The 504,528-nt window shown below is 41.3% G+C and overlaps 15 protein-coding genes across 24 annotated transcripts; 9 read left to right on the forward strand and 6 right to left on the reverse strand.

Moving 5' to 3' along the window:
- Positions 1–24,535: 24,535 nt before the first annotated feature.
- On the forward strand, positions 24,536–39,143 carry ivns1abpa (influenza virus NS1A binding protein a). 2 transcript variants are annotated; one of them, XM_085774849.1, is made up of 15 exons: positions 24,536–24,773; positions 29,597–29,841; positions 30,091–30,224; positions 30,804–30,973; positions 31,109–31,184; positions 31,282–31,455; positions 32,531–32,656; positions 34,355–34,465; positions 35,005–35,146; positions 35,345–35,569; positions 35,985–36,106; positions 36,370–36,496; positions 36,611–36,742; positions 37,633–37,806; positions 37,910–39,143. In XM_085774849.1, exons 3-15 carry the CDS (start codon positions 30,114–30,116, stop codon positions 38,170–38,172), a joined length of 1,953 nt encoding a protein of 650 aa, XP_085630975.1. In that variant the 5' UTR covers positions 24,536–24,773; positions 29,597–29,841; positions 30,091–30,113; the 3' UTR covers positions 38,173–39,143. The 2 variants fall into 2 exon arrangements, with proteins under 2 accessions (XP_085630975.1, XP_085630976.1); XM_085774850.1 differs by lacking the exon at positions 24,536–24,773 and adding an exon at positions 29,000–29,070.
- Positions 39,144–40,539: 1,396 nt separating this feature from the next.
- swt1 (SWT1 RNA endoribonuclease homolog) lies at positions 40,540–61,543 on the reverse strand. Of its 4 annotated transcripts, XR_015035735.1 has the most exons (19): positions 61,412–61,543; positions 60,741–60,812; positions 60,109–60,164; positions 58,928–59,966; positions 58,614–58,743; positions 58,231–58,332; positions 57,481–57,672; positions 56,456–56,549; positions 55,791–56,005; positions 55,296–55,453; positions 54,774–54,912; positions 52,565–52,704; positions 52,454–52,486; positions 51,723–51,853; positions 51,256–51,396; positions 47,657–47,726; positions 47,465–47,532; positions 41,343–41,738; positions 40,540–40,554 (listed from the first exon to the last, which is right to left on the reverse strand). XR_015035735.1 is itself a non-coding variant. In XM_085774848.1 (18 exons), the coding sequence occupies exons 2-18, from the start codon at positions 60,804–60,806 to the stop codon at positions 41,603–41,605; spliced, it is 2,907 nt and encodes a 968-aa protein (XP_085630974.1). In that variant the 5' UTR covers positions 60,807–60,812; positions 61,412–61,543; the 3' UTR covers positions 40,562–41,602. The 4 variants fall into 4 exon arrangements, 3 of the variants coding, with proteins under 3 accessions (XP_085630974.1, XP_085630972.1, XP_085630973.1); XM_085774848.1 differs by lacking the exon at positions 40,540–40,554 and having other exon boundaries at positions 40,562–41,738; positions 51,723–51,850; XM_085774846.1 differs by lacking the exon at positions 40,540–40,554 and having other exon boundaries at positions 40,562–41,738.
- A 7,516-nt stretch (positions 61,544–69,059) lies between these two features.
- Positions 69,060–112,078, forward strand: anos1b (anosmin 1b). Its single transcript, XM_085774869.1, has 15 exons — positions 69,060–69,432; positions 80,050–80,097; positions 93,636–93,698; positions 94,394–94,601; positions 95,698–95,882; positions 97,868–97,997; positions 100,988–101,081; positions 101,575–101,815; positions 105,123–105,261; positions 107,205–107,408; positions 108,429–108,526; positions 109,568–109,730; positions 110,080–110,312; positions 111,081–111,224; positions 111,366–112,078. The coding sequence occupies exons 1-14, from the start codon at positions 69,256–69,258 to the stop codon at positions 111,219–111,221; spliced, it is 2,124 nt and encodes a 707-aa protein (XP_085630995.1). The 5' UTR covers positions 69,060–69,255; the 3' UTR covers positions 111,222–111,224; positions 111,366–112,078.
- Positions 112,079–112,998: 920 nt separating this feature from the next.
- LOC146989003 (uncharacterized) lies at positions 112,999–123,551 on the forward strand. Its single transcript, XM_085774851.1, has 10 exons — positions 112,999–113,133; positions 114,194–115,906; positions 117,046–117,151; positions 118,294–118,441; positions 118,635–118,682; positions 118,816–118,893; positions 120,029–120,166; positions 121,240–121,323; positions 121,620–121,670; positions 121,998–123,551. Exons 2-10 carry the CDS (start codon positions 114,451–114,453, stop codon positions 122,106–122,108), a joined length of 2,220 nt encoding a protein of 739 aa, XP_085630977.1. The 5' UTR covers positions 112,999–113,133; positions 114,194–114,450; the 3' UTR covers positions 122,109–123,551.
- Positions 123,552–141,360: 17,809 nt separating this feature from the next.
- pde4ba (phosphodiesterase 4B, cAMP-specific a) lies at positions 141,361–316,650 on the forward strand. Of its 3 annotated transcripts, XM_085774853.1 has the most exons (16): positions 141,361–141,702; positions 167,024–167,119; positions 182,071–182,309; positions 257,855–258,049; positions 259,488–259,524; positions 259,715–259,785; positions 261,531–261,583; positions 297,872–297,984; positions 309,588–309,681; positions 313,008–313,291; positions 313,406–313,570; positions 314,179–314,278; positions 314,397–314,551; positions 314,666–314,788; positions 315,273–315,455; positions 315,547–316,650. In XM_085774853.1, the coding sequence occupies exons 2-16, from the start codon at positions 167,078–167,080 to the stop codon at positions 316,015–316,017; spliced, it is 2,325 nt and encodes a 774-aa protein (XP_085630979.1). In that variant the 5' UTR covers positions 141,361–141,702; positions 167,024–167,077; the 3' UTR covers positions 316,018–316,650. The 3 variants fall into 3 exon arrangements, with proteins under 3 accessions (XP_085630979.1, XP_085630980.1, XP_085630981.1); XM_085774854.1 differs by lacking the exons at positions 141,361–141,702; positions 167,024–167,119; positions 182,071–182,309 and adding an exon at positions 192,929–194,085; XM_085774855.1 differs by lacking the exons at positions 141,361–141,702; positions 167,024–167,119; positions 182,071–182,309 and adding an exon at positions 240,746–241,545.
- A 22,837-nt stretch (positions 316,651–339,487) lies between these two features.
- Positions 339,488–402,280, forward strand: sgip1a (SH3GL interacting endocytic adaptor 1a). Of its 2 annotated transcripts, XM_085774856.1 has the most exons (25): positions 339,488–339,649; positions 344,095–344,139; positions 371,405–371,468; positions 372,357–372,381; positions 372,529–372,549; positions 373,246–373,308; positions 373,865–373,928; positions 374,819–374,994; positions 378,942–378,953; positions 380,356–380,377; positions 380,470–380,554; positions 381,969–382,054; positions 383,107–383,187; positions 383,867–383,941; positions 384,136–384,939; positions 386,007–386,128; positions 386,760–386,913; positions 391,531–391,590; positions 392,592–392,703; positions 393,797–393,952; positions 395,067–395,202; positions 395,411–395,613; positions 395,887–395,951; positions 397,233–397,397; positions 398,740–402,280. In XM_085774856.1, exons 1-25 carry the CDS (start codon positions 339,607–339,609, stop codon positions 398,760–398,762), a joined length of 2,862 nt encoding a protein of 953 aa, XP_085630982.1. In that variant the 5' UTR covers positions 339,488–339,606; the 3' UTR covers positions 398,763–402,280. The 2 variants fall into 2 exon arrangements, with proteins under 2 accessions (XP_085630982.1, XP_085630983.1); XM_085774857.1 differs by lacking the exons at positions 339,488–339,649; positions 372,529–372,549 and adding an exon at positions 343,011–343,248.
- A 156-nt stretch (positions 402,281–402,436) lies between these two features.
- On the reverse strand, positions 402,437–404,981 carry insl5a (insulin-like 5a). 2 transcript variants are annotated; one of them, XM_085774874.1, is made up of 2 exons: positions 404,647–404,981; positions 402,437–403,185 (listed from the first exon to the last, which is right to left on the reverse strand). In XM_085774874.1, exons 1-2 carry the CDS (start codon positions 404,816–404,818, stop codon positions 403,019–403,021), a joined length of 339 nt encoding a protein of 112 aa, XP_085631000.1. In that variant the 5' UTR covers positions 404,819–404,981; the 3' UTR covers positions 402,437–403,018. The 2 variants fall into 2 exon arrangements, with proteins under 2 accessions (XP_085631000.1, XP_085631001.1); XM_085774875.1 differs by having other exon boundaries at positions 402,443–403,173.
- A 5,546-nt stretch (positions 404,982–410,527) lies between these two features.
- On the forward strand, positions 410,528–413,991 carry pars2 (prolyl-tRNA synthetase 2, mitochondrial). The gene is made up of 4 exons (XM_085774858.1): positions 410,528–410,716; positions 411,599–411,941; positions 412,449–412,694; positions 412,781–413,991. The coding sequence occupies exons 2-4, from the start codon at positions 411,618–411,620 to the stop codon at positions 413,660–413,662; spliced, it is 1,452 nt and encodes a 483-aa protein (XP_085630984.1). The 5' UTR covers positions 410,528–410,716; positions 411,599–411,617; the 3' UTR covers positions 413,663–413,991.
- Positions 413,992–415,148: 1,157 nt separating this feature from the next.
- On the forward strand, positions 415,149–420,310 carry ttc4 (tetratricopeptide repeat domain 4). The gene is made up of 10 exons (XM_085774859.1): positions 415,149–415,438; positions 415,616–415,733; positions 415,834–415,995; positions 416,141–416,218; positions 416,812–416,936; positions 417,066–417,152; positions 417,235–417,473; positions 419,545–419,629; positions 419,938–420,020; positions 420,209–420,310. Exons 1-10 carry the CDS (start codon positions 415,328–415,330, stop codon positions 420,306–420,308), a joined length of 1,188 nt encoding a protein of 395 aa, XP_085630985.1. The 5' UTR covers positions 415,149–415,327; the 3' UTR covers positions 420,309–420,310.
- A 1,792-nt stretch (positions 420,311–422,102) lies between these two features.
- Positions 422,103–424,191, reverse strand: LOC146989009 (cornifelin-like). Its single transcript, XM_085775438.1, has 4 exons — positions 424,158–424,191; positions 422,721–422,862; positions 422,416–422,603; positions 422,103–422,308 (listed from the first exon to the last, which is right to left on the reverse strand). Exons 2-4 carry the CDS (start codon positions 422,836–422,838, stop codon positions 422,108–422,110), a joined length of 507 nt encoding a protein of 168 aa, XP_085631564.1. The 5' UTR covers positions 422,839–422,862; positions 424,158–424,191; the 3' UTR covers positions 422,103–422,107.
- Positions 424,192–426,813: 2,622 nt separating this feature from the next.
- On the reverse strand, positions 426,814–428,926 carry LOC146989010 (cornifelin-like). The gene is made up of 4 exons (XM_085774870.1): positions 428,884–428,926; positions 427,439–427,580; positions 427,137–427,324; positions 426,814–427,025 (listed from the first exon to the last, which is right to left on the reverse strand). Exons 2-4 carry the CDS (start codon positions 427,554–427,556, stop codon positions 426,825–426,827), a joined length of 507 nt encoding a protein of 168 aa, XP_085630996.1. The 5' UTR covers positions 427,557–427,580; positions 428,884–428,926; the 3' UTR covers positions 426,814–426,824.
- A 3,145-nt stretch (positions 428,927–432,071) lies between these two features.
- Positions 432,072–441,895, forward strand: LOC146989011 (voltage-dependent T-type calcium channel subunit alpha-1I-like). The gene is made up of 31 exons (XM_085775288.1): positions 432,072–432,217; positions 432,458–432,557; positions 432,749–432,885; positions 433,052–433,140; positions 433,749–433,911; positions 434,320–434,602; positions 434,725–434,817; positions 434,906–435,057; positions 435,167–435,221; positions 435,303–435,428; positions 435,531–435,679; positions 436,224–436,409; positions 436,501–436,618; positions 436,726–436,881; positions 436,972–437,046; positions 437,132–437,191; positions 437,315–437,400; positions 437,493–437,616; positions 437,967–438,035; positions 438,263–438,447; positions 438,553–438,679; positions 439,226–439,351; positions 439,635–439,724; positions 439,848–440,028; positions 440,132–440,283; positions 440,565–440,674; positions 440,774–440,904; positions 441,014–441,072; positions 441,229–441,307; positions 441,452–441,573; positions 441,707–441,895. Exons 1-31 carry the CDS (start codon positions 432,072–432,074, stop codon positions 441,893–441,895), a joined length of 3,918 nt encoding a protein of 1,305 aa, XP_085631414.1.
- Positions 441,896–447,790: 5,895 nt separating this feature from the next.
- Positions 447,791–451,320, reverse strand: LOC146989012 (cornifelin homolog A-like). Of its 2 annotated transcripts, none has more exons than XM_085774871.1 (3): positions 451,247–451,320; positions 448,496–448,683; positions 447,791–448,261 (listed from the first exon to the last, which is right to left on the reverse strand). In XM_085774871.1, exons 1-3 carry the CDS (start codon positions 451,311–451,313, stop codon positions 448,127–448,129), a joined length of 390 nt encoding a protein of 129 aa, XP_085630997.1. In that variant the 5' UTR covers positions 451,314–451,320; the 3' UTR covers positions 447,791–448,126. The 2 variants fall into 2 exon arrangements, with proteins under 2 accessions (XP_085630997.1, XP_085630999.1); XM_085774873.1 differs by lacking the exon at positions 451,247–451,320 and adding an exon at positions 448,811–448,874.
- Positions 451,321–459,321: 8,001 nt separating this feature from the next.
- On the reverse strand, positions 459,322–464,949 carry ttc22 (tetratricopeptide repeat domain 22). The gene is made up of 9 exons (XM_085774860.1): positions 464,881–464,949; positions 464,504–464,793; positions 462,476–462,779; positions 461,939–461,994; positions 461,724–461,839; positions 461,197–461,315; positions 460,318–460,479; positions 459,992–460,144; positions 459,322–459,909 (listed from the first exon to the last, which is right to left on the reverse strand). Exons 2-9 carry the CDS (start codon positions 464,764–464,766, stop codon positions 459,373–459,375), a joined length of 1,710 nt encoding a protein of 569 aa, XP_085630986.1. The 5' UTR covers positions 464,767–464,793; positions 464,881–464,949; the 3' UTR covers positions 459,322–459,372.
- A 5,061-nt stretch (positions 464,950–470,010) lies between these two features.
- lurap1 (leucine rich adaptor protein 1) lies at positions 470,011–483,152 on the forward strand. Its single transcript, XM_085774861.1, has 2 exons — positions 470,011–470,715; positions 482,023–483,152. The coding sequence occupies exons 1-2, from the start codon at positions 470,503–470,505 to the stop codon at positions 482,905–482,907; spliced, it is 1,098 nt and encodes a 365-aa protein (XP_085630987.1). The 5' UTR covers positions 470,011–470,502; the 3' UTR covers positions 482,908–483,152.
- The last annotated feature ends 21,376 nt before the right edge of the window (positions 483,153–504,528 follow it).

Consider the following 504,528-nt stretch of genomic DNA (forward strand, 5'->3'; position numbering starts at 1 on the left):
TGCTGGATCTGCAGAGTCAGGAGTCGGAGCTCGCTCAGGCTCAGCTCTGTCATACAAAGACCACCTCTCAGCTGGCCACAAAGTCTCCGAGGCGCAAAATACCCCCATGCAGAATAGCAGGGCTCTGATTGGATGAGATGCTTTGGGTTACTTGGAGCGACTGTGCGTAAATTTACTTCAGTCACGTTACACAACAAAGGCGTTATTACAAAAAAATACAAACAGCTGCAGCTCTTCTGTTTCCCATGATCAGATTATCTACAGTCATTAGTGATTGAGTTACGCACCTGTTGCATCTCCCACAGGTATGAAAGCAGCGATGAGGGATCTCATCCCATCACATGTTCATTATCACAAGGTCATTTAATGATGCATCATAGTGAACTGTATGGCTCAGACACTGATGAGGGTTTAAATGGTCTCAGAGAGTTGAGTCTTGGTACAAGAGGATGAGGATCATCCAGAAGAAGCAGCTCTCCAGTGGTTTTGTGTTCTGCAGCGCCACCCAGCGGTTGCAGTCTGATCTCACGCTTCATTTCCAAAAAAAAGAAAAAAAAGAAAAGCTTATTGATCTCCAGTTACAGTTGCTCCCTCAGTAGAGACCAGCGAATGATAAGTAGACAAAGAAAAAGGAAGCTAAATATGTACATTAAATGTAAGAAAAAAACATATTTTTGTACTATAATATACACTGTTTCCCATAAAGTGGGATTCTTTTTTCTTTTCATTTTTTTACCTCTTCTCATGAAATGATTGTGACAATGTTATTTATTCTTGATAGATAAAATGTATATATTCTCAAAACTTTATTGACAAATCTCTTCCAAACACACCACTGTGGAAATTAATTAACCTTTGCAAACTCTGCATTCAGGATTTAACAAAATTGGGGGTACTGAACAATAGGATTTAGGCCTTTGTTTCAGTTTTTCAACTTTGGTCAGTTTAACATATTTGGGGGGGGGGGGTTCATGCATATGATATATATATAATGTCCAATATTACTCTTTCAAACGTCATTCAGTCACTAACGTTGAGTATGGCCACCCCTGACACTGATCAATGCGTCATGGCATAGCTACTGTCCACAAGCATGGATTGGTTTCACCTGGATAACTGGCAATCAGTATGTAATCATTGCACCTGGTTAAAGGTGATAACTGATGTGTGTAAATAGGAATAAAAAGAGGAATGTGTCTGCAAACTAAATTATTCCAACTTTATGGGCAACAATGTATATGAGATAAATAAAACATGTAGGAAAACGTGAGGATATGAAGTTCAATATTGTACTGACGTATCCATGTCATATTGGTAAATCAATGAATACATTATGGAGGTTATGTCTGTTGCTTCTGGGTGTCTGACACCCACAGGGAGCTAATTGCTGGCTGGGAGGACTTCCCGTGTCGCTCTGTGGTGCTGGTGCATTGTGGGTACATAATAGTCTGCAGACCACTAAAGAGGTTTAGGAGCAGATATCTACACCTTCATTTAAAAAGTCTTCATAGTTCATAAAAAGCATCAACAACAATGACAGCAAAACAAAAAAAGACATAAAGTGAATTATGGAAGTAAAGAGCAATTAATCAGGGGATTTAAGTTGCATATACAACAGAGTTAAAACTGTTTTCAAAAGTTTAACCTCAACCCTCTCAGGCCTCAGGAACCTGATTAATGTGTAAAGCAAGTAGGACATTAGCACAGTTTTCCAGTTTTTTCATCTTCAGTGTTTAATTTTTTTTTACTTTCTACTTTGGCTTTCAGAGAGAAGTGCAGCACTTTTTACTCCACCACATTTATGTGACTGCTGAACTCGATGGTTACTTTGAAACAAAACCGCTTAAACATACATAATACACGCAATTTATAAAATAGTTAAGATTTAAGCTGCTTCCCGACACATTTCAGATAACTGAGTTCATTTCTGTTGATGCATCAGTTTATTAATATTAATAACAATCTGATGTCACATCTAAAAAAAAATACATCTGTCACTGGAGACATTTTACTGCATAATGAGTCATTTTACTTTTGCTTCTTTAAATATTTAAGGTAAAGCTTTTGCATTTTTACTTATAGTAGAGATGGTATGAATGCAGGATGTTTACTCATTGCTACCACTGCTCTGCACACTCTATTTGATTGCCTGCTCAACATCTTTGTAAACTAGGAACAGTTAACATACAGTACTTCAGCAATAGGGGGCGCTAGTCCACCACTGCTACTGTATCTCACACTGCTGCTGCTGCTGCTGCTGCTGCTGCTGCTGCTGCTGCAAGGCCTTGAAAATGGAAAAGATCCTGACTGGCATGATAATAGGATGTGTTTTTGAAACTTACAGACATACAGAGGTTAAGAGAGGACATAAAAATGATTGTCATAGTCTCCAATAAAATACACAACATTGGCATCAGTAGAAATCCAGCTTTTTTCGCCAAAGCTATCACCAAGTCTTTACTGGAGGATGTGTGGAAAGTCTGATGGAAACATTCAAATAAGAATCCAAACCTCACTGCCCAAGACACACGGGGATGATGTAGGAAGTGGGAGTCAGCTGATGACAATTTTGCATGGCAAACAAATAGGGAGGCTGAAGCTCCTTGAAATGCACCGTAGCAAATCTAACATGCAGGCAATGATTACACAACATGTTCCACAACATAAATAAATCACTTTTTTTTCCCAAGCTGAAATAACAGGAGTCCGAGGTACAGCATGTTCCTGACAAGCTCAGACAGGAAAAACAAAACAAAACAAAACAATAAAAGGGATTGTCAAATGCACTCTTACACACTCGTTCGTCGTTACTTTTTGCACCATGTCTGGCAGATTATCAATGTGAACGATTCATCTGAAAGTAGCCTACCCTAAATTATTAAGAAATAATGTGAATCCGCATTCTTTGGAAATACGGTGGAGCAATAGATGTAATCTGAGCGTATGTGAGAAGTTTATCTACTGTCAAAAATAGATACTCAGACAGACACACACACACACACACCCTGCAGCAGGATGTACGGCAGATTCAGTTCTGCTAAAGTCAAGAGATTCACTATCAGATGTGAGCAAACAGAGGTGAACACTGTTTGTGTCCAGTAGACGCTGGTGCGGTTACAGTTAATACCACAAATAAACATTCCTGACCTTTTGGCAATAAAAAGAAATAGCATTGTTAGCATCGTAGCCAATAAGAGAACACCATCAGGTTTTGGTTTTGACATTTTACTTCCATAGTAAAACGTTTTAAACAGGAATTTGCTAAGATCATATCACAAGAGTAGACTTGGAGTGTTTGTATAACAGTATATTTATACACTGGCACTGGCACTGTTCAAACGCTGCCACCGAGGCACAGGCCTACCAATTGTTCCTGAAAACAGAAATCAATCCCTCCTCTATCTGTTAGCACAGGTGCCGTGTTACCTTTTATACAAAAAGCTTAAATGTCACAGGACTGGTTCTGGCAACCCGTTTAGTTGTTTTAGATTCTGGCAAAGGTTTGGTCACTTGGCAGGAAGATACACAGCTGAGGCAGTTGCTCCATAAAGTTACCAAAAAAACCTCAAATAATCCAGCGGACTTGACATTAAGTTGCATAACTTCCTTTTCCATTGCACAATGGATCTCACCCCAACTTTCCCAAAACTGGAAAAGACTAACTTTCTCCTCTACCAGTTCTTTTCAGGCAATACAGTCAGTGGGGAGACTTGGGAAAGGTAAAGAAACACACAGTACACGGTCACAACAGCAGCCCGACTTCCCTTTTTCTTTATGTTTTCTATACAACGACTGTGTTGCATCATTGAGAAAATGAAACATGTTGAAAATCCTGCTGTGCAAGTTTTCACACAGACAGCTGGCGCGTATTGCTTCGGTGACTGACAAATCATGTGTTGCATCACAGATTTGAGCAGGTAAATGGAAGGCATATGACAAACAGCCTGTGGCAAAAAATAGAGACACAGAAATGAGAGGAAAGGAGCGTCCTCTTACTAAAAGATCAGTGGGGCAATTCACCTTCCCCGAGGATTTCATTATTTTTTTTCAGCCTAGGAAAGGCAACAGAGCAGAGATCTAACATCAGCCAGCTACAGGCATTTCATGTTTCAACTATAAACACCAGGAAGTTCTAAAAAAGTAGAAAATCAGACTTTGCAGCCTTGTCTCAAAATGAAATGATGTAGAGGTTGCAAAATAAAAGCCATAAAAAGAACTTGCACTAAACAAGCTGTACAAAAACCAGCTTTGATGAAGATGCTGTGTTAGAAGTCTGTGTCATGAATTCAGTGTTGTGTCAGTGTGAACTGGAGATGTACACAAGGAGGAAGAGAGCTTATGTAATGCCAGGAAGGAACCAGACTGACAGGCCCCGGCAATTTTCTGCACTTCTTCTAGTGCCCTCTCTCTCTGTCTCTCTGTCTCTCTCGCTCTTGATTGTTGTGAAAAACTCTGCATGGGAAGAGGACGAGAACGTGCTAGAAAAGCGGAGCGTGCTCCTGCGCGTACGTAAGCAGCTTTGCATTTGTTCGTGACCATCATTTGGTGAGACAATCGCTCTGCAGATGTCACGTTTACAAGCCAAATGAAGAAGTTTCTCTCTCTCTCTGTTTTTTTTTTTGTTTTTTTTTGCCTGTGTTGCACCAGTAAAGTGGAAAATTTACTGGAGAGGCAGCAGTGCAGCACACAAACACCAGCCCCTGTGTCTCCCAAACAAGATCCACATGACACATGTGCTCCGTCCGTCTAGTAAGCCAAGCAGAAAGCCGGCCCCGGGGCCTGGTGCTCTGTTGCCCAACAGACCTAATCCCTGGACTTACTGCCTCTCATCTCACTAAAGTCCCTCTTTTGTAGTGAACATAACTTATCTGGCCAATGAGGCTCGGTGGTTGTGCACACGCACACCAACATGCCCTTTGTAATTCCTATCCATTCTTTCTTTTTTAGCTCTCTCTCTCTCTCTCTCTCTCTCTCTCTCTCTCTCTAATAGTCTCTCCCCTTCATAAATACACACTGTACTGTACAGACCATAATAACCACACAAATACCAACATTTGTGTTCACAAACAACTTCCTTCCTCTGTTCTCGCAATGTCTCATCTCTCTCCCTCTCTCCACCGGCAATCAGTCACACATAAACACTGATGAAAAGATTTCCTTGTTTCTTGCTTATTTTCTTCTGGGGGTTTATAATCAATGTAAAATTAGTGAGTGAAGGATGATGGGAGATAACACCCGACATATACACTGAGGAAAGAGAACAACAAGTGAGAGTTTCATTCAGTCAAAATGGGAAAGTACATGGCTTCTACTGTGTGTAACCCTTAAAGCACTAAACAAAGCAGACTTAACACGAGCACATAAAACATTAGACCTCTGAAAATTTAAAGATACAGTCTGCAGTCATTGCTCACTTGAAGCCAGACGATAATGGAAAAGACAGACGAGGAAAGAAGAAGCCTCTCTCCCTCTGTCAGATTCAGATCTGTAAGTAAATAAGTAAATCTTTATTTATATAGCACCCATCGTAGTACGAGTACACAGAGTGCTTCACAGTATACAAATAAAACCATAATTCAATCAACACAAACATTATATAACAATAAAACGCATAGAGGAACAGGCAGTGCATAGATAAAATGTATAAAATATCTGCTGCCTCACTATCTGCTTTCATTGCCTCTTGCAACTTTGCACTGTTCCTCTCTTGACTTTGTTACCAGTCACATATTTAAGCATCTGTTCAAGGTTCATTTTACACCGACTCTGTGAGAACGGTGTGCATACGTGTAGGTGCGCATGTGAAGGAATGGGCGTGTTGGAGAGTGACACTGTGGGAAATACACAGAGTAAAGACGAGCGCGTAGAGCAGACTGTGGATAGGACAAGACTTGTGACCGACCTGCAGTAACTTCTCAAGGCTCATTAACACCTGAAAATGCACCTGTCTGACCCAGTTCACTGCGGCTGACCCTGCCTGGGTGGCCGCGAACACACAAACTCACTGCCTCTCTCTCTGCTGCTGCTTTTATTTGCGCATGTATGTAGCAATCACCTCCTTATAGCTCAGATAACTCACACAATAAAGATTTGTCATTTACCATTTCAAACGGCCTTGTACTGCAACATGAGGAAAGACGTAGGGAAGTAAAATAGTATAGTGGCTTATTGATGATAAATAATGGTTCATTGTCATTCTCCCTACAACAATATGCATTTAATAACAGGAAGTAAGTACTGGTGTTGATATTTGGAAATCTGGCCCTGGTATTACTTGGTATCAGATCAAAACCACCTTTGCGGTTATTTCCAACCTCTAATTTTTTAAATAATATAAAGTGTATTGCATAAGATTAACTAGTTTATATTAATCAATAGGTTAAACTGGAGATATATGGTTTCACAAAATCAACAGGTGAGTGACACAACAGTGGTTTGCAGAGGAAACACAGCTCAGCAAAGTGAGGATGCTCAGTAAACCGCTGGATTTTTATAGGACAGTGGATGTGTCCAAGAAATCACACATAAATCCACAGCGTTTAATCCCACAGCAGGAGTTGATACAGAGTATTAGCAAAGCTGCTGGTAGACCGCACTACCACACCACGGACTGTGTTACAAACTACTGTGACATTTACGGCTCTGTGGGGGGAATTTGGGTCAGTCATGTGACTCGTCCTATCTGGGTAATTACAGCTTTCCCTCTCCACTAGTCTGCTAATGAACCAATCGACTGACTAATGTCTATCTGTCGATACGTCTGCAGCACGCAAGAGAACTATGAACTGTCTGATCTTTTTCTTACTTTACTACACCCCTCCTTCCTTTGCACTCTCTCCTTACTCTGTGTCTTCTTTCGTTTTTTATAAGCTTAGCAGAGTGAGTGAGTAATCGGGGGGTTTCTTTAGAAGAGAAGGGACAGAGGAACAGTCTGTAATGACAAAAATGAAGAAGTGCTGCGCTATAAATAATCAAATCAGAGCAGGATGATGAGTGAGGAGCAATTAAAGATTAAGTAATAGCTCAGAGAAAAGGGAGAAGGAAGGTGGGTGGACATGGGCAACAAATAAGTGTATTATGCAATACAGTGTGTGTGTCTTTGTCAGTCTGGTTGACAGTCACTTTGTCTTTCCCTCTTCTTTTTTCTACATAAACCCACACACCTGCCTCCAAGCAGCACCCATCAATCCACACACAAGATACAAAACAAGAAGTTGATATACACTAGATTATTATGGGAAAGAAGACTTTGCATCTTCCCATTCAACTTGTTTCTCAAAACATCAGTGTGACCTTGTGCCAAAGCGTTTCTAACAGTAACGTCTTTCACTAGTACCTCTCTGTACTTGTGTGTTTGTGCTGAGGGACATTACATTACTCATGAACACTATGCAGCTATTCACTCAGCTCCCCCACACAAGGAACCAGCGGTCAGAAAGAACTAGTTTCGTCAGAAAGTCTCACTTCCCATGGCCTTGAGGAAGCTGACACATGGATCTTTATCCCACAACACCATGGATAGAAAACGCCAAGTCTGCATGTTTGAAAAATCTGACGTTTTACAGCTTAAGAGAAACATAATGAACACGCTCCAGCATGAAACATCTACAAGCCTGATTGTGTTTAGGTAATTTTAGTATTTTTAATGACATTAAGTGATGAAATCTTTCACTAAAATTAGTTTAATTTTGACTTGTTTGTGTTGAACAAGGTCAGGAAGTGTGTTCTCCTACAGCTACTAGTCTGCAGTAATTTGATACATCTGACATTTTGTAGTGTTGCTTCAGTAATATTGTGAGGATTTTTATGGAAATCAAACAAAAAGACTAGCCTATGTAAGAAAATAAATGTAGTGATGAACATTAAAAAGGTCACTGATGCACAATACCTCATAATGTGTTCTTCTGGTGTTCATGGAGCATGAAGGATAAACTCCACTGGTGGAAGAGGAGGCCTGTAAAGTTCAATGTAAACAAATGAAAACCACTTAGATAAAGTAGCAAGACATTATGAGTCACCAAGCTTCTTGCATGATTTGAGAAAAAATAACAAAAAACAGACATTATATTTATTCTGGTCATATCAGTCAGATGAGACTAGATCTACATAGTAAAGGGAAGAGAAAACAGTCTGGAAAAACAATTAGCTGGTTAGCAAATGATGAAAATACTGATGACAGATAAGCAGATCTGGTGACCAAAGCCACAGGCCACAGGCTAAGGCCTCTGGCTCACGTATTTAATATCGGTGGCTACAGTTATTTATTTATTTATTTATTTTGCAGGTCAGCAAATAGAGAAGCTCCCTCTCTGTATTTGACCTGCTTATTGAGATATTTTGTGAACAGAGCTTCGATATGTGACAACATTATGTCTCGAACTTACATCACGTCGGACGCTTGACTTGACACTTGATGCGTAAATTAAGTTTCCAAACACGTCGTCTGTGCAGGTTTATATCAGAATAGTGGCTGGACACTACACTACATACCGCCAGAATCATGCGCCAGATTGCGCACGCGTAAAACTCGTCAAATGATGGTCAAACCGCACTCGCCATATTGGAAAGTAGGCTAGTTTAAAGCCAACTAAACGGATACTGTACGTGAGCCAGCCTCAAGTGGCCAGTTGAAGAAGTGCAGTTTCTGCTAGCTACTTCCGTGTCGGCTTCATGTGTTCAGCCTTTGAAGTTACTTCAGGGTCAGCCCCATTGACTCCCATGTTACAGTAAAATGTTCAAATTTACAGCAGAAGTGTTTACAGCCTGGTACAAAATGGGTTTTTGGCCTCTACAGCTACATTCCCAATAAATCTGTAAAGACAACAAGTTTTTATTTAACTCACTTTGAATTTTATGAAGCCTAATTGCAGGTGCGCACTACTGTGTCAAATGTCCTAAGTCATGAGCTTCAGCTTGTTTTTTTTCCCAAATCATCAACATAACATGGTGATAGGTAGCCTAGCCTAGCATATTAGCCTCTGCTGCTACTGTAAAACTTTTTTATCTAAGCTTTGTTAGATTTTAACATAATGTAGGCTAGGTGTGTTTTATGGTATTTCATTTATGTTCTAAAATTAGCTCACCTCCTTGTGGTTTTCCTTGAGAAAACCATTAACTCTGGTGCAGATTAATGATTGTTGCTCTGGTCTGTTTTGTCAACTGTGTAAGAAAAATTCTCACAGTTAATAGAAAACTAGTATTGGGCTTTTAAGAAAAGTCTTTGAACCTAAACGGTTTAATATTAACATGATGCAGCCATGACAACATAGGATACAAAAATATTTACACAGGCCTTTTTCAGGAAATACAAATTGATATGTCACAGTAAAAAGCACGGGTGATAGGTAATTAAGTTACTGAAAGCTGAAGTCGATTTATTTTTCATGGTCCTGGTATTTTGAACATCGGCTCATTGACACACTGACATCCTTGAACACAATAGACCCAGTGTGAATTTGAATTTGTAACATCTTTCTTACAATGATCCTTGTAAAAACCTTGAAAAACGGCGCATGAGAGATGAGAATCACATTTCCAGGGATGAGTCATCGTTTTTTTTAATCAAAATAAGTTTGATGTCTTTGGTCGAATCCAGTTTTTATGCCTCATTTTGCATGTTGTTTAGAAACAGGCTCTTTTAATCAGTCTCTGGGTCGACACCACTCACCATTCAAAAACTCTAAACACAAAACACAACACTCGTCATCATGGTGCAGAAATAGACTATGTGTCTTCTTTTCCAACATCATCCTATGTTTGAAAGACAAATTGATATTCCAATGGTGTCTGCCTCAGTGCGACCACAGAAACTCACGTGTACAGGTTTCAGGTTACTAATATACCTCACCATGGTAACACATGCAGGGATGTTGGCTCGCGAGCAGATTTATATATGGCAGGAGGAGTATCGACAAGGTCAGTGCAGGTTTTTCCTAAACAGAGATCAGAGTAGGTGCCGCTGCTGCTCTCTGCAAGTGTATGTGTGTGTGTGTGTACTTTTTTTCCTGCATAAACTAAACGTCTGTGTATGCAGGTCAGTGTGACAGATGCTTCAGTTCCTGGTGAAGCAACATGACATTTGTTGTTTTGTTGTCTCTAAAGCAAAGCATTTGACAACACAGACAGACAGACTGCACTGCAACAATAACACTTCACACAGCGCTGCTTTCCCTTCAAGGTCGAGAGGCTGTGTATGTATATGGGCTCTAGCTGCTGTGACCTTGGTCATCAATGAAGGCCAGGATTTATTATTTCTGACCTGGCTGAGTGAGTGAGTGCACATGTTGTAGGGTGAATTCGCCTAATGTGGGACATTTTTTGTAATTTAGACTTCTGGTGTATATTGCGATATGAAGCAAACACTTTCAATCTACATCCTGTACCATTCTGAAATCCTTAGGTTGTGATCTAATGGAATCCAAAGAGAAAATTCTGATATCACACTCCTAAAAGAAATACCATACATATTTCAACTCTGATTGCAAAGTTTTTTGCGGCAATTTCCGTTCCCTAATGTGGGACAGTCATGCTCCTAATGTGGGACACTAAAAAGTCTGTTTAAAAGTCATCTTAATTTACATGATAAATGCTAGATTGCAAACCAGTGTTCAATAATATCACTTATTGTCCTAGTTCTGCTTCATCTTCTATAGTATTAATGGTTTTCTACCAATTGTGTGGTGGAGGTGACCTTTGACCCTGCGCTAAAGAGTGGACTTAGGGTCATTCCAAGCCCTGCTCAACAACCTCAATTGTGGGCCACCACCATCCTCAGTGATCTCCCTATATTCAGTAATGTCTCCCCTCATCCTGTCTTTTTTCCACTGGTTGAGTTCACTTGCTTGATTCTTTTCCTTTCTTTTCCCATGTTTTCTTTCCCTGATTTTGTCTCATTGCCTTACTCTTTTTTGCCACTGTGATCTGAAATACATTCCATTTAATTAATCAGTAATGTGCTATCCTTTGATTACTTCTAAACACAACATTTTTCATGAACATTATCAAAAAAGACAAGATTTAGAAACAAGAAAGAAAAAAAATCAGAGCCATTTACCCCTTTAACAGTATTATGACCACTTCCAGTTAATAAATATAATTTTCTTTTGTTGTAAAATATTCAAAACAATGATTATAACAATAAAACCATGTAAACAACCATTGTTATTGTTCAACCTATTAATTTTACCTGGAAAAGCACTGTCCCACATTAGGAAAAACCACCTGTCCCGCTTTAGGAAAGCATGTTTCCTAAAGTGGGACAGTAGAAATGTTGATCAAAATCCTAAATATTGAGAATGGTTACACCATATTAAGATATATTTTAATGCATCAACATATTATAAACACATTTTGACAAAAAATTGCAATAATTTTGTTTTTTTTAATAAATTATGGCCTTAGCATTATTTTTGTCCAAACCCTAAGTAACTAGCATTTTGGTGGTCTTCACACAGGGTGTCTCCAGTTTGAAGGCTGTCCCTCCCAAACCTATGATTGGACATTTGAGATGTCATGTGATTTTGATCATGCAATATCACAGCTTGTGTGAGACCACATTTACATTAACTTTCTTTTGCTATAGGAAGACCTACACCCATTTAAGCTTAAGTGTCCCACATTAGGCAGTGTCCCACATTAGGCGAATTCACCCTATGTGTGCTGCAGGCCACGTGAGGAAGAAGCTCTGGAAAGTAAAGACAGAACATCGATCCATCATGCATGTGTACATTTTGTGTATGTCTCATCACTATCCATCACTTCTACGATACTGTTTTTTACATAATCATTATCATTAATCTGTCACTCAGGGGCAATTTAGGTAAACTTACTCATCTGACATGTACATTACTGTCAGTATGTCCTCCATCAATCTCTCTACCCCAGTGATCTCACCAATCAATCTGTTTAACATGATGAGACCTCGAGGAAGGCCAAAGAGAGGATGCTACAAAAAGTGAGCAACTGTTTCTGGGCCAAAACACAGAGTCATGGTCAAAATATCAACACTGCTCTTTGCTGCTGGAATGTGACATTGAAGAAAATACAGGATGTTCATGGAATTGAGCCATAATATGAGCAAGACTATATTTAAAAAGAAACCACTCCATCTGAAGCAGCTGCATTATTAAAGCATCTACCGGAGCATTTTAGGAGTCACCTCACGTTGCCAGCTCACCGTCTCATCTGTTGTCCCTCTTACTGATTTGCTCTTTTCAGCTCTAAAGTTATTACTTACTACCTGTTACTTAAATTTTTTTTTTAAATAATCGCAAGCATATAATGAAAAAACACATGCTCTAACTTTTGTATTTTTTGGTTGTAATGTTGAATATTCATCAATGACGACAGACCAACACTTCTTCAGAGCAATAAAATCATTAAAGTTGCAGCTCTTGTGTAAACACTGAAGCAAGATAAAGACAAAGAACGCGATAACATGTCAAGACATAACAAAATAGGACATAACATAAGATAACGTGACAAGTTGACATACATTAAACAGATAAGATATATGACATATATAGTTTGATTTACTGGGAAGGAGAGAGGAATCAAAGAGACAAAACGAAAACATAATGAAACATTTGTAACTTAATAAGGTTATCATGCATTTTATGATGCACTGTTCACATTGCCATTCTTAAATGCAGTGTTGTGCTCTGTTTGTTTCTGCATTTTCATGCCTGATAGAGTGAGTCAGCCACGGATTTCTTATGATCCAATTTGTAAAGTAAATATTATGGTCTGCCACAGTGGAATATGCCAGCTGACATTTCCTGTTGGTGCCATAACAAAGCACATCGCAGACACTAATGATAAAAAACAGAAGCTGCTTGGATAACACATCAGCACAGAGGATGATTGACAATTTTCAACTGTATGCGAACACACTGTAGCTACCATGTGCTGTGTGTGTGTGACCAATTGTTTCTATTTGTGGGAGCTTGTGGATATAAACAGGAAGTAGCCTACCCATGCAAGTTGTTGCAGTATCTGTCTTACCATACAGCTGCAAAGACCTCTGAGTGCGCTTTGTTGTAATGCACACCAAAGTGAAAGACAGCCAGAGAGCCACATATCTATCAACATGCATTAGTACTCCAATCTGTTTTCACAACTAATTCACGCTGTGGGGGCTTGTACTGTAAATGTCATGGCCTCCTCTTGAACAACACTGCTCATTTGGTCTCTATAATTCAGCATCATCTGCCTGCAGAGTTAATCTCCCATTTGCTTTCATAAGCACAGACCCTGAAGTGGAGAGAGAGGAAGAGAGAAGTGCATTAGAAACGTACTGCAAAAGTTCATCAAACTCCTGAGAGGCAGCTTGTACTGGAAAGGTGAAACTTTTCATGCATTCAGTTCGAAATACTTGAATACAAAGTAAGTTCAATACGTACTGTAGGCTATAAGAACTATGCCCCACATTACAAAACAGAATTCAACCTGCACCTTTTCATATCAGAGTTCACCTTAAAGAGACAAGCGGATGTAGAAACCAGGTCAAATGCCCCAGAAAAGACATTAATGCAATTATGCAGACCTACTTATTCTGCCTCTCAGTTCTGAGGCTTTAACCATTTATCTTGATTTGAACTGTGTGACAAATCATTCACTCTGTTAACAGACACAAAATCTATAATGCTTCAGTTCATTATGATTCCTTTAATTATTTCTGAGATCATGGATGCAGACAGCAGAGGAATCTCATATACAAGAGCACTTAGAAATGACCTTTTATCGGTGTAATTCTTTGCAAATGCATGTATGTGCATTGAAGTCAGTCTATCTATTGCCTTTCTGGGATCAATAATGAACCACATGCAGCTACTGTGACACTGCTGGTGGACGTCCCCATGTTACTCCAGATATGACTTAACTGGATAAAAGCGACTGAGGTCAAAGTGGAAGCACGCTGGTTAAAAGTTAAACCGTTTAAAAGAAATGTCACTGATAGCCAATCGCCACTGTGTGTGTGTATGTGTATGTGCAAATGTGTGTGATTATGTTTGTCCATATGCATGTGAACGCACCATGTGCTTGTATGTCTCAACCTGTTGGAGTTTTACCGATGATGTTATCTAGGTCACATTTTATGTCCACTTGTTTCTGTGATAACCCCCTCAGCAGGTCAGAGACACAGTGGGAGAGGGGGGAGGGGGGAGGGGGCACCTTTTGCAACATCAGCAGCTCTGCGTCCCAGTTGTCGGCACTCTGGGGACACTGCTGCTCACTTTAACACTGGATCCCCTTTGAACAATTACTGAGTGTGAACAGAATAATGATTAACTAACTATCGTCATTACTCTTCATCATTATCATTAGTATAGCATTGTTGTTGATATTAATATTACTATTGTTACGTTCCTCTTCTTTTCTCCTTTTTTGTTTTTTCTGTCCCCCCCCATGTCTATTATTAACTATTTATCTTTTTTTTCCTTCCTTTTACCTAATTGAAGTATTACTATTATTATTATCATTACTGTTATCAACCTGCATAGATATCACATATGCGCACACACACGCACTCACACACACTCACACATACGCACACATAATAACACAAATATTGTTGTTTGTTTCACAATTTGTTCTTGTTATCTGTGTCACATTTTGTTTTTGTCCACTGTACTGTCCAACTTCACAATAAATAAAAAAAAGAATAATGATTAACTGCGTGCATGGAGGCAATCCAGATTTTTGCTACTGCCTGTTTACTCTGTCGTAGTTATTCAAATCATCATTGTAGACACACCTGTGTTTTATTGCCAAGGCTGCACTTATCTTTAGCAGGTAAATACATTTCAATAAAGACTGATAAAAAAACTCATAATCAGTGCTGATGATACACAGAGTGCCAACGATGCTAAAATGTGATGATTAGTGTTGATAAAGCTGTTCATTCAGCACGGCCTCAAATCCAACTTTCTAGCCATCATCATCGCCAGCAGTGCACAATACTAATGTGTATCATTGTGCTATTCCTCAAAGGGGATATGCTGCTAACTAGCTCATTATGGAAAGTACAGTGTGATGAGCTGGCCACTGGTACACAACTAATTAGGTAGTGCTGGCAGCTTTTCTCAGCACCCTACCGTCACCATGGGGGAACGCTGAGAGATATTAAAGACTCGTTAAGAAAGGCACAGAGCAGTCAAACAACAAAGGGAGCCGGCCGGCTGGTGCATGAACTTTAATCAACATAATCACAGTGAAACATCAGAGTTGTTTAAAAAAAAAAAAAAAAAAAAAAAAGCCAAAGTAACTACTGAAGATTTTGTAGCTGCAGTGAGGATTAGAGAGAACAAGAAGAAATGGGTTTATCTTTACTAAAGTGACACAGCAAGCTAATATCACAGTGAACAAATGGGTTAAGTGAGTCAAGAGTCAAAAGATCAAGAGATGATGAGAGGCTTCAGGTTGGATTAGAGTTGTAGTTTCCATTTTAAGAAGAGAAGAGCAAGCATGTTTGTGTCTCTTGTTTCTTTTTTTTATGCCCTCTCTTCACTCCTCAGTGCCTGTCCTGGAGTAAACATAACACCAAGAGGACTCTGCAGCGCGTGTGGGAATACAGAGAGTTGCCATCCTGTGATGTGGATTTTATCATAAATAACTCATAGTAAGCACAGTTCAGTTTCTTGTTGTAAACATCAGCTTTTGGGTGATATTTTGTATGTGCTTCTTCAGTATTGACCCGAGGCTTCTTTGATACTAATGCATATCTCTTTTTTCTTTAATTCATTGATTTATTTTGTTACTTCTTGTGAAATTCAGTTATGCTTGCTTCTGGCTCTGTGTAATGTGTCTGAGATATTATGAGTTCAGCTGAGATAATCCTGTGTTAACACTCGCGAGGAATAGAGCTCAGTGAGAGAGACGGCTCAGATCAGATTAAAATACTGGTGAGAGATGGATAAAAAAAAAAGGATGACCAATGCCATTCATTCATGTGTCTCAGATGAAATGAGCATTTAACACTTCTGGCACAAACCTTAGAACAGAAAGGAGAAGAATCACAGGCTGAAACAGAAAGAGAGAGAGAGAAAGAGAGAGAGGAGATGAGAAAGAGAGAAGCAGAAAGGAACAGATTGGAGCCGCCAGTGATAGGAATTATCTGAGACCAAACACACTGTCACATGCAAGTCTACAGATTTGCATGTTTTTAGACTGGAGCCATGCGAGGCCATCAGCATGAACAGTGTGAGTGATCATGTGTCGTACTAATCAGTGTCGTGCCTCACATCCAATCACACGCACACGCACACGCACACGCACACGCACACACCCTACAGAACAGTAGGCTGTTTTCTACCACAACACTGGCATTAGTCAATCATTAGATGTTGATATGATATTCTTGAATTGGCCCACATATTGATTTATGTTGCTTTTAAATAGCGGCCTAAGATGCTGAAAGGTTGTTGACTGACTCTTTGACATTTCCAGAACAAACCTGCACCATACTGGGATGAGGAAAAACAGGTGAGATGAAGATCATGATGACTTTTAATAAGCAACTTTTATTAGTAATTTGCTCACGTATTTGTCCTGTTTCCGGACTGGACACTCTCAAGCTTTTACGTATATGCATTGTGCATTCTTTCTGAGATGCCGACAATGAAGGCTTTTTGGTTTGTTGATTGCTTCTGTGACATTTCAAAAATGAACTCTGACCCTCATGGGATGAGTAAAACAGGTGACCTTAAAGTGACTTTTCTGCTTTTGTTCACATACTTGTCACATTTCCTGTCACACCCTTAGGTTTTGAGTGCATTACATGGTCATGGAATGGTCTTAATTTCAGAAACAAAAATTAAGATGATAAAAGCTTGTTGGTTTGTTAATTGATAACATTTCACAAACAAACCATTTGTCCTGTTTATCCTCTTTTGTATAGTCGTGTCTTAAAGGGATAGTTCACCCTCAAATTTTACTCATTATCTACTCACCCTCATGTCGACTAAGGGCTGGGAGAAGTTTCAGAGTCCTCCGTGCCTTCTCTGAGTTACAGGGGGGTCTGCGCAGCAGTATTTGTCCATAATGGTTGTGAATGGTGCTCACTTTTCTTCGTCCAAAAAGACACACCAAAAAACATCCAAATACCTCCATAGTGCTCGTCTGTAATGTCCCTCTTGTATTGAAGCCCCGACATGAGAAATTGTTCCGCCGGTCAGTGCACAGGAAGAGCAGTGAACTGAGACACTGGGAGCTTCCGCTACAAACAAGCTTAAAATATAGACTTATTTAATTTTTTCAGAACAATTTCTCATGTCGGGGCTTCAATACAAGAGGGACATTACAGACGAGCAGTATGGAGGTATTTGGATGTTTTTTGGTGTGTCTTTTTGGACGAAGAAAAGTGAGCACCATTCACAACAATTATATGGACAAATACTGCTGCGCGGACCCCCCTTTAACTCAGAGAAGGCACGGAGGACTCTGAAACTTCTCCCAGCCCTTAGTCGACATGAGGGTGAGTAGATAATGAGTGAAATTTGAATTTTGGGTGAACTATCCCTTTAATCACATTTTCCATTGCAATTGTCTTAATTTCTGAGATTTACTGAAGTTAAATGCATTTGTTCAACACTGAGCGAACTATTCAAAATGTCTGTGAAGGAGCGCTTCTGGGACTTCTGGGAAATTGTTGGTGCTCTTTGGATGGAAAAATTATATGAGTTAAAAGTGATTTAAAACATGTTAAAAAGCCTTTATTCTTATGGCTTGTTCATGTTTAACCTATTGGCTTTAAGATCATTCGTCCTGTTGGTGAAGGTAACTCAAGATGTGGAAAGACTTGCAGTGTTACATCACTGTTTGAATACAGTTCAGAGGGCAAAACATGATGGTGGGGTTCAAGGAGCCTGACCTCTGAACTCACTTCATGCATACCACAGTTACATGTGAATGTCTAAGCTCTAAAAGCACAAATGATGTGCAATTTTGAGACTTTGTATTCTGACATCTTGAAAACCCAGATGTATGGACAGCAGTGAAAACACGTTCATGTTACGATCCCTAGAAACTGGAGCTGAGTGACAACAGGTGGGTTCTGGCTTACTGGAGAGAAAAACAACAGGGTTATGAGGGCGATGGAGGGTTTTAATGAAAACACACAGACTGTTTCTGTTGTTGTTTCTAAGTTAATCAGAGCACCTAGTGTATATTACCTGGGAGTCAGCATGGCCTCCAGGGAGATCAATGCAACAAGATAGCAGCTCTGTAAGCAACTAATCAAGTCACATTTTGGCAAAATTGCACTAGTGCATGTGCGTGTACGTGCGTGTGTGTGCTGTGCTCTTTCTGTGTGTCTCAACTGACCCACTTCCTAGTGCAGGACAGAGAACAGGAGTGTGGAGGGCTTGAAAATGGAGAGTCCCTTGTACCACACTGAAGTGTGAGAAAGGTTTTGTATACAAACATGGGACATAGAGCTGGACTCTTGTGACTCTCTTGTGACTCTTCCTCCGGTGGAAACCAGAGGAGATCCTGGCACAGTTCTGTGGGAACAACCAGGCTACACTTGAGTCTTTGTGGGTCTGCATATTAACAATTATCAGTTACACTAGAGGGTGTTGGCTTTAATTTATCATCCACCTGTATTTGATTGCTCATGTTGTTACCTATTTATACAGCAGCTGTTTCACAAGGTTGTAGATTTGAAAAAGCAGCAGACACTATGACTGCAGCTAAAATGAAATCAGTGTATGAATGCCATTGTGTTACTTTAATTTTAGCTGAATGTGCCAAAATGGAGTTGTTAATTTTAGCACAGTTGATTGGTTGGGATTAAAGCATTCCTCAAGTCAAAGTCATGGTTCGTCACACGTACGCATGCACATTTTTGAAGTAATGACTGTGAGGGAGCTGTTCACTTAACTGTGTTTGGACAATGTGGCAGATTGATGTGGCATTCCTCATTTGGCTGCAGGGAAGAAAAACCTGTATTTCAGTTACTGGTCTGTGGATCATTTGAACAAGTGACAAGGTCGCAGATTTCTTCAACTTGTAAAGAAGAGTACTGCATGTTCATTAATACAGAATGAGCTTTCGTGAGGCGCAGAAATCAGCCATCTCATTTCTACATTGTGTGCTAGTCCCCTTTAAGTGTAACCATGTGAAACAGGAGGAGAGATCATATCTGTGTTGATAAAACATTACAGTCTGGATTCTCGGGAAATAATCAACATTTTCTGTTTAGTGCCTCTCTGACTCATAAGTAGTGCCATGTCTCAGGCCCCACATAGCAGAAAGTAGGCCACAGCCTGGATGTCACTAAAACTAAAGAGGCTTCTCCTCTCATCCTAAACCCACTGCCTCTGTTTCATCAGTCGCCGGCCTGTCATGACCAGGTTGACATGAGTTATCAGAACCTTATCAGAGGACTATGTAACTACACACTCACGTGGCACTATACTCTTTTTCCAGTGCCCCAGAGTGAGGGACAGGGAGGAATGACGTCACTATTGAAATCCTTTCCACCATACATTAAATGAGATCAGACTAAAAATAGACCAACTTTACGGTGTCACATTTATAATAACAACATAAAATCTGTAAATAGCTGCTGAAGCCCTCACTCGTATTAAAATATTTCAATTAAAATTAAATTAACACATGGACTATTTTCCTTTAAACACTGCTGTGCCACTCTAATAGCTTGACATTAGGACTTTAAACCTCCTGCTTGTCTCCAGCTCCAGCGACACAGCAGTCCAGCCACGTGTTACTGCCGGGCCCAGATACCTAAAATATTCATAGTGTCCTTGTCAGAACACATTTATGCAGCTTCGCTGAACAAATCTCTGTAGAATAAAGGAATGAAGGGGGCGCCAGAGTCTACAACATGACTCAGCAAAATGCGAGCTGCCTCCTTTGTGTTGGCATTAGTTGAAGGCAACACTCTCATACAGTTCTTTTTCTCTTTTGTCATTGATTCAATGGGCTATTTAATAAAAACACGTAAGAGATCAAATGCATCAGCCAAGATATTGTTCACCCGACACACTGTGTAATATCTTTTTTTTTTTCAATTTTACTGTCAAGGGTGTGACATGATGTAGCTATGCTGATTCATGAAATGCCATCATAAGGGATGATGTGACTGTTGCAGAAGATCCAAATGTATTCATGCAGTGATGTCAGGCATGCTTCTGTTTTTATTCATTTGCTTGTGCTCACTGACACATCAAATCTATCTATCTATCTATCCCCTTCAGGACAGATGGTAAATTTCAATTTTCTCAAGACAGGATTTTTACAAATGCCTTATGGTTTTTTGTCATAATATTAAGAGGCCCGTTTAATTGCAGTAAAAATGATGCTGTCATCGATGTTTTTCAAGCATTTCAAACATAACTCTGCTGATGACGTCAAAATTACCCTCACACCAGATCTTGGGAAGCTGAGCTTTTCTAGTTCAGTGTTTATATGATATATGTATAGTATACCACTATGGATACAATAACAGGTTCCTGATTTGGCTGCTGCATTTCAAGTTATAAGTTTTGTCCTGTTGTCTTATTTATTCATTTTTGTGGTTGTGGTGTTGTTAAAAACTATGTAGCCTACCACATGTCCACATCATAGGGATAATCTGTCCACCCTCTATCCGGTTGAATCAAGTAGTAAAAAAAAAAAATTCCGACTAAGTCAGCAGTTTTTCATTTTTCATGTTTCTTCAGCTTTGTTTTCCACTTTTTTGGTCCTGGTCCAGTTCCTAAAAAACACCTCGTTGAGAAACTGATAAGTTAGGCTGGGTTGACTGGCCACCGTCCATCAGCTGTAATCACCATGTCTGTGGCTGCAGACACTGAGCTGCAGAGATGGACCGACTTCTTGCCAGGGAATTTTCATTCACCTCTGCAGGCAGTCAGTAGAGCGCTGAGGTCAGACAACCCGAACACAAAACTTACAATGAGCAGTAAGAATCCTTGAGATAACAGATATGGTGCTGCTGACTCATGGTTTGCACTCTGAAATACATGAATTCAACCTATTAGTATCATACCTCCTCCAGGTTTTTACACAAGCATGTGTTCGGCAATCACATGGTGTGGAACAGATTCATCAGTGATGACGTATACTACACTGCATCTACCTAGAAATGTTTGGTTAAAAACATCCATGGCTAAGCGACCTTTATTTTCCTGTGCTGTGTATATGGAGGTGCTTCCTCTACAGTCCTGGCACACATATCGGCACAGCTACAAAAAAAAAGAAAGAAAGAAAGAAAAAAACAGAGGTGAAATATAATGCAGGTGTCCATCCATGGCAACTAGCCACCCATTTCCTTGACCACGAGCCAGCAGCAACTTCTTTCACCTTGTCAGGAATGTCACCCGCACATGGATGGAGGCAAAGTTGTGTTGTGGTACTAATGCCAGCACAGGAACTGTTATGAAGAGATTACTTTGTGTTGATAAACCTAATCTGTGTTGACTGGACCCCTGGCTTTGGTTGTTATCACTGTGGTTTTCCACACAATGGTCAGCATGCTTTTTAAGGCTGTGACTAAATGTTCTTGTGCAGCTATCAGTGAAATACATTGTACAAAGGCAGCACATGCAGACAAATACTACTACTAACATGCGCGCACACACACACACACACACACAGCCACCATGCAGATACAAAGGCACATGACACATTGGTACTGCAGCGATTCTTATCCTCTAATCTAATTACTGACGTACTGAGGTAGTAGGCTACTAAGCTCTCTTTAGCCAGGGCAGGTGAATGGGTTCCTCCTCCTCCTCTACTGTATGATGATGTCTGTGTAGAGGTCTTAGCCCGGATGTTCCCTCTTAATGGACATCAAACGACTTATGCAGTGGTGCTGCTTGTCCCAGCATGCTGTCATGACTCACACATTGAGAATATGACAAATGACAACCAGTAATTGGGGCACACACTGATGGTGTGAATTGAAAGACTGGTGGATTAAAAGGGGAGAATACAGCAAATGAACATTAAGGGCATGCTCTTTTTTGTGTGAGTATGTGTGGGCGTGTGTGCGTGCGTGTGTGCCTTGTGTATTTGTTTCTTCTGTTTTTTTTTTTAAATATATGTATATTTCTTTTCTTTTTTTACCAAAACTGTAGGCACTTTACCTCTGGCACTTTAAAATCCAGCACTTTATTATAGATGCACTTTTTGTAAGCAATAATAGCACTTTATAACAGATGCACTTTAATGGATCTTAACAGCTACATCCTTGATCCCGAACCTATTATTACACACTGCTCTTTCCACTACAGCTACGGTATAAATCTGTAATGTGATTTGTGATTGTGGTATTGTGATATGATACTTGTACCATACTAAATGTTATTAATGTTGTTATTAATGTTTTGTACTTGTCGTTATGTGTGCCGCGGGACTACAGATGGAAATTAGCCCAGAGCTAAATCTGGTGTATTTACATTTTTATAATGTTCATTAATATGCAAAGTCCCGTCACAAATAAACAATAAATGAATGAAATGAAGACGGAGAAATCGATGCACATATATGAATGAGGAGTGGACCGCACAGAAACAATGCTGGACCCTGGTTAGTTAGACCCAGAAACATGTGGACTTTGATTTCACACAGCAAACATCCACTTTACTGAGATGTCCTTGAGCTTCGCAGCTGAATCCTACTGACACAGTGCGCCACTGTTAAAGCTGACCTGCTCTCTGACGTCACACTTCAAAGCAGAGTTGGTTATTCATTACTCTGTACATCTCGTCAAGAACTGTATTATACTTCAGCTCCAGTTTGATCCACTTCATTCCTGAACTGCCTTCATTTTTTCCCCCCATATTAATGTACATCCTGTTTGCCTTATTTATCCCATTTCCTTCTTTTGTTTCATATTTCCTCCTTCTTCCCCTATTCTAGCTATTGCAGGAGAATATCAACAGACATAGGGGGAATTTCATACTAAAACACAGATTCTGAAAGAAACCAACTTTATTTGTTAAATACAGAACAGTGACTTCTTGTGTATGCTTAAGATAAAAATATTTATGCAGAAAAAGTGGTCTGTGAAATCCATCACTTCAATTGAGAGCTCTTTGGGACAGGATGTGTTATGATAACAGTAGAACGAAGGCTTACAGCAAACAAAACCTGCAATAACATTCATATTAGTGCCAAGCCATTGCTTAAATACAGTCTTAGATAGTGCAAACCTATCCTATAATTTAAAGCTTTTGGTGGTTGAAAATGTAGTTATACTTTTTATAATAATAATAAACTTTATTTATAGAGCACTTATCTCATCAAACGAGACTTAACAGAGAAAATTAGGATAACAGTTAAAACAAAGAGAAAAGAATATCACAGGGGATAATATTAAACATTAAAATGACAATAAATCTGGCAGGGCTATATAGAAATAAACAGGTATTTGACAGTGGAAAACAACTCCAGGGCCCCAGATTAACATTTTTTAGGAGCACAGTGGCCCCTAACTTAAAATTTTAGGAGCGCAAGCAGAAAATTTAGGCACACACCCTGAATCAACTTGCAAAGCAAATATTCATGATCATCACTCACACACATTGATCTGCCACCTGTAATGACAGATATCAGATTCTTTGAGTCTCGCTTCCATTTTTCACCGGTGTTACATAAAAGAAAAAAAGAAAGGCAAATAGCCTACTGATTGCACATGTGCAAGTAGATGAAAAATGTTCTTGCACCGTCTCAAATTTTAGGGGCAAAATCCCCCCATTTAGGAGCAGTATGGAGCCCTGAACTCAGGTAAAATCAGGAAATGTTAAACGCAAGAAATGTGTTTTAAGTAGAGATCTATAATCAGTTTTTTTTATTTATTATATAGTTTATACATACAGCTCTGGAAAAAAGAGACCACTCCAAAATGTTCTTAATAAATCAGCTAAGCCTACATGTATGGCAGCCATCAATTCCAGTGTCTATTGAACTCCAACACAAGCACACCTCACTCTACTTAGCTGATCACCTGAACCAAATCATATTTAATGAGAAAGAAAGATTATAAAAAATAAAATAAAAAACACTGCTGCGATTAAAAATTGGGATTATTCCACCAATTTTGATTTCTAAACTCTTGAACTTATGAACTTGTTTTCTTTGCATTATACAAGGTCTGAAAACACCAGACATTTTTTTTGTTATTTTGACCTGTTGCCATTTTCTGCAAATAAATGCTCTAAATGACAATATTTTTATTTCCAATTTGGGAGAAATTTTGTCAGTACTAGGTTATAGAATGAAACAAAAGTGTTCATTTTACTCACACATGAATAGTAAAACCAGAGGAACTGATCATTTCCAGAGCTGTATATTTGTTTTTATTTTATCTATTTGTTTTTGTTTTTTTAACCACAGATGCCTATGATCCCCCTCATATGGGCTACGGCTACTACTGTATTTCACCAGTATTGGGCGGATTTGGTCACTTCCTTCCAGTAGAGGCAAAAAAAAGAGGCCCCGCCCACCTACGTCACAGGCGGCGTGGCGCTCGCGGGCTGCTCTTCAGCGGGAGCGCGCTTCTCGCCGTCCCGCCTGTCAGAGCGAGCTCAGACCGGACGGAGAGTGGACGTGCTTCTCCTCCTACAACAACTACGGGAACATTACGCCTATAATATCACCACCACCGCCGCCACCACCACAACCCCGGAGCCCAGCTGTGCCTGCCTGTAGCCGCGTTGCGTCGTTGCTTTTTTTTAAACACGAAACCAACCAACTCTGAATTCGCATTAAATATGCCTAATATCGTTTGTTGTCAAACGCCTCAGGTAAGATTTTTTTTACATTTATTTCGTACGTTAGTCGTTGTCTTTGTCACATGTGTAGAAGAAACGAGGGGGGCGAGAAACCCACTGTCACTGGGAACATCTGGCAGCTCGTTATTCAGCCACATATTGCCTTTTCTCATCGTGTTAAACCAGTGTCTTTGCTCAGTTTTGTGTAAAAAAAAAAAAAAATTGAACGCCTCTTAACGTTCGTGGCGCGCGAACATCGTCACGTAAAAAAAACCGCTCTTTCCGCATAATAACCTTAGAGATCTACAGTTTTATTTAACGACACGGTCCATTTGGCTCACCGTGACAAATAGTTAATAAATACTCCTCTCTCTTGCATTGGTTGAGGACACATGTCATCGACTCAGTGGATGTGTCCGACATGGTTGTTAAAAAAGCTGCCGGTGTGGCTGTTGTAGCACCACGCGCTAGCTAACACGCGCCCTGAGCTACCTACATACCTGTCTAGTGTATATATTATCTGCGGGTTGGGCCGATTCCTGGTGGTGGGGGGCTTTCTTCTTGACCCAGTTTCTGGCGGCGGGATGTATGTATGTGCAGACCCCCTTGGCTCACAGCCAGACATGATGGCTCGGGTACATTACTCCAGCACAGAGTGGGAGGAGGAGGATGAGGGAGGGAGGGGGAGAGGGGGATGAATGGCATTGCTTTGCAGCGAATAGACAAACATGGACTACTGGGTGTATATGGATGTAGGGACTTGCCCACTATGGGGGTGGGTGGGGGGATGACACTGGCAGGGTGGGTAACGTAGTGTGGGTACATCCTGTCCTTTACTCACCCCTCCGATCTGCTTAGTGCCATGTTGTGTAAAAAAAAAGAAAAAAGAAAAGAAAATCGACGCCTCACTTTTGTCTTTCTGTGACGTTAACTTCATTCAGCATTATTATTATTATTACTATTATTATTATTATTTGGGTGTGCTGTTATCGATCCGTCTAGTTAAAGGAAATTGTTTGTGGCCTGTAAAGTGCTGCAGGAAAGGAAACTGTCTCCCGGCTGCTTCCAGTCTAGTCCTGGCCGACTGTGCTGGTTAATCCGGTTGTGAGGGCTGGCTGGCTGGCAACCACGTGGAAAATTCCCATATATGAAACTGTAAAAATCACGATTTCTATTTTACAACACCTTAATTGACGCGCAGATATTCTCATTTTTATTCCACTATGATGTAAACGAGTTGCTCTAGGTTACATTATGAAGGCGGATGATGGTGGTTGTGATTTCTCAAATCTCAATCGACTTATTCCTCATTTTCCTCGTTGCTCTGTTGTCATATCTGAGATATTGTAGAGTGTGTCGCCGTTTGCTTCCTTCCTCCTCCATAATCACTGTTAGTATCTCATTAGAGCGCAGTTTTCACGATCTGTTTCAAGTGGTAAATTTCCACACAGGATAAGTGGGTGAAATATCTGGCAGTGCCTCCCTTCGCCACTGGGGGGAGGGGTGTCAAACAACCATTGATAGTCCTCCTGACCAAGTGTCAGACCTGCACCTTTGTGCCTGGCTAATCAGATGGAAAAATGGAGAGAGAAAATACATTCAGAGCAACCCTCTGTGACAAATTTGTGAACAATCTCACTCTTTCTCTTTTAGGCTTTTGTGCTCTTCGTCTTTGTTCCTTGGTTGTCAAGCGCATGCCCATAGATCAACATGTCCAGCTCACAAAGTCTGCCCTTCAAGCTTGCTGTGTATGTGTGCCTGTGTGGTTGTGTGTTTATTTGTGAGTGAGCTGGATATTTGTTATTTCAGTATACTCAAACAAGTTTGCGGTCATGAACGTGTTTGGTCCGTGCAAGTGACCAAAGGGGGCAACCATTTTCCTTGAGGGCAACAATTGTGTGATGGACTGAACAACAGTGTTCATCATGTAGCTGGACTTCATACCCGAGCTCCTGTTTCCAGAGTAACACCAGTGATTGTGTAAGATAATCTCCATCAATCTAAAGAAGAGTATTATTTCTTATTCAGATATAACAACTGTGGACAACGGAAGCAGCTTTTTTGTATAGAAAATATTAATCTAGAGAAGTGAGGACAGTTTTTTCCTCACAGTGCCCGTTGGGGTGGAGACACGAGAGGCGAACACGGCAACAGGCAAAGTGTGGTGGAACCATGTGGAGGAGTTGAGCGTTTGAGCCTTCACACAAGGCGTCTTTTTTGCCAGATGTTGCATAACCAGTCAAAACTGGGTCAGTGTTCCCTCCATCCACACACACGGACACGCTAAATCATAGCTTGCCGTGCCAACCTTGCTGAAAATACAGTGCAGCTCAGTGCATGAGCATCGCAAGACCACAATCTCAAGACGCACCATCATGCTTTACCCGTATTAAAAAAGAAAAGAAAAAATGTGGCGCGCATCCAGTAGTCTTATCTCAGTAGTTTTGCCGCCGTTTACACTTTATGCCAAACCCATAACCGCGGGACGACATAACAGTCTTGGCTGTTCAGTGCGCGTTTAACTGCCTTTGAATAGAAAACTCTCTCACGGTGACATAACATCCGTGCGTTTCCAGAGCAATCCAATAATTCATTTTCATTGTTCATTTTATTCCATCTCCCCCTTTAAAATGATGTAGCTGTCTTCCTCCCCTTGCAAACTCTGTCTTTACTTTCTCCTCCCATCATGCTGCGTACTCTGTCAAAGTGTAAAGGTGAAAAAATGGTTAAAGACTCAGGATAAACAGTCCAGTCTCAACATAATTCCTCCTTTTTTCCTTCTCGTACTTGACTTATGATTAAGCTCCCGCTGGGCAGCGCGGTTTTGAGTTTAGTAGGTCACTGGATTTGAGTATTTTGTTTTTGTCGATCTGGCTAAGTACGTGTATTTGTGCTTTGTGGGTGATTCTAAATATCAGATAGATGATGGTTTCAGATGACTGGCACACAAGTCATCACCTAGCGTAATGTGTAATCTTTGAGGGTAATATGTAAAGCGTGCTTTTGGTATCAAACTGGCATTGTGATTTTCTTGTTGAACCAATTGCTTGGCCCTTTTTCTTTTTTGCTGCTGTTATAGGGATTAGTTAATGAAATGGCGAAGCCCATGGCGGTAGAGAATGACTTGCTGAGTCCGAAGTGTGCTGATGTCTCACAATCGAAGAAGCATTTATTTATTTTCTTGTTGGCTGAAAACTGTCCGAGAAACAGTATTACCTCAGTACAATAGTACCATTCACAAATGGCTATGGTTTTGCGAGACTGTGTGTTTTTGTATACCTTACCTCCAAACCATCTGACCAGGGAGCAGATGGTTATTATTTCAGCTGCATACAAAGAGTACACTGTTGGTATGCTTCAATGTCACTGGCTTTCCTTTTTTTTTTTTCTTACATTGTCAGTATTGTGTGAGCAGATAAACATAACCTCAGGTCTGCTCATGGTGGATGACGATGCTCGAAGCAGCTGGACATGAAACTTTAATAGATAAAGCTGTCACAAGATTAAAGAATCAGTTTAATAATAAAGTATTTTGTTTTATAGTTTCCCCCCCTGCCTGAGGGGAAGATTGTAAAAATACCTCTTTTCTTACACAACGATTCATGCGCTGGTATGAAACCTGACTGACATTAGTGTTGAGGGCAGTTGACTGAAATCACAGCTTCTTCTTTTTTTTAATGTGTTATAATCTCATACAAGTTGTGCTGCACAAAGCGAGGCTGCTCATGAAAACCTTGTCACATGGGGCCTGGATACGGTTTCAGACTACGGGGGCAGCTGCTGTGGTCCGTCTTCTTCTTTTCTGGTGATAAAACTCATTTATTTATGGAGCTTCAAACTGCAGATGGCATACTGTCGATGTGCTTTGGCCTAAAGTTACATCGGCCATGTTAATTTTTCAAGATCTCACTGGTAGTTTATTATTTATTTGTTAAATTTAACTCTTTTATTGGCAGAATAAAATATCTCGATAGGAGGGATGTGTGACGTTCGTGTGTAGGCGGGGCTTAGGGGCCAGGTTTACGTGGTATGTGGGCTTGCCAACCATAATTTAAAGTGCAGCGCTGCAAAAAAAAAAAAAAAACCCAGACGATTACTGCATCTAACCAACTGTCTGGGTGTGTAAATGCTGTCGTAAGTTCTTCCCTGCTGTGTTTTCCTTATAGGTCAGTGCTTGAATGAAAGGGCTCATGGTGGGGAGGAGCCAACCAAAGGGGCTTGTCACATAACATAGAGTTTGAGTGGTCCGGCTTCAGAGAGGGTGGAGACGGAGCTGAAGGCATGAGACGGATTAAACAGTCTTGCTTGGCCTGGTGGGACATAGCAGCAGGTGTGGAGATTTGAAGCGCTTAATAGAGGGTGTTGTAAGGGAGGACTATCAAAGGCATGGGCTTAGCTACCAGCCGTGTGTGGCTTTTGGTGGACAGGATGCTGGAATGAAATGCTGAACTCTGCTGTTTTCTGCCCGATCTTGATCAAGGAAGGAATATGTGGTGAGATGAAGTCGGTGTGTATCCACAATCTGTCTGTCCTTGAATTTTTGTATTAATGTGGAGGGGAAATGGAATATGGAAAACGCTGTGAGGTCGGTTTACTCTACGCTGTGTTTGGACTCGTTCGGGAAAAGAGTGGAAAAGGAGGAGGGAGAGCAAGCAGTGTTCTCATCTGCCATCACATGTGCGAGGTCGCCTCGATTTACCACGTGGATCTGACTCATGCGAGTACGGCTCCAGATCCAAGAATAGGCAGCAATGAATTTCAATATGAGCTTTTTGTTCTTTGCCGATCTCTTTTTTTTTTTTTAAAGAATAATCAAAAACTCATGTCTCTTTTCTCCTTTTTTTCCCTTCTCCTAGGTTATAATGTATGACCAACACAGAATAAGTACAACTCTATAGCCAACGGGATCCCGAGGACTTGATTACAGTCGCTTCAAGCCTGATAGTTTGTCCGTGCGGCTGATCCCCCTCTCCCGGCTGATCACGCCCCTGAAGTCAACTAGCATTTCTTCTGCTTCCCATCCCTCTCCTTGGGTGAAGACGATTCAGTTCTCAGTCTGCTTCGCCTGCTCTCTGCGGTGGCACTTACTATTTTCTATTAGGTAAGGCCATGACTAATGCATAGGACAGATTATAATGCACAATGCACATCACAGGAACCTAATCCTAATCCTCTCTCTGGTCATCAATTAATAAAGCCAGCTATTACTATGTTGTGCAGTTGAAAGCATGTTGGGAAGGGTACAGAAGAATAGCATGCTGGGTATTATTGCTTTCAGTATAAAAGAATAATTCTCTTTTTTCCTGTGTGTTTTTTTTAAAAATTTTTTATATATGTTTCTCTTTCACAGACATACCATCAAAATTTACCAAGATGATTCCCAACGGCTATTTAATCTTTGAGGACGAGAGTTTCCTGGATTCTACCGTGGCCAAAATGAATGCTCTGAGAAAGAGTGGTCAGTTCTGTGATGTTAGACTGCAGGTATGGTTTAATGCAAACACACAGACACACACACGTGGTTTTTTGCACTTGCCACTGCACATAAGTGGCCAAGGTCACCATATAATAGAGGATTTGAGAGAATACAAAACAGTTTGAGACACACAAGATGTTAGTTTTGGCTAAACTAATATGTTTTGTGAAAGGGAGATTCTGCATAGTTCCCTGGGGCTGGGAATTAATGTTTTCTGTTTTTTACTCAAACAACTTGCAAACTATGAAAATAAGACTAAAGTATTTGTTATTTTCTGTTGTTCTCATTGTTTTCATACCTCAAGTCTGAGAACCAGTTCACACAGCCTGTGTGAGAACCTGTCCCCATCGTTTGTAATGATAAGATGTTTGCAGCCAATCAGGAAATGGCATTGTTGTAACTCAGATTTTTTTTTCATGATAGACTTTCTGCAGATCAATATCATGTGTTTAGTTTTAGTTTCCTTTAACCCTAAGACACAAATATTGTTTTCTATCAGTCATCTTCTTTTAAGAGCAGAGATACTTTTTCCCTCTTCAGCAACACATTTTAAAATGTTTGTTTTCTCTCTCTACCCGTTCATCCAGGTGTGTGGTCATGAGCTGATGGCTCACCGTGCTGTTCTGGCTTGCTGCAGTCCCTACTTGTTTGAGATCTTCAATAGTGACCTTGAGCCTCACGGAGTCTCACATGTCACTTTTGAGGACTTGGACCCGGAGGCTGTGGAGATCTTGCTCAACTACGCCTATACTGCCCAGTCAGTAGCACATTTGGCCTTTTTGACCTTTTTGTCCCTGATCTAATCATTGCAAAATTCTCAACATTTGACATTTGAAAATGATTAACAACCTGTTTTTTTTGTTTGTTTTTGTTTTTTCTGTGCTCCACACAGACTCAAGGCAGATAAAGAGCGGGTCAAGGAAGTGTATTCAGCAGCAAAAAGGTTCAAGATGGAGCGAGTCAAACAGGTACGGTATAACGTTATGTGCCACTAATCAAATCCAGCAAGTTTCAACTGGATTGCACACATGTTATTTACTCAAACCTGTCACACTCACTTCCCAGATTTGTGGCGACTATCTGCTGTCTAAGATGGATTCCCAGAACGCCATCTCTTTTCGCAACTTTGCGAGCTCTATGGGAGATGCCAGAGTTTTGGCCAAGGTGGACGCCTTTATCCAAGATCATCTGCTGGAAGTGTCTGAACAGGAGGACTTCCTCAAACTTCCCCGCCTCAAGGTACTGAATGAAAAGCTGCACAAGGACTTAATAGTTAGTTTAGGGCTGGAGCCGTTCTCTGATCATGAAGCTGCAAGGCCATTGGTCGCTGCTCTTTGCCCTCTCTCCTCTGACCAGTGTTGGAGGTCTCATGTTGAATAACATACTGCTTAAGCTTTGTATATTTTTACCTTTCTAGCTTTGTCATGAGATTACAAACACTAAGTGTGCAGGTGTGCCTCATATAGATTTTCCCCACTGCTAAAGCCAGCTGAGAGTGTATTAAGGGCAGCAGGCTTAAACATATGCAATTTGTAAGACCAAGCGTAGGTACTTGATGACTACACAACGGGTTAACTCGTCAGATAAAGAGCTAGTGCCGTAACCATGAGTTGATGTATGTGAAGTATACATGAAATCTGTTCATTTCTGTCATGTGATCATGAAACTTACGTTCGGCAGTTTCTCAAATGCATCATTGTAAATTATAAATTGAATTACCCTGAGGATTGTGACGTTGGACAAACAATGAGAAATCTGATGATATCTCTCTGGACCACCACTCACACTCAAGATCCCAAATGGAAAAATGTCTAATTGGGGAAAAATTATCTATTGTTTAATCATTTTCCCAATGCAGCTCCAGTTTGTAGTGAAAATCCAATGGTTAAGTCAACCACAAACTTGTTAAATGGTCTGCATTGATCATTACAGAAAACATCAATGACTGACAGCTATGTGGCCCATTAGGTAATTGCTGGAGTCGCCCTTCGGTCATTTAAAGAAACAAAGGGAAATGTTTAAGCAGCCCGAGCCTTCACCATTCACATTAGTCCCTTTTCTCTTGGGACACTTAAAATTCACCTACATTTTAAAATGCATCCAGTTCTTAATATATTGATTTCATGTATGACTCGTGGGTTATTCCCAAGCAAGTAAATAGGTACAAAATATTGAATCAAAAAGGGCGAAGGTAAATTATTAATCAGCCAGTTAGATCGAGTATGAGCAGTCAAGGTCCTGGACTGGTACTGATTTGCATTCATTTTATTCCTGTTGCATATTAACACCAGCTCCTGTTTCTGTGTTTTTACAGTTAGAAGTAATGCTAGAAGACAACCTGACCCTGCCCAGCAATGGCAAGCTCTATTCGAAGGTGCTCAACTGGGTGCAGCGTAGCCTCTGGGAGAACGGAGACCAACTGGAACGACTGATGGAGGAGGTCAGTACAGATCACGCAACTCTCTGGGTCGATGTTCGATGCTAACCTGCCCCCCTTCCCCCTTCTTCTTCTTCTGACTCCTGTTTTTGACATCAAGAAGCCGTTAAGGGGGCTGAAATAGAAATAGCATGCCACTGTCATGCTGCCATGTCAGGACTGTTCTTTTTTTTCCCCTGTGATTTGTTGAGGTTTTTGCAGTAAGAAACTCTGTACCCCTGACCCATACAACACATTAGAGGTGAGCCAAAAAAGAGCTGCTGTTTTGCTCTTGTTTTTTGTTTCCACTGTTCTCTTTTGGGTACGTGATTGGTTTACATAAAACCCCATCTGAGTATGACAGTGCTGTTCTCCGCTGAAACGCAAAAAAATAACAAAAAAACCACAGGTTCTCAAAGGTCTGACCCTTGATTCTGTTGTCTCACTGCCACTTTACTTATCTGAACAGGTGCGTGTTTGTTGCTCCAGCACTAACAGGCACTCCTCCCCATTGATTTATCTCTCCTGTAGGTTTATTAGCAGCAGCAGGAGACCAGACTGAGGAGCCAGGACTGAGCCACCAGGGTAATGAGTCAGAGAAAAGAGAGAGAGAGAGAGAGAGCGAGGAGAGGAGCACTACTGCCTCTCAGCAGCCTCTCTTTGCAGCCAACACTGTGCTCCCATCTGTCCATGCCACACATACAGATGCATCTCATTTCTGCATTTAAAAAAAACATTTCTCCCACAAACCATTAGCAACAAACACATCTAATTGGATGTGCCTGTGCAGCACACACAGTAACAGTGCATGCTAATACAGACCTATCCAGCCACTGTTGTGGTCAAGAACCACTCAAATTTGGCATCGGACAGAAACCAGCATTTCACATACGCATGGTAATTTGTTAAGAAAACAACACATTTCACTAGACAACAAACCATCACTTGAAATTTTCTTCTCACATTCAACAAAACTTAAAGGAGCATTTTGCTTTTCTTTTTTTTTTTAAACCCTCTTTTCCAAACTTTTACCATGAGCTGGACTACTGAGTGACTTCAACAGATTTCCTCACTATTATTTTGTCTGGTCTGACCAGAATAAGTAGTTTTGCTTTTATTTCTTGATGGGTTTGAATCTGTCATGAGATTTTAATCTCTAATGTTCAAGCTAAGCTTGATGGTTGTTCCAACAAGACGTACTGTCATCGTTTAGTCATCTGGATTTGACTGCCTATTGTGGCCGCCATCACAATGACCCAACTTCTTCAGCTAGAGGACCGGTTTCCAAGCAGCAGAGGTGGTGGGGAGGGGGAGAGCTGCATGGAGCCCCTCATCCTCCTCCTCCTCCTCCTCCTCCTCGTCTTCTTTCTTCACAGAAGAATTTTCCAGATGCAGCGGTTGATTCATCACCAGCTCCCTCTTTTTTTTAGATGCAAATTTCAGAGAAGTCGCTGTGCGTTACCTTCTTGAGCTGAAATATTTAACCCGCTCTGTGTGGAGCGGCTGAGCCGTGTGTCTTTTTAAAGGGAGCGTTGCACTCGAGGCTGAAGATCCAGGCCTTCGTCCCCCTCCCCCTCCTTCTCTTCACAGCACAGCTCCCCCCCTTCCCCTTCCTCCTTCCTCCTCCTACTCCTCCTCCTCATGCTTCCCATTATGCTGGGGCTCTCAGTTTGTTGCCATGGAGACAGCCACATAGGTGTGTTGTTCCTGTTTGTCTTGCAGGTGCAAACGCTGTACTACTCACCTGACCATAAACTGGTGGATGGAGGGCTGGTGATTGAGGGGCACAGTGAGGTGTTTGGTGGCGAGGAGGACCACCTTCAGTTTGTGCAGGTACTCGACAGCAGCTTGTGCCTGGCTTCACTTTAAACGAAGTCTCTCTACCCACATTGTGCTTGGCAGCCTGTAGCTTTTTACTTGTACAGCAGCTTGTGCCTGGCCATGCAGAAAAATACTACACAACCTGTGCCTGGCTACACATAGTTACGGCTCATTAGGTTTAGCCACAATGTAAAAGCTAATGTCAGCTATGATGCCTGCCTGGCTAATGCTGTGGAGCACATATTAAAACCACACGTTGACTTTAAAATCAGTGTCAAGAGTGGGCAGCGACGGCAGCATTTTCTTTATTTTTTTTGAAGTTGTGATGAACTGTGTGCTGTAGCTTGGTCTGAGACAGTTTGCAGTGCTGTGTTGTTGGCTTCAGATGGTTTGAGATTTCAGTGCAAACTCGGGGACACGATTTACATCCCCTCGTCTACATTTTGGATCTAAGCGTAGTAGATTGGGACATGATTTAGGTTTGGTGTTAGGCACGGGAACTGGGTGGGCGTGTGGTGACAGCTTGCTGTAGCTGCGCTGTGCTCTTGCAGAAGAAACCGGTACGAGAGAGCACCCAGAGACAGATGAGCTGCAGCTCCTCAGGAAGCCTGTCGCCCTCCAACCAAGCAGCAAATGCCCCCAAACAGACCGGCAGGAGAGAGTGGAAGTACATTGCCTCTGAGAAGACCACAAGTAAGTGTGTTTTTGAATTACTTGACTTAGCTGTATGTGCACAAGCCTCACAGATGCAGCACAATAATAGGTGAGATTCAATTAAAAGTGTAATTGTGACATAGCATCTCAATTTGAATTTGATTATTTTTCCCTCCTTTAAATCTCGACTTGTTTTTCTGCCTCAAGTCTAATCACCTTGATTTTTTTCCCCTCCAGACAACACCTACCTGTGTCTGGCTGTGCTGGACGGGATGCTGTGTGTGATCTTCTTGCACGGTCGCAACAGCCCCCAGACGTCTCCCTCTGCCACCCCCTGCCTGATGAAGAGCCTCAGCTTCGAGGCCCAGCCGGAGGAGCTGGAGGAGCACCCGCTCTCTCCCATGCACTACGCTCGCTCCGGCCTGGGCACCGCGGCCCTGAATGGAAGACTCATCGCAGCAGGTGGGGAACCACAACGGGATTTAAATACATGTTTTGCTTGGCTCCTGGGTGAGGGATCCCTCCTCTGTTGCTCACCCTGAGGTTTCTCCAACTTTTTTGCGTGTAGAAAGGTTTTTCTTGGGAGTTGTTTTTCCTCAGTCGATGTGAGAGTCTAAAGGCTGAGGATGATGTAAAGCCCTTTGAGACGAACTGTAAAACGGGCTATACAAATAAAATTGCCTTGCCTTGCCTTTCTAGTACGTACTCTTTGTAAATAACCTTAAGGTTCTCAACCGCTCGTTGTAGCTCGAGTATCATCGATTCTTGGTTTTTGACATTCTCTCTAACAGCTTTATATATTTTCAGTTTAAAAATAAGGGGAGAAATTTGAAGTAAGTCCTAAAAGTGATCCGTGTTCTTCTTTGTGATGTTGCAGGAGGCTACAACAGAGAGGAGTGTCTGAGGACTGTGGAGTGTTACGACCCCAAAGAGGACCGCTGGACCTTCATCGCTCCCATGCGGACTCCGAGGGCTCGATTCCAGATGGCTGTACTCATGGTACAGTACATCATTCATTCATTCTTCTTTTTATCTAGGGAGTTATTGATTCAACAATAAAGTGCACCTTTTGAATATCGGCCTAGAATTGCACCCACTCCATGTTCAAACAGGTTTCTCTTGTCTTGTGTAAATACTTACCTGCTGCCTGTTCAAATAGTTGGCTTTTTAAAATTCTGGTCGCAACAAAAGTTAAACTGAGTGTTTTTTTTTATAGTGTTGTATTTATCACCTCATGACTTGTCCATCGCTGCCACTCACAGGGTCAACTGTATGTGATTGGAGGTTCAAACGGGCATTCGGACGAGCTGAGCTGTGGGGAGTCGTACGACCCGCATGCTGATGAGTGGGCTCAAGTGCCAGAGCTAAGGACAAACCGCTGCAATGCAGGTCAGTCCCCTCTGCAAGGATGAAGTAACTGATCGTTGCACATTATTGATCTCTTAAGAAAAGGGAGGGAGCCTATTTGAACCGCTGTTCCTGTCTTCTCTTTCTTTTTAAAAGGTGTCTGCTCCTTGAACAACAAACTGTATGTTGTGGGAGGGTCGGACCCCTGTGGGCAGAAGGGCCTGAAGAACTGTGATGCTTTTGACCCCGTGACCAAAACCTGGTTCAACTGTGCTCCTCTTAACATCAGTACGTGTCCACACAGTCCCACATGCACTGAAGCGCCACACTTCATTATATTTAAGAGGACTTTTGAATAAATCTGAGCAGAGCTTATATTGTTAAAGGGATAGTTCAACATTTTTGGCAAATTGGCCCATTGCCACAATCCCTATAGTCTTAGCAGTAGGTTTGTTATCTTTAATTGCAGGTGCAAGCTATTTTTAGAATGGCGGAGCAGAGTCGCGAGCTGCTCAGAGCTACGCTACGGAGGCTCATGGGATTTCTTGGTTTCCCTCATCAAACTAATCAAATACACAATCCAACGACTCCAAAACGCTCTGGTGGACAAGTTGTGACCTGCACATTCACCACGCTATGAGATAATAACGGAAGGTTACAAGATCGAGTCGAATCTGAATTCATGCAAAACCACTGATGCGTGTTTCCGTCAGGGGCAGTTTTTCGGCAAGCAGTCTCTGCATTTGCCTCGAAAACAACTCCGTCTTGTAACCTTCCATTATTATCTCATAGCGTGGTGAATGTGCAGGTCACAACTTGTTCACGAGAGCATTTTGGATTAGTTGAATTGTGTATTTGATGAGTTAGCTTAGCTCTGAGCAGCTCACGGCTCTGCTCTGCCGTTTTAAAAAGAGCTTGCACCAACAATAAAAGGTAAAAATGTTGAACTATCTCTTTTAGTACAATCATGGTTGATAATATAGAGTAGTCTGGCAGGTCATAAATCATACATCTGACAGGTTTGACAACACGATAACGTGACACATGAACAAGACTGAACATGAGAGTAGCTGAGATCCAAATGAAGGAAGAGGTTTTTATTACACAGCTGTCACAGCACAGATTTGCACCCTGAGGAGAAACGAAAGGTTGGATTCATAAATCTTTCTTCTTCTCAGGGCGGCACCAGGCAGCAGTGTGCGAGTTGGAGGGCTTCATGTATGTGATCGGAGGGGCGGAGTCGTGGAACTGCCTGAACACTGTGGAACGCTACAACCCTGAGAACAACACCTGGACCCTGATCGCCCCCATGAACGTCGCTCGCAGGGGAGCCGGCGTCGCCGTCCATGCAGGTAAAAAAAAGACCACGACCCAAAAACATGATGGTGGTGTGACGATCGTAGTGTTGATAAGTTGTGGGAAGTTTCATTCTGACGTCTCTCCGTCTCCGCGCAGGCAAACTGTTTGTTGTCGGCGGCTTCGACGGCTCGCACGCTCTCCGCTGTGTGGAGATGTACGACCCCGCCCGCAACGAGTGGAGGATGCTGGGTAGCATGACGTCGTCACGCAGCAACGCCGGCGTGACCATGCTGGGCGAGTCCATCTACGCCGTGGGCGGCTTCGACGGGAACGAGTTCCTCAACACTCTGGAGGTGTACAGCCCCGAGACGGACGAGTGGAACGACTGTGCCAAGCCCCCGTCTCCTCTCTGCGACTGAGGAGGGGGAGGAGACGGGGAGGAGGGGGAGGGGCCGGGCGGGGTCGGGGAGTCTCACAGTGCTTCACCTTTTTCCAAACTAACAGGCTTAGTGACGTAATCGTGTTTCGTGACGTTCTGTGTGTGTATGAGCGGATATGTATGGGTGGGGGAGGGGGATGTCGGGGCGAGGGGTCTTCAGTGAAGACCGGCTTCTATTGGGGTGGGGAGGGGCGGGTGGGGAGGGTTGTTGCCAAAAGCAACATAACGCCTTTGCATATTGCATACTTTTTTTTTTTTTCCGTGCTGTATATAGTTTTGTTTTTCTTCCTCATTTTTTGTCATATGCCAACATTTAATACACATTTAGTGCTTTTCTTTTTCTCTTAGAGTTGAAAGGTTTGTCACTTTCATCGGAGGTTTTCAGTTGAGCTATCTACTGTCGGTCACTGGGAAGGTGGCAGTGTGGAGTGATGACGATTTGACTTTTGAAAGTTCAAAAATGTTCAAGTTTATTTAAGAATATTTCTGTTGTGGAAAATGTAATTTTGCTCACATATTTAAAGGTCAATGGTTTGAAGCCTTACTCAGAGTGAGAGTTAATTAAACACCCGTCATGGCTTTTTGTGTCATTTTAAACAAGCTGGGTTGCTTTTTGAATCTTAAACGATGGCCTTTTTTATATTTTTTATACACTGCTGATTTACCAATAAAATAAAAGTAGTAGCAGACAGCTTAAGTCAACGAATCTAACCAGTGCCGGTTTTAGTTAATTTTCTTCTGCACGCACAACAATGCTTCTGCTAACCAAACTTTTTGTTATCGTGATTTTAACTACTTGATGTATGTAGAGATGCAGTTTACTGAAGATCCTTCTTTTCTTTTGTGTTTTCAAGTGTCAGGCATTGGCAGATTCTTCTGGAAGGAATGTTAAAGCAAAGAAAAGTTATCACATTTGTAACATTTCTTAATTAATAAATCATTTAAATCTGATTTTGTTCTCAGTGGAATGACTTGTGTGTAATGTGTGTAAACGTCTCTAAGGGATGGTTTTATATTTAGGTGGTTGCACTTGAGGCTTGAGCATTTTAAAGAATTAAAACTAGACAGGAAGCCTTGACTTTAGTGTCCAACAGCTGATTTTAATGACCCTAAATTTAGACTTTATTGCGCCCTCGTCTCCCCCCCGGCTCTGTTAAATGACTCTTTCCTGGTCATTGCCCGTCTACGCTTCCATTGCCACCCATTTTCCTCGGGGACTATCACGCTAAGCCAGGTTTTTTTCTAGCTCCTCTAAGTGTCTTTTAGAGGGAGATTATACTAAGCTGGCTAACAGACCTCAGCAGGAAGGACCGGCGACACTCACTCACCGTGGGCCGTGACTTGCTGAACGGGGACCAGCTGAGCTTGCCGCATCTGCATGACCCCAGAAGTCACCGACAGCCAGTCAGAATCGGTTAAATCCCTCCCCGCCCCTGTGCTCATTCACAAGTTGCCGTCTGATAATCTCTGACACACCTGACAGCTGCAGTTTAAAAAAAAAAAAAAAGCCTTGTCACACACAGGCCACGTGCAGCGAGTAGAGACTAAATACACAGTCTGTCATTTCTGTTTGGCCACTAATACAAAATCTGATCCAGTCTCCTTTTATTCCCTCATACAGTGAACTGGGAACATTTAATTACTGACTTCTTCTCTTTGCTTTGGACTTATACTTTAAACTCCCAGAGGTCAAACACTGAGCCGAAGAAGTGGGAGCAGAATAACAAAAGCAATTCACACTTTACACATGAATTCACTTTGAGACAAAAGGAGATAAAACCCAGTAGTGTGCAAGTTTCCATCGCATCAACAGTCCAGAATAAAAACAGTTCATCCTTAGTCTGGCTCTGGATTTCACAAAATTCACAGCACACTTTGATAAACGAGGACAATTTTCCAAGACAGTAAAAAGGAGATTTGGTGTCTGTAATCCAAAATTATAACTGAACAATATGTTCACTGTGTCCAACTCTGCAATATGTGAATGAGACAGGAAGTTCAGTGACTCCAGATCGTCATTGACCCTCACTGTCTGTGTCTGCCCCTCCCTCCTCCATCCACCTCCTCCGGTGTGACGTCTGATGCTTTAGCCTCCCTGTGTGTTACAGCAGCAGCAGGTGTAATCCCAGCCTGTCTGCTGGCGTCACCTGCGCGCTAATCCCCTTAGTCACCACACACGCTCACGCTCGGGGCACATTAATCACAGCGCACACGCAGGTGAGCCTCCAAAAAAAAAAAAAACCCTGCAGGAAATACAGTAGCACCGTGACTGACTGAGGCTGCGTCAGTTCACAAACTCACCACCGCATGAAGGTCAAATGGTGCAATGATGCAGGATAAAAATAAGTCTCACAAGGCAAAGCTTTAAAAAAAAAAACAAATCAATTTTAATTTCTCAATGTAAACATTTAACTCTCTTCATTTGAAATATATTTTTTCATCAAATAAATTTACATTTCCACTTGTAAAAATCAACAAAAAGGGGCAAAACCTGAAATTGTCTGTTCACTGGTTTTCAACCCATGACTGTATTAAGAGTCCATCTCCTTTCATTTATGATTAAGGAACACGCCAACCATACAGAGATTTGGCTTCATGGGGCTTTATGCGTCATATCAGTTACTCTGCAATTCAATAAAATAAATAATCAACATGAATCACAACAGAAAGAAAAATCACTTTAGTTTGGCTAAAACAAATGAGATGTAACATAAGAGCGACATTATTCATCTCATCGAACTGTTCCTTTCAGCCCAGTGAGAAGCTACAACAAGGTGGAGTCTGGTGAAGCTGTATAATCATAAATAACTGAAGAACTCATCAACAGGGTTTTGGGTTGAAAAATAGTGAACAAACATTAAAATAGAGTCAAGTATAGTCATAAAAAAATAAACTCTCAGTCATCACAGTGGACTGCCATGGATGAAGCACCTTGGACCTCTGACAGTGTTGCATCATTCATACGGTCAAATAAATAAATATCCAAAATGTGTACACAATATACACATTCATATAAATACAACTGAACTAATTACTTTTATCAAAATAAAATATTATGTGCAAAGATTTTCATGAATTAAACCCAATCACACACAAAAATGTATATATCGCTGCTGCATTGTCATGTGTGTATCCAATTAACGTTAATACCTGAATGAATATAGGAGAACACAGGAAACACGCTTCAGCTTGATGGAAAACACAGAGAAACAGAAAATACAAGCTCTGTTTAACATGTTTTTACCCTTTAGAAATAAAGAGAACAATCTACAGACGTCCAAACAGAACAATACTGTCTCTGTGACATTAAGAGACGTATGGATACACAGATAAAAACATAACCGATAACAGTTGCAGGAAACTAAAAAAAATCTTACAGTTTTTTTTTTTGCTTCAAGGAATCAGTTTATTCAAGGCATCTGTTTGGCTGCGGTGCAGACGTCCTGTCCTGGGGCGAAGGTGATGCTTTGTCGTGTGGCCTCAACACAGTGATCCAGGAGACCTTTTAGCCCCAGTAACTGGTTCCCTCCGAACCCCAGCTTATCCCTGGGAACACAATTTAGAATAAAACAGTAAAATAACTATCTTTGTTTGATCCAAAACCACAAACAGACACAGAGATAAAGGCAAAGGGCGATGTGTCTGATGAATGGACAGCCTTTAAAAAAAGGATTTTCATCCATCAGCCTGTTACTGCAGCGTCAGAGCCTCTGACAAAGTCGAAGCAGCTTTGCTTGTTTCACATGAGAGGCTTCTGTATCTGTAGCTACGTGGAGGAAATCTCAAATTGATTCGTCAGCTGCTCTGGTTTATAGAAACAGAGACAAACAAAGGTTGACTGGAGATGAGACACAGGTAGATAATTAAACACCGAGTTAAAAGATTCACCCATCGAGTGAACTATTTGCTGTGATGCTGAGGGTGTTCTGATGTTCACCTGACCAGGTTTCTTCGAGCATGTTGCTGGAAATAATTCCTCTCAGCATTTGACAGCTTGACACTCACAATATTTCTTCTGTTATACCATCAGTCTTATTATGCCTTGTGTTTTTTGCTCTTATATTTTATTCAACTTCAGCCCCTCAATATGATGAATTACAGTTTTCAAGTCATTTCACATATTGACTGATCATTTTTCAGCTGCTTTAGTGTCTGCCCAGTTGTGAGTACATGAAAAATGTATATTACAAAAGCCAATCAAGTAGAATGCATACATGATTTGTTCAATCTCATTAAGCTCCAGACTTCTTTTTTTTAATCAAAGCTTTGTGTGATGTGTGTATTGTGTTTTTTTAATTAGGTGATGTGTGCTGGCCTATAGCGGGGTTTAAACAAAGGCCGAAGCCTGTTGATTGAGTTCTGGCTCCCAGGTTTCAGGCTCAGGCTGTTTTGATTGACGTGAATTCATTTGCATCAGCAGCAAATGTTTTAAACTTGAAGTGTTGCGTAATCCGGTGGAGAGCGGTAGAACTTCACATTGTACTGTCTGGATAGACCCGCATGACTCCACACAGACTTCTTTATGAGTGAACTTTCTATGTGCTGACGACGATCGGCACAGAACGGCCGCGACAGACAAAAGAGCTTGTGTGAAGGCTGCAGCTTCCAGAAGCTCTCTGCGCTTCAGTGTCAGCTATTTACACTCACTCACTTCTCTTCAGCCGAGTTACATTTTTTTTCTGCTTCCACCGCCACACACATTCATTCAGTGACAAACCCACAAGCAAAAAAGAAAAAAAAAAAACACACAACCCCGTCTCCTCTGTGAGCGCAGACTCGCACACAGATTGGCCTCTGAAGTCTTGGCGACGGCTGCTAAGCAGCAGAGACACTGAGCGAGCTTGTTGCTTGTTTTGTTTCCTCCTCTGCTTTGTTTCTATTGGAGCGTTACGTAACCGCGGGGAGGAGAGGAGAGGAGGACAGAGAGACCAGAGTCTGGCTCCCAACACCCCCAGTGTTCACCCGACTTCTATTCATCCTCTTCTCCTTCTTCATTCAAGTGTGCAGCTGTGTGTTTTCATAACCTGTGCAAACAGCAGGTTGTGTTACCCACTGTTCACTCCCAGGACGTGTCGGTCTGTCACAACTGATCTGGTGTTACATTCTGCCATGCTTGTGTGAAAGGCTTCTGGGCAGTGTGTTTACAACAACAGCAGCAACAACAACAACTTTTAGACTCATTACCGACACAGTGCACGAGTCCCGCAGCAAAAAGTTTTGCACAATGGTTGAACGCAATCGCACAAAGTCGGTGACGCACATGCATTCTGCACAGAGCCGCTGACCCAGATCGACATTGTATACACTGAAGAGCAAGAGCTGTGCTGCTTCTGGCGTTGCGTAACAGCCTATATGTGTCTGATAGGTAGTTAATGGATCTCCCTGGGAGACGGTAATGATTTTGCGCTGAACTGAACACAGAACCACATGACTCTGTGTGGATGATGATGTAACCCATCGTTGTTCCCTTCCACCAGCCAATCATGTTGTCAACGTTGAACCACGAGGGGCCTCCAGTTGGATTCATTTTCCTACCTAAGATGCTGCTATGGACACAGGGTTCATCGCTATGGCAACCGACTCCACAATCTACAATTCAGGAGCAGTTTTTCAAAAAAAAAAGAAAAAAGAGCGAGATTGATGGTAGCAGGAGCAGCGTCACCACACGTAAAAAGATTATTAAAGCGTTGGATTCATTTATTTGATCTATTTTTAGTTGGACTGAAATAAGGAAACTCACCCACTGCACACTCTGATAGTTGATGTGACAAAATCTTACAGCAAACCTAATTGTAAGGTTTACATAAAACCAAGTAAAAGTATTTTATTCCCACATTTCACATTCATTTAAAAGCAGCACTTTAAACTCAACAGTCTCGGCTTCGGAGGAAGGCTCACGAAGGAGTGCCTTGCCCTGATAACAAGAAGTCAATGGGTTTGCTTATAAAATATTTGACATACAAAGACACGCAAGGGTTTCTGGAGCAGTCAAATTACAGTCATAAATGATGAAATATTATTGTATTACTTGTGTAATATTATGGAACAAGGGATTAAAGCAAATGCTTCTAAGTGTAGCTATAATCCATTTTTCATTTAAGAGAGTGAGAGTGAACGATCTATCTTATCAAACACAAAGCAGTTTTTTTTTTCAGTGAAGCATTTAAATAAAAGAAAATTAAATATTGCAAAGCTTCAGGCTTATATTCTATAGTCGGTTGATTAATAGCAGAACAGTGGTTATTCTGTTTGACAGAGTTACATAAAGCTGCTGTGTAAATATTAGGATATTTAAGATAATACTGTAAGAGGTGACTGCAAAGGATAAGGAGCGGATGTTTAAGGTTGTTTGTCTGAGTCGCTGAATTACATAAGGCACAAAATAGGAGATGGTAACACGTGAGCTTGCATTGATGTACATACAGTACAACAATAAGAGAGAGGTGCACACCAGACAAACAGGCAGCTGAGATATGTTGCCTGACAAGACAAGAGACTCCAGCCCTGATGACATGTCTGCGGATTTAACTTATACATCCAAACACACACCGACACACAGATGTTTTCAAACAAACCATAACGGACAGTTAGAGCATCATACGTGCACGGAAATCACAATCACAGGCAGTTAAGAGAGAGATGCGAGGCTGCATATATGTTTATACATTTCTCAGGCCTGGATCTGTTCTAGCAGAAAGCAAAACTAAGCCGAGGAACACAAACGCTGGGAAACAAATTTGTTTTGTTCCTTTCCCTCCCACTCACCAGTAAAACTGAGATGGCTTTCAGAAAAGGGATTATGTAATCCATGTCTTTACCGACAAAAACAGACTCGCAAACCATTTAACTGAATGTGCCATTAACTGTATCCTCCCTGAATAAATTACAGCTCTGGTGCCTGTCTACATACATAGTACCGTTCTAGATAAAGGAACTAAAACTACAAAAACATACAAACAAATGAACAAAGTATCTAAGAGCGGGAAGTTAAGTGGTAGACTCTGATTAAGGATGTGAGAGTAACTGTTCTGTTGTGTTTTTAGAAGGATTTCTTCTTCCCTTTTTCATTAGTTTTACATTTTCAAACAGGTATTTGTTATCGAGGACAGAGGTCAGCACAGGAAACCCAACAATCTTACAACTCCTCTGCAGGTTTGTTTGCTGTGGAGGCCTGTTTGTCCTGAACGCTGCCCGTCAATGACCGTGTGTGATGCAGGGAAGGGGGCCTCCCTGAGGTTTTATATAACTTATGACATCATGCGAGTGCATTGAGCAAAGAAATCAAATATTTAACACGGTGGATAATGTGCTCGCCAAGTAAAGGCCCAGATCACTCCGCGGTGAATAAAACAAATAAAAAATTTATAATCACAACACGGCCAGCTTAACCACGTCTTTCGGCAGCGACCTGTAGTGACAAAGGCAGGGATGGATGGATGACGTGACTGCTAAGTGCCCGCAAAGCTCTTCCACGAAGTGACAGAGCAGATGTTGTCTTTAATACTAAATCAACCTTGGCTTTCATTTGGCTTCACGTCATTATTACAAGCGAGAAAGTAAATCTCTGAAATACAGAGACATAATACTTCCGGTTATCTAATGACTGTGTTTGTGTTTTTTTCCCCCAAACAATTCTATTAGTAGAAGGTTTAAATATTATAAATATCATTGTGAGTATAACAGCGACCACAGTACTCATTTACAGGGATCTATCTGAAGTGATGTATGAAAAAATAATCGACTGGAGGAGCTATAAATTCAATTCTGCTAATAGTGAAAGTCTATATTTCCATATTTCTTCTGCTGAGGTAATGAAACCAGCAGAAACAGCATCCGGCTGTCCAGCAGCAGCATTAAGAGAGGACACGTAACAGTCAGGAAATAAATAATCTGTTGAATACATACAAGTCTGGCTTGTTTGTTGTTTCCATGGCAGTCGCTTGGTTCAACCTTTACCATTACAGCTGCAGTCCAGCTTCAGAACCACATCATAATGAATCAGGAATGACGCATTTAGCGACTCTGACGTGTGCGTACTGCTGACGTATTGCCAGAGACACGTTAATAGAAAATGTTATTCCACTTTGCCCTCATAAAAAAGTTACACAAATTAAAGCAGAGGCTGAGTGACGGAAACTCAGAATTTCCAAGTGACATCAGCCAAGAGTCGAAAAAAACCCAGAGTTATTCAGTGTTTGTCGTTTCCAGTGATGTTTTCAGCCAATACGAATGTAACTATGTACCAGCTTAATTTGAATAAACAAAATGAAGCCCATTAGCAAACAAGATATGCTGTCAGACGGTATCAGTGACACGGCTCCTCTAGAAAACATGTGCAGTGGCTTAAGCAAAAGTTAAACCACGTCATATTTAGGGTGACGACAAAAAAAGCAGGATAAGCAGGATAACTGTGTGCAGGAAAGATAATTTCAGACAAATGCAAAGCCTGTGTCACATGAGTGAGAGAAAGAGGAGGAGGGTGGTGGTCCTAAATTCAGCTCTTGCGACTCGACAACTTCCCTCAATTTACTACTGAGATATGGCGGTTTAAAAAAAGACACACAGCTATTTAAAGCAGATAGCATTAACCGGCTTGTGAAGTGACAGAAACTCTTTATGAGACCATACAGGAGCACTGTCTAATCTCAATTGTCAGTGCAGGAGCTTGGCAAGCATTAAACAGATTAATCCTGACCACTCCATGGCAATGTGTGTGTGATCGTGTTTCAAACGGCTGACAAGAACAACGGATGGCACCTGTGTGTGAGCGTCACAGGCCCATTAATGTGTCAGCCTGGTGGTTATTGTGGTGGGTCTTTGTGGATTATAAAAGTAATAATAATAACCACCACCACGACCGCTCTTGTTTGGAAGTGTTGGCATGGCCACAGACATTGTGCGAGCTCTGCTGGGGGATATCTCAGAGGAGAGCTGATAAAGCAACGGCTCTCGACGCTGGATAAACAACAACCTGCCCGGGCGTGCTGCGACAAAGAGCGCAAGAATTCAGGAGAACTCGAGAACATTTGATTGTGATGCATGCTGAGGGGAAGGTCGTTGCCAAACGCATACATCAAACTGAGTGGGTACAGGTGGGACAATGGTAGTGCTGCGTGTGTGCAACTAGTTTTGATGCATGTAAGAGGAGAGCGACTAAAACCTCTAAACTGGTGCACTTCATTTGTCACACATGACAATCTATAGCAGTTCATAGCAACGTTTTGTATATAAGCAATTATTTGTGTGTGTGTGTATGTGAGTGTGTGTCCTACCTGTAGTCATTTTGTGAGAAGCAACCAAGTAGGTCCACGGCTGTCAATCTGGAGTCCAGGTTAACAATCTGAAACACAATGCATAGAAGATGAGTTCAAGATAGCAAGGAGCACTGCAGGGAGACCAAAAAAAAATCTCAAATGACTTCAATGTACTTCAATTAAAATGGCATCTGATTGTACGGCACCAACCTTATACGACTGGATGATGCTGAGCACTGTCTGGACTTGCTCCAAACTGGGGGCGGCTGAGGACAAGATGCTGAAGGACGAGAGAGGAAGTTTTAGTATCAAGCTCACTTCCAAGTAAAACTGCCCAAGCGACATTTTAAATAATCACCTCAGAAAAGCAGGGAACAGTAATACCCAAGTTTATTATGAAGTTGTATTCAATGAATCTTAACTAAATACACATTTTAACACCAAATTTAATTAAGTGAAATCTGACTTTGTTAGACTATAATGAAGATTTATGAATCTCTTTCGAGAGTATATATTCACACACCTCTTATACAACTTAGGTCTGAATAAACTTCCTAACAGTTCAACCAAAATCCACACAAGTTTTTTTTCAGCTTCTTTCAGCAACATGGTCACTCAGACACAGAAACACGAGCATCACTGTCAGTAAAAAGTAGTTAGAAACGAGACGAGTGGATGTTATGACAGTATTGAGAAAGAGAAAACGATCGGTCCTAAATGATCCACAACTAGTGGAGAGGGAAGAGAGAGAGAGAGAGGGAGATGAAGGGCAACAGCCTGTATGGAATGAGTCATAGCTCTGCTCAAACACGTGAAAACGAGTCTGGCTGTCTCCTTGGCAACTGTGCTTGAGCAGCCCAATCCACACATGCATGTGCATAGATGAATGCAGAAGTGCAAAGACACACACACACACACACAAAGTATACACAGCAAAGATTCCTGCAGATAAAGATGAAGGTAGCAGAGCAGCAACAATCTTACTTCACCACAGTCTCAGCTGCAAAGGTATTTAACACACTGACAGTCTTTATCGTGTGTGTGTGTGTGTGTGTGTGTGTGTGTGTGTGTGAGCACGATGACTGTTGCTCATTACTTTTATGACATAGTAAACAACACCTATGACTATGAGAGGGTTTGTTTTGCTGTAGCCAAATAAAGGGAGAATCCCTTCCACACACACTGCGCATCAACCACATGAGTGTACAAGAGAGCATTTATGACCCTCAACAACAACAAGCAATAGCAACAATTTCATACACTCTCACACACTGCACAAGCTTAAGATCAAAGCAAGATCTTCAAACAAGAGGAAGCAGCTGTGGTAAAACTTCTTGTGCAAAATAAATATCTTCTGCACCTTCATGTGATGTGCTGCACATCAAGTATGAGCAGCGAAACAATGGCCTGTGTTCACTAAAAACTCCCAAAAGCGGCGGGCATTGGCATTGCGTCATCATCACGAGTCACTAAGCGAGGTTTCGAGGACACTGCTCCTCCTCACACACTCATTATCATCACACAAAAGACCCATTTAGGCAGCTACAGGTGTCCTGTCACAACAGTGCCAACAGGAAATGATGGACAATCATCGCCTGACCCCCCTGACACACACATAGTGAGAACATGCCATCAAATTAAAACATAGAGGATGTACAGTGAATTAGATAAGACAAGGTGGCTGGTAATGGAGAACCACCATTATAGTCATATACTGTATATAGAACAATAAACAGAGAGCTACAAAGGCCCGGAGCTTTTAAGTGATAATAAAGCACACTGGGACACGTACTTGAGAGTTTAGTGCTTTATGATCTGAGAGTCCTGTTTTCTCTGTTTTACAGCCACTGAGTTGAGAACATACAGCACAACAGAGGCATCGCTTCTCTTATGTTCCCCTTTCATTACGGAGATAAAGATCTAGAGACACTCTTGGTGTGTAATTATTGTCAAAATGCCTGTAAATGTTTCTACTTGGCCGTTTCTTGTGTAGTAGTACCACGGGCACAGACAAAGTTAGAGAATAAAGCATAGTAGAGAGATTACAGAGGAAATTAATGATGATTATGACAAATTACAAACCACAACAGGAAGAAGACAGGATGTTGGAGGCACAAGCTTACATCTCAAGTGAGCTGCCTTGGCTCAGGTATGTGAAAACCTCCTGCCTATATAAACTAAAGCCTCAATAATAAAAACAACTCAATTCTTATTTACATCATTCTCACACAACAAAAAGGGCTTTTTTCAAAAGCATTTTACTATCAGTAAAAAAAAAACCCTCTATATCTATGATTTTGTAGGCCTACAGAGAGAGTTCAGCATCACACCTGCACAACACAGTGGGGTATCAGCGCACATTTTGCCCTTTAGATGTTCAGGACTTTTACTGTTCCCTGCTCTCAAAGAGATGCAAAATGTCACAGTGAATAATGTATCAACTCTGAACGGGACCTCATGTTTTTTTGTGGCATTTTGATGCTTTATCTGTTCGTGTGACAGAGGAGGAGGAGGAGGAGGAGGAGAAGGATGAGGAAGGGTGAGGTTTGTGTGACTAGGAGAAATAAATCAATATAAAATACTGTTAATACTTAAACAGTCAGGTTAAGCACAGTGAAGGTTTAGCCATCATCCTAAATTGATTGAAAAGCCTTTACTGGTCATCGTAGCAAAAGCAAAGGTGTTGCTTAACGAGGGCTCTGTCCATGTCCAGACAGCTGAAACCACTGTGTTTAATGAAATCAATCATTTTTATTATTTACACCTGTGTGTTTCCTTCAGTGATCTGTCTGTTTAAAAAAGCACCTGCAGCTGTCACAGCAGCCATATGAGCCAACACCAAGCCAACGGGAAGGAAGCCAAAGAGGGACTTCATTGTGAACCTCTGCTATCTGCCTAATTTGTACTTTGGGGTGGTAACGAATAAAGTGAACAGAAACATGTAAACATATTCAAAGTACTGTAGTTAAGAGAGCACATGATCCATCGCGAACTCCAGTCATCTTACAGCTTACAGTGTTTTTATGGGCTCCTCATTACATTCAACTAACAATCATGAGTCAAGTGTTAAACTACTGTGAGACATGTAAATAAGCTCATGTATTTCAGAGGACAATCCAGGCAGAAGCTGACACACTAGCAAATACTACAGTAGGGTCAGGACATCCAGTGTTTCAACCGTTTTTTCAACCTCGAAGGTCGAGGGGCTGAGCTTTGCTAAAGTGTAGCGCTGCCTGTTGCGTCATGGGAAAGGTGATAAGGCAAAGCTACAAGGTCAAGCAGATTACAGCCTTGACCAGCGCTGCACACCAAATAGAGCCTGAGAGCTATGAGGTCACACAACTTACAGCAATCACACACACCTAACCAGGGCACAGGAAGGAGTTGGTTAAAAGGGCTTCTTTGAAGGTTGAGACAAAGATTAGACATACACCTGGCATCAGTAAAGATGAGCAAGTAGGGATTTTTATCTTAATAATTTCAGAAAGACTTGACAGTTGTGGAAAATACAGAAGGAGAGGGATTCAAAGGTGCCAGTGACATGCAATATAACACTGATCTTGACAGATATATGTATTTTCTATATACTAGGACTTGAAAAGTGTTCAACATAATCATTAAGTTCAAGTTTTGCATAAAAGGTGGCACCACAATCAAATGAAACAACAAAAATTCAAATAATTCGGACTAATAGACTGAATACAGTATAAAGCTGACATGCAAGCCAGTGTGTCAGACGGGCAGAGCAGCAGAAAGTCTGCTGGTATGTTTAGACTGACAACAGCAATAAGAGAGGGTGGCTGCAATACCTGCTGAAAGCTTGGAGCAGCTGTGCGACCATGGAGGACAGTCTGTGCAAACAAGCCAAGGCTTCCTGTGGTGGAGGGCCTCCTGCTGGCTGAGCACTCTGCATGCCGTGGTCAAAGCCCAGCACTTGGAACACTTCCGTACTGAAACGTGACAGAAAATAATGACCTCAGAGGTCAACGAAATGGAAAAAGGACAAAAAAGATATCAAAATAAATAACATCCAAAGCGTTGTTTGTGTTCCTGTAAATCATTTCATATAATGCACTAAATGGATCGCATGGTCCACTAATCAACAGGTCATTTGTTGTTTACTTGTATACTGTGCTGTGCTCTAATCCTTTAAACAAATCTAAGCAAATATGAGGGAGAGATCAGCATGAACCATGACATCCTAACTTGTTATCTGCAATGCAATCATGAGAGCAATCCCAGCACTGCATCCATCAAAAAACCCCATTACACCCACCTCATCTGACACGTATTAGACCAGATGTTCTCAAACAGGGCCCACACTTCCTCATGAGAGACCTGAGCCGACGTGGGTTGTTTGTCTTCATCATCATCACTCATGGTCACGTCACGGGCAGGCGATTCCTTCTAGAGACACAGATGGAGCCGTTATTTACTAAAGAAATATAAAGAAGGACCAAACATAAAGTAAAGTAAGAAATAAAGTAAAGAGTAAAATAAAGTTAAATAAAAGACAGTGGCTAATAAGTAAATGCATCCTGCTGTCTGTGTGGTTGTTTCTTCACTATCAGATCTTGTTTCAAACACTAGAAGAGAACAGACTTCCTCTCTGCTCTCAGGGTATAGACTAATGATATGATATGGAAAAAGGATTTAAATTATGTTCATCTATTTCTTGGTTTCTTAAAGGGATACTTCACCCAAAATCGATAATTCACCAATTTTCTACTCACCATCATGCCAGGGAAGGTTTTGGAGAACTTTTGGAGTCATCAAAGGGTATTTGGATGTTTCATAGTGTCTGTTTCGGATGATTCAAAAGTGAGCACAATCCGCTGCCATTATATGAAAATCTGTTGCCATTCGGATCCCCCCTGGAACTCCAGAAGTGTTTTGATAACTCTGAAAGTTCTCCGAACCCTTCCTTGGCATGACGGTGAGAAGAAAATTGGTGAATTATCGATTTTGGGTGAAGTATCCCTTTAACCATTACAATATACAACCCACCTTGGAGATCGCAGCCCTGGAAGGGGAGATAACCTGTTGAGCAGACCAGGTATAGATTTGAGATTTGAGATCAGATGACGTGAGGTAAACTTTAACTTGCTCAAAACCGACCTGAGGTTGCAGCTTATTTAAAATGTTGTCTAGTGCAGAAATGGCAGCAGGAACACGGCTTGAACGGCCCTCAAATGCACTCACAAACGTCTTAGCTTCTTGAAGGGCTGTTAATGTAGAGGCACGGTCTACTGTTTTCCCTGAAAAAAAAAAAACATATACAGTAGATATATAGGGGCCATTAGATGACTGCATCAGAGAGGGGACATGCATTAAGATGCAAATTAGGGTTAAGATACACTCAGCTGCCAGTTTATGATGCACACCAACTAAAACTAATGCCCCCGTTATAAATGGGTTATAATTCAAATTAAGCACCACAAACTGCAGCCACATTTAAGAAAAACTGAACATTGTAGCTTATGTGAAGGTAAAAATTATTAAGGGCTTGTTTAAGTTTAAGTTTTAGTTTATATTAGAGCTGGTAATTCGGTGTACGAGTACACACATAAACAGCAGAAGTATGAAAGTGAGGAAAACGGGAAGAGGTGTTACTCTTCCTTACTAGGAAGGTGTTACTCTAACCTTCTGAGGAGAAATATTATGAATATTAAGATGGAAGACAAAGGAAGGCAGTGGGACTCTGCATAAAAACCAGCCAGCTACACACAGAAACATTATTTTTGCTTTATACTCGCACGTACTCATTTCTTGTGACCTTTCTCCATTCTCCACCATAATTACCATCACCCAACCATTTCTAGCCAACACCCGCAAAATGAGCTTAGTCACTTTACAGAGGCCTGTGAAGACTCTGTCCCCACAAGTATAGCTTCATGCACCTACACACACACACACACACACACCCCAACCGCCTGCAAAGAAAAGACCAGAAAATTGCATGCAGTACTTTTCCACTCCTAGACTTGTTCTTAGCCTCTCATACAGTTTATCCCTCCTTCCTTTCCTCCTCCTCCTCCTCCTCCTCCTCCTCCTCCTCCTCCTCCTCCTCCTCCTCCTCCTCCTCCTCCTCCTCCTCCTCCTCCTCCTCCTACTCTCTGAGTCCTGGCTGGCACAGTGCCAGGCTGCGTGGTACCAAGTAAAAAAAAAAAAAACAGAATCAGGCTTGTGCACCAAGGAAGCACAGAACAAAGGCAAAAACTCCTTTTGTCTCAGCTATTAACATTCTTTGATGGATTATGAAGCACTGTGTCACCAGTGCGGTGGTCACGCCCACACAGGTGGACGGACCAAATCTAAAAGTGAAAGGCACACACTCAGCACTGAAAGCCTAATGTAATTAGATCCAACGACGAGATCCAGAGCGAGGAGGAGTGCTGCAGTGGGCGACTCAGCATCTTCCTGACACACATTTGAGTGTCCTGCTTTAGCAGATGACCTGATTCTGTATGTAGTTCTGTAGGGTTCTAGCGCAGTGCAGGGCAGACAACGTCATACCCCACTGGAGTAAGGCTTTTATCTGGGGGATGACTCAGTATCTCTACACCAGAGCACAAGAAGCCATAAAACATCCCCCTAAAGCTGAGATTTGAGAAATCTTAGCTTTTCATCTGACAACTCTTACATTTAATAAACTCTAAACCTATTTAAAAAGCATTTTCGTACAAGTCATTTTTATCAAAAGCCCTCGGCTTATAGCCTGGAAACCGTGACTGTGGAACAAAGAATATCTTTGCATTTAGACACCTAAGGGTGCTCGGCTCGGCTGCGTGCACTGTGTGAATTTTAATGCTCTTGTCACTCTTTACAAACTCACATTCAAAGCAAAAATTTAAATCAGCCCCAAGGAAACTGGCATCATTTTTGTCATCTACAGTATGTGATGTTATCAAGCCTTCCAAGAGAATATGCTAAAACAAAACACTGGAAGAGATTAACACATTGGGAACTGATGCACTGCACTTTCTGAGCGACACATTAGACATCAGTGTTCACAGCAACACAGGTATTGAGAAGAGATGCTTTCTAAATCGACTTGACTAAGCCGTCTTAACAATGCAGAATCTAAGAGTTCATTTCGCTGCTGGGTTACATAGTCATTGTTTAAATTTGTTTCTGTGTCAGGTTTGCTCCATTTTTCAAGTTATTGTACAACTTAGCAGCACTCAGTGCCTGTGTGTTTGGACTATGGCCAGTACAGACAAGACTGTTTACAGTAACCTACATTTAGAGACACCTACATCAAACACATGAGCTTATTGGCTTATAACAACGACTGAAACACTTCTCCTCTCTTCCACCTACATACCTGAGTTGAAGAATTTGATGAGATTTAAAATAAATTGCTGGTTGTTCCGCGGGACAATCTGCCCAAACACAGCAATCCAGTGCTTATTGTAACAGTGTAGGACATCCAGAAGAGTCCAGGGTGGTTTTATACACACTATCTGTTAGGAGGAAAAAAAAACATTTGAATTGTTATTTATACTTCAGTTCAGTATACATTGTATCATCTAAATATCACTGTCAAATATAAATCTCGCTAGCCTGTATGTACTGTGAACATTAATGTACTGTGTATATCCACTTATTATATAAAGTAACCTGTAAGATTACCCATACAATATTTATTCTAGCAGCTTTGCCAAGGAGTTTGTCCTTGTTGTTACTCATCAATTTATTTTGGCATTATTTGGCTGAATATTACACATTGTCCTTCAAACTGTGTGTTTGACACTTCAAATCTCCTTTGTGTAATCACACTTGCCCAGTTAAGACGATTCTCATTTGTAGACATACAATAAGATATAGTCTCACAGATAGTCCTTACCTCTAACCAGAGGTTGTCAAAGGCTTCCTTCATCTCCACCTCCAACATGTCAGACAGCACCTCCTTCAGGCTGTCTTCTAGTTCAGTAAGACATCTGCTGAGGTCACATGTTGTGCTCTCTCTTTCTCCTTCACTGTGCTGTGGGTCATCTGTGATCACTTACAGACAGACACAACACATATGTAAGTATAGACAGCTATGAGATTTGCTATTCCTTAATAAATGAACTTCTCTAACTCTTACTGGACATGTGCATCATTTTATTCTATTTTTATTTTGTTTTTCAAAACTCATTTGTTTACTATAGCTGTTACCTAAATGCAGCACTTAATATAGACAGACTTGAGGTTCGGGGAAGGAAAACAGGAAAATAGGAAGGGGTGGGTGCACGAAAGCAAGTGCATGGATGGTATGTGCTATTAACTACTGCACTACGATGGAGTATGCCAAGTAATTTCCTGTTTTGCATGAAGAGCACATTAATCCCAGGCTCACATTTCATTGTGAGTCCAGCAGAGGGGCCCGGTCTCTTTGGGTTGTGTGGCGGTGGTGGTGAGGTCTGAACGTTTGTGTGAGGCAGCACGGTGGTCTCTGCATTTTGCAGTGGGTCAAGTCTGTATGTGGATCTCAGAGCCTCTGCTTCCAGATCATTTTTGCTGTAGGCCTTCACCCCACTCAGGAGAGCTTTACTGCATAGGTTCTTGTCGTTGCTAGAGAAAAAAAGAGGGAGAGCATCTTTCTTTAATCAGGCTGCAGTAAGAACACATTTCAACAACTCATACAACATTGATCTCTGTTGTGCAAGACTGATTTAACGTCTACCAAATTATTTCTCCTATAATTCAGCAAAAATGATCAATACCGGTGTCTGGAAACAGCGGCAGTCGGAGAAATAGGTCAAAAAGAAAAAGGGTATACAACAGCCACTGCTATTGAGCTGAAAAAAATTCCTGAACTTAACTCAGAACACCTCGCTCAGCACATCTATTCTTGCTCAATTACTCTGTCTGGCTCTCTCTCATTCTCTCATCCCAACTGGAACTATCTGGCTGGACCCACTCACAGTCACATGCATGTGCATTATTTGCAGAGGACACACACTCTGCAGCAACAGCAGCAGCAGCAAGGGTAGTGCGCTGTAGGGGGAGGGGGGAACTCACGTGCATAGGATGAGAGCACTCTCTGGATACAGGCTCTGGAATTGCAGGCAGCACTGCAGCACCCTGTCATCATTATTCTCAGCATTCAGACCATCTGGGGACAAGGTGCCACAGAGAGAAGGAGCAGGGAACAGGATGACAAGAGTGACAGAGAAAAACATGACAGTCTATAAAAGGACAATGAGGCATGTTTAATTCATGACACTGAAAGCACATGGTAGGTGTACAACAGAGAACAGCACGTCTTCTTTCTTTTAAACACAAGGAGGAAGAAGCAAAGAGAAAGAAGACAAGATGGAGATTTCAGGTCTATTGTAAGTGACACACTGAAGGTGCGCATGCTGCTCAACACGTAGAAATAGCAACGGAGACTCCAGTAAATCCCCTTTTGACACTCCTCACTGAAGAGACCATACTATCAATGTTGAAATATGAATGTTTGATCAATATTACATACACCTTAGGAGTGGGTTACATTATGCTGCCCTTGAAATGCACTCAGTGCATGGTATGCCTATGAATTCTGGAGGACCAGCTGAGTGCTAGTGCCACCTAGTGTCTAAACAGTGAACAGTCAAACATTTACTAATTAATGAAATGAATTTATGGTCACAATCTTTCCACACTTCAACAATATAGTCATGCTCATTAATACATTTACTGATAATAATGATTTAAAACAGTTAATATAATCTATTGGAGCCAAAAATCAAACAGGGACCTAAGTGTTCTACTATTATGTTTTTACCTATAAGAAAAGAAAGTAGAAACATTCCCATTTCGTTTTTATTGTTTTGCCTGCAATTGCTGTGTTGTGAAAGTTTTCCATTTTGTAACCAAGAGTGACATTATTTTTCAAAATTTTCTAAATTGCCACCATGTGTTTGTCTGTGAGAGCAATTGACAATAGCAGAAATTGGATATGAGCTCATGGATGAGGTTAACCCTTAACGTTTAGGTTATATCCTCGGTTTTACTGAAACAACACTGAAAACTCTTGATAGTTGCCTCAGCACAGCACTCACCCTTGCTCTCTGCAGCCTGCTGCATCGACTGCCCCCAGAAGTTTGATTCGTGGCTTTTCAAAGTGTTGTAAATGTAGGAGATGGCGAAAGAGGCCAGGTGCGCAACAGGGCCTGACAGGCCTTTGCCCCTTTTAAGGGAATCCAGCTCCTGAAGCACCACCCAGGGGATCAGGATAACAGGGAAGCCCAAGCCTGAAATAAAGTGACGTGGGGAGAGAAGAAGCATTATATTTTAGAAAGGGACGGCAGATGTAAGCTGCTAGCTAATTCTGGTACAATGCATTAAATGGCAACATGTATGCTTAATATTGTACATGGTCCCTTTGCAAAATAAAAAATAAACTAACTGTTATGCACTTTTCAACATTGATCTTGTTCAAAGATAGAGGCTTTGTAATGTGGTCTCCACTCTTCAAACTTGGACGATGAATCAGCACTTTAAATATTTAGGGATGAAGTTGAAGTTGTTCTTCCTGTTCTCCTCATAGCCAAAAATGTTACATCATGATATAAAATGCTAGGGAAAATATAAAGCTCAGTACAATAAATGCTTTGTTGAAACTGATCTCCGTGCCAAGGGCAGGTAGAGATGTATTGCTTCACGATTCAAAGGCTGAGGACATTTTTTCCTTATAACTAATTATAAGTTCAGACAGTTCCAGGAAATAACTGCATACCTTTTTATAAAGGCGAGAAGTTAAGCCATGAATCTTTCAAGACACATCAGTTATCATGATCGCTTTTAAATACCTCCGAGGCCAAGAGACTTGATCTTTTTCACATAGTCCAGGTGAGTGAGGAGAATGTTGGTGTCCAGCACCACAATGGGGCCTTGCTGGCAGGGCTGTTTGCCTGTAATAAGACATAAAGTTTATGTTTATTCAACCGTTAGTTGTTGAAAGACTTGGCTTGAATCATGTCCAATCAACTGAATTTACCACAGATGAACTCAAGGTATAGAAATATCTCAAAGATGATCAAGACAAATGAGAAATGTGTGAGATAAATTGTCCCAATTCTTCAATGTATGGACCTAACATATTAGTTTTTCCTTTTATGAGTAAAGGATATAGTCTTTTATAATTGATAAATGCATAGGCTTATATGTTTCAATATACAAGCATGAAACCTACAGGGTGTTTCTCTAGCTCCCTCCTCTGGGGGGTCTGTGTCCATACTGGTCAGTTCTCCATAGCTCTGCATTACATTCACTTCCAGTTTCTTCTCAGAGCGGGCAAGGTGAAGCTCTTCAACCACTTGCATCTACAGAACAAAACACATAGCCAAACACAAAGATCCTCTGCCATTTAAAATTTTTGCAACAACAGCATATTCATATTTTTTAATATACTGGCTAATGAAGAATCCCTGATTTTAATTTTTTGAAAAGCTATAAATGTAAACCCCACACAGTGTTTTGGATTAAGTGATTAATCATTTTCACTACCTGGTCATACCACGCCTCACTTGCAGCATCGCACAGAATTGGGAGTTGGTGAGTCAAGGACGACCTCTTATCTTGTCCTTCAGATGAACCACTGGGAGTTTCAACCACACAGCTGTGATGTTGCACAACCGTTTCTTGCTTGGAGTTTCTTGTTGAATCCCCAGTGTGAGATCTTTCAGCCCTACAACTTACATTTTTGCTTGCAGCGTTGTCAGCAGTGCCCTCTTCTGGCTTTGGCTGAACCTTTTTTGGTATTTTAAAACTGTGAGGCAGACTTTGTGTGAGAGAACGTTTTTGTTGTTGAGGAGATGATGACCGAGCTGTCTCGTGTGACGATGGCGTGACGCTCTTTGGCACTGAAACGACGTTCTTCAACACCTTCGAGCTGCTCTCTGAGGTAGTCTGCTTGGTTGCAGTGGAAGACTGATTTGTTGTTGTAGAGGCAGTGGAAGTTCTTGCTTGTGTAGACTGGCTTTTGACCCTAATCTCACTTTTTTCATGCCGTTGGCTTTTCTTTTTGACCAGCTCCCTTCTCTTCTGCCTTGACGACTCTTCAATGGCACTGCTGTTATATTCAGTCCTTTGTGACTCATCAGCTCTGTGCCTCTTCCATGCATTATGCCTCTCTACTACTTTCTGTTCATGAGACGTCAAACTGGTATTCTTTACCTTTGTTAGTTTTGATAGGCTTCTGGGCAAAAATCTTTCACATGATCTTCCTTCCGAGATCCTCTCTGTTTTCTGAGGAAATCTACCTGGAGTATCAGTGCTCCGGGGAGTTGAGGTTCCCTTTTCCAAAGTCTTATTTTCCCTGACAGTATTGTCTTTCTCTGAAATATGAGGCTTTGCTGTACTAGAGCAAGTTTTTGCATTGGACGGTAGAGTTTTCCTTTTTGTACGGTCCTCTGCCTCTTTAACAGGTTTGCGGTCTGGTGCTTGTGCTTTCGGCAGTCTGTAGTGTGGCTTTTTGATCTGGCGGGTGCTTTGGGGGTCATCTCTAACGGTAGAAGAACCAGACTTTTCCTGTTTTGCTCCATGTCTACATGTAAAGGAGGACAGAGAATATTGTAGTGATAAACATATTCATTTAAGTTAATGATGCTTAACTGCTTAGTATCTTGCATGTCATTGTCATAAAAGTCATTCATTTGTTCTTAGAGGTCACATTTACTGTATCTAACCTCTTGTGGCTCCTCTTGACTTTTTCACAACTGCTGGTGACATCTTGCTTGGATGCCTGAAGATGAGAAAAATAAACATTTTGTATGGTTAGTTCATTTCTGAATTCATATCCCAAAATACTCCATGTCATACAAAGCAATCTCAAAAAATATAACTGCATGTGTACTTAATTCCTTTTCCTATTTATCTGTGTTTTTTTTCCTCCTCTAAAGAGAGACTGAAGGTGCCTCAGGGTGGCAGAAAATACACAGTGGGTATAGACTCTGTAGAGCAGTCCATCAGAGGGGGGGGGACCGTCTCAACAAACTTCTCCAAAGGGAGACATTTTGAAAATTCACACGCAATGCCTTAATAAATCCAGGGCCAGGCCTAAATGAGGATCAATTTTAGACCATTCTTGTAACAATGTCAGTTTGTTGATCTGTGATTGTGTTTTGTTGATATGTATATAAATGAGACACTTTTTCAAACTGAAACATATTGTCCTCTTCATGAGCAGCCCATGTCATCAGGCCACAAGATCACCCACTTTCCCTATATAAGGGACCTTAGTTCTGCTTTCTCTCTTGTGACATTGCACCAAACCAAGCAATAAAACTGCTGAGAACATAACTGCATGTCATCTCCTCACCTTCACATCTTCTTCACTGGAGAATGAAGACCACCTGCGTTTTCCACTGTTTACCCTTTTAGACATTTTCCCCTGAAGATCAATTTGAGCAAACATTAATATCAGTGATGACTGTGCAGAGTCCTGACGGAACAACCCAGAGCAACCCAGGACACCGCCAGGTTTGTGTAATAGTAAAACGTGTTAAATAAGGTAAACTAATACAAAATTACACCTCTTATAACAAGGTAGGTAACGTGGATATAAGAAGACATAATCATATCAAATAATATCTATGATTGGTAGACGATTCGAAACAGTAGGTAAACGAGTTTCGATTCGGGCTAACACAGGCTAAAGAGTCATGGCACGAACAAATAGCTTTGTTTTTACAATTTTATATGAAACTATACTTTGTAATATCAAGACTATAACACAGTAGTTGAGCTGATAATTCACTTGAACACAAGCTGGAATCTAAGTTAACGTAGTCACTGTACACAAGCAACAACCAAAGTTACATGTTACGGTAAGTTACCTTTAACTTAAGTTAAGTTAGCTCATTTAAGCTACGTGACGAAAAGCAAACAGCAACCCCGCTAAAGTACAACAAGCTAACGCTCCGCTTCAATGCTTTAATGTGTGAAATTACCCTACATATATTCCGTAAAATAAAGTACAGTAGGATTCACCGTGGTATTTTCCAGCAGAGTAACTCCCTCAGCACCAAAACATCCGTCGCTTTTCCGACTCTTCTTCCTCTTCTACGGTCGTTGTGGTTTTAATCCGTTGCTACGTTACCGCCGCCGACTGGAGCGGAGGGCTGACAACAACTGGGTGTAAAATAAAATTAAGCACAATTTATTTTTGTTGTTTTGTATGAGAAGATCCGCACAGCACAGACAAAGTGAAGCCCTCTGAAAGGAAAGGAGACTTGCAAGTGCTTTCGTTGCTAACGATGAGGAATTTGACTGCACAAGGTCAGTACTAGTAGTCTGTGGGAGGAGGAGGAGTGTGTGTTGTACAGGATAGCTATGTGTGTCTGGGTTATCTCGACCTTCAGTCCTGACACAAACATGCACCAAGCGACGGACAAATAACCCGATTGTCTTTATATTCTTTCGTGAGGACCTTGCAAAGGAAGGATCAGTGTATTGCTGGGTGTCAACCCTTGATAGGTTCAAGAGGAAACTAACTATTCCCTCCTTCGTACAAGGTGCAAGGGGTTAGTACATCTTCAAGGTTATACAATGTGGGTTCATCCAAAGTACAAAGTGAAAGGAACTAGAATATAAAGTGTGTTTTTTCTTCTTTTCTATCAAGGTTGAATTCCTATGTTTTATAGCTGTAGGCTGCAACTAGTAGGCCTAAAAACAACAAACAAAAAACACATAGGCCTAACATAACTCACTCATAATAACAGGCTATTTATAGAGGGTTTGTGTGCTGTTGAATAATCAACTGATAGGCTATTGAAATAGTAACAATTTCTGTTGCTAATTGAGCTATAAATGGTTAATTGGCTAATAATTCATTCATCAGTGCTTTATAGATAAATTGTAAACAAACAGAGCTATTTCTGGGTTGCCAAGTTGTGGAAAATCCTCTTCCTGCAAGACTTGCTTTTTAAAACATTGTGTCTGACCAACCATCTCGTGGTCCCGAGACACGCGCGTCCGTTTGATTAAGTATGACAGGAGAATAACTGAATCTTAACTCAATTTATTAATACCAGTTGCAACATGTTACAACATGTTTAGATTATCAAAAAGTATTCAACGCAATAACATATTCAAATCAATGGTAAACAGATTGATGTTTACCATTACCATTACCATAGACAGATCAGAATGAACAGAGAATAGTATACCAAAAGGAGAATTGCTTAACTGGATCAAACTTCGCTAACCCTGACTGTCAATCAGCAAACAGTGTCAGCGCACGAAGTCTGACACCAATTGTTGTTTGCTTTCCCTTTTTCTACCACCCTGGGTGTTGGGGTGTGTGGGTGAAAAGTAGCCTACACCAACTCGTTCTAGTTTCACTTGGCCTACCTGTTGACCTCTTAATAACACTTCTCTCAACTATACGTTCAGTAGTTAAGACTTCTGACTCTCTATCACTTAGCCTACTGATTAGGTGCCAAGAATATGTGTTCAGTTATATCAGTTTATTAGTTGTATTAGTTACATTAATTTCCTTTGATTTCTATGTATCAATATTTGTGTGTTGAGCGGCTATGTGTGTGTTCTTATCAGCAGTAAGCAGTTCTCCTTTTCCAGGTCTGTAGCAATGTTTTCACAATCAGGCACATGATGATTACATCAGAACTTACATGTTGAAACGGATTACACTTTGACTTTATTCAGGCACATCTAAATAATCAGAGATCAGCACTTTTAAGAATCAAGGAGCACAGCACTTCTAAATACTGTGAAAAGTGTATCCTATACTCATCAAACAACAAACAAAAAACACGTAACATAACTCATTCATAATAACTAACAGGCAGGCTATTTATAGAGGGTTTATGTGCTGTTGAATAATCAACTGATAGGCTATTGAAATAGTAACTATTTTCATTGCTAATTGAGCTGTAAATGGTTAATGGACTAATGATTCATTTATCAGTGCTTTATAGATAAGTTGTAAACAAACAGAGCTATTTTTGGGTCGCCAAGTTGTGGAAAATCCTCCTCCTGCAAGACTTGCTTTTTAAAACATTGTAGGATATTAACACTTAGAACTACAGTTTATGTTGCTGTGGTATCGTTAGACTCTCTTTTAGCATTTATAAGCAGTGAAGAAACATTTAATAAACTGTGTCGTTGTAATGACAGTATCAACAATTATAGTAGGCTACCTGTGAAGACACATTTAATCATACAGCAACTGTTTAATTGTCTGTGTATAGCCCAGCCTTAATCTATTTAGGGTTGGTAACGAAAGCATAAATAAACACTTATATTAACTTAAACAAGTCTTCCAACCTAAATGACCAGATATGTTCTTGGTCCTCACTTACAACTGCATGATAGTGGTTTATAAACTCTTCATTAAATCTGTATTGTTTATAATGATGAATTGGGGTAGGCTACTTAAAGTAAACTATTGTTGGCAATGCCATTAGCACAGTGACCTAACATCAAGCTTTTGACCAACTTTAGGAGTGAAAATGAGTTTTGGGGCAAAATAACATTGCAAAGATAACTTCCCTAATGCACAGGTTTTCTAAGCTGCAATTATGCTTAAAGTCCACACAGTGACGCTGTCGCCCCATTTACTGCACCAGTGCTGTCTCTCTCTCTCTCTCTCACATACACACACACACACACACACACACACAGAGTGGTGGAGAGTAACTATCGGCTAACATTCACCCAAGTCACTGCCAGTGTTATGTGGAATTTGCACTGAACTTGTGTGTTTATGCTGTTTCATACTTTCGTACTTTACTCACCACCTCAGTGCCCCCCCCCCCCACACACACACACTCAAGTAAAACAGCTTGTTTTATAAAGGCAGGATGAGCGAGTCACCTCTTAGCCCCCTGGAAAATAGCTGCTGAAGGCTTTGAAGGTGACAGAATTCAGAAAAATCAGACGACTAACTGATGAGTTGTGAGTAGTTTCAGCTGCAGGGGCGTAATCTCTGACCACTTCAGTGATCTCGGACAGATTTGGGGATTGTGACAGAAACAGTTAAACGCTGTGGGCTTAGATAGATGACACAGTTTGGATCAGATCAGTGACATGTTAAATACGTAAAGATTATATTAGAGAATTGGAAACAGCTTTTCTGTTTTGTAGTTCACAGAGATGGTTAATTTTTGCTGGATTTGGTTATGTTTATGTGGTGTGTTGTGATGAAGGTCCAGCAGTCAGATCTCAAACAGACCGGTTCACAAGATTACATCATCAGAGGGCTACACTGTAGCAGAGTAGCTTCTCTTATTAGCATGATTCATGAAACTCAATCTTCTCTGTGACCATTAAAAGAAGCTATTACCAAATGGAAATCTGCCAGAAATAGATTTCTGCTGGAGAAATACAAAATCCTTTCACTTGAATTTATGTTTTTGGTCTAAAAACAGTCACATTTAATAATTTATACTTCATAAAACATCAGAATCAGCTTGCAAAAAAAAAAAAAAACACCATCTGAAGTTCAGGTTCATTTTTGTTAATTACTCTCAACTTTCTTATGCATTCAATTTTACCTTTGTTTTACCTCCGCTCCTCACCCCAAAAAACTCAGCTATAATTCTTACCGGTACTTATTTTGTCAAATAACAAAAGCCACCCATATAGTGTTTAAATTCAATAACTCAGTAACACAATTATTTGTATAGAACAAGTCATGAGGGTAACAAATGGTTCATCATTTATACATAGAAATACAGAATAAAAATCTATGTAATGTGATTGTAATCCACCACATCTCAATGTGGTCTACGGATATAAATGGCATACTGTTTGAAAGCCCCACTTCAGCACTTGGCTTATCTCCTAGTGACATTTAAAGTAAAATAAATGAAACATGCTCAGTGTCCAGATCAAGTTTGGTATAAGTGTAGAATGGAGAGAAGTTTGTTTGTCATATCGGTTTGTCGTAGCAGCTGCTGACTGATTAAGAGCTGAGATTCAAGCTCACAGACATCTACATGTGTCTCTCTCTTTCTGTTTCGCCGGCCGTCTCTCTGTTTCTTTGTCTCTCTATCCCTCTTCATCTCCTCTCTCTTTTTCCAGTCCAATTCATAGACATTTGGCTTCAATCAGTGAGCAGATCTGAACAGACGGCAAACGCTTCTGTTACGTGTGTGAATGTGCACATGTGCTTGTGTGTGTGATGTTTGAGTATGTGTTGGGGAGGGTCTTTACTCCACTAATGGTTTACTCAGAAACCTGAGGAGGGTGTTTTATGAAAATATGAAAATAGTCTTTCAGTCACTTAGATAATGGACAACTACTGTGTGTGCATGTGTGTGAGAGAGAGGGCGGGGTGGCGTGTGTGTGTGTGTGTGTTGGTTGGGGGTGTGAGGGGTTGTCTGCCTGTGTGCAAGAACTGATTTTATGCTTTGTGATTTAAGGACAACATAGGTCCTCTAAGGTCAGGTGCACGCGCACACACACAGACACACACACACACATCCTGTGATTGATACTGACTAAATGTAGTCATCACATAGTTTCCACCAGTGAACTCTGCAGTTGGGACCCCATAAGGGCCTGAGGATGAATCTATGGGACCATGAAATGACTATGGCCATTAAAGAGAAGAAAAAGACACTTTTGTTGCACTGTTGCAATTGTGTGTATTTCTTGTGGAATACTTACTTCTATCACTCCCTTCTAACAAAAAAAGTCCCTTTGAACTGCTCAAAGGTGTCCCATTAAAAGTCACAATTCATTATGAAGTGTCAGAAGTACTAGAAACTCACACATTTGTAGCTGCAACAAATGCATAAGTTAACAGAAAATCGAATGACAACTCTTAATTGTTTGAGTCATTTTTCATGCTAAAATCTCTATGATTCGATGGATCAGGTTTCTCCAATGTCAGAAATTTTTGCTTTTCCTTTTGTGTCTTTTAGTCAACCAGACAAGCTGCAGGGTTGGGAACCAGTGGACTGATACACTGATCGCCAGTATACAATCCTTTCTATATGAGGACAGCACAGAAAGCCTGGTCTCCAACAACAGTCCTGCCAGTACTTACTAAATATTTATGCGACTCCATTTCCCCCTAATTCAGATCCTAGGTGATTCTTTCTACATGTCCGCTGCCAACAGAGATGACTCGTCTTCGGGGTTGCAGTTTCATATAAACAAACAGGGCTTTCAACCGTGGTGTCCTAAACATCTCGACTTGGCCCTGGCTCTTGTAAACCCCACTTGGCTCTTCAGTTGCTGTCGAAAACATGGTGACTAAACACGCTGACTGGCTCTGTGACAGACACCTACCTCAACACATTCTTAAGGACTCTTTCCCATTAATCAATGGACTTTTATAAGTCTGCTCTAATGATTAGCCACCGAGAGAATTCCCAAACCATAAAGGGAAGTTTGTTTTTCTGAAGAGAAATGGTAATGTGTTAATAGGACTCAACTATAGCCTGCTATATAAGCCATCAGGCCATAAAAGCATTTTCTCATTTCACTGCACTTTATTTCCTTGTGTTTGATCCAGAGGTTGTTCATAGGTAAGTTGTAATGATGATGATTACTGTAAAAAGAAGATGAACACTACCTATAGAATATGCAAAGAACAACATGACTATGGTGGCATTGATGAATGATGATGATGATGATGAATTGAGGATGATGATGATGATGAATAATTGCAAAAGTGCACCAGTGAAGCAAGAGAAAACAAATAAGCTGTTGATTGAGGTGAAGTAGTCATAATTATGCTGGCATGTAGGATTATGATGATGATAATGATGATGACAATGATGAAGTTGCGGTCTCTACAGTAACAATGATGACATTTAGAATGATGACGAAGATGACGATGAAAAGGGGGGAGGCTATAGGGATGAAAATGATGGAGATGAACATAATGATGGTCATTATGTTGGAGGTGATGGTGTTGAATAAAAAAAGAGGGCAAAACTGACAGTGATGATAATGATGATGACGGAGGGATGATAAAAATAGAAATAATGATGTCAAAGAAGGTGAATGATGAATAACTGCACAAGTAAAATAAACACAGAGATGATGGGGCTGGAGGTGAGAGTGTAGGATTAAAAAAAAAAAACTCTCATGATGGAGATATGAATTAGGATTGTCACTGAGGAAGTTAAAGTCGATGAAGGTGATTAAGTCATTTTGCGCAGCAGAAATTTGGACTTGTTGGAAAAGCACAGGTGTTATTGCTGGCATTAACAATGTCCCAGTAAGTCTCTGAAGTATGATGGTTAGCCAGCATCCTCAACACCTGCATCCTGAAACTGAAACACATGTTTTTCCTTATAAGACATGACATACACACACAAAAAGCTTGATCTTGCAGGCAGGGCTGTTGCTAGTGATTCTGGGCCCCCTGAAAGAAAAAAACTGAATACAATTCATTGTGATCACAGAAAATACTTACAATACTCACATCTATTCATGGTAAGAAAACAAGCTCTTCGTCTACATCGATCAAACAGCATGTTGCCCTGAGTGGGATTTGGACCCCAGCCTCCCTCACATTACACCTCCTGTCAGTCAATTAGCTGAAATGTTCCGCTATTACAGCAAACACTTTTCATATCTATTAATTATAAGAAAGTAAGCTCATTTTCTGCAAATCTTGGTGACCCAGGCAACCATTAGCTGTGACTGGGATTCAAACCCCACAGCCTCCCAATCCAAAGTCAATGCCATTACCCACTGAGCTATTTGGCTGAATGTGTTGATCAGGGACTCTCCACACTCACTCACATAAACGCACACAGACAGGTTCACAGCCCCTTCATGTCAGTGGTCTTGAAATCTTACTTTGTAATTCAGTCCTGCATTTGGAGGATGAAAGCAACAGTAGTATAAATGAACCTGCAGTCTTTGTTTTATTTTTTATTTAAAAAACAAAACAAAAACTTTGATAGAATCTATCAACATTTCTTTTTACAACTACACATTAATAATGGCCAACATTTGCGAAGATGATGCTGAGAATGATGGTGAACACCTTGTGCACCTGTAGAGTGATGATGTGAATGTGCAGAATAATATGCTGCTGATGAGGGCCAGTTGCATGCTGGGGTGTATGGAGAGTATACCCTTCCTTTTAAAAGCCAGGCATAGAATTTAGAGAGGAAGAGAGGAGGGAAGGGAACAAGACCATGAAAGTAAATTATTACTGCTGGCTGATACACAGTTTGATTATCAGACATATTTTTACATTCTCAGAAACACCACCCCCCTGTCTGAAAGCTGCACTCCTGCATTAGGGTGGACAAAAATGGATTTACAGACCAGGCAACTGGTAGGGACTTCATATAAGGATGTCAGATGGGGAGACATTTTAAACAGTCATGTGCAGCCGTTTACACTTTTGCTTATATTATATATTATGACAATGAATGTAGCCAAGTAAAATGAGCATTTGCATGGGCTCTTAACATTATTGGTTCAGGAGATAAGGATCATGAAAATGATTATACAGTAAAGGTGAAGGAACTTGGAAGTCATGGTGATATGATGAGGATGACACAGTGAAGTGATGCTGCTGTTGCTTAGTGGGATGATGATGATGAGAGCTGCTCGTGCTCAGGTGCTGGGAGTGGCACGGATGATAATACTGGTGGTGACTCCACGTGGCCTCGCTTGTACCGGTGGTGGGAGTGTCCGCGAGGAGGGTAGAGCCGCTGCTGCTGCTGCTGCTGCCTGCCTGCTCGCGCTCAGCCAGTTAGATATTTTTAATTCAGAGCTGACACTGTGCGCGAGAGCGGGACGCTGACGAGCCGCCGGACACGAGGAGGACGAACAAGTCTTTACCTTGTTTTATATTGTGTTGTATTTTCGCTCCGTGTCGCTTCCCCCCAGTCATGTCAGTTCGCCGGGCCGGTGTGTTGCTCCTGTGCGCGGTGCTGTCGGTGAGTCGCGGCCGCAGGAGTTCACCGGAGCAGGAGGATGTTCAGGAGAAAATCAACAGCGCCAGATGCACGTCCAGGTGCCTCACCCTGCACATGACGCAGCTAACCGCCGCCTTCAGACACCTCCAGGTACTGGCTACCGTTTTATTTAGCAACCTTAGGTCAAATTAAGTTGTGACCCCCCTCTGACTGCGGCCACCATGGCCACCGGTGTAAACAAAATTAATATACAGTCATAAACCGCTGTTTCGTCTTAGTTCGACACTTACTTTGACATTTACATGACTCTCAGAGGTGGAAAACAGTCTAAATTCACCTGGAAACCTTTATTTAAAGTGATGTATTTTTGCCTGTGTTGACAACTAAGTGCAGTTTTATCATTCTTGATCAATACTATGTGGCCTGTTTAATAATTTGACGGATATAATAGCTTTTACGTCCACAACAGCCACCCCCTTCACTGCTATGAGTTTACAGGAGAATACTGGAGGGTGAAATTAAAAGTGAAAATGTGGGAGCATCTTGAATCAATCAAGTGCAGTCAGTTGTCAAATAGGTAAATAAAAGTTAAAAATGACTTTCTCACAATACACTGACATAATGAGCTCACAGCTGTGTTTGCAAGTTGAGCAGCATATGCACAACTGGCTGAATCTGCACCCAATTATGCATGTAAACATCGGCATTATCACTAAGATTAAAGCTAAATGGTGTCATTAAACTTAATTAAAAAACAGTTAATGCTCTTTATTTGGATTGGCTTTAAAAAGAAAGGGGGGAAAAAAGAAAAGCCACAGCTGATATATAAGGTAAAGGTAAAGGTACTTTATTAGTCACATATACAGCTAGTACAGTGAAATTCTTTCTCTGCATTTAACCCATCCCTGAGGAGCAGTGGGCAGCCGCGGTGCAGCGCCCGGGGACCAACTCCAGATTATGAGCCAGTGCCTTTGGTCAGGGGCACTGACTGGAGGATTAACCTAGCCGACATATTTTTAGTGGTGGGGGAAACCGGAGCACCCGGAGGAAACCCACGCAGACACGGGGAGAACATGCAAACTCCACACAGAAAGGCCCTGGGCGGCCCGGGATTCGAACCCAGGACCTTCTTGCTCTTGCTCTTTACACCTCCACCCCATCAAAAATTTAGTTTTGTCACTCCTGTCAAGAAGTGTGTTGCTTTCTGGAGAAATGTGGTATGTAGTAATTCAAATTTATAGTTTTCAGCCAAAACCTTTTAGAAAATCTCTCTGTGCTTTTCGTTTTAACTCAAAAGGGCGTTTATGCATGCACAACACAGCAAATAATGGTCACTCAGTATCATGTTAGGCAGCTATATCAGCTTAGAGGTGTTATGCACTGTTTACAGTGGAGCTACTTATTGCTTAAATTATCAATCAGATGAAACTTTGTGATCTGGATTTAAGCAGTGTGTTGTTTCCAATGTGGTTTTCATCAGGAGGTTTTTGGACACGTTCTGTTTTGATGTTGCTCAGACTGAGGTAGCCCTGGGTTCGTACTCAGATGGGCAAAAGGTAGGCTGGAAAAAAAGAAGAAGAAAAGTTGGGTTTGCTGGTTTGTAAGAGTTGCCAAAATTGCTCATCTCAGTGAAATCGCTGGCCCACGTACTGTGGCCTTTGTAGTGAGGAATGTGAGATTAACGGGGACATTAGGACGTTACCAAGTTCGAAAAGCCACTTACTTTAACGGCTTCAACATGTGCATGCTGTGTAGTGGGTGGGAAAGTCATTAACCACAGAGTTCAGCCCCAATGGCTCTGAGGTGTGTAGAAGAAAGTGTGTGTGTGCATGCTGTGTGTGTGTGTTTGGGTTTGCATATGTTCATGTATAAAATAAAGGTTTGGTCTGGTCCTCGTCCATCCAGAGTAGACCCCTGTCACCTGTGCATTGGGTAATGAGCGTGGCCCCTGGATGACTTCCTAGCAGTGAGATGTGTGTGTGTGTGTGTGTGTGTGTGCGTGCGTGCGTGCGTGCGTGCGTGTGTGTGTGTGTGTGTGTGTGTGTGTGTGTGGTTTCTGGAGTGGAGGTGTGAGAAAGGGAACATTTGGTTTAAACTTTATGAAGTGGAGTGCAGTAGTCAGATGTTGAGCATCAAACAGCAGCGATCTAAATGAAACCAACTGAGTGGGAGGTAGCAAACAGGCCAGAGATTATTTTTTTTCACTTGGGTTTCATTTTGAAAAGTTGAAATGTTTCATTACAATCAGTTATCACATGTTAATTTCAGTCTTCTGTTAGACTATCGGTATGAATCTACTTTTCAATGTTAAGAAAACATCCCAGTTTCACCCACCTTCGTGCAAAACACAGTTAAATATCCATCTCATGTTTAATGCTACACATTCCCTCCTGAGCTCAAACTTAGAGTTGCCCTTTGCTTTTTGTTTTGATAATTCCACTTACTTTCCAACATGTAAATGTGACTGGTTTAAGAACGTTTTTGAGATTGTCAACATTTTAAAACAAGGCCAAATAAAAATGAATCTTCAGCACAGGAGTTGTTGACTTATGAGAACTCTTGAAATTTGTAATTTTCTCTTGGTCAATCCACAGGAATCATGAGGGTTGATCATCTGTTTTGCTGCTGAAATGATTAATCAACTACTCAGTTAGTCAGTTATTTAATCCCTCTGTCAAGCATCACTTGTTCATTCCAGTGTCTCTGATTTCATTTCAACATTTTCTCAGTTTTATGCCACTGTGAAGTGAAACCATTTGGATTTTTGGTCTTTGGGATCTGGAAAACTGTGAAGATTAAGTGATTTTCATATTCTTTTTGAGGTGACAAAATTAATTAATTTAGAACTTATAATCAGCAGATTGATCAATAATTAAGATAGCTGCTAATTACAAAAAACATTCCACATTGGCTTGTTGTATCCTCTCAAATATGAGAATGTCCTTCTGGACAAAACTAACAATTTAAAGACATGTTCTTACATTTGTTGTACTGTTTTGTGAAGCTTTATTTAGTTAATGATTAATTATGGGACCAAAAAGTATTATTATATTATTAATCAATGATATAATAGTAAACAATCTTCGCTTTAAGACGTGGGAGAAATAGAAGCTAGCATTGACTTAATTACCGAGTGGCAGGATGGTGACGAACAGGAAAAGATGGTGTTGATGTGTGACTCATAAACTCATTTAAGGATATAAAGTAGGTACTGAAAATGTTGTGTGTTGTGCCAAAGTGAAAGGAGCCTCTAAACTCTGAGCAAACAAGGAAACAAGTTTCCTCTCGGCCACATCCTGGGGAACAGCATCGTCCTCTGAACTTATAATAGGACAGTGTCGAGAGTCACAGTATGATTGATGGCTGGTAGAGAGCGTGTGTGTGTCAGAGCGTTCATTCATTTAGAGAACGTAATGTTTAAAAGAAGAAGGAAAAAACATTTGATAACAGCTCCAGTAAACGTAACATCAGTAAAGACAGAAAGAGCTTTACTCATCCTGCTCTGTCACCACACTCGGAGACAAACACACACACACACACACACACACACATTACTTCCTCTGGCTTCATGTGGGTGAACCCTGTGTTTTTGGCTCTTTCTCTCCCAGTGTGTGTGCGGCTAGTGTGTAGCCACTAGAATGTGAGTCACCAGTTTTCTATTTACACCTCTCTCTTTCTGCTGCGTCTCTGGGTTTTCCACTACTTTCCCTTGTATGGTGTAATAGCGTAATTATAGATCTTTGTATGTGTGTGTGTGTGTGTGTGTGTGTGTGTGCACTTGAGCATATATATGTTGGTATGTTGTCATATTCCTAAATTCCTCTTTGATGTAAACTCCTAAAAATAAGGAGGAAATTCCAGCCTCCGCCTGCTGCAAGAGCTGGATCTTTTTGCACATACGTAGTAGATCAGATTAGACGGCGCGTCTTAAACACTCACAGGTCTGTGGTGCTGATGAGCGGTTGGTTAGCGGTACGAGCCAAGGCTGAGGGCCAGCGCGAGGCTGAATAAGCCGCCTGTGCATTCATGTTTATGTGTGTGTGTGTGTGTGTGTGTCCCAGTTGCTCTGCGGTAGGTAACTCTAATCAGCCCAGAGGTCGGTCAGCCAACTAGTCACGCTCTGAAAAAGACCAGAGACAATGGTCAGGTCAGGTTGCACGGAGACAGACGGGGAGGTAAAGGCAGGTAGACAGACGTGGCCAAGCACAAAGGCGATGGAGAGACGGGTCAGCGGGCAGGTAGACGCGCAGACAAATTGATACGCTGGTGAAAAAGTGGACTGCTATATGAAGCCAGACAGGTGACAGCAGGAGACAGAGGCTTGTTTTGATTCGCCACCGGAGATAAAAACCTGGAGCTTTTGTGCCCGCTCTGTCATTTGATCAGTAGAACCGGGGGACAGACGGACGGCGATCAAGTTGTGGATTCTCTCCTGAAACCAGGACAAGAAATTCCAAGACAGTAAATCACAGCTGGGATGTCACGGCATTGAGAGGCCTTTTGTTCTTTCAGCAACAGAAAGAGAGACGGGACAGAGAGAAAGAGAGAGAGGCAGTTTTTTTTTTTACCACATCAAAACTGTGACGGCCACATTATATCTGATACTTCAGCAATTAAACCCATCCCTCCTCTCGCTGCTGACAGTTTCCCCTCAGCTGAATCGTATTTGCTTTCTTGCCGAGAGGGTAGTTGAGAAGATTGATACCACTCTCATGTCTGTAAATATGAAGCCATGCAACAAGGAGACAGTTAGCTTAGCTTCAAGCCTGGAAACATGAGGGAAGTAGTCAGTCAACCTCTGCTAGAAGAGGACAGTCTCACCAAAATCTGTGTGTTTTGTATGGAGTCAAAGGATAAGACACAACATGTTAATAAATGAACTTTACAGGTGTTTTTAAGGGGATAGTTCAACATTTTGGCAAATTGGCTCATTGCCATAACCTCTATAGTTTTAGCAGTAGGTTTGTTACCTTTAATTGTTGGTGCAAGCTATTTTTAGAACGGTAGAGCAGAGCCACGAGCTGCTCAGAGCTACGCTACTGAGGCTAATGGGATTTCTTGGTTTCCCTCATCAAATACACAATCCAACAACTCCAAAACGCTCTGGTGGACAAGTTGTGACCTGCACATTCACCACAATATGAGATAATAACAGAACGTTACGAGACAGAGTTGTTTTAGAGGTAAATTCATGCAAAACAGCTGATGCGCATTCCTGTCAGGGCCAGGGGCAGTTTTTCTCTGCATTTGCCACAAACAATTAAAGGTAACGAACCTACTGCTATGATTATAGGGATTATGGCAATGGGCCAATTTGCCAAAAATGTTGAACTATCTTTCAGTCATGCTAGCAGTTCGTCCCTGTTTCCAGTCTGTGCTGTGCTATGTTAGCTGTCTGCCAGGGTCAGTGGTTAGATAAATCATCTCATCTACCTGGATGAGTAAAAATGTTGAAAGTGAAGAAGAGTGATTCCAGAAACGTTGAATTTTTTCCATTAACTAGTTGAACGTTTGAAGCGTTTCAGTCATTTTCATTCAGTTTCATTGTTGTTTCATTGCTGCTGGAAGTGAAGGTAAACAGACGGACAGAGGCCGATGTTGCAGTTGGATGAGGCAAAGTTCAGCACCGTGTAACAACCACTTTGTTGGGACGCTTGTTGTTTACAGGATGTGGAGCACCACAAACACTTAACGTTGACACACGTGCACAGAAACACACACACATAGGGACACACAAAGACTAATTAGGAGCTTCTGTCGGGAATGTTTAGACCTCAACACGGGCTTTTTGGGAAGAGAGTTATATTGTGTTGAGTCAAAGTTAGTCATGATACACATGATCACACAGACGACACATAGGCTACACACACACACACGCACGCATACACACACACAAGCACACACCGTAGCTGTTTGCTTCTGGTCATCTGGGGATGATTAGCAGAGTTAATGCCTCGTGTTAAATAGACTTTCTACTGTGCCTCACCGCAAACACTGACCACAACACACACACACAGACACACACACTCTTAACACGCACTCTCTCCTACTCTCCCTCTCACATACATTCACTTTTTATCGCTGCATCTGGCAGAAGTGTGATTTATATCTCTCTCTCTTTCAAACACTGAAGGGTGTGTGCAGCTGTGCGCTTGCATGTTTGACCATTTCTGTGTGTACGTGTGTTTCTGTGTGTGTGTGTACGTGTGTGTGTGTTTGTGACTCAGGCTCTTTCCTGCTGTTGCATCCACTGATACCAGAATGTTATTCTTTAACAGTGATTACTGTGGACTCAGCAGCCATCGGAGCCATGTGGAAGTCCTTTAGTGCAAGTGTTTCTTACTCCGTTGGTCGGCTCAGTTGCTGATGGGTCTCTGGTGTCTCAGGCTCAGACAAATTTCTCTCTTGGATCCAGGATAGAAAAAAGAAGAAAAAAAACAACTTTAAGACCCTGTGTTTTTAGTGTTGGTACAAAATCCAGCCATGTGGAAATCCATCATTAAAAATGAAAGGAGAGTTTTGCATGATTTTATTCTGAGTTGTATATCAAGAAGTGGATTGAAGTGAAGTTCCTGATATTTTTTCATGCACGCTGTCCTCTGAGCATTGCTGTGAGGATTCCTGTTCATTCTTAAGTACACAAAAGCCTTTGGGCTACATGGGTTTAGGACAGAGTTTTGTAAGTAAATGCATCATATATAACGATCTCAGTTCAGAGCCACAATAAACACAGCTGTGGATTTCAGAGTGAAAATACACTATTTAAAGTTCCCATCAGTGAAATAGCCCTGAAAGCTAAGATGACAGGCAGCAGTCACCAGAGCTTATTCCATCCTGTTTCACAACTGGTATCCACCGTCTCCTCCCTGCACGAAGTAACAAATATTTATTTCCATCTTTCACCTTCTTTCGTCCGTGTCCCTCTGCTCTTTTCAACTTCCTCTCTCCCTCTCGTCTTTCCTCTCAGTCTCCCACATCCAACTTCTTCTCTCCCTCTGTCTTCAGCTCCTCTCTTTCCCCCCCCCCCACCCCCCGACTTTTTCAACATGTGCAGCTGTTTTGCCGCAGACAGACTCGCACACATACTCCGAGACCCTACGAAACCCCACTTTGACCACCGTTTAATAGCCATACGGCACACAGGCCCGTCTAAACTGCCTTGATTGGCTCTGACAGCAAATATGTCCCATGAAATCGACTTGGGATAAGTGTGCGTGTGTGTCTGCGTGTGTGTACATCCAGTTACTGAAGAGGAGTGACAGGGCAGGGGATGTTATGGTGAGGATGACAGAAAAAAGAAAGAGAGCATAAAAAAGATAAAGAGAGGATGAAGATGTGAGGCCAGCGGGGGGGAAAGACGTTTTATATCTCCTCTGTGAAAAATCTGGAGACGTTTAACCGGCCTCCACATGATTCTCAGTGCTTCGACTGGACCGTCTACAGTTTATCATCATCTCATCCTGTCATTTTCACAGGAGCTGGCATCAGTGTGGAGAGAACTGAGAGACAGAGCGAGAGAGAGAGACAGAGAGCGTGAGTGTGCTAATGACAGACAGAGAGGGTGACAGGGTGACCAAAGGAAGCTAATCTGGATGAGCAGGAGCACGAGGAGGAAGAGGGAATGTAAACTCTGTGTGTGTGTTTGGATCGTCTTCCTGCTTTTCTTTATCCCTGTGTGTCCTCCAGCAGAGAGGCAGATGACGACTGGTTGAATAAATCATCCCGCTGCTGTTGCGCAAACTTAAAATTCACTAATTTAACTGATTCTGATCGAGCATCCAGGAGCAGGACTGAGCAGACCGATGCTGCCAATAATGTCAAACATCACGACACTGGAAGCCTTGGATGCATATTATTTAACAAACATAATGAGGGTTGTGATTTAGATTTGATTAGGATTAATGTGGAAACAATTAAGAGCCAAACAGATTTTGGGGTCAGTACAATGACCTCACCTCATTGTAATACATCATTACAATCAGGTCAATCAGAAGGGCAATCAATGATGACCTAACTAAACATTTGTTTATTCAGGTTTTATTCTTCCTCCACTGGTTTAACTGCGGGACTGCAGATGGAAATTAGCTTTAGAGCTAAATCTGGCATATTTACATATTGTATGTTCATGAATATGCAGAGTCCCGTTACAAATAAACAAATAAATTAAATCAACTTCTGGATTTATCATTGTGTCCTACTGTTCAGCAGTCAAACATGGAGAAAGTTATATATTCAGAGGCAGTTGTTTACTTGTTGTTAACCACAATGTTAGTCAACCAGATCACAATGTATCTGTAAGATTTTTATCTTTACTCTTTATAATTTGTCTTAAATCTGTTAGTCCCTGGTTTTATGAGGAAGAGAAAACCCTACACACAGTCAGTTAAAGTTAAGTTTAGATTTTATACTATCCAGAAAAGCATTTCACCTATAAAAGTTTTTACTCCATGTGAAAGTACGGGAGAATAGAAGTGTATCTGGTGAGGCCGGGTATTTGCGTTTGGTGGATATTCAACTATTTACAACTGTTCAAAAAGAATCAGCAGAAGGAGAGAGTGACTACTACTAAAAAAGTTTATATGTATGAGAGAGTTAAGAACCTCCATTTGTCTGTCGACTATAAAGCCAATTACTGTGGCAAATGGGATCTCTATGCACATGGGTGGCGTTTAAAGACGAGAGGAAAAGAGAGAAAAGGCAGCAGACGGTGTTTCTGTCTCTGCTGTGATACCATGGCACCCGTTCTTCCACCTCTCTGCACACCTCTTCCTCGTTCCCTGCATCCCTCCCCACAGACTTGTTACTCATCTATTCATCAGGGCTTTAACCATTACTTTAATCCTGCACTGTCTGCTTTCTTCCTCTTCTCTCTCTCATCTTTCTGTCGCCTTAGCATTATCCCTTTTAACAGCTAGCACAGATTACTGTTAAGCCAAGGGCGTCCACCCCATCAATACTCATTTAGTCTTAAAGGCACACTGGCACCGCCAAGAAATACCCTTTTTATTTCTCTCAAAATCATGCCCAACAATCTTTTCCCTGACGGAGTCGACTCTGAGCAAAAAATTTTTATGGCCTCCGGATTTTGGTTCCACTTCTCTGAATATGAGCCACTTCTTGTTGCTTCCAACAGCTGGACGACCAAAGCGGTATTAGAGTAGCTAGCTGCAGCAGTGGACATGGACGGACAAGGGGTGAGAGTATGAGAGGAATGAGGCAAACAAGATTTTTTTGGAGAACTTGGAGCTCTGACCATTTTCACACATACCATATACTCAGTGGGCAATCTGTGCAGAAAGCAGGCATGACTGATAGTATGTCGGTTAATTTTTTGTCCTCTCTTTGCAAACACTGGTAAAAAAAAAAAAAAGAAGAAGTAACAGTGGAAGCTTCACTAAGAGACACCATCCTACATCAAAGTCCAGTTTAGCTGCAGCTCATTCACCAGAAAACAGTCAATTTGCATCTGTTTTGAATGTGAAGACTCAAAGAATCAATTCAGCATCTTCTGTACCGTGAAAGCCCTTAACCCCTAATCTCTAACCTTTAACCGCTGCACTGTTACCCCGACTCTAACCCCTTCACCTCCTTCATACCAGAAGCACAAAGACTGCTTAAAAGAGGAGAAGCCCTCAAAAAGTGTGTCTGTGGAAAGAGATGAGGCTGGTTCAGGCTAAATACAGCTCACTCAGGAGAGGGTTTAGGAGTCGTTAAGAAGGCTTATCTCACGCACACGCACATGCACACACGCACGCACATGCACTCCCATAAGGGCGCACACACACGACAACAGACAGATGCACAAATGCACACCCACAAGTGTCCTAATAGTTGTTTTGATGTCGGATGATGGCGTCATGATTGTGCTGATGATGACAAAATATTTCAAAGGGAAAAGCAGCTCTGTTGTCACCAGCAACAGACAACCAATGCAAGTTGTAAAACACTCTCATGGTATTCATCTTATCGTAAAATGATTCAAAATTCCATAAAAACTATTAAATCACAATGATCCGGGCATTGTAAATTGAACATTTACCATACAAACTACAGATGTTACCTCAAACTTTTGGCAATTCAGTTGTGATGGGCATTTTTCACAATTTTGCCATTTTACGTATGAAATTAAAAAAAAATACAGATAAAAAAATGGGTTAGGGTTAACACGTTTTTTATTTTTGTTGACCAGGTTGACAACTTAGGATCTAAAACATTTTAAAATATGTTATAGGTCTGTGTTGTCTTCTCTGTTGAATAACAAGTATTTACAATTAGTATAAATTTGAGAAGAGACTTGGGGGATTGATGTTGGGTCAGTTCATCTGTATTTCTGTCTCTGTGGTCGTGATGACGTCTCACTCTGTCACGGTGGTTATAACACCCATGTTTACCGGTGGTCCTGACTCACTTAGCACTAGCTGTACACACAGATACACACACACACATATGTGCACGTCGCCTACACACATGAACACACACATAAAAATATATCTCTCCAAGTGACGTGGTCTCTGTCTGGCTCAGCAACCCCAAAAACACACTGCGTTAAGTCATCGGAGGGTAAATGAGTAAACAAGAGAAAAGTTGAGCGTGCATCTGACTGCATGACGGCTCGTGTCTGGTTATGTCATTTGGTCAGTGACCTTTTTATTAACAATATTTTGCTTCCTGTCTCCCTGGAAGTTACTGTGAATTTGTCTGTGAAAGATTTATTTCTGTGTATGTGTGTGAATCCTCATCCTCTCTCTCTTTCCCTCTCTCTTCCAGAGTGACCAAGTTCTGGTTTGGTGTGAGAACCACAGGCGCTGCGCTCAGGTAAACACCCACACACACACACACACACACACACACACACATTGGTGTTGCAGAATTGGGCAATTTCTCAAATCCACACAAAAACAGGGCTAAGATCAACTCTTGACTTTATTAGGACTGGATTTCTGCTCAGATGAACTTTCTTTACCTTAATTAAACAGCTCGTAATAGGTGGAAGGCCCTCTGCCTCCTAGCCACCTAACGCAGTGTTTCCCATACATTCATTTATTCGTGGCGGCCCGCCACAAAAAAATTATGTCCGCTACGAATAGACTTTTCGGCCTTCGCAATATCGTTCCATTCATTCATCTCCGCATAGCGCTCTTTCTCCGTTATTGGCGTGACACACACACAGAGAAGCGTGCATGCATGACAGCAGTGTGCGGTAAAAGCGAAACTCATACAGTCCGACCCCCCCGCCCCGTCGGCGTCTCTTGGCCGTAAACCAACCTTGCAAGACCAGGGCCTCCAACTCGGTGTCCCAGATCTCGTCTTGCGAGCAACATGGACACAAACACACCCGGTAATCTGTAATATCTTGTTAACGTTACCCACCTTGGTAGACATCGCTCCATGGATTGCCCTCTCGCCGGCTTCCTTTAAAACACATGCACATGGCCGGCGGGGAGAGAGGAGGGTTAGCAGTATGCACTCAAAACTGTAGGGGGAGCTCAGTAGATTTAAAAAAAAAGCAATCAAAACAGCGAAAAAGCGACTTGCATATAATAGTTACCCTGTAACATTGATACAAAGACCCCTCCCCTCTCCAGTAATGCTATTGCAGCAGGTGATTTAATCAAATACCTAATCTAAATACCAAATTTACCACAAATTAATTCCAGCCAAAAAACAGCAATAAAAAAATCAAAAACATCTGCATGCGTGATGTGTGTTGCACTTAAAGCCTAACTGAAAGCTTAGATTAAAAATAATTGCTTCCAAGGACATAAGTGTGCAGGTGTTTTGATCCTTTCTAATGGATTCAGTCATTTAAATTTTGCGTCATACCCCCAGGTGTGGTTGTATTTTGGGCATCATCTAATGCGCTAGTATCATGTCTCTGCCTGGTCAGCATTATACCAAGGCATTAGGGAATGTGTTTCTGATTGGGTGACACATAACTAATTGTGTGACAGGACACCCCAAATATTTCTATTTAACAGTTTAAGTCTTTGCACAAGGTGTATTAAATGCAGCCAACCGTGGAAACAACAGTCTTCTGCTTTGTTCTACGTTACCAGATGACTGTCGCTGGTGTAATGGACCAAATGTGACTCAGAACAAACAGTTTGAGACAAAGAGAGAGAGTCAAAGAGACAAACTGAGACTCTCTCTCTCTCTCTCTCTGTCCCTTCACGTCTCTATAGATTCTTTAAACCCACCGCATGAGTCCTATAATAGCAAAGGTTGTGTTTTTAGTTAAAATAACGTCCTCCCCTATATCCCCATTATCCATCCACGTGGAGCAAAAATTAGCCCCTGTTTATTCACTTAACACTGCGTGCCAGGAGGCTGCAGTGTGTGTGTGTGTGTGTATATGCATGTGTTTGAATGTGTGTGTGTGTGCGTGCGCTAATTCATTGTTTGATTCAAAAGGAGTTTCCAAGAGTGAGTATTTTTAGCCGCCACTAGTCTGTCCACCCTGCAGCCGTCCCAGCTTGTCACAGCTCTCTGGACTTCGCTGTGGGTGTTTCACAGCGGTCGTCCCATCGCAGAGACACAGACACAGACAGTGGGTGGATGAGATAGAGGCTGTAGCTGCATCTTCACATTTTAATGCAAATTATCATGTCCATTGTGCACTGCTTTGAGGGAACATTAACTGAGTGTGGAAAAATCAAATTTTCGATCACAAAACAAAGCGAGATCGGAAATGCTCTCATGGACCAAATAACAAAAGAAATATGTGTCCACCGTGACCTTTTGCTCGCCGACTTTAACTCACTCTGTATTAATGAGGTCTTGAAAGATCCTGTCTGGTGTCTTATTGATGTGTTTTCTGAACTCTGTGTTCAGGTTCAGACCAATTTTAAAAGCCTGAACCCAGCTGGAAGCACACCTGAGCCATATTTTACTTTTCGCAACATTTCCAAGCCTCGCTACAAATTCACTTGACAGTCGGATAAAGGAAAAGGTAGAGACAGGGCAGAGCAAGAGCTTTTTTTTTCTTTCTTTTTCCTATATCGTGCGTATTTCAGTAGTGTGTAGTGTCTGTGTACATGCGTGTGTGTGTGTGTATGTGTATGTAATGGGGTTAGCAGGGGTTAATGTCAACAACAGCCAAGAGCATGCCCCCTCTCGCAAAAAGAAAAAAACAACCTCCCACCCACAGACCGTTGCAGGGGATACCACACTGAGCGAAACATCAGACATCAGCCATACTTAACCACCACCACCCCCCAAGTACCTCAAACAAAAAAACACAAACACACAGCTCCCTTGACCTTTTACCAAAATTATCTCGACCCTTTCTTTCCTTGTTTTCCTTCCTTTGTTTCTTCTCTAGATATTCAGAGCTCAACACAGAGTATGAGAATGGAAAATATTTTCTTGTTTAATACCATGTCTAAACTTTATTACCTTGGCTTTGTGTCTTGTTGCTGTATGTGTGAATAGCAGTGTGGCACTATTCTGTAACCCAGGTCCAACAAACAGTCTCTGAAGCGGGCCGGTGGGGGCTGACGCTGTGTAAACCACCATTTTCCTCTCAGACAGCCCGATATTGCACAGACGTGCACAGTGTCTCTTCTTGCCTGTTTGAATTGCGAAGTTATTAATTCTTACTTTTTTTTTTTTTTTACAGTCTGTTGAAAGTGGATACAGCCCAATTTGTAAAAGTCACCGCGGCAGGCCAACATAAATAAATTAGAACAGAAAAGCACATATCCCAGTCTTCAGCCATAATTGCCAAGATTAATCAAAATAATAAATTATACAGCAGAGGAAGTCCAGGGCTGTTTAATGCTCCCAAGGTGTGTATATTTGTTAACAGGATGTGTGGGAGATGTTTAGGGTTCACAATTTTTTTTATTGATTATGCACCTCGGGAACATTATACAGTCTGCACACACTCCCCTTTTTATTATTTTTTCATAGCGTAACAAAAATGTCCAGGTGTCTCCTCTGGTTTTGCTCTGCTCTGCACTTGGCCCAGTAGCATATTTGACATAAGACGGCGCAAGACAGATGAAAGACAGAGACAGACTGGGATACTTCAAGAAACATAAACACGAGCCAACGCTCTCTAATATTAAATGTTGTCTAATGAGGAGCCAGACCAGAACTATGCCTGAAACTGTCAAACTTTTGGTTTAAAACACACAAACAACCAATAACCTGACCACATGTTCATAGCCAGCTTTTATTAGTTGACAGTTTTTTAAATAATTGTTGCTTTGAGCATTTTTTTTAGCATGTAACACCACTTTATCTTATCTGAAGTATGAGATGGAGAGTCAGTGGGAAGGAAGTAGCAGAGAGTCCACTGGTCATTAGTTGCTGATCTGTTGGAGGAAAAACACTCCTCTGCACAGTGTGAATTTCAGACTTTTACTCATGGGAGCTACATTTTTCTTATGTTTATAAACCCAATTTTAGGGCTATTAGTTAGGCAAATCTAACTAAATGTGACTTGGTCTCAGCCTGCATTCTTCTGCAGGATCTCATAAAGCTCTTTGGCAGTGTAACATACTCAATAACGTCTGACAGAGATTTTTACTGAATAATTTGGGGACTCGTATTAGTTTTCCCTCAACTCCTTTTTAGGTCCTCATCCAACCTTGGAGCCGTACCGATGTAGGTTGTTCTCACTGAGCTTTTTTAATGTGTGTTACACAGTCAATCTGTCCTCTCACAGTTACACACCCACTCCCACAAAGTGGTACAATGTGAAACTAAGAGGGTGAATTAAATTTTCCCATGTCATTCGTTTCACTCGGGGAGCTTGAAACTCGCAGTGATTCATGATTTCGTGAAGAAACGAAGCAGGAAACTCAAACGTGTGGAAAAAATAGAGAAAACATAGAACAGGATGAGAGAGGGAAGGCAAGCATGAAATGAGACAAAGACGAGCAGTGTCCCGTCGACCGTGGTGCAGTATCTGTTCCTTTTGTTGCATCTGGACCCGTGGGTCTCTCTCTCTATTGAAGACGCACACATGTTGCCCCGTCACATGTGGTTTGTGTCACATCATCAGCAGCGGACTCTTCGTTCATGGAAACACACATGGGAGTTCAGTGAAACTACACTACAAGTCCTCGCTCAGTTCCTCCATCTGTCCATCTCCTCCTTTTATCTCCTCCTCTCCCTCACACGATCGCAGATCACACAAAACGCGCGGAGTGGACGCAGTAATGTGGACCAGGTGTGTGAGGCGGTGGGATGTCCACTAACAAACAGGTCTGATGCAGAACAAAGGAGCAGATCTACGAAGACGCTGTTACTCTTTTCTCTTCCTTGTTCTCTTTTTCATGGAGGTTGGATTAGAAGTTGGGATAGATCTGTGTCCTTGGCTTTTAATTGGTTCATATTTCACCATACTACGAGTAAGAAGGCTACTGAACATGTACCTTTCCTCTCGGTCGATACTCATCTCACTGTTCAATCTGCTGTTCATTAAGCAGTGCAACAATCAAATTAACAACTTATTATAGGTTGTTTAAGGTGTTGCATGGAGAGCATAGGAATAATCCTTGCTATATTGATCTGATCAGTTTCCCATCACTGATATAGCAAAGCAAATATCCTTACAGTACGTACCCAGCCATGTACTCCAGCTCCTACTGGGGCTTTACTATATTCAGTATATATTCAGATGTCAGATGTCCAGGTGGTTTCCCATACAAGCTATAAAGAAATTTTATTGCATTTATCTCATTCTTTCAATCTTTACTGAGAGTTTCAGGGTTGGGACACTGTGCAATAGTTTTTTGGCACTTTGGCCGTTTAGATTCTTCTCCATCATGCAATATCATCAGGGAGACGTTTCATAGGCCCCAAATTCATCCTGCAGCACGACATCGATCCCTCACATCCAGTACAGAGCCTCAGTCTCCTTGCAAGAATCCTCACTGTGGGACTAAAAGAAAAAGCAGTAACTTATCTGACTGTCATCTAGGTAGTGTACGATTACATGAGGAGACGGTGAGACGGCCTGAATCGATAGGTGAAGACACGAAACAGCCTATAATTCACTGTGTGAAAAGTGTCCTGAGGAACTGGTGCTGTGATTGATCAATTTACTTTGCAGAAAATGCAGAAAGAAGACAGAATCAATCAAAAAATATTCATGGCATCATTTTTTTTATCCTCGTTTTACTTTTAAAGACTGAAGCTTTTGCTCAGAAGAACTGAGTAAAGATCTGTCTCTGGGCTTCGTTCAACCTTCACCACAACAGTCAGCTGCAACGCCTACACAACTGCAGCGTGAACCAGTCCAACCTTGAACACATTCAACATCACACTTGCACTTATTATATAAGATATTTGAACCCGTTTAGTAGAAGCGGCAGCAACAACTCATTCTCATCCAAGAGTAGCATGACCTCAGACTGGAAGGTGCTGTCTCTCGTTTTGCTGCCTCTCACTTATGCAGAGGTGTTGGTTTCAACTGAAATGAACAATCATACTGTTGTGATTGAAATGCAGGAGGGACTATTAAAAGAGAGGAATCCATCGGAAAGAGTCTCCGTCATCAGGCACTCATCCCCACATGCCAGTCTGACGCCCTCTTCTCAATTTCCTCCATCTCAGTATCTCAGTTTTTATTGCTTAATTTGCTCGACCCAGCAGAACAGCTGCAAACAACAGCTTGCATATCTTCTACTGGCACCAATTTAAATTCTGCTTACTTTTCCCACAGTCATCTCCAGTCATTCTGCTGCTCAGGCTTGTCCAGTACTTTTAATGTGACGTCCGCTCCTGCCAGCGTGATCGTAATATTGTCAGAAATGCCAGCTCACCCTCCTCTGGCCGTTTAAAGGAATTAACTTTGGTTTGAGAAATCTGGTGTTTTTGAATATCGATCCTATAAGTGAAGTATTTTTATCACCACCTGCTGCCAGCACATCCATCTTTTCTTACTTCTTTCCTTTATCTGTCCAAATGGAGTAGTATAACTCCAGCGTCCTTTCGTAGCTGCAGTCTATGTTTTAAACATTTGGGAAGAGAAAGTTTTGGCAGGTTTTCACATGCGGTCCAAGAGGTGATGAAGTTAACCACTGAACTATATGGAGGCATTTGTCTTTTTGACTCTCTTGACCGTCTCTCTCTCTTTCCTCTCCTCTTCTCTCCATCCTCCAGCCTTTTCCTCTCCTCCCGCAAGCTGCCGACTTTAGTTAGCACCGGTTGTTTTACATGTTTTTCCAAAGGTCTGGCAAAAGTCTAACATGCTTTTCAAAGGGATTTTAGGAATTTGTTCCGCTACTTTTCACTCAAGTACCACAAAGCCTGAAGTGTGTGTGTGTGTGGGTGTGTGTGTTTGTGCACATATGCATGTGTGTGCATATTCAAAATATAGAGCATGAACACTTGTGCCCTCTGAAATACTCCGGAAAATCTCATTGGGCATATAAAAACGCAGCTGCATATTATCTCACTATATTATTGATAGATATAACGGTAATAGAGATATATCATTTCATACTAGTTTAAATATTGATGGGGAAGGTCAAGTCATTTCAGCCCATTATACATTTCTTCCTTCCATTGTACATAAAGTTAATGCAGGTATTAGATAAAATGTGATTGTGGCAATGTGATTTGCCATGTGATTACAGTATTATTGTTTCTGTAGTTACCCCACGGTCAGTTTGCTGTTAAGTTTTTGTTGTTTGGGTGGCTTTCTACTTTTCTCACCACACCTTCGACCTCCAAACTGCTCGTTACAATGTGGGTCACCAGGTCAGACTTAGCAGGAAATCTGCTGCATTGCTTTGCAGGGAGAAAAAAAAACCTGGAGAGGATGCTCCTCCTCAGTTCAAACAACCTTCAGGCTTTCAAAGAAACTGAAGGTGGAGGATGAGAAAATCCCAGAGGGACAAGTTTTTGAGTTCAAGACAGTGCAAAAGAGGAGAAGAAATCCTCCTTTGTTGCAACAGGAAGCAACAATATTTCTATTATCTAAAAAAAAACGTCTCCAGTGACCTTGAAGTACATCTGGTCAAACTCATAGTCTGCTGCTTACTGGGGTTGGGCAGAAGTGTTGTCTGTGTCTGTGTCTGGAGCGTTCCTTTATTATTTGAGAAAATATTTGGTCTTGAAAAATATTTGGTTCCATCTTATTATCTGTGTCTTTCCGATTACATTACAGTTACTCATGTACTAAAACGTTTCTTATTGTTAAATATATATTTTAAAAAATGTATTATTGTCGGTTGTAAGGTTTTACAGCAGCTCACATTTAGGAAACATGTAATAGTCATAGTATTTGATTGGGATTAACACTGGTTAGCTGGCCGCCAGTCAATGTATTATATTTCTGAAATAATAAACCTAAGAAAAATTACACACAAACATGAAAAGCTTTTTACTGCATTGTTGCAGGGAGTTGAGGAGGGAAAGGGCAAAGAGCCACTAGATGCATCAAAACTACAATTACAGCATTACTCACTCATTCAGATGAAAATCACCTCAAATCTGTCTCTGTAAATTTAATATACTCGGTCCACTTGGTCCAGATCGGATTTTTTTTTCTCTCTTTTTGGACCTTGAGGGAATGTGACAGCCTCTCCATAATAATAATACGTTCTTTTGTTTTCCTTATCTATTTATCATCAATGGGCGGCTCTGGTTTGAGCCTTTCCTCATGACAGCTTTTTTTACTCACTGCCAAGATAATTTGTATCCGTTTCTTATCATTATTATTATTATTTGACCTTCCCAGTGGGATATCTAGCATTACGTATAAAAAAAATTAGAGTGTTTTCACCAATGAATGTAGGTTTGGATGTCAGGTCATGAAAAGTCAAAGTCCGGACAACATTTATTGCATGAAAGACATAAACTTGACGTAGGATCGTTTTAGTTTTGTTGATCAATTATTAAAATCTTTCAAATGTTTGAACTGAATATTGAGCAGAACCCAACAGTCACTGACGTACACTGACGTCGCCCGGTTCCTGCTGGGACAGTGTGAACGAAATATAAAATAAACTCTGAACAACCGATGACAAGCCGAACACTTGAATTAACATAAATCGTTTTTCACGTTGCTCACGCTGAACCGGTGACCGTGTATGCGGAGAGGGAGCACATCTGGTGCGTAGCTGCCTCTCTTTGTCTCTCTCTCTTTCTCTCTTTCCTTTTTTTTTCTGGACCTGTTTCACTGTTTGTCTTTCATCTCCTCGCTCCTTTTCAACTGACACTTCTTTTCCCTCCCCACCATCCACTCCGAAACCACATCTCCCCACCTTCCCCCCACCCCACCCCTCCCTCACCCTCTCCCATTTCCTCTCTCCTCCCTCTCGCTGAGTGTGGCTGTCATCCCTCCATCGTGGCAGGTGAGGCCATAAAACAGCAGGAGAGTCCAGAGGAGGGCTGAGAGACTTTGTATGTGTGTATGTGTGTGTGATTAATTATTATACAGATATCCGAGGACCCCCCTATGCAAACTGTGCACGCATACAGACACACAGTCATTAATCTCATCTCTTGTTGTTACAGTGCGTCGGTGTGTTAAACAGTAACATCTCTGACCTCTGACCCGTGCTGTGTCTCCTGCGCTCTCTCCCTCACACATAACTCATCATGTCACCTTCAAGGCCAAAAGTGTCTGTTCGTCTCTCAGCTCCTCTTACACAAATACGCCGCATGTACTCTTTAAGTGATTTACAACATCCAAGCGATATTTGAGAGTGTAAGGTGTATACCACACATAACATACCAGGAGTGTTTTCAGCTCAAAGCCATTAGCAGCAGAGAAGCTGAGCGATGTGCTGCTGTGGACGGGGCGGCCGCAAAACACCGGTTTTTAGCCAAAAGCTCATCAGAAAAAAGCCGATATCCCAATGTCAGCTGAAGTATTATTGTCATGTTCATGAGCGCAGTTTCAGAAAAAAAGTTAGTAAAGAAGCTACATTTCATTTTTTACATTTTTTCAGTACAGTTCATATTTAAACAGGGCTCGGTCTGAGGTTCCTGCGTTGTCACTGTCAACGCGAGACAGCTGTGGCTGTGAGGTTGGTGTGATGACTCTGGCCGAGCTGTCTGGACCGTCATGTCCTTATGTGGGTTTTTTGTTTTTGTGGTTAATCGGCCAATTAATTCTTCCTCTTACCGGCTTTTTCCAGCTATATCGTTACTGTATCAGCATTCAATCCACTGTCAGTCGTCCTCTAGACCAGACCAGACTGTGTTTTCCAGTCTTTACCTGTTCAGTTTTGTTGCCTCTGTCTCAGGTTTCTGTTGTTTGCTGACAGGAGTCCAGGACTCCCGTTGGTGTGTAGTCCATCTCCACCTCAAGGTTTAGACGTGTTGTGGATTCTGAGATGCTTTTCTTTCTTTCTTTTTTTGTTTTTCTTGAGTTATTTTAGCCTTTCTTTTTAGCTCCAACCAGTCTGGCCATTCTCCTCTGATCTCTCTCACCAAAAAGCCGTTTCCGTCCACAGAGCTGCAGCCCACTGGGTGTTTTTTTTTTATTTTTTATTTTTGAACCATTTTGAATAAAAACTGTACTGTTTTGTGTGAAGATCCCAAGAGATCAGCAGTTTCAGAAACACTCAAACCAACGCATCTGGCACCAACGACGATGCCACAGTCAAAGTAACTAAGATCACATTTTTCTCCTTTTTCTTATGTTTGATGTGAACATTAAGTGAAAGTCCTGACCTGCACCTGCGTGACTGCACAGCTGCCACATGATAGGCTGATTGGATAACGAGACTTGAATGAGCAGGTGTTCCTAATAAAGTGCATTTTACAGTACTTGAGGAAATGCACTTATTTACTTGATAGCACTGATGTACATTACAGTAAAGTGCAGCTTTGTTGCCACCTGTGGAGGACATTTGTCTTCAACCACACCTTGCCTGTAAAAGAAACGGCATGGAAAACATTTACCTCATGGAAAACATCTGTGTGCACCTCCAGTCAGATAACAATCAGGGGGCACAAGGTGGAAACTACACTTCCAGACTGGGTAAACAACCGGTAATCAACTTCAGTAGAGGTTTTTAGCTGCTGGAGTGGGGGGAGACGCTTTGGAGAGCAGAGGAGGTGAGAGGAGATCATGAGAGAAGGAGCTGGGGAGAGGCAGCACAGAGATGCAAGTAAAGGTCAAGGAGGAGAGGAGGAGGAGGAGGAGGAGTGATAATGTGAAGACAGAAGACAAAAAGAACAAGAGGATTACAGAAAGGGAGAGGGGGAGAGGACGAAGGGGAACGACAAGAGGATAGAAATGAAAAATTAAACGTGTCTGTAACAGATCAAAGTGGGAGCACAGAGTGGGCTGGATTTGGATGCAAGATGGACTGAGTCTGGGGAGGGTAGAAAAAGGTAATGTGTTGGTTGGTTTGTGTGTTTTAGAGCGAGAGGTGTTTTTGGGGAGATTTTGACAACCTTAAGCCCGAGTGAAGAGACCCATGAGAGATCCTTGAAGAAACATATCACACCTCAGGGTCTGGATACAGTACTATAGCTTGTGTGAGTGTGTTTGTGTGTGTATTGGACTATCTCTGCGTCTCCTCGTACAGTACCCGGACGTCTTGAGAGAAATTTGTCATTAACAAGCAGCGAAGAAAGAGGGAAAATGGTTTAAAGTGATACTTCTCTCAAAACTGGTGCCCGAGAGTGTACAGTCATGATTCTGCTGTTTCACCGTACGCTCAGCGCCAACGCCACTGAGGCTGATAACTACACCTATGGGCTATAGATCCTTGTCAAAACACCCACACCCACTGTTTCATATGTAACACCAGAGGCTAATAAACTACGTTCACAGTTCAACCCTTGATTCAGATTCCTTTCTAGATCAGATTTTTTTTCATGTAGCTGTTCACATCATTTTTCTAATAAAAACCGGTCATGACCCTGCCGTGTCCCACATGTGTAGAAGAAGAACAACAACAAGACACCACACATAGACAGAAGTAAATAAGGAGAAAAGATGAGAATAACAAACATGGAGGCCACATTATTTTTTAAATGACCATGCAGTGGAAGCAGACGAAGATGAAAGCTGAGGATAAAAAGGTACAGAAAGATGCCTTAAATGCTGATTAGATCTTAAACTTCACTTTTCCTCTGCTGACTTCCTCCATCACTGCTGTCTGCCATGTTTGTTTTTTTGTGAGTCTTGTCACAGTTATGACAAAATCAATTTAGAGTGACGAAAAAGTCACATGGCTGTTCAGACTTTAAAAAATCTCGATCTGCTTTAGAGCCACACATGAAAAGTGTCTCACATAAGATTGGATTACATGTCAGATATGAGTCACACAGACTGATCAGATGAACCTCTACAATGTTACAAGAATAGGGCTGTAACTAATGATAATTTCTTTTATTTTTTTGTCAATCTGATGACTATTTCCTAATTGTTTTGTCTCTTAAATCAACTTATTTGAGGAAAGGAAAACTAAAACTCTGATGGAAAAATGCTTAAAATGATAAACTATGACTTTGAAATTAATTGTAGTTTATTTTTCTGGTGAATAATCCACTGCAGCTTTAATTACAGTTTAATAATTAATGCCAGAGGACGACGACATGAGCAGTTTTCAGAATACAAATAGAGATATGTACGTGTGCAGAATCAAACTGCATAACTAGCCACATTTCAAGCCTGCAGGACACAAGTGTTTAATTCTCACAAGATAGATTTAGGGTGGAGTATCACTTTAAGCTAACCCAAACGTTTTCTTCCATGACTTGAATGAAATGAGGCGACTGCACAACATTAAACAGCTATCACGCTTCACGCTGAGACTCCATCTCATGTCCCACAGGTTAAGAAACCAGCACATGTGGCTTCACCGGCTTCGGTTTTGTTGATGCTTTATATGAATCCCAGCGACAAGTTACTGCGCAGCGTTCCCTCTGTATTCTGCACATGAAAAGGAGGTTTACACAGTCTTAAATGCAGTGCTGAAGTGTGATGATAACCCTCACAAGCCCACACAGTTGTCATTTTGAAAAATACATAGTCATCATCACCAGTCTGCAAACGAACCCATTTAAAACAATCCTGAGGTCTCGGAGAAGCCGTTCTCCTCCAACAGTAGCTATTTATTTGTGTAGAGATGAAGTTTTTATGGCTTTTTGTTGATTCTGTTTGTTCCCCTGGAATCGGAGAGATGGAATAAATTGGAAGGAATGATTGAAGCCAGGCACGCTGGGGAGCTGAGGGAGACAGACGGACAGATGGAGGGGAGGGGGGGGGGGAGTGAGGGGAGGGGAGGGGAGGGGAGGGGAGGTGGAGGAGGAGGGGGTTGGGGGTGAAACCGCAGTTTTTATATGTTGTCTGGTTTTAATTTGGTAAGAGCCATCACTCACCAGTTCACTGAGGTGGCAAACCAGATGAGTATGTGCAGTGTGAGCTTTGGGAGTGTGTGCTTTTCTTGTGTATGTGTGTGTGTGTGTGTGTGTGTGTGTGTGTGTGTTCTCTACCTGCTTGAACAATGAGAGCGCTCTCTGCAAATGCTAAAACCCTCTGACATATAGTCATTTATCTGAGTTCTTACACTTTCTCTTCCTCGTATTTCTTCAAACTTCATCCATTTTAAGGAATACAAAAACATTATGGGAAATACACTTACATAATATTTCACTTTCTGGCACACATGAGATGACAGGTGAGGGTAAGTTAAATATAAGTGAAGGTTAAATATCAGGCTCCAGTCTGTAACAGGTTAGTTTAGTAAATAGACTGGGAACACGGGGTAACAGCCTGACTGTCCACGGGTAACAAAACCTTCCCCAGCACATTGAGAGTTCACAAATTGACATGTTTGTTTAGTCTCTACAATAACCAAATGTGCGATGACAGATTACTGTTTTAGTTTAGTCAATATAAACTGCTTTTGATGAACAAATATTGGTCATATTACATATAATATTTAACTGAATATCTTTAGATTCCGGATTGATGTTTTCACTATTTTTATTTTCTTTACTTTTTGTTGACAAAACAGTTAATCGAAAAAGAAATTAGCCTATTAATCTAACATAGTAATAATCGTTAGTTGCAACCGTGTTGTGCAAGACAGAGGGGCTGCAAGTTTCAGCTCCCTGCCAAGTAATAGTCCAGCACACGTTGCCCTATAAAATGGCAAATTACTCTGGTTTTTGAACAAACTAAACAAACATGATTTAAAGCGTTCATTAGCGAGCTTTTAAGGGAGGATTTTGTTGCCTATGGACGGAGCCAGAGTGGCTGTTTTCTCCTCTTTCCATTCAATGGTATGATAAACAACTGCTGGCTGTAGTTCTTCACTCTGTAGTTTTATCACGTGCGATGGAACAGGTCAATTTTAATTGTGTAACTCTGACTTCATTGACTTCATTGTTCCTAAAGCCTCATCTGCCTGTGTGCTTATGTTTAGTGTCTTCAGCCGTGCAGAGAACTGTGGGAAACCAGGAAGGTGCTGTCTCCAAAGTCCTGCGAGGTAAGATAAGACAGTGAATAGTGTGTTTAGTGTGTGTGTGTGTGTGTGTGTGTGTGTATGTGTGCGTCACAACAGCGTTGGTGGTGGTGTCACTTATGCACTGAAAACATACTTGTGTTGGCATCAGACTCAGTTTGTAGACTGTTTGTGTATTTGTGTGTCATGAAGGTGCATTCCTGTGTGTGTTTATGCAGAATTCTGAATGACATGTTTATGGGCTCTTGAATGTACACATATGAGAGTGTGTGCAACAGTTTTGTGTACATTATGCAGTATATGTGTACGTGTGTGGCCTCATGTGATTGTTTGCAGAGCCGTGTGCTGTGGTTTTCTTACCGATTAGTTTTTCATCACAATAGCTGAAGCATGTTACTGGTTGGACGGCTGACCGGCTGACCGGTTAGGGACACTGGCTAATTCAGTTCTATCAGCTAAAGCTTGTGTTTACATTTTTGCTAATCTGCAACCATGTGCACAGACACGCAGAAATACACACATGCAAGCCCTTTTCATACCTAATCTCAAAGGGCTGCCTTCAAAGAGTCAGCAGGGGTTTACCAAAGGAAACACTTTCACCTCCGCTGTGTGTTTTTTCTGGAGCGCATGTGTGTGTTTATGTATGTTACGTATTATTTCCGTTGTGTGTCAGCCATGATAATAATAATTCCCCTGTGCTCCCGTCTCTGTCTTTTCAGAAGCAGACGGAGTGCGTGACAAGCAGGGAGTTCCTGGCTTCTCTGAGGTTGTCTCGTCAGGGCGACTGCCCTCCGCCTCAGAGAGCCACCGGATTCGCCGCGGCCTGCGTGGAGAGCTGCTCGTCAGACCAGCATTGTCCCTCCCCCAGAAAGTGCTGCTCCAATGGCTGCGGACACACTTGTCAAGCGCCAGCGAATCTATACAAAGGTACATATGCTTCGAGCCAGTTGGAGCTTGTTGGTAACATTGTTAAAGTTTTAACTGAGCTTATCTTCAAAGGATGAATTGTTCTTGATGGTCTCAGCAGGCATAACACTTGGATAATTCCCAAAGATGATTGTGACGAACCAGTGGCGTAGCGATGTCTGGAGAAGTGGGCATACTCTTAATTCATGCCCCAATAATTATTTTCCTTCTGGACGGCCTGTCCAGCAGAGGGTAAACGCCCTGTTTTATAAAAAAAAAAAAAGTGAGTTGAGGCACTTAAAGTAGGTCAGTAGTGCTTGCAGAACTTCTCCTAACTAACTCCTGAACTTCAGGGAGTGTGGATCAATATGAAACTAACATCTGCCACAGAACAATACGCAGATTTAGCAATAAATACTGACCCACAGGCTGAAGGGTGAGACAATTAAATGATAATGTGGTTTGAGAAGAACAAATCTTTATTCTTTAGTCCAAAAGATTGGGCAGGTTGCAGTTTTTATTCATTCTGCAGGCTGTAAGCATGAATAATAAGATATACTTGAGGTGACGCAAACATGGTTTTTCAGGCAGCTAAGTTAATTTTTGACAAACATTTCCAGATTTTCAAAATAAAACTGATTGGCTCACCCTGACCCCGACCAATCATCACTCCTCCTGCTAAAAACCTAATCAGCCCAAACCAAATGAAACACAAGTTAGTATAGACCATATATCTGGGTAGGTGCACCCTGGACTACACTCGTTATGCATTAAGCCTAATGTTTAATGTAATATATGTAGCCAATAATCGTAATGTGTGTGTGTGCCTGTGTCTGTAGTTGATTGACAGCTCCTGTTGGTTGCACCTGTTGCAGCAGGGATGAGGACACCATTATCATTCTTATTAGTACAAAGGTTTTTGGAGAGCTCATGTAATTAGCTGCATACCAGCCAACCACAGCACGCTACACCATATGTTCATATTTAGCTCTGATGTACATGATGATGTTGACATCCTGTCAGCTCCAGCTCTTGTTCATGTGGCCTCTTGTACGACATATTTCTCATGTCATCGTGTCCGTACTCAGTCGTCTCCCTGTGTGTTTGGTCCGTGCAGGTGTTCCTCTGAAGCCTCGCAGGGAGATGAGCTTTGTGGAGGACTCAGACGGCCAGGTGAAGGTGCTGTGGGTGTCCAAGTTCAATGTCAGTATGGAGCCCGTCATTTACATGGTTCAGTCCCGCTGGAACGTAGGCATCCACCCCAGCGAAGACCACGCCACGGCATGGACTACTGTTGCCATGGTAACTCAATCAGCAGACTCTCACCTTTCATCCCTGGTCATTATTTTGAGGGGTAGAAAGTTTGAGATATCATATTTATAAGGATTTATAAAGACAGAGCTGTTGTGAGATGTGTTCTGTTTAATTCAGCTTTTGTAAATCAACTTCTCACATTTACACCATCATCCTGTTCCTGCCATCCTCTCTGCATTATTGTGGCATATTAGCTGAAGACGTCATGATGTAGGCAGGCTGATAGCTAGAAAAACAAATCCTTGTAACAACACACACACACATACACACACTAACCAGGAAACTCAGACAGTTGTAGAACCACTGAGGCTATAAAAATGGCTCCCGGTGCCTTTAACAGTGGAGCAACACCACAGAGTTTGTAACATATCTTTACCTCATAACTCTCAATTTTCCTCGAATGATGAAACTTCTCAGCTATGGAGATGGATGTTAGACTCTGTTTCCACCTCATCAGTCTGCTGCCTTGCTGTCTAAACCTCTCCACCCCAGCCAGTCTCCCATTCTGCCAGGGTAAACCGTATGCATGCGAGTGTGTGTGTGCACTGTACGCCCATGTGTGTGTGCCTGTGTGAGGTTAGGTAAATAAGCAGAGCTTAAAAAGGAACCACAGGCAGCCACAGTCGTTCCACCGGCTGACTCTGAATGACTGAACGCTCATTATGGACTTAAATAGATGGCAGCTCGTGTCTGTCTGTGTGTGTGTGTGTGTGTGTGTGTGTGTGTGTGTGTATGTGTGTACGTGTGTGTGTATGTGTGTGTGTGTTTGTGTGATTGTGGATGAGTAGATTTTAAGCAGTGATTACATTTGCTCTGTCAGGGAGACAAAACATGCAAATCTTTAGCAGTTTCAACCATAATTTTGGGCCAATCGTTTAATTTGACTATTATCAGATGGAATTCCAATCCAGCGACGTTCATCTGACTTTTCCAGCTCATTAACTTGTGACATTCATATGTTCAACTCTGCACAGGGCTCTGTCATGTTTTGAAAGAGGATATGTTATGGTTTTTTGTGAGGGATGACAGAGTATGGTTGATATGTACACTCAGTGGGCACTTTATTAGGAACACCAACTGAAACCAGTGCAGTCTGATGTAACTATCCAAGACTAACAGGGTGCAGAGCACACACACCGAAGACATGGTCCCACTGCGGGATTAAAGAAACACATTTAAGCCGAAAGTCAGACAACTGTCCAAAGGCTGCACTGATGTTGTAGCTCTCAGCTGAATAAAATACAGGGAGTCTTCAGCGCAGCGAGCAGATCTTTCTGATTTTTAATGCATTTAATATAAACAGTCTGTAAATCCTCCCTTCATGAAGGTTTATTTGTTTTGCATTATACGGTGAAGGGTTTTGCTCACTGACATTAACTCATAGAGATACCAATAAGCAAAGAGTCAAAACATTGCGTGCAAAATTGTGATGTTACAGGTGGGTGACTGTTTTCGGCCAAGATGCATTCAGGAACATTACCATACTGTATGTGTGTCCTTTTACTCTTACAGTTACAGTATAAACAAACAAGATATCAAATGGTCCAATATCATATGAGTAAATATTAGGTTTGTTTTTTGGTGAAAATACCTGTTTGTCAAGATGTACTGGTTTTAAAAGTTTTTGAAACTTAAATATTTTAGTTGGGATGTGTATTTTCTGTGTCTAATTATCCTCAAAGATGTTTTATATATATTTACCTTTAAAAGTCATGTACTTTTTTGTGTTAAGCATCACACTTGGTATATGATTTCATCTGTTAAATGAAGATAATGAGAGTAAAATTGCAGAGGATATAGTGCAGCGGCCCCGGTTTAATTCCACCGGTGGCCCTTTACTGCATGTCATTCCCCCTTCCTGTCTCTCTACAGCTGTCCTGTTAATTAAAATACCCAAATTATACTTAGGAAAATAAAAATTGTGTGTGTCATGCACCTGTTAGTTGTTTCATGTGATGTGTTTGTGTTTGTAGACCCTGTCTGAAGATGTGGTTCTGTCCGATCTGAGACCTCAGCGCTGGTACCAGTTCAGAGTCGCGGCCATCAACAGCCACGGCAGCAGAGGTTTCACAACACCGAGCAAACACTACATCTCCAGTAAAGGTAACACAAGCGCGCTCGCTCAGAACACATACTCTGCTTCTTCTCTTCAGAGAGCTGTTAAGAGCGTCCCACAGAAGGCGATGATGACTGCGGCTGCATGTTTCCACGGCCCGTCTGTGAATTTTGATATCCTGTCATGAGACACTGAGCAAAACGCAGATTTCTGGGATCCGTTTGTGTCATTTAACAAGAGATATTGCACCTCTCTGGAGGAAAAGTCCAAAAACTCAGGAACATTTCCCTTCCTCTCCTTCACTGTTCTTTCTCTCTCTTACACTCAGCGTTGATGGATAAGGTACACACAGCAGGAAAATTATCAGGCAGTCCATAAAACATAGGCAGGAAACAGAATATACACGAACTGCACATTGCACATATTCACACATATACTGTACAGACTCACACATACACATACTCATACGTACTCATCCAGCTTTAGTGCCAGAGTGAAATCCCCAGTGTTGGTCAGTGAGACAGGGTGAAAGTAACGTAAGACAGTCACGCGCACACACACACACACACACGCACTGGTCCTAGCTCTAATACTTAGCAGACTCAGGTCAACTGGTGTTTGACTAGCCAGGATTGGCTAGTGATATGGCTCCTCTGCCAGGATTGGCTAGAGCATGTACATGAATAATGGCTTCAGGTTGGACTCTGCTTTGGAAAAAGGCTCTTTATCAGTTGAACACTTATAGAAGACGATGAAGAGGTGTCTGAGATAGCATTTTCCACCGCCATCAACAAAACACCAAACACTGGAATGCTCTGCTCCTCCGATCCAGGTTTTTTATAAACATTACAACCTGTGCCTTGGCACACTTCACCTTCTCTGGCAGCTCCTGGTGCCCCATCAGCATATTAAAGGAAAAGCTGGAAATTTGGAAAATATGCCTGTGCACTTTCTTGCACAGAGTGAGATGAGAAGATCAATACCAGTCTTACTTCTGTCTGTTATATATAAAGCTCAAGTTTTGCTCCTCAGGGTTGCACCTTTTTTTTTTAGGTTTTTTTTTTATACTTCTATTGATAAAGGTTATAACAGATGTGTCCACTAGGAGGCAGTGTCACATTTAAACCACATTGTAAGCAATATCTGAAAGAATTTGGATTTATCAGTTTAATGGACATGAGCTGTATATCCAATGTCAGAGAAAAAAATAGGGAAGACTTCAGGTTTTATGAACAAGCCAGGTTGCTTGAGCCTCAGGTTGATGAAACAGGTTGTTGAAGCTTTGGATCCATGTGTGTTGGCTCCTCTGCAACCCCTCTCCATGCAGCTCTATAGCCTGCCGCCGATAAGCTTAGCTTTCCATAAAAAAGAAAGTGTGAGAACTGCTTTGTGGTTTTTATTGGTGGGGGTTATATGTGGGACTTTTGGCCGGGAGACGTAACTTCCCGAATTCTTCTCTGGATGCATGCTTCTGTATGGACTGGACTTGGGGAAGACGGAGGCTGGCTAGCTCTTTTCTCCCTGTTTCCATGGATGTTGCTGCAAAGCAGGCAACGAGTGAAGACTTCAAGACGTCACAGCTGCTAGCCAAGAATCTGTCCTGCACATATTCTGCTTTGTATAGTGGTAGATCATACACAACCGACCTGGGAGTCCTCTGTGTGTGTGTGTGTGTGAGAGAGAGTGAGTGAGAGAGTATGCGCAGCCCTTGTATGTATTTCAAGTGCCTGGGTCAGAGGTTAAAGACACACACTTAGACATTCCAAATACCATCTGATCGCAGTCAGCGTCTTGTGTTTCCAGTTCATTATTCTGATTAGTCAGGGGCTGGAGGTCAGGGGTCACAAATCAGGAAGCTGGCAGATGTCAGAAATGGTTGAGGTTCCTCCACTGTGACCTGATGCTCACCAGAGAGAGAATACGAATGTGAACCCCCCCCCCCACCCCGTCTCCCCGTTAGTTCAGATATTAGGGTTGCACACGACCTGCCAGCGGTAATTACCAGGGAATGTCTGGATCTGCAAACTCATCTTGATGTCTTCATCTCTTGAAACAATAGACTGAAATCTAGCTGACCGAGGAAGAAACGCAGAGTGAAAAATGGCCTCGGAGAAGAGTGTGTGTCTCGTTTCTGATCTGGTTTTTTCTGCTGGCAGCGAAACGCACCGTGCTTATTCCAAAAAGGACGCCGCCACACACATGCACACACACAAACTGGCCAGATCCTGCAGCCCCTAATATGTTGTCCTAACTTTGATCTCTACATCTGGGTCGGGCAAGCGCTGCAGCCTGGGGCCGGTGGGAGGCCTGCCATGGGGGATGTAGTTCTAATCGGATACATTTTGTAGTTTTAATCAAATTCAGGATTGGGATTTGAGTCTCTAATGAGATACAGAGCCGGTGTTGAAAGAGCAGCGACCTCGGGGTTTCGTTCTGGAGGCGAACAGTGACTAGTGGTGGTCGCCTTTGGTCTGTGTTGTGGGAGCTACTGAAAAGGGAGGCTTCAGGCTTCTCCAGTGTCACTCACCTTTTGATGCTCTAAATCTAATTGACTTTGTAGACCTGAATGAGACCAAAAGGAAATTAGCCTTTCCCCTCCCCAATATTACCTTCTTTACTTTGCTCTGCTGTAGCACGTTAAACACTGAGTTATTTGACAATTCAGACAAGCTGGTGGAATCACTATTACTCAGCAAATAATAGGGTTGAATGATTCAGTGTTTTTACATCAAAATCAGGGTTGATCAGAAGGATTGAGCCTGTAGCTGTTGATTTCACCAGACATACTGGCAACTGTGGAAGGCAGATTTGATCATCTGTACCTACCAATCCTGGCAAAAGAACAAACTAATAACAGGCTGTCGTCTGGTTGAAATGCTCTACATGCCAGTGTTTGTGCTATTTGTTGAAGAACATGTAGCTCTGTAATTTTGATGTTGATGGAAGACCAACAACAGACGTGATATTTTTACAGTTCAAATAAGAAAACATCCTCCTCTTCATGTTTTTCTATCTCTCATCTTCTCTCTCTCTGCAGATCCTGCACCTCCAGAACCGCCAATGAACGTCAGAGTGAGCAACCAGACTCTGGAGTGGATGAGTTCACACCAAGGGTCCCAGATCACAGAAAGGTATCTAAATAGATGATTACATTGGTGAACCTGTTTGTTAGTTTTGCATCCTTTTAACACTGCAGTGCTGCTGTGGGTAATCAATCATGATCAGTCATAAATTGTGGTCACGTGGCTAGACAGTCCTTGTCCTAATTGTGTCACTGCATGCAAATTACAGTTCATCCTTCTTCAATCATATGTTGCATTTTTTTTCTGCCCATGTGCAAAATTGCAAAACGAGGTCACATAAAGTTCAGACCATGTCTTGGATCATCAACGACATTCCAGTAAAAGATTTGATAGCAGAGGTGGGGACGTAAATTGTAGCTTATGTTCAACATGATGGTATAAAATGTCTTCTCTAAAGAGTAAATGGAAGATTGTAAACAGCACTGAACAGGACAAACAAGTATTACATCTCAGTGGAGGTGCTTTTCTTTCTGCTCTATTACCGTGAATTTGTTTACATCCACGTTTTGATGTTGTTTGACTTCCTGTTCTCTGTCTTTAGGACAAGAGGAAGTGGGGTCACAGTGGTGGTCTTATTACACTGGGAGCCCCCCAGGGAGGGAGACCTGCCAGTCCACAGCTACAGAGTCACCTGGATGTCTCGGCATACACACACAGCACATAAACACACGCATGCATTGCATGGACGCACACATATAGCTCACAACAACATGCACACACGCCCTACACACCCACGCACAGCAGAGGGTAAAAAGGACAGCAACAGCAGAGTGACTCAGGGGGTAAGAAAACTTTATGTTTACCTGCTTACAATAAACATAAAAGGGTATAAATTGTTTAACTATCGCATCAGTCGACACTCAATAACCCATAATGACAAAAGTATTCAGACGCTTTGTTGTGGCACTCCAAATTATCGTCAGGTGCATCCTGTCTGCTTTAATGGTCCTTAAGATGTGTCCTTAACATGTTGCAAATTCCAGTTTCATTATTGTTGCACACATGAATCTACACATACACATACACTGACTATAAGATGTACATAATATATTTTAGTTTATATTTTAGTTTACCTCTGTACTGTAAACTTCTGAGGATGCTCAAACCTGCTTATGCCACATAATTTTAACCTTAAAGGAACAGTCCAGCATTTTGGGAAATAGACTGCACACTCATGTTTGTATAATAAGTTTTAAGGCTATTAGCTAGGAGCGTTAATGAAGCTAACAGAAATAGTTAACTTGGCTCAGCTCAAAGGTAAAAAAAAAAAAAAAAAAAAGTAACTCTACAATTTGTTTTGACCCTTAATCAGTGCCTTTTGAAGTGAATATCAGTGTCTTTTGAGATAAGCACCACAAATTGAAGGTTTAAATGGAAATTGTCCCTTTAAAAGACTGACTCAAACAGGCACACACACATTCACAGATGCACCACACATACAGGATCTATAGCTGCACCTGAGAAATTTTACTAGGCCTGTAAACACATGCACGTCACACAAACACGTGCGTGCATCCCTTGTATTCTGCTTGTGATTACTGCAGTGATTTTACAGGCCACTGCAGTGCAGAGAAAAACAGAGCAGGCTCTGTAAACAGCTACCGTGAACACCGGTTTAATATGATCATAGCATCTTTTGTATGTTTGAGCAACAGCCTTACAACAAGAAGCAGCACACATCACAGCAATGGCCGGCTCCCTTTTAGCTCTCATTTACATTCTTAATATTAGAGATTAAATAATTGCTTCAAATTAGAGGGCGTCCTGCTGAACCACCTGTGTCTAATAAAAATTCCTGCAAATGTGAATTAGATGGAGACATAGAAGAACTAACCAGATGTTTCAATTAAGGATGTGGATTTATATAATGAGCAAAAATGAGGTGATAAAAAGAAAACATGGTCTTGCTCTTTTGTGTTATTGTTAAACTTGCATGCTTATGTAAAACGTACAGTACCTGCCTTCTCTTAAACTTTTTTTTTTTTTCCAATAACTTGAGTTTTGTGGAAGTGGTTTTATAATGTTACCTGCTGATAGATTTCCTCCAAATCATTTTTGACATGTGCAGTATTTTAGAGCTGCTTTTGACATATTCACCTTTGAAACTGCTGCTTGGCACGCTCTCCCATTAGTGAAGTCTTTTGCAGACCTTTTTCTCTTTTTTTGTGCATATGTTCCTTGTGGATCTGAAAATGCAATATGCTCCTCAGGCAGACACAGCATTATCTTCATGGGATGTAACTTTGTTAGAGTGCTATGGTAACATGTAGGCCTGCAGGAATAACATAACAACTTAGCCATTTAGATTGACTGACAACGGAGAGAAGTGGCTTTCACTGCATTTAGATTATGCGCACAACTCATGTCAAAGCATCTGGGAGTGTCCTGACATTAGGACGGTCACCACAGCACAAGGGTGGTCATCATGGTTGTAAATATCTATGGAAATGAAGAGTACACTGTTTGTTTAGAGCTGTAACCGCCAGTGCAACATGTTACGTGTGGTAAGACGCACGAGGCCAAGAGAACGACGAGATCTGAGGCTCGTTTACAGAGTAATGGAGTGAATCATTGCTGGCTCCTCGCTGCTAAGCTCAAAGGGCAGCTTCCCAATTCTTTAGAAATACAACAGATTTCTGGATGTACTTGTAAATTACATTTAAGGCACCAATAACAGCCAAGAGGGAGGATTTTTGCTATCCTGATTATAGGTGTGTCGATGATGTTCACAGTGCAGCTAAGTCCAGTCAGCAGCTCTGAAATACCCATAATCACAGTAAACAACACAAACAGATATTACAGCTTTGACATAACAGTTATGGCTGCCTGCGTTGGGAGTAACTCCACATTCTTCCTTCAAATGTAGTAAATAGTAAACAGGCCAAACACTGAATGAGGAAAGTGCTCTCTTTGCACAGGATCTTTAAGCTTTAGATCCACTTCACTTTAAAGTAGGAAACTAAAGGGAAAAAGACAAAAATAAATGAATTTGAACGTAAACACCAGAGTTTCAAAGGTTTTAATACAAGCACACTCATATGGGCCTAGCTATCCTATGTAGTAATGGCGATCCCAGACTGAGCCTGGTGGAGCCATTTATCTGTAGTCTGGTCCTCTGTTCTGCTTGGCTGGGAGGCCTGGAATTTAAATGAGGCCCCCTAACTAGTGTTTCCTACTTGCAGCTGCATCTAGACACACACACACACAGACGGCAGCATCACAACAGGTAGGTAGGAACCAGAGTAACACTGCCACGTTGTGCAAAAATAGCTTTCATACCATGCAAAGCATTGATATTTTATGACCCTCCATTAGCACATGATGATATATTCCCTAGATGTATATAAAACATATATCCTGTCAATCAGGAATTTATGCAGGACTGGGGGGGATTTAGCATTAAACCTGAAGCAACAGGGGAAATTGGAGGAAATATTCGAACATGGAAAAACCTCTGCTGAATCAGTGCTTTTAAATATACATCAACCTCTTACATATAATGTCCACTGACATTATGCACCGAAATAGAAATCCAGGCTGCTCTCACACACACACACACACACATGTGTACAGCTGTACAGGCCATATGTTTTGTCTATCTTCAGGGTAATGGAAACACTTCAACCCCATTTTGTCTGCAGGTCACCAAGAAAACTGCTTTTAACTTGCTTTTGTCTCATTCTGTCTTAAGTGTACGCACATACAGAACCACACACACACACACACACACACACAGAATTGCTATCATCCAAGCATCTCTTTGTTGTGACTAGCTCGATTCTACGCAGCCAGACGGGCCTGACTGACTAAGAGCTTGTTAATGAGCTGTCAGTCAAACAACAGGCTAATGCAAAACAGGTCTGCACTGTCAGTCACAAAGTGGGGCACACACAACACTTAGGAGGAGGAGGATGATGATGATGATGATGGCGGTGACTGGTGGCTATGCTGCTCCATCAGTAGTATTCGGTTGCTTTATGGTAGATTTTCTATAGGACACATCAAATCTGGAAGGTAAAACTGCATCAGTACAGACTGTAGAGGACGACGTGTCCAATAATCCATTTTCTTGTTTGTACTGTGTTACAGGCGCAGTGTGAGTTGTGGCTACAGGGTCTGCTCCCCGCCACCTCCTACCTGGTGTCTGTTCAGACGGTGGCCTTCTGGGGTCAGAAGAGGCTGAAGAGTCCCAGAGTTCAAACTGTTTTCACCACAATAACTCATACAGGTAAACAAACAAAATGTATTCCTAGTCAGGTTGGTATCATTTTGTATTTTGGTATTTCACAATACCAGTGTACGGTATACAGTGCATTTGGAAAGTGTTCAGAAGATTCAGGGGTTTCACATTTTGTTTTGTCACAGCGGCACAGCCTAAAATGAACATGAAAAACACAAAAAACCAAATTGCATTTTGTCCCTTGTTGATCTACAAATGAAAACAGAAGTGATTGCAAATGAACTAAAATTTCAAAACCCTTTGTTATAACGTTTGATATTTAGCTCAGATTTCTCCCATTTCTCCTGTTCTTCCTTGAAATGTTTCTGCACTTCGACTTGAGTCCACCAGTCAGTCACTCAGTCAGTGAGTTGATTGAATGTGATTTGGAAAGGCACATACCTGTCTGTCAACAATCAGGACTCTTCCCGGAGTCCCAGAGGTGACTTGGACCAGGGCCTCTCTGGCTGAGCTCCAGAGATCCCTGTCAACGTCATGTCATGGTTTCCTCCAGACTTGATGCTTCCAATCGAGTACAGACAGTTCAATTTTAGTTTTATCATGACCAGAAAATCCTGTTTCTCACAGTCTGAGAGTCCATCAGATGCTTTATTTAGCTAATTTTCACAGGGGAGAAGCTTCTGTCTGGCCACAGCTCACCCCCAATCTGATATATTACCTCATTTAAACCTGTTTAATACCAAAATATTACGAAATGTGAAAGATTGAATGACTCTGAACACTTTCCAAATGTTCTGTGTTGATGTATAATACACTGATGAGTCTTTTGTGTTATATTCTCTATAGTTTCATAGAAGGTACGACTTACTGTAAGAGTCAATTTTTCTCTCAACAGCTGCACCTCATTTTAAGGAGTAATTCTTTTGGGTGTAAAACTTTTGGTTTAGTATTACATATCATAAAAACAATGTTTTCAGTGCTGTCTGAAAGTCTTTCTCAACACTTGGATGAGCTGAGCATCATGTTTATTGATAAATGAGAGGACGGTGTACTGTTACCTAGAAATATTTAACCTGCAGTGAGAAGAACTGAATTTTCCAGTAGGTTCTGGACAGGTTTTGTCTTGTAGGAGTAAAACATGAACGACGAATGAGAGCTGAGAGGTAAATTAAAACCTCCTCACTTGGTCCTGCAGATTTTAGCTGGACAGTGTGTGTTCAGCCACTTCAGGACTCCCGTAGCAACTCTGCCCCCAAACAGAGACTCACTCACTCGTACATGTTTTCAAACATTTCATTAACTTGTCATACAATTAGTAAAAAAAGCTTTATGTACAGTCTGCAGCCACCTATTTTTTTCTTTTAACAGAGCCGTATGTTATAGACTTAATGATTTTCCTGTTAGTTCAGAGCTGCTGCATTTGCTGACTCGCAGCATATTCTGTCTACCGTACCTACAGCTGCACACACATCCTACAGTGGAAACTGGTGATGTTAATGGTCGCCCAGGCAACAGAGGTATTTATAGGTGACCCGTCGGTCAGCTCAGCAGAGGATTATAGCCAGCTGCGGCGCAATTATCAAACCACATACCAACAATTTTATATGGAACGTATTGCCATTCATAATTTAGCAGTATTAATATTTGAGGCGGTCTGTGTATTGGTCTGGTTTCTCTCAGTGCTAATGAGGGTCGTTTAGGCCACATAAAGCCAATTAGTATTTCTGAGTGAATGAATTAGCGGGAAGGCTTTAGCTGCCAGCTGCTCTTTCATCGCCACTTTATGACATTCCCAGAACAATATATTTATAAATCCCATGTTTCATACGTCCAGTCAGTCATGTGACTAACTGGTTTTGTGACGGTGCCAGCTATTGGTTTTCAGAGCAGCTACTGTGTAAATGCTGCTTAAGGGAGTGCACACACACACACAAACACACACACACAAAGTTTTTAACATCTAATATTTTCTCTCTTCTCTTCCACTAAAGGCGAAGACTTCTCCAATGAGCTCCCATCTTCCTCCTTCCTCCCCTCATCTCCCCCCCTCTCCTCCTCTCATCCTCATCCTCATCCCCATCCTGAAGCCCCCCCGAACCCTGTCACCCCTGACAACCTTCGCCTGGAGGTCGCTGCCCCTCATTACCATGACAACCAGCTGCAGGTCAAGGTGTTCTGGAAGTGGGCTTACCACAGTGAGTCCATTTGGTAACATGAAACAAGTCAATAGTGCACTCTCAGCAGCAGCCAGGTACCAAAAGAGTAGATGAGACAAGAAAGGAATAAAATACAAAGAAAGGAAAAGAGTTGGAGATGTGATTTTTATATTAGTTCCATTGCTGCTTATTATTGCATTATTCTGTATCAGCTAGAGATGCAGATTTTACTTAAGGTCGGGCAATAATAATTACACAAACGCTGGGGTGTCGTCACCTTGCATGATAATGAAATATTAGCCAGTATTAGATGATAATATCGATAGTATACAGTTTCTAAACATGATTTTTTTACAGTTCTGTTTTTACAGTGTCTATAAACAATATTATATGCAAATAATCCATCAAATGACAATATAGAAAACCACTGTTAAGGTGTGAAATTGCTCAATAGGATGAACCCGCAGAGCATTATTGCCTGACTCTGCAGCTCCCCTCAGCTTTATGGAGCTTTACCAGCTCCTCGTTTAGCTGCCTGGACTGTAAATGTACTGTTATGGTTGACTCTCGCTCTCATAGTGTCATTTTCAGTCACAACACACATTGATTCTCTGCAACAACAAAAATACAAAGCTCCAGTACAGCAGTCAGATACAGTCAGAGACCAGCATAGTGATTCATTAAACAGCTAGATTTCTGTGAGCATTCAGTGAATAAAAACGCAACTGGTTTGTTAACAAGCTCCTGTTACCAGTTGTTTCTGCTGCACCGCAAAGAAATTCAGTGATTCTGGTTCCTTCATTCCTCAGCTCTGGCTGGTGTTTGGACCTCAGGTCTTAAATCAGCAAGGCCAACTGACTGTCAGTTTCTTTTAGTGAGAGAAGACGCTGTAAGGGCTTCGACATCCACTATCAAGAAATATTATTAAAATGAAAAAGGGAGGAAATAAAAAACAGAAATGCAATCTGTCATGCCTTTTGATCAAAGCACTCGTCCACTTACAGAATGTGGTGTGTAATTGTCTCTGTTGTATTGTGTTTTCATTTCTTTTCTTTGCAGGCAGACAGAGACACCCTGGCCCATATGTTTTGCAGTGGCATCCACATTCCTGCAACGCTAATGTTACAAGCACAGAGAAAACAACAACAACTGTGCAGGTATCTATTTAGTAACTGATCTGGCTGGATTTTCTGGGTCTCTGTGTTTGTGAAATTGTGTACAGGCATCTTGATTCTGTGTGGACGTTGTTGCTGTGTCTCTATGTGCGTATTCGATGTCAGCTTAATCACCATAACTCCCATCTGTCTTGAATGCTCTCGTCCTCTGACTGTGTGAAACTCAGCTGAAGTATCCTATACACGTCTGTTTCTATTTGCGTCTATAACGTCTATAACGTCTATAACATTGTGATTTTTCAAGTAATTTTCAAATTCTTGCGAATGTGTGCATCTAAATCAGCAATTTCTGTTACACAAACCATCCAAATTCATGTATTTTCTAAGGTAATGTGATCTAAAAGTGAACCAAACTGAAAAACAGTAAAAATCACAGCCCTCACAATGAGGAAATTTATTGCAGGGCTGTAATATTGGATTGCATTATATTGTACAGTTGTGCCTCATAAACAGGTAAATCAGGGTTTGGCAAAGTTTGACTGAAATGAATCTGTGGAAAAAATGCCTCGGCAACAACAACTAACCGTTAAAAGCCTTTCTAAAAAAAAAAAAAAAAAAGCAGATATTTTTAAAAATCAGATCATGAGGTGATTTTGCCACAGAGAGGTGCAATTCAAAACGATGAACTGGTACCGGGTGTAAAGTGTGTGTGCAGGGAGAAAACGGTTTCTGAAATGATCACAGGCTCAGTGGGTTGATAAATATCAAAGTGCTGTGAGCAATTTGCTGAGGTCACAGAATACGAGTTCTGCTCACTGATGTTCGGCCTGTTTTAAACAGTTACGCCATTTCTCACCATTTGAAGCTGCCAACCTGCGCAGCTGCCAAGCACTGCTTCAAACTGCGGTGTTTATTTTAACATGGAGCTAACAAGCTGCTCCCAAACAAAAATAGAGGTAATATGTATATTTTATGGATCCTTGTAATAGGTCAGTTTTAACAACCAGCTGTGTACAGTTTCCACTACAGTTTCTCTTTAAACACCCTGTTTATCCCCAACTTGACTCGAGTTTCTCTCTCCAGGGCACCCATCACACCATCACAGGTCTGCAATTTGGCTGCAAGTACCGGGTCTCCGTGGCAATGAAGGCTGACCCGGGGTCAGAGGCTGTTGCCTGGGTTACGACCCCGGCCTGCTCCTCCATCAGAGTCAGAGGAGGCAAAGCTTTGCCCTGCAACACTGACGGTAGGAGTAACTGAACACAGATGTAAAGGCAGCGTTTCATTGACCTTCATTAATCCTGCATCCTCTTAATGTCTGTGTGAAGAAAAATGTTCCCTGGGAAGTGCTTCCTACATCTTGTGTTATGAATATGAAGACTGACTGAATACACACTTGCACTTGTACTCTGTCTTATATTCACACAATTAACTAGTTTAATCCCCATTAAATTATTGTTATAATGATCTATCTCTGATCAATTATTAAGGAAATGTCAGCATAGAACATGTTGTCACATTAAATCTGAATAAATTATGAAGAAAAGTGTCTATTCTGAGTAAAGTAAAAGTTTTGTGCGTTTTGTCTGTGTCAGAGCGCCTCCTGGTGGGCAGAAAGGTGGTACTGCGTCCAGAACGGCTCACTGCAGATTTTCAACAAGTCAACGGCACCTTGCTCGCAACGTTTCGCTGGAGGATGTCCCAGCATGCACTGGACCCGGCGGCTGTCGAGGGGTTCCAGTTCACCTGGACGCTGCAGTCAGGGGTTACCACGGCAACAGAGGGGCAGGAAGACACACTTATCTCCCAGACGCAGACGATTGCTCCGGTGAGACAGGAGGAGGTTGACAGTGACATGTGTTGGTAGCACGAGGAAAAGGCCGTAGAAAAATTAGATGGTGTGTGTGTGTACGTGTGTGTGCATGCTCACTTGCACAATAGAAAGAATGAAATATCTGAATTCATTAGAAGTCCAATAAAGAGTCAAAATTAAGGAGGACCATGACTCCACATTATTTATAATAGATTGATGACTCAGATGACATCATTCTCCTTTCTCAATGACTTGATACTAATTACTCCTCTTTACTTTGTTTACTTTGTATTTATGGGGTTAAAGGATTATTACGGTAATTTTGAAACTGCAAGTCCATACTGGTGATGACACACATTTTATGATTTACATTTGTACATTTGTACACCCTGACGAAGACCTCTTTGTTGGTCGAAACGTTGGTTTTTTAACCTTGAATAAATATATTTTTGCATCCGAGGCTACGTCGTGTGCCACATTCTCCTCTTTTTCCTTTGTTCATTTTTTGTTTGTGAGCACCTCATCAACTCAGGTCTCCTCTTCAAAAGACTCATGATTTACATTTGTAAACAGGCTTGAAAAGTCAAAGTGGCAAGAGATGGATCAACACAAACTGTAGCTGTTTTGGCCTTTTCATGGGATTTGTGTACAAAAAGAAAAATGTAGAATAACTACAGCCTCACACTTTAACATGTTAAGTCTGGATCACCTAAAACATGAGTGAAGAAAAGATGGTGTGTCTTTGTGTGCAAGCACTAACGCTGTTTGTTTCTCCATCTGCAGTCTCAGCGGTCGGTGTCAGTTGATGGTCTTCAGCCGGACAGTGTCTATCAGCTGCAGCTCCAGGTGCTAACAGCAGGGGGAAGCAACGGCGCTGCTGTCTCCAAAACTGTACACACTCCAGCTATCAACGCCACACATTGAGAGGTAGCAGCACTCACTAACACATGGCTTTTTTGTTTTTGGCAGAACGCCTTTAAAAACTTGCACATTTTATACCTTCTGTTGTAAAAATACATAAATTCTCTTCTCTTCTGTCCACTAAACCCTCCCAACTATATTTTCTAGGCCCTGAACCCGACAGCTGCCACTGACTGCTTCACCACCATCATCTTCACCAACATCCACTTATCTCCTGTTTGAGTGCAGACAATTTGATCACAGCTATAAAATAAAAAGATCTTCCCATGTAAAGTAGATTGTTTTTATGATTTATATATGATATACAGATACGTGGGGCCAGTTTTAAAAGCGCTTACAGTTGGTTTTAAAATCAAACTGCAACATTTTCCAGTGATTCCTCTGCAGCATCACAAGACATACATGTGAAAAGGAAGGCTCCTCACACGGCGGCATCTGTACATGTTTGGTGGGACTAATGAAATCCAATCACCTGACATCACTGGAGCCAAGTGACCCCTGTAAAGAGACTTTATTATGTCTATTGTTTTTGATCATGCTAGTAGAGAATAATGTAGCACTGACCTTATGTACAAATAGTAATGTATAGCAACAGACTGTGCTTATTTCAGGGCATTATCTGCTGCATTATCTCTGAGGCAGGTGGGTCTGTGCAGAAGTCTTGAAGTAAGCTCAAATATTTTGATATGTTGTTCATATGTTAAAAAAATCTGCAGAATTTGCTTGTTTGATACATTCTGGGCCTTGTGCAGCATTAATTTACACTATGTTACACTCATTTCACTACACAATGATATGTGACATTTTAACACAGTTAATATTGTTAATAATGCTATACCTGTGGTAGGTTTCTTTGTTTTTACAGAAGTCGTGTCATTGCTTTGAAAACGTTGGAAACTACTGGTGTTAAGAAGCCAGTAATCATGTTAATATTTTATCTCTATGTAATCTTTTATTGTTGATAATTTTGTACTTAATTCCTTTACATTCTGACTGTTTTTAGTTTTATTTATTGTTTTCCAGTCGTAGCAGTCATAGATTTTTTGTAATTAAAGATTATCAGGACATGGTGTGTGTTTTGTCAGTGACCTTTTGGTTAGAAATGGTGTAAATAAGAGGGGTGAAATCGTAATATTGAGATGATACCAAGTGGCATTAATATACTACATCTTGCATTATATTTGAGTTGACATAATTTTCCCTGTCTGTATCGCCGGACATCAGCAACACGTTCTGGGGCCCCTAATGACATGGGAGTGTCATTGTCTCCCCACACTCCCAGATGCACTTAGGCTACTGCAGTGCAGAAATTATAAATTGATTTATTAATTTGTCAATTGGCAAAAAAAAAAAAAAGAAGTCATATTTAAGCAACAATGACTCTGGTAGGCTACCTGCATACATTTTTATAACTGTTGGTCAGACAACAAAAGTGATTTTTATTATGGGAGTAATGCTTTTGCTATATTTTATTCACATTTTATAGCCCAGACAATCAGTTTTTAAAAAAAGGATCGGACCTTTTCATAGTGAAAATTATTTTTAGCTTTGGTGGAAGTCAGATAAAATAGAGGCAATTTGATAAATTACAACTCTTGCTAATTGTTAATGTCATAATCACCCGTACTATTCAGATTTAATGATACAGAGAGATGAACATGTCGTGTCCTTAAAAGCAGATTTTAAAGGATAATCAAAGAGAGGGGATCGATGCAGATTTTTAATCCTGACCTAAGTGCTGAAACGGAAAGATGAGGGAGTGATTTTTTGACGCTGACTTCGGGAGCGTCGTCGGAAACAGCCGAAGTTGCGCTCGGCTCGACGTCGTGACGTAATCAATGAGCGACTACGGATTGGATTGTTGTTTCTTCAAATCGTGGTCAGATGAAACTCGGTTTGTTATTTCGCAGACAAGGTACTGTATTGTGATGTTTCTTTTAACTCCCCCCGTGTCTTTTCTTCTTTTTTTTTCTTTTCCTCATAAACGTGCTGCAGACCCTGAGTCGCAGCAGCTTCTTTGTCTTTAGACGCGTCCAGCTTCCTTCTGAAAATGGAGGAAATGTGTGTAACCGCTGCTTTGTTTTTTTTTTATATATATATTTCGCGTGTGTTTGGAAGCAGCTAGCTCCATTGGACTGAATAAGTCATGTAAAACTTATGTACTAGACTTTAGTTAACTCACCAGCCGACGCCTTATGTTCTTATATTTTACCTGGACGTGCTGCAGTTGCCTCACGCCTGATGTTAGATGAGCTAAGCTAACGCAACTTTCAGGTCACTCGAGAACTTCATTGACTGTTGCAGCAGGTAGTAGTCTTTGGCAAACTGATTTATTTAGCTCAGATATTAAAACATTTGCGCAGCTCAAACATACAAGGAAATAAACAAAGTAGAGCTGCACAAATCTCAGCTGCCTGGCTAGTTGTCATATTGTCTGAGCAACATGAGCGGTGAGAGCTACAGCAACTGAAGCACATGCCAACAGTGAAGCTCCTGCTCATTGAAGGTGACACCACTGTAAATAGTAAGAATTAAAATACGAGTTCACTTTAACAGAATGGTAAAACTTAATCAAAACAAAATCTGCCGTGGCACAGATTTTGCAAAGTAAAGTCTGGACCTGAGTCCCTGATTGTCCATGTTGACAGAGATCAGAATAATGGTATCTATAAAAACAGATGTTGTATTTATTTTCTTCATTTCTCACAGTCAAACTGTCACCTGCATGTTGGATACTGTAATTTCATATTTTGATCTAATCATCTTAACATGATGTTTCATGATTTGAACAACCGTCCTGTTGCTGTGCGGTTTTTCTTCTTTCTCAACATTGACTTGGAAGTGTTTGGTGAAACCCTGGGGGAAATCTGAGTCACGCCGTGTACATTTAAACAGCAAAGATTTAATTACTGATCAACTTAGAGTGAACTTACGTTTCCCCCCACTCTTCTTCTTTTTTCTTTTACTTTTTCCAGTCGCTCTACTTAGGACATCTCGGTGATGGTGTTATTCCACGGCAGAGTCAGGACACCGCTGAGGAAGACCCGTGACCTGTCGTGATACAATCAAGGAGAGGCTTGGTAACAGCTTCTTTCTACACGGGAAGTGCCAGGATAAAAACTACAGGAAGAGCCAAACCACACAATCCTAAACTCCAGAGGACCAAAGAGCAGCAGAGTGACAGGAGTGCGTGAGTGTTGGGGATGGGGTTGTGGAGCCAAAGGAGGGCGTCATGGTTTACAGCAGCTCTGCGGCCTCCCCAATGAAAACAACACCATCAGCATCGCCTCATTTAACCCTTCCTCCTACAGCACCTCCTCTGCAGGCAGCACCTCCTCTGGTGCCTCCTTCTGGAGATACTACTGGTCAGGACCCGACGCAGACCCCCAACGCCAAACTCCACAACTCAGACTTGACACAGACCTCTACTCCGTCTCCTCCTCATGCAGACGCCCCTGTTGTGACCCCAGCAAATGCACTTAAAACCAATCCAACCCCTGTGTCACCCTGGCCTTCACCACAGACTCCCACAGCCATTCAGCTCGCTGTCAATGGCCGGACATCAGGCAGGAAGAGGACTCCTAAGGCCTGCGACTGCTGTGGACCTAACAGTAGTGGACACAATGCCAAAACCGCAGCCAGAGGGAAGGCGAGAGGGAGGGGGAGAGCGAGGGGGATGGTTAGGGATCTCGGGGACACCCCAAAGAGAAAAGTTGGGGGCCAGCTGACGGGTATCAAGAGCTTTGATCTGAGCAAGGAGACGTTAAAGGAAGCGGAGGATGAAAACGACAGATGTGAGAAGGTACAAGCGGTCCCGGTAGCGACCGATACTCAGTCTCAAACCCCTGTCCGTCCACCCGTCACGCTCCTGCAGGATGGACCGATGAGGAACTGCGTGCCTCCGGATAAAGGGGATACACAGAAAGATGAGGACACGTTGTCAGAGGGGACAGGAGTTAATGCTGAAGGAGGAAAAGGAGCGGGCGACAGCAGGGATGAGGACACGAGGCTGCTGGGAACGGCGGGGAGGGGAGTGTCGGTTCCTAGAGGAGGAGGAAGAGGTTTTCGAATGCTGGCACCCACAGCGTTGGCATCAAGAATTAAAATAGATATTGGAATAAAGAAGGGAGGAGGCGGCTCCGTTGTCATCGGTTCTACAACGGAGAATAAAGATGCAGTGGTTGAGCATGGAAAGCAAACGGACACCAACGTGGTTAAATCCCTGTTCGGAAATGGAGATACAGTGAACTTGTCTGACTCTGAACCGGACGGGGAGGGCAAGGAGGACGGCTCGATCACGTCTGAACTGGGAAATGGACTAATATCTCCGTCACGGCTGTCAGACCCCGTCCCAGGGTCGCAAACCGCCCAGGAGCTCGACTCTGAGATGCAGGTCGACCACCAGACTTCTGACGGTACGGAAGTTTCTTCACCGGTAACTCTGTCCAACGGAAACGTCCCCGCGCCGACGGATCACGACCACAGACCCACACCTATGGAGGTGGAAACGGCTCATCCAAATCAGGGCGGCGTGATAACGGTGTGCAGCGAGCAGCACCACGGGGCGTTAAGAGACCACAAGCTGTACTGTCAGCCGGGGACGTGGGAGAAGGAGGCGGCGGACACTACGTTAGAAGCAGCAGAGACGACTGAAGAAAGCCTGGAGCGGCTCACCGACATGGTCCATGGTAGGATGTGTTTTGGAGCACGTGATGACACCAAGTCATGACTCCACATAAATATGTTCATGATCCTGTCAGTGTGTTAAAATGAAGCTTGGTAAATCATTGGTGTCTTTACACAGTGATTACCTAAAGCAAGATCCTGCTGAGGTGATATAAGCACTTTATGTAACATCCATAAAAAACATGTGGCCGCCTCATCCATGAAACATTAACATGAACTTGATCATAACTTGTGTTTACACATAATTATCATCATTTATGGAATAACTTTTATTTATAATTGATCACAAAACATAGCTGATGTAGGAAAACTGCACAATAGAACAGACTCTATTAGAATTCATGTTCATGTTTTATATATGTTTGTCAGGGTTACAGACTTACATTATTCAACTCCCCACAGCTCCAAATATTTGGAATATCTGTCGTGGTCATCTGGCCTTAATAATGCACCTCAGTGCCAACAGATTATATTGGCTCTCAGGATACAGGTCTAATTTTAGATCCACACACTAATGTTTGTTTATTTTTTATTTTTTCCAACTGAATAGACTTGATTAGTGAGTGAGGCCCAGTCACATAAACACCCAGGGGATGCAGGCAGTTTCATTTGTGTTGCAAATTCGATTTTGAGTGGATAAAATGACAGTGTTTGCTCATCAATCTACTCCCTAATGAATAAGTGAAAATATGTATTGAGAAATTTACGCCAAGTCCTTAAAAATAACAAATTGACATCTTTCCTTTGGAGTATTCAAATCCCGCTTTGCCCCTTTGGCAGCAGTGAGAGTTTTGAATCTTCTTGGCTGAGTCTCTACAAGCTTTACACACCTGGATGTTTGTGTGCCGTGAGTAAGCATCTAGTCAGCGCCACTAATGCTCACAGATAAATTGTATCAACAAGATTAAAGCAACAAAGCATGTCCAAATATCAGAAGATTTTGTGTTATTGGACTTAATCCAATACAAATGTTTTGTATCTACACAGCAGCACAGGCCTGAATCTGATGGAACTACAGTAAAAAAAAATGTGTAGTTTAGATCTGGATCTGAGCATAGATAGTAAAACTGTTCATCTTTTGAGCATCACTGCTGATGTTGTCGCTCGTATAAGCATGTTACTATGATTTCCTCTGTTGCAGAGTTTTTGGAGAGCTTCTACATAAAGTACGGCAGTTTCATTCCACTCAGTGAGACGGATGTGCTGGAGCACCTGAAGAAGAATGGCAACACTGACCTCAGCAAAAGGTTAGTACAGCACACACACACACACACACACACACACACATACACAATCTGCGTTTATATTATAGTGATAAAGTTACCAGTATTTTGGACACATACCGGTGCAGTCTCATTATACCAAGGACATAACAACAAAGACACATCTCTAAAAATGGTTACAGAGGTAATAAAAACATCAGATTATAAAGTTTTAAACTCTCCAAGATGTGTAAAGAGCTTTTATTTTGAAGGAAGTTTGCAGATTGTGATAATGAAACGATGTATAGTGTATAGATGTGTCGGTCAAACCTAAAACCCTGCCATTGTTTGTGTCTACATGAGGAACAACCTCGAAGGAGACTTTGAGGTAGATTTGAAGCTTTGACAGCCTTGATTCATAATATAACATATCATATCATTAGATAATTAGATAATTTTCCTGGTCAGTATGGATTTAGCTGCGGAAGCCACGCAAAAATCGCTCAACAGTTTGAAAAGGCCGGGCCGCCTTTTGTTTTACACAGGAAACTGAGTTTGGTTTGTAATTCATGACTCAAGTGTTGTTCACACTATGACTTATTATGTGTCTATTACATTCCCAGTGCTGGTCTCTGTATGTTTCAGTCCTGTGCCTCTCACATTAATCCAGTGTTAGAGCTGAGCGGATGCAGTGTGAGCGAACAGCAGCAACATCCCCGTTCAGTTTGCCAGAATAAAGGTCACATAGTCAAAATAAACCATGCATACACTCACTGTATATAAAGACATTTTCCCCAAAGAGAGTTGAGGCCCCACACTCATCACTCACTCTAACCAATTACCATGGTGTTACATCATTCATGAGCGGAGAGTAGAAGCATGGATTATTACTTGATGACATGTTATATAATATTAACTCTTTAAATCCACCCAGTTGTCAGATTATTCTAATATGTTGCCACAGTCGTCAGAAGGATTTCTTTGAAAGCCGAAGCGCGTTAATTAAAAAGCTTGCATCTTTCCATTTTTGGGAATGTTATTTTTAATCACTAACCTTGCGGCTCTTCTTTCCTTTTTATGTCGTAATTCTTAAAATATCCCAGAAGACGCAGTGTAACACAAGACACATTTGAGGTTTGTGTTTAAAAAGCGGCACTGAATTTCTCCTCTCAATGTGTTTGTTTTAGGAGACTGGACATCAAAGGGGAGATGACTCGGTACAGGTCGGGACTGGCCTCTGCTCCTGTTGCGGGCTTCATGGTGACGTATAACAAACACACCCTGGGCCTGGAGGACCTCGGCACACTGGAGGAGCAGAACTGGCTTAATGACCAGGTGAGGACAGAGGAAAAGTCTGCCGCTTGCCACATTCCTGCTTAACTCCTGTCCAGCCTTAACTCATTACACACTGTAGTTGTATACAACTGAAAATTACATTTGTTAATTTAAAATAAGTGACACTGAGCCACCTTTTTTAAATCTCTTTTTTTTCTCTCTCTCTTTCTCTCTCTCTCTTATGTCTTGTCAGATTATCAACATGTACGGAGAACTCATTATGGAAGCAACACAACACAAGGTGAGCCAGGGTGTGTTGGCTGCACAAAAGCACCCAGAAGATGATATAAATATTGTTTTTAAACTTAATAAATGGCTATTATAAAGGTCCTGATTGTAGTGTGTAAGTGCATTCTATAATTTTCTTCTTTCAGGTTCATTTTTTCAACAGCTTCTTCCACAAGCAGCTAGTTGCCAAGGGTTATGACGGTGTGAAGAGATGGACTAAAAAAGTAAGACGATGAAAGAGTTTGGAGATTTGCTATTTTTCACTTGTTTTGACAGAAACTCTAAATGCTGAACCTTGTTATCACATAGTTACATTTCCAGCATTTAATCTGACACTCACACCAGCAGCTTCCCAGTTGATGCAAAAAAAACCTCTTAGATCCAGAAAACTATCAGAAGTTTTTATGTGGTCTGGCTTCCCCTGTTGGCCGCCACAGTCAGGGCTCCAGACTAACTCTATTTACTAGGAGCACAGTGGCTCCTAAGTTTTTAGGGGTGCAAGCAGAAAATTTAGGGGCGCACACTGTCAATTGACTTGCAAAGCAAATATTCACATTTCCTTTTTATTAATAATCCTCACACTTATTGGTCTGCCACCTGTAATAACGAATAACAGCTTCCATGTTTCACCAGTGTTACCAGAAAAACAAAAAACCCCCAGCAAATTTACTCGAACCAGTAGATATGAACTAAGAGGGAGTTGTGTGTATACAAAAGCAAAGGTACGAACAAATGTGAAACAAAGTCAATCAATGGAATAATCTAGAATTAGAAATCAAACTGTGTAACACACTTAACAGATTCAAAACTTATTTAAAAATAATATCATATATAAAACTGAATTATAAATACCAGTGTGCTCATAAACTGCTGTATGTAGAATATGCAGGTTTTTTGTTCTGTCAAAATTTTTAAAATGAGTGAACAGTATTGCTTTGTTGTGTTTTGTTTTTGTTTTGTTTTGTATCTATACTTTTATATTTGTCTATTGTACTTGTGTTTACAAGACCGAAATAAACTCACTAAACTAAACGTAAATGAAAAATGTACTTGCACTGACTGTCTCAAATTTTAGGGGCAAAATGCCTCCATCTAGGGGCAGTGTGGAGCTCTGACAGTGCAAAATCAGTCTGTTTACTATGAAAAAAAAGTCTGATATACGTGTATGTCCAGCAGTTGCAAGAAGTCAAAAATGTAAAATACTAATGAACTTGTTTGTGGGTTCTTGACACATTTACCACCTGACAATCTGACGTGTGTGTCGTTGTGCATCGCTAACGAGCGTCTGCACATCTGCATGGTTTCGTATGTCATGTATAAGTCATGTGTGTCTTCTTCATCGTGGGGGGGTCATTTCAGGTCGACCTGTTCTCCAAGTGGCTGCTGCTATTTCCCATCCATTTGGAAATCCACTGGTCTCTCGTCACGGTCACCATGGCAACCAAAACCATCAGTTACTATGACAGCCAAGGCATCGTCTTCAGACACACCACAGATGTGAGTGCCTCCGTCCATGTCAATGTCTTTTGGGGTTGAATGTTGTAGAGCAGTAGACCCTCGGTTCAGAGTAGGAGGTGAAAGACCGATGAGTCCAGATCATCAGTGATCCAGCGTCTCTGTTCTCTGACCTGACAAATCATTATCAGACCATCAAAACCAAAAAAAAACCAAAACATGATAATTATGATCATTCTCTGTCTGGGATACGTAGGTGTTATGTCAGTAATGGTTCATAATCATAATGTGTTGGAGGTTTCTCTAGAAATCCAGGAATTTCATCATGAGGCTGTGATGAACCAGAGCCAAATGGAAGGATTATGTTGCATGTAAATCAGTAGATTCATGTTCAGAAACCTCATTTCTATTCTGTTTGTTGTGTTTTAATGAGGAAAAAAAGAAACACTACGACTGTCATATTATGGTATGTCAGTATACAAGTCTTAAATTCCAACATGGCAATTATCTTGCATTTTGAAAAGCTGTACAAAAAGTATGTGCATTTTTAGGGAAGGAGTCGGGACAGCATGAAACTGTCAATCAGCCAGTGTTTTAAACAACCAGCTGGTGATGATGATGATACCTGATGGATGCTGAGCCCTAACAAGCACACACCATCAGGCAGCGTGTTGCTACAGTGGACCAGAACCAGATTTAGTGGGAAATGCTGCACAATTGCTGCCCTTAAAGATCCCGTTTGTTATCTCTGCAAAACCAAATGCTTTGATATGAACCCATGTGAGTGGGAGGGGGGGCTCGGTTCAGGACACCAAGCCCCGTTTCAGACTGATGAGTGTGAATCACACTCCTCCATCTCTCGACCTCATCAAGACTTCTTTCTGTTGTTCACACAAACTGTTTCAGTGATTGTGTGACGCGCACAGTTTTCTGGAATCTGAATTGAAATCTAAAGTGGTTGAAAATGTTTGATTCAAGTGTCATAGATTTACTGTCTCACAGTGGAAATGTGAAACTAATGACGTTTTTTTGCAACAGAGGTAATACTAGTCTTTATCATCATTTTCATTGTAGCTTAACTCGGTCCTCCGTGTGTGTGTGTGTTCCCCTCTTAGAACATAATGAAGTACCTCCAGTCTGAAGCCAGAGAGAAGGAACAGACAGCTTTCCAGAAAGGATGGAAAATTACTATCATCAAGGTAAACTCAAATCCTGGTTGTACAGTAATTCCCATGTTGGATGTTGGTCAAAATGGAAAAAGTAGAAGCCTCCTTCTGTTAAACGTAAGACTCGTAGTATTTGCAATAGACCGAAAATTATGTTTGAGCTTGCACCATGTTACTGCCACATTTTCTTTATTTTAAGCAACAATTTCTTACATAATTTAAACACTAAATCAGTGCATACATGTGAATCTACACATACACAGCTCGGTCCAGGAACTGACTGTCTTTAGTCTTGCTCTGTGCCTCACTCTGACTCGTTGTCTCCTCAGGGTATTCCTCAGCAGAAAAACGACAGCGACTGTGGAGTCTTTGTCCTTGAGGTGAGATATTATTCTTTCCCACCTTAACAGCCGCCCTCACATCCTTCGTTCATCATCCAGTGCTTTTATTTCTTTTCCTGTCCCTGTTCACCACCACCACCACCACCACCCCTACACTTTGTCTTGTTTGTTGGCAGCAAAAGAAACAAAGTAGATCTGTGTCTTTCCTGCCTCGGGTTCCTCCACAAATTTGATCATTGCTAAGTGCCCAAGATGGTTAAAGACGTTGTTAAAGGAGGCTTCTGTCTCTGTCCACGTGTAATATGTCTATCTGGCTGTCGTTTGTTTGTGGATTATTAAAGCTCACTCTGCGTCTCTGTCCGACAGTACTGCCGGCGTCTCTCGGTGAGGCAGCCTCTGCTCTTCAGTCAGGAGGACATGCCTCGCATCCGCAAGAGGATCTACAAGGAACTGTGTGACTGTCGCCTCAACGACTGAAGAGCAGCTGCCTTCGCTCACCGGCCGTTTGCCTGGTTACACAAGACGAGTCTGTCCGAGTCTGTCAGGCGGCCTGTTACACAACCTAACGCCACCTGGCCATCTGTTTTTGTTCCAGGGAGCCCTGACTGCCCGGTCTTGCCTCTGCGACTGACAGCAAAAGAGTGCACGTCACATATGGGACTTCTGGCGACCTTTTTGGAGTTCAATAACAAGCCTGTAGCTGAGCAGAGTTTTACTTGCAAATTTGCAAAGAACTACTGATGTGGCCCCCTACTGACCCCTCCAACATGCTGGACCCGCACATTTCAGGTTGCTTTTTTGCGTTCTACATGTACCCCCCTCCCCCTCCCCCTCCTCCACCCCTCCCAGGAGGATTTCAACCAAATGGCCAAAAACAGCCGCCTTTAAGAACACGGAGGACTTCTGACTTTGACCGAGGATGCAGGCGTTGGACCAGCCTGGACCAATGGGACGGACATTCCCTCCCAAAAAAAATGGAGTGGCCTTAGTCTCCCGGATGGCCGTTTTTAAACTAAACAGCATTATTATTATGTTTTATTTTTATGTGGACTAAAATGTTAATAAATCAAGCTAGGCTGTTTGATTCAGTGGACCATCTGTTCACTTAAAACTTGAAGGTTTGAGTTGGTTTCGTTCTCTCGGACTACAGATATTTGCACGGTCACAGGCCTTTCTGTCGTGGAGTCTAGATGATCAACTGAATGTACTGTTCATGTTTTCCTTCCCGGCTGCCTCACAGCGGCTCATTTCACAGTTTGGCTGTGGCCTGACACAGGGATTATCCTGTGATATTCATGATAGTTTATGTTCATCAGGTTTTTGACACCTGCTCTCTAGGTCATGTCTTATTCAAATTCCAGTTTTTCCACCACATTATTTCTTCTTTTTTTGTTTGTTTGTTTGTTTGTTTTGCTGTGATCACATCCTGGTGGTATGTTTTGCACATGCATTTTTTTTTCCAGCTGTTTCAACTAAAAGCCATCGATCAGTGATACTTTAACATCAGTGTGAGTTGAAAACGGCTCCTCGTGCAGATTAGCAAATTTTATGTTAATCTGTACAGCTAGCTGCTGAAATGAAGACCACATTTTTTTCTTCTTTTTTTTTTAACCAAGACATTTTTATTTCTAGCTTTTTATTGTCACAGCTCAATGTTGATGCATTAACACAGGCACAAAAGGTCATGGTTACAGAGTGGCCTGTTGACAGAGAAACAAGTGGACCTCAGCTATTTTGATTAAATATTCTGTCCAACCTGAGTTTTCTTCTTATATTCACTTATATGTACTTACAGATTGTATTGTACTTTTACTGGCCTACTACTGTTCATGCTTGCTTTGGCTGAAAACCGCAGCGGTTTCTGGACTGTTTTTATTGTTGTTATTAAAAGGCCAATATTGCTGAGAGACTGAGCAATAATTTGTTGCAGCTTCACTCCTGTCACCTTTTGTGCATTCAGAAAAATGCCAAATCGAAAAGGTATATTCAAATCTAAAAGTCAAAACGCAGTTTATTTGAAGTTCTTCATACTATCATTTACAGAGACCCAAAAATAGTAATATGTCACTGTAATGGCATCAACAGCAGTAATGATATTAAAGGTAACTGTTTTCTCACATTAATTTATTCTTTTTACCTTTAATGATTGAGGTTTATTTAAAAAAGAAAATCCTTTGTATAGTGTCCACCTTTATCTTACAGATGTTTTTCTTCTCTTGGATACCTCTGGGATCCAGTAGTCATAAAAATAAATGGCCCCGCCACAAGTAAAGATAGGAATTGTCTGAATTAGATAGATATAAAGGATTATACAGCAAACTTTCATTCTCTATTTCCCTTTCAGTGATGGTGAGATCTATGCAGATATAGCTGATTAAAAAACGTCTTCATGATGGGAAGACTCTTAAAAAGGTCAGCACACTACAGTTTGGACAGCATTACTGTGTGTTTGCCAGAAGAGGGGGCTCTGTATCAACTGTTCTCATTTTGCCACACTCATTGTTTTTCCTTTCTTTGGTCTTCCGTCCACAGCACAAGGTCAGAAACATGTCAGTGGCCCTGGCCCTGCAGCTGGATGATGGCTGAGTGTTTAGCTTGAGGGTGCTTCAGCGGGGTGGGCACCTCCTGACATGCGCTTGGCCCATGTCGACAGGGGAACAGGATGGCCCCTCTAATCATTAATGCAAGTCTGATTACTCAAGTGCTACTTTAATGTCACAATTAGCATCACATTGGCCTGTAGATCAGTTAACCTTTGGGAGCAGGTTGTTCTGATAATGTGTATTATATAAAGGCATGGTTCAGTTGGAGGTATAACGGCTAGGTCTCAGCTCGTAGAGGTGTTTTCCTCAGATTAGCACTATTATAATATTTGAGGGCTGTGATGCCTGTGATTTGATCCGATTTGTCGAATATTGTGCTGTTGTCAAGGGAATCACAGAAGGGCTCAGAAGACGTTCGCACAGTCAACCTTTTCCATTATTAGTACATTAAAGCTGCTTTTTTTGTCAGCAGGGAAAATGCAACCTTTGAGTTAGTCTGCAACCATCTGCTGTTGTGCAGCTTTGTAAACTTCGCTTTAGGACAACACAAGCAGGAATATGTGGGACAATGAGTTCAAAGTGAGAACTAGAGGGATAGGCCATCTGAATTTTGCTATGGTGTTTCAGTTGTGATCTTAAAGCTGCATTTTTTTCCCTCTCTCTTGCTCCTGCCCTCACTAGGTGCACAGCTATGCAGCACGCTAAACCCCACTTCCAATTAAAGTGAAGCCAGGAACTGGTCTTTGAAGTTTTCACTGGAAGCAACTGTGAAAACAGTCTTGGACAACAAATATGGCAGCGATAACAAATCAGAAAATAGGAAGAACAACAGTATATGCACAACTAAAGTTACAGCAAAATATCTTCATTGTCAATTTGAAATAATTAATTGAAAAGTAAAGAATACTTTTAATTATTCTTACATTGTTCATATATATGCCTTCAGTGTATGTTTCATGTCTTTGTAATAAACCAGCTGATACGTTCTAATATACGAATAACACGAAAACCAAATAGAGACCAAATAATAACTGCAGTTGCACTGGTGGATAGCTGTGGCCTGTATCATGAATTCATACTGACCCATAGTAATTCGGTCAGTATTTGAATCTTAATTTGTAGTTTCAATTTTCTCAACTGAGTCTAAAAGGCGGAATAATTTTTTTTCATGTGAATATGGAAACTTTGATCATTTATTTTGTTATTATTAGCTCTCGTGTGTGACGATGGGATCCTCAAGTGGTTAAAAGTTATGTAAACTGTACATCTTCTTATACTCAAATACTCAAATAAGAGAACAAAAGGTGGTGTAGATTGGTCCACCTGCTTAATACCTATGATCACATAGTGATGTGAAAAGAGTGTAGACACACCGTAGCCTTCTTGAGTGAGGGTGTCTTTGTCTTCTTCACCCACCAAATGTAATTCAGACAGCGCTGCTAAGTACTGCTTTATCTCTCATGGGGGAACGATAATAGGATGAGCTGAAAGCCTAAGAGACGGGAGAAAACTGCGATCCCTTTGTGAGAGAATTGGGTAAATGATGGCTGGGATAAGTCTGATCTCATCTCCCAGTTGAGCCTGTCCTCGTCTTTTCTCTCAGTCCACATGTCTCTCTCATCTTTCTGATGCCTATCTGTCTGGAGCCCCCAACTTCAACTTCAGCTTTATTGTCCCAAGAGAAATTTGTTTTTGCTGCCTTGGGCTTAAAATACACACAAAAGCACATAAAACAAAATGTATTAAAAACATATCCCACAGAAAGGACAATGAATCCGAAATATGACTCAGATAAATAACAGATCAAGGTCAGAATAAATCCACCACTGCTGATAAATAAAGACTCTGACACCAACAGATAACTCAGAGCTGCTGTCACATTTAATCTTAAAAGCACAGCATTAGGAAGCAGTACCAGTGAAGTGCTATAGTCATTCATAATCTACATATAATATGTCCTCGCCATCCATATGCAAAGCTATGCCCTTCAAATAAAGAAATACAGTCACTGATGTAGCCGTACAATACCTTTTTGTCTGTTCATTAGATGAACCTTCAAAGACTGTGAGCGGTGGATGCAGCACAGCAGGACATAGACAGCATGTCCCTACATTTACTTTCTCTCTAAAACGGTCTGGTTATAACAGAAGCAGAGCAGATTGGTTTCAGGAGCTGCAACGAGTACTACTTTCAATACTACCCTGGATTTTTTGGGGGGTAATTTGGAAAACAATGATGATGAAGTCTCATTAGTTTCAGCCAAATTTTGCTCCAGAAAGAGTAGAAAAAGAAAGAGAGGAGGGGAATTGAGTGACAAGAGGGATTTATTTTGGAAGGATTGAGAGGGAGGTCAGAAAGGGAGGATAAATCTCAGGGTGAAGGAGGAAAGAAGAGTTTGGATCTTAAAAAGGACACAGAAATGGATATGGAAAAGCACTGAAGGAGCTAGATTAAGGGATGAGAGACGCTGATGGGGGGTTTGGAAGATCTAAAGGGGTCAGTGCTGCAGGAAGTATGCAGTAATCACAGATATTAGTCAGAGAAGCTAAATGTGGCTGAGAGACTTTGCAAGGAGTTATGTAAAGCACGGATGAAAACGGAGGCTTTAATAAAAAAGATCGTTTGATATAAGAAGCTGAATATTCAAATATTTCATTTTCTACTGTAACGTGTCACCCATCCCTTTGAAAACCACACTCCCTTCGATTTACACTCAGTGGCTCTGAAAGATGTAGAGCCTTTATGTAAACCATATCAGATCTCTTGTTGTATATTCTCAACTTCAGTAACAATCATATCACAGAACATGGTGGGTATGGGACACGCATAAAGAAACATATCCATACAGGGAAAAGGATACAGGATACAGGCGACAGATCTCAGTTTCATTTATTCAGTCACAGAACAGTGATCCAGCAGTATTTACTTGTCTCTCTCCTGCTGATTGTGTTGGCTGATTCCCATCCATCAGTGGTGTGTGCTGTTGCTTCTCCTACAGAAGTTGATTTTGCTAATCATTTGTCCTTCTTCAGCAGCAGCTTAAGCATCATAACAATGAGCAGCTCCACATGGTGATCCGAGCTAACTGTTCTGCAACAGATGGGCATCTTAATCTTCATCATCATCCCCTCCTCCACCACCAACCCTTCTATCATAGTATGGTGGTGTTTGTGTTTTGTTTTTATGTGTGTGTGCCAGAGACAGCAGACTGATGCACACATGCATTTTTAAGAACAACATAAACATTGCAATGAGCTGATATTTGCAGCATTAAAACAGGTTTGCATTTCTTTGTTCCATGACACTTGAATGTGAATGTGCTATATATAGAATCACATTTGATTTCACGGTAATGCATAAATGCCACAGATGTAGACTGATAATTACTGTGGCTTCCAACACAGAGGAATCATTTTCAGTATGACTTTTACAATGACACAGACGTCTAATGCTGCTCAGCACCACTGATGCCACAATGTGTTGTTTTGCTCTTCTGTTCCTCTTGTCCTATGTGGTTCACCTGTAATGCAAGCTAATTGCTGAAATAACCATGAGTCAATCAGTTAAGTGTCCTCATTGTATTTCAAAACTAGCCTACTATATGATTTTCAAACCGTTACTGTCTTTGAAGCACTCTATATATCACTGGTGTTATGGCTTTGAAGGATCTCACTGTAAAACTTTTTTGTGTGCACATGCTTGGCATTTCTAGTTGAAAGCCATCCATTAAATTGTCTACACCACTTAGGCCTATCTGTACAGGGTTGCAATGGTGCTGAAGCCAGTCTCAGCTGACAAAGGGTGAGGGTGGGGTACTTATTATAAATAAATTTTTATTTAAATGCAAACAAAACCATACTATAACAGCAAGCAACCAAAAAAAACAAACACTGTAAAGAAATTACCTCTTTGGCAGATGAAATAATAAATGACTGCATAAACACTACAAAATAAAACATGAGTTAAGTGGAGCAAATTATATTTTTATTAGTGACATAATAGCCTATGCTTTTAGGCCTATTACATAATGTGGTCCTGATTGCTTGATTTTATGCTTTATGGAATAAAGGAAGAGAGGCTCTGAGCAGGTTAAATGGCGTGTTATTAACTCCACTGGCAGCTATGTTGGATAGAGTTGTCTCTGAATGAACATTGTGTGTGTGTTACACACACACTTAGCCTATATAGTTTTCTGTAACCCCCTTCCTTCCTGTCCCTTGAGAGCTTGATATAACCTTCTACTTCCTTCCTCGTCGCCACGATGATGCCCTTTAGGAAAATCAAAACAAACCTAAATGTCTCTGTCATTTAGGATTCACTCCACAGGTAGCTCTTCCTCTTGACTAAAGCAGGCAGAAATGACAAGCTGAAAATGAGTCATAAGCACTCAGCTGTGGTAGATCCCCCCAAAACAAATGTGGGACAAAGACAGTTTTAAGAGTGACAATGTGGGAAAATGAAATTTGTATTTTTGGCTACAGCAAAAATATTTGGAAATATTTGTGGTAGATTTCAGACACCCCTAAATTGGAACAAACCATTTCCTGTTTGCGTCACTTCCGGCTGTCGGCGTTGTCTCTTTTGCGTCAAACACACCTGGTAAAAACAATTAGCAGATAATTAGTCGCTATGAGTAATAGCCTACGCATTAACTTACTTTCCTTCTGAGTTACTGAGTTTTGGTCTTTGATGTTAGCCAGTAGTTTCTAGTTTTGGCTAAGTGGCCCAAATAGGAGCTATTCAAGTCCCAATGCTTTTCCGCTGTTTTGCTAACCCTCTGCCTGCCTGGGCCTAGCCATGTGCATTTGTTTACAACGAAGCCGGCAAAAAAGCAATAGCCTACATGTAGTGGTGGATAACGTTATGCGCTGTTACGACGTGTATGTTTGTGTAGTCTTAACTGTCATAAACCAAAGATTAAGGGTTACAGAGCGCGTTTGTGCAGCAGAGACAAGAGCTGGGGCACCGGGGCGGCGGCCAGGTGAGCCAGGTAAGCCATGAGAGCCTCCATTCTCACTCCTAACAAGTCACAAGTCATGTAGTTAACTCACAATTACTCTGTAGCTTTTTAATTTGGGTAAAAATGTAGCATAGCCAGGGGAAAAATCCTGCATAGTTTATCTTTAAGATAGCTGACAGAGTGCTTTGCATTTTCAGTTCATGTAAACATAAGTACCCTAGGCTAGCCTATGTAAAATAGCCCTTTGGTTAAGTCACCATGCCTGAGACAATGAGACAGTGCTGTTTTAGTAACTGTAAGGTGGACAGTAATTAAGTACATTAATTGTACAATTTACTGTTTGTGCTTTAACATTTCATGCTAGGCTACTTGATACTTCCAAACCAGTGAATTGCAGAGGGAAATACACTTTCTATGCCACTACTTATATGCTATCAGACAACTTTGGCTAAACAAGCAAGGCTCTTACATTTTAGTTCATTGAAGCTTGTGCCTGCACTGTACTGTTCCCTCTTGCCTTTCGCGGCTCTTGGAGGGGAACAAATCCTTAACCAGCACCCTATAGACCTGAAGACTTGACAAAATTCATTCATAGGTCTAAACTTCGATCACTCCTCATGGAGACAGAAGTCCAATTTTATTAGCAAGTGTTTTAGATTGCAGTGATTGATCTCCAAAACACTCATTGCAAAGACATTTTTGGAGCATTTGCATTTAAAAATGCAATGTTATAATCTGAAAACTCAGTGTGTTATCTCTGCCTGAGAATACTGTCTTGGAGTTTCCACAGTGTGATGTTTCTGTCTGTTGTTAGGACATGGGAAAAGTCTCAGAAACGGCAAAAAAAAAAAAAAAGATCAGGCAGTGTTTCAGGGGAAACGGCTGCTGTGTCGGTGTTACAGAACTGGCTGTGGTTGATTATGAAATTTTCCGCCAAGTGGGTGGGGGAGGGAGGGTTGAGGATTGCTTTTACCCTTCAGATTAAAAGGGAAATCATGAGCCTCTATTTCATGGCTCAGTGGAAGACAAAGACACTGATACAATAGAGCCAATTTTCCTCTTGTGCTTTTGGTGCATGTTAAAGTGTTAAGAGTGTAAGGCTGGTGTTATTTTCTCCCTTTATTATTGCCAACAGATCTCATTTTGCGAATAAAACTATCAATTTATTTATAATATTAATAAGTGTTGCTTGGGGAGCCACAGTTTGTGCCATGAAACTGTCTCCACTTTCATGCCATATTGTACCAAGTCAGTGAGTGACATATTCATTCTGTTGTTACAATAAACATGACCAGTACAGTTCATTACACTTCGCTTGTCAAACCAGTAATGTAAAGAAGAAGGAACCTCTGCATACTGTATTAACTTGCACTTTCCCATGTTGGTGTTGGTCTTTTCAGGTGACTTATCTGTAAAAAGAAATCCAAACCATGACTTTGAAATCATTGGTTGGTTCAACTCATGACAAAGTGTGCATGATAGCATGACAGCAATACACTTTCTTATATCTTCAGTTAAAAACAAAAACAGCAGAGATCTCCATGAACAACACATTAGGTTTTTCCCTTAGTCTCTGTGTCCCAGTGGTGTCTGCCATTAAAGTTATATCCCATAGAGATTACACTGTGGGACACACATTTATGGTGATAAACATATATGGACATAAATACAGAGACACTCTGCTGTAAATATTTTATCATTTCCCTGGGTTTGTCCACTAATGGATCCCTCACACAGTCTGAAACTTTGGTCTTGTACAGAGCCCAGATGTGTGTGCGTAATTGATTTCTGTAAAAGCATGTTGGCCTGTGAGCATACATACTGTAGGCTAATGCACGAGTGAGTTCAGCAAGGGAAAGTGTAGACACAGTTGTATACAGGTAATACTCAGAAAATTAGAATATCGTGAAAAAGTTCATTCACTTCCCCATGATTGCGAACTGTACTGAACCAGACAGAGAGCTTTTAAAGGCTCAGGAACCCTTTGCAGGTGTTTTGGATTAATTGGCTGACAATTTGAGCTACAACATTGAACTTTTTCACGATATTCAAATTTTTTGAGACTCTGATTTTGGGGTTTTCATAAGCTGTAAGCCATAATAATCAAAATTCTAACAAATAAAAGCTTGAAATATCTTGCAATGCCTGTTATGAGTCTAAATAATATATTCATTTCACCTTTTAAGTTGAATTACTTAAATGAATGAACTTTTTCACGATATTCTAATTTTCTGAGTATTACCTGTATAGAAACATAGAAGAGGTGTGGTTGTAAGTGTGTGTTATTGGTTCACCACCACACACCGTTTGGTATGTTTATTTCCAACTGGTCTTGGGAGGAATTGGGAAAAAAAGGGGAAAAATTGCTCTTTTTGATCAAGGAGAAATATTCTTAAAGGCATCATTTCATATGAGTCATAATCTGGTTGTTTGCCATGTGCCACTGAACAGTCTGTGTGTCATGGTGTACACCTGGACGTGTCAACCAGTTCCCCACCACTGATTGAAATAATGTAGCTCCCTCCGAGATGCTGTGTCTCTGTGATTGCAGGTCTGTGGAAAGAGAACAACAGGGGAAAATGCTGCAGGTCAAATCTGGGTTGTTTTGTCTGTGCACATGCAATTGCTGAAATGCATGTGTTTTTGTATCTTCAAATGAGGCTTTGTGATTGTCGGCAGGCGTATGCACATTTGCACCCTTTTTACATTTGTGTATGTGCAATATAGATGGATGGTTTTGTGTTTGTTCAGGCAGAACTCGTGTAAATGCAAAGGTTTGGTTACTATATTTAGACTAAGCCGCCAGGAGACAAAGAGATATGGAGGAAATACACTTTGAGCAAAGGCTGACCCTGGAACATATGTTTCTGCTATAGCTGATGCATACTTTTTTCAAACCTTGAAATCCTTGGTAAAGAGACCGTTTGGAGCAACATGCATCCATGTTGAATCAGTGAATAGCTTAGTGTAAAGCTTTTCTTTACTTGTGCGCCTTCTGGCAAACACATTGTTTTTTTCCCAGTATGTCTCTATTATCTGGACTGCATGCATGTGTGTGTCTGTTTATAGTGTGTGGGTGAACGTTCTGTGTTATGTATTTGCACAGTATGATTCTCTGTGTGTATGACATCTGACCCTTAACTAAATATCATGCGTTAATGAAAATTAATGATCTGTGTACAAAAATGGGGCCTCCACATTTTCTTGTATAACCTGTATAGATGCTGATGGTTCTGACTCCTGTTGCTTGCTTGTGTGTATGTGTGTACAGATGCAGTGTTGTACCAGTGAGTCATGTCTGGAGATCATGCTGTGAGGACTGACAGGTTAAACTTGCAAAGAGGAGAGTGAGATACCACAGTGTGTGGGCAAAACCTCTCAGCACGACTCGCTCTCTGTGCTGTGCAAGATGAGCAAGGTGAGTAGCAGAAGCTTTCTAAATAACTGATTGTGTGTGTGTGTGTATGAAGGAGAGTGAGTGAAAGTCAACTAGAGGAGAATACATTGATCTTACTTTCATGTGTACAAGAAAATGAAAGTCCAATTTGTTACACCAAAAGCTCATAAACTCCCAGTGCACTAAATGTTCTAAAATGCTAAAACTGTTGTTTATTTTATTTTAAGTTGTTCAGTCAAATGTTAAACAGCTTCTACAAAAAGCAACGCCAAATTAAAATTGTATTTATTTATTTGTTTTTGATAAGTTTTAGACACTGAAGTCACACTGAAGCTAGACAGGTAGGGACCAGAGGGAAATGTGTGCTGAGGAAAACGAGGAAAAGGACACACTGTATTATTCTTTAGGAAATAATTACATTAACATTAGATTGAATACAGATCTACAATTGCAATTTGTCCAGAGTTGTTGCATAAAAAAAATCATTTTGAATAACAATTAACCAATAATGAATAAAGATAAGCTCCCCTAAAGGTCAGCTTAGAGCAAAACTCAAGTGTTTCAGTGAATGGGTTTGTTGTAGAATGTATTTGAGAGGAGAAATACTGAACTGAAGATAAATGCAGGGCATTTGCCAGATAAGGTCGTGATTGTTACCTCAGGTTGCTGCATATAGAGAAGCTACCTTCTCTTGATATTCTTGACCTTTATCACAGTCAATCTGTGGCCCATTTTGACACTGCACAGAGGGAATCGTGATGATAGTCTTGGACAAACACAGCTCTTACCTACTACAGCACCTCACAAGTCTGTTGTGATGCATCGACTTGGTACAGCGGCTTTCAAGGTCAGTCTAACCTTAACTGTGATGCGCATAAACGATGGGAAGAAGTTGTTTTTGTGCATTTTTGTGAGAGAAAGCAAATTGATTTGCCTGAGGTGTAAAATAGAAGAATGATGAGTGTAAATGTGTTGTTGTCTAGAAACATTCGGTTTCTATCACCAATGTTGACAGATGGTGTTTTTTTCTCCAACTAGAGAAAAAAATTAAGTTGCGTCTAATGAAAATGAGAGGAACTTTGAAAGGAAGTAAATCTGTAATTGGTTTGGTAGAATAAGAGACAGAGCAGTGTGTGTGTGTGTGTGTGATCGTCTGATACAGATGGGATGACAGTGAAGGACATTTCTGTCTTTTTTCTGTGTCTTTGAATAATTTATTATGCTGATATTTGTGTGCATGTCTGCGTACCTGTTTGCATGTGTGTGTCCTCAAGAGTGTGTGTGTGTGTGTGTGTGTGTGTGTACATGCTCGCGTGCGTGTGTCTCAGCACCCCTCTCCAACTACCAGATGGCAATGTTTCCTAATCACGGTTGTGTTACTTAAGTAGTAAATCCCCCTGTCAAAAAAACCAAACACACACGCATTGATACACACACACGCACATAAACACCCTTGGCTGTCTTCCACACCTTCCACACAAGTGCATGCGAAAAAAAAAAAAAAAAAATCACCAAGAGACACACACTCACTCACCTCGTTAATGCTTTAACCTCGCTGTGTCATGAACACTTTGCACACTTCATTAATTAAACACAAAACAAATGGACATCCTGGGATCTGTGGGTTGGAGGAAACAGCAGTGGGAATCTCTGCAAAAAAACAACAACTCTTAAGTGTCACTGTCCAATTAGAAGTACAATATGCACTGTGTCATAGCTTTAACAAATGCGATTGGTCTTGCACAGTAGCATCAACTCTCATCAATATGGAGGAATCCACTTCTCCTGTGTCTTGGTGCCCAGTGACTGAATCTCTCACAGTGAGGGGAGGACTTATGGCAGTGAAGCACCATGAAAAAAATACTAGTTGTTTTATCACAGTGGTAGTATTTTAATCTTTGTAGCGTACAGTACATTGCCCTGAGATCTGCCTTCACATAATTTAGATTTATTTCAACTGAATACAGGGATGTCTAAATGTGAGAGTGAGTGAATCCACTGAGATTCAGGGGATGGGATTGAATTGATTTGCATTCACTTCTGTTTTGTTCCCCTTTCAATTCAGCATAATCCCTTTCTTCCTCCTTTGGCTGCGAATGAAATGCAGCTCAGCTACAGAATATAAATAGATCCAGATAGAGTCATCTCATCTCAATCTGTTGTCATAGAGTATGGCGGTGATGTTTACATCCCGGCAGATAAATGGTTATCTCCTGTAAACATATCTATTCAGACTATGACTTTATTCATGGCAGTATGACAAATGGGTATCTTCAGAGTGGAGGTGCATGTCTCAGCACACTGTGTGTTTGTGTGCGTTAACAATCCTTGCCTCCACAAAGTAAAGGGTAATCACATGTCCACACTCAGATAGTGGGGCTTGTCCCCGCTCCTCTCTCTCTCACACTCTCGCTCTCTCTTCTATTACCGTGAACTAGATGGGACAGACTCAGACTTTTGCTATACAGTGTCTGCAGAACCTGAGCCAGCAGGAAGCAAGTGGTTTAAATAGCTTTGTGTGTGCAGCTGTGTGTGAAGATGCAGGGAATGAATGTGTGTATATGTGATGTACAGTATTTTCTCACTAGAGCGCCCAGAGGCTCAGATAGGGAAGAAAGATTCCTAAGAGTTTTTGCTAGAAATATAGTCCAAGCATACATCTGGCTCACCAGAAGATATTTCACATCAGTTTGCTTCTATTTCGGAAATACCTCTGTACTGTATAAGTTGTTCTATACTGCAGTCAGCACAAGCCACTGCTGTACAGCATGAATCAATTGAATTCAAACATCCACAAAATTTGGAAACCAATTTACAATTTGTTTTAGGGGCAGCTAGTATCATACATGTGTACGTGTACATCATATGTGATACATAGAGAGACATAGAGAGAAAAAGGCAAGATGATTTGTACAGGCCTTTTGTTTTTGTTTTTTTACAAACAGTTTTCTCAAAGGGCTTTAGCATCATAACAACATCCTCTGCCCTTAGACCTACACATCAACTGAGGAAAAACTCCCAAGAAAGCTCTCAACAGGGGAAAAAATCAGAGAAGCAACAGTGAGCAACAGAGGAGGGATCCCTCATCCAGGACAGGCAGACGTGCAGAAGAAGAAGTTGTGTACAGACAAGAAAACAGTTTACAACATGGGATATGTAATAATGATATGGGAAGTGTGAATAGTGCAGTCAAGAGGAGCTGATGAAGGCAGCAGCTTCTGGTGGGCAGGCTGGGTTGTACTATGTACTGTATGTAGGGAGAGCAGGCCAGCTTAATGGGAATACTGGTGAGTGGGTGCATACTGGTACATTAGCAGGGAGGGCGGCAGGTTTAGGAGCAGGGGAAAGGAGGTGATGCAGGCGGCAGGTGGTACAGTAACAGAGGGATGGATCTTTTGGAGTCAGAGAAATTTGTGGAAAATACAGAGAAAGTGTGAGAGACCAAGGCCAAACTACAAGGTACAACAGATACGAGACAAAAAATGTGCGAGAGGAGAGGGCTCCGTGTAACCTGTCTATAGGAAGTCTATAGGCCAATGGCAGCATAGCTATAAACAGGGGTTTTGGATCCCAAATGGGTCATTTGTGTGATTCGTGTAAATCCGCAATAAAAAAAAAATGTGGCGAGGCAATGCACCTGTCTCTTTAAGGTGCACCTTATCTGGATGAAAACAAGTGGAGGCAGCGCTGCTTTTCTGTCCAGCAATACACACCTGAAGCTTCACTTTTCATACAAACTAACTAACGCGACTGCCACAGTTGTTAGATTTAATCAATGAGACCAACATTAATCTCCTATAAAGAGTTTAACCAGCCAGCGGGAAACCCAGGGCTAAACTGAAAAATGTAATAAGTCTATATTTCAAGCTTGTTTGTAGCGGAAGCTTCTCGAAGCTCCTCTTCCTGGTTCGTCCAAATTTGACGAACCAGGAAGAGGTGCTTCCCCTACAAACAAGCTTGAAATATAGACTTATATCATTTTTTTCGGGACAATTTCGCATTTCGGGGCTTCAATACAAGATGGACATTACATACGAGCAGCATGGAGGTATTTGGATGTTTTTTGGTGTGTCTTTTTGTTACGAAGACAGTTGGTATCCATTAGCAACTGTCATATGGACATGCACTGCTACGCCGAGACCCCCTGTAACTCAGAGAAGCCACTTAGGACTCTGAAACTTCTCCCAGCCCTTAGTCCACATGAGGGGGAGGAGATAATGAGTGAAATTTCAATTTTGGGTGAACTATCTCCTTTAATAATGAGTTGATGATGAGTGATGGATCATGTGACGTGTTTCTCTCCCCCAGGAGAGGAAGAGGACGGTGATGTCATCGGACCGCCGCCTCCTCCCAACGACCCCCCAGAGGTCAGCACGGTGAAGAAGGTGGAGGTGGAGATCCAGGAGAGGAGAGACACCAGACCAGGAGTTCCTCACGTCAGAGAGTGGGACAGAGGCAAAGGTACAGCTCTGTGTAATAGATTACATCCTGAGTATAACCAGGGTTACCAGGGTAACCAAGGTAATCGGTGTCCTGCTCTTATGTCTCCGTGTTTGCAGCTGTTTTTAGATGTTTACATGAAAGGGTTAAAAGTGAACAAGAGATTGTGTTTGTTTATAACTGCAGGAGTTTTAAAGGGATAGTTCAACATTTTGGCAAACTTGTCCATTGCCATAATCCCTATAGTTTTAGGAGTAGGTTCGTTAACTTTAATTGTTGGTGCAAGCTATTTTTACAACGGCGGAGCAGAGCCGCGAGCTGCTCAGAGCTACGCTATGGAGGCTCATGGGATTTCTTGGTTTCCCTCATCAAACTCATCAAATACACTGAGCGGCAGTGGCTCAGGCAGTAGAGCGGGTCATCCAATGATCGGAGGGTCGGCGGTTCGAATCCCGCTCTCTCCCAGTCTCTGTCGTAGTGTCCTTGGGCAAGACACCGTACCCACCTTGCCTCGTGTGAATGCGTATGAATGATCATGGTGGTGGTCGGAGGGGCCGTTTGGCGCACATTGTGCGGCAGCTGTGGCTACACATGTAGTTTACCACCACCGGTGTGAATGTAATAATAAAGTTTTTCAGGGTTTTCAGACCTAAAAGCTTTAATGTACAGTATATGAAGGACAAAACACTTAGCATTGAAAATATAATTTATATATTTACTAGCAGCCTTTTTGGAAGATACAAACAAGACTTCCTTAAATGCCAAGTTGCATGCATGGTAGCATTTGTAATGATTGAGCTATCCCAGTCCTAATTAAATCTTGAATGCTTATTATGAACTCTTATTTACAAGTCAGTTTTTTATTTTATATTTTATTTTGCCCTTACTGATGTGTGCAGTCAACATGGAAGCTGTACGAGCCATTTAAGATGGACTGGGAACAGAAAAGAACGAGTTAAACACATTAATGACAAATTTGTTGCCGTTTTTGTCCCTATCCCTAATCATATGATTTTTGCTAGGAGTAAGGATAATGATACACTAAATGTTAAAGAAGGAAAATATTCTACCAGTATGAAATATTATTTCAAGCCAGAAACAGACATGGAATCAATTTTAATGAATTGTAGCAAAATGAATTTAAAAAAAATATTCTTCTTTCTTTCTTTCTTACACTGTAAATGAGTCTGGGGAAAGTTGGTCTCATTAGTTTCTGAATTGTTCCACTGTGAGTTTATGAAATATTGTGACCTGAGGACTTTATAGCTCTTTCAGTCTAATAAATGGAGAACAGTGAGAGACCAAGGTAGTGTGGTTGTAGCTAAGTGGGCCCTCCTGTAAATATTACTGCTGACAGATCAGACCTTGGCTTGCTGAACAGTACATTAAGGATGTGATGGCTGACTCCCTCTACCTTAGTATTGCCATATGTTTATGAGGCCTTGAATGAAGCAGCAGCAATAATGACGGGGAACAGCGCACCAGATGCACTATTATGCGCACAGAAAATGTTCCTGTAATTGGCAGCACAATAGAGGCAGGATTTAAAAATGGCTCTCTCCTCCTCGTAACGTCTTACCACCTCGTTTCTCACAATGGTAAGTCTTAAAGACTTTATGTGCATAGCTCGGCTTCAGTGCTAAGCAGCCCCCACGCGTGTGATCCTTTTCTGTCCCACATAAAAAAACCATGCCTGATACTTGACACAAGAAGTTGAAAGGGTCAACGATGTGGTTACCGGAAATGAGTAAATAACATTTGTAGTCAGCTTCTGCTTTGTTTCCAAATCCTCACTTCAACAGAGACCTGTTCTTGCAGTCGCTTGAGGAGATTAGACATGCTTTGTGGTGGCAGAGAGACAAGGGATTTTCAACAAAAAGGAAAAACCCAAATCACTCTGTGAGGGAGGAAAAAGCGACTACCATAATGAGCACTAATACATTAGTAAAAATGTCATTTCACAGTCTGTCACTGTCTCTAAATTCAACCCAAGACTGACTAATGTAGTGAGGATGTAGGAATTAAACACTAACGTTTTTCATATCTTGGTGTACACAACTCACTACATGACTCAAGCTTTAGTCATGCAAAATGCATGGGAGGTTCGATGTCTCGCATATATAACATAAGAACGGTTAAATGTTTTTATTATAGTGGCTGTGTATTCATGACCTGTTTTAAATGGTAAATTTTGAATTATTTTGAATTTTATTGTGTTAGTAGAACAACAGATGTGCAAAAATCTTTCAGTTCCTTCTTTTATTTGTTGATTCAGAGGAGAAAAAACTCAGACACGTGTGATTTAACTGTACCACAACATCCCTTCCTCACTGTTTTGTAGAGATTTTTGTATTTTGACCATATGCAGAGAGACTATGATCAGTTTAACTGGTTTGCACGGCTGCAGGAAAAGCTTCCCTGTGACCTGCTAGGGTAATGTAGGTCAGTAGATGGGAACGCCATGTGGATTATATCACATGAATGTCACAAATTATATGCATTTGGTTGTAAATAATCATCTTTTCTTTTCTTTTTTTTAAGCTGTGGAAAAATTAAAGCTTGTGCTTCACAAATTCGGCCTCCTTAGAAACCAGCGCAGAGTCTCACAGGGCTTAATGAACAGGGACAGACCGGCGACAGCATATGTGGAGTAATCACATTCAACATGACCTGGTGACACACACACACACACACAGTCACACACACATGCGGGCACACAGTTCAGTCTTAAATTTATGAGACTTCAGAACATGAGAACAAAGCATAATTTACGAAATCACAAGAGAGTAATTTTGCCTGTTTTTCCACATTATTCCTCCTAATGTTGACGGGTAGAGTACAGAACCGGAGCTCCCGTTATTAACTGCTGCATGGGAATCTCTTCAGAAGTCATCCGTAGTTGTAGATGTAAAATGTAGGTTGTGGGAATTCACTCAGGTCATGTTGCTGAGAAGTTAATTATAGCTCTGTGGATCTAATCACACTGTGACTCAACAGGGTGAAAGAGAGAAAATTATCTGTACTGTGCTACTCACAATCAGATGATGAAGCCCCCACACGCACAGGTGTGTGTACAGAGGTGTGTGAGGAACATTATTCCTGTTTGATGCCACAATATTGACGAAGTCGTCCAATGCACAACCTAACAGAGATGATCAAATGCACAGGAGACACTGAATTTCACTTCATCTCAAGGCTTCAGTAAAAAGTTGTCTTAGAAAACAATAATTTACTGTGTTGGCCAGAGTTGGATAAAAAAAAAAATCTTTCAGTTTCTTCTATTTTTGTGTTGAGTACGGGAGGTGGATGTGTTAATCTTTTGCTTGGCACAATGGATGAAACCAGGGAACAACAGCTGATCCATCTGAGGTGTAAATTAAGAGCCAGCTGGGTTTTGCTTACAATAGTCAGTAGTGTGGACTTTCTCTAGCTGTAAGGAAAAAAGCAACATCTGATGTGAACACTATAACTGCCTCTGGGCTGGAATATTGGGAATGGGGTTGCAGGGCTGTTTTGCTGTTGGTTTTTATTTTTCCACTAGAAGGTGCAAAAGTCATAAATTGTACTCATAATTGCTGTAAAGAGTCGCTCTCAGAGAAAGTGTCGGCCAGCAAATGTAGAGTAACACCAATGCAATGGTGGAAAACCAGTACAGCTCTTTACATTAGTATTTTAATTTTCTGCAGCTTTCTTTGTGTGCCTATAAAGGGAAGTCTTGTAGCTTTTGTGCTTTTGTTACTTTGCAGATTTAGGATTTTAGATAAAACATGATTTCAAAAAATTAGACTTTTTTTTTATGTGAGTAACCGTGTTAAACAATGTCAGTTATAGCAAAGTATTCATGCATGCATAGTTTAAATGTTTTTTGGCTGAAGACAATAACTTGAAATTTAAAAACAAATTGCTCAAAACATTCCTTTGACATTTTTGTTTTGTGGCATTTATGTTTGTACAGCCTAAATGTTAATTATATACGATATTGTAAACATTATTCAATAATTTCATATTCACCACAACAAATAGCCTAAAGGTTATTCTAAACCCAGTAGCTAGCTACAGTTCACAGTGAGTCTGTGTTTTTAAAGCTAAATAATTTCATTCTGTAATTGACAGCTCTCTGGTCCCACACCAGACTAAGATGCTCTGATCGTCTCTCTCTCTTTTCCCTGCCTCCCAATTGGTCCACGCCGCTCGCCTGCTGAGAGAGAGAGGGAGAGAGAGGGAGGGAGGGATGGACGGAGGGGAACACCGAGTTTTGAGATACATTTGATATGCGCACGCCTTCAGCCAGCCCAAACATAAAGGACCTCGGTCTGAGAGAGGGAGCATGTGCACGGTTCAACGGCATGCAAGTGGGACTAACAAGAACCACTTTGGATAACGCGACAGTTTTGTCTCAGATTTTGTTTCAACCTCGGCGGAAAAAAAGTGCAGAAACAAGAAAAAAACCTCAGATCATGTGAATACGAGGAAAAAAGAAAGAAAAAAGACCCTGACGGACGAGCGCGGACTGACCTGCTCGTTGGGGGAGACCGACCGAGCTGAGGAGTGAACATATCCCGGCAGAGGATGGAGAACATGCGCGCTGTTACGGAATAAAAGACATTTTCTTTTCTTTTTTGATGTGGCAGTGACAGCGCGTCTTCACAGTCAGAAAACAACGAGCCAAAGACGTCGGGATTCCCTTTGTCCCCACGTGTGGTGGTGGATGAGCTGTGGAGAAGACACAAGGTAATCCGGACGCTCTTGTGTTAACACTGTCGAATTAGATCCCCCCCTTCTATTTTTTTTTTTTTTAATGTTTGCTGGTTAAAACTCGGGTTTTGCTTTAAACTTGAAAAAAACAGAGGAGTGAATGGAAATGTGTTTTTTTGGGGGGGAGATACGCACTGGTTGGCTATGTTTTGCCCCTGTCAGCCTAAAATTCACCGGCAAGTTAAGCCTAACCTCAGGTGTTTCCCCCTCTCTGTTATTAACATTGGCAGGGAGCATCATCCTCTGGGAAATCCTTGTCTTGGATTTAATATATTTTTCCGTAACTCTAACAAATTGAATTTGGGGTGTGCATATTTTTTCTCTCTTCCAATTTTAATATCATGCTTGCATACTTCTATTTTTTATGTGGACTGTGGTATATGGACTCTATAGGGCTCTAAAGGGTAACCGTGCACCTGCCCATTAGCTTAACTGCCACTGATTTACATTAAACACGTTGAGGTCATATTTCCATCAGCAGTATTGTTATAAATGTCATCCACAGCTGCCTCAGTAATGCCTTGCAGGAAAGTGCTTATTAGCCCCTGGAGGAGATGCAGCAGCAGCCATGTGGATGCTGCCTGATAGTCAAACAGTGTTGACCTGACCTGCTTTTAAACAAGTCCATTATTTATCTTTTTTACCTTAAACAGGTGCAGCAGTCAGAAACCTGGCTTCAGTTTCTAGCTGTCCAATTTTTTTTTATTTTATTTTTTTTACCATTGAACATAGTGATTACTGAGCTGTATCATTCATTTTTCTTTTTACCAATTGGTGTCCAATGTGTGTCTGTCACTGAGCTTGACAACTTCAATTCTAGTTTTGCAGAGAACAGCAGCTTTCTTGTCGTGCTGTTTTTCATGTGGACTGACAGGAGCTAAATGAACCGTGATATTTCAGATCATTCAATAAGAAACAGACTTAGCATGCCAAGAGGCAGTGCTGCATTTTATTTGTCTTTTTTTTTTCCTTCTAAATCTGCGAGTAAAAGTTGGCTAGTCAGATCGTGAACTGGAGACTTGGTATAATGGGACTTCCTTGCAGATTGGAAAAGCAGTGCGGGGACTCCCAGTAGTGACTGACTGATCCAAACCAGCGGGGTATCCTGCTCTGTGATCGTAACTGTGAACAAACACAAATCAATCCTCCGATGGGTTGGCTGGCAGGCATTTTGCCTTTATCCAATGGCTTCCTTGGCTTCCCTCATTTCTGTCTCTCTCTCTCAAGGCACTCTTTATCTCTCTCCCATATCTCTCTCTCTCATTTGTCACCCTATGGATAACCTCGGTACTCTCCCCATACTTCCCCAGCCTTCCTCCACGCCTTTGACTCCCCTGCATTTTATTATTCCTCCATTCCTCTGCTCACCTTTGTTCCACGTCTTGTCTTTGTGTTGCTGTCATGCCGTCTCTGGAGGTTAGAACTGTGTGGCATTGTTCCTCCATACCACTGACTCTTCCCATCCAAAACTCAGTCTATTGATCTGTTGGCTTACACTCTGTGTATAAATGTGGAAACCCATTGATCCGTGAGCAGAGCTCTTAGTGGAGAGGCACCAGCACATTCAGTCCTGCTGCATGTGAGCAATATTGTCTAACTGACTGTCAAGAGTGACTTGTGCTATTTACAAATGTTTAATTGGTATCATTATGGGGCTGGAATTGGTTAGTTTGACCCCTGTGGAGATTGTAATTGAACACTCTATGATGTGGCCACTTTGAATGCATTAAAAGTGTGTGTGGTGTGGATATGTGGTTACCCTGTGGGCTATACATAAACATTAAACCTTTTGGTTATTCATGAGGGGAATTGTACATTCAGTAATTTCTCAGTTAGCCTGCTTATAATCATGAATTACTCTTGTACATACCGAATTGCTATCCTGTAGGAAAGAAACAGCCTTTCAGACCCAGATGAAAACCCAGGGGTTCCTCTTTTCAGCTGCCATCCGGAGATGTTTTATTTATGTAGCCCTATTGATTATTTTAAAGAGAGTGGGCTTGGCCACTCACCTTTTTGTGTTTTCATTGTTTGCTCTGGGACTGCAAGGGACAGTCTGCTTCCTCTACAATGTCAAAAATAAATGGTCAAACATGAACTGTTGTGTTTACATTTCAATTAAATGCGTAACAACGCGGTCGGGATCAGCTTATCGCAGGTCGACTCATGTGATTGTCTTCTCATTCCCGTAGCGTCTCAGTGCATTAAACCTGTTGAAGCTCAGCGTCCATGGGCTTCAATGGGGCAGCATAGAAGCATTTTTTTCACTGCAGCCAAACTAGATGGTCATTGGATAAATGCTGCGATTTTGTCCCTCCCAATAAATAAATGGACACATTTTTATGATGTAATGAGCTTCCCCTCTTTGAAAGACCAGCAGCCGCCACTGGTAGAGAGTTGGTGAGAGAGATACATGCAGCGTAGGGTGGCAGCACAGAGGAAACAGCCTTAGCAGGTTTCCACCCATGGTGACTCAGTACACACACTCCAGTATAGTACCTTTTGATTAAGTCCCTGGCTCTGCAATCCATTTCCAACCAGGCCGAGCCGACCTATTCCCAAGGTCATGAATCAGCTTTGATACAGTAGTTGGTAAATAGCCTTGGTAAGAGACTACACCTCTTGTGCTCCCTTGTTGTTGTGAGATTTGCAGTAAGTCTGCTCTGGTCCCACCAATACTTACCAGAAGGATCGTAGAGTGCTTATATGACCGAAGGAATCTCGAAATGCTCAAACCTTGTGAACTCATATTTCATCTGCTGTTGGTGTTGTTTCTGTAACTGTATAGCCTGTCTCTTTCTGTTTGGTGCTGTTTATTCTTTCATTGGTTAGCTGACAAAAGACAGAGAGAAGGGGAATGACATGTAACATGCCCCATGCTCGATGCCCTAACCTCAAGGTCAGCACCTGCCATGGCCCATATAGTTGCCACTGCCAGTATATTCATCAATAAAACTCAGAATTATGTTTTCTGATGTCCCTGAACACCCTCTGTGCTTTTTCAGGGTTGAAAACCTTATTCAGGGACCATTGACGGCTCAGTGAGTGGGAAATTCACGCCATTCATGTGTAGAAATGGTTTGAGTTGACGTCAGGAGTGAAGGACAGGATTGTCAATCATTCATCACACATCTTGGAAATGATGTGAGGAATGCGTAAAATGACTGAATGCTCACTGAACCTTGTTACATTTTAATAAAAAAGTGAAATTGTACATTGGCATTGTGAGGTTATTGATAGTAGTGATAAAAGAGTTTTCACAGTGGCCCAAAGGGAAGAATAGCTAGATACGATACTGTGTGTACGCTACGTTCATCTGCACACTGAAACTCTGCACTGTATTGTGATGTCGTACCCAATGTAGATTTGCTGAGTACGTCTTGCCTGGCTGTATATTTTCACACCCTCGATGTTGGACATACAGTAGAGAAGCTTTAGTCACTGTGCCTCGTTGATGGCGGTTGTTGAGGTAGAGGAAGAACGTGTCTCTCTCACATCTTTGTCAGTGCATCTTTATTGCCCAGCAGGCTGCCACCACCCCTTTCATGTGATATTTAGGTCTGTACTCAATTCAATAACATGTTCTATAAGACCGTATTTTCCCTTTCTGTGCAGCACCCGCCCCCTGTCACTCAGCCAATCCCACCATCGTCATTTTAATTGCGATATGGATTTTTTTGAATGTGCAACACAATGGCAGAGCTCGGTTCTGGGATGTAATTAAAGGTCAGGTGATGGGTCAGTTTTTCAGGCTCTTGATGATGATGATGACGACGACGACGGTGTGTGCTACTTGTTCTCCATATGTTTTTTTACAAGTAAATACTGAGCAATTAAAGCCAATTTATGTGGTTCTCAGTTCCCTGGTGTTTTCCTGATTGTAACCGTCGTGTATTTGTCGCTTTTTCTGTAAGCTGGTTAAATATTCTTGGCAGACACAGACAGAAGAAGCCGTATTTGCTTAATATCTCTCATGGGCTGCTGGAAGTGAGATACAAACAGGCGAATTTGAAGCATGACAAAAGCCAATTACCCTTCTTTTTGGGAGTTTACCAGGTGATGTTAGACTTGTTTACATGTACACATATCTGCACTGGCTCGTGTTTTGTAACCATAATGTGTGTGCTGCTGCCTGCTGGTGTTCGTCTGTGTAATGTCAAAGCTGTGCAAAGTTACTCAAAGCCCCTGAAGGGACTACGTGTTTGTGTGTGTTCTGCATGATGTTAATATCCTCTCTTTATGCATACGTTGTGCCTAATGTGTGAGCTCTTGATGCGTACTGTTGTTGTATGGACTGCTCTGCCTTGAGGTACTGTTACACTTTAGAAGCAGTGTGTCTCTGTTTGTGTCTGTGTGTGTGTGCTGATTATTTATGTGAGACTGGCTGCCATCATCAATCTCAGAGGATTCCTGCTCTATCGAAATGAAATAACACAATAATACATGTGTGGGTAAATTAACTACTTGCATCAAGCGCTAACCAAGTAGACGAGAGAAATGTCTCATTATCATTTTACAATCTTTCATCACCTGGCAGGGTCACAGTGCATGTCGTGAGATAAAAACCAGCTCTCTAGATTATTAAGTCTAGACTTCAAAAAGACTTACCAGTCTGTCCTGTTTTTGTCGTGCTTTTTGCATCCAGGCAATAAAGTTAAACAAGTTTCATGGTGCTGCCAGCGCCCTTTAATCCCCCATAAACAGCAAGTATGCTTCATTCAAATGAGGTAAAATATATGTATTATTTTATTAACATTGTGATGATTAAATCATCAATAATTAATGTGTATCAGCTGATAAGCAACAACAAATTGTGGTACAGGCCCAGTGAAACCAGTCTAGATGTTGTCAAATGTAAAATATCCTTCTTGTCAGCAAATAAAGTGAACAATTCCTTATTGTTGAATTATATTGTTTGTTAATATTCATGAAAAAAAAACTTTGATTACAATTTTTCTTTTGGCCCCCAAAATAAAGTCTTGTTTGGGCTTTAGTGAACATTCACATTGGATTACTATGATTAATTGGTCTTCATTAGTTGACTGACTTGGAAATGACTGCTGGTTACCGTGTAGTTTCTTTGACTATGAAATAAATATATAAAATATTAGATATTGTATCTGTGAGCACAGAGAGAAGCAAACAGATGAAGGGTTAAATCCAGCTGGCACTAGACAGAATGGATATACGATACAATGGCGTCATAAAAATGCTGAATAGCCTATTACCTCATTTAGTGACATTTCATTTCTATTAAGAGTAGTCGTAAACTGTGATTCCCGGGGTTTCAAATACATCCTCTATCCTGCACGTTTACCATATTTGTGTGTGTGTGTGAACCCAACAGAGCCATGAACAAAGCAAGGCTATCTGACAGTGCCAGGCAAAAGGCTGGGCACTGGCGTTTACAGAGTAATAGTGGGGCTGAGAATAGAGGTGGCGTAAGCGGTAGCCTTAGGGACAGTGGCTGCAGAATCAGCAGGGCCAGGAGATGTCGAGGGGAGCGCAGCGGGATCAGGGGTTAGACAGCCAGGAATAACCAGGGCTGCTTCACTATGGGTGGTCACAGCAGGAGGAACTGTGCCAGGTACAAAGGTGCTGGAAGGAACATGACAGAGCAACAATGAACCAGAGGAACTACAGCCAAAAACAACTAGGTCATATAGATTGAGATTCTGTAATAGTGGTGTTGAATAGTAAGGCACAGGAAAAAATACAGCCAATAGAGAGCTTAGAAATCATATGTCACTTTAGCTGATAAACCATTGGTTCACAGTGGCCATCAGGGGCCTGTCAATGAGGAATATACCACTACTTTTATTTTGGGTACAAACTTTTTCTCTGCTGCCTAATGCATATTTTTTATTGTGAATAATAGTTTTCTTAAAGCAATTGAAGATGGCAATCCACTTTCTCACTCAGGAGATGGATGTCATCCCTGTCATTCCAGTGTTTTGTTGCTATTATCTTTGTTTAACAACAGACCTCTGTTCTTCTCTTCTTGTGGCAACCATTTATAAATCTCCACACCCATCCAGCAGCCATTGCATCATCTTCAGTTGGCAGCTTTAAAGTGGGCTTTCACTTGTCTGGTCGATAGAGACATGACAGGATAAAGCCCACGGCTCTATAAGCTAAATAGAATTGATATTTAATGGTGGATATGCAACAACAGTCGTGCGTGCACATGCATTAGTTTGAGTCAAGATTGGAGCAAAAAAAGGGGGGAGTAAGAGGTTGACGCGTATAAGTGTAATTGCAGCAGTGACAGTCAGAGCACATTTCATGATAATTGGGTTTTCTCTTTCAAATACAGACTGGACCAAAGTATTCCCATTTATCATTACCTTGTCAACACCTTTGCTCAATTTCACTCTGTGTGATGTAGCTGAGATTGCATTCTGCTGTTGAGTCATATCAATACACTTTAAGACATAGGAGTATTTTAATATAAAAACATAGGGGAGCAATTGCAGGAGAGACAAATTCCCAATGCGTTTGTGTCGGATGTTATTTATCATGCACAGATACAATTGAGGTAAGATAAAAAGAAAATCTAAATAACAGTTTTAAAGGCTTGAATAATGTGAAAAGAAATGTGTGGCCACTTACAGTATGAAATCACCCTAATCTTTCCTCAACAACAGACTGTACAATTCTTAAGGTCCAGTCACTGTTTTTCAGCTTTTAAGTGTGTCACATAATCCTTATCAGCAAATGCAGTCTGCATGTTATACTGTTATAATGTCATTGTAGATTTGCTCAAATAAAATACGTTTTTTCTGATTTTCTGTCCATGTTGGCTGAAAACCTGAAAACGGTAGTCGACGAAACAGTGTTACAGTGCCATGTTGGTTTGTCTGCTCAAAGCAGGTCACTCTTAAACTCCACCAGCCACCGCTCCATGCATTCACCAAAAAGTGGAGAAAAGACAGTTATAAATGTTCAGAGAAGTGTGTCCTACTTCGACTCAGTCAAAAGCCTGCAGCTGTTTGATGCTTTTGCTTCATTGTACTGTTTAAATTCTTCGTACTGTTTTGTTGTATTTGGTTGTCCATCCAACATACAGTAGATTTATTTAGTGTCGTGTTAACTGAATTCTTCACAATCTTTACTAAGTTTTCAGTCTCACTGACTTACTTTCACTGACTCTCTTTGACACTCTAATGAACATCCTCAACCAGCAGCAGTCATCTTTCTGTTTAATTTAATCAATGAAAACACAAAGGGAAGCCCTCTCCCTCCTCTGAAAGAGCATTGCTCTCACAAAGCCTGTGCAGACTTGGATGATTAGAGAATTAGAGATGAGCTTGATAATTGAGAGTAATTAACACATAGTAAGCTCATGTTACTCATGTTCAATAGAAGCAGGAGTAGATAGTTTGATTAGGATTGGGATTGATTTTCTCTGTAGAACACACTGCAGAGTGACGTATCTGATTTGGGTGAAAAAGTGTGCACCTATGTCTTCACACAAGTCAGATATAAAGAGCTGCCTTTTTAGAAAAAGCACTTCAGCGACAAACAGATTGTTTTTCAAATAAGGCCCATACATATATTTTCTGAAGTGTTATTTCAATTTCATTCTCAGTATGACCTGCATTTTCTTTCTATCATCTCTGCTGGAGCTTTGGGTTGTTACATTTTCTTTGTGTGCTGGTCTCACCTGTGGTCTGTATTTGCTATATTTTTAGTTTTATAAGTACGTGCTGCTGTGGATGATTGCTGATGGAGCTCTCTCTCAGCACAGGCGTAATTAATAAGAAATCTGCAGACACTGTAGCTCTTCGAGGCTGTTGCTGAGGCACAGTGGTGCTTTGAGCTAAATACTAACGCTAGCCTGCTTATATTGAAAACGTCAACATGGCAATATTTATCATTTTAATACATGCTAATTTGCGAGAGCTCATTTGGTCTGAAGGCATTCAGTCGTAAATCAAAACTAATTGAGATTTCAACCTGTTAATGGCACCAGATGAAAGGCCAGTGGACCTTTGTCCTCTGGGGATCACAAATGTCCATATACATCCACTAGTTAGTCAGATATTTGCGTTGACTTAAGTGGAAGAAAACCAACCGATTGACCAGCAAACCAACTTTGCTATTTCAAGCCATGAAGCTGTGTCACTATACAAATTATTAATGGCCGTATATCCATTCAGGTGTGGTACTGCCAAGGCCATAACATTGCGTGCACTCATTGCACTGACCCAGTGGCATGGCTTTGTATGCCTGAACATAACAGAACCTCCTTTAGTGTTATTGGCTTTATTGCTGTGAAAAGACAGTCTTGTATGTTTGTGTCAAGAAGGTCGTCAGTGCATCAAGGCAGGAGGAGTCTAATTGACCTGGCAGCCAATCAATATGCTCCTAGTACTTGATGTAATACCTCAGCAATCAATACACTGGTGAATTGCAACACATATTGACAGCCTCAAAGTCTACAGTTGATAACCCTGTCAGACTGACAGTGATGTGGGAGAAATGAAGAGCACTGTTTAGCTCAGGCACTGCACGGATGTGGTGCTTTTATTGGCTGATGACTGGCTCATTCATATTTCTTGAGGTGGACATAACGTGACACTTCCTCACTGTTAATCTCATTCATTTGATCTTGATGAGCTTAATGCTGCATGCTTCGTATACCCGCTCAACAACCTGTATGCATCTTTAGATTTGAAAATTTGTAATTCTGTGTTTGAGCAGTGATGTGTATGGATTTACAGGCTGTGGACTTCTGTGAATAGTGACAAGGAAGGGATTAACCCGTGACATCAGTCTGGTATGGGCGGGTCAAATGCGGGTTGCTTCCATCAACATAATCCCATGTCAGCCACAGTGATTGTGTGAAAATGGTATACAGTATGTAGTGCCTACCAATGTACCACATGTATGGAGAGAGAAATACTACATAAATGGGGCAGTTGAAATAAAACACTGTAGAGGAATAACTAAATCAGGCAGTTATCAGTAACACGGCTTTGTACTTGTTACCAGGAACAATTTTACACATCAAATACATGAATTTGCCTTAAAGTCGTGTCTCTAACAAAATTCTGTTATGTTCTGGAGTTGAACGGCAAAACAATTGTGGATCTCAGTCAGACAGAGACTGTGCTCTGTGTGATGGAAAAAATACGATATATAGTCCAACTCGAGGGAGACAGTTTTTCAACGGGTAGAAGGCGTTCTTGGGGCTCAGTCTTTGCCCTAGTGGCCCCAGGTTTGAGCCTGGCCCCAGGCTCCTTTGCTGCGTGTCGACCTCTTTATCTCACTCTACAATTTGCCTGTCTCTTCACACTATGGCTGAAATACTGTAAAGCCTTCAGACTGAAAATAGAACTCACAAACTTGCAAACAAAAAGGAAAAATAGTCTGTTTATCCTCTGAGTGAAGTAAACAGCTGAGTCTTTGTCTTTCAAATTTAAAGCAGAAGTAAGCGGAATGTTTGTGTTAATATAAGTCTTAAATAGTAATATTTTCTGACAGCAATCACTTACATAGAGTGTTTGGTCCGAAACACGGGTCTGTCAGTCACTCTGCTCTGCTGTAAGCCGAGGAGAAAACTTTCCTTGTATCCTACAACCATTATCCAATGAGGAGAGAGAACGGCATGAAGGGCTGTGTGTGCAGCCAAGGGATGCGCGTGAATGTGGTGACGTAGGGACGAGGACCAATAGATCCATGACGAGGGCGGGGGCTGCTAACTCCATCGGCTGACAAAAAGTTAGCCAAAACGACCGGATCGCTTACTTCTGCTTTAACTAAACATACCATGTCAGCTCCAGACTTTAACTCACTGAGTGCCATTGACGTATATGTACGTCAATCTAAATCCAACACTTGAGTGCCATTGACATACATATACGTCAAACGCAGTTTTCTGCGGCTGGTTTTCTGGGATGTGTAGAACGTAAGGGTGAAGGGGGGATGGGGGGGGGCAGCAACTGCAGGAGGAGAAGTAGGAGAGCAGGCATCACTCTTAGTTGGGTTTTTTTTTTGTACAATGAAAAAACATGTGAAATGAAATTTTCAGATGTCTTACATGTTTTTGAAGCCAAAATTAAAACGGATAAATCACTGTTTTTCTTGAGAGACTCTCTTTCACAAAAATGCAATTTTCTCAGCTTTCTAGAAAGAAAGTGGTCCTTTTGATGCAACCAGGCTCTATTCAACTTAAGATAAACCAAGAATGGAACAAGGTACAAACAGATGGGTTTATCCCATAGACTGTAAAAAGAATGGACGTAGCGTCCGTGACGTCACCCATTGGTTTTGGGGAGTCGTTTTTGTGACTCAAATATGGCGGCCTGAACAGCGCCATGTTGGATTGGCCGGCCGAGAACCCGCCCACTGGCCTCGAAGCAGCTGTCCACGGAGCTGCTCGGACCTGTCACTCAACGTTTCCGCGCCCTGATTGGCCAGAATCTTAACCTAATAACAGTAAAACTGTAGAGTTAAAAAAAAATTCACCCCCCTCAGAGTGTGTGCGGGGGTAGAAACTATCGATTGAGCCAAAAAAACGTTCTGACACCAGGCTTTTAACATGTTTACTGAGGATGTAAAGTCGGCGATTTTAACATGGGGGTCTATGGGGAATGCTCCCTTCTGACACCAGCCCCCAGAGGAATCCGAGGGGATTGCAGTTTTTTGAACGCGGAAGTGAGCTTCACTTCTCAGACCGACAACTGCCCCCTTGGTTTATCCCTAGTTAAATAGAGAGTCTCCTCTTTCCTTTTAGCTATTTTGTGTTTTCAGAGTCATAGTATAAAATATTCTGTGGGTCTTGAAATACTACTCAAAATGCCCGAAACGCTGGCACATGGCACTGACCATTTTATAAAAGGGCTGGCACTCAATGAGTTAATAACAAAATCATACAGTCATTTCACCCAAATCCTCAACATGACTGTTTCTGTGATTTGCCTCTCCCACTGTCTCCAGTTTCTTTTGTCTGTGTGTTTTTTTGTAACACAGTTGGTATGAAGTCCCAGCTCAAAGTGTTTACACTCTCCAGCAGATACTCAACATGAGTGCAACCTCTCTCTGACTGCTCCCCCTTCATTAGAAACACACTGCTTGAGGGAGTGAAAAAATAAGGGATGCTGGGCTAATCAAGTTTTTTAATTGTTTCAACAAAAAGAAAGCACTTAGACACTACACTGTGTGCAATGACAACATTCATGACAGAATGAGGAGAGTGACCAAAAGGGAAATATGGAGAAAAAGGATTCTCTGTCTCACACTGCAGGGCCTGAAATTCGCTGCAGGATTGTGGGTATCGCGCATAATTTAACCGATTCCCGCAAATCTAACACTTACAATGCAGGAAATTCCCGCACACATTTCAAACGACCCAACGTAAGTACACACTACAGGAGCGCTGCGTCAGACCATCTGATTTAAATGGTTAGTAGTTGTAATAAATTAATAGTAATAGTAATAGTTTACCTATACTGAATAAAGGTACATGCAGTGGCGGCTGGTGGTCAAATTAGTTGGGTGGGCTAATAAATAAATTATACCCATTAAATGGTTAACACAGCTAAAAGTTAGGGTTATCCCATCTCACAAAAGTATAGCAACTAACTAGGCCTACACACTGCATTAAGTAAGGGTCTAGTCCAAAACAAACAAAAAAAACTTCACCTGGTTATCTCACACATACACACACAGTCTATCTCTCTCTCTCTCCCTCTCTCACGCACGCACGCACACACACACAGACGCACGCACGCACACACACACACTAGTGTTGTCACGATACCAACATTTTGGTACCGGTATCGGTACCAACATGTTTTTCGATACTTTTCGATACTTTTCGGTACTTTTCCAAATAAAAAGAGAACACAAAAAATGTCATTATTGACTTTATCTTAATAGAAAATCTTAGAACTATAACATATGCATCTTCCTAAATTAAATCATTAGTGGTCTGTTTAAAAATGATTATCAACTGCGTTATTTGAGGTCTGAAAACACTGCATCTTTTTTTGTTATTTTGACCAGTTGTAATTTTTGGGAGAAATTGTTCTCAGTAGTTTATAGAATGAAACACAAACGTTCATTTTACACAAACACACACCTATTGTTTCCCATATGCAGCGCCACAGAATCAAGACCAAGCCCCCCCCCCACCCCCCACCCCCCCATCAACGCAATATCGCTCCGTTAATTCATCTCCGCGTAGCGCTGTTCACTCACTCACTCACAGAGAGAGGGAGAGAGAGAGACAGAGAGACAGAGACAGAGAGCATGCCAGTGGTGATCCGTGGTAAAAACGGACTTATCAACCAGCTGTTTGCATTAATTAACGAGTCTGTGGCGGCCGTCTCTCGCGCGTGCGGCGCGCACACACACACACACACACACACACACACACACACACACAGACACACATAAACACAGGCACATGGACAGGTGGCGCTGTAACGGTAATTTAAAAAAAGCACCTTGCTTCGTTTGTGGCTCACTCACTCGCTCGCCTCGGCTCAAATTACAATGCGGCGACTTCACGCGGCGACGTCACCGCTGCCGGCGGCGCAAAATGAAAGTACCGGTCCCATCTAAGCGCAGTATGGTACCGTTTTAAATGCGTCAGTACCCCGGTACCACTCTAGTACCGGTATACCGAACAACCCTAACACACACACACACACACACACACACACACACACACACACACACTTACACACACACACGCACGCATGCACGCACGCACGCACGCACACACACCCGACGATATTGCTCAATTAAAAAATAAATAAATAAATAAAAAAGACGATATATGCAGCTCATATCAACGGCCTTTCTGGTCTGTTATCGCCATGTCATTTAAGTCTGGTGCTCCCGGTGAGTTTAGAAACTAGATTCTCCACTTCGTTCATGTTAGCAAAGACAGTTTAGAGCAGTAAAGTAGCTACCTGTGATGCTAGCGCCTAGCGCCGCTGTTTCTGTCTTCTCCCTACCACAACAACACAACTTTTCCTCCGGTTCCTGTCATTGGTCTGAAAACAGCGGTGTTGGGCTAAATGAAATTAGCCCCAATGACAAGTAAACCAAGGGGGCGGGACATGACGCCTGTCAATCATTGACCCTGCGTCAGGCCGCTGCTGATTGGTCAGAACCGCTCGGCCTGTGGGCTGAATGAAATTAGCCCAAACAGTCGGTCAATGGCGAGGGCGGGACATGGCACCTGTCAATCATCCACAGTCGGAAAATGAATGAGAGCAGACTCGGTGAGCTCGGGCTGATTAAAATTAGCCCATTTAGAGATATCCTGTGTTTTTCTTGAAACTATTTAATATTGTTGCCAGTTCCGATTTTACTAAGACTAAAACAATCTTTTGTATGTTATTTAGAGAATATAATATAGGCTATATATAATATTTTTTCCTCATCTTTTGTTGTGTAATGCAGGGAGGGCTTAGCCCCACTAGCCCATTGATACCAGCCGTCACTGGGTACATGTTTTTTTTTTACACATGCTGGTACAGCTGTGCAGTGTCACACACCCCCCCCCCCCCCATCTGAAGCCTTTAGGGGGGGCATTCCCCCCGCTTTTGGAAAATGAATTTCAGGCCCTGCACTGATTATCTCTGTGAGGAAGATGTGGACTGGTATTTAGTGTCGGCATGTAGATGCGAAGCTGGTTTAGGTCCTGGAATTTGGACTGGTATCGTACTACTTTATTTATTTATTTATTTATTTTATCTATAGCACTCACACATTTCTGCTAAGCATTGCGAGGCAGAAATAGATTAATGATCAGTAGTCTGTTTTATCAAGATTAGTCCCGTGATATGTTGAAACCAGGCAGGTACTGGGAACAAAAACAAGGTGGAAAAACTACTGATGTAGAAAACGTAGGAGCAATGAATCTATTTCCACAGCTTTGACCTCTCACTCTGTGATTTTTCTCCTCTACACTATTCTCACGTGGGAGGCTTTCAGAGGCTGTAGGCTGCAGAATGATGTGTTTCTCATATATCCGTCCGCTGTAAAGCATTTTGAGTGTGTCATGAATTCTCTGGAGACGGCCAAAATTTGGGATTAAAAAGTCTAATGCTCAGGTTGTGATGTTCTTTACTTGCTGTGTGTGTGGCTAAAGGCGATGCTATTTAGGTTAACTTAAAATACTACTGGTGGTGGTCATGTGACCCATGTATTTATCCTACCTACCTGTGAATGCTTTTGTGATTCTGCTGAGCAAGCCTGAGTAAGCTGCAGGTGAAACGCGTTCACTCATAGTGAAGTCCTCTCAGTGTGCACTGTGCAGTGGTCAATACCACACACTCCTGGTTGATTTAACACAAGCACAGTTTTTGTGCTGCTGACCACAGGACTGTTGTGGTGGAGGGATGAACAGTGATAATATAATTGCTCTGTTTTGACCTCTTCTTCAAACTCCTGCATTGGTTAGCCTGTCCTGGTTCCCTGAATGGTATTTTATCATGACTACACCCGAAACAATCTGCTTCCATCAAACCTGCCCTTTTGTGTTTTTAGCTATAACTGATTGAGTGGTTTCTATAGGGATGGAAATAATGGTAATTCCACCCCATTTGTTTAGGACTGAAATATCTCAGAAATTTTTTGGATCGGTCGCCTTGAACTTTGGCACAGATGTAAATGAATCAGTTGTAAAAACTTTGGTGATAAGTCTGACTTTTCATCTTTTCATCATCTGTTCCGTTTTTTGACTTGTTTTCCACCACTTTTGTTTATGATCAAATCCAAAATCCCCATATATCCATATAAACATTGTGAACTTCCCTCAAAGCCTAATTTTGCCAATAAGATACAAGTGAAAAGTGGTGGATGTTGAATATTGATAACTTCACTTTTGTGTGACTGTTATCTCAGCCTATGGGACAGGATCAGCAACAGCTTGTGAACGACTGACTCACCAACTCAGATATGCCATAATGTGTCTATGGAGGAAGAACAAGTGAATGGCCAAAGTCACCCTGATATGTTAATTGCACACCTGTGGTTGTATTGTAATATGATGTGGGCTATAGTTGAGAAGGCTGTGATATTTGGTTAATTATAGTCACTCAGTGGATTTTATGCCAATTTAATCCCTATGATTGCAGCCAATTTCATGTTGTTTGTCTGCAGTCAGGAAAACAAGCTGAAGGCTGAAGGCAGGGAATTATACAGCTGGACCATGATTACTCAGTACAATCTCCTGTAGGGACTCCCAACTATTTGACTATTTCAGTGGGTGGGTGGGTAACAGCTTTTTGTAAATGGATCTTTCTGAAATGGTGATGTCTGAGGGTGTCACATTTACAACTCCAGTTAATAATATCATTTTTTTTCTTTTGCTCACGTGAAAAACAGTTACTTTTAATCATTGTTAGCTTAATTATAAGAATTTTAGCATAGACTTTCTGTGAAAAGTGGGATATTACATTGTGCACAAAAGCAATGTCTTCAGTCAAAATGAAATATAGATGATAGTTCTCTGTGTGAGCTGCACTGAACTGGACACATGCTAGTTACAGCATCTTGCACTGACAGTTCACAGCTGAATATACAGCATATAAAGCAGTTCTTTGATGTATGGGAAGAAAAAATATTGAATTGAATTGATTTCATTTGCAGGCAGTCAGGGGCATTGTTGCATTTTAAACTGGTTAATTTCTATCTGACAAGCTATTAGATCTCTGTCTGTGACCACAGGATAACAACAGCCTGCATCTTTTATTTTATTTTATTTATCCCCTTAGGTGCTCAACTACTGCCAAGCTGCTCTGTGTCAGCTTGATACTGAGTTACCAGTGGTGTTCCACTGTTGAAATATGCTCGGTACTGTAGGTGAAGCAACACCAGATATTTTGCGAGGCTTCTTAACAGTGCAACCTGATGATAAAAATAATGTATTGGCTTGTAATGTAAATACAGTGCAGTGATGATGAACCCCTTGACTTTGTATTCGTATTAAGGCTCGGCTTCCACAAATCCTATATAAGCTTGGATGTTAAGGGTGAGTTTTCTTTTTTACAGTTGAATGTTTTCACAGGATTTGATGAGGTTCAGAATCTGTCAAGGATTAAATAGTGTATTAAGGGTGTTCCAAGAATTTTAATATCCAAGTATTCATTAATCTAAGACCAATCATACAGAAAACGCAACAATTCTTGGTATTTGGTTGAGATGATTTAGATTGTGTGCACACTTTCCATCCGTCATTTTCTCAATTTTACACACACACAGATACACACAAAGACATACAGTATGATAATCAAAAACACGATGAAGGAAAAAATATCAAGAGGGGCAGTGGAGCACTCTGGTTATTTTCAGCCATTATCAGAAATCACACTCCAGAATCAGTCATGTCCTTTTTTTTATTGTAGAAAGCCTCTGTGCAGCTGTACTGTAGTAGCGAAAATGCAATAGATGAATTAGGCTTAGTCATGGCAAATACCAAATCTTAAAGGACTCCAAATGAGATGGATACATTTTTATTTTATTTTATTACAGTTGGATTTGTTTCCTACATTTCATCTTTCTTCTCTTGCATCCCCTCTGTCTGCTGGCGTGATGCAAGAGCATGACAGATCATAGTGAATTAATGAACTAATGCAGACAGGCTGGATGCACGGTGTACACTCCTGTAGCATTAGATTGCCTTTTGCATTTGTCACTTTTTACCCTGAATTTTTTTCAGACGAATTAAAACTCTCTCTCAAAAACATCACATCCTTTATCAACCATTAACACTGACTGTCACGGTGCCACTGTCCCCTGCCGCATTAGGCCATACAAACCTGTACTCGGGCTTTTCACCCTTCAGATTAATTCAACAGGAACTGAAAGTTAAACAGACCCAAGCAGACAGTTTGAGGCTACAACATAAAATCAGATTATAGAAGTGTGGGCCCAGAAGATGTGTAGACTGAGAGGTAGACAGCCTCTTCCTGCTCTTCTGTCAGGAGTCTCTCTGAGCCAGTGAGCTGACGGGACAGGACCGACAGAGAGCTTGTTATCTCTGCTTTATTAGGCTGATACATAACATGCTCCGCTGAAGCCACCCACCAGTGGTACTACTAAATTGTCTCCCTCTGTGACATTTGAAATTAAATACCTGTGAACTGCTGTCTTGAGAATATGGTGAACCTCTCAGGTATTACTGCATGTGATCCATTGACTGTCTAATATCTAGAGAGAAGAGATATTTACAGTGCAGTCAAGCTCCACTTAGGTAGGAATGAATAAGGCAAATCCTCCAGTTTGCACCAGAAGCTGATATATTATGGTACACGCACCTGCTCACGCGTCTGCTCTTTCAAGCTGGTGAGGCTGCAAATCATATACGGAGCTGATAACAGGGTCAAAGGGTTCAGTCACTTCTCAGGTTGTACAATAAACAGAGAAACATAGAAAGTGACAGCTCTGTAGGCAAGAATAGGAGAGTCACAAGGCACTGCTATAACCTGCAAAGTCTGGCCTCGGAAAAACTGGCATTAAAAGGTAATTAATCATCCTGCTGCGATTTAGTTTTTTCACCTCTATTCACCACCTTATCACTGTGATTTGAATGAAATCAATGCAAACTATTTATTTAAATAAAATCTCATAAAACAACACTGTCATTTGTAGGCTAATTGCTGAACCATTAGTAGCCAACAGGCGGTACAAATGTAAGCAAATTTGACTCCTGGCTAACCTCACAGGTCGCACCATCTTCGTGCATGCATTACATGCATCGTAATGTTTCCTTCAGAATCTCCTGAACAAAAAATAATATACAGAAGGTTTGCACTATTTCAATGGACTGTCCTGTTTGAAAAGAAAATTCATCACACGAAAGACGAAAGCTTTTTTTAATGGAAATATTTCTCCAGGCACAACTATTGTGTACTGTTGTGGCAGCAGTGGCGTTTTTACTTGTACAAAAATGGTGGGGCACCACCACTTAATAGAAAGGCTGCACACCAGAAAAACTACAGTGCTTTCTGTTGTTACTGATGTGTTTGTAAGGAATCCATGCATTGTTGCAATCACACAAACTTAAATGAACAATGCAATATTCCAGGTCATCAGCTGACAATACTGAAGGAGCACTCACACGACTGTTATGGAAACAGATCCATTCTATGACAACAGTAACAACAACCTCATGACAACAACAACAGCAACCTTACGACTCTTCACCATCTATAGAGATCCAGCACAACAATAGCGGATTGCAATTACAATTAATTACAAACGTGAATTATCCAGCTGCTTTAAAGCTACAGTATAACAATATTGTTCCGTTTGAATAAAATAAATAAACCGGTAGTTAAATGCACAGACCAGCGCCACAAAGGCAGCATGATGATGAATATGCTGTCACTCACCAATACTGGACTGCTGGACCGTCGGAGCAATTCACTCCCATTCAAGTCAATCAGAACAGGGTTAGCTCAGAAAGTTTCCTCTGCTCTGAGAAAGTTTTGTTTTTACCGCTTCTTGCCGACTGTCAAGACAATCGCTCTGAGCATGTGATCAGTCGTGTTTTCTCGTGTACACAGTACACAGCATTGAGAGAGAGGGGGACAACTTCAACTCTGCCCCACCGATGCACCTTCGTAACCATGACTACCGCAGACGCGAATCAGGAGCGCTGTGGTCAAATATCAACTAAAAATCGTAAGACAAAAATGCTAGAAAAATGCTATATTCGTTCGTTATAGAAGATGATAACCATTGAAGAGTAGTAATAACATAATGTGTTTGTGTGTGAATGTTTTTCCTCTCGTGACCAGTCGCCACTGTGTGTAAGAGCATATGGAGTGTTTTCTTGAAGGACTTTAGGCCATGAAATACTAACTGGCTTCTAATGCTACAATCATGCTAACCAGATCCCTGTATGGACCTACGTCATCCCAGATGTCTCCACATGGCCAAAAAATACACAGAAACTGTTTGATGCTACAGTATCAACCAGAATATCTATGGATCATTTCAGCACACAGTTAGATCCCTGCCCCCACCCATGTATCCTACATAATGCGTTTAAATATTACTAATCTGCTTTGCCAGTATATTTCCGGGGAAATATAATATCTGCCTGGATTACGGTCACCTACAATTTTTTTTTCCTAGTTCAGGAAGTGTGTTGTAGCCTACGTGACGAGCTTACAGTACAGTAAATAACTTATCTTAACATTACCATGAAACATTTACTGGATTTCAAAATGAAGGAAATGTATAAACCGTACATTTTACAGATACATCAGTATGAACATTTTATGTTGTACAGCTCTTATCATGTTCATTTAAAGTAAACATAACCCAGGAGGCATGCAACATATTTGCTAATGCACATTAGTACCTGTAGGGATGATGGTAATACCGTCTACTGTACTACTGGGTATTGGGTAAGTATGTGTTCAGAAAGCCTCACTTGCTCAGCAGCTCTTTCAAGTCAAAAAATACTAAAATATAAAAAACTATGGAGTTCACAACAGGTTTTTGTTGACGAAAGTTGCTTTGAAATGTTTGCAGTGTGTTGCGCTCGGTGTTGCCACCTCTGCCACATTCTCAGTTTGACAGTAAACCAAAGAGAAAGCACAGGGCTATTATACCCACATACAACTGTTGTGCAGGGTGATGGGGTTTTTGAATGGATTTCTGCAGAGAGCATGTGTTTGCGTGTTTTGTTGAAGCTTAACGTCTTTTGTAATGACTGTGTGTGTGCTTGTCTTCTTTCTTCACACCTGTCTGTTCTAATATTGTTAATTAGGCAAAAGTAATGCTAATTAGGATGCCCCAAAACACATACACGCACACACTCATACATGCAGTCAAGCACACACGCCATGTTCCTTGTTAGTACCATTGTGTTCATCCCCTGAGGTTACAGCGCTAATCTGTGTTCATAAACTGCTTTCTACATTTGTGCTGCTGAGCACAATTTTCAGATCTGCTCTGAAACACAAATTTCCTCTGTACCCACTAATTATCTACTAATGTTGATAACTGGAACTGATTGCTTTCCCTACGGAGAAGCCTTAACACTGATGATTTCCTCTAGGAAGTATATGTTGAAGACATTTTTTAATAAATTATGTAGTTTATGTCAGTCAGTCAAATGCTCTGCTGAATTAGATTAATGATTGTCCAACAAAATTATATTAAGGGAAATGCATGTATTTGTTGAAATGGAAAGTTTAGTATTTGGGCATCATGATTCAAGACCCTGGAGCAAAGGAACCCCTGAAGATGCATCTATTTGAACAACTCTCATTTTCCTGTTTTGGAAAAACACTGTCATTGTACATAACCTTGGCTCAGAGGAAAGTGAGATTTAAACGACAATTGAAGCCTCGGCCTCTTTTGGAGCAGTGATTTTTTGTTTTCAGCAACTTTGCTATGAATACAAACAGTTTGTACGCTTTTCCCTTAAAGGGACAACGAGGAGTTTCTAATCGGTTATAAAAAAGTCTCACGTTAATGTGGATGAATCTCCGCTACCCACACTTGTTAATGGGCCCATTTTCGATAAATATATCATTCTGTCTCTATCGTTATTTTGTTACTATTAGTGGTGGCGGAGATGCTGGTCGAGCCGACCAGCGTTTCTTTACTTTCAGTTTCGCAACGAGTCATGAGAATAACGTAGCTGAATTGCCGTTTATGGTCGGAACTACGACGGTATGTGAACCTCTTTGAACCTCTGACTTTAATTATTGATGAATGAAAACATGAGTCCGTCTTGCGCCGGTCAAAAGAATTTTATGGTGTGCGCGGAGGCTCATAAATGTAGTGTTAAAACGCTTCGCTTTTCCAAAACTCCTCGTTGTCCCTTTAAGTTATCCTGGCAGTTACCTTGTGTAAAATATTTCTAATTGCAGCCAACAATGTGAATGTTAATGTGACCTGTCTACTTCTGACATAAAGACACTGTTGAAGATGCTGAGATAGTATTGGGCTCTTGTAATGGGCCAGTTCTGGCCATGCTTTAGGAGGAATGCTGTATTATTTGCTCTTCCCTGCATTACAGTGGAGTGATGGAGGTGTTTTTATGTAATAGCACTGCCTCCTCTGGGCTTCAATGTTGTCCTGCCTCTTCAAGCTGAAAGATGTCCATCTGCTTCAAGGGCATGAACTGTCCTTAACCACTTGATTTCTTATCATGTAACATGGTACATAAGTCATCTCCAAATGGTTACCTTACCCTGTCTGGAATGGGTAAAAAATAAATGTTGTGCGCAGTGTTTAAATTACACAGTGACTTTCGGGGGGGGGGGCTATTCTATTGGTGGGGGTGGAGGGGTGGGGCTGCGGTGAGGTGACAGTCCCCTGAACCGGCTCTACAACCAGTGATGAGCATAGGTACCGCATCATAGTGGCCTAACCAATAACGCTTCGCAACAGAAAATATAACAAACGTGTGTTTACCTTTGTAAACCGCCCAGAAACCGTCCATACAACCCTCAGCCTCCTCGTAGGCAATTATTACTTTACTCCGTTTCTATGTCCTATAGTTGTATCTTTTTGTTTACTTTTTTCCTGCTTTCCTCCTTATTTGCGCCAAAGTCTCACTGGTTGCGTCATTGCGTAACCTGATGATTGACATCTGTCATTCTCCTACAACCAAGGACACATGTCTTTACTGCCCTTGCATACAATCACTAATATTTCAGAGCTCCACCTAAATGTCTCAAAGTCAGCTTTCAGGGAAGCTCGTGTCCTTTTCAGCGGAGCTCGGTTCCCCTTAGCTCCCCCGTAATACCCTTAGCTGACTCTTTCTCCTCCTTGCCTGGCTTCCAAATTTCACTGTCTGTCTTTCTTTAACCTTCAGCTTTCTCTCTTTATTTCATTAAATCCTGTTTGCTGGTAGCTCTGTTCCTGTTTCTCTTTCTCCATCTCCAACTTCATCTCATTCTCCAAACCCTGCTCTCATCTAATTTTGCTATCCTTCCCAAAACAGTCTCCAGTCACTATCCATCTTCTTTTCCTGCCTGGCCCTTCCTCCTCTGCCACCCCCTTCTCTTTCTATACATTGGGAAATAAAAAAAACAGACTGTCCTGGGTCACAGGAGTAACATACAAGTTCTTTGGGCCTTTTAACAACTGACTGAATTGATTCATTAGAAAGAGGCTCAACGGCTGCAGAGTCAATCTTGTCTGCTACTTTTGAATGATTAGCATGGGGGGAATTAAAGTGTGCTGAACCATTAAGGCTGCTTCAGGTCTCATTAGCTCGCTGTTTCATTAAGACGTGTTATTGAGAAGAAAAGATTACACTAAGAAAAAGTATAATTTGCCAAGGCAGGAGAGACGACTCATAAAGATTAGCGAGATTGGAAATGTTATTTGAAAACATCAGATGAAGAGCAGAGGACCATGTGATGTGCTGTCAGGGAGATGGTGTAACACACATGTTTGACTTGTGTTCATTCACATATAAACTTGCATACACACACATACACACTAACGTAAATGCATACATGATCATTTACAGTTTGGAATTAATGCTTATTATTCCTTGGTCTTATCCTTATGTTCATGTTTTTTTTTCTATACCAGTTGGCAGTACATGTTTTTTGCACCCAATGTGTTTTTTAGAACCATAAAATAGTCAGACAGACATTTGCACTGTTTTTCAAATCAGGTTGTGTAATCTTATTACATAACTGTGTGTTAAAAGCAGACAGTGTAATTTTGAGCTATTATCAAGAAAATAATAATGGATGGCAGCACTGTTAATTTGTGATGTCATATGCTGCAGTGGTTTGCATTGTCACTTCACAGCAAAGATTTCGGTTCCAACCTGTTTAATATTGTGCCTATTTGCATGTTCAGCTTGTGCCTGCATATGGTTTCCTCCCACAGTCCATATACCAAAGGCTGTTAGGGTAATTAGTGACTGAGCTTTGTCATTAGGTGTGAATGTTAGCATGAGCAGCTGTTGGAAGACATGTCAAAGGAGATAAGACAGGTGTAATTCGAGGTTTCCTTCTTGCTTTTCTTATTTTCTTCCCTGTCCATTCCCTCCGTTCTGATCTTTTCAGTGCTGTATCTCTTAGTCAGAGTTTGTTTTAAGTTATTTTGAATATGCCACATCAGAGCTAATCTTTGTTATTATACCAAGAGGATGGTACAGCACGTCCTGTTGTCGGCATCACTTAGCATCCATTTGTCAGTGTAATTTGGGCACCCATCCATCCTGCCAGCCAGCCAGCCAGCCAGCCAGCCGGGCCATCCAGCTGTTGATCATTTTTTAACATCCTAATGTTACTCTCCCCATTTCATTTCATTACAAAGATACGACTCATTGTAGCGACTTTTGCATGTTCTTTTTAAATATTTTTGCTTATATTATCATCCACATTACACCTGTGGTCAAAACTGTGTCACAAAACTGTGCAAGTGTGTTGGTGAGATCATAATGAATCTCAAATTAACAGATTAGTGTGGCCAAATCGTACTCATTCATATGCATCGGTCATTCCCGTCTTGATATTGATCTCCTGCCACTGCTGGTTCAGTTTCTGATACTACAGACCTACATGAGTCCTGTAAGTAGCTTAAGATGTGGGCTCAAAGACCTTCAGGCTGCTGCAGAAAGCTGCCTTAAAACTCAAGGAGACAACAATCTGCTTGCAGAAATAAGACCAGCTGCGTCTGTATCATCTTTTAAATCTGTACTGTGCTGTTTTACCTGAATTTTCTGTTGGTTTTCTTTTGTCCAATTTTTATTGTGGTCCATCTTACTTAAAGGACAATTCCGGGCGAATTCAACTCTGGGGTGTATTTTCATATCATTTTAGGTCTAAAAGAATGAATCTGAAGATTTTCAGTTTAATCGCTCCTGTTTTGCGGTAGTTGCGTCTGTCCCCGCGTCCCCACGGCAGCAATGAATGGGAGTGGATGTAAGTTCCGCTGTTTAGGCTGTTTCCAGCCCTCAAAGCCGCAATTTTTTTCCACAGACAGCGTCAGATGGCGACTCAAACATGCACCGAGAAGTTTATTTACTTCAAGCAAGCCGGCATGTTTGTAAAACTAGATCTAATTCAAAGTCTCCCGGAGTCTCGCGCGAGACCCAGTTGCCGTGCGCGGTGTGTTCAGGTGCAGTGGGAAAAGCTACCGTTTGTGTCATACAGACAGGAATATCAACTCTTTACTTGCTTCAAGTAAAAAAAACTTCTCGGCGCATGTTTGAGTGGCCACCTGACGCTGTCTGTGGAAAAAAATGTACACTTGAAGCAAGTAAAGATCGATATTCCTGTGTTTATGACACAAGCGGTAGCTCCTACTGCACCTGAATACACCAGCACTGCAACTTCGGGCTCGCGCGAGACTCCGGGAGACTTTGAATTAGATCGACTTTTACAAACATGTCGGCTTGCTTGAAGTAAATAAACTTCTCGGTGCATGTTTGAGTAGCCATCTGATGCTGTCTGTGGGAAAAAAATGCGGCTTTGAGGGCTGGAAACAGCCTAAACAGCGGAACTTACATCCACTCCCATTCATTGCTGCCGTGGGGACGCGGGGACAGATGCAACTACCGCAAAACAGGAGCGATTAAACTGAAAATCTTCAGATTCATTCTTTTAGACCTAAAATGATATGAAAATACACCCCAGAGTTGAATTCGCCCGGAATTGTCCTTTAACATCTTGCAAAACATATTTTTCTTTTGAATTTACTTATTGTTTGCCATGTGTGAAGCAACGTAAATAAGGTTTATTGTTGTGATACATTTTATGTCTCTGCTTGCTTACCCATATTTTTATATAGTTAGTGCAAATCTAATTGCTCAAAGCAACAGCACCAATCAAACTCTGATAACTGTCATGTATTTTCATTGGCTCTGGGGAGTGATAGGAAAGGGACATAAAACAAGAATGTGCTCCATATGGGAGCCATCATGTTACCGGGTTAGCTCGCCAGCCTCTCTCCCAGTCTGTTACTTTTATGGGCCCTTTAAGGATCCTCCACATTATCACATAGCAGTACATCATGTGGGATTTGACTGCGCATATTATAACAGCAGTGTTATCATGTTGATGTACCGCTTACTGAATGTCCCCCAGCGGAGCAATATTGAAGACATGGCTGTTTTTGTTTTGACTGCTTTACTCCAGTCTTTCTCATAGAAACACAAGCCAGAAAGCATTAGTGTGTAGGGAACGTCATGTACGTTTTACATAAAGAAATATTGCAGAAATACTCCAAGGAAGTAACAGGTGGGTGGGGGGAATATTCAGGAAAACTCAACAGGATTGTTGTTTCATTGCAAAGGATGACTAACATATATCCCTTTTCTTATGTTTGTGTTTTGCAGGTGTGCATGTGAAGCTGTTCTGGTTGGGCAGCGAGGGAGATACTCTGGGGAAAGATGAGGAAGAGCAGGAGTGTTCTCACGGTGTCTCCCAACAATGTAAGTCATCATGTCTCTAAAAAAAAAAAAAAAAACCTCACTAATGAAATAACAGGGTGCGTATACCAGACATCTATCTAACAGCTTTTGATGGCACATGTAATCAGGGTTTCATTGTGCTAAGTTATTCATTAATTATAGTGGTAGTATCACAGTCACAGATAATGAGAGGGAGATGTAAACACTGAGGAGCTCGCACACAGAAACTCCCTGACTGAAAGATATATTATTTGGCACAGTGTGTGGATCGTTGACATTTATGAGGCATTCAAGGGACAAAATCAGCTCGTGCTTCATGTAGTTTCCGGTGTTCGCTGTAACTGTGCAGCAGGACAAAAGAAAGTGTACGCAGGAGATGCAGAAGGGTGAACTGTCTTCACAGTGCACCCAGCCCTTCCTCTCTTCGTCAGTCACAGTGTTTTGACAGCTCTTGTCTGTGCTTTGCCTGTCTCTCTCTCTTTCTCTCCTCCTCCATTGTGCATCTCTGGCACAAAGTTTCTCTCTTTTGTTGGCTTTTTAGCTTCCATTGTGTGCTCTCCTCTCCTCTTGTTTCTGTTTCTGATCTTTCTCTCCACTTTGGCTCACAAGTCTTAAACATAAATGAAGTGATGTGACTCGACTCGTAATATTGTTTGCCGACGTTGTGTGGAGAACTATGTGCATTCAGCACAGCATATCCTGCACCGATGTCTTGATCTTCTCTTGCTATAATTGATATTTTTGTCTTTTTTTCATCACATAAAGGTTTAAACTAAACAAAAATGTAGGCAAATGTTCACACCAATTGATCCAAAGCAAAATAGAACCGATTGCAAAGTCAGTCACATTAATTTGTGGTAGACAGGTGTAGGGGCCCATAATGTCTGCAACACTCACACTTACATACATTGTCTACACACATACTGCATGGACAGAAACATGCAAATGCCCCTCACAATTGCTGTGGGTGTTTTTGAGTAATGGCAGCAAAAGTGTGGGCGTGCATGTGCATTACTCAGTCCTTCTCCGGCTCTTTTTGTCTCTCTCTGTCAGTCTGAACACATTGTACTCCCTTCATTTGAATAAGTTCTTTCTCTCATTTAATTACCTCACCTGTCTCTCTACTCCAGGACTGTTTCACACTCCTCTTATCTTTTTTTCTTAAGGATGTGCTCCTGTTAAGTTTTCAGCATTTTCCAAAAAAGAAACACACATGTCCAGTCCAGTGATTCACCAGTGTGTTTTTCAACCACTGGATCAGAAACAACAAAATTAAGGCCAAGCTGTTCCCAGAATGGCTCCTTTGCCCCCGGGGAGGGAGTCTGTCTAGCAAAGGGTCTGTCCCAGCTGTGATCACCGTGAACTACATCCCTCGAATCGACACGTCCCACAGTTTTGGTGTGTGAGGTGCCGACCGCACCTGAGCCAGCCGACCCCATCAATGTCATTGTCAGCAACACCACATGGAGAAGAGTTTTGGAGAGTGGTGATTTATATGCATGCAAGAGCTTGTGTGTATGTGTGTGTGTGTGTGTGTGTGTAGGTATACTGCAATAATAATCAACTTGACTATACATCATATACTATATATAATGATGGTAATTGTAGATGATTAATGTGAGATAGATAAAAGATCAAATGAATTAGTTGACTCTCTGCTCTGATGCATACTTCAGAGATCAAATGTAGTGTCGGGCCTGGGTGGAGCATGGTGTCACATTTTACGGCGGTTCAGTAGATTTATTATGGCACACTTGACTCGATATCTCCTGTAGAGCCTCAAAACATCATTTCACAGTTGTGTTGGGTTTCTTTTATCACAAGACAGACCTTTACAGAAAAAGCTTTGACATTGGAATCGGGACTGGCTCTGGTGCACTTAACATCAAGAGACGGGAATTTCTACTTTTCTAAAAATAGAGTTTGAAATTGTTCAGTTTGACTGTCCATTGCTACAAATCAACACTATTATGTGCATTTTTCCTTTAAGAGAAATATAATGTGTCTTTACAAATAGATTATTCCTGTGCTCATGTGTAAAAGTTCAGCATCTAGATAAATATCCCTGGGAGTTAGAAGATTGATTACCTCTCTTTTGTGTTTGATGTGTTGCTGGCTAGCATTAGAGACTGGAAGCTGGACTGTCTACCCTCACACCTCTAAAGATGACTGATGAACACATAATTGTTTCAATGATAAAGTGCAGAGGCAGAAAAGGAAAAAATTGTAGTTGTTGAACTCTTCAGGTCACCAATGTAGAGTGGAAGTATCAGGCAGGTGGGTAAATGTGGTAGCTGTGGGTCAAGAAGTCAGAATCTTTTTCAGTGAAGTTTTGAACCTGCAGTGCTGGGAAACCTGTACACCGTTAAGACATGCAGGTTAGATCTATGGCCTGTTGTCTGTCTCTATATGTCAGCCTGGTGATTGACTGATGACCTGAGCAGGTTGCACCCCGCCTCTCTGTGCCCTTCTCAAGGATAAGCAAGTATATTTGACGGCTGGATGAATCGTAAGTAAAGCCCCTCGGTCTTAGTCTGAATGGCTGATTAATAAAAATGAGAGAACTAAGACTTGTGATGATGGGACCGTGTGTGTGTGTATGCATTTAACCATATGCTGCAGGACAGGACGGTCTTGTGTATTTACAGTATATGTTTCAGTGAAAGCGTTAAGTGTTTTCTGAATCAATGAGGTTAAGTGTGCTGAGGTAGGACATTGTTATTGGATTTCAGCTCTAACAGAAGGGATTTGGTTTAGCTGGTGATGCTTAGCAGGGATTAGATTTGAGTGGTGTAAGCGTGTGCAGATGAGCCAGTGCGTGTTTGTGTTAATGATTTGGCCCATCATGAAGCTGACGTTCGGATTGGATTAGTTTGCTGTGTCGTATTTGCGTATGGATGGACGGTGCGTGCTGGTGATGATTAGCGTGCTGTATGCACACTGGCTGGATCTTTATACATTCATTTGAGTGGGACCAACTCCTGTCTGTCCTGTGGTTTGTGTTTTTTATCGAACTGTGGCGTGCTGAAGGGTAGATAGATTAAATAATGTCTCTGCGCCCTACCGACCTAATGACCTTATTCCCATGCAGATCACAGCTAACCACCTCTGATCTGATCAGCTCCAACTCTCCGTCCCTGTCTGACAGGGTGTGGATCTATTCCAGCGTCCGTCTGTGAGTGAGCTTGAATGCACATCGCCGTTTGTCTGTGACTTTGCATTTTTATGCAAGTGTACTTTCAGACTGCATCTCCATAATCGCATACACAGTGTCAGGTGCTGCAGGCAACCTTTCGCCAACGTTTCGCTTATCAAATTAAAATCTCTTTCAGAGGAAGTGTGTCTTTGCACATATCAAGTCCACTAATGTCATGTAAAATATTCATCTTAGGTTGTAGCTTTACTTCACCCTTTAAGCCTCATTGTCTTTCAATTATTGAACACAAATTATGTTCAAACATGGCGTGTAAATTTGCAATTTATCCAAAGTCCAATTTTATCTTATCAAAAGCATGGTCATTTTTTAATTACTAATATAGAGAAGAAACCATGTTTGACAGCTGAGAAAACCTTTTGACCTTTTTGAAATGTAATACTTGTATAATGTTGTGTTTTGATCAAAATAGATTTAATTAGATAGATAAATATGGAAATATATCACTTGACATTATAAATTGTGACACTGTGGTACATGCATTTAACATAAATATTAAAAACACAAAGCTAGTCAGAGGAACTAATCTAGATCCATTAACCCTTTTCCAGTGCATCATTCATGAAAACAATGTTGAGTTGTGATTCGGTGAATTACTTCTACTTACCTCACATGTCAATGAGCAAAACATCAGCAGCCAGTTCACTGACCTGCAATTTCAGTCCAACTCCAGTCCAAGCACTTTCTGAGAAATAAAACAGGCAACATGCAATTTTAGAGCAACATTTTGAGACTGAATGAAATGAAACAGTTTCGCTACCCACTTATAAAAGCCTGCACATACACACATACCCGCACACAAACAAACCCTCCTCTCTCGCTGCTCTGGTATTCACTGAACTGTCTCTTGGTTTGTGTCCTTTCATCACTTCTCCCGTTGCTCTGCACCCTGGTGTGCAGTAGGTCCGCTCGTAGCCAACGCGTATCACTTAAGCTTTGTTGTTTTTTTGTTCTTTATCCAAAATATCCTTCATTATGTTCATTGTAGGTTTTTCTAGGGTTTATGTCTCACTATCACTTTCTGCTCTATTCTGTTCATGAAGACAGACACATGCAATGGACCTGTTTTTGTTCAAATGCCAGTAATTATCTCTGTTTACATTTACCTGACAAGAGAAGTTGTGGTGTTATACGTTCACAAAACCTCCATTGGAGAAGGCTGGAATGGGTGATCAGGTAGCTAGCCTGTGTTCCTTAAAGAGGAACTATGCTAACTTTTTTTTTTTTACCTTCATTAAAAAGCTTCAGAGTAGTTGTGATGGTTAAATGACAGGGGACTCTCTGCCTCCCACGTAGCGTCTCTTAGCTGAAAAACAACCTTGCAAAAAAGCAACCAGACTTCCCCTCAACAACAAAAAAATCCCTGCCATAAAGGACCACCACCACAGTCGTATCAATACTGTGTGGTGATTAATTTAGCATAAAGACAGGCTGTGGGGTAACGTTTAACCTGGCTGAGGTCAAAACTAACTAAACTCACTAATTAACACATCTTTGCTGTGACTATTTTTTGACAAACTGGTTTTTCCTTGTGCCCTATCGTACCTCACCAAAACCAAACCACAGAAAAAGTGCAGATGAGAAAACGTGAATGAATCATGTTTGTAATGACGACATCCAACAGTTCTGGGAGGCACTGACTAGCAGCGTTGTCCCTGTCACAGGGTTGTGCTCATTTCGAAAGGCAATAACAAACAGCATGGCTGATGTTGTTTGTTTTTAGGACTTGTTGTCAGTCCTCCCCTTCGTTCTTTTAGTATTTTTCCCCCCTCCTCTCTGACTCTTAATCTCTCTTGCAGATTCTCTCACTTCTTTTAGCTTCCCATGTCTATAGCTCTCTCTCTCTCTCTCCGTCTTTCCATCACTGTGGCAGTTGAGTTTGTATTTACAGGGAGCACGGGTCAAACTGAACAGCTGTTCATTCTTCAATTAGAGAGCTTGGAAGCTGATGGTTGAATCTCTGCCAGCTAAAGCAACAATTCAACAGTTTTCTCCCTCTCTTTCTCTTTCTCTCTCTCTCCCCTTTCGTCTTGTCCTCACTGCCCTCTTTCATTCCCTCTCTCCCTCTTTAATGACGTCCACCTCACTTCCCTCCACTGTTTCTATATTGGTCATAACAAACACTGTAATCTTCCTCCACCCTCTCCATGTTTCTCTATTGTGTCTGGTCAGGACGAGTGATGCTGGTTACCACAGTAACAGCGGCTCCTCTCTCCCATGCACCTCAGGATTATATGAACTCTGACCTCTGGTACTTCCTCTGTCAGTCATGCTTTGTCATACTTGTACTGAATGTCCTCTTTTTGTAAAGCCAGTGTGGTGCATTAAAAAAACAGGACATTGTATTTTGTTTGGTTTATGAAATCTTGTTTTCTGCACGTTGCATCTAAATCAGTCAGAGATCCTGAGGATGTCTTAAACTGTGGCATCAAGTGTCTAAATTCTCAAGATATTTAGTTTCACATCAAATATGAGAAAGAAAAGCTGCAAAATCCTCATGTTTTACAATCTGAAACAGACTGGCATAGTTGCTTAAGAAAATGCCAAAATTATAATTTGTTACAGGTTATTTTTGAAATCTTAACTAGAACCAGTCTGTTTGTGATACACAGCCATTTCATCTACTCTTCTCCCTTGCTACTGACTAATCTTGGAGAAATACATGTTTTGGTAATGAACTGTCTTTTAACCCACAGCCAGTGTCATGTTTTAATGGACATTGGCAGCAACAGCATGAATACTTATTATATATACTAATTATGCGTACATTACTCGTGAATTTGATGCAGGAAATTAGTCAAAAATGTTCCTAAAGCTAAATAAAAATATGCAACCATTTATAATGCTTGTTTTGTCCAACGCTTTCTGCAATATCTGTAGATATTCTGTGTTAGCATAGAAGACAGTATGAATATTCACATTTTAATACCCAGTGCATTATGTCTTCATTGGAAATTTGACATATTCAACAAATACTAAATTAGCGAAGTCGTAACTCATTAACATTCTATTGAATTAGAAACCAATTAATGGACTGATTGTTTGAGTTCTACACTATTTTATTTGTGTAATTGGATTTTAGTGGTTTAAAGATGCATATAAAGATATGCAAGAGGTAGAAAAGCAGAAACTGTTGGCAGAATGGCTGATTAATGAATGTTTCAATTAGGCTGGAGATTTATTCATGTGTTAAATTCAGAACATGTTTACCATGGAGTGATAAAAAAGGATAAATCATCCTCTGCGGAGGGCAGGAAATGACTCTTAGAAATGAAAAAACCATGAACAGCAGAACAGCATGGATTCAGTCTGGATCTCAATCTGTTCCTTTGTTACGTCTCCCCGGTCTCTCCTGCCTCTCCAATAACCTCTCTGTGCATGCACACTAAATAAATGAAGCCGAAATTTCTTGAATATGGCCCTCAGCATATTACACCAAACGTGTTTTTTGTGCTCAGCCCGCCCCGACAAACTAAATTTATCACACGTCACACGCATTTTGCTATAGAGAGAGGGAGAAAGTAGGCAATTTATTTTATCTCATCTGAGACACAGGGATCAGGCTATTTCACAGCGATAAAGAAGAGATGATGATAAAAAAGAAAGAAAGGAGCGATAATAATTCACCAAACAGTTTTTATTAATATCCTGTTCTTCTATCAACCTCAGGGGAATATTTCATTCCTTTTACCAGCCTATAAATTGAACTGAATGAAGTATTAGTCCTGAAATGGCCTTTCTACGAAGACGACAACACTTGTTCTGTTATTGCTTGAAAACAATGTAAAGCCTTAAAGTGTTTATTCATTAAAAAAGAAAAAAAACTCTGACTCAGTTGAAGCCATTAACATAATTGCAAAAATATAAGATTTCCAGGCTGAAGAAGACATTTCCAGAGCAGCAGCACAGTGGCTCCCTGAGACCTCTTCACTTTTCCCACATCTTATTGTATTGAAGGTTTAATTTCAAACGGAGAACCATATTCACTCTTCAATCTATACTCAACCCATGACAACAAAGTGAAAACATGTTTCTAGCGCTTTTATTTTCATGCTATTATACTTTCTGGGGCCACCATAGTAACACACTAACACTGAGAACAAAGACTTCTGTGAACCAACGTTCTTTTTGTTCACATGTTGAAACCTTTAATCTGCAAGCCGTGAATTTATTTGACAGCATGGTCATTTATACATCTACCATTGTAGTTTTCTCTTCTTTTTTTTTTTCTTTTTTTTTTTTTACAGTGCTCATGTGTAGAAACTGTTCAGTATGTACAGACAGTATAGGGTGTATGTGCATATCGCTGGAAGCTCTGCTCTGCTGTAGATGAATATGTCCTTTTTCATACAATACTAATCAGTCTCTTTCAGTAGCTCCCCTCCTTTGCTGGTTCTCTGGCTCTCACTCATCTTACTTTCATTCTCTCCAGCTATCCCGCCTCCTCTCACTCTCTCTCTCTCTCTGCTTTATACACCCTTCTCTTCAAGTCCTCCCTCTCATACCTTGGACCAGCTGTTCCCTCCTCTCCTGCTGTCGTCCTCTCACTTACTTTCAGACCTTCCCTCTCTCCCTGTTCCTTACCACCATCCCTCTCTGTATTCCCTCTCCTGCTCTCCATTACCCCCCTCTCTGTAACTGATGGGAAGCAGGTGTTGTTTTCTCAACTCATCTCTTCATTTCCTCCCCGTTGTTTTGTTGCCTCGGTGTCAAAATGGTGAGAGTGCAGTTGGCGGGGGCGGGTGAGAAATGGGTGAGATGCCTGTCAAGAGTGTGTTGATAGGTATCTGATACATGTGTATAAGCAGATGAATTATTTTCTTATGATTATATTATCATGTATATATTTCTATGACGTTCTTCCTGGTATGATTATTATTCTCATTAAGTAATTAAATGCCAAAAAACAGATTTGATTTAAGTGGGCATATCATTAGTTGAAAAGTAAAAGTGATGTGTCACTGTTAAACAGATGGCTAGGAATCAGAAATTCAAACTTGTGTCATTATTAGACACAAACAGCTAATCAGGAAGCATTCAAAAATTCTGATGCTACTGCGTAAAAAGAAACAGAAAGTTGATCTTAACTTTCAAAGGAAATAAGCGAAATTAACTTAAAATGTGAGCCCTGTGCTCAGAGGGGTTTGTTTCAGCTGTAGTGCACCTGCGGTCATCAAGTCTAAGTGATTGGACTGCATGTGGAGGACCTGGCTCAATCCCTTGTAAGCCATGTTATTGGAAAAAGGCAGCAGCAGTAAGCCTGGTCTTCTCCCTGGCTGGTCCAAATGTGAACCACATGCTGTTCCAGCCGGAGGTGAGGAAAGTGGCCTGCATGGGGTTTGTTGTTGCTGGGATGGATTTCATCAAGAAGGGGCTGGAGGGGACATGGAGGCCCAGGAGGTCCCTGAAGTGGATCTGGATTTGTTTCTTATCCATCCTTAGGGAGTTGATGTAAATCCGGAGGTGCTTACAGGAAAGAGCCACATAACACCTACACTATTTGTAATGCATAGTGCAATGCATGCACACACACTTGTCTGTGCCTCACATTATGCAACATTTAACTTTTTTTTTTAGCAGATCTTTTGAATGACAATGGACACTAACAGAGAAAAGTTTCAGTGGTGTAAACTGGAATCAAGCCGGCTGATGGCTCTGCTGTGGCTGCGCTTGTCAGGTGGAAGGTGTCTGGTTTTAGAAAATTGATATAAACTAGTGCGTTTTAAAGTTGCAGACCACATATTTTTTCAATTGGCTGCACTTTTCAACACTTCTCCTTGAGAGTCTTTGTTGTAAACTCGCCATAAACAAATGACTCAAAGGGCAACTCAATGCCCCTTGACTGAACGTGGATATAAAGGCTCCTTCTTGCTTTGTTTATTCTTGTTAACACAGATATTAACCTGTATTGTTTGCTTTTCCATACTGCACAGTCATAAATCACACAATGGCAAAAGGTTGCTGAAGGTTACCGTTTGAACAAATGGCCAGTGGTGACTTTTCTCTGCCGAGGACGGTCTCAAAAGGCTGTGACTGATGTGTGCAGTATGATCTGGTATAAATTTAGATTTGACACAGCAGCACAGGTACATTATCATCCCTCTATTAATCTCATCCAGCAGCCTGGGCCCTGTGACCTGGCTACTGGGACTGTGTGTTTTGGTGTGTGTGTGAATAAAGTGCATAAGCAGATGAACAGGCATTGCTCTCATTTGTATGATGTGTATGTGTGTGTGTGTGTGTGTGTGTGTTTGAGACTAATGAGTATGCCACAATATCACTACTTAGCAGTCCCAGGAAGACAGAGAGCATGTGATAGTGCTGCAAATGGGCTAATGGACTTCTGCACCTGACCCTCCCTGCTCCTGCCCCACAGATACACACCCCACATACACACACAAACACACATCACAGCAATTGAAGGTCATGTAAGGATAGCAGGTAGAGTATGTGGGATGACTGAGAAGACTTTGTCTTATTCCATATTTTACTGTGGAAATTGATTTTAGGTTTCTCTCTCACCCGTGTGTCATTTAAGGAAGAGTGGGTAGAGATCTAGCCTGAAGTTTTCACCTGCTGTTGAATAAAATATTAGAATCACCTTCCAGTTTGATGATTAAAAACCATCACAGCTTTGAAAGTGACCACAGCTAGAAATCTGGTTTTATAATGATGAAAAGTGGAAAGATTTGAAATTACAGTACATTCACAAAAATATAACACAGTGTTACAATATGTCATAGACAGAAAGTTGCATAATTGATATTTCTTTCTGCCCCGAAGTTGCATGAAGACTACAAATTCTTGGATAAAATTCTGGTTTAGTACTTTTACTAAAACTTATGTTCAGACATAGTGTAAGGCAAATTTTAAATGTGATGCATTTTCATACAAAGTCAAACATGTAATCGGATTCAGTTCTGTGGCTCGAGTTGATGTGGAGATGGCTGCTTGTGGATGGAAAATATTACAACTAAGCTCTGAGTTCAGTCAGAAGCTGCCACTCCCACATACACACACACACACACACACACACACACACACACACACACACACACACACACACACACACACACACACACAGACACACACACACACACCCTGTCTCTTACAAATTACACTTCTGAACCATTTCCTCAGTTATGGTGGCAGCATAATCGCTGGCTTGATTTCTGCAGAATTTTAATGAATGAGCAGTGCAAGTGCAACATTTTATTAATGGCAACAACCTCACTGGGGGGTAAATGGCAGCCGTACAAAATAACAAGACTGTTACACCAGAGACTGCGGATTCATGTCCACAGTCACGACACCAGTTTAAAACTATCTTATATAATTACTTGAATAAATAAGTAGTTAAATATGCAAAATAATTAAATTGCAGTCACTCCTCTTCATTTACCAACTGTATCCATGACTTTCTGGACCTTTCCTGTCTGTGAAAATAGAAGGTGGTTAAAAACCTAGTCACGGCTTTGTGTCTGACTCAGACCAGTTCAATTGTTTAGAAGTTTCTATTGAATCACAGCTCTGTCTCTTTTTCCCTCTCCTACTGGTCGATGAAATGTTATGCCACCTAATGTTTTTGTGAAAGAAATTGAAGAAAAATAACTGTTTTATTTAAAGGAAAATAAAAATGACTGACATTCACATAAAAGGTTGCACTTGTTTAACTTTCCTGTTGCAACACGGCGTCCTTGAGAGGAAAATTACCTTCCTGTAACAGACTATAAATCATGTTTTCTGGAGCTGTGTGAAGTGTGGTCTCTTTTAAGGGCAGTTCAGTATGCTTTGGTATCATGTTGTTGATTAAGATTCAAATGAATCCATGACACTATCCTTGAACATATGGAAGCTGCTGTCATATCAGGGTCATTGTAAGAGTTGCAGGCGCTCGGCCACTGGCAGGCTCCCAGGTGCAGTCGGTGTTTTTTCTGTTGGGTGTCACTGTTGAGAGCATCGTCTGATCTGATGTGATATGATCACCTTGGTGTTGTGCTCTGCATGTGTTTTATACATGTATCCTTCACACTATTTCTTCTGTGTTTTACGTGATCTTTCTCTCTCTGTTAGCCTCCTCTTATCTAATATCACCAGCCTCCTTCCCTCCATTCTTTATCCTCTGCTCTGCAGTGCAGTTCTTATCACTCTCATACCTCACTTTGTCCTTGCCTCTCCACCACACCATCTCCCCTCTGAGCTGTCATAGAAAAAGTATTGTTGTCTCTTCCTTCTCACTCATGACTCTCCAGCTCTCAAGGCAAATATCTCTGAACACCATTGGAGAGCAATACTTTACTTTATGTTTTTTTTTTCAATCCACTATTGCAATTTACTGCGTTGTCTTTCATTACATAATACTTCTGTGTTTTGATTGTTGCCATGTGCTTATTTCTAAACAGCAGTTGCTAAGCTGATTTGTCTCTCAGCTGTTTTCCTCAGAATACGGTCCTTCTCACTTCCAAGACAAGAAATAAGTCAGAGTAATGAATTATTTGATCTATTATGACACTGAATTCATAGTGCTATTATTCATCAAGCCTGTTGGAATCATTCCCTAGAAATTACACTTAAAGCTTGACTAGAAAATAAAAGTAAAAGTTTAACTGCCAGCTGGTGCTGGGGAAATTAAAATCAATGCTAATCTGCATGCAGTGTGCATCAAGTCATTGTGTGAGGTTTTTTGTCTTGTCACTAATTGCTTTGCAAGTTATGATCACTAGGGGGCAGCACATGCTAATAGTTGATAAAGTTATTAATGTCGGTGAATGCATACAACACAATTGTCCCTTAGTTTTAACCCATATGCATACTTGCTAAACTTATTAGAATGTGAAGTTGCGCAAAAGGGAAACATAACTTAAACCTTTTCAGGATTATTGACGTCAGTAAAGACAACAAGCAACCTAATGTACTGTACAACCAAGACACAAAAAGCTGCAGTACCTGCAGGCTACAGTGACAGATTGATTAACTCTATTATCGCAGTGGAAAATCCATTTTCAGTGTCGGCACAGCTCTTGGACACAGACTAAAACATTTGGAACAACGTCATTCGCATTAGTCAGCATATGGCAGACACCAAATATCATTGTCTGCACCACAAAGGCAAAAGAAAAACAGTCCAGTACACAGGCTTACAAAACACGAATGTACCGTTCTTACACAAGTACAAAAATTGGCTTTCTGCAATAATAAGCCTGTCAGTGTAATGGTTCCTGACTGAAAAGCTGAATTGTAGTGCTCTCTCTAGTATTAAGCACCGCCACAGTGAGCGAAGCTCCAGTTTTCTGTGTGAGGAGTAATAACCAAAAATTAAGCCAAAGCAAATGACTGTAAATAACAGTCATTTCATTTCTACATTTATTAAATGCAGTGGAAAAAATCTGCAAGTCTAAATTGTAAGCTACAATGAGTATGGCTGGAAGGGACCATTAGCTAAGTGTGGTGACCTTGAGTCTGCTATCTGGTGTTTTCAGTGTAAGTAGAAGTAGAGTAGAGACAAGTAGAGTCCAGTCCATCAGCATATGTATTAACCATTAGAGCTGTTTTAGGAAGCCCCAAAAGAGAAACAAGTCTCCAACCACACAACTTAATCTAAGCGTCTCCTCTGTCACAATAACTCATCGTGTATAAAGTTACAATGAAATGAGGTTGTAATGCTTCCATCATGATCACTGGCAGTGAGTAGTCGCACAGAAGCTTCAAGTAGGTGGGTGAAGGCAACAAGCCAAGAGGAGCTGTGGGACTCAGTGGGAGGCTATATTTAGTGGAAGGAGTGCTTACTACAGGAGACCCAGTAGGTATCAAGCCCAAAAAAAGATTCAATACACACGATTTGATCGCTCATTTTTACGTGGCACTACTGCTGACTCTAACCAGACTTTTACAATAACAGCACAGGACTAGAAGTAAAAACAACTCTTCTTTCTGCAAGAGACATGCTAGTTGTTTAATGTGCAGTGCTTTCTGCACGTAGCATCAATCACAATCACTGCAAAATGGGAACTGACTCAGACGTCTGGAAGGAGCTTGGAGTTGAGCCGCTGCTCCTTCATGTCGAACGGAGCCAGCTGAGGTGGTTTTGGACATCTGATAAGGATCCCTCCTGGGCATCTGCCTTTGGGTCCAGACCCAGACCCAGGAGGGATTATATAGCTCTTATGGCCTGGAGGAGCTGGGAAGTGTTGCCAGGGAGACATCTGGAACTTCCTGCTTAAGCTGCTGCCAACATCACCTCGGTTAAGTGGGAGATGGATGGATGGATGGATGGATGGATGGATGGATGGGCGACCAATTGATTAAGTTAGCATTTTAACTCTTCAAATGCTCTACTACTACTATACGCTTTTCTACAACCATAGAGATTAAATCAACAATAATGCACACCAGTTTTCAAACCGTAAGGTCACCAATGTCTGTGTGTGAGTGAGTGATTGTAGTTCAGTGCTCGTAGTTGCCCTACAGCTGACTTGGGAGTTCCCACACTTGCTGTTTCTGTGGACTCAAGTTGACTTGATCATGATTCCCAACAATGTTTCATTTTATATCCATGGTGTGGAAAAATTGGGTGTTTCCATGACAATAGTTTGAAATCTTCTACATTTACATTCAGCATGTTAATTCCCTGCATGTCTCTGTTGCTGAGCACACAATTAGGTACTGCCATGTGTTTTTATGAATAACACATTAAAATGTGTCTATTTTAAACATCCTGAAATAAATTATAAACCAATATTGTGTTTGATGGGAAGGATATGAGCAAGATGAGGTTCACCCAAAAAAGGAAATTGCCTTGATGAACTTGCTCCTTGTAAAGTGAGTAAAGGAGGTAGAACTACACAAAGTGATGAAGACATCAGAGCCAAAGAGACTGACAGAGATGTACAGAAGGTCACACAGTGACAGTACACCATCAGTGCTGTGTCTTGTCTTTTAATGCAGACGTGCCTTGTTTTTATTTTCATGTCCACATGCAAACACATGTTCCCTTTCTCGCTGTGTGTCTTGCTTATTTGCTCTTGTCAAGGTCTATCATGCTCTTCAGTCTTGCATATAAATTGGACTGCAGCTGAGGTGTAAACATGGGTGTTTATACCAAGCAATCAGCTCGCTATAGACAGCACATGTTAACTCATATTCAGACAAATCAAGCCGGTAAATGAAGCTGAAGGAAAGAGTAGAGGCATCACAGGAGGGGGTGACTTGATGAGAAATGAAAAGTCTTTGAATGACGTAGGATTCATGCTGTTATACCATAAACAACTCATTTTATTGAAATCATGATAATGTTAAAACATTTTTTTTTTTACCTTAATGGATGGTTTCTGGTCATTTTCTAAACATTGTTTTAACTAATTCCACTTTTGGGTTTTGCGATATTTTTGTAAACCCCAGTGTGAGTTCACGGAGGTAAAAGGCTAAGGATGGGGAGAGGAAGCGCTGTATGAATGTTGTATGAATGTGAATGAACAGTTTGAATACTGATATGTAGTGGAAAAGGAGGGGTTTGTGGTCGACAGTATGTGACAACAGTTTTATCCAGGAACGAGCTTGTGGCGCCCCCTAGTGGGCAAACAGCTGAACAAGGAGTGGGGTTGTGGCTCTTTTAATTCAACAAGCTTTTATTTTGAAATGAAGGGAAACAGTGTTTGATGAAGTTGAACTGAATTTTATCCCGTTGTGTTTTAATGTTTCTCTATTTGAACTTCATGATTTCAGCTCATGCTCTTATTTACCCCTTACTTTCTTTTCTCAGGACAGCAAAGAGCCTCCAGATTGCTGCCTCAGCGAGTCTTTCACTTCTCCGTCCTGCACACTGGGGGTCGACCTGCGCCGGGGCCGCCGCCGTTTCTCGGGCAACCTGCAGCTCCCCCCGTTGTCATGGCGCCAGGGAGAACGGTCGCGGACGCCGGACGAGGAGATCATGGCCCGACCGACATCTCTGCCGTTCGGAGCCCCTCCCAGGATAGACATCACACCGGTTGAACCCGACTGGTGAGTAGAGACTGTAAAGAAGTTGGAAGAGAACAAACTGTTTATGTACGATGTTTGAAAATCTTAAAGCAGACACGGCTCAGGAAGGAGGTCTGAGAGACTTCGCTGGCACCTTGAATCAGGAGTCTGTGTCAGGAAGTCAGAGAGGAAACGCACCACGTAGTTGTACATCTCGGAAAAAGATGGCAGGACGTGACCAGGCTGTTCTCAGCAGGGAGGCGGAGAACTGCCGGCTTTGACTGAGGATGTAGTCAGGTGGTGAGGGAGACTTTAAGGAGAGGGCGAAGTCTGAAGACTTTGTATTAGAAGTTGCAAAAGATGTGAAAGCTCCTTAGAGGTAAAGCATGAGGCTAGAGCTGAATGATGATTTCTTTGTCATTGCAGAGAGGTCAGGAACTGATTATAAACTGGGAGGCTCCAGCTCACTGCTGTGGAGCAATCAGTCATCTGTTTGTCCTTCAGGCAGCACCTGCAGATTTAACAGGGTACTTACGTGTTTGTTGCCCGTGGAGAGGCACTGCCCTCAAGACTAGAGTCAGGGAACAAAAGTTTCCCATTCACAGAAATGGCCACAGTCCTTTATCATGTTACATAAAGGACTGTAACATGATGTGTATCTGTAGATCTGTAGTGGTGTGTAGGGATGGTACCTTTGAACCGATACGGTACCGATACTCGGTTCCTGGGAGCCAGTACCGGTATACATCGGTACCTGTTTTCTGTCCTTTCTTTGTGTATGTGTGGTAGTTAAAGTTATTTTGTCCATAAAAAATAGTCAAAACTTTTGAATTTTGAATATTTTTTCCTAGGGGTGGGTGATATGGCAAAAATATCATATCACGATTTTTTAAAAATGAAGTCACGATTTCGATTTGATCACGATCTTAAATCGAAAAAAAGAAAAACAGACAATTTAGGCCAAAGAACCTTTCTGAACAGATTTTAATCTAAATAGTTGCAGTTTTGCCAACATGTGCAAACAACGTAAACATAGTAAAAGGTAAACAACAACACTCTGATAAAGTGGACTCTTGCAACATAAAAGGTAGCTTTCAATAAACATGAAAGTAAAATATCATTGAAGACATTACTGTTTGTTTTATTCAACACAGTCATTTTAACAGGATTTTAAGTGTATCAAAACACTAAATAGCTGATTGAAAAGGGCCAAATAAAGATACAAACTAAAGTAACTGTTGTTATCTCTTTTAGCAAACTTTGCAAATGTCCTTTGTTTGCGCTTTGCAGCATAGAACTGCAGTTTATAGAATGAGCCCCAGACGATCCGACGATCTCTGCACTTTGGCAGATCGTCTACACGCTCTAATCCTTCACGATCTAATATCGCCGTATCGCCCACCCCTATTTTTTCCTCAACAACATCACAACTCCTCAGCCTTTAATAGTTTTTTCCTCAGGTTTGAGCACATTAAAGTAGGTATCTCCCGATGTGAGCAGTGCGGCATTCAGTGATGTCATCATGTATAGTGAGGCTTCAGCTCTAAGCAGGCACTTCTCCACTCTCGCTCACGCACGTGACGCAAAGGTGTGTTCTGGTACCGAAAAAAGGGTACTGTTTGACTTAAAGTGGAATGTTTGTGTTAATATAAGTCTTAAATAGTTATATCTTCCGACGACAATCACTTTTATAGAGTGTTTGGTCTGAAACACGGGTCTGTCAGTCACTCTGCTCTGCTGTAAGCCGAGGAGAAAACTTTCCTTGTATCCTACAACCTTTATCCAATGAGGAGAGAGAACGGCATAAAGGGGCAGTCCTCTCTGTGTGTGCAGCCAAGGGATGCGCGTGAATGTGGTGACGTAGGGACGAGGGCGGGGACTGCTAACTCCATCGGCTGACAAGAAGTTAGCCAAAACGACCGGATCGCTTACTTCTGCTTTAACGTGAATCAATACTTCGTACTTAAGTGGGAATTCAGTCGGTAGCAATAAAAGTACCGATTCAGTGCCCATCCCTAGTGGTGGGTGTACAGTGAATCCCCCTGCCCAGTGAGTGTCCCATATGCCTACATATACACACTTGTGCACCTCTGCTCATAACTGTCTCTAGGTGTTATGGGGCTCAGTGTGGGATGTGTTCTTGTATTGCACAGTGTGCGAGGGTGCTGTGCTTGGATAGTATATTTTCTTGGACTTGACATTGTTCAAAGCCAAGGTTTTGCATTGCCACCGGCTCTATGATTGGCGATCCAAGGATGTGATATCTGCTTTTTGCAAATCACAGATCTGTTCTATTTTTCCCAATCTTGACCTCTGGCATTTCCTGTCCGTATAAACACATGTTTTGTTTTTTTGCCAAGGTGAAATGCAGAAGAATGTGTATAATGTTGTTTATTTTCATACCTTTTGAAATGAGTCCTGGGGCACTCAAAGGTACATTAAGTGCAGCTAATCACTAGAGACACAGCAATGTTAGAAGCCAGCCGTGGGTTTCTCCAGTCACACTGAGCACTGAGAGATCTGGTTAGAAAACCTCCCTGCATCAGTGACCGGTCTGTCGTGTTGCATTCAGCCTTTTGGGGATGACACTGCCTTGTTTCATTATTTATGCACCATGCCTCCAGTCACAGTTGTGCGTTCACACATACACTGGGCACATGTTCACACACACACACACACACACACACACACACACACACACACACACACACACACACACACACACACACACACACACACAGCAACAGGTACAATGTGCAGTTTCAGATAACACATACACAAACACAGACAGCAAGTGGCCAGTTGTTGGCGGGCAGCCAGTTGGCCAGTCGTGTCAAATTCAGATATGCTTTTACTTCACTCACTAATCAGTCCTGATTGGCCCTCTTCTCCAGTGTGTGTGTGTGTGTCTGTGTGTGTGTGTGTGTGTATTTTGAGGAACACTTTAATAGGAGTTGCCAAGTGTTTCATTCCTTTCAGTTAGATGAATAAAGACTGCTGGGGCTAATCATCCCTGATTGGCACTGCACATTAGTGTATGTGTGTCTTTATGTATTTTACATACATGTGTGTGTCTGTTTCCTGTGTAACTGCTGGTTATATTGTAGGTGATGTAGGCCAATGTGTTGCTGGATGTCAGAGAGAATTTAACATTTTCAATATGTCTGACAGACGGTGTATGACAAATTTGCTCGAGCTCACCAGATCTTGGCCTGTTTCCAGTAGTTTCTAGTTGTGACCTTCAGTAAGAAACCACATCTGTTCCTTTCTTAGATTATTTAAATAACAGATGTTGAAAACTCTTGAATATGAAGAGAACAAATAGTTATTTTTCCCTTTCTTGTTAGAAAATTAAAATCCTCTCTAACGTTCAGAAAAATAGAAAAAGCATGTTATAATTTTCCATTGCTCAAAGTGATGCACTGATTTATTGGCAACCAAAAGATTCAGCATGTAAAAATTCACTTCAGACGTCATTCGAGAAGCTGCAGCCAGCGAGCATTTGGTATTTGTTGCTTGAAAAACAACTATAATGCAATTAGTCGCCCAGTATCCTCGCTGATTAAAAAGCTGATTAATTGCTGGAGTTCTAGTCAATATTGCTGAGTTCAAGAACTTAATTACGGAAATATTAAAGTTATATAAGTTGGCACACTGACAAAAAGAAAACAAAAGAAAATGAATTTTACATTGAAGAGTTTGAAGCTTGCAACTTCTCTGTCTACCAGGAGAGGGCAGTGTGTTAATGGATGACTGGATGGACTTTGCACGCTCACGTTTTCACAGCCCAGACTGGTGACAGATCAAAGGGAAAGGCTGAATAGATAAGTAGAGAAACATTAATGCAGATGCTTTCACACAGGGAGAAAACGATGTCAATCATAAGCTGAGGCTCTTTGTGTTCACCTGATCTCAGCTCAGTTTAAAATCGGTGTCAGATGTGTTCGACATCTCTCTTCACCATCATCATCAAAACACCAAATGAGGGAATATGTGTTTAGAGAAATCTCTCCAGAGGGATGCAGACACTTGGGGTGGGGTGTCTATGCCGAGGAGCAGAGATGCTGTCCCGGTGTCTTCCGATGGTTCAAGACCTTAATAAGACGTGTGTTTCCCACCTGAACACATGTTACACTTTCATTTTTTCCTTCATACGATCTTACGGTGACTTCCATTTCTTTCTGTTAACAGTGAGTTTATTGGTGGCCGTAGAGGTCCCTCAGGCAACCGCAGACTTTATAGCAGGTGAGGTGTGTGTCAGTCGTCAGTCATCCTGGTGCTAGAGGCAGACACGTTCCCTCATGTGCCCCCCCCCCTACCCTCCTCTCTTTTAAAAGCCATCACACGACTGTTATGTCCCCTTCAGGCATCACTGCTGCTGAACATCGGGGTCAGCAGAACCTTCCTGAAGGTCCTCCAGTCTGATTACTCTCTTCCCCGGTGAAACCTCAAGTCGGTAGTTGTGTGCGTCTGTGTACGTGTGTGTCTGTGCTTGTGTATTTATGTGCTTGTGTTTTTTGTCCGTGAAACAGTTTAAGTACAAGTCATCAGCACCACCTCTCCTCCCGATCCCCCACCCCTCCGTCTTTCTGCTTGTACTTATTTAAGTTCTGCCACTGATGGTTGGAAGGAGCGAGAAGTTATTTTGGGATTCAATTATTTTTCCTGCTGATGTACACAATTGCTTCAGAGCTGAGAATCGCTCACAGATTGATTGTTAAAATTGTGCATCTGCGTGTGGGCGCGCTTGTGTCGCAGCTCGAGGGAAAGCCTGTGCAGACGGAAACTCTTAAAGTGTTAATGATCGAAAGTCAGCACCTAGTGGAAGTGCTGTGTGTGTGTGTGTGTGTGTGTGTGTGTGTGTGTATGTGTGTGCGTGCAGCATGAAAGCCAGTGGATGAGTACAAGGACACTAGCAATCAGACTTCAACCTGATGAATCTCAGGTTCACCTCATCCAGACTGTTGTAATTAGGTGAGGAGAGGTCATCACAATCAATACAAAGATGGTTCGTACACATGAGGGAGGTGACACGCTCGCTGAGCTCAGAAGACGTCGTTAAATTCTTTGTGCTTTATCACATCGCTTATTCGGATTTTTGATAGATTTAAATTGAACACACTACCCTGCTATTTTCATCACATTGCCAATCTCTTTAAACTTTCACAATGACTGCATATGGTTGAAATATCCATTTATATGTTTGATGAAATGTTGCAACTTACAATGGCTCTTGATTGTGGAGTTTCCATTGTGTTTTAGTGGCTGAATGGCAGCAGATAAGGACGCCCTCAGCCAAAGCTACGACACTTCACAGCCGCTCGACGGTGGCTGATGGCCTCTGGATTCCTGAGTGCCAGTGAAAGCATCATGTCGCCGTTTCTATTTCTTTATGGGACGGGTATATGCTTCTGGTCATAAAGTCGTTCTTTATGACCAGAAGCGTTCGTTCTCTCTTGGAGATCAAATTTGATTTGTGCATTATTCGAAATACAACAATGCTCCAGCAGTCTTTGTATACAACTTTATTTCCTGTGGCTGCAAAACTCTATTGCTGTCTTGATTTAAATACATTTTGATAAAGAATCAATTGCATATAGTTCATAATGATATCAAACTAGAAGACTGAAATGATTGATCAGTTATCATAATTTTTGCTTGATTAATCTTGTGATGGTTGACTATTCAATTAAATCCATTAATTGCATCAGCTTTACTTTTCAATACTATTTCCTGCAGCCCATCTGTTTGGCCACAACATCAGAGTAAACCGCATTAGATTGAAGTTAGTCCAACCACCGTTTTTGCCTCACTTCATTTATTTTTATTTGCTAGTTGTCCCAAACGAACCAACATACCCAGAGTCGGTGTAATAATTGAGGAGCGAGGGGACTACACATTAGCTAAATGATGTCTTTGCAGGTCTTGAAATTAAATCCTATGAAATTGCTGCTTTGCAAAATATTGTCACTGTTGCATGATATTTCAGAGTTGCTTGGCAGAACACTATGGATGTGCACAGGTCTCAGCAGAGTCCTCGTACTGAAGACTTATCCATTTGAAATCTCAGTGATGTATAATAATATAATTTCCCCACTATGAATGAAATTTGCCATTTTGGCTGCCTCTCCAAAAGTGATTTGAAACCATATCTGGATGTGTTTTTCACCCATGAGTCAGGACGACACTGGTCAGATTATGGCTTGTCTGCACTCTGTGTACTTTCTTTGTGCGGCGTGTTGTCGAGCGCTGCCCTCTCTGCTGGTGTTCCAGACGGCTTTCGTGTGGGTGTGAGTAATCCACAGAGCCAGTGAGCAGAAATTGGATCAAGCATTTTTCATTTTAGCACGCACGGAGACTAAAGGAGACGAATCGTGCGTCAAGATTACGTTTGTGTTCATGTGTAGTTCCAGCTATTTGGCTTTCAGCCATACGCTGCATATTAAAAGTAATCAACCTTCTTTCTTAATTGCTGTAACACTCTGAATATCAGCAGATTAATTACGTTATGTTGTAGATACACGTCAACAGGAAAATAGTGTAATTTCACAAGTGATTATGTCAGTAAATATGTGGAAGTAAACAAGGGATAATAGTGGAGGTGTGACTTGTTTATGCTCTTGTTTGGAGCTGTTTAGCGACATTGCAAGGTGCATTTTGTCTTTTTTGCGACACCAGTGGGAAATGCTGCGCCCCTCAACTTCAACTAAATGCCAATAGTCAACACGCATCTCATATCTGAACATCATTTTGCATGATTATACAGATCAGCCAGTGGAACAAGGATGGCCAAATAAAACCCAGCTTTATGCTAAATCCTCCAAATGTTCCCCACAGTTTCATCAGCTTTGGGAGAGTTTTGGTTCAGTGTCAGAGGTAAAAAAATACAAATAAAACAAGTAAATAAAATAATCTGTCATATTTATTTTACCCTCTCATGGATGTTAGTTTGTATTGCATGGGAGTTAAACCTGATGCTCAGAGGGGTTTAGTTTGTAAGGCTGGGAGTTGAGACGGATGTAATTTAATGTGATTATTGTCTTCATGCTATTCATGATATTCAAATGTCCCACAGAGACATTTGTTGCAGAGATCACTGTGTTGTGCACAGAAAAAATATTATGAAGGTCACCTCTCTTACTCGCTGTTGTTTTCCTTTTTCTAAAAGCTTTTATCCTTTATTTGCATTGATCACAGGAATCTAATTCATATGAATAAACAATTCACAACCTGTCCTTGACACTTCAGTGTGTATAATCTCCCTTTTCTTTGTCGCCATGTCTTGTCTTTCTCAGGTTTTTTTTCCCCCGTGAACTGTACAGGGAATGAATGCAGGTCTGTTAATCTGGGCCACAATGCAGGATTGTTTTTCATTTATCTTTGAGAGACGGTGTGTGAAAGGGGGAATAAGGAAGAGAGGGTTTTATGTAACCAGAGATGCTACAGTGAGGGCTCTCATCTCAAGACCTGAACTCATCACACGCATGCCCCATCACCTCCGTCACACACACACACACACACACAGACACACACTGGTCGTCGCCCTGCTCAGGGTTTCACTGTGGGAGGCCAGAGACTGAGGGAAAATGGGGCAGGCTGAAGCGCCTCTCTTGCATGTCGTGAAATTATAGAAAGTGACAGGTGGGCCTGTGGGGTGGGCAGGGATACTTATAAAATTTTAACCCTGTGCTCAACCAGAAAGGTTGAGGCATGAGGGGAAACAATTTTGGGAATTGGATTTAATTTACCCTAACTCTATTCCATTCATTTTATTGCTAATTAGCAATGGTAACTTGCGTAAAGACCCCATTAAATGAAAAGTGTCTTTTCTCAGCTTTAATCCTGTATCAGCGTCTTAATTGTTAATTTTTCTGTTAATATTTTTCCAAATTCATGTCAGAAGGTTATTATCCGGGTATCTACATCAAAATTGATGTATTTTTCTCTTCCTGCAAAACGATTTCAGACATTTGATGACTCATCCTGCACTAGAGGGCGTTCCTATAATTGTCTTCAATTAAATTTTATTTTATTCTTTTTTAATTTTTACGTCCCTCCACTGAAATATAATCCTGCCGATCAGCGTCACAACCTCTGAGCTGTAACGAGCGAGTTCTGCCGACACTGTGCATGAGCTTGTGCTAACTGTATTTACATGAAACACACAATCATGCGGAACTGCATAGCACTCTGAGAGCCGCTCCAAGACGTCTTTAACTAAAATAAACATGGCTAATATGTTAGCATTGTCATCAGAAGCATGTTAGCATCCTCGCTGTAGTATTTACCTCAAAGCAAAGGAGCGCCTCACAAAGCCTCAAGCATGGCTGTGGAATCTTAATCTTGTTTATGGTAACTACTATAAACAATGAATCAGTAATTCAGATTGTTTTCAGGATTTAAGACCTTTATCGGTCCAGATATCTAACAAAGAGTGCAGCGTTTCCTTCAGTTTCCACCCCCACTGATGTCGGTATCGAGGTCTGCTCGATCAAGGAAACATAGCAGTGAGGAGCTGCCAGAGCTCCGAGTCCTTTATGGTTGGCTGCAGGGACATCTCAGCTCTATCTGTTCTGTGACCGTGCATTGTGAGCTTTCACTCAAGCCCGCAAGGATGTAAAAACTCAGAGTTTAATGTCGAATGAATTGGCCCAGTCACTCTCCAATTCCAATTCAATCTTTTCCAATCTGTAATCTTCTAAAATGACTCACACAAGCATTGGTTTTCTGTCTGTCTGTCTTGTCTGTCACATTTCTGCTTTGTCATTCATCTTTGTCATGCCATTTTCAGAACCGAAACCTCTGTGATATGCAAGAGTCAACAAATATATTTCAATATTTTGCTTGGAGGTGTTTTGGGGCCATTCTTTATTTCTTTAATTAAGTATTCACTAGCACTGGGTTCACAAAGAAATGGCAGGCAGGTGAAAAAATGGATAATTCAGTCTTTCAATTTGATGAGGTGCTTCTTGATCATGCTGATGGCATGCTTTTAGGGATATCTAATATCTGTTGATCAGTTGATCCACCCATTTTGGCTGTAATATGTTGACAACTATTTGATGGATTGTCGCTCAAAAGCTTGTACAGATATGCATGATGCCCAGATGAGTATAGATCACCATTTCATCAGGGATTCACACAAATGGCATACTGGTGGCACAGTTCAGATAGATGGATTCTGTTTTGCCGAGTAAAATGTCTATTAAATAGGATTTAGCAGTCTTCCACAGTAAAGCTTTAGTTACTTATTATATTTCATCTACATAGCACCAACATCAGGGCAAAACTGTAGATTTCTCACTAAGTGCAAAACAATGACAATCGCAGCAGCCTCAGCTGTGCTGTGCATTTACTGATAATGAAAGCATGCTTACTGTATGTGTTAAGAAAAGGTGGTGAACATGACAAATGTTACACCTTGCTTTAACTGTGCACGTTAGCATTATAATGGTGAGCTTATTAACATTTAACTCATACAGTAGCACTGCTGTGGAGGATTTAGAGAACAGCACTCCTGCACATCTACTGTAGTATATGATTTCACAACTAGTTCACCTATTGAATGCTACTGGGATCCATTATTCAGTAAGCAAGCAGCATACAGGTCAGTTATTTTTAACTGTGTGTGTTTGCTGTGTTAGTTTGGCCTGTGTGACAGTGAAACTTTTAATTATTCGTAGTGACGAAGGATGGACGGGCCGAGGGAGAGGAGCCAGGGAATGCTATGCATCATTGGCTGATTGTTAAACCTCTAACAACACAACACACACACACACACACACACACACACACACACACACACACACACACACACACACACACACACACACACACCAGTCTGTGCTCCTACAGTATGATGCTTTCTCATATTACTACAAGTGTTTTTCTCTTTTACATACGAGCTTGGAGAGACTATTTTCATGCTTCTGTGGCTCACAATGACTCACAACCTAAACAAATCAGTCCGCTGAGCAGACGAGCAAAGGCTCACATTTCTAATACTCGTCACGCCGCCTTTCTGCCTCCTCTGATGTTCCTTTTGGATTTTTCTTCTCAGTCTCTCAACCTTCAGGGCATTGCCCCCGTTTTTTTTCTCTGTCTTCTTTTCATCACTTGGTGTAGCCCTTTGTATGTGTGGATATGTATCAGGAATGCCTTTCTTTCTTTCTTTCTTTCTTTCTTTCTTTCTTTCTTTCTTTCTTTCTTTCTTTCTTTCTTTCTTTCTTTCTTTCTTTCTTTCTTTCTTTCTTTCTTTCTTTCTTTCTTTCTTTCTCCTTATTCTTTCTGACCATAGTTCATTGCAACAACAGTTTAGTGCTCTGCATGCCTTAGTCTGTTTATTTGAATCAGTTGACCTTTGAGCGGTGTGTATGTTTTTGCTCACTAATGCCCATTAAGCTGTTTGCCTTTATCTCCTTTCCAAATTGCCTTTTTTTTTTTTTTTTTTCTTGGTCTGCTCTCACCGGTTGCCTGGCCCACTAAAGGTCACAACATCATCAGCAACATTACCACAAATCCCTGCTAAACAGAAAATAAATAATAAAACTGACAACCTGTTACTGTGCCTGCCTGCCTGTCGTCACGGCGGCCACCAGCCAATCCTTAACCGGAGGGGCGTGGCCTCTGCTCGCTGCGTGCCTGCTCTCAGCTCCTTGTGTATATTCTGAATGAAACAGCAAGTGAAGCATTTGCCTGCATGCTGTGCCGTGCTGTGCTGTGCTCTGCTCGCTGCTCTGACTGCGTGAGGTGAAGGGAAATCTGACTAGAGGCTCGGCGTAGTGGGGAGTCACTCTGTGCCACACCAGGAGTGCCTTTGGAAGAGGTGGGGGTTGTTTGCAGAGACAGGAGGTCAGTCATGCAGTGATGGATGGAAGGAGAGCAAAACAGGAGGAGGCAGAGAGCAGTTTTCAACCCCTCTGAATCTTTCATAAAGGAGATCCTCCAACATCAAGCTGCCTTGATGGACTGAGAGAAAGAGCTGGTACTGAGGTGTGCATTTAGCAGGCACCAACTGTGCCAGAGAGACAGAGAGGGACACAGACAGGGACAAGGAGGGAGAGGGATAAAGCACCGGGGTTGTGCACTTTACTGACAGCGAGAAGCAGGAGAGAGATGGGAGAGGAGCTGCTGTGGTGACAAGAGGGATTCTTCTGTCCTGGAAGGAGCTGTATGTGACCCTGCCGTGGGTAAAGCTCCTCTAAGAACCTCTGATGAACAGAGGACCAGCAGGAAAGCACGGCGTGTGAGCCAAAAGGAGCGAGGGAGAGCGAGAAAGAGGGAGAGGGCACGACTGCTGACTGGCTAATCCCTAAAACCCTGAAGAACGGGGGGAAAAGGGGGAATGACAGAAAAGCACAAAGGCGAACAACAAATGTGTGATCTGACCCTTTTCTGTATGAATGATTGTGTGTGAGTGAGGTAGATTCAGTTTTTAGCCCAGTTTAAACTTCTCTGTGTGTGGATCAGGCAAATAATCGGTGGTATATGACTGGCCGCGGCCGGTGGGACTGACTTTGGACAGAGAGAGTGGCAGAATTTGTCAGAGGAATAAAAAGTCGGGGCCACACAGAGAGAGCTGAACCCAGCCTGCAGGGATGTCGTCCAACGAGCTGAGTGTCGAGATGGACTCTTGCATTCGGACGTTCAAGGAGCACATGCACCTGGAGCTGGAGCCTCCGAAGATGCCAGGTGTCGGCGGGAAGAGGGGCGCCACGTCCCCGAAGCTGTCCCCCAGGAGCTCCCCGCGGCTCTTTCGCAAGCTCATGGTCAACAAGAGCATCCGACAGAGGCGACGCTTTACCGTGGCTCATACCTGGTAAGGCCCTGGGTGGGGCGGGGGGTGGTCATTAAGGCAAAAAAGTAATGGGAGTCTGAGTCTGAGACAAACAGGGAAGGGAATAGAGGGGAATGTGCATGTACAGGGAGAAAGTGGAGGAAGATTAGGTGGGGGAGTGGATGGATGAAGATGGAAAGAAGAAACAAAAGAGACATAATGGGGTTAAACTGATGGAGAATGGGAACAGGGGGATATTAAGAGTGACAGCAAGGAGAAGTGGATGGTTGGAGACAAAAAAAGAAGGAAAATGGGTGAGATCTGGGAATAGGGAAGAGTCACGTATGAGGGTTAAACAGATAGTCAATGAGGGGGGAAGGAAGAGATGGGGAAGAAAAAAAAACTCAACAGAAGGTGAGAAAATAAGGAGGATGAGGAGAGGACTGATTAATCCCTCAAAAGTAAAACAATTTCATAGGCAGTGTGAGTTTTCTCATGATGAGTGGGGTCAAAATGTGTGATAGGTTAGTGATATGTGCTGTCTGGTGATTTGTGACCGGGTTAGATGATTACATAATAGAATAAAATCATATTCAGCAGACTCCCCTGTCCACCATTTTGATGTAGTGTGTCTCTGCCCTGTACCTGGCTGAAATTTGTGTGTATGTATGCGTACGTGTGTATGTGTGTGTGTTTGTGTTTGTGTTTGTGTGTGCGGATCAGTCCTTGTTTTGGATGGCTGCAGTGATGTGGAGGGAGTGTTAGGCGCATTATGTAACCCGGTGGTTCTTAACCTTTTTGGTTCACAACCCCAATGAACAAATGGATGTCTTCATAACACAAGACAAGCTCCTCCACAGGAAGACAAATATATTACACAACATCATACAATGACATACTGTGATTTTTTGTTGTTGTGACATTCATGTTGATGTTATTCCTCTTGGCACATTCCCTAGAAGAAGCTGCAAGTCTGATTTTCTCAATTACACCAGATCATAATGTCAAAGGCGGATATATCCATGTTTTGCTTCTCATACACCCCATATTTCCATGTTGTTGATAATGTTTCCTCAGCTACTTTGCATTCTTTTATGCCCCATCCCCCACCCACGGCCTGAGTTTTTGCAGCATTTAGGCACTATACTAGATGTGAAGGGAGGGCTTGCTATGTTATGCAATGTATGGATTAGAGGCAAGGGGGGAAAAAAAGAGCTGCTGTGAGATTTGATTAGAAAAAAAGCTTCAAGGTGACTTTTGTCCTTCATGAAAACAGCAGTTAAATTTGTTCACATTAGGCAGTGGAGGTGTTTTTTTCTTGGTTTTCTAAATGTTGTGAGGCTTGTGAAGGTGAAAGCCATCATCTGTGAAAGGAGGAATTAGCATTTGCCCATTAATACATATCTGATGGGTTTACATGTATTCAAATTTTGCGGCAACATGATAAAACAGCCTTGTCACTGCTTGCATGGGGCGGGTCACCAAAAAAAAAAAAGAAAATCAGTCTCTGTTGTGGGACAAGGAAATGAGTTCAGATATGAATCTGCTCCTGTTTGCTGTGTCTAAACACTGTGCTGTTTTTGTGATGGGCAGAGAGATAATTTTGTGCATGTGTGTGTTTTTTTTTATACGAAACTCTGTCTATGTGAGAATATGTATGTAGAATCTGACACTATATCCCAATGTATGTACATATGGGTGTTTTCAGATGCACATATTGAATTCATTCTTTTCTCCTTCTACCTCCTTAGACATGGGAGCCCAGGTCTGTTTATCTCCTCTCTCCCTTATTGTACAGCCTATTTCTGTACAAAGAGAGGGATTTGTGGGGGTTGGGTGGGCACAGAGGGGGAAAATGCGAGAAGAAAAACAAGGAAAATTGCTTCATTTAGATATCATTAAAGATGTCAGCGGAGTCCTCTCTCCCCTTGTTTGCTTGCGCATTCTCACAGAATATGGGCTCGATCCGGGGACATGACGACACCCATTACAGCCATTAACCGCCGGTCCAGCCCATTAACAGCCATGTTCATGATAAAGTGCCCTTGAGCGAGACACCGAGGTGTATAGCTGCTCAGTCACTGTAATGCTCCGAGAGTGACAGGTAAGAAGCTAAAAATGGAAATTGGTGGGGAGGCGGGGTGTAGACGGAGCCAGAAGGAGCCCAAAGGGAAAAAAATCCACAGTCATCTCCAGGGAGAGGGGTATAGGCATGGCGTCGGGGCCGGCATGAAAATGGAGGAGATAACGATACCTGCCAACAAGCACCAGGTGTTTAATGTTTTTTTAATCAGGCAGACGACACATATTAGTGCACACTTAAAAATATAGACGAGCAATCAGAGAGGATTACAAGATTAATCGCTGCACTTTTTTTTTTTTTGCTTTATCCCATCTCATTTAATACACCGAAGTGGCCCAAAATGTCATTATCCCCCCCTTTTTTTGCCCTTTTAAAAAAAATGAGGCACCTTTCCTGGGAAATCCTTCAGGGTATTACTGGCCACAGACTTTTCCTGGCCTAATTGTGTTCCCACCTGTGCTAGACTTTGGGGAAAGGATTATGAACTACTATTACAGTAAAAAGGCCTGACCTACACGTCAGGCGCTTTTACTGTTGGATAACAGAATTTATCACTAACACTGATTATCTTTACAATTTCTTGCACAACTTATGCTAAGTACATGATAAAATGAAGAATCAGTTACAAAACCAGATGGCAGATTCTTCTCTTAACATATTTTTCTCTCTGTATCTATATGAGTTGTTCTTATTCCCTGTGAACCATAATGACATTTTGTCAACTTGCCAGAAATGGTCTGATACGATTTTTGATATTGGTCAGCGGAGCGTTGTTGTTTTTTTATTGATATTTATATAACGGCAGTATTTCAAATGTCAGTGTGGTGTGAAAGGGGTCAGTCAATGAGATGAATCCACTGAGAATTACCACTTGAATCTGCAGCTCCCATCGGTTTTACACAGCTTTATTGTATGTCAGCTCTTTTTTTTTTACTGGTCTGTTCTGTAGCTGTTTTGGTTTTGGTTCACTCATTTCTGGCTGCATGCAGAAGTTTACAGAAAAAAAGAAGCTATAAACATCCACAGTTATACCGCTTGCTCAACACCAACAGTTAGTTGGTGAGCGCAGTGGAGGATTTAGCAGCAGAAGAGCTGGTGTAATAAAAGAGAGTGCGTATTGGACATTGAAATGATGCATGACTCCAAATGAATAGCTGCTCTGTGACTTGTGTAAATACTATAAAGAACTTTTATGTCAGTTGTGTGTTTTGTGTCCACTGCTCTCCAGTGGTTAAATAACATCTGTTGATTCAGATTTGACAAAGTATTTGTTTTTACCCTAACCACAATCCTTTCATTAAACATAACCACACTTCAACAATATGAAGAAACATTTGTTTTTGTGGTTTCTTTTGAAAAGGAGGATACTGTATTGTTTAAAAGGGCACAAGCTAACGACCTTTATTGTTTAATTTGGAGGACAAGTTGAAATATTACTACCAGTAATTTGTGAAGGAACTTCCCTACAGATCCCTGTAGAGTTATGAAAAAGCAGCAGTTAAAGGATCATGGGTGGGAACAAGTGGCTCCGAGGGGTTATTTTTCGTGCTCATATTCTCAAAAACATGTATTTTCAGTCTGAGATTTTTTTTCTAATTCATTGTCTGCTCACCAACCCCAAACATTTTCCCCTCGTGAGAAGAAAAGTCTGCTGTGTCATTCAGTCCAAATCAATATTATAAAGACGATCAAGCCCGACAGGTTCATACGCTCTCTCCTCCGTCTCTGTCTCTTCTTTCGATCTGTTCCCATGCCTGGACATTTTCACCGTCTGGAAGTTTTAAATGAAAATCTGTTGCCAATCCCCGAATCCAGAACATGAAGCAAGTTTTCCAAACTCCTGTGTAACCCATTATGAATTTCTCTCTTGCTTTTACTCATAGTGGCATTACTTGGCCCGGTTGTGGACCAGTTGCTGGTGAACTCTTGACCTACTGGCACTGAGACAATGATTCTTCTGTCTGAGCTGCTCAGCTGTCCTCCTGTCTCGTTCTCTGTCTGTCTCTGTCTTTTACACTCTTTGTCTGTCTGTGTGAGTCTTTCCCCGAACTTCTCCTCTTTCTGTCTGCTTCATTCTTTTGTATGACTGCTGGTCTGTCTCTTCTTCTTTTTTTTTTTTTTTGTCTGTGCCTTTTCCTTTCTGTGTCTCTCTCCACTGTTTTTCTTTTTCACTCCACAGCAGCACATGATGTAAATGTTTGATGGCCGGCTGAGGCGTATGACCGCTCTGTTTCCCACTCACACAAAAAGCACATTAAGGGGAGATGGGACGGAAGTAGAAAGTAACTGCCATGGGAATGGGAAGAAGGTTGAGGAGTGGAAAAATAGCAAAGACAAAAGGGAAAAGAATGACATTGAATACATGTAAATGTACTCTGTGTAACTGATGAACATTACCTAACACACTAAAGACTATCACACCTACATACAGTATCTGTGAAATGTAAACACTTGAGGCTGTTTTTTTGTTTTCATCAGCAGCTGCAAACAGGGCTGTGCTGAACTTGGCCTCTTCTTGTGTGCTGACGTCCATCAGATGCTTTCAGGGGGGCGAAGAGACACTGAAGAAGACTGGAGGGACAGATAAATAGGTGGAAGGAAGGAAATGCACACGGTGTGTGTATATAGAAAGAGGGAGATGGATAAACAGAAAAGCAGACCTCATTTACCACAGCGGAGTCAGCTTTGGCAAAAAACAAATAGAGGTCGCTGTACACAGAGGGTTATTTACCTTAGCTTAAATGTCAACGTAAATATCCATCTCTCTACACTAGTGTATCCAGCGCGCTCTCTCTCTGCTATTGATTTGTTTCTTTCTCTACTCGCGTCCATGACTCACCCAAAATCATCTTTCTATGAACGTCAGGGAAGGCTTGACACGATAATTGTCACTGTCGCAGCCGGTGTGTTTACGCCAACTGCTCGCTTGAATAAAAGACGGGGGGGGGGGGGAGACAAACGGAGACACAGAAGCTCATTTCATTACACAGCAAATGGATCACACATCCATCATAAAATGTATGTATGATATTTCATCAAAGATGTGGCCCCGTCTCTGCTGTGAACTGCATTTCTATCTCATTTTGTGTGAAGATTTACTTCAGTTTTCCACAGCCCGTTCCCTTTGTATGTGTGTGTTTTTGGTGTGTGTGTAGCAATTATGTAATGTCCTGAAACTGTGTGGGGAAACTTGGGCACTGGGTCACTTTCTGCCCCATGAACAGATTTTAAGTGGAGTAGCATCTATATATAAATGTAAAAAAAAAAAAAAGTAATCTTACAGTCACCTTAACATTTGAAAGGACATGGCTCTCTACAAAGAAATGACAAGGTAACGTCAGAGGCTCTGTTCAGACGTGCAACCTTGCTACGTTGATCTGATTTAACACGTTGGTCTCATGTCTGAGTATCTGAATAAGCTCTGAGTCACATTCACATAAAAGTCATGACTGTGATCTTTGCTGTGCTAAACCTGGTAACATTTCCCCATCTCTTTCAACATGGCATATCTCACAATGCAGCTCAGGCATTGTGGTTCGCTCTGTAAATATCCTCACGTCTGAATAGAGCTCAACAGAAAGACCTCTACATCTGAAAGATCAGAAAAAAAACATCACTTTAATACCTACAGGAAACCAACAGTGTTACATCTGCCATGTCGGACAAGAGGGTTTCAGATTCCCATGACCATTATTCTGTGTTTTATTAGACTTCTTTTGTTTGTGGGCAATTGAGGTAATGTAAAAAATAAAAAATAAATGAGATGGGGCTCCCTCAGTGTCCTGAAGGCCACATGTTGCATGTAGCTCTCCAACATTTCCAATTACCTTCTTACTGGCACAAACAAAATAAAAAGATATTAAAGTAATTTTTTTAACCAAGTATAGCCTGGTCTTGTTCTGAACACAAAGTCGTGACCAATTTTTGAAGCTGTATTGACATAGTTGATGATGTCGTAATTTTCACTGGACTTGTACAGGTGTTTGTGTGACTTAGGCTTGTTTTTCATCTAAATCTTGTGTGCAGCGCTTTCATTTCAGTCTCTGACAAGACTTGAATCACCGCCCAATCATCTTGCTTGACATGCAGGTCCATACAACACATCGTTGACATTTGTCAACCCCACCCCCACCTGCGTCCATACACTGAGATTGGTACAACCTAGATGCAGAATTTTAAGAAACGTCAAACATCAAAGCAGTGTTTCCCACAGCAGGTAAAAACTGGATCATTGAAACATTTGGTGAAGAATGAAGGCATCATAGTTCCCAGGGTGTCTGAACCTGCCACATCCTTCTAACGTCATTGCGTTTGTTCCGCCCACAACGGCTCTGATTGGCTCAGTTGTTTCTTCAGCCGTTCAACAGCCATTCGCAAAAAGCAGCATCAGTCCTTTTTGAGTCACTGATAAAGTTGTGGATGTGGGCGATGATTCAGAGGTCTCCTCCTTCTCCTCCTCCTCTTCTTTCTCTCATACTGCATGCCTTGGTTCAGCAGCCTCCATCTCTGTCTCCTGTCTCCCTGTACTGAACCAGCCGAGCAGAAAGTTAACTATTACGGATGGGTGAAGGAGTGCGAGTGTTCAGGGCTGTGTGTGTGTGCATGTTAACACGCCTGTACGTCGTTATCTCGGCCGGGATTTGGGTTTAAAGGGATGAAATCTTGCGACAAGCTATGGGTGACATGTTTCACACTCTTTTACATGTCGAGGACACAGAACACACTCGGCTTATTAATTTCTCAGGTTGCTCATGTTAATTTCATAACTGCTGCATAATTACATGACGTGTCCTGGCTGCAGGTTTGCATATTCTTACATCTTTATTAAAGCAACATAAGGGAGTCAAAAAAATATCCACATTAAGGTCCAGTGAGATGTTTATAAAGAGAAACAAGTCCCTGATGTTGACACACACACACGCGTTAGCCACTTGAATGCTTAATTAGCTGAAGTAGTGTTTAGGTTTGCATGCACGCAGTGGTGAAGGGCTGATGGGAAAGTAGCTCTTGTTCCCCTGGGATGTCCTGGTGGTTGCTTTAAGCTACTGTAAAGAACATACTGTACCATGTACTTACACTGCTGTCACTTTGAATTTGTCTGATGAGGTGTATTGCTTGTCATCCCCCCATTGCCCCTTTTGTACTCCCTCGTATATGGTCCACCATGGCAGCAGTGCCTTTTAAATGCTTCTCCCCCCCGCCCCTCCTTGTGTATACTGGTTATGATGGAAATGTGGCACACTGTATTTCTCCTTTGGTCCTCTGGTGATGCATAAAGAGTAAATGGTTTGTCAGCCTCTGGATGAAAGTCACATTGTCAGTGTGTTATGAAAGAAACACAAGAGAAAGTCCAAATTGATATCCCCTGCTGTTTTTATATTAATGCTTATAATGAATGTGTGTGTGTGATTCACTTTTTTTCCCTCCCATATTCATTACAGATTGGACCTGCTGTGATGCAAACACGCATCTGAGTTCACATCACTGCACATGAAAATTATGGTAGAGTGCGAAACAGGAAAATGGCAATAAACAGAAAAATGAATACTAAGATAGTAATTGCACTGCACGATTATAAAGTCAGCTAACGGCTCCTGTTCTCTGAAAAGGTTACTTAAAATGTGGTAATAATGCTACGGCAATTTGCAAATGAACATAAGATTTGTCTTTTCCTTCATTTAAAATGACGTAAAGAATTGAAAAAAACATATTTATCTTTATTTTTAACAGGAACATGATTATAGTGAACAGTGCATAAAAGAAAGATTAGTTTTGTAGTTATAGTAGCACTTATGGGGATGTATCACTATTGGGACACGCACAGATATTACAATATCAACAGTGTAAGAGTGTATTTAAAGCTAATGAGAACACATGTTGTGCTGCAGTTTGGTGTTGGTCTTCAGTGAGACCAGCATTACTGACACAGCCTCCTCACATTACAGGGAAGTCATTTAATTAATCATAATGTACTGTAGGATATCATGTTGGCTTTAAAATGTCTACAAGACACATGATTAATGTTAGTTCTTTATACATGCAAATTTAAACAAAGTGTCAGGTTTATTAAGAGCAATTTCAGCTTTTCAATAGAAGACGATACACAGTGATGATTAGTGCACATAGATCTGAATTACTCACCCCCATGAATCAACATTTGTAACCATTAGACCTGCAGACATTTGTCCTGGGGTCTGTGGAAAACATGTGGCCTTTAGCACTAGTGTTCAGGAAACATCAGAAAACCTATTTGTCTTCATTATATTCAATGCTTGTCCCTTTTCCGCCTCCTCCTCCTCCTCCTCCTCCTCCTAATGCTTATCTTTCTACAACCCCATCCCCCATCTATCTTGCCATCTCCTGCCCCTGATGATAATGTGACATGCACTGAAATTTAGAAGGGTTATCTGATGTGCGGAGGGGCCGTGCATCTGTTCTTTTAGGGCAGTTACAGCTGTGAATTTTGTCATTAATACCTCCATCCTTCCTTAAGAGAAAATACAGCTGTGTCACAATGTCTTACTCGGAGAATGATGGTGTGTGTGTCCGTGGCTGTAAGTGTGAGAAGTACCAGCTGTATATTTCCTTTCGGCCCATTCAGAAGAGAACAAGCATTCGTTAATAACAAGAGCTCCAAAGCACCATTTGTATGAGCCGAATCAAGCAGAAAGCAACAGTACATTTCCTCTCTGCCTTTTCCCCCCCTGTCTGCGTGGAGAAAGAAGTAGCGATTATTCTCCACTTGATTGCCGTCTGTCACACTGACTGAAAGGAATTGTGGCAGCATCTTTTTTTTTTTTCAGCTGGCAACAATGTGCAGCGATGCAGAAGCGAGGCAGAGCTGCATTGTGCTTTATCTTATCGAATGAACGCAGACCGTAGCTGCATCAGGGAGCTGAAGTTATCGTGGCCAAAGTGAAGTTATTCAGAAGTTGTTTCAGTTGAGCACAAATTTAAGAAAAACATTTCTGAAATGTTTGTGAAAAAAGGGTTAGGGTTAGGTTACTTGTGTCGGTTGACCCATTGAATTGTTCATTTTGTCAACAAAACAGGTACGAGATTCTTATCAACTCAAAGCCAAATGATTCTGTGTTAGTAAAATTGAGCAAAACTTCATTTAGATAGCTCATCAGATTCAGTGTTTAAATCTTGTTTTCATCCTGACACAGTAGACCTGTCACCGAGGCCCAATCCAAATGGAAATGTAATATTTAAAACAGTTTTTCCAGGTGTTATGGCCTTTTTTAAAGCTTTAAAACAGGTAAAGTGAAGATCCTGGCTGGGTTGAGGAACGCATACAGTACTGTATACAAGAAGTGAAAAGTGATCAGTGCAGCTTAAAGCAGAAGTAAGCGGAATGTTTGTGTTAATATAAGTCTTAAATAGTTATATCTTCCGACAGAAATCACTTATATAGAGTGTTTGGTCTGAAACACGGGTCTGTAAGCCGAGGAGAAAACTTTCCTTGTATCCTACAACCTTTATCCAATGAGGAGAGAGAACGGCATAAAGGGGCAGTCCTCTCTGTGTGTGCAGCCAAGGGATGCGCGTGAATGTGGTGGCGTATAGGGACGAGGGCGGGGACTGCTAACTCCATCGGCTGACAGGAAGTTAGCCAAAACCACTGAATTGCTTACTTCTACTTTAAATAGTTATGGCAAGTGCTAATTTATTGTAGCTTCCAGGTTGTGATGCTGTTTTGAATTATACGTAAGCTAAGACATTTTCTAAGTCTGCCAATGAGGCTGTGTTTTCTCCTTTCTCTGTTGTGTTTGACTGAATTGCACCTAACTTGGAGGAGGGATGGAGGATGTGTCGTGCCCCTTTGAAATTTGGTCTGGATCTGGTTCAAGTCGCAGATTCAGACATTTTTTAATCACTTTTCCTTAAAATTGTGAGAATCTGTGACTATTTTGTGAACATTATGACACTTTTTATCAACTACGGTACTCAGGAAATAATGGATCCTGTTGTAAGAAACAAGGCTTAGTTGAGATCTATGACTTTATTATCAGACTTCCTTTTTCCCGTCTATTCTTCTCTTATTAGAGCTAGACAGACATGTAGGACTGTTTGGCCTTGGTGGACGTGCTCACTCTATTGAGTATCTGTCTACTTGAGACAGAAGTCTTCGCTTTGAAGTGATTGATCCCTGATTTTTTTTATTTTTTTAAATCCAAGTATCATTTGGCAGTTTGACAATCATTTAAATCAGGTTTTTCCTCACATACAGTGCAGATCAGTTTTCACCGGTTTTTGGTTTGTACGTCATCTGAGCAATGTGTTGAAATGAAGCATCAAAGTTTCAGCTGCATGAAAAGGGATCATTACTTGCAATTTCAAAGCACCAAGTTTGAGTCCAGGCTGTATTTTTGTAAAAACAAAACAAAAGAAATCCTCTTAAAAACACCAATTCAACTTGCTTTTCCAGTAATTTAAAATACAGTACAGTGTCTTAAACTGCAAATCACACTATAATCATGAGTGCAATCATTTGATTTGGAAAAAAAGACAATTTATTAGATTACTCATAATTGTGTTAGAGTAACAATGCGATTTGGACAGGAGATTAATCGTTTCAGTGTCTGTGCAGAGTTCATCAGCTCGACAGGGAAATGGTGTCTGTTGACTGTCTGGCTCCATGGCACCCAGTCTGAATCACCGTCTTCTGGTACAATAAGATTCTCTGTGCTGCAACACATTCACACATTTTTATCATCATCATCTTTGTCCACCTCTTCTGACTCCTTGTTTTTAACGTTTGTCATATTCGTCAGCGCTCATTCCTGCACATCGGTTTGTTTTCTTGTTTTTCTGAAGACGAGTGTAGGAATGTGCGTGACTCGGTGCATGAGCAGTACGTCCATCTGTGCCTGTGATTTCTATGTATGTGCACGTTCCCCTGTCTCCTTGACTCATTGTCACCACAGGCCTATGGGGAAACCACCACCCACACACTCTGTGATATGTAGCGTTAGATGCAGCGTGTGTGTGTGTGTGTGTGTGTGTGCGTGCGTGCGTGGGCGTGCATGCACACTGATGTGAATAAAATTGGACTCGTAGAGATGCTGAATGGTTTAGTATTAGTTTGTGCTCGGGGATAAAAGGATTTGGGAGCACTGTTTGTGTGTTCAAGTGTGTATGAGAGAGACACAGAGAAGCAAGGAGATTATATGGAGGGAAAAATAGAGAAAATAATGGATGTACTGGAGTTTATATGTTATTATTTTGCTCTTTTTGAAATAGTGAGATTGTCAGATTTAGCCATAGTCAGTTATAATGTCCCCGAGCTTCCTGCCAGAGGAAGTTTCTCCTTGAAATGTTTTGCCATCAAACTCCAGGAACAGCAACAGTTTTAGCTACACTTTTCATTTTGGGATATATCTTTAGACCAAATGTTATTCAAAGGATCAGTGTTGTCAGATGACTGTAGTAAATTGTGGAGCATTTTGGATAGTGGATGTCTGACTTTTTGTCTGTCCGTTCTGTCCCATCTGCACTGGTCTGGTGTGTTTGTTCACTCTCTATCATTCATGTATAGTAAATAATACTTCCACTAATGTGTTTATGAGCAATACGTTTTCTTCTGATTGCTCTTTTACTGTGTGTGTGTGTGTGTGTTAAATAATGGAGACCTGAGGGTCAGAGAGTCGCATGTGGCCACTGTTTATCCACGCTGGGATGTTGGCAGTGAGATATTGGCAGCATGTTTATATTCTCTCTCTTTCTCTTACAGTACGCTCTCTCTCTCATTCGCTCTCCCTCTGTCTCCTTCCTGTCTCAATGTGTAGACAGCGTGCACCCGGTGACTGAGTACCCATCGGTGTGTTAATTTTATCAGATCACCCAAGGGCTAGTCTCAAATTTGCAAGTGTCCCATTTCTCATTGACCGATCCTCAGCTCTGGGTCCCTACAGGGAGCCGCTGCTTGTTTGTGCTGATATTCATGTTTCAGTCTGGGATAAAGGCTGGGAAACTCTGCCGACTCTGGATTGTCTGTCTAGCCTTGCATGTTTTTCACAGCCTCCAGAGGCCCAAGACTTCTCACATGTGAACAGTCTGTTGCTGAGAACGAGTACGCAGCTTTACCTCATGAGGAGCAGATGACATAATGTTAGTCGAATGCTTAACGTTGTTTTAAGCTCCCCGGACCCTAAGAAAAGGTTGAACTGAGTGTTAACAAGCATCATTTGCCGCAGGTCGGCTCCGTCTAACCTTCTTAACTCCCTATTTTCTGTCTGCCTTTCATGTCGTTTTCCAGCTGCCGTCTCCCCTCCCGCCCTCTCTCCGTCATGTCTATCCCATGATTAAGACTCGGTTTGCCCCCAGTCTATCTCTGTTCATTATCCTGGCTCTCCAGCAGCGCTTGTTTAGTTAGTGTCACATTGATTTATACACATGCAAACTGTGAAAGGCCTTTTCATATACTGGTCCGACTCCTTTAATGACCCTGGCGCCCTCGGAACATGAGTGGCGAAAAATGGGTGTTTGTTTTCTAACCAGTGTCGCCGGCACCTCTTCAGATGGACGTTACTGACTCATACAGATTATTTTTGAATAATTTTGTTTTGCTTTGTCCCTTTAAGATCCCTTTTCTAATTGTCTGTTGTCATTTAGTCTAATGCACTGTAGCTGAGCCAAACGATAAACAGACATAAACAGGATCACTGTGGCTTTATCTTCCCTGATCAGGTAATGGCCAAAAGTCTGATGAAAATGGCCTTTGTATTCCCCAAAGCACTGTTATCATGGGTTTTAGTGACAAAAGCACTATTTCATAGACAAGTTGATTTAGGTTATCTCAGTCATTTCACAATGCACAAACATTTCTCCACACTTTTTAGAGACGTTTCTCTCCGAGGGTTTTCCCAATCACAATAATAGCTGCAATGTGCTGCAAGATTATTATTTTTTCTTTTTTCTCTCTCATTTTTCTGATGCATTGCAGTTGAATTTATCTTACAGCCATTTCTTTCCTAGGCTACAAAAAGAAATCTGGCATGCTTCATGGATAATATTTGAGTTACTAATAATAACAGCAGTAAATCACACATTCACAGATCTGGTTCATATAACTACAACCAGGGGAGACACAAAGACACAGTTTTCTCTGTGCCTTTTTTTATTCACCACTTTTAGAGTGAATTGAATGTGGTAGGAAAAGATGAAAACCTTTTTTTTTTAATTCTATTAATTCTTAAAAGCTAAAAATGTTTTTGGCAGCATGGCTCTAGAGATTGGACCTCCACTGAGGTCCAGGCTGAATTATCTCTACTCACTCAAATGTGTTGAAATTCAATACAGACATTCATAGAGCCCATAAGATGAGTCATAGTTACTTTGGAGTTGCCATAACCTTTTCTCTGGCACTGCCGTGATTATACATGTTCCCCCTCAGGATGAAAGGTGGCCACTTTGAGGATCCCCTGATTTTTCATTAATCCAGTGAAATTTCATACTTTATATCACACTTATTACAATATGGCTCTAAACTTTATTCAGCAGACATTTGTGATCATGTCTTAAATCACCAAAATCAAATTCATAGAGATCAAAAGAGACTGAATACTGGACTGATGACATAGGGGAGTTATCATTGTGTTGGCTTGAGGTGTTTGATGGCAGCTGTTTGCTGCTTATTAGCCATTAAAACCTAGTAAGGCATTGATGATGACCCATAATATTGTGACCACCCACAGGTGCAGTGAGTAATGTTGATTATTTTGTGAATGGCACAAGTAAATGACCTACCAAATGAGCAGACGGCGCTCATGGTCAACATCAGTGGTCGTCATCGATGTGCAAGAGCCACAAGGGCCACCCCGTCTGGTCCGAACCAACGGAAGACAAATCGAATGTCTAGCAGCGTATCGGATGTTTCATGCTGTTTATAAATGTAGGAACCTCAAGTTTAAGACATGTTGCCAAATTGGCTGTGTTGATCAAGCCACATAACACAAAACTATAATGAACCATTGACCCACAGGCCACATATCTCTGGATCTGTGGACATGTGGACGTGCTGAGACCAACGCAGTGCAGCCAGGAAGGGTTCTTTCTGTCGACTGTAGTCCTTGATGGAAACTCAGTGCAGCCAGGAAGGGTTCTTTCTGTCGACTGTAGTCCTTGATGGAAACTCAGTGGCGTGTGGGAGAGAGTCCATATAGGAAAACATTCCAGGGGGCACAGTGGAAACACACACACACACACACTCATAAATACAGGTCATACATGCACATAAACACACTCTTATAGAGGTACACCATACACAGAGACAAATACGCACAAAAACACCAAAAGTTTATTCAGATTGATGGTAGGGAGGAAAATATATAGATTAGGAAAGTATATTTAGAGCTTCACAGAGAAGTTAATGAGGAACACATTCCAGTGGAGAACTGAGTTACACACACACATGCACATGCACAGACACATACACACTTTAGTTTTAATTGGCATGACAAATGGCTGGCTGGAATAATATATCAGAGTATGTGGCCTAGAAAATCCAACAAGTTTTCTTTTGTCCTGTCTATATCTTTCTCTCTCTAATTAATCTCTTACTTTTCCTCTCTCTCCCCTCTCTGTCTGACCCACCACAGTTACAGTGAGGCTGCACATTACATTGCAGGCTGACAGATCTGTCCCAGCACAACCGCTCCTTCAAATTCATTTGTAAAATAATGCTGCTTTTTTTTGTCTCAATTAGTGGACATAACTTGATGTATCTATATCCGCATACACATTTCACATACAGTGGCATGTGAAGGTTTGGACACCCCTGGTCAAAATGTCTGTTAATGTGAACAGTTAAGCAAGTGGAAGATTAAATGATCTCCAAAAGGCATACAGTTAAACATGAAACACTCTTTTGTAATATTTTAAGCAAGTTTAATCAGTTCAGTATTTTTGCAGCAGCCTGCAAAAGAATGGGAAACCCAGGAGACTTGAGCTCTCAAAGGGGGGACTACTAGGTACTAACTATGCAGGGGGCCCAAACCTTTGCTACTGGCCCTTTTCCTTTTCTGTCATTTTGAAAATGGGAAACATGAAAATAAAAACATATATTGTTTAAAATGTAAATGTTCCACTTGCTCAACTGTTCACATTGAGTGATTGCTGATACGCTGATACTACCAAAGTACTCTGTTGGCTGTTTTAAGGCTGCCCAAATACAGTATACCTAGCATTAGTTTTGGCCTCAGCTGGTCTCATATGGGATGGAGCCCTCAGAGGCCACACCTGTGTGAGCTCAGTCTTTAGAGAGAGGCTCATGTCTAGCTTCTTCAGCCAATGACTCTTCCCCAGCAGTTATGTGAGTTGTACCATCTAAGCAGGATGCATGAGAACCTGATCATGCTAAAGCTACAGTACACCATTGTTTCTAAATGCCCATTGGGAATCAACCGTAAAAGCTATATTATCATAGACCTGTTGTCAGAAGATGCTCTTGCATAATAAACACTAGCTATTTTAATCCTACCTTTTACATAAATTGAATTATGGGTTAAAGTAATATGCTTTTTTTGATCTTGTTAGGGCCCTTTAAACTTTTCTTTGTGCAGCTCTTTATGTGTTTTGTTTTTATCTCAGTCTTCTTTCCTTGTTAGTGTCCCCATTAGCTTATTGACTGCACATCTTCCAGGAGTCCTCCCAGTCTTTGTTTCCACTCTCATATGTAACCTTTCAGATTATTCCAGGAGGCACTGAGCTTTGAGCCAATGAGCCTGGCATTTGAAGGTCAGCTGTGCAGAGCTGTGAACCTCCGATCGGACGACAAAGCAGTGGACAATAGAAATTAATGCAAACACTGTCGTGTACACCCAGGACACTCGTTAACATGAAAACAACGGAGAGCAGAGAAAGTTTCCTCTCCACGTTGTTAAGTCCTGTTTTAAAACTTCTTTTGGGTAGTTTAATTATCTTCAGCCTCAGACACTGAAAGACAAATTTGTATTCAGTCTTTCATGCCTCGTGACTAGCAAGTTAATGAAAAGATTTGTCATACTATGATCATTTACAGCCTCAGTGTGACCAGCGATAGAGAAATACCTCCTAATACCAAGTGGACAGTCTAACAGCTGCATCAAACCTTTATCTGTATTATTCTATTCCGTGTACATCATGTATTGAAAAGAGTTGATGTAACATGTTACATGAACTTGAACGCTGGCATGCCAAAGGTCAGCGTTCCTGTGACTTCACACATCCCTCCTCTTCTTCCCTCTATATCTTTATATTGTTGCATAAAAAAAATCACAGTTTTTTCCCTTACAAAAAAGACAAGAAACACAAGTTAAACGGATAGTTCAACATTTTGGCAAATTGGCCCATTGCCATAATCCCAATAGTCCTAGGAGTAGGTCTGTTACCTTTAATTGTCGGTGCAAGCGTAGTTGTTTTTGAGGTAAATTCATGCAAAACCACTGATGCGCGTTCCTGTTGGGGGCAGTTTTTTGGCAAGCAGTCTCTGCATTTGCCTCGAAAACAATTAACTAACGTTCTGTTATTATCTCATAGCGTGGTGAATGTGCAGGTCACAACTTGTCCACGAGAGCGTTTTGGAGTTGTTGGATTGTGTATTTGATGAGTTTGATGAGGGAAACCAAGAAATCCCATTAGCCTCCGTAGCGTAGCTCTGAGCAGCTCGCGGCTCTGCTCCACCGATCTAAAAATAGCTTGCACCGACAATTAAAGGTAACGAACCTACTGCTATGATGACTATAGCGATTATGGCAATGGGCCAATTTGCCAAAATGTTGAACTATCCTTTTAAGATAGAAAAAAGCAGATTTCCCAAATGTCACAACAACTTTTCCTCCCGTTTTGTGAATCCTGTCTTGTATTCTTTTATTATATTGGCACTGATGGTGATCGTTGGATTTTTTTTAACACTTACTGTAGATATTTATCAACTGCTATTAATCTGTCACTTGTTAAGTATTGTTGATCCAGACCTGTTTGGCCCGCGCCCTGTGTGTGTTTACTCTGCCACGACTGATTGGGGTAATTAAATCCTTTCAGTCTCCTTCTCCTCTGCTTTCTGCTCACTCCTCATGACACTCCTCCTCCGCTTCTGTCTGTCCACGTTACGCTCGTTACTCCGTTTTCCTTCTCACCCCCGTGCTTTCTTGCGGTCGACTCCCTTCTTATTCCTCTGCTGTTCATGTGTCAGTGGCAGCAGAGTGCAGTCTGCATTGTAGTCATGACTAATTCAAAAGAAACATGCCCCTCCTCTCCCCCTAATGCATGATGCATCCATTATTCACACACCATCACAAAGATATCTCTAATTGCCAGCACAAACACACGATGAACAGGAAGAAACATCCAAATGTTAAGACTTAAAGAGGAACTATGCAAGATTTTTATCTCAATTAAACAGCTTTTCAGTAACTGTGATGGTTAAATAACTTATTACAGGGAGAACGGAGGCTCTCAGCCTTCCATTGGCTCTCTTGGCCGAAAACCAACCTGGCAAGATCAGCGGCTGCGACCCGGTGTCCCAGATCTCGTCTCGCGAGAAACATTGACCGCTTTACGACAATACGACACAAACACGCCTTGACATCGCTTTGTAGGTTGCCTTTTCGCCGGCTTTGTTGAAAACAAATGCACATGGGGAGGAAGGAGAGTTAACTGTAGGGGGAGCTCTGTAGAGAAAAAAGCGACCAAACTTGCATAGTTCCCCTTTAAATTGTGTATTTTAAAGTTTATAAGCGAATAAATGTCCATAGCTATAAAGTTTCCAGGACTTTCTCATCTAACCAACTTAAAGTCCAACATTTTCGTTTTAAGTTTCACCTGAAATTAGTTTCAGGATTATGCAAAATAAACAAAATCGCACGCACAAATAACATACATCCTCTTAATGTCCTTGAGCAAGAGACTATAGAGTGACTAAGTGAGGGGATTTATGGGTAAAACTCTTGTCTCATTCTCCACTTGGCTCCAAGACTTCACTCAGACTGCTGGAGAGTTTCTGAAACTGATTGCCACTCTCAAACATATTACCTGCTGCTACTTTGCAGTGGAGCTAAGAGGATATTTCCTGTAATCTCCCTCTTTCTCACTCTGTTTCCTTCCATTTCCACCTCCAGCCCTCTCAGCCACAATGGGCCGCTCCCTTCACTCCACTGCTTTTCACTCCGATCCATCAGTGCACTACATCTGCTCGAACTGTTCATCGACTTCATGTCGTGCATGCTGCCTAATAACCGTTATCTTAATTGAAATCAATGGAGGGATATAGAATTGACCATGGCCAGGAGGGACTGGGCGGTGGCAGCAACGGCGGCGGCTTCTGTATTTCCTGCTGCTCCGCTTCTTCCTTCGTGCTCGCCTATCTCCCAGTGAGTGATACGCCCCGAAGATAAATCCATCTCGGAAAAAACACCAATAATTGTAATGCTAATCCAAAAAATTCTACCTCGCTTAAAGCTGCTTGTTACGTGCTTTAGTCTGAATTTTGTAGTTGACATTAGAGACAGACAGGAAGGATGATGACATATAACAAAGGTTATTATTCTAATTCTGGGGGGATATTGAATGATTTAAAAAAAGAAAAAAAAAAAGTCTCTTCAGTCAATTCAAGCTAAACTGAAATGTCAACAGCCTAGTTTGTAAATAGGGTCAGCTTGTGGAAGATTTACTGAGGCAGAATGACGTCAAACAAATGAAAACCTTCCTTGTGGAGACAAACCTGCAAGTTAAACAGAGAGGACGTGTGAAGGTTATGTGTAGGACACTGCAGAGTCATCGAGTGCCCGCTGCTCTATAGGAGGTGTTAATGATTGTGCAGGATGGCGGTGCCCTGGCAGAAAGCTGGAAGCATCTGGAAGGCAAGCAGAGAGACGATAACAGGACCGACAAAGCAAGCCAGCACTGAATTAAAAAAAACAAAAAACACCTTGTTCCAGTTCCAGACCTGCTGCAGAGCCACAGCACTCAAATCGTAAAGTGTATCGTATGTGTGTGTAGTAGAGTCTTATTAATCTGGATCATTACAGGAAGGAACCCAATTGACATGTGTGAAATGAAGTGTATAATCCCTTCCTGGTAGGTAATAATGACGGTGATGATGATGGGATTTCTCTTCCTTGCATTATCGACACGGACTTAGACACAGAGATGCAAATTTAAAGACCATTTAATAAACTGTGATGGCCTCAGGAAAACTTCAACCAGCGGTCTCAGCCCTGTGTAACGCAGATCTAACAGATTAAAGGTAGAAGAAGCTCTCAGTGCAGTTAGAGATTTCCCTTCAAAATCAAACATCCGACCTTGAGTCCATCAGTAATTACACGATTCTGGAGTCTCAATATGTTTCTCCTAATTATGCAGCTCTTACCTCTCAAACCCGCAGTTGCATCTTTCTGTTTTGGTTGTGCATTTAATGTGCTGCTTAAATTAAGAGTTTACACCACCCACTTTGTTGGCAGCAAGACAGCAGGCGCCTTTAAAAAACATTTGAACTCACTGCACAGTTTCTAAAAATATGTACTTTGAATTTGCAAATGAGATTATTTTTTTTCTCGTCTTATTTTTTATTTTATTTTAGGGCAAGATCAGAAGTCTAGCTCAGAACAGAAAAAATTACATTAACCTCTATGTCTAACAGCAACATCCCCAGTCATTCACAATTTCTATCAATTGTAAATTACTGTTAAAGATCTAATCATAAGTTAATGGATTTCAAATTCATTGAGATTTGCTGTCTTTAAACTCATATCTCAGATGTTTATTTAGATGAAGTGGGTGCAGCTTTTTTCTAAACAAATGACGAGTGTGCGTGATTGTATAAGCTTAATGTATGCAGAGAGCACATCTGCCTGCTGCTAAAAGGTCAGTGTCCTGTTTACATAATGAATGGAAATCATACAGTTCAATGTTTTACTACAGAAACACTATGGTTACAGTGCAGATTAGACGGGTGTGTTATGTGACAGTTGCCTGCTATTATCGTATTCACTGCATAAATCTGCGTTTAATTCACAGTGGCACGGACGCACACATTTCAAGTCCGGCTATTCATCTCTGACAACTAAGCTCCCCCCACCTCCTCCTCTCTTGTCTGTCTGGCCCAGTTCTTTTTGGGGTTGTTATGGGGGAGTTTCAAATATACTGTGGAGATAAGTCCACCAGGACACTCCCAGTCTGTCTCTCTTGTCTCTCTCCCTCTCTCTGCATGTGTTTTTGCATCACGTCAAGTGAATTTGCATCCTTTGTCAGCAGTGACGCAGGAAGTCACTGGGATTTGGTTGATGTTAAGTCGTCGTGGGGTGGGGTGTTATTACCAGCAGGAGAGGTGTGTGTGTGTGTGCTGCTTCACACCCTCACGTGCACACGTTTAGTTTAATAGGATTATTTGTTTGTCTGTGTTTGTGACAAGACGCTTGTGCATTTCCATATTTCCTGTAATTACTTGTGTCACTGTGTGTATATTACATTCAGGTGTGTGTGTGAGTGAGTGAGTGACAACTCAGCCTTCTGATTTGCCATTCCTCTCACATCGTAGGGCGATATGTTTCAGACTGTCTGGTTTCCAAAATGATGCACAATTTAAATGGTTACATTAACATAAACATAAATAACAAGGATTATACTTCATTTCACACATGGATTAACAATGCTCTATTACACACTATACAAAAACTATACTCAGAAATAACAAATATGCCTGGCCTGCCTATATGTTTACTTACATATTTCCTCCCTATTCAGTTGATCCACTGGGTCTTTAGCTGCTTCATTATTGATCTTATTGGACAGTTTTGTTGTCATTTACACTGACTGTAGCTCTATGATCAATTTTCTGCAGAATCATATTGCAACAGTATGACCTTTTCTTTTTATATTTTTTCATCTATTTATGCTAATTTCTGTTTTACATATTATTGATTAGGAGAGAGTTGTAACAAACAAAACAAATAATTATTGACTGAGTTTTTGTTTTATGTTCATAAAGAGTTCAGTCCTATGAAATATATACTGGTGGAACACGGTACTGTTGATGTTACTAACTATCAGCTGAATTGTTAAATTTTCATACATCTTACAACAATTATTCATTTAATGGATCGAATTACTTCACTAAATTGTCAGTTACATATTTGCTGTGATGTGATTACAATGATTAAACCATCTCACTACACTATGAAATAGAAATATCATTTAATAAACTTTCTCAAAATTGCATTAGCCCTAAAAGCGACAGTAGTGATAGAACGTCTTCACTTTGAGAATTGATGCATGTGTAATGCATAATGTCTGGACTGTGTTTCCCTCCATCTGTATTCAGTCGCCGGTATATTTGAACATAATATAGTATTGTGTACAGTGTGTATGAGTGAGTGAAGGGGTAATGAGGTGTGAAATCAGACATGGCTGGTGCTGAGTGGTCATGTATGGTGGCTTGGCTGCAACACACAAGGCCTGTGGACTGTTCAAACACTAAACACTCTGTCACCGCGTGTTGCCCGGGGGGATTGGGGCGGGGCATAACGAGGGTGAAGGTGATGGGACTGATAGTTTCAGCCCTGTTCACTGCCATTCTTGCGACCTTTTAGCCCCTCAGGGATTAATCACAGAACAGTGTCCATGTGTGTGTGCATGTGCATGTGAGGGGCGAGGGAGTGGTTTCGTGTTTGTCCAGACATCTGATATAACTGTGTTTGTGTATATGTGTGTGTGTGTGTGTGTGTGATGGTGCAATGCCAAGGGTGGGACTGTCTTTTTTCAAATTCTGTCCACGGAGACGGCTACGGCTACTGCTCAGTCTCCATGGTAACGAAGAGAGAGCAGGAACCGTGGGTTTTAGTGTCTGTGTATGTGGGGTGATGGGGTTGGAATGGATGGGGGTTAGCAGCCGAAGTGTCATGATAACAGGTGGTCAGGTGTATCGTCTGCCAGTTTCCAGGTCATGCTGTGTACAAATTATATTATATTATAGTATAATATAGTATAGTATATTACTGTATGTTATATTATATTATCTATCGATTTTCCTCCATTTAATCTTATTTTCCCCTACTGAAGTTAGCATATTAAGCTAGCCACATTTTTCGATACTGAGTAAATGCTAATGTTGTCTATCTAGCAAAAGCAACATTTTCATATAACTCGTTTAATGACAACTCTGGTATGCATCATGGAAAAGCAAAATGTGACGTCGTAGGTTACATCCCTCAAATGACATCAATCTGACCAAGCCTGCATTGTTACAGTCAGTAAGGTTCACTGAGGTCCATTCTTCCATATCAATGATATCATTAAAAACAACTAGGCTCATAATTATACTTAATGATGATTACGTAACTTAATTTGTTTTCATTATGTTAATCCATAAAGTCACCCCTGAAGATCAAAGTTAATCTTTCTGAGAATTCATCACTTGGTCTCCAGGTACAGCTGCCATAGGCTCCTCTCTTGCCTGTGGCTCCTCTCCGAATCGATTAAAGTTGAAGTGAAGATGCTTCAGAGTTTGAACAACAAATCCAACAGATTTCAACCTAACTCCCAACAAGTCTCCAAAGTGCAGCGTTGAACCTCGGTTTGTACAATAAACACTCAGCTGCTGTACAGTATTTTCTCTCAGGCTACGACCAATCAATCATCCGAATCATTTCTCTCAGTTTCCTTTGTCAGTGCTTTGTGTATCACATCGTAGGAAACTACTCAGTTAAAAACAGGTCTTCGTCTTATTGACTTTATATTTTATTTCCTATTTCCTTTAAGTTCACTCGTTTGTGTGTGGAAGTATGATGTCACTTCAGGAAAAGTGAATAAGCATTAGCAGCATGATTTAACAACAAACACGGTGGTCAGCCACACTGTCAATCAAGAGGAAAATGTATTTACAAACTTGCTGATACAAATCCAGGCGGCTAATTGAAAATTAATTGGACGTAATCCAAACACAGACCCGTGTCTGCCTGCAAAGTTATTCATTTTCTTGACAAAGCCGCATGGTCACACACATACAAGCACACACACACACGAGCGTAATTTCCTGCCTCCCCTCTATAGCAATCCTCTGACTCTTAGATCATCAGAGGAAATTGAATTGGCTCTTGGTTGTTTGGCCCTTGTTTCTCGCGTCCAAACAAAAGGGCCCTGGTTACTGTTTCCAAAGCAACACAGTGATTGACTGCATGTCACAATCGGGTGTTCTTATTTAAATCTACAGGGAATTGTGTATAATTTTGCACATCTGGATAAATTGTGATTCGCCTCAATAAATTATGATTTGTTGCAATTGAAGTTTTGCCTGGATGGAAGGTCATTATATTTAAGCCCTTTGTACGTGTCCAAGGGAAAATACTGTTCTTCTTACTCAGCTATAGTCACTAATTAGTCTGCAAATGATTATTGATGACACAAAACAGATTGTCTGATACAATACAGATACAACATTATAGCTCAAGGTACACAATCGGTACTGATGAAAATCCCGATTATTATGTCATTCAGCATAGTGAGCACTTTTTTGACCCTGAAACACATTATACTGATGACTTGTGAAAACTTCACTGTGTAAATTAGGTTAAGATGAGAACCAATCAGGGACTGACTGTGGGTGCATGTCACCATTTCCAAAAGTCTCTGTTTTATCCACAATCCTGTTGTCTTCAAACATTTTTAAACCGGTGCCGGCAGCGTGTTTGGTGATTTTTGAAAATGTAGCAAAATAGATGCATTTTAAAATGAAAACCTTTGGGCGTAGCATTAGTCCCTTTTTCAGCCCCTGGAAAATACACTAATTACTCATGGATCGCCGGGGATATTTCCCAAGATATCAGTTGTTTATATTCCCATTCTGTTCCACTTGAATCATGAACAAACATAATTTTGAGGAGCTCTAAACAATCAGGACAGGATGTCATGTTCACATTTTTGACCCTCAAGCAGGGATTTGTTTTGGGCTTGTGAGTTACTGGTGGGGAAAGATTCCACCATACACTTACAGTTTTGTCTTAACTTGGGATTATTTCTGATTAATTAACCCAAAGTAACTGGAGAATTCCTCGTTTTTGTTGGAGCGCCTTAGTTTCTCCCTTCATTCAGCCCTGAGGAATCCGAGACTCCACAACTCCTGGCCTAGAAAAGTCACCAGACCCAAAATGAATTATAACACTGCAAGTCTTGGCCCCCCTCACAATCTGGCCTGCCAATGGCTACGTGTGCACTAATCGGTGTGTTTCTGCGTGCGTTTGTAAGTGCCTCTGCAGTGTGTTGAAGGCTGACCTGTCTGCCAGGACCTTATGTCAAGTGTGTGTGGCCTAAAAAGCCGCCCTGTGGCTCAGTGCTGCTCTGCCTGCTGGCAGCTGGTGTACGGCACCGGGGGCCCGAGCCCCTGCCAGAACTCGCCATCTGCCAACGTCCTTGCAGCCCTCCTTGTGAGGAGTCCAGGCGGAGGCTGTCGAGCAAAAAAAAACACAAAAAAACAACAGACCCCTTTGGAACATAGTCTCACATACATGGACGTGCTGGTTCCCACGAACATGTTCATCTCACTGACTCTCGTCACACGTCTTGCTCATCAACATGCAGCGACTGCTGGGGTGATGGAACTGGAGAGGAGACTGATGATGATAAATGCCAGTGACTCTGAACAGCCATGATGGACTAATGATGGTTAATAATGACAATGACAGTAATTATTTGAGGTCACTGAAGATGGTCATAATAGTGAGGATGATGACGAGCAATTAGATTAGTCATGTTGTCATTTAGCCACAGCAAAAAAAAATGGCTGCATTTCAAATTCCCTCTCTCTCTCTCTGAGGTCAAACTAATCACATGATGTTAAAAGATGACAAAAACTTATCAGATATTGATCTGAATGTGCAGCACAGAAATTATTAGTATATTGGCTGATGTACAGTAATAACAAACAAAGACTTCCTCTCATCAGCCATGAGTAGCTGGAAAGGTTAGTGGCTCTGAAGCTCTTCGGGGTTAAATCATCCTGACTTGTGGAGAAAACAATCCACTTCCTGCCACCGGGGAGACAAAAAGAGACGAGCTTTTAATTACTTAGTTGTTTACTGTTGTCATTTTTATCACCTAAATATGTCCCAGAGGGGTTATCTGCCTCTCACCAGTGTCTCTCTCTCTCTGACTTCATCTGTCATCACAAACCACTCAGGCGGGCGCCGTTGTGCGCTGCTTTCGGTGGAGCAGCAGACGCTACGATATCCACTCGCCTCTGGCTCATGTCTTTGAGTCCATGTTAATGCGGAGAAATTTCTGCTTTATAAAAGAAAATGACAAATATATAACAGGATCTACAGTGAGCAGAGAAGACGGCAGACAGTAAAGACCGTCTGTGCTGGTGCTCATGTTCCTTATGCTCCACTGCCAGCATGAGGCATCTCACGACCAAGTTTCTGTCTCATCTGATTTACATGGGCGCCATGACGCCTGCCAATCACCTGCAGTAGCAATGACTCACGCAATGTATTCTTGATATGACAGACATGTCATACGAAGGCACGATATGCTGCCTATAAATACGTTCTAATTGAATCTATGCTGCTTTTGAATGTCTTGATATTCATCTCACAAGGTCCAACGTGGCTTCAACATGGTTTAACACTTCTAATTTTGCACACATTTACGCACTATTGCATAATTCTATCTTAATACAACTCATTTTCACATTTGGTCACGAAATGATGAGAAAATAAGCCAGTTTTGAACTTCTGTATTTTCACATTTTCGATGACCATGTTTCTTCCCTCTCTGTGACAGACATCTTTTTACCTCTGGGCTTTTGTAAGATGTAATTTCTCACATTGTCAGACAACATAAAAAGTAGCCTCCTTCTTTTCAAGCATAACCTGACCCTTACTCTGTAATAAGTGTAAAGAAGAAGGGTTGTTTCAGTTTCATTGAGAACAAGAGGATAATTTTGTGGTAGCACTTTAGCATAATAAATTGGCGTATTTGGGCAGATGAATTATGATAAAAGCTATTAAAATAAGACCAAAGTTGTAAAAACAAAAGTATTCCGTGTGTGCACAGTCACTGAATCATTGATTTACTCCAGCTCTTGTCCATCAAGACAGCCACAGCCTAATGTTATGTCTGTTATTACATGTGTTGCTGCTGCAGGGCCTTGTAAAAAAGCAGCCTCTCACAGGTCCACATTCAGATGATTAATTCAAACACCCCCGTAGCAAATGAAGCAATGAGACCTTTTTCAACCGCTGGTCATTTTTCTATTTACCCCCTGATGTCATGGACAGATGACGGCGGTGATGCAGAGAGGGAGTGAAGGACTGCGTCTGCCGCTTGGATAAATTATCTTTACAAACTTGGTACAAAAGTCATCTCAGCCAAACCTGGTAGAAATTTTAACACTTATAAAGATTTTTTTAAGAGATATGAAAGATGTTCTGGAGTGATAAAACATGTTCTTGGTCTTTGTTGATCTGCACAGGTATAATTTTATTCTGTGGCTGCACCTTTTTCCTCCTCTTAAAGGGACATTTTGGCAAATTAGCCCATTGGCATAATCCCTATAGTCATAGCAGTAGGTTCGTTACCTTTATTTGTCGGTGCGAGCTATTTTTAGAACGGTGGAGCAGAGCTGCGAGCTGCTCAGATCTATGCTACGGAGGCTAATGGTATTTCTTGGTTTCCCTCATCAAACTCAGCCTCCATTGCGTAGCTCTGAGCAGCTCGCGGCTCTGCTCCGCCGTTCTAAAAACAGCTTGCACCGACAAATAACGGTAACGAACGTACTCCTAAAACTATAGGGATTAGGGCAATGAGCCAAAATTTTTAACTATCCCTTTAAGTGGAGCAAACCAGACGAGAAGATTTGTAGTGTTTAGGCCTAGAAGGTAAAGTGCCACTGGAGTCATGTGGTTATTAATGAGCAGCGTTGAATGTCTTTACACACCACGATCCTCATGGCAGGAGTTCAGCAGTTTGGGTTGTTAATCTAGATCTACTTTATCTATGTGGCTCATTCCAGCTCAGAGGCTACAGAGGCTACAGAGGCTACAGAGGCTCCCTGTCACTGCCATTTAAATTGCTTTTCGTTTGATGGGTTCTCCCTGAGACCTGCCCTGTCTACCCCTTTGCTCTGCTCCAAGTATTTTAGGGGACAAGTGGCACCTTTCACCTTGTTATGCAGCCGGTTTTTTTACGCTCTGCTAAGTGCTGCCCTGGGTTGCGTACAGTCACCGATCGTGGTTGTGTATCGTATCGGATAACTCATTAGAGCCCATGGCATCATCAAATGGAGAGAGATGGTCGCAAATAATTTGTGTCTGTCATGCCTCAAAGCTTTGTGTCTATTAGCATGTGGACATAGTGTGGTATAAGTAGATTATGAGTGATAGGGATCTTTTAATCTTCTACTACAGTCCATCTGCTTTGAAAACGGCTTCGGACTCATCACACACAAAGAGCCAGCGTTTGAAAAACTATTTCAGTGTGGATCAAAACAAAAAGCACCAGGCGAAATATGCAGCTTGTCGGCCCCTGACAGCTTTTACATGTTGCTTTCTCACAGGAAGCGAGATGCTCACTGTTGGAGTTTTTCAAACTGATACCTCTAAAAGGATTAAAACCAAAATAAAACCCCTCAAAGTTTGTGTACTGTACAGCCTTAAGGACGGAGCCTGGAAATCTGCAGCAGTCAGCTCTGCGACATGCTGATGCAGTACATACGTCGCAATTTGCATTTGCATTTGCATGCGCCCGCAACTGTATCAATTTTGGCTTGTTAGGTGGTGTCAGTGCCAGTCTCACAGCTGCCGTAGCGACTGTGACTGTGCTTGTTGATAATTTATCAGGGCCTGTGCTGTGAAATGATTGCAGGGCAGACCAGAGGTGGTTCAGCTCTGCGGTCGCTCTGCAGTGAGTGACTCAGCTGGACCGGCTTAAGGAAGACGGCAAAGAGCATTCCTGTTTTTTTTTTCCCCCTCTCCACCTCTTTTTGATCTGCCACATGCCTTTTAGTTTATTCTGAATCCTTTCACTCTCTCTGCTTGTCTCTCTTTTTTCTCCTTCTTACTATCTCATTTCATCTCCCTGTGTTCATCCTCCCTTTGTCTCACCTTTCACATCTTTCCATTTCTCTCTACAGTATATCCCTCCCGTTCTTCTTTCTCCATCCTTTCTCTTTGCCCTCATCCCATCAGGCTACAGATGCCTCGCCACATCGGGCTTAAGACTTTGATGCGAGCTGTGTTTTGTCAGAGAGCTGCATGGATGCCGGTGCAAAGTGTACAGATTTACAAGCAGCAGCAAGGGATTGAAACAATCCTCTTCCGCCTACATGGAGTTCTTCTACCTTCATGTCTGCAAGATGCCTAGGTGTGAATGTGAACGCTGAATTGCCATATGGTTGGGTGATGCGAGTCTTAGTGTGCGAGCCAACCGTGGTGAAGTGCATCGCTTGATCAAGGCTTCTCCGCCAGCACTGCGTGGTGAGAGTTCACCACAGCATCTGTAGCCGCCGCCAACGTTTGGGCCGTGAGTGGCACACGTCGTGCTCTGTCCGACTGTAATGCACAGTCATTGAAAAGTTGCACAAAGCACTCTCCCCTATTAAATAATCCAGCAGGAGAAATCCTGTAGGGTAAGGCGAGAGGACAGAGCAGATGAATGAGAAGAAGCCAGGAGAAGAACGGATGAAAGTGCAGGATGAGTATGAGAAATGGAGAGGTGGAGGATGAGTGGAGCGGAGGAGGTGGTGAGGTGGGGGGGGGGGGTTGGGGGGGCAAGAGAAGAGAAAAGAGGTCTGTTCTCCAGTCTGCTGATGCTGCTAAAAGACTGGCTGTTCTTTGTCATTTGTAAACCACGATGACGTAGGTTTCCTTCAAATCTGCTCCCATGTGGTGCTGGTGTCATATAAATTATATGGCTCTCTGTCAGTGCTTCTCAGGCCCATTGTGAAGCCGAGGCCCCTGTGAGTGTTGTGGGTTTGTGTGTGTGTGTGTGATAGAGTGCCTAGGTACATTGAGTGTGTGTGTAGAAGAGAGGTTGGAAATCTGATTCCTAGACTCAGGTTGCAGACATTACAGTGTGTGTGTGTGTGTGTGTGTGTGTGTGTGTGTACATACATGGGGTGAAGTGAGTCCCCCTTCATACCGTTAAGGCTCTGCGGGACCAATCTACACAATGGCTCATGTCGAAAGAGGAGCCCCCCACCACCACCACCTCCGTCACACAGGAAGTATACTCACAAACACACACAGGTCCTTTTACATTGGTGTCAGCAGTGATGTCACCGGCCCATGACACAGGATAACCTGGCACCTCCAGGGGAGCCTGAGTTGGAGCCAGGCCATACAGTATACTGTAGCCCACAGCTTCAAATCATGGTTGTACCTGCAGCGTGAAACTTCATGTTACTCCCCCTTTTGGCAGTTGGAGTAACGACGCAAACCACAAGCTTTGAGTATAACACATTTAGAGCTGAGAGATTTGCCTGCTGCCGGAGCTTAATCAGCATTGTGCAAACCTGTTTGGTAATGTGTTGACTGTAGCTGAGCTAAATAGTAACTTTGTGTTTCTTTAATCTGTCCCTTAGCTGCATTGTTTATGCCCATGTGCCAAACTGCAGTTGTGTGAACCAGAGTGATATTTCCTCCTACTCTTCACATCATGGCCTCCGTTGAAACAGTAGATAGTTTAGGTTGTGGACTTCATATCAGAAAAAATCTTGACTTATCATGGTGATGTAGATCAGGTGGTGGAATAAGATCTTTAAGAGAAAGACTAAAATCACACCTGCTGTGAAGTTGAACTGGGACAATTATCTTGGAGAGAACAGGTACATGTACCGAGGCGTAGAACAACATTTTGTCAAATGGTCGTTTCTCAAACATTGGTTAAAAACAAATCAGACATGTACCCATATACCGTAGCTGAAATACTTTTGGTATATTGTTCTGTAACTGTGGGTTAAAATTGTCTGTTTTTATTTTGTCTGTCTGCATCTGCTTTGCCTTGATTGTCTGTCTGTTTTGTAATTTTCCATTGTATGATTTGTCGTTGCGAGGTTTTAAAGTCTTCTGTGTCCATAATGTCTTGGAACCTGCCTTGGGACTACGGCTGAAATGTCCGGCGCATTTACACTGTTGCTTAACGCATCAATGATGACGAATGTGCATTGTCCCAACTCAATAAATAAATAAATAAATAAATGAAAATAAAATAAAATGAAAAGGTAAGATCTTCAAATCCCAGTTCAGGAGGAGGTTTTTTTTCCGGTTTGGGATGTTGAACCTGTGTAGGCCATGTTCAAAGCCCCTGTTGAGGATGTTGCTGTTGGGAGTTGTGGCTAGGAGATAATTGGTTCCCGTTGTGGTGGCAACTTGAGAACTCAAGAAAGCAGATGTCAAGTTGAAGGAGCTCAGGGGACCTCGTCTGCATCAGAAGACAGATTTCAGGAGGACAGTGCTGCAGCTTTGAGGCTGCTGTCAGCAGATACTGTCGACCTTGAATAGAGTCAGTCAAGCAGCACTTTAGGAGGAATGCCTGAATCTGACTGTTATAGACTCACTCCTCTGAGAGGACACAGTCTCAGGTGAGACCTGCCCATTTCTGTAATGGAAGTCTCTGAAGTAGTCCAAAAGCTCAGCAACAAGGTTGATAAGAGCTCAGAGATGCTGATTATATAAATACAGAGTCCTGAAAAGGTTGAAAAGGGTGAAAGGTTTTGTGCAAGGTAAGTGATAGCAGACTTTCTTGTGCTTTTGTGATAGGTGGTTTTCTTTCTTGTGCCGCACTGAAAAGGTGACACGAGGGAGGAGGTGGATTTACTATCCCAGTGGTTCCCGATTTTGAAAAGAGGATTGGAAGGTGTGTTCCAATTATCAGGGTATCACACTGCTCAGTCTCCATGGGAAAGCCTAAAGCAGGGTGCTGGAGTGGAGACTCCAGCTGGCTGTCAAACCTCTAGATTGCCTGCTGATGTGAACGAGAGTGTGAATGTGTTGTTTGTGTGTTAGCCCGGTAAAACGACATGCTGGGATTGACTCCAGCCTCCCTGAAAACTTTGCACACGATGGATGGATGGATGGATGGATGTGGATAGAGAGGCATAAATGAAAGAGAGCAATTAAAACAAGACAGGAAAGTCCTGATATGTGAAATGGTCAATTATGTGATTTAAAGTATATATATTTATGGAGAGAGAAAAAGAGAGATACTAGGTTATCTTTCTCTCCTCACCTCAGACAGAACAAACAACATCTCAAAGAAAGAAGGCAGGAGGAAGAAGAAGCAAAATCCCATGTGGCCCATTTAGTTGTTTATTTATGGGATACAAACTCAGACGAGACAAAAATAGGTGAGGAGCCCTGGTTGGAAGCCATCACATCATACAGTGTTCGTTTCAGAGACAAAGATAGTGGAGCTGCAAACAATGCTTAAACTAATACTAGTCGTAGAGATAATGATAGGGAAATGAAATAATAGGCATGGCATGATAACCTGTGAAAAATGGAGGGTTTCAAAACAGCGGGAAAACTGGGGATAAACAAGATTTTTCACGAGGGCAAAAATGGAAGGCTGACAAATGAAAGGCAAATGGAAAACAGAAGAGAGGAAGGGTAGAGTTCAGACCAATAAAAATGAAAGGACTCGTCTCTATTTCACAGCAAAAAAAAAGAAAAGAAAAAAAGAGGGAAAGCAATAACAGAGGAGAAAAAAGGGGGTGATGAAAAAAAATAATGACTTTAAGAAGAAAAGGGGGGGAAACAGAGATGGGAAGGAGATACAGGAAGCTATTTGAAGCTTTGCTTTGTTGGAACCGTCGGCCATGGCAACCGGGCGGTAATGTTTGCTGGTAACTATGTGCGTCACGCTGCCACACACTGATACATGCGCACACGTCTGAGTGTCCACGGACCCACATCGGCACAGATGGACAGACGCACAAATGCACACACTTGGTATCTAACATGTGTAAAGACTTGCACACATATTATGTATATATTTATGTGAGGTGAGACGAGCATTGACCCATACGGCGCTGCAGACAATGATAATTACATCGTACATTGTTATGTGAGTTGTGGGGATAACAGTGGAGACCTTTGTGGCAGTTGTGTTGTGCATGAGTGTGCACTTTATGTCTGCTTTGTTCTGTAAGTAAGGGGCAGAACGCCTCAAGGCTTCATTGTAATGGGAGGAGCCGACCATGTCTCTGACAATTTAGGATATTCTGTTTCTATACTAATAATTAGACATATTCCTGATATTGATCTAAAGCTAAATCCATCTCTAACTACACGCTTTCTCTTTCTGCATTTTCTTCAAAAGGGAAAAACACGAAAAGCCAATATGAGACAGACACTCCTTTATGCCCATAGGTTTACTTAATATCTTTCACATTCACTTGAGCGTTTTATATATCGACTACGAGTGTTTTAATTTGGAAGGAGTGAGAGTATGGATTTTTGTTTGGTGTTGAGGCTAAAGGTTTCGTGTCGCTCTCTGCCAAGCATAATTTAAAGCCTGCGAAAGTGAGAGTGGAGTGAGATCAATGCAGCCCCCCTGTTGGGAACCATGAAGAAACAGAGCCCACAGGTCGATGCTGGGGTGGTGGTGAGCCGTGACATGCATTGGCAGCCACAGCAGCGGTGGCGGCAGCAAGCTGAGCAGCATCTCTTTCTCCTTTTTTTTCCCCTTTTCCTTTTTCCTTTCACTGTTTGACCAGACAGCAGTAATATGAAGGGGCACTCATATCATAAATAATACCTTAACTGGGAAAGCAGCTAATATCCACATTAATATGTAGCAAATAGTTTAAATGCACTCACTTGATTCACTTTGCTGTTTGCACGGATATTCAAAGAATGAACACCATTACATTTCACTGAAGCTTAATTCGTCAGGTTCATCAGAGCATAACCCGATGAAGGTCCAAGGGACCGAAACATTGTGCTTTCATTAAAACTGCAATGCAGGTTAAGACAGTGTGCAGGAGCCTCCTTTGATCTTATTGTTTGACTGTGCTGGTCTTCTCCTACGCACCTGTCTGCCTTTGTAGGTGTGCCTAAGTTTTTAGTGGCCACTGAAGCTTAATAAAATATTTATAAGGATAGAAATAAAACTGTAAACCGTATCTGGCCTAAATTGTGCATTAAAGATCTCGCAGAATGAGATTTTCTTTTTGTTTTGAACCAAAAATGCTCATTTAATAAATACTGCCAGTGCCATCTGATCATGACCCGCTTCCATTACATTATGTGCTGGTTCATAGAGATTCCTCTAATCTCTTTGAAATCCTTAAATAGTCTGAAAACAGGGTTGAACACAGGCACAGTACCATGTATTTTGGTGCTTATTTACAAGGGAAAGCTCCTTTTTTTTGAAATCCTGAGGAACGTAGGGTATTATATGGATCATATTAAACAAAGCATTACCGTATACGAAATGCATTAAAGACTAGAAATGTCTATTTCATGGGTCTTATGTAATAGAGGATAGATTAAAAATAAAAACTATAATCATATCTGTAATACCAGTCATGGAAAAAAACAAATTTTGTGGGAGTCACGTCAGGGTGGACGGAGCCAGCCCTAACATAACAAAAGCAGACAAATGGCGGTCATCCTACTGAACCGATTTTTTACCCTGTTATTGTTTTTCTGTTCTCGTCTGCTTTGTTCACCCTGCAGCCAATTAGTCATTCACGCCAATCATCATTTCCATCCACAGCTCTCTACCATCTAATCCCTCATCACAACACGCTGTCTGGATTTGTCTTCTACCAGACTAAATCCTCTCCACTTTGCCTTTCTCATGGCTGGCCAACACACACTCCCAAAAATATGGCTTCATTTAAGTCAAGTACTCCAGCTGCTTTGTGTGTCCCTAAACCACCTTAATTCACCGTGGATCATTGACTTCAGCCTTTCCTACATTGTTCTGCATGAATTGTAATGGGTCATACAGTGCATTTGATATACTATATCCACCCTAGTTTTCTTAAGCCATAGTGGAGGAGGCTGAATTTTGTCCCTGAGACTGATTGGGTGTGTACAAGCGATTGTATTTATTCCATTTTATCATTAGTGAAGTCATTTTTTTAATTTATAAATACAAATACATCATCAGATGTATTGTTTGTGCTCATACTGTCGTGTTGGCTCAGACAAGTGTTGTCAAGAAAACTATTAGTTTAAAGCTGCATTACCCTCAAAGCAAATCATGCAGGTTACATGCTGTCAAGTCATTGCCTCAGGTTTATTATGAATCCTTGGGCTTACTATAAGGTCACAGCTCATTGGTGATGTCGGGGCTTACGAATGTGGTCTCCATAGAAACGTCTCACCTCAGTGCTTTTGTCTTCATTTTTTTTTGCCACCCCTCCAACCCCACACCACCCTCTCTCTCTGTCATGTCGGTGTGTCAGAAGAATTTCCCAGCTGAGGGCTGTTTTTAAAGTCAACCTGTGTGTGTGTGTGTTTTTGGGTGTGTACTGTTCATTCTGGCTGAGTAATATATTCCATCATTGCCTGTCTTCGTTTCAAGATGAGTTGTCGCCTGGCTCTAAGAGAGAGAGTGTGTGTGTGTGTGTGTGTGTGTGTTTCTCTGTGACTACATGTGTGCATATGAGTTAGCTGAACTTTGAATCACACTCCATCTGTGAGGTTTTTTTTTTTCCTCGCTACTAAGCAGGAGGTTCAGCTCAAAGCCACAAGGAGGGGTGAAGAAATAAAGCATTTGGTTTATAATTTTGGTGGTCTGGTGGCTGTTTTCATGTCAGTTTGAAATTTAATACGAAACCTCAAACCTCTGAAGTAAAAATCAAATGTTAACCGGTTACTGGGTCGGAGTTTAAACCAAAATATCTTATAAAACAGGTGCTTGGCAATCATGCTGTCACTCAAAGTCTGGCTAATGGAAATGATCATTTGAATGGGATTCAGGAGATTCACATGTAATGCAATTTGTTGGATTAAAGAAGTCTCCAAAACAAATTCAAATAACACAGCCCTGATATATTCGTATATAGCTTCAGTGTTACAAAGCAATTGCTTAATACTCATGCATCCTGCAGATATAGCACAACATTATCATTTCACTTAAGTGTTTTTTTGCCACCTGATCAAGTCTACACATTACACATTTTAAAGGCAGACTAAATGTGAGTTTAAGGCAGAAGTGGCACATCATTACTCTTACAAATGAAGTGTAATTCATAGCCAATAAAATGCACCACAGCTCAGTTTAATCTAGTCTACAGCTTTGCGTCCACAGTCTAACTTGTTCTCTTAGTTACACGGGCTTGTTTTGGGCTTTGGTTTAGTCTCCAATTACTGCTGGGAAAGATATCTGGGTCTGACGATGGTAGAATTTCAAATTACTTCATCAGCCACTTGTTTACTTCAGCTTTCTCTTGCTATTTGCTGAGCATGCCAGTGCATGGTCACAGTTTGTCAGTGAAACAGCGGGATGAAGTTTAATTTTCAGGTAGGTGCACGCTGTAAGACAGAACCGCACAGTCTGTGGTTGCATCCAAGTAATGGGAATAAAGTGGGAATCTCAGTGGGATTTGCAAGAGTAGTGAGGAGCCAATGTTAATATCAAATGTGTTGTTTGGTGGGCATTTAATTAGGAAGACACGTCCTGTTTATCAGATTTGACCAATTCCACAATATTAAATACTCCATGCTTACTTTAAATAAACACAATTTGTTTCGCAGATTTAAAACAACCCTGTGAGGATGTAAAGTATTTGTCCACATTGTATAATAAAACATTTCACATTTCTCGCAGTTCCACATACAATGTGTGATTAATGCCAATTAATGAAGTCAATCCCTTTGCTAATTTATTCAAATTCAGGACGTTAAAGTGACGCAACACTGCTTACTCTGAAAACAAGTCCACACACTCTTGACTGACATTAGATTAATAAATAACTGATGACTGGAAGATTCATGAGACAACCGATCTCAAACCATCTTGGCAGTTCATCTAACAAAAAAGCTTTTCCAATTCTGTACAGAATTATTTCCTGAGCCCACCACACGCTGAACGCTGTGAAAAAGTAGCGCGTATCAAAGCAAACAATGGCCGACCACACAGAGCCACGAGTCAAGTGCTTTCGAACCCACTTGTTGCTAGGCAGTTTAATGGAGGCACTTTGAATGGGGAAGCAAAGTGGGCACCAGCACACACACAAAAAAAACAACAGATTTTGTATTCAGCTGCAGTTGTTTGCTGATGCTGAATGCTATTTGATACACGCAGTCTCAAATGTCAAGCCGCACATCAGTGAGTGGTGCCGGCTTTTTTCAAACACGCACTTCTCAGATGTGTGTGCTGCTTTCAGGAGCGAGGATTGTGTGTCTCCATGCGGGCCGGAGTTGTTGCTGTAGAGCTTATCGCTTCGTACCGTGCGCCGCTGCCCTGCGTAATTTGAGCCCATGTAGGTACAATCAGCACGTACAGTGAGACAGACGTGACACACATACAGTGCCGTGAAGGAAGTGGTCGGGTAATACGAGAAGTGAAACCAATAAGAATGTGATTCCTTTTACATGTTGCTCCCAAAGGAGGCGATTACTTCATTGTTGAGCTTTTATTTGAATAGAAAGACCACAACTGATGTTGTAAGCATTTTAAACTGCTGTGTGGCTGCTGATGGTTGGTTAATTTTACAGGAGGCTAAGGTGTGATAGCTGCTGTAGTTAAAAGGCTTACGTAGTTGCAGCCTCTTAAAAATTGATGACGTATTCTTGCTCTTTCATAGAAACGGATAAGAAATGTCTTAGAACAGCAGCATGTCACAACACTGACGCTTGACTATGCTGTAATCAACTGAACCATCTCATGTGTCTGTGTGTGTGTTAGATTAAAAGTGTTGTTTACCTCAGACTTACTTGTAGTTTGAGTGGAGAAAATAAGAGAGATGGGTAAATAACAGCCCGTTCGTATTCACTGGCTGAGGTTTTGCAGACACAGTGTTTGCGACTGTTAGCTTAATTTAAAAATCAAATTTTTATAACTCAATCAAAAAATCTTCAGATGGAGAAATCTGGTAAATGAAAGGACGTCCTTGTTGCCAAGAAGGCAGGGTTGTTTAGCAGTTGTTATGGTTGCCCATGCAAATATATACCTTGGTTACTTGGGGCTGGGGGATCCAAGATCGTTCATGAAATGTGACCTGTACGTGGCCCAGTAGACCTGAACTGAGGCAGAGACCAGATGAGAGGAACAGCGTCAATTTCAGAGGAACAGGGGCCGACAGAGACGTGAAATATGGCTCTGGAAAGGAAAACTGGAACGGGGATGCCGTGATCGACTCTGTGTTGGAAGATTATGACCGTTTTCCGATGGGGGAACATATTTTTTATTTATTATCAGTTTTGGCTGATTGCCGTATTTTGTCTGGTCTTGGTTTTAGCCTCTAATTGCAAGGACTTGGAAAGACAAATATTCAGCCGTTTCATGAACGACAAAATGAGGATTTGGTTTTAAATTGGCTTAAACCCACTTTCTCTCTCATCTCATCCGCTGTAAACTGCTGACGTACTGATTGGAAAAGACATGGCAGGGTGATTTTCATGCTGCCAGTCCGAGCTCGAAACCACCTGCTGCTTCACTGAAACGGACAGATGCTGAGATTATCCCGACTAATTTCTGAAACCGGTCCCGTGGCGGTCCACAGTGGAATTCCAGGATGCTACGTCAGTGTTTCGTCTGTTTCTTAAGAAGATTGGTTTGCTAGTTCCAGTTTTACACTTTTCACCATCGATGAATCAAATCAAGTAAGTTATTGAGTTGAGACTTTTAGAGAACAATAAGTAAAAACAAGAAACAAATAGTAATCAAGACGATGACAGCGATGTCATCCAGGCTGGAAGTTCCCGGCAGCCCTTTCTGCTATCGTCGTCACTCCTGGGTTTGGTATGTGAAGAAAAAAGGAAAAGTTTCAACCCTGGGTCTTTGAAATTACATCTATATCACTATTTTCTCGTTTCTATTGTGGTGACAAACGTAATTAGTAGGAAAAATATAGTCAAACAAACACTTTGTCTCAAAGCTGTGGATTTATTTCTCTCAAACCAGACAGTGATCTTGGCCACACCTTCACCAAGAGCTGTGAGTCTCTGAACATAACCATGAAAAAGTTAAGCAACACAGGGCACGAGGGGTCACTGAGTGATTTAATTACTTGAAAATGATGCAAATCTTATGCTATGACCTTCCAAATCTCAATCCAGTTGAATGCCCGTGGGAGATTTCAGGCTGATGTGTTTGGCACTGCTGCCCGCCAAGATCAAAACATCAGACAACAACAGATCCTTATCCCTCCAGTAGACTTCAGAGATTTATAAAAATCAATGTCAAGGAGTATTGGAGCTGTTCTGGCAACACATGGTGAGCCAACACATTGGAATTTGTATTATTATTAGCCTATTTATTTATTTATTTTTAGGTTTGTTACCCATCTGTGCAGTAATGTTAACAACATTTCCTAATTACCTGTAGTGATAATAATAATTAAAAAATTATAATCAGAGCAGAATTCAGTGTAAACAGAGTTGAAATTTTGTTGTATGTAAATGTAATTTGAAGGACAAAGGGTTGTTGCTGTAGTCTATTCAGTCTATGCCGATGTGTGTGTGTGTGTGTTTGTGTTTGTGTGTGCACTTTTGCATATGAATATAATTGCTGTGAGGAGTGTGTGTTATTCTCATTAAACTCAGTCCTTTGTAGTGGTAGCTCGGTGTTGTTCTCTGTGTAGATCACTGCTGGAAATTGCTGATAACACTTTGAGCTGCAAGAAAAAAAAACACCTCAGTGAATAGGAGGAGAGCCACGGTGTACGACGTAGAGATCGCCCTGTTTATTTCCCTCTGTCTCCTTTCTCCTTCTTCTCATCAACGACACCTTTTTACCAATGTCTGTGCACATCTGTGCTTAAACACATCCTTTTCTCCCCATACTTGTTTATACAGTGTTTAATGGGGATATATACATACAGTACACCTCTTTAAAGAGTGCTCTGCTAGTCTGGACATACTGTGAGCTCGTCTAACCCCTGCAGTAAGTGGGTTCCTGCTCCTTTCAGGTTGTCAAAGTGAAATGTGATATTATAGGGTTTCATCGAAGAGAAGAGAAACGTTTTCCTCTGAGGGGATTTCAGCGACACCCCAATCTAATTTTGTCTAATTTTCTAAAGGCTCATCATGCAGAATTAACATGATTTTGTTAATTAACCTAATGCAGGATTAGGAGTATTATAGCAGCAAGTCACTAAAATGTACTTTAGTTCATAAATCTACATTAGCACCGTGCTTAGTTTATGTTGTGACTCAAAAAAGAAGCTGTTATAGGTGTTGGGAACAAATTAAGTGCGCTCACGGCGGGTGGTTTAGTATAATTTGGTGAACATTCCCTCGTTCACTCTCCTTGATCTGCGAACCCAAAGTGAATCATTGTTTTGAACCACTTTGCGGATTACACTCCTACAGATCCTGTAGCCTGACAGGTGGAGATGGACGAGATAAAAAAAGGTGCTACGTTTAACAAGAAGAAAGGAAAGAGCCGGCGAGAGAGAAAACTTTGTAAGCTTTGTTACCTGATTCCCTGTTCTGATGTCAGGATCAAGCCCTCTTACCCTAAACACGAGTCATCTGGCATGTTCTGAACCTTGAATGTGCTCGCCATGACGCACAGAGACACAAGTCACCGTTGACCTTATGTCACTCAACAGGCATTGACACTCACAAACGATAGACCATAACATAATGTGGCATTGAAATGCGACGGTGACGCGTGCTCTGGGTTTTCTTTGCAGCGTTTACGTAGCAGCTTTAAATAATTCAGGTTGACCATTGAGTACGTGAAGCAAACTGCTTTGTGTGAGTGGCTGGTGCTTTTATTTTGACAGCAGGACCAGCTGTTACATGTACTGACATCATCATCGCAGGCAGTAGATCATCAAATCGAGAGAACGCGTGACGCATAAACAAAGTCAAAACATTTTCATAGCCAGATGACAAAGCGATGCCATCAGCACTTACTCATTATTCATTACTTCATCATTGTTTAAAGTGATTACGCTGTTCAAAAGCAAAAATTATTAGTCTCATGCTCTGCCCAGTCCAGTTTAGTGATGCTGCTTTTTAAAGTACATGTACTCGCATCCACTCATCAGCCACAATATTTCAACTGGATGATAGTATTAATAGTTGTGCAGTATTAACTCCACAAGTGTCAGTGTTTTTCTCGTCAAGCTGTTGTACCGCAGCTCTTTTTCCAGCTCTTTGGGTTGTGCTGTTTGTGGAACGTGTTTGGTATCGGAGTAACATTCCTCGCTGCTTAAAATTCACACATATATTCAGTGCATAGCCCCCGGTTATCACGGCGTGAGCGCTGCTGTGCTGACGTCAAATACGGCATGATGTTGGCACTGAAAAGAGAGCTACTCTGCGACTAGGGGATTAGGTTAATCACGGGGGGGGGGGGGGACTGACTGCAGTGCCCTGTTTTTCAGCGAGGGGAATTAGATTTACACAGAGGGAGTGAGAAAGAGATGGAGAAAGCTAAGTTGTGTTGCCACTCTCACACTCTCACACGCACCAGTTGATCTTAAAATTCCCGCTTTATCTGAAAATACAAAGTAGCAGCTTTCAGATACAGGCTTGTTGTTTATGCCTTACTTTTCATACTTGGCACCTTTCTTTCTCTCTCCTTCTTCTTCCCAGTTCAGGAAACATCTTGTTGGTTAAAACACTACTGACATGGCCTAAGTCAAACTGTGTGTAGGGTAATTTAAGGCTTTGAGTGAAGAATATCCCCGCAGTCATTTCAGCACTGTGCTAACGTCTCTGTGGAAGTCACAAGGAGGCAGGGGGAGTTCTCCTGAGCAGGGTCGTCCTCAGTGCCACTACACTACTGACTGAGTGTCACTCCACATGAAGTCACACTCACGTCTTTGGAGGACACTCCTTACTAAGCGGAAGGGTCTTATAAATATATGCTCAAACTGTGGGAAAGCAACGATCACCATGCACGGCTCACAAATGATGGACTTCATTCGATAATCCGTTGTGTCAATTGCTGTTTCCACGGTTGTGCTAATGGCTCTCAGCGTTTTTGAGTGGTAACCCTGTAAAAGAAAACAACTGTCACTGCAACATATGTTTTTAGCCCTTAAATGATAAGTGATATTATTCCTCTGTGATTATTTCACAGGCCTACTGTAAATGTAGTTGTTTTGTTCAACCCTTTATTGGGCAGGTAACCACATTCAGTAACTTGTTTATGGCAAATAAAATAAGTTATTTAAGTTTAGGGTAAGGTTAAGTTTAGATTAGAAGTATTTTTGTATATCCTTGGTCCTTTAACTTTATCTGTGTTTTTAAATATGCATCTTTTGGAAAAGTTATTACCTTTTGAAGGGTGAAGATATATGGTAACTTCACTGACCTTGATTTGCAGAAAAAGAAAAAAAGTAGTGGTCCAGGATTGAGATTTTGAATTTCCAAGTATTTTAAACGTGTGCCCAATAAAGGCTTTAAACTAAACTGAATGAAAGGAGAGTATGAGGAAAATACAGCAAAAATGTTCACGGCCCTAAAGGAGAAGAATGTTTGAAGAAAGTACAACAATGGAGCTTGTCTGTGTTCGGGGATAGCAGAGGATTGCCTGTCAGCTTCAAAGCACATTAAGTGCCGGGGAGTTCAGGGAGTCCACATTCAGTACTTGAAGGTGAAGCGGTTCGACTGAAATTCAGTCCAAAACATTCCCCGACAGCGTCTGTTTGTCAGCGGAGGACGGCTCCCCCCCCGCCCCAGGCCGTTTTTTAAGAACAGTATAAATGCATTAGACACTGGTGTTGCTGTTTTTGCTCTGAAAGCCATTTTGCCACTCACCCAAGACCACGCAGACTGATGAGAGCCCCGGGCGACGGTGTCCATGGGTCGTTCAGCACCTTCGCCGAGGTTCAGAGGACGTATCGTTGGGATGAGAGGAAACAGACTCACACTGATCATCAGACTGGTTGAATTAATCTTTCTGTCCTCCTTCCTTTTCATCTTCTTTGGCTTTACACTTGACTCCACTGTGCATCTGCAGCACCGTCTTGTATTTTCCATTTTAGTGCACACACAACAGTTTTAATGAGGGGATCATATGTAGATTGGTGGAATTTGTGTCAACACAGACCCTCGGAGGATGATGATCTCGATTTTTCATAAAGATCTATTTTTTATCCCCTGCTCCTGTCGTTCATATCTTCCCTTCCTTTTGTCTGTGACTATTTTTGATACATTTCCTTCCATCCACCTGCTCCTCTGAACTTTCGCCCCCCTCTTTCTCTCTTTTTGGGGTTTATATTCAAAATAGCTCTTAAGGGCCTGTTGTTTGATCCTGATTTAACGTGATAGTGTGTGTTGGTGTAAGGGAGACAGATTTCATGTGAGAGGTGATGTTGTGCCTGTCAGCCTCTGTCAAATGCATCTGAGATTCTGTTCGCAATCTTTTGTTTTCAGCACATCCAGGCCCTTTTTTTTCTTTTTCTTTTTTTTCCCGGTTTCCCTTATCTGCAGCGTGATATTGATTCAAATCACGAGGACAGAGACAGAGGAGCGGTCTGCCAGCGACAATTTGACAAGCTGCTCTCAAGCCGTCAACTTGGATGTCTGATCGATGTTTAATTATGGTTCTCTGCCTCTGTGTGAAACCCTGATGAAGCTACACATCAAAAAATGTTAAGTGATAAGTGCTTTAATTTCATGCCCTAAAATTACAACCATGCATTGTTCCTCCAAAACAATGTTTAACGATGAGCTTAAATGATCACTGCATGGAGCTGCGGCAAATTTTATCAGCATCCATCCACACAGGCGAGTTCAAATGCCCCGCCCAAGATTTCAGCATAGAGGAGGTCGCTGTCGTGTAATTAAGAGTTTGCACAGATCTATTGACTTTCCCAGCATCCTCTTATCTTGCTATTCGAATCAGAGCCGTCCTACATCACTCTGTCACAGAGCCATCGTGGCTCTGTTATCCAACATGTAATTACATTGACAAGAACAATGTTCACGTCCTGTGTGATGCCAGCTCAAGGTGTTTCCCATTGGGCATTGCTGCTCTGGTGCCACGTCTCACACACTGCATCCTGTCGATGTGAGCTCCTCTGCTGCTCTGAGTGCAGCTGGTGAATAACACATGTACACACTGCCATCTTGTGGATGTGAGCCTGAGAGACTAGTTGATGTTTTTCTATGGAATGATAGTAGTGCCCTCTGGTGTTCATAGAGCAGGTCTGCATGTTTCAGGCTTTCAGATTTAAACTATGCAGGATTTGTAGCTTAACTATGCTACATTTTTACCTTAATTAAACAGTTTTGGAGTAATTGTGATGGTTTAATAAATGGCTTAACTTGTTACAGGGAGAATGGAGGCTCTCTGCCTTCTATGTTCGTGTCACTTAGTGTGTCTCTGCTGAAAACCAACCTTGCAAGATCAGGGCCGGCACCCCGGTGTCCCAGCTCTCGTGTCTGTGGCACTGCAACACAGACACGCCCCGTAATCCATAATCTTTTGTTTAAACTACACAAATATACACGTTGTAACATCGTATATGATATATAACGTTATGCACTGCTGTATTGATTGATTTCTCACCAGCTTTGTTGTAAACAATGCACATGGTTAGGAGGAGGGTTAGCAAAGCAGCGGAAAAGTGACCGGACTTGCATAGTTCCTCTTTTAAATATCAAATCTGAGATTAGCTGTATTGTCTTTTGGGGGACGAATAGAACCAGTATGTCTTAACACAGAATCATCTTTTAATGTAACGTGAGAGTTGTAACAGGTCGCTCTCGGGGAATACTGTAGTTTCACTGGGTGGTTGTGGTTTGATCAACAGGTTTTACAGCAATGCATTCCTCTCAACACACTATAATAGATAATCATAACTGCTGCTATAGGCCATCAGTATTTGTTGTGTCGTCAAGGTTTTGTTTATTCAATGCCAGTATACGTCTTGGCATGATGTTTATTTTTACATCTGGTTCATTTTAAGGCATGGCCAATGAAACCCTGCAGGACCGGATCTTATAAACACAGTCAGTCTTTTTCGCCTGTGTACAGTGACGTTCACTGTTTATTCAGCTGTTTAGTCTCCTCTGAGACTCCACCGGTTCGTCCTGCCAAATCCTACACCATCAGCACCATTTACATGTGTAACTGAGGACTTAAACTATAAATGAGCACTTGATTGTGTTAATAATTGTAGGGATTTTTGTAAAGATGATTATTTGTATTGAGTTTCACAAATTCATGAGTCATGAGCTGAAAGGTGTAGAGGGATTTGACTGCATGATGCCACTAAATTATGTAAGACCACAGAATCAGATTAAATAGAGAGGGTTTTCATTTTTAGGCAGAATTGGACAATCAAATTAAAATTACTACAAAAGACAATTTGTAACAAGACAGTTACAGTAGTTTAAATAACAAGAGGCATTATATTTACCTTTAAAAAAAAAAAAAAAAGGGTTAAAGAAAAGGAAAGTTCTCCTTTACATTTCATACATACATACGTAAATATTCAAACAATGTTTATCTCCTCAAACACACACATTTACAACAACGGTTACTTCAAAGTCAGTTTCCAGGATCTGCAGCAATGGACCATACTGTACATGAATATCACTGTAGTGCAAGTAGAGGCTGTTTCTATATCCTCCTCTTCTATGGTCGACCCTCAGGAGGTCATTAAGGAAGAAAGCCATGGCTGTTGTTGCACGGGACACACACAGCCCTGTGGCTACCGCATCGTCCACTTCTCCCGTTTCTCTTCTTTTTGTGTGTGTTGTGAAGCGGTGTGACGAGCTGTAGTGTAGTGTGGGAACGTAGTAGTGGTTCACCTTTTTTTCCCTTTCCGTCATCGTGCTCCTCCCCCGGTTTGTTTTTAAGTGTTTGAGTCATGTGTCATCTTTCTGTATCGGTTCCAAATAAATGACAAGGAACCTCACTTGACCTGTCTCGACAGGAGTCGGAAGAAACTCCTCCCTTTGTCTTTCAAGGAAGTTTTTCCCTTTTCACGTTCACAATGACTACTGAAGGAAGTCATGAACAAACAGGACGTAGTTACTCACAGAGCTGGTGTCACCTTTTCTTCCGATCAGGTTCATATTTACGTCCAATGTTTACTCACTCAGTTCAGTTCAAGAGATCAAAGGAAATATTGTTCATTTCCAGAAAACAACCGGAAAACAGCCTGAATGGTGTAAAATGATCTATTTTTTGCAATCAAAGATGAATCAAAGGTGTGCTCACTGTTACTGTAAGTGTAATGTAAAACGTGATAGAGAGAAATAAGAGGGATATATAGGAGAAAAAAAGATTATTATTATTATTAATGCTAAAAAAAACATTGACACAATCTGCTTCAAAAATGGAGCTGAATAAAATAATGGTCTTTCTTTATGTTCTATATTTTTCTACTGGTTGAATTTATCATGTCTTAATGCTGATGAAGTGTCTCCTGGGCATTTTCACATAATGACTAATGACTAATTTTATTGTAGATGTTGTAAGTTCAATATCCATCAGCAACAAACAAGATTATTTATCACCTATTGCCAGTAGTTTTTTGTTTTCACTAAATATCAATGCATTTTATTGACCCAACCATTTTGTCCATCTCATATACACTCATTTACCAGTTTATTAGTTCACTTAGCTTCACTTATTGTTTCTGCTGCCATTTCTGCTGCCATTTATTACAAAGCTGCCATCACAGTTATTGTGATATGAGGGCTGGGTATCTGTACTGTACCGTGTCATGAGGCTCTGTCGGCCCCTGTGGTGGAGCCAGATGGCACCTCTTTCTCACACAGACACACACAAACAGTTAAGGTAGACCAGGTTGCCAGAATAACCGCAAATCCAGATTGAATATGTTGTTTAATATATTGTTTTGTTTTGTTCTTTGTTTTATGAAGGCTTTGACTTGATCATTTATGAGCAGTACACCAATATTTAATATATGTGTACATAGGACATTTTTAAAGGTTTATTATGTACAGTTTTTTCAGACATCATAACCTCTCCCATAGAGATTTTTTTTACATTATAATGTGTTGTTATTAACAATTAATTTAATGTTCATGTACTGTTTTTTGGTGAAATAGAATTGCGTTTTCATGCAAACAACTGCGCAGCGCAGCCTGTATTACAATTATAAATTGGTACAAGTCAATGCAGTGCACTGCAGTTAATCAGTCAGTTAGTTACCGATATTCTCCAGGCCATTAAGACACTGTATAAACATTAAAGATGCCGAAAAGCAATTAAACAATCATTAAAATTTTCATTGAGTGATTTTATGGAAAAATAACATTTGCGCAGTTGCTTCCTCATACGGTCAGTTTATCTTTACAGCAACAGTGTGTGTGTAGCTCGCATGCCTCAGTGTATTTTCCATAGAAAGAAAGATTTATGAAGCTAACCCGGCTGTAAAGAATGTATAAGTTACGACTCCACTCCAGCAACTCCACTCCACAACTTTGGATGCTCCTCTTTACTCTGCCGGGCTGGCTGAGAGGAACAGAGCTCCAAACACACACATAGTAATACATACACACACACACCGACATGCACACACCCACCCACCCACCACGGGGAGGAAGTAAAGCCTGTGACGAAGAGAAGAGTCCGCAAAGCGATCAGAGAGCGGACGAGAGCGCGAGAGAGAGAGAGAGAGGGAGGGAGAGTTGAGTGTGCGGAGAGTCAGAGTGTGAACAGGGGTTTGACGAGTTCCTCGATGTGACGTATGGACCGCTGCTTGTGTTGTTGTTGCGTGTGATGTGAGAGTTGTGTGTTTGTAGATCAAGGTGTTTGGATACCTGTTTTTTTGCTGCTTTCACTTGTGCCGAGGAGGGGATGGATGTCTGATGGATAACCTGCCCAGTAACTTTTACCTGACGAGAGGTTTGAGTCAGGTCAATGTGTGACTGTGAAGACTGAATGAGTGATGCATCGCTGTTTATGTTTGCCGAGTGAGTGTGTGTCGTGGAGCTTGTTTTGTAGGACTTGTAACACACATTTGTCAGCTCTCGTTTCAAGGTGCTAGTCTGTGTGACATAGTGTGTGAGTTGCATGCTACAGTGCAGCTGTCACTCATGCTGCTGACGTGTAGGGTGTTAATGTGTTCGGTCTGTGTGTTTTGCGTGTGAAATACTACACTTTTTGACAGTGACACTACCATGGGTGTGTTCCAGTGGATGCGTGCGTTTGTGGCGATGCGTGTGTGATGGTTATGTGCTGCTGGGTAGTGTGTGCATGAGTGCATGCGTGCGTCGCGGGGCCATGTACCGGCGTTCACCTTGTGCCAGAGGAAGGGTTCACTTTGACTTCAGTGAGGAAGTCATCAGGAAACTCCACGCCGCCAACCATGGCCACACTCACAGGTTAGGACACAAACACACACGCAGCCACACACACACAAACACACATGTCAAGCTGTCACTCTGTTTCACACTTTAACACAAATAGATTCTGTCTACTTTTTTTTGTTTTAGCTGGTTTCATGTTGTTATTTAACAGCTTTCTTCTATTTCGTTGTTTCAAATATGTTTATTGGGAAACTGATCACATAACAGAGAAATTAACAGTCGACAATTATGTTTCCATGTTTTTTACAAAAGATGAAAAAAGTAATCCCTGACAAAAAGGACTAATGACAAAAATGAATAGCAAGTAGCTGTCTTCTATTTCAACTTGACTTACTTCAACTCAGTCCTCACTAGCCTTGTAGTTTTTCTCAGAATCTCTAAACTCCTCCCTGCGCCGCATACGAGTCTGGTTTTATGTGTATTCTTACTTCCTATTTCCCATACATTAAGCAATCCTCACATGTGTTTCCCATCATTATACTAATCCCTGGCTGGAATGTGGTTACGTGCACTGTCACATGTCTGGGTGAAAATATCCTAACTTCTGTTAATGAAAAGGTTTTGGGGTGTGTGTAAGTGTTTTTACAGAGAAACATTCTGAATACGTTGCGTGAGAGAGGTCAGTTGTTTGCCATGCAAAGCAGACAGAAAGTGATAGTCTGAATTTGTATATCGGGACTTATTTTGATCACAGCGTGTATTTAGTCGAGACAGTGACAAGCAGACAACCCAAAGGATATGTCAGAACCGCTCTGGGATATGTCAAAAAAAAAAAAAAAAAAATCACCATGACATTGGTCTGCAAGTGTCTTAGCCTTTAGCAACTCTTTCCTATGATAAATCTGACCCTGTTGCCGAGCAGGATTTCTTATCCTTGACCATATTAGTTGTGCCTCTGAACCTCCAGTAATTCCTTTTTATAAACATGAAAGGGAATGGCTCACAGAGGACAACATGTTTACCTAAAACCAATCAAAAAGGCAGAAGAGATGCAAGATAATTAATAATAAGCTAGGAAAGTAAAAAGACAGCATTTTTATTAATCTTTGCCTTTTTTTCTTGTTAAGTACTGCAGACTGTAAAATCTATTAAACTGAAAAAGTCTGAGAAAGGAGCTTCGCCCTTCACACATACAATGTGGAGCGTGTGATGAGGCGTCTTCAGTGGGAATGGTTTAATTTAAGGAGGCAAAAGCCAAAAAGGTTAAAAAGAAAGCTGTGAGTGAAATGTTTTGTAGTGCCCTTTTAAACCAACCCCTCCAAAAAACAACAAAACAAGACAATACAATTTCCCGCCTCCACCCGAAGCGTTGAAACATTTCCAGACCAAATCAAAACTGCGTGTTTTTTCCCCTCTAATTTCGGTCAACCCAACACTTCAAAAATACTACTCAGTTGCTGTTTTCCTTTAAGAAAAATAGTTTTCCTGTTATCATCTTTAAAGCAGTGTACTGTACAACTCATCACTGGAGGCCTGACATCAAAAGAGCGGCTGAGGTGGGAAAAGAGCGAGAATTTGAGTCGACTGGATGGGACCAGAGATGCAGAACAGATGATAAAAAGAATTTCTCATCTGGACTTGAGCCATTTAAGAAAAATCCAGGCTTCCACATAGTTGCTTTATTTAAGAGCCAACAGGACCTACCCTGTTGACACTGAGTTTATTTACCTAAAAAGAGCAGAGCAGGAGGAACAACAAACATCCACATCGGCAAAGACAGAAACTATAGGAGTTAACTTTAGTACTGAGAAAGTATTGATGTTTTCTACAAATTAATGACGTTTTTTCTCACCTTAATTCCACTTAATTCATGATTTTCTGCAATGATTTGAACCATTAATGGGAAACTAACTCCTCCAGAGCGATGTTTACACATGAAAACCAAACTCAACCTCTAGCTATTTGTTTAGTGCCTGAGGTAAGAAATGAGTCTCTGGCATACAGTACAGTATAATGTGTCTTATCACGCCGACAGTTTATTTTCCTATTTGACCAGTTGTGATAAGACATACAGTAGCTACACAGGACAGTATAAGCATTACGACACACAGCCATCCCTTATCGCTGCTGATGTAGATTGCAGTGCAGGGTGCAGTGGCTCTATTGACGGCTGTCTACACCTGTGAAGTGTCTGCACCGAGGTGAGAATTTGTTTGTTCAACACCTTGTGTGTCCTTGGTGCAGAGTGAGAATTAGCAGCAGATAAATACGAAATGACCAACACTGATGTTACTCTATTGTTGTGAACTGTTTCCTTGTCTGTACACAACATCGATTGTACGTCTGTCCGTCCTGGGTGAGGGATCCCTCCTCTGTCACTCACCCTGTGGTGTCTCCCGTGTTTTCTTAGGAGGTTGTTTTCTTCAGTTGTTATGAGGGTCTAAGAGCAAAGGATGTTGTTATGATGCTGTATAAAGCCCTTTGAGACAAACTGTTTGTAAAAAAAATGGGCTGTACAAATAAGCTTGCCTTGATGCTGATGTTGATATCAGTCTTTTTTTTTTTTTTTCTTGAGTGTTTGAGTCAGCGAAGAAATAGACCAGTGTGAAAACCTACATGGCGACATTCACCCCAGGAGGATTGTGGGTATTCTGGCTCAGCTTGAGAGACACCAGATTGTTACCTTGGACTGCTGCACGTTTGAGATGCAGACCTCATTTCTAATGCATATAACATGCCATGGTTAACTGAGACATTTGGTGTTGCTACTGGTAGTTTTCTCGCCGTCATGTCCACTTCTTTTTATCCTTCATAAGAAAAATCTCACAATCCAGTTTGAAGTCATGGAAGTTTAGGGATGTTGAGTTGTGGAGACGTCGTCAGGCAATCCACCTCTGGTTGGGTGGGCTCCACCTCTGAGACTGAGGGTTTCCTGTGGAAAGTACACGACTATACCGAAGAAAGGAGAAGTACACAGATGGCACACTGTGCTGAGCTGCATGTTTGTGCCATTAGACAGGTAGACGGGAGCCACGTGAGCACCGGCGGATAATTACTTCCTGACCTCTTCCTCACACTGGCATGTGAATGTACGATTTATTTATTTTTTTTTTGCTTTTGCTTTTGTTTGTACATAGCCGACAACATAATTACACACGAGCAGCTGCCTTGTGCCAGTTATGGTATGTTGGTGTGCATGAATTAGCCCATATACTGTACTGTAGGCGTGTGTCCCATGCAGGGATTGTTTCTCACATGTCCTGCTAGAACAGATAATCTCCCGGAGAGATGGGCTTATCCAAATATTTGGACAGTGACCCGGATTCCTATGGCACAATAACAAAGATCACAGCATCTTTTTTATCTTGTCCTGCCCGCTTGATCCTTTTTGTTGTTTCCAGCCTCGGCTACTGGTTATATCACATTATAGATGACCGGAATCATTTTCATGCAAGGAATACACATATATGCATGTATCTGAGTATATACATGTATATAATGTATGTAATGCGTATACATTACATACATTATTAATTAAGATACAAAATTATGCATTATTCCTATAAGAAGATAATAAAAGAAAAGATATGTCAAATTGATTGTACATTCTCCAGGTAATGATCTTGTCTTTTTTATATGTAAATAGCCAAACTAATCTTTGCGTACCATCCATATGTAATAAATAAATATCTACTATATCTACTTATATGACTTTGACAAAACCCTGTGCAGTTCCACTTAAAAAGGTGAATGTAAAACAAAATTAAACTCATTTTCTACATCAGCCAAACAGCATTTGCAACAAATCTTGGCTGTATTCACATACCATGAATTATATAGAGCATAATAGAACATTTCAGGGGGGTTTTCAGAGTAAGAGAGAAGAGCAGTGATGCTTCTAACATGATTGTAATTGGTCACTAGACCAAAAACAATGTGACGTAAATAGAGATTTTCAGTCGTCACTGTTGGCAAAATGACCCTAAATAACTTGCCTCAGAGTGTCCTCCATGTTTGTTTGAGGCTGCAACCCTTTGTAATCCGACACTATGTAAAATTTAACTGAACAAAACAGACTCCGAGGCTTCACTTTATATGTTGCTTCATGTTAAATAGCTGTCAGGGTTTGACACCAGGTTTTATTTCACTTCGGTGACCCATTTCCTGGACCTAGAATAACCGCGTTCTCGCCCATGGGAGGGGCTCTGCGCCGCGTTGTAGAGTCTGCGGTTCTGTAGTATTTTATTTGCAGTGCTCTTTATGTACAGTGCAGTATGTTGTTATGGAGATGGATATACACAAAAATGTGGTGAGGATCCGTCAGTCTGCCAGTCATGGCTATGTGGTTTGGGCCTTTGATTTGTGAATGACTCAGCAATGTCGAAATTAACCGCCGCCGCTGCTTGGAAGAGTGTTTTACGATGATAATGGTGATTATCTCAGTTAAGGTTATAACAAGGATACTGGTGGGTACAGAAGATGATGGCAATGATATTATGGTTTAAGATGTTAGTGCCAAGCATGAAAGAAAAAATGAATCTGCAGTGTTGGAAGAGATGCTCAAACCCTTTATACAGGATTTTAACAAAATATCAAAGGAAGTATCCTGCATTCAAAGTAATGCTCAAGTAAAAGTACAGAGGCAGCAGCAGCAGCAGCAGCAGCAAAGTGTATCTAAAATATTAAAAGCAGCATTTAATTTCTCAATCTAAAAAATGCTCCTGTGTCTGACATATATGCACTACATTCATTCATAATTTTCTCTGCTGAATAGAGGGCTGTGTGTACTGTATGATAGAGTTGTAGTCCCTGCACACACAGTTCAATATGGAGAAACCACAGACTGTGACTGCGAGTAGCCAGACTGTACAGAGCAGGGACTGTAATGGAAAACAGATGCTACACTGCAATTTACAAGCCCAGGAATTATTTTAAAAGCAATGTCTTGTTAAGTTTCTCCGTCTTTTTCATGTTTCTTCTCCGTTCTCCTCCGAGTTAAAAGTCATTATCAGTTCCTGTGTTTCAGCTCTAACAAGTGCCCATCATTTTGTCGGCCTCGGCTCTACGTATGCAACCTCTCTCTTCACCCACACACACACACACACACACACACACACACACACACACACACACACACACACACACTCACACACCCATAGCCCATAGCTCCTGTTCCTTAACTCATTGAGTGCCAACCACGTAATTTCTCGTTTTTCGTTCCCATGCGTTGAGTGCCAAAAACGAAATTTTTCGTTTTTTGCTTTTTTTTTAAATTATGAAAATAGACACTTTAATACACATTATATGTAAATTTGGGGACTCTACGACGAGGAGAACTGAAATAGATGACGATCAAAGTCACATGACAGCTCATGATCTGGAAGTTTTTATCATAACTCAGCTTCTGCAAACGGAGTTCTGCATGCAGATGCAGCGCAGCTGCGCCGCAGCTGCTCTGCTCTCACCCGCGAGGCTGCAGCAGCTGGGAGCTGAACCAGGAAGCTCTCAGCCCACTGTCCCGCCCGGTCTTCATCTGGAGCAACACCGTGTCCTCCCCAAAGTCCTCCCGCGGTAAAATCTGATGGTCTCTGGGTCAAAGCAGACCGGCACCACCGACCCGTACCACAGAAGGACCACGACCACCGGCGGGACCGGTGTTCGCGAGCCGCTGTGGCCGGCAGAGCCTCACGTTCCGCGGCGAGAGGCTGTGACACGGCACGGTGCGTCTGTGTTATTGTTGTTTAGTGGCGCCCCCCCCCGCCCCCGATGGTGGTTTTGTGAATAGAACAACAATTGTTGTGTATATTTATCTTATACGAGCCCTTTGATCCAGAAATGCGAGTGTGAGAAGAGCGACAGGCACAAACAGCGCACCTTTCATAAAAGACGCTCTATCTCCTTTTCTAGAAAAAAAGGAGGGATTTTGGTGAAACCCAGCCATGTTTAGCTTGACTTTTCTCAGGAACGGAGGCACGTAGAAACAAACGGTTTGTGGCCATTTGAAGGATAAAGTTAAACCTTTCAAATGAGCCACAGTATGTGTTGGTGGCAATAATATAGAATACACTATGGCTCTAAAATAAAAAGTCAAATATGGTCTAATTTGCCGGTACACTTGACTAAAACTTTGGAAAGGAGCGCGGCACTCAATGAGTTAATAATAACCATCGTCATCACACCTTTGGCCAGTTCTGCTTTGTGTTTCCTCATGTGACATGTGAGGGCTGTGTATTTAGACTGTACATGGCAATGAGAGCATCTGTTAGATGACTTTGTCTCTAAATGTGCATGCATAATGACTTGGCACTAGACCTGATTGTGTTAGTGGCCTAATTACTATTAATATGTGCTACATCCAGTGGGAGATTTCTTTTAATTTTGGAAACATGCATAGGGTCACAGGACGTACGTATTTTATTCTCAGGATGTTTTTGTCTTATTATAACTTGTCTGAACTGTTTTTGATCAACAGTAGCTTATGGATGCAATGATTGTAACAATAAATATATTAATTTTGGAGTATTTCAAGCAACATTTTCATTTTTCAACTTGTATGTACTTGTGTGTTCCACTTGAAAATGTGTTTTGCTTGTTACTGTTTCACTTGGACGTTGGAGCTTCACTTGTGCATGTGCAGAGTTTAACATTAGACAGTGTTACACTGTTTCTGTTTAACTAAGAGTATGAGTTAGTGTTTCCTCCTCTATATAACTTGGAACTGTGATGCACATACACTGGGAACTGACTTTTCAGTTTCAGTTCAGTAATCGGTCTTACATTCATACACACTATCTGCACACATTCTGGATTTTAAACTGAGGTTGATGCTATTTTAGGAAGTTTTAACTGCATAATTGAACTGTCTTGTCGGTTATCGTAGTTATTATAACAAGCAGAATAATTTAATATATATTTGGCGGTGATCCTAGAGGAGTCATGGTGTAGCTTTGGGGCACAGCTTCCATCTTAAAGCTGCAAGCACACATCAGGGCTGCAGAAATACCACATGGGAACAGCAAGACCTGTGATCAGCTGTGGTCGGCTCGCGCTTCCTGTGTTTTCTCTGATGCCGGTAGAGATTGTTGACCTTAAAAGACAACGATATGTTGAAGAAAGACCCAGCCATCTCTAGTTTTGTCAGTTCAAGTGACATTCACTGCAAATCCTCCCCCTCTGAGTGAATGGATCAAAGTAAATGCAGTAGTAACGTGGATAGAGTATAACTCATACATACACATACCCCACCACCATGTGAATGAAGTGGGTGTAAAACCCAGTAACTGATCTATAGCGATAAGAGCAGAACAATATCTGATCGTGTGTGATGCAGCATGTCTGTCTAGTGTTGCTATCAATGAGTGAAATCCAAAGCTGAGGCTATTGATCAAAAGCTGCGCTGTACTGTAGCTGATCGCTGAGGGTAGCAAATCGTTGCTTTGGTGAAGAAATAAATAAATAAAAGTGAATTTCTGGCATTGATAATTTCATACTGACGCAGTCCGTTTCCAGAGTGATGTATTTGGATGGTGTGGCAACTTGAGTTTTACTGTTGACATCATTGCATGCTTCATCTGAAGTAGCCTAAAGCAGGAGTTGTGCACCTTTTTAAACAAGTTAGTCACAAAGACAAACAGATGTGCTGCAGACTAGACTGGTTTACGACGATGACATGATTGACTTTCAGTATTTTCGATCTCTCGTTTTTACAAGTTCGAATATCTGCATGTAAACTTCAGAATGTGTGTGTTTACGTTAGCTGGGTAATCAAAACTATTTTAAGACGTTTCAGCTGCAGATTCATGTAGGGAATTTTTTCTTATTGCAGTCTTTGGAAAATCAAATCGACTTCTATTTATGTCCAGTCTGATGGGATCGCACAATCAGTTCATCCATCCTTGTGGGGCATTTCAGAGTTCTGGCACATCTCACCGAGCTGGATGGTTTTGACAGAGGCTTCTTTTTAAGATCCACTGTCTGGCCAAGGCATCTGTGGTTTCTTCTTCAGACATTTGTAAGGATTGTTGGACAGCAACATGTTGTGTGTAATACATTTTAATCAAGAACAATACACTCACAAAACTGTGGAACAGATGTTCTTTATTTATCAATGTTCATGCCACAATATTGTGAACATTAGTAGAGTTGCACATTTAGTAAAGGGACAAAATCCAATCCAAGTGTGCGTCAAAGATATAATGTTTAAAAACCTTGGCGAACACTAGGACAAACAGGAGGTGTTACCATGGCACCTCTGTTTGCACAAGCTGACAGACAAATGGTCACCGGATTCCGCCTCACCATAACACACAGGAAGGAAGAGATTAATTCAAAGTATAAGAATGCTTTCTCTCCCTGTCTGCGACACTCGGCTGCTCTCTCATTCAGAAAGCACAAGCGTCTGTTTCTTCTTAACAGACCTATTTGTGTTCCAGCTTTGTACGGAGCCAGGTAACCGGCATTTAAAGTGTACAGTAGGATGATTTAGCAGTGATAGTAAGAGGAAGAAATTCCAGTAAGCATGAATGAATGGATGGATGATGAATGAACCGATTGGTTGATCAAAATACACCCACACTAATTGTATGATGCTTTTTCCATGTAAATACACTCTTTTGACATTCCTCACTTTTCTTCCTTTAAAGGAGATCTTTGTTAGTTTTGCTTTTGCTACACAGCTAATGTTAACCATGAGCAGTTTCTGACTTGCCAGTCTTGGGCAAACAATGTGAGTTCGGCATCAGACTTTATTCCGCTGCTTGTCAAGAGCTGCAGCCAGTGGTGAAAAACAAGCAACCAGCTTCTGTTTCTATCATTTCTTCTATGTACTGTAAGCTACGTCCAGCCCGTTTTCATCACTTTCCGATACCGATAGTCACTGTGGTGTCCAGTCTTCCCTAAAGAAGTAGCACTGGTCAGGTGTGGTATTATAATATTATATCTTGTCTTGTACATATGCAACCATTTCTGAAGACTGGTACTGTAAGTGAGCAGCTGTTAGAGCCAACACTGGCTATGCAGCAATAGCGAAACTTACAAGTTCGTAAAGACTCAAGTCTCATGTTTTTCTTGTGAAAATCAAATAGGTTTCATAGAATATTGATAAGATAACAAACAAGGTAGGAAACATTTGAATAGCTTATAGTAGGGATATGCTTTGCAGATGCTTGGTCTCAGGTGTGTAAAAACAATATTAAAGCTTTTCACAGCAATTGACAGAGAGGAAAAACAGTTAACTTGTGATGACCTGACCTGGACTCACCCTCAAGGACCTGACTCTCAATTGAGGCTTAAAATGGGACTTATGCACCAGTCCCTTCCCTCATTGTGTATGAGCGTCTTCTCCCTGTACGCTCAAATCATCTGACAGGATACTGTCCCGCACTTGTGCCACTGTACCGGTAAATGAGTAGGCAAGTGGTGTCTGTCAACAACACCATTGTCTCAGAGCTGGGAAGTGGAGTCATTTCCGAGGAAAAAGGCATTAAACATTTGTCGTACAGTTTTCCATCCGTCTTCACCATCTTCATTTATGGCGTTGTCTACTGTTTTTGTTATTCTTGACTGTTTTAACACATCGTCTGCGCCTGGTTTCCACTGAATTTCTATTGAAGACTCACCATTTACACAGAATTTTGCTGCATGCATAGTAGCCTACTTTCGGTTTAGACATAACTACAAATCTAAAGTGCAGTTTATGTCCCTGATAGTCAGTATTTAGCTCAACATCATCCAACAATGATATACAAATCACATACTGCCCTGCATTACATCTGATAGCACCTAAAATATCACTCATTAAACTCCACAGGTAGCACAAAGTACAGAATATTTTTTAAACCAATTTCTTTAACTTTTTAGCAACTTGAAAACTGCAACATTAGTTATTTATAATCTTCAAACCTGACCTCATCATTCACTACAGAGTAGACAAATCAGGCCTTATATTTATTTATTTTTAGTAGTAGTAGTTAGTACGGTAGTAGTATTTTTCTACATGTATCTCTATCTAGTATGATCAGGAAGAGGGAGCTTTTCTTGATATTCCTGTCCTAAAAAACATAAACTGAGAACATCTCTGTTTTCTCACGCCCAGGATTAGTTTCTCTGTGTACCAGTTAACACCAAATTATTACCATCAAGTTATTTGCTAATGCTTTATAGATGATTTAAAAGGCTGTGATAAGATCGGCCCCTCCAGTCTGATGTAATGTTAGATAACAAATTTTGTTATGATTACAAAAAAAACAGAAAAAAGATGGCAGCAGACGCTGTTTTTCATTTTCACAGCCGGTTGTTCTCATTAAATGAGACAATTATTCACTGTTCTCATCAACAGTTCATGACTGATCCTGAGGGTCATTAGTAAAAATGATTTATCAGTACCGGTGGTCACAATGGTTAGCCTACTTTGTGTTTTCTTTCTCTGTCATTCTGACATTTACTGTAACAATAATATATGATAATCAGTTAAACAAATAACAAAATCACATTAAAAAACCCAACACAAACAGACTAAGCCACCGCTGTAGCAGACACCAATACAATAACCACGTCAACAGGGAGAGGGCTTCTCTTCACTCTGTCAGTCAGTTCGTCGTCCTTCCTGCGTATCCATCAATCAGCCGGTCTGCTCATCAGCCAGACAGTCGCAGCTGGATCATGGGAAAGGAATGTCGTGTCACCCTGGCGATGATTCTGAGGTCAGAGCGTGCACTTCCTGATTGCTGTGGCGAAACATAACACTAACGAACGTGGCTGTGTAATTATGATCGCAGTTGGCTGGGCTAACTTGGCCGTTGCCAATTTCTAAGGAATCGGTGTCCCCTCGGGTTTCAAAGATGACTTACTGCCATGACGTAACATTGATAAACACAAATGTGCGTCATACAACCTGGTGACGCTTTGATCCTTTTCAACCCTCATTTACACTTTGTCAGATTCCCTCAAGTCAAGCTAGTTTGACTGATTATTCCCCCTCTACCACGGAGGCTCATGATTGCAATACAGTTTTTGGCCCATGTTTGTTTTGATCCCTCAGTAGTTTATAGACACAGAGTCTCATCCTGTCTCTGAGGACAAAGCTCTGTGTCTGCTTTACATAAAAAGGAATTGGAGGTTTGCATTTTATTTATTTTTTTACATCTGTATGTGTTAATGTGTAGAGAAAGAGAGAGGGATGCCGGAGCAAAGAGAAAGCATGAGAAAATGACATGAGTGAGAATGGTTTCCCAGACAAAGGCACTAATCCACTAAACCACCAGGACACCCCGTTTCATACTGGGGGGGTCTTTGTTCCCAAGGTCTGTCTCTGTGTTGTTATTTGAAGGGTAAATTCTTGGATATCCCTTCTTTGTCCTGTTAAGCAGACCAGTGTCAAAACACAGCCGTAAAATAGATGTGCTTGTTTTTTTTCTTGCCTTTCAGTAATTACAGGAGAAAACAATTACAAAGCAGTTAGATAAGCCTGTTTTGTGTGTGTGTGTGTGTTTTTGTCCAAAGTTGAACACATTATAGCAAAATGATGAATGAAGCTCTGAGTGTTTTCACAACTTACAACCACAGCTCACAAGTGTTCATTCAGCCAGTGGAGCTGTAGAGAGAGTGAGAGACGCATTTGACAGTGTAACCAAGTCAGTACTTGGACTCTGGAGCTGAGATTATTCTGTTACACACAGTACGTTTCTCTTAAAGGTTGAGAATTAACTGCTAAGGTCAAGTAGTTAGACGTGGTTACACAGTTATTTCAGACTATCGGGGGACTAAACGTTGGCATCCATCGATCCCCCAGACAGTCACAAAAGAGCCTTTGGGCTGTTCTCTGTTCAAACCTTATTTCTTTGGTAAAATCTTTACATGTTCTTGCTTGAGTTTAGAGACTTTCCTGTCAGGATTTACTGATGGATCAGTCAGTGGAGCTCTTGCTTGCTCTTAGAGTGTTATAACAATTTGAATCACATGCAGACTTTGTTTTTTTGATGAGGAATAATTTGTGAGAAGAATTTCCTTGTACTGTTTAAGTGTTTTCAAACCGTTTTTTCCCATGGCTTCTCTGCATTCACTGGAGCGTAGACATATTTATTTAACTGCGCTCTGCAGAGTTTTGATGTTTATGCTCCACTTTTGTTGTCAGTGCAACTTCTTTGATGAGACGTTGCTTATGACAAAAAAATAAGGGAAATCACTCTTGTGGTGCCTCAGGCCCGTAGTTGAGGGCACACACTTTGAAAACCACTTCCATAGTAAACTTCTTGCTGTTTCTGGTTTATCCATCAGTTTCTCTTTTAGTAACTGGTAGAATCATTTATCATAAGCGGCATGCTTTCCAATCTTTAGCCTGAACCAGCTTTTGCTTTCCTTTTTAATTCTGCATCATATACAGTAACCTAAACTTATTTTAGTTATTTAAAGGTGGTTACCTTAAGGCATCTTAAAGGGATAGTTCAACGTTTTTGGCAAATTGGCCCATTGCCATAATCCCTATAGTTTTAGCAGTAGGTTCGTTACCTTTAATTGTTGGTGCAAGCTATTTTTAGGACGGCGGAGCAGAGCCGCGAGCTGCTCAGAGCTACGCTACGGAGGCTCAAATACACAATCCAACAACTCCACAACGCTCTGGTGGACAAGTTGTGACCTGCATATTCATCACGCTATGAAAAAATAACGGAACGTTATGAGACAGAGTTGTTTTAGAGGTAAATTCATGCAAAACTGGTGATGCGCGTGCCCGTTGGGGGCAGTTTTTCAGCAAGCAGTCTCTGCATTTGCCTCTAAAACAACTCTGTCTCGTAACGTTCTGTTATTATCTCATAGCGTGGTGAATGTGCAGGTCATAACTTGTCCACGAAAGCGTTTTGGAGTTGTTGGATTGTGTATTTGATGAGTTTGATGAGGGAAACCAAGAAATCCCAGTCTCCATAGCGTAGCTCTGAGCAGCTTGCGGCTCTGCTCCGCCGTTCTAAAAATAGCTTGCACCGACAATTAAAGGTAACGTACCTTCTGCTATGACTAAAGGGATTATGGCAATGGGCCAATTTGCCAAAATGTTGAACTATCCCTTTAAAAGTTATTTATTTTTTAACATTTAACTAGTTTGAAAAAAAAAATCAACAGATTTATCAATTGTCATTATGATCAGTGGTCTAAGCCCTTGTATCTGTGAATCTATAGCCGTGCAGGTCTGTTTGTACTGTATGTGAAAGAATACACCTATACATGCATCTTTAGTTACTGTATCACTTCATTGAAATAAAATTAGCTAAAGTAACTGATCACAAATATAATTCAAACTCAAAAATGCTGTCATTGTGCATGTGTGAAGATAATATGTAGTCTGGTTTCTCAGCTTCAACATTAACGTGTGTGCAGATCTTGCGTAACACATTAGCTGTGCTGAGGGTGGAGGGCTGTGATGTAGCTGTTTTTTTCCTCCTCTCTCGCTCAGCTTCTGGTAACGGCACCAAGCTGCGTCATCATAACACCTGAACCACAGCTGTTACCTTCTTACGTGACTCGCATGACTGTGAAGACGCTCTCTTGAGGATGTGACTCAGCTCATGGTCAGGGAGGAGCTGAGGCGTTGATTTAGCAGCAGTTGAGCACATGACGGATCAGCCATGTAGCTAAAATCACACCATGTGCGTATGACTGTGAGTTTGAACCTCACTTGTAAACACAGTATGATATTACACAATTTCTCTCCTCCATCTCACGGGTCTATTCCCACTGCATCTGATTGTTTTTTTTGTTTGTTTTTTGGCAGCCATGGCAAAAAACACAGACTGACTGGGTCATTGTTGTGTTTATTGGATAGCTGCTTCTTTCTCTGACCCTGTGAAAATGTGAGCTATTTTCTACGAACGTCATTTAAGAGGACGAGCTGACAGTTGCGAGACAGTTGTGCGTTGTGGTTGACTCGACTCGCCTGCACTGGCTCCAGAATTAGTCGCTCCTACACGTGATCAGAACACACAAAGCACTAGATCGACCTGAGGGCAGAAGTACTCAAGCATTCAATGCATGGTTCATAGTGCAGGCATGCATGTGCATGTATATATGAAGCGTACACACACTGTCTTTCCTTTTATTTATTTATTAATTATTACTTCCGTGTGTCTCTGTGGCATGTTTAGAAATGGAACACATGGAGAGGAAATTAAGCAGAGAAGATGTTTAAAGTGAATTTTAGTACCACGTCATAATTCTCAAAAGAATCTTCTTCATCAGGCAGCAAAAGCAGCTACAGATCCTTGTAATTTCTGTCATCTCACTGAGTAGGTATATGTGCTCAAATTGGTGTATTAAATTTTCTCCTTTTTTTTTTAACTGTGTATTGTATTGACTCATTTATTCAGCCTCCCCCTCCCCACCCCACCCCCCTTTTACACTGTTGTCCATAGATTCCACATCGTAGTTTAGCATAATCATGGCTTATTTCAATGTGTCACACCAAATAAAGGTCTCAGACAAGGTTGGCTTTCAGTGGAGATACTTATATAAACAAGTAGGTTTGAATTTAAGTCGTGTCTTAGCTGGAATGTCATTTTACAGCTTCCCAGTCTTCACTGGTCCAGGACTCTGCAGATAGACTTTAACAGACTCAAGACTCGGACCAAACATCATCAATTTTAGCCTCTCTCCAGAACTAACTGATAAAAGTTTAACTTTAGACATAGATGGTATGTCTTTGCTCTCTGTCCTCTGGGCAGAGTTTTTGAGATTCAGAGCAATAGTTAAAAATCCTCTTAAAACTGTTGTACTGTTTACATGTTTCCTTTGTATTTCATTACTGTGGTTTGTCCACTTTTGAGGCTATTTAGTTTACCTTCTGTAAAGATGTTTATATCTATTATAAAAAATAATTTAGATTCCCATTTCACTTGCCATAAAAGGAAAAAAACATGCAAACTTAAGTCCCAATTCAGTCATCAATGTCACAAATCGTTGAGTCACTATAATTAATGTGCAGATGTGGACTTTTAATGCAGTGAAATGCAGTATGAACATAAATCGACTTGAATTCTTAATCAAAGTAAAAACCTAATTCATCATCATGGTCATAATGTGAGAATAGTTTTGCAGCTGCAGCCAGTTCAAGAGAACTTGTCCACATTGTGGGTCTGTACTTCCTATTGTGTAGATGAACTGATGTGTTTTTTCCATTTTAGGTTTCATTACGATAAACGGAAGAGGGAACAGTGACACGAGATATTAATAGCTGATCGTGCAGCTTTTGGAGTTTTTCAGTTAATATTATGTGTTTGTTTCTTGCTGAAGTTTGTAGTGTAACCAGCGCTCCGTCTGCTGGTGTGTGTTTACTATACAGTTCAGCTGAATGATGGCGGAACAAAGCGATGAAAGAAACCAAACTTCAGTGGAAAATGGACAAAAAATAAATAAAAGTCACACACACACACACACATACACACACACACCCCGCTTGTTCAGAAATTGGCATCTGGGATGATTCACCAGGACCAGAAAAATGGAAACCATCGTCACGATGATCTCCCTCCTCATTCTCCTCCTTTATGATGATTTAATGAGATCCTCCCTCTGTCTCACTGATCTCCAGACTGATTTTAGACTGTACACTTTACCATGTCACTCTGTCCTTTCACGCCGGGTCATGTCAACTCAATTCCTGTATGTTTGCGGGGGAGAGTGTGTGTGCGTGCAGCTACTGTGAATATTTACCACTGCCTACAGTACGACTGGTCTGTAAATCATTGCACAGAACACAGAGTCCAAAATACCTGTATGGTACCAGTATAATAGAGAACCAGTATCGGGTTGGCTGGTTTTGGATCGTCAGCTGTTTCCAAAGTTAAAAATAAACACAGTAAAACTTCCTTTAGTCGCTACTGTATGTTGCCCAAAATAAGAGCAGAATGCTGGAAGGTCTAGGACTTGTATATTGCTGATTAACTTTGAGCCATACCTCAAGACCTTGTCTTATTAGGATCCCGTTTTGTCTCTAGTTTGTTCGTTTTACCGTTTTTATTTTGTGTATTTTTTAAAACTGGTATTAGGTAAATGAGCTGTACATAGTCATGCCATAATTAGGTGCAGCTACATGTGGCTGCTGCTTATCTCTGAAGGGGATTTTGATACTGACACAACATTGACAACATTTCACAATAATGAGTCAAATATCATTTTGTTTATATTTTTTTAAAGATCAGAGGCGGGGAGTTTACTGGCAAAAATTCCTGCTGAAATTACGAGAAAGATAAAAGTAGTAATGGAGATTCATCTGCAAGGCAGAAAACCTGCAGTTGTTTGCCGTCCACTGTCTTTCTTTCCTCTCTGGTCTGTTTCTCAATGTTTCTGTAACGTAGCTGTAGTGACAGAAATCTAAGACAACATATGTTTTTGTGTTTTTCAGTTTTGATGTGGAGAATGGCCCATCCGCCAGCTGCAGCCCTCTGGACCCTCAGGCCTCCCCAGGCTCTGGTCTGGTCCTCCACACTAACTTTCCCGGTCATAACCAGCGCAGAGAGTCCTTCCTCTACCGCTCCGACAGTGACTATGACCTGTCACCCAAGTCCATGTCACGAAACTCCTCCATCGCCTCTGAACTGTAAGTAGAGACGGATGAGAACAGCGTAGCAAGCACACTTGATCACAAGTATGTACATGCAGCGGTTGACGGGTACAGAATGACTGCACATGCGCTGGCAGGAGGCCAATTATTATCTATTATCTTTTACCACATTTTTAATGCAAATTCCTGTTTTCATGCATGTAAATGTAAATTTACATATTGTCAACTCACCTACAAGTAGTTTCTTATTCACCTGCTGCACATTTGGCCCACCTACCCTAATACCAGAGAGAGAGTAATAGGAGTTATTTCTAAACAGAAAGATATTCTGCTCACAGTAGGTTAAGATGCCTCCTTCTCCTGGTTATTGCTGCAGTATGTTGGGAGTGGAAATGTCAATTATACATATATGTTAGCCCGAGTCTGCACCCATCGATTGACTCTCTAACATCCAGCCTCATGCTTCTTCTAGACCACTGTGTTCCTCAAAGGAATGTCGGCTGGCATTGCTTTCCCTGCATCCAGGCCAATCTGAGTCCAGGCCGCTCTCTTCTGTGACTCCTCGTGTTGGAACGAGCTTGAGGCGTCACTCCTCTATTTTCAGAGAACACCACCTTTCCGAAAACCCTAATGTGTCTTGCTGTGCACTTTTGGCGCACCTCCTCATACGGTCTCCATCCACTTTGATAGGAAGTTTATTTGTAGTTTTCGTGGGAGTTTAAAGAAATGCAAGTGTATTTCAATGATATCACTTTTCCCTCAGGTGTAATTACTACATTAATGTGTAATAAATAAAGAAGTTTGAAATGAAAAAGATGAAAACAGGTACAATGAACTAGACACTGCTATAATTAAAATTAAATTAAATTAAAGTTCAAGTTGAAGAAAGCTATAATTCAAAGTAATACCTCCATCAGCATACTAGCTTCTTACTCTTATTGGTGGCTGTTTGACAAATACTTGTAACGGTTTTATTTACCAACAAAGTGCATCACACGATGTGCAGCAATCTGCCATAGAGGCTCTGTTCCTGCATTACTGTTCTGCCCCCTAGTGGAGGATCTGGTGGTAACCGCTCTATACTGGGGGTTGGCTAAAAGGAGTCCCTCTGTGACCATAAGACTATAAGACTCCAGATCTTGCATAACATAATAATGATTTGAAACCCACAGCAGAGTAATTCAGCATTTTGTCCTGTCACAGTTTACAAAAATAGATTTACCCTTGGAGCTAAGTGCCTTATAAGGTTACATCCCACTGGAACAGGAGACTCCTGTTTTTGACCTAAGACCATCCTCCCATACTCCTCTCCCTCAGTTAATTATAGTAATGAGAGCGGCCAGGTCAAAGCCCTCTTTGCTTATTGTTGTTACCTAACATTTTTCCTGTTTACCATCCTGGCAAAAAGCACTCAGCATTTAAGATTCATGCAGCAGCACAACCTGATATTTGTCCCCTTCTTGTGTGTTTTCAGACATGGTGATGACCTGATCGTAACGCCTTTCGCTCAGGTAATAATCTTTATGTCTGTAATCCCAAATGAGTCTGATATAACCACTATTTTGATGAGTTTCCGTAAAACCAAACGACACAGATCAGTGCTACAACCAAGCAAAATGAATTCAAATGACATTTTTAAGAGAAATTACAAAGAAATGTGGTTAAAAAGGATCCTGATTATCCGTTTCTCTGCCTTTCTAGGTTCTGGCAAGCCTTCGAAGTGTAAGGAATAACTTCACTGTGCTGACCAATGTCCAGTGTGCCTCCAGCAAGTAAGTGCCACTGAGTCAAGACCAGCAAACAAAGCTTTTTGATGGGGCTTTATTTCCTTAAACAGTCAGTGATCTACTTTGAGTTTGGATGCCATTGGCAAGTTTACAGACTCATTAGGAAATGACTTCAGGCAGATTCAGATGAGCCAGTTGATAATTAATTATGAGTTTTATATTTGATCACAAGCCAAGTCAAGTTGGAGAACACTTAAGACACTAGGATAATGATTCATATATTGTGATTCCTTTGAGGCAGAGCGCAAAACAACAGATGATATGATGTTGTAATGGGAGGGGAAGGGGAGAAAACTCCTCAGGTTGATAGTTTGCTTTACATGGCTTTTAAAAAATAAACCAAAAAGTCAAAGGTAGTGGCTGATCTCTGGTGAGGTCAGGTTTTGTGCAGTCGGACTGCAGTTGCATCGTTTCGCCACAAGGTGGAGGTATTGAGCTTTAAACAGACTGAAACCACTGCCGTTTTCCACCACACACTGATGATGAGTGGCTGAAGTCGTCCAGCAAACAAACCACCAACACAGCAGATGCCTCCAGATGCCTTGTGCAGATGCACATTGACACACACACACACACACACACAAAATGCACACAGTATCGTTGGTATACTTGCTACTTTTTTGCCTTCTCCATGCGTCAGTGCACTTACGTTTGTGTGTATCAGTGGTTTTCAAAGTAAAGGCACTTCCAGAGTAGAGCTCTTTTTTTTCTTTTTCTTTGTCTTTTTTTTTTCTTTTACCTCAGTGTGGTTTATAGTTCTACAGAAAATAAATACTGGTCACTGCTGCAGCTGTCACCTTCAAGATTGTACCACCCAGTGGAAGTTAGACACTACAGGTGCAGATTTGCCGGCAATTCGTATTCAGGTCACCTTTCCCCCTGTTATTCACAGTGAAGGCTCTATGTGTGTGTATGTGTGAGTGCGTCAGATTCCAAAGATGCTAAGAGGAGGGGTTGTTTACAGGCACTGCGCAAGTGACAGCAATTTATTATTTCAGTCAAGAAGGCGCACATGTTGAAGTTTTTAATAATTTATCACAACTTTGACACACATTTTAGTTAAATCAGCTTGGCTCATGTGATGCTCTGGGCCCCATCTTCACGCAGACTGATCAGAGCTGCATATACACAAACATCAAGACCTAATATGTAAAGAAAACAGTCATATACAATTAAAATGCAAATTCAAATAGAAAGCTGAGGAGTTGGATGGAAAGCAGCGAGGATGCAGATCTACGTTGTACTATATGTAGTATGCTTAGTGTAATATGGAAAGGTATATGTAAGAGTGCAGCTAGGAAAGGCCAAATAGCACTATAGCACTATATCGCTGCATCAACTGTACGATATCGTCTGTAGAAACACTCTGAACGTGAGTTAAAAGATGCCGCTCATGATCCATTTTAGAGAATCCTCTATTTTTGTCTTTTTTTGGGAAATCCACTTATTAACTCCTCTGCAGAGGGTGAGAGGAGTCGATCTGTTGCTGCCTGTAGCTTCTTGATTTATGGACAGAAACCAGAATGGTATCATTGTCTTCATCTTTACTCCTCTGTTAGAGAGCACATCTGTATATTTCCCTGAATGTTAAACTATTCACATGGCCTTTAAGCAATTAGCTCAGTCAGGAGTCAGCAAGTGAAAAATGTTTTTGTAATTTGCATCAACCATACACAAATGAGTAACATTTGTCCTTTTTCTCTCTGTCTTTCTTTCCTTCCTTCTTGCAGAAGGTCTCCTGCAGCAACAACTCAGCCTCCAATCACCAGAGTTTGTCTCCCAGGTAAGAGGCTTACAGGAATGTTCTGCTACGTGTCTGACTTTTGTAAAACTGCGTGAAGAACACATCTTGTTTTTTTTTTCTACCTATCTGGTTTATATCTGACTGAAACATTCTTCCAGTTTCCCTTGCTCTCATTATTCTCTCCTCCCTGCCTCTCTGCACCGTCTCGTCCTTTGCTCATGAACTGGCCTACGTGACGACTTTCACTGTTTTACGCCATCTGTCTCCAGCTCTAATATTGTAGTCCAGACTATTTTGTCATCAAGCTCATTAACCTTGGTCAAACACAATCGAAGCGGTAGTTCAGACAAACACTCAGGCACATGCAGACTCACTCACACTCAAAGATAACAGCAAACCTCCCTGCAGCAGTGTGTGTGTGTGTATGTGTGTGTACATTTACACATTTAGACCAGTTCGAAACCACATGTGCGTATGTGTGTGCAACCATAGATTAAACTTTATTATTACTTTACAGGGGATTTGAGTGTGTCCAAGCCAAGACAAATGTTATTTCACATAACTTTTATGTGCATTTGATTTGAATTCATGTTTACAAATGAATTTATGCACAACATTAATATGTGTGGATATGTGTTTGTTGTGAGGTACTACAGTAATGCAACATCAACTCAACTAGAGTTAGAGAGAATAAAGCCACAACAAAACTGTGGTGACACTTGCACAAAAGTTTATCCTTTATACTTATATTACTTAATACTTTTGTTAATGTATTGCATTAAGCTATTTCTTTTATTCTAGTGCTGATGTGCAGCTCATGTACGTTAATAATTCTGTCCTTGGTCACCTTGAATTATATACTGCTAGTTACTGTAATCTGATGGTACAAACTTTTCACGGTGCAAAAAAGTGAAAAAAAAAAAAATAGACAAAAAGTCTAGTACAATGCCTTACAACAAGCAACAAGCTGAACAGAACAGAATTGTGTGCATGTTTCACTGTAAAATTATCCTTAAGTTAAGAGTAAGATGAGAAGAAAATCAAAAGCTAACCCCACATTTTCCTATATTTTTGAGCACAATGTTAAATGTGTGACCACTAAAAAAAAAGAAAGAAAAGAAAAACATATTATGGAACAAATCAAACAAGCAGATCCAAAAGTAAAAGAAAGGAAAAAAATATTATTTTAGGTGTTTTGTCAGAGCTTTAACTTCACATCTGTGGGTAGATGTTCCCACACTCTCTAGGCATGTGTTGTTGTGTAAAGAGAAGAAAAAGATGAGCAGCAGTGAAACTGAGAACAGAGAGCGTAGTTAACCATCCACTAACCAACATGAAGTCAATTATATATCAAGATATGACATCAAAGAACAAGTGAAAATGATGCTCAGTCAGTTCAGTACTGTTCTCGTTTCTGTTAAAAAAAAAAAAAACTGTTGTATGTTTTTCTCTCAGAAGCACATGGAGTAATTTTATTACTTGGTTATGTGTCTCACACAAGCTTCACTTATCACAGGTATCATATACAGACTCTTTTGGTTGGATCACATTACTTCTGTGATATTCTGGCTTTATACTGTATGCGTGTGTGTGTGTGTGTGTGTGTGTGTGTGTGTGTGTGTGTGTGTGTGTGTGTGTGTACGTGCACGCTCATGCACGTATGAGTTAAACATTAGTAAACACAATAATGTGTCATCAAATATCGCAGTGTGTCATGTGTTTTTAATCTGCTTTGTGCAGTTTTGCAATAGCGGATAGAAGGTGTCTGGTTAGAGTGAGTGTTTATCATGGCGTATATGCATCAGTATGAGTAATTTAAGTGTGTGTATGAGTGTGTGTGTGTGTGTGTGTGCGTGTGTGTGCGTGTGTGTGTGAGTGTGTGCTGCAGGGAGGTGTTCCTGTGGCTCTGATTGACGTCAGCATGCCTGTATGTGGCTTCTGTTGACTTCCTGTCAGAGCAGATGGACTGAGTTTTCACTTCCTTCTTCTCAACCGCAGCACATCAGGTGCTCCGAGTTTGTGTGTTCGTGTGTGTGTGTGTGTGTGTGTGTGTGTGTGTGTGTGTGTGTGTGTGTGTGTATGCGTGTGTGTGTGTTAAAGACTTTGGGAAAATAAGTGTGTGTGTGTATCTCGTAAACCAGCCTCATAACGTGCAACGTGACCTTTCAGTATAAGTGCAACTGAGGTCGTCACTAAATTACATGTTCCCATCAGGTCTAATTTTGATAGCGAGTTTAAGTTAATATTGAGCCCAGAGATTCTGCAGACCGCTGTGCATTGACATGCAAACATTTCTCTTCATGTGCACATCGAACCTGCACTGATCATGTTTTTAATCACTGCAAGGGAGAAACTTGTTAAAAGATTGGCATGAGTTGAGTTTAGTGTGTTTGAGGTTTACATGCTTCTTAAAGGAGAAGATTATCATTTTATCTTTTGTTATTATCAATAAATTCTTGGGGAAAAAAACATATGACAAAAACTTTATCCTCTTCAAGAGAACTGTGTTTCATAGCCACATTACTTTTCAAAACACATGTAAGAACCAGACTGTTTTTGGATTTGTATTACATGAAATTAAATGGAACATATTTGTGTTTTGGATTATTGGTTGGATAAATAATTTGATTAGTTTTCAGTTTTTGCTGTGTTCTGACAAAACAGGCAATTATTCAGCAGTTAAACAAACAGCAGATTCTTCTCCTTTTTTATAATGTCTTCATTTATAGCATAAACATATTCCACATGTATATATGCACATGGTATTTTTGTACAACACTTGATTTATTATAGCACAGCAAAGCAAATAGAAGGATGATTATTATTATATTATATATTATGATAGGATGTTATTGACTTTGATCTCTCTAGGTTTTCTTGATGATTATGATAATTAAAGGGACAATGAGGAGTTTCTATTCGGTTATAAAAAGTCTCACGTTAATGTGGATGAATCTCCGCTACCCACACTTGTTAATGGGCCCATTTTCGATAAATATATTGTTCTGTCTCTATCGTTATTTTGTTATTATTAGTGGTGGCGGAAATGCTGGTCGAGCCGACCAGCGTTTCCTTCGTGGCGAGTCATGAGAATAACGGCGCCGAATCGCAGTTTATGGTTGGAACTACGGTGGTATGTGAACCTCTTTGAACCTCTGACTTTAATTATTGATGAATGAAAACATGAGTCCGTCTTGCGCCGGTCAAAGAATTTTACGGTGCGCGCGGAGGCTCATAAATGTAGTGTGAAAACGCTTCGCTTTTCCAAAACTCCTCGTTGTCCCTTTTAAGTTATATTGTGAATCTTTCAAAGTGCCTTAATAATAATGTTTTTCATCGGTCAACGCTAATTAATAATATAATAAATTAACAAATTTTGATACAAAGGTTCTCATGAAAGAAGTAACGGACACAATAAACTTTATATAACAATGCAGGATGTCTTGTTGCAAACTTGTTCACAAGTGTAACTACAAAAGATTTCACTTGTTGACACCTGCCCACTGCACCTCTCATGCATCTCCACTGTTTTCCCATGATCTCAGGCCACATCCTCATTGCACGACCCTCAATACACACACACATATACTGTACACATGCTTACTGTACAATCCACATCTGCCTCTGCCACCCCCACCCTCGTATTCTCATTTCAGCCTCTGCGTATAGTTTTGTTTCATCCATCCAAAGACTTTTTTCCCCCCTTTAATTCATCTGTCTCTCTCTCTTTCTGTCTCTGTCACTCTATCAAAGCAGCAGAGGGGGAGGGCAGGAAGTGTGAGGCAGGAAGAGAAGATCAGATTGTTCCTGTTTTGCTGTCTCTAAACTGTTGTAACTTGACGGAAGCCAGGAGGAACTGTGTGTGTAGATGAGGCTTGTGTGTGTGCATGAGTGTGTATGTGTGTGTCGGTGTGTATGAATGTCTGTGTCAGCCCACAAGAGAAAAATAGGATGCAGAGAGACAAAGGCCTATTGTCTGTGCCCACTCACTGCACAAACATGCACATGCTGACACAATGATATAATACGTAAATACCTACAGCACTGAACAATCACTCTGCGTTACACACAGGTGAACCTGTTTCACCCTCCTCTCAGGGTTCACTTATTATTTCTGCTTATTCTTTGCACAGACAGATAGATAAGTGATGTAAATCCAAGGCTGCATATCTTTCATGCTGTAAATGACATTCATGCAATAAATCATATGGATGTAAAGTCAAAGACAGGTGCACGTCCTCTGTGCAAATGTGCACGGAAGCACAACACACAACACACTCTGTCAGTTGTCTGGCACCATTTTACAAGTTTGGATCATATTATGACACATATAAGATGTTAGATTTATATTGCATGTAATATAGATTGATTAATGTACATGCCTACCTAGCTGCTTCTTACATTTTTAAATGCCTTTGCAGTGCATCAGTCTATCAGTAAAAGTTGCAGCAAATAAATATTTAATCAATCGGGTGATCTACAGTCATTTTGATAATAATACAATCAAACAAACAAACATGTGTCATATTTCAAACGAAAACTACTCACTGGTTTCTGTTTCTAAAATTGCGGTTATGATGCGTTTCCTTGTAATATGTCACAGTAAATAGAAAATTGGTCTATTAATAAAATTGAATGTAATTGTTGTTGTTTTTTATTTCTTTAGATTTTATACAGAAGATGATAATCACATTAATGTTTTTTTTTATATATGTACAAATGTTGGCAGTAATTAGAGAGTTGTATGTTTATAGTGTGACTGTAAAAATGTAGCGAGAAGTGTCACACAGGAGCTGCCAATCAGAAGGTGTTTCTGTATGCACCAAGTTGGTGGTTACAGATTAATCAGATATCAGGTTTGTTCCATTGTATCATACCTGCACATGAACGTCTACTCTGACATTTATTAACTTACAGTAACTCGGTAGCATGAATACATACACATGTATATGATTCAACCTTTTTAAAATTGTATAAATTTGTGAACTCAGTTTTTTTTTTTTCTGTTCTGTGTTTCCATGATGCATTCAGGTATTTTGAGATTTTATCTCATGTTTCACTACCATGCAACTATTGCCCGAAGGGAACAAATCAACAGATCATTTGAAGCTGAATGATTGGTTTGGCAGAGGAAGAACTTGTCACTTTTTGATAGCGAAATCAAATTTAATCCAGAGTTCAAATAGGAAAAGTATGTACTGTATCGCATGAGAAGAGAAATTGCAAACAGGCTTTTTGTAACATTGGGGTTTAGCAACACCAGATTCCCCCCAAATAACTGGAACATGAAAAAGGCTTAGATGGGGATTTATAATGACAAACGTCTGGGAGACGAGTGTTGTGTTTGAATTTGAGTGAGAAGTTTGAATTTGAGAATGCACGCATGGTTGATAATGGGAAAAGGCATAAAAGTTAACTTCCACTGACAGAGGAGAGTGTAAACGATGTGCCCTTTTAAGGCGTGCACTACTTTGTTTGGCTAGTGTATGCAGCAACGTTGTTCCTGCAAGCTGTTGTGTTTTGTTGTTTTGTGTTATGTTGTATTAAAATCTAAAAGAAAAAAAGGAAAAATACGCTGGGAAATTGCAGTAAAACTTCCAAAGGCCACTCACTCACCATATTATGTGTATGTGTGTGAGAAAGTGTGCGTGTGTCTGTGCATGCCTGTGTGCATTGAGGTATGTTATGTAACCTGTATCAATTCTATCAGTGTGCTAGGTCCCGCCCATTAGCTTTATCTATTCAGCGGTGAATGGAAATATCCACAGAGCTGTGCATGCTCTTAATTATACGTCTGCCAGCACCTCATGCTCTTATGTTTCACTGTCACAGAGGACACACTGTCATGTTGTCTCGGGTTTGTCCTCATTCTTAAGTGTTGGCATCATGCTCCACTTGTTGTGTCCGGTGCCACAGTGTACAGAAGCCCTTTGGCATGCTGGGTAGGAAAACTACTGTTTGACACTTTGTTGTTTTGTTGCTACGCGAGATAAAGTTGGAGATGGCGGAGATGATCTCGATCAGATAAAGCTATAGATCATTTGAAAATGATCAGAGTATCCTGTAAGAAAACCACACAGATAGTGGCAGTGCCATGCACGTCGTTCAGACTTTATTACCGCGTGGTCATCAGATTTTGTCGTCTTTCACCACCGCAGATATTAAACGTAATAATGAAAACTAATAAAGGGCCCTCATTGTTTTCATCGTCACAAACAGGTTAGTAAGGTCCGGTTGCACATGTGTCGAAACATTTCCACATCATGAAGAGCCACTGAACTGAAGCAGCTGTTTTGTGTTGCGGTGTCATAACGGCAGCCAGGAAATATTCTGCCCCCATCTCTGCGGCATTCGGCTGTGAGAACCCCACAAAAGGTATGACCCCACTTCCTGGTGGAGTCGACCTCTGTGATGAAATGCTGTCATACAGGATATATGTGAGGCAAAGGGCTCTCGAACTGTCCCGACCCTCTCCACATACACACTGCGTGCACTTGCGTACATCGTCAGGCTCCCGCAGTTGTGTGGAAAGGTGTCAACGAGTTGGCTTTCTAAATCCCATTGTGCCTTTCCATTGTGTAGGTGTTTTTGTATGAGGCAAGCAGGCCCCCCATGACATTTTCCCAACATGAAGTCCTACATGTTATTTCAAAGCTGGGAGCTGGTGTTTGGTCAACACTAAACAATAAGTGTGTGTTAAACTGTATAGGTGAAAGGTGTCTGGATGATGGGGAGCTGTTATGCAATAGGGTAAAACAACACTGCACTTACATTTGCTGAATATGGTCTGGTGCACACGTTGGCACAAAGTTTAATCTGCTTGACAGTACAGTCTTTCCATCTTCCCTCTGTTTGTCTTAGCCTGAGCAGGAAAGTCACACAGAGTTAACTCGGTCTTAGGTAAAAGCTCTGTTGTATCAACAGAGTTGTGGATGAAGATAGTGCCGCTCTCATATTTGGTAATGAAATCTTTGAAAGCGTACATAGGAGTTTTACTTTAGGAGTAACACTGCTGAAAATCATTGTTTAATTTTCATATTATGATTCGTATCATATTTAAAGACTTGTACTGTGTCACTTTTGATACATTTGGAGGTGAAATCTGTCCCGATCTCATCTCATGACCCCAAAGTTCACGACCTCAACAAGATTCTTCATCATTTACCCAAGTGGATCCTCGAGTAATCCTGTAGGATCTGTTTCGATCTGTAAAGAACCAGCTCTTAAATGAAAACACAAGTGGTTTAACTTCTCATGACATGCAAACCCAGTGTTTTGAGTCTTGCCTTTTTACTGTAAGTGCATTGATCCAACTGTTGGCCTCAACCTTTGAAGGTATAAGACTCTGTCATGTGCCTCTGTTGCCCATTCTCTGTTGCATAACACCAACTTAAAAAAAAAAAAGTAATTCCTGCTCATTGGTCTGGACTGCAGTTTCTTGCAGAGCCGGAAAACCGATACTCCATAATTTCATCAAGTCACGGCAACATGTATAAGATGTCTTTTCATCCCAGCTGGTCTCTGTGTCAGCAGGGACTCGGAGATCAGAGCAAAGGGCAACCAATGAAGAGCGGCTCGTCAATCTCTGCATGGACGTTATTTAATAAAAGCCTCAGATGACCCTGCACTCCCCCTCCAAACAGTGGCCCAATGCGTGCAGGAATGTACTGAGGAGGTCACAGAGCGGAGGACAAGAGAGGAGGGATGAAAGGGAGGAGATGAGAAGCGATGAAGTGAGAGGGCAGGAGAGATAAACGTTGCTTGTGGAAGCAACGGAGAATAAGCATCAGAGGAGATAAGATACAGGCCAAACAGGAAGAGGAAGGGAGAAAACAGAGAAGTTAATTGATATTTAAAACTTTTAGTGTTCAGTTTATCGATTCACCCAGCTCTCACCTACGTGAATCATATTTACTAAATAAAACAACACATTAAAGAGGAACTATGCAAGATTTTGACCTTGATTAAACAGCTTTGGAGTAATGGTTGAATGACTTGCTACGGGGAGAATGGAGGCTCTCTGTCACCAACCTTGCAAGATCAGCGCCTCGACAGTGAAAACATGCACTCTGAAACTGTAGGGGGAGCTCCATAGAGAAAAAAAAAGCGACCAAAACAGCGAAAAAGCTAAAACAAAGAGTCTGCCTGTGAAACTACATTTACTGTAGCCATAAACTGGCTCTGTGTGTCCTCGTCACAATGTCCAGTGTGTAGTGTCCCCACTGGAGGAGACAGCCACCGATCAGGGTGGGAAAGCTTTTTCTATTTTTAAAAAGTGCATTTTCTGAATAACAACAACTGTTTGGTTTTCTAATGTTTTATTTTCCTTTGTGGCTAGGAGCGATTCAGACTTAAACTGGAATATTTCTGAACAGACTTTGGTGCAGTGGCTTTTGGGAACTGAATAAAAGAGGCTTTGTCCTGAACAGTCCACACAGTGAAAATTGTTTGGTGTGTTAACTTATGAACAACAGTTTTGTTGGGAGTTGGCAAGTGTGAATGCAGAGGTAGGTAGTGGTGGTTTTACTTTTAAAAGAACCCACGGCTGCTTGTTACAGAGCAATTTTACAAAGACATACAGACGCCTAAAATCATCATGGTCAAAAACCCTTTTTTAGTTTTTCCTCTTGGGGACACGGCTTTTGTCCTGTGGGATGAACTGTCTCCAATCAACCGGTCCATAGTGTGAAATTTGTCACCAAAATACACACACACACACACATAAACACACAGAACCAATACAGTATGTATGCAGCCCCCCCACCACCACCACCACCAATCTCATAATAGGTTGTCATGGGACACCCTCGACTAAATCCAGCGGCTCCAGTAGCAGTAACTCCTCCACAGCAGTGCACCTGTCTGGGGCTTCTCACTGACGCAGCCCCCGACTCCAAATAGAGAGACGGATATCTGCCACACTGTGCATGTGTCTGCATGCACAGTGAGGTGAAAGGTGACACCGCCTTGTTAGGATTTGGGGTGATGAGTTTATTTATTGGATTAACGATTATTTCCAAGACTACTTGAGATCTGATTGATTGATGATCAAGATGCATGTTGGTTGGAGCCTGTCTTGAGTGTCCTATAAATACTTACAGGAGAGGTGTACTATATGTTGTTTATATTTTCTAAATATGGCACACACATTGGCTAGGCCTGTTTAATAGCATCAGTCAAAACTAAAACACTTAGATGAGAGACGTTGCTGTGGAAATGAAGCAAACGTTGGACACTGTGGACCTGCCATCTGGAAGCTAAATAAATCGATTTTCTTGGATAGGATTCATAGGAATTTACTATTGCTCTCTTTTGGACTTGTTTTTTTATTTATTTATTTATATATCAGAGGCAGCATCATGCTGTAGACCCTCCCTCCGTGGCTACGCACCATCTTTGGCTGGTGAGGTAATGCTGGACCAGCGCCAGCCTCGTGGTCTCGATGTGGCATTAGTTCAATAAGGGATACTGGGGCAGGGCTAGCAATGTCTAAATGTCATAGATACAGTATCTGCCAAACTATCACTCTGTCTCTCACCTCACACTCGGCTGTGCACGTCTCCAAAATGCCAACAGGAGCAGTTGCCATGGCAGCAGCAGCTCCCTCCCTGTCCTCTATCCCTCGCTCTATTCTGGTCAGAGCCCCCACCTCCCCTCCATCTCCTTCTCCCTTTCTTTCTTCTCCTCTTCTCCTCTTCAGGTGTCCATAATTTTTTTAGAGAAACAAATAATCCTGGGCTTCTGTTACGGTGGCCCACAGAGGCCAATACACTGCAACGTAGGACAAAACACAAGCAAATACAATTCACTTCAAATTCATAAAAAAATATTTTCATCAATTTGATAACACATACACAATACAATTGATTCCAGATGACATTAAACAGTGATTAGCCTGGATGGGACTTGTTGTTCGACTTTTAAGGTTAAAACCATTGAATAACAAGTGTCTTTTTTGCCTTAATTCCCATAGTGAGAGAGAAAGAAAAGAAAGTCAATGGGAGAGAGGGTGATATGCTGCAAAAGGCCACAGGCTGGACTTCATGGGACACCCCCATCCCCATCCACCGTTGTGTCCATTAGAAACGCTGTCGTGTTGCAGGACTGAATTAACAGCATGTTTGGTTATTTGCATGTGTTTGAGCTCTTAGGGCCACCATACTCTCTCCCTGTATGTTGGCAGCTAATAGGTCTGAGTATTTCTGTCCCTGGGTGTCTTGTGTTACCTGCCCTTTTTACTACTTCCCGCTCCTGGCTGCTTTAACGGCCTCTGAGGGGCTCTCAGTATACAGGCAAAACATTCTGGCTCCTGTGCAGACCCCAAAAATATTACGTTATACGCAAACATCACGGCCTCATCCTGCGTCATGCATGAAGGATCTGAGGCCAGATCATTGAAGCCAAAATCATTAGGAAATAATTGTATTAAATTCCACTAAATGAAGACTAAATTCACTGGAAGTGGGTTTTTTTCTCCCCAACATTTCTCAAGACCACTCAGGCTGCTTCTAGTATCCAGGCAGAGGTTGTGCAGTTACCAGTAAGTGAAACCTTCAGTGATGGTGAGAGGGTTTTTGTTTTCTCTGGCGGGAACTGTTATGACACCTTACTGGAAAGATATCTGGAGAATAATTTCCCCTTCTTATTTACAGCAGCTACTCTTTCTGGGTAAATACACAGAGCGCAGGTGAGGGTACATGTGCCAGTCAGTGGGTTTTTATTTGTTCAGTGCTTGAGGGAGTTATGAGGACAAATATCTCCTATAATAATAACCAGACATCTGACAACTGATTGTGTGTAGTACTGCCTGTGGGGCGTTTGACAAGGTCTTGTGAGCTGTCCTCCATGGCAGGCAGGTACATTTGTTTATTGGAAACTAAAGATGACTGGACATTGGCAGGTTTGATAGATGTTCCTGGCAGTGGTGGCACATCTCCAGCAGCTTCAGGTTAGCACCAGCTCACTGACAATAGCAGAGTGGAGGATGGCAACAGCCTGTGAAGCTCTGGCCTGCTTATGTAAAACAAGGGTCACATTCAGTTTACAGTCAGTGTTATCAATTCACTAATGATAGGGCATCCTTTTTCAATTATTTCACACAGCGACTGGAATCAAATTATTTTGGGTACGCTCTGTATTATTGCTCTGACTGATCCAATTCGATCTTGTGTGTATGATTTCTGCCTGATTTAAAGGAGCTATTTGTAAGTATTACATCCCCATTGACAAGACTTTATAATCAAAAAGAAATGCTGTGAGTTCAGCAGCAACAGTCATTCAGTATACAGCCATCCATTAATCTTGTTATCTACTACTCAAATCCAGTCAATTATGTGATTACACCCCAAGGGCTTTACAGCGTCAAAAGATAGAAGGAATTAAATAGAATAAATAGATAAATGAAAAACAAAAGTCACACCCTGCTCTCTCCAACTAGCCAGCCACCAAAAGCCAAAAGAAAAAAAAAATCTTCTTCCTCCCCTCTTCTTCTTATTTGAGCTCTCATGCCCCATTAGTTCCCATACTTGATCATATAGAAATGAAGTAAGACAGAGTGATACTTAAGTTTTTTCCAGTGCATGAAGTTTCTTTATATGTCCCACAAAGGAGAATGTTACAGTACACAAGTGCCACATGATGACAGTGAAATAAAAACTCAAAATGTAAATTAAGAGAAGGGAGAGCACAGGTTAAAGCCTTCACCGGCCTGACGACTGTGATTTATAAGAGTAAAACAGGAAGGTGTCAGGTTTATAATGAGATGCACATCACCAAAAACCCCCTGAAGGCCTTTGTTTGTATACGTGCTGACATCCCAGGATGCCCCTGTTTTGAATGAGAGGCAGGATGGGGGACTTCTACCAGAGGCAGATTTGTTCACAAGTTGGCAGGTGCATTGTGTATGCATGCGTGTGTGCAGATGTGAACAGATGACATAACAGAACCCCGTGAATGCATGTGTGTTGAGCATTATGTGAATATGTATGGATCAAGTGACTGCCTGTGTGTGTGTTTGTCCCAGACACCTTTCTGTCCGGGGAAGGAAGTGCACGCTGGGCAGGATTGTGACACTAATGAGGAAACAGGCCAGTGGGACGACAGCGACTTCCTCTCACACACTGACACAGTAAAAACACTCTCTAGCACAGGTGTTTAGACCCCCTCCCACCCTTCCCCACCCCCCACCGGCTTGTTTCTACAACAGCTCATCCATCTTTCTCCATAGGACAAATAAGTTCCTTTGACGTGACAGGGGGACAAAGAGCAGACAGGGCCTGACCTGCGTCACAAACCTCAGTATTAAAACAGTCATTAGTCCATTCACAACTCATCCATGACTTTGCCGTCCAGTTTCACACATCAGTTGCGTCTCTCTCTGTTCAAGATCACTCCATATGGACATCAGCTCATCTTATAGGCAATGTTATGGTGAAATGTGTCAGTAAGCTTGACTGTGTGTGCCTGAGCCAAATGCTCAGAGAAACAGCTTAACAGAGCCGCTAGCATCGATGTGGACTCTTTTTCTTACTCATGAAAGATTTCAATGAAGATAATGTTGCACAGACAAAGAAAAAAAAAAAAGATTTCTAACCTAAAATCGATTCCTAGATTGTTAAGGTTTGCTCTCATTATCGGGGGAAAACCGCTAAATCTGCGAGTATTTAGGTTTTACTTCCTTTTTTCAATGAAAACATCATACAGGGTTTCATCAGGGTAGTGAAACCACCAATTCTGATGCATCTTCTTTGGTGTTAATTGAAGTTTCCATTCTTTTTCTTGACACACCCCATGACCCAGTTTCAGGTTTACTTTAAACATCTGTCAAACCATTCATAAGGTGTGGACGATAACATCCCGGTGCACTGAGTGTCTTTCAAATATCCAATATTTAGAGAGCAATCTACTGTATCTGACGGACGAGATGATAAATATTTAGATGATACATCAACAGTGTAATTACATGTATCGAGGAAAGATGGAAAGTAGTGTAAATACCTGTCACGTTTCTCTCTTATGATTCATTGTCAGTCAAAACCATTGTACAAATCGGCACATAGAGTACAGTACAAAATGTTCATTGTGTGTTGACCTAGCACACAGTAACAGTGACTTTTTCATCGCTATGTAAACACTTCAGCGCCACAGTTTAAACAGCTGAAGCACTTGCTGTTGTATCTTGTGTCAGGTTGTGCAAGGTGCTCTGCAGGTCACATACTGTAGAAACTGCTTTTTGTACAGTGTATCGACTGAGAAATCAGTGTAGAGAGAAGAGTCTGTTCTTGGCGATCGCAGATAAGACTGTTTACCCTCAGTCTCTCTCTCTGAGAAAAAGATAGACCTCCAGTGTTTGCTCGACACTGGAATGTGTATATTGTTCCCATGAACCAGTTCCTAATGTCTGCCTGTGTCTAGATGCTCATCAGTGACACTCTAATGCTCTTCTCTACAGACATATCCCCACAAAGCTGTTTGCTTTTGTCTCTGTTCTGTTTATAGTTAGTTTGTGTGTGCATTTATGTGTGTAAAGGGTGATATAATGGCATAATGAGGCCATCAGTCTGTTCAAACAACACTTTGTGTTTGTTAATTTTAAGTTGAGAACCGGCACAATAATGCATTTTCTACAGTGAGCACTGTGACATGTGTGTCAAGAGGCGAACCTGCCGTTTGAAGCTGTGCAACCAGACTTGAACCGGAGCAGAGATGCTGCTGAGTGAGCTGAAGAGAGCTGTTCACACCAGACACCTTGAGAATATCACTGAGCTGAAGCACTTCTGTAGGAGAAAGGAACATTGTTAAGATCAGCTATTGGAGGTTGTTGTCACTAAAGGTGGTTTCACCCAGTTATTAAATCAGTCCAAGCAGTTTGAGTGGGTTTGACTCTGTTCAATAACAATGCACAAGGTTATAATTATTTGTGGTCATAATAGACATTCACTTCCAGTGCTGTCTAAAGATTCAGGTAGTGTTTTTTATTTGTTCAGATATTGAGATTCATGTCTAAGAATTCTGCCTTCTGGGATTGATTAAATAATATTCAACAACAGCAGCAGGAGAAAAAAAAGTTAGAAATGGATGGATGGCTGCAGAGGAATGCGATCAAAAGCTACAAAACGGCAGAACAGACCTTGTGGTGATTGTGGTGGTGATTGATTTGCCAATCGCTGCATGTCTTTGGTGGAATAATGACATTTTTCTAGTTGAACTGTTTGTGGAACTTCTTACTACCAAAGAAAAGGGAAACTCCTGAAATGATTCTCCTTAAAGTCTCGCAATTTTGATCACACATATAAAAAAAATATGAGCTAACTTAACCAAAACTACGTGAATGGCCACATGTTGTCAGAGTAAAGTGGAAAAAGTGCTTTTTTTTGTCCTTTTCTTTGTTCCCCTCCTCAGACAGTTTGCGCGCGGCTTGTTATCATTTAATTAAGAAGTAGGTGTCTGTTTTGCCAGCTTCTCTATGGCGAACGTTGCCTCTCTTTCAGGATAGGCACAATGTCGAGCTCATTATGAGGACGGTGGTTGTTTCTGAGGTTCTTGACCTGGGGTCATGTATTATCCTCTGCTGCTCTCTATTGAATGCTCTTCTCTCTTTCTCACACCCTTGCTATAATGTGCGTTTATATTCAAAATGGACACTTTGTGCTTTATGTGTCTGCCCATAGATTACAGGGTCGATTCAGGACAATGATCCACTCATTGCCGTATCCTCAGATGACTGTGTGCTGTGGCACAGTGCTGCAAAGAGCAGGACTAATTGGACTGCAGCAAATTGAAGCTGCACTGTGTGAGAGCGGTGAGCGTCACCATGTAACAGTCCATCTTTGGACCTTGCCAAGATACAGTTTTTTTTTTATAGCTGAATAATGGATTGGTCCAAAAGGATCTGATGCAGGCTCATAGTCTTTTCTGCACATTATCCCCGCAGACTGCAGAACAGTCAACAATCTCAGGAAATCCAGACAACTCATATCATCCAAGTCTCACATCATCCATGTTTGAACTGAGCCAAGATGCTGCTGCTTATTTTATTTCTGAAGAAATCACAAAATATTGCTCTGTTGCCAAAAAAAGATGAAACATCTCAAATGTAGAATAAACTCCTCTCTCCATTTATAATTCACCATTATTATAGATCACTGTAGGTGATTATTTGGGTCTGATACTACACCTACTGTAGATTTTTTCATAAGAGGACATTGGTAGGGGCGTCATATAGCTCACTGCAGCGGCCTCGGTTTGATTCCACCCGGGGGCCCTTTGCTGCATGTCAATCCCCCTCCATTTCCTGTCTCTCTCCAACTGTCCTGTCCATTAAAGGCATAAAAGCCCAAAAGAAAATACTTAAAAAGAAAAAAAAAGAGAGGACACAGGTTCAATAAATCCTGATTACAGATTTTGTTGTACTCTGCACTGTACTGGAAAAGTTAAGTGCTGCTTCTTTTAAACTCTGTTGTCTAGTAAAACTGAGACTCATTTTGTGTTTTGGTCTTGAAGAACACGTTATCCGTCTGCCACAGGCTTCCACCAGTTGACCTTCAGATAAAAGCAGGAAGCTGTCATGCCAAACTGGAATGTGGTAAATTCCCAAACTGTGCTAGGTGTATTTTTTTTTCCCAATGCTCAAGGTTTCAATTACAGTAAACTGTAATTAATATTGATTAGATTGTGGAATCTTCTATTAATCTTTTTTTGAATAATCCAGGAAAATGCTCAGCCTGCAACAGAGCGGGGCTTAATGTCTGTGACAGCAGCTTATTTTTGTTAGATAATGTCTCCAGTTTGGCCGGAGCTGCAGCAGTGGCAGGTCTTGATTTATTGTTCATGTGTGAAATCTGGATAAAGCACAGCTACAAAAGTCATAAATTGATAGTGTTATGATTATACAGTTGTTTTCTTCTTCTTCTTTTTTTCGATTTTCGTTTTCCCAAGAAAGAAGAGAGGTCAACTTGTGACATTTGAGGCATATAGCTAAAAAAGAGAGGTAGATAAATGTTGAAATTTGGGTCAACCACATTTGTGACTTTGACTTGGTAGACCACTGCTGGCGCACTGTTTCCTGCCAGTCATCTATATTGGTTTCATTTTTACCTTCACAATGATCATTTACAGTTTGTCAAGTTGTTTGCCAGGAACTAAACTGACAGTAAATGATACGCAGATAACACAACAACAGTGTCAATGACGATATAAACATGTTTTCTTATTATGTATGGAGGGGGATGCTCTGAAAAACAACACTTTTTAACCTTAATTGACGTTAACTCATAACCAAAATCATGTTTTCCTCATTTTGCCCAATTACTCTTTATCTAACAACCTTAGCTATTGCTATGGCTGACCAAGCAAACAAACAAACAAACATTTATATGAATCATTTCCCGTCATTTGTAAGTGTTTTGGAATGTAGTGACGATCAATGACGTCCTGCTGATGCGCAACACGATCACAGCACTGAAAGGAAATAACAATGACCTGTTTTGTCATTTAGTTTGGAGGACGTCGTTTTTTTTTCTTTTCTCTCTTTTCAACGATGACTTCACTGATAAAATACATTTGCAGCGGACTGTGGCACACACCTGATAAAAAACCAAGAGACGACAGGAGAGTTGGCAGCTTCCGCTTTATCTCCGTTGATCGTAAATCCTTCCCGGGGGGCCCGCCTGCCGCGCACCATGTCCAAACATTATTATCATCATCTCCAATCCATCTCATCTCCAATTATCATCATCATCATCTCCACTATGTGTCACACAGAGGGGTACCAAGGAAACATAACCACAGTTCAGAGGAAGAGCGGGAACCAGGGCCCAGGATTAAACCACAGCACTCGTCAGCCGGCCCCCTCTCATTCCCTTTCTCTCAGTGTTGACTCTTCCCTGCCAGTAACACTGATTCGCTACTTCGGAAATGTGTGTGTGTGTGTGTGTGTGTGTGTGTGTGTGTGTGTATATACGACCCTGGCTGCTTTGACAAATGCACGTCCCACTGTGTGTTCACGTCCACAAGTGTGTGTTTATTTGCCGACTTCATTTCTCCCTAAACAGCACCTTGCATCATCAGGTGTAGTCTACCTGTGTGTGTGTGCTGTGTGTAAGTGAGACCTGCCATCTGTCTGTGTGTGTTTGTGTGTGTGTGTGTGCACTTTGTGACAGATGTGGGTAGCTGTATGTTTGGTCTCGGAGAGGAGGTGAGGAATATCACGGCCCTCCTCTAAACCGCCTGCTGTCCCGCTCATCTCAGATCTAACCGTTGTTTATATAATCCGACTCTTGGAGACAAGGTGACGTCATCAATAATATTTTCTACCGCAGCTTCTGTATCATACGGAGCCACAGTAAGCATTGGTCCGCGAATGCGTAACAGTGTAAGGTCACCGCAATATCTGTGCTGTTACTCACGACTTTCTGACATATCACCAGTCTGTCAGTAAAGATTTGAAAAAACTTGTTTTTAATTTGTTGTGGAGACGGGACCGGAGTAAAAAAGTGTAGGTGTCTTTTAAAAAGTAAGATCAAGTGGTTCTGTTGAGGTTGTGGTCACGGCTCGATCGTACGTCAGTTTGACGCATTCCCATTTGTTTTTCATCATATTCAACTGTCTCTAACTTGATTGTCTCCCATACTTTCCCGAGCTGTGCAAGTAAAAGCATAAAAAAATATTTTCCAAACTTTTTATTTCAGCAGAGGGAAAGGTGAATAGAAAAAAAAACTCTGAGAAATCTCTCCAGTTGCTGGAAACAACAGAAGCAGTTTCAGTGTAAAGCTTAAAGCAATAAAAAGATTCAGCTATAGTCTTCTCTATGCTATAAACACAGACAGTGTACCAACAAATATTCATTTTTTATCATTCATTTTTGAGTAATTGTTTAATTAATTACAATAGAACATATAAACGTATGCATGTTTAGTACAGTGATAGAGACTGGGCTAAAACTCTACAGCTGTCTAAAACTCCATACAGATGGGATTAAAATTACCGGGGAAGTGAGGAATAAATTATTCATTGTGTTCCTCAGTAACTTAACTTGTTGTTCCAGATGGTGTTTTAACCGTCAGGACTCTACAGGATGTGGTGTGTAATAGAAATAGACAATCTGCAGGTCTGGCCAAAACACTATACAAGCACAAACCTGCAGCTGATATTATAACAGATGAACTTTTACTGAGTTTTAATTTTCCCGATTTTCTTCTTTTTTTTTTAAAGATATTTTTGTTTTTTTTAATGCTTTTTATTGATGAACGAGAATCGGGGGGGCTGTGTGTTCAAACCAGGCTGTTGTGGTCGGGCCTATAAGCCTTTGTGGTGTGCGCTCTTCGGCTGGGACCATCAGAGCACCCCTACTCCCTCTGATTCTCAAAAATGTTGCTGCTTAAATCATAGATCATTTTCACACAAGTAAAATTTGGCACAAAGATATTTTTTTTTAAAATTGGAAAAGTGGCAAAAAACACAAGAGCTGGCAAGGATACTGCTCTGGACGGGATTTAAATGAACAGTTAACAGTTCACATGAATGCAGCTGTGATTAGAGTTTGTAAAGTGAGACAACAACAAAGACATATCAGTAATAATCAGCCTAGTTGCTGATTGAAGTTTCTGTTTCAATGTGTACAATGTTGATTAGAATATCAGTGCTGGAGGCAGAAAGAAAGAGGGAGACCCATCCAGAGGTGATGGAGACCAGCAGCTTCATCTGTTTGGTGAACGGCAAAACACAGAGAAATGGTCTCCATCCAAAACAGAAACAGCAGCTGCACCTAGATACAACAACAAAAACGATCATTTCTATTTTTTGCCATTTCAGGTTAATCCATCTGGGTTAAAGCGTACAGATACATGATGTGTATAACTTCCCTGACTGTTTATTAATTCCAGACGTTCATTTATATTCACGGGGGTTCCTCCATTGTGACTTCCTAGCCCTGATATTCACCTGAAAGGGTTACTCAAGTGTCTTAAAAACGATGCTCTCCTCTGCCCTTTGCTCCTTTTTCCAGGAATGTGGCTCTTTGTCTTTTCTGTGTAGTTGGTGATTGATGAGTTGGCTGCTGCTCAGACCCTCAGAGAAAGAGAAAGAGAAAGAGAGAGAGAGAGAGAGAGAGAGAGAGAGAGAGAGAGGGAGAGATGGGGTGAGGGAGGGAAAGAAAGGTAGGGAGGGATGTGTATGCCTATTTGTACACTGGAAATGTGTTGCATAAGAGCTTAGCTCATTACCACATGGTGATGGAAACACACGTATATGTCAATGTCCTCGCTGTACTCCCTTTGTCCTTTGAGCATCACCGTTGCTCTTATTAGTTTTAGTTTCGATGCCAACAAGCTGATCGAACTAAACGTGTGACCAAAGTTATAGCTGTGTGAAATCTTCTGATGTTCGACCGCTTTTCAAATCAAATTCTCCCCTCAGTTGTGATGTTACTGTATGACATTAGCCTGATGTTACATAAGCTTGACGGCTGGACGCGCTTGCACCAGTGTGTTTAAAGTCCTTCCTCATATGACCACGTAGATTCCCTCTAGTGATTTACCAAACCAGGTCACGCTGGTCAAAGTTAAGAAATGTCTAGGCCCGGGGCTAATGTGTAATTTGGTCGCCAAGAAACATCCTTGGCACGAGCAAATCAGGAGCAAGCAGTTTAAACAGGAAGTTATGTAGCATCACGAGCTGTGACATAACTTAAAAATAGTTTAAAGACCTGAATGATACATGAAACTGAACAAGTAGTCGTAGGAAAAAGTTTTTGAGAGTAAACAGTAATCTGTTCTTAAAGGGATAGTTCAACATTTTGGCAAATTGGCCCATTGCCATAGTCTTAGCAGTAGGTTTGTTACCTTTAATTATCGGTGCAAGCTATTTTTAGAACGGCAGAGCAGAGCCGCGAGCTGCTCATAGCTACGCTACGGAGGCTAATGGGATTTCTTGGTTTCCCTCATCAAATTCATTAAATACACAATCCAACAACTCCAAAACACTCTGGTGGACAAGTTGTGACCTGCACATTCACCACGCTATGAGATAATAACAGAATGTTACGAGGTAGAGTTGTTTTTTTATTATTGACATAAGGATTTGTATGTATGCAGGTTTATTGTAGGTTTTATATCCTTACAAAGCACTTTTTGATGTAGTGTCAGTCTAGATGTATCGACCATATTCCATGTTACATCTTTCACTTTAGTTTGACAGTAAGTGTGCGGTGCCTTTGGTGCTTCTGTACCACCACAACATATCTAGTGACATATTAAAGGATTAAAGGATAACAGCCTGTGTTTCTGTTTCTATAATTCTGGTCATTATTTCAGTCAGTTTTAAAATTGTAACTGGAGCAAAGTTAGTCAAACTTTGTAAAAAACAAAACAAAAAAAAAACAACAACAACTTGTCATGAACTGAAGATTTCCTTTAAAACACACATTACAGTATCTAAATGTGTGTTGCATGTTGCTACAAACAGGATTGTATTTGTGTGTGTCAACAGTTGTGTCCACTCAGATTATGTATAGGAGCGAGCCAGCTGATTGCCACTATTAGGTCACATTTCTCCATCGCCCTGCCCTCCTTCACTCTTGAGTGTCAGTCAGGTGTCCTATGAGGGTAAAACAGGGTTTGAGGTTTCCACTCAGAGTAACTGACAACTCAGAATAAGTTGCACAGCTGTCTGATCTGCATGTTGTTTGAAAAAGAAAGGATTTACTTCCAAAAATTGGCTTCCTGTTCGTCGTTTGTATCTCTCCGTTGGAAAAGATTTTCCCCCACGAAGTCCCTACACAAGCCTGTATTGTGGTGGTGACGAGTTCATGCTTTAATAGAAAGAAATCCCAGAGTTGAAATGTGGCCAGAACCGACAGACATGGCCCGGGCCTTACAAGTGTCCAGTGTCATAAACAAGCTGCAGTGCCAAGTATTTACCCTACTCAAAGCTCTCTATACCCGCTGGCACAGACTCTGCAGCTCCCAGCCAAGGGAGATCCAAAGCTAAGTTTTGGGAAAAGACCCACTTGTTTGAGTCTGTGTCAGTGTCTGTCTATGTGTGTGTGTAAAGTGCCTGGTGAAAGAGTTGGTTTTGTCTTTATATGATATGATATCAGATATTTTGCTGTAAATGTGACTCTGCTCATCAGTTCCGTATCAGTTCACTACTTACTCAGATGATGATAGTACAGCTGGAGGCTCAAAACCGTGAGTGAAGCATAAATATGAATTTGTTGGTATGAGGAGGATGATAAAGCTTATTTGAAATGAGAAAACGTGTTTCAAACCTTTTTCCAACATGGCCTTGGCCCTGAGACAGCAGGTCTGCTGTGTTTTCCGGCCTGCAAACAAACCCTAAAGTATCTCTGCCTCCTCAGAGTGAAGCTGGTTGGACTAAGCTCAAGGCCAACGAGAAACAGAAAGACCACAAATGTCAGTGCAGGTCGGGACTTTTATACAAACCAGATCTCAGAACAGCTGGTGATTAGGCCCAACTTCCTGCCTCAGTTTGTGCCTGCACCACAAGCCAGTGAAATAAGCTACATGTTAAACAGAGACTGCACTTGAGTTGAAATCTTCCCTTTACACTGTTACAACTAAGGAGTCATCGTGAGGCTGCTGCAAATGCCTGATTGTGATTGATTTGTTAGCTGTTTTGCAAAAAAGAAAAAAAAAACACTCTTGTCACAGTTATACAGTATGTTTTCCAGTTCAGTTCAATTTCTCTCACCCTTGTGAAAGCAAACCAAGATTTGGCCAGTTTGTCATTCTGTCTGTGGTCATCCACAGCTCCGGCCAATTATGTCATCCTCACTTGTACCATAATGTAAGTCATGATGTCATTTAAACTCTGGAAAACAATCCATTCACATCTGGTGGCGAGAGCAAACGGTCTGAGTCTCTACCGGCTTCACAGAGCAGAGATTATGCCTAAAATTGACAACCCAACAGAAGAGATTTTTTTCCCGATCAATTAAACTACCAATAATTTTCTGAATTAATCGTTTTTGCCTCAAAAATTAGAAAAATAATTGATTTCCAAAAGCTGAGAAATCTCTTGTTTTGTTCAACCAAGGCTCAATAACAAGAATATTTCTTTAAATGATCATGTCTTTCTCTTTGTTTCACATTCACGGTTTTTGCTTGAAAATTCATCATTCAGGTCATTCAGTTATCAATATAATTTGCCCATCAGTGTCTCTTTTGATTGTGCTATTGATTCAGCGGCCGACATTTCAATATGCAGACTGCATTCCTACTTAAATGCAACAAACGCACAACCCACCTTACGCAAATTCAGTGTCACTTCCCTGTTTCAGTAAAAGAGAATGGCTCTTCATAGAAAAGGGTTTACCTGATTTCACTTTGGTTTCCTACTTCCCCTTTCACGTATAAAAAGTATAAACACGTTTACACTTCTCGGTAAAGAGACTTTTTGTCCCTCAGACCAGTCAAAGTTACAGAGGTCTGCACCAAAGTAATATTTCACTCCCTTTAAGTAAACACAGAGAATTTCCAGAGATGTGTCATCCTGTCACTCGGCTTTGTCTCAATTGAAGGAGCGATCGAATAAATAACATGTGGTTTTGTACTTTTTCAGCCTGACACGACTCCACTCCAGTTGTTGTTTTGCCACTTTGTCTTCATGGAGTCCGGCTCCGTGCCGCGTTTTAGCTGCAGCCTGCCACAGAGAGAGAGAGCAGGTTCAGAAAGCTGGAAGCATGCACTCTGCAAGTATTTGAATTATGCCATTGACGTCAGCACAGTCATAAAGTAGACTGCTGCCCTTCCCCTGAAGTATTCCCTTGCCAGAAGGCCTGTTCAGCTCAGCGCAGATGGATTCAAACGCTCTCTGCCTCACAGACAGGCCCTTTTGTTTGGGTATTTGGGAAGCATTTAGACTCCCCCCGCCAAAAAACACCACCACCGCACTACCGTGCCCTCTTTGTGGAGCAGGACAGAAAGCAGCTTTTTCATCAACGATAAAATAGCCCACTTCAATTAAAACCCCCCCTGTTTATTATCACCAAGGAAACAAAACAGCCAGATCACGGTTTGGTTATCATTACGCTGTGGTAACGGGGCTGATTGTTTGGCACAGTTAGGATCTAGATATCTTTGTTTTGTATGTTTGTTTTTTTCTGAAACTGCATTAAAGCCATGAATGCCACATGCCTATTTAGTTGTTACTGGGAGGGGGCAGTGGTGGTGGTGGTGGTGGGGGGATGGGGGCTTGTATTTAATCTTGATTCAATCAGGAAGTTTCATTTAGCCAATATGGACAAACACAATCAATCTTGTTCTGCATTCTCGCCAGTGCCAATAGTCTTTATTGGCTCAATTAGATTTTTGTATGTGGTCTGGGCTGCACACATAAACACACGCTCATGCATGCAGTCACTCTGACTTGGACTGACACACACGCACACACACAGCCACGCACACACACCATGCTCACCCGGCGTAAGGAGGCATGCAGTTTGAGGTCATTTGAGGTTTGTCTCAGCTGGTCCTCATATGTTACTGGAGAGACACTGATCCGTCGTTGCACGCAAACCCCTTCATCATTGAACCCCTCTGGTGTCTTTGCTCACCCCCCCCCCCCCACCCCCGCTCATCAAGTCTGCTCTGTCCCAACCTGGACTCGTCGGGCTTGGCCCCGTTTCAAGGCCTGCACGCTAAATATGGTCAAGATAATGTTAATAAGACAGTCATGTTTTTCTTGACAACAGTTCAACAACAGCTGGAAAAGCATCGGGACCAAAAATGATTTCTTGCTTGGCGTGGATGTAATGTTATTATCGAACATCAAAGCCAAAAAAACAGAAGAGGCCCGACACGTGAACCGGGCCCGTCTTGTCTAGTTACACATCAGCCCACTGAGGTTGTTTACTTCCTCATTATTTGAAATAAAAACCTGCAAAAGTGATGTGGACCCTGGTTTTAGAGGACTCATGGGAGCTGCCACACCTTCCATATTTTCTGGGTGTAAAATAACTGAAGTAGAACAGCACTTAACAGCCTTAAAGTGGATTTGTTTCACTTGTAACAACACCGCCAGGACCCTGTGCAATTTCCTCAAATTTATTTCAAATTAACAGAAAATGTAATAGTATTACTACATAGGATGACAGATGTCTGTATCCACAAGGGGCCTGGTTTGATCATAAAAAGTCCCTCCTTGTACAAAACATTAAAAGCTCCTTCAACACTGTACTGCACTGACTCATTACTCCCAACTTTCCTAATCTTCTAATGTTTCTTAAGTCATCATTTAATAACAGAATCACTTCCCATTTTCCATTTATTTGCCTGTAGGTGTTGCTATTTAAAAGGAATAGTCAGCCATTCTTGGAAATTCACTCCTAAATGTGAAGCTAACAGCTAGTTAGCTTAGCTTAGCATAAAGACTGGAAACGAGGGGAAACAGCTAGCCTGGCTCTGTCCAAAGGGAACAATCAGTACCTCTGAGGAAAAGGGAACAATCAGTACCTCTTTTTTTTTTTTCATGTCCCTCGTTCTCCCTGGTTCCAGAAACTTTTCTATTGTAGTTTTGTAGCTTTATCTAGTTCTATTTTTATGTGAAGTGCTGTGATGTATAAAAAGTTAGAATTATAATATTGAACAAATATGAGAGAGGTTTTGATCTCTTGTCTTAACATGGCACTAAAACAAACATTTCTATTAATGTACAGTACTGTTCATTTAAAGGGTCTGTTCAAGCTCTTCATTATGACGAAGGTCACTGGTACTCTGCTTCTTGGGCTCAACACATTTAAAACTTTAAGTGAAGTAAGTCAATAGTAACGTTCAATTTTTTACTGGAGATAATCCTAGACTTCACTTTGAGGTTTTTGAAAAGCCCATTCCTTTAGTGAACAGTCACTGATGTTGTGACCACTCCAAACTAATTCACATTTACATCTGTTTGCATGGCATTGGAGTGGTTTGAGATCATTTGGCTTAACCTACCATTAAGGTCACCATGGAAGAAGCAGCGCATGGGGCTAAATGCCTTAAAATGTATATGCCGGGAAGGTCAAGACAAGAAATCAAAGTCGGACAAATCACTTCTTCCCTCTGACTTCATAGAGAGGCTGAGCTGGATCCAGCAGCAGCTGCACAACTGGCTCGTTGTGATCATGCAGACGTTTTTCCTGTAGAAATCTCTCATCATGCCTGACATCAGATCTGCCCCTGCACTGACAGAAAACCTCTGTAATTGAAACTCTAGACTTTGCTTTGAAAGCTAAAGAAATGGCTGCATCAGCAACGACAGAAGTTTGGCGAACCGGGGTCCATGGCTCCTCTGATCCATGCTAATCAACCCGAGGGGCCAAATGCCAGTCAGCGTGACAACAAGGTCTTTTCAGTCCAGTCAAGACTGGTGCTCCCGAAGTGGGAGTTCACCTCAGGTAACACAGACAAAGCCCGGTCTGTTTGCTGTGTGGTTGTGTGTTACATGTTTGTGTGTGTGTGTACAGGTTTGAGTGTATAGAAGCTGAGAGAAGTGAGCGAGAGTTAGTGAAACGGAGGAAAAGAATATGTGAGAGTTGCGAGATATAGAAGGAGCTAAAACAGATGGAGAGAGAGAGCAGCTCAAGGACGGGAGCAGCTCCTCTGAGCAGAGTCGCTGATACTGTAGGGCCGACAATCAGCCTCACTGACGTCTGAGAGGTTTATCAGAGTGAGAGAGAGAGATGCAGAAACAAAACATGTCAGGGTTTTTACACCAAAACATCACAGGCCGTCAGATACACGATGTGAGACTCCTCAGGTCTCGCTGAACCTCGTGATGTCAGAGCGTCTCAGAGCTCGGTTCACTCCTCACAGTCGCCTCCCACATGCGTAAATCACTCTGTATCTTCCTGTGTGTGTGGTGTGTGTGGTGTGTGTGTGTGTGCACCTGCATGTGTGTGAATCATTTGTGTTGGTGTGAAAGAAGCATCCACAGAGCAGTTAAGCAACTTCAAATACGTACATCATGGTTTGTGTCAGTTGGAAGAAGTTCCATAAATAAATACATCATCATGAATGACATTATACTGTAGTAAGTTACAGGAAGCTGTTTCAAAAATTCACAGGGTCACATGATTTTCCAAGAAAAATTCTATCACATTTTTATTAACTCAAGTTTAAATTTTTAATTTAATCAAACTTAGAAACCTGTTTTGATGGTGGATTCTTTGTTTAAATGGTCTGTGTTTCCTACCATTGTCACTGAATATTTTTTGGATTGTTTGGACTGTTGGACTATGGGACATGGTGACACATTTAATTATTTTCTGACCAAACAGAAAATCACTTAATTAAGAAAATACAAAAAACAGAAAACATAAAGCTTCTGTGTTAATGGGATTAATGCAGGACCAGCAACAGTGCCAAAATCCAGTAGGTATTTGGAGCAGAATTTAAAACTATGGGGGAAAAAATGGGGCTTATGACTGTACATCCAAAATGATGTGGGTTTACATTATTAGCCTTAAAACCCCTCTGTTGTCTCCTTTCACCTGGATTTTGAGCACAGTTTGAGCAAAGCTTGTTTTGTTTTTTCGTGCCGTTATTCCTACGATGCTGTAAGGGGGCACCGGTATCGCTGTGCGACCTTTGGGAGTCTTTTGTGCGCTGCTCGGATTTATAGCTCTCCCTGTAGCTTTCCCACTGCGTTCTATAGTAAATCAGACAGGAATGTGTTCATGTGTGTGTCATGGGGAGGACAGGGAACACTGTGTCCAAGGAGAAAGAGTAAGCAAGGCTCATAGGGGGTCCAACACACACAAACACACACGCATGCACACACACACACATGCATGGTGGTTACATATGACCCATTCAAAGCATTTTTCCAAAGTGTTTATGCAGTCAGGATTTTATATCAGTATAGATCCAAGCAGAATAGAAAAGAAGTCTGACTAGCATAAATCTACATGTTATTCTAGTTAGCTATAATGCAGTGTGCTACAGTCACACACCCTCCTGTTGTTACTACACACTGAGCATCAAGTTTAACAACATTAAGACCATATGCTCACCTGTAAAGCGCAAAACAAACATTTCCCCTCGAGGTGCAAATAAAAACACACATTTTGCCATTATAATTTTAATTAATTTCCTCTTGAGTCTCTAAAGAGTTATTTTAACTTCATGTTTTGGGAAGTTTGTTTATTTGCTTGCTTGTTAAAGAATGATATTCCTCTCGTGCTCCTCTCAACCCTCAACCTGAAACAGCTTCGATGTAACATGTTAATGAGTGAGCGTTGGCTAAACTAATCACATCCTGGCTCTTGCGCCACAGGAATGGTATTGATATTCCCAACTAACTCTTGGCAAGAATGCAAATTTCCCAAAGGGATTCCTTTTAAATACTCCTCTAACCCGATACATCTGGAGACGACTTCTTCCTCTGCAAAGGGAGACCAGACCAAGATGGAAAAATCAAGTGAATGAGTGAACTTAATTAACTTGATGATTACATAACATATTTTCTGATTTTACTTGACATTTATTAATCTGAACCTCGTGTGTTTTAAGTCGTAATTGGTTGGTCACCTCTCCCAGTGTGCCATCCCATATTTTAACTGCTCGACTGTATGAGAATGTGACAAATTCACAGTTTCTACTACAGCTTCCTTGACTTAAAGGGACAACGAGGAGTTTCTATTTGGTTATAAAAAAGTCTCACGTTAATGTGGTTGAATCTACGCTACCCACACTTGTTAATGGTTCCATTTTCGATAAATATATTGTTTTGTCTCTATCGTTATTTTGTTATTTTAATTAGTGGCGGAAATGCTGGACGAGCCGACCAGTGTTTCCTTACTTTCGGTTTCGCAGACGCTGCCCAGCGGGTCATGAGAATAACGGCGCCGAATCGCCGTTTATGGTCGGAACTACGACGGTATGTGATCATCTTCGAACCTCCGACTTTCATTGTTGATGAATGAAAACATTCTTGGCAAGACGTCCGTCTTGCGCCGGTCCAAGAATTTCACCGTGCGCTCATGGTAAATGTAGTATGAAAACATTTCGCTTTCCAAAACTCCTCGTTGTCCCTTTAAGTTTAACTGAACTGTTTCAAGTGGCAGGAACAGAAACATTAAAGTTTCTGTGTGTGTGTTTGTGTGTTCGTGCAACAGGGACGGGTGGCAAATGTGTAAACTTCTAGATCTGACACAACACGATCAAGTGTGATAACCTGTGTCCTCAGAGCAGTTCTGCTTTAGTCTAATTGCCACATTACAACACAACAGGACACCAGTGAGCTCCAGGGTTTCACAGTGATGCTGCTGCTGCTGCTGCTGCTGCTGGAGGGGTCACCACCACTCGCCTCATGAAAAAGGCAGCAGTATATTTTACAGATACTGGTTCTCAGAGTGATAAAGTCACGTTTGAAGTGTAAACCATCCACTGCAGCTGAACTTCCGTTCATTTTGTCGTTCCCTTCTGTTTATAATTCACAACCACAGGCTAACACAAAGCCCTGATAACCATCTATTGAGATGTTAGTTGTATTCTGCTTCCGTGTAAATCAGATTAATGACCTCTTAACAAAACACAGACTCATGACATCATCCTGTCGCTTCTCAGAACTTGGCACACGGGAACATTTCAATCAACAAAACTCTGAAGCACCACATAACACGCTCGTAAAAACCACGAACTCCACCACCACCCTTCTTCCCTCTTTTCATAATCACTACCAGTTGATAGATTTTGCAATATTTTGCATGTGAAGTCATAATTCAGCTTGTGAAGAAGAAGAAGAAGAAGTGCATTGTCGCAGCAGCCCACCGCCTCACCATACCATCTCTGGTCTTTGTTAGGAAGTGTTGTGTAACCGCACAGAGGGTTTCTGATCAACTCATCTCTGTTTCTTGTAAAGCAGGAGATGCCACGAGAGAACAAGCCCTCCTCCTTCTCTCGTTCATTCGGGAACCTAGCACTGCTTCCAGTCGGACCCTTTTAAAGTTTGGTTTCTCTTTCTGTATTTGTGTGTGTTTTTATTACGTTGGTTAAATGGAAATGTGGCACGTCATCCCTCATTACTTAGATGTTTGAATGACGAACACTTCTCATTATTAAATAGGAAGCAGAAATAGGGAGAAAAAAAGAGATTGCCCGCTGTTGACCTCTCATCCTTGAGTGAGTGTGTGTGTGTCTGTGTGTGTCTGTGTGTGTCACTGTCTGCAGGATTGTCATATAGATTTGGGCTGCTGACAACATGCTAACCCCCCCTCCCTACCTCCCCTACCCCCCCACCCCCACCCCGCTGCTGTGTTGTATCTACCATCACATCACAGGAAACTGACTCTATCCCCATGAGAGGATGACAGATGCAGCTGATGTGCATACACAGACACACACACGCACTCACGGTCAAACACACACATCGTCAGCTCTTCTGCTCTGATGTCCTGTGAGCTCAATTGTCCTTAAACAACCTGTCAGCACCAGTTGCAATGTGCTCCATATGTACAATATAAGGCTGTGGGTGTGTGTGCACCTGTTAAAAAGAAGTCGTCATCTCCTATAAAATCCTGTGTCAAAAAATCTACTTTTTTTTTTAGAGGAAAAGAAAGTGAATATATATTTATTTTATTCCAGCACAAACTCAGTAAAAGTTTGATTCATCTTTTTTTTGTATTATTTTGATGGTATTATTTTCAATTTAACAAACATGAGCACTCCAGGAACCTATAATAGACAAAAACACATAAATGTTTAAAAACTCAAGTTACAATCATTTCAAATGTTACAAAAAAATAGTTTCACCATCTCTATATACAAAAAAAAATGAAGACATAAAACTAAAACAGTTTGTTTACTTTAAAAGAGATTATTTCTCCTTTTAACAGAAACTCCATGTATGCCATTGTAAACCACTGGAAATGTGAATAACTCAAAGATGTTATGAGCTATACTGCCCTGCTAAGCCAGACCGCAGTAACTACGCGAACAGTGAAACTGAGAAAAATGGCTTTAAAGTTTTTTGATTAGCCTTCCAAATGTGTTGTAGGTAGATTAGTGAAAATACACAGATTTGACAGGTTTTCATTAAGTAATATTTATGCAATAAAATATATTACCACATATTTTATATTTGACCCCTAAAAAGCAGTTACTGCGCTCTGCTGCCAGGTTTCCTTAAATAAATACACACGTAATGCTACGGCAAAGTGCAGTAACTACAATGTTGTTGTTTTTTCCAGCATGCTTCTAGCGCTGTCTAGCCTGTACCTGGTCTTTTTACTAAACTTAACAAACTTCTTTCTTCATGGCCTAAGCTCAACCAAAGCATCAGAGCAGAGAAATGTCTTTTTTTCTCCCCCAGTCTGCTGTCAGCAGGAGCGGGGGCTGCAGCAGACTCGCGCCCGTGTGGGCTGAGCTCAAGCCGCATACAAGCCGGGTTCAGCCGCGCTGAGCGGAGCGGGGAGGGAAAAAAAGTGTAGCCTACCGGTATTTCTTCTACTCTGTGGGACGGTAGATCATAACGGAGTGGGGAGAAAGCAAGTGGGACAGATCTGCCCAGTCCCTGAGCAGCGCACGTTTCACAGACAGGCGCACAGTGTAAACAACGTCACCGGTTCAGCACCATGGATAGCTGGGGGTGGAGGTCCGAGGGTCCGAGGGTCCGGGGAGGGGTGGGGGGGGTCCGAGGGTCCGAACAGCGGTGTTTCGGAGTGGGGGGGGGGGGGGGGGGGGGGGGGAGCGAACCGTCCCTGTGCTGGTGCTAACCTGCCGAAGCTAACGTTAGCTAGCTACCGTAACTGGCTAGCGGTGTGTAACAGAGCGCAGTAACTACAGGTGGAGTAGCGGGGAAAAGAGGCAGAGTGCAGTAACTGCGCAGTTACTGCGGTTTGGCTCAGTTTTGAGTGTGATTTTGTACAGGGAAACAGCTACAGAGTGCAGTAACTGTAGTTACTGCGGTTTGGCTTAGTTTCAAGGGTGATTTTGTAGTTACTGCAATTTTTCATACCTCATATCTCTAAAACTGAGCAACATTGACCGCTGAAAATTTTACACAAGATAAAACATTTATTGACAAGTTCAATTTCACAAAAAAATCAATTTCGAATTTTCGGTAGTTACTGCGGTCTGGCTTAGCAGGGCACATGAATTCCATTCTGTGTAATTCCACAAAAATTTGTTATTACACATATATAAGCCTGAGAGACAAAAAAATAAACATGATATCATCATATGTCATAATATTTGTAGTGGACTGTATGGAGATGTTAAATTGTGAATATCACCCTCCTGCTGAATGGTTCATGGCCTCAATAAGAGGAACACTGCTCATACAGCTCATTGTTATGGTGTTCTTCATTTCACCACCTACAGTACATATTTAGCTTAGCTCCTGTTAATATTCTACATTTAATTTGCTGACAGTCGAGTCGACACATTTCATTCATTGATATAACTGAATGTTTTTTATGCAGCTCGTTTGCCTGTCGTGTTCTCAGTGTGTTTGTGTTTGGTGTGCTTTATGTTTGGCTGTGAATGGTGGAAGCGCTAACTTTGTCAGTGCAGGAAACACTGTATCTTTGTGAAGCTGACTGAACTGAACTGAACTGAACTGAGCTGAATATTGAACTGAAAGAGAAACAGAGGGAGCTGACCTCATATCCCTCCTAATCCTCCCTGCCTCTGCAGCCTGTTGGCTCTGCCTCCCTCGGCTGGAAAGTACTTTGTTTGTGTGTTTGTGCGTAAGCACAGTAATGATAAATTACAATCGATGCATATGTACATTAGGTTTTGTGTGTTTGTGTGTGTGTATGTCTGTGTATGTCTGTGTGTTGTACATGTGTTTCTGTGGGTCAGCCCGAGCGCTGATCAGAAAGGTCCTTGTGTCGGGGTGGAGGCGGTGGAAATCCCCTCTTACATCGTGATGTTAGTGAACTGTGTGTGTGTGTGTGTGTGTGTGTGTGTGTGTGTGTGTGTGTGTGTGTGTGTGTGTGTGTGTGTTAGTAGATGTTTGGCTTTGAATGCAGTTTCCTGTGGTCCATATGAGGTCATGACAGTACACAGTACAAGCTGCTGTAGTTACAGTAATTGGCATAGTAAGTGGTGGTTTGCAACAAATGTCCATGCTTCTTCTCTTTTAACAAATGAGAATATTAGAGTGTGTATTTGTTAGGTTCAGCATCATCATTTATGTCATTAATAAGGAGAAAATGCACCAAAACTTCAAAAGCCTCTGGAATATGAAAATATCAATTTTTTTAAACATGAAAAATGAAATGAAGTCATTCTGTGTTTTTGTGGGGGGAAAGAGTAACTCAAAACCAAACAAACAAAGCTAAAAATGCTCACAACCACAACATTCAGAGACTCAGTCTGTGCAGGCTTTTTTTTCTTGTTTTAATAAAAAGAACAACTTTATTGATGCGGGTTAGTTTTTCTCTTCAGCCCTCTGAACTGATCTTTTGCCCCTTTTCATGAATAAATCTACTGTTGTCACCTGTTCTATGCGTCTATAAATGTTTTATCCTCTTTTTGCCATGTCATGACTTAAGAGGCTATGACATGACATGTCATGTGACTGCTGCACCCTGATTGAATTAAGTTTAACTCAAGAACAGCTCATGTCTCGCATTGATTCTGGTTGACTGCTTTGTCTTTTATCTGTTTGTTTACTTTATGCTCATTTACATTCCTTTTTTTCCTGAAGTGTATTCAAAACACTGGCTTTGATACTGTAATGGCTGCAACTATTGTAATATACTGAGTCGGTATGCAATACTTCAATGCTTAACCGCTTAATTCTTTGTTTTTTATTTGACTGCTGGTAAACTGGGTCCAGATCTGGAGTAAACACTGGTGGTACTGGTTCTGCTCGCCAGCAGGGCAGGGATCAGAGTAAAACTGTTATACAAGCGTTATAGTTAAGTGGCTCTGGCACCTTAGCTAGAGATTGGATTTAGTATGTGGGGAACCCACAAGAAGTTGGCCTCGTGACCAGTTTTGGGTCCTGACTCACTAAACCAGATTTTAAAGCTTTGTGCCCATTTCTGTGTGTTTGGAAATCAAAGTCATGAAAGTGGTTGAGGGCTCAAACCATCAATCTAGCAATTCAGTTTTCCCCTGATACAGCTTCTTTACCACACACACAAACACACACACACACACACACACACACACACACACACACACACATGTGTTACAGCTCATTTTGACTTTTGTCTAAATACTACAGTACCCATCGCAGGTTGTGACTGTTACTATGGCAATTTGGAGCTTTTTCTTCCAAATCCTACATGTTGGTTTGCAGTTGTATTTTTATTTCTTTGCCTTTATTGGTACATTGCTGCATTTCTCAGTCCATAACAAACAAACACTTGAGAATCAGTGGGATAATGTGAAACATGCATTATCACATATTCTGTTTGCATGTGCGCACTGCATGAGAGAAACGAAACAAAGACCCACTCATCCAAAAACTCCCCTACGACACCACTGGAGGTCAAACCCTCCACAGTCGAGCACCTTCAACTGTTGCAAAGAGCAAATGCGACAACACTGTGCCGCCACTGCTGCTGAACTCATCTAACTTTGCTCAGGAGTCCAAACACAAACTAATTCAAACTCATCCGGCTTTTACAAAGCTTAATCTTCAGCTTCCGCTCGCTGTAAGCAGTGCTGAATTTTAGCTTTGTTTCTTACTGAAATGCTTTCTTATTTTTTTTATTTACAGGGTCATATATTCTTCACTTTTGTCCAAAATTCCTTTTTTATATATAAAATTGCTGTTATGTTCTACCACTTATTGAACTGCTGAACTTTCTACATCTAAAAAAAACCTTATATTATGTGTGTCACAATAACCTCACCATCCACTCATCCAGAAGTTACACACCATTAAAAATGCTGCTATAGTTACTTTTTTACAATTATGGCACGGACCAAAAATGAGTTATATTAGTCTGTTTTTGCAGAGAAAGACAAAATTGCCATAGTCAACAAAGTAAAGCTTGATACACAGCAGAGTTTAAAAGTTTAAAAGTTCAAATGAGAAGAAAACTGTCACAGGGACAAGGATGTTTCTATGCTCCTCAAAAATGCAAACCACCTCAAAAGTGTTGGGAATACTGGAAAGAAAAATCTCAAATAAGTGCAAGGCGTTTCAACATCAGACACTCCGTCCCCTCAGAGTGAGGGCAGGCAGTGGGCAGAGCGCCAGGTGCCTCTCGTGTTTGGGAGAGCAAACAGGCTCGTGTCTTTGATGGCGAGGAGATCAGAGCCGGGGACACATTCTACGTGGCCACGCTAAGGTCGCCGCAGTGCACACCCTGCTGCCATGTTGTGCTCTGCAGCTAGGAGACCCAGGGTATACACAATGCAGGGGTAGCAGACGTGCGCGTGTATGCATGCATGTGAGTGTGTGTGTGTGTGTGTGTGGTGTGTGTGTGTGTGTGTGTGTGTGTTTGAATCCACACACACCCCTCCCCTCCACTTTCCAACACGTAGAGTCACTCCAACCTTGACGTACGGTTGTAGTTGTCTGAAAAACAGAGTCAAACCACAGGAACAGGGTTGGTTGGAATACTGGCTCTGAGTTCATGCAAGAATATTTCAGTAGTGGTTAGAAAACACACTCCCGCTCTTGTTTTTCTTCGTATCGGTTCATCGGCGCTCTGCAGTGTAAACAATTATTTAAATTTAAAGGGAAAAGTCCCTCCACACCAAAATTGATAATCAGGCTCGTCTTAACAGAAGAGTTTCTTCAGACCGGTGGAAAATAAAATAGTGGATCTTGTTCCTCACAGATATTAAGAGGCTTTGTTGATGTTTGTTTACTCCGGCCTGTCTTTATTTACTTTCTAACTGCTGACTTGAATATGTTAAACCTTAGTGTAAATGTGCTCTTTGTTTAGCACAAGGTACAACAGAGCTGCACACAACCTTGATTTCATCCAACAATACCACGTTTCCTTTGGTGCTCCACAAACACTGTATGCTGCATCTTCTTGAGTGAAAGGTGCAATATAAAAAGTAACTAATTAATATTCAATAGTTTAAATATCTGAATATGTCTGAAACAATTAAATTATTTTAGTATATTGAAATGAAAACATTTGCCAAATAAGTTGAGGTTGATTTTTGCTTGTTTTGTGTTTTTGGATTCTGAATGAAATAAGATTTCAGGAATTTTTCACTATTTTCTAACATTTTATTCCAAAAAAATAATCATCAATTTAAGTGATAATGAAATTCATAGCAGTTGTAATAACACTTATTGGAGTTTTTAATATGTTAGAGCTCATGCGTGTGCGATTACACATTTAAAAAAAAAACACTATCACTCCACTCATGAGGCAATACAACAAAGAACAGCTCAGACGATGGTCATAAAACCAGATCGTCACTCCGACTGAACATCGTGAGGTTCTCGTAAAATTAATATCTAAACCAGTTCCTGTAATTGTGTGTGCGCTGACTGTGGTTAGTCCCTTAGACTATTATAGACACACTGAGCTGAGAAACAACCACCACAAACAGACTCGTAAAAGCATCCTGTGTGTCTGTGTGAGGGAGCTGGAGACAGACGGGCCCATCACCAAGTCAGCGTCCCGGCCTTTAAACAAACAGTGTCACTACTTGTTGAGTGCTTTTATCTTTAGCCAAGAAAAGGTTGAGATTACACTGATTAAATACTGTTACCCAATCAGTGTGATTTGTCTATGTATATGTATATGCATGTGTGTGTGTGTATGTGCGTCAGCGAAACCAGAATATTCAGGTGTGTCGGCCTCAAATGTTTGATTTGATGTATGTGTTTACGCAAGTGTGTGTTTGCTTCCTGTGAAGTGGGGTAAAATTTGTCTGTGTGTGGGTGGGTGGGTGGGTGGTGGTGGTGGTGGTGGTGGGGGGAGGGGGTCTAGTTTCCTGCTCTAGGGGTTAGATTTAATGTAAATCAGCTGAGGGCCTCAGATTGGGTGGAGTGTAGGGGGGGGGTCACACACACACACACACATGCATATGCATTATGCACAGAGAGGAAAGTTGAGTGTGTGACAGAGTGAGCTCACGTCCCAGCTTTCCTCCCCTCTCCGCTCCGCTCCGCTGACAGCTGCGAGTCTCATCAGCTCGCCACAGATACGTCTCCTAATGATGAAGGAGCGCTGCAGCTGGGTGCCACCTCAAGCCACCCCCCCTCCTCTCCCCCCTCCTCCTCAGCAGCAGCAGCAGCAGCAGCAGCAGCAGCAGCAGCAGCAGCAGCAGGCGCCCCGAGTGGGACCCGTGGGTGGATGTGGCCTGGGAGTGGCTGAGCAGCAGCAGCGTTCGGGCTCCATGTGCGCCGTCTGTTCTGACTGTGTGTCTCTGTGTGCCGGCTGCTTGTTGACAGATGAGGCGTACCAGAAGCTGGCCATGGAGACGATGGAGGAGTTGGACTGGTGTCTGGACCAGCTGGAGACCATCCAGACCTACCGCTCTGTCAGCGACATGGCCTCCAACAAGGTAGGACAGGCTGCGTCTCTGTGTGGAAAAAATGAACGAGCGCAACGCCTGATGATGATGATGCCTTTATTTCACTTCTGAGAAACTTTTGTCAAGAAATTGGCCTCTTGTTTTTTTCCCCCCTGTATGTGTTGATACAGAAAAGGATGTGCTCTGAGGGAGCTGTCAAAGAGTCTGAGCAGCTGCTTGGAGAACTAATCCCCCAGCATAATAAACACACTAATGCCAGTATAGAGAATCCAGAGATACTTCAGATGAACTTGGCATGACCCAAGCAGAGTCAACAGTCTGATAGGTCCCAACATGTACAGTAGGGAGGAGGAGTCTGGGATGGAAGAGTGGTTTGGAGCCGCCAGCTGTCAGCAGTGTGTGCATGAGCGCTCACTGCTTATAGAGGCTGCCGGTACATGTGTATGATGGTTATGAGTGGGTGTTACTCACCAGCTGATTTGTGCCTGAACCAACACGAAGCTCCTCTGCTTCTGTGTTTGTCTTCTCTCTTTGTGCAAAGTCGCTCCGACAAAAGGAAGCGTGGAGTGTTTTTGTCTCTCGGCCCTCTGTGGTCCTTGTCTCATCCCTCCTGTCAAACAGCCTTTCACTGTCCACTGCTTGTTCTCCTTCCACTGCGTCATCCAGTGTGAGCCATGTGTGCACAGAGGTTCCCGGTTCTCCAAACACCACCAGTAAAAGTGATAACTAAATCTAACTAAATCAACTCTTACTGTACCTGTGTAAACTTACTGACAGAGCAGAGCACTGAGGATTATTTCACTTTGTCTTTGTTTAATTGATTACTTCTTTGTCCTGCAACTTTTCTGTTTATGTATCTAAGATTTGTTGGAACTGTGTGTTAACGCTATGCTCGCAGCGTGGTTAGATCACATGCATCTTTCTTTTTTAAAGACATCTTTGTAGTGTTTCGTGGCTTTATTAAAGGGGACATATTATGGAAACATCACTTTTTGAAGGCTCTTTAACATATATTTTGGTGTTTGGCTTGACTTCCGGCCCCCAAAATGTGAGAATTGACAAAAAAATCTGTAACGTGCAGGCTCCCTAGGTTGAAATCCACGTTTTTACGAGCTGTTCCCTCAGTTGTCTTCCAATGTGTAACTAGGATTCAAATTTGCATAACACCACCCCTACTTTGGATTGGTAGAAGGGGCGGAGCAAGCAGTGGTTCATTTGCATTTAAAGGGACAGGCACTGAAACCAGCCATTCTGCTGTTTTGAGAGGATGAAAAGAGCTGTGATGTTTGATTCTTGGGGTATTTTGACCAAAACATGTCACAGACATGTCTTCAAGACACCTGGGAACTATTGTAATTTGTGGAAAGGGGGTAGAATATGTCTCCTTTAATATAGAAACAGGAAATCAGGGGAGGGAGGGGGGCTGTCATGCAGCAAAGGGTAGGACTCGAACCTGGGCTGCTGTGGTTGGGACTAAGCCTACATGGTACAGGGTGAGCGCCCCGAATCATAGGTGTCTTATTATATTAAAATTGGTAGCGTCCCCTGATTCCAGTCGAAGTACAGTAGCTCATCCAGTGCTTGATTTGTTTTGGTCCACTTGGTTCACACTGCACATGAGCAGCGTATTGCGTCATAATTGGCCAACGGCTTGTCTCCTCTCTCAGCCAGTAAACCATTGCTATGATATCATGTGCATCAACGCAGTGTTTCCTGCTTCTACAATGGTGAAATACTTTTCAGGCTGCAGGGGATATTTGTTCCAGTAGCATCACTTTTTGGCCACTGGGGCAAACGTATTAAAAAAAACAAACAACAGAGGCCAGGAAACTGTTTTGGCTCAAATTGCCACTTCCTCACCTATAGATTTAAACTAATTTGTCTGGGCATTCAGAAAATTAAACTAATTCACAATGGCAGTCTTTATGCCAAACTTTTTGAAGCAGCAATGTTGCAATTACGTAAGTGACCACAGGGAGAAATAGGCAGCAAGGCTGAGTAGTGTGATAGGTGTGGAGCCGTTTAATCTATACACTGGACGCCAGACCATCTTTGTTGTAGATTTAACCTAAGTAAAATCTGTCCTCTGATATAGAGGAAGTTACAGACTTCACTGTATTTCTCTTGACTCTGTAGTAAAGTTTTTTGAGAGCTTTTCTTGTGGGGGTGAAAATCCATAACGCTGCTTCTGTATGGGCTGAGCGGCAGCTGTGTGTAAGAGAGCCTGAAAACAGTTTGTCAAGTGAGCAGAGGGGAAAAGCTTGTTATTTCTCATAAAACTGGACAACAGGATGCGAGGGATCCTGCAGTGGGTCAAACACAATAAACTAGAGAGGAAGAGAGAGAACATTTTTTTTGTGTGTGTGTGTGTGTCCATGTGTGTGTGAGATCTACGCAGACCCCTGGGCAGAGTGACTCTCTCTTCCTGTCTCCTTCCTGATCCCCTGCTCTCTCTCCAGACGACAATAGACATCCCATCATACCCGTTTGGATGGTTAATGGTCGTGTTTATTTATCCCTTTGCTGTCGTCATGTGGATACAGATCCAACACTGACAGTCAGCTGGACCGGCTTCAGAAAAGACATATGAGGATGAGTGAATCACAGAGTAAATACCGCCAACCATTTAAACAAACAGCCACTTAGACATGGACAGAAGGCTTTCAGGACAACAGACACGACACAGAAGAGACAGAGAGAAAATAGAAGACGCAATTTACTATATCGATGTGTTCATTACAGCAGGATGAGGCTAGCATTTTCCCTAAAAGTATAAAATGTCACAACACTTTCTGAGCTGCTGGTCTGTATCCACCCTCAGCTGTCGGCCCACTGGATGAATTACTCCTATCGTACCGGAGCGAGACTGAGTAATTTCAGCACTTTCACAATCACAGAAAAAAAACTGTCAGGATTGAGCCAAAAGTTGTCCACAGGTGGTGATTGATTTCAGGAGCCTCCGGCTTTGAGAAACTCCCAAATATCCCAACTTTGGAATAATTAAAAGACTGTTTCATTTTGCCCTTTTTCCACAAAATACTGTGTCAGACTGAAACATTTCACCTGCAGAGGAAAAAACACCGGGCAGTAGTTTCACTTCAGCAGCTACAAACAGTTACATATGGTATAAATCAATTCTGAATTGTACTGTATCTCTTACTGATTACTTTAATGTTAAATTCCTCTGTGATGCATTATTACTGGGGGATTCACATTTTCAGCCTTGGTCGGATATGACTGACCTACACCGTAGCATATCAGGTGGCACAGTGTGTTTACTGTGTCTCCTGACCCTCTGTCATTGATGTGACTTAGACAGGTGTGTCAGGAGTGTGTCCTGGCACGTAGCCATCAGAGACTGATAAGGAATCCCCCATCAAACACTGTCTGCCTTCTCTCTCTGCAGTCAGTGTGTTTATGTGGCCGTGTGTCCGTATTGACAGTGGGCTAATCCCGCTGCTGTCTGATCCGTTTTACACGCTGCGTTGTTTTCACCGTAAACCAAATCATTATTACACAACTGCCTTTGTCGTGCGAGCCGTTACCTTCGACCTGGTTTTTACAGAACAAGAACCAGCCAATCAGCTGATAAGGCCTGCTGCTGACTACCTGTTGTTATTTAGGATGGAAAAACTGTTATTCAAGCTGTGTCAGAGTATGAAACATGAGCGTGAGGGAGGCGAAATGCGAGAAGCTGCCGCCGCACCTCCCAAGGTGAAGTGCTGGGGGCTGTCGCTGCCGAGGACTCAGACACTACGTGACTGTCCTCTCTGTTATGTAGAGCTGACGTCGATGGGTCAAGGCCCGTTATGAGTTGAAATATTCTCGTGTTTTAAGACTGTAGATCTTTTTAGGGCTGTTCAAATCAGTAGACATAGCTATCAATCTGAAGACATCACCCAGGACCTAGGAAACTGGAGAACAATCAGTTTCCTTTTCAAAGTTTCAAATGTGGTGATCAGCTCCCATTATTTGAGAATGTTTTGCTTTTGGTTTATATAAATCTATAAAACAGATTTTCCATCACAAATCATTCCCTTCACAGTCAAAGGAAACTAAGTTCAGTTTCAGATTCAGATTAATTCTTTATTATCCCCTGGGGGAAATTTGTTTTCACAGCCCTTATTACATTCAACAGGTAATCATTCAACACACATGTACAGTAAACATACAACACAGAAAAAACACACCCTGACACAACACTCACACAAATTGCTACCCTCTGCTGAAGTCGTTCAGAGCATTTATGGCAGGTGGAATAAAACCATTTTTTAAAGTTATCTGTCTATATCTGATGCCATAAGGGAGAGATGTAAAACACAGGTGAAACTACCTGAATGCAAGTAAAAAAAAAAAAAGTGACAAATTCTCACAATAAAGCCTAAAAATCACTTCAACAATTAATAAGTTATCAAAGATTCATTATGTTTTCATTGATTAGCTCTCAAGACATTTGAAGACATTCCCTGAGAGTGTGGGACAGTGTTTTCCACTTTTGCTGACATTTTATATCCAAGGCATTAACTCAGCCAATCATGAAAATAATCAGTTGATTCATCAATAATGAAAAGAGATGTTAATTGAAGCTCAATTTGCAAATAAAATCACTAGGCTGCTTCTGCACAATTCACAACACAACTGTGCAGAAGCAGCCTAGTGATTTTATTTCAATAATACCACAGAACTACAAACTCAAACTCCTCCTCTTCTTGCCATTGCATTTTAACCTGAATCTCTTTTATCTACCAAGAATCTGTGTAACTAACGTTCAAGGAAATCCACTCATTAAAACAGGAAGCGCTGTAGTCATCAGAACGATCAGTGTGATATTGACAGTGTAAACCACAGAGCTGTGACTGCCAGCTGCAGGAGTAAGAAGAGCAAGAGACGAGAGGCGGGACTACCCCCATGAGGGAGTGTGTATGAAGCAGAGGTCTCTCTCTGGCGCACACGCACGCAAACACACACACACACACACACACTCAGCTATTGCTCCACATACACAGGGTGTGAGGTAAAGCCTAGTCAGACCTCGCAGCCCAAAGTGAGTCACTAGAGCTGTGGCGTTTCCCAGCGTCAGAGAGCCGAGGCTTTGGTCCTTTTACTCATGCAGTAGTCAGACTGAGACAGACTAAGACAGACACTTTAACGGACAGCAGTCCCACTCTGCTCTGCACTCTACACACAGAAACATGGGAGCTTGCTGCTTTGACAAGAAAGAGAGGAAATTAGGGAAGCTAAATGGTTGGAGAAAGGTGAGTTTTCCTGTCATTTTTCATGTGAAATACATGGATTTTATAAAGTCTTTTACTTTTTTTGTTATATTAATTGGACTGTATGATCATCTGTTGTTTGTATTGTGAATATACATGCTTTAGTAACAAAACAGCCTTTTAAAACAAATTTTCAGTTTATGCTTTTTGCTCTTTGAGCCTTCGGTGTTGTTTAAGGACTTTAAGCACATTTCACTGAAGCGGATGCTGAATGTGCGCCTTTGGAGTTTCCAGCCTTTTCACAGCATGTGATGTTTAGTTCCTCTGGCTGAATATAATCAAAATGTGCACTTTAATGATCATTTTCTACATTATTTTACTTCTCATGCAGGAGAAGACAGTTCTGTTTCTGCATTCTGCGTGTGCATCCTTTCATGTAATGCTGAGTTTAGTTGCATTGAAGCTAAAAACATATAAGTTACACTCGCTGATCACAGCTGGAAGATCTGTCTCTGGGTTTTCATGTTGCCTTTACAGCATAAGCAGATATATCTTGTTATTAAACTGTGAGTAAAGAGTTATAGGCATTCTTGAGACCATTACTTTACACATGCTGTTTTATTCTCCCCATCAAAGCGTTCCCTAACACAAACCAGTACTTAGAGTAACTGCAAAGTGGCAAAGTCTGTAGAAGTAGTCTGGTCATGTTGAAACATCTGGATGAGGGTGAGTTAATTTAAGTCAGTGGAAGAACAGCCAGGTGATAAGTGGTGTTTGTGAGCCTCGTACTGTATCAATGCTGAGAGATGAACTAGACTCAGGTCATCTGAGGTGAAAGCGGGATGTAGTGGTAATGTGTTTAGGTGCTGCTCAATGGCCTGTTTGTTCAAACTGGGGATGGAGAGAGCAAAGACACATGCCTTTACGCCTGTTGAAATGATACGGTACTAACACTGCTGCGCTGTCCGTCTGATTTGAGCGTGCATTTAAGAGTTGTATTTTCTAGACGCTCTTTCTGTAATTCAAGAATTCTCAGTCCGTGTCTTGGGCTTTCAAAGAAATGTCTTGGTGTAATACTGCCTGTGTGGTATTTTACTTTGGGATGCTTTCTGCTTTCGAAGTAACCAGAGAGCCCGGGCGAGCGCGGCGGTGCAGCCTGTTAGCTGCTCTCCTCCAGCCAAAAATGGTGCTGCAGACCACATCTGACTCTGCCGAGGCCCCGAACAGCCGGGAGTGATGGGAATGATTCACTCGGCTGAGAAATTTCTCACTTTTATCTTCAGTTTTTGCGTCCTGTTCGTACAGCCGACTGGTGTTTTTGAATACATATTAGTTCCATGGCGCATATACAGGAATACACGCTTTCTCGTGCAGACGCGTATGAGTCAGAGGAAGTGAGAGGTAGTCAGGACGTAGCTCAGGGTTGTTTGTGCATTTGTGTTCATACGTAGGTAGGTTCACTGATCTTTACAGAGTTATGACACTGCGAGCCTTTGCCATAACGATGTTACCACACTGCGTCATTTGTTACTTAAAGGGAGAGTTGGGGTTATTTGACATGGGGTTATGTGAGGTAACCATTCTTAGTCAGTGTGTTACCTGCGGTATATCCGGATCGGCGGGCTGTTACGAGAGGCGGTAGGGAGCAGCAGCAGCACATTTAAAAGGTGCCAAACAAAAGCATTTCACCCAGCTGACCTCTGGCTGTGGTGTAATAGTGATGGAGGTGCACCTGTGCATATGTGGGACACAATAACTACCTCACACAACCCCACGTCAACAAAGCATCCTTTTAAAGAGAGCTGTGAGATAAACCACAACTGCTACAGATTTACAGCTGAAGGGATGATGAGATCATTTTGATGCACGACAAATTGAAATCCAGACATTTCATCATTTAACACCTCATCCTCACCCTCAGCTTAAATGAGATAAAAGATGTACTGATCTTATTTGTTTGCATGTTTGGCACACAAAGAGGGTTTATAAGGGTCAAACTCCTGACCAAGGTGTGAGTTGTTGCACTGCAGAGTTACAGAGTCAGTGCTCTGAACGCAGAGCAGGCTGCGCCACAGCACACTGAGCATAGTGTGCCCACTAGTGGCCCAGAGGCACAACTTCAACCTTCACCCCAGGTGAACACAGCAGCATGACATTTTAGGCAATTTGAATTCGAGAAAAAACATTGAATAAAACATCGAAAGATTGACGTTAAAGTTGTGTCATTTTGTTAGAAAATGTAGTTGTTATCATATTTACAATCATCTGTGCAGAAAAAAGAGACCGAGTTCAGTCTGATGTGTGGCGCTGCCTGGTCAGATAATGGAGGCACGTTGCTGTGAGGGCATAAGATCAGAGTCTCGTGTCGGAGGAGGACTCTGTGTCTGCCTTCTTGCCTACCTGTCCGCCTCACTGCCCTCCACAGTGAGCTGTCTGATGGGATCACGTCTGAATGGAGGAGGCTCAGCGAGTTATGTTTTTTTTTTTTTCCTTTTCCGCCCTCTGCTCCGCTCTCACAATGAAATGCCACAGGCTCCATTCACCTTCTCTGCCTCTGTCACAGCAGCTCTCAGCTGAATCAACCCGACCCCCCGCGAGCACAGAGAGGAAGACAGAGGAATGGGGGAATGTGAATGTGAGAGAAAATGGTTCAGAGAGGGAGCTAACGGAGAGAGAATGAGACAACAGCAGCATGAGTGAATGAAAATGGAGAAAGAGAATGAGAGAGAGAAAATATAGAGGGTAGAAAAAAGGGAGGGGGTAGAACCAGCAAGTGACAGACAGGAGAATAGGAACGACGGCTGAGCTTGTGAATGGGTAAAATAATAGAATGAAAATATAGTGTGGGTATATGTGAAGGAAAGATACCCACAGAGCTTTAACACGTTAATCTTCCTCCAGTGTCATGATGTCAGTAGGAGGCAAAGAGGCTTCCCTTCTTTAACGATAAAATAATATGGCAAAGCACACACTGCCAAGAGCTGCACAGAAACATATGGATGTGTGTGCATGTGTATGTGAAAAAATGCATGTGGCATGTCACCATCCACTGCACTTAAACTGCAGATTATAGCGTTTATGGGCTGCTGCTGTGTTTGTGCGCATTGAGGCATTTCTTTCAGCCTCTGGGGAAGCATAGCTCTTCAACACATTGCAGAGAGACATCCCCCGCTGTTATTTCTGGTTTCTTTATATATTATGCAGTTAGCTATTATATAAAGAGCTGCCTCCTCTTGCGCTTTCTCTTTTTTTTTTTTTCTTCTCTCTTTTCTTGCGTCCTGCCTCCCTCCTTCTGGTTCTTTCCCTCGGTGGGAGGATAATCCGGAATCCTCTCGGGGAAGCTTTGATCCCCCCCCCCCCACACATCTTCCCCAACTCGTACACAACACACACAAATATTGGTCTGAAAGGTTCTCTGGGAGCTGCTGTTTACACTTTCCCATGGATTGGCTTCATGGCTCTGAAGTAAAAAAACAACAACAGCGACTGTATATGGATGTTTTCTGATCGGTGAAGCATCGCAGCTTCACCTCCAAGGGTCGTGACAAAAAAATTGACCAAACCGCACAACCTCGCCTTGAAATTGGCCAGCGGTGGTACTGGTTTCAGTCAGGTGGCCCTATAGCCTTGTACACTGCGGCAGCATCAACACCTGCTCCAAGGACAGCCCATTGATTCTGCCAGCCAGGCAGGCAGGCAGACAGACAGACAGAGAGACAGAGAGATTGATGACTGTGTTGGCAAGTGGCAGCCGGGAGAGAAATTGACATGTAAGTGGTGGAGAGTGAGGGAGAGATGGAGGAGAGGGAGGGATGGAGAGAGCGGGGTGGGGGGAGGAGGAGGAGGAGGAGGAGGAGGGGGAGCGACTTCCAGTCTGCGCATTGGTGGATGCGAGTGAAAGCGAAGTGTGTGGTGTGTCCTTGTGACAGCTCAGCAGCTACATCACATGTCTGCCTGGGAAGGAACAGGGGAAACCTCTCGTCTCTCCTCCTCCTCCTCCTCCTCTTCTCTCTCTCTCTCCTCTCCTCATGCTCTCAAAACAGCCCGCACACCGGCCGACTGATGCTGTTGCCATGGCGTTGGGGTGTTCTGGTAATTGGCGTGCACACACATTTACTCACAGGCAGCGAGAGAAACCGTGGGCTGATGTCACCTAAATTGGTGAAGGATGCAATTATCTCCCAGCTCTCCTTTTTCTCCCCCCCCCCTTCCCTCCTCCTTCTTTCTTTCTTCCCCTCTCTCTGGTTGTCTCTTGGCTGTTAAAAATAGCCCTCCACAGACACCCCTGACAGCATCTAATATTATTATGGGATGCAGATAATGAACAGGCTTATGAGTTCTCCACAATGGCCGCCGTGCTCGGGGGATGTCAGGAAACAACAGAAGCCTAAAAAAAAAAAGGGAGAGGGGAGAGGAGCCGGATGATAATAGAGATAATGGCGATAAAAATACTGTCACTGTGCATTCACATTCCTCAAAACGTGCTCCGTCCCCTTCCCCAGCCCCTTATTGTTTCACCGAGGAGGGGAGGAATCGCTGTACGGCTCAATGACATTCCTTCACAATGGCTGACTTCATAAAAAAAAAAAAAGAGCTTTAAGAGGGAATTACAGGGGCTGGAAATTGAAGATGATGGGATTTATCTGCAGCGTACAGCTGGAGGAAAAAAAAAGAGAAGCGAAAAGAGGAAAAGTTACATCTGGAATCCATGTCTGGATATTAAACATCAATCACTCAAACACCCCCTCCCCTCTTAGAAGTTCATGTATACACCAATGCCAAGCTGTAATTAGGGCTCCCCCCTTCTCCCCACTTTCTGTCAAATCATGTGTTCTGAATAGTGTTGCTGGGGCTGGCAGACTACAGCGGGGGGAGGAAAAAAAGAGGAGAAGAGGGAGGGAGTAAAAAAGGGAGGAACATGGGGAGAGAGAGAAGCAGGGTGGGAGGGGGGAGCGAGTGTTACAGCAGTGAGAGCAGTGAAGCAAGACAAATCCAGCGGAGGAACCCCCCCTCCAGTCAGATGAACATCGCTGCTCACTCCCTCCTCCTCCTTCTCCTCCTCCTCCCGTCTCCATTGCTGTTTTTTTCCCCTCCTCCCTTCCTTGCTTCTTGTCCATTATTCATCATTGCGCTGAGAGTCCCCTGCTCACGGCTCCAGCTGCTGCTGCTCCAGCCAATCCGCCGAGCCCGCTGGATCTCCTCCTCGCCGAGCCTGGCTACAGCGCCCGCACTCTCGCCCCCTATATCTGTCTATCCTTCCATCCCTGGACATGGAGAGTCGGAGCTGGCCCTTTGCTGCTGCTGAGAGAGAGAGTGAGCCATCATCAAGCTGCTCTCTTAGCTGTTGAGAAGAAACACAAGAGGAGAGAAGAAGGGATTTTTTTTCCTGGGTTGTCTTCTTTTTTTGGCGTGGAAAGAGTCCTGTTCATCTGCCTCTATTTTTTTCCATTGGATTACAGTTCTGGCTTTGTGTAGGAACGAGAAAACGGGGTCCAAAATGCCTGAAGCCAATTACTTGCTGTCGGTGTCTTGGGGTTACATTAAGGTGTGTGGCGCTTATCTACGTAGCTGGTTGGGATACCGCACTCATTTCATTGTACCTGTCTGAGCTGTGTTGCTGTTGTATTAGAGGCTATTTCAAAAAGAAATGTAGTGTTTTTATAATATCAGCATTTATTGTGGAGCTTTTCAGAAGACTTTACCTAATTGCACCAGTAGATATTTCCATCAGGGGAGTCTGACAGAATGGTGTTCAGTGGCTCAGGCTCCATCTTGAGCCCTCTGCAGAGCTGTGTGTCTGGTGTTTGTGTGTATTAATGTGTGTGTGCGTGCACGCGCATGCATCAGTCTGTCATAAACAGCTGCTACTGCAGTGCCTGGATCTCTGTGTACTGTCAAATGCATGCATCCCCTTATTTTGCTAATAATGTCAACCCTGAACCCTACAAAAAAAAAAAAAAAAAAAAGACCAAAATGTTGGAACCGGGAGGAATGTAGGGAGCAGTGTGCAGATTTTCCTCTTGACATCATTGAGATTCTTGCACACTGACGCAAGTAAAACAGCTCAACAGAACCCTAAAAATGTGATTCAGTGTAATAAAACTGTAAATTGGTTGCAGGGGGTGAATTTAGGGGTATTAAAAGGTAATGGCCTCTCCACTGGTAACATACATAATGATTTGTGCTCTAATTAATTTAAGGGAAAATGGAGGGGAAAATAAGATGTGTCCCCCCCCACTGATTGTACGCTGTAATAAAATAATATCCTTGAGCTGGTGGAGGAAAACAGGGCACTCCATGGTATCCTATACCATAATTTATCTCAGGTTTTCCCTCAGTGGAAACTGACGACATTTCTTTTTCTCTCTCCCCCTCTCTCTCCCACCTCCTCTCCCCCCTTTTTCTCCTTCTCTCTCGCAGTTCAAGAGAATGTTGAATCGGGAGTTGACGCACCTATCTGAGATGAGTCGGTCTGGGAACCAGGTGTCCGAATTCATCTCCAACACCTTCCTAGGTAAATGAAGACCTTGTGTACACACACTGAAAAATCACACTGACAAATTTCACCGATTCTGAACTATATAATCAACCCTCAGTCTCTACAATAATCACGGCCTGTACATTCACAATGTGTAGAAAAACACAAACATTCACAGTGGCTCGCACAAATATCCACTTCTGCTTTGCCGCAATGTTTTTCTGCAGGTTCAGTCTTTCGTATGATGTTAAGCCGTGCAAGTTGCTCTGGAAGGCTTTTCTGTGGGGGCGTACCATAAAACACTGCGCCATTAAGCTTTGTCTAGATGTTTATGGCATTGGGCTCAAAATGGCCATTAAAGCTCAAGTTTAAAAAATATATAGACACACATATATTTCTCAAAAGTATTTACAGAGATGAAAAAAGGTAGAAATGTGGCTGGCTACTGTTAAAAAAAAAAAAAAAAGTGGCATTTGATTGACATGTGAGTTTGTTAGGCAGAAACTGAATAAGTGCATTTGAACTGGATGCTGTCAGTGTGGGTTGCAGGTTTGAGATCTGAAAGTAGATCGCTAAATGTGTACCTCTCGTCTATAGAGACGTTGTTTCTGGCTGTTATGTTGAAAATGTTCTTATGATTCTTGGACCAAACTACGCTGTTAAGTTACTGGTGGAAAAAAAACAGTGTAAGTAGCACTCATGAGAAAATCGATTTTCCAGATTTTTTTTTTTAATGTAAAAGTTGGCTTTTTGATAAATGTGAGGTTTCCACATTAGCGTGAGAGTTGCTACAGGATCAATGTATGAAGCTTTGGAACAGACAAATGAGAGGACGTTGAGGTAATGTAGATGAAAGAATAAATATGACGCCATTTAGAAAACATGCTGGGTCGTCAGATTAACCAAGGATATATAATATTTATAGACACCGTGCTTCCGTTCGATTGGCGTCAGGGTTAGGGTTGATCCGGTGTAGTGTTGTTGGCAGATCCCCCACCTCCGGATCCTACAGAGGGAGAGGACGGGTGAGGAGAGAGACAGAGAGGAAGCAAACTGGGGAAGGAGGGGGCTGACTGCAGTGAGGGAGAATATAGAGGTTCAGAGGAACCCCCTTTGCTGGCAGGGAGATGAGCTCGGCAGATTGGGTGACTCATTCCTGTCTTAATGCATCTTTGTCAGCAGGGACACCTTGTTGTACCTCCACCTCTCTTCCCTCCCTCCCTCCCTCCCTCTCCCACTGCCCCTGAGAAACCAGACAGAGATGACTATCACTTTGATAAAGAAATCAGGATTACCCTGCTGCTGCTGCTGCTGCTACTGCTGCTGGAGGAGGAGAGAGAGAAAGAAAGAGCAGGTTAACATTAATGAGGAGTGGGAAAAAAATGGCTGAAGCTGCACAGTTGGCCTGGTTTGGCCTCATCTGACCAGCAGGACCGTTTAATCCCTTCATCCATAAAGATTAGCATCGCATCAGTAATGCACTTTATTTCTACATTATTTTCTATAAAAGCAGCATCCATTCAGGAACGATAGAAATGACATTTCCCTGCCATATGTCTGGTTCTGTAGAGGGCGTTCTTCGATTCACCACAAATCCCCAGCTGATGCTGAGGCAGATTGTTGACTGGTAAAACAGCGCTCATGGAACCTGGATAATTCCCCAGATAAATAAAGATCCCCGGGTTTCTCATCTAGGGCAATTTCAAACCAGGATTTTGGGCTTTCCATTATGGATTGTTGGCCGACAGCACGCCGGCCAGTCACGTGTGCCTTTCCCCCGCCACAGCTGTTCTCGCAGCATAATTCCCTTTGATCAGCAACAGCAGAACACACCTAGCTTAGGGAATATACCGGGGAGGGGAAAATTCCCCCGTTTAAAAAAAATATAAAATAAAATAACCCTCCCCACCCGTTGTACCACATCTGCGTCGCTCACAGTTACAGAGCATATGGAGGAGGATGAAAAGGACTTGGATGAAATCGAAATAAACGTGGGAGGTGACGGAGGGAAGCAAGAATAGGAGAGGCAGAACAGAGCATAAAGCAGATATTCACTTCATCTGCTTATTTTGTTTTTCTCTTGCTTGAGAGAACAAACAGAGGGAGAAACAGAGAGAGCTATGGGAGAAAATACTGGAAGCCAGACTGCAGCATAGTCTTAATCTGACAGAGTACAGAAACCAGGATCCTGATAACTGAGCTACAAACCTCCAGAGCAGCAGTTTATCAGTTTCATCAAGTCAACAGAGTGCACGGCCTTCACTGTACACTGGCACTTACTTATGTAGAAATGGATGATAAGAATGAGACTGTGAACCTGTCTCCCAGTCCATTCTCCCGCACACAGACGGGCCACACACACAAAATACCACACGACGGCGGTGGTGATAATGATGGCTTGTAATAAACTAGAGGGCAATATATTGCTCTTCCCCTTGTTTCCCACGCAGCACATGTCTGAGAGCGCTTAATTGTCCATTCTCAATTACCACTGGAGGACTGGAGAGAGAGAGAGAGACGGAGACAGGCAGAGGGAACAGTGAGAGAGAGAGAGAGAGGGAGAGGGAGAGCATGAGAGTGAAAGTGATTATTTGAATTACAGCTGGTAATTGAATAACCCTCCACAGAGGAAGGCTGATAGGCCAGCGATGAGACCAGGCTTGATAGATGAGTGCGCAGCTCACACACACACACATGCCAATAGCCAATCTCTCCTGTCGTTGCACCAAACAGGGTTTTTCTGGATAATGTCTTTTATTTGTGATTATTTTATTGAATATTTTATTTATTTTCTTCTTTTTTGGGGTAGACTTGTTGTTCACTTGATTTGCGGCCACACCAGATGGAGATGAACAGACTCAGACTTACAAATGAAATGAACCAAGCATAAAAATCTCACTCTCTACTCAGTGATTTGATAACGCTGTGAAAGATGTGGCATCTTATTGAATGACTTGACTTTATGGGACCGCGTTAACCGTGTAGACGCCCCGGCTCTCAGTCTGTCGATGGTCTGACCTATGAGAGTGAAAAGAACAGAAGATGAGACGTTAGCCACCTGCTGGGAGCGGGGGAGGGGGAGGGAGGGAGACGGATGAGCAGCGGGAGTTCAGACAGAGACTGCAGGTGGCGGGAAGGGAGCATGAATGAACAAATGAATGGAGGGGACAGATGATGATGAATGAATGAATGAGTCCATAAATCCCTCAGGAACTAAACTGCTGCAGGTGTCGTTATAGTACACCTGGGTCCTCGAGGCCGTGATTCACAGCCACATTGCACAGACTCATGCTGCACAAGGTTGAAGGGAACAATGTCCGTGCTTTTCTAAAAACAGAAATGGTCTATTTCCCCCCCCGCAGACAAACAGAATGAGGTGGAGATCCCGTCGCCGACGTCCAAGACGCGAGAGAAGAAGAAGCAGCAGAAGCAGCAGCTGATGACACAGATCAGCGGCGTCAAGAAGGTCTCCCACGGGCCCTCGCTCTCCAGCAGCAGCATCTCTCGCTTCGGCGTCAAGACCGACAAGGAGGAGCTGCTGTCCAAGGAGCTGGAGGATCTGAACAAGTGGGGCCTGAACATCTTCACCGTTTCAGAGTACTCCCACAACCGACCTCTTACCTGCATTATGTACGCCATCTTCCAGGTACGGACCAGAATCAATCAGTGTCAGGAAATTCTTCTTTTTTTTTTCCAGTTATGCAGCATTAGTAAAATGATCGATGCTTCAGTTCTGATTGTATTTTGCATGTTCTTTCAGGAGCGAGATCTGCTAAAGACATTTAAGATCCCCGTGGATACGTTCGTGGCTTACATGATGACGTTGGAAGACCACTACCATTCAGATGTGGCCTACCATAACAGCCTGCATGCTGCTGACGTAGCCCAGTCCACACACATCCTCCTCTCAACTCCAGCCCTGGATGTAAGTTATAATAGATTGTGTCATATTCTCATGCCTCACGTCCGGATCTTCTTACATTATCTCATCCTCATCCATCATTCAACCCCGGAGGTTGAAAAGCCCCCCTCCCCTCCCCTCCCCTCCCCCTCCCTTTGCTCTGAGCAGAGCACATCCACTGAAAAGAAGGGGAAAACTAAAAGAGGAGTGAGCTCTTACGTAACTTAACATGCCACTTTCCTGGAGTGCCACACTCGCTTTGAAGAGCTCAACATCGTTCCATTGAATCATCTTTTCCCCTCCAGTTAACTAAGAGAAATTCCCCCTCTTTACTTCGGCACTCGTTGATACGTTGGGTTGGGTTTAGTTGAGGAACATTTCTCCCTCTGCTGTTTTCCTTAAAGGCGGAACATGACAGAAACTTTTGCATTTCCAATCAGATTAAGGTTGAAAACCTGATATTTGAACTTTAAGGTTTTCATGTATGACCCTTGGTCTGTTGTTTCTCCCTTACATAATCATCTGGGAATCAATAGTTTGGGATGCACGGATTAACTGCTCTGTTTTTGTGCTGCTATTTTTTTTTACCTCCAAGAATAATTAAATAAAATATTCTTTCCTCCCCCTCCCAGGCCGTCTTCACAGACCTTGAGATCCTTGCAGCCATCTTTGCTGCAGCTATCCATGATGTTGATCATCCTGGAGTATCGAACCAATTCCTAATCAACACCAGTAAGTGAAAATATTCCTCTCTCTTTAAAAGCATATAAATAGATGCTTTCGGTAGCCAGATATCAGTAGTCGTGACGAAGACTAAAATAATTAAAATCCTGCTTTAACCTCTGTCCAGACTCTGAGCTGGCGTTGATGTACAACGATGAGTCTGTGCTGGAGAACCATCACTTGGCTGTGGGATTCAAGCTGCTACAGGAAGACAACTGTGATATCTTCCAGAACCTCACTAAGAAGCAGAGACAGTCCCTACGCAAGATGGTCATCGACATGGTAATGTATCATGATTCATATTCTCTTCTGCCATCCTCGATTTCAAATCACAATCTGTCTGAAATCCTGATGCTGACAGATTTTTGTTTTCTTTTTATCCTCTGCTTTATCCAGGTTTTGGCCACTGACATGTCCAAACACATGAGCCTGCTGGCCGACCTGAAGACGATGGTGGAGACGAAGAAGGTGACGAGCTCAGGGGTGCTGCTGCTGGACAATTACACCGACAGAATACAGGTAGCCGCTTGTTCTTGCGAAACAGTTTTCTTATGTGTTAAATGAAGTGCTCATCATGTGGACGGTGTATGTGTGACTCAACATACTGGAAGCCCCTGCAGGCACTTCTCTTTTACCTGCTTTTAATAGCTCTAATCGATAGCCAGCGTTGGAAGAGGTTACTCAGCCAATGATCATTAGCCGGCCTCCTACATAACTGACCTCTGCTCCCACTGTCACTCCGTTCCTCAGTCCATCCATCTTCTTTCTGCCTTTAAGTGCTCCCTTTACACCTCAGCTGTGATGGTCCTACAGCTTCCTCTATTAGACTGTTGTGTAGACGGACCTCCTTTTATAACAAAAGTCATTAGAAAATTAGCTTTTAATGTCTTTTCTGCAGGAATCTAATGTAGTAATCTAGCAAATTTTTTGAGAGTGGGATTGTGCAACCATGCAGAATGTGGATTTGTTTTTTAACTAAATTGATATTCTGTATTTTTCATAGGTGCTGCGTAACATGGTGCACTGTGCCGACCTGAGCAACCCCACAAAGTCCTTGGAGCTGTATCGTCAGTGGACCGATCGGATAATGGAGGAGTTCTTCCACCAGGGAGACAGAGAGAGGGAGAGGGGGATGGAGATCAGCCCCATGTGTGATAAACATACAGCCTCAGTGGAAAAGAGCCAGGTAAGCAATAAAGCATGTGTTCCTCATACAACAGGATGTGCATCAAAGCCTTAAAAGAGACTCGGTCATAACGCTCATTTGTCTCCTTCAGGTGGGTTTCATCGACTACATCGTGCACCCTCTTTGGGAGACTTGGGCCGATCTGGTGCACCCGGACGCTCAGGACATCCTGGACACGCTGGAGGACAACAGGAACTGGTACCAGAGCATGATCCCCCAGAGCCCCTCCCCTCCGTTCTACGACCAGGGCCCGCACGGACACGGCGGCGGCACTGGAGGGCAGGGAGGCGGGGAGAAGTTTCAGTTTGAGCTGACCTTGGAGGAGGAGGACTTAGATGGAATAGAGAAAGATGGCGAAGGGGAGGAGGAGGAGGAGGAGGAAGAAGAAGAATTGGAAGAGGAGGAGGAGGAGGAGGAGGAGGAGGAGGAGGACAGTCTAGGAGATTCTCGATCTCCTCCCCTGGCCTATTTGGACGGTCCAGAGAACGAGGAGGGCAGCATGGTGGAGCCCACGTCGTCGATAGAGATCGTGACACACGAGGCGTCGCCCACAGATACATAGGGCTGACATCATCAGGCTCACATGGTGATTTGAAAGTTTTTGGAAAAAAGAGGGGAAATCCTCTTGCAGCTGTGCTTTTTAATAAGCCCACAGAAGCAAAGGCTTAGTTTTGGCCTGCACAGGGGCGTCTTGCACTTGGGTGTTTGAAGCCAGACACGGACGGACAGTTTCAGTTGAAGCGGCTTCAGAGTTCTCAGGAAATAATTACTGCGAACATTTTAGTCTTGGTGGACAGACGAGACTGAGGGTGGAACTTGAAGGATTTCGGCCAGTTTGGGAAACGGTTACTTTTCTTTTCTGGACTGGCATTAAATGGACACTGACACTACTGAGAGAAGTTTTGTACCTTAAGACTTTTTTACAGATATGATATGATCTAGAAGTAGCATAGAGTAAGATCTACTGATGGAGACACATTTGTATAGCAAGAGAAAGTGTTTACTTTTTTCCTGTACCATTTGTCAAAGGACTTTTGTGTGCCTTTTTTACTATTGTCTTTATAATAGTTTTTTATTTATTGAACACTCTAGTATGTCTGTGAAATGTCTTTTTTTCTTATCTGAAAGAGCAAAATCTTTTTTGTATGTTAAAAGAGAACAGTCTTCCATGTATTGGGCAATAGAGAAATACAAACAAATGTCGACAAACAACTTTTTGGACAAACTCATCAAAATAGGGAAACATGAACACACACATTCTGCACACATTTGTATTATCACATTCGTTTTTCAATCTGAGCACAACATTTATTTGTTCACTCATTGTTCATGTTAACAATTAGTTTGTTGTTTCTATATTGGATGTCAGTCAATGAATGTCACAGTGAAATATCACATCTATTTTCATGCTACATCTTCTTCATATGCCAGTCTGCAGACCATTGGGGGCTTCCAACCTCTTCACACCAAAACTTGACTTCTAAGCTTTTAAAGGCAAGAAATACCCAGTGAGGATATCAAATCCTTCCATAGCAACTACATAATCAGGCATTCCTGCTAAAAAATTTCACTGTAAAATTACTGACGACCGTCTTTTCATAATTGCAGTTGTTGTGGTATTGGTGTGACATTGAGGTTAGCCCAGTTCAAATCTATCACCAGACAAAGTGAGCAGAAACATAAACAGGACTGAGAACAAACAACAAGCTCCTTAGATCACAAATGAAGTCCGCCAAGGACAAAATGCACAACAGCAATGAGTCTATTTTCAGCCCACAGGTATGCTGCAGTCTTAATAATCCTGTTAGTTGGAACGGGGCCTGACCCCGGACCCGTCTGATGTAACGCCCCCCTGCCCCTCTGCAATCAGGCCCAGACCAGATGATTAAAGGTGCTCTTACAGCTGCCTGTCTGAAAGGCGCTCTCAGACCCTCATCAACGCCACTATTCACATGGTTTACAAACCCCTCTGGGCTCCACGGACACGACCCCAAAACAATCAGGCCGGCTATTTCTTCCTTGTGATAAAAATCCCTCAAGTGCTGCTTCTGCTCATTGACGTCAATTGAATTTTTCCCCTCCCCCCCCTCCACTGTATCAGGTTTCCAGGACGGTCGGGTTATTAGAATTTGGCACAGATGGAATTGCTGGAATCAGCATGGCAGGCTGTCCCCTTTGGAAAAAAAAAGAGGAATAATTAGGTGCTCTAGTTTTAAAAAACAAACCAAAATACGGCTCTTTTTGTTTCTCCACTGATGCACTGGGGAAGATGGGTTGAAAATGGTTTGCAGACCTCACATTTCTACTCCTGTGGCTTCCAGGACTGACTCTTCAGGATGTCCTAGTTACATCCATAGTCACGTCTCTCCAGTTTCATATTGGTTTACTGTTATACTCAAAAGGTACTTCATCTGTTTTCACTCCAGCATGCTTAAGTGGCAATCGTTTGTGTGCCGTTTGTATGTACGGAAGGTTTTGTATGCGTGTGTGTTTTTCTGTATGTGTGTGTCTGGATGTGCTGACTTTGTCATCAGGCCTTACCCCCTATCACTCCACACCTTTGTCGCTACTGTTTGTCGCTAGGAGCTCAAGTTGGTCCTTTTTGCTGTTTATAACAGTGTGTATTTATTCTATACTTTAAGCTTGTAAATAAGAAATACTGGTTCAGTGTAAAATCTATTTTAATTTATATGCACTTGCATTACCTGGAAGTGGTGGTGTCTAATGTGTAGAAGACTCTGGACTAGAGTCTTTTTATATATGTATTATATATTGTTTTTATATATATATATATATAAATATATATATATATATAAATATATCTAAGTATATATTCGCACAATGTTTTGAGTGCCCAGCAGAGCAGCAGCTAAAGAGACATATTGTTGTCGTCAGATGAGAACCTTGTAACTTAGAAAACCCTTTTTATTTTTACATTAAATTTCAAATCGTCTTTAATGTGATGTCACAGACGAGAAAGTTTAACATTTTACATTATGCATGAATATTAAAACCAAAAATGTTCTCACTTTGGCATCATTTTGAAATTGAATCTATATTATATTCTTTCATATTTTGTTATTCGGTTAAATTTAAGCTTATAGTTTCGGATGGAAAACTATTTTGGACCAATTGAGTTTTTGAAGCTACATGGTTTTCATCTGACAGCAGTGATTTGGTAACCCAGAGGTGACATAGAGGACATGTTAAACTGCATAGGCTTGGATATAGGATACATACAAGCTAGCTAAGGAACACTGAAGCGTAGTCATTGCTTGGTATCAACGTATACAAACAGCTTATTTTCTCTCAGCGGCTTGTCACAACCGAAGCTTCTCCATCCAGCATTTGAATGCAGATTGCTGATATATGAGGCCAGATACAGGTTCGACTGACAAACACAACGCGATTGTCTCCTTTTACACTTAACGCACTTCATGTAAAAGTAGATAAGACGGGGACGGTATTGGTAGCATGCTACAATACGCCCGGCACTGACGTGAATCGTACTGAATTAACAACAAAATATGATCTTATGTAACTGGTTGTGCTAATGTGTGAACTCTTTCTGACCAAACTTGTTAGCAGTTTTGAAATTCAAATTTGTCAGTATTAACATTGTTTATCTATGTTCAAGCTTTTTTTGGTCCTAGTTGTGTCCAAATGGTTAGCCAGACTTAGCACTATCTGCATGAGAGATGGGTTTTTCTAATTGTCAATATGTTCAAGTCCGCCAGTTATTGCAGGTGGGTTATTAAATGTTTCACACAATGTATGGTATTATATTGTATATTGTGTTCAAAAATAAATCTGAAATACTTTTTCTATGAAGTGATTAAAAGCAAAGCATGAATATACGTTATCTGTTTCTGACGTTTTTTTCCTCCTCGTAGCCCAGTTTTCTTTTACTATGGGTGTGAACGACAAATTAGGTCACAGTCACGCTTCTGGTGGGTTCCCACATGTTTGTCATGTTTCATTAGGCTGTGTACCGATACAAAACTGCACCTGGGTCCTGCACTGAAAGAAAAAAAAACAGCCTCTAGTATGTAAAACAGTTTCAGCACAGAGAGGCCTGGGCAGTTCCTGTCAACCAAACAGTCCACAGAGCTGTGAACCAATTTACAGTCCAAAGAAGACTGCCACCCCCCAAAACATGCAAATATCACAGCTGGAGATGATAATACTGTACACTGCAAAACTTCATTTAAAAGTTTTAGATCATATCAATCTAAGATATAATCGTGCATATTTATAGGCTGACAACTGCAGATCGTTATTCATGTTCAATTAATCTGTATTTTATGTCATTACTGTACTTGTTTAGTCTGAAGTTCTTACAGGATGATAGAAAAGCAAGAAATGCAGATCAAAATGCTTTAGAAATAATAATAATAGTAATAAAAAAGTTGAGATATAGATAATATGAAATAGAGCATATAACAATATAGGAACATGTCAATTTTCTGTCAATTGATTGATTGTTTCATCACAGTAGTGTTTTTTCAGCTTCCTAATGGGCAAGCTTGTGCTCTCTTGATTGAGATCTGACTTTGCCCTTCGACAAATAGAGGAATACTAAACGATGGTCTGACTCTGTCGTCCTGTCTTTAAGTTCCCACAGTCACTCAACCTCAATCTAAATTTAAAAAATGATCATAAAGCCACTAAAGGTCGACTCGGTGAAAAACCAGCATCAACCTCAGACCCGAGGACAGAGGCTGTAGAGTGAAATATAATTGAGGTGATACTTTAGTTGTGTGTTTATACATCTGTACTATGTTACTCTTCATTCTCTTTGATGTCACCGTGTTTGCTGCATCATCACAGACGTCTGGCTCTAATGTGCAGAGACGGGAACACTGTGTGACATGGAGTCAGCACTATATTACTATGGTCCCCACACACAGTCTGATAGACTGTCCTGATGTGACATAAGGCCCTAAAACACACACACACACACACACACATACTGTATGTAAACACAAACACAAGCCGTTATCAATTTTGCATGTGTTGAGATGTACGCACACAGACACAGACACCTTCCTCCCAACACACTGCAGACGACATGTCATCTCCTCAATGATTACGTCAGTCATGGTACAAACATCAGTGAGACATCCAACAAAAATTGGACCATTTTGCTGTACGGCTGTGAGCTAACTGCAGGAGACTGTCTCCCTTCATGACGGAGATGTCTTTTGTTTTTATACAGTGTGTTTTCCCCACAGACGACACAACAGTTATTACCTGAGCTGAGCGTTGATTTAATACAAGAGCTTAACATTTCTGTATGGGATTTAGACATTCAAAAATCCATTCTGCCATATTTTGTACTCTGATGCTGATCTAAGACCAGACAAAAAGTTTTGAAACATTTTTAAATAAAAAAGAAAACCTTTGTGGGATCCTGCATCCTCATTGGAAGTTTCTACCTTGAACATCATCCGCCTCTTGGTTTTCTCTATGCCTTCTGCAGTGACGGCCACTGAAGGATGTTGTGGATGCTGAGTTGTTAAGCTGTTTTATGGGCTCTTATAAACAGGCAGGGTGAGAAGAAGTTTAAAATGTTTGATGAAGCAATGTTTCCAGGAATATTCTGTTTGTGACTAATTTTCCACAAATGACTAGTTAGACTGGAGGGTCTATGGACTAATACACTTTCAGGAACACCCCATGGAAGGCAACATTGTGCAAGTAGTCAATTTACAGTATTTGCTGCAATAGTTTGTGTCTTTCAGAACATAACAAGGCCAGTCTTGATCAAAGGTGTGACCATCTTACATCAGTGCATCTCCTGAGGCTTAAAGCAGAAGTAAGCAATATTTTTGTGTTAATATAAGTCTTAAGTAGTTATATCTTCCGACAGCAATCACTTACATAGAGTGTTTGGTCTGAAACACGGGTCTGTCAGTCACTCTGCTCTGCTCTGAGCCGAGGAGAAAACTTTTCTCGTATCCTACAATTTTTATCCAATGAGGAGAGAGAACGGCATGAAGGGCTGTGTGTGCAGCCAAGGGATGCGCCTGAATGTGGTGACGTAGGGACGAGGACTGTTATGGTGCGTTCCAGGCAACTCGTAACTCGTGTTTTTCCGACCTGTGAAGTCGTACCAGTTCGATCTGGTACGAGTTCACTGGTCGGAAGTTACGAGTGGCCGTTATAGTGACTTTCACAGGTAAAACAGGTCGGAAAAACACGAGTGGGTTGCCTGGAACGCTACAAAGTCGTAAGTTGTGACTTGAAGCTGTAATTTACGGTTTCAAAAGCCTGCCTGGAACGCAGCATTAGCCACAACGACCGTATCGCTTACTTCTGCTTTAAGGGCTAAGCAAAAGTGAAAGAAAATGAAAATATTCTAAACATGGTCTTTCTATGTCTACCATGTCCAAAACAGGAGACAAAACTTTCACAACAATCTGGGCACTGATCAGTTTTGCTTGGTCTCCTCTCAAAAAATCATTACTGGCTATTTTCGGACCACAGACTGGTGAGGAATCGTTCAAACCTAATCCTAAAAAAAAAACTAAAAAAAAACGACAAGGGTAAGAGGCTTGTGTAATTTCTACGCATGACCCCTCCATATCCAATCTCATAGTGATCCACGATAAGAGCTCTGAGGCTGTGTGCCCTTGTATCCACTCCAACCTTACTTTCAAAGACAATCATGAGTGAATTATATCACCAGGGTCTGTGTGCTTCTCTCATTTTCTCTTTTCATTTTTTGCCTCTTATCATTGAATGTTCTCATATGTCCCTCCTCTCCTTGAACATATTCCAATCTCCTCTGATTTCTTCCACCTCTCTCTTTCTCTCTCGCTGTGCCATTTCCCACTGTTGAAATCTCCCCCACAACTCGTCTGTGACATAACCCAGTAGAAGCCATAGATTTGAGTTGATGAAACTACTTGCGTACATGTGACGAAAGAAAAGACTGACTGGAATATATGGGACAGGAGACCTCCCCTGTCACTCGTCTTCAAAGGCACCGAGCAACCACGTGGATGTCCCAACTTATCTAATAATGCTAAAAACAGAGCAAACCATTTCCCACCAGTCTACGTAAATGACACCACTTAACTGCTCCCCTGTGTGGCAAAAGGGGAAAAAAAGATGAGGGATATTTTCAGGCCAGAAAAGGAAATGGTTAGATTGGGAGATAATAGGGAATTTGCTCCAGGCTTTAGAATCCCCTATTGTGTCCTCTGCATGTGAATGAATGAGGCACAAAAGAGAGAAAAGGACAAGGAGAGCGTAGGTGTGCGCACTTGAAAAAATCTCATCTTAACCAGTGACTAAGACCTCTCATTTAAAGATGAGCCACAAATTCTGTCAATGAAGTGCAGAGATGATATTTGACCTCCAAGACAAACCTTTGTTTTCCTATAGTTTAACATAATTTCTTCTAAATTTCAGAAATTAGATAAACTGGGCTCCACTTGAAAAATCTCTTTTTTAAAAAAGAATCTTGTGCTCATCTGTTGCTCAAGTGAAAAAAAAACTTGTTTGGATGAGTTTCATAAGAGGGCAAAGGTGCACACACTCACACAGGAGATGGAGAGAGAGAGAGCAGCTGATGTAACTATAAGCTGAATAGACGAAGGCCTCAATGAGATGTCGGGTAATTAAATTTAAGGTTCCAAGCCCCCGCATTGTTATTTCACAATAGTGCAGTGACAAATGTGGATTTCTTACAGTCTCTCTCTTCTGTAAATCTATGTGGAACTGTGGTGGGACTTTCACAGTCGTTGCTTGAACAAAAGTGAAACTCTCCATTATCTCAAGACAAAGACAGCTATTTTGCATGTCAAACTGTTTCTGGTACTTAAACGCTTCAAGCCAGCCCCTAAAATAAGATGCAAACTTGGGTGTCAACATAAGCGTCATTACAAAAGAGTATGTGCGTCACTTGAACAAGGCTTAATTTTTCCCAGATGTTGATTTTTTAGCCTTTTGTAGCTGCAGCTGTCTGCAGAGGCACAGCTCATCATGATACAGTACAAAGGCCTGGCAGTAAACACAAGCATGCACACGGTTGCCCATAAAGTCAGGAAATAATTGTGACAATGTGATTTATCCCTGATAGATAAAGTGTATCTTCTCAAAACTTTATGATCAATCTCTTCCAAACATATAACTGTGAAAATTGAACCACAGTTAACCTTTATAAGGTTATTATAGGAATAAAAAGAGGAATGTGTCTGAAAGCAAAATCATTCCAACTTTATGGGCACCCGTTTATTAAGGTATTCAGTTTCAGACCTGTTTTTTTTTTTTTTTGCACACTTCATTGTGTTGTCATTGTGTTGTACTTTTTATTTTAAATGTCTAAGAATGCAATTTTTGCCCATCAGTCCAGACTTAGTAACACACTTACCATCACTGACTGGGCCACACTATCAGGGTGATGGCCCCTTTATCATGAGTGTCTATGACTGACTGAGAGCTGAGTGATCATAGCTCCACCACCTCTTTCAAAATAAATTGACACAAACTGTGCAGTGTTTATGGTTTGTAGTGTTGTCATTAAAGTTTTTTTTTTTTTTTTTTTTTTTAAAAGCACCTACTCACAAATCTAGCCACTTCAGACAGCAATGTGTGGCAAAGAGGTAAAGTGATTAAAAAAAATAAAAAAAATTGGCAAGGCATAGATCAGGACAAGGGTATAAAACTATTTCTAACACTTTGAAAGTTCCCAGGGCCACAGTGGCCTCAATATTTGTGAAATAGGAGAAATTGTAAAAAGGTGTCTGTCTAGCCAGGCAGGAAGGGCTTTGATCAGGGAAGTGACCAAGAACCCAGCGGTCACTTGAACAAAGTTTCAGATGATCCTCTGCAGAGACCGGAGAACCTGCCAGAAGGGCAACCATCCGAGCAGCACTCCCTCAATCAGGTCTTTATGGAAGAGTGGAAAGACAGAAACCACTTTGAATATAAGACATATGACGGCCCGCTTTAAAGATCTCTGAAGAGCCTGAGAAAAAAAGATTTTCTGGCCTGACAGATGAAAACTGAACTCTTTCGGCAAAACTCCAACCACCATGTCTGGTGAACTCCAGGTGCTGTTCATCACCTTGATAATACCATCCTTAATGGTGACACATTAGGGCAGACTAGGGTTCACCTGTCAGCATCACAGTGATCTGAAACATACAGTCAAGACAACACTGGAGTGACTCATTCTGGCCGTCCTGGAGCGGACCAGTCAAAAACCAGACTTAGACCTCACAGAACATCTGTGGAGAGACCTGAGGATGGGAGTTCAAAGACATTTCCCGTCCGATCTGATGAAGTTTGAGAGAATCTGCCAGGAAGAATAGGATAACCTGCCTCAATCCAGATGTGCAAAGCTTGTACACACAAAGCCAAGATGACTGGAAGCTGCAGTTGCTGCCAAAATGAGTTTCTACCAAGTACAGAATTAAAGGTCTGATTAATGCAACTTGAAAGATCAAAGTTTTTTCTTATATTTAATACATTTGCAAAAAAATATATAACACATACACTTATACAGTGTATTTATGAGCGTGGGGCAACAATAGAGTTAAGTAGCAGCCCAGTTGAAAAATAAAGTCTTTTTTTGTGAAATCATAAGGATGTGGAGCAGAAGTGCATGTTTATCAGGGGTTAGTGACCAGCTAAGACGAGGGCAGCCTCCTGCTGTCTGGGACTGTTAATTGTCAGGAATTCACGTCTATAACTTGGCACAGAGAAGCTAAATTGAGGAAAAACTATGTGAACTTGAGTTGAGATATCACATGGTGTCTACTGGGTGTTGTAATGTAACAGCCTTCACTTATTGTGACCATGTAGGGTTAACTATCTCCTCTTTTAATGCAAATTATGTGGCCCCCGCTTTTGCGTCATTGTGGTTTTATAGCCGACTGTAAGGCCAGCTGGGTCAAATACTGCTACTGCTGCTCTAAGAGGAATACACTGAAGTGACAAGCCTGGCAACTGATTTTAATTTTTATCTCATGGAGTTCATTTGGTTAAGAAGAAAATATTTTTCTTTTCTTTAATTACACTGATTTAAATGAAATACAAGAGAAAGATATTGGAGAATAGGGGAAAGAAAGGGGAACATTTCTAATTGATATTATTCCCAGAAAGTTTGTCTCATGGTTGTGTCATTTAGCCAGTTCCCATAACCGAGTTGTGAAAACAGAAACGACAAGACATAAAGTCAGTAGTTGTTGATATGTAGCGTCCAGGAAAAAAAGGCAACACGATGCCCCTCTCAGGTCCCCCGAGGCTGCATTAACCTTGTAAGTGAAGCAAGTAAATCAGCCTCACGATGGATACATGTTGCTATTTATATCCCCTGGGCCAATTAGAGGAGAGATGATGAAGTGGCTGAGGGTGCAGAGAAACACCACAGACAGCCTCTTTAGAGGACCTCACTGAGTCCTCATTGTGCTCGCTGAAGTGATGAGAGAACAGGTGGACGTGGCTGGCAGCATTTGGGCGGGATATACTGTCTGTATATATGTAGAGAGTCTAACATCCAAGATGGCACTAGTTAAAATGAGGTGACAACATGAGGAGCAGCTTATAGGAAGAGCAGCTGGGTGATGGAGGTTGAAGCTCAGAGCTCCACACCTGGTTCCAGAGAGAGGCATGCTCTCTTCTTGGAAACTGCTTTTTCAATGAAGTTGACTGATAAGGTGTTGGTGGTCGCCTTTATTACTATTATTATCGGGTGATAATAATACAAAATTTTACAGAACTCTTAGGTTTACTGCAGCAAAAGATTTTATATTTTTAAGTATCATGTTGGCCTATATTAGAAATGTATTTTCCTGCTCAGACAAAGACGATGGTTCAGAAAACTGAACCTGAGCTGATACCCTTGTGTCAGGTTTTAACTGCCTCCAAAACATAGATTAATGTCAACTTTTGTTTGGATTGTGCAGTCAGTCGCAGGTACAAACTACTTTGTCTGATCAAAGACATAGATGCAGACTGACTTCAACTCAGTCACCCGGAGAAGTGAAGGGCTGAGGTGTGACCTGCCTGCCCCACGTCAGTCTGCTGAAAAAAGTGAGTAATCACCTCAATTGTTAACTCCATAGAAAAATTAGGAGAGAAAAATAAATACAAACTCTCGCTGAGAGCTAGAATGAGGACTGTGTGTTGTTCCATAGCGTGACCAATTTCACAGTCGTTTCTGTTTCCCTTCTCTTTGGTTCTTCCACAGCTGTGTCACCGAGCCCTTTGGTTATATTACTCTAAACTTTATAAATCATTCGTTGCTCTCACGCACCCTTCCCAAATCATAGAGGTCTGCAGCACATGGGAACAATTCTTTGGCTTGCGTGAGAACTTCTGTGATGACACGCGTTTGTGTGTGTGTGTGTGTGTCTGTCTTTCGCTCATTGTTCTCCCGTAATGCCATTCCTTCCAGTAATCTTCTGTACTTCAGAGCATTTATAGTTAATGGCAGGCACACACGGATTAGCTACAGGACTTGAACCAGGGTCATGTTGTTTAAGAACTCATTCTCTGACCACTAGGCAACCCGGACATCACAAATGATATATTTTATGGGTTTCAAAGATATTAATCACATTTTTAGAAAAAAGAAAAAAGTCTGAAGTTGGCTACTACGGCATTCCCCTGGAGGGTCGCTCCTGTCAGGTCAAATGTATTTTTATGACCCATAAATTTGTCCCAAAGGACTTTATGATCTGTACTGCAACAACATCACCCTAAACTTAGGAAAAACATCAGGAGTGATCCTTCTTTCATAACAGAAAAACATGTGATGGATGTCATAGATTGCAAAGGATGCATGACTAGAAAAAGTAGAGACACTGAATTACATTATGCAACAATAAACTAGTGGCATTTTGCACCACTATGAAATCTCCATAGGGGAAATACTGCGTGCTTACAGTGGGAGAAGAGAGAAAAAGCTAATGTTTTCCACAAACCTTGTAAAAGTTGTGGTTGAAGACTCCATTTTGAACATGTGGGTCAGTCCTAACAGGAGAGGACCTCTGGTGAACAGGAGGCGATGGGTTTCATTGGCTTTATCCAGCAACAGTCCTGTAAAAGAAAAGAAAACTCAAACTTAAAATTCAAGGCAAACTACACCTCAGTATAGAGAAGGGTGGTACTGTTTGACTGCTAAGTCTACAGCAGCAGATGCAGGCCAATAAAACTTGTTATTATCAAAATAGAAATACTGTAGAGCAAAAAATAAAAAAGAAAGAAAGAAAATTGCACCCAGCAGATATATCTCTGCCAAGGCCAAATAATCCTACATGCACTAAAGTCTTACATCTCAACATCATACATGTGTATAGCTTACATTATTTCCTGAGAAAGCATTTTTTTTTTTTTTTTTAATCTTATAGGTTGTTCACTGCGATGCCCTAACTGAATTTAGTGCAACATAGTCCTGCCTAAAGAACAAACCAACCAACAAATAGAGAAGGATGACAACTTGACCTCCTTGGCAGAGGTCCTACATTTTTAAAAAATAGGATAGGCATAGTAGATTTATTCCTCATCTTTTAGGTTGTGCCTGTTATTTATTTTATAAAGATAAAAAAGTATTTAGGTCAAACTACCTTTGTGCAGTTAAGGTGCCCTGGTAGATAGGCAGTGTTCCTTCAACACGTTGATTTGGCCGTGTTCATGTGTGTGGCCAAGTGTGTGTAAGTGAATGAGTACACGTGCAGAGAGAGAGACTACAACAGAGGGAGAGAGAGAGAGAATGACAACCAGTCAGACAGGAGATGCAGTGAACTGGGATTTTGACAGGGGGCTTTTTTTCCCTCCTTTCTTTTTCCCCCTCCCTCATCGTATCACAGGGACGACCAGGTTCTTTTTGTCGATCGGGTTGCCATGGCAACTGTGCAAGAGATGAATACTGAGACACGTTCTCGAGACACTATGTGGGATAACATCTCCACAGTCACATGCAGGCAATGTCTCACACAGCAGGTACACAACACAGATAAACTCCACACACATGCTGCTTATGTAGAAGTACACTTAATCTTGCACCAGGTCCAGAGCCAGTGAAAATGCCAGGGATCAGACATTAACTACCTATATGGACTAGGCCTAACAGTTCAGGGGCCCAGTTTGTCTAGCAGTGGCCTGGATGATATGATAAAAATTGAATGCATTATTATAACAATATTGCAAAATCAATTTAAAGTTAAAATATTAAAATTAATCAGCCACATCTTAGATTCAAGCTTCGAAAGCAATGATTAAACTGATATGAGATAGATCACAGATATTTAAGTAGGCTGTAACATATTTGTATATCTTTCAGTAGCTTTTGGGACAGTTGGTTTGACACATCAAATAGGTCTTACCAGGTTATGAAATTGTGATGGCATTTTTCACTATTTCACTACCCTATTTCTGACATTTTGTGGAACAAATGATTTATAAAAAATATATATAACTTGTAGATTTTTTGTCTGCTAAATAACAAGTGTTCCGTATGGGGCAACATAAAATACTGTAGACAACATCCTCCCAAATAATAATAATAAAAACAAACAAACATCTGAGTGTACTTCTAATGAGTAAAATCTGAATACATTTTTCTTGATCTTGTAACTCCATTTCTAGAGGCGCAGAGGCAGATGGTCCCAGCAGGCCCCCCTACCTGTGCTCATACACAAACACCCTCTAGGCGTAGTCCAACGTGCATGCCATGCGTGCCTGCCTACCATGACAGAAGCCTTCATTCAGATACACATGCACCATTCATAAAAAAAAAAGGCTACAGTGCAGCTAATGCTCTATCTCTAGCAAAATAACTTCTCCACATGCTGAAGAGAAAAGAAGAGGATCAATACAGGTAAAGTGCAGTGTGCATGCTCTCGAACTAACTTTGATGTCACATGCTTTGACAAACATTTTGGGGTGGGGAGAAAAATCAAATGCGGGTGAACCAGGGAGAGGCTGAGGCGTCCACGTTGCGCAACAGGGCTGGACTGCACGTCGTCAACTTATTGTGCTTTGCCGGAGGAAATGACTTCCCCGGACGGGTTTTGTTGAATTATTAACCGAGACGTTGGGTGAACGGAGGACGGGGCTGCGCAGACAGTCAGGTGTATGAATGAACAGCCCAATCACAGAGAACAGACCTACAGACATTTACCTACACGTGTTATTTTGAATCCCAATTCAACTGCACTGCTCTGCTTCACCGTGGGTGTGAATAAATGAATAATCTAATTAATCACCTGCAAAAAGTAGTTATGTAACTCCTTAGGAGCTGATTAGTTCTCTCTGGCTTTGTGATTTGTTTGTTTGTTTGTTACAGTTCAAGTCGTGTATGTATTTTAAATACGTACCCCCACAGGTAGTCTGACGTCATGAACATTTTCGACAGTTGACAGAAGCCGGAAGTGACATTTTGTTTGCTCATTTTGTCAAACCGCAGCATAAAAAAAAAATCACGTATGATTAAAAAAAAAGAAAAAAGAAATTGATTAATATTGATACAAAGATAGTAAAACAATTTCCCTCTCGATTCGTTTAGGCAAAGATACTAAGGTAGCCCATGTCACTTCCGGCCCCCATTTTTGATTGACGTAGGAAAACAAGAAGAAGTTTGGAAAGCAAATGACATTTCTTCTAATTTTCCAGGAGACAGAGGAGTTTTGGATTCGCCAGAACAGCAGAGACACAGAAAAAGAACAACAGTGGATAAAAATTTGGTGGTAAGTGAGAAAAAACTGTTGACTGGGGCAAAACCGCTCTAACTGAAATTAACATCAATGCAAACTTAAGCTAGGCTAACTATTAGCGTTAGCTAATTGCAGGCATCCTGAGCCCGAACAAATGAAGGAAATATTTTTTTACTGGCTCGGATTACAGTTAGGTGTACAATAAGATAGCTATTTTTTTTATGTAAAAGCTCGCCAGCTATCCACTGTTGTAACATTTGAAGGTTGAAAGAAGCTAAATTGTCGGGAAACATTCGACCTAGGTGGTGGATTCATCACAGTCTATGGGATTCATCCATGCTTTTCACATCAACATGGTAGGAAGCAGGGAGTGTGCCCCCCCCCCAATACTGTATAAAACTTTATGTGAATCAGAGTAGAGAATTAATAAAACACAATTGGATTAATTGTAGGACTAGAGTTGTTGATTTGTTGTTGTAGAATTTGCTTTAACTCTATTATTATCATAATGAATGAGTGTGCATTGAAAGTGAAACTTTGTGGGAGATGATAGTACGGTAAATAATGGCATTTAAGTTACTAGAAATGTATCCACAGTATGTTGTACTCTTCAACTTCCTGCACAGCTGGCCTGTAACTATAAGACCCCTGTACATACATCACAGAACTGAAACAGGAAACTGGTATTTTTCATGCAACGGGAATCATGTTGCATCATGCTTGTCTGACTAATGGGGCTGAAAAAGGTGGCAAACTCTGAAAACTCTGCTACATGATGCACGGCTGTTCCCACTCTGTCTGAAGTCATGAGTAAGAGCTGACACAGATGCCATATGTGCATTAATGCAGGCGCTTGTTGTAGTTTCCCATCATTTCTTGCCAAGAGAGTATCCTGTGAGAGTTGTGGAAATGTTAAATGTTGAAACACTGTTATCCCACAACAGTTTTTGACACATTATTCCTGTAGTTGAAAACAGTTATTCATAGTTTATCTCTTGGGGATTTTGTGCATGCTAGGTGGTAGTGCTGCTCAGGAAATTAAATCACATTGTTTATCGAAACATTCATCTTTATGAGATTATGACACCTGCTGATGGGACACATTTGGTCATTAGTCATCATTTATTAATCTCAAACCATGAGTTTCAAATCTCCAACACTAGTTTCGGGTCAGTCTGCAGAATTTTTGTGAAAGCTAAGGAAGTTCCTTTTAGAGATACAAGTTACGGTGGTCTTGAACTGACATAGTCACCAGGGGCACTTGAAATAATTATAAAACACAAACACAATAGAGACAATCTAGCAGATAGTTGTCATAATCTAGCATGTGACAGCAAGTGCTTGGCTGGTGAGTAGTGAGTGGAGGACAGGACACAAGTGATTTGTTTTTGTCATCTGAAATGGCTGAGTAATTATGTTTCATGTGAGCGTACTCCAGTCGATCCATTCAGATCGATTAGCTTAGCTGACTTCCATCGCTGAGGCTCGGCACAAAAAAACATAAATTTGCAGTTTGTTTGGGAAATTAATGTTCTGTCTGATTACTTAACGCTGATTGTGTTTCCTAAGAGCTGCGGCATTGATGTTTAGGGAGGGTCGAATCAAAATACCAGAGGCTAGACTGTACCCAGCATGTGATGATATTTGTGTCCAATGAACGTGCAGAATATTTTGGTGTGTAGTCTTTGATTTTGTTTGTTTAATTGGGCAGGTTCTGTGGCATGTGATACTTCACATGGCGCTACACCTGAGGTCTGAGTCTGGCTCCCGTTCCAGCACCTGCATCCAGCTGCAGTCTGAGTCATTTTCACAAGACGTGTTCACTCTTTGACAACACTTTTTAGCTTGCTTAAAAACATGTGTTGATTAAGTAAAATCCTCTTGTGAAAGATTTGATGATACTTTATATTTATTGAAAGTGTCATTAGAAATCAACACTTGATAGAAATGAACCAGATGCCTTTAAACAAATACAGATATTAGATGCACCTCTGGGCTTGGGTGTATTATGTTGGGACAGCTATGAAGTCCCAGTGGCCTACTGCAAGTGTAAGAGTTGAAGTCAAGCGAGTTCAAGTGTGGGTTAGTTACATGTGGGAAAAGCTGTGGGGGAGAGAAGGGATTGCCGAGCTTGAGGGTGGTGAGTGAGAAAATGGGTTTCAGTTTTGGTTGGACTTTTCCTGGGAATTCAGCCTGGGAAAATTTCTGATCTTTGTTCCCTGTGTTGAGCTGTGAAAACCCACAAATGCAGAATTATCAGGAATCTGATTCTGGGCTCGGCACATGGAGAGTACTGTGTACCTATCCCACTGCAGCAGGAAAGTGTTAGAAAATAGTCTCTAATAAATTAAAAAACCCTCAGGTTCCAAGAAAATGTTTAATGCAAGTAATTCTGCATTTAACTTTTTAATACTGTTAGCATATTCAAGTGTTAGAGACATGTGGCCAGCAAAGACCTGAAATGGTTAAAAAAAAAAGGGTTGAAATAAACTTCTTCTAACTAACCCTTCAGTGAATTGCAGAGAGACATGATACATTTTTATCCACCATCTCCACATGGCCTGGATCTCCTTTGCATATTTGACCAAACAGAGCTAAATATAGAAGTAAGGATGTATCCTTAACCAGACTAATAATAAATACAGAAAGTGTTGTTGTTGCTGTTGGAGAGGCAGTGAGTCATTAATGCTGTGTTTGCCATAGATTGTTCATGAGGGAAGCCGTATGTACAAGTGCGGAGGAGCAAAGTATTTCCTCAGTATCAGTCATTCAAACCGGTGTGCGTGCTGGGAAAACACAGAGCATATCACCAACCAACCCACCAGTTATGTCAGAGCTCTTCTGTCTATTTCTTACATTGATCAGGTATAGTCATTTAGCTATTGGGTCTGATTGTTTTAAATATTTTTTTTGTCTAGCAGATTGTGGATTGTGTCCTATGAAAAGGTAAACTGGCAACAAAACCCTGAAAGACGGAGGTAGAACATGAGGATACAAATTCCTTAATCAGCTGACATCGCTGAAGTATGCCTTTTTTCTTTTCCAGATCAAAATGTTGCATCACAGGGGTTGTGCAGTTCAGTTGTGCGTCTGTGAGCATCATGGGGGCTGCCCATTTTAAGGCACAGAGTTCACCGGAAGTGTGCGGTGCCTGTGTGTGTGAGTGAGGGATTTGTGAGCTGTGTGTGTGTGGGTGAGCAGAGGCTTTTCTGTAAGGAAAAGAGGACGACATATGCTTTATTATTTGACTCTCAGGAGTCGGTGTGGTACAAGTCAGCGATGAGCAAGAAAGACCAAGGCATGCTGTGCCTTCTGTGTTTGTTTTTATATGTATGTAGCTAGTGTGTGTGTTTTGATGTGAATATTATCTGCTGCATTCTGGCAAAGAGGAGTCAATGCCAGCATGGTAGAAACTAAGGCCTTTGATGCACTTGCACATGCATGCTTGTGTTTGTTTGTGTGTGTAAGCACACAAGTCAATAAAAAAGCAAAAATAAGCAATTTAATAGGGAAAACAAACAGTAAATTCATCATTGGTGTAACTCTGAATGGCAGTAATCTACAGTACAGGTATCAATTGTTACAGGGTAGGGATGTCACGATTACTTGTTTTCACAATTAATCGCGGTGTTAAACGCCACAATTAATTGATCGTAAAGATTCCTAAATACCGTCACTTTCCAAAAAAGATTATGTTGGAACCATATCTGCAGATGTGCACCAAGGTAAAGGTAAACGCACAGATACTGGTCCATTTATCTAAATTAACACTGAATTGGTTATATGTTAGCGTTTCATTTGTATTGTAAAAAAAAAAGATTAAAAAAAACTTTAACATTTGGTATAGATGACAATTAATGACTTAAATGTTTCAAACACCTAACTGGTCCTATATTAAGAGATTAGTAATGTAATTATATTTTGACCATATTTGATTTTACACATTCATAGTGTTGTGAAATTTATTGATGCATAATAATCGTGATAATCGTAATACCGTGATTATTTCTCTGACAATAATCGTACTAAGAAAATCTATAATCGTGACATCCCTATTACAGGGCCATGCCTTTTCAAAACCATCTAATATTTTAGGGTTAATCCCATGAGTGTTCACATGACCCCCCAGCAGTGATGAATTGAACTCATCTTTTGTTACACTCAGCCAGCCCATCCAGTCTTACCCATCTAATGAAATTACAGTACTAATGAAGCTAAAATAATTGACTCAAAACCACACAAACAACAAAGGCTAATAGGTAGATAGACAATGTATTTGTGAGCCTCCCTCTCACCCCCCTCTGACTCAACAAGTGTGGTGAAGCTGTGGGTTGTGCTTAGTCCTACAGTACCTACTCGGGTTCATGGCCCACAGTGGGTTAAGAGACACCTGCAAATAGTGTGAGAACAACAGTACCATCATGATTATGAGTGATACTGAGCCTTATAGTTCACACATCATGAGTCTGCCGCATGACCTATTATAGTTTTCTCGAGAAGCTGGTTCATTGTTCTTGCTACTCTGAAGATCTGTCAGATACCGAATCTTGAAAATCTGCACTCCTATTTTAAGATGCCCTAGTAATTGTCGGTCCAGTATTAAATGCGTCATTACAAGTCCTATCCAGGCTCCTACCAGCACGTCACAACACACACACACACGTACACACAACCCATATTAGCAATAATCTTGTGGGTGTCCAGCCAAACTAGAGTGAGCCAGTGCGGACGCGTAGGCAAGTTCTTTCTCCTTTCGCTTCTAACTCAGCAGTGGGCTTTGGGGTTTTTCCTGCGTGAGTTGCCTACACAACTTTTTGTGATTTCCTGTTCTGACCCTTAACTTTCACAAGAGGAGTCATTATTTGTGAATGTCTTCTTTACACTTTAACAGTTCCAAATTGCCCCATAACGTATTAATATAAACATAGAAATACAGTTAAACAATTTTCTGGCTGAATTATGCATAGGCATTATGCGGTGTGCTATTCCTGTTGTCTTTAAAATACTCCTTTGAAACTCCCCGCAGTGAGTTCATCTGGCTCCATTCTGTCATCTCAGCCTGGCTGTCCGAGCAAAGACCGGTGCTCTTGGGAGTGGCCTAATTTAAACTGCTCCACTGTTTATAGATATAAGCTGATTGTATAGCAAGTTTGGGCTCTGTTTATTTAGGCTTGGGCCCTGTGTGGAAATGGTAATTGGTGTGAGTAAGAAGGACATATTGGACTGGTGTTGACATCCTGAGACCATTAGGGAGACCACAAACCAGACCAGCACAGTATCAGAGAGATGAGCTCATCTTTTCCACCCACTGTTTTGAGGCTGGACGTGGAGGACTGGGGTTTCAGAGGGGGGCTAGTAACGGGGGGCTGAATCTGAACTGAGAGCAGTTAAGAGAATAGACACAATTTATCAGGCTGACAGTTTTTGTGAATACATTTACTCCATGACAGTGAGGCAGTGGGAAGTGAAGTCAAACCAGATTGTAATTTTGAATTTTCAAATCTCTATAAATCGATTTGAAATTCATTTTGTGCTTAACTGGCCACTTATAACTGGGCCTTTAGTACAATTTAGACTCATTATCTTCCAAATGGAGAGACAGTAACGGTCTGCAGAACTTATAAAACTAAAAACTCACTGATTGATGATCTCCACATGTAGCAACTGCACAAAAAAAACATTGTTTGCCACACAGACAACAGTTCATTCCAGGGCAGGCTAACTCCCATCTCTCGCTATCAGGACATACTCAAAGCGGAAATCAAAAAATATGCCAGTGACATCAGACTAAACAAACCAAATCCACCTATGAGCTGGCAGTCGGCCTCCTCAGCATCATCAAGTGTTTAGGAAGTGAGTGCTAATTACACGGAAAACATGGCTGCTTTATTTATTGTGTATGTGTTTCTCTGTGTGTGTGTGGCCTCCTGGGCAGGACAGCGAGTGGGGTAATGGCCGAGCACTGTGTGTCCACCTGGCAGTACTACCGGAGAGAGCATCATGACTGGCTGGATGGCACGTAGGCACTTGACATGGCAACCTGCCATTGCCCCGCCTTATCACCCTGCATGCCTTCCCCGGCCGCTGAGAGGAATGTTGTTTTGGTTTGACTGCACTCACTGCAGCCTAATCGGTGGGTGGGTGTTTGTCTGCGCTCATTTAATGACTGCTGCCTAATCATCGTCCCTCATCAGGGCACTTTGGGGGTGGGGATAGATGAAGTGGAGGTGGAGGTTTGCGGGGATGTTGATTCAGCAGCATGCAGGAAATGGTCCAAGGCCTTGGGACATGAGACGTGACAGTTGCAACATGAGGGAAGTCCCAGTATAAGTATGACGTTCACTTGGAGGCATCATATCTGTTCAAGTCCATCTCTATGTATGAAATGTACTCCAGGTAGATAAAAGGTTACACGGGTGCCAGTGTAACTGCCTCTGTCTATGGAGGTAAACAAACACTTCTTTCATAATCATATGAACAGTTACATCTTGTCTAACATTATTTTTAGTTGATTCATGAATTTCTGATTGGCACAACATCAACATACATTCTTTCAAAACAGAGCAAAATGGCAGGCAGCATTTTTTTTTTTTTTTTTTTTTTACAATTAAGGAAACGCAAAGGAAGTAGCATACAAACAAACATACAACCTGAAGGCAGGTGAGTGTAGTTAAAATCACAGCTGTTGGGACATCCTCTCTACCTACTTGAGTTGTCATTTTTCAGTAAAGATTATAACTGCACGAAGTTCTTAACATCTCTCTCTAGTGTTTCACACTGGGGCTGGGCAGACAGACAGTAAATCAAAAATGAATCAAAACCAACATTCAGTATCTCTATCCGTAATATAAAAATATATTTTGCCCACGTATGAGAATGTATGTGAAATTCGTCTGATTGTTTGGTTTGAATGTTAAAAAAACGAGAAGAAACTAAAATCAATGAAACAATAAAACTGTTGACATAATCAAAATCGATTAATCAACAGAAGTTGTTTCAACTGTGAGACTGTATGTAAAGAGAAAGGGGAAAAGAAACATAAAAAAGAGCTCAGATGAATACATATTTCTTGTTAGACAGTACGTCAGCGTTGGCTAGTTGTTGATGAATCTGATGATTTGATAGAGGAGAAGTCGGCTTTCATGCTTTCTTCTCGGTAATCTGCCACTGGACTTTCCCTGCGCCACAGTGCCTGGCTCCTGTAGCACTGAATTAGGATCATCGTCCTGCCCGGCCGCCTCATTACATGTGGGAAGAGATAGGATCTTTTTGGATTGGCTTCAGGTTTTTTTTTTTTATACAAATTTTGGTGGTTTTTGAAGTTAAAAGTCTGACTCACTGAGCTTCACATCCAGACGTAGTCTGGGGTGTCACTGGCTCTGTTGTTTAAACTGTCCTGTTGAGGCCTGCAGCCAGCCTGTCTTCCTCGTGGGCCATTAGCTGATGACCCACACGAGGGTAAAATGACTAATCTTTGAATTATTCTGATGATAGATTTTTCAGTCTTGAAGCTGTCAGTAAATACAAACGCCCATCCTGGGTTCCTGGAAGCCAGCTTGATCCGTCAGATTGTTCATTCTGTCCCAAAGTCATAAGGTCAATGATTATCATGACAGGAAACATTTCTACCCAGGATTGGTTTGGTATTCTCACTTGAAGTTCAATCAGGTATCACAATGGCTACAGATTTATTTTTTCATTGTCAGCACTAACAGCTGCTGGTCCAAAGGGAAGAGCCTGATTTGCTCGATGCTGCTATTTTTGTTTTACTGGGAAATTGTGGATGGATCTAGAGCACCTTGGATAAATGATCTGCAACTCAGGGACTTGTAGTGATGTCACCATACCTCATCCCTATCTCCCAGCAGTTCTGCACCTGATCATAATATCCGTCATCATCTGCAACTTCTAACTGTATTCATACACTAATAGAGTTCATTTGATTTTGTTCTTTTTGGTTTGTTCTGTCTCTGGCATGTGAAAGCAGTTTTGGAACAGATGTAGAAAAATTGTCACTGGAAAAAAAGAGTCAGATTAGAGCAATACTGCACCCACCAGGCGAGTGGCATGAACAAAGGTGGAGAGAAAGTAGGTCAGAGAGAGGAAGGTGGTGGTGTTGGTGGGGGTGTGGGTGTGGGGGTGCATGTGGGTGGTTGTACAGGTGGAGGGTGAATAGAGACGGATGCAAGCAAGGTAGCGGGTGGTAGAGAGGGAAAAAGGGAGGAATATGTGGGGAGGATAGAGAGAGAGAGAGTTGCTCTTTTTTTTTTAATCCTTCGCCTTTGAAATAAACAGGTTAACCTAACACACGTTTCAGCCATCTGGGAATTCAACATGTGCCAGAAAACAGAGCATCATAGCCCATATTCTATTTCTGAATAGTTAATACTGTCTGTGTAAGTACCAAGGAGACCTCTCTTCTCTGGGGACGGGGAACATGTAGCACTGCCTGAATGTGAAATTGAAATGTCATTATTGCTGCAGGTATCAAGTTCATAGTTTAATGCTGAATTATTTCACTCAACATGCACCACCATAGCTAACACTGGTATTGGTATTGATGCAAACTAGTCTGAATTTGATGTATGCATAGATGCTTGAAAATAAACCTGGATTTTTTTTCACTGTGTGTAATGTATGTTCTTGAGATGCTGTCTAGTATATATTTTCATGTCTGTGTACTATTATTCTCAAAAGAGCAAATTTAGAGCAGCTGTGGAAGTAGATCAGAGATGTCGGAGTCGGTGAGGCCCAGTGTGTGGCAGAGAAACGCAGTGTGTCTAAGTGAACAGCAGGTGGCACCAACAGCATGTGTTACTTTGGGGTTTTTGTTGGGAAGTATGCAAGTAATACATATTTGTCCAAATATAATTTATGGCTATCTCTTTTCTGTGTTATTATCATTTGTGTGAGTCCTTAGATTTATTTTGCAACCTTGCATAAATACAGACTAACAGTTCAAAACTATTTTGTTTTTCATCAGCCTCCAAAAATGGCAGGAACTGAATTTGTGAGGATTTTTAGACTATGCAAAACTTTGAGATTGTTGACCACCACCAATAAGTGGATGTGTAGTCTTGGATATCTGTCTTCTGTCACTACTGCAGTATTTTTTACATGATCATGTAAAAAAAAACAGTGCAATGTGCTTAAGTGTGTGTCTGTCCGAACTATAAAAAGGACATGTTGACCTTCACTGCCCGACATGTCTCACTGTGCCCCATTACTATTCTCCAGAAGTTGTGTGTCTGCATTTCCCTGTGCACTTGCAGTTGTTAATTTATGCGCCAGTGTCTGCATCAGTGTACGTGCATGTCCTCTGAGCAGCTCAGCTCAGTCGGCCAGGCAGCATCCTTGGTTACAACAACTCATCCTCATCTCCTTCTTCTCTTTTCCAGCAGACCGTCTTTGTCATCCATTTGCTTTTCTCCTTTTCGGTCTGGCCGCGGAGAGAGCGGGGGAGTCCATGGAGACAGCTGTAAATGGCTGAGGAACTGTGCACCGGCTGGTTTCGCATCATTGCAGGTACAGTAGGTAAAACACCTTTTCTTTAAATCAGTATATCACCTTGTCAGCAGTGAGATTCGGAGGGTCAACATGCCTCAAAAGAGGGAATATAGGTCATTTTTCACTTTCTCTCTACGTTTTTGTTTATGTCCTGAGGATATTTTAGATTATCTGATCTCTGATGAAATGGTTTGTGTGTCTCGTGTGTGTGTGTATGAAGTTTAACTGTAGAGTAAGAATATGTGCTTGAGGCTGTGTGCAGCCATTCAGCCTTTTCCTTTTGACCTTACTTGAATGTTGTTGTCATAACATGAGGATATGGAGGTTTACGTGCTTACAGTATGTACATTTTTATGTATATACACGCCTGCATATCTTCACCGTGCAGTCAGTGTGTCTTCTCAGAAGCCACATCCAGAAACACTGTGGACAGACAGAGGTGGTCAAAGAAGAGAAACAAGTTAGAAAGCTAAAAAAAAATGAGAAGATGGATTTATTTCCATGTCATTCTCATGCTCATCATTCACTTCAGTGAAACTCTCTTGATTGCCTCTCCTGTCCAATCAGTTTTAGTTTGTCTCCATGTCTCTCAGACGATAGAAACATATTTATTAGTTGTTAAACTTTTGTGTCAAGTGCCACATGACGTGTCTGTCACATGACATGTTAAAGTGCATAGGAATAGACATTAATGAGTTTTAGCTGCGACTGCAGTGTTTTAATGCAAGTTGAATTAATATCTTAAAATTACGGGAATATAGTGGGACACATTTAACTTTAATTTTTCATACTGAATTGAACCAGTTGATTGCTGATACCTATCACCATAGAATGTGCTAAAACCAATGACGCTAATATCCAACTGACCTAGAAGTCAGTATTGCCTAAAGCAGACAATATCATAGGCACTGTCAGTGGAAATATTCCAAAAAATTCGTACATTCACCTAATGGTCGTGCATTTTCTGTGGATGTTTTACTTATAGCTATTACAATTATATACATATATATATATACACACGTATGTTATATTTATAATGTTAATGAAAAGATAAAAACTTATGGAGTCAAACATACATGGTTCTGCCACACCTTGATTTGACTTAAAACAAAAACTCCTATCAAACCAAATCCTATAAAAAAAACTCTGCCTTGGGCAATTTTGTCAAACAAGATAGACAAGACTTCAGAGAATTCATAATGTGGATCAGCTTCAAAATGTAATGGTTTCTTACCTGGACAATGCCGTATCATTCCTCCAGGTTCCAATAGGCAAAACTGCTCATCAAGAATGAAATTACACCTGTATTTTGTATGTTGAACTGAAAATGATATACAGTTGCATAGATGGTAGACGTGATTGCCTCTTCATCTCCATAGTAAATGACACAAGTGTGTGATTTAATTCTGGCTACTTCACTCCTGCAGCTCCAAAACAGAGCTTATAGGGCATTAGGCTTTATTTAGCAAATCCTCCGCCCTTCCTCCTCCCTTATTCTACACTCACAAAGCAGCATTAGGCAGCTGGATAATCACCATACACACCTCTATATTTATACATACAAATGGGCAAAAATCTGTCTAGATGTCACAGCCTTTTCAAGGCAAGTCTAAAGTGTAATGCATGAGAAGTATCTGCAGTGTTTTTCATCTCACAGCAATGAGGTCTCAGAAGCAATAAGTTAAATATCTGTCATGATTCTCAGTGAACACTAGATGGCAGTGCAGGAGAAGATGATGGCTGTCTTGGTGCCCAGTGAAGTGAACAGGAGTGAGACAAGGGACAAAGTGTCGAATAATAGGAGAGGGGGTGAAAGAGAAATGAAAAATGGAGATGTAGAGAGAACAGAAAACATAAGGTAAATGTGAAGACAAAAGAAGGGGAGGTAGCAGAACATTTCAAAAAGGGGAGAGGGCAGGACAAACACTGCAGAGGGGTAAAGGGAAAAACAAGGGGGAAAGGGGAGGATTTGAGGGTCTGCACCCCCTCCTTGGGAGCATCTGCTGGGTTTTAAGAGGTGGGTAAGGAAAGACAGAGGGATGAAAGGAGGGAGGAGGCCAGTGACAGAATAAGACACATGGAGGCAGCTTGGCTTAAATAACTGTGAAAATAAGAAAAAGTGAGAAATTGGTGTAAGACAGCATGACTGAGGAGGGTTCAGGGGGCATGAAGAGGCACATGGTTCCAGTTAAAGCGTAACTACAGACAACTGGAGTGCCTCAGACTATTAGATGCCCCACAAACATGCAGAATATATAATCCATATGTACACAGTCATCTGTATGAATGCCGCTACGCTCTGCCTGCACCAAAAAAACTTTACACTTTACACTTATGTACCCTACTTATTTTCACATCTTTAATCTGCACAGCCACAGCCATACATGTTTTTTATAGCATCAACTAATCTGAGACTAAGTACATTATTCACAGAAAAGAAAAATGCACATATAGATATCTTTTTTAAAAAGTCATTAGGATTGTAAACTACATTTTATGAGTAATATTAGGAGGAACTTTTCTCAGGAAGAAATTGAAAGGAATATAAAGTAACATTGACTTAAGTAGTGTGTGGGCAAATGGTGTAATCTGATGTGTGTGTGTGTGTGTGTGTTTTGTGTTTTTATTACTTTTGTTGGTTTTGACTCCAGATATTTGATATCCTTTTTGCTTTTTAGTTTAAACTGCTCTTATATTTTCACTTTCATAATGTGTTTTGTTTGTTGGTTGGTTGGTTTAACCTTCCACATTAGAATAAAACAGTTTTTGATATAGAAAGATGATACTTATTATTTGAATTATCTGTGAATTAGTCTCCTGAAATACTTACTGTAATACATCTCTGCTCATATCCTGTCATGTCATGTGAACCACAAATTTAATATACATAATACTTCTATACAATATATATACACTATACAGAATATTAGTACAATTAATTTTTGTCACCACAGCTAACAGTACTCGTAGTCCATTCCCAGATTTCTGTTTGTCACGTGTCACTCCAGCCTTTTATTTGTTTGTTTTTCAGCAGGATTGCCTAATTGTCAGTCCCCTCTTCACCTCCTCTTTCTGTCCCTCCCTCCCCTCTCCGCTGTCTCATAGAAAATTAATGAGCGCACACACATGCACACAGACACAGGAGCACACCCCTCTCCAGTGGGCTGGCCTTTCATCGGCCCTGCCTGCCAGTTGGTCGCAGCTGTAGCCTGCGTTGCCATGACGTCACACCGATCGATCCTGTTCCTCCCGGTGCAGTGAGAGAGCACAGGGACAGGAGGAAAAAAAAAAGAGTGAAACAGGGCTGCCAGAGAGAGGGGAAGGTGGGAGGGGGAACAGAGAGAGAGAAGGAGAAAAAAAGAGAGGGCAGAGTGAAACCACACCGATATACCAAGGAGGGCGGGGACACGAGGCAGGCACACACAAGCAGCCACTACAGGAATAGTCACTGTGCAGGCCAAAATATTTTGTGCAGTGGTGTGTTAATATAGAGTCTGTGTGTGAGCGTCGTCAACATGGGTTGTCACTTGGCTCACGCCTGCACGTTATTCACTCTGCCAGCATGAAATTAATGCCATTCACCGCTGGCCAGGCACGACACACTGCACTGACATAAGGTAGGATGAAAGGGGGAGGGCACATGTATGTGAGTGTTTGTTTGTGTATCTGTATTATGTTTTTGTTTACTCTGTGTGTTTGCTCCGTACATGTCTGTTATAGCTTCTTCTCTGTTTGTATGTGTCAACATGTCTGTGTGTCTAGTGCATGCGCATGGTGGTTTGTTGGGAAAGGGAGCTTACTAATGTAGATTTCTCCTGAGCCATAGTGTCAGGAGATTCAAGCTGTAAGCCATGTGACTCCGCCGAGAGCTGCAGGGATTGGCTGAGGCCATCCGTGACCTCAGCAAACTACCACCGCCCCCTCCTCAACACTCCCACCCCCCTTCCCCGAACAGACACATACACACACCCACACCCCCTCCCTCTCAGTCTCTCTGCCTCCCTCCCTCCCTCTCTCTCTCTCTCTCTCTCTCTCTCTCTCTCTCTCTCTCTACCCTGCCTCTTTTATTTATTTTTTTTCCTCCAGTTAGCTTTTCCCCCCACCTCTCAGCATCCTCGGCTGAATGTGTAGGTTAGAGTCCGCAGTAGCAGCAGCAGCAGCAGCAGCAGCAGTAGTAGTAGTGGCACCCATGGCTTAAGCCCCAGGTCTGATCGGCAGCTAGCCCGGCCAGGCCCCTACCCCTCCTCTCTCTCCTCTCTGTCTTTCTATCTCTCTCTGCATCTCTCCCTCCTGGGCTAGTTGACAGGCGACGTCTGGGGGTGACGGAGGCTCACAGTTAGCCAGGGCGTTAGCCACACGCACACGGCTGCTCTGCTGCCCATCAATTCTACTGTATCTCTCTGGTAACCGGAGGCTTCTTCTCTATCTCCATCTCCCCCCCATACCTCCTGCTTTTATTTCAGGCTCCTTGGAGATAGAGGAATGCAAATCTGCAACCATGATGGAAGGTAAGATGAATATATATATTTTTTGTTTTTATATTCTTCCCTTTTTCTGTTTCAGATCAGGGTAATCCTCCTTTATGTCCTTGTCCTACGGCGGTACATCTGCCTGGAAAGCGTGTATGAGTGCGTGTGTGTGTGTTGGGGAGGTTCAGATGTCATAAGCTGCCCTGCTATTTTGAGTACATACATTCTGGTGACTTGCATGTTATCCTTAGGAAAAGGGCACAGCCTCTGAATGTCTATCCACAGAGGCACAATGGCGAGGCTAATTGAACCGTGTGTATCTTTTGTGAGTGTGTGTGCATATGTCTGAGCAGCCCCCCCCTACCTCCCACCCCAGGCACACACACACACATACACACACACCCCTTCTCTTGCTTCCCATCGTATAGGATTATTTGGATTTATTGTGCAGCAGGGCTTATGTGCCCAGCTGGCTCACTTGTATAAATTCTCTTTGTATGGTGTACTCTGAAATGAATTCACACACACATACATGCGTTGTTGCTGTATGACTCCGCTGTGTATCTGTTCACACTGCATTGCCGATTTGCCCAGCACTCGGGTGTGGATTGTATGTCTGTGCGGGTGGGTACATGTGTACGTTTGCACCCACCCATGGTTGGACTGATCCATCTCTGTTGGGTTGATTGTAAAGAGAAAAAAATAGAATTGATGATCGTTTTAGTATCATGTCCCTTTAATTGATGACATCATCAAGGGGAAGGCCAGTGATGGAGGGATGAAACCCTACAGCTCTGCAGCTGTCACGCAAAAGTCTCCATTTATCCATCCATTTACAATATATCTCTTATTTCTTTCATACGGCTCAGGGCTCTTGTATCCAGCTACCATTATTGTTTTTTTGTGCCACAAGCAACTGCACGTTGACTTTTTTGAATCAACCTTGAATTATGTAAGCATTCATACTCAACAACACAGGCATTTTGAGGCAGACTAGGTTGTAAAGTCGCAGCTAAATGCAGTTCTTTCAGTATGTTATTTTAGTACAATATGTAAAGCTGGATGATGTTGGCATATGTGTTTATTCCAGCTCATTTAGTAAATTAACTCAATGCCAAAGTGTCCTCCAATGAGGAGGAATCTCATTAGCTTGTTGTCTGGTGTGTTTGTCTGTCAGTGTTAGGATAAGAATGATCTTATTGCTTTCTATTCACGTGTTGAGGTTTCTCGGCTTTCGCATCAGAGAATAAATAAAATTGTTTCAACAACAGTGAACATAAGATTAGGGATGGAGTTGTTGGGTGGACTGGGGCCTATGCATCGATTTTGAACACTTAAAGTAGTTGGCATTTTCCACTAAATGTTGAATTTGGGGATTGTTTTTCTTATTTTGAATGGTGAGCCGCCTGCATGTAAGCTTAAACTGTGGCACTTCTCTGTAAAGATATAATGGAGGCTGCTGTTATGTTTGTTTAGCCAACATGTTGAAGTTTTGTAGTTAAAATATCATGAAATCTTGAGTAAATAATCAAAGTCAGAGACTAATCCAGTAATTCAGAGTTTATTGTTCAAGAAAAAGGTACGTTTGGTTTGCAGAAAGAGTAAACTGGAAAAGCACTGAACAGTCCTGGCTGGGACTCTTTGAGTGATATGCCACAATGACATTTTAGCTCATGATACAATAATATACTGATTTAGAAATTTAACTTGTAATTGTGGAATCAGAATTGTTAACTGAGGAGATGTGTTACATTACTCCTGAACTTTACAGCTGTCAAATAGTCTCATGATTAATATGTTATTTTTCGGAGACCTTTAGATTGTTTTCCATGTCTGTTCCATTGTTAACTGCTCTTGTATGCTAAATAAGGGTCTGTGAACTGGCCTGCTGTGTAAATTCAGACCTGGTCTAAATTTAATGAATGATGTTTTAATCAGTTGAAGTGGCTGATTCACCAACAGTAATGGCTTTTCCTGAACGTCTCATACCTGTGTGTTAAATTGCCCTGCTAGTATACGTTCAGCCTGACAGTCTGGAGCAGGTTGTAATGACAATGATTATGACAGAATAGCTGTTTTTCATGCATATGTCATTATATAAAATGCAATGCTGCTCAGTAGGTTATAATTTAGATGACCACAAGACACAAGTCTACACCCTTTTTTTGGCCCTGTCATAGTTTGGACAGAGCTTTGTGGCTCATGCAATGATAAGCTTGTGTTGACTGCACAGACATAGATGTGCATTATTTAGTTTTCAATATTAGATCACTAAGGGCAATAATAACACAACACAATTACCTGTAGTTAATGATCAACCCAAAGTCACTGATTCTGTGTTATCCCTCGGGCTTATGTTTTATAAACCAGTTTGTCTTCTTTAGGGTGTTCATTAGTTAGATAGGCTCCCAGAATTGCTAATGTTTTCAACTTTTTTGTCTATTTGTAGGTATTTTTTACTCTTGCAGGGACCACACTAAACATATCTGATGGTTCACTATTTTCTGTACAAAAAAGCACAGAACAAAAGCGATTGAATCTCCCATAAGTAAGGATCTAGCTTTGCTTTAACAGCAAAGACTGATAAGCTAATCGATTGCTCCCTCTTCCCTGCAAGTGTGCTGTCCTGTCATTGTCTGCTTTTGTCATGAGCCAAGTTGTTAGGTAACAGTGGCGAAGAAGAAAAAAACTGTCTGCGAACAGCTTCCCTTTCATTAGCATGGCTAGCACAGGCTTAGCATGGACTGTGTGAGGGCAGGATTACAGTCAGGTGTTAAAATTGGATGCTAATCCTTGTTAGTTCTGCTTTTTAAAGCCCCATGCCATGGCCAGAATGGCTGTCCCTGGGTAACACAAAGGGAAGAGGACATAGGGTGATTACTTCATTTTAATTCAAAGACACAGGGTTATGCTAATATGGGGGAGGCCATTCACCACCAGACAGGTTCCCCTTTCTAAAACTCAATCATACATGTTCAGAAAACATTTTGCCACCAGAATCATTTGCTGTGGATTTGCTGGATCTTTTTTTCAAAGTGGGATAACTGGTTGTGACAGACATTGTGTATACATCATTGTTAGGCACATGTCAGTTTAAATAGCAAATCTTCTGTATGCTTTTCTGTACTCATGAGAGTTTGCACTTGCGTGGTGGTTGTTTGACAAGAGACTTAGTCATTTCTCCTCAAGGTAATTGTGCTGTGTAGCACGGGATTCTTTAATCTCATTGGACTTTGACGGTAGCAGCTGTGAGGAGGGGGCTCATCATCAAGGCAATTCTGAAGTTTCTAAATACATAAAAAGTAGTTGGTTGAAGGATTGGTTTAGTTTAGTTTTCCCATAGGAAACGCCCTGTTGATTTTAATCACCCCATTCCTTAACCATTTCCTGTTACACCACCACCAGGAGAAACTTAGCATCATGGTTTCAGCACTGACAAGTCTGGCGAACGTAGCATGTTGTTTTCTGCAAGGTCTCAGTGTGTTGTCAGCATGTCGTCGGCTCCATCCAACAATTTTGTGGTTGATAACAAACACTGCAAACTCTGGTAGCCACTAGCAGGCCTTAAGTCATGTCGTCTTCTTAATCCTAGTTACTAGCTCTAGGAATCACACTGTCACAGGGAGATCCAGTACTTAGAGCTTGCCTGGCTGAAACCTGGATAAACCCTAGACAGGAATGCTGCAGAACAAAGGGCACAGAGGACATTTGGCCATATGGTGGGCTCCACTTCATTCCTTTAATGGTCTATTACTGTATTTGACCTCATATGAAATGATATATTAGCAATTATTTGCTTCTGTTATTATGGCTGAGTTGGGGGCTTCTCAAATAGTAAAATCTTTCAGCATAATTACGTTGTTTGTTTGTTTTTCCTATGATACAGTTAAAAACTAATTAATTTCTACATTCCCTGTCCGTCTGTTTCATCTCATGACACACAGGCATGCAGGGTCATAACCACTGACTCAGCATGTCAAAAGCTGACTCAGCTCGCATGAAGCATGTATGATATAACATTATCTGGAGCAGTCATATGATTCTGCCTGCCACACAACCTCATTCAAACAATAATAATGATGAAGTTTACATTTTTAGTTATGTATGCCATGACACATTAACATTAACCAGAAATCCTTAACCTGTAACTTCAGGAGGCATCGGAGAAGGATCGTCGTTGTCATATACTCAGCTAATCTCTAGTCAACTGTGCTCAATTGACCATCACATCCAATGGGCCCTAACTCTCTCTCTCTGAGGGACTCTGCTGCCATATGGTTTCCTGGGTAACAACCATGAGGCTGACTCATGTGTGTTTAGGCAATAAGCTGGACAGAGGCTCTCAAGTCCATATTTTCATTGATTTCCTCAACAGATAGGTATCTGGTTTGTTAAGATCGGCGTAATATCGTAGAAACCCTGCTTCCACACTGCTTCGCTGCTTCTCGCCACAGATTCAAATGAGTTATTTAATGTCCTGCCATTGGCCCCAGTCACATAACTCATGTGGGCCAATGCGTCGGAAACAGCCCTCAGTAGCCTAGGAGAAAGTTTGTGATGGTTTGAAACAGAACAACGGTACCGTCTGTGAATGTAAAATGCAGAATGCAGAATTGTATCTCATGCCATCAGTCATAGATGCCATTCTGCTTCCTGAGTCATAGTTGGGCTCAATCTGACACTGTTATATCCATCCACTTCTCATTGCAAATACACACATCCATGCATACAAATATGGGATTTCTTAAAATTTCAATCTGTCACAATTTATTTAGGTGTGAAAAAACAAAAACAAAAAACTCCCCACATGTTTTTTAGCCTCACACCAAGGGATGTGGTGATAGACAGGGCTGCCTTTAATGTCAGTATTCTTGAGAAGTGACAAGTTTGACTCACTGGCCTTTGCTAATGATAACATATGTGTCAGCATGGATACGACATTAGACAATGCAGACAAGATGGACTTGTGCATGTACATGTCTCTTTAATTATCAAAGTGAATGTTTGTGTGTGTCTGTCTCTCAAAGTGTGGCAGACACAGAGGAAAGCGTATTGTCGGATGTGTCACAGAAGAATGGGTCCATTGTAGCTGTACTTGACAATAAGTTTGATAGAGACCCAGAAGAACTTTCCCACAACAAAGACACAAATGGGGCAGAGGCTGGGGTGAGGAGGAGGTGAAGGGAAACCAGTCAAAATGAATCGGCTCGTTCTTGTACGGACTTTCCATGCCACCATGCTCACTCATTGATAGACACAACAGCAAACCAGCCCATCCAAATTCCATCTTGTTCTCTGCGCAGACACACCCACTTGCACACACAAACATAGACAAGCTTATGTAATGATGCCCAAGATTCAGAGCCAGATAAACAGACATGTTTGTGTAATCCAGTGTCAGCTCGGGGAAGACAAGGCTCTCTTATAGGGAATCAAACTGTTTCCTTGAGTGACGACTAGATTCACTGTGAAAAATGTCCCTAACCCTGGCATTAGAAATAATCTGTTGTTTGTTGTTCAAAAACAATAACAGCAATGCATATAATGTAGCTGGTAATTTTCCTTGACTACATTTTGTTTTTATAAATGACGATCCATGCAATATTTGCATCTTATCTCTTATCAACACCATCATCAATGTGGTTTATTTAAATCGCAATATTACACATAGCCGTTGAAAACAAACAGGAAGTAGGACAGACCTTTAACCAACGGTCTAGGGATGCTGTTTTCAGTCTGACAGGGCCCACACAGGGACTAGCAGAGCATGCTGTCAAAACAGTAGGTGATCTGCTGTCAAAGATATGTGGCCTAATCTAATCACTTGCTCTAGTTTTAACATGAAAAGATGCTCTAGTGTTGCAACATTAATGTCATCACTCTGATGGCACCGTGGTGAGTTCGTGTCATGGTTTATGACAAGAACGGAGCAAAGAAAGGAAGTCTCTGGTGAGGCCATTAACAAGCAGTATTCATGCAAGAACCAATTAAGTGTAGTTCAGTTCCCTGTTGGCAATGTTTATGATGTTGCATGTGTGTTGTTTCACACAACAACGTTGTTTGACTGTCCTCTCACACACATATCACAAGGATGTGCTCAGGTCACAGCCTGTGGATTACAAAGTCCTTGTGTATCTACTATCTCTGACTTCCCAGGACACACTAACGCTAAAATGCTGCTTTCATAATAGTGTCACTGACGGAGTCCATAGCAGTGCAGCAAGGAGAGCAAACCACAGTACCTAATTAGAGGAGGGACACACAAACAAAGTCACACACACACACACACACACACACACGAAAAAGGCTGACACAAGCTGGGAGATAGAAAGGGAGAGTGACGAGTCTGCCATAAAGCAATTTCCAGGAAGAAGCAGGTAAACAAAATGGGGAGTGGTGGAGATAGAAAAGGAAATGAAATGAGTTCAAATAAACAAGTAGGATAGCGTGAGAGTGGGAAGACAGACTTGGAGAGCAGCAATGCATGTCAGAGCCCCGGAGGGAGAGGGCAAGACAAATACATAAAAAGGGAGGGAGGGGGAGAGAGAGGACAGTGTGATCATCATTAAAAGCCTGTGTTTTGTTTAGTCACTTCCTTGGTCCTTGGAGTCTGCTCAGCTCATCAGGTGGGAAGGCTGATTTAGAAACGAATCGTGGGGGGGGTTGTAGAGACGTGGTGCCCTAGATTTTATTTTGTTTTGTTATAATTTTACCTTTCTCTATCTGGAGGCTCATCCTGTACTGTCATTACAGCTTACACAGGGAGAAAAACTAAAACACTGATGATCATCATTGTGTTGTGCAGTCCAGGTAGAGGCTTGTCCACATCACTAAGCTCATGCAAATTGCTATAAAAACTCATTCATTGTTGCATACCTCACTTAACAGCACTCATCACTCACTATCTTCACTCATCATATCGTCACTTGTCCATGTGAAAACTTTTGTCTTGCTTGAAAGATCTTTCACTTTCACTTTCATTCCCCGAGTGTCTCTTATTTCCCCTGCTCCTCTCATCCCTCCCTGCACTGTCTGACTCTGCCATATTGCTGAACTGGGCCTGAATAGACATGGTGGCAGGGAAGGCCTCAGGGAAGTGGGATTTATTTGGCTATATAATATTAATGCACTTATCTGCATAATGTATTCAGGTCCCAAGCTGACTCTTAGTGCTTGGCTCAATCTTCCTTGACTATATTTAATTAATGAATCAACATGAGCTCTTATTGCAGCTGAATGGATTAAATTTGTGTGGGGTTTTTGGGTTTTGCTTGTGCCAGAGGTAAACAACAGTACACATGGTCATTATACGAGTAATAATGATGCACTGATGAGATGTGCTGTGTGTTTTTACCTTCAACTTGCATCATCTACTTAACAATTACTGATTTCCTCGGTTTCCCAGAATACCTTTCAGTAAGCCACAGGGAAATCGCATAACTTATTCTGCGATGGGTTACAAGTGCAGCAATACTGTAAGATGGGGAATTAGATGAATACTGATGTCGTACAAAAAGCCAATACACTTTTTATACTGGAAAAACCAATTAATTGTGCCCCAGTTTCTTGAAACATCACATGTATTGTCTGTGCATAATTTGGACTAATCCTTTTTTGAAAGTAGTTTCACCCTTTGCTCTAGAAAGAAATCACCCTTTGCTCTTGGATTCTGGAAACTGACAGGAAAGCTGCATTCTATCATTGTTATTTCAGCTCACATTATGTGTCCATCTTTATCGAATTATCCATGGGAGTTGGGAAAAATACAATGAAAATAGGCCATGAAATACAAGATAGAGTGCTGTCTATTAATATCCTTCTGCTGTCATATGTCCCTTCCTTCCTCCTTCCATTTTGTAAGTACGTACTCTCAGCACTAGGTTCATTAGAAAAGGTGGCATTGTATTCGTCCATGTATGTGTGACAAATCCGCTGGTTGCCATATCTGTAGATGTCTCGGGGTCGAGCACTCTGCCTGTATTCACACTGTATGGCTACGAGCCAGACCAGTGCAAACAGATGTCAGTTTCAATCAGCGGAGGATGCACTAGCACAGTGACGCAGAGACACAGCTACAGGAAGAGATTAGCAGCGTTTAGATTGATAACTGGTTGGGTTGAGCGATGTAGTAATGAGGGAGGGATTGAAAGGTTGGAGGGAAAGGGAGATGTAGGGATTGAGGGTGAGAGGAATGTGATTCATGACGGAGAGACGAAGCAAATGTTTTGAGGATGTGTCTAACGGGAGAATCGCAGCACGCGTAGAAGTGTCTCACCAGCAGGACAGCGTCGTTTGCATGGAACATTTCTGATTGTGTGAATGTCAGGCTTAACGTGTCTGTGCTCCCTCTGTGTACATTAGAGCTATAGGCCTGGTTTACATCCAGGTTTAGGTGAAAGAGCAGAAGGAAAATCCCTCAGCATACATCAGTGTGTGTGTGTGTGTACATTCACCGCGCTGTGTGACTCTCAGTTAAAAATAAACATGTCTGCAAACATGATTCTCAAGTTGATGTCATTCTCCGAATTGAGGTCATTGTAATTGGTGCTTCAGATTTCATGATCACTGATTTTCTACCTCTGCATTTGTAAGAGCACTGAGTGAGCACTGAGCAGTAATCATGAGTGTGTGTATGGAAGGGAGAGATCAAGTGGGGGTGATGTGATGACAAAACACTGGCAACTGAGGTGTGATGGCCCTAACACATAGACATCCTACCTCATCTTATAATGCTACAAATCTAAATCTAAAATCTCAGCTCTTTTTTTTTTTTTTTTTTTTTACAAATTTTCACATAAATTTTAACCTTATAATATATTTTCTATCTGGGAATTAATTGCAAGCTGAGTGGGGGCATGCCGCTCCCATAACTTGTGTCATTATAAACAAACTGAAGGATCGCTAAGAGCACAATCAAATGAAGACGTACTTTGTGCTTGGCTTGTACTAGCGGTGTGCTTTTAGCTGAATAATGGTAATTAATTAGTACGTTTATTGCACTGTTGCTTTATGTCCAACGCTGGCAAGGCTTAATGCACCAGCCAGGAGACTAACTTAAGGACATTGGCTGTTTTACAGTTTGCGCAGAAAAATGCAGATTATGTTGACCGCAATAGTTTCTATAGAAAAACCCTGTACAAAACCATGACCTCAAAAGAGCTACAGTATTATGTAAGAATTTACCAACAGCTGAATTTATACTCTAAACAAATAGGGGGGTAGCATATCACCAGGAGGTTGGGCTGCTTTGATGTTGCTGTCAGTCTCTTTACTGACCCTCTCTCTGTCATTTCATATGAGTGTGTTCTGGGACTGGCCTCACTGGCCACTCGTAGAAAAGTTTCAACTCTGAGTTTGAGTAAATCTAAACTCAGCATAGGCCGTGTGTTGCCAAACTTGCATGGATTAGGGAGTAAAGTTTTTTTCCTCGCAATCTGATTATGTAAGTGGAAGTTGTTTTCCGGTGCAGTGTTTAGACTGTTGACAATGTTTCACATTCAGTTTGCCCAATCTGACAGGGAAGATGTATTACAGTAGTGGCGGGAGCAGAGGATGAGGAGCCATAGGGAGTGAGCGAGCAGCTGGAGCAACAGCATCAATGGCTGAGTTTGAGGGAAGACTGGAGGAGTCATTGCTGAGAGAGGATAGCTGCAACACAGGCTGATAGTCTCCTCACAGTCGCTACTTCTTTATCCTGTCCTGTTGGACCGAGGGCAGACTGGACGCTTCAGTGACTCACTGTCACTTCTTGAGGTATGAAGTGGTTTTATCAGACAGGGCAGGTTTAGACTAGCTGCTTAGCATGCTAACTTCAATAGAGACATGTGTGATACATAGATACCTAAACTTCTCTGACATTATCTTCCAAACCTTTTTTTCCTCTCATTTTGTTTTGTTTTTATGTTTTAAACTAAAACACTTCATAATACCCTTCTAGTTTGCCAATGAACATTTATCCCTCCAAACTCTAACCATTGTATTTGAATAATATATTCCCAATTACAACAGGTCTAAAATAAGACAGTTGCATTGTCACTGATTTTTCATAGAGACTTGTATCTCTGCAGTCATTTTAATATGGACAGTTACATTTGGACATTAACCTAAGTTGTCAGTGTTTTACCTCAGCATGCAACACATTTATGTTTGCATGGATGATTGTGCCCACACACGTGTTTGTGTGGGTGCAATAAGATGCTGTTTGAGATGCTGAAGATTCGGTCCTTCAGCCCGTCGCTGGCCCAGCAGCCCATCAGATGGATGACTCATAGCAGATAGGATTTCATTAGCAGACATCAGGCCCTTCCAGGGAATAGAGGAGCCATTGATTTTCACCATATCAGTGGGGAGTGAGACAGAGGAGGGGTGGGGGGGAGGAAAGGGGAGGACGGGAGACATGAGTACAGAGAGCACTGCAGCTGAGAGAAAACTGCACATCGGTGAAACTAAACCACACGACACAAAGCACCTGTCATTTGTAGTCCCACTGCAAGACACTGCTGAGGAGCACTGAAAGAAGTGTTGGCTGCACACAGCTCGGTATCTGTGTCGGTAATGAAAGATGACTGCAAATGATTCTGATCATCTGTTTGTCCGTGACTCATATTTAATTGTCAAGATTCACCAGGTGGAGAGGAAAGCTTCTTCTCTAGACTTTCAATTAAAAAAAAACATGTTGTTCATTAGGGGGATTACACTTTATAATATGTACCTCAGTTTTGGTCTGAGTTTTGACACTATTTCAGTCTGGCATGACAGTATTTGTTTTTACAGCATTACTCCACATTGGGACTGTAATCCTATCCTGTGATGATTTCAAGATACTTTAGTGTTTTGTGTGATTGTATAAACATCTGACTTCAAGCACTGTTATAAACAAAAGGAAATTACTTGACTTGACTCAGGCGCTTTAATTTCTACTCTGGGATTACTTGTTGAAGAATTAATTCTCTCTGGCTGGATGTGTTGATAGAGGAGTTGATGGGAAAATTCTGCATAATCAGTGGGGACGAGTGAGGCCTTTACAGGCTCAGTCTGTTTTGGTAGGCACTAGGCAGTTTAATATGAACCAGGTGAACTGTCATTGGTAGCACACACTCCTGTCTGTTGCCTTTTAACTCCCCCACGGCCGTAAGGTTATGCTCTGTTGTCCAAGTATGAAGCAGCGGTGTCACCAGAGATTTCAGCCTTTATGAAATGTTATCAAATCGCTCACTTGATTTTGTGATGCTATAAAGGCAGAAATGGATGAATGACAGGCAGCGAGGGCAGGGAAGAAAAGACAGATTGATAACAAAGTGCTTCCAATTACACCACTATTGACGCCAAGCTGCTGTGTCATGCTGAGGTTATAAATGTCAAAATAACCCTGAATCGACATACAGTCAGCAAGCCAAACTTATTTCACACTTTTGTGCTTTGCCAGATTGCACAGAAGAAAATGACACAAAGAGAGGAGGGTGACAGGTTTTTTTAAAAAAAAAACAGGAAGAAATGGGACTGGATTGAAGATGCTTTGCATTTCTCATTACACCACAGGCCCATCCTTCTGTCAACTAACTTTAAACATTTTCTCAGAGATTCAGTGCCTCATTGACCTTATTGTTCAGGGACTGAATGAGATTGATATTTGATCATTTAACATCCTTTTCCAAAACAAATGGGCCAGGCAGACCAATGTGGTCAGAGCGCAGTTTGTCCAAATTAGAAGGGAGACTGCAGGAAAAGGAAGTTACTCCCCTCACTTCACCACGATGTGAACAAGTAGTATCTACAGTACTGTATAGTTGGTGACAGTGATGCAGGAGTGGGAACGTCTCCCTGTCTTATTTCTTATGAAACAGGATTAGGCTGTCTAACTAGGTCTTTAAACATCAGCAGAGTGTTTCTTTGAGGGTTGTTCAAGGATGATTTGCATTAAACAGAAATATAGGCAGTTTGACAAACTCCTCTCCGCCCATGCTGAGGGCTTTTTCCCCCCAGAATCACAAGGTGTTGTTTTGTACTTTCTCTTCCCCTCTGGCAAGTCATAAGGCTCTCTGTGCAAATAGTTCTATTTGCTAGCATTTGGAAACTTAGATGAAGGTTTTTGTCAGCGCTGTTCAGAAGCATTTGTGTGTACATCAGGTATTCCCTTATGTTTTAAAGAAACATCTACACGGAGCTTCGTCTTGAATTAAAATCTTTTCCGTTCTCATGCACTGACAAACCTGAATATATATTAGCTTTCTACCACTGAGACTACGTGTTATTGAGACCATATTATGTTTTGTGCGTAGTGTGTATGAATATGTGTGGTTTACTCACCATCAGTGGTTTCACAAATGATGTGCCACTGCTGGTAAAAAATGATGCAATTGAACTAATGTTTAGTTGATGTTTGCTGATGACATTAGGTGGTTTATTGCACCGCACATTCCCGTTTAGCTGACTTGTGTTTACTCTTCTTGATCATGTCTCCTGGATAAATAACCCCAAATCTACTGTAACAGACGTCATCTCTGATAAAATATTTAGAAATTATGCCTTAGATATCACAGCATGAACCACAGAGGGATGGGAAGCATGGTGTCATCCAGCGCCAACATTAGACTATTTCAACCTTTTACACCCTTCTTACTCAGTACAAGCTTATATGCATCAGTGTCTGTGTATACAAGTATTTGTGTATGCTTGCAACTGCTTGAGGAATTCTGTTTGATGCGAGGCCACACCGCCCTCCATTTTGCATTACTTTGGTGCAGCAGTTGTAGCAGGAATCCCCTGCAATGAAGTACCAGCGCGTTACATAACTACATGTAGTCACTAAGAACAATGGGCCTCATTCACCAATATCTTCTTAAGAACCTTCTTAGATTCTTTCTTAAGTTGTTCTTAAGAAGTTCCTTAAGAAAACCCTACGTCAGATTCATCAACACGTTCGTAAGCCTCAGAATTGTTCGCAGCTGTGTTCCTACTTGATGAATGCCATCTCCTCGTAAGTTGAGGGCGTGTGCCAGGTGAGTCTAATTAACATATGATTAGCATAGGTAACAGCCCCATCAATGCCCGTAAAAGGGCATGAGACTGCAGGGCCGTGTGCACACAGAACCCACAGGCACTGAGCAGAGAAGGTGAAGTGAGAAAGAAAGTTGAAATGCTCAAATGAAAATCTGGGAGGGAGCACCAGACTCCAAACATAAAAAGAACTAAAGTAGTGAAGTGGCACTACTGTGGCAGGAATGAAACAAAGAAACAAACAAAAGGCTTATATTTAGTTTATATTTTTATATTTATATTTATATTTATATTTAGGCTATATTTAGTAGCCAGCAGTGGATGCAGCTCTTCGGGTTGTTATCAGAGAGACCACACTCTCACGTGTGCCATCATAAATATCATCATATTATCATATATTAAAAAAATAAAATAAAAACAGTTGTGTGTAGTGTGAACACTTAAAAAAAAACAAACTGATATGAATTAAGTGTCTATAATGTTTTTTTTAAGAAACTGCAATGATTTGTCAATTATTATTATTAATATATATGATTATTAAAAACATCATAAAAGATAAGAAAATAATTCTTATTCAAATCATATAATGTCATACAACTGCAGAACAAAAGAAAACACTATAATCGGTTATTTTTGCAGAAGTCTCAGCACTTAAAAGTGCGTAAGTATGACTGTTCGTAGATTTTGTTCTTAGTTAAGAACAAATTCTGGATAAGAAAACATTCATGAATGCCACAATCTTCGTAAAAACTTCGTAAGTAGGACTTAAGAACAAATTTGTTCTTAAGAACGGTTCGTGAATGAGGCCCAATGTTTTTTGTTCTACATGTGTACACAGTGTTTGCAGCACTCACTGACGAGTGTTGAGCAAAAACATGTCATGAACAATTACTTGAAGTAAAAGGAAAAAAAAAACATTATTGTATTTCTTCTTCTTTCCTTTTTTCGCCCTTTTGATTTAATTAGTTTTTAGTTTTGATATTTCATGTGTAAGGCAGGAAAAGGATGGAAGAGAAATCAAAACAAGTGAGTCATGATTTAAGCTGATGTCTTTGCAAAGGCTACATGTGGTGTTTGTGTGTGTGTGTGTGTGTGTGTGTATGCGCAACCAAACTGATCCAACAATATAACTTAAAGTATGTTAGCAGCAGCAAAGGTTTCTGTACTTAACTAAATTTGTGATAATATCTTAAGGTCTATACGGTACGTGCACCAGGAGGGACACAGTCTGCATGTGTTGCCTCAGTCAACCTGCAGGTTATGTAAGCTTTTCCATAACAGCGGCTTGTTGGGCGTTAGAGTGACACTGGAATTGATGGTGTGTTCCCCTCAAAACAGTTCCAGATCTTGTGGTTCATCATGGTTTCTCCACATCCCCTCTCTTTTTCTGACCTTCTCCCCCTCGTGTCACTCTCCCTTTCACTCCCCCCTCCCTCTTGAGAAGCACTCAACTTTTTTTTTTTTTTTAATTGATGGCAGTGGATCTTTATTTGAGGATGTGACTGTGAGAACATGCAGTCGGAGGTTCTTAATAAGCCCTTGTCTTAATGAACCAAAGACGGTCAGGACATTCCTCTTCCCACCAAAAGCAAACTAAAACCTATAATCAGGGTGTGAACTGGGGAGGGGGTGGAGTCGGCAGCGGTCTGCCGTAACCAACATGAACTGAGATTAGATTGTTGGGAGCGAATAACAGAGATGTAATCCACAGGAATTTGGGCCATCTTTTTTTGGATCCTATCACAATGAGAGGGACAAGATATAGTAGATAGTAATTTTGCTGCTGATCTCATCCATTAATGAAGTGTGCAGCGGCACTGACACCTCCTCCCTGTTTTTTTTTCCTCCATCACTCCTTTTCTCCATCTATTTTCATATTTAGTTTTTTTTTTCTTAACAAACAAAGTAATTTCCTGTTCTCCCCCTGGGGCGTGACCAGGCTGCATCTGAGCTACTGATACATATCAACTTTCTGTCAAGCCTCATCTGGACACCACCACATATACACACATGCACACACACACACATACACATGCAGCTTACTGCTCATGTGGAAACGTTTCATTCTCTGCAGACTCACAATCTGACCTGTAATCTACTGCACTGCCTCCCTGTGTCCCATTCCCTCTCTCACACACATCACATATATACACTCTGAAACAACAGTGCCTAGAGGAGAAGTGACAGGAGTCTGAACACATCGCTCGTCCATGTCTCTCTCAGTTGACACCTCATTTATCTATTTCTTCTCTCAACGTACAAACAGTTTTTGTTTATTTAACCAAAACAAAGAAGGAACTGACCTGTGGAGTAATTGAGAAATGGCTGTGTTGCTCTCTGGAACTGAATATTGCACATTTGCACTTCCACAAAGTTGGAGAAGTTAGTGGTGAGCTTAGATAAGTCAGTGTTGTCACCCTAAGCTCCTATAAACAAGATCTTTTTTTAACATGTCTTTGTCTTTTTGCACCAGTGTTGGTGGAGTTTGAAAAGGTTCAGTTGGCCAGTCAGTCTCTTAACTCATTGAGTGCCGCGCTCCTTTCCAAAGTTTTAGTCAAGTGTACCGGCAAATTAGACCATATTTGACTTTTTATTTTAGAGCCATAGTGTATTCTATATTATTGCCACCAACACATACTGTAGCTCATTTGAAAGGTTTAATTTTATCCTTCAAATGGCCACAAACCGTTTGTTTCTACGTGCCTCCGTTCCTGAGAAAAGTCAAGCTAAACATGGCTGGGTTTCACCAAAATCCCTCCTTTTTTTCTAGAAAAGGAGATAGAGCGTCTTTTATGAAAGGTGCGCTGTTTGTGTCTGTCGCTCTTCTGACACTCGCATTTCTGGATCAAAGGGCTCGTATAAGATAAATATACACAACAATTGTTGTTCTATTCACAAAACCACCATCGGGGGCGGGGGGGGCGCCACTAAACAACAATAACACAGACGCACCGTGCCGTGTCACAGCCTCTCGCCGCGGAACGTGAGGGTCTGTCGGCCACAGCGGCTCGCGAACACCGGTCCCGCCGGTGGTCACGGTCCTTCTGTGGTACGGGTCGGTGGTGCCGGTCTGCTTTGACCCAGAGACCATCAGATTTTACCGCGGGAGGACTTTGGGGAGGACACGGTGTTGCTCCAGATGAAGACCGGGCGGGACAGTGGGCTGAGAGCTTCCTGGTTCAGCTCCCAGCTGCTGCAGCCTCGCGGGTGAGAGCGGAGCAGCAGAGGAGCAGCAGCGGAGCAGCTGCGCTGCATCTGCATGCAGAACTCCGTTTGCAGAAGCTGAGTTATGATAAAAACTTCCAGATCATGAGCTGTCATGTGACTTTGATCGTCATCTATTTCAGTTCTCCTCGTCGTAGAGTCCCCATATTTACATATAATGTGTATTAAAGTGTCTATTTTCATAATTTAAAAAAAAAGCAAAAAACGAAAAATTTCGTTTTTGGCACTCAACGCATGGGAACGAAAAACGAGAAATTACGTGGTTGGCACTCAATGAGTTAAGAACAACACATCTTAAAGGTAGAGTCTGAGAGTCTAAAAAATAAACGCTAATATGAAATCCGTCTTAATCATCACAGGCTTCTACTCATGTGTGGTGGTGACTGTGTCTGCAGGGCCCCCTCCCCCACCTGTATTTTGGTCTTGTTTTGTTTTGTTGTGCATGGGGACACATCTGGGTGGAGAGTCGTGTTTTCTCTCCAGCCAATGACAGAGCTCAGGTGAAGTTTGGTGCCACATGAGTAGGAGGGCTGCTAGCCCCGCATACTATCTGCCACCGCTAACACCTGCTAGCCCGACGCTGACTTCCTCTAGCGGTAGCGGCTAGCATCCTGCCGCTTCCCAGCTCACCAACGGACCTCCTACTCGTTACAGCATAATACTCGAGGCTCCCGTTGCCGGTAACGGCCGGGTGTCGGCCGCCGCTCCAGCGCTTCACTCGAACTGTATTTCCTTTTCTTTCTAGGCCTGACAGCTGCTGCTGCTGTTGCTGTCAGGGGCAGGAGGCTGCACAGTTGAGCCCGAGAGGAAGGGCCCAGTTTGAATGTTTTGTTTACAAACTGCAACAAACAAACCTCCAGACTCTACCTTTAAGAAAACAGTCCCATTATTTCAGTGTCATCCTGAACTGTTGTCTAGCTCATGTTTTACCCTGACCCACATTTATACTTAATATTTGTATTGCCATTACACATTCATGCTCAGAGGTGATCCTCATCATGACGAATTGTCAACCTACAGCTCAAATTATCTGGCCAATTTCAGGGCACAATACTGTCCGAAGATATATTTTATTTTGGAGACCTTATGACCTTTCCTGTTGCACCTTTAGACCATCCACCCATGAGTCAAACTTCAGAGTCTGTCCAAGACCTTCACGATTAAGGATATAACACAATCCCACAATATGAAAGTGTGAGCAGCTGATCGGCCCACGAGGGGGACTGTCACATGTAGCTGTTTATTCTTAATCATTACATGGCCAGTCTGTTCTGTAAAATTGGAAAATTGATTCATCAGTTAATCATATGAAATGCCATCCTCTGTTGCTTTGAATGTAATTTTTTTTGTGTGTGTGGGTGTATGTCCAGTGTTTCCATACCACAGACCCCCCAACCTTCCTCCTCCTCATTCTCCTCCTCCTCCTCCTCCTCCTCCTCCATCTCTTCCCCTCACTACAATGGAGGGTTCATACTCAGTGCAAATACAGATCTCCCAGTCTTGGATAAAAAAAAAAGATCTGTCCTGTCGTCTGTGAATCACACTTCATTATACACTCTTTGTTTTTGTTTTTTGCTTTGTGGCTTCACATCACTAGAGTTAGTAAAATGCTGAAAAATCTCTGAACAGTTCAGTCAATAACAATTTATGTAGTATACGTATTCTCTTTTCCACAATCTTCAATCTGTGGTTCAAGCTGATTCATATTGTTTGGCATTGAGTGACTGCATCAATATCCTCAAATTAGTCTGATGTAAGGGCTGTGGATACTGTCATTTTAGCTCTGCCTAGGTCATTTATTTAGAAAAATGTGCTTCCCTCACTCAGTGTTTGACTTTGTTCACCAGTTATTCAGCTCTTCACCTCCTCCATTGATGGGATGACACTTTACAACTGGCTTGTGTTAATTCATCATCTTGAGGGCACAGGAGACCAGCGAATCAAAATGTTGAGTTAAGTGTGGCTGAAAGCACCATACAACTGCATTTTGGGCTGCTGATTCATAGTTACGTCGACAGCGCCTGCAGCTCTTACAGTCATTTAAATTGTAAAAGATCATCACTCAACGTGGCTTAAAATTGTTGGTTTCTCATTGGTACCGTGCTGCAGCGGACAGATAATCCTGACAAACATGCTTATGGGATCGAAACATTGATCACCTCATAGTAAACACAGATCACATGCCAGTAAACACGCAGAGGATCATGTTGATCAGTGGGCAAGCTCTAGTTTTAATCTCTCACACAGGACATGCATAAATGAAATAAACACATGCTTCAAGTGAATGTGGGAGCTATTGCAGTAGATGTTTTTAGACAGAGAGAGATTTTACAAATCATTTATCTCTGGGTATTTTGTTGTTGTTTTTTTTAGACTAGTCTCACAGTAATGAGAACAGTGATAGTAAAGGTCTTTGCTGTTTTAGTCCTAAACGAACTCAAAGACAAGCAGGGACCTACAGCAGGGAGGAAATGCTTTCAAATTGAATTTGCTTTGTCCTTAAAGGTCAATACAGAAGCTTTTTAAGTGCAGTTAGAGATGCAGTCAAGCCCCTATAAGCAGTGAATTAATTGTAGCTGCTCTTTTCTATGACGACAAACACTCGAGCAACGTGTTGTTGGCATCATTTATCAGAAAAATACATTTTATATCAGATCCAAGGAGGATGCAGTAATTCTGGTTTTGTTACAGGGGCACCTGTGCAAGCCAGGTAACAGGTGTCCAGATCAAAATGAAGGCAGAGGTTGAAGAGTGTGGTCAGGCCTAAGAGTATGGACCAGTCATGTGATAATGTTGCTCAGTCCTCTGTTACCATGCACATTTTGCCATTTGTCTGTTATATACTGCAGGTGTTTTGCATGCATGTATTATTGCAGCATCTGATGACTTATAAAGCAGGCACGGAAATGTGATAGTTGAGGACTGAGGTCTTCAACAGGGGGTCCGCCGAGGTACTGCAGGAGGGTTGCCAAATTTTTGGTTATTTAGACAATTTTCTCAATTTTTTTTAGTTTCCATAATTACGTTCAAAATAAAAATGTCAAAATCAGCCTGTATGCATGATTATCATGCAATCAACAGACACAGATGATACTGGCATTGGTATCAACAAGGTCCGTTTACATACGGCAGTGGCACTGCCCCCTACTCACTGTTCCTATATGTTTAAAATAAAATCATTAATATGAACATGTATTATTTGTATTGAATGCACAATAGCAAGGTAGGTTTATACCTGGCACTGGGCCCAGTTTATTATAAAACAGTGTTATACATTATACAGTAGGGGGTCTCTGCTCCATCTCTCCATCAGTTTGAGGGTCTTTGACCTGAAAAACATTGAGAGAGACAGTAGGATCTTGTCAGCTCTGGAAGCATCTCACATTAGCGTTTTGTTGTCTTAACAGCTTCAACACCTGAGCAGCTTCAGCCTTGACAACCAGACAATATGAAACTAACTGACGTCACACGTGACCTCGCCGTCCTACGTGAGGCAAGAAAACATCTCTGTCCAATTTTCTTTCTAGAGGCTGATCTTCAGGTTGCTGACATGAAGCCAGCACCTCACTTACAACCATCAGAATGTTTTTTTCTCTCTTCATATTGGTATGTTAATTTATGCAGAAAATTGTGAATACAAGATGTATTTGCCTGCAACACTGTTTTGCCGCTTGATTCAGGGTAATTTATTTTCGAAACCCTATATGTGAATAGAACCATTACCATGAGGAATGAGGAACAGCAGGCACATTTAGCCAGCACGCAGCATGCTGGTGACAGAGGCTGATGCGCACAGTGAACATACTTTGCGGGGAAAACACACCCCGAGACTGATGGCCTTGCTTTTCCTCGGCGTCTGTAGAATGACTGCTGATCTGGCCGAACTGATTATCGAGCGTCACTCCAAAGCTAAATCAATGTGCCAGGTGACTATTATGCATGAGTTGCATGTTGCATGAATTTTTTTTGCCTTTGCTTTTTCATCCCTCTGTGGTGATGGGGGTTCAGCTGTGTGGCTGCAGATGACATTTCTGGGTACTGTCAGATTAATGTGGCCGAAAGAAGGCGTGAGGATTTCTACTTTTTTGTTTTTTTCCTACCCTCAGTGGTGGCTGTGGTGATCTGTTTTGATAGGGGAACATGACTGAAATAGCTGAGGACTCGAGGGGAGAGTCGGGGGGAGATTTTGACAACTGTACTGTAGTCTGGCAACATCCAAGTGCAGGGGACATTTGAAGGTGCATGTATGTCGGGAAAAAAAGTGTTGCCCGACAACTACAGGTCACCCTCAAGATGTAGTTATACCCAAGTTTCTGAGCAGTTTTCTCAATCTTCAAACTTGTTGCAGTGTTTGCAGAAGCACCACTATACATTAAATTTGATAACAAAGAACTTTGAGCGTGGAGCAATGATCCCTGCTGATTCTCAGGAGCTTAAAATCCCATTTGGGATGCGATGTGCTTTGAGAGATGCTTAAACTCTCACAGCATGTATCTTTAATTGAATCATGCGAGCTAACAGTTGTGCATTGAGCAAGCAGCTTCATTATGAATCACATTATCTGCTAAGAGACAACCATTCATTTTCCTTCTACATGGAACAAGCGGACTTTGTAAGAGACGGTGGAAGTGTCAGACTGTGGCATGAGCGGGAGCGCTTTGAGCACCAGCTGGAGGCAGAGAGGGCACTCGGTTCCCATATCTGCCTCTGTGATCTGAGGAAGTCTTATGTCAATAAATGAACAGACTGGGGGAAAATACATGTCCTCCCTGTGTCTTTGTGGCAAAAATCCATTTTAAAAGCTACTTTGTTGCCTCTGCACCAGGGCCCTTTGCCACACAGTCCTTGGTGGATGCTATTTGAAGCCCGGGGATGGGAACCATGAGTGCTGGCTGTTTATAGAGACAGAGGGGGTGAGGGGAGGGGATGGAGAACAATGATGAGGTAGTGTGGGAGATGAACAGATTGATAATGAATACACATACTCAGTGCATCTTGTTAAACACTTCATCTCACCGTTTTATTTATTTATTTTTTTTACAGTGCAGCAGATTTGGCATAAGGTCCCCACAAATAATTGCTTAAAGAAAAATCATAATGTTAATTTCTCAATTCATATACTTATATGCTAATATTGTGAGTTTATTCATTTTTTCATCAAGGCTTAGTTCACACAGAACGCCATGACATCTAGTGACCTGATATTTGAAATGATTCCTGTATTAACCAGTCTCTAGTTCCAGCATCACAAAATTATCTCCTTTGCTCTGTTTCATACTGTATAATTATATTTTGACTATTTCGATACTAAACTGACTACCGGTAGATTTTGCCTGTTACTCAGAAAAAAGACAAGACAACAATAAATACCTTTGTTTTTTTATGTTTGTTTTCAATCTTCATCGATCATTTATCAGTTATTTAAAGATATAATCTATTGATTGATTGATAGTGCTACCTGTAGTGGTTCCCATGAAAAATAAATTCATGCAAATAAATGAATAAAATATTAGATGGTGAATAGAGCTGGTGCACAGATGGATGCATCACCACCATTTCCAGCTCTTTTGTTCATCGCTGCACCAACTGCTGCTTTATGGTTTCTGGCTCTGACCCACTTTTCTTGGAGGTGGGTGACGTCACTCCATGAAACATTTCTCTTGTTTTGTTTTTTTTGTTTTGTTTTATTTTTTCTTTCCGAAGGCTGCATCGGTACAACTAAACAAGACTTGTATTCACCATCTGTGTGTGTGTTTGTGCATGCACGGGGTGCATTGTTAATGGAAGTGTTACAGTTGACAGCTCACAGCGCAGCCACCTGGACAGTACAGTCGAGGCCTAATTTTAGCATCCGCAGGCACAAACGCAAACTGACACCATCTCTTTGTCGTTTTTTTTTTTTCTCTCTTTTTGCCACACCAACAGTGACTTAAACACACACATGCGCGCACAGATACACACAGTGAGGCTGCAGGTGATGGCTGTTGATGGTCATTTCTGGAGTTTTTCTGATGCCCTTCTCCCTTACCTTTCTGTTTATGCTGCAAGATATCAGTACATGTTTTTTGGGGGGGCTCCTGGCTTCCTCTGTCAGATCCATCCTCCATCTTTGGGTTTGTGCCAGGAAGGTTAGAGAATTAGAAGATGAAATTCTGAAACTGGCAGGGAAAATGTCGGTAGACTGAATTAAATGGCTGTCGTCCTTCCTGTGCAACTTGCAGTTTGTATTTGTGTTGGGGTATGAAACTGCGTCTGAATGTTTGTTATTTCTGAGCGTGTTGTAAAATACCTGATGAACGGGACCTTGTGGTTTTCATTAGCACATGCACCGTCTTTCCTGCTTTACCTTTTTAACAGCCCACCTCAGTGTTGCAGGCTGCGCTCACATAGCTGCGCATCACGTGTCTCCTCATGACATCAGAGCATTTTTCTGCCTCAGCATCATTGCAGCGTGGCGAGGTCGTCGTCGGTGCATTTGCCACTCTTAAGCAGCATGTCTTTCCTCACCTGCCTCCTCCTCCTCCTCGTGCCTCTCAGGGCCATGAGGACAGATGAGTCACTCCAACAAAAGAGCCTTTTAAACCTCCCGTTCGCAATATGCCTGTCTATCTCTCAGACTGTCGACTGTATGTCAGCCTGCCTACCTGCCCGTCTCCCCTTCTTCCCCTCCTCCCTGTTTTGTTTGTGCCTGCCAGCCTTCGCCTTGTTCCACTAATTACATGTCTCCTTGTCTTCTAACCTGTCTGACTGTCTGTCAGTGCATCCACATGCTTTCCCATGTGCTTAGTCAACAGCTTGACTCAATACCCACAACAACCTGGCACATCGTCCTTGCACTTAAATACTCTTATCCCATACTCCAACCTGAGCGTGCTCTGACCTGCTTATCACACAGGATCATAAACATCAACAGTTTTTTCCTCCTCTTTTAGATTTATTGATCATCTTCATTCCATGCTCACTTTATAAAACAAAAGCACCAGATCTGCTTCAAATCAGTATTTAAAACACATACACAACACTCCTGCTTCGAGATCTCAGTGGCATATTATCGTCCTGCCTACTTACTATGCACAGCAGCACAGGTCTCCCATTCAGACTCTTGAGAGGCCTGTCCTGGTCTACTCCACTGTGGCCGACAGCACAAGCTGTGTGTGTGCATGTGTGTGTTTTTGTTGGTTGGCCAATAGTGCCGTTTCATCTCCTTCCCCTTTGGAGCAGCTCGTTAAACAGCATCCACTCCAGAAGTAGAGCTCTGCTTTTAAAGTTATCACATAGAAGTATTTGTAACCATGTGTGGTGTTGCCCTAGATGGAGGAATGTTTCAAGGATTTTTTTAGGTAGTTTTGGATTTTTTTAGGCTCTCTGGAAAAAACAGTCAGAAAACCAGTGTCTATTGTTCATCCCTCTCTCAAAAATCAGGTGTAAATCTGCATGCTGACGGGGAAAGCTTGGTGTGAGTTCTTTTGCATATGCGTTCTATTTAATCATGGGGAGAAAGGTATAATTGTAGTGTTTTCAAGGTGGTTCCTTTTTTTTATTGAAGGCTATGTTAGTGGCGCCCACTTCCTGTAGGTTGAAGGGTGGACCTCGCGTTGCTATAATAATAACACGTTCTCTGTGGCGGTGGTGTTCCTCCTGTTGTGAGGTTGTTTCCACTTCTTGGGACATTTTCTAAAGTTAGAGTTCCACTTTTCCAAGATTATCCTGAACCTTAGACTATAATATATTGTCAGAACTGAAAACATCATATTTTGAGTCCCACCGATGCTAGGAAAAGGGATTCATGTTTTCTTTTTCTATAGGTGCTTCCCAGAGCTATGACTCAATGCTGGTCAGTGTGCTGCTTTTCTTCAGTCTTCATGTAGTTTTTTAGGTTTGGCAGTGTCCTGTCCTGGTTGGCCTCATGTCCTTCAGCTTTTCCTACAATTACATTACAGTGTCTTGAGAAGAGACTGCAAATTACGTTAGCACTTCTGCTAGCAGCCCTCTGAACGGAAGCAATTAGGTCATTAAACAGTGTGTACCACATGCTGTTGTTCTCTGCTCGGTTAATGAAGCCCCACACATTACGTATTCTTTCAGATTCATGTCATTCAGACACATTTAAGTAATTTTGGAATCCAAACATGGCATAATAATTGACAGCCACTTTCAAATAATGTTGATCAGTGGAGTAGTAGTGCAGTTATTCCCACCCATAGTTTCACACATATACCATGTTGGAAGAAGGCATGCTTCTACTTGTTGCTCCCTGTTGTACATATGCATGTTTTGCAGTAACTTTTGGCAGACTTCCAGTGTTTTGTTTTTTTAACCCTCAAAACAATTTCACAAAGAACAAGTCATCAGAATAAAGAGAAGCATTATAAAGGTCACAAATAGAAGTGAAACAAGCAGCAAAAACAAACAAACAAACAAACATGAAAATGAAGTGAAATAGAAATGTAGGTTTTATAGCATATATTAGTTGAAACACGCTATTTCTGTGGCCTTGGTGCAGCTGCTGTGTGCATACTGATATTGAACTAACACACACAGAATACTCTTTTATTAACACAGCTGTAAACCTGTCAGCACTTCCCTGGGGGCACCACAGGATATACAGGACAGTGACATTAAAGGAAGAAAAAGAAGGAAGGCCAAAAGAGGGGTGAGAAATATAGAAAGGTATTTATTGAAGACTGTCCTAGCCTGAAACAAGATGACTTCGTAAAGAAAAGTGCATGTATGTGACATGTTGGATGGAAAACAGCTCACTGAAAAAAGTGCTGATAAAAGAAGAGATAAGACCGAGAATCGTATGTTTTGACGGGGCCCTAAGTCAATAAGAAACTGTTAAAGGAGGAAGAGAATGAGCTAGCAGCATCATGGAGAATAATGCTGTACAACCACGTGTTGATATTGAACTTGAACTGAAATCGCACCAGTTGAATAAATATGAGGACTGAAGCAGATGGAGTGACCCCAAATCCTCAGATTCAGTTTGAGGCCAGACTGACTTACTTTGAGGGTCAATCCAGATTAGAAGATGCCAGACCCCATGGGGAGCACATCGTGTGTTGTTGCCTTTGTAGAGCAGCTGTTTCGGAACAAATGAAGCTCTATCACCCTTTTACATTACGGGCTGAGCGAGCAGCACAGTGTTCATGCCACACGACCTCTGACAGATGCCTCACTGAGATCAGAGGGGAGAAAACTGTCAAGCCACTGGATGAGAGAAGGCATCTTTAGACAGGCTTTGATTAGATGAAACCTTTGTGGGTTGAGCTTGATGTCAGCTAGGGGCGAGTTTCTGTTCATAATTGCATCTCACACATATGTTTGTGTTCTCTTCGTTTCTTCACTTCAGTAGAAATGCATTCTTGTTGCCTCCTAAATCCTCATCACCTGGTTTCCATTAATATTCATCAAGCTCTTTTTTCCTTGAGGTGTGACCATGTCTCCATATGCTCTTAAAGTAATGTGTGTGTGTGTGTGTGTGTGTGTGTGTGTGTGTGTGTGAATATGGAAGGACAAGCCTCTGAATTTGAGTTTGAAAGCAAAGCAAGGCTGAATATGTTTGTAGGATCAATGAGAGTATTTCTGGGTAAGACTCCTTATAGCCAGCAGACCTTTTTTGGATCGATTTCCCATTTTGGTTCCAGCCACGTCGATGCAAAGATCAGTGTAGTAAAAAATATCTCAAATCAAGGGAATAAAAGGTTAACACTTTCAGTTCAGGTACAACTTAGATTCAACAGGATATTCGATTTACTGTGGTCTCATGCGCATCTCCGTGACCTCAAAGTGATGTAATTCCTTATTAATTTATTACGATGATGACGTTTGTCTTTAATTCACGAGTCAAGGGTGTTGAATTTGAGTAACTCAGGATCAAGGACAGGAGCATGATACCTTCTTTGTGTGTTTGTGTGTGTGTGTGCTTTCCTGTGCGTGGGCCAGTGAGAAGTAGCATCAGGTTCCTGCTCTGAGGCTGCAGTGTGTGTCTGCATGCGGTATGAGGAAGAGATAGGTTGGTCATGAGATGATGAGCTCACGATCTGACAAGGACGAGGAAGAATGAGAGTTGAGGAATTATCAGAGAAACAATGGAGGGGGGAGAACTGGGCTTTCATCTGGGGTAAGAACAAGACGGGAGCGTTACACATGACAAAATATATATGGGATAAAACAAATCAGCTGAATCTCTAACCGAACCGTTTCATTACGACGTTACAGTACTGTTTTTAGTTCATTTTGTGTAAAATATTTGCTGAAGATGCATCCTGGTAGTGCAGGAAAAACAAGAGCTTGAGCTCTTTCTTTAAAAAAAATATGGTATGGGAGTTAGTAGTATTCTCCAGTGGCAGTTTCCTTTATATTCTACTTTTGTTCTCCAGCTACACTCAGCTGAGGTTGGATGTGCAGCTATCCAACTCCTGCGCATGTCTCAAAGTCTAGAGTTTGTGTTTGTGTTTGAGACCTCTTTTATTTTTTTTGCCTTTATATTTCTCAAAAGCTACAGAAAGTTTTCTTGAGGCCAATGCACACACTCACAAATGTTGCCTTAACAATCCACTCAACAGTTGTGTTCCTGGTCGGTGAGCTGCTTCATTAGAGCAGCAGGAGTGCGAAGCCTTGTTCAAGGACAAGCAATTTGAACTGGCAGCCGTACGGGTAATCAGTACATCAGGGATCTCACATGCTATTTGTAGCGTAATGGACTGTAGTTTTGTATATTATTAGCTGTTTTCTATGTACTCGATGGCTGTCTAAGCTGTTCTCGTTAAATACTTGGCACATTCCTCATTATTATTATTATTTTTTAGCACTAATGAATTTTTTATTTCAAAAAGCAGCCTTGATGAATCCAAGGCAGTCTGTCTATCTGTGGTGACCATGGGCACATTTTTAGTTTGCCCTCACACTGATAGACCCAGCCACTCAATAATACATAAAAGAGGCCACCTTTAAACCCCCTGGATGATGGCTGTGGGACATCTTACCTCACCTACCCTTTAACCAACCCACTGGTGCCACCTTTTAGCCACAACCCCTTGGTGTCACTTCTTGTAACGGTTTCTCTCCTCTGTTCCTTCAGGATTGAAAAAACGTACCAGGAAGGCCTTCGGGATACGGAAGAAAGAGAAGGACAATGACTCTACGTAAGTCCTCACCCCCCTTCCTCATGTGTAATCCAAAGAGCATATTAGTCGTCTGTCACTGCTGAGAGTATTTACAGTGTTGCTGAGCGGTGGAGCGGAGAGCCAGCTCAAACCTCAGAACTGGAGTTTGTTATTTTAAGTAATAAAATTGATACACGAACAGCAGGCCCTGCTTATATACACACACACACACACACACACACACACACACACACACACACACTGCAGCAGAACAGGAGGATTACAATAAGTAAGAACAATTACAGGATTAGTATTAAATACAGTTCCTGTGGAAAAAGAGGTTAGACAGCTGCAGCTCCATTAACTTTGCACAGTCTAAGAGGTTAGAGCGGTCATGAGCCACTGTGGTATATTGTGTACTGTACTGTGCAAGTGGATCACTTAAACTGCCAGTATGTATCATCTGTGACGTATTATCACAGAGCTTCAAATTAATGTCTCAGTACTTTTGTGCATCCAGCGGCTTTGACTTGGCTTGTTTGCATACAGCTGATGTTATTTGCGAAATGTTCTGAAATTATGCAAATAACACATGACTCAAAATACATGTAATAGACCAATTAGATAGGGTATGAAGTACTGGGAGGGTCTGATGAATATTTGGGAAATCAGGGGTGTTTATCCAGTTTCTAACTGTGCGCGAGACACTCAGACACACTGTAAATGGTCTGTGGGAGTCGATTTGTGGAGTGAATAAGTATAGCCGGAGTGTGGTTATGTGAGAAGATTTTCTTTGAACACCCCTTTTTACATATTTAGGCTCAACTAATTAGCAAAGCACTTGATGTCAGAATGAAGAGCTTGCGTGTTAAATGACTTTTATGTTCTTCTCCTCTTTTTTTTTCTTCTTCTTTTAATTTCTCACAGGGGGTCCCCAGACAGAGACGGGGGTGTAAGTAACGGAAAAATATTTAACATATATCAGATTTTTTATTCATTTGTAAATTAGTCTCCGATGTACTCATGTATTACTGGAGGAAATCAAGTCTGGTGACTGTGAGGTACATTATTTGCTTTCTGTGCTCTTTTTACTTGCCAGGAACCCCAAGAGGTTGAATCGGTACTGAACACAGCTCCAGTCCTTTAGAGTAGTAGTAGTAGTAGAAGTAGTAGTGGTAGTAGTAGTAGTAGTAGTAGTAGTAGTAGTAGTAGGACAGTGTAGTGTGTAGAGCTTGGATTTATTATAGACACCACAGTATGGGTTCTTGAGCTCATTAGCTGCCAGTTTTGCCGTTTCAGCCCTGTTTTCATTAGCAGCCTCCTAAAGAGGGAAGGAAGAGGGGGGGAAGAGGGACAGCAGGAAATTCCCCAGTGACATTTTGGGATGGCCTGGAGAGATGTTCTGTAACTTGAAATATTATACAGCACTGCTGGCCAATCTGCACCATGTAGGATAATAACAATAAGTCTCATCATCACCAAGAGTCCATTAGCCAACCGGGCAGATATAAATTCACGTTTGCAAAATGTTTCAATAATGGTATTTAGTTAAATGAGTTTAGACGATGCAAACAAGAAAAAGGGCAAGAGAGACAGAACATCGGGGCCTGTGAGAGTAATTGTAGACACTTAAGAGCAGTCTCAGATGACATGACATTCAGACTTTGTAAGGTTGAGTTAGTTGCACCATAGTTCCACACTACAGTAGTTAACGTAGAAAAAGCCTCCAGTTGTAGCACAGTAGTGCAGCATACAGTATACTGCACAGTAGCTCCAGTGCGTGGTTGGTTTTCACTCATCCTGTTTCTCTCCTCAGTCTCAGAAGAAAACCAACGGGGCCCCAAATGGTTTCTATGGAGACATCGACTGGGACAGATATGTGAGTAGAAAAAAACCCCATGTGGAATATTTATTTTACACTTATTTGATCAGGTGATTCAGCTGATTCAGTCAACATCAGCTCACCTTTCCTCTTCCCCATTGAAAGCTGCTGTTTTGTTTTCCCTTGCACCGGATTAGCTTTTTGTATTGATCTGCATCATTGCAAAATCAATGATGAAATGAAATCAGTGATTACAGGCAGTAAGTCAAGTCAGTGGGTTACTTTCACTATTATCATTTGCTACATTTTATTGCTTGCATTGTAGGCTGGGATTATGACTCTGTCAATATGTACTCGGTCATGTTTCATTAAGCAGGGAGCCCGGTGTTTGTTATGACTGAAGGTCCCTGTGTTTATCGTCTGAAAATGTCAATGGGAACTTAAACTGTAGCTTAATGAACCTGCAGCACCCCAACTGAATCAACTTCTGTTTCCATTCTCAAGTTTTTATTTTCTTCCAACTAGTATCTTCACGATGTGTCACATGCGTATACAACATGACGTAATACGGATATTTTAGGAGATTTACACTTACTCACCGTTTGTGTTTCAGAACTCTCCTGAGGTGGATGATGAGGGCTACAGCATCAGACCTGATGAGGAGGAGGAGGAGGGAGATATCCTCACCTATTCTTAGTCATTTCACAGAATTAACTTGCCTTATGTTTCCCTCCTAAGTCACACTGGCTTACTAAAAATGGATTGCCTCCATTGCTGAGATAAGATTTAATTTTTTTGTTGTAAATCTCATTTACCGGGGAATATATTTTATCCCCTTTTTTTGTAAGCTACTGGGCCAGTGTGGGTGTGCTGGGGCAGTCAAAACCATTCCATGTATTTATTTTATTTTTTTTTAACTGTGAAAAACACATGAAAATCCTGTCACTCCATTTGCATAGGATGATTAAGTGCGCCAGCTGCTTAACAAAGTGTCAAAACATCCAATTACAAAGCGCTTTAAAGCTCAAAAGGCATGAAACAGTGCCACAGAAGAATGACTCATTGATGCACCAGACGTGAACAGGAAGTTGAAGTGAGGAAAAGCCCCACAACAAATTTGTGAAATCAATAAACTGATTCATAGAGACATTTACTGTGTGCAGTAAATGCAAACTTAAATTTGTATTAGATCTTAGCCATAATCCCCTCACTGTATCTGTTAGTTAATTCATTAGTAATGTTGCAATGTTGTAATGTCACAAGCAAAAATACAGAATAATATTTTGTTCCTCCACTTTATCAGCTGCACTCGGAGATGCTTTTGTTTTTTCTAGAGCAGTAACACTTTCAAGACTAATAAATTAGGTGGTAGAGACACAGAGCAAAGATTGACCTTCCCCGTTTCAACTGATAAATTAGGAGTTACCAAGGATGTGGTTCTGAGTTTAGACGCCCCCAACACAATCACATATAGTTGCTCTCTTAACATGTTTTATAAATACTAGACTGTTTGAGGAAAGGGACTTTGCTTTCCAAGACTTTGCTTTCCTTGACTCAGTGCTTCCACCTACCATCAAGAAACCCCACTTCTTCTCCTCTGACGAGTCGGAAGGAGAGGAGGACCACAGGAAAAAATTCAAAATCAAGATCAAGCCGTTGCCGTCAAATCAGGTCACGTCGACACCCTCGGTCGACGTGCTCAAAGCTTCCATAGGCAACATAGCTCTGTCCCCGTCTCCTCTGGTGAGTAGCTCTGACGTCACTGCTGGGTTTCACTCACCGAGCGTCTCATGTTAGTGTGCAGTTGGTTAAAATGTGCATGTGCAAATCTCTCCTGAGTCCTCATTGTCTAACTTCCCTTTGAATAATGTAGAAGTAGTAGAAGTAGGCATAGATTTTTATGTGCATAGACATGGTCGAGCATGCGTCTTACATACTGATGATTTGTTTCCCCACTGGGATCCTGCATGATATGTGAGTGCTTGTATCTACTCAGCTGCTGCCCGTCTCTGCAGTGTGTATTCTGCTTTATTCCACTGTTTCAGGACTCTGAATGGTCAGTAATGCCAGTATGCAAGACTACGTAATGTCTCTGTGTGAGTCCTAGACTGAAATCACAATCCGTGTCCTTGTAATGAATAGGCGGCAGCTGATTATATGATTCCATATAGTTAAGTCTTAATGATTGTGATACTTCTTCTCACGATGTGCAGCTGTCAACTAGTGCAGTGTGAAGGTCCTGTTTAAAACGACACAGCTCAACTGATGAGTCAAGCTCACATCCTCTCTGGACAGCCTGTAATTAGCAGTACTGGGACTCCAAATCAGGTTTTGGCCTCCCCTGCCTTTATAGCTCCTACCTACATTTCCAATGTTCTCCAGTGAGGGCGATTAGCTTCAGTGTCCGCTTTGAATAATTCAGGTAGGAAAGTGGGCACAATGAGCCCATGAGTCGGTCTGCTGTATGGTGAGATTGCTTGTGGTCATTTGAGCTTCAGCCCTTAATAATTCAGTCCAGACTCAGTGTGTTGATCCACAGACTCTGTTCATCTGATCAGGTGTGAAGGTCTTTTTGTGCTGGCAATGGTAGCGTGCACGTGTGAAGGAGAAATTAAGAAAGCGCTGTTTATTTTTTTCCCCTGTTTTTCTTTTTTAAACTGATAAATATAAGACTGATGTTTGACAGGTATATTCCAGTTTTACTCAGTTCGAGTTGAACTAGTTTGAGAACTGGTGTGAAATTCAGCCAGATGAGTTGACAGGGGTCATGATGCCACAATTGTGTTCCTTAATCTGTGGCTCAAATTGATTCTCACCATGTCAGACTTTTTGATCTGTCTTGTTTCACGTAAAAAAACATAGTGAAAGGTTAATCATTAAAACCATCAGTTTATTAAAAATGCCAAACGTTCAACCTCTCACATTACTGTGGTTGTAAATTGAATATCTTTTGGTTCTAGACTTTGTGCAATTTGAAGAAATCAAATACTGACTCCTGAGTAAATAATGATGAAATGAAGAATGAAAGAAATGAAGTTTTGCTCTTCATTGCATCGCAGTGTAATGGTCACAATCAGGAAGTAATGTATGGGACCTTTTTTCCCTCAGACAATTTATCAGAAATAAGCTTTTTGAAATTCCTATAACACAGTCAGTGTCAACCAGGATCAGGACATTGGAATTACTCGTCTGTCTGTCTTTGTGATTACGAAACTTCCACCTTCACCTCTACCAGTTCAAATTAGCATCACGTTTGCCCAGACAGAGCTTTTCCCTCGCACATAAATTAAATGAGTCACACAGTCACTCCCAGTCCCTGGCAACACAGGCTAACCTTGGCTGTGGACTGACAATAAAAATGGTCTGATGAAAAGAGGCCGAGGAGCCAAATGTTAACTGGCCTCCGAAAGCAAACACTGATTCTTTCCACTTCTTTCTTTCCCTTGAACTAGTCCAGTCAAACTTTACTCCCAGACTAAAACATTCAAAAAAAGCAAGCCTCACACTGGATAACAACCCAGAGCCATTTGAATATCTTACACACTGATCTTACTCTTCCTGTCCTGGTTTTCTTCATTTAATATGACATTGCAAGGTCTCACCCCATCTTAGAGACACCTGCCAAGTATTAAACACCCATATTGATATCGGGTGTTGCATATAGCATTCTGCATTAGCTTCTTTTCTGTGCTTATTATTTGTCATATTCTGCATGAATTATTCATATGTACACAAGCTCAGTGAGAGGGACATGATGATGCAGGTTAACAGCTTATTTCACATAAAAGCTAAGCCAGGATTCTGTGTTGACATCATGTTAGATGGAGTCGTTTGTAATGTGTAGGTGGGGGAATGAAGGATTGACTGAATGCATCGTGGAGCCATAGTGCTACACCGACTTTATTTGCCTATGTTGATGATTGCAGTTGTAAATGACTGCCTGAATTTTGTTTTTCTTTTTGATGTTGATGCACTGTCTGCTCTAGTCTTGTAACGACGTCACCCGTCTCTTCTCTCTGTCTTTTTCACTCATCCTTCGCTGCCTCTAATGATGATGCTAACCTCTGTAGAGGAGTCCGGTAAGCCCTTGCTTTGCATGTTTGATGTATTTATGTCATTTTTATGTTTCTTGGCTGTTCAGTCTCTCATCGCTCATGACTGGCCAGTGAAATCTGCTGTGTTGCTGGAAATAAGCAAACTAGAAATGAAGCAAGATATTAACCAAGTGTGTTTCAACTGTAGGTTTTATAATTGGCCCAGCATTTATTACACCATAATGCATGTATGTGACTGCTCAGCATTTTTATGACACATGGAAGTGGATTTGTTTGCCTCCTTACAAGACGGCTTATTTTAGTTTTTTTCCCTGCTGACTAAGATATCTTAAATCTGATTTTAATTGATTCTGGAGTTTCCACTTCTCAGTCCAAGTAAAAGACTTAAAGCAGTGAACGAGGCAAAGGGAAGGTCAAAGTTGGAGTTAAAATGTTAGAAGTTAAAAAAAAAGGAAAGAAAAATCTTGCATCTTACATCTTGCACCATGTTTTCCATCATCTTACTGTCTGCCAGTATTTTGTCTTACAACATTTTATTTTTGAGAAATTTTTCATGTTTCAGAATATGTTCCACTGATGTAGAAAGCAACAGCGCAATCTGGTCTACACAGGGAGTCCCTTCAGGGAAAGATATGAGATATGAACTGCCACAATTACAAAATGCTTCATTACTCGGCACCAGAGGCAAACATGCAGTGTTGAATTTCAAAAATGAAAATCTCCTCATCTTTTATAATGCCTGATTTCAATTATATCACACACTGTGCTGTCTGTGTACAACAGTTTTCTCATTTTAAAGATCAGTGACAGTAGCTGATGGAGGCTAAAAGGTCACAGTGCTTTACTCTGAACACTTCCTGTTTACATAGCGCAGGGAGACACTGATTGGCTATGACAAACGGTGTTGCCCTGTATCCTGCACCAACTCATCCAATAACATTAATCCTTTCCACCAGCATGTCCCACCCCTTTGTTGCATCACTTTAATCACTCATGGCTCACTGAACAACTGGAACAAGCACGAGAGAGAGGGCTGATGCGAGGGGGAACTGGATGCAGGCAGATGGAGAGATTTCCGTAGAAACGATCGAGACAAACAGGGCAGATGGGAGACTTACAAGAGGGAATGAGGGGAAACATACAAAAGATCAGATGGCAAAAACTACAGTTTTAACACAGAAATATGACCACATAAAGACCCAGTGATGGAGAAGTGATTGCAGCAGCTCGGCAGCGTATTTTGGGTATTATCCAAACACATGGGGTTTACATACAGATCATATTAAGGATTCAGGCAAATACCCTTCAATTGTAACATTTTGTTTTCCCTCATCATCACAAACAGAAGATTGCGATGTAAGCATAAAGACAAACATGCAGAGCTGCTTCCTGATCCCCACTTGCCTTGTTACACACGACTTATTGAGCAACTTGCATGTATAGACAAAACTCCTTAAGCTGGATAAGACAACAATCTAACACAAAAGAGCCTAACACTGTTTTTATGGACAAATCTGAGCCACCAAGCCAAAATTCTTCGTCACTCCTCCTGGTATACATAGTATGATGTCTGCTTTACTGATTTGTCACTCTCTGACCAGGTATCTCTTCTCTCTTCCTTTTTGCTGGTCACAGAGACGTAGCCCGGTAAGTGTCCTTTTCTTCTGTCTCCCAGGGGTCAGGCTAAATATGTCACACAGCTTCTTGTACCCTTTTTTTTGCTTGACAACTTGACCTTGGGTTTGGTTGAATAAGACTGAATACACGTAGGTGCGTCAGCCGCCGAATCAGTGGGTTAAAGCTTTAAGATAATTTGCTGATTTATGTAGAATTATTTCCAGATTCTCAAGACAAGTTGTGTGCTTGGTACTTCTCTTTCATCTCGAATGGCGTCTACCTCAGTCTGTGTAGTGGGTGAAAATTTGCACTCTTGAGAGCTGGATCTTTTGATGTCTGTCTTCAGTCACTCCCCATCGTTGTGTCTTCTCATCTGCTCCTGTCTCTTCCCCTCCCTCTGTCTCCATATCTGCCCTCGGCCATTCTTGGCCTCTTGTGTCCCTCTCATGGCAAATTCATACATATGCTTAAATACGTGTTTATAATCCCAGCTGGAGAGTGTTGTTTGTGCTGGTGCCTCTCCAACAACAAAAACAAAAACTCATTTCTCTTTTAATCTTCTTACGCTTCAACCTTATCAGTCTCGCACCTTCCTGAGTACCAGGGATGACTTCTTAAGACTTCAAAAGCATGTTTTGAAAGCTTTCCAATATTTCTCGCTTTGACACCTCAAACCAGTGCTCACGGCAGTTAGTTCACTGCAGACAGCAGCAGCATGTTACCAAGATGCCATTTTCTGGCTCGTGTGTTATGGTTAGTGAGCTTTACATTACCTTAATTTGAACTGCAGTCCTAACGATATAGATTCTTATCTGATATTGCTGTCAAGGGGATTTGTTACAACTCTCTGGCACATGTCAATGAATGTGTTCAGTTTGTGTACTGTAACGCAGAGTAAAAAGACTATTACTGATAATGATGCTATTTATATTATAATCACCTCTGCAATGCAGGTCAGCAGTAGCCTATTTTGTTTGTTTGCAATTAATAAATAAGGGTATAAATATATAAAGGATTTAAATGGGTTCTGCAGTCACGAAGTTGATTTATGGCGTAGAAATAAGAGTTTTTCCTGCACCACTGTGTGTGTGTGTGTGTGTTTGTGTGTGTTGTTGCCTACTGCTGTGTAGCTTGTAGCTGGTCAGGAAGTTCCAGAGGTCTCATCAAATTAAGTCAACCCAAGGCTGCAGATCATCCTCTGACCTTCTCTACTGTACACTCTGCGTCACTGTTCTGTTTGAGCCACACAGCTTTCTCATAATTAATCCAGTTGAGAGCTCTGACATTTTACATTTTTCTGTGTATTTTGCAACAGCGTGCTTCTCAGTGGTGACTTGGCTTTTGCACATAACTTTAACTCTTTGTTGTCTACACTCTTGAGGGTTTGTGTGCTTGTGCGTTTACGTTTTACTGTTTTCTTTTCCTATTACAGGGTTTGAAAAGGAATACATCCAGTAAGTATCAAGTTCACTTTTTAATGGTGATGAATTAGGAGAATTTGATGCAAGGACCACACTTGGTAAACACATTTGTCATGTGGTTCCAGGTGAGGAGATTGCCAGACCGAGACGTGTCGTCCCTACTGTTCCCACTGTGGCCCCCACACCAGCTCCAGCACCACAACCCCCCAGGTAGGTACCTCACTGTTTATTGACTCTTTCCCCCCACAGACATACTGTGTGTGTGCATGCATACAACACAGTCACAGCAGTTTATTGACAGAACGCTTAAGTATTAGCAACAACTTTCAGCATAGCCACTAATTGCCTTCATGGCATTGCTTTCATGGTAAATCTGCCCACACAAGCAGCCATTGCAACACATTTTGCTATTACAGTGGAGTTAACAACCTGTTACTTGCAGCAAGTTCTCTCCACCTCTGAAACACTTCACCAGTATTTACACTTATAAGGAAAATGTAAGCGCAAACAACCAATAAAACCCTCTGAAAAAAACCCATAATTGGCCGAAGTCTCTCACTTCTGGGCGAGAATTTCTGAAGCAAGAGAGTGTGTCAATGCTCATTACTTCTGTTTGGTAGATCCTACTATAAATTGCATCGCTTTCGCTCTGCAGCAAATCAGATTTTCTCAGTTACTTCTATATTAAATAACTACATTTATAATGGCAATAAATCTTTCAGAATAAACTTGGCCTGATAAGGCAAACCTCTTTGGATTATACTCCTGCTTGATAAACATGTTGTGCGTTAAACATATGGTTAATAAACACTACAAATATTTACGATGAATTTCCTTGACGTTTGCCCCCCATTAAAACTTTGAGGCAGATACTGAAATAGTGTTGCTGCAGGGACTCTTGATGGTGACAGTGTCTCTCCATTTAACAAGACTATGAAGTGTTTTGTGCCACAGGAACTAAATCTCAGATTTTTTTTTTAGCTCGAATTTACGATAAATTATCATGACTGTTCCTAAAGACAAGTGGGCCTTAAAGGTAGGGTTGGAGATCCTGGAAAAACGGTTCTAGTAGGCCACATTTTGAAAATACACCAGTCAAAAGTCCAAGCCCCTTTCCTCAGACTTCTCTCTGAAGCTATGCCTCCAGAGCGTCAAGGTCACATCAAGGTGAAGCCTCGCTACACGCGACGGTACTTTCCCTTCCCTGACTTTCCTCAAGCAATTGTGTAAAAAATGCCACAGAACAAGATCCCCAACTCTACCTTTAAGTCATATTATATTGTTTTTTGAAGTTTGATTGAGAGTGTGGTACAGAGCTATGGTACAGATCATTTTCTATATATCCTTTTGTAACTCATATCCATGTAACCTCCATTATATCCCTTTACATCACTGTGATTGAATGCAACACAGGGTCCTTAACATTTCACATATCTTAATAACCACTGAGAGTTTGATTGTACTGTAATTGTGATAGATATTAACCATTTGATAAATTGTAGGAAAGTAGTCTTTGGTGACCTGTCACTAGGTGAACAGAAAGGAGACGGTACTGTATGTGCTCTGCAACTGTTCCCTATTGTGACCTGCTGTAAAAACATCTTCTGTCCTTTCTCTGTCGCAGCAGTCAACAAACACCCTTCCCCGAAGACACCACAGCCTTATTTGGGCCTCCTTTAGAAACAGCCTTTGGAGAACAGAAAACTGAAGGTAGCACTCCTCCTGTGTCTTTGTCAGTTTGTGTGAATGCGTCTTTGTCTGTATCGGTTATTAGAATAAGTTTTGCAGACGGATTTTTCCAGCATTGGTTTTGTCTAAATGTGTAAACAACACAATAAGAAAGGCTTTGTGAAAACACACTTATTGTCTCTCTAAGGCTGCCAGCTAAGCCCTGCTTGGCTGTCATAGCAGATTTCTCTCTCTCTGTCTCTCCTTCTCTCTGTCTCCCACTGTCTCACCTGTTTCTCTAGCATCACTGTTCTTCCCTCAGTCTCACTGTTCAACTGAGGTCAAAGTTGAAATTGTTACTCAGAGCTCATGCTCATGTGCACACTGCAGCTTGTTAATATGCAGATTCTGTTGCATCCCGCTCTCTCATCCAGCCCAGTAGGATTTAGTGATGCAGGCTGTAGGAGAGCTCTTAACTGTTACGTAACTGCCATGCCAGGCATAACTAACATCAGCTCGGCACAAATTTCCTTTATATATTCATTCATTCAGACCAATAGAGCCGCTCTGCATCTGCCAACTGTTTATGTTTTACTGTCTCTCATATTATAGGACTATCTTCACAGAATATAAGAAGCATGTCATGTAAGAAAGGAGTAGAACTGTGTGATACTAATAAAATAATTTGATTCATGAAGTTCATTAGGACCGTCTAGCTAAACTAATAACGTCTAAATCAATAGTCTTGCTAAAAACTCTGCCCTCATTAAAGTACTCACAATCAGTTTGAATGGACTAGGCTGCAACCACATCTTCAGTTGTTCCCGTCTTGAGTCTAATCCTGTCGTACACTGCCCCATTAGCACTGACATTAGTCTTGGCAAGACAAAAGTAATGAGTTGTCTTAATGTTACAGCACATTCTGTAGTTTGCCACTAAAACTGGAAGCCATTCTTTTGCTGCCTAAAGACGTTTATTGACATATTGATCTTTGCTCTTCTCAATCTCAAACCTGCCCTAAACAGTGAGAAAAAATTAAGTGTTTTGGTGCTAATGCCCCTGACTCGGCCTGTTCTGTCCCCTCCTGAACTTAGCGGTTCTGTCTGAGACCGATGCGTGGGGTGCTCCTCTGTCGGAGCCAGAATCCCCTTTGACGAGGTCCTTCCCAACAGGAAGTAAGTTTTGTAAAGCCCTGCATCTTGTCCGCACTAACTACTTCCTCTTCTCCCTGGAATGACTGCACAGACCCATCTGCTCACCTCATGAACCCCCTCATCATCCAGAGCTGCGATCTGATGCAGTCGGGCAATAACACTCACCCTCTCTCTATATAAACAGCCAGCTGTAATCTATTTCATTTCATAAGCCATTTCACAACCAAAATGATGCGGTGTTGGTTGTAGTTTATTAAATGGGAGGCATTCAGTGCCTGGGTCCCATACTGCACCAAACCCCTCCCCCCCTCCTTTGCATTTGGGCATGGTGGTGGTGACTAAATATTCTGTGTTGCATGGTGGATGGTTTGTGGGATGATCCCTTCTCTTCAAGTTTTCGTGGTTGTGTTTGGCAGGTGGAAATAACACAGTCATGTCTGAAACGTTCAGCTTTTGTTACAAGGTGATCTGTGCCGTTTAAAATCAATCTATAAATCCTTTTTTAATTTTTTGTCAAAGTCAGCCTTGTATGCAGCCCCACCGTTATGTAAAGAAAATTCCCCCAGTGACATAAGTGACCGTTCCCTTTATACACACAAGTGCCAAATAAACAATCACTGATGTTTATAAGGCACTGATCCAGGAGGCACCTGTTAGAACTGACAAGAGACTATTTATTTTTGCTCTTATGTCATTGCAGCTCCACCTCCACTCCCACCCAAGAATGTCCCAACAACTCCCCCAACAAGTGGCCCCCCCTCTCCAGATGCCGACAGTAAGAAATCTTCTTATCTGTTTCTGTCTCCTGCTGTAGTTCTCCAACTTTTTTACATTTAATCTCAGCAGCCGCTTTATCTGCAACTCTCTGTCTTTGACTTTCTGTTTACTCGTCTGTCTGTCTGCCATGTTTTATCTCTCTGTGTAAACAAATAGAGGCCTCTGATTGGTCACTGGCTATCTGTGTTTCAGAAGCGTCAACAGAAGCCGACGGCAGGAAGCCCTCCATAGCAGACTTGGACAACATTTTTGGACCGGAGGCGGCTCCCCCTGCTGGCGAGGAAACGAACGACATGTGGGTCTGCTTCAGTGAAGAAGCCTCTCAGCGGCCGCCTCTACCAAAGGACCCTGCACCTCCACTCCCCTCCTCCCCTCCTCCTCCAGAGGAACCAGCACCTCCGTTACCAGCCTCCCCGCCCCCGCCTGAGTCTCCTGCCCCTCCTTTACCTACATCACCGCCTCCCCCAGAGGACCCCGCACCACCTCTCCCTGCCTCCACTCCCCCAAAACACGACCCCGTTCCCCCGCTACCAACCTCCCCGCCTCCCTTAGAGGAATCTGCTGCACCTGCCACCCCTTCAAATCCTCCCACACCCGAGGAGCGAAATCCTCCCACACTCGCCTCCTCTCCACCCCCCGCGCCACTAAAGGAGCTCGCGTCTCCCCCGGCATCCTCTCCCCCTCCTGCCGACTCACCTGTCAGCATCCCGCCAGCTCCCGTTCCTAAAGCTAGCACCCCTCCAGCAGTGACTCCCCCCTCCGAGGAGCCTACAGGACACTCCGTCCCACCGCCGCCGCTCGTCCTGTCTCAAGAGGAGCAGCCCAAGAACACAGACGCCGCCACCCAACCCAAAGAGGATGTAGGCGAAACCGTCAGCTCGCCCAAAGATGCCAGCCAGGGGAGTCGGAGTACACCTCCCCCACCCCCTCCCCCCACATACCGGGCAGTAGTGTCGTCACCAGGGCCCACATCTGGAGCTGGTGGCACAAACAGCGGTGAGTTGACTGGTGATGGAGAACAGTGACTTATTGGCACAGTCACACAAAGAAGAGACAAATTTTTTCTGGTTGTCATGTCGGTTAGATAACAAGTTATATCAATAGCATCCACATGAACAAGGTCAGTTCATTTTCTTTCAGCTGATTGCACCATCTCTCTAATAAACTTGCACAAGCTGAGCCGTGATTCTGCAATTTTTATTCCCCAGAAAAGAGGTCAGGCTATGCCCTGGTTGGATGAGCAATACCATTCTACTGCAGGACCGTGTTACGCTAACAGAGTTTTTTTTGTTCTGACTGACACATAGTTAAAGGTCAGACTTGACATGGGTTGAACATTTTCATTTTTATTGCAGATTCAGTGGGAGTTTTTCTCCTGTCAGAATCACTTTAAGGTCTTATTTCAACTGCCCATGATTTGGGAAACTATTTAAATTGTAATGAGCCATGGACTAAAACATGAAATAAACACAAGAGAGAAAATGATTCAATGAATAAGTAATACTTATAAATGTATGATTTAATAGGTTAGTAGTTCGCCAAACAAAGTGTTTGACTTAAAACTGAGCGCAGACTTGGGGTTTAGCAGAAAGACGTAGAATCATCAATAGTCAGCCGTGACAGATACGGAGGGGAAGGCCACCAAAATAATCCTTTATAGAAGTATGCATGATGGGAAATGACAATGGTCCATTTTAGGTGAAAAAATAATTTCAAATGAAACAGAACTCAGATTTTTACTACACCCCAATGTGCCTCGGACCTTTTAGTTCTGGACTGCTTTTTATTTGTTGACAACTTACCTGCACCAGGACAGTCTCCATGCTGATTTTTAACTTTGAAACAGAACTCGTATTGGAGCACTCACTCTAGATGTTTGCATGAGGCAGTAATTTGAGTCTGTTTTAGTGAAAATAACTCACTGCTCTGAAATGTAGTAAAAAGTTAGAATAATCAATGTGTATCCAGTCTTCAATCTGTTCTATGTCATCCCTGTCGTGGTGCTCCAGACTGAGGTGGACTGGTTTCATTGAGGCTCGATGTCCCTCTGTTCTTCTCTGCAGGTTCCTCCTCTCCAGTGAGACCTTCCACCCCTTCGTCAGTCAACCCTACCCCACCACCTCCTCCACCTCGCCCCCCTTCAAGGCCCAAACTTCCTCCTGGGAAACCCTCTGTAGGAGATGTGGTAAGATTTTAAATTGTTGTGTTGTTATTCTCTTGTGTTGCTGTCACTCTGATGACTTTTCTTACACTAATGTGGGTGTTCAGTCATTGATTGTCTGTCATGTTGTACAGTAACTGGCTTATGTTGAAATAAACTTTTATAACAGTGGTTCCATCAAACAAGTTTAAAGGGATAGTTCAACATTTTGGCAAATTGGCCTATTGCCATAATCCCTATAGCCATAGAGGTAGGCTCATTACCTTAATTGTTGGTGCAAGCTGTTTTTAGATCCGCAGGAGAGAGACGCGAGCTGCTCAGCTAACACAACGGAGACGAACGGTACTTGCATAATTATTTCATAGCGTAGTGAATGTGCAGGTCACAACTTGTCAACGAGAGCGTCTTCGAGTTGTTGGGTTGTGTATTTGATGAGTTTGATGAGGGAAAGGCTTGTGTCTCTGCCCCGCTGATCTAAAAACAGCTTGCACCGACAATTGAAGGTAATGAACCTACCCCTAAGACTATAGGGAATATGGCCAATTTGCCAAAATGTTGAACTATCCCTTTAACACAGTCGGTGCTTAAACTGATTATTCCAAATGATTTTTTTTTTTAGCTCATCACTCAACATTTCTCCCTTTCATCTTTTCAGAATCGCCCATTCAGCCCACCGATCCACTCGGCCAGCCCCCCTCCCATCGCCCCGTTAGCCCGGGCTGAGAGCACCTCCTCCATCTCCTCCACCAACTCGATGAGTGCCGCCACCACTCCCACTGTCGGCAAAGAGCTCTCCGTGTCTGTGACAGGTGTGTGCCCCATCAGTCGTCACTGAGCTGTGCAGCCTGTCGTCTGTGGTCACAGAGGCAGCTGAACTTAACTGTTCATGACTGATATTAAAAGTTTGTTATTGATTTTATGCACCGGCCCCATCCTTCCTTGTGCTCAGAGTCTGTTTGGAATGAGTCATTCAGTTTGTATTTATTTATTCATCTTTTTTTTTTTTTTTGCATTTTTTGGAAATGCTGACAGTTTCTCAGCAATGACGATCCACTGAATGATGAATATTAATAATTCAGCGGCACGCTCACTTTTCTAATTATCATAGATGATTAAAGCCAGTTCATGTAAAATGCTACCAAACAAATATGTAAAAATGACTACAGTTATTTTGTATACTGATTTCTACTCATTAAGAATAGGAACTAATTACTCCTTAAGATCTTATTTTATACAGTCAGTTATTAAACTGTGCATAAATATTGTGTCTGGTTTCGGTTACCGCACTAATTCGGATTCACGCACACAGTAGGAGGTGAGAATATGAAGCCGGGTGTTAATTTTAATGTGCGAACGTCCCCGGTAAACCTGCCCTTAATGAATTAATGACACAACAGTTTATACTCTGCCATCTAACTTTAGAGAAGTCAGCGGTGGAAGGGCCACACAGTACGGAGCTGTGAGTTGATAATAACAGATCTCAGTCGACTGTAACATGGCTGAGTCATAGATTAAAAAATACACACTGGAGGCAGCAGCAGTTACATAAAACCAAAATATAGTCCCAGGTTGTTGGAGGTTGCTTTTTTAAACAGATTGCAGGGACAAATAAGACAAATAGCTTCTCTAGATCCAGACTGCAACATGAGAAATTATATCTGAATGGTGATTTTACTGAAATCTCTATTACAGCCTGTAATTCATACATAATTTATTTATTGTGGCTTTGTTTATAGGGCAGAAAGCTGATGATTTTTTTAAATTAGAAACTTTCCCACTTTCATTGCTCTTTGATTTTGATATTTTTTCCATCATATTTGTTTTATTTAGTCATATTTTGGGGTTGATTCACTTTTGTTTTGTGTGCACAACAATGCTTTTCAGATTTTTCATTGTTTTGATTTTTTTTTCTTTCTGTTTTTGTTTTGCCGTTTGTTTGTCTCTTTATTTGTCCTTTGGCTTGTCAGAAGACGATGCTTATGTAGACAAACTGCCCACCTTTGAGAGACACTTTGATTCATTTGCAGGTATAGTACAGATCCCCTCAGAGAGTGGAAGTGGGAAGGGGTTGGGGAAAGGGGGTTTGGAGAATGTGTTCCTTTGTCAGTTTCAGTCCATCGGATGCTCTTTACCCAGAGTGCACTTGACATGGAAGGGTAAAGGCCATCGTTGAGTGTTTGTGCTTTTCTCGATTGATGTCAGTCAAAGTGCGTCGGTGTTAGGACAATGAGAACAAGACTTGTTTTTTTAATTATGATACCAGTCTTTTTTTAAAATACAAAAAGTACAAAAAGACGTCTGCGTCATTGCCCTAACACCTGCCTATTTGACTAGTCTGTTCAGGTTTTGCTGGAAGATATAGGGATATACCACACCTTCATTTTTTTTTCTTTTAAAAGTGGCAGCATTTTTCAATGATATCATCATTTCTCATCGTTTTGCTCTTTGCTCTTTACAACTCACCTTCCCACACATTTCCCAAGCATTTAATAGATATGATAGCCTTTCTCTCTTTCTCTCTTCTATTGCATCTTATTCATTCCCACTACACTTGTTAGCCTCATACAAAATCTGCCAAAAAAATGAAAGCTGTGGTGACACAAAAAGCTCCATCTATTGCATAATATTTTTTTTTCCTCAAAAAAAAAAAAGTTTTAAAGTGTCTTCCCTTTTGCCCATCTGCCCACTCGTGAGACTTTTCTCTCTGTTTTTATGACTGTGCACCAGTGGCTGTCTTGCCATGTCGCCATGGCAACCTCCTGTCTCCTCTCTCGATGACACACATTGTGTGTGCGTTGCGGTGCAGTCACTCCCAGATACCTTCACTCTGAGTCTGCGCCACAAGAGTGTGTTTGAGTGTTTGTGTGCTGTGTGTTCAATGAGCGTGTCTGAGGAGCTCCTTATCTGTGGGCCCTTGAGATCCATGTTGTCTGTCGTTCTCTCTCTCTCTCTCGCTCGCTCACACGCACGCACGCACGCACGCACACACACTCCAACACAAACTCTCACGCATACTGTCAGATCAGAGCTGCTGCTTACAGAGTCGTTTGAAGTCTGGCATGAGAATTAGGCTGAATTAGGCAGGCAGCAGCTGTTTGGTATTCATGCCACCCTCCTCTGTGCCGCTGGAGTAGCACGACACAGCCTCAAGTTCAACCGATCTCCACCGGCCGTAAAGCCTCCCGTTTACTCCCATGCTCGACCCCTGACGCCCACCTTTCACACTTGTCACTCACGCACTCTGCAGCCAAAGAAAAACACGACCCCAGTCCCCCCTGCCGTCCCCATCCAAACACCTGCCCTTTTGTTCTCTTCATGAAGCTTTATTATTGTTCTCATTGATTCATCACTCGACACTCACTCACACCACACACCTTAACTGATGCGACCTCACAAATGATCAGGCAGACATTAAATAAACTTATTTGACACAGCAGGTGTCCTGTTGTTGCTGCAGACAGACACCCTCTCTGGTTTAGCATCTTCTGGTCCAACTGGTGGTGTGTCCCAGCTCAACATCTAAACACCACCAAGTCTGATATCCTTGACCAGAGACAACACGATCAGCTGGAAAACTCCTTTTCATGAAAGCCTCCACGAAACGTAGCTGAGAAAATGCCTTAAGTTGACACAACCGTTACATCCCTTCAGCAGTACCCTGTAGTCTCCTCTCTGCATCATCTCTCATCACATATTTTGAACAGTTATCATTTTAGAAGAAAATCAATTGTCAGGAAAAAATAAGCACAATTATGTGTAGAAATATGTTTTGATTCTTTCTCATCACATGAATCAGCTGAACCCACTGTCGCTGTGTGGTGTTTTGTTGTCAGTTGTTTACTGTGGATCCAGGCAATAACGACCGACTTACAAGCTCCCAAAAAATTATATCAAATACTAATAAACTTTATTGGATATTTCCTGGAAAGACACTGCAGGATTCAGGAATACACTGTTAATTCAGCAGTTTGTTGTTACTCACAGGGTCCTGCTGAAACGTATATGGATAAACGGTATTTGAGAAGAAGATTAGAAATACAGGGGAGATGGAAAGTGACACACCAAACAACATAAGTTCTCCTGGTTATGTCCAACTGGGGCAATTGCAACCAAGTGGTGTGCATCACAAGCCACTTTTTTTTTTACCACAGCTGTCTATCCCGAAGTGAAACTTACCCACGGGAACTTCCCTGAGTTTCCCACTGGCGTATTTACGAACAATACTGAATTATTTATTCTGATACCAATGTTGCTTTTTCAGAAATTACATGCAGTGCTGATTAATCGTTTTCTTGCATAAATACATACCATAAAAAAAACATTTTCTGAACTTGCCCTAGCTTCCTGGTAAACAAGCTTAGTAATGGGATACACAGTTTCCAAATGATCTGAAAGCATATCTGTGCATTTCTGTACTGACCTTTTCTCGTTATTTATCTGTCAATATATGCAACCCTACTGATAATGTGCACTACAGTAGATAGGCCAGACTGTGTCATTTAAGGAGGCAGCATAACTTCAGCCTGGCCTCTGGAGCCTGTGAAGGTTTCCAACTTCACACAGTAGTCTGTGTCCTTTGAAAGATCCAGGTGTTGAAATGAGGCCGCAGGATCTCTGTGGTGCACCACAGACCTGTGTTTGCCCTTCTCTGTGGTCTCAGTCTCATGGCTGCCCCCTGCAGCGTGTTTTCATACAAGGCGTCTGTTTCCTAACCAGAGAAGTAAGAGCCTGAAGGGAAACACAGCACAGCACTGAGGGAGAGCCTGAGAAAGATGCACGTAACCGAACAATCTGCCACTGATAAATAAAGTAGTGCCAACTGGAGGATCAGCTGCGGCAGATTTACACTTTTCTTATGTTGCATCCTGGAGAAAACATTTAAAGGCTGCTCACCAGACTGTCTCCTCTCAGACTCTACGGCCTCAGCTTCCTCTCTGCTGCTCTGCACATTAATAATAATAATAATAATAATAATTCTTTATTTATATAGCACTTTTCGCAGCACAAAGTCACAAAGTGCTTAACATTAAAGCTGCACCACTGCCAACATGCAGCACCACACACCTGGCCCCCACCCAGCCTGAGTCCTGCCTCTTCTCACGTACGCAAACATGCACAGAAAAGAAAAAGACATCCTGTATATCACCCATGTTGTCACATGTCCTGTCCTGGCGGTGTCTCGGCCCTCTGTCCCTTCTTTGTCCCCCCGGCCTCCACCTTCACGTTTCACCTCACTGTGACGTGTGATAGACCTGCCATGTGAGACTCACGCTACTGTCCTTCTCTCCTCCCCTCCTCACCCACTCTCCTCCCTTTCATCCCTCTTCCCTCCCTCCCTCCCTCCCACCCTCCTCCTCCTCCTCCTCGTCCTTCTCTCCTCATCCCTCCCTCCCTCCCTACTCCCTCCACCCCTCAACCCCACACAGAGAATGACCAGCCATCCCTTGTTTGGTTTGACAGAGGGAAGTTTTATTTAACCTTTGAAGGTAAGTTTACTCTGCACCAGGGTAGTGTGCACACACACTCTTCAGAGGCTCATCTGTGCAAGCTTCGCCCCCCCGCCCCTGCCCTTCCTCTGCCCCTTCTTTCCTCCCTTTTTCCTTCTCCTCTTCCTCCTTTTGCAGTCCCTCCATCACTCTAACCCACGCCATGCTAACACCTGGCTGAGCCCCCTCATGTGTCGATAACAGTGTAGTGTTGTCAGACTCTACCTCCTCTTCCTGACATTATTCATTCTGGTTTCGTCAGCGCCGACTGCCTTTTCATTCCCTGAAGAATGATCATTCTTCGTGTACATTACTAATCTCTTTGTTGTTACTTTCTTTTTCTTTCTTTCTTTCTTTCCTTTTTTTTTGGGTTGTTTGTGGTTTTCGGTTTGATCTTCGGGCGTCCGATCCTCTTTGATCTTGTCTGAATAATTTAGCATTAACAGCATGTCTGGAATAAGCATGCACACACATCTCAGTCTTTCTCTGTGTCTTCCTCTTCTCATCCACATGTGATTATTCAATTAAAAGCAGACGTCAGTGTCTAACCCTGTATCACAACTAATTAGTAATAAACTAATAGGGGAGATATTAGAAATAATTTTCACAGTCAAAGAGCAGAGAGAAATGAGTGTCTTAACCTGCTGTTTTCATACTACCTCACTAACACAAATGTGGTCAGTTCAAATAACTTAAAAGTTTCATTTCATTACATCCCAACAGTTTATACATCATGTTTTGTTTCTCATTTCATCCACACACTGTTGGTTAGGATGAGTTAGGAGTCCTGAACATGTAGAATATCTATTCGCTAATGTTGTTTTAATCAGACTGATGTGGAACTCAGTTTGGGGCTTTGACTGAAAAATAGTTTTATGTTGATCTGGTCTGTCCTTGATTTTGGCTAAAAATACAAAAAAAAAAAGAAATGCGTCAGTCTTCTTATCTGCATGTGTGTACGTCGTGTGTTGTATGTGTGATTGTGTTTGTGTTGCCTCCAGGCTGCTCCAGGGGGCCCAGTCCTCTCACCATGGGGGCTCAGGACACGCTGCCAGTGGCCGCTGCTTTCACAGAGACAGTCAATGCCTTCTTTAAAGGAGCCGACCCCAACAAGTAGGTTAACGGACATCTCACTTTTATACAGATTGTGACACACACTTACTTAATAGTTTTTATAGGAGAATAATGTATACTATAGTTATCTTTTGTGATACAGTATGAACAGTTTGACTTCACTCAGTTACAGCAGTACTTGAAGGATAACACCTAGTTCTTTAATCCCCTATTTAGATGTATAAACATTTCCATGGAATTAATGTAATTTCCCTTAGGAGGCATTTTTAACAGTTACTTGATATGACCATGTTTCAAATTATCATTAAATCATTGGTTTTCTACAGAGGCTTCACAGGACAGGTTGTGTATGAATGAACTTCTTTATTCTCCATTTTAATGGACTTTCACGGGTCAGTACGTAGGAACACCAAGCTGAAACGATTGCACTCTGATACAGCCGTCCTGCTATAAAAGGTGATAATGTTCGGTTTTAGATGAAGGTGTTGGTTTAACTGAATAAGCTGGAGGCTGCGGGGCCGTTGAACTGTACTGCATTATAAAAAGAGGTGTGTCTGTTGTTGTTTAGTCTAACCTGTGAAGAATAACAGAAACACCTGCTAATATAACACAATACAGTTCAACGTGACCACAGACGCCCTCATTCAAACAGTTGAATCAACAGCTCTTTAACACCCACTCTAACACTGCCACCTTCTACACTGTATGAGTTATTTACCAGGACTCTCGGCTGCATTAGGGTTTAAGTGTACTTAATAGGTAAACTGTCAACTAAGTGTGCAGCACATGGCCAATATCGTTTGGGAGTGAATTTTCCAGCTCTCTAGAGTCGCTTAATGTCAGGCAGACATTGTTTGTTTACACTGCTTCCATGTCAGACAATTATGGTTTAAATAATTGATTTTGCATGGTGTCTGATAATGTGAGTGCTTTATAATGCTGTTTATGTTGTGCGATTACAGTAATGATCACTAAAACTGAACAGGTAAAAGCTGTGTCCAAGGTTCAACACAAACAAATTCAGACTTCTCATGAGATACTGTACACTGTTGCTGAGCTTTAAGCACTGCCTTTCTCTTCCTCCCACTCCAGTTTTCCTCTAACTGTGTTCTTCTCCTCCTCTTCCTCTCAGGTGTGTTGTGAAGATCATAGGTGAGATGGTTTTGTCGTTTCCAGCGGGAATCACGCGGCACTTTGCCAATAACCCGTCCCCCGCCGTGCTAACCTTCAGCATAACCAACTACAGCCGGCTGGAGCATGTGCTGCCTAACCCCCAGCTCCTCTGCTGGTAATGACACCGCGGTGAACTCACCACTTCACTCTCAGGGGGAAAAAATAATAGGAAATACAGTTTTTTGCTTGAGGCAGTTTCTCAGTGGAGAAATGATTATTTTGGGGATTATACTTCAACGCTGACTGCATCCTCCTAATGTACATAGTCCAACTCTGAATGCCTAATGTCTAACTTGAAAGTTCCCATATTTTTTTTATGAGTGTCCTAATTTAACTAAACCTCATTAAATTCAAATCAAATGTTCTAACTTACTTGCCTTATAATTATATATATTTAATGTAACCTCATATATTCAAAAATGACTTTGCACCAGCATCATGTTACATAACACATCATCTTGTTATGTTTGTTGAATGTAAATATTTATAATTGCGCACCCATTCAAATATTCTTGTTTCCAATTTATGGTACTTATCATAATGAAACTGTTTTCACTCAAGTGTTTTCCACCTTTATCATATCTAATATTAGCAGAGCAGACTTGATTAACAAAACAAATTTCTTGCATAGTGAAAATGCGATTTGCTTCTTATGATTTTTTCTCATATAAATCAGCTGGAAATAGATAATAAACATAATCAAAGTGGAGAATTTAAAAAATATAGTATTTCATAGTCTTGGAGCTATTTAGAATGAAAAAGCTCTGGATTCACATCTCATGGCTCATTAAACATTCACAGTCCTATAAGAAAGAGTTAAGTGATGATGAGTAAATATCAGTGTTGACTCATTGTTGACTCATTTTGGAGTCATCTCAGTTTTCCGACCAGCTGCCTTGAACAGAGGTCAGCTTTTGTTTATCATCATTCTCTGAGTAAATTTTGTAACTGTTAAATATAAATAGACAAAAAGAGTAATTACTGCTCTTACCATTTTTTTTAACAAATTGAATTTTGAAGTTATTCCAGTGTTGCTTTCACTCAACCCCACAGAGCTGTCATGGGACGAGTGTAAAGCCTGACCTCTAGTGGCTCATTGTACAAATTTAAAAAACCTCACAAACAGTTTTTGACCCTGAGATGCTGCAAAGAATAAGCACTAAAAATCACCAAAGTCAAATGAGATGTCTGTATTTTGACTGTACTTTTCCACGTTGCTTTCCCACCAGTGACACCACCACACAAGCCAAGGCTGATGCCAAGGACTTCTGGGTGAACATGCCTAACCTGATATCCCACTTAAAGAAGGTTTCAGAGCAGAAGCCCCAGGCGACATACTACAACGTGGACATGCTCAAGTATCAGGTAAACCCAGCCCCCTCAAATTATAATAAATTGTATACTGGTAAAATGATCCAAGATGCACAGCAGTCACAGTTTCTCTGGAAAGCTGATTTTGCAAAACACCAATTGCAGCTATTACCTGCTTAAATGAGCCGTAGAAACCAACATAACATTATGCTGTTGCAATCGCCAAACATTTGTGTCTGCGTCTCTCCCTGTCTGTGAGCAGGTGTCGGCTCAGGGTCTCCAGTCCACCCCTCTGAATCTGGCAGTGAGCTGGAGGTGTGAGCCCACCAGCACCGACCTGAGGATAGACTACAAATACAACGGGGAGGCCATGACGACGGCGATGGCCCTCAACAACGTCCAGTTCCTCGTCCCTGTCGACGGAGGCGTTTCTAAACTACAGGCTGTTTTACCTCCAGCTGCATGGTACTGTCTAGACATTGTCTAGACTTGTTATTATATAATAGGCAATAAAATAAACAGGCTGATGTGCTGCTGGATAGAGCTGTGTTGTTTTGAGGGAATCCTCATACGTGGGTAAAGAGGTGTTAAAATGATAGCTCGCCTTAGTCTTGGTGATGTTGAATCTACACGGGGCTTGATGATCGGTGTCTAAACTTGGACTGATGTGTTACGTTTCACTTTGCTTCAAATGTGGAACAGTTTTTGATGGTTTTCTCCACCTTTTAATCCTGACAGGAATGCAGAGCAGCAAAGAATCCTATGGAAGATTCCTGATATTTCACAGAAATCCGAAAACGGAGGTGAGTACACTCCGATTATATAATTATGTACCAGTGTTGTCAGGCTGGTTATTAAAAATCCTTTTGGCTTGAGTGAAGAGCAAGTCCTGCCTATAGTTTAATATTTGTAAAGTCAAACAATAATCCATCAGACCCAGATAAAATTCAACCTTGTGCGGCCAGCTCAGCCTGAGAGAATTACAAGAGTTTTCCATGTATTTAAATGCAACTTCAGAAACGTAAAAATGATGTCATGTTAATGCAAAGTGTATATAAACTGAAATAGACAACCACAGATAAAAGCAAGATGATTGAAAGAGATTGTTTGGATGAGAATAAAGTACAACCGTGTTCAGATTTTTCCTTGGGTTGTTAGAGAGTTTCTGCAGACATGTAGAGCAGGGCAGGGATAAAAACTGAACTAGAACCGGCACCAGGAGACACGGATGCAGCGAAGCAGGTTACAGGAAGAAAGTGAAGCTGGCACATGATGCCCCTCAGGAAAGGACAGAGCTGTAGACAGTAGTCGTCTCTTCCTGACGTCAACTATGCCCCCTTCTGTCTACACATGGAAGCAAAGTTATTTCGGCAAACTTGGCTGATATCAGTGTGGCATGTCTGTGCATTGTATTGTTTGTTTATTCTCTCAAAATAAACTAGTGCCCACAAAATCGCAAAACCAACAGTGAGATACTAAAATGTTCTCAAAGTAAAGAGAGTAGTTTTAATTGTGCGCCTGACTTTGCAAACATAGGATGAAGTTTTTTTTTCTCTGCCTGTGTCACTGAGAGCTTGGGCGTCAGCCCTCGGGGCTTTACCTGATGTCCAGGACAGTAAACAAGTTTATTTAATTTTCTTTCAAACATGATCAGTTTAACCCTGTCTTTTGGACGTAGATGATTTGCAATGGTATCTTATTGTATTGTATCTTTTATCATTTGTTGTCCTCTTCTGAAAAAGTGAGCCTCTGGTCATGGTCATTTTCTTTTCAAATGAATCTCATTCAGTGCTTGACATCTGTAGCAGGTAAACATTTTGACATTGAACAGGCTTTTTTATACAGAAGCAGTCTGTTCCTGCATTCAGACGTTAAATATAGCAATATCTGTTGTCGTCTACAGCTGCAACCTGTGTTTATCATCTTTGAACCAACCTATCTTTTTTTTTTCTGTCGGTTCAAAATAGTTTCCAAAAGCATCTATATTTGAGTTTTCAAACTGAGTCTCATCGTCACATCACTGTCTATGAAACATCCTAAAATCTCTGCTTGTGCTTCGCTGATGTCTTTGTAAATTCCCGCAGGTGTGGGATCATTGTTAGCACGATTCCAGCTAACAGAGGGTCCCAGTAAACCCGCTCCACTGGCGGTGCAGTTCACCAGTGAGGGCAGCACGCTGTCAGGCTGTGACATTGAACTGGCTGGGCCAGGATACCGCTTCTCTCTCGTCAAGAAGAGGTTTGCCGCAGGTCAGTATTTCATCTGTTTCAATAAGAGGCTGTATCTTCCAACTCAAAATGTTATCAGAACATCAATCCTACACTGATGTGTAAACATTATTAAGATATGTCTACATCATTTAATGTAAAATACTAATGCAAGTGAAAGAGGCACATTTTTATCAGTCACAAATTTTGGAACCAACCTATCTGTAAATAGTTTTTTATTGATTTGTTCTTGAAAGCCTGTTTATCATTTTATTATATTATATTGCTCATTTGTTGGTAAATGCATAATGTGTTCTTTCTTACTGTGGCAACATACCATGGCGTGGACAATGCACGCTGTGGCATTTGAACGCACCTCCAAGACAAAAGTGCTACTGTGTAGTACTTCTTTTAGCTGTTTAATTTCCCAAAGCAGTCGAAAAACAACGACTAACTTTTTACATATTAATAATACATTCCAAAAATAATGAAAATTCCATCACATTAATGAAATGAGTAACTTAAAGTCCTTAAACAACAGTGATGGTCAAAAACCTTTTACGACCACAGTCTCCACCTGTCTGACACTGTTCAGACTGGCTCCCCACCCCCCAGTGATGCGTGACCAAATAATGTGATGGTACAATAACGCAAGAAATTATAAATTGTAGATAAAATGTTTCTACAAAAGTAAATTTCCAGTCAAAATATGTAAACATAACTGATGTTATGTGCAGCAAATAAGAATTGCGTTTTAAATGTTTTAAATGGCTACAACAGTGAAAGAAGGCCATAGATACTGTGGGTGGGAATCTTTATTTCTGATGTGGTGGTTAACCACTGTATGAAATGAACTGTTGTTTTAGTACTGAACTATAATTACTGCAGATAATGAAAACTGATGAGACATGACATTCACTCTATTGTTACTCATGCCCTGTAAAGCCAAGTCTCATATCTCTCTGTCCTACCAAATAATACTACTGAGTCTATTAACTGTCTCTGGAGCTTACAGTATTTCTATATTCAATCCATTTGGTTGCATGCTATAATCTAGCACCATTAAGACTGAGCCAAAGCCGTTAGTAGTTCTTGTTGGCACATGTACAGACAATAATAACTTGGTTACGTTGAAACTGAAGAAAACCTAAAAACATGATGATTGTTAGGAGATTTGTGGAGTAATGAGAAGCATCTTCAGAGTACATTATGATGCAAATTGGAGCAATCAGCCATTTTTAAGGGTTTTAAAGTAGCTTAATAGCCTCCATCAGATGTGTGTCACTGCTGCAGCTGCGTCTCACGTCTCTCTTGCCTCAAACTCTTGCAGGAGATCTGTTTAAGAACCAAAAATAGACTGAGACACTTCACTGCTGTGTTGCAGGAAAATACCTGGCCGACAACTAACCCATGCTACTGAGCACTGTTGAGTAAAACGAAAGCAGTGGACTGAGGTCGACACAGAGGACGGAGGACAGACCGACACCGGACAGACTCTCCGCGGACCTTTTCCGAACCCACACAACAGGTCTGCAGCCTACCCAGCAGTATTGTATAACTTGCATATAGCATCGTGGAACTGTTTTAGGTCATGTAATTATTGTATTTGTATTCATTTCATAACATCTGTATTGCTGCAGTTAGACACCTGGGTTCCCCCCTCCTCTAAAGTCTGTGCCTCTGTCTCCATCCTCCTGTGGTCAATGTTTGGTGGTGTTTTTAAAAGTTTCACTGCAGCTGCCTGACCGAAGACGTGGACAGGAAGGGTTTTTGGTGAGATTGTAACCCGGGTTGATGTTCGCTGTCCCCAGTCTAGATTATTAAGATCTTTGTGGTCAGACATGCACCTCAAGCTCTGGCACATCCAAAGTTTAAGTAAGTAGAAGTGAAGCAGGGCCCAGGACCCGTTGCAAGTTTAACACCTCCATTAATACATCACAGCTTCATTAATAATCCTTCTGTTAGGATCTGGGCTCGAAGCCAGAGACAGCTGTCCTCACTCATTTGCACTGACGGCAGCCATTTGCGCGGCTTTGTCCGGCAATGGAATGCATTTACAGATGCAGTTTGACACATGTTGTCACAAACAATTAGATTAACGACTGTGTTTCTCACCGGTGCTTATAAGCGATCGGATGAAACACAAGATCAAAAACTATACATAAGATAAAATGAAATAAAAAATAATTTGTCACGCATCGCCTACTGGTACTACAGGGTCACATGACTTTGGATCGCATCCTTTTTAATACAAATGCACTGATCAGTCAATCAAACTGTTGTTTTATTTCTCTGGAATAAACACACATGGAGAGGTTTTTAGCAAGTTAGGCAGCTGCAATGATAAATCAGTGTACTGGTTGCAAAATAAGAAAAATATGTTTTTTCCCGTCAGAACAAAAGAAGTGTACAAAGTGTCATTTTAAAATAATAATATATATCTTAAAGGGCGTTTGGTGTTTTCCTTGTATTGTCAGATAGCCTTTCTGTTGTTCCCAGGACAGCAGTGTTAGACTCCAGAGTACATGACAGCATTCTATTTTTATTTATTGATGATGATGATTTGTTGTATAAAACATGTGAGTCTGTATATGAATAGAATTTGAATGGTATCACACAACTCAGATCCCTTAAAGGTATAAATATTTGAATTCTCTCTCTTCTTTTTTGTTATCTGTGTAGTTGGGTAACCTGTGTACAGTATAAGGTATAATTTTTGAATTTATTTCAGATATAATTTTTTAACTCAAGTGCAACAGAAGATTTGAGCTATATATGGGGGTGGGGGTAATTTAAAGAAAAAAGATGAATATCTTCCTGGATGCTGTGTTATGCTTTGTGAAAGCAGTGTTAATGTAGAGTTAGCTATACCACGGGCAAGGTTTCCCGCTGTAAAGAATCACTTTGACATTTTGGGAAATGTGTTTTTTTTATGTTCTTGACGAGAGTTGGATGAGAAGATCGATATCGGCCATGTCTGTATGCTGAAGAGGAAGCTGGAGCCAGACAGTGGTTAGCTTAGCTAAGCATAAAGACTGGAAACAGGAGCAAGCTGTACTTATAACACACTGATTGTTTAAAATGTACTAAGATGGTGTTGTTGTAGTTTTCTGGCCAATGTAACATCAATGTTTGAGCTTTAGAGGCAGCACTAGATACATTTTTAACCTTGATTTAGACTAAACTCTCAACAACTTAGCTTCTCCTGTATCTCGATAACTCTAAAATGACAGTCCTACTGTATCATCCACAGCTTAGCTTCATATTTAGCACCCAGACATGAAAATTGTGTTGTCATCTTCACATCTAATCACCCAACAAGAAAGTGAAGGCATGTTTCCCAAAATGCTGAATCGTTCCTTTCAATAACAACAACTATACGACAACGACAAAAACAAATAGGTTTTTCTCAGCAACAGTGAGGAAGTTTGGTGACAGTTTTGCCACTACTGGAACAGGATTTGTTTACTGGGACCAGCTTGTCTTTCTTCTTTCTATTATACAAACCTCATGGTGATAAAAAAAACAAACATTCTCAGTTCCCACATCTACCTACGCAGTTGTCACCTCAGCTTTTGACCATGTGTCGTCAGTTAAGCTTCTCACCTGCCTCCTACCTGTTTCCATTCACCTCAGTGGTACCTAAACTCCCCGATTATATATCATGAGCACATCCCCGGTCATCCAGCCCGCTCGAATCCATGGCTTTATTTTGTGTAATCGTAATGGTCTCTGTGAGATGACAAGAGCTGAATGATGTTGTGGAGCGAGGTTAAGTCGACCAAAATGCTTCTTTCTTTTTTTTCTTTTTTTTTGTATTTTATGTCAGTCAGTCCTCTGTTAAGGAGAATAAGCTGAATATTTTTAAAACGGATAAAAATGAAAAAATATTATATTGTTTAATGTGAAAAAATAACACTGTGCTGATGATGTTGAACTTCCTGAATGCTCTGACACTCAACATGACGAACAAAACGTGTGCGTGAAGTGTAGCTGAAGATCTCCGTACTGTACCGTATTATGTCGGCATTCTGCTAAATGCAACCAATCATAGTCCTTTCAGAGCTGTCGTAGAAGCGCCGTAGTCTGGGCGTAGGAGAGACAAGAGACAAGATTCATCTCACATCAGTAGTCCTATTCAATGATGTAGTAGGTCTTTTGATTGGATAGATTTTAAATATGTGGTTATTCAGCCACTGATAAAAATCAAATCTGGGTCATGCAGTTTAAATCAAAATCTTGTTCTTGACCAGATTTTGTTTTGTTTTATGTTTTGTTTTTGTCTGTGCAGACCCAGTATGAGAGAACGCTGGGGTTGCATTTTGTCACAGTGAGGCAATGATGATGATTGGTGCCATTTAGCTCCTGGTAATACATTAGTGTGGTAACGGTTTCTTTCAGTCACGTCAGTCTTTCATCTAGTCGACTGGAGGAATCAACGTGCCTGAGAGAGAGATGTTACCTTCTGGGTGAATCTTGTGGCAACAGTACAACAGTCACTACAGCATTATCTACACAGGCCCACCGTACACACACCCTCACATGTGTGTGTGTTTTAAATGACCACTACTCTACAGCTTACAGGTCTTTCAACATGAAAGAAAAAACAAAACTCAGTCTCATGGTTACTTGATAACAAAATGGATAAAAACTCATTTTCATCCACCTGGTGAATTTCAAGGTGGGCGTCTGTGGTGATAGATATTCCTGTAATGACATGTTGTGCTGAGTGTCAGTTACCTGTATTAATGTTGAGAAAAGAGCAGGGAGTGTGTTTATGTGTGCTATAAGCCAGAATGCTTTTTGGTTCTGTACCGTTAACCTCAAACACATGTGCAAGCTGTTTGTACAGTACATAACAACGCTAAGATGAACTGAGAAACTTAGTTTGCTTCTTTCCAAAACCAATAAAAGTTCTAAATGGATTCACATGTTTGCAGTTTTCTTTGTATTGTATTGTGTGTAATTCTGTGTGATTTATCCTTTTAGTCTTTGTAGCAGCTTCCCAGTCAGTCCACCATTTTTATAAAACGACTTCTCAGTGTTTAAGACTCAAAAAGATGTCATACTTCACAGAATATAAATCCTGTGCAAGAACATTTATTTGACAAAAAAATAGCAAAATGATGAAATACAGCTGAAGTTTCCTATAAATACTTTGAAGCAGTGGTGGAAATGTTACACCTGCAAACTTGTGGATACTCACTTACATACAGGACACAGGTCTGGGCTGAGTCTTAATATGAAACAGTCCTGCACCTTTGAATACCATCCCTGAGTGCACATACATCAACTTTTGTTTCTTAATTCTCATAGATTCACTTAACACCATAACTATTAAATGTATAGGTATTCATGGTTGCACATGCTCAGGTTTTCAGAAACATGTTCTCAGATGCTTGATACAATCCACATGTCTTCATGTCTACAGCCCTCACAAGTTAAAGTAATAAATGGAAACCCACAAAAAATATCAAAAGCAATTAGAAAAAATCGCAGTTGTGGATACGAGCGTTATTGTACATACCATACAGTGATCATATATAGTTTTAAAAACATCAGCGTTGCGGTTCAGATTTGGTTTCTAGTAAGGCAAGATGGGAGGAAACAGTCAGTTTGGTCACATGGAGAGAGAGAGAGAATGAAAGAGAGGGTAGTCATCTTCAGCAGAGGAAGGTGAGGTCGCTCTTCCTGCAGCCCACCTGGCAGCACACGGTGGTCAGCATGTTATTAATGTCCCGTCTGGTCAGCTCAGAGCCCAGGCTGCTGCTGCTGCTGCCGCCCAGGCTGCTAAGGCTCTCCAAGCTGCTCTGTTCCCCTGTCGGCAAACCTGCAACACCAAAACATAATGCACAATACAACTTACACTTAGTCCAATTTTAGTATTTGTGTAAGAAGTATAGTTAGAAAGTAATACTACAGTAAAAATAAAGGTAACTCTTTAATTTACAGGCCGCTAATTACGTGATAATGTCAAGAAATAGCCTAGAAATAATGGTCAATTTCATAGTAATGTCAAGAAATATAGCCTAGAAATAGCCTAGAAATAGCCCAGAAATAACGGTCAATTGCAAGAACTTGGTGGAGAAAAATTCTGGCCTTTCCCAAAAAATTGGAAGCATGAAAAGCATGTGTAATCTTTTGCCTTTATGAAAAATATGACATTACTATGAAACCAGTATTTCTAGGCTATTTTTGGACATTACTACGCATTTTTTTTGACATTATCTATCATGTAATCATCATGTAATTAGTGGCCTGTAAATTAAAGGGTTTTTCCAGTTACTTTCACAAACAATGGACAACTCTTTTCAGGTCAGTCTCTTGTAATCTCCATGTTCTCATTAAATAAGGAAACTCCAAATGACTGTACAGATTATCTCGGTGCTATTTGTCTTCTACAGTGTCACTCTGCTCTTTCTAATCAGCCCGACTGATGGGTTAACTGGGTTTGTGTGTATGTGTGTGACAGTGAGCGAGAGGCTGCCCGGGGAAGAGACTGCTGCTGCAGTATTTAATCATGATATGTGGCCTCTGTGATAATAATCCTGAACAGCAGACAATGCGTCGTGGTGCTGGGGCACCTGTCTGCCTGCAACCCCCAGATTAATGCAGTGCAGTATATGGTTCATGCAGTGGGGAAAGTCTCAGCAGCCTGGTTAAAGCTGCTGGTCAGCAACTTTCAGACATGAATCCTCTTTTTTTCTGGCGGCTGCTTAATGTTTCAGGAGATGTCATGAAAAAACTACAACTCCAGAAAACGGACTGAGCAGCCCGGTGAGCCAAAGAGTAAAATTAAAACACAAAACACAGAAATAAATAGAAAGAAAGAAAAATAACTGTTGGTCAGATTATCAATAGGTAGGTAGGTATGGATAAAGTAACATGATTTCACAAAAGATGGAAAAAACGTTCTTTTTTTCCAAACAAAACCATCACAATGTATCTCAGGTGTTGTTTTATCTTTACCAAATTTGCCATTTGTCATTTAAACTCTTGACAAGTTGCAGCTCAGGAAATGTGGGGGAAATGTCTTATAACAGGGAAGAAGTGAGGATGATTTTCAACAAAATTAAAGCTGCTGTAAGAGAAACTATATTATTGACACTGAGAAGTGAAAAAGGTTTTGAAAAGAAACTGTAGGTAACGGTGTGGTGGGCTGACAAATCAGGGATTAAATTTAAGGATAAAGAGTCAGATATGATTTTCATATCTTTTAGTCTTTTTTTTCGTATATTCACATGAGATGAGGCTTCTGTTTTTCAGAATAAAAGAAGAGAACTTGTCTCACCCTCCATGTCTGACTCGGTGAGGAATCTCCTCCAACGGGAGCCTCCGCAGGTGTAGACGACAGCCCTCAGGAACTCTCGACCGCACAGCTTCACAGCCTTCACCTCTGCTCTCACCTGCTCCACGCTCACCGCTGCACACAGGAGCAGAGGCAGAAACACCAGAGCGCGCATCCTGGATGTCTTGAGTGTCAATACAGAGGTTTGTTTGTCTCTGTGTTGTTTGGTGGTCTGTTTTCAGAAACCACCACAGCTCCTCTGTCCTGGGCTGTTTCTTCTGTCCGCCTGTGTTCACTTCAGCTCTGCTCTTCAGGAGGCTGCAGCCAGTCGTTGATCCACTGCTCATGTCTCCCTACATTATATAGTATCCACCTTTCAGCTCATCAATGCCGAGCATCTCTCCACCTCCCTCTAAATGGCACTCAGCCCGTCCCTGGCTCTCACGCACACACTCATGTCATGACAGTCAAGTGGTTTTATGTTTCCGGTCATCTCCTCTGTCACCATTTTTAGAGTGACGGCCGTCAGAGCTTTACAACCCTCAGCTGACAATCACATTAGTTGAGGAGCATCCCTCCTCGGCCTCTCTGTGATTGCGTGATTGCACCGACCTTCACTGCGCTGCATTGCTAATTAAGTGATGCAAAGTGACCCCCACCCACCCACCTCCTGCAGTCAAACAGATGTTTCACCTGTTTACAGCACTTTGATGGCCTGGTTGTCTTTCCCTTTACAGCAGTTTGGTGCCATATGACAGCAAAAAAGTCAATGTTGACCGTCCATAATGCAGGTCATTAGGGTGCTGCTGATGATACTCAGCACCACATCTCAGCTCCATCATTGACAGTGGCGGTCTCTATGTAGGATGTCTATGAAATTTTATATTACCTTTGATTGGATGTGATGTGTGGTGGCGCAAACATAACAAGAGTTTTCCCATAAAGTCAAAGGAAATGGAAGTAGTATATTAGCAACCTCTGTTGTTTTGCAGGTCAAGCACTTGTTTATTTGGTCGGTGAAGAGAATATACATTGGTGGTCTAAGTATTTTTTATTATAGTCAACAAATTGTAAGTAATTATTACTATTATTGTTATTATTAATAGAAGTATTTTATCTAAAGAGCAATAAGCACATAGTGTTAAAAATGAAAGAGTTCAAACATAATCAACATAAAAGAGGCAAACACACACACAAACACACACAGATTAGCTAAGCATAAACAGATGCTAAGGATTAACACAAGGTTATGCATGAAAATTGATTCTTATTTAAAATTAACCAAATATTGATTATTCACTAATAATTACACTAAGGTAATTTTAAGCACCTAAGTACCTAGTTGTAGTCATGACACCATGATTGGAAATTCATTCATTTACTCATTCACTTGTCATCAGATGAATCCTCATGATAACTGTAAATGTAATGAGGACAAAAGCTCCACAACAAGCTGGTCAGGTGTGTTTATCATGCTGCATCAGCAGCCACAGGCTTATTAATGTTTCATGAAACAGAATTGTTTTCCATTCATGGTTTCTTCCGTCTTTCTGAAAAGCCTGATACTTCGGCTTTGTCCCAGTTCTGATGTAAACACTTTTACTGTTCAAATGCTGAATATTATGAATTTCAATGAGTAAACAAATGTTAATTTTTGCTCTATAAAATGTTTCTGAGAATTTTCTGAATAAGTTCAACATAGATATTGTTACCCATTATTTTGTGAACATCTATACAATTACAGCTCCTGATGAACTGTGTGCATTGATGGCCGTAATCAGAGCTACAGCTTCTTTCGTCATAATTGTCTCAGTTTTGTGGGACTGCTCTGATTACGGACTCTCTGACCTGGAGAGCCAAGGATGACCTAGTAGGTGACGTTACAAAAGTACGTCACATGTAAAACTGTGTGGAGGCTCTGTGGACTTCTGTCATTAAGCCATTTGTTCAAAGATAATTTGTTTCCATTGAGGGGAAACCTTAATGCTACATCATACTGTTTGGTTGTAGACACTAGCGCTAGTTTGAGGTTATGTTTTTTTTGTTGTTGTTTTTTTTACATGTTTTCTCTCGCTCTTTAGGTGTTTAAATGAGTTCAAATTATTTGTATTACCACAATTTTTACTATCTATAACATTTAAATCATATTAACATCAATGATATTATATGTAACAGTGATCAGAAATGGGACATTTCTGTTACTTTATGGATCTGTGGTGAATACTTTTACCTCAGTTTTAAGTTTTAAAACAAGACAATTTCTGATCGCATTGCTTTTGTCACCCTCTTAGTGAGAAGAATGATTTTACTTAGTTGGAAACAGGCTGCCCACCCCCCTACAAACATTAGGTTGGTGATACACTACAACTTCTGAAGCTAGAAAAGATTAGACTGGCTCTCCTAATGATAATTTCAGCAGGATATGGCAAGCTTTTATTACATAGCCTATCTGCTCGAACAAACATGAGATTTTGTCCTATATGTCATCTATATAATGTTTTTTTACTATTACTGAAAACCACATGTTTAGTCTCACTGTATGTTTTGTCTTTGTTTTTTGTTCGTTTGTTTGTTTTGATTGTTCTTGTCGATACAATGTCCATTCATTTTCTCTTTTTCTCCTGCTTGTTCCCTGGGGTGGGGGGTGCGGGTGGGAAAAAAAGTTTGTTCTTGCATTTCTATTTATATGCTGTTACATTTCCAAGGGACAAGACAATTTCTTAATAGTAGTAGAAATAAGTAGAAAATCAGTATGTCTCTACTACAACTTATTGTTTTTATTTGTCCAAAACCTTGAGCTAAACCTTTTAAGTGGGGGAAAAATGAACTATGAAGTATGAAGACAACCAGGCAGATGTGATGTATGCAGATAAAATCTGTCCTAATGAGATTGTTCATATCTCAAGGAGACATTCAGTCGCCCATTTCTCCGAGAACCAAACCTTACGATGAGAGCCATCAGATAAATGGATAGAACAGACGCAAACCTAATTGACTCAGGAGAACATCGACGTCTCTCTGGACCACGCAGCCTGAAAACACTGTCCTCCACAGTGTCCCCATGAGAGACAAGAGCCAGGGGGCCACTCAGCTGTGTTTGTCGTGTGGGCCGACCATCAGGTGTCTGTGTGTCATTGACTGACTGAGGGAATAATGGTGTAAAATTGCTGGCTTAAAATGCTATAAAGCCATTAACACAGACTGCAGTTCAGTATAAAGTCAACAAAAGGCAACGATTGTGTGATTGTATAGTGCATTCCATAAAAACTCATCAATAGTCAGAGTATAAATAAATATTTTAGACAGCCCTAACTGATGGCAACTAAAATTAAACCCTAAAAGATGAAGATAAACAAAATAAACAACGAAAGAAGAAGCAAGTAAAACATAAAACATCTCCATGTTCCCTTGAAAACTGGTAGAAAAAAAGAGACATTTCAATCAAAAGAGATATTAAAGTTGACTGTGGACTATAGGCACATTTTCTACTTTACTGTTTCTCGCCAACACACTGTCTCTGAAGAACATGCAGGTTATAGGGAATACTTCAGCCAAATAAAAATGTAATTTGTCATTTATATACGTATAGCGTATATATTATAGTTTTCTACCACATCTTTGGAATAGGTTTGTTTTTAGACACATTTCTTATTTTTATTCCTTTTATAAAGGTTAATTGTGGTTTAATTTTCACACTGATATGTTTGGAAGAGATTGATCAATAGATTTTTGAGATAGATACACACTTTATCTATAAAGAATAAATAACATCTGTCTGAGTCTGACAACACTCAGTCTGCCTCAGTTAATTGAACTGAGTCTGTTTTCTGTGGGATTGTTTGGGCTGGGGCCGTTGCCAAGGACGACGCCGTCACATACGTGAGTTGGGTAGGAAACTGACATCCTTACTGAAGAAATCAGAAGAAAGCAGCAGAAGAAACACGACCTGAACATGACTGAGATTTAAAATGGTTTCAAATTGTTTAAAATATTAAGACTGTACAACATTTACTCTGTTCATTGTGCCTTAGTTCAAACCTAAACTTCTTGGATGTGGAGTTTATAAATGATGGTGCTTTGTTGTTGATTGAAGCTACAATCCATGAGTTTATTAGCTGACAGGCTGAAAATAAATTGGCTTCAACTCATTTGGATTATTGTAAGAGATTTAACAGATAGCCTAAATTTCTGCTCAATGTGAAATTTTCCTTGTGACCATTATACAGTAGGTTGTGTTTAACTTAATTCAATCTAAATTGTATAATCTGCAAAGGAATACAACTATAAAAGTCATGCTGACCATTTAACTTTTCAATTTACAAAACACATTTAATGTGTTTGTGCATTTTCCTTATTATTTTCCTATTGATTCCTGATACTTTTACGTAAGACTTGTAACAAAGTATTCTCACACTGTTAATGCATAATGTCTTCTATCAGTTATGCATTATTAAAGGTCCAATCAGTGATTAAAAAAATACATAACTTAGATAAATATCCACACATGTGTAGTAAATTGAACACTTTAAATGTTTGTTAACAAATCATCTATGAAAATATTTACTTTAACTTCTTTGTTCACAAACATTATCCAAACTGTGTTGCAGTAATATGTGGATGAAAATACTTGAATAGCTTCCAGAGTTTGTGATATATAAAACAGTCTGGGAGCAAATGGAGAAACAGGTTCACTGACAAAACTGTGTAAACAAAAGTATTTTGTCGACATTTTTATGTAACAGGTAAATACATGACTCTGTGAGGAGGTGTAACAGCAATACAAAATGGCTCATTAAATGTGTTTTCAGGCCATTGAACCTTCATCCTCTTTCCTCTCGACTGCCTCACCTTTTCCTTTCACAATAAATGTATCCTGTTTTCAATCGTGAATCGACAGTAAATGACCATATAGCTACAGACGACTTTGACTATATGGAAATTGTCAATGGTCAAAATGCAGCGCGAGAACCTTCTGTCTGTTTTGATCATAAACCTGTTGCATCGTGGGAGGCAAAAGACCTTAAGTGCTGCTGAGCCAATTAAAATCACTAGAGATTTATGTTAAGTTGTGAACAAATTGCTCTGTGGAGTATTTAAAAAAAGAAAGAAAGAAATGTTTGACCACCTCGACCCGTTTTATACACTTCATAAGGGTATAAAACCACTTAACAACAAACCATACAACATTGCAATAAAATAAAAGTCAATGCATTTGTGGTTCTCTAAAGCTGCTGGATCCTGTCAATAGCTTTTACATTTGAGAGCCTGAGAGCTCCTGGCTCCACCTGCTGAACACAGAAACAATGTTCATGTTGCCTGGCCGCAGGTTTATGATTGATTGATTTCTTTTGAGAAAAAAACAACAACAACATACACAATGCATAGACAAAAAGAAACAGACTGATAACCATTCATAATGATGGTGCTAATAAACAAATGTGAAGAACTGTATAATCCCCTATAGAAAATACACTATAGTCAAACTATCCTTTTAACCAAAAACAATGTGGAGGTTCATTGTTAATAAAAAATAACTGATAAATAATTTGATCAGGAAAGATGGCTGAACTTTAATCAGTGGTTTGAGTTGGCAGTTGGGTAAGGTGCTTTAACATCTAGAAAAATATTCTCCTTTTGAATCCAGAGCTTAATTTTAGATTTTCTAAATATCAAGGTAATTCTTGTCAGCTACATCCAATGGTTCATTCATAGCAAGGAGGAACTGATAACAGCAAATTCTGTGTTACTAATTATCATACAAAAAGTCAACAAACACGAGGTAAAAGTTAAAAGTTTTTTTTTGTATTATTATACACAGTCTCTAAAACAAGTGATGAGTCCATTGCCTCCTCCGGTCCTGCAGGGGGCGGTGTGACCTGACAGCTGCTCCTGTCCCTGCGCGGTGGAGGAGGAGGACAGGGACAGGGACAGGGACAGCTGGAGCAGCGTGGTGGTGTAGACAGGGAGCAGGGAGGGACCTTGAATGTGCTGCAGCTTGTAAACTTACAGACATGACAGTGTTTTGTATTTAACTTGTCAGATAATCGACTCGGAGCAACAGACAATAGTTGAGGTGAGTCTTACTGGTTGTGCATGCTAACAGAGGAAGCTAACTCAGCTGTGTAAATGAGCTGCAACAGGGCAGGATGTGGTAACATGCGTCTCTTGTCAGTTAGAATAACCTCGTTTTCTGAACCCACTTCATTTAACAAACATGTGGATAGTTCAAAAGACCAAACTTTATACCTGAGTTGTAACGACCTTGACCTCACCTGTGCTGTAGCTAGTTGTTGCATGATGGGACTACAATTTACTGTAACGTTAGTTCCCTTTAAGTGAGCACTTCCTGTTTAGTTACATTATTACATATTAATTATTACTTATTACATTAATATTAATATTATTTAAGAAAATACAGTGGGGTTTAAATCGTATTTATTAGTAATATTTACTGAAGCTCTGAAGTACAAAAACTTAAAATACTCAAAGAGCAAAATTGGCCTACTTCACTGTGTAGGCTACACTGTGCAACAAAACCAGAGGTAAAGTAGCTCATATTTGTTTTACCCAGTTATTTTTGAGAGTAGTTGAATAAAAGATGCTCTTCCTGTTTTCCCTCACTTAAAATAACGTGTAAGGTTATTCACATTAAATCCTCTCTTCATGAATGTTTTTGTTTTGTTTCAGAGGGATGTTGGTTTAACTGTGTTTTTCTGAGATATAAATAGTGGTGCTGCTGTTGGCTTGTATTATATTTTACTGACGAGTGTCATATTTTGTCTCCATTTATGTCAACGGATTATGAGTAAAATATACAACAGTTTCAATGCAAACAGAACATTTGTTAATGTGTATTTTTTGTAAGACCCCTGCATTAGTGGGCAATTAGTGAAACATCTTATTGAATATCGAATAGTTTCAGCTGAGCTCTTGTTTGATCTATTCTCTGCAACAGCTGCACATCTGGATCCACCATGGAGCCTGTCATGCGTCACGTTTGGCCGAGAGTCCTCCAGCGCCTCCGCAGAACGTTGATTCTTCCCAAGAGGAATCACTCGGGCTGCCCTGAACACACCGCTGCTCCTGCCTCCTCCCACTCCAGACACGTCAGACCCACGCTGCTGGTGTCGCGGCTCTACCAGCCGTCGAGCCTGCGTGACGTGGGGCAGGAGAGCCGGCTGCAGGGAGAGATGACCTGTAAGAGTCAGAGGCTCATGCAGCAGGCGGGGCTCATCCACCCATCCAACCCGGGGTGCTACTACTACCTGCCTGCCATCGTTCGCTCCATGGAGAAGCTGGTGAGACATTTTGTTGACTGATAAAGATCAAGGTGGATCATCTTGTGGTCTGTTGTCTTCTTGATATTGCATCTCATCATAACGGTTTATTCATCATGTCATGTAATATTCAAGTTGTTTTGATATTTTCATATGCAGATTATGTGATTGTTATATGAATTGTACTGTGCAGGGTTTGTAGCTTTGTTTATCATGTATATATATTTTTCATATTTTTGTCACTGGTTTTTGATATTGACACCTATGTCATCACATGACCTGTCAGGTGATCCCTCGAATTGATATAACTAGGTGCATCTCTGCAGTAGCTTCATATCTGATGCCTGATTTGTGCTTGGGCCCGAAAAGTCATATAACATCAAATATTCGGGAGCATACTCTAGTGTGCGAATTCTATTTTTCTATTTTTGATTCGGATCCTCTTTTGGTGCCATTTGAACAAATACGATGCATATGTTTTCATTTTGGTCTCATAAAATCTAATGGCTGCTTTGTATGATCATAAAGGTGAGAGTGATCGACCAAGAGATGCAGGGGATCGGTGGACAGAAGCTGGACATGCCCAGTTTGTGCTCGGCTGATCTCTGGAAAACCAGCGAGCGCTGGGACTTGATGGGGAAGGAGCTGCTCCGTCTGAAAGACCGCCACGGGATCGACTACTGTTTGAGTCCCACACACGAGGAGGCAGTGACGACTCTGGTGGCTCACCAGGCAAACCTCTCCTACAGACAGCTCCCCCTGCTTCTCTATCAGGTAAACATTCAGCCTGTTATCATCCACCAGCGCATTTGTTGCGGCAAACTACAGTTTTACATCAAGATTTATTTTCTATAAAACAGATCACCCGCAAATTCAGGGATGAGCCGAAGCCCAGGTTCGGTCTTCTTCGAGGGAGGGAGTTCTACATGAAGGACATGTACTCGTTTGACGTGAGCGAGGAAGCAGCTTACCAGACATATGAGTCTGTGTGCCAGGCGTACACCCGGCTCTTTGCCCGGCTGGGCCTGCGTTGCGTTCAGGTGCAGGCGGACACGGGAAACATCGGCGGTAAACTCTCTCATGAGTTCCAGCTGCCGGCGGACATCGGTGAGGATCGACTTCTGGTCTGTGGGAACTGCTCCTTCTCTGCGAATGTAGAGACCGTGTCCTCGGACAGAACTGACTGCCCTCAGTGTGAAACAGGCAAACTGGAAGAGTCAAAGGGCATAGAGGTCGGCCACACCTTTTACCTGGGGAAAAAGTATTCTCAAGTATTCAATGCCACCTTCAGCAATACCCAGAACAAGCTTAGTGTTGCTGAAATGGGCTGCTATGGTCTTGGAGTGACCCGTATCCTTGCTGCAGCCGTTGAGGTGATGTCAACAGAGGAGGGGATCCGCTGGCCAGGGCTTCTTGCCCCCTACCAGGTTTGTGTTTTACCGCCGAAGAAAGGCAGTAAAATGGATGAAGTGGCAGTTTTAGCAGACGACCTGGTTCACACCCTGGGAGAGGCACTGCCTCAGTTGAGAGGCGAAGTGGTTCTTGATGACCGTACACAGATGACCATTGGAAAGAGACTGAAGGACGCCGGCAGACTGGGTTATCCATATGTTATTGTAGTAGGACAGGGAGCCATAGAGGACATCCCTAAGTTTGAGGTGATCTGTCAGCAGACAGGTGAGACGATGTTCCTCAGTGAAGATGGACTGATAGATCTACTGCGAAGAGTGGAGACTATATGAATCTATTTAAGTGTTTTTGTTCTGTATGTAGGAAGCAAAATTTTGTGAGTGAGGTCACGGTGGTGGGAAGAGAAGTTAAGATCCTTGTATTTTTATGCACTAATGGGTTCTATATTTGGTTTACAAAGTTTTAAATCCGGAGTTTACAAACTTGATGACAATGCTAATCGACATTAACTCACTGTCACAACAAAAGCTTTGCAATGAACCTTAGGATATGAAATTACATGTCTTTTTCTGTGATATAAGAATTTGATAGTTTCTCTGATTTGCAGACTTTAATATTCCTGTACCAATAAAATCATGAATGCACAAATGTAAGCAGAAATTAATATTTATTTTGTGATTTCATTTGCACTTGTATGTGTTAATAGAAATGCTGCCACTGTACAACTGAATGATAACTTGTGCCAAGGACTCTAAATAAATACAACCGTAACCTGCATAATTCAAGGAAAATAGCAAATGAAAGACTTTATACTTGGTTCAACAGATCGCCATGGCTTGCCACATTTAGCATTTTATCGTTTAGTTCATGTCTCTCTTCCTGTCTGGTCTTCTGCACTCTCCCGACAGGCTTTAATGTGTCTCACTTTACCCCCCCAACACCTACTGGAGCATCTATAATGTTACAGTGCGGTGGGAACATCCTAATGCGGTATTACAGGGGACCGACCACAATTAACAAAGAGATAATATACTGATCGCACCCACAGTGGATTGATACAACTGGAATGTGGTGCTGTTGCAGATTCATTTGACACTATCAGTATGATGTAGTGTTTCTCTGCATGTGTCTAGTGTAAGATGAGGGATTTGAAGCTGCTGTAGCGAGCAGCTCCCTCTGTTGTCAAAAACAAGCACAACACACTACACTCCTCTCCTGTCTAAACAGTGTAAAAAGGTTCATAATTAAAAATGGAGATAACTCTAGACCTCCCCAGGCAATCTGATAAAATCGGTATTTAGAATTAAGTTTTTGTAAAAATGCATCAATCAAAATTTGAAGAGCTCAGGATACACTTTATACATACTTTTTTTTTTTATTATTAGTTACGTTTATTTCATTGGCAGTGCATTGGTTGTAAACGTTTAATATTTCTCAATTAATCTGAATCATACTTGAGGGAGAATTACCATGTAACAGTGCTCACATAGGCTACACAAACCACAAACATATACTCCTTATAAACAAAAGAAGAAAAAGACTATTACTCCTTTTACTACTTTACTACTCCTAAATATACATTGTTAACAATAAACATCTACATAGTTATGTAAAACACACCAGTTAGTTTATAGAGATAGACATATAATTTGCGAGCCAGCACAGGAACTATGTTTATTACATTTGACTTTTATTTGGACTTGACACAGGTAAACGTATTTAATTATTTTCATTTGATTATAAAATTGTATTTCATTCAATCTCTCTGGTCAGGAGGAAGTGGATCCATTGCACCGGCGCTCTGTTTCTGCACGGACCGATATCAGCGTCGCACTACTCGTACACATGTGTAAACAGGGAGCTGGATGATTTCGCTGATTTGTACCATACGTAATGCTCTTAGAGAAGACGTGTTAGTGTTGGAAACTTAGCGTTGTGATTTATTTTAGTCTTTTAAAACAACACAAACGAGATTTAAAAGTAGATTTTGTCTGAAAATGGCGTCTCCAGCGGCGCAATACGACAGCGACGACGGCATGGACGAGTTTATGGACAAATTCAAGACGGAGAGATATAAAAAGGGGTTCAGTGAAGACAACTGGGAAGAGGTAACACTGACAAAAAGAAACCGTTCACTGTCAACCGTGGCCAGAAAGTTATTTCTATAATAAATGAGCTGTTAAATCTTCACTGGTGGTGTTGTTGTTGTGATTAGCCAGTTAGCAGCTAACTAACATTTCTGGCCTTGATCCTGAGTGACCCCTCTGTCTTTCTCTCTCTTCCAGGAGTTTAATAAAATACCAATGTTCATGAAGACAGCGCCTGAGGAGATTGACCCTAAAACACACCCCGAGCTGGCTACTCTCCAGGCCATTATCCACGATGAGGACAGACCTCCAGAGGGTAAGGCTAAAGTTTATTCCCAGTGCTGAGAATAAACTGAGGAGAACTGGACTTTCTAAACATTAGAAACTGTTGATGATTTAGTTCCTTCCTCCTGCAGAGCAAGCACAGTGGCTGAAGAATGAGGGGAATGAGTTTTTCAAGGAGAAGAACTACGAAAAGGCCATACTGTCCTACACGGCAGGTCTGAAGAAGAAATGTGGAGACCGGGAGCTCAACACTGTTCTTCTCACCAACAGAGCTGCAGCACACTTTCATATTGGTAAACATTATTCATCTCAATGCCATACTGATTTATAACACATACGGTAAATGTATTGTCAGCACCAGGGGATGTGAACTGTTATTCACATGCTTTAAAAAAACTTGATGTAAACTTATGTCTCTTGTGTATATGTTTGCCACAGGTAACATGCGCTCTGCACTGAACGATGCTGTGTCGGCCAAGAAGATCAAACCAGGTCATCTCAAAGCCTTGATCAGAGGTGTGTGATATATCTATAATGTACATATAATATACTCACTGTGTGCACAACAATATGTTTTTGTAATTATTGTTTATCAGAACAACATTTAACAGAGGAAAGTACTCACGACACAATTTAATATGTCATAGTGTCATAGTAATTATGAGAATCAAATAAAATCAATTAAATTATTAAGTTTTATTATGTAGAGTATATCAGTGTATATATAGGGACATATCCCTATACTGTATAGGGATATAAGTATGTAACCTAACCCTAACCCTATATATCTTTAACACAACTCAAGATGTTCAGGTCAAAGGTCAATGGATGGATATTTTTTTCATGTACATGAGATAATCAGGTACAATTACATATTAGTAATTGTATATATCAGGTATTTAAACATAGGAATTAATTAATACATAGTACATTCAAAATCCATCCATAACTAGCATAACAGTGTCTGCTCTGGCAAAACTCATGGATGCACTGTGGGAAGTCTATTTACTGGATCTCTGCCATTGTTTATATCATTCCAGCCACTATAACAAACCACAAGAGTTTAAGAATATCCATGTTTAAATATGTAAATGAATATGTTTATGCAGGGGCCCAGTGTTGTATAGAGCTGCGCAACTTCTCAGACGCCATCCAGTGGTGTGAAGAAGGACTTAAAGCAAATCCCACTGACAAGAAGCTGCTGGAGCTGAGAGCTGCTGCAGATAAACACAAGGTACAGTCGCTGCTGAGTTCACCTGACTCTGAGCTGAAGGTTTTGGGAGAGTGTATTGCACTGTGGACATTTTTGGACACTAATTTAAGTCAAGCACAAACTAATCTCTGTTCATATTTTGTTTCTCAGAGAGCTGCAGAGAGAGACGCCAGGAAAGCCAGGGTCAAAGAAAAAAAGTTGCATGGTGAGAAAGAAGCTCTTCTGGCTGCTATAAAGGTAAGTGTCCAGATGACAGAGCCAAAACCATCTTTTTTCTGAATGAAATCAAACGTAACACATTTTTCTGTGCTTTATACAGGATCGAGGTATCAAGCTTCTGCTGTCCGCGAAGCCTCAGCGTGGTTCAGACGATGAGGATGAGGATGTAGGCTCCTCTGCAGCCATTTCACAGCTGAGCCTGGACGGCCTCAGCTCCCAGGAGGCCACAGGGGCTCAGGTCTTCATGGACGAGCAGGGCTCCCTACACTGGCCAGTTCTCTTCCTGTATCCTGAACACCAACAGAGTGATTTCATCTCAGCTTTCTGCGAGAACAACTGGTCAGCTTCCCTTCATGTCCAGAAATGTTCAGTTTAAAGGACAATTCCAGGCGAATTCAACTCGGGGGTGTATTTTCCTATCATTTTAGGTCTAAAAGAAGGAATCTGAAGATTTCCAATTTAATTGCTCCTGTTTTGCGGTAGTTGCGTCTGTCCCCGCATCGCCACGGCAGCAATGAATGGGAGTGGATGTAAGTTCCGCTGTTTAGGCTGTTCACAGCCCTCAAAGCCGCAATTTTTTTCCACAGACAGCGTCAGATGAAGTTTATTTACTTCAAGCAAGCCGACATGTTTGTAAAACTAGATCTAATTCAAAGTCTCCCGGAGTCTCGCGCGAGCCCGAAGTTGCAGTGCTGGTGTATTCAGGTGCAATGGGAGCTCCCGTTTGTGTCATAAACACAGGAATATCAACTCTTGACTTGCTTTAAGTGTACATTTTTTTCCACAGACAGCGTCAGGTGGCTACTCAAACATGCGCCGAGAAGTTTTTTTTACTTGAAGCAAGTAACGAGTTGATATTCCTGTGTTTATGACACAAACGGGAGCTTTTCCCATTGCATGTGAACACACCGAGCACGGCAACTGGGTCTCGCGTGAGACTCCGGGAGACTTTGGCCCAATTCCAATCCGTTCCCTAAAGACTCAAGCCCTGAACCCTCACTGACTAAAGTGACGTCAGCTCTAAGTGACAGAGTGTGAGAGTCTGTGAGGGTCCAGATGCAGTAAACATGAATGGAACAGCACTTACCCACTCTCACGACACGTTACCTTGACAACAACATGTGGTTGACTCCGGTCTTGGACCGATAATTTACCGTACTTTCAACACGCACAAGGTGCGTGAGGTTGACGGACTCAAAACAAAATGTTCCCGGATCAGATCTGCTCAAATCATCATCAATAATCACAAACTGCACGTTAATACTGACAGTTAACTTCTTTTTTCTTTCTTTCTTTTTTTTGGTTGTTGCTCTTGTCCATTAACAATAAAGAGAGCGGCGGAGCTCTCTCTGACTACGTGTGTTAATTTACTTTTTTTTTTGCGTTCCGACGGCATCTCATGTGTTTGACTTCACAACGCTATGAACTGTGGGTAATTCCCCTACCCAAAGTCAGCATCGGTGCTGACTTACGGTAAGGGGGCAGTAAGGGCTCATTCACTGACTCACTGACTTGATGATCTGACAATGGAACAGCCCTCACACACTCACAGACTTCCCGTGAACGCGCCTCTAAATCAGTGAGTCCGTGATAGCCTCGTAAACCAGCCTCTCGCGGAAATGCATTTCATTTCATTTCTCGGGAGAGTCTGGCCTCATCCCCCCTCTAAGCGTTTGGGCTGGGCGGGAGCTGGGCGGGAGTAGTAGCAAAGACGGTTTAATATCTTTGGTATTAGCGTTTACAGACAACCCCATTCAGCCAATCAGCAAGTTGGTGTAGTGACGGGGCTTTGCACCAGTCGGTCCCTGATTGGCCAACGTGCTGTGTCAATCACAGCGGACGACGCTGATTGGCTCGGCCTTCTGAGGGTTTCAGTCCAAACGCTTAGAATGGGGATGAGGCCAGACTCTCCCTCGGAATGAAATGAAATGCACTTCCGCGAGAGGCTGGTTTACGAGGCTAAGTCCGTGAGGGGTCGGATTGGAACTGGGCCTTTGAATTAGATCTAGTTTTACAAACATGTCGGCTTGCTTGAAGTAAATAAACTTCTCGGTGCATGTTTGAGTCGCCATCTGACGCTGTCTGTGGAAAAAAATTGCGGCTTTGAGGGCTGTAAACAGCCTAAACAGCGGAACTTACATCCACTCCCATTCATTGCTGCCGTGGCGATGCGCGGACAGACGCAACTACCGCAAAACAGGAGCGATTAAACTGAAAATCTTCAGGTTCCTTCTTTTAGACCTAAAATGATAGGAAAATACACCCCCGAGTTGAATTCGCTTGGAATTGTCCTTTAATATCCTCATTCATGAATAAACGACCTGTCTATTTATAAAATACTTATATAATGCAGCGTTAATAAGTGAAATGTTTATTCAATCACTCTCTCACTGTATCGTTCTCTGTTCAGTTTCATGGATCACCTGGCGGTCATGTTTGGAGAGGAACTCCCACCTTGGGACTCAGACAGAAAATATCACCCACAAAATCTGCAGGTTTGTATATTTACCATCATTGAGCAGTCAAATCACACCTGGTGGCTTTTTATCATAAGAAATGTCAGGAATAATTCAGAATAGGTTGGGATCCTCTGTGATTTAATATTGTTTCTTCTGCAATCTTAATTTATTTTTTTCTAATAAACCACTGCAGAGCTTAATCAGCATATTATGCAGTCATATTTTTAACTAATTTAACTACTGTTTTCATATAATTAGGTGATAACATATTTAAGAGTGCAACTGTCAAACAAGGATCATACATCATGTCAGTTAACCACATTTGACCTTTCCTTATTTTCCAGCTGTTCTTTGAGGATGCACAGAAGGAGACACTATACCAAGTAAAACCAGAGACGCCACTTTTAGAAGTGCTGCAACATAAAAGGTGCGTTTTGATTTTTATTTCCTCATGGCCACTATCAATGATACCTAATAAGAACCATGAAAAGATAGTGCTTCCTCATTCAGCAAGTAATCTGTATGTTCCTCATAGTACCTGTAATCTAGTCTTGTGTTATAGTATTTCAACTTAGACTAAATGTTGATTTTCCGTCTGTTGTGTTCTGTCGACAGGTTGTTTGTTAAGGCAGGCACTCCCAGCTTCATTGTTCTGGTGAAGGGCTCACCTTTCAGGAAGCAGTTTTTAACAGGAAAGAAAATACAAGGGTTGTGAAATCCATGGCCTTCAAATCTCAGACTTTTGATACATACACATCTCATTTCTAACACCGAAGACTGACTTTGTCTTTGAAAAAGACACCAGAGCAATATGTATCTTGTGCCCAAGAGGTTAGTAAACAAAATAAAATATAAAATAAATGGGTTCTCTAAACGTCATCCATGTGGGTTCTTTGTGTATCTGTCTGTTCAGAGGTAAAACTCCAAAAACAATGCTTTTTATTCAGGTTCAATATAACATTAATAGGCATCAACAATAAGTACTTGTAAATTAACATCAAATTAAAATATGTAACCCTCTATGGTAGACCCCTTTTTTGGTGTACATATTGCCCCCGTTATTTAAAAAAAATATATAAAATATACTGAGAAACTAACATGATAAGTCTGTGACCAAAGAAATGTGGGGCTGAAGAGGGTTTGACTGTTTCTCGGGGGGTAGAGTCGTCGTTTACTGGAACTTAACCAAGAGGTGACACAGAACCAGCAAATGGTGTGATAAGTATCACTTTTTAACATGTTTAAACTTGTATAACAATGTATACAATGTATATGTAAAGAAACATCTTTAGTTGAGTAAAGACACTTTTTGTTCATATTTATGTAATAAAATTGTGTTTTTTTCATTTATTGCGCATTCAAACCACTTTTGGTTGAACAATAACATTCAAGTTATGGAGATACAGCAAAAGCATTATTTGTCACCACAATCAATGCTTTTGCTACACTATCTACTAGTCCTCACAGGAAATGCAATTTTTGATTGATACATTATCATTTATGGCCAAGCATCCAAAAAAACCCCATTGAAATGAAAAGTCATAGAAGGACAAGGACTAATAGTGAATCCCTAATGCAACATGTCAACAATAAAATGTGATCTTAAATTCAGCTTTGTTCACCACTAAGAAATAAGAAATAATTAACTTTCATTCTTATATCTCAATGATTTTCCTGTGGGCGTGCTCATCAACAGACTGAGAGGAAAGTGACAGGTACAAATTCGTTGTTGCTTAATTGTAGAAAACAATAGGCAGAAAGTGGCTTTTCCAGCTTGGCCAGGTTGGTCAAGTTAGTTGACTGTCACATCATTGACAGCTGCACCACAAATATTATAATTGTATGTTGTAAATGTTCCCTGAAATGATTACTCACTCTGTTGGTATGCGTTTGTCTGTTGGTTGCTGACATCATGACATGAAACCTTGCTGTGCGAAATTCCTCTTTTGCTAACAACAAATGAATGAAAGTGGACAGGAAAGAGATATGTTGTGAGTGTGTTGCTAAATCTCACAAAGTCTCACCTCCTGAAGCTGTCTTCACTCATCAGGTTGAAATATGATAAGAGAAGATTATGTGTCTGACATGGTTAACTCGTACAAGGAAGTCTAACGTGAAAAATGTTATAGATTTAGGATAAGAACACAAACGAGACCTTGTTTGTTTCTGGTTTACTGTTTCCACTGATACAAGTATGTTCAAAGCTGATTGCATTGATCTGAGCACATTGAACCACATCTGGTCCTCTGATTGTCAAATTCTTTTATTTATATTTAACTGGGATCAAAATTAATAACATTATCTCAAAATTATCATTTTCAGTATAGTGTAGTATTAGAACCAATCATATTGTTGATTACTGTAATTAGTTTATAATATATATTATAAACTATATATATATAAATATATATAATAAAAGCTCACTGTGCTGCTGCAGAAAACATTATGAAATTACTACATTATTGTTAAATACAAGGTGCAACAAAATAAATCAGCAGCAAGACAAGACAAATCTCAGAATGAATTCACGACAACCTGTGGTTGGCCAATCACAACAGGCGGAGCTTGTACCATAGTGGGCATCATCATTGGAGCAGACTGCACGTTGACGATGACAGTGGGCTTTTTTTTGCGATCTTTCAACTCTCGATGCATCTGACACCACACACACCACACACAGAAGCAGGAGGCTGCGATGTCCTTACAGACAGAACCCTGCAGCGGTCAGGAGAATTGAGACAAAGTTTGACACTCATTAATTAACTTTTATCCAACGTGTCATGTAAGATTCACTGTCCCATCAGCTATTATATGCATCATACCTTGATTTTGTATCTGTTTCTGAGGGCCGCCCGTAGACCCACAGATGCAGGAGGAGCAAACATTGGTATCCCACAGGCGGCCATTATAGCTGGACTGCACACGTCACACAGTGGGAGGCAATGGTTCTCTCCAAATCTACCTGAAACTGTGCAGGCGAGGCAAGGGCAGCACCAGAAACCGTAGCAGCCTAAAACACACACAGAGAGGTTTAACAGAGGTTTAACACAAGAGTGGGACCAGCTCTCTCAAATAATTTACTATTGAATTTTATCAAGTTTGACAAATAAGTGGTTTTGATCCTTACATGTACTCGCATTCTCAAAACAGTCAAAGAGTCCACTGTTCCAGTCAGTCAGAGTGTCTGTCGGCTGTTGCAACTGTGGCGTTGCCATTGGCTGTTGAACAACCATTGGATATGCCATTGTATGTTTAAGTTAAGTCACAGTCTGTGAATGATAAAAAACAAAAAACAACAGCTGGTAAAGAGATTGTTAAAATGACATCATAACAGAAAGCTCTTATTTTGGAAGGCCACTGAGCACCTTTTTGCAAAACCTGGAAAAAAAAGTAAGTGCATTTGTTTTTTCTAATAGATTGCATCTTTGCTTTTCTGTCTATGCACTACAACAACCTCCAGTTTGGCAATAACACAATTATGTTTTGATGTAACACTGTGACACTAACCTCAACACTTTACCACCTGCAGTGCAAAAGGCAGAAGACAGACATTGCTGTCATACACCTGAGCTCTCAAGGATCAACGGAAAATGAAGGCTAAAGACATCAGATAAGTACTTCTGATTTTCTTTTCATGCTATTTTTATGCACCACATTTCCTGCACAGCTGCCACCCTCTCTTTGCTGCAGGACAGAGACATATAGAGGGTTCTTTGTACCTATAGCCAACGGGCTTTTTGATTCTTCCGCAAATGCTGATTAGCTGACAGACAAAATAAGTTCCCTTTGGGGATTAATAAAGTAATTCGTATTCATATTGGTATTCGTATTCACATCCACATTTGTATTCTTGTTTTTGTTAACAACCTTTAAGGCTATAACTTTAGTTCTCCAACGTATCATCTTCGAGCTCACAAGCTCTGTTTTATTTACTCTGCACAGGGCGTCGCTGCCTTCACAAAATACTAAAGAGTCATTGGAACTTAAACTTGGCAAGTCATGAATTTATCAAGGGGATATACTACATGCATACTAGAACATCAAGTGTATTTTTCACAAGATAGCCTACTGGATTTTTCTTTAGTTTTTTGATACTCTGAAAAGAATGACTCATGAACTGTTATCACATGCAGCATGATTGACTATTTGAGTGGTTCAGGGTGGACCTGGGATTCCCAGATGTCACATTTGCTACTGAAAGCAAGGCTACATTTTCTAATACATCAGGGACTTGCACAAAATAGTTAATTGCATATATTTGAAATTAAGTTGTTCCGAGTCAGCAGGATGAAGTCATGAGTCATTCTTGATTTTCCCAAGTCAAGTCTGAACTGAAGGCGTCAAATTTGTGACTCGAGTCCACACCTCTGCTTTAAAAGCATCAAGTCTTAACACTGTTGAGTACTTTAGCTGTCAGGTCACAGAGTACGCTCCCAAAACAGAGGTAACATTCAGAAATAATGAGAAGGACTCGTCTAACTCTGGTCTGTGGGATGCATAACCCTTTTCCTTTTCAACATGTCCGATTTCATTGAATTGTTTGAATAAAGATGTGAAATCTTACCTGACTGAGCTCTACACACACCTGGCACCTCGGGATGCTGTGGCTGAATGAAAGTACATGCATGGGGAGTGACCTGTTGGTATCAAAAGTACAAACAATGCTGCAAAACCTGATTCGATTTCCAAACAAATGAAACTGAGAGTATGGCCTACAATTAGTGTGTCTAGTAATCCCAATGGGTTGATTGTCATATGTTTGCCTCTCAAACAAATTGGAGTCCAGCATAAAAACCAAAAGGCCACTGGTGCATACCGCATCCATCTGGTTGACATGGTCAAAAGTAAACACTATCTGAACAAAACCTTTGTGACAAAACAAGAAAGTAAACCGAGGAATACAGACAAGTAGATGTTCAAAGCTGATTGCATTGATCTGAGCACATTGAACCACATCTGGTCCTCTTTTTTTTTTGTGAACAATTATTTTATTTTACATTCATTGTTACAAAAGTAACAACAAACATTTTCTCCCCGACATAATAAATTGACAATATAGTAAATAATCCCATCCCAGCCGCCCACCCCTCCCCTCCCTCCCTTACCCCCTCCCTAAACACCCTTCCCACCCTCCCCCCTTCTTGTGGCGACCTCATAGGACAAGGTTATGACGTTCAACATTAGTCTTAAAGCACATGGTACACAGTATAATACAAACAGCATACACCTGGCAACTATGCAACCCAATCATCCCAGCCTCACCAACACAGCCATACACTCAAAAATGTTCCAGCTTGGAAGTTAAGAGTTCTATAATATTTCAGCTTCCCAAAAATAACCATCAAATCAAAAGTACAAAGTGATATCACATCTGCATAGTTTACAGCTGCTAAGTGGGTGCTAACAGAGAGATACCGAGAGAAACAAGGCAGGAGAGAGAAAAAAAAAAAAAGAAATAGATGGTAGCACCTACAAAGGCAACTCTTTCAGTTTTTTGACAGACTAACCATAAATCAAGAACTCTCGAGCCGGCACCATGAATTCTTGCCACTGACAATTCCATATGTAAAATTTCCATCCACATGACCAATGATTCAATGATGTATCATGCGGTGGCTTCCAACGAAGTGCAAGTATCTTTTTCGCTGCAGTTATGCCTGAGAGAAATAAAGCTTTTTCTCTTATTAAAAGATTCAGTGAGGAACCATCATTTAATAGGAGTACCCTGGGAAGGCATGGAATTGTCTTCCCCATAATCTTGGATAAGTGCAAACAGACGTTTTCCCAAAATGTTTTAACAGGTCTACATTGCCAGTACATAATAGAATGAGCCTGTAGAGTCCTGTGAACAGAGGGTACAGAGTGGGGAGTCAATTTTCTTCATTGCATGTTGTTTTTTGGGTGTCAGGTAACTACGGTGTAAAAAATTAAAATGAATAAGCTGATGGTTTGGGTTTCTTGAAGACAATTTGATGTTAGAAAAAATGAGCTTCCAGGGCAAGTCATTTAGAGATAGATCTTTCTGCCAGCTACTTTGCAGCACAAGTGGTCGATATGTTTACATCAAGAAACATTTATATAAAGATGAAACCAGACCAATGTTTTTCTTAGCTATAATGGAATGTATGGGTAGTGTTTCAAATTTGCTATTCCAGGGTATCCCGTATGCTTTCATTGAGGATCTTAATCTCAAATAAAAGAAAAAAGAAGTTCCAGGTAAATTGTACTGCTGTTTGAGGTCTTGAAAGGTCCGCAAACCTTCACTGTTACAAACATCTTTAAGTGTATGTACTCCTCTTTCTGACCACGTAAGAAATACAAAAGGACGAGAATTTGATAGTAATGAATGATTGTGAAAAATTGGAGAATGCTGGTGCCACCTAGTGGTTGTTTTGGTAATCTTCAATGCAGATTTCCAGCTGATTAACAGATGAGATATAATGGGACCAAAAATTACTTTGGCCTGTTTAGAGGAGATTGCAGAATATACTACGTCCTGAAGTCTGTAAGGGTGGACTAATTGCTCTTCGATCTCCCTCCAACATACTTGTACATGAGGGTCGAACCATACAGAAAGTGGTCTAAGAGAAAACGCCAATGCATAAAGTCTAAAGTTAGGAACAGATAGTCCACCAGCAGTTCTGTCACGTTGTATGGTGGAGAGCTTAACTCTTGGTTGTTTCCCTTTCCATATAAATTTTGATATTATAGAATTGATTCTTTCCCAATACTTAGGAGGGGCGGGGATGGGGATCATTGAAGAAAAAAAAAAGTATACCGGGTAGGATGTCCATCTTTATAATAGAAATACATGCCTGAAGTGAACATGGTGTATTATATTTGGACCATCTTTGGAGATCTGCCTCTATTTTCTTTAAAATGTTCATATAATTACAGTAAGCGAGAGAATCTAAATTTGAATGGACTTCAATGCCTAGATATGTAAAAGTTTTCTTAAACATCTGGTCCTCTGATTGTCAAATTCTTTTTATTTATATTAACTGGGATCAAAATTAATAACATTATCTCAAAATGATCATTTTCAGTATAGTGTAGTATATTATAACCAATCATATTGTTGATTACTGTAATTAGTTTATATTGAAAATGATTGAGAAACAGAAAAGAATTGAAAGCTCACTGTGTTGCTGCAGAAAACATTATGAAATTACTACATTATTGTTAAATACAAGGTGCAACAAAATAAATCAGCAGCAAGACAAGACAAATCTCAGTATGAATTCACGACGACTTGTGGTTGGCCAATCACAACAGGCGGAGCTTGTACCATAGTGGGCATCATCATTGGAGCAGACTGCACGTTGACAATGACGGTGGGCTTTTTTTTGCGATCTTTCAACTCTCGATGCATCTGACACCACACACACCACACACAGAAGCAGGAGGCTGCGATGTCCTTACAGACAGAACCCTGCAGCGGTCAGGAGAATTGAGACATGTAAAGTTTGACACTCATTAATTAACTTTTATCCAACGTGTCATGTAAGATTCACTGTCCCATCAGCTATTATATGCATCATACCTTAATTTTGTATCTGTTTCTGAGGGCCGCCCGTAGACTCACAGATGCAGGAGGAGCAAACATTGGTATCCCACAGGCGGCCATTATAGCTGGACTGCACACGTCACACAGTGGGAGGCAATTGTTCTCTCCAAATCTACCTGAAACTGTGCAGGCGAGGCAAGGGCAGCACCAGAAACCGTAGCAGCCTAAAACACACACAGAGAGGTTTAACAGAGAGGTTTAAGAGTGGGACCAGCTCTCTCAAATAATTTACTATTGAATTTTATCAAGTTTGACAAATAAGTGGTTTTGATCCTTACATGTACTCGCATTCTCAAAACAGTCAAAGAGTCCACTGTTCCAGTCAGTCAGAGTGTCTGTCGGCTGTTGCAACTGTGGCGTTGCCATTGGTTGTTGAACAACCATTGGATATGCCATTGTATGTTTAAGTTAAGTCACAGTCTGTGAATGATAAAAAACAAAAAACAACAGCTGGTAAAGAGATTGTTAAAATGACATCATAACAGAAAGCTCTTATTTTGGAAGGCCACTGAGCACCTTTTTGCAAAACCTGGAAAAAAAAGTAAGTGCATTTGTTTTTTCTAATAGATTGCATCTTTGCATTTAAGTCTATGTACTACAACAACCTCCAGTTTGGCAATAACACAATTATGTTTTGATGTAACACTGTGACACTAACCTCAACACTTTACCACCTGCAGTGCAAAAGGCAGAAGACAGACATTGCTGTCATACACCTGAGCTCTCAAGGATTCACAGACTCAATGGAAAATGAAGGCTAAAGACATCAGATAAGTACTTCTGATTTTCTTTTCATGCTATTTTTATGCACCACATTTCCTGCACAGCTGCCACCCTCTCTTTGCTGCAGGACAGAGACATATAGAGGGTTCTTTGTACCTATAGCCAACGGGCTTTTTGATTCTTCCGCAAATGCTGATTAGCTGACAGGCAAATTAAGTTCCCTGTGGGGAAAGTAATTTGTATTCATATTGGTATTCGTATTCACATCCATATTGTTTTGTTAACAACCTTTACTCTTTGTTTGCGAAGGCTATAACTTTAGTTCTCCAACGTATCATCTTCGAGCTCACAAGCTCTGTTTTATTTACTCTGCACAGGGCGTCGCTGCCTTCACAAAATACTAAAGAGTCATTGGAACTTAAACTTGGCAAGTCATGAATTTAGCACATCAAGGGGATATACTACATGCATACTAGAACATCAAGTGTATTTTTCAAAAAATAGCCTACTGGATTGTTTTTTGTTTTTTGATACTCTGAAAAGAATGACTCATGAACTGTTATCACATGCAGCATGATTGACTATTTGAGTGGTTCAGGGTGGACCTGGGATTCCCAGATGTCACATTTGCTACTGAAAGCAAGGCTACATTTTCTAATACATCAGGGACTTGCACAAAATAGTTAATTGCATATATTTGAAATTAAGTTGTTCCGAGTCAGCAGGATGAAGTCATGAGTCATTCTTGATTTTCCCAAGTCAAGTCTGAATTGAAGGCGTCAAATGTGTGACTCCAGTCCACACCTCTGCTTTAAAAGCATCAAGTCTTAACACTGTTGAGTACTTTAGCTGTCAGGTCACAGAGTACGCTCCCAAAACAGAGGCAACATTCAGAAATAATGAGAAGGACTCGTCTAACTCTGGTCTGGATGCATAACCCTTTTCCTTTTCAACATGTCCGATTTCATTGAACTGTTTGAATAAAGATGTGAAATCTTACCTGACTGAGCTCTACACACACCTGGCACCTCGGGATGCTGTGGCTGAATGAAAGTACATGCATGGGGAGTGACCTGTTGGCATCAAAAATACAAACACTGCTGCAACACCTGATTCACTTTCCAAAAAACAGAAACTGAAAGTATGGTCTACAATTAGTGTGTCTAGTTAGGGTTGATTTTCATATGTTTGCCACTCAAACAAATTGGAGTCCAGCCTAAAAACCAAAAGGACAGTGGTGCACTGCATGCATCTGGTTGACACGGTCAAAGTAAACACTGTCTGAACAAAACCTTTGTGACAAAACAAGAAAGTAAACCGAGGAATACAGACATCAGGTCTACTACTGACTCTTATGTGATGCACACAGGTGCATGCTGGTCCTAAACCAGTTCCACAGCACCCTAAATTTACAAAACACTGATAAGCCTGCTAGATAATCAAATCATTTAAAGGAACAAAGGAGTAACAAAAGTTGTTTGATTACAACACAGTTATTATTGCTTCACTGCTTTACCAGGTCCCTGGTTCTGTCATCTCAAGTAAATCCTAATAATCTCTGTCAAATTCACAATTTAATCCAAGCATTTTTAAAGTTTTGAGCTTCTAAAGGTGATTATGTTTTCAAGTCAGCTGCTTCACAAATGCATTTAGAGGATGTCAAATCCATTTCATTGATGGGCAAACTGGTCTCTTCACCAGGGACAGAGTGGAAAAGGGTTATTCAGTCTCTTAATTATGTTAATTGTGATAAACAAATCAGGTGCCACCTTTCATTTCATTAAAAAAGGTGTGTACGTTGACTCCTGGCAGAGGTACAGGTAGACTACCTCTCTAGTGGCTGATCTGCATTAATATGCAGTTATTAAATGAGAACAGCTCTTGTTGTAGAGTCTGATGACAGCTGCAGGGAGGAAGGAAGGACCTGTGAATTCAGTCACTGATGGAGTGGGAGGCGTTGTCCATCAGAGATGACAGCTTGGCCATCATTGTCCCATCCCAGGATAGAGCTGGCCTTCTTAATCAAAGATTGTTTTTGTTTTTTGTTTTTTTACATATTTTTCTGTAACTTTCCTGAAAGCACTAAAAATTATGGAAATTATGAGCAATGTCTCTTTTAAGGACAACAAAGAAAAAGCCATCTGTTGATAAAGATCTGAGATTAATTTGAGTTAGTACCAATTAACTGCAATGCTCAATTTTCAGATCTGATGCTCTGTCACATTAAAATAACTTTGATTCTCATGCAAACAATAATTTCATTTATTTTTAATAACTTTTTGTCAGTAGCCATACCTTTCATACACAAAATGCTTGAATACTTGAAGCAATAATGAAGAGGAGCAAATTAGCATAGAAACGTTTCTATATCTATGCAAATTAGCATAGGCTACATAAAAATGAATTTCAAATTAAAAGGGAGAAAAGTCGAAAACATAAAAATGATATGAAAAAGGTGTAAGGAATAGGTGAAAGTCTTTTCAGTAGATGTATGTTTTAAATGATCATGCTCACGTGGGAATATTATTAGTTTTGCAGATCAAAGTGGCCTATCTGATTATTAGAATGATGAAAGGTCAGGGGGTCAAAGTATCATTCTAGATCCACAGTTGTTACCATAGTTGCAACAAGAACAAGAACCAGAACAATTCAAAACATAACAACAGATAAAATGGTGACGATGTTGTTTGAATTTAAATTCGCCTACAGAATTCCAGAGTGTGATTATGTTGACACTCAAATATTTGTCTGCTTTTCTCGAGAAACAAATACTCGAGCACAACACCTGCATATCTTTTGATATTAATCGACAATTTTCGGTCTTTGAAGATCGGCGACTGACCTTTTTTTTAAAAAATTTTAATTTAGGATTTATTTTTTTATTCCGGACTGAATTCATGATACGGCTTTTATTCTGGTAAGTTCCTTTCTCGTTTTTTTCAATATTGATGTAGCCGTGCGGTCCAATGGGTTCACCTATGAATAGGCCTCTATAGCCTGTAGGCCTATATATTTAACAATAGACGGGACAGGACAGGAGACGGGATGACATGTCGAGCAGCAGCTCTGCTTCTATGCCGGTCCGGTCGTTTTGTTAACCCTCCTCCCGACCATGTGCATTTGTTTAGCTACAACAAAGCTGGCGAGAAATCAGAGAGTAGTAGATAACGTTATACGATGTTACGACGTGTAGGCTATTATATGTGTAGTTAAATCTGTCACAAACAAGAGACGGGGCGTGGTTGTGTTGCGCCGATCTTGCAAAGTTGGTGTTCAGCCCAGAGACGCAATAAATGACATGCACATGGAAGGCAGAGAGCCTCCATTCTCCTTCATAACAAGCCATTTATTAAACCATCACAATTGCTCCAAAGCGGTTTAATTAAGGTAAAAAAAAAAAAAAAAAAAAAAAGTAGCATAGTTAAACTACAAATCCTGCATAGTTCCCCTTTATTAATTTCTAACCTGAGTGTGAGACACAGCCACAAAAAACAAAAAACAAAAAAACTCAACTAAGTAACGCACTTACAATGATCTGCTCTTAACTGTGTTTTTAATTGTACTGACAGTACTAATTAAAATTATGATTAATTTCCTACATAACCACATTAATAAATGAATAATTAAACAGACAATACATGCCAGTGGAAACATAACTTACTTCAACTTCAACTTCAAAGAACTTTATTTTTCCATTAGGAACTTCAATTGTTAAGAGTGTCAGTGCATATTTAGACTAATGGACTAATCTTTACTTTAGATACAATATAAGATGCTTTTATAGAACATGATGATGCAGTGCACTGTTATCTAACATTGTACAAATTAGCAGAACAGTCATTAGTGTAATCTTCTTATAATCCTAAAAGTACTTTTACTCCTGTCACTTCTTCAATGCAGTTAAAGATTTATTTAGTTTTTGCAGTTTTAAAACTTTTATTCTAAGTAATATGTAAAAAATAAATAAATAAATAAAAAAATAAATAAATCATACAGTAGTAATATAATACCATGATTGAAAACACCCACTGGAATCAAATTATGCAGACTGGACTACTGTGAGATGTAGCCCAGGGTAATAGCACTAATATTTTATATTTCACAGACAACAACATCCCAGTGAGTTGATGACGATTATCCACCACCTGTTTGTTTCTTGTCTTCTCCAGACTTCGCCTGTGCACCATCATGGCTGACTTTGATGGAGACAGGAGGAGGCAGCTGGAGGTCAGCGTCCCTATTGATGTCGATGGAAGAATGGAAGCGGAGCAGCTCCCCTACCCGGACCTGGCCCCAGTTGTCCTCAGACTCAGCCAAACTGCATTCCCCCGGAGGTGGTTCCTCACTTTGACTTGTGACTTATATCCTTATACTGCTGTGACCACAACCTTGTCTAATGTGTGTAATACTACCACTATGTGTGTGTTTCAGTTTATCTGAATGTGTTTTTCTCTCCAACCTAATACTTTATCAATTCAAGCATTATTTAGTGTTTATACTAATAACGCTCCATCTCCTTGTGAACTGTATGATCCAATGAATATGTGTAGTCTATGTGCTCAACCTTAACTTACTTCCTCCACGTGGCTGGATAATATGTCACTCGTCGTCATCCTCGTCAACTGCGTGTTCTTGGGCATGTACAACCCTCATGAGGACATGACTAACTTACAGGTCAGAAATCCACATTCACTGTTTGAACAACTCTTTTACTCACCACACAGTCCAACACAGCGTTTGTTTCTGCATGTGCTTGCTTATTCTAAATTGAAAATGTCCGTCTGTATTGTTGCACTTACAAGGATATTGCAATGTTGTATTCTTGTCTCTCCTGCATGTTTAACCATATATATTTTTGTGGTCAGATACTGGATCATTTTAGCATGGCCTTCTTCCTCATGGAGAAGGCCATCGAGGTGTTGGCGTTCGGGCTCTACGGCTATGAGGGAAGCTACCTGAGCCAGAACTGGAACAAGTTGGACTGCCTCCTCTACTGTGGAGAGTCAGTACCCCACAAATCTCTTGTCCCTGCTTTGGCTTTATAACCATTTCTCGTGTTTAGTCATGAACTTATTGGCTTTTAAACTGTTTAAATGTTTTTATGACTTTATATATTCACTCTTAAAATGTGTGTGTATGTGTATTTTTGTCTGCAACTGTCCCTGCAGGGTGCTGGATTATTTCCTGGCCTTCTGTGGCGTCCAACTTCACTTGCGTTTTGTGCTCAGGCTAATGCGGCTTGTCACCAGAGTCCCAGGTGAGTGGTGCTCTGTAACATCCCAAAACGTATTAATCCCAGCCGTTTTATATGTACTGTGGCTGAGAAATCATTAGAAATAGATTAAGTGCTTAAAAATGTAAAGTTAAAAGTATTTTTTATTTTTCAGTTCAACATTTGAAGTATCATCACCTACAGTCCATCAACATCCATCAGTGCTGCTTTTGTTACTTCTTGTCTACTAATAATGAACATTACAAAAAGACAATAACTTGTACCTATACTCTTCTTCCTCTTGAGATATAGTTTGTACAATTATCTGAAACATTTTCACCTTTATTTTGCTCTTGTAAGAATCTTGGGCATACATTAGTTTGCATTCTTTTGTATCTATGTGCATCTATATTTGTTGATATTTGAAAAAAAAAGAAAAGAAAGTGTGATGACTGAATGCAACAACATGCTCACTGTCTCTACTTCGTGTCGGGCCGAAGAACGCCCCTTAGCCGTGGTATAATGAGCATATACCACGGCCTGTCGTGATATATTGCTTAAATATGAAAGCATGTGTCCTCGGTGCATGTGTGTCTCTGTGAAGTTTTGTCAGAGTGATCGTTGCTCATGGAGTCCTCCTGTGTCCCGTGCAGATATGCAGGACCTGGTGGTGACTCTGATGGACGTTCTCCCGATGCTCTCAAACGTCCTCGTTATGTACCTCGTCTACCTGGTTGTCTTTGGCGTGGTGGGAGTCCAGCTGTGGAAGGGGATGCTGCGCAACCGCTGCTTCCTTGGAGTTGACATCCCTGGCAAGTAAGGAACCTCTCTAGGTATTCAGAACAACGACAAATGATCAAAAATAACTTGTCAGCTTACCTATTATTCATTTACTTCTAGAAAATTGCTTCGACTTTTCTTGAATCTACCGACTTAATTTTAGTGAATATTCTTCCACTGGACTAAATGATTAATTTGCTAATAATTTCAGATCTTAATTTGCTTTTATAGTGGTTATTAGAGAAACAATATAAACACAATAATGTGATATTTAACATATCGCTCTGCCTTTAACATGTAGAAGAAGGCAAGCAAATTCAAATAAAAACCTCCGTCTCTAATTTTGGATATTTCCACTCAGTAGGTTATTTTTGGCCTTAAACGTTATGTGTGCTGTGTGATATTCCTAAAGATGTTCACACTTTCCCTGTCCATAAATCACAGCGTATCCCTGAGTCCATACTTTGTGCCAGAGAATAACAATGACAAAGTAGACGCATTCATTTGCTCGCGTGACCAAGTGGGGCTGCGCCACTGCCACGACGTGCCGCCTTTTGTCCAGGACGGGCAGACGTGCACGGCGGCTCCTCCGCACAGCGGCTTGGCCTCCGATGGCTGTGTGAACTGGAACGTGTATTACAACGTCTGTCGCCCGGGGGACCACAACCCCTACAAGGGAGCCATCAGCTTCGACAACGTCGGGTTCGCCATGATCACCATCTTCCAGGTGAGAGAGCACTTGCTCTTTCCTTCCTCCATCATCCATCCATCAATGCTTTATCATCACCCTGGTTTTCCTCTGGCTTGGAGAACCAATCATTAGTCCTGTCATGTCCTCTCCTCCTGCAGGCTGTCACACTGGAGGGCTGGGTGGACATCATGTTCCAAGTCATGAACGCCTATTCGTTTGGGAGCTTCATATTCTTCTTGCTCGTCACCATTGTAAGAAGCAACTTGTTTTGGGTCGGTGATGTTGTATTTCAGTTTGTCCCTTTGTGCTCATGTCGGGGTGCTTCACCTTCCCACCCAGATGGGCGCCATCATCATCATGAACGTGTGCGCCGTCGTCATCGCCACGCAGTTCTCCAAGAGCATGACCAGGCCAAGGAAAGTGCAGAAAACCAACCCCATCGTGCTGCTGTGCATCCGCTTCTTCCGCTGGCTGTGGGCGGCCGCCATCAGGTCGGACAGTGTCGAGTGTCTTTGTGTCCAACTGCAGCTCAGATATGCAGTGTGCATTTATGTCTCCTGGCTGCCTGAACAATTTCATATCATGTCCTTCTACCAACAGATGTCAGAACAGGGTGCACCCGAAGCGCAGCAAGCATGGCACCGCAGGTGTACTGGTGAGACTGGTCGACATGTTTTGGTTTTTTTCAGCAATGGCAGCTGCTTTGACTCACTCCCCGACTCCATCTGTCTCCCAGGATGAAATCCTCAGTCCACTCGAGAGAGCGTTCGAGCGGTTGATCAGCAGCAGGTGGTTTGAGCGGGTGATCATGTTCGCCGTCTTCCTCAGTGTCCTCACCATGGCCATCGAGCACCATGGACAGGTGAGGAGCAGCTCTGTCTCATCAACAACAAAAGACAGGGTTTTATGTTTTTTTTTCTTTCCTGCTTATTTCATGTTGATTGTCTACGTTCTCTCTCTACAGCCTCAGCGGGTGGCAGAGATGCTGAACATCAGCAACATTGTCTTTGCCGTTATATTCGCTCTGGAGCTGTGCATAAAGCTGCTGGCCCTCAAGTGGGGATACTTCAGGTGCCCCAACAACATCCTCGACTTCATCATCGTCGTTGTCAGGTAGAGTTAAAACTCATGGATACAGGGTGTAAAAATGTAAATCAGACAGATTACAAATGAAGTTGACAGTGAACTCCATTTGAGATTTAAAGTCTTATCTACTGTATACAGTATTAGACTGGTATAGTGGTTACACTGGTTACACTGTTACAACGAGGTTTAGGACTCAAGCATGTTTGTTGACTGTTGGTTTGAAGATAGCTGTGCACAAGGGACATCACCTAGAGCTGAGCAATGGTGCTTCCGGTGAAATTTAAATGTGCTTTATTTTCTTTCTTGTGATTTTTATTTTTTTTATTGTGCAATACAAGTGACAAACATAAAGACACATAACACAGCACAAGACAAGAAAAACACAACACCCCAACACAGCAGCCAAAAAAAGTTGAGAGTTAATTAAGAGATAAATTGTGACAAAAGAGAACAAAACAAGAGAAGAAGATAATAAATACATAAATAAATAATAATAAATAAATAAACATCTTCAGCCAATCGATCAATCAATCAAATTTCGCCCCCCCCTCCCCTTCTTGTGATTTTTTAGCTTCTTGGAGATCAGCAGCAAATCGTTTGGCAGGCTGTCCATGCTGCGCATGTTGCGTCTGCTGCGGTTTGTGCGGCTGCTTCACTTCATGCCGCACCTGAAGCGACAGCTGCTCGTGCTGACCAACACGATGAGGGAGGGGAGCAAGGTCTACAAGCTGATGCTTTATGTCGTCATCATTTTCAGGTATGCGCAGACTAATTTTTTGTTGTTGTTGTTGTTGGTGGACGCCTGTCCCATGACAATGCTGTAGTAACATGTGACGGTCTCTTTGCAGCGTGGTGGGCAGGGCTCTGTTTGGAGGGAAGTTCCAGTTCAAGACTCAGGACGGGCAAACCATCACCAGCCGCATGAACTTTGACTCCTTCCACTGGTCCATGGTCACTGTGTTCCAGGTCAGTGTTTGACATCCTAATCTGAGCCAAACTCCATCATCATCAGCATGCCGTCTCTGCATGAATCTGTCTGTCTTGTTCTCTTCTATCTGAACCAATCGATCCAGGTCCTGACCGAGGAGGACTGGAACCTGGTGCTCTATGACGCCATAGCTACAACCTCCTTGTGGGCGGTTCTCTATGTCTTCCTGATCATCATAGTCGGAAAACATGTCCTCCTCAACGTCATGGTGGGCATCGTGGTCAAGAGCTTCCAGACTGAGGTGAGACTACCTCTGCTCTGCAAGAGGGCGACATCTTATGAGCTATTGAATATCACACCCAACATTTATGTTGCACTCTCTTTGTTTCAGCATGGTCCAGATGAGGGCAGTGACGGAAGCTCTTCTCCACCCGGCGAGACATTTGAGATCGCCCACGGACCAGATGTAAATTCTTCTAGTGTTTCCCTAAATATATCCACATTGCAGCTGACACCTTTGCTCAACTTATCTTCATGTTGTGTTGTCTCAGGGTGCCTCAACATCTGGAGCCGGCAGTGGCACCGACACCACACCTCCGCAGACCAGAGACGTGAGTTCCTCAGAAAGATCAGCATTTTGGGATCTTTGGCCTAAAAGACTTTGTGTTTATTTAAAGCAACATTTTGCTGGTGTTGGTTCCCGTTGACTCATGTGCACCTGTTCACCTGTGCAGACCTCTCTGAGCATCATCCACAGAGCGCTGGGCTGGTGCCGGGGACACATAGACTGGTCCTTGTTTGTGTTCTCTCCAAAGAACAGGTAGGTCTGAACCTGAAAGCTCAAACTACGGTGGCCCTGAGAGCTCTGCAGCTCAAGAAAAACTTCACATGCGTGTTTGTGTTTGGCTTCAGGTTCCGCATCTTGTGCCAGCGTCTAATCTCCCACAAGTTGTTTGACTATGTCATCCTTCTCTTCATCATCCTGAGCTGTGTTGCCATCGCCATGGAGAGGCCTGACATAAAAAAAGGCAGCACGGTGAGACACACATGCATGACCTGTGTGGGTGTGTTGACAGCCAGCGCGCGCGCGCACACACACACACACACACACACACACACTCAAGCCAATCCACTCACAGACACTCATTAGCATCTATCATAATGCATCTCTGTCAAAATGTTATAAGTAAAAGAAAAGAAAAGATTACGATAAAGATTTTATTCTGTGGGTAATGGGGGCGGGACTAGATAAGCTTTTGCTTCTCCCGCTTTCCCTTTCGGCCATGTGTATTGTATTATTTGAACTAAGATGAAGTGTGATGATGATGATTTAATTGACATGCCCGAAATAAACAAATAAATAAATAAATCTCCTCTGCCCTCCAGGAGCGTTGGATCCTGACGACATCCAACTACGTCTTCTCTGCCGTCTTCCTGGTGGAGATGATTTTCAAGGTAAACCCCAGTGTGTTTGTTTTGTTTTACCTGCAGTGCTCTGTGGTGAGAGTGAAATGTCACTGGAGCTGTTGAATGACCTTTCTGACCCCAGCTGATCAACCCAGACTGGGTTTTTAGAACTTTTTTCATCTTAATTGATCTTATTTCCAGCTGATTTCCAGAGATGTTCTGCTAAATAATATTTTAAGTTTAAGCGTGTTGATGTGGTGTTGCTCTCACACCAGGTCGTAGCTCTCGGCCTGCTGTACGGGAAGGACAGCTACTGCCACTCCGCCTGGAACAGCGTGGATGGCACGCTGGTGATTTTGTCGTTGGTCAGCATCTTCGTCTCACTGAGCAGCCCCAGTAAAACCAACAACCTGGGCATCTTCAAAGTGTTGCGTCTGCTGCGAGCCTTCCGCCCTCTGAGGTGCATCATTTATTTATGTCATGTGCCCAAACCCATGTGTGAAGATCCAATCTGAATTCCTGCTTTAGTGTGTGTGCAGAAAACAAACGTCTGTGTGTCCTCCAGGTTGATCAAGCGAGCCCAGAAACTGAAGCTGGCCGTGGAGGCGCTGGTAGCCTCCATCAAACCACTGGGGAACATCGTCCTTATTTGCTGCACCTTTTTCTTTTTCTATGGCATCCTGGGAGTGCAGGTAGGTTGGCACACGCACACTCATGCAGAATATTTGGTAGCCCTTTAATTTACAGGCAGGCAATTACATGATAATTACATGTCAATGTCAAGAAATAACAAGTAATTGCCTAGTAATGTCAAGAAATAGCCTAGAAATAATGGCCAATTTCATGGTAATGTCATGTTTTTCATAAAGGCAAAAGATTACTCATGCTTTTCATGCTTTGAATTTTTTGGGAAAGGCCAGACTTTTTCTCTCCACCAAGTCCTTGACCGTTATTTCTGGGCTATTTCTACGCAATCAATTGTTATTTCTTGGCTATCTTTTTTGACATTACTATGAAATTGACCATTATTTCTAGACTATTTCGAGACAGTATGACGCAATTACTTGTTATTTCTTAGCTATTTCTTGACATTATCATGTAATTAGGGCCTGTAAATTGAAGGGTTACCGAATATGGAATATTTCTTTTACCCAAACTGACAATGAAGCCATTAAAATGGCCTTTATCTATTGAGAATAATGTCTCTGTTCTTCATAAACCATCTGCTTTATCTGCAGCTGTTTAAGGGGAAGTGGTACCATTGTGTGGGCGAGGCCATCGATAACGTCACCCACAGGAACGAGTGCCTGACGGCTGGCTATAGCTGGGAGAGAAAGACGTACAACTTTGACAATCTGCCTCAGGTGACGCACATAAATGACACATTTAAAAACAGGTCAGATATTCCCCCAATCCAATCAGCAGGAGCACACCACCCAGTGTAGGTACCATGAAGCAGGCATGGATCCAGATGCAAATAAACTAAACCTATGAGCATGCTCTAATGTTACAGTAACAAACACAGAGAAGTGAACAGCGCTGGACTCTCTCAGTGACATATAATGAATGAATTTTGATGAATTTGTAAACTGCAAACTCACCGTGTTGACAAAACTGTTATTTGTCTGTCTGTCTGTTCCTGTCCAGGCTCTGCTGACCCTGTTTGTGATGTACTCGAAGGACGGCTGGGTCACCCTCATGCACGATGGGGTGGATGCTGTGGGGGTGGATCGACAGGTACTGTGTGGTGATCTAATGATAGGACAGGTCACACCTGCTATTCCCACATCACATTATACTCCGCCTTAGAAATCAGTCTTGTGATTTTCATCTGGCCTCTTCTCCTCTTCCTTTGTTTAGCCTGTGAGAGACCACAACAGGTGGATGGTGCTGTTTTTCATCAGCTTCATGATCCTCAGTTTCTTCCTCCTTGACATGTTCATCGGTGTGATGGTGGACACCTTCCAAGAGTGTCAGCAGAGGCAAAAGAGGCAGAGGAAAGCAGAGGAGGGGGAACACACGATGGGAGACCAACCCACAGGTAAGGACAAGGGGGGTTAGTCGCTCCCGTGATGCATTATTGATATTAAACTGTTGAACATAGAGCAGCAGTGATTGTGAATTTCTCATGTGCACAAATACAGGGGTCAAGAAGGTGCCATATTACGCCAAATACTCCCCTTTCCGTCGGTACATCCACTCCATTTGTGAAAGCCGCGGCATGGATCACGCCATGAACGCCGTAGTCCTCCTCAGCATCCTCGTAATGGCTCTCGAGCACTATGGCCAACCTCTGGTAATGCACACACTCACACAAACGCACTGTGGCTGCAACAAGCTTTAACCTTTAAACCAGTTTAAATTGAAATTCTGTTGCACGAAACTAGATTAAGATTGAGAGAGCTTAAATTCAAAACTTTCTTTAAACTCAGTTTAGTTTTTACCTTAAAAATTAGATTTAATTGTGTTGCATCAGAACTTTGAAGTCCAATTTTAACTGTGATCTCTGGTTATCCTTGAACTGTAAGCTGAGGAGGTTTAACTTTTGCAACTTTTGCTGTTTGTCTGTGTTTTCAGTGGATGGAGATGCTGATTGAGATAAGCTTCTACATGTTCACCGGCTTCCTATTCATGGAGATCCTGCTGAAGCTCACGGCCTTCGGCATCAGAAGATACACAGCTGCCATGTACTACACTAGAATTTGAGAGAATTTAACTTCTGAGTTTGCTTTTGTGTGTTTAGTATAGTAACCACGGTGTGTGTGTGTGTGTGTGTGTGTGTGTAGATGGAATCTGCTTGACGTTTCCGTGGCCTTGATTTCCGTCATCAACATCGTCCTCAACAATGTGAACGCAGCAGCAGCTATCATCAATCCCAGCATCTTCAGAGTCCTCCGAGCACTAAGACTAGCACAGGGTACACACACATGCACACACATGCACACACGACAAGCTGAACATGTATGGGTTTGGGAGGTGTGATGTGTGAGTCTGAGTGTGTGAACAGCTCCTGTGTCTCTCCCCAGTGCTAAAGGCAAAAAAAATACAGCTCCTCTTGAAGACCGTCATGAAGACGCTGTCACAGGTACACACACAAACACACACACACACACACACACACACACACACACACACACACACACACACACACACACACACACACACACACACACACACTATCGGGTTGTTTAATTGCAAGCATGAGATAAATGACTTTTTAAATTTTTTTTATTAATTCCAGGTTGGAAACATCTGTGTGCTCTTCATGTTCTTCTTCTTCATATATGCTGTTTTGGGAGTGGAGCTCTTTGGCAAGCTAGGTCAGCACACACACACACACACACACACAGATCCCATGTTTCCACGCTATCCACCTTTTACCCTTTGCACATTTCAAACAGTTCTCTATTAAGTCCAAACACAGATCTGAAGGATTTGAATTGTGTGCGCTGTCTGTTGATCAGAGTGCAGCAGCGATAATCCGTGCCTGGGTTTACATCAGCACTTCAGCTTCAGGCACTTTGGCATGGCCCTGCTCACACTCTACCAGGTGTGCACCGGGGACAACTGGAGCGAGATCATGAAAGTACGTACGCAAACGCACAAACAAATAGATTAACACACAGATGCACAAACATCCTCCAACCCACAGATAAATACAGGTTTATATAAGTGTTTCTCTCTAATTATCTTCTCTGAATCTCACTCTGTCTCTGCAGGACACGTTGCGGGAGTGTCGGCCGGATGCCATCAGCTGTCAGAGCTACCTGTCCTGGGCCTCGCCGATTTTCTTCATCACCTTTGTGATGATGGCCCAGTTTGTGCTGATGAACCTGGTGGTGGGGGCCATCATGCAGTCCCTAGAGGACAGCTATGAGGTACAGACGAGCACCACAGTCACTCTCTGATAGCTTTATTTCAAGATTTCATTTTGTAGAGGCTTCATATTTTCTTAACATCTTACCTATAAAGTTCCTTGATGGGAACGATGCAACCTGGAACTAATTACAGAGAAAATAGTCACACGATTTTTACTTTACTTATATCTCTTCAATTCAGGGTGGCAATCAGATAGTTATCGATACTCAGGTACCAAAGAATCTACTCTTTCTGTAAAAAAAGAAAAAGGCATTAAGGATGAGATTTAATAATAATGCAAAGGAGCAGATGTACGCATAAGAATCATCTGTAGTCCAGTGTCTTGCAAGGATAATTCAGATGAACTGAGGTTTGTTTTTCCTTGTAAATATGACGTATTGCCTCAGTCCTGCTGTCAGAACACACCCTGTAGAGAGTGACACCAAACAGAGGCTGTGAAGTGAAGTGAAGTGAAGCTTAGGCACAGCTGTCAGAGGAGAATATGTTAACATTTCCCAGAAATCTAACAATCTCCCGTCTTTGTCAGGAAGTGAGACAGAAGGAAGGTGGGAATAGACCAGAATCTCAGGTGGAAAAGCCAGCAGTGACGCCAATTATTTTGTAATTGATGTATGTGTGTGTATGTGATGTATATATTTTTTTTATCAATTTAAATTTTCATAATAAAAATCAATTAATCAAATGCACTGTTGTGGTTGTTGAGGGAAATCCTATTGTTTTGATTGTTCTTGTTGATAAAGAGAAAACATAGAGGCCATATAACAAGCAACCAAAGCCATGTTAGAGTTAAAGCTAGAGTGTGTAACTTCTGTCGACCCCTAGTGCTAGTCTATGTAATTACAAAAAAAAAAATCTACTGGCACTTCCACATGTCTGGTAGTATCTGTGGTAACACAACCACTGTGTGAATGTGTTTTCTTTTACATGTGTGTGTGAGTGGTAATTCTGAATTATGTCCCTGACGGCCCCTCATATAGGAATGCAGGCAACGACAGGCTGGGGATAAGTACCTATCTTTGGTGAATGTGGCTGTGGTAACATTCGCGAATAGCATGGCACGCCTCTGTGTTGACAGGTTTGTAGCTGAACCTGAATGAATATGATGAATGAATATTTCTGCCTTCACATCTGACTGAAGGTTTTCTGCATTACCATATCAGACTGTGTCCTCACATGCCCTCAGTGAGCTCTTTGCACAAAACTTTGACTTTTAAAATGGTACTGTTGTTGTACATTTTTACTTGATGAAGTTGGTAGTTTTATTATATACTGTATATGAAATTAATAGTCATTTAAAAACCAAAATCCAATGAAAAAAAAACTCAGTAGTCTATAGAGGTCTATAAAGATATTTTGTTTTTCCAACTCTCTGCTTTTGGTTTTGTTACAGTGATATTACACTCGAACAAAAATAAGATAAATCACCTATTTTGTATACAAATAATAGCCAATTCAACAAGGAAACTATATAAAATTGATTAGCATTAATTAACATGGCATGTTGCTTTATCATTTTAAATGCTTTATTCATTCAACAGAGCTTGTTTTACAACAAGAGAAAATGGGTTGCATACAACAGGAACAAGCAAATAAAGCTGGAGAAAAAGTACCCTGAAGTCAGGTTGTTGTGCAGCAAACATAAGGCAACAGCTTCCTAAAGGGGCAATATGCACGTTTTCCCTGAGACTGAACGTTGGGGTGACAGCTGCCTTCAGAAAGCTGCGGTCATCACTGTGCTCACAACACAAGAGGTTATCATGTGTATGTTCATGGCGGACTGGACACTACAGCCACTCAGGGTTGAGAAAGTGACGACACGTTCTGGTTGGACCAGGGCTCGCTGTTGAGCAAAGCTCAGTATGAAGCAGGAATGGGCTGCATGTTGACGACCACAGTGGAGGAATCATGGCGATCCTTTAACTCGCGGTGCATCTGACACCAGGAGCACCACATGCAGAAACAGGAAGTGACAATGTCCTCAAGGAGAGAACCCTGCAGAAAAACAAAGCACCAATGACCCTGTTTATCACACAGTTATTCATTTAAGTCCACGTTGTCTCACTTATATTTTCTAAAGCCTTACGAGCCCTAGTTATATTTCTTCACAGAATAAAAAATGTGAATCCATCCATGATTATTCTTTAGCTGTACATCATACCTTGATAAGATATCTATGTCGAATGCCAACCCTCAGAGCCAAGACTGCAGGAGGTGCACAGAAGGGTATCCCACAGGCTGTTGTTATGGTTTGGCTGCATATGTCACATAATGGTAGACAACGCTTCTCTCCAAATCTTTTTGAAACTGTGCAGGCCATGCACGGGCAGCACCAGAAACCATAGCAACCTTAAAAAAAAAGGGAGCATAGTAGCTTTTTAATCTAAGTTTCTTTATATGACTGGAGGAGAACAGAAAATTTAAACATATAATTTGAGATCAGTGGTGAGGTTTATTCTTACAAAGTTTTATGTCGTGACAACATTCAAAGAGATCAGAGTTCCAGTTTGTCAATGGATGTGATGCCATCGCCTCCTGAACTTAACCACAGAAAGAAAACAATCAACCTCCTACCAAACACATTACATCACTTCTATACTTGAGAGTCATGTTCTGATTACATTTTTTGATTCACACATTGCAGATTTCATAAAACAATAGACCCAGTCGTGTCCTAAAGATAATTTGAATGCAAGAAAAATGACTTCTCTGGTTTTAACCAGGGGTGGAAAGAGTACCAAAAAAATCTACTTAAGTAAAAGTACTGTTACCTTGATGAAATTTTACTCAAGTAAAAGTAAAAGTACTGGTGTAAAAATCTACTCAAGTAAAAGTAAAAAGTAGTTCATTTAAAATTTACTCAGAGTAAAAGAGTTACTTTTTTTGGGGGGGGGGGCAGTAATGGCCAGAGATTGGCCTAACATTCTCCGTGCATGTCTCTGTGTTTCAAATTTGTCCCTTCTCATCGATACCCTGGTCTCCACCATCTTTTAGCTCCTGTGGCACCAACTTGATTCTGACCTTCTGACACTGCAGTTGTCCAGAGCCAATCAGATGGACAGTTGCAGTTACTGACACTAAGGTTGTCACGATCATGATACTAAAATTTAAACTTAATATCGATATTAAGGAAAATATTCGATACTCAATACCATTTTCAATACGGATAAAAAAAGAAAAGAAAAATCTCTCTCTCCCTCTTTCACTCACACCTGTTTTTTTTTTTACTGTCTTTCCTGTCTGCTCTCAAGGAAGGGGGGGGGGGGGTATTTTACTGTAGTCTCTCTCTCTCTCTCTCTCTCTCTCTCTCTCTCTCTCTCTCTCTCACACACACACACACACACACACTTGTCTCTTTACTGCTTCAGAGCACTGCTTGTCTGTTCCTCTGAGCATGGCCATGGATCTGACTGGGCTCCTACATTTAACTCAACGGACTGCCGGTCCGGCCTTCAGCCCCGGTGTGTCTAGTCATTTAATCTGGCAGGGTCAGCGGTCCCGTTACCGAACACCGCCGGACATGTTCATGAGTTCATTAAAAAAAAACGGACAGGACGTGACAAGTGGACATGTCCGGGCAAAAGAGGAGGTTTGGTCACTGTAAACGTAGCCGAATAGATGGACATGCCTGATAACGTTGTCTTTAATCATTAACGTCAGCTTTTAACCGCTAGCTGTGGCTAATGGCTAATATTAAGACGACAACATAGCGACGAGCCCTGTTACGCACAAACTCACGTAGCGGTGAGGGGGGAGCGGTGTAGGCATACCTACCTGCTGCTGTGTGCGTCTGTGAAGGGACAGAGAGAGAGAGAGGCGGCAGCGGCGTAGCTACTTTTGACAACCCACACAGACGCAGTGCAAGTTGATATATATTTTTTACTTTGTAACGGAAGCTATTTGTAACTAAGTAAATTTCTTCCAACAATATGTAGCCTACTCAAGTAAAAGTAAAAGTACTGATTTTAAAAATTACTCAAAAAAGTACAAGTACACAAAAAAGCTACTTAATTACAGTAACTTGAGTAAATGTAACTAGTTACTTTCCACCCCTGGTTTTAACAGATGGTACTTTTACATGGACAGTTTCAATCGGTTTCAGAAAGGTTTGGGAGACCAAACCGATTGAAACTGTCCATGTAAACGTACCCAGTGTTGGCTTTATTATGAATTAAGACTATCAGAACCCATCAGTTCTGATAGTCTTGCACAGAGCTTCCTTCAAGACTGCAGTAAATTTGCATAAATAAGCATTTGGCAGTAGTGTAATCTACTTTATTCTAGTTTTGGTAGATTATAAATACCCTGCAGTTTTATAGTACTCTCTCATCTTATAGATCACTCAAAATGTTTTGCATGACAGATCTCATTCACCTACCCGCTCATGTGCTCATACAGAACTTTTTCTATGCAAAGAGCACACATAAATCACACAAAATACATACTCACACCCTGATGATTCAGTATCTTACGGACTGGAGGAGCGGTGGATCAAACCACGCACTTTCTGCTCCATGTTTTTGTATTTCTAGCCTCTATTTTTGTGCAGGGTCTGATTCTGTACTTTGTTTCATAAAATTGCTGGATCCTATGTTTCACTCCTGCAGCAGTTCGATAAAGTTTTGATTTCTCTTTGAAGATAAAAGCAAACAGTCTTACCTGATCAAGCTGGAAGCCTTGTTATCACTTGGGAAAGTTGCTACAGAATATCTCTTGTGTGAGGAGTGGCATCTCATATCAAAAAAATGACACAAACATGCTGCAGAACCTGACTGTTTATGTAATGAGAAATGAGATCACAGTTGGCTGTACAAATAAGATGGACACTCAGCACCAAAAATAGTTACAATGCAGGTCAGGAGCAATACTAACACAGTCCCATAAGATCCACACGATTCTTCATACACAACAGGAATTGAATAGAGGTTTGCAGTCAATGGGACTTCTTCTCCACTTTTCCCACAATCCATTTGAAATCTGTATTGTAGTATGTTCCATTGCTGGCACTCACAGTGTCTCCTATAGACAGTAAAGACAAATCACTTCTTGGATTTCATGTGTTTTATTGTAGATAAAGAATATTCAGAAGAAGAAGTCAATCCAAATATTGACAGCAGTTTGTTAGTAGTGTTGATAGTAGTTCAGATAATATCAGAGGCTTTGCAACAGGGCAGGCAACCCAGGCACTTGCCTAGGGTCCCAGGCTGGAAGGGGCCCCCAGATGCTGTGCTTGGACACATCAAATCTCTCTAATGGGGCCCCCTACCGGCTGGCTTGCTAGTTTGCTAGTGGGAGGGGCTTGTGTCAAATGTGTGCAAATTAGCCATGAAGCAAACTTATCCAAGTGCTATGTTAGAAATAAAATTATTGATTATTTATTGAGTCATCAGTGAGTTTGGATTTATTAACGGTTAATGTTTGTGGCTGTGGCTATAGGTTGTGAGGGCTCTTGCTTGTGTGTAGAGTGTCTAGAAACAACCTGAATTATATATTTCTCCATCCCTAACCTCACATAATATAACTCAAATTAGTATAAGTGATGGTTCAGTTCAATAAAAACTGATGTAAGGGTTCACAACTCAGGGTTACTTAATGTTTTTATGACAATACGGCCTGTTTGTGTTACAACACCTCTACCATAGCAAAAACTCTCCTATGTTTTGGATTTTGTTTAGCATGTAAATCATGACCCTCTTCACTTCACAAACGTCTTTGGCGCCCTCTGTTGATTCTCTGATGCAGTGCTGTAAATATTAGTAGTATCTTTAGTAGTATCTTAAGTTAAAGCCAAGTGTTATAATGTTACATACTATCCCTTGGATATTAAACATTTTGTCATTATACCACACAGTTGTATATTTAACAAAAATGTTTGCAACATACAGTACTATATGCATATTAAGGTGTTTTACACAATAAAGATTTAGCTCACATAAACTCATACTACATGTTTAGTAGTATTAGTTTGATCTCTTTCCAATGGTCAGAAGACATAATCATATATACTGACTCTCAGCATGAGGACACGATTAAAAACAATTACACCTTTAGATTTTGCTCATATAGCTACTATCCCTCTGACTTCTGTATTGTCCCTGTCAGGCCCACACCTAAAGCAAATAACTATCAGTTTTTGTAGCGAACCACCACAACATAGTCACACTACAGATAACTGATCTGAGCTTAATCAAATTTCCCCTCATTAGTAAGAACAGGCTGCTGAGAAGCCACACAGCTCAGTATGAAGCTGACATAACCCCTGACTATCTGGCAGGAGCAGGCTGCATGTTGACGACTACGGTGGAGGAGTTCTTGCGAGTCTTTAACTCGCGATGCATCTGACACCAGGAGCACCACATGCAGAAACAGGAAGTCATGATGTCCTTACAGAGGGAACCCTGCAGAAAAACAAAGCACAAATGACTCTCTTTCTAACTCAGACTTCTGAAACCTTATATTTATTTTTGTCTTTTCCACAGAATCATGACAGTGGCGTTTCTCCTCCATTACTTCCACTGAAATGACTGGATGGTTACCCTCCACTGCCAGTATGGACCGAGGAGAACACTTACACGGATCGGTTTAGGATAAAGTGGGCAAAGGTGAATCTGTTCTTTAAACTATTCTCTTACCTTGATGCCATATTTGTGTCGAATGCCAACCCTCAGAGCCAAAGCTGCAGGAGGAACAAACAGCGGTATCCCACAGGCTGTCATTATGGCAGGGCTGCATATGTCACATAATGGTAGACAACGATTATCTCCAAATGTTCCCGAAACTGTGCAGGCAAGGCAAGGGCAGCAGAAGAAACCATAGCAACCTGAAAAACAAGAGTTGTAATAAAGCAGCTTTCAATCTAAGTTTCTTTATACCGGAAGAGAGAACAGAAAATGTGATATAAAATATAATTTGGTATCAGTGTTGAGTGTGAGGGAGTTCACTCTTACAGGAGCTCACGTTGTCACAGCAGTCAAAGAGGCCTGAATTCCAGTTTGTCAATGCCATCGCCATCGCGTCCTGACCTTTACCACAGAGAGAGAACAAAGAGCCTTTTACCACAAACATTTCAACATTCAGACGTGGCATTTTTCAACACCTCATTACATTAATTTGCATGTTATTGCAAATTCACATCCTGTTGAGTTCATAGAGCATTAGATCCGGTTGTGTCCTAAAAATAATTAGAGTCGAATTGCAGGAAAAAGGTTTTAATCTTTGACATCTGATCTGGGTAACCAAACCAGTCAGTGTCAAGTGCCTACAGGAATTTTTGTGTCTTTGATTTCACCAATGTCTGTCAAGCTGCATTGAGATTGTATGAATAAGGACTGAAATCAGAATATTAGTGACAGCAATATTGTTTATCTAAGGTTAGTGTAGGTAGATTATAAATAACCTGCAGTTTTATAGTTCTCTCACGTCTCATTGATCACTCAGTGTTTTACATGACAGGTCACATTTACCCATTCACTCCTTTGTTCATACAGAAATGTTTAGCACACATAAATTACACAAAATACACTATAACACCCCAATGTTGCATTCAGTATCTTTTTCAAAGAAGAAGCTAAAACTCTTACCTGATCAAGCTGGAAGGTGTGTTATCAATTGGGAACGCTGCAGCAGAGTATCTCTTGTGTGAGGCGTGGCATCTAATGCATGTTTAAAAAGGGACACAAACATGCTGCAGAACCTGACTGTGTGAGTAGCGTGAGGTGGGAACAGCAGCAACAGTAGGCTGAACTATGACAACACTACTTCAGTACAGATGCCGGCAAATTACTGAAGGTGGACACTAAGCGCCAAAAAATGTTGCAATTCAAGAGCCACACAAACACAAAAGTCCCAGTAATTAATTAGTTGTTTTAGATTGCTTTTTGCTACTCAGTTGGAATCCCCTTTTCCCCACAATCCTTCTGAAATCTGGATTGTATCGTCTCCTAATGACAGTAAAGACAAATCACAGCTTGAATTTATGTGTTTTATTGTCGATAAAGAATATTTAGAAAAAGAAGTCGATCCAAACATTGACAGCAGTTTGTTAGTAGTGCTGATAGAAATAGTAATCTGAGTGATATACTTCTCCATCCCCACCCAACATAATATAACCCACGGTCCCAAAGACAATTTTTCTTACAGTTATCTGTTTATAACAGTTCCATAAAAACTAATGTGAGGCTTCATAACTCTGGGTTTCTTATCACAATCAGGGCCGTTGTATAGGGGAGAAAGGTGATGATAATTCTAGGGGCCCAGCGCCCAGTAGGGCCCACAAAAAACCCCAGTAGTTTAATCTTTGTATGACTGAATTATTCTGCATAAGACCCTGATTAATACTCTTAGTAATGCTGCATTAGCATCAAAACAAAGAAGGCTAAATAAAAAATTATAATACATACGTAGTCTAAGAAAAAAAGTGGAAAAGTCAAGGGCCCACTTTAGTATTCTTTCAGGGGGGCCAGAATTCCTAGTAACGGCCCTGATCACAATACATCCTATTTGTGTTATTTGTGTATTCCTCTACCATAGCTCAACAGTGAAACTCAGTGGACAAAGCATGTAAACAGGTTCACAGTTTTAGTTCACAAACTTTTTTGGCACCCTCTGTTGATTCTCTGATTGCACTGCATGTCAGTAGCTCACAAACTCCTACTACATGTTTTGTAGTATTCATTTAAGGTCACCTCATCATTCAGGCAGATACGTCATCTCTCATGGCATTCTCTTTTGAATGCAAGAAGAACTGATCATATCTGCTGACTCTCAGCATGGGGACACGATTAAAAAATGGTGACCTCTTTGAATTTTGCTCACAAGCCCTCCTTCTGACTTTGGTATTGCCCCCGTCAGCCCCACACATGTAGCAAAAAACTATCACTTGATCTGAGATAAATCATCTTCACTCAATGAACTCAGTATGAAGCCACTACAAATGCTGGTGCACTCAAGGAGAGAACCCTGCAGAAAAACATAGCACAAATGACCCTGTTTATCACACAGTTATTAATTTAAGTCCACGAATTGTCTCACTTATATTTTCTAAAGCCTTACAAGCCCTAGTTATATTTCTTCACAGAATAAAAAATGTGAATCCATCCATGATTATTCTTTAGCTGTACATAATACCTTGATAAGATATGTTGAATGCCAACCCTCAGGCTGTTGTTATGGTTTGGCTGCATATGTCACATAACGGTAGACAACACTTCTCTCCAAATCTTTTTGAAACTGTGCAGGCCATGCACGGGCAGCACCAGAAACCATAGCAACCTAAAAAAAAAATGCAGCATAGTAGCTTTTTAATCTAAGTTTCTTTATATGACTGGAGGAGAACAGAAAAATTAAACATATAATTTGAGATCAGTGGTGAGGTTTATTCTTACAAAGTTTTATGTCGTGACAACATTCAAAGAGATCAGAGTTCCAGTTTGTCAATGGATGTGATGCCATCGCCTCCTGAACTTAACCACAGAAAGAAAACAATCAACCTGCTACCAAACACATTACATCACTTCTATACTTGAGAGTCATGTTCTGATTACATTTTTCGATTCACACATTGCAGATTTCATAAAACAATAGACCCAGTCGTGTCCTAAAGATAATTTGAATGCAAGAAAAATGACTTCTCTGTTGGCTTTATTCAAGACTTTGGTAAATGTGCAATTCTGGCTGGTCCACTGGAGCTGACATCGCAGCAGCCGCATTGACAGGAGCCGCATTGACAGGAGCCTCCATCACAGGAGCCACCATCATAGGAACCGCCATCATAGGAACCGCCATCACAGGCTGCATGTTGAGGACCACAGCGTTGCTGTTTCGATATTTTAACTCACGATGCATCTGACACCAGGAGCACCACATGCAGAAACAGGAATATGTGATGTCCTCAAAGATAGAGCCCTGCAGGAAATCAAAGCATGAAGGACCCTATCTTTACTACATCATACAGTTGTTATCCAAAGTCCAGTTATGTTTCAGTTATGTATGTTTATGGAAAAAATACCAAGTCACTTAATTTGTCTCACTCATATCAATAAAACCTCAGACTATATTATTTCGTAATAATGTGCATGGCCTTTGTTCCCTATACTTCCACTGAAATTACTTTACAGAGGGAGAACAAGGGAGAACAAGGGAGAACAATTACAAAGTTCAGATGAATTGGAAATAGGTGAATTCATCCTTTAAATTTAAATATTCTCATACCTTGATGCCATATTTGTGTCGGATGCCAACTCTCAGGGACAAGCCAACAGGGGGCGCACAACAAAAACAGCAATAGGCTGCACAAACAGCACCCGGGTTGAATATGTCACAAAGAGGAAGACAACGGTCCTCTCCAAATTTTTCTGACACTGAGCAGGCAAGACAGGGACAGCAGAAGAAACCATAGCAACCTGGGAAACAAGCGTTGCAATATAAGCAGCTTTCGATCTATTTTGCCTCAAGTAGATCCTAAAAATATATGATATAAGATATAGTTTGAAACCACTTGTGAAGTTTAATTCTCACCTGATTCTGGGTCATCACAACAGGCATAGGGTCCAGAGTTCCAGTCCGTCACGGTATATGTTGCCATCGCCGGTTGAACTTTACCACAGAGAGAGAATAATGAGCTTTTTAGCACAAACATTATAACACATTCATACTCAAGGTCAAGTTCTGATTACATTTTTCAGCACCTTGTTACATATTTTTTATGTAAATGTGAAGTTGGATATTGCTGGATTCACAGATCATGAGACCTCATCGTGCCCTAAGTAGAATTACTTACTAGTGATATAATTAATGTGACATGCAAGCTAAGGGGCCTTTTGATTTAACAGTGGGGATTGTTATGATGACACATTTATTCACTCTCACTACAGAACCTATAGCCAACCTTTATTTTAACTCAATCAATCAGATAGAGACTTAATTTATAACGTAGAAAAAAAAAAAATCCAAATTCTTCGACATATTTAAACTTAAAAAAAGAAAGAAAAAGTAACGCAATAGTTACTTTCCCTGGTAACTAGTTACTATTATAGTGAAGTAGTGGAGTTACTAACTCAGTTACTTTTTGGGAGAAGTAATTAGTAACTATAACTAATTACTTTTTAAAAGTAACGTTCCCAACACTGTTAAAAAGTATTTGACACAAGAAACAAAAATGCTGAGCTTAGTAGCAAAAATTGGCAGGAAACCAAACCACAATAAAATCAAGAATGTGTCAAGAAAAAGAACAGGATGAAAACCACAAAAACATGAATAATAAAAATAAACTTTACAGTATTTAAGATTGATATGTAAGGGTGCACAGTAGAGGAGACAGAAATGTCATCTAGTTGAAGACTCCAAGTGCCCTCAGTACAGTACAGTAGGCTACAGTATGTCAAGGAAGTATTTGTTCCGCGTTGCAGCTGTATTACTGGAAAAAAGTTGTCTTTCTTGTTCGCTAAAACCATGCAGAGTGATGCAAAACATGTGCATGCATGTTTTTTTTAAACACATTTTTATTGTTTTTCATAAAATAAAATATAATATTGCCATCCATCTAATCTTCCAGCCGACTGCCCCCTATACACCCTCACAGCACATATAGGAGCCCCTCCCCATATTGCTCCGCGTACACACATTTCATCCATTAATGTAGTCACAGTCACATCAGTATCCTACACAGTAAGAAGTGCTCTTCACACTCTACACACAAACACACAAACTCTTACCCGATCAAGCTGGAAGCGTTGTTATCACCGGGAGAAGCTGTAACGATATGCCCCTTGTGTGATGAGTGGCATCCTATGTATGTAGAGAAAGTAACACAAACATGCTGCAGAACTTGACTGTGTGTGCGGTAAGAGGTGGGAGCTAATAGTTGGCAGAACATTATGGTAACAACCGTAGCCTACTTTAATACAGATGCCGTAAATTGCAGGTTGGCACTCCACATTTTTCTGAAGTTGCATTTGCACTCAGTGGGACTTCTGCAATTCCCCCTTTTCCCCACAGTCCTTTTGAAATCTGGACTGTACGATTTTCAGTTGTTGGCGTTCACATTATTATACACAGTGAAGACAAATCACTGCTTGATTTTCATGTGTTTTATTGTGAATAACACATATTTAGAAGCAGATGTCAGTCCAAATATTTACAGAACTGTATTTTAAAGGATGACCTCTTAATCTCCATTCAACAAAATATAACTATTGCTACTGAAAAGTACTGAAAAGAACACAAGGCTTCGTGAGTCAGGGTCTATAACAAAGTTCAAATATGAAACTCATTACCCTGTGACTTTTTTTTTTCTTTCTATTTTCTTATTCATTTATTAATAAATAAATATAGGTATTTGTTTGATAAGATGCTGCAAATTGAATTTCAACAACCAACTGTAACGGCCATTGTATGAAAGAGCTATAGTTTCTTTTTAATATGACGTTTCAATAACCAGAATGTTTAAAAACAAATAAAAATAGGATTACTTATAACCTGTTTCTTTGAAAATTAGGGGAGCACCAACACATATAAAGGAGGGGGTGGCACTCAGGCAACATTTCAGACCCTGCAACTGTTTATTATACTCCACACCACCACATTGATAACAAAGAGTTTGTCTCCAGTTGCCATAAAATAGGTGAGTCCTCCTTTAACTTTAATGTAACGATAACTTTGTCTTTCCATGTGAACAGATCCATCACACCACAGTTTCTGACGTTACTGCTCAGACACAAAGCTGATGACCCAACAAAGGTTTATTTACTTTTTCATTATTTACATCTGCATTTATTGTTGCTCTGTTTGAAAATTCATAATGTAATTCTCCAGGCAGCAATGTTTTAATTATGAACATTTACAGCTTTTTGCAACTTGCAACATCAAATCATCAAAATGTCCTCAAAATTGCTTTATCATGTTTTAGTTTCAAAGAAAGAAACACAATGTCAGTGAGCAGATCATGTTGGGCCAATTGTTGTTGTTTTTTGGAGGTTTTTTTGTGATCCTAGTGTCCTTCCTCTGCCCCCAGGTTTATTGTAGTCAGTACACAAATGTCTCCACTAATGGAGTTAACAGGATTGCTACAAGATTTTACTACAACTTTTCAAAGACTACCTTACCACTTATTACAAGGAGAATACCAATGGCAGCAAATGTTTACCACACCACTTACTGTACACTGTCTCCTATTGACAGTAAAGACAAATCACAGCTTGAATGTTATGTGTTTTATTGTCGATAAAGAATATTTAGAAAATTAAGTCGATCCAAACATTGACAGCAGTTTGTTAGTAGTGCTGAGAGAAACAGTAGTCTGAGTGATACATTTCTCCACCCCCACCCAATATAATATAACCCACGGTCTCAAAAACAATTTTTCTTCCTCTACCATAGCTCAACAGTGAAACTCAGTGGACAAAGCATGTAAACAGTTTCTCAGTTTTAGTTCACCAACTTCTTTGGCACCCTCTGTTGATTCTCTGATTGCACTGCATGTCAGTAGCTCACAAACTCCTACTACATGTTTTGTAGTATTCATTTAAGGTCACCTCATCATTCAGGCAGATACGTCAGCTTAGTTTCTCTTTTGAATGCAAGAAGAACTGATCATATCTACTGACTCTAAGCGAGAGGACACAATTCAAAAATGGTGACATCTTTGAATTTTGCTCACAAGCCCTCCTTCTGACTTTGGTATTGCCCCCGTCAACCCCACACATGTAGCAAAAAACTTTTACTTGATCTGAGCTAAATCATATTTAATCAATGAACTCAGTATGGAGCCACTATAAATGCAGGCGCTGGAGCTGGCATCACAGGAGCGGGCTGCATGTTGAGGACCACAGCGTTGTTGTTTCGATATTTTAACTCACGATGCATCTGACACCAGGAGCACCACATGCAGAAACAGGAATGTGTGATGTCCTTACAGATAGAGCCCTGCAGGAAAACAAAGCATGAAGGACCCTATCTCTACTACATCATACAGTTATTATCCAAAGTCCAGTTATGTTTCAGTTATGTAGGTTTATGGAAAACATACCAAGCCACTTAATTTGTCTCATTCATATCAATAAAACCTCAATTTCGTAATAATGTGCATGGCTTTTGTTCCCTATACTTCCACTGAAATTACTTTACAGAGGGAGAACAAGGGATAACAATTACAAAGTTCAAATGAATTGGAAATAGGTGAATTCATCCTTTAAATTTAAATATTCTCATACCTTGATGCCATATCTCTCTCGGATGCCAACTCTCAGGGCCAAGGCAACAGGGGGCGCACAACAACAAGATAATCCACAGGCTGCAAGGCATCCAGCAGGGCTGCACATGTCACAAACAGGAAGACAACGGTCCTCTCCAAATTTTTCTGACACTGAGCAGGCAAAGCAGGGACAGCAGAAGAAACCATAGCAACCTGGGAAACAAGCGTTGCAATATAAGCAGCTTTCGATCTATTTTGCCTCGAGTAGATCCTAAAAATATATGATATAAGATCTTGTGAAGTTTAATTCTCACCTGATTCTGGGTCATCACAACAGGCACAGAGTTCAGAGTTCCAGTCTGTCATGTGATATGTTGCCATCGTCGGTTGAACTTTACCACAGAGAGCACAAACATTATAACACATTATAACACATTCATACTCAAGGTCAAGTTCTGATTACATTTTTCAGCTCCTTGTTACATATTTTTTATGTAAATGTGAAGTTGGATATTGCTGGATTCACAGATCATGAGACCTCATCGTGCCCTAAGTAGAATTACTTACTAGTGATATAATTAATGTGACATGCAAGCTAAGGGGCCTTTTGATTTAACAGTGGGGATTGTTATGATGACACATGTATTCACTCTCACTACAGAACCATTAAATTGTGAAAATAAGAAGAATAAAAATGTTAGTTTTAGATTAAATGAGCTATAGTTTTCTGTTTTTTTCTGGTCTTATTGATCACTCAAAGTGTTTTACACTACAGGTCACATTCATCCATTCACTCACTTGTTCATAAAGCATTACATTAAAAATACACTCACATATGATCCTAAATTATATTGAATTAAAAAATTTTGATAATTGATAATGGAGACGGAGCTGTGGATCAAATGACCAACTTTCTGAGTCACAGTCAGCACATATTTTTCTATTTCTGGCCTCAATTTTTTTTATTCATTGATTTATTCAACCTTTATTTTAACTCAATAGAGACCTCATTTATAATGTAGTCAAGCAAAAGGTAAATTAAAATGTCTTTGACACAAGAAACAAAAATGCCAAACCAAACCACAATAAATTCAAGAATGTGTCAAGAAAAAGAACAGGATGAAAACCACAAAAACATGAACAATAATAATAAACTTTACAGTAATTAAGATATATATATATATATATATATATATATAAGGGTGCATAGGGCGCACAGATCAGAGGAGACAGAAATGTCATCTAATTGAAGACTCAATGTGCCCTCAGGATACAGTATGTCAAGGAAGTATTTGTTCCGCGTTACAACTGTATTACTGGAAGAAAGTTATCTTCCTTGTTTGCTAAAACCACACCTGCAGAGTGATGCAAAACACCTGAGCACGTTTTCTAAAAGCCCACATTAAAAGAAAGCACTGGAGTAAAGTAAGGAGGTAAAAGACCAATAAAAGCTTTATAAAATTGATGAAGCTTTTATTGATCTTACTGGTCTAATAAGTAAGTAAAATGTATTCATATAGCACTTTTCTCAGAGAGGACTCGTAGTGGCCTATAGCAGCACGATAAAAAGAAAGAAGATCTGCTAAGTAAGCAGGTGCCTGACCATGGAGGGCTCTGTGTGTGAGCTGAAATCAACGGGGAGCCAGAGTAAGGATGCCAAAACGGGAGCGATATGACTGAATCTATGAGATCTGGACAGAAGCCGAGCAGCAGCGTTCTGGACTATAGAAGTTTTATTGAGACAGGTGAAAAGAGAATTGCAGTATAGTCAAGACGTGAGGAGACAAAAGCATGGGTGATCATTTAGTAAAAACAGGAACGGGTTAGATTTTTAACATTCTCATCAAGAAGCATGGCCTGATCAAATATACAAACAAACACACAGAGGTTTTGCCCAACTTCCTACACAAGTGACAGTGATGTGTTATGATGATTCAATACATCATACACATTAGAGAAACACGTTTTGTACAGGGTTAGTCTGCACTGCATGTTACACATTAGCTGGATCTTATGATGACAACTTCTACAGCAGTGAGATTGAAGACAAAAACTCTTACCTGATCAAGCTGGAAGCGTTGTTATCACCAGGAGAAGATGTAACGATATGCCCCTTGTGTGATGAGTGGCATCTTATGCATGCAGAGAAAGTGACACAAACATGCTGCAGAACCTGACTGTGTGTGCGGTAAGAGGTGGGAGCTAATAGTAGGTAGAACATTATGGTAACAACAGTAGCCTACTAAATACAGATGCCGTAAAGTAGGTTGGCACTCCACATTTTTCTGAAGTTGCATTTGCACTCAGTTGGACTTCTGCAATTCCCCCTTTTCCCCACAGTCCTTTTGAAATCTGGACTGTACGATTTTCAATTGTTGGCGTTCACATTATTATACATAGTGAAGACAAATCTGCTTGATTTTCATGTGTTTTATTGTGAATAACACATATTTAGAAGCAGATGCAAATCCAAATACTTACATAACTGTATTTTAAAGGTTGACCTCTCAATCTCCATTCAACAAAATATAACGTACTTTTGTGAGATTGTAGAAAAACAGTTTAATAACACAATGAACAAGAGGCTTTGTGAGTCAGGGTTGGTCAATTCAAAGTTTTTGTAAGCATACACCCTTGTATCACTACCTCTACTGTATAACAAAGCTCAAATATGAAACTCCTTACCCTGTAACTTTTTTATTTGTTTTTCTCTCTTCTTATTTATTTATTAACAAATAAATATAGGGGGTATTTGTTTGATAAGATGCTGCTTGTTGAATTTCAACAACCAACTGTAATGGCCATTGTATGAAAGAGCTTTGGTTTCCACACCACCACATTGATATCAAAGAGTTTGTCTCCAGTTGCCATAAAAGGGGTGAGTCCTCCTTTAACTTTAATGTAACGACAACTTTGTCTTTCCATTGTGAACAGATCCATCACACCACAGTTTCTGACGTTACTGCTCAGACACAAAGCTGATGAACCAACAAAGGTTTATTTACTTTTTCATTATTTACATCTGCATTTATTGTTGCTCTGTTTGAAAAGTCATAATGTAATTCTCCAGGCAGCAATGTTTTAGTAGTAAAATTATAAACATTTACAGCTTTTTGCAACTTGCAACATCAAATCATCAAAATGTCCTCAAAATTGCTTTATCATCATGTTTTAGTTACAAAGAAAGAAACACAATGTCAGCGAGCAGAGGTTGGGCCCGTTTTTTTTTTTTTTTGAGTGACACACTCACCTGCCTGGCATCAGTTTATTGTTTTTAATAGATGACAGGAGAAAGAAGTGTATCTACTTAAGTCATTTCCCTCATGTGAAGGAGTAAGACTTTGCAATCTGTCTCTTCTTAGCCAGTTGTTTGGGCACCACTGTGTCCAGCAGCCTCCTCACTAGATCCAGCCTGCCGGTCCTGATCAAGGCCTTGGATAACTCTGTGACGTCCTCTGTGTGAGTCCTGTAAAGGCACCTCAGCTCTGCCTTCACAACGTCCTTCGGGTACCTCTCCTCTGCCTTTTGCACCCACGTCTCCAGCTGGGAGATGGCAGGTCTGGGATCAGGGCCTCCCTGCATGAACACAGCCAGGAGGGCCTGCAGGAGGCAGCGCAGGGCTGTGGTGTCCGTGCTCCCTTGCCTCTCCAACTCCACGGCCTGTTTGAAGCAGTCTGCGGCGTTCTGCTCCTCGCCCTTCAGCAGGAGGCAGCGTCCTCTGAGCACGTGGAGGTCTGGCAAGCTGTCTCCCAGCTTAGACTGTAGTGCATGGGACAAACTCACCAACGCACTGTTCACTGCACTCTCATCCACCAAGAGGCTCTCCCGCAGCGCGTCCACCCCCATGTAGTAATACACCTGGAGACAAAGATGTGGATCTGAAAACTCTGTTGCTGCACAAAATCTGTTAACCTGACTTCTTATCTGTTTACACCTTTACCTGTGCCATCTCTAGGTGAGTCCGCAAACATGGATGCACAGTCAGGACCTTGTCCAGGTCATTTCTGGCCTCAGTTAGCCTCTGTCGGTCTGGGATTCCACCTTCATTATGTTTTGCCCTTTCTAGATCCCTGACGTAGAGCATCATATTGATCTAAAAGGAACAAATTCATGAATATTTGTAGTAAACACTATTTTCTTAACATATTCATTATTCATTTTTTGCACACCAACTTCAATTTTGGGGGCATTTAAGGGATTTCACATCGACTCATGCTGGCAGCCTCAGTTTTGGCACTGACGTGATGCACTATACGACTGCAGTACCTTGGCGCGGGTGCAGTAAGCCTGCCAGTTGAGCTCTGGGTCTGGCAGCACACTCAGAGCCATGTTGCTGATCCCTGTGGCCATCTCATATTTTCCCAGCAGATAGAAGACCTTGGCTAGAAGGTTCAGGATGAGCGCATCATCACTGGCCATGTTTATGGCCTGAAGACACAGAGACAGTTGTATGTTTTAGTGGAGCTGAAGCATACATTGGTCTATAGTTTGCTGTTGTCACTGGAAATCTGTAAAAAGTATTTCATCAGAGCATTGTGATGAAACGTAATTCAGCTTGAAGGGGAGTACACTTGGTTGGAAATTTTTCGAATCAATAAAACTGATACAGCTTAAAATTATTTACTGATTTGATTGGGATCTCAACAACCTGCAGCATGTGAACATGAAACAGTAACACATACAAACTGTACAGATACTATTGCTAACCACACTACTACTAGAAAAGCAAACCACCAACATAACACAACATAATTGATAGTGATCACAAATTAGAAAAACAAATGAACTAATGATTGAGCAGTAACTTACATCCATTTTTGTGAGTTTTAATGTTATTTGTCTTCTACTACCTGCTGTGGATGTATATTTGCATTTTATTCTACACTATATTATAGTATATTTTAAACCAATGTCCACTTACTTTTATTATATTGATACAATACACAGAATAAAATAGAATAAGTGACTAACAAGAAAATATAATTTGCAAAAGTCAAATTAAGTAAGTTATTAAATAAAACTCTCCGCTCTCCCTAACACCAGTGGAAAAAGCATTTCGGAGCAGGTCGATGTAAAATAATCATTGTCTATTTTTTCCAGCTAGTTTACTTATTATTTGATGAGAGAATGAAACACTGAACTTACAGTCCCATAGCAGGACAGAGGATCTGAGGCAGAGAATCCACAGTCGTGTATAGACATGGGCACAGTGCTGAACTCTTCCTTCCTCTCCAACATGATGCCAATGTAACACCAGGCCAGAGCTGAGGACAGAGATCCAATTGTTTTCTTTAAGCATTCAGTCTCCTTAGTTAAGAAATAGTACACACGTTTCTGAACTGAAATCTGGTCCATATCCAATAGATTGCAGGACAATGGAGGCATAATAATTTCCTCTTCTTTCCTCTGTAGCTCAGGTGCTTGTATGTCACTTGTCCTTTGATGTTACAGTAATTATATTTAACTTATCTGACTGCTTATACTAAGATACATCAGTATTGTAAATGTATCATAGTCTAATGATATAATAGTTTACATTACATGTAATAGATTATTTTACAGTGATTTATTGCAGCTTTTGCAGCAGAGTTGTGTTGCATATTCTCCATAATGCCTCTACATGTAAGCTGCAGCAGAGCAGATATAATCACACCGAACCACACCGTGTTTACCTCTATGTTGTGTTTTCTCAGATTCAAGTGTTTCTTTGAGAAGCCTCAGTCCCTTGTTGTAATGAGAAAGTCTGGAGTATTCAGAGTCGTCTTTGCTCTTTACTATGTTGTCCAGTCTGCACAGCAGGGAGAGAGCGATTAGGTAAACATCAACATTAATATCACTGTGTTTTATATTTTTTTAAATCAAAATCTTTTGATGGTCAGTTTTGTACCTTACATAGATGGTCGCCATTTTAAAATACCAGCTCCGTTTTTCCTCGATCGGTATCTGAAAGAAATCATGCCCTCAATAAAGACTGAAATTACGTTGTCTAAGCAGGAATAACAGGAACTCGCTCTTACTCTCAAATGACGATAGGTTTTCTCATGTCTCCATCTGTGCCCCATCTTATATGACCCATGATTTTGGGACATAAACAGAAAACCAATTTGATTCGGAGTCTACTTTTATTTTATCTCCAAATTAATGTGGGGAAAGCAGAGCCATCTCCTCTAACTTCAGCAAGACTTCTCAGGGAAGATGAGTCACGGAGAAACAAATCAAATAATAAAATGATGAGTAACACTGCATGATTAAAGTGACAACCAATACAGTCCCTGAAAGCTCATGAATCAGAGACTGGTGCATTAAGAGTCATCTAACCAGTTGTTGTTTTAGAGATCCTCCTCAAATTATCATTCTACATGTCGATGATTTAGCTCCTAAATAGACTTTTAACAGCTTTATCCTGTGTGTGTTTCCTCCTCACCAGTTGTCCTCCATGCACCATGGCTCTGTTGTACAAGGTCAGCGCTGTGGTCAGTCTCTCTCTCAGGTCATCCTCGCTGTCCAGCTCCACATCGTATGGATAAGCGTAGGCCTGTTCAGCCATGCAGCGGGACGCCAGAAGTCTGCTCTCCTCCTGAGAGGCCTCCCCCCCACTATCTAAGCCCATGAGGTGAGACACCTTCTCCACACACTCCCCTGCATCCAGCTCCCTCTGCAGCTTGTCGTACACGTAGCCCAGGTTGGCCCAGGCGTTGAGGTTCCCAGGGTCTTCTTTACAAATGTTTCTGAAAGGCCAAGACACACAGAAACAGAGGTTTTAGAAAGATCCCCTGTGTGTTGATTGGTTGGTTGGTTGGTTGGTTGGTTAGTCCACCTCGTTTCTTCAGACTGAAATTTCGCAAGATTTATTGATTGGATTACTATGACAAATTTATAAACATCCATGGTTCCCAAAGGATGAATCCTTTGCGGATTTTGGTGATTGGATGAATTTTACTTTTGTGCCACCATTAGGTTGAAATTTTGTATTTTAGTGTAGTGTTGTATTTAGTACATTCATGTTATGTTATGTTATGTTATGTTATCTTAATTTTTTTTTATATTGACATCATAGGTACACTGAGACTGTCCCAGTGGACAGACCAGATGCTTTGCTTGGGTGTGTACAGTATAGCACATGTGCTAATTTTCAACACCAGTCCATTGGTTTCATGATCACAACAATAATAATAGTGATGATGATGATGATGATAATAATAATAATAATAATAATAATAATAATAACAATAATAATAATAATAATAATAATAATAATAATCATCATAATCATAATCATAATCATAATCATAATCATAATAATAATAATAATAATAATAATAATAATAATAATAATAATAATAATAATAATAGAAAGGAAAAAAATGTCTACATTAGGATGAACCTGAGTCACTTTGGTGATAGAACAAGAACTTGCAAAACTAATAACAGTCCATCCTACTCGTCCTATGTGTTTAATGTTAATTAGCAAATGTTAGCATTGTCACTGTGGATGTACAAGCCTGCTGATGTTTAGCTGAAGGCAACACAGTGCCAAAACCACACAGAAGTGCTCGGTTAACTCTTGTTAACTGTTGTAGTTGACTAACAATAGGTTTTCCATTGAGCTTGGTATTTGAACTCTGATAACATAACAGCTAATAGCATTGATACCTTTGCTATTATTTTGTTAGGAAATATGGTTACAACTTCTCCTTCTTCTTATGAGGAATATTAGAATGCCAGAGTGAAGTTGACCTTTGACCTTTAAGGTGTAGAACTGCATCACTTCAGCATGTTGAATTATGGCCAAAAATATGTTTTGTGACACAGTGAACGTTTGTGCCAAATTTGAAGAAACTCCCACAAGGCGTTTGGGACACAGACAGATGGACAGATGGATGGATGGACCCAAACCCCCAAAACACAGGCCATGGCTGCCCCCAGGGCAGGGGTGTAAAGCAGGGGCACAAGAACACATGTCTACCTCAGATGTAAGATGTAATCTAAAAACCTAAAATAGCATTATTTATAGCCGACAAACATCTATTATATTAAGCATTAAACAAAATAATACAACACAAGAACACAAAGTACACTTAACAGACATGAAATCAGGTGATGGGTAGTAGTATACTACATCAGCCTATGTGCAGACAACCAGGTTTGTCACCCCCGCTTTTGTTGATGGTACTTGATTATTATTATTTTTTTTTTCATGAGACATATGTTATTCAACATGTTGCATAAGTGACTCACTCTCGGTCATCATCTACACTGTAACTGTGTAATATAATGTGAATTTTCAACACGGTGGTGCTTTAATATCATTGCCAAAAGGTCAGATTAGTTTTTTGTGCTGGACGTTCAGTGTGTAGTGGTTCTAGGTGAGCTCATAAAGGCGAGGCATGTGCAAAACACAAATTTCAACATCACAAAGTGCTGTCACAGTGACAGTGTGTCTTGTCTTCACCTGAATATTTCCTCGGCTGTGTCCAGCTCCTCCAAGTGAAAAGCCAGCAGACCCTGGAGATTTCGGACAGCGTACTGTAGATATCCAGTTTCGGCCTCTAGCTCTCCCCACAGACTTTCCTGTTTTAAAAATGTATCCCTGTGTCGCAGCTTTACAGGCCCGACCGGATCACAGTTGAGGTTGAGATCCAGATGGAAGTGTCCAGGGATAAAGTCCATACCCTCAAAGAGAGACTCAATGTCATCTGTGCTGTCTGCTTCCATGGCCTCCAGCTCCTCCTGCTCTCCAACCTGTTATAAGAATAAACTTTAATACACAAAAGGGGAAAAAATCCTGTCTGTATATATTTTAATCAAAGATCCGACACAAGAACATACCTTTACCTCCTCACCCGATAGTTTGCTGTCTACTGGGACAAGATCCACCCACCTCTGTCATTCGTGTGCATACTGGTTGAACAGGTTATGCTCAGCAGTGACTAGGGAGTGGAGTGTAGGGGGAAGCCAGTGAGGTGCAACCATAGGTAAACATGTTCTACACCTGGTACTACACCTTTTAATATTATATATCTTGATACTGATTCATACCGTTCTTGTAATGCATATATACATCAAATCTAGTCATCTCGAATCAGCTGTCCCTCTGAAAATGGAGATTACAACACTTCTGAGTTGTGCTTCCTCTGCTCTGTGTCTCTTTCTCTGTGACCGTTTGGCTCTGTAACAGAAATAGCAGCTACAATTCCTCAAAGTCCAAACTGACAGGATGATATTTTCTTTATCTATTTATGTCCTGAGTTTTGTAAAAACTGTTTTCAAGCATTGTTTTGGAGAATGTTTCAGCTGCTTTAGCCCCTCTGCTCCTGCCTGTGTCAGCTGTAGCCAACCCAAGAATGTGAACCATCAGGCTCAGTGTGTCATAGAAGACACTGATGGAAACTCAGTCAGAAACTGTTATTACTTAATGTTTATGTGGCCTTTTATTTCCACAAAACAATGTAATTTCACATAAAAAACATGAAGCAGTATGATAAGCTGTTTACAGAGCAGCTGGGAGTAAAAACGTGGAGGAGAGATCAACAAAAGCAAACAATGACTGTGTGACTTGTTATGCTGCAAGTCACCATGTTATCTGTCATCTTCAACATCTGATACACACCATGATAAGCACATTTTTCTGGTTCCTGAATGTTTTGCATACTAACCCAAACTCTTCTATCAGAGGGTAAACTTCATTAATGACCAATCAGAACAGAAGGGAAGAGGTGTTGAGTTGCTGTAAACCCAACGTCACATTCAAGTGCCTTGGGCTTTTAAGGGGCAAACATCAAAAGTGTCTCCCAGTCCCCACCAAGTGTAAACTCTCCAAGGACAAATTGACAAAGAGCCTCAGAACATAACGGACCTTGGGAGAGCCAACTCAAAGAGATCAGTCCTCCTCTGGCAGCTTGTAACATAGGAGACATATAAAAATAAAACTAAGAGTAATTTAGATATAATGAGACCTGGTTCAAAGAGATAAATACTAGGCGAGCTAGACCCCATATGTAGGTCGTCTTTGCAAGCAGCTCGTTCTAACCCATAGTTATGTTTCGTAGTTGTCTAATGGAAGTAGTAATTAAAAAGTCAAGCAATGTAGGCGTATATAGAACAACGCAGTCTGCGTTATGAAGAAGTTGGTTGTGGATGGGTGCGTCAACAAATCACAAGACTTTCACACTGTAGTGTGTTTATTTTCTGATTCTAACTCATCGTTTTAAAACTGTTTTATTTTTTATACACAACCTGTTTGTTGATTTACCCATGTTGGTGAAGGCTCTAACTCCTGTGGGTAACGCCGTCGCCCAGGGATAGGGATGGGATGACTGGACTGTATGGTGGTTCAGGTTGGAGGCATTTTGCCTACAGGTGGAACTGTAGAGATGAATAGCACATGTTTCCACGTCCCTGTAGGTGGGTGATGGGTTAGGTGGTAAAACGATATGTCACAGAAATATGCAGGAGGAACTGCCGAGAGCATGAGTGGTATGCAAATCCATAAAAAAATGAATATGTAATTGTTGTGGAAAACAGATGCTTGCAAAAAGAAACCTAACCCATCTAAAAAAAAAAGAATGGAGCCTTATTTGGCAGCAGTGGACCATCAGCCCACAGGGCGCACAGGTCAATGAGAGTAGTCGTCCTTAAAGCTGCGTACACACACCTGTATTTTGATGTGGATAGAAACTGGATCGCCACAACAAAAGCCTCACTGAGGTTTGAATCAGAGCTGAACCCACAGTTGCCCGAGCTCCCATCAGGATGCGTTGCATAATGTGTGTTTGATACAGTACAGTAGATCAGCCCCCAAGTGGGCGGCCCTCTTCCATTTGCACCATGTGGGTGTGCAGAAATCTGAAAATGTTCTCTCGACAACGGTTGCCATGGTGGTCATCATGGATACCAGGCTGATTGCATAGTAACATAATGACTACGGATGCTTGTTTTTGTGGCTGTGCAACCCAGCGCAGCGCAGCGCGGCCGGCGAGGACAGGGTTTCAACAGCATTTCCACAGTAGCCTATAGACTTTAAATTCCAGCAGCTATAAGGAACAAAACAAAGGTATTATGGGGGAGATGTTGACCCCTAATAATCCCCCCTAGTCTTCACAGCGCTCCCCTGTAAAGTGGGATTAGGATATGTGTCCCACATACTGGCAAAGGTTCTTTTGCTTTCAAACTAACCCCTTGTTAACCCACTTAATTGGTTTGGTGTCTGTCTTAATTCCTGACACTGAGGCAGAACAATACAGCAGGGACATGAACTATTTGATATATGAACAGGACCTGTCCTCTGACCAGTTTTACACAGCATCCAAATGTATTTGTTTATGTCATGGCAAAGCTTGTAATGGAAGTCAACTACTTAATCTAATTTTCCTAAGAAATAGCTCAAATTCAAATCATTATTGTAATATTATTATGTTATCATATTATTTGGTATACATTTGAAGCACTAGACACAATCACTAACATTGGAAAGTTGGCTTGCTAATAATGTGTATAACTTGAATACAGGTTAATTAGGAGATCAGAGACCATGCATCAAAGTTCTCCAAATTCCATCTCTGCAGAAACATGACATTTACAATGACAGGAGCATAACATGTGAAATTTGGGGCCCCTCACGAGATGTGACACTGAATACAAAGGAACATGGGATCAGAGGAAACCCCCACTAATGCCAGTCTTTGTACCTTACCATCCGCTCACTCTGAGCTGAGCTCTCTCCGTCCATTAACACCTTTTTTATCTCTTTAATATCTGAGCGTAATACTGCTCTGCATCGCTCATAAGAATAGAGGGATTTAACAACCTAGTATATGCTGTAGGACAGGTCCACCCCCACTACAAACAGAAACCTCACAGTGGCATCAAGGCTTCATGTCACATCAGAAAAACCGAGACAGCAATAATCCACCTCAGATCCTGATCTTGCTCTTAAACCATTGCTATTTAATACTGACGTGACGTCCATCCCCCTTTTTTTGCAGGCTCCCTCCTTATCCCTTTTATTCTCCTGAGACACACTAGTACATTTAATTAGTGCTTATAGCTGAGAACTCCTCCATCTTTCTAAGCAGTGTTGACTGTGACTGTATTTCTGTATTCTTAGTCAGCTTCTCTTCTGGCTCCCTGAGTGAGCATTCACTGTGAAAAGCATCTCTTCAGCTCTCTGAAGGCATTCGCTGACTGCAAATTAAACCAATGAATGTCCCTCTGTTGTGTCTCTGAGACACTAAATGGACGCAACTGTTTCAGGAAGTTGTATTTCCGAATTGGCAAAAAAGTAAAACATAATAAATAGTCTTCATCCATATGATAGATTTGTTGGTACAATTGTAAAATGTCAGGGGAAGCATTAACCACACCGTACACCTTACTGAACATAATCTCCATTACTCCAAACACTGCCGATGTGATAGATACATCATCCCATAACCACAAGCTTTAACCTGATGTATTATTACGGCAGCATAGCGCCACATGAGGAGGTCCAAGCTTGATGAGGAGAAATCTGTCTGACTGTGGACTGAATCTCAGTGAGCTGGGAGAAGTGTGTCATGCAGAGCTGCAGGGTGTGAGTCTGTGCAAGTGTTTTAAGAGTAATGCGATAGTCTTTAGTAACACAGACAACAGTCGCACCTCATTACGCTGACTAGACTCTCCATCCATCCCACCCACAGGGACTCTGCTGCATCAAAACAGCTGCTCAGTGAAATGATCTACAACAACAATTTGCTGTTAAAAGGAATAAGATTTAATAAGCGTATGTTTTTGTTTTTTCTTTCTTTTTTAGTCAGCTGCAGCAAAGGTCTTGTAAATTGAAAACATCTGAAACTAAAAGGCTTACTGCTGGATGGATGGGGCCTTGATTTACTATTACAGAATGAAAATGTGCATTTGGAAGCTTTAGGGTTCAATTACACTGGTTAATTAATGAATCTATAAATAAGCAGGACTGTTTGATCTGCCACACTGTGTCCTTTGATGTACAATATGACAGACATTCATGGAGACAAGTGTGCAAACGAATCACATATGTGCTACTTTGGGTCATGTATCATTGCAACACATTTCGACACAGCTTTTACTTATATTTGTGGACAGTTTTTGACACTAACCACATCTTACTGGTTTGATCTATTGTGTGCATAATGGTAATATGGTCCATATTACAAAATTACACTGTGTTAAAGTCAACATTCGTTCAAATGCTACTCTGTCTAATCAGCTAGGGAGGATCCTACTGCCTTGGATCTCTGGTATGATTATATTTTGGTATATACCGATAAGTCAAACTTGCTATCGGATGAATTGTGCATCATCATTATTTCTTCAGGCAGCTAAGATGATCCTGCACTTTTGAGCTGACCTGGCGATAACTGGTCAAATGTTAATATTTGTTTTTTCATATTTTTTCTTTTTAATTACAGTTCCTTTGTAATTTGGACTCTTTCTACTTTGAGACAACAAAAGGGAAACAATTTCAGTATCTGATGTTTTTTGCACTGAGCAGTCAAACACGTCAAACACGAATAATGTCATGTATGAAGTGATAATACAATTCTACTATAGAGTAATAGGCTATTACTTTGCCCATTATAACATAAACATGGGCATATGGGGATTCTGTGAATCCCTGTTGAGTTGCATACAGTAATTGTGTCTGGTGGGAATCCAGACATAGCCTACTATCTTCTATTTTATCAGTTATGCATTTGTATGTGTTTCATGGGCTTCCGCACTGTTACACATGGGAGGAGGCATATTCAGACAGAAAAAAAATGCTGCTGTTGTCTTTATTTTATTTTGGTAGTCTACTGCTCATAACCAACGTCTTCCCCTAAACCAATTTTATTCTGGAAATCCCAACCAGATGTTGTGTGATGACGTCATTGTGGCTGACTTGACGGTCTGGGCTCCGCTCACTCTCTCTCTCTCTCTCACACTCTGCGGTTGCTGGTCGCTGTCATCATGCAGGTGGAATCTGCGCAGTGTGGCTCAGTGTAGGGATCTCCAGCCAGCGAGCCGCACAGCGCTCACACACACTCACTCAGCACTGTGTGGACTGTGGAGATCACACTGTGTCCACGGCTGCTGCTGCTGCTGCTGCTGCTGTGGAGGTGGAGGAACCTTTTTCCTGCTTTCACTTGATGATCACCAGGTTGTTTTAGCGCTTTTGTGTGTGTCATTTTCACACAGGGCAGTGATAAAGTGAGATAGAGAATATATGATAATAATAACAAGGCGCTGTCATTTATCTGCTGGAATAACCACACGTTGTGTTGATGCTGTCGGACTGTTTTCCTCTCCTGGCGCAGTCCAACTCTGCTGGGGTCGCATAGGATGCCATACAATCCTATAGGAAGTGACTCCTCCAGCAGCAATTTCCAAGAGACGAGGCGGACGTAGTCTCTCCGTCCTGAGGGATCTTTTCGTCTCAATCACACGGACACGATGGAGGAAGGCAGTGTCAGCGAGGCCATCCCGGATCTGAAAGACATAGAGATAAAAATCGGCAGGAAGACCCCCGAGGGTTTGCTCAGGTGGATGCGGGAAGACGCTTCTTCTCTCCGGATTGACGCCAAGATGAGCACCGCGCTCGACACCACGAAAGAGACGGGGAGGAAGAGTTTGGATGAAAAGATCAGGAAGCTGAAGATGGAGATGGTAAGGGTGCCAAGGGTGTGTGTGTGTGTGTGTGTGTGTGTGTGTGTGTGTGTGTGTGCGCGCGCGCGCGCGCGCGTGTGCGTGGCGGCTCGGGCTGTTGGACGTGATAGACTCTCGTTTTCCAGGATGTGACATTCACTCCAGTCACACCAGTATTGAGCTGTCACACTGATGCTTAGCTCAGGCTGAGAGACTGATCCAGCAGCTCCCTGCTCCCTGCTCCACTGGACACACCGACACATTCAGCAGCTGATCAGCTTGTCGTGACTCAAGCTTATACTGTAGCTGACAGCTACTGTAGATACAACACACTGTGCCAATCCTAATCAATAAAGTGGTTAGGATTATTTTTTCCCCCCTATTGTTAGAAGCTACTTAGATTTCCTGTTGTGAGGATAATCCCCCTTCTGTGTGATTGGTCATTCAGGTTTTCCATAAGTGAGAATGGAGATTAAATGTCCACTATATGTTTTTTAAGCACATGAGCCATTGTTATTGTTCAGTGTAATGTGCAAAATGGTTATGTGCTGGTCTACATCCCATCTTGAGCAGGTACCTAACTTCCCAGGTCAGAGGTTCACTGCACTTAACACTGATACAATGTGAATATTCGGATAGTGATACAAGACATTGAAATCTCTCCTTAGTTCCTTATTGGGTTTGTGTTTGTAGATTGATCAGTTAACAGCAACCTAAATTCATGTAGTTTATCACTGTGGTTATAGGCTACATTAGAGAGTTGTACCAATATCGGATTATTTAGCCTAAACAACACTATTGGTAGCTATTTTACATGGAAAGAAAGATGTAAATGATGTAGTGATCGTGTTCAGTGATATATACGATCGGTAAAAGGATTTAAAAAACAAAATAAAACAAAAACTTTTTTTTTGATCTCCCCCTTTAACCAGATCTGCACCAGAAGTGGTTGTAGCATCACTGTAGCATCACTCACCAAATTCAGTTTCAAACATAATTTTGCGAAATCTTGCTGGTAATGAAATAAACACTGGAGGTTGTAAAAGTGCTGGTGCACTCTCTGGTGGACAAACCATGTAATAACATCGTCATTATATTAGGCTAAATCGGACCAATCATTGGCATTTCCACCACAATTTCTTGTCACTTTTCCCAAATTATGCCTATTGGTACAACTATACTACTATTTGACCGGCTGATTCATTGGTTTGGCCTTAAAAAAAACCTCACAGTTTGACTCAGTCTGGATAGATTAAGGTATCTATAAATCACAGAGAATTATGATGATAAAGAGTGGTGGTTCAGTCATGATTAATGATTAAAGTAGATTTTACGAAAGGCATCAGTGACAAAGCTGTTATCTATCATCTTGAGTGATGAAAGTCTTTTCATTCTCTCTCTTTTGGGAATTCAGATTGCTCCTTGTAATGCCAGCGGCTGCAGACAGCTATGGTTGTTAGGAAATGAGTTGACCACTAAAGGCCTGTAGTTCTGCAGTGAATTCACTCTCTTCCTATCGTCAAGTGTTTATCACTCATCACTCAGTCTCAGCGTTCATATAAATGCGTAATCTTTTCATCATGTAATTTCTATCCATGTGATATATTTGTACATCGTCCCTCTGAAGTATATCGACAGATAAGAAAGCTTATGAACTGCAATCAGTTGTTTTCTTTGGTTCATCCGAGGCTGTTCTTTGATTATTTTCCTGTGAGCTGTGGTTGATTTCTTCTTCCTGCTATACAAACACTGAAGCTATCTGTCTTATTGTTTACTTGAACTCCACCTCGTCTAAACACAGAGGTCTGTAGCAATATTAATGTACCACTCCACTCACTGTTGTGTTCTTCCCCTCAGTGATCATTGAATGTTGTACATTCCTGTGGCAGATGCAGGCGTGCACCCAGTCTGTGGTTGTGATGGAGCACATGCATCGCCACAAACCACCTCTCAAACAAAGCAAGCTGTCTTGTGTGAGAGAGCTGCTCCAAAACACGTCGGTTTCATCCAAACATCCAAAACACATTATCGGCTCAGTCACATGTTAGAAATAGAAACTTACTGAACGTTCCAGGTTTCTAGGTTGCTGGCGATCGAAATGCACTTTAGAAGCACAAGTCTGTAAGTCTTAAAGAGGAAACGGTGCTCTCCCTGTCTGTAACTCAACACTTCATGAAATAACATTATCAGCAGTAGTTTTAACAAGTTGGACCCTCTCAGCATTCAGTCTCCATCTTCCATCTAGATAATATTTTAGTGTTATTCAGTTTGGTTTGATTTGTATTGAACATTAAAATCTTTGTCTTTGACACAAACCATGCCACTACAGGCTATTTACAGTAAGAAGATTACGCATTAGACATGTCACATTAATACAACTCAGTGGGGAAATAGTTGCGTGTCTCATCACAATTATCGCACGACTGAAGTACATAATCAGATGTGTCACGCTAGAGCTGCAACAATCCCCCGATTAATCTTCACATAATGAATCAGCAACACTTCTGATAATCAATTAATGACTGAAGCTGTTTACATTTGCAAAGCCAGATGATCACTGTGAATACCTCCATAATCTACTGTACTACAACTGCAAAGTAATATTTGGAGGGATTTGGGCTGTTGTTGGTCAGATGAAACCTTCAACATTTGAGGATTTCCTGCATGCTGTATAGCTAATTATTAATTAATCAGTAGATCCAGACAGATTACTGTAATTGCTAATGACAAATGAAATAACATTACATTATGGTAAATATTATAGATCATTTTGAAGGTATTTACTTCCATTGTGTTAAGGCTTACATGAGTCCATACTTGAAGCGTGTCCTTTCAGCCCTCTGTCAACACTCATGCTAATACAGGTTGGAAGCAAAGTCTTTACATTTGTATTAACAGTCATCTGTCAACCACAGGTAGCACTGTGATGGCAAGCCGGTCCATTTGAGAGCTCTGTGCCAGTAAAAAAATGGGTAGATTTATGAAACAGCAAGTTAGAAGAAGAAGTCAATGGTAGCTGTGTGCGTCTGGACTCTTTCAGTGACATTATCTCCCTTAGTTTTTTTCTAAATCAGAGCAGACAACGGCTTATATTTGGTTTCCAGCCTTCTCATCAGCTTACATAGGAAACGATAAAATTGTCAGGCTGTCAGAGGAGGCTTACTGAGAAATTAACTATTGTAACCTCCAGACACTGATGTCAGTTGGTTCCCAAGTGTGTGTCTGCCCAAAGTGCCCAGTTTGAATTCGCTCGGCATCCAGAGAGTTTCCATAAATCTGCCAAGAGCGGAGCAGCAGACTGATTTGTTAACAGTTTTAGCCATTAATCTGTTCTGCTGCAAAGGAGGGAGGATAGAGAGAGAGAAGTGATAAAGCGCTACTTCCCAACTGGAGGGGAGTGAGAAGTGTGTGCGTGTGTGTGTATGTGTATGTGTGTGTTTCATTCATCTCTTGGAGTGAGGGGAATGTGCAAGAGGACCTCTGAGCGTTGCACTTTCATCAGAAATCTGCTTAGTAAGATGTGCAGTAGTGCCTAGTGTCTGCAAAGTAATGCTAAATGGAAAGGCTCACGTGCACACACATGCACACTCATACCTAATCTGGCAGAGTCTCTTTTCTCACTTTTTAAAAAACTTTCTGTCAGACTGAGAGACTCAGTGGAGCCACGTTCACGTCCACACACACATATCGGATGTTTTAGAGGAGGCTGATGTCTGCTTCTTTTTCACACTTTGCCTGCATATTGTTATTTGTGTGAGTGTGACTGTGACTGTGCTGAGCTTTATTTTTGAGTCTGTTCCTCATTCATCTGTTAATTCAGTGCAGCTGCAACCACACAGCAATTCGATGCATGACTACTGTAGCCTTTGTCTACTGTAAGATCAAGAAATGTGTATGTACTATGTGTGTGTATGTGTACGTGTGTGTGCTATGTTGTCTGTGACACTGCCAGAACTGCATTTACTAGTCTTTACAGTGCAGACATATGTTAGAGTGGAACAACCTGTCTGTCTTTACCTCTCATCAAATGTTACACTACAAAGTTTTATGTAAAACACAACAGCATATCAGCTCAAATATACAATTGGGAGTCGGACTTTCCTTTTTTTTTTCTTTTTGCCTTGCAATTCTAAAAGAAACATAATAAGGAAACCATTTATTGTATGAAAGTTTATTTAATTTAAAACTTATCAATCTTTTTTTATATATTAAACTATCACCTTGTGGCTCTGTACCTGTCCCAATCGCCCCTTAAAGCATTGAATGATTTGTGAATGTACAATGTTTTTTAAAACATTATAATGTGACAGTGAAGTTGACTTTTGGCCATTTGCATGTAAAATTGAATCGCTAAATAATTTGTTTTGTTTTTTTGACCATCAAAGTCTTATCAGTACATATGTCCCGTCCCAAGTGTAACACTTTGTTGAATCTGAAGAAATTCCCTATAGATGGTTTAGAAACAACTTTTGAGAGGCGAAACTCATGATTTGTGAGGTTACCGTGACCTTGACCTATGACCTATGACCTTTATCTTTTGACCTCCAAAATCTAATTAGTCACCTCCCTGAGTCAAAGGCGACATTTTACAGGATTTGAAGAGATTCCCCTGAGGAGCTCTAGAGATGTTGCCTTCACATGGCCAAACCGTGTTTTATGAGGTCTCAGTGGCCTTGACCTTTAACCCCCATGGAAGGAAGGATAAAAAATATAAATATGAGAGTGTATTTCATTTCAGCTGTCCTAACACCTTGCATTAGTGTACTGTGTTGTGCTCTCTCAGTGCTCGTGGCTCAGTGTGGGGAGGGAGCAGTTCACAGCAGTGCAGCTGAGAGGAGATAAATGTTGTTATTAGTGATCTCAGTGTTGCTTCTTCATCACTTTTAAAGCTTCTGTCTTTTGCATTTGTCTCCAGCTGTCTGACGGAAGACACACTCCACACTGATCTAAACAGATTTACTGGATACAAAGACCAAACCGCAGAAGATTGGCAGTTTGCCATATTCAAGCAACACACCGCGCACAAGTAGATATAGTCCCTTTGAATATTAGCTGCCTTGAACATTTTATCCATGTTCAGCTCCTGTATTTTAAGATATCAAACGGAAATTGTTGTGTAATCGCCCAGGATACGTCACTCTCCTTTATTGTCTCTGTCTTCTTGTCTCTGAGCCTGTTCTCTGTCACTCTCTATCTCTGTCTCCCACCTCTGTGTGGACGAATGTCAGTGCAGAGTCAGCTTTGAGTGCAGAGCTGCTGAACTTCAGGGACTCGTCTCTATCTAATCTCCAGTCTTCATCTGGCTACCGGCGATTTCCTTACAGATAATGTTAGTGCAAGATTGTCAAATTGAATCATTGCTACACAATACCAGCTCCTTTATTCCCCCATCACATTTTGTTTGCTACATCTCATTTCCTTCCTGTCTCTTTCTGATGCTTGTAACTTTACCAATGAACCTGAATGGACCTCTCAGATTTCCCAGCAGCTGGAGCATTAGGGTTTATCGAACGCACAAGAAGAAAACCACAATCAGGTTTCTGACTGTAACAATTTAGCATTGACATTTTGCTCTTGCCATTACATTTTGTCAACACTTGTATTCACAGTAAGTCTTTCATGAAAATACAGGGAGAGAAAGAGAGTGCAGTACTTCAAAATATTACTTCAAAATATAGCCAATTTTTCTATCAATCTTCATTTGGTCTGACTTGGACTCCGAGATTTAATCCAGCAATTTTTGTCTACGATACAATACTGTAATAGAGAAACAGAATAGAATGAAAAGGAATAAAGGAGACTGATAAAGATGCTGTTTCTTTGAATCAAATAAAGATACACTAAATCACAACAAGGACAACAAGGATGAGTTGATGTTTTATGCAGCATTCAGAGGTGAACACAGACAGATGGAGCCGTTGGGGTTCATGGAGAGAGACAGGGGCGACCTTCTGCTGTCTGCGAGAGACTGGAGGGACTCTGCAAGGACGCCGTGTGTCTGCAGAATACCCGAGTTAGATTAGGGATGTGAAATGACAGACAGTGACACCAGGGGATGAGAGAGACACAGAGGAAGAGACTGTGTTTATTTTGCTGGTGTATGTGAGATGGAGAGTGTGTCCGTGCTGCACCGAGTGAATCAGCAGACTGTTTGGTAGCTGTGTGACATTGGGAAGCTGTTTTCACCACACAGGAGCCGGCTGCGTCACAGATCAGGCTGCTCATACGTCATCACAATGTACCGTATCATCAGTGTCTCAAATGACTGTGTTTACACACCTGGTTTGTCAGTGCAGTGCCGACCTAGACAGAATAAAGGATAATTCTGCTTTATTATAAAGAGCATTTTATTTTCACAGTCACTTATGGTTAAAATAACTGATGAGTTTATTGCTGTCATGGAGACAGATGGGCGTAAGGAACATGGAGCAGTCAGCCAAAGACGGGTTGTAAACAAGCCAAGAATATTATTAGCACAGATCAGAATGACGGCCAAAATTACAAAAATGATACTCACATTGTATCAGACTTGAAGTTTATTAGAGATAAACATCTGGGAACCAAAGCCAGTTTTCATAACATTTTGCACATTTAAGCAACAAAACAAAATATAAGAGAGCACTGAGAGCAGTGGTCCCCCAAACGTCTCCAACTCTCAAAAATGTCCAACACTATATCAATACAGAGGCCAAATTGTGTTTTTTCAGAGTGTTTTTTATTCTAGTGTTAATGATAGATTCACAACATTTGTCTTGTCAGGAAAACATTTCAGAAGATAGAGAGTTATAATGATATGAAAACAAGACTCAGGACTTGTTTTCTGTTCTTGAAAAGTTCCAAGTTCGGTTCTGGCACTGTTATTTTTTGTGCATTTGATTAGTTGTTTTTTAATTTATTATCAACTTCCAGATGAATTTCCATGAAGGAAATGCTCCATTTAAACACCAGTGGATATTTTTTTACTCCCTTATTTATATTTGGAAACAGAATTCTTTGTGCTAAATTGTTTGCTCATAGATTTTCCATGTGACTCTCACCTGCTATTTTCTGAATAACAGAGACCAGGCTTTTCTAGGACCTGGAAATAACTGGAAGCATGCCATCTGATCCATCTCTGTTACCCATAATCACAATTGAATAATATTTTTCTTTCTAAAAATTTGTATAGGATTATTTGAAAATAAAATAAAATGTACAGACCTATGAAATAAAGCAACACTGCTTTATTTTTTATTACTTTATAAGTGACATCTTACTCGGTTAGTAAAATTATAAATGTTGCATTGATGAATATTGTTTGCCGTGCACATAGATACACTATGTACCAGATAAGACAGAGAATGAGCTTTCCAGAATCCTATGGGTCAGCCAGGAGGTGCCTGGCCTCGTGCCTGAGAAAGGAAAACTGGAATCTGTTTGGCTGTGTACCGTTGGCTGAGAAGAAAAAAAATGAGAAAAGATGATTAATGGCGTTTCAGTCCTGAAGGCTGCACAGTCGTGGACCTCCATCCCCCGCTCTCACATAAACTGCTGTCACATACAAGCCTTTTGGCCGCAATTTGACCTTTTTCATTTGACAGGGTCCTCTCTGTAACGAGTATTGTTGACTTGATCTCATAATTAAGGGCTGTAATCAATATGGAAATAATGAGATTATTAATAAAATGAAAGAAAAACCTCCAGCAACAGCAGCATAGCACACAATACACTGCAGATGCAGTACAGATGCAATTCTAGTCCTTGGCAAAAATATGAAAAATCGAATTAGTATGGAAACATTTGCATATTCTTATTATGTAATATGAGGAAATATCTACAGTGTTGGTCGATGACAAAAATATAAAAAAGTTTCTGTTTTCTACAATCCACCCTAGTAATTAAGTTTGCATAATGAAATTTAGTTTTTAATCACCACAACAGATCTTCCTCTGAAGGTGTTGGGGTAATACTTAGCCAGAATATATTTTCGAATCCAGCTTCTCCAGCACAGGCGAAAAGTAAATTATTGAATTTTGTAAGCAGCTATTTATTAGGAGTAGGATCTATACTCTGAGACAGGTCGAGCTCAGCAGAGCGCTCAGCTCCGTTAACACTGTGCCACCTCAGCACTGACAGGCATGGAGCTGCTTTTACTGCTACCCTCATTAGGTCTCCACCCTCTGCCAGCTGAAAAACCTCAAACCTGAGCCCCACCCCAAATGACTGCATGCCAGGCTGCCAACGGGTTCACAGTCTCACACACACACACACACACACACACACACACAAACACAAGCTATTTTGTTCTGTTTCAAGTACAGTAGAAGTGGGCAGATGGGGTGTAACTTAAAGCCTATTTATATTCTACTGTATTTCATGTCTCCTCTTTAGCTCACTCCCTTTGTTTCTTTGCCCTTCATTAGATGTTGTCAGAGCTGTCGTTGTAATTTTAGTGTACAGTGTGACTTTGGCATCAGCAGATCTCAGACCACACAGCTCGTGCATTTACTTTACTGCAAATAAGCTCCTGTGTAAAAGCGCCAATTTTCTGCCTCGTGTCCTTCCCCAGGTGTCTTTTCTGCTTTTCAGCTAATGTGTGTTGTCAGTGTGTGTGTGTGTGTATATTTGTATCAGTCAGTGTGAGGACAAACACCCCAGGCCCACTTCGGTGACTCATCATGTTTGTGAGGGAAAGACATTGGTCCCCCACAAACTTAATTCTTTAAGTATTTGAATTAAGACTTCGGTTTTGGTTTTGGTGAAATATCAAGATACTTTGGTTGAGATTTGGGGTAAATTCTGGGATTAGGCATGTAGTAGTTATGGTTTAAAGTTGGGTAAACCTCTAAGACTTCATGTAAGTCAACACCATGTCCTACCAAGTCACATAAACAACCAGTTTAAGTGTTTGGAGATGTTGGAGTGTAAGAAAGAAACAGTGTTTGTGCTAATGAATTTGCCCTGGTCAGCCATTGGGTGTGATGATAACTGATCATAATTTGATAATAGGATAATAGGAACCAATCCAACCCTATTCTATATAAGGATGCGGTATTAGTCCGTCTCTGTCAGTGGTTCCCAAACTTTACGACTTGCAATCCTGCATTTATGATTCCTCATCACAGGACATTGCTTCAATCTTGACTTTTATTTTCCTCTCTGACTTTTAAAAAGGTCTGGAGAGGTTTAAGTATCTATATCCAACATGAAATACCAAAACATTGTAAGGAGTTAGGGAAATTGTTCTTCTGGTCCTCCTATTTATCATCCTGTGACTCATATGATTCATCTTTAGAGATTTTAACCTCCAGATTGGTAACCACTGATCTGAATCAGTTTCCTCCAGTGTGGTTTATCTAAGCACAGTGGGCATGATGCTGAGATAGAAGCCATTGAACTGGAGAGGACCCAGCTGCCTGTCCTGTCTGGTGGTGACAGATTCATACGAAGGTCTGCCACCCTCTGCTCACATGTACTGTATGATGATGTATGAGGAAGGGGGTAAATCATTTCTGCTCATGCAAAGTGCCGTCCTTGCAGAATGAAGACTCTCAGGCTCTTGAACACACGGTACTTGTTTGTTTTGGGCAACACAGATCGATGATCATGATTCATGACAGAGAAACCTTGCACACTAAATCCATGATGCATCATTGCCCCTCTGGTGGTTTAACCACAGACGTTGATACTATGCAGGATCAAGAGACAAGAAGCTTGGCAGCTTTCAATCAATACGTTTTATTGACATAAGTCAAAGGTCATAAGGACCCGAAATAAGAGCTACACAGAGACTCTAGAAAGGTCAGTATAGATCTGAGCAGCTTCGTACTATTGTTCTTCTACCTCTCATAAAACACTACATCTTAATACATATCCTGTTTCATTACCCTTACAATAACTTCAGTTTTAGTGCAATCTATAATCTGTGTTTATGGATATACGCATGGATTCTGTCTTGCTAGGATTCTCATAAGCCTTATTATATTTGTTTTATTGGCATTATAAGTGTGCTAATTATTAATGTCCTGGTTTGGGGTACTTCACTTCAGGTGTGATTTATTACTGCCCATCTCAGTGATGATAAGTGAATTGGAAAATGTAGTGAGTGAGCAAGTTTCACACAGTGTAGTTACTGTACATTAAATTAAGCTTTACTCCTTCTTTTTAAACCCCTGGAGGATTTTACACAACGTACTGAACTGATTTGCACGGCACTTGATGCAGGAATCAGGAATGAGCCAGCGAGGAGCCTGGTAAATTATGGGGCAGATCCAAATCAGAAGAATTGATGAATTTTAATTTCTTTTTTCTGCTCTAATCAGCAGTAGAAATAAACCAGAACTAAGATTAGGCAAAAATTGAAATTCATCTTTGAGGGGCACTGAGGCAGGGGGAAAAAAATCATGAGTAAAAATGATTAGATACAACGACTGACTCAAGGCTACAGCTTTAAGAGTGACTGGTTATCTGCAGAGAGAGAGGTGGAGATCACCAGGCCGAGCTTTGAATGTCGGTGCCATATATCACCTCCTGGCCCTGCGCTTCACCGCAGACCTCTGCTAATGTATTCTGGGGAGGAATTTTCCATGACTGCAGCCGTCGTCTTCTTTTTATTCTCCGTTTAGCTTTTTCAACCTCCCCCACGCAGCAGCAGCACATTGGAAGACATTAGTGGCTGTTATTTATGATTTATCATTACTTTATTTATTTGTACCAGATGACATCATTGAAAAGTCAACATTTGATCAGTTTGCATCATTTAAAGGGCATTTGTGAACATCCTCACATAGCTTTTTCAAGTGATGTGGTGTTTTCTTCTTGATTTTCTCTTCATACTTTCCATCGTATCAGATTTCTGTCCCCCAACAGCCTCTGCTTTGGTGTTACTTCAGGTCATATAATACTTTCAAAACAGCTTAATCCGCCACACTTTGCTACTCTAAACTTTCTTCTCCCTCCTTTATCTGTTTCTCTCCCGCTCTGTTTTCTTTTCTTTTTTACCTCCAACTGCTTTTCCATTACCTTTACCTTATTTGTTTCCACTTGTAGCAAGCTGTATACTCAGAGCTGCCAGCTTCTGTTATATGTTACTTCCAATTATGGTAATGTGCAGTGGTTTAATAGCATTATAATGGTGTTTGCACTGGTCTCTAGAGCCAAAAATGACTACGTAAAATAAATATCTGCAGAGTCCAAACGGTTCCCCAGGTTCAGTGTGTCTGGTTCTCATATATAACTTTTTCTTTCTTATTGAATGAAAACTGCCAAACATCCAGACATGAGTGCAATAAAAAAACATACTGTCTCCACGTATTTTCATCCTTATCTTCTTTTTTTATTTCTCCTCAGGCCCACTTGCGCTCAGTGGATGTGAAGATCTTGCAGCAGTTGCTGGCGGTCCATGAAGGTATCGAGGCGGTGAAGTGGCTGCTGGAGGAGCGCAGCACGCTGACCAGCCGGTGCAGCAGCCTCACCAGCAGCCAGTACAGCCTAGGAGAGGGTCCCGACACCTCCTGGAGAGGCTCCTGGAGCAGCCTGCAGGACCCGAATGACAAACTTGACAACATCTCCATCGGCAGCTACCTTGACACCCTTGCAGACGACATGGATGAGTACTGCCCCTCCAGCTCGGAGTCAGTCATCTGCTCCACCACACCGCTGGTTTCAGAGGCTGTCGCCGGGGGCCGGACTGGAGGCCCCGTGGCCACGGCTGTTGGGTTAGGGTTGAGGTCATGCACTGTGGCTGGGAGTGGGATTCGGGCTGGGGCAAATGAGAATGGAGTTGGGGCTGGAAGTGGGATGGAGGTGAAAGGTGGACCAGGGACTGCGGTTACAAGTGCTGTCATGGGGAGTGGGATTAGTGGGACTGCGACTGAGAAACCAGCTGTTCCTGTCAGCTCCTCCCAAAACAAGTCTGAGGGCCCCAAGCAAGATGCTCCTGTGTGGAGCAAGTCTGCAGAGACTGGCAAGGGAGCCAGCACTGTTTCTAAGAACAATATCCAGGCACAATCCGTCAAGGTTAACGGCGTCGTGGAGAAACCAGCCACACCAACAGGCAGCCCAAACCGCCCCAGCCTCACCGAGAAACTGGGAAACGGCCAGAGCCCCAAACTCAAACCTTACAAAAATGGAAAAATTGAGTTGGATACTTGCAAAATGAACGGCAAAATGCATCTGGAGTACGATGCACACTGGCGGTGGGTGCAGTCGCAAGAAGATGTGACGTTTTTGTAGGAGGGATAATACAGTAACAGTGGGGACTGAATCCACTATTAACCACTCCCGCTGTAACATCAAAGACTAGATGAGTGAAGGTTAGAGTGAACTGCTGTTGTGAAATGCACATAGTGAGGCTTTCTTCTTTGAAAGACAAATAATATTTTTTTTGTGTTGTGTTGTTTCCTCCTTCGACTGCACTAACTTTCTATAAAACATTGATGTCAGTAATAACAATAAGGATGCACACTGCAGGATTTTGACCATACTTAGCCAAACTGGGCTGCCTCACACAAACTTAGGCAAATTTAACAATCCTGTGTCATAGTTTTCTCAGGGTTTTTCTTGGCATTCCCTGATTTAATTTAATATAATCTAAATTAATTTTATTTTACCCTAGAAATTAAGCACAGAGACGATCTGCTGACTTCAATTACTGTAATGAAAAATCTCAAGATCTAAGTTACAATTCAATTTCTTTTTAATTCTGACCCCGTAAATGAAATACTGTTTGCATTTATTTTACGTACGTCCTGTTGAACATTTTATGGATCCTCTACAACAGTGGTTCTCAACTATGTTGCGTGACCCCTTAAAGAGGAACTATGCAAGATTTACGGTGAGTTTTTATAACAGGGAAAATATGTACTCCAAAACTATAGGGGAAGATCTGTAGAGAAAAAAGTGACCAAAACGGCAAAATAGCAACCAAACTTACATAGTTCCCCTTTAAAATGGAACAAATGTGGCCTCATTTCACAGATTATGGCCTTGTTGTGGTCATGAGGTGAGGACAGCTCAATCAGAGATTGAATTTTTCTCCCTGGATTTTTTTTATTTGAAAGCATTTAAAAGAAGGAAATTGTGCAATACTGGGAAAATACCAAGGACGCACAAAAATATTTTCGTATTTCTTTAATTTTTCTCTGGATCCTTTGGGGAGGTCATGACCCCAAGGTTGGGAACCACTGCTCTATAAACGTTACTATTTCCACCTCACAAATAATAGCACTGAGAGCCTTGTGTACTGCATTTAAGGTAGTAGTAATAGTATAAAACCAAAGTGTCCCCCTTATCAACCTCTCATTAAAATCACAAATAAAATGTAATGTATAGCCCCCTTACTTTTGAACAAGACGTCCAATGATATAGACAGTATTACTTGTTACAGTGTTGACAAACATTTTAATTATAAGTGTTATGATAAAACTGTGAGCGTGTTTCTCCTCAAACACTTTCCTGAACAACAGAAGGGGACAGAGCACTGACGTTTGTAATAACGTTTCCCCTCATTGAGAAATAATGTACCCCACTGTTAGTATTGGTGTTTTTGTGGAGCTACAGTACAGTAATACCTTCAGAGATCAACCAACCATCTGCAATATGACTCCCAGTACTCTGCATCAGGTACTAGTTGTGACTGGTTGTAGACAAATCCTGAATATGGCTGAATTTTTTTTTTTTAACCAATATAGTCATCTGTATTAGTTTTTAAAAAGCAGATGTTGTGCCTGATTGGTGTAAACCTTGACTACATATGCCTGTATTTCCCCTCCTGAGATGACTGCACTGTTGTTGTTATAATAATCTGGGGTTTGTCTTGACTATATTTGCTCTCCTGGCCACTGCTTGCGTGTATAAATGGCTAGACCAACAGCAGTGTGTGTATGTGCTCTTGGAGTGTCGAGTGGTAATTGTGTTATGTTGGCTGGGTGGATATTGCATGGCCCATGTGCTGAGAGCTTTTATTGGTTGAATTGTGCGAAGTGTGCAGAAGACCCAACACAATCAGTGAAGAAAAGCAATATTTTTGGAAGCCTTTCTACTGGCTTATGTAAGAAGCCTCTTCTTCTGGAGAATGAAAATGAAAATTGTCTGTTCTTCATGACATGCAGAGCGTGGGATGAGTGTGTGTATGTGTGTGTTTGCCTGCTGCCTGCCTGAGCACAGCTGGCCTGTCAGGTTTTTTGGATATAAGAAAAGATGAGTCCCAAAGGTTTTCATGCGTTTTCAGCTCATTCGTCACAGTGTTACTACACCGCTTACCAGTCAGCAGTTTGTCATGTCAGTGCTGCAGGGGTAAGGCAACACATTTGATGAATAAATGGAGGACATATTACATAATCAGTGTACCAGTGCGTACGCTGCAGCTACCGTGTCAAATTTCTTTTTCTTTTTTAAAGTTTGGATGACCTTCTGAAAGTTGACATTTAAAGTGAATTTCCTTCTTCCCATATGTGGGATCATTGTTCTCTTCATCTGTTTTACTTTTTACTCTTTGCTTTTAGTGCTGAGAATTGTTGGAAATGTTTCAGTGCCGGTGCAAATCGATATTAGTGACTGTAGAAGCTAAGCCAATGCTTTAAGCCACTGAGGCATTTCAACAGGAAAACATTGACGTGCTTTACTTTACCATGACAGATGAATGAAAAGTCCACTTGCATTTGCGTTACCATGCACAAATTTAATTTACTTGACATCCAAACTTACCAAAGTCAAACATTTCCAAACAAACACATCCTTTCCTCACATTCCTCTCACCCCTAAAGGTATTATGGAAGCAATGCTTGCCTTTTAACAAAGATTTTTTTTAACCATGTATTGTCGGCCTACTTGACTTTTTGCCAGGTCCCATCCTTGAGTTGGTGTTTTTATTGCTAAAAAAACTGCAACACGGCTCATGGTCATTGACTTGAAATTTACATAGTATTTTTACAACAATTTACTTCCCAAAACCGAAAGCAGGTTTCTTATTTCTAGCAGTCCAGTTAGATAAATTAGATTATTAGTTGAAATTGCATTCTCTGCCTTTTTTAATGTTTTTAAAAGTGTCAGAAAATGAGACTTTTGTTGTGTATTAACACATCCTAAGCTTATTTATTTTGTACAAACACTTTTAACACGAAGACTTTATGGATCACAATGCAGTAACATGTTCTGATACTAGCTTGGATAAAATGGGCGTCAGTTGCCCCTGACCCAAATCCAGTAAAAAGCGGCATAGGCTACTTTAGTCTTAGGTGCACTATTTCAATTGTATCTATTAATTTCTCCAATCCTTTTTTACATGTAAGCCTCATATCTCTCACTGAACGACAAGAACAGCTACTTAAGGTACTTAGCTAGTTAGCCAGACATGGTTAAGATCCTTTGTGCACTGCTTCAATTTGTGGATAAATTCAAAGCTTGACCTGCTATTTCTGGATCAGGAGACGGACTTGGAGAACGGTTAATTAATGGATCTGCCTCTTTTTCGCCATTAAAAAAGTTAACTACTTGTTAACTGCTTGTGTGTTCATACAATGCAACTCCTTGTTACTTATTGACTCTGAGTCAACTTAGCCAGTCCATCTTAATTCACTCTCTGCTGGATCTCTCTGCTCAGAAACTCTATCTCTACAGGCAGCTACAGAAAGATGTTAAACTCAGCATCTCCATTTGTTTGAGCCACTGAAGTGTTTCCTCTCTTCCCCTCTTCCTCCTCTTGCCTTTCTTTTCATCCTACTTTCCACCACAGCACTGGCTTGATGGAAATGTTCAGTCTGTGCCAACACACACATCATGCACACACAATGCCCTCTCACTGGAGACAGCACCATAAAACCGGCACCGCAGAAACAGGCCTGCAAGGAAAGGAAAACTGAGCTAAAACTGGACCTTGAACTCTGTGACAAGTTGGAGTCTTTTCCCTCTCTAAATACAAGTAGAGCATCTACCGGTCTCTGGACGAGTGATTCAGCCATGTATATCATCCAGCCACAGTATAGACATGAAGTCATTTGAAACCTCCTTCCTTCTTTAACATATGTGTTGGCTGTTAAGCGATGTTGCATGCCAAAGAGACTGTCTGTCCTGCTAGTTTGTGGTTTTCTTTCCAAATTAGCTGAGCCATGTGAAAAAAAACAGTTTAGTGCAGGGAACAAACCTGTAAAACACATTACACCGAGCTACGTATAGTGTGTCTCTCTGAAGATATAGTGTTGCTCATGATGGTTTAATGTGTTTTCACTGAGCACATCCAGTCTAAAATTGGAATATCAACATTGTTTTTTAACTAGTCTGGCAAAAATGAAGCGCCGAGCGCTGACAGTTAACAGGCATGTACAGTATGTGCCAGGAGGAATCGCTTGTAGTTTGATATCTGAAAGAGAAGGATCATAGTTACTGTGTGCATGAGCAAGAAAAAAAATGGAAGTGTTACTAACTGGCAAGCTTGTGGGAAATACCTTTTTGTCAAAGTTAAGATAAACGTCTCTCCTCACTTTCCAGAATTTTTATAGGAAGTGAAAATGAACACAACTCAAAAATATCCCTGCGTTCTTGTGAAGTCCAGGATTTATCCGATGCCCAGTGCTTCATGTGTTTGCTTTGGCTTCAGGTGCCAGGCACCCTCCAGCTATTCTGGGCACAAGACAAACAGCATGATTACATAGATGAGTGGATATCCACACAGTTGTCATGACAATGAGACCGGCCTGGTTTCAGCTCTAGTGGCTGCATGAGACAGTGTTTACTGCAGCAGCAGCAGCAGCACTGTTTGGGTAAAGGCAGGTGAGATAAAACAGATGACTCCTGACTCCAGATTAATATGAACACTGAACATTTAAGTGACGATTGACACCGTTGTGGTTACATTTTTCTAACAAGACACCCTTTATAAGAAATTGCCTTTATTCATCATTAATACTTTTAATTTACTAGTCTATTATTTTATAGATCAGTTTTCGGCTACCGAATGGAAATATTCCTTTTATTTTTCACATAATTTGGCCATTAATCTAAAAAAAAATGCTACAGATAAATTGTTATTAAGTTATTAATAACTTAATAACAATTTTGACTTTATATTAACAATATTTTAACATTACTCTAAAGACTCAGTGATGACATCCATGTTAACATGCACTTTAAAAAGTGAGGAACCCATCGACAGATTGATAGATTTTACACACACTTGACTATTAACACCAATAAATGTAATTGTGCATTCATAACATCAACAGGTCTGGCTGCTGCAAAAGACACTATCCATATCTTTTGAAGATGTTGAAAATATTTCTTTAAAAGCATTTTAAACTCTGGCTGTCCAGGTATTGTAATAATGTATAGTTGTTGGGCAAGATACGTTAAAAAATATGGCCCCAAAACTTGTGATTTCTCCCTCTTATATAGCTCACAACACTGCTGAACTTTCCCTTTCAAATTTTACTTAGTGCATAGGAATCAAAAGTTATCGACTGAGCCAACTTTTGTTTGATGGTTAATGGGTTTTTTTGTGATGTCAGAGCATTTAAAAAAAGAAGTAAAAATAGGGAGTGTTGTGAGTCCTTAAGAAGCAGAAATCAGAGGTTAAACAGAAACCGCAGGTTCAGTGTCAGCTTCAGATGAAGATCATGTCCCTTGATATTAGGAATTCAGCAGGTGTTTCATTTTACACGCTTCCTCTTTCTCACACTTCCCCACTGCTCTGTTCAGTATTCATACACAGCACAGTCACCCCCTCTGTTAGGCCTGAAACCTGAAAAGCTGTCAAAAGCTCTTTGCTTGCAAGTTTTTGGCCATTTCTGAGAAGCTAAGAAACAGAGTGTTTGCGTCTCCCTGGAGGCCGAGTGTCGAGGGAGAAACAGCGAGCTGAGCAGTGCAGCACGCAGTGTTTGGCTTATAAAGGAAGCTCCCATTCCTGGTGCCCTGCTGTTTTCTTCCTTCCTCTTACATACAGTATACACAAACACACACAAGCACAATTTAACCCAGAACTGAGACGGGGGTCTCTAGGTACCTGACAGCCACTCGAAGAGAAGCATTAAGCATTTCCTGTCTTTGAATCTTATTTACTTACTTGATCCCTGTGTGTGTTGTTTGTTCACATCCCAAACAGTTCAAAGAGATGGACGTGAACTGAAATAAACCCGCTGAGTGCACGCTGGGCTCTGAACAGAGTCCAGAGCTTAACTTAGGCAACACAATCCGAGGAATTGAAGAAAAAAACAGAACACTGAGACCGACTGCAGTACACTGGATCAGTCGAATCAATATCTTGCTTGAGTGAGTGGAACTATTTTTATTTCCTTGGTATGATGCATTGTTATTTTGTTATGCAATGTGCCCAGAGAAATGTTTTTTTTCTTTGTAAAGTGAAAATGTTCAACAAATACCTGGTTATGTTTATTGATGTAGAGAATTATATTATGCTGTATGTAAATTATACAAGCTTATCCAATGATTAAAGATATTTTAAATGTTTTTCTTGTGTTTTTATCCCCATATGAGATAGGGAAGTGGGAAATTGTGATACTGCTTCAGTAAACCTCCTATTTGGCATGTTTGACCTCTCAAACCCTTAGTTTGGGAAAAATGTTGCAGTGTTTCAAATATTTCCCACAGGAAAGCAAGAAACACAAAACCAAAACCTCTCCACCTTCTCCTGATCAGCAGCTGTTTTCTTTATCTCCTGACCTCTTAATGTAAACTGCTCTGAGTGCATTCACTGAACCTTTTGCAGATTCATAATCAATACTTGGCCCAACCCTCTCACAAAAGGTTTATCAATGAAGATCCATTAGCACTCAGAGCACTCAATGCTCATTTCCCAAAACGACTTCAGAGAAGTTATGTGCTGCTTGGTGAAATTAGACCTTTAGCGTCCTTGTCATTCTGACAGAAGGTAACTGAAAGGTATGATGGATGTAGGGAAATGATTGAACTGGATTTAGAAGAATTCCAAATCAGGACATCATACAATGTACACAATTTTAATTCAACAACACATATGCTGAACATTACATAACAGCTCTCAGAACTCCTATAATGTTGAATAACAGTTAACTTTCTTTGAAGGCACTGTCTGAAGAAGGTTTATGTCTATTACTGGCCAATTGTTCCAAGGATGAAGATAGTTGAATGTCCAGTTTTAGCATTTTTCTAAATTGATGATTGTAAATTGATGTTGAATGCACACACAGCGCAGTGCGGTGTGGTCCTCATGAACGTTCATATACTCTATACAGTAATACATCTTTAGTTTTTTTGATAGTTTGTTTGTTTTAGTATGATCAGAAGTTCTTTAGTAGTAAGATTCCAGTCGTACAAAAGTACAACAAAAGTGATGATAACTAATTAATGAATAATGTGGTCACACCTCACTGACTCCTGAAACTGAAAAGAAAACAGACACTTGGTACCACAGGGGTGCTGCTGCATCAGGAGCTGGAAACAAAGGGGCTGCCTATGTAGTTGGCACAGGTGGTGCGTGTCAATTAGGGGAGGGTCAGGGTCCACACTATTCATCAGTTGAGTCTATGTAGATGAATAAATCCAGTGTTAGATCTTCACTTTATGCAGATACTCTAAAGATGAGTGATAACAGAGCATGACATGTAATCTTACAACAGCCTCTGGCCTCCTTTGTGTGTTTTTCAGACGAGTGCATCCAGACTTGCTCGAGTGGGAAGAGGTTGGTGGGATTATAAACGCGGGGGGGAGGAGGATGTTGGACATGCGATACAGTGGATCTAAACATATACAGACTGAGGTGGTGACAGCTGGGTGTGTGGGTGAGAAGGTCACGATAGGACAGATGTGAGGATGCCCTCCGGGTGTGTGAGAGTCAGGACACACAGCTGCTGTCACGGCTCAAATGTGTGGCCTATTAGTGAGTGAGTGTAACATCAACCAAGCGTCCGATCAGTTGAATCAGCTGATTGTGTGCTGTTGCCCCCGACCCACTTTAATCAATCAAACCTCATAACAAATGATCTTGTTGCTTTCAGCTGTCACTTTAGAGCAAAGCGGACGCAATCCACCTCCACATCCTTCCTCTTTCATCAGAGTCAGCCCAGAGTGTGATCTGACTGCTGATCCAGACTCAGGAGCTTCTCTACAAACCTGAGAAAAATCTTTTAATCTTCACTACCACTCGGAAACAACCATTCACACTCACACTCACACTAACTGACAGATGATCTCAACCACACACTTATATATCACAGTTTCCATATAATCTCTAAAATATTCGCTGAACCTCTAGAGAGACTAAACTGTACAACAATGGGTGGCTTTGTAGACATGATGTACTGCTGTGTTTCAGTGCTGGTTTGTGGAGTGTCAGCCACTGATTTTCATTGTCCAGGAGACAGTGGTTTTGTCTGGTAAAGCATTACTCAGTTAATTGAAGCAGGCTAAACATTTGCAGATGGTGTTGACGCCTGTGTCAGCAGAGATTTTCGTTTTACAACCAACAGCCACAAGAAGCCGTCGTCAGAGACTGGAGACCAGACCGGAGAGCACCGCTGTTTAAGCTGCAGTTAATCGACTGATTATGTAAATGCCACTGCTTCAACCTGAGCTCCACTCAGAGCCCTGATGGGGTCTTTTTATTTCCATTCAAGCATTTTTGTTTTGTTTTGTTTTTCCACAGCGGTATATGGGGTGCACACAAACAATGTGGGGACCTGTAAAAGCACAGTGAAACAGTAGGAAGGAGGAAGGTTCCCTGCTAACAAGACAGGGAGGAGGACCAAAAATCATGAGGGCGGTTGGAAAAATATGCTTATTCGCTTTTTTCTGGTGTTAGATGATGATTTGCTTAGTAGCTATAGCACAAAGCATTAAAGCGAGGGCAAATTATAGTATGGAAGTAGTAGGAATCATAGCAAAGGAAAAAATCCAGCACATAACTTGCTCTGAAACTGCAATTTGTCATTTTTACCTTTAGATTTAGAAGCTGACTAAACTAACAAGTGTGATGTAACACTTAACATTTACAATGGAAAAAATAGCACTACATTTTTCCTCATAATGAACAAATATTTGGATTTCTCATGTCACAGAGCGGCAGCACAGCCAGCCACACCTGCCTTCAATCGGCCACATAACATGAATCACAGCCACTGGTTCAGGGCCAAGGTGAAATCCATCCACCCTCCAAACACACACTCACTCAATCACTCACAGCGCCTACGAATTACTGTCATTGATGAATGGCGATGATACAGGTTTCTCACGGTGAGATCAATCTTCCCATCACACCCTCAGCAAAAATGTTTCTAAGTTCGACAAGACAAACTTCAAGATTGAAGAGCTTGTTGAAGAAGAACATAACACATTAACATATTGTAAGGGTTCCTTATGTCAGTATCATTATTTTCAGTTATCCTATCAGTGGGTTGTAAAGCTGTCAAATTCACTAAGATTCAAGTCAGCTCCTGATGTGCACACACAAACACACCACTTACCACTTACAGTACATATAGGCTTTAAATCCCATTGCAGATGAAGAGGGAAAACATCTGCTCACTGCTTCCATCCCTTTAAGTTAAACATAACGGTTACACTGAGCCACAACCCTCAGCCACACATTACCACTTATCTTTTCAAGTACCCCTCAATGTCATGACGGAGACCACTCAAAATAGTTTGTTCCATCTTTCAAAACTAGAGAGAAAAACACTGCAGTGGCTCCTCCACTCAGAGAAAACCATAGATCCGGACCTCCTTATCCTCGGGAGTCGTCTTCTGACCTCACGTGACCACAGCATGGATGAATTTCAGGGACAAGGCAGTAAACAACGAAAAAAAAATCAGGGAGCATGGACAAGAAATACTGATTAATCTCAAACAGTGACAGAAGGTTGGAGTTTGAAAAACCGAGGTGGTTTTCATTTGTGGTTTGGTATCGAGTGGATAAAGATGCCTGACTAAAAATAGACAGTATGAGCTCACGAAGTTGAACATAAGTGAAGCAGATGGAATTTGATGTGGATTTCAGGGTTGGTGGTCATCTCATCCTGTCATACGATCACCAGCTCCTAAGACCAAATATTTATGCCAAGATGCAAAGATGTCATTGTTTACTCATGTGGCCAGGCCTCACCTTTTCTTGATTCAGACTGAGATTTAAAGGGATAGTTCAACATTTTGGCAAATTGGCCCTTTGCCATAATCCCTATAGTCATAGCAGTAGGTTTGTTACCTTTAATTGTCAGTGCAAGTTGTTTTTAGAGCGGCGGAGCAGAGCCGCGAGCTGCTCAGCGCTACACTACGGAGGCTCATGGGATTTCTTGGTTTCCCTCATCAAACTCATCAAATACACAATCCAACAACTCCAAAACGCTCTGGTGGACAAGTTGTGACCTGCACATTCACCACGCTATGAGATAATAACGATTTACGTTACGAGACACAACACAACTAAACCAAAACATCTTTGGACAGCTGGTAAAACATTTTAGTCTGATTCTGAGCACCTGTTTGGAGAAAGTGTAACCTTTTTTTTTAAGTTAATCTAGATAAAAAGACTCCCTTAGAATAATCATAATAGTTAAACTCACAGATTAATGCAACAGTGTATGTGCAAACTTATTTACATCTTTTCGCTTCCTCACAATCATTTAATATCTGTGCTCTCATGTTATTTGTTATCGTCTTTTCTTCCTCCTCACTTAAACAACTACTTGTATCCTCTGACAGTTTGTTGGGATGTTCCCAGACGATGGAATGTGCTCGGCCGTCCCACGAGGTGGTTGCTACCGTTGAGTGTTTTTACTCCAGAGGTCCCCGGGCTCCATGGGACGACGAGAGAAACAAACAAAGGGGCAGAACTAGGCCGTGGTGTTCCCACCGAGTGACGTTATCCGTCGTGGGCTGAGGTCACCAGAGGCCAGGGTTTTTGGGGGGGGTTCATTGTTGGAGTTTCCAATAGCTACCCTAAGATTTTGTGGTGGAGTAAAGTCATAACATGGTTGGGGATGAAGCCATCTGTTTTGTGTTAGTGTGCATGTGTAATTTTCTCAGTAGGATTCCCAGAAAAGGCCCTTCTCCATTGGCTCATTGAGGCCATTGTGTGTTAACTGAGAAAAAATGCCAAACATAAACATATCTGTGGGCAGATAAGTGTCAGATGTTAATGCACAGAAAGATGCAGCCAGTTAAGAAAAAAGAGACCAGATGTAAAACTGACATTTTAACTCTACGTAGTTTATACAGCATCATTTCCAATTTGTTTGAAGACTGGATGGAGTATCGATTATATAATCCCTGGCCTGAGTCAAAGCTCCTGGATTCATTTTTATTCCACATCACATACAAATCTCTTACACGGTCGATTTCACCTTGAGGGCCTTTGATTGTCAGATCAAAGCTGACCTGTACACTGTGAAGAAGGATCGCTTGTCAAGCCTAATTAGACCTCTGCTGAGGACTGTGTGAGTGAGACTCATATTCTTGCACCTGTTAAAGGCTCATAAATCTGTCTTTAAATCATAGTCAGGTGCCCACGTGAGCATTTGAGACAGTCTTTTGCGTACTGTTTTTTTTTTTTTTTTGCGTACTGTTTTCATTCCTTCCATTCATACTGGCCCAGAAGACCACTTTTTAAATGTGATTTATCCTGTGCATCAGCTAAAGCAGATGGGAGTCTTCAGCAATGGGTGTAGCTCTCCTCCTACATCTCCTCCACCTGGCTGCTGCAACCACCAGCATCATCTCATCGGCCTCGTAGTATTTCAACCCTGGTTTCACTCACTCTTTTATTCAGTCTACCTGTGAGATGTGCAACTCGGCTTCTTTCTGAATATGTGTTTGCTTCCCTGTGATTTGCTTTGAACATCATTCCAACCTCACTCTCCCTATGCCTCAGGGTTACTCCTTTGTTCCTCACCTGCCTGCCCCCACAGCCTTCATTCATTTGGTCCAAAGCAGGCTGTTTAGGGACTGTTCGTTATTTATCATCAGTGCCACCGGAGGGATTCACGGGACTTTTTTTTTTTTTTTACATGACCCCCCTGTCGGAGTCAGTAAATTTTAACATGACCCTGCATTAAGCCTTATCAAAAGATACATGACCCCCCCCCCCCCCCCCCCCCCCGCCCCCCCCCCCCCCCCCCCCCCCCCCCCCCCCAGCCATCGACACGTTACATCGCATCACGTAGCGCGTGACACTACATTATTTCATTTTGACAACCATGTGTGCAACACCTTCTCATCACAATGCCATTTATCAGCTGTTATTAAAACCCAACTCATCAATAACAGAATCGCGATTTTGGACCAGCTCACATTACACAACAAACCATTAACAATTAATCCACACTCAAACCGAAGCAACAATAATGTGAACTGCACTCAACAACGTATTATTGCAAGGTTTACGACAGATATGACAGACAACTGTGTGTGTGTGTGTGTGTGTGTGTGTGTGTGTGTGTGTGTGTGTGTGTGTGTGTGTGTGCCTGCGCCTGCGTGTGTAAGAAAGAGAGAGAGAGAGAGAGAAAGTAGGTAAAAGCTGCTAGCTGTTAGCTACCGTAGCTCAGGCGTCGGTCTCCCGTCAGGTAAAAGCTGCCGTTTATTCCTCAAATGAAGCTCATGAAGTTGTTGACACTCTCCGGTACAGTTATCCATCACTGCTGTTGAATTAGCCGCTAAACTGCTGGAAGCTAAAACCGAGGGGGGCGTCTGTTTGTTTACAATTCACGAAAGCAACGTGAACGTACGTGCTGCTCAGACTATGTAGAGTTACGCAATGAGGCAGGCAGGCAGCGTAGCCTCTGTACGGTACTGAAGTTAAACTCACTCACCCATAAAAGACGTGCTAAGCTGCGGGCTAAATCCTTATTGAGTTCTTGGCGTAGCGGATAGCATCGTCGCCTGCGGTGCGGGAGACCCGTGTTCGAACCCCACTCAGGGCAGATCAGAACATTATAAAATAACGTTGTGATTTGGGGGCCGTTGCTCTCATTGCCATCAGTGCTTGCAGCTTTGAAATGTCCCGTTTTTGTTTTGTTTTTGTTTTTTGCGAGCATTGCAGTGTCCTCCAGACAAAATGTTGAATGACCCCCCCTCGCTGACCTTTTTTTTTTAGTGGACCCACCCCTCAACAAAGAATATTATGACATGACCCCCCCCCATTTTCCTCCGGTGGCCCATTCCATAAATAACGAACGGTCCCTTACAATAAAAATCCTACCACGTACAGTAGCACCACTGTGCTTGTGTTCTGCTTTTGGGTCCTAAAACACTTAGCTGGTATTGAATAATCATCCAGGAACCCCCAACCTCACATTTTTTTCTTTGCTGTATGGATCTCTGGAGAACCATAAACTGATGGAGCTTTCCAGTAATGCATGTAATGCATTACAGTAAAGGAAGGGAGCTCACCATAAAGAGATGGATCTCATGTACAGCTGACACAGCTCGCAGAAATGTTTCACACCCACTTCTATTCATGCACAAACACATTAGAAAGACAAATGGCTCTATGTGACCATGCATATAGATCCATATGCACTTAACTGTAGAACCACTCAGTCCTGTGTGTCGGTACTTTTATCAGTGAGCCAAACGAACTGTACAGAAGTCTGGTAATTGTCTGAAACTGCTGTACATATTCAGAGAGTGTATGTTATCGACCTTTGGGCTCAACTACTTTGGTTCTTCAAAGATCAAAGACATATTTCCTGGGGGAGGGGGGGAGGGAGTCATAAACCAGCGGACAAGTGCAAAGAAGCCTGGGGTGTTGCCTTACCACATGCCTGTAGTGGACCCCAAATAATTAGGCCTTAATTGAGTGTCAGAGTGAAAGGGGGGCATTCAGCGGAGTCCCTTTCACCCTGTTAGACAGAGACAAGCATGCTTTGTGACACACGTACCGACTGATCTGAAGGCATTTCATCAATGTGGCCCACTTTACAACAGACGAGGCCAGGAAAAAAGGCCGCCGTCGGTCGCCTTCAGAAGCTCATGTGCATCTCACGTTTTTTTTCTCTTCTCACACAAACAAGTGGACAAATGGGTTTTACCATGCAAATGATTGGGCTAATGGTAGAGTATCCGTGTGTGCCCTATAAATATGTGGGCTAATGGTTGTAGTGTGCAAGAATCGACGAGGACGAGCTCTTTGACGTCTTTCAACACATGCAGCATGGAAGTTTGTCACCATCGAGCTCCAGTGACCCAGTTGTTCTTGCTCCAATCAACAAGAATCAACAACAGAGGAAGGTACTATAATGCCATGGTCTTGAATTGGTAACTTCACTCGGGTTAATTTTATTTGGGTTTATTTGGGTCTGTCGTGTGTATCAGTGTGGTATCAGTGAACAGATGTCTGAAATATAAAAGAGTTTAAGAACTGCTCATGCCTGTAGCAACATTTATACCCTGATGATCGTACTGTAGAAACCCATGTGATCTCACACATTTTAACCACAAATTCGGAGCTGAATAAATGTCTCTGTCAAACCTGGGTTTTAAAATGGATCAGCTAAAGTTGGGACAGAAGAGAATGGTTAAAATCAGCACAGCAGAGGCAGAGATGGTCTTGAATTTAGTGTCTGCAACAGCATTTTCCACAAACTGTAGTATGCAGTGCAACTAAAAGCATCTTTCATGAGGTCTTTAGTGCCTGTCAAATTGTCAGATTTTTCATATTTCATGCAGGTTTTCTGTTATTTATTTGATTACTTTGAGATCACCAGGATTATTTTCTCAGATGTTTGAGAGTTTTCTCCAGAGCAACAGAAGTCAGTATACAACTGTCTTCACAGATGTACAATTTTCATAAATATATTTTAGGTTGGTTGGTCTTGTGTGTATCCTCTAAGAAGGGGAAATAATGTGAGGAGGGTTCGGACTTACATTATATGTATGATGCTGAAAGTGTTAATTTTGAATTTCTCAGACGGAGCTTTACTTCCCAAACAGACCAAAGACAAAGTAAATTCTTCATCTAACTCATCTTTTCTTCTGTCACACGAGTTATATGAAAAGCTCCAGACTATTTATCAGTTCATCCGTCAGTTGCACTCTTGCTCTAAAATGAAATACTGCCAGGTGTCTGATGGAATAAATCATGTGACAGGCATCGAATAGCTCATATATTTACAGCCCTGTCTGAAAGCAACGGTGTGAGAGAGCAATATGCATGTCTTCCCAAATCCTCACAGAGGCCTCCAGCACAGAGAGGGGTGACCAGGGGTCAACACAGCTTCTGTCTATGTATTTTTTTCCTTTACTCCCTCGCTCTGTTTGCTCCGCTCTCATGCACCTGTTACTTTTTACTTTCTACATCTGTTTTTTTTTTTTTGCCAGTGCCTTATCACTCTAACTTCTTTTCATCCACAGCTTGTGGTGTTTTTGTGTTTCCCTATCCTGACATCGATTTCCCTACAACAGAGCTGCATCTGAGCTAAGATTACAGATTACAGGGAGCGAGAGGCTTTGCATTCCCAGAGAACCCAGATCTGTGCAGCTAACTGTGGTGCCTGGCAACCAAACTGAAGTTTTTTTTTACCCCTTGTTTACTAAAAGAGGGAGTACAGCCAATATAGCATGCACATGCAGCTCTGAACCAGCTAAGACAGATTTCCCTCATTTCCTTTGTGGTTGCAGAGTTTTGTAGTGAACTTGCCACAATCTGACCTTTACCCCAGATGTTAAGGCCTTCAAAGCTAGCATGGATAAACATCAGTAGCTAAAGCCCTTCACGATTGCTGCACGAATTAAACCCAGGCGATCAATGAGGGATTTACAATGTCAAGCTCCTAAATCTTTCTCCTGACTCCCATTAACAGGGTTGATGGCAACAGCCAGAGCATGAACGGTGACGTCAGTGCACCGACACTCACAGAGTCGTCTCCTGGGACAATTTGTCAGTTCACTGACAGTCAGGCTGATAAACTATTGTCTGAAATTCCCCCATTGAATGTAATAATAAAAAATACATGAACCATGATAATAGCAATTTGTTATAAACAAGTTAAACTCCTATTTCATGCAGCACCAGTGACATGAAACATATTTGTTTATTTTGTCCCATGGTGTGATTTCATTACATCTGGATTTTATATTTACACAATTTCTCTAATTCTGCCCATTATGTTTTAGAAGCGTGGAGCAAATTCAGGAAAATACTTGCAATTTCATTTTACATTTTATTCGGCTGTGGTGGGTGTTTTCTTACTGTGGTAGATAACCGCAGCTAACCACAGAAAAACACAGCACATCTACTTTTCCAGGAGAACATAACTCCTCCTGGGCCGAGCTACCAACCCTACTGTTAACTCGTCTTTAAGTACAAGAACTTAATGTAATTGCAGTTGCTATATTTAAGTTGGAAGCCTGAGTTTGAGAGGTATAGGCTACATCTCAATTGAATCTCACTCAGTAAAAGCTAAGCAGGTAAAATCACCATGGCAACCACTGAGAAGAGAGCATAAAGAACATCTGGGATGTTTGTTGTGTTATCACTTTTACTGTCAAAGTCCAACACACACACACAAATGCACAGACAGGACAGCGCCTCCATGTCAGTGTTTGGAGAGAGAGGTGAACATGTGTCCGTCTGATTAGCTCTGTTGGTGCAATGTGTGACTCTGGCGTTAGGTCGTGGGTTTGATTCCCTTGTTAACAGAGATCACACCCTGGCAGGGACCCCTGTGATACATTTCTGCGCGGCAATTACATGTCATCTTTCCATTTTCAAATTCAGGCTTTTTTTCTCTGCAGTATACAGCATTTTTGCCCATGTTACATAAGCACAGATTTATTAGAACAGTCTGCACTGCACAGTGATAACTTTACAATAATAACTTAAATTTACTGCATGCTCTGCTGTTATGAGATGAATGGAAACCAGAGGATACCTGGAATGGCAGGGAAAGTGCATCCAAGTTGTTTTTTTCCCTACATTTTCCACTTCCTACTTCCACAACACGGAGGTGATTCAATCACTTCCAGATGACAACAGCATGCAGCTCGGAGATAAATCAGTTAGGACACATAGGTTTGTTTTTGAAGAAAGCAGACACGTTTTTCCTGGGAGGTGAAAATGGCTTCTGTGGAAGTGTTTGTGCAACACGAGGCGGTACATCCTGAAAAAGGTCAAGGACGACAACCAGGGAAAAGAGAGGGGGGAAAATTAAGGAAAATTAAATCACATTTGTATATATAAATATTCATGCACATATGTCTGACATGCCACATGCCACTGGAGAATATATGCATGAATGAGGAATATATGACCTTGAACTTGAGATATTTCAGTCTAATTTTGTTTCATTAGCACAAGCATTAGATCTTTTTTCACACATTTGATCATTTTCTGGGCTTTTTTTTATTTTTATTTTTAAACCGCTAAACTAAAATCTCTTTGGGTCATGGTAAAGTTCATGGATTTGAACACAATCATTTTGTGTCAGGAACACTCAATGGCTCATCCGCTCTTCAAAAGGGAAATTTCAGTTATGCATAATCTTATTTTTCACCAGAATCGGTCTCGGACCACTAATGAACAAAATCTCAATCTTAAGAACAAGATTACTACATTTCACAGATGCTTAATTTGTGTGTCCCGCCTCATTGGCAAAGTGTGGTGTAGCTTTCAAAGTCCTAATCAACACACCCAAAGACCCAATCTCCTTTTTGTTAGGTCATAAGTTGCAAGAACGACTAAGTTTGCTATTAATACTGTTATAAAACGGTCTGTCTTTCCAAGAAGGTCACTCACTTCCTCAGATGTTTAGACTGATCCCTGATGAGGTTAATTTGTCACAGCTGAAAGATCAGCAAAGCACCCAAAAACTCTCACATGTGCAGTAGCCTATTTCTCCAGCAGGCTTGTTTATCTCCTGGCCTCTTAAGCTGCTGGCTTTCAGATCAGGAGCAGGTACAGCGGTCTGCTGCTGGAGGGAGGAAAGGAGGGGGGACTTCTGAGGTAAACAGGGTCACTTGACTGGACGAGGCATTTGATCTTTTTGATCATGAGTAGGATGCAATTTTGTCTCCATCTTAATCTGAAACACATGTGTCTGATGGCTTTCAGGCATCGGTCATTGAACTCACCTTGCAGATGCTCCCTCAGCACGGTTTAGAAGACAGTCAGACAGTCCTTACTCTAGCTAACCATAAACACAAGTTCTCCCGCTCACTGAGGAGTCTCATTCTATTACCATATCTGAACCTGAGCATGTCGTCAGGCCCCAGTGCTCTCAAACCTCTCTTTGCCAAAGCTAGCGGCTCTCTGCACCATCAGGTCCTTCTATGGCGAAGAGATTAAACAGAGAGGCCCTTTAAGGATAAAGACTTACTAACCGAGGTGTGCCAAGCTCCATCGGTGGTTCCTGTCCTTGTGGCTGTAATAAATAAATATGAATGACAGACAGTGTTGACAGATCCATTATCAGTCCTGCAACGTTTACAAACAGTTTCTGTCCCATATCATTTCCTGATAGAAAATCCATACCGAACCTGCACACAGCCAATACTGCTAGTCCCTATAAAACTCCCAAAACTCTGGATCCTGCACTTTCCATAATGTGGCAAACATGGCATATCCTTCCACTGCTATGCAGATGATTGCCAGATTTACCTGCCCCTCAAAAAGAATAATGCATCTTCTTTGAAACCACTTTTTAAATGTCTTAATGACCTAAAGGCCTGGATGGCACTCAACTTTTTAAATTTTAACGAAAATAAAACTGAGGTGATGGTTTTTAATGGCACTGCTGTGACTCCATCCATCGATCTAGGTTCACTAGCCCAATACTCAAAACCTACTATCAAAAACCTTGGGATAAAAATGGATCCTGGGCTAAACCTTGACAGTCAGATCACGGCAGTTGTGAAGTCAAGTTTCTTCCAACTGAGGCAGTTGGCTAAAATAAAACATATTCTCTCAAGGCAGCACCTAGAGATGACCATCCACGCTTTTATAACTAGTCGGCTTGACTATTGTAATGCCTTATATGTAGGGGTTAGCGCATCCGCCATCACCCGTCTTCAGATGGTACAAAATGCTGCTGCACGCCTTTTAAGTGGCATAAATAAACGTGAGCATATTACCCCCATTTTAACTGCGCTACACTGGCTGCCCATTCGTTTTAGGATTAATTTTAAAATTCTTTTATTTGTTTTTAAGTCTCTTAATGGCTTTGCCCCACCATACCTTTCTGAGCTGTTAGAACCTTACGCCCCTACACGCCCCCTCCGGTCAGCTGACCAGCTGCTCCTGAAAGTCCCGAAAATGACCACCAAACTTAAAGGGGACCGCGCTTTTTCAGTTGTGGCACCAAAGCTATGGAATGACCTGCCTCTTGATATCAGACAGGCTCCATCGCTGCATGTTTTTAAAAAGCGCCTCAAAACTCACCTGTTCTCCATAGCCTTCGACCCCGTTTTTAACTGATGTCTATGCGCTATGTTTTAATTGTTTATTTGTTTTGTATAGTGTTATTTTAAATGCACTTTATTTTATTCTTTATTATTTTCTGTTGTGTTTTATGTACTTTTAGTGTCTTATGCCAATTGTATATTTTGTGTGTGATTTTGTACAGCACTTTGGTCCACTGGGTTTTTAAAGTGCTTTATAAATAAAGTTGGTATGGTATGGTAATGTAACATGAAAGCATCCTTGGCTGACCTTCCCTGCCTGGGACCCGTTCCTCATATACGGATAACCGAGTTATCCAGATTATAATGTTGACAAAGTGATATAAGTCTGGATTCTGATTCTTTGAAGCAGTTTCCTGTTCACCTGGGAGTTTGACACTGAGTCTGATCTTGAGTCTGTAGTATAGGGTGAAGCCACAACATGAACATCTTTCCAGATACAGATGGCTCACTTCCTTAAAGATATAATGAAATAATCTAGATATAGTCATAATTTTTGGTGATTTAAACTATGACAACAACAACAAATGTTATCTTTTTTTTTTTTAAAGATAATCAAAGATGATTTTCATATTCAAGACAATAAAACAAAGGGAGACATAACCGAATAAAATTTTGTTTGAAATATTGTAGGAAAAAAGACTCTTAACACAAATAAACTGTTTTGATTCAAGTCATTGCAGGGCAGATATGACTATCACTGAAGGTCGTCGTCATCCTCAAAGACAAAGATAAATGGTGGAAACACTGCAGTACAATGTGCAACAATAAGACACCAATAACACACACACACACACACACACACACACACACACACACACACACACACACACACACCAGCACCATCTGTTGACTCTGTTGGGCTGCTGAGTGGGTTCCCAATCCCAACACACCTACATTATGTAACTGCACATGTCACATGATAAGCATTCAGCCAATCATATGAACATGGATCTTTCTTTGATCTAGAATATCTACTGTGAATGTAACATGAAATCTTTTAAAGTATTACAGTGACATCTAGTGGACTCATTAGGATGCAGCAAATCAAATCACTGTTAAAGTGGCTAACATGACGGTGCTCAGATTTGGCCCTTGACATAAGCATTCGCAGCCTGACCCCATGAGGGGGATACACCATACACCATAAGCTAATGTTTTGAACTGTGCCTTAAAAATGCTCTCAGTACTGTAAAGGGAGGGGGGTTGTTACGTGCAGGATTGTTAATTGTACTTGTTAAACCCTGCACTTATTGTTTGTTGAAATAAGGATCTACTGTCTACTTTGTGATCAACATGAACCTATGTCTGAAAAATCCAAATAAAAATATTTGAAATTAAAAGTGGCTATACAGCTTGTTCCAGATGCCATGTGGAAATAAGGACATACTTATTATCTGGATGTTGGTTAGAAATTCACCAACAGTGGAGACTGTTTTTTCCCAAAATCTTTATGTGCCACAAAACCAAAAGTACATTACAGAGCATGAGTGTACCTCCAGCCTGCTGTCGTTATGATGTATCTGCTTCTTGCAGCCACAAGGTGACAGAATAGTAGTGTAGTTTTAGGAAAGTGATAAATGTAGCCTACAGCTGTTGAGTATGCATGATCTGGATAAAATATTTTGTACATTACACAGGAAATAGGTCTGAATTATTTTTTTCACATAATGTCCCAAATTTATGTTTAAAAATCCAAATAAAACATGTCTGAAGAAGTGCACATGAACAGTTTCCGTCTCTGACATCATGTGTTATACGTACTGTATATGCAAGAGGTTATAAGATGAACAACATGATGGTTTTTAAAGGAAAAATATATAAGAATTCAAGAATCCTTTTAGGGTCAAGCCATGCTTATGATTTCAGACTTAATTAACGGCATTATTAGGCAGAAGCTCAACACATCACTGCTGTGAAGTTGCACATCTCATTCACGTGTCATTACTGTAATGATATCTCTGTGCCTGTAATGATCCCATCTTCTTGTTCGTTCAGTGATGTTGCTTAGCGGGGTGCCTGCTTTTACCTCACACTGGGCCAGTTCTGCTGGTTAGGGCTGTTGTCCTGTGGGATTGGAGTCCTCAGGGTCAAAGGTTATATTTGGCCAATCACCTCCCTGTCTTGAATGTTTATAAAGTTTTTAATTTCTTGCGAAAATCCAGCTTGCATTGCAGGCCAGGGTCTCCAGCTGCCTGCATGTATTTCTGGCAGCAATGGTGAGGTGATGGTGTTAATCTCTTAAATGTGTGATTTCCAAGATAGCTAATGTTAGCTCGGTCACGAGTCAGATATAAGCATGAGCTTTTCTGTCACATCTGATATTTAAAATCTGGTCCCCCTGTTTTAGGTCTCCACACAGCTAGCTAACTGACAAACCATGTCATGTCCTTGATCAGTTATTCTGAGGGCATATTTAAGAGCAGGGGTAATTACTGTGTTGAACATGTATGTCTTGATACATCTCCTTTAAAATAAAGG

This window comes from Trachurus japonicus, chromosome 4, assembly GCF_045865225.1.
Source record: "Trachurus japonicus isolate A0001 chromosome 4, Traja_1.0".
NCBI classification, from domain to species: Eukaryota; Metazoa; Chordata; class Actinopteri; order Carangiformes; family Carangidae; genus Trachurus; species Trachurus japonicus.

Excerpts from the sequence above, each read along its gene's own strand:
- lurap1 (XM_085774861.1), top strand. The coding sequence starts at position 470,503 with ATGGAGGAAGGCAGTGTCAGCGAGGCCATCCCGGATCTGAAAGACATA. Across the intron at positions 470,716-482,022 it reads GGAAGCTGAAGATGGAGATG|GCCCACTTGCGCTCAGTGGA; the intron begins GTAAGGGTGCCA and ends ATTTCTCCTCAG.
- swt1 (XM_085774846.1), bottom strand. The coding sequence starts at position 60,806 with ATGTCTAAAAGGGTAAACAGTGGAAAACGCAGGTGGTCTTCATTCTCC. Across the intron at positions 58,333-58,613 it reads GGGAGCTAGAGAAACACCCT|GCAAACAGCCCTGCCAGCAA; the intron begins GTAGGTTTCATG and ends GTCTTATTACAG. Across the intron at positions 52,705-54,773 it reads CATCAAATTCTTCAACTCAG|GGAAAACAGTAGACCGTGCC; the intron begins GTATGTAGGTGG and ends TTTTTTTTTCAG.
- anos1b (XM_085774869.1), top strand. The coding sequence starts at position 69,256 with ATGTCAGTTCGCCGGGCCGGTGTGTTGCTCCTGTGCGCGGTGCTGTCG. Across the intron at positions 101,082-101,574 it reads GGGTCCCAGATCACAGAAAG|GACAAGAGGAAGTGGGGTCA; the intron begins GTATCTAAATAG and ends CTCTGTCTTTAG. Across the intron at positions 109,731-110,079 it reads TTTGCCCTGCAACACTGACG|AGCGCCTCCTGGTGGGCAGA; the intron begins GTAGGAGTAACT and ends TGTCTGTGTCAG.
- LOC146989010 (XM_085774870.1), bottom strand. The coding sequence starts at position 427,556 with ATGGCATATCCAATGGTTGTTCAACAACCAATGGCAACGCCACAGTTG. Across the intron at positions 427,325-427,438 it reads TTTTGAGAATGCGAGTACAT|GCTGCTACGGTTTCTGGTGC; the intron begins GTAAGGATCAAA and ends TGTGTGTTTTAG. Across the intron at positions 427,026-427,136 it reads GAAACAGATACAAAATTAAG|GGTTCTGTCTGTAAGGACAT; the intron begins GTATGATGCATA and ends TGACCGCTGCAG.
- pde4ba (XM_085774853.1), top strand. The coding sequence starts at position 167,078 with ATGAGGAAGAGCAGGAGTGTTCTCACGGTGTCTCCCAACAAT. Across the intron at positions 167,120-182,070 it reads TCACGGTGTCTCCCAACAAT|GACAGCAAAGAGCCTCCAGA; the intron begins GTAAGTCATCAT and ends TTCTTTTCTCAG. Across the intron at positions 314,552-314,665 it reads GCAAGATGGTCATCGACATG|GTTTTGGCCACTGACATGTC; the intron begins GTAATGTATCAT and ends TGCTTTATCCAG.
- LOC146989009 (XM_085775438.1), bottom strand. The coding sequence starts at position 422,838 with ATGGCATATCCAATGGTTGTTCAACAGCCAATGGCAACGCCACAGTTG. Across the intron at positions 422,604-422,720 it reads TTTTGAGAATGCGAGTACAT|GCTGCTACGGTTTCTGGTGC; the intron begins GTAAGGATCAAA and ends TGTGTGTTTTAG. Across the intron at positions 422,309-422,415 it reads GAAACAGATACAAAATCAAG|GGTTCTGTCTGTAAGGACAT; the intron begins GTATGATGCATA and ends TGACCGCTGCAG.
- ttc22 (XM_085774860.1), bottom strand. The coding sequence starts at position 464,766 with ATGGAAGCAGACAGCACAGATGACATTGAGTCTCTCTTTGAGGGTATG. Across the intron at positions 462,780-464,503 it reads ACAGCCGAGGAAATATTCAG|AAACATTTGTAAAGAAGACC; the intron begins GTGAAGACAAGA and ends TTGGCCTTTCAG. Across the intron at positions 460,480-461,196 it reads CTCTGTCCTGCTATGGGACT|GCCATAAACATGGCCAGTGA; the intron begins GTAAGTTCAGTG and ends CTGTGTCTTCAG.
- LOC146989012 (XM_085774871.1), bottom strand. The coding sequence starts at position 451,313 with ATGGCATCACATCCATTGACAAACTGGAACTCTGATCTCTTTGAATGT. Across the intron at positions 448,684-451,246 it reads TTGTCACGACATAAAACTTT|GTTGCTATGGTTTCTTCTGC; the intron begins GTAAGAATAAAC and ends CTTGTTTTTCAG. Across the intron at positions 448,262-448,495 it reads GACACAAATATGGCATCAAG|GGTTCCCTCTGTAAGGACAT; the intron begins GTAAGAGAATAG and ends GTTTTTCTGCAG.
- pars2 (XM_085774858.1), top strand. The coding sequence starts at position 411,618 with ATGGAGCCTGTCATGCGTCACGTTTGGCCGAGAGTCCTCCAGCGCCTC. Across the intron at positions 411,942-412,448 it reads TTCGCTCCATGGAGAAGCTG|GTGAGAGTGATCGACCAAGA; the intron begins GTGAGACATTTT and ends ATGATCATAAAG. Across the intron at positions 412,695-412,780 it reads TCCCCCTGCTTCTCTATCAG|ATCACCCGCAAATTCAGGGA; the intron begins GTAAACATTCAG and ends TCTATAAAACAG.
- ttc4 (XM_085774859.1), top strand. The coding sequence starts at position 415,328 with ATGGCGTCTCCAGCGGCGCAATACGACAGCGACGACGGCATGGACGAG. Across the intron at positions 415,996-416,140 it reads TGCAGCACACTTTCATATTG|GTAACATGCGCTCTGCACTG; the intron begins GTAAACATTATT and ends TGTTTGCCACAG. Across the intron at positions 416,219-416,811 it reads TCTCAAAGCCTTGATCAGAG|GGGCCCAGTGTTGTATAGAG; the intron begins GTGTGTGATATA and ends ATGTTTATGCAG.
- ivns1abpa (XM_085774849.1), top strand. The coding sequence starts at position 30,114 with ATGATTCCCAACGGCTATTTAATCTTTGAGGACGAGAGTTTCCTGGAT. Across the intron at positions 32,657-34,354 it reads TGGAACGACTGATGGAGGAG|GTGCAAACGCTGTACTACTC; the intron begins GTCAGTACAGAT and ends TTTGTCTTGCAG. Across the intron at positions 34,466-35,004 it reads ACCACCTTCAGTTTGTGCAG|AAGAAACCGGTACGAGAGAG; the intron begins GTACTCGACAGC and ends GTGCTCTTGCAG.
- LOC146989003 (XM_085774851.1), top strand. The coding sequence starts at position 114,451 with ATGGTTTACAGCAGCTCTGCGGCCTCCCCAATGAAAACAACACCATCA. Across the intron at positions 117,152-118,293 it reads AACACTGACCTCAGCAAAAG|GAGACTGGACATCAAAGGGG; the intron begins GTTAGTACAGCA and ends TGTTTGTTTTAG. Across the intron at positions 118,442-118,634 it reads AGAACTGGCTTAATGACCAG|ATTATCAACATGTACGGAGA; the intron begins GTGAGGACAGAG and ends ATGTCTTGTCAG.
- sgip1a (XM_085774856.1), top strand. The coding sequence starts at position 339,607 with ATGGCTGAGGAACTGTGCACCGGCTGGTTTCGCATCATTGCAG. Across the intron at positions 344,140-371,404 it reads ATCTGCAACCATGATGGAAG|GATTGAAAAAACGTACCAGG; the intron begins GTAAGATGAATA and ends CTGTTCCTTCAG. Across the intron at positions 372,550-373,245 it reads AACCCCAAGAGGTTGAATCG|TCTCAGAAGAAAACCAACGG; the intron begins GTACTGAACACA and ends TTCTCTCCTCAG.
- LOC146989011 (XM_085775288.1), top strand. The coding sequence starts at position 432,072 with ATGGCTGACTTTGATGGAGACAGGAGGAGGCAGCTGGAGGTCAGCGTC. Across the intron at positions 436,619-436,725 it reads CCATGGTCACTGTGTTCCAG|GTCCTGACCGAGGAGGACTG; the intron begins GTCAGTGTTTGA and ends CAATCGATCCAG. Across the intron at positions 438,036-438,262 it reads TGGTGGAGATGATTTTCAAG|GTCGTAGCTCTCGGCCTGCT; the intron begins GTAAACCCCAGT and ends CTCTCACACCAG.
- insl5a (XM_085774874.1), bottom strand. The coding sequence starts at position 404,818 with ATGCGCGCTCTGGTGTTTCTGCCTCTGCTCCTGTGTGCAGCGGTGAGC. Across the intron at positions 403,186-404,646 it reads CACCGAGTCAGACATGGAGG|GTTTGCCGACAGGGGAACAG; the intron begins GTGAGACAAGTT and ends TTGGTGTTGCAG.